The sequence below is a fragment of the Hemiscyllium ocellatum genome, chromosome 22, assembly GCF_020745735.1.
Source record: "Hemiscyllium ocellatum isolate sHemOce1 chromosome 22, sHemOce1.pat.X.cur, whole genome shotgun sequence".
Lineage (NCBI taxonomy): Eukaryota > Metazoa > Chordata > Chondrichthyes > Orectolobiformes > Hemiscylliidae > Hemiscyllium > Hemiscyllium ocellatum.
In genome coordinates this window covers 24,253,005-24,777,794 of record NC_083422.1, presented here as the reverse complement: position 1 = coordinate 24,777,794, position 524,790 = coordinate 24,253,005, and the positions used below count along the sequence as shown (strand labels likewise).

Here is a 524,790-nt window from a genome sequence, read left to right as displayed (position 1 = left end):
AGATCCCCTGAGGTGATGAGGTCATGGATGGTCTGGGAGATGACGAATCATGGTCAGCTTTGTTGCTGCATTTCTAGCAGCCTTTATTTTGGTTTGAAATGTATAAGGTTTTTAATTCATCTGAACTTCCGAGAACACACTTTCACCTGAAAGTTCTATTTGATTGTCATATTTTACTTCAGAATGAAAATGGAAACAGGGCTGCCTATGCTCACACTGTTAAATAGTACCACTGTATATACAAAACACTGATAATGCTAGCACCCAATGAAGGCAAAAAAGACAAAATAAATAAAATTACTTACTCCTTAATTCCAACCTCCAATTGATTTTGTTAAATCACTGGACATATCTAACTGACCCTGAAAAAATGACCTGTTTTACAGAGGAACATAAATTTGGAAAAGAGCAGTTCTAACCTTTGAGCTGTCCCCAAAAGTCAGAATTCTAGCCTCACTTTATTTCCAATACCCTTCAACAGCCTGCATAACCAAAGATATTTTAACCTACCCCTTTGAAATGAGAAGGTCCTCCTATTCACCATCTGTAATATTATGAGTTCAAGCTATACTGATCAATTCTATACTTTAAGTTTGGAGATATGTTCAAATGTGCAGTGTATCAGAGATAGGGCAAATGCATTATAGCTTAATACGTCAATCTGTGCTTCTTAGAGTAAAAAATACAGGTATTGCATGATTAATAAATACTCCTTATGGTTTATGCATGTTGATTTACTGAGGGCTAATCTTGCAGGCCTCTTCGTCTTTTCAATATTGAACATCACAGCGAGATGCAATATGTTTTGCAATTCCTTCTCGTTCCTTCTTTAATTTCTTGTAAATTGTTCCATCATTTCCTAGTACACTCACTATTGGATCTAATTACTGATGTTTTGTCTCTATATATTAAAAGACATTGCCCTCATTTTGTTCCAATTTCCCAACCTGTCAAAATCTATTTGCAACTGGTAAGTTTGTTCACTATAGATTACACCTTTGCTTCAAGCCATTTTCCCCCACCCAGCTGAAACCAATAGCAAACATTGAGAGCTTTGTTTATACTGCATCCTCTGAACCATCCACGTAAAATTACAAAAAAAGTTACAATTACAATTACAATGCCTGTGACTGTCTACTGCTCAACTTCTTCCAACCATCCTTTATATTTCTGACTCAACCAATCAGTTTGATATTTTGTTACTGTTTAAAAATCATAGGGGTCGATTATATCTTCAGCTCTTAGACATAGAATGGATGGGGAAGGTTTTAAAACAGATAAATGATCCAGTCCACCAGTTGGCGAAACTAGTAGTCTACCCCATTAATCATTATTTGTAGATCATTTAACATGGTGACCTGAATTTGTCCTGAAATCACATTTTGGTTTTGCATCAAATTACACTGGATATAAGCACTTGTTCATTGAATGTTGATTAATTTGTTTGAATGGCCACTTAATTTTAAAATTGGACGTGTTATTTGTAGAAAATAAGCTGAACAATCCTGCTCCAAAATCAGCCAGAAAACAGAAACTGACTGCTGAGATGATTATTTTCGGTTAAGTCTCTGCTAAGAATCTAAGTGTTCCTCCCATGCAATGTTTATTTTGGATTAAATTCAATATTCTCAATGTGTGTCGGGAATTTTAACAAGTCCGATGAGAATGTGCAATAAAGATGAACTCACATGGAGAGTGTTTAATCAGAGAATCAACCATGATAAGATAGTTAGATTTTCTTTGGTGTAACATATAGTACTGAATATGATTAATATTCTCCAATTTTCAGAGATTATTGTTTTTAAAGTAATAGTCCACCCCTTTTATTGAATTCTACATTTAGCCTTCTGAAAAAGTGCTGTCAAATGCTGACAGAGCAATGTATCTCATTGTTTATAATTTCACAGTTGAAGCAATAATTTATCTTTATAGTTGTTTTAATCAATATGTTCACCATGCCCTGACTTACATGACAGTGTTACAGCACACCTCTGGAGCTGGTGGAGACATTCTGACCCAGACGTAGCAAAATTGCCCTGTGCTACAAGATCCTTAATTCATCTTTGTAACTTTTGTTTAATGGATAAATGTTTGCACATCAATGACCATTAAACTTTCCCAATTACAGACTATAGGACCATAAGATGCAACAGCAAAAGTGGGTCATCGAGTGTATTCTGCCATTCAATGAGATCATGACTGAATTGGTAATTGTAAGCTCCACTTTCATGCCTTATCCTCATAACTTTCCCTCATTGATTAAAAATCTGTCTCTAAGCTTGTATGTACTTAGAAGCTCAACTTCAATAGCCCTCTGTAGTAAAGCCCTCTGTAGTAGTCACACACTGATTACCCTCCTAATCTCTGTTTTAAATGGGTAACCCCTTACTTGAGATTATACTCTCAGATCCTAGACTGTCCTAGAAAGGGGAAGAAATCTCTCCACATCCACCCTGTCAAGCTCTGTAAGATTCTTAGATGTTTCAACAAGATCTCTTCTCATTCTTTTAAACTCCAATAAGTGCGAACCCAAATAACTCAACCTCTTCTCATAAGAAAATCCTTCCATTCCCAGAATCAATCTCATGAACCTAGATTGTCTCCAATGCCAGTGTATCTTTTCTCAGATAAGGGACCTCTGGGTCAGAAGGTCTTGTTTCAAGTCCTACCAGCTCTGAAGGTGTGTTGTAACATTTCCATATAATTTCAAGATATGGCAAACATATTGATTAAAACAACTATAAAGATAAGTTATTGATTCAACTGTAAACTTGTTTACAATGAGAGATATATTGCTATGTTTACAGTATTACAAGGGTGGTCTGACTAGTGCCTTGTGTAGTCTTAGCAAGATCTCAGCATTTTTTATACTCCTACCCCGTTTAAATAAAGGCCAATCATCCATTTGCTCTCCCAATTACTCAATTAATTTGTATGCTAGTCCTTTGGTGATTTATGCACAAGGACTCCCAAATTGATAGATGCTGTAGCTTTCTGCAGTCTTTCCCTATTTAAATAATATTCAGTTCTTGTATTTTTTGCAAAATACATAACCTTATATGTTTCTACATTCCATTCCAACTGCCAAGCTTTCACTTATTCACTTGACATATCCATTTGCCTTTTTTGACTCTTTGTGTCATCCTGACCACTCACTGTCCCACCTACTTTTGTATCATCAACAAACATGGTGACAGTAAATTCATTTCCATCATCTAAGTCAATAGTATATTATAAGTAACTGTGATCCCAGCACTGATCCCTATGGCATTCTACTACTTACAGCCCCAAAATCAGTTCACTTTCCTCAATAACTTTGGAAAGTATAAAATACCAAACCAAAGTTACAAAAATCCAATCCTGATCCTAAATCTATATAATTATTACAATAATTGACAAATAAAGACTCATAACAATGGAATTTAAAGGATAAAAACTATGTTTTCAAAATGCCTTGCATTCTCTGATTCTTTAATTAAACGTCTGTTCATACTGTATATAGTCATGTAAAAGTCAAAGTTTTTAGACTATTTTTTAAGGTTAAATTTATGAAGTTGGCTATTTCATGGGTACTACTTTTGAGAGGCAGAAATTCATGCTATAGTCCAAAATACCATATCGTTAGCAGAAGCTGAATTGATCTCGAAATGAATAAAGAAAAAAAAACGAGCTATGGTAATTACCGGTTAAAGACAATAGAAACAAAAACTGAACTAATAAGCTTTTACTTATACACACTTTCTTTCTCCAGTCTCTCACAGGTTTCTCTGAAACACAAAATTCACTAGCTGCTACACATTTAGTTGCCTTCTCTTCAACTTCAATAACTTTCACTTTAAATGCGGCTGATGTTTTTCTCTCTGGAGGGTATTTTTACACAAAATTATGAAGAAAGTTCAAAACCTCAACTAGGTATATGGTTGTATTCCATGAGTGCTAAAGGGGAACTAAGCTCAGCTGAGCTGCACACAAAAGGAGGTTGTCATCTGGCTCTGACCGCACCAAATTGGTGTGAACTGTACATCAAAACACGTGAAAAAAAATCATTTCCTCATTGTAACATTCATGTACAGGATAATACCTTGACTCACAAATACTGATCTATTATCTGTGAAGAACTATGGTTGACTTTTACACAAGATATATGGAAAACTCCCGATGTTTTGGTGAAAAATAGGGGGTTTAGGTGGGATCGACCTTTAATCAAGTATATACGGTATGTTTTCTGAGAATTTTGACATGATTGAAACATATCTCCTAAGCTTAATAAATTGCATCAGAAAGGATTACACATAAAAAATGATTAATCGAAAAGAAGGAGATTTAGGGTGTCTCATGATCTTAAAAGATGCTGAATAAACTATTAGAGTATGTCTTCTCATAATATTAGCCATAAATATCGCTGTGGAATATGTTCACTGGAACATGCCACACTAGTCTGCTTCTGGGTTGATATAAAATCATCTTTTTATTTTTAATTCTCTCCAGTCAATATTTTAAATTATTTTCAACAATGGCATTGACCTATCTTGAATCAGGTCTACTTTAATATTTTTGAGTAGGTCCTGACAGGCATTCACCTGCAGTAGGTTCTCTTCCTACTCCATCACCACTACCTTTGGTTCCCTGCACATCTACCCTTAACTCCTTGCAATGCCCTTTCCTTGATTCCCCATTTTCAAATGTGCACTGATGATACCCAGCTGTATCTCACTAGTATGTCTCCTGACTCCTTCACAGTCTCTAAATTATTAAAGTTAAAGATCACACAACACCAGGTTATAACCTGGTGTGATTTTTAACTTTGTCTACCCCAGTCCAACATCGGCACCTCCAAGTCTAAATTATCAAACTGTTTGACCACAGTACAGGATGAGCAGAAATTCTCTCCACTAGACATTGGGAAGGCACAGCTACTCTCTTTGATACCCACTGCAAATTCTATTCCATCATTGTGGACTGGCTTCCTCTTTCTGACAAGTATCTGCTTCTGCTTAGACCCTCATTATCTCATTTGACTTTGAGACGTGTTTCCTACCAATATTTGTCCTAATGCTAATTACCTATTTCCACCTTTATAACATTGCCCAGCTCTGCTCCTGCCCCATGTGCTGCCTGAAACCCTCTTTGGGATCTCTTCTACTCTTAACAATTCAAATGAATCCTAGCTGCCCTCCTGCATTCTATGATAGAAGTTAGAAATCTGAAATAAAGACAGAAAATGCTGGAAACACTCAGCAGGCCAGGCAACATCCCTGGAAAAGCAGTGTTAGTGTTTCATGTTTGTGACCTTTTATAATACTAACATTGCTCTATAAATGCAAGTTGTTGTTATTCTTGTTGGAGTTTTTGGGCTTATTTCCTTTTCACTGAAGTAGCTTCAGGGCTGTGCATAGGAGTCCTCTGTGATAATTCTATACGTTATGAATATACAATGTTTGTGAAGGTAAATGTGCAAATTCCTTACACTGTGGAAATCTAAATTTATATTTAATTTTCCCTTAAATTCCATTATTGAATAATGCTTACTTACCATTCTTGGCGTTATTTAAATTATTTTTGTAATCCATGCATGACTTTACTTGCAACTATTTCACATGAGAATAACTAATGTTTAGTGACAAAATGTTTACACAACTATTTGGGCCCATGACGTCAGGGTAAAGCCACAGTAGTACTCTATATTGATTTTTAAAAGTTTATTCAATGTATTTAATCTTGAAGTTGTTTTTCACAGGTCACATTGAAAGGAAAAAAGCTAGCTACTGTAATAAATGATCAAATTACAGTGTTGCTCCAAGAAAAACCAACATTATTCCAAGACAATATAGAACACCTCACAATTCTCTTTGAGAAGAATAGAAAGTACATGAAGAATATTCAGGGTTCAAAGGCGGTTGTGCCAGTAATTCGAACTCGAAGAAAACCCTGGAGAATCATGTCCTTGATTTGAGAGCCAAGCTCAGTAAAAATGTAACAAAAGCATGAAATGTAATGGAAAATGCAAATGGACCAAATGCAACCATTTACAATGATATGTCAACAAGAAAAAAACAATAGAATTTAGAAAATTGATTTCCTTTTGAGGAAATGAGCACAGGAGAGTGTACAGCAAGACTGAAAGAATAGTTTGGATATTTAATGGATGCAATGATAACCTTAAACTTCCCTGCTGTGCAGGAGACTGAGAAAACTGCTTCTCTGTAGAAGCATGACTTCCATTCAAGAATAATTTCTACTTCATACACTCTGCTACATCAAGAACATTTTGTAGCTGCAGAGGTTGCAAAACCTTGGCAGCAATACTTCTGCCAAATCAATGAAGTCAACATGCTATTGAACATGAAACGTTTTTTACATCAAACCATACAGATGTCACTTCAGAGGCATGGATGGTCTGTGCGCATGTGTAAACCTGTTGCCCTGTAAACTTCAAAATAATATACAAGACAGATAAAATAAATGCAATGACTTGCTACGTAGAAGTGATCCAACTGAAGAAAGAGGATTGATTCAATTGATGGCACAAATATGTTGAAACAACTTTTAAATGCTTGAACTTAGTATAAAACTGTTAGTAATGTTTACAAAAGGTAAAACCACGAAGTTTGGCTAGAATGATTCCAAACAAATATTGGGATCTGAATTCATCCTGCATTTCCAAAGAAAGGGAGCTATGTGATTCCAAGAATCCCAGAAAAAAAAACCAAAATATATCTAGAATGTCAAAATATACTCAGAGTAAATGATAATTTCATGACGTGAAGAAGATACCACAAAACAGATGCAATGAGAGAAAATCCTAGGGAAATTTGGAAAATAGGTGTAAAAGTTAAGTCAAGTAAAAATGTACAGTAGTTTTCAGTTGAACTGCAGAATAAGTATTACTGGGGGTAAGGGTATTTCTGCTGCTGCTACAAGGAGAAAAACTGCAAATGTTCATATTTTCAGTTGGTGGGGAGAGCAATACAAGAGAATGGAATTTGAAGATTTTATTTTTTTAAACAAATTGTATTTGCCCAACATGGAACAAGTTGGATTTTCCCCTAAAAGAAAATCAAAGGAAGATAAATTACATACAAAAGGATGAGTCTTATATATTTGAGTACTGGCAAATGAATGCCAGAAAACATGAAATTTGACTTTTCAAATAATGAACACGGGGAAGAAAATGCTTAATTAAAAATAGTTACAACCAGATACACCCATATCCAGAAGTATAAATAAGGAGATGAATCTGAATCACATATTCATTGAAGGAGTTGCAAGAAATAAGGTGACAGCAAGGTGAAGAACATCCATTGTACTCATACCAAAACGAAAGCGGATCTGGAGAAGGTGCATTCATAAGTGGGGCAGGTAAGGAATACACTTTTACTCACATATGTTAAAGGAGCTGCATACCTTATTTTACAAATGATGGAGTAATGGGCAGTTTACACCTCCTGCTGTGACAATTATAACTTTGTTTCTTACACTAAGCTACATGAAAAGCATTTTGTCAACTGCAAAATGTTTCTTATGGCACAAACAATTCAATACAAAGTCAAGACTCTCTTCCTTTTTCTAATTGTTGCTGGTAAAATCTTTCATGGTTCATCATTCTATCTGACCCACCATTCTGAATAAACGGAGGTGGCTGAGGAAATTAAAGCTATGTATTTTCACCATCTTAACCTGATTTGCCAGGCAGAGTTTGATAAGTTGACAAGCATAACTGAAGTATTTACATCTGTGACTCTCCCCTAAACTGCAAATGGATATAGGGGGGGGGGCGGGGGGGTTACCAGCTGTCCTGTTAACATTGTGTTGGTCTTATGCAAATAATCCATATCAGGAAAAATAGGTCGATCATGGCATGGCAGACAAAACATACTTTAAGTGGACTCCTTATGCCTCATGCCTTTCCACAGAATAAAAGGACATTTGGCAGTATTGCCTATGGATTATACACACAAGGAGGTAAAGCCAGGAATTTAAATACACGCATGACCATTACTTTGCCACTAACAGCCTTCAGGCTGACCTTGATTGACTTCATAGTGGGGGCTTTACCAGCAATGGGGCCAGGAAATGTGGTGCCAATTGCTTTGGTTTGGCTCCCCCTTTGCATTCCCAACACAAGGGAAGTTTCCCAGCAATGGAATGGGAAATTGTTTGGCTAGCCACTCCCTGGAGGTGTGCAGTCAGTAACAATAGTTAAGGCCCCAATAAGGTACTTTTGTACAGCATCACCAGGATTTTTCTAACAGCAAAGTCCCCTCTCCAGCATGTCAAGAGTTTGTAGTTAAATGGAGTCAGTAGCCTTGAAGCAGATTATGGGTTTGCTCATCAGGGTCAAAAATTCCTTCGTGCAAAGCATGCATTGCATCCTGAAAAGACCATAAACGCAGATCTAACTTGTCAAAGAGAGGTGTTTATACTTCGTTCCAATTTACCTAATAGCCAGATCAGACCAGTGATGGTGTCACCAGTTTGAGGGACTATCGCAGACCCTAACTCTCCCTGTCTGGATGCTGAGGCTCCTGAGCTGCAGGCACTTTGATTGCTGCTAACTGAATTGAAATGCTTTTGCTGAATCCTTTTGCTTGATAATAAAAAAAAGTAACTACATAAACTTTAATCCTGTATCACCATATAGTAAGGATATTTAATTCAGCGATGTTTCTGCCCATTGAAGTATGTATACCCATCTCATTTGTTTCATCTTACAGGTACTATTGCTCCCTATAGTAACCCTGTCATCGTTCAACTAATGATTGAAATGCCATATTTTTTTGAAAAAATTCTTACAGGAGTTCAAAGCTCACACTTCCTTCCAAAGCAAATATTAATAATCGGCAATATGAAACAGACTGATTGCTACTCGACAATTAACATTTTCAGCTAAACATTGGATAGAAGTTTGCTAATTCGACCACCTGACTGAAGGATAATTTTTAGCTTGTTTTCAGCTTCATAGCATTTTGTTTATGAGAATATTATTTAAACTGAAAACAGCAAAACACAGTAATTCCTAGCTGAACTGTTTGATAATTGCTTACTGGCCTGTCTGTTTTGTTGACTGATTAACTGAACAGAAGTATTGAACAAAACCTTTCATCAGCGGTCAGTTGTTGATGTTCGTGCCCTAAGCAGTTACATTTATTCTATTTAATTGTTCATGTATAAAAAACATACTTTTCTTTACTGTTTAAACAAAGCCATCTCTATGTGAGCAAACAGTCAGATTACAGGTGCCTATATATATATATATCTCAACACAATATTTCATCAGCAAAAATGCAAAATAGATCATGGGATCCCTTCAATGAAGGAAGAGGCCATTTGGCCCATCAGGTCCACACTGACCCTCTGAACAGCATACCACCCAGACCCAACTCTATATTTACCCTAGCTAATCTACATAGCTCCACATACCCATGAGCAACTTAGTACGTCCAATCCACCTAACCTGCACTTCTTTATGGTGTGGGAGGAACCAGGAACCACGAGTACCTGGCAGAAACCCACACAGACTCAGGGAGAGCATGCACATTCCACACAGAGAGTGACCCAGTGCTGGAATTCTGATGTTGTGAGGCAGCAGTGGTAACCACCATGCCACCCTTAGTAGGTGATAACAAATTGATAGCTTGTTCACAGTTCACTGCATCCAAACTAAATCCAAACAGAATGTTAAACAAGTTCCATATTAGCACTCTTTCACAAAACCAAATCACACTCTCAATGTCATTAAATGTCAAAGTATTTGCTCTCCTTTTTCCAAGGCTTATGCAGACCCAATCAAATTTCTAAGCTAAAAAAAAATTAAATTGCATTTTTCATAGAGATAGATTCCCAGACTTGTTTCAGCTGAATGACATTTGAAATTGAACTGGCTCGATGAATACTTTCAAACACTGCAGGGTTAATTTATGCTCTGAACCATGAACTGAATGAGAGACTTGAGCACAGAAAGTGCTGCTGAGGTGTCTGTTGAACCACTGCAGTCAATTTGGTGTAAGTGGACCCACAATTCATTTGGGGAGGGTGGTTCCAGCATCTTGACTGAACAATACTGAGGGAACAATGATACATTTCCAAGATCAGGTGGTGAGTGGCTTGGGGGCAAACTTGCAAATGCTGGCGTTCTGAAGTACCTGCTTCCTTTGTCCTTCCAGATGGTAGCGTGATGGGCTTCTGGGGAATGTTAGCTCAGCTGGCTGGACAGCTGGCTTGGAAGCAGAGTGATGCTAACAGTGTGGGTTCAATTCCCACACTAGCTGGAGTTACCCTGAAGGACTCACCTTTTCAACTTCTCCCTTCACCTGAGGCATGGTGACCCCCAGTTCAAACCACCATGATTTGTTTCACTGTAATGAGAGAGCAGCCTATGGTCTGGGAAGACTATGAAAACTTTACATTTATTATGGGATTGGAAAATGTTGTCTAACGAGCCCCAGTAAATTTCTGCAGTGCGTCTTGGAGATGGCACACAATGCTGCTACTGAGTGTTGATGTTGGAGGGATTGAATATTTATGGTTGTCGTGCCAATTAAGTTGATCTTTTTCCAGATGGTATTAATCTTCTTGAGTGTTGTTGAAGCTGCAGTCATCCTGACTTGTACCATGTAGGTGGAGGATAGGCATTGGAGAATCAGATGGTGAGGTACTTACTGCAGGACTCCTAACCTCTGATCTGTTCTTGAAGGGATATTAACTATATGACTGGACTAGATCAGCTTCTTGTCAATGGTAATCTCCAGAATGTTGATAGTGGGGGATTCACTGATAGCAATACCAAAAGTATATCAAGGGACAGTGTTAGATTCTCTCTTTTTGAAGATCATCTTTGCCTGGTACTTGTATGGCATTAATGTCATTTGTAACTCATCATCCCAAACCTGAATATCCCCATGTCTGATCTTATCGTGGAGGGAAACTCATTGTTGAAATAGGCAGAGATGTTTGGGCCTAAAACACTACCCTGAGGAACTCCTGCAGAGATGTCCTGGAACTGAAATGACTGACCTCCAACAATCACCACCATCTTCCAGTGTGCCAGGTATGACTCCAACCAGTGGAGAGGTTGCCCCTGATATGTGCTGATTCCAGTTTTGCTAGGGCTCCTTGATGCCACACTTAGTCAAATGCAGCCTTGCTGTCAGTCTCACCTCATCTGTGAAATTCAGCTTTTTTCTCCATGATTCTGCCAAGTCTGAGTGGCCCCAGTGGAACCCATACTGAGAGGCAGTGTACAGGATATTGCTGAGCAAGTGCCACTTAATAGAACTGCTGATGTAGCCTGCCATTACTTTACTGATGATGGGCAATAAACTGTAATTGGCTGGCTTGAATATTCCTTCTATTTGTATACAGGACATACTTGGGCAATTTTCAACTTGGTCAGGTAGTTGCTAGCGTTGTTGCTGTACTGGGACAGCTTGGCTAGGGTCATGGCAATTTCTGGAGCACACGCCTTCAATACTGTTGCTAGAATGTTGTCAGAGCCCATGGCCTTTTTAATATCCAGTGCCTCCAGCTATTTATTGATGCACGTAGAATGAATTAATTTGGCTGAAGACTGGCCTATATAATGCTGGAGATCTCCGGAGGAAACTAAAATGAATCATCCACTTGGTACTTCAGGCTGAAGATTATTACAAGTGCTTCAGCCTTATCTTTTCACCAATGTGCTGGGATCCCCCATCCTTGAAGATGAAAGTATTTGTGAAATCTCCTCTCACAGTGAGCTGTTTAATTGTCCAGTACTATTCACAACTGGGTGTAGCCAGACTCTAGAATTTAGATATAATCTGTTGGTGGTAGGATGTCTTCCTTCAGTCTATCACTTGCTTCTTTATGCTGTTTGACATGCAAGTAGTCTTGTTGGTAGTTTCACCAAATATGGCATCTTACTTCTACCTCTGCATAGTGCTCCTCCTGACATATCCTCAAGCACTCTCCATTGAGCCAGGGCTAATATCCTGGCTTCATGATAATGGTTGAGTGGGGGCCATGAGGTTGCAGTTGTGTTGAAATACAATTCTGCAGCTGTTGGTAGCCTGCAGCACTTCATCTCTGCCCAGTTTTGAGTTGCTAGATTTCAAGATGATAATGCCACACAACACAATAGGGAGTATTCTCAATATGAAGATATTGTTGTGTGTGCAGTGGTCCATCTTATTGATCCTGTCATTGCATCTGCAGCCGGCAGATGGATGAGGATAAGGTCAGGTATGTTATTCCCTTTTGTTGGTCCCATCATCACCTGCCACAGACCCTACACCCACCTTCCCTTCGTGCCATGGAATAGTCTCCCCTAAATCTTTTACCATCATTAGCTCTTTATGAGATGGCTCCTAACATTTAGAGACATTACAGTGGTTACATCTCCTTTGTACAAACAAATGATTTCCTTTCCTTTATCTGTTTACAGGTTCTGGTTCCAGGATAAATGTGGTTTGAATGTCCTTAGTGCTTCCAACCATGTTTCAGCCCTAATATGTGTGCTGCCTAGCAATTTCAGTAACCACCTAATAATTCCTCACTGTCATCATTCTCCTGGAAATCCCACTGTAATTTTCGTGAGCATAGTCTGGAGTTTCAAATGGTGGCACTCAGTCATGCAGTCTTTCTAAAATGGTCCTCTATGGGAGACATCCCTGGACATCCTTGACAAGGTAATTTGCATAAGGTTTGGTAAGATTATAGTCTTGATGCTGCTAAAGAATACCTGCAAAGTTTTCTGAAGTCAAGATTAGAATCACTTAACAATCACTTTACCTTGTCACAAGGCTGTAAGATACAATGTGATCTTGTGACATTGCACCACTTCCTGTGATGATGTATATGGGATTTCATTAGGATAGAGTACAGTCAGATGTAACTCCTTTTACTACAAGATAAAGGCTGGAAATAAAAAAACCTGAACTGATTGTTTGGGGTTTGTTTTGTTATGCCTGGTCAGAACCGCTACACTAAATGACCAACTAGTGGGTGTAAAACCAGATGGTGTAGACTCCCAACTATTAACACAGTTAATGTTTCAATTTATTTCAGTTCAAGATGTGTAGATGTTGGGGATGGACATGACTGCTACCATCCTTCCCCACCACTGGCCCATGACTGTGTTGATTGTTTGGCCACTTTCTTGAGAAGGGCAGCTCAGATACATTCCTAAATAATCTGAACAATGGCAATTCCGCGGAAAGAAATCCCCTTAATTTACCAAATTATAACATTATTTATAGTATTGGGACTATTGAGGGCAGGTGATTAGTACGTATTCTGCTTGTGCTCTTATCTTCTACATTCCATTTCAGCTAGCTTATCTAATTGATTGCATTATGCAAGGAATGAGTCAGTAATTGGTTTCGGAATTTTACTGTTAATCATTCAGGATTTTGCCCACCATGATGGGCCTCTTGAAAAAAAGTTCCTTCATATGCTGTGTGTTGTTGGTAATGCGGACATTTATTGCCCAACCATATTTGCCTTGAGATTAGTCACCTTCTTGAACTGCTGTCAGTCCATATTGTGTGGGTATAGACTGTTGCCACTGTGTATTGCTGGAGGAGGAAGGGAATATTTGAGGTGGTTGAGGTTGTTGAGCAAGTATGCTGTTTTGTCCTAGAACGTGTTGAACATCTTGATTTTTTGGAGCTGTACCTACCTAGGCAAGTGAAGAGTACTCCTCATTTGGGTGCCTTGTAGATGGTGGGCAGGCTATGATGAGTCAGGAAGTAAATTGCTTACCACAGGTTCTCCAGCCTCTGGAAGACCAAAGTACTTATATGGTAAATCGAGTTCAGTTTCTGGCCAATAGTAACCACACTATAAGTGGGGTATTCAGCAATGGTAATTTAAACGAATGTCAAGGTGTGATGGTTGGATTATCTCTTGTAACAGAGAACCATTGTTTGATATTTGTGTGTTACTAATGTTATTTACCACTTACTAGCCCAAGACTGAATGTTGTCCAGTTCTAGGTGCTTTTGTGTCTTAGCAGTTGAGAATGCTAATAAGCATTGCAATTGTGCAATTGTTAGCTAACAAACCCACTTCCAATCTAGCATCGTCTAGGCATTGGAAACAATAAAGACATATCTGCTATGAGGTTTCATGGGGTCCAGAGTCAGTGATAAGGATTCACAAAGCCATTCCTGTACACCATGTGTCTCACTGCCTCTGGTGGGTCTGCCCTGCCAGTAAAACTGGACACTTAGTGAGGAGTCATCGAGGACATTGGTTGTATGGTACGATTCAGTGAATATGAGTAAGTCAGGCTGTCAATTGACTATAGCTCTTCCAATTCTTGTACATGTCCCAGGTGCTATTAAGAAAGATTTTGCAGGATTAACTGTGTAGGATATTCCTTTATTGTTTTCCATCTAGTTTTATTCTAATTCATTATTCTTGGAGTCTTTTCGTGTAATGATGGCCTTCAGCATCATTTCAAAGGCAGGTTAGGAGTCACCGTGTATGTGTGACTTCATATGTAGGCCAGATTGGGTAAGGAGGGCAAACTTACTTCTCTGAAAAGCATTAGTGAACCAAATAGTTTCATAAGTAATCCTGGAGTTTCATGATCATTATTAGTCACATGGTGTTGCAGCAGCCCTGCCGAGATTGCTGATGGTTCTGTTGCTTTCTGGTATTTGCACTGCTAATTGTAGAGAACTCTAATATATTGATATATTGAATGCCAGCCCTCTAACCTGGGACTGCTAACAGCGCAGTAATGCTATTGAGCACCCTCTCAATATGATCACTTGCTGTATCTGATGACAGATTGTTACTCAAAAGCTGTTGGTATCAGAAATAAGATACAGGTACTTTTGTTCATTTTCTTCATGTTCCTTCATGAGACAAAAAGTAAATTAGGGTCTATTTGGAGGTGCCAGTTAAAACTTTAACTGCAAACATTGATGTTTTCCCCACTACATATTTTATTCTTGCTAACCAGTGTGGCAAACTTTTCTTGAAAGCACTAGCTTAGAGACAACAGATATTGATGCATCCATGATGAGGTGATCCTCTGCTACTGGGGAAAATTGTTTCAAGAAATAAAAACCTGTTTTTGATAGGAAACCAAACCGATGAAATAAACAAAACCAGATGTCACTTAATTCAAATTTTTTGAAACTGTTCCGTTTATTGATCCTTTGTTGGAGCTGAAATGGAAGTGGAATGGCACCAAGTGAAAATGGTGGCACGGTGGCTCAGTGGTTAACTCTGCTGCCTCGCAGTGCCAGGGACCCAGGTTTGCTTCCAGCCTTGGGTGACTGCGTGGAGTTTGCACATTCTCCCTGTGTCTGCGTGAGTTTCCTCTGGGTGCTCCAATTTCCTACCACAATCCAAAAATGTGCAGGTTAGATGTACTGGCCATGCTAACTTGCCCATAGTGTTCAGGGATGTGTAGGTTAGTTGCATCAGTCAGGGGTAAACTGTACAGTAACAGGGTAGGGGAATGGGTCTGGGTGGGTTACTCTTTGGAGGGTTGATGTGGACTTGTCTCCACACTGCAGGGATTCTATATAAAAAAGGAAAGCTGAAAGGTTTAAATGAAATATCAGTAGAGCAGAACAAGACAGTGAACACAACAATAAAAGCAAATTAATCCAACGTTTATTGTTTTTTTGATGGTAACGATCCATTCAGGCTGGAAATCTTGATGGCTTCTTGAATCTATTCTTTTGCTGTGCTTTTTTCCAGCATAAATAAATCAAAAGGCAGTGAAGAAGGAGCAAGGAAACTGGTATTCTGTTCAAATCTCTAAGAGCTATTGCAGAAATAATTGGCTGGATAGCCTCGTTCTGCGCTGTAAAACTGAATTACTGTAGGATTCAGATGTTTGGGAACAAAAGAGCTGCTCACAAATCAGGACTTAATTGGGATTTTTTTTATTACCTGTTGCAATGTGCACAATATGGTAACACTGCATGGTTGTACTATCAATCTGTTTAAAGTCATCAGTGACTGACAGATGGTGGAGGCAGATGACAAGGCATGCAGCAAGAACATTATTTGGCCATTGAGCATATTTGCAATGTCATGATCTGTATTTAACTCTGAAACACAATGAATAGAAATGGCTAGGTAAGTGAATGTCTTAATTTTCACAAGCAGCCTGATAGACATGTGTTGTTGCCCCCAGTTACCTGAGCATTCTGCAAAAAGAGTGGGAAGCTATGAAAACCAATGTAATAGAAATTATTAGCCAAAAGGAAAGAATAATTTGAATTACTTTGAAGACCAGAAATATAATAGCAAGAAATGAATGCCATTTTTAACAATTCCATGGTTGCACTTACAATATGCCACCATATGTCATAAAGTCATAGAGATGTACAGCATGGAAACAGACCCTTTAGTCCAACCTGTCCATGCTGACCAGATATCCCAACCCAATCTAGTCCCACCTGCCAGCACCCAGCGCAGATCCCTCCAAACCCTTCCTATTCATATACCCACCCAAATGCCTCTTAAATGTTGCAATTGTACCAGACTCCACCACTTCCTCTGGCAGCTCATTCCATACACATACCACCCTCTGCGTGAAAAAGTTGCCTCGTAGGTCTCTTTTTTACCTTTCCGCTCTCACCCTAAACCTATGCCCTCTAGTTCTGGATTCCCTAACCCAGGGAAAAGACTTTGCCTATTTACCCTATCCATGCCCCTCATACTTTTGTAAACCTCTAAGGTCACCCCTCAACCTACGACACTCCAGGGAAAACAGCCCCAGCCTATTCAGCCTCTCCCTATAGCTCAAATCCCCAACCCTGGCAACATCCTTGTAAACCTTTTCTGAACCCTTTCAAGTTTCACAACATCTTTCCGATAGGAAGGAGACCAGAATTGCACGCAGTATTCCAACAGTGGCTTAACCAATGTCCTGTACAGCCGCAACATGACCTCCCAACTCATGTACTCAATACTCTGACCAATAAAGGAAAGCAAACGCCTTCTTTACTATCCTATCTACCTGCGCCTCCACTTTCAAGGAGCTATGAACCTGCATTCCAAGGTCTCTTTGTTCAGCAGCACTCCCTAGGACCTTACCATTCAATGTATAAGTCCTGCTAAGATTTGCGTTCCCAAAATGCAGCACCTCGCATTTATCTGAATTAAACTCCATCTGCCACTTCTCAGCCCATTGACCTATCTGGTCAAGATCCTGAGGTAGCCCTCTTCGCTGTACAGGTGGATAAATTCCCAGGACCTGATCAGGTATACCCTAGGACTCTGTGGAAAGCTGGAGAAGTGATTACTGGGTCTCTTGCTGAGATATTTGTATCATCAATAGTCACAAGTGAGGTGCCGGAAGACTGGAGGTTGGCTAACGTGGTGCCACTGTTTAATTTTGGTGTCATCTGCAAACTTACTAACTGTACCTATTATGCTTGCATCCAAATCATGAATGACAAAAAGGTAGAGGACCCAGCACCGATCCTTGTGGCACTCCACTGATCACAGGCCTCCAGTCTGAAAAAAAACCTTCACCACCACCCTCTGTCTTCTACCTTTGAGCCAGTTCTGTATCCAAATGGCTAGTTCTCCCTGTGTACCATGAGATCTAACCTTGCTAATCAGTCTCCCATGGGGAACCTTGTCGAACACCTTACTGAAGTCCATATAGATCACATCTACCGCTCTGCCCTCATCAATCTTCTTTGTTACTTCCACAAAAAACTATTAAGTTTGTGAGACATGATTTCCCATGCACAAAGCCCATGTTGACTATCTCTAATCAGTCCTCGCCTTTCCAAATACATGCACATCCTGTTCTCAGGATTCCCTCCAACAACTTGCCCACCACCGAGGTCAGGCTCACTGGTCTATAGTTCCCTGGCTTGTCCTTACCACCCTTCTTAAACAGTAGCATCACATTAGCCAACCTCCAGTCTTCCAGCACCTCACCTGTGACTATCGATGATACAAATATCTCAGCAAGAGGCCCAACAATCACTTTGCTAGCTTCCCAGAGTTCTCGGATACACCTGATCAGGTCCTGGGGATTTATCCACCGTACTGTTTCAAGACATCCAGCACTTCATCCTCTGTAATCTGGACATTTTCCAAGATCTATTTCCCTACAGTCTATATACAGTCTTCCATATCCTTTTCCACAGTAAATACTGATGCAAAATACTCATTTAGTATCTCCCCCATTTTCTGCAGCTCCACACAAAGGCCGCCTTGCTGATCTTTGAGGGGCCCTATTCTCTACTTAGTTACCCTTTTGTCCTTAATGTATTTGTAAAATCTCTTTGGATTTTCCTTAATTCTACTTGACAAAGCTATCTCATGTCCCCTTTTTGCCCTCCTGATTTCCCTCTTAAGTATACTCCTACTTCCTTTATACTCTTCTAAGAATTCACTCGGTCTATCTTGTCTATACCTTATATATGCTTCCTTCTTATTCTTAACCAAACCCTCAATTTCTTTAGTCATCCAGCATTCCCTATACCTACCAATCTTTGCTTTCACCCTGACAGGAATATACTTTCTCTGGATTCTTGTTATCTCATTTCTGAAGGCTTCCCATTTTCCAGCCGTCCCTTTACCCGCGAACATCTGCCCCAGTCAGCTTTTGAAAGTTCTTGCCTAATACCGTCAAAATTGGCCTTTCTCCAATTTAGAACTTCAACTTTTACATCTGGTCTATCCTTTTCCATCACTATTTTAAATCTAATAGAATTATGGTCGCTGACCCCAAAGTGCTCCCCTACTGACACCTCAGTCACCTGCCCTGTCTTATGTCCCAAGAGTAGGTCAAGGTTTGCGCCTTCTCTAGGAGGTACATCCACGTACTGAATCAGAAAATTGTCTTGTACGCACTTGACAAATTCCTCTCCATCTAAACCCTTAACACTATGGCATTATGTGCTGTATCCATTACATTTTCCGAGCCATTTTAGCAGCATGCTCCGGTTTTGCATAGGCAGACAACTATCTTTCATATCGGGATGTTACGCATTAGATATTTGTGGCTGCATCAGAAGAGCCACTGCGCCATTTCTTTTGTGTTGGCTGCAGTGAAGTAAGAGAAGAAAGACTGGGTGACATTGTAAGTTAGAAATAATTTATATTTAGCTTTGAGGGATGTTTAAAATATAGCGCCAGTTTTGGCATACAACTAACCCCTTTCAGCTCACTGTGGTTGACCCAAGGGAAATGATTTTAGACAATCTCAGTCATGGCTAAGGTAAGTGTATCAGTGATTCAGCTTAATTAGTGCCAAATTGTCAGTCATACTCAATGAAACTGCTGCCAGCATTTGAGTGGGTGATGTGCTTGCTGTGCTTTCCTCTTGTGTATGATCCTTGCGCCACAAGCAGCAAAACAATGTCATAATGATGGAATCCTGCTGTTTCCTAGTCTGTCAAATGTTCTGTTGCACCCTCTAGTTGCTCAGGTATAAACAAAAAAGCATTGGCATTAAAAAATACTGCAAATGCTGGAAATCTGGGATAAAAGCAGAAAATGCCACAGACTCTCACCAAGTCTGGTAGTACAGAAGGAGAGGGAAAAGACTCCACAGACTCTTCTTTATAACTTTTTCTTTCAGGTGTTAAGGAAATAGAGAATTTTTTCAAGGGATAACATCAATATGACACAAAGAATGAAATAAAACTTGGGCTAGGACAGCTTTGAGAAGGTGTGAGGTGGTGCAGATGGAGGGGGAGAGAGAGAGAGAGAGGGAGAGAGTGTGCATGTGGTGTGGAACTGTTCAATAGAAAGGTCATTGAGCTCAAAGCATTAACTCAGTATCTGTGGAGAGAGAAACAATCAGACCGGTTATGTTTCTCCAGCATTATCTGCTTTTATTATTGACAAAGAAAATATTTCCACACCTTAAACCTCCCTATGTGCAGCATTATCTCCATTTCTATCCTGCTTGGTTTTTAGAGTGGCTGTTTATCTGATGGATAGCCTGAGCCAGTGTTTCCAAGACACGCCTTAATTTGAACGCTCTGTACCATTCGTATGAATTTTGACACAAACTGCTTTAATTTTTGCTCAGAGGCAAACTATTCATGTCTCATCTTTGTGCTGTAGGAACGAATGCTGCCACCTTCTGTTCCAATTATTTTACTGCTTTTCCAAGTTGAAAATGATTTATACAAAGCGGGTCTCTGTGAGAATAGATGCTTTTAAAATTTCCTCAAAAACTGCAAGGAAACAGGAAAGGCAATATTGTTTCCTGCTGTGCCTATACTTCAGGACTTAATGTTCTCACTGTTTTGAATCACCATCATCATATGCTGGAGATAGATCCTTTATAATAACTAAGATATATTTCAGTGCACAGAATATAGGCATATTTGCAGGCCTAGCACACACACATCCTGGCTTCTTTAGTCCTTTGTAAAGGGCTCTGCTTTATGCTAATTACACATGACTTTGGAATTTCAGAAATTCAACTTCTGATGATTGCTTTGTCTGAGAACTTGGCAGAGTGACATTTTCCTGCCAGTTACAAATTTCTAAGAAGCACCCATCATTTAAGATTGTTTCATCTGTTAAAAAACAACCAAGATTGTAATGTTAACTTTGCACATGCTGATGCTTTGCAGTATGAACCTGGTTGATCTTGGAGGAGGGTTGGAGGATATGGGTTAATGCATTCATCATAAAGCAAGGAGGATGAGACAGGAAAATACTGTGCCCACCTTTGGAAATAACAACTACAGGGATACAGCCTTCATTGTTGGAGGTGGGTGCTAGCCAAAATTGGGTCAGCTGTCTACCAGAGAAATGTTCATAGGCAGCCAAAGGGACTGTTGGGTGCATAAGCAGTTTAACAGCACCACCTGGATGCTATAGGACTTTGTCCCGGTTGTAAAGAAATGCCTTCTAGCCCCTTACCCCTATACATCCTCATGCCCCATCCATGTCACTTCATGCACCCCAAACACCCCCTGTGGTTCAACATGCCACCCCGTGACTCCACCAAGCACCCTTCAACATTCCTTATGACCCATTGCCCCTTCTCCAAACCCCATGGACCATCATGACTCCATGCCAAAGTACACCTCCAAAGAAAAACCTCAAAATCAATGCCCAATAATCCCCAGCCCCTCACCCTACCATCATTAACATCAGAAGTTGTTGTGTAGAAGGTGGGCAAAATTTCTCTTTTGGATGTTTTGTATTTTCCATTTTGACATCTTAAGTCCTCCATTCAACTCTCCTTCTAATTGTATTTTAAATTGGGAATGGGATTCCAAAAAATAACTTTTACAATTTCTAGGCTTTTGTGAATGACTGTGCTGTTTTATACTGAAATTGAAATGATTTGGATTTTGTGAATGATTGTGTTGCTTTATATTGAAAATTGAAATAGTTTGTAGTTGGGAGATATCAGGCCTATAATTAGCTCCCCTCTACATCGTGAAATCACTTACTTCAATAGTGGGCATGTACACACACAGACCTTTGTCTACAAGTCTCCCTTTCTTATTGGATTCTGTGCAAGAAATGGCAGGAGACGGCTCCTGGATGCCAATCACCTAAAATACAAATTAATACTAGGGCAAAATAAAAGTGAAGTTGCTTAGCTGCTCAATGAGAGTAGCCTAGTATCATGGTACTTCAACTCCTCTTGCGGACATTTGGTTCCATAATTTAGAACAGAGCTAGGGTTAAGATCAGAAGGCATAGAATTAAAAATACTTGATTCCATTACTTAGAAATATCACCTTTTGTTTCGGGATGATCTGAATATAAGACTCTCAAAGTCTTTTTTCTAAAACTGCAATGTGCTCCTGGAGCAAATGTTTAATTTTCTGGCGACATGGTCCTATCCAAGGAATGAACGATATGTACTTAAATCTCTAAGTCCTTGTGAGGAAGAGCTCTGCATGTCCAGTGAGGAATTATCCCACTTGAGCACATACTTCGAAGCATGTTTAAAGAGCTGGTCGTACATTGGGGAATAGAAAATGCTATTATCTCAAAACAGGGCACACAACAAGGATTTGAGGATTGTTTGTAGCCAATTCATATTCTAATATTGCCTCTGAAGGGAACCTTGCCCAAGATTGTCACGTAAATAGATACCCAGATGCTAATCCAATCCAACCATGAATATAAATGGATAAAATGAAGTCACAGACAGTTGCAATATTTTGTGAAGTCTCTTCCAAAGGACGTCATTCCAATTGAAATGGAGTTTTAACATGGATTTGTATAGTAATTTAGTCATAGTGGATGGACATCCAGCTATATTCTAAGCAATATTAAAACAGCATTCTATAGGTAAAGAAATTGAGTAACATTGTCAGCCCTGGCCATTCTCTCAAACCTCCAAACCACCCATAGTAGAAATAAATGGCTGAGACCACAGCACTTCAGTCACAGAATGTTGGGTGGTACAATGAAACCAAGGACAAGGGAGAAAATAAGGACATAGGATAATAATTAGACTAAATAAATAAAAGGTACAGCCCAGTGTTTAATTTACTTTACATCTGCCATACCATTAGTTTAGAGGTTCTGAACTATTAAATATTATAGTAGGAATTAAACTGATGCAACATATTTCAGCATTGAAAATTCAATGCAATGCCACTGAATTTACTTAACATTTATGTACTTCCAATATCAAATTTAAACTGCACACTGCTTCTTTGAGAAAGTATGCTATTTGTCACACCATTTTCCAAAAGTGTGATGAAAACATTTAATGTATCTGGGAATATGCTACTCAGAGCATGGAAGTGAATATATAGATTTAAACGGCTCAAACTTGCTTTGGAGGCATTGTTTGAATCAATATACTGGGACTGATTCTGCATCAGTTAGTGTTTAATTTTCACAGCTTGTGTTTTTCCAGAAGCCAAAACAAAGGTCCAGATACATTGTTTCTTGAGAGTGGAGTCACGGGTAGACAGAGTCCTGTGACTTTTGGTACACTTGTCTTTAATTGTCAGTGCATTGAATATAACAGTTGGCAGGTCATATTGCAGTTGTACAGGACATTGTTGAAGCCACTTTGGAATACAGTGTACTATTCTGGTCATCCTTCAATGGGAAGGATGTTGTTGAACCTGAGATGGTGCAGAAAATACTTACAAGAATGTTGCCATGATTGCAGTGTTTGAGCTATAGGGAGAAGCTGAATAGACTGGGGTTATTTTCCCTGGAGCGTTGGAGGCTGAAGAGTGACCTTATAGAGGTTTATAAAATCATGAGGGGCACATCGGGTGAATAATCAAGGTCTTTTCCCCAGAGTAAGGAGGTCCAAAACAGGAGGACATCAGTTTAAGTTGAGAAGAGAAAGATTTAAAAGAGATCTGAGGGGCAACTTTTTCATGCAGAGCGTGATGCATGTATGGAATGAACTGCCAGAGGAAGTGATGAAGACTGGTACAATGACAACATTTAAAAGGCATCTGGATGGGCATATGAATAGGAAGGTTTAGAGGGATATGGGCCAAATACTGGCAAATGGGACTAGATTAATTTTGGACATCTGGTCAACATGGACGAATTGGACCAAACGGTCTATTTTTGTGCTGTACAGCTCTATGACTACATCCCAGCTTTCACCATGTTTCTTTTCAAAATAGCAATATGCATCAGAACAGAAAAAAATAAAGACGGGGTAGGCTGAGCAGTAAGATTTTGGATGATAATTTACATCAACTTGAATTTCCTACTTTATTCCCCAATTCCTTCATTGTCTGCAATGCCAAAAGATCCATTGACAGTCTTGAATAAGCTGAATGACTGGGCATCCACAATACTCCGGGATAGAAATTTCCAAGGGTTTATAATTCAGAGTGAAGAATCTATTCACCTCAGTCCTAAATGAGGTCCTACAGCACACGAACTGTAGCAGTTCATGAAAACAGTTCACCACCATCTCCACAAGGGCAATAAGGACAGGCAATAAATTCTGGCCCAGCCACCAAAGCCCATATTCCATGAGTTAATTTTAAAAATGTTGGTCCATTATCCTGAAACTATGAACCCTATTTCTAGAGTCTCTAACTGGGAGAAGCAGCCTCTCAGCATCTTTCCAGGTAAGCCCTCCATCAATGGGATACCATTCTACAAAATCATCTATCATTCTTCTAAATGCCAGAGAATATAACCCACTCTAATCAATCTCTCCTCATAAAAAAATTGTCATGTTAGAAATCAATTCAATAACTCATTGTTGGACCCCCTTTGAGGCAAATATATTTTTTCTTTGATAAGGAGACCAAAGTTTTATGCTGTACTCCAGGTCTGGTTTCAGCAAAACTTGTTTGTCTAATAACCTTTGTCTATTCCTAAAGTTTCCTACATTCTTTAGAACATTTACATGAACTGTTGCAAAGCCATTTCAACAATATAAAATCCCTTAACATTGATGGTATGCATTATTTTACAGTTAATCAGTTGTGCACTGAAAACATACAATTGCACTTAAACTTTAATATCCATTTTCTGTTATTTATATTACTTCCAGATTCTCATCAGAACCTCTCGTTCTTTCCCTGTCAAGAATGTTAAACATCAGCTATTGCCTCTGTCAACCATGTTCTTGAAGCAGCAAAACTGTTATTAATGAGAAAACTGTTGATTAATTCACAAAGTTTGCTTTTCCTGTCTCTAGGTAGGCCCATCTTTTCCAAATAGTACTTCTTCCTGACTGCCATAAAATTTTGGAACTCGGGATACTTGAATGTGTGAGGTAAACAGTTTGCCTATGACACAAACATCACTGATTTTGTCATAACCTTGTCTCAAAGTATCTTAAACTATTTTTTCAAATATTTACAAATAATAACCTGACTGATAAAATATTATTTGATTTGTTAATCTTATTTACGCTTTCATTATGTTTAAAATTAATACAGTCCAACATTTTAAGTTTTAATAGTAATTGCTGAAGATGTTTCAGTACTGCAGTTTGTTTAATCATTGCTTTCAGTAATGATTCTATCAAGATACATTTCTGGTGGAGCTTACTGTGATGAATAGAATGACTTTGTAATTATGAAGGCTAGCAGTGCTAGAGAGCTGTAATCATTGAGTGAAGGTCTCAGTGAATGCTCTCATTTTCATTCACGTTGAAAAATCCTTTTCCCCATTTTGTTTCCCTTCCCAGCTGCTGCTGGGGACGTCATGAGATTTATTGATATAGAATTGATTGCTCCCATCTGCCAGCAGTTCTCAATATCCTTCATGCTGTGAGTTTTCGAAGAGCATTCCCTCCAGTCTTGTTAAAAGTACACAGCAGCTTAATAAATACTGCATGCAATTTTCAGACAGTGTACACCACATAAATTCTGAAATCCAGCAATGTACTGAAGGACCCAGTAGATTTTCATTTACTTAATTCCACTAAAAACGATTCGAGATGACATATCCTGTATTAATAATTCATGAATCCATCACTCTGTGCCTTTTTTGTCACTTACTCCAAACAGCAAGTGTTCCAGCTGAACCGGTGCGGATAATGTCATCAGTATCTGGAGCGAAGGGCTTCAGCCCACCATCTAGAGAAACTTTAGACTAAAGCTGAGATTTTCTGAAATAGGAACATCTATATAGAATATTTACTTCTGGGTAACAATAGGGAAGTTGTTATCAGTGAGGAACTGATCTTTAGCATTCAATGCTGTATTTTGTTTGTGGTTTGTTTTGATTATAATGAGGTGAGTTTTTATGTCCCCTTAAGAGGGTACAGGGATACTCCTGAAGTGGTAAGCCATGACCCCTCCCGTTGTAGCTATCACATTTCTCTGCCCAGGTCTATGAATGGATAACCATCAGGGCTCCTTGGTTCACGAAAAGAGTTTACCAAATGCTTACCAAAAGAGTTTGACAAACGTCCAACTTTAACTACATTAGGAAGATTGTGTACAACCATTATCAGCTGGCAGCTCTATCAAAAGATGGACCCAAGGATAAGTTGCTCTTTACTATTTCTGGGGCAAGCAAATCAATGAGGGCTGTAGGCACACCATGTTTGTGACTGACTCTTTAACAATATCAGGTCCCATTCCATGGACTGACTGACTTCTAGCCCAGTGGCTGGCCAGATTGCGAATAGAACACATTGGAAGTTCTGACTTCCTGGGAATTGCTTGGGAAATCTAATCATCTGATAGGAAATACTCCTGATCCAGGGAACCCTCTGAAAAAAACTTAGGCTCTGAGTTGGAGTGAGAGATCTTAAACAGTTTGGACTTGCTTAATTGAAGAGCCAGCCAAGAAGTGTTTGACAGAAAACCTACTGTAATTCCTTGGTAACTATACAACCATTGACCCGAAGGTCACTCCCAACCCTTGGATTTCTCCTGATCCCCCCAACTCCCTCCCGAGCCCCAAAGCAAATTCACATTTATCACCTGGGTCTTCCCATCTCCAATCTCCACATCACAATTTCCAAGTTTCTCCAGGCGTACCCAACTTCCCACGCATATCTAGTGCCTTCCTGACCCTCCCAACTCCCATCATAAACCGTGACTTACACAGGTCCTCAACTTCCATTCAATCTAAGTATGCACCTACCCTTCCAGCTTCTTACCCTTACCCACCTGTCAATCTATCACCTTCCACCCTAACCAGCCATTACCTGACCATCCTACCATCCTCTCTAGCTGCCTCCTACCCAGGTACCCCCTCACCTTTTGCACTTATACAGCTACATACTCATTTACTTACCGACTCATTCACTGATACACAGTCATTCATGAATGAAAAACAACTTAAATAGCCCAAAATTTTTCAGTGTGGGTTCATTGGTGCCATTTAAAAGGGATTAGCTTCTCTTCCTATAAGGATCCAGTGTTACAAGAAAGCAGTCTGATGGCAGACCACTATGTTTCCAAACATGCCAGCGTTGGAAGTCCAGGCCAGGTATCTGGAGCTCCAGCAGCATGCAACACAATAGGAGCAATAATTGTCGCTCCGCTGAAGTTTTGTGCAACGGTTTGTTCCAAACATTTCAATCCTGAGATGGCAATCCAGGTCTTGAGTGTAACCTATTTAACGTGACCTGCTGCCTGGAACAATCAGGTTCTCTGACACCACTGTGGGGAGTCCACCTGAAATGGGCAGTAGACTAAATAGGGAAGGCAATGATGGTGGAAGTTGAATTCAATAAAAGTCTGGGATTAAGATGCTAATGACGACAATTGTCAGAAAACCCATCTGGTTCACTAATGTCCTTTTGGGAAGGAAACTGCCATCCTTACCTGATCTACACATGACTCCAGACCCACAGCAATGTGGTTGATACTTAACTGCTCTCTGGGCAGTTAGGGATGGACAATAAATACTGGCCTAGCCAGCAATGCCCACATCCCATGAATAAATCTTTATTTTAAAATTGACCAGTTGGCAAGAGTCTACTGTGTTTGTGTTGAGACCTGGCCTTTAGTTCTAGAGAAGCAGAATACTTTGGGATGGAAGTCATGCTTCAGCAATGAAAAGCTATACTTGCACCACACCTGGTGCACTGTGAGAAGCTCTGGATACCACACCTCAGGAAGGATACATTAACCTTGCAGGGAGTGCGCTGTAGATTTTTAGGCCCATTTCTCAAATTTAGGGATTAAAGTAGCATTGCACTTTCTGGAATTCAAAAGGTTAGAGGGTGATTATGCTCAAAGTTTTCAAATTATGAAGGGGACAGATAAGGCAGATAGAAAGGAACTTTTTCTATTGGTTGTGGAGTTTTTAAGCCTGGAAGGTATAGCTGGAAAATTAAAGTCAGACTTTTCATGAATGAAATTAAGAAATACAAAGAATGGAACAAATTTGGCACTCACTTTCACAAATGGAAATTGATTGTGGATCAATTGTTAATTTTAAACTGACAATAGATTTTTATTAGCCTAAGGTACTAAATGATACAGGGCAAAAGCAGACATGTGGAGCTAAGTCATAGATTAGCTAACGCCTCATAGAATGACAGTTCAGGCTGAAGGGGCCATATGTTCTGTTCTAGTTCCTACATTCTTCCTGTTTTCCACAACCATTCATGTTAAAACGAAAAGCAATATTTCAGAAAGTCTTTTGTTTAGAATATTGAAAAAGCTTGTGCTTTTCCCAAGACATTAGAAGGTCACTGTTTTATAAGTATAGGCCATGTTACACAATTCATCAGACTGCTCCTAATGGAGTAATTTGTGATTCTTTAAGGTTACCAAATGTAATTATTCACAATTATATTTGTTTAAATCATTACAGGTCAAATTATAATTCTTGTTTTAACACAGGTCCACAGTTTCACGCAATTTATCTTGGACAAATGGGTTGAACTAGCTTCAGTTTCAGTTTCAGTTACTTAAGGACAGCTTGACGCTCTGAGCAGCTGTCCCATCTGTCCACTTTTGCTCTTTCCATCCTTCTTCAACAGCATCAATGCTATCCCCTTTTCAGCTCCCTTCAGTTTCAAGAAAACGTCATGCTGGACTTAAAATGTTCTTCCTGACTACCTGACTTGCTGAGTTTCTTCAGCACTCTGTTCTCGTGTCAAGATCCTCTTACAAGGTCCTACTTTCATTTCCCACTTCTCCCTCATCCCATACTCTTCTGATTTACAAACTGCATATGGTCTGAGCTTGCACCACACACCATTTGTCCTTCCCTTCAAACAGCAGACCGCAGCCCCCGCCCCCCCCCCCCCCCCCCCCCCCCCCACACACCCACATCCACACATACCCCACCCCCATGCACTAGCTTCATCTCTGGTTGTTCTCCTTTGCATCTTTCTCCTCTCAGATATACAAAAACTGATTTGATTTATTGTTGCATGTACCAAGATACGGTGAAAACGTACTGCTTTGTGTGATAACAAAACAAGTCATACAATATGTTGTAACAACAAGGATTGGTGAGGTCAGAGGGTGGATGTGATCTATATGGACTTCAGTAAGGCATTCGAAAAGGTTTACCCATGGGAGATTCGTTAACAACATTAGATCTCATGGAATACAGGGAGAACTAGCCATTTAGATACAGAACTGACTCAAAGGTAGAAGACAGAGGGTGGTGGTGGAGGGTTGTTTTTCAGACTGGAGGCCTGTGACCAGTGGAGTGCCACAAGGATCGGTGCTGGGTCTATTACTTTTTGTCATTTATATAAATGATTTGGATGTGACCATAAGGGGTACAGTTAGTAAGTTTGCAGATGACACCAAAGTTGGAGGTGTAATGGATAGCGAAGAAGGTTACCTCAGATTACAACAGGATCTGGACCAGATGGGCCAATGGGCTGAGAAGTGGCAGATGGAGTTTAATTCAGATAAATGTGAGGTGCTGCATTTTGGGAAAGTAAATCTTAGCAGGACTTACCAGTGTATAAGGTCCTAGGGAGTGTTGCTGAACAGAGATCTTGGAGTTCAGGTTCGTGGTTCCTGGAAAGTGCAGTCACAAATAGACAGGATAGTGAAGGTATTTGGCATGCTTGTGGGAAGGAGCTGTTGTTAAATCTGTCAGTACATATTTCCAAACTTTTGTATCTTTTGCCCGATGGAAGAGTATAACTCATGTGGGAGGAGTCTTTGATTATGTTAGCTGCTCTTCCGAGACAATGGGAAGTGTCGGTGGAGTCCCTGGATAGAAGGCTGGTGTTCATGATGGACTGGGCTGTGTTCACATCTCTAATTTCTTGCGGTCTTGGGAAGATCAGTTGCCATATTAAGCTGTGATGCATCTGGATAGGATGCTTTCTATGGTGCATCTATAAAAACTGGTAAATGTGATTGTGGACAATTTGCTTCACCTTCTGAGGAAGTAGAGGCATTGGTGTGCTTTCTTGACTGTAGCATCAATGTAGATGAACCAGGTAGATTATTGTAATATTCACTCCTTGGAACTTGAAGCTCTCAAGCATCTCCACCTCAGCACAGAGGCATGTCCTTCATTCCACTTCCAGAAGTTGATGACCAGCGCCTTTGCTTTGCTAACTTTGAGGGAGAGATTGTTGTCTTTACACCGTGCCACTAAGATCTCTATCTCTTTCCTGTACTCTGTCTCATCATTGTTTGAGATCCTGACCCAATATGATGGTGTCATTAGCAAAACTGAATTTGGCCACACAGTCATGAGTGTACAAGAGTATAATAAGGGGCTAAGTATGCAGTCTTGTGGGGCAGTGGTGTTGCGTTTTTTAATGGTAATGAAAAGCGTCATAGATAAACAGTCAGAGACATAGATGAAGAATAGTTGTTAATAGTAAGACATCAATAACAGAAAATAGGTCTGTTGAGAGCAAACCCATGTAAGCAAGACAGTTCTGAAGAAGAATCGTGGGAATTGAAAGTGGTGGGGGAGGGGAGGGGTGGTGTACAGGATAATAAAAGCAGAGTGGAGGATATACTTCAAAGTCTGAACCTGTGGAACTCAATGTTGAGCTCTGGAGGCTTTAAATACCTGAGAGGTACATGAGGTGCTGTTCCTTCAGCTTGCTCTGGGCTTTACTGAAACACTGTAGCAGAGCTAGGATGTGAATATTCTCATGAGAGCAAGGTCTCTCCAGCATCTCCAGTATTTGCTTTGATTATAAGAGGATCTTGTACTATTTCAGCATTACCATCTACAGGCATGATATATACCCATTTCAAATTTAGTTATTTCAGACATATTGCAAAGTTAATGCATGAGAAGGAAAAAAAGAGGCTGATTAATTTCTGTCCTTGTGTTGCTGAGCTGGGGAAAGATTTGCTCTTCATCTGATTGGTTTACTAGGGTAAGGACGATAAGATCTAAGGAAATTTAAAAATCAACCACATTGCTGTGGATCTGGAGTCACATGTCATCTAGACAAGATAAGGGCAATAGATGTCCTTTTGGGACCCAGGACGAGATGAGTTTTTACAGCAAGCAATAGTTTCATGATCATCATGCTGATATTAGTGTTCGATTCCAAATTTTAATAACCAGCAGGGTAAAAAATGAGGTCTGCAGATGCTGGAGATCACAGCTGCAAATGTGTTGCTGGTCAAAGCACAGCAGGCCAGGCAGCATCTCAGGAATAGAGAATTCCTGCTTATTCCTGATGAAGGGCTTATGCTCGAAACGTCGAATTCTCTATTCCTGAGATGCTGCCTGGCCTGCTGTGCTTTGACCAGCAACACACTTTAATAACCAGCAACCAGGGTGGGTGGAACCACAGTAGCCTGCCCTGCTATTCAGTGGTTGATCAAACATTTCAATACCTATTACTCATCCCATCCCCAAAACCTTGTGTCATTAGTAATCCAAAATCTATCACTCCTCAACCTTAAACATTGGCAAAGACAGAGCCTCTATAGCCCTCTATTGTAGAGAATGCCAAAGGTTCATAATCCACAGAGTAAAAGGAATTCTCCCAATCACAGGCCTACAGCAAGAAGTTTCCTCTAATTGGATGGTGTAGAACCAGGGGGCATAACTATAAAGTAAAGGGGATGCAAATGCCAGCTCCCTAGGGGACAAAGTGGCACCAACCAGTGCATGTCAACATCATTCTACCAATGAAGGTGAGCCAAATAGCCATACTACACCCTCCTCACACTGCATTGGTGCACGCAGCAAGCAACAGTGTTAGGGAAATGCAAATGGATGATCAATTGATATTTATGTGTAGTATGGCAGGATTTCATTTATAAATTTGCATGGCATGTTTATTTGGGATTTTGTTTTATTTTTACATTATGACTGAATGGATGTTATAATGTCAGAAGTCACACAACACCAGATTATAGTCCAACAGATTTATTTAAAATCATGAGTTTTAGAGTGCTGATCCTTTGTTCATCGGATGAAGGAGCAGCGCTGTGAAAGCTAGTGCTTCCAAATAAACCTGTTGGACTGTAACCTGGTGTTGTGTGATTTTTTTTTACTTTGTCCACACCAGTCCAACACTGGCACCTCCAAATTGTCTCTATATCAGGAATGTTATAATGGTCAGGAACAGAGGGAGATAGAGTCATGGGACTGCTAGTGGTGAAGAATTGCAATGTGTTTGCAGCTTTTGCAGTTGGATAGTGACTTTTCACAGACATCCCTCTCAGAAAGGGATTGATTAGATTTCCACCTCTCTTCCTCTTCCTCCTCTTGATGCTTCCACTTGGCAGCAGCTTGCTGGTTGGTTGGGAGCAGGTGTTATTGCAGCCTCATAACAGCAAGATTGTGCAGCTGGAACAAACCATGATAAACATTCTGCCACTTCAAGATTCTTCAAGAGCTACCCAGGTAGTAGAAGGATCAGCATCTCAATGCTCTGCTGTCTCACATTTCCAATGACAGTGCAGTTTTCATTGTCTGCACTTGGCCCACCTGTGTGTGGGATCATAAACCTCATTATCAGCAATACTTTTCCCACTCAATGGCCACCCTGTGGTTCGCTGTGTGGTTCAAATACAGAAGATATAATGAATTGCTGCAGAATGAAGACATTGTGACTCCTGCCGGGACACTGAGTTCTGACCTGCACAATACAGCCACACACCAGCTAGATTATCAGGGAATGGAATCTCATTTAGTTGTGGTATATCTGACAAGTTGCATGTGATACCTGCGATATAATGCTCAGATCCATAGAGAAACCTGCAATCCTTACAAGGCTGAGTTCATTCTGCCTACTGCTGCTTGAACAGGGAGAATGAAATACAGACACCAAATATTTGCAGAGATGGCATCTGTGACTTCCCCTAAATATAGCAAATTGTAATATATTACAAATATCTACTGTTCTAACCTACAAGGAGCAAAGTAGGCAAATCTTTGTGTTCCATTTGCTGATATATATGTATTGACGTGAGTGAAATCTTTCCAGGCTTTGAGTAAGATGGGCTATGGTGAGATGAGCCATCTGGACGTTGAAATCATCTCGCTGCAGCATGGCAAGTTCCAGTTGATACTCATCATTGCTCAATAAGTGGCTTGGTAGCAGCCCAACTTGCTGGAGGTTGTAATCTTACCAAACTTGCCATATGATGTAACCGCCGGCTAAAGTTGACATGGAAACCGAGTTCTTGGCAAAACACTTCTTGCTCCAGGAGATCCATGTTGGCCATGGACAAACTAGACAGCAGGGCACAATCCATCAGCAAAAACCACACGGATCCTTCCACAATGAACATTAGTACTCCATTTTCTGGGAGGCAGTGCCACTATCCTGACATCCTCCAATATATTTCACTGTGTCCTACAAGGGCAGACTGCTCTAGGAAGACACACTAGCAATCAGCGGTGTGCAGCATTAGGTATAGATATTGTACAGCAAAAGGAATCCAGTCCATAGTTTTCCCAGATTCTCTGCCAGGACACCCCCTTGCTCTCTCAGTGCACATTCACCTGCTGCTTTGTGACATACCGTAAATATGTATGCCTCACTCTGTTTTGCCCTACCATGCCTTGCCTTGCATTGGCACTGTCAGACAACCAGGTCGAGTTGTCAGTAGCCCTCAGTCAAATATGCGTACATCTTGTTGTACGTCAGTTTGTCACGTCACTCTAGCACCTGTGTCATCATATGACCTCAGTGTTTACTCCAAACACATCTCATTCTTGTGTCTATTGGAAACCTCGCTATTGTGATAAAAAACAATAGTGCCCACTGCTGTTGCCATGTTGTAAATACTATGTTACCAGCCATCTTCAGATTGTAGATGGGTGGTATGCCATCACAACCTCTTTCCATGTTTGTGTCCAAGGGCCTACTTGGTCTACAGTAGTAGAACAAAACTACTTGTAAGCTTACTGAGAAAAGGCTCTTGTCTTAAAGAAGATACAGTTCATTGCAAGCTAGCTCCAAGTTACATTAAGTTAAACTTTGTGGATAAGAAAATTGGGAGATCTGTGGGTGAAGGCCTTCACCTGCAATCCTAAGATGATCTGTCTTTTCTTACCCAAGTCCTTATGACCTCATCAGGGCAAGGGGAGCTTAATGCAGTTTTCAACATCATCATTTTTAGAACCATTACCTTAGAAAGTACATATGTGCTGAAGTCATTAATGTGGTAGATCAGGCTAAGATTATGTTTGTAAACTGTACAGAATACTATGCTTTATTAACAGAGGCTTAGAGTAAAAGAACAAAAGCTTATGTTGAACTTGTACATATCACGAGTTCACCCTCAAGCAGAGTTGTGTGTTCTGATACCGCACTTTGGGAAGGATGTGAAGCCATTAGATAGCGTGGAGAGATGACCAACATCAGTTATGAAGATACTTTGGGGAATTTATTAATGTTTTCCAAAGAGAAAAGAGCACTGAAAGTTTTCATGTTGGTGTTCAAAATTATGAGTGTGCTGGACTGGAGAGTGGATAAGGAGAAATTGATCCCTCTCGTGTAAGCATTAACAACAAGGCACAAATATAAAGCAAAATTTCTATGAGTAAAAAGATTTTCATGCAGCAGGTGGTTAAGATTTGGAATGCATAGTCTGAGAGTGTGTTGATGACAGGTTCAAATGAGGCTTTCAAAATGGAATTGCAGTGTAATCTGGAAAAAGAATAATGTGCAGTATTACAGGGAGAAGGTGGGGAAATTCCACTTTTTTTTGGGGGGGGGGGGTGAGGTACATATTTGAAGAGCCAGTCAAGACTCAATAGATCAAATGGGCCCTTTAGTATCATAAAAATTTAGCGAATCTGTGGTCAACTTTGACTTTATAAGACAAATAAAGGTTACCTTTTGAGTCCAACAAACAGACTTTTTGAGTTGCATTTGCATCAGATCGGTTAAAATTTCTGAATAGAATATCCGTTTGCACTTAACTTTTAGGTTGGAAATTAAAGTTTTACAGGTATATCCCTGAAACTAAAAATTATATCATTAAAACAGATGAATCAAATAGTTGTAACATCTACTAGTGTTTAATGATCCTTTAAATAGTAATGATGGAAGGTCTTACCAGCTGATGGCTACACGTACAGTTATATGTAATTAGAATGTGTTGTCCGTGAAGTGCAGAGCTCCAAAGTGTCAGTGTTGGCATCATATCAGAATTTCACACTGATCGACATTATGGTCTGCCTACTTCCACAGGGTGCTAATTGCAAGCATGATAATGACATAATGGCATCTTGCATGACTCTCACAAAAAAGTATTTGTGCAGCACAAATGTCATCTGTCAGGATTATTGTAATGCACAAAGTTTGTGCTGTGGATCTGAATATTGAGCACTTTGTTTTTAATATGGACAGATTTTAAAAATCTGTTTGTTGAATGCTCAATGCATTAATACATTCCCAATTTAAATCTTCATGTAGCTTTCACCTTGATGCATTTACTGAACAACAGTTCCGGCATGCATGCTCTATCAGTTTATTTTATGTTTACTTTATGGCCTTAATATCAAAGATTTAGTGCAGCCCTCAAAGCTTATGTAAAATATAAAAGGCTACTTTGCTGGCTTTGAGCATTAGATGCTATTGCTCAATGACTGTGTAGAGACTGTTCTGCTCAGCTCACAATCTGAGTTATATTGAGCAGTATCAGGCAATATTGCAGGCTGTCAAGCGGAGGAAAAGTCAAAGAGGGACATCACACAACGTGGTCCTCAGTATGGCTTACCAGATGACCGTTTATTATGTTTATAGGATTCGATAGACAAAGATAATTTAAAACGGGTGAAATTTTGTCAAAGAAATTCCCTTAAAAAAACTGGGAAAACTGTTTGTCTAATGCTGTATGAAATTGCAATAATACTTCTTGGTTAACAATTTCCTGAAAATTGCTATTACCATCAATGCTAAATGATGTCTGCCTCTTCCATTCTTCTTGCTCACTTTACTAGCATCCTGTTCCACTAATGGAACTGAACCACAATGATACATTTATTGTTTTAGGAATGAGAGAAAGCAATCTCATATTACGGGTGTTCATCTTCCTTAGCAAAGTGTATTTTTTCCACATTCATTACACAAGGGCCTTGTAAATAGATCGGAACTGGATGAAGAAAACTGAGGTGACTGAAAGCCCCCTTAGGAGAGGAGGCTATTGCAATTTTTAAAGTATGTCTATACATACATTCCCTTTAAAAAGTGGCATTTCCTGTTCTATCCATGTATGATGTCTGAATAGTCAATCAAATTTAATTGCAGCATTTCTGCCATTACCTTTCATTTAATTGAGTTCTTTTTTAGATAACCATGATAGAATGAGCAATAACATTGAAATAAATTCCTCACATCAAATGGCCCATAATTTTTCAAGCTAATTTTACTCAATCTAGCCCCACCAACAACTTAAATGTTCCATTAAGCACCATTCATTTAAATCAGAAGGTAAGCTGAACATAACTGTTCACACTTGATTTATCCTGAATAATAGGAGATCTTCCATTCAGCTAATTTTCTTTTCCTGTATTGGTAGGAGAATTATGTCAGTTATTCAGAGATTACAGAAGTGCAATCAAAAACCCAGGGCATGCCATAGTCTGCATGTCTAAAAATTGAGCAGTTTTCAGTTGAAGCTTGAGACTGGATTTAAACCATAAAACGCATCACCACTTATTTATAATTGTGAAAACGTCTGAAGTGTAGAATTGTGGATGTAGTAAAGAACTATTGAACAAATTGTTGAGCAAAGGTAAGTAATTTGTGAAAATCTGTGTTGAGAAAAGATGGTTTCGGACAAATAGAATCAATTTTGTGACATTGGGTCTTACTGTAATTTTGGATAAATTGTTCTGGACTGATTTTGGTCTTGGTTAAAATGGTGACCGTATTTCCTATTAGGTTGTTGAAGCATTTGTGTGCATCATCACTTTAACCACACAGTTTCCACTTTCAGGAAAATAATACACAGGGATCTGGTTAAAGTCTAGACCCCTAGGCAATTTTAACCCTAAATTGCAGAAGTCATATACAGTTCTTCCAGTGATGGCTAGATCTAGTGAAGATCATATTTTAACCATGTGCATGTGGACGGGTTTTGAATGAGATGAAATTTTATCCCTGGTGTGGGAAGGATAGTAGCTGAAAAAAGGTTCAAGTAAATTTCAGTTATTCTTTCTTGAGGTTCTTTAGTATTTGTACACTTTACATCTTAACACATTTAGATTGTCAATTTCCAGGTAACATTCTAATCTCTATTTTTCTTAAGTGTATGGGATATCCTCGCTTAGTGTCATCGCACACAATGTCAGTGCACATTAACATTGATCTCCAGTTAATGACCTGAATATGTATTTCTTTGCTGTGGATTCACAAAGTCATGGTAAATCTGTACATTCCTATGTAACTTCCAAGTGGCTGCTGTGAATATTGGAGTTTGGCTGATATGGAAGCAAGCAATCTTAAGAAGAATCAGTATTGGAAACTGCCCAAATTTTTATTTGTGTTGGGCCAGGTTGTAATGGTCTGCAGTGATCCTTTTTAAGGTCACTGGTTAATCATTCACCAGCTGTACAATGTGAACCACAGAAAATAGCAGTTCCAGCCCATCACCACCTTGTTTATCTTTAATTGTAGAAACATTATGCATTAATTTAACCCACTTAGGGATCCTTTGTGACAACTTGAAGAGGCAAAGACCAATTTGATGAAGAAAACCCTGACAATGTACATTGGTCAAATGAACAGAAACATTTACTATGCAGTGAATTGTCACAGGCAGATCCAGAGAGACTAGAGAAATAAATTGCAATAGTCACTGGAAAAATTCTTTAAAAGCCCTACATCAAAAAACTCTTCAGAAAATATTGCCAAGTGTACTTAATGGCCTTTCAAAAAACCCACAAAATCCCCTTTGTCACCTGCCAACAAATTTTCCAATCTCCTGTAAAACCACCATTGCCCCTCATCCATTCTCTGAAGTGAGTCAAGGCTTTATAATTCAATGCACACTCTAAGTTGATTCTCTCTTAGCCTTTTCTCTTTGGAATAGATAGATTGTTGATTTTTTTCTGGTTTCTTAACTTTAAAATGTTAATATACACATTAATATAGAAATATATATTCCCAAAGCCTTCCACCAAGAATTTAACCCTATTAATAACAACATATCTATGTTTCGCATACTGTCATTTTGCATAAAAGCATATTCTCCAAGAACCAGTTAACACATTAACCACAATGGTATCGTGAGTCCATCTACATCAAATAGACTGCAGCAGTTTAAGAAGGCAGACAGCTTAAGGGCAGATAGGGACAGGCACTAATTGTCAGCCCTGTCGGTGACACTAGTATCCCATGATAGAAGTTTTAAAACTTCATTTGCCAATTATATACTCATCCATAATGTTTTATTATTGTCTTCTTGTAATTTATTTCAGTTCTCTCCAGTGTTAGTTATTACTCCCAATTTAATGTCACTGAGAATTTAGAAATTGTAGTGTTCCAAAATCTAAGGCATTCGTGTACATTATAAACAAAATTGGTTCTACACTGATCCTTGAGCGACTTGATTTCCTTTCTTCTGCCACTCTGAAAAGCAATCCTTCACCCAGTGCTTTGTGTATCTCAGCCAGCTAGCAGTCTATTCTGTTTCTTGCTCCTGACTCAGTAGACTCTGACCTTATTTATTCATGAATTATTAATGATATTTTTATATCTTGATGTATTACATTTACTACATTACCCTTGACAATTCTAATACCGATTCAAACAAATTCAATGAAGTTGATCAAGCAAGGCTTTGAATATTGAGACATGATGGCTATTGCTTATTTTGGTATCTATATATTTCTCCATTTTATTCTACAGTAGAGATTTCATTAAATTTCCAACCACCAGTGATGCTTTTACATTTATTAATATTTTTTAAACTTTTTCTCTCAGCTTTCCACGTGGTAGTCAGTCTGATGCTGCTTGCCTAGTGGGAAAGTCGAAGGATACAACAGATCAACAAACGGAGAGATCAGTCAACGTTCTCATGGGGATGGACGGTAGTGGAAGAGATTGTGGGTGGATAAGGAAGATGGTGCTTCTAAGGGAGAATGTTGGTGGTCATAAGGAACAAGATGGTGTTCAGGCTCTCTGACAGTGATGGATGGTTAGAGGAGGGTAAAACCAATCAGGGTAGTTCATTGGTAAGTTTAATAAGCTAGATAGAAGTACTCTAATTCCTTCAAGTTCACAAACAGAGCTGTAAAGGCACTTACCTTGATCAACTGTTTTTATCTCTTATTTGCTGACTTTTCCTGGGCATGGAATATTGACTGCCAATGTTTGAATGTAGAACATGGTAAAAATAGAGGCACAGAACTTCCTTAAAAGAAGTCAATGCCAGATCAGCTTCTTGCAAATGGATTGGTTACAAGCTTTCCTCCCTCTTTCATTAAAACTAGAATGATCACTTTGCGCAGATTGAATTCCTGTTCAGATTTCTAACATGTTTACCCCCGTAGAGCAAAATATTTATTCAGATTCAAATTTTGACCCCTTTGAGTCAAAAAATTATGTTTGACATTAGATGAAATGAGCAAAAAGGCATATTTTAAAGAATGAAATAGAGGAGACAAAGAAGCTAAGGGAGGGCATTCCAAAGCATAGGGCCTTGGTGGCAGATATAGGCACTACCACCAATGATAGAGCTACCAGGGATGCGAAGAGTCTAAAATCGAAGGAGCATGACAATCTTAGTGGGCTCGGAGTCTGGAGGAGATTAGATAGATAGGGAAGGACAAAGGTAAGGAAATATGAAAACATAGATAAATTTTAAAGTTGCGGCACTACTTAGCTGGGAGCTGAAACAATTTAATGAGCAAAAGAATGGTGGGTAAATGGAATTTGTGGTAGGACACTTGAAGCAGAACTTGGATAATTGCAAGTTTATTGAAGGGAGAGCATTGGAGGTCAGCCAGTTGTGTGTTGGAATAATGAAACCTAGAGGTAAAAGGTATGGTTCAGAGTTTCAATAGCAAAAGAAGAGTAGATGAAAAACTGAGCCTTGTTGCCATGCGGAGTTATGTGGAGTCTGAGCTTTGGACAGTGTCATCAAGGGGAAGTATGTAAGTAATAAGTTGGAGGGAAAACAAGAATCAAAATCAATGATAAGGGAGCAGGAGGTGAAGCTATTTCATTTGCTATCCAATCTGCAATTCGGTAGATAAGAATAGAACCATGTGATTGCCACTGGAGGAAGGTGGTGTGTGCAACTGTGTCAATGTTTTCAGACAGTCATGAACAATAAGAAGGTTACTATGTAAACTGTCATTTGTGACTTTGATAAAAGCCTTTGTGTCATGGTCAGGGGCGGAACCGGTTTGGAAGAATTCTGGGAGAAATGGGCACATATATGTGAGACGTTGAATCGATTCATGTGGAAGAATTCTTGTTCATGAGCAAAGATAAAGATTAATTTGACTGCAAATGATTAGTCAGAAAAGTACATTATTCATGAGATTTCAAAAATGGGTGAGATTTGCATACATTGACAGCATTAAATTATAAGCTCAGTCAAGATGACTGTTTAAAAGAGCTTGTCTTTCCTTCATAAAAATTATAATTGCAAATACCTAAAATATATCAAAGTCATAGCTGTCAAAAACTAAACAGCATTAGGTTATGAATCAGGTTCCACTACTTAGTTTACCAGTCAGTACATCACTTCAGTTGGAGTTAATAACATTGTTTGTAAGCAGGGATATCCTGAGATATCCTTACCTCAATAGCGGTATCCTCTGATTTATGTTGACATTTGTTTGCTTTGTTCAATAAAAAGAATAAAAGAAAAGTGGTCATAGTGGACAAGCCCTAGCTCAGGAACCTTAATCCGCTGCCATCTTGATGATGCATTTCTCATAAGACAATGTGCACGATCCAGGTATTAATCTGGTAAACCTCCACTTAATTGTTCCCAATACATTTACCCTTTTGTTAAATAAGGATACCAATTCAGTACATAATACTCTCAGTGGTTTTGCCAATACTTCATATAATTGAAGCATAACCTTAATATTGTGTGCAATGTCCTTCAAAAAAATAATATTTTATTAGCTTGCCTCACTTCTTGCTGTACTTGCATACTAACCTTCTGCAGTTCATGCACTAAGACACTCAGATTTATCTGAAACTCAGAATTCTGCAATGTCTCACTATTTAGATAATATACTTCTTTCTATTCATCCTGTCAAAATTAACAATTTCACATTTCACCACAATATACTCCAATTGCTAAAACTAGTCCACTCATTTAAGTTATATTTTTGCAACCTTTTTTTGAAGAGAACGTAACTTACCTTCCTACATATTTTTGTGCCATCAGTAAAGTTAGCAACCATGTTTTTAATCCCTTCAGGGAGGAGAAAGTGAGGATTGCAGATGCTGGAGATCAGATTGGAGAGTGGGTGATGGAAAAGCACAGCAGGTCAGGCAGCATCCAAGGAGCAGGAGAATTGATGTTTCTGATTGAACGTTCCTGATAAAAGGCTTATGCCTGAAAATTGATTCTCCTGCTCCTTGGATGCTGCATGGCCTGCTGAGTTTTTCCAGCACCACACTCTTTATTTTAATCCCTTCATCCAAGTTATTAATATGGATGGTAAAATGAATCTGTGAAGGGCTTGAAAGAAGCCAAAGACAAGTAAATAGGTCAATATTGCAGGAAGTGAGGGTTGAAAGCCCACAAATATTATTTGCTTTATGCAGTTGAGCCACGTTAGAACCCTGGAAACAAACTGGGCATAGTGCTGGCTTAGTGAAGCTCACTGTTTGTGAAACCTGCAGTCTTCAGGAATCCAGGGGAGTGTAATCTCAGGAAAGAAAGATGTGTCACCATAATGTGAACGATCATTGTAGCAATCAGTTTGTGTGGGTTTTTCAGTGAATTTTAAGGCTGCATTATTGAAAGTGAAGAATTGTAACCTTCTGTGAAGCTTTAATGAGTTCTGTTGACCTAGATTATCACTAAGGTCTGAGGGAGATTGCTGCAATATCTGTGGGGTTTGTTTGATTGCATTTGCTATTTGAGGTGTTTGACCATAATCTGTCTCTTTTCCCCATGTCTGTGTCCTTATGTTTGAAATATTAGGATCAAAGTCTAACTTTGCCACAATCTACACCTATTTTTGTTAATATTCTTTGTGTTCATGTTTAAATTCTATTTGTGATGAAGCAGTTATTCTTTATTGATGAAAGAAGCCTGGCTTAATTATCCTTAATGCTAACCAGATGCAGCATAAAACTGTTAAAACTGGTGATAATTGGTTATATCATCACTCTAGTAAAGTATAAAATTAGTTATTATGGTGAGGAGGCTGACTAGGAAGGAAGTGATGCACCTTTCCAACCTGTTGTTACATATTTGATACAATAGTGGATTTATGTACTTGTAATTTAATATTTAAATTAAAGTATTTCTACATTCGGTTTTCTCCAAACTCCAGAATCCTTTGATCTGTTTGGCACAACTCTGATCTTAAATATTAGAGGTAGCATTATTTCACCCTCTGTCTTTTTAACATGATTATTTATTCTTCTTACTTTAAAACTTTTTGATTCTGCTATATTTCAACGCTGCAACAATCCTGTTCTCTTAAAGCCTTTAGTTACTTCTATAAATAGCATAAAATAGAAATTTTGATATATTTTCCTTTCTTAGAACTCTATAATAAATAAAACTCCATGACTGTATTGCTAACTGTTTCATGTTTTTGGGTTCAAAATCTGAGGCTTCCCATTTTTCCACAGGCGAAATGGATGATTTCCTGCCTTTCACAGCCTAATAAACAATGTCTGTTTTTTCTACAATTTTCTTAATGAAATCTGTGTCACCGGCCTTAATACATGCTTCTTATTTGAATCCTAGTTTAAATGATGGATCTTCCACTCTTATCATGCAATCAAAAGTATTCTGTTATATTCTGCCTGCTTTAACAATTAGATTGCCCGTTTTGTCATTTTAATTCTGCTTTGTGACATTCCCAATACTGTGACCTGATTATAAAATGCTTTTGTGGTATTTGATTTCCTTACTGTGGCAATGCGTCTTGGTATAGAGGCAGAGTCATACAGCACAGAAACAGCCCCTTCGGTCCAGCACATCTATGCCAGCCTGATTTCCTCAACTCTACTAGTCCCGTTTGCCCCATTGTTTAGAGGGATTTGGGCCATTTCATATTCATGAGCCTGTCTTTTAAGTGTTGTAACTGTACCTGTATCTACTACTGCCTCTGGAATGTCAGTCCACCTACAAACCACCTCTGTGTGAAAAGGTTGCCTCTCGGATCCCTTTTAAATCTTTCTCTCACTTTCAAATTATGCCCTCTAGGTTTGAACTCCTCTGCTCTAGGGAAAAAGACCCTTGCTATTCACCTTAACTATGCCCATCATAATTTTATAAACCTCTATAAGGTCACCCCTCAACCTTCCACACTCCAGATTAAAAAAAAGCCCCAGCCCTGTCCAATCTCATTATACCTCAAATCCTCCAGCTCCGGTAACATCCTTTTTTTGCACTTGTATCTGCTCATTATAACAATGAGACTCATTGTGAACTATAAGTACACATTTTAGTGGATCATTCATTTCAAGTTTATTCCTTTGCCCAGCGGGGATTTTTAATTTAACTCATGGAGCTCTGATACATTTCATTCCTAACCTAACCTCAAGCTGGGGATGCTCCTACACATCCTTACACCCCAGTGGCATCTTTTACTGTCAGATAGGACTAGTGCAGAAACCTTTCTATCCACACTGCTTTTCCTTTCCAGGTCTGTTGTAAAGGTTTTAGTCCCAACTGCTGTTTCTCTGTTATTGGTCTTTCCACAAATTCTTGCTGACTCTTTGATCAAATGTTTGCAATTGTTGACTATGGCAGTAGTTCTTAAAGCAACAAAGTCTATGAGAAGATGAGTGGTCTGCAGTCAAAGAGATTCTAACATGTCCCACCTTATCAATATCCAAGTTAGTGTGGTACCATCTGATTAGACAAAGCATGAATCTGGTCAAATTGCCACTAAATGCTCCAGGTAGTTAGATCTGCCATACAACCTGTCCACTTTGGAGAGGTTCGTGCAGGAAATCACCTTTGACCACAAGACCATCATGCATACTCTTTGACTCTGATCTCCAGCATCTGCAGTCCTCACTTTCTGCTAATGGTCAGCATGTGACATGTTTGAAGCACTATGTGAAAAGGAGATGGCAGATCCTATTTAACTATTTCTTGAGCAGACTGTCAAGGTCTGTCAAAGCAGAATGCCTGATCACTTGAATGTACTAACAAGCACCAAGACATAACTTGACTAATCCTAACCTTCCCATCAGATATTGTCTGCATGACCAAAATCTCACCCTGCCACATGTTGCCATCATGCTGACTGTGGTGGAGAGGAGACTGTTGCCACCTCCTTGGACTGGAGAGAAATACAGCAGTTTTTGATCAAGGCTCATTCCAAGCAGCTGCTTTACACCAGACTCTACTCTGCAGGATGTTCCTAGGGATATACATCGAGACAAACATCAACTCCAACTGGAGGACTACAAACTCAGTGAAAGATACTCTTTAGTCTTACAATGCAAAGCTTCTGATCTTGCACTGCAAAGAGTTGACCTCAACTGAATTTTGAAAATGGGCACATTTCAAAGTCCAAGACTATATGCTGAGTGATGCACTAAAGCTTGGAGCACCACCACACAGGCACAATAGGTCCAAGGTCACTTGCTGAAGCCTGTCAGCCATAGTATACCAAGGAGGTAGAAGTAGCTCTTGTAGTGCAATGGTAATGCCCCTACCTCTGAACCAGAAGGCCTGGTTCAAGTCGGACCTGCTCCAGGGGTGTGTACAGACATCTCAGAATAGATTGATTAAAAAATACCAAGGGAGTGGAAATTGTAGAACCATATCTTGAGCTGTACATTTTACAAATAACTTATATCTATCAAGAGTATTAAAATAGTATTGAGGCACTTCAGTGTGGGACATGGGGCTACAAGGAGAAAAGTTTGTTCCTTCTATTCTTTTCAATTTGAAATGTTTGCCCTCAGACAGTATTCCTGATGTGTGAATTGTAAGCATTTATTCAAATATATTGAGGCATCTAAGTGCAGAACATGTTGTATTGGATTTGAAGCTGAACTTTATTGAAAATTCTTTAATGTTTAAACTAAAATGTTTTGCAATGTATTTTTTGTCACAGATTTTATGATTAAAGTATATATTTTGAAATAAATCAGATTGGGTGAAACTTAATGCAATCTCCAAAATAAACTCTCGAAGTTATAGGCTTAAACAAGCAGGACTTCCCTCACTTAGAGGGAGATTCACCCTTGGGAGGTGCCCACTAATCTGATTGGTTGGCTGCTCCAGTACAGCTGAGAGGTGACCCCTGCTGGTACTGCAGGAACGAGCAGAAAGAAGAGGCAATGGCTTCCTAGAAAGGCACATTCCTCCTTTTTAAGGCAGCGAGGAAACAAGGAGCGTGGGAAGCAGGGAGAGCTTGGTGGGAGTCTGTTTTGGAGGGCAGGTAACAGGAGGATGGGTGGGATGATATCTTGATAGTAGCGGCCCCAATGCATGCAAGGCAACTCCTTCCCACCACATTAGGTCTTCCCCACTCCCTTTTACAGCTAGGCAGTAATAAAACAGCCCATTGTGTTTGGCTCGCACTGCGTATTATCAGATCAATGTGATTACTAATAAGCCAAGCTAACCTTAAATATTTATTTCAATATGGCAAATGGACAGCTAATTTTGGCACCTATCCATCCATTATATTGTGGGGATCAGCTCAAGAGGGGGTTGGCCTTACTTCCTGACCTATTATATACAGACACCTCCCCACAGTAACCATGCCTGTTAGAGGCACATAAAATCCAGCTGAGTTTGCATTTTAACATTTACAGTTTTCTGAGCCAGAGGCACAGTTGATGAATTTGGAGGCATTTTAAAAATGATAAGAACCATCTTATTTATTTTTACTACTTGGGATGACATCAGGTTGCACAAATTTGTCCATCTGAACATCTGAACTAAATTAATTACAATCTTTTTACTAAATTTAATTGTTTTCCTTAACTTTTTAATGTTCCTTGGTAGTTTGGCCTCATTTTTGACTTTAAACATGGCTACAAAGTAATTTCCTTTTTTTATCATTAATCTGCCTTTGCTAGGTCCATAGTCCCCATTATCACACTTTTTCTCTTTGCTTGTAAAAATCATTTGTTGTAGCTCTTATCATTTGATGCTTTGTAAAGCTCTCTCAATCCACATGATTTGCTTCTTACAACTGTGCAAGACTTTTAGATTAGATTCCCTACTGTATGGAAACAGCCCTTTGGCCAAATCACACCAACCCTCCAAAGAGTAACCCACCCAGATACATTCCCCTACTCTATATTTACCCCTGCCTAATGCACCTAACACTATGGGTAATTTAGCATGGCCAATCCACCTAACCTGCACATCTTTGGATTGTGGGAGGAAACCGGAGCACCCAGAGGAAACCCACGCAGACACACAGGGAGAATGTGCAAACTCCACACAGACAGTTGCCTGATCAGGAATCATAGATGTACAGCATGTAAACAGACCTTCCAGTCCAACTTATCCATGCCAACCAGATATTCCAACCCAATCTAGCCCCACCTGCCAGCAAACCCAGGTCCCTGGCGCTGTGAGGAATCAATGCTAATGCCTGAGCCACCGTGCTGCCCCTTTTTTAAAATTACAACTTATTGTCCTTCTCCCCCGTTCTAGATTAGATTCCTGACAGTATGGAAGCAGGCCCTTCGGCCCAACAACTTTTCCTTGAATAAAACAGTTGTTGGTTCATTTATTAGTCTTGATTGCTCATTTAAGTAACTGCAGTTTTAGTAAATAAACTTGGTGCAATGCTCAATGAATGATGTAGTGCATTTGTGCCAATGGAAGTTTGCACTTTACAAATAACAGTCTTTGTTCAAGCTGTACTATGTATGTACAATGAGAAATGTTCTTCATAAATTGGATTGTCATCCATCATCTTAAATCTGGTTCCAGTGGTAATTTCTGCACAGGGGCTGGAAATTTAAACAGCCAATGAAAAGTACAAAAACTGCTGCAATTGTCAGAGAATGAAGTTGAGAAATATGCAACTTACAAGATCACAAACTGCATTTGAACCTAAAGTGATGGAATACAACAGATTGTATCTCAAAGGTACATTATTGCAGAATTTTGCCTTCAGTGAGCAGACTTGTCTTTGTAGGATGTAACATTAAATCATTAAAAACAATAGCTCCAATGAATTTCGAGACCTACAGGGATTTAGAGCCTGAGTACGTTTACATCAGCCTTTCCCTTGGTGGCATTAAAAGGGAACAGTACCAGAAGCTGCAATAAAACTGTGAACAGAGGATTATTTTACTGTTGTGCAGTAATAAATTAAAAGTTTCAAACTCAAAAGTATATTCACTGGCCTCCTTTATCTGCTGGCAGAAAGTGCCAAGTATTAATGTCTAATAACCTTAGTAAGTTTAATTTGCTACTCAAACTTTACAGCCTTATCCATTCCCCAGAGAACCATCTTGAATATCAGTATGAATGAACCTGGGTTTATAAATTCACATTTATCAAAAATTTACAGACATTAGTTGTAAAATTTAAAGTTTTCATGTGTTGAAGTAAGACTTATGAATGATCTCCTTTAAATATTATTGTCAGTTTTAAAGCAAACATTCCTGAATCCAGGTTGGAGATATCACGATGAAGAGTCAGATGTCACTTTGTCATCTGCTTGAACAGTTAAAATATTCTCTCTGTATTAACGTAGAAATTTCCTGGCACCAGATGGTGCTGTGGCATAGTAGATTGCTACTGTAACCTGTTAAACCTAGGGATGATAGAGTAAAACATGGGGCATCTGCCTAGCCTTACAAGCTAACCCAGGTGGTCACCTGTGTTTCCTCTTGCTGGAGTTTCCATGTCAACCAACATTCGGAGAACAGGAGAAACAAAATTGGTTTAAAAGAGATGTGAATTACAGACAATTATCATTTGATCTCATTTCTTCAGCCGCCAGAGTTTCTTAAATCTTAATTTGGATTTATGAAAATCTCAGTCTTTGCCCTTCCTTTAGGGGCAGGGTGGATAGACATTCAGCCTTATCCTTTTCAATTGGAGTCAGTACAAAATACTTAAAGGCAAAGACTTGGACGGAGTTTTCTTCCTGAAGTTAATGTGAGTAATGTGGCCAAGATCCCTTTATATGTGATTCATATCTGAGGAGCATAGCAGTGAGAATACATCCTCAAGCCTGTTCCAGAATTTAATGCGATCATGACTAATCTTTGACCTTGTCTCACATGCCTTTTCCCCAGATCCTTGATATATTTTGCTAGCAATCAGTAGGTGATGGAATAGTCTCCATTTGCATAGATCCATGCAGCTGCAATAACACTGAAGAAACTCCACACCATCCAGGGAAGCATTGACATACAATGGCAGCATACCATCTACAGGATGCACTGCAGTAACTCACCAAGGCTAATTCGAAAGCATCTTTCAAACTCTCAACCTCTACTATCCAGAAGGACAGGGCACTAGATGTGTGTGCGTGTGTGAGAGAACACCAATACCTGCAAATTCCCCTCCAAGCCACAAACCAAGCTGACTATATCATGGCCACTAAATCAGATAAGACCCCCTGGTGTTAGGAGCACAGTACTGCATGGATAGAGGATTGGCTGGCTGGCATAGGCTGAGAGTAAGGATAAAGCGGCTTTCTTCCAAATGGCAACTGCTGGAGTTCAAGAGGGTCAGTGTTGGGACCACAATATTTACGGTATTTATTAACAATCTGGATGAAGGAACTGAGGGCATTGTTTCTATGTTTGTAAATGACACTAAGATAGGTGAAGGGACGGGTGGTGTTGAGGATATGGGGAGGCTGCAGAAGGACTTGGACAGTCGAGGAAAGTGGGCAAATACGTGACAGATGGAGTATAATGTAGGGAAATGTGAGTTTATGCACTTTGGTAGGCGTAGACTATTTTCTAAACAGTTAGGAAAGCAAATCCAATGTTAGCATTTAGTTCAAGAGGGCTAGAATACAAGAGCAGAGATGGTCTGCTGAAGCTGTAAAGGGTTCTGGTCGGACCACGTTTGGAATACTGTGAGGAGTTTTGGACCCCATATCTAAGGAAGGATTTGCTGGCATTGGGAGGAATCCAGACCAAGTTTAAAGGAATGATCCCAGGGATGAAGAGCTTGCCATTTGAATAGTGGTTGAGAATTCTGGGTCTGTACTCAAAGGAGTTTAGAAGGATGAGGTGGATCTCTTTAAACTTACATAATACTGAGATACCTGGATAAAGTGGATGTGGAGAAGATGTTTCCACCAGTAGGACAGAACTTGGACCAGAGCGCACTGCCTCCAAGGGAAGGTACGACCCTTTACAGCTGAAATGATGAGGAATTTCTTTAGCCATAGAATCATAAAATGTCATAGAATCCTAACAGTGTGGGAATAGGCCCTTCAGCCCAACAAGTCCACACCGACCCTCTGAAGAGTATCCCACTAAACCCATTCGCCATTACTCTACATTTACCCATAACTAATACACTTAACCTACATATCCCTGAACACTATGGGCAATTTAGCATGGCCAATTCACCTGACCTGCACATCTTTGGATTCTGGAAGGAAATCGGAGCACCAGGAAACCCACGCAGACGCAGAGAGAAGGTGCAAAACTCCACACAGACAGTCATCCGAAGCTGGAATCGAACCCAGGTCCCTGGATCTGTGAGGCAGCAGTGCTAACCACTGAGCCACTGTGTCGCCCAAGGGTGGTTAATCCATGGAACTCATTGCCACACATGACTGTGGAGGCCAAGTCATTGTGTGTAATTAAGACAGATATCCAGTAAAGGTTCTTGATTGGTAAGGGGAATCGAGGATTAAGAGAGAAGGCAGGAGAATAGGTTTGAGAAACATATCAGTCTTGCTTGAATGATGGAGCAAATTCAATGGGCTGAATAGTCAAATTCTGCTCCTATGTCTTATGGTATTATGGTCTTCCGTTACTGTCACTGAATCAAAACCCTGGAACTCCCATCTTAACGCCACTGTGTTTACACAACACTGAATGGACTACAGTGGTTCACACGTGGCTCAACAAGAGTAGTTAGAAATGAGTAACAAATGCTGTCCTTGCCAATGATGTCCACAATCTATGAAAGAATAAAAATATTGGACAAGTAAGCAAAATATGGTTGCCTTGACCTGTTTTCCTTCCTCGCATATTTTGTTGAGCTGAGCTATTTTCTATTTATAAAGCTGTTAGCATTACCGCATTTGAAGTCACTTGTCAATGCTTATGCTCCTTTCCTGGCATGTAAGACCTCATTCTTTTCAATTATTGGATAAATCAAAATACATAAATGAAGATGATGGGAGATGCTATTTAATTAGTTACATATTCCCTTTGTCTATGGATTTGAAGAGAAATAGCATTATTTTCCTTGACTTAATCTGTCATTTCTCCATGAGAGAATTTTTTCCAACAATTGTTTCACTGTATACTTATGCCATTGAAATATGGACAATTTTGTACCGTAAACTATTATGTAGTTTTCAGATTAACTTACTTTCAGATACCAAAAAGTGATCCATGTTAGATAACAGAAGCTTGACATTGTATAAACAATCTATTATGAGAGATCACACTGCAGTGCGGTGTCCAGTTAAGTTAATGCAGATTGGTCTATGTCAGATATCAAATAAAGTTTGCTTTTCAACATATGTGATAGTGTGACCCATCTAATAATCTTCCAGATTAAAACAGCTTTCAACATCTACCTAATAATGAAACGAGTACAAAACATTAAGGTTATTTTCTAATCAAACTGTTACGACATGGCTGGAGCATATGGGACTTGAACCCAAGGCTTTTTGATCTAGGTGGGGGTTTTCAATACTAGGTAGGATACTTTTAAAGTGAGAGGAGCAAGATTTTTAAAAAAGATATTAGGGGTGACTTTTTTACATAGAGACTGGTTTCGTGTGACATGAACATCCAGAGGAAGTGGTGGATGCGGATACAGTTTACAACATTTAAACCATTTGGATAAGTTCGTGAATGAGAATTTTTTGGAGGGATATGGGCCAAGCACAGGTGGGACTAGTTTAATTTCAGAATATGGCCTGCATGGACTGGTTAGACAGAATGTTTCTATTCTGTATGACTCTATGAGACTTCCACTGTACTACAAGAAGCCTTGACTGACTGTCGAAAGATTAGAATATTTTAAATCCTTCATTGAAGTAGGTGCTCTGTTTATTTGCAACAGTTAGCTATGAAGGGATTTTCACAGATTCTGTGAAGGAAGGAGCTCTCAAAAACAATTAAAGCTCTAATTGAGTACTTATAAAGCAAGAATCAAAGGTAGACAAAAGTGTGAATTGTTTGTCTCCTTTATTCAAGTAAAATGATACTTACATCTATTAGATTAGATTACTTACAGTGTGGAAGCAGGCCCTTCGGCCCAACAAGTCCACACCAACCCTCTAAAGAGAAACCCACCCAGACCCATCCCCTACACCTAACACTACTGGCAATTTAGCATGGCCAATTCGCCTAACCTGCACATCTTTGGATTTGGGAGGAAACCAGAGCACCTGGAGGAAACCCACGCAGAAGGGGAGAATGTGCAAGCTCCATACAGACAGTTGCCTGAGGTGGGAATTGAACTCAGATCTCTGGCGCTGTGAGGTAGCAGTGCTAACCACTGTGCCACCATGATCAGCAGCTTATTTTTATAAGGGCTTTCTGTGGAAATATTGAACCATGTTATCAGGGTTATATTGTATGATCAGACACTTGAGATCTATAGACGAATGTGCCCCACATACAATTAGTGGCAACCGTAATATAATTGTACTGTAGCCACAGTTTAATTTTAATTCATTGGCAAACAAAATAGCATTCCATTAAAAAGAATCTGCCCCATATTCCAATTTTTAGGTGAGTAATTGAATAATAGAACACAAATAACATTTTATTTGTTGGTTTTTGGGTAAAATTAAGTTCTGCTGGATCATCCAGTGCATTAATTTAGTCACCATTCAAATGTGTATAGTTACCTACTTCATACTTGCCTTTCTCATTCTTTCATTTTGAAGAATTTTGATTTTATATAAATTTACTGTTTATGGAGCCATTAACAAAATCTGTAATCTGTATGAAACATTCAAAATGTTCTATCAAAAACTGAGGGTCACCACCAGGACAGCTTTAAAAAATCAACCAGTTGAAAACAGTTAAGCATCCCTTAGTAACTGGTCTGTTCTATTTTTGTGTATTTTGCACAGAGGCATGGAGCTAATTAAAGGAATGGCTTAGAGGAATTACTGGCCCCAATTTAATTAGAGAATTGACTGAACATGCTACATGACCAAAGACTTTGAATTAATGATTTTATTGGCTGATGTTAATTCAGCTGCTTGCTGAGTGAAAAATCAGTACCCCATCAAACACAGAATTCCAATACTGTTAGAGGGATACAAATCAATAATCTTGCAAAATTGGAAAATAACTGTAAATTAACACATAGGAGGAAGCATTTGCTCCATTTTTGTCTCCAGTGAAGCAATTGAGAAATACTCCCACTGCTCTGGTCCTTTCACATAACTTCAACTTAAACTGTTTATTTAGATTTCATTTAAACATGTATCCTCTTGCACTCAATTACTCTCAATGCAGAATATTTCATATTCTAAACATTCTGCATAAAGACATTTTTCATAATTATGCCTCTTCATTCAGTATGAATCGATGAACCATCATCACTGATGCCTTGACCAGAGGGAGAGGTTCCTCTTGTTCATTTCAGTGAAAACCATTTATCATTTTAAACATTCCATTAAACTTATTTTTCTAGGTTTCTCTGCCTTTGTGGAAATGAGCCAAAGTATCTCAAGCAGACATTATATAAATATTTGTCAATTATATTTCTCTCTTTACAGTGATATTTGTAAAAGTAGTGAACTACCTAAGATGTCACCATAAGACAACAGACATTGTAAAAGCTTTTCACTGTACTTGTACAATGAAGTACAAGTGACAATAAAAGGATATAGTATATTGCATATTAAAGCATAGAGAAAGATCATTTGGCCCCCCCAAGCATTGACTTCCCAATATACCTTCAGATGAACAAATAATTCTAATCCACTTATTCCCATATCCTTTCAATATTGCTGTTTTCTTCATAACCTTATCCATCTTCATCTTGAAAATTGATATAGTTCTGGATGTAGGTTTGCTCACTGAGCTGGAAGATTCATTTCCAAAGATTTCATCATCCTTGTGGGCCTCCAGGCAAAGCTCTGCTGCTAATTCCTGCCTTCTATTTATATGTTTGGGTTTCTGTGGATTGGTGATGCCATTTCCTGCAGTGATGTCATTTCCAGTTCCTTTTCTCAGGGGATGGTAGATGGGATCTAACTTGATGCGTTTGTTGCTAGAGTTTCGGTTGGAATGCCACGCTTCTAGGAACTCTTGTGCGTGTCTCTGTTTGGCTTCTCCTAGGATTCCAATTCTCCTCTCAATAAAGCATAATAATTCTATGAACCTTTATGATTACTTCCCTTACATGCACACTGGCCTTCTGTGATTCAAGTACCAGGGCACCCAGATCTCTCTACATCTTGGATCTCTGACGACTCAATGGTTAGATAAAGTTCAAATTAAATTATTTACTTTATGATAACATAATCCAATGCATAAGTCATTCATGTGGATTGATTATGTACAGGTTGTGGAAAGTTAGGCACTTCTTCCACATCGACTCATTGCCATGTTAACCATCTCTGTGTGTCATGGTTGTTGAGTCAGTGTAGCTAACAATGTGTAGATAATAGCATTATGAATGATGCTCAAAATGATGTATATTTGACCTGAACTGCCCTGACCAACACCAAAACAAGCCTGTTTGTTATAAGGATTTTCTGGGCATGAGGAAATAACACTTGTTCCACAATAGTCAATTGGAATAAAGACTTTATCAAAGTCAAAGATCAGCAGCAAATGAAACCCTGTTTATTCAATCAGATGGGCTGCACCAAAGATGTCAGGGTACAATTACAAATTATGACCTTATCTTGCTTGAAACATCAGTTTGTTGCCATAAACAACTTGTTCACAATCAATCAACAAATTTGCTCCACAGGTTCTCCTTCATCTACGGCACAAGTTACTTCTTCAAAGAATTCCAATAAATTAGTATCAAACTCAAAGAAAAGACATGCATTTCTGCAAAGATCAATGTCAGATCAGAAGGTTGGACAGAATATCAAAAGCAGCAAAGACTTACTAAAAGATTAATAAAGAGGGAAAAATTAGAGTATGATAAAAAGATAGATTTTGAGAAGGCATACTTAGATTCTAGAAAGCATTTGATAAGGTGCCACAAATGTAATTGTGGAAAATAAAAACTAATGGTATAGAGGGTAACCTATTGGCATGGTTAGAGGTTTGACTAGTTACTAGAAAACAGGGAGCAGGAATAAATGGACTTCTTTAGGCTGGCAAGAAGTCATGAATGGTGTACCACAGCAGTTAGTGCTGGGGCCTCAGTTCTTGACAATTTATATAAATGATTTGGATGAAGGGATCGAAGATTTGTTAGCTAAATTTGCTGATGACATAAAGATAGGTCAGAAAATGATCTAGTGGGAGGCATGGTGGCACAGTGGTTAGCACTGCTGCCTCATAGCAGCAGATACCCAGGTTCAATTCCCACCTTAGGTGACTGTATGTTTGGAATATGCACATTTTCCTCGTGTCTGCGTGGTTTTCCTTCGGGTGCTCCGGTTTCCTCCCACAGTCCAAAAAAGTGCAGGTTAGGTGAATTGGCCATGCTAAATTGCCCATAGTGTTAGGTGAAGGGTAAATGTAGAGGAATGGGTCTGGGTGGGTCGCTTCGGTAGGTCAGTGCGCACTTGTTGGGCCGAAGGGCCTGTTTCCACACTAAGTAATCTAATCTAAAATAAGCTGTGAAGAGGACATACAGAGCACACAATGGGATATGGATAAGTTAAGTCAGTGGACAAAGATCTGGCAATGGAGTACAATGTAGGAAAGTGTGAAACAGTCCTTATTGGTGGAAAGAATTATTTAAAAAATTATTATTTAACCATTGAGTTGTCAGACACCCAAGATGTAGAGAGATCTGGGTGTCCTGGTACATGAATCACAGAAGACTAGTGTGCATGTAAGGGAAGTAATCATAAAAGTTCATAGAATTATTATGCTTTATTGAGAGGAGAATTGAATGCAAGAGTATGGAAGTTATGTTTCAGTTTCCAAGGCATTGGTGAGAACACATCTGGAGTACTGTGTTAAATCACTGTACTTATGGTAAGTTGTTAGTGCATTCGAAGCAGTTTAGAGAAGATTTAATAGACTAATACCTTGAATGAGCAGATTGCCTGAAGAGAAAAGGTTAGATAGGTTAGGCCTATATCCACTGAAGTTTAGAAAAGTCAGAGGTGACTTAATTTAAAATAAAAGATCCCACAGGGACTTGACTGGATGTATGTTGAAAGGTTGTTTCCACTTGTGAGAGAATCTAGAACTAAGGGTTATAAAAGAAGGGGTCACTTATTTAAAACAGAGATGAGAATTTCTTTTCTTCTTTTTGAGGATTTCTCTGGAATTCCCTTCCTCAAAATTTGGATGAATGCAGAATCATTAATTATTTTTAAGGCAGAGGTAGATAGATTCTCGACAACCAAGGGGATAAAAGATTATTGGGGATATGCAGGAATGTAGAGTTTAAGTAAAATCAGACCAACCCTGATTGAATGATGGAGCAGGCCAGAAGGGATAAGTGGCTAAGACTTGTTCCTTGGTTGTGTGTAGGTAAAGATGGGAAGATAGGTAAGGATAGGGAGGTAGGTAAAACAATGACTGCAGATGCTGGAAACCAGATTCTGGATTAGTGGTGCTGGAAAAGCACAGCAGTTCAGGCAGCACCTGAGGAGGGAGGTAGGTAAGGATGTGAAGGTAGGTAAGGACGGGAAGGTAGGTAAGGATGGGGAGGGAGTTAAGGATGGGGAGGGAGGTAGAGGATGGGGAGGGAGTTAAGGATGGGGAGGGAGGTAAGGATGGGAAGAAATTTAGAAATGGGTCAGTCACAGTACATTTTATTGGTGGTTGGTTGTTAAATCATTGTAAATGGAAAGTTTTAGAAAGGGTTCCACTTTTGTTCTGTATCAATGCATTTCTTCACTTATTTCCTTTTGCATTTTTAGTTTTCTGTGTTTTACAGTGTTTCCTAGTAGATGACATTTCTGGGAAAATAACCTGACACCAATCTTTTGCTAATATTATTCTGGAAACTAATGCAAGGGAAACAAGGGTCCTAGTGCACTTTGCTAAGGTAATCCGACTAAAAATATGAGCCTCACCTACATTACATATTAGACTTATTTAAACTGTGCCATTTTATTTCCTCTTCAGAGCCTATCATTCCACATACTACTTATCAACTATGCAAGGACCTTCTTTCTTTACTTCGTAGTTTCCTTCAATTATTAGCCTTGGTCCAGAGGTGGCTTTTTTTGCATGTGAGTTGGAGGTTGTTAGTTTAGCACTTACATCAGGTCTAGATGATATAATCTAGGCTGAAACAAGGGAAAACCAGCAAAACTAGCAAATGACACATAGTTCAAATGGAAATCCAGTAAAACCAATATTTTTATTTCCAATAACTGCCAATTTTAACTAGGGTTTTTCATCCCCTAACTGAGAGTGATGCACTTTTGGAGGTGCCATGTTTTAGGTGAGTCTTGTTTTTACATTCAGGTGGCATAAAGGAGCAAAGGTATTTTTTAAAGAAGGGCAGGGGTTTTCTTCTAGTATCCCTAAAGATTTAGCCTTCAATCAGCACCACTGAAGAAATATAAGCTGATCATAAAAACATAGAAGATAGTAGCAGGAGAAGGCCATTTAGCCTTTCAAACCTGCTCTGCCATTCATCACCATCATGGCTGATCATCCACTTCAATAGCCTAATCCTGATTTCTCCCCATAACTTTTGATTCCATTCGCCCTAAGTGCTATATCTAGCTGTCTCTTGAATACATTCAATGTTTTGGCATCAACTATTACCTGTGGTAATGAGTTCCACAGGCTCACCACTCTTTGGGTGAAGAAATGTCTCCTCATCTCCATTCTAAATGGTCCACCCCAAATCCTAAGACTGAGACATCTGATTCTGGACACTCCCACCATCTGGAACATCTCCGAGCATCTACCCTGTCTTGTCTGTTAGAATTTTATAAGTATCTATAAGTATAATATTTTATAAGTATCCTTTCATTTATTTGAACTCCAGCGAAAACAATCCCACCTAGTCAAACTCTCATCATAAGTCAGTTTGGAAATTGACAAGAATGTAAACGGTTCAGGAATCTAGGAATATAAGAATAACTTATAAGAATAACAGGTTATTCTTAGGATTAGGATTTGGGGTGGACCATTTAGAATGGAGATGAGGAGACATTTCTTCACCCAAAAGGATCAATATCCATTAATTTATTTTGGGCCATCCAAGTAGTTGCCTGATACAATTATAATGGGATTGTAAACCAATCATAGCAATCAATCTCGATTAATTTCCAGCAGCACTATTTTAATTGGTGTAATTTTACAGTTGGTGAAAATTGCTTATGTTTGAACCACCCTCTCCTGATGAATGCAAGTTTGTTTTTTCTTTCACCCTAATGAGGCCAGCAGATTGCCTATGTTCACTAACTCAGCATCGTGGACATCAAAAACTTGCCCAACGAATACTACAATTGGTGAATTCACTGGCAACACCACAACTAGTAACATTTATTTCTGTTAATAACTCTTTCAGAACTCTTAATGCCTCATCACTGTGAAAAATGACTTGAATCAGTGAAAATGAGTCTGACGTAACTTTATTAATGTTCAGTTAACTGAGTGGTGATCTAGCCTGCAAAGAGTATTACCAGCAGTTGTATTTTAGTAAGTGTTATGTTACAGTCAGAGAAATTACTAGTATTTGTACCATTCTTCTCTGTCTTCTCTTTCTTTTCAAACCATTTATCTCCCTTTTTATCTGATAGAGTTGAAATGTGATTCTGCAGTAGTCTATTAATACCTCATCTGTGCACATTCTTCATGTGTGAGCTTAAGCATCAATGATTGCAAATGATTTGGAGAGCTGATTCTAATCATTGCTTTTAAAAACAAAGCAGACACACTGGCTAGTAATTAGGAGCAGTCTGCCTGATTTTTAACTGTCCTTAAAGGATAATGTCATCTATTCTAGGGTCCTTCCAATATTGAGTGGGTTAGTGTGGATTAGCAGACCAATCTGCTACCTTTCTGATTTATTTGATTTACTTCATATTTATACACCACATTTAATTTCTGGGAGCTCTATCTTTAATTTAAACAATAACGTGAATAAATACCAAACAGACTATTCAAATTCATGTACTGAAGAAGTGTTTTCACTCAAAACTGGAGTTGCTATCCATTAACAATGATACCATTGTGTGTGTGTATCTCTTCGGTGCTGGAGAATTTAGCCAAAGAAGGAAAAGGCAATTTGCTGCTGACTGATTCATATAACTGTCACAGTCAAAAGTACTGTAGAGCAATATACTCCACAGAAAAGCTATTTTACACTTGCTGTGAAATGATTTGAAATGAATTGCACACTTGTAAATATATATGACAGTTTACAGACTGAAATGACTTGTCATACTATAAAAACATCTCACATCACTTCTGATCTTGAGTGGCCTGTAAATCAGGGGACAAGCCATTCTCTGTTGCACATATGTGTTGTCTACTGGCCAGTGATGGAATACCTTTGAGAGAAGCTGCATAATAGATTGTCGGCCAGGCCACCTAGATCTAATGAAGAAATAAATGTATGTACAGTTATAATTAAAAGTCCAGCGTCTCTGGATTGCTACACATATCTCACTTTAAAATATACATTAGTCAACCCACCTCAAAAGTCAATATTGGTTCAGATAACCCCATTATGGTCAGTTAGTAATAGGAATCCACCCAAAATATATTTTCACTATGTGAGCCATGACTTGCATGACTGGATTTCATGCTGGAAATTAGGACAAGATTGCTTTTCACCAATTGACACAGACAAAATGGGCGGGATATCTTCTTTCTCACTGTAAATTTTTTATGATTCTACATTTAGGCTGTCACAACTACAAACCACTAACCTCCAAATCCAACATTATGTTTTCCAGAGCTATTAGTTGAAAAATAAATGAAAATTTCCACTAGAATCATTTTTTTTGTGTGTGTGGCAGTGTTTTAGTGGCCAATTCACCTGTGCTAAAACAACTAAGCTAATGTTTGGAAAAATGTAAGAAAAAGTAAAAATTTAAAAATTATTTGAGAGGTTGCTAAAATTACCTATGGCCTATTGGAAACCTAATGCACATCCAGGCACAGGAGGGTTGAGTATAAATGCTGGAGTGGTCCTATATTCATTGGAAAATTAGCAGCACTCAAAACACAAGCAGAGGGCAAATTCACCCAGCAAATTCAGTCACAAACGTCACTGGCGGTGTAAAGTCCGAATTTCTGAGGAACTACTCCTCCAATCACAAGATGGATCTTTCCCATACTTGATCCTGATAGGTTTACTGCTGAACCTATCAGAAGCAAACAGAGAACAGAACAATCCTGTGGTTAAAGTAGTAGCAAGAAGACAATGCATATATGTAACAGAGAATAGTTTGTCCCCTGATTTACAGGGTGGCACGGTGGCTCAGTGGTTAGCACTGCTGCCTCATAGTGCCAGGGACCCGGGTTCAATTCCAGCCTCTGTGTGGAGTTTGTACATTCTCCCCATGTCAGCGTGGGTTTCCTCTGGGTGCTCCAGTTTCCTCCCACACTCCAAAGATGTGCAGGCCAGGTGAATTGGCCATGCTAAATTGCTCATAGTGATAGGGGAATGGGTCTGGGTGGGTTACTCTTTGGAAGGTCAGTGTGGACTTGTTGGGCCGAAGGGCCTGTTTCCTCACTATAGGGAATCTAATCTAAAAAGATATGTGTGGAGTTAAAGTGGGAGGCTAAGGGGATTGGGGGTGACAGATAAAGAGTTCAGCTGCAGGTTGGGGCAGAAATAAAGAGAGGAAATGGTGGATTTTTGGGGAGAGATAGAGAGATGCAGCCTGTCAGGGTTAGGAAAGAAGGGAGAAAGACAGGGAAGGCTGCAGGGATGAGCAGCAGGGAATGAAAACAGATCCTGGGGAGCAGAAGGAAAGAGAGAGTGGGAGGCTGTATGATTCAGGAAAAAAAGTGGAAGCTGTAGAGGGTCAGTAAAAGGAGAAGCTTTAGGGGTGGGGCAGATGAAAGAAGTTGCAGGAGGAGGAAGAAGAAGGCTGCAAGGGAGAGGCAGAGAGAGTTTGGAAAAAGAAGGTTGCAAGTCTAGGCAGAGAAGGGATGCTGTAAAGTGGGGATCTAAAGAGGAGGAAGGTACAAAAGATAATAATTAGTTTTAAACATTTTAACAATGGAATATTCAACTAACCAGGAGTCAGGAAAACTGGAAATCACCAAGGTAGTTAATTCCTTGCAAACAAGTGTGTAATTTTGAGCTTAAGGCTACCTATGTTCAAAATTACTATATTTAGACGTGGGAGAGTGTAGCATTATAATGAATGCTACTGTAATGAGCACTGTCAATTGATAGGTTTAATTCTGAGATAAAGTGAAAAGTGAAACTGCCCTTTTAAAATATTCCAGTTTTATGTATATTCTGTGGAAAGTGCACTAGCTGTCATCTTGCCAATCTGTGTAAGGGATACTTAGGGTTATTTTTTGTATAAATGTGTCTGTTATCTTTGGGGATGAAATTGCTGCTATGTTATGCCCATTAATTGTGTGAATTTTAAATACTATGTAATGTAAGAAATGAATGTTTTTATTTTGGGTTGTGGCTTTAAGTTAAATGGTGAGTTGTTAATTATAAAGAATATCGAAGGAATTTTCTAATTCTGCTTCTGTATGAGTCCAGCACCTCACGTGTCAACACAAATACAGAAGGTATTATTATTATGTAGCTACATCACTGAATAGTTAGTGCTAATGAAAATATAGTCCCTGAAAATTAGAAAGCTACCCCTAGAAAATCTCAAGAAGAGAACATGAGTGGGGTGGGGGTGGGGGTATTGACTCTTTTTCCCAATTTGAAGTATGTTTAAAGGTGGGAGAATGGAGATGGGATCAGGAAATAAGGGACCTAGAAACAGGAGAAGCAGCAGGTCTCAAGATTTCCTAGCCCTACCAAAGGCTATCAGTTTGTTTTTAATGAGTTTGAGTTAGTTTGTTCCATGAAGTGTAAATTGCTGATGTTTCATTCTCAGTTTCTGTTGGGGCTTTGGGTATGCACAATTGTTTACTCTCGATGGACCCTTTTGTGCAATAATTCATCATAAATGTTGTTTTGTCAGTGTTCATTTCAGCATGCACCCAACCAGGGACCCATTTTTTGGTAACCTTCTAACTTTATTTCAACCTGCAAAACATGACTGTATTTGTCTCGCTGTGCACTCGGTTCTGATCCTGGATCCTGTTCAATAAATAACAATGATCTGAGCACCCTTGGTATGCACAATGCCCTAAAATAAATCAGTCACATTTATGTTTCATTTCCAGTTACCCTGAGGTGTTGATTGACCTTCTCATCAAACTGATATGATTCTTGTGATAATGGTGTTTCTGTGATGGTCATTTCATGGCACTTATTTACAACAAGATGGCTTTCTAGACAATTTCAGAAGGAAATGCGTATCGGTTGCATAATTTGCGACTACAGTCACATGCAGACCAAAACATGGTAAGGGTGGCTGACCCTTATCCTAAGGCATCTGCCTTAGAAACTTTTGGGATTTTGTTACAATGCACAAACTTATTTTATGTTGCTTGCCTCAAGTCACCATGTTTACTGAAAACAGATGGATGAACAAGTGCAAGGAACAACTCCAGGAATTAGAGGTGAATGCATTAAGTATGCTGTTTGTAGACTTATAGCAGATCCCTATTCCACTGAATAATATTAAAACTTTCTTCTCCCCTCACTACTAGCCAACACCAAACACAAAATTTAGCAGCTTCAGTCAGGTGATGGGTTCAGAGTTAGAAAAACTATTCCCCATTCATTGGGTGGGGAGGGCTGACCTAATGCTCTCAGAAGATAGGTTGACTCCCTTAAAAAGATGATGAGTCTATTTGTCATGTTATCCTGTTGTTGGGACTTTTAATGTGGATGGCTGGGGTCCTCAGGTCTGCATCCCCACTTTGAAGATTTCAAACTTCCCCCTCCAACCTCTCCTGCACACCTCAGAACTGGATTGGATCAGCACAACCATAATCCTGCTGGGATCACTCCCCTCTCCATCTGATTGACCTCCTTCCCCCAACTCCTTCACCAAGTTCCATCCCTCCCCTAGGATCAACCTCATCCCCTCACTTATATCAATTGAACCCTCCTCCCAGTCCAGAATTTTGTTCACTTTCATACCTTATCCAGCCAGTTTCATTATTGATTTGGTCCCCATCTCTTTCAACCAGGCTTGAACTCCTTTGTAATATCAGATATCTGCTGTGCTCTCTTCATGTTACAGGGGTATCCTCATCTTTGTATTACCCAGACTTAATGAATAGTAAACCACAACCCACCTTACCTTGCCACTAATGAGTCAGAGGTTCAAATCCAGCCCCAGGAATTCTTCAACAAACTAAACCTTTCTCAGTTCTATTGTAGGCGTGTGTAAGGCCAACCTCTACCAACAGAATAGAAAGTTGCCAACTACTTCTTTCCTGACTGGATCTACAGGTTTCCTTGTTCTAAAATAGTGGAAGAAAACCATGAGGTACTCCAGTGCGAAGAGATTCTCTTCTTAATGCATGATAGTAATCAGGTACAAGTCTGATTGTGAGGTAGACATTATTACACAGACTATGAACTGAACGTTTTTCATTTTTTAATCTCATTTGTGAGGAATTTCTCAGAGCATTTCCTGCCATGGCCTAAGGCAACTTTTCTCCCGCAGTTTTCCAATGCTCACGTCATTTATTATGCTTCAGGGCTTCACACTCCTTTCCTGTTCAATTGAGGGTTCACAGAGCCAGAGATGCTCATCACTGTGAGGACCTTTCACAACTCTCTCAAAATCAATCCCTGGATCCACAGCACTTCGAACACCAAAGCTTGACCATTATGAGTGAGGAAGTAGCCCGGAAAGGGAAACTGGCACTATGATTCACCAGCAGGGCCTGGTAATGGAGAGAAAGGTTGTCCTCTTTTTTCCAGACCACCAAAGAAGGCCATGGCATCAGACACTACCAGCTGGACAGAGGTAGCCAACAGGGTCAGTGCTGAAAAGAAACACCTAACAATGTGGAATGGAGGTCTCCGTGAGCTCCTGCCCTCTGCAAGGCTAATTGCTAACATTTTCTGTCAGACTCACCATAACTCTGCTGCTAGAGACATCTCCAACCAAATCTAATTGTTTAGCACTCTCATGTTTGCTTGCAGTACCTGCACTCGAACTCTCACCCATCTCATTCCTCCGCACCTATTAACCCTTCCTGTCCCCTGCTCTTCTTACGTCCTCACTGGGGACTCTTCACGAAGTTTCTTGCTGCTGCACTGCCACTTACATCATTCCATTGACATTCATTTCACTCATTTATGGCCTCATTTATGTTGATGTTGATATCCTCACTCCCTGTGAGGTGAAAGTGTTTGCACTGGTTGGAGAGAATTGAAACCATTCATGTTGGAATGCCGATCCCTCCATGTCAAGATAACCAAGTAAGCTTCACATTGCTGCTGTGCAATTATCATCACTCTAAACATATTCTTAATATACTCTCTTCTCTTGTGCAGACACAAACAGCACCCACATGCCCTCTGTCCCAGAGGGCAACTCCACACCTCATCAGCTCCTCTTCCAGTTCTGAGGAAGATGATGCAGATTCCCTCAGAATATGCACAGCTATGTCTTTCTCCTGCACCTTCCACCAGCTCAGAGACTGTCACCCCAGTGATCGAGAGCACAATCTGGTGAGCCACATCTGCACAGCCTATTGAGGAAATAAAAGTCACTCGCACTCGGAAGGCTGCCAAGAGCAGGCAATGTGTCATCCCCAATGTGGAAGGCATCACTAACTTTGTCTACATGCAAAGAAAAGACATCAGGAACAGTAGGCAAGTTTATCAGAGACCCACTGTAAACTGGTATTGTGTACTATATTCTTGGTGGGTGCTATGGATGCTAAGCATTGGTGCTAAGCATCAGCGTCAAGGCAGCAGGGCAAGGGGCACCCCAGCCTCATTCCAGGTTCACCTTCCTCTCCGGGAGACAGAGTGATGTCAGAAGATACCTCATACAAAGGGGTAATCCCTAACACAAGCCTCTCTGCAGTCTCCTCTCAGTACACTCCAAATGTGCCCAATCTCCTCCTCCTTCGCCCGACCTGTGATCCCATAGAAGTTGCAGCTGAGGAAGGAAACCCTGGTTCTGGGCAGGATACTCTTGGCATATCTGGCTTTCTCGACACAAATGCCTCCTGGGTTGTCCACACAAAGCTATCAGGTCATCTGCAGAGCAGGCTGCATCCACCTTTACTGCACCAAGAGGAAGTGTGAGAGCAATGAGAAATAAATGCTCTAAGGATACATCCATGGTATGGGTGAGACTGCATTGGAAATGCACTTTCATATTGATCAATATATATGCATTTTAATTCATCACATGCATTTGACTGTACTTTTAGCTGCTGGTTCTGGTTACTTGGCTACCAGGTCAGAATTAAGCAGCTTCTTCATTCGTCCCAAGTAGGATGGGATTATACCTGTGAGGTACTGCTCATCCATGAGAAGCAAGCTGGATTGCAGCAGATTTCAGAAATCCATCAACATTTTTGTTTATTAGCGCAGCCAAAATTTAGCACTTTACTGCGGAGATCACTGAGGCTGAAATGAGTGAGAAAGCTCTGTAATAGATCATCCTTCCACCCCTGCCTCATGTTCATGACAATTTTGTACATTTGAATACATGATTATTCATCAGAAAACACTTGTCCAGAGGCAAAGCTTTATTCCACCAATGTGTCTTATCAGACAGCACACACTTATTTAAGAATACGTAATGTCTAATGCTCCATTAAGGTGAAAAATCTGTCCCCTAACATAAACATGTCCATCTCACCCCCACAGACAAAACGTAACTTATTTCATCTACAATGAATGCATTGACAGCTATTTTTCATCTTTAGTTTGCAGGCGAGGTTCGCTGGAACATGATGTGCTTTCCAGATCGCACTCTCCTGAGAATGAATTCCAGATTCTGCTTTAAACTTGTTTCCCACCGTACACACGCTCAAACACATGTAATATTTTCCATTGCACTCTCTGTCAACCCCTTTTAGAATCCCTGTGTTCCTGTCCAACCCCTTTTATTTGATAATGAATTAGCCCTATTTTCCCACTCAACCCCTGCCTACTGCATTTCAACTCCTACTATCACTATCCACTGTCCCCCATTGAAGCCATAGGAATGCTGACTTGTGAAAACATCCCCGCAGTACCCCATGCACACCTATCCTTTGTATTTGGAATTTCTCACCCTGCACAGTCATTATCTCCTTTGTGTCCCAGTGTAATAGCCCTCATATACTTGCAATTTCCCACTTTTCCCAACACAGTATGGACTGCTGCTTAATACCCTTGCCTTGAAGTTTACTGACCAAAGCCACAGTACTGACCATGCTCCCCTCACCAAAGACTGACTTGTGACTTGGCATGGCCGACCCCATGGACTGATGCCTCTGTAGCTCCCTACTGACTTACCTTGACTCCCTGGACTGATCTGGATCTACGGGATTGACAATAACATAATGCCTGGATTATAAGGGCACGAATCCCAGACTTTGATTGAAGCATCAAACTGACCATGGCCAATCCCCTGAACTGAGACTGGACAATAGCCTTGACTAATTTTGACCGCAAGCCCTATAAACCTGACTGAGGACTACTCCCTTAGGCTTTGAAACATGGTCATTATGTTGAAGCACATGCTGTATGTTTGCTGCATAAGCTGCTTGCACATGTTGAGGGTACGACATTGATACGCCACGTTGGTTATTATGACAATCTGTCTCGCTTTCTGTCAGTCTTGAGAAGCGAGATGAGTCGGAGATGCTGTTAGCTTATATATTCTGAGTGAAGTGCAAGATGCTAAAAGGAAAGGCAGATTGCTGAGTGTCCAAGTAACTGCAAAGTGAATGAGTGATAAAGGAAGCTAAGAGTCCTGCAATGTGTAACTGCATAAGACGGTGCCTGTCTCCATGTGCACTGAGAAGACCTGACAAGATTATTGCATTATAAGGTGCCAGTGAGCTCCAGAATGCAATAGTAAAGTTCAGGTGTCTTCTGAGTAATTTCAAGATGGATCTTGATGAGTGAGGCTGGTGTCTTGCTGTTGCTCACTTCGTGGATGATGGGTAGAGAAGTCACTGCCATAGAGCAGGCCATGAGATCTTGTTAACATAAATTAAACATGGAGGCTGGGGAAAGTAAATGGTGATCTTCATCTACCAGGTAACCATGCAAATTCTCAAGTCAGGGATTGGTCCATCTAACTTCTCACCAGAGTCTGGAAGAATAACCAAATTGTGTACAAATGAGGCAAGATTAACTAACTGAGATGCAAATGCAGAGGCTGGGAAAGTAAATGGTGATCTTCATCTACCAGGTAACCATGCAAATTCTCAAGTCAGGGATTGGTCCATCTAACTTCTCACCAGAGTCTGGAAGAATAACCAAATTGTGTACAAATGAGGCAAGATTAACTAACTGAGATGCAAATGCAGAGGCTGGGAAAGTAAATGGTGATCTTCATCTACCAGGTAACCATGCAAATTCTCAAGTCAGGGATTGGTCCATCTAACTTCTCACCAGAGTCTGGAAGAATAACCAAATTGTGTACAAATGAGGCAAGAGTAACTAACTGAGATGCAAATGCAGAGGAGTAAGTGTCCCCTCCCCCCCCCCATTTACTGCAACATGCTTATAAAATCCCTGAAGTGCAGATAGAGGCTATTTGGCCCATCAAGCCTTCACTGACCCTCCAAAGAGGATCCCACCCAGACACGCACATACCACATTTACCAAGGCTAACCCATCTAGCCTACATATTCCTGAACACGAATGTGTAAGCTCCACACAGACAGTCACCTGAGGCTGGAATCGAACCTGGATCCCTGGCACTGTAAGGCAGTAGTGCTAACCATTATGCTGCCCATTTATCCATTCTGATTTATTAGATCATTAAGGGGCAATTCAAGCTTTATTTGACATCAAGAATATGAACTTTTACTCTAGCCATATTTTTCCAAGTTTCCCATTGTCTGTGCCACTCAAGCTGGGAAATCTCTGACCTCTGAGAAGATGTAGACGGGAGGTCTGTGTCCAGAACTGCCCTTCTCCAATCAAGTCCTTATGACATCATCTAATTGGGTGGAATTTAAAGCAATCTACAGCATTAGCCCTTTCACAACTGTTACATTATACAATATATTCTTCCTTCTAATGTTGCCAAGCTTCACCTCCACAATGCCCTGGTTTCTATCCTAGAGTGCTATCAGATCAAAACATCCTGCTTTATCATAAGAAATATTCAATCTTGTTAAAGGTAAATGTTGGTATTCACTTCCATAATTATTGCATGTGTTAATTTTTGAATTGGCATCAGGCTCCCCCTTGAAGTTTGCTTTGCATTTTGATGTACAGTATAATGTCCAATCTATCACCCTTAACACAATACCTTGCAAGAGGAAGAATTGTTCGTTAGTTATCAGGATAGATCGATGGCTTGATGAGATCCTGGTTGCATTGAAGTTCCTTAGACTACATCAGCCCATGGTTGACTGTTGCTATTTCCTTTCAATCACCTCTTCCCAAGTTGGGAAAATGAATCAGTCCCTTAAACTGTTCTCCTTGGCTCCTTACATTGAGGTTTTTCAATGCTAGTGTGTCAGCATTGCTTTCTACACTGTGTAAAACTAAATTTTATCACATTTTTGATGAGTATCTCTTTGCCATTGATCTTCCCTATGCTATCTGCAAAACAGCAATCATTATAAAGCACTTTAACACAGACATCAACGCTGGAATCAGCCAGATTTCACGGTTGGCAAATAGCAGTTGTTCAAAGCACCAATTTTGCAGAAAACATGTCATGACATTCAGGATAGCTTAAACAAAATCTGTAAGCCAACTTTAAATGTGAGTTGGAGAAAATCAAATCTTTTTAGCATGTAAAATACTGGGATAACAATCAGACCAAAATGAAGAATAAGTAAAGGAACTTCACAATAAATATGAGAGAAAAGGATTGGTTGCAGGAAGAAGCAAAGTTCCTTGCTTCTTAATAAAGTTTAATGGTAGAAGATTAATAGTGTAGATATTGTGGCCAAAATTTTCCCTTTGGAGAAGGGACTCAGGAACTGAGATGAATTTTAATGCTGCAATTTTCATCCTGGAGTTGAGTTCTTCATGTTTTGGAAGTTGGGAGGGCTGTGAGTCAGAAGCAGCCATGTCGAAACACACATCTGTTTCTAGAAAAAAATTCAGTCTATAATGGTATATGTAGAGACATGTAAAGACGCACTCGCCCTCTACCCTTGCCTCACTTACCTCCTCACTCCCCTCCATCCTTTCACCCCTTCCCTCATTCTCTTCCCACAGTCCACACTACAGATAGAAGTTAGACACTTCAAAATATCACTTATGAGATGTCAAAGTAAAATGCATCTCTTGATGTGCACTCCAAACTTTGTCTCTGATGAAACTGATAAATCTGTCAAACCTATTAAATTCACCCTCCCGTATAGCTAATAAACACATTCAATACTGAAGAATCATGAGTGCTTTTGAAGGCAGTCAAAAGCTCATACATATGTCAAAGCTTACAAAAAGCAACCCTAAATGGCTGTGCTGAACTGCTCTGAATAAATCAAAGGAATGGGAAAAATTTAAACAATGAGCTAAACAATGTAGTCACGCAGGCTTAGTTTTCAGAATTATAAAATGCACTTCAGTACTTTATCCAGTGGAGCATCTATTCTAATACATAGTATTGATCTTTGACTCGACAGTTGTTAGAAGTAGCAACCTGGCAACTAATTGTGACTTTATATTTTCCAGTCAGAGTACTGTCAGCACTTGCCTTATGAAACACTGATACACCTCAGGCTACAGAATGCAACACAATGTTAACTCATTTTTTATACTCTTTCCACCTTCAATTCAAGCTGCACATTTCCTTCTCCAAGTGTGATTTCAGAGAACATGTAACTGTACCCATCTCCATGAAAATTAAGGAGAATCTGACATGCCTACTTCTACATTGAAATAATCAATTTCTAAATAGAATCATGTTGGGTTCATGGCCTGTCCCTCTTCCTGTGCTGCTGAAAAGGCCAGAGATGAACTTAGATGTGGGGCTCCCCCGACTGCCATTAAGCAGCCATTATTTTCTCAATACAGGAATTGCTCCAATATAGGACCATAAATTTCCAAATCATATTTTTGAGGCCACAGATTTTTCACTTTGAGTAAAATTTATATTATTTTCCTGAAGCGAATCCTACAAAGCAGGCAAACAGCTTTCAAAAATGCTTCACTGCTACAAATGGTTTTGGATATCTGGAACTTATGAATGGTATTATATAAATATAAGTTTAATCTTTCCTTTTCCCTTGGCAGTCATGCCTTAACATCAGAAATTCTATTCTAAACCACATTAGAGCCTCCATTATCTGAAGGAGATGGACGGGGAGTATTTTGTTCAGATAATTGATCATTTGGAAAATCGATATGATTGTAAACAAGCGGTAATTTATGCGTGCCGGTTATCCGAATATTTCTCAGTTATCTGGCAATGCATGCCATAAGGCTGTTTAACTGATAACTGAATGCTGAGTTACTGATAACTAAATGCTGAGTTGCTTACTGCCATTTTTACAGGACCTTGAGATCTTGTTCGGGTTAATCTGAAGTTTGGATAATTGATGTTTGGATAATCGAGTTTGCACTGTACTTTTGAATAACAGCCCAAGACAATTATTCATTTTTGAAATAAACATAATGAGCCTTAATTTGGACAGGTCAAGAATTTGATTTTTTATACTCTACATGCTGACCCTGCCAGAGAATTCTGTGATAGTGGATCCCATATGCTCCCTTGGGAGCACTCTCCATTCACTCTGCACAAACACACCACAACCCAAATGAGCCTCTGGTGAGACACTCTGCTCCCTGATCTTTTTTAGAAAATCAATGGATACTTTTTCCATCCATTTCAACGTAACAAGGAAGACACTTGGCAAGGCAGACACCTGGTAGAGTTGTTACAGAATGTGAACCAAACTCTGAGCAATATTTGGACCAATATATTTGTCGATTAAGTGCAGACTGCATGAAAATACATATTAAAATGTCGTGCTGTTTTAAGCTGCGGTTAGTCTCCAGTGCAACACACTTGCAAGGTCCACATTGCTTTAAAATTAGCAATTTAACTCAAGTACTAGATTCCAATAATCCCTCTCTGTTACAGCCCTTGTCCCAATCAATGTTGGTGGAACTTCAGCCTGAGTAATCTTCTCTCTCATAGCATAAATGCAGAATTAATGATGGGTGAGATTGATATGTCTGCTGAACAAATGTTTCATGCAATATAGTATCACCCAAATAAAAAATGTGTGCAATTAGACTAATCATCATCAAATCCTCTGTCACAGTTGCTAAGACAGTGGTACCTTAATAGGCTATTATATGTTGTGAGGCAAGTGATATTACAAGGTCAGATTGAGGTCATGCTTGGTTGCTAAGCAAACTTGACCGTAAAAAAAATCATACTGAAATAGGCAGGCCAAGTTCCAGAAGTAAATTTTACTGAGCGTAGAGACAAAGTAGGCAAACCATGGCATTAGACATATGCCGTAACCTAAAGCTTTGAGATTTCCAGTGATTCATTAATATGTGCTTTGCAATAAAGTTGTCACGTTGTGGATTTTTTTTCCTAATCAAGTTCAGAAAATACTTGGTCACTTGGGAGTGAAGCAGACAGTAACCTAATTGATGGTTTGTGTGATGCCATAAACCATGAGCGTAAAGGCTCAAGATTTGATTACAACACGAGAGTCTTGCTAGCTGCTATTATTTATAACCTAGATCAATGTTTTTACATGGCTTTTATTAAATTCTTGCCTTAGCATTTGCTGTAACTGCAGACACCAGCTGTGTCCTCAGTATATGGGTAAAACTCATACAAGAATTCTGACTTCATTATTGTGCAATTATTGAGAAATAATCTGGCATTATTTAAAGAAGTGATAATCTACACAGTTACACATTAGAAAGATATAAAAATAATTCTTCTCACGCAGAATGGGAAATCAGGGACAGAGGTTAGCACATTCAATTTTGGTGCTCCAGATATTCATCAATCACTGAAATTGTCAAGCAAAGCTTTGTGGTTATATTTTGGCCTGGAAATTATACTGTGGAAATAATTGTGTTACGAATGCTTGGCAATTCCTTAGACAAGTCCAGAAATATTTGGACAATCAAATTTTAAAATGTTAATCCTTTCATTTCAATAGCCAAGAAGGAATAACTTGAAAACATATTCAGAATTATTGTGTTAACATCTGAAGGGATTAGTTTAAAAGCCTTTACTATTATACATCGGTACAGCCAAGCATTATTTTTAAGCTGTAGATATTTTCCAAGGCAAATTTCAAAAGAGTTCAGAGTGACCATTCACTGACTACTGGTAGCATGGTCTTAACTTGTATTGCCTGATGCCTTGTAAACTTGACCAACTATTAAAGAATAGCACAGGAGAAAGATATGTGGAACAATGGGACTAGTATTGCTTCCACATTTCCTATGATTTTAGGCAATATATTGCTATTTGGTAAATAAAGTGAAAGAGTTTTGGGTAATAGAGTATCTGTAACAGTTTTGCTTTATTCATTACAGTAATAGCATTCACCTAAAATTAGCACAGAATACTTGTTATTTCTGTGGCTTAGGTCATTCAGTAAATTGCATCATTGAGGATAACTTATCGTACATGTTATCCATGTTTAGTAAAGACACAGATAGATAAGATAAAGATGCAGACAGCTTAATAGGTATAGAAATAAAGAGCATTCCAGGAACCACAAATAAAACATGAACATAAAATATGGCATTTGAAACACAATGGTTTGACTTTTCCAATGAACTTTGAGAGTTTGAAATTTAGCATATGGGTGTTATGAACTTACCCATGTTGCCTGCACATCCACCAGTACAATCTTTGTGATGGCAGCTTCCTAATTGGCTGCTTTCATGCAGGCTGTCCAAATAAAGATGGTGAGCAGTCTTCATGACAGAAGAACCAAGCTGGCAATCCCACCAGATCAAACAAGCATTGCTGAGGTATCCAGGTGAGTGAGAGCCCACCTCAACTTTGCTACCCTTCCAGAGGAGTAGTGATGGACATGTTATAGATGTTCAGCCCCTCTGGTTCTTCATTTGTGTGTGGAGCATGAACTCCAATAGCCTGCCACTATGGAAGCTGCCTCCATTAAGTTGGTGGTCTCCATATTCAACAGGCAAAAGGGTGCATGATGAACCCTGTGATGCCTTAGTAATCCCTTATAGTAGCTTACTGCCCACTTCTGTGGAGTAAGGAACTGACTGAGATCCCAGCCTGTGTCTGGGCAAGTATCCCAGAGGTGGGAATGCATTGTTGAGCTATGTTGATGTCACTTCATCTTGTTTTCCCTTCACCATTCCACCCAAAGATGACACCAGCCTCATTATATTGAGACCTACTATTTATGTCAAAATGACCAAAAAATATTTGTACTTGAGCCCAAACTTTTAATGTAATGTTATAAAAGCTGTGAAGAGGCAGCTAGATGCAAATGATACATTACACTGAGCAACTATTCCAATATTTCTTTGTGCTCTTTAAAGCATTTATTTTTCAAGCAACCCCAATACTAACATCACAAATCATTAAGAGCATACAGCAATGGGAAGAAGGAAATAACTCCAGATACATTATTTTAATAAATTAACTCTTAAAAATCACAAAAGTAATTTTAACTAATTGTTTGGGAGGTGAAAATTAAAGGCTGACTACCCAATATGGGTGTTTGTGGAAAATGGTGTCATGATTATTTTCAGCTATTCTGAGTGAGAACGAAATGCAAAATATTCACATTTTGTCTTTAAGAGTTTCATGATGAATGGAAAAGTGATATCTAACAAGGATAATTAAATCACCTTTTTAGCTCTTTTACACAAAGTAAAGCAATATTTAGCTATTGTGCCATTGTTCTGGTTTGATTTGACAGTTTCCCAGCAGTTTTAATGTCTTCTGCTATTTACTAACCGACACAGTTAGCTCAACCCATTACCAAAGGCGCAAATATATTTTTAAAAATTTAAAAGCTGTAATATGACATAAAGGATAAGACTTCTTTTCAGTGTTGTTAAATATAAAGAAATTTGCATTCTTTAATTTCAAAAGACAGTTACATGGATTTAATTTAAGTGAAAGTAAAGTCTTCAAGGGTCATTGTGGGAGAAATGTAAAATGATCCATTTATGATGGCGGTGTTAAATTCTCACAACCATATGGTGCCCAAACCTTCTGTAACCCACAAGGGGGTTTATTGAGTGGACAGATGGACCCTGATAGACAGCCTCCCTAAAGCCATCTGCTGAAACTAGTTTGGGATTGCTCTGACAATGCCTGATGCATTGATCATTAACCCTATTCTAACATTGTGGCAAAGCAATGATTAATGTGAAATCTAATCCGCAGGACACAAATCAGTTTATCAATCTACTTTTATAGGTCTTCCAGAGGCAGTAGACACACCATGTGTCCAGTGCACCTAGAAGGGATAGGAGGAAATATATAATTGATAGTTACCAATCCATCTTTTTAATCGTGTGAAAAGTACAAATGATGACCTCTAATAAGAAAATAATATGTTAAAATGTCAATTAAAAATCACAAATACTCTTAACTATTTATGAGTGGTATCCATAATACTTAGTTTTTCTTTGTCATGAGGTTGTAAAAAGCATCCTATTGTCTAACTCCGACTGATTGATTCCTGATAGGTGTAATCTTTGGGCAGGCTGGGTCTCTCTGTCTTGAAAAGAGAAGGTTGAGGGATCAATAAATAACATTTCTAAATGTATCAACCACTCAGAGGGAACAGACACAGAGGGCTGGACTTTCCTAGTTTCATGGAGATAGAAAAGAGGTTAGAAAAATAGGGCAAGCTGTGTCAGAAAGTTCCCTGACACATGTCCACTTCTGAGGTTGTGTCCTGGAGGGTAGGGAGGGGAACAGCCAACTGAAGCTGGCTGCCAATTAAGGTAACCTTGGCCCTGCTTAGATCCACTTTGCAATTGTGGTGTCTTCTCAGATGCTGCCTGACCTGGTGCGTTTTCCAGTGACACGCTTCATCAACTCTCTTTTGCAATAGTGTCAGCAATTTTCCAAAGTCAAAGTGGCTCTGCCTGTAGGTACATAGGCCACCAGCTCATTGAAGATGGGCTCCAGCAGCAAGTTGCATGACCTAATGGTAACAACTTAGGGACCAAAGGCTTCTGCCTCATTCATCACTGTTTTTACTAAAGGATTCTCCTTCCATCCCAAATATTCTGCCTGCTTCGAACATCTTTCTTTTTGATTTCTCTTGCCAACATCAACAGCACCTGGTGGGTCTGCCAGTCTAATATCATGGTGGGGTATTTGAATCAGCCTGTGCTCCATCATCCACCCCCGGCCGTGAATTGGAGGAAGATCCCAGAAGCAACTTCCTAATTGACAATGTCCCCAAAGATTTGGACCAGTTTCCTTCCACAACCACTCTGTATTGCCAATCTGAATTGATCAGCATGCAATATTGCACAAACTCCAGATGAAATAAATTCTTATCAAGCACCTTAAACCTCTGGATCTAAACACATCCTGGAGTTGACAATATTTTGCCTGCCATAGTGATGATCATAGGGAAGATTGAGACAAGCGAAGATGGAATGATTATTTTGTTGACCATGACGATGACGAATAGTTGTGTGGAAAGAGCTCAGTTCTTACATCAATTGCATTCAATTAGATTCAGCTGATTCAATCATAGCGTTGTATGGTGCAAAAAGGGCCCCTCAGCCCATTGAGTCTGCAACGTCAATAACTACCATTAAAGGTGCACTAATCCCAATTTCCTGCATTTGCCCGTATCCTTGAATACTATGATATCTAAAGTGCGCATCCAAATATTTTGTAAAGATTGTAAGGTTTCTGGCCTCCACTACCTTTGCAGGCAGTGTATTCCAGATTTCTACCACCCTCAGATTAGATGGTTCCTGTGACACATTCATAATGTCCCTTCCTCTGAGTCAGGAGGCCTGGTTTCAAGGTCCCACCTACTCCAGTGGTGTGTATTAATGTTGCTGACCAAGTTGATTATTTTTCTTTTATATGCAGAAATGATATCACACACAAGCAAATGGTTTTTTTTGCCACCAAATCACAAGCCAATTTTCACCTCGAATCATCACACCAAATCACTCATGTTTATTAAGGACAATGCAATAACACCAAAGGTTAGGGACTGACCAGGTTGATGAGAAAATATCTGATATCAGTGTTAGGTGCTTCTGGGTGCCTAGAGCAGCTGAAATAAGAATTTAAAACAGCCAGCCTCTCAATTTAAGCAGTAAATAAGTGTGACAAATGAAGGATCAACAGATCTGTAACCTATTAGACCTTTAAGGCTGTGTATCAGCAATTGGTTTATAGACATTTGTGTCAAAGCTGCATGTCTCCTGGAGTTAATGCAGAAAACCTTGCTCCATTCGACATTCATATGCAACATCAGGAGCAGGGATGTGCTTGGAATTCTAGTTCTGAACATTAGCACAATTTCTTTCTGAGATGAAGCCGAACCAATAAGAATAAATCAGTGTCCATGTGTGTGTTGGAAATTATTAATAATGGTTGAAAAGCAACTTCTGCAGTTATAATACTTATGAGATGCTGCACACTATCTGAAGCAGTCACACAGATTCAACTTGTCATCAACTATCACATAACTTCAATGCAGTGTCAAACCAGGTTCAAGAACTAAACAGCTTCATTAAACTGAATATTTTGCAACAGTGGTTGTTGCTGCTGGCACATTAAAGGCATGAAACATTTACTGTTCAGACTGGGCAAACACATGATCTTGGAGCTCTTTCATAACAATATGAGTTTGAGTTCCAGGTTACAGTTTAACACAGTGCTGCATGCTGCAACCAACTCTGCTCCTACTTTCTCAGACCTGTAACACTTCGCAAAAGAAAGCATACACTAGAATGTGAGGAAAAGCATGATTTACCAATTCTGTTTACTCTTCAGTGGCTTTTCCTCAAAGATCCATGTGAAAACATTAAATGAGTGCAGGTTAGATACCTTCAATACTTTGTTCCGCAACTGCACTCATTGTGTTATTTGTTTATTCATTGGATGAGGGTATTGCTGGCTCAGTAGCATTTACTGTCCATCTCTAATTGCTCAGAGGGCAGTTAAGAGTGAGCCACTTTGCTATGGACCAGGTGAGGATGGCAGTTTCCTTCCCTAAAGTGCATCAATGAACCAGATGGGCTCCCCCTAACAATCAGCAATGGATTCATAGTCATCATTAGACTCTTACTTCCAAATTTTTTTTCAATTGCATTCAAATTCCACTATGTGCCTGATAGGATTTGAACATGGGTTCCTAAAACATTATCTGAATCTCTGGATTAACGGTACAGCGATATTATAGCTAAGACATTGCCTTCCCCCACGTGATTTTGTGTGAAAAATGGCGTGTTATTTTGATGTAGTATTGAATGGTTATCTAGTTTCCATCTTCAAGAATAGAAGGAAAGTCAAGGGCTTGCAGAGGGAAAGCCGACAGTGGTTCAAGAAACCTGAGTGGTTATGTGTTTTGCATGTTTGCTTAACTGAGGCATGACCTTAACATCCTTCTTTCCAATTTCCTGACCAGTCACAGAACATGGGTGCATAACAACCTGCACTTTCTGTTGGACAAATCCAATTTAAAGGAACCACAGAGCAACTCACTTTCATTGAGAATGCAACAGGCGGAGAATAGATGTACAATGTAAGAAAGCTGCCCCTTGGTTCTTTAACACTTACTTGGAAACCATGAAGTGGACTGAGAGGGCCTGCAGATGGTAAAAGTATGTAGCCTCAGAAACCAAACAGGACTTAGCAGCAACGGCAGGAGCAGAATGCCTCACAGCTGGATTCAGAACCATAAAAGTTTCATTGACCTCATTAAGGCAGGAAAAGAGAAGTGCCAAGTTCACACTTTGAATTTCCCAACAGTCGTCTGCACAACTCTCCTCAGGGTAATATACCTTGAAGCTCTACCCACTCCTCTCTGTCAAGATGCATCATCACATTCCCACTTGAACTGCCACCCTTTCACATACCCACAATTTATTGCCATCTTACACCCCACATGGGTCACCTTCGGCAATTGTCATCATTCCATCTTCTCCACACAATCTGTTTTTCACATCCATAACTGTCTCTTTCAATACAGGAGAGATGAGTACAGAGCTCCAGGGAGAGACAGTGAATCAGTGGGTGACTATTCGAGACTAGCCACCATGATCACAGTGAAGAAAGAGGAAGAGGATGCCAAGGAAAGCAGAAGATTATTCAAACTCAGGGCAATTGCGAGGAAGAAATATTGATCTCCCAGATCCCTGATGGAGAATTACACTACTACATGGTCCATTGAATAGGGAGTTGCTCTCCTCTGGTCCCAGATTCCTATCGAAGCCATTGAAGACTTTAGGCTTAACAATATTTAATGGCATTAATGCTAATGAACAACAGAACTGCCGCATTCAAGGGATCTTCACGTTCAAGCTGTTCTGCTTATTAGCAATTGTGAGAAGGATGCCAAAAGGATAATCCAAGGATGGGAAACAAAAGCAGTTTCTACAAATGCTCTGGGTAAGTAGCACTTACAATTTTATTTTGATACATTCACAAGATGTGAGCATTACCAGATCGTCCTTGCGTCACGTTTTTGAACTGCTGCAGTCCACATGGTGTAGGTATATCCACAGTGCTGTTTTGAAGGGGGTCCCAAAATTTTGACCATGTGACAGTGGCAATTCAAATATTCTTCCAGGTCAGGATGGCATGTGTATAGAAGGAAATCTTGCCAGCAGTGATGTTTCTTTGTATCTGCTGTCTTCTTATGGGCTGTAGAGGTTTGGGATTTGGACAGTACTGCCTCATGAGTCTTGGCAGGTTGCTGTTGTGCATCTTGTAGATGGTTCACTCTGCGCAGTAATCATTCATTTCTTGTGTGGGAAGGTGGTTGTAGATGACGTTGATTGAAGAATGTCTCTGCAGTAACCTTGAAGGCTTGTTGGCATAAATCTTGACAAGGTTGGTGGGTTTCAAACAAATATTTAGTGACCATATAGAATTTTGGATTTCTTTTCAATCATTAATTTTTAAAAATTTATTCACTTGTTGTCATTTATTCACTCACTTGTTAAACGTTTGAAAGGGAGCTTGTGAATATTTGCTGTGTGCTAACTATTGGGTGACTTCTTCAGAACATCTGAGCATCCAGATCCCCTTCTTGATAGCCCTTTGTGTGAAACCTCTAGGCTTTCCACCTGCCCCAGTCCTCACCCAACCCATGTCTATATGAGCCTGTATTGCCCATCTTTCCCCAGCAGCCCCTGCCCTGCGAGGTGATCATACCAGATATGGGCAAACCCTGCTTTCCACTCCTCCCATTGGAGCCAGATTGCTCCTTACTGTGGATGAAGCCCCCATCCCATTAATCCTGTTACCATCCATAATTTACCATATTACCCTTACAAATACAGTTGCCCGCTTCACAACTATCATTTCCCCCTCCCCACCAACCCTGAAACCTCACAAATATGTTCCAAGTCTTCTTACTGAGGACTGCACCTTAAGGCAGCTAAAGTCATCAGGTACACACCCTGACCTCCATGTCAAAGGAATGCACAGCATTTAGTTTGGTCATGGTGGATGGTACAATTGGAAACTGTTTATTAATGAGGCAAGATGAACACTTAATGAGGTAGTTAACAAAATACAGTTACCAAGTAATAATCTCACTCAATGGGCAACCTGGTGTCAAGCAGCAATCTCACATCAATACCTGTAACTTAGTACAAAGGTGCAGCAAGTTAGTTTCAATGGTGTGAAAGGCCTAGCTGGACTTCCCAAATTATTATGCCACATTTATCTCCATAACCCATATCATTCAGACCACTATACAATTCTATGCAATGTCTTACAATTATTTTTATCTTTTGCTATGTAATTTTCTTGATTCTTGTTAGATTATTAATGATCGTAGTTACTAACTAAAAGATGCAAGATTATTTGGTTGAATCAGACTTGTTAGCAAGCTAAACTGATCAAGTTATATTTGGAAATTTACCAGAATAAAGATATTAAAATAAGTCAAACATACATCTCACCAAACTGATCCTAAAGCACAATTGGAACATCCTGCATTGAAGTCATGTTCAAAGCAAAATGCTCCCATGGATCATGGAGTGCAAATAATAAAAAAATATTTCTTGTTGAAAAAGAACATATGAAACATGTTTTCGGATAACTGCGAAGAGTGGCCAGATTTATGTGGTGATATGGTCATATTTTATCTTGTTTCACATGTTTGAAATCACCATTTATTTACAAAAATCTCAGAATAAAATGCATTCACTTATTTCTTTCCCAAATTGTTTAATGTGTTGGCAGCCTTTTGGACATTATAGTTTTGTATCTTTATTTATTTTTGCATGCCTTTCTACTTTTCAACTTTCCATTAAATTATGAGTGAGAGTGAGAGTTGTAAATAACTTTCCAAAACAGTTTGAACTATTATTCAGTTAATTTCAGTGAATGGATGCAACAAAAAAATGGCTGTCTGTTTGCTATGAGGTCATTCCATTATAATTATGTAGATCAATTTTGTTCCACTATCTATGCTTACAAGATTGTGACTGAAGGCCACTTTGGGGTAGGACAGCTTCGGAGACAAGAGGAAGTACCTCATGCCTGGGCAGTCTTTGTTGGCACTTAGCTCTCCTTGCTGAAAAATGTGTTGCTGGAAAAGTGCAGCAGGTCAGGCAGCATCCAAGGAGCAGGAGAATCAACGTTTCGGGCATAAGCCCTTCTTCATGCCCGAAACGTCGATTCTCCTGCTCCTTGGATGCTGCCTGACCGGCTGCGCTTTTCCAGCAACACATTTTTCAACTCTGATCTCCAGCATCTGCAGTCCTCACTTTCTCCTAATTAGCTCTCCTTGTATATTTTCACATTATATCAATTTTTATGTATCTCTGGGAATAGTTTCTCTTTCAAATGTAATCAATTTTAGCTAAAAGACTGGTTAGCTAAAATACTGGTTTCCGAGAATTTTTTTTTTTGTCTTCCAGAGGTATTTGGATTTTCTGCCTGTCCTACTTGGAAAATAAAACTGGCCAGAAATCCAAGGAGAACTCTCCTTTGAATTAGTAAAATGGAATCCTCTTCAAATACCTCAGAAGCAAATGAGCCTCAGTTTAACATCTGAAAGATAGCATTTCTAATAGTGCATGAGTTATCTCCTCAAGTCTTTGGACTAGGAGTTTTATATCCAATCCCTTATCTAGAGTTGAAACTATTACCATTTACTCACGTACTACAATCTTTGACTGTGTGAAACATGCCCCTAATTTTTGTAATACTACATCCTTCTATGCAAATGGATGTGCTCCTCTTACCCTGTCACTAATAATTTTTGACAGCAACAGTACTACTGGTAGCTAATGTATCTGACTGTTGACCTCTAGCTGGTTCATAGGCAATGGTCAGTGTTAACACTGTTTCAGTCATGCTGTTCAATAGGCTTGTGGAAAAATGTGATCAAAGAGAAACAGAAAATAGAAACAGGAGAATGCCATTGAGCCGAGGTCACCCACTCTGCCATTCAAGATGGTCCATTCTCTGTCTCAAGACTGTGTAAGATGTACAGCAGGAAACTGGGCTGCATTCAAACCACTGGGGATGGGATCTTCACAAGCCTGTCATTGATCTGAACAATGCATATGTGTAAGTGAAGCAAACCTCATATTTGTACATGGTTGTCCTCATATTACAAGATGAAATAATCTTAAATGTGGGTCTTAGGTATTAGTTGAGTTCTGGTGTATGTTACAGCTGTTGGTAAAGCAACTCACAGTGTGGCTCAGCTTGTATAAACATGGTTTCCAAGTCAACCAACCACAGATTCAACATGCAGATAATGTAAGTCAAGAATATTTAGCTCAGATATGAATGTTTTAGTGACAAAGAGATCTATTTTTCCCAGCTTATCTTGAATTACAGTGTCCATGATAGTCACAATAATCTATAAAAGGTACTATTCTGTGACCATCAGGTAGTTTCCATAACTGCTTCTGCCTCATGTACAGAATCTCCCAAGCCTTTCTGACCTCAATAAAATTAGAGAATGGAATTTGTAGCTTCAAACTTTCCCTGAAAATTATTAATGTAGGAAGAGTAAATATAAATGGAGCACAGGAGAGATGCTATACCTGGAATTGGGGATATCATTTTTTACAAGACAGTGGCAACTGGACATCTGAAGCTGATGTCAAAGAGCTTGATAATGCCACAAACTGCAAAATTAGAAAGGTGTGTCAGTACTCTCAAGTGTTTCATTTCCAAAATCACAAGGGAAAGCAGATCTGAAAAATCAAGTTTAAAAATAAAACATTGAAATTGTAAAAATTTTGATAATAATTGTATCAGGGATTGTGTTAGAAAAACTAACTAATCATAATGCTTCACAGTACAATGAACGGAGAGATATTTGAAGTTATGAGTACTAGTTATAAATAACTTTATTCATTAATTCATACATATGTCTCATCTGTTGCTGAAACCTTCATCAATGTCTTTTTTCCTCTAAAACTGATTATTATAGTGCAACGGCTGGCTTCTACATTCTGCCTTTGTATATCTGAGATTATTCCAAACTCTATTGACCACATCCTTATGCTAACCAGCTCCCATTCACCAACCATCCCAATGTTCACTGATATATACTAATTCATGGTTTAGCAATGCCTGTTTAAAATTCTCATGCCTGTTTCAAAATGTTTTCCATGGCTTCACCCCTCACTTGTCTTTATGATGTCCATGAACCCTACACTCTTCCAAGATATCTATATTCCACTTATTCTGATTTCTTGTGCATCCATGATTTTAATTGCTGTACCATTGGTGACCATGTCGTCTGTTGTCAAGACTATAACTCTAGAATTCCTCTTCTAAATCTCTCTGTCCCTTCACCTTTCTTTTCTTCTTTGACATGTTGACTAAAACAGCCTCTTTTACCAAGCTTTAGGTCATCTGTCCTAAGAACACTTTTTGTCACTCATTGTCAAATTTTGTTGGGTAATGCTCCCTGAACAAGCACCTTGGGACATTGCATTATGTTAGATGTGCCATACTAATACAAGTTGTTGTTGTGGACTTTACTCATACTTACTGACTGTAGTTATAGAAAGTGCTATCAAAAATATGTAACAAAAAATGTTCTAAAAGTAACTGAAAATGAAAAGTACATGCTGTGTTTAAGTTCTGTTTATAATTTTGTGTATGTCATTTTATAATGATTTCTTTAATTTTTAATCTTTTCAGCAGCTGCTGCACATCTCTCTGCTTTCAGCCTTACTTCTGAAGATAGCCAAAGTTCATCAAACAATGTGAACCAGCTCTATGACTGCCAGAACCCAGAAAGTGCTGAAGTACAGTTAATTATTTCTCATGTTGTAACGATCCATTATGTCCCGTGTAATTTTCCTCTGTATATTTCAAAATTCCCATTTTTGCCTCAGAGGTGCCTCTACTACTCCAGCATCTGATGCATTCTTTAAGAAATTTGTGAACACAAATTGGTGCACTCTTCCAATCAGACATTAGAAAAATTCCAGTTTGTGTTGTTCTTTGTATTAAAGTGAAGGAAACTGAAATAACATATTGCTGCTATTTACGAAGGGAATGATCGCAATTAGAAAAAGGTTAAATAATAAGATTTTACACACAAAAGCTGCAGATAAAATGCATTATATTGTTAAAAGGCCCAAGTACGATCTTTCAGTAAAGAAATTCAGTGACATAATTAATTGAGAACAACAAATTCAAAATAAATGAATAATTTATCATTAATTTAGAAACTTGTCACATTGGTTAAGGTTCTCAAGTATTATTTATATATGGAATAATGCTGTCAAGTTTATAGTGTCAAATTTTGTCAATTCATGAAGGATATAGTGATGTGAGTTCACAAGAAAACAATGTTTTCAAAAAAATCATTTGGTGAAGAAATTTTGAAATTACTAAGTATCTTGTTTAAATGCCTTGGGTTAGAAAAAGCCCATAGACTGCATAAATGCAGGAAAGCACTACTACTATTGGAACCACATAGTTCATTAAGGTTTTCTGTGACACCAATAAATTGGATGATATTTGAATTATGTTAACAAACAATTGAGGGCAGATTGTTTGATCCTGGCTTAATGAGAAGAATTAGTCAGGCCATGTTTGTGCATGTTGTAAATATGTGACTGGCAGTTTGTTAAAATAGTGATTCACGCACAAAGAAATTATAACTGCAAAAGAACAGAAGGTTTTGATAAGAAATGTACAGGAGAAACTAATGAAGCATGAGATAGATCCAGTGATAGTTGGATTAGAATGCTTTTTTATTATTTATATGTACAAAGTTGAATTGTACTGTGTACAGAAAAGCTGCAGTGGGATTATTTTAATCATAATTAGTAAAGCATCGTCTATTTGCAGTATTCAGTTCAATTCTGACCATTTGAATCGTCTAAACTAAACTCCATTTAGACTTTGACCCAATTCGCTGATAATAACTGATACCTACCAAATGTTGTCCATAAAAGGTTTGTTTATTGTGTTGTTTAAGCTGTTAAAGAATAGTGGTTTATTCAAAATACAGTAATATGCCCAGTATTACAAAGCCTTCAAAGATCTCCAGAGTGCCTTACATGGCTTGTTAACAAGAAAATTAACAACGTTTAAAGAGGTGCATTTTTAAGTAAGCCTTCGATGTAGGGCAGCAAAGCCAGGCAAATGTAGCATACATTAGTTTGGGTATTTGAAAGTTAATTAACTCCAAAATATTATGATGTCAACATTAAAATAGTGTTTTGTCTAAACACTAATTTTATTCGCATGGTGAATGGATTTAGTTTAGACTCAGGAAATCATGCTGTGAATATGTGTAATGATTCATAAAACCTTGATTTCTTGTACATTTTTATAAGTATACTGTAAATTTATGCAGAAATATAAATTATTAAGATAGTGCCAGTTGTGGCCAGAAGGCCATGGGTTTCTGATTTACATGCTCTGTAAGGTAATCTCTGTATACCCATATCGTAAATATTTATTTCTTTGTTTCAGTACTAAAACAGTAAATTGCTGTCCTGAAAATAAGGATTGTAAGTGGATCAGCTACAAATTTTACACATATTTTTGTATTGTGATTCATGTATATTAGCAGATATTTCTATCCATTTGTAAAATACATATATTATTGTAACTTTTCTAATAAAAATATCACTGTTCCAGATCTTCACGACTGGAAAGGAAGTTCATTTCATTTTTGAGGTTTGAAATTATTCTCAAACCATGACCATCTGCTTGTTTGTCCCTCCGTGCAAAAAATGGAATGCAAGCACAGAAGCTAACAGCCTGTCAGTTAGCACTGAATAACCTCTGCAAGTAAAAGGCAAAGCAGGCTAGTAGGGTGGCATACTCCAAGGCAATGCAATTTGAGTGAACAATAAGAAACTAGTATAAGAGCCACACGATGCATCCTATGTAGGTGCGCAGGATTGATGTATGTCCCTGTGGCCAGGCCAAACCTCTAAGTATTGTTGAACTGCAAGGTAAAGTCTTGAGGTGCTGAACTGGAGTGTGAGTTAGTCCAAAAGCAGCCATGATTATGTGGTGAGGCTGATAGTTTGCGGAAACTGATTTGAATGGATGAAGGCAGGGTACGGTGGTGTCCAGACAGAGTTGTCTTAAGACCAGGTGAAGCAAGTAGTGAGCTGCTGCTGCCAGGTTACCACTCTACTTTCATGTTGAGAATTGGTGCTATCTAGTTTCTTGGGAAAGGAGAGGAGATTTGGGAGCTGCATAGAAATGAGGTAAGTTTAGCTAATAATGCTTTTCAAATGCATAGAAATAAAGTAGATGCTGTTCATTAGCGAGATTCAGAACTCACCATTTCAACCCTAAAGGAGCAATTCAGATTTTTTTCTTAACAACAAGGATCTCAATTTTCCATTTTCACTGTATTTTCCCAACTTCCTCAATATTGCTCACTCAGGGAGCAGAAAATTCCACTTAGCATCCTCTATAATCTGTCATCTTTTATCAGTTAACTCTGCTCTCCACACATATTAAATGACCTGCTTCAGTATTTCCTATATTTTCTGTTTTTATTTCAGATTTTGAATTTCTGCAGAATATTGACTTCTAATCTGTACACACCTCTAAATCCATTTGTGTTAATTCCTTTTAACATTATCAGTTGAATTATTTTGAATTGTCTTTCCTAACACAGTGCTTCTTTCATTCAGAAAGCATTTATATATTTGCAAGCATTCATTCATTCAAAAAATAATCTGCCTTTCTTTTGGTGGTTACATATGTAGCAACCTTATCAAAAACCTCTGAAAACCTTACATATAGGCCCATAATATTTCTTCATTTCATCACAAATTCCATTAAGATTAATTGATCCATAAATCACTAAACTCTCTTGCCTTTTTATAGCATTTGCTATTCTTTCTACAACTGGTTTCTAAATATTTCTTGTTGATTATGGTTAGTATCTCTACATTCTCCTTTCTTCAGAATTTCAATGCAAACTGTCTAATTTTTTTTTCTCTGTTTTTAGTGCTTTAACCTTGTTACATTTTACATATTTGGCTTCAGCCGTGAATCTTGCCTCATTTTCCTTCAGAATTCAGCATTCTTACCTTCAACACCTTCTGTGAAAATTGATGTAAAATGTTTATTAAGTATCACAAGCAGTGTATTTATCACAACATCAGCAATTCTTTTCATCATGCTTTTCCACCACTCTATTGCTTGTGAGTTTATAAAAATTCCATCTTCATATTGAACATCAGTTTTTTTGTTTGTAATCCTTCAGAGAGTTCCAAATCTCTCCTTTCCACTTCTCTTCTGCATTTTGTACATTCCTCAATTTTCTCTTTATTGTATCCTTGCTTTTGTAATTTATTTTTATCAATTCATGGAATGTGGGACTCACTTATGAGTCAGCATGTCTTATGGTTCTGTGATTAAGGGGTTAGTAGGGTGGTGAGTCACATTCTTGCACATTTGTCATTCATGCAGTAATGTAAAAGCAGGAGGGAGGAGGAGCAAGTGAGGACTGCAGATGCTGGAGATCAGATTCGAAAAGTGCGGCACTAGAAAAGCACAACACATCAGGCAGCATCCAAGGAGCTGGAGAATCAACGTTTCAGACATTAGTCCTTCATCAGAAATACAAGAGCACTCATAATGCTGTTAGGAGGGGAGTTCCAACTTTTCAATCCAGAAGCAATGAAGGAACAACTATCTTTCCAAGTGAGGATGTATTTGTTTTGGAGGAGAACTTACAGATCATAGTACAATATTAGCATACTTTCATTGTTGTTGTCGTTCTGGGTTGTGGAGTCATGAGTTTAGAAAGTTCTGTTCAAGGAGTTTTGGGGAGTAGCTGCTGTGTGTCTTTTTAACTTTATTTTTCTCTGACCTCTTGGTAATGTGGTTCTATTTTCTATGTTTCTATAAAAATTGTATTAGATTAAAAGAATAAGTTTATAATCTGAAAAGAGCATGAACAAGTCTGAGGATTGAGAATGTTTTCAAAAGTAACAAAGAGCCACCAAAAAAATTGATATAATAAGAAAGAAACTGAACAATAACATAAAAAAAATGTTCTAAATTCATCAAATGGAAAAGAATACCTAAAGTAAATATTGGTCACTCAGAAGCAGAGACAGAAGAATTTTTAATGAAGAGGCATTAAACAGATATTTTCTGTTGTCTTCACGATAGAAGAAATAAAGTACAAACCAGAAACAATAGGTACACTATCAGCTAAAAAGAGTGAGGAAATTTAGGTAATTAGCTTCAGCAGAGAAAAAGCTTTGGAGTAACACCAAGGAATTAATGTCCAACAAAGGACATGATGGATTGACCTTAGAGTTCTGGATTAGCTAACTGCAGATATAATGATTGTGCTAGGCATGATGTCCTGAAATTCTGTAGATTCCATTGGATTGGAAGTTAACAAGTGTAAGTGGCTTTTCAAGAAACGAGGAAAAGAAAAAGCACAGAACTACAGTCCAGTTAGCCTGACATTAGTTGTTGCATTGGTTAATTCATAGGAAGAACATATGACCAATGTTTAGAATAAAAGAGGAGATACTGGATGGAGTAAAAGCTGATAAAGAATCAAAATAGGCTGGATATAATGTTGAGAAGCAACTAGGAAAAGATAAATGACATGCGATTCTGAAGGTAAGTGCAAATAGAAATGGCAGAGGGCATAACCTTCCAATCCTCTTTAAGATATGTGAGTACTGATAGAAGATTGGAAAATTGCTAATGTTCAAAAAAAATTGTACAGATAAATCCAGGAACTGTAGATTAATCAGCTTAAGCTTGATGGGAATTAAAACATATAGAAATGATAATGTGGGGCAAACTTCATTGTACTTGAACAAGTGCTGACTAGTTAAGGAAAGCCTGCATAGGTTTGTAAAAGGGAAATTATATTTAATTAAATTGATTGACTTTTTTTATTAAGTTGATTGGGTAAGGTATTTCAGTACTGTACACAGATTTGCAAAAGACACTTGATAAACTTCCTTGTACTAAATTTTCTAGCAAAGGCAAGGCCCATGTTAAAAGAGGCAGTGGCAATTTAATACAAAGTTGGCTGAGTGGCAGTGCTGAGAAGTTTTATTTGTGCCAGAGGGATTCCCTTGGGTTCATTTTATTAATTGATGGAATGTGGGAATCACTTATGAGTCAGCAGTTCTTGTCATTCTGTGATCAATGGGTTAGTAAGGTGCTGAGTCACACTCTGGCACATTTGTAGTCCATGCAGTAATGTAAGAGCAGGGAGGGATATAAATTAATGACCTAGACTTGGGTGTTCAGGGCAGAATTTCAAAATTTGTAGATTGGGTCGTAGAGTCATAGAGATATACAGCATGGAAACAGACACTTGGCCTAAATCATCCATGCCAACCAGATATCCCACATTAATCTAGTCCAATTTGTCAGCACTTGGCCCATGTCCCTCTGAACCCTTCCTACTCATTCAGATTCCATTTAAATGTTGTAATTGTACCAGCCTCCACCACTTCCTCTGGCAGCTCATTCCATACATGCACCACACTCTGCCTGAAGATTTTGCTCCTTAGGACCCTTTTAAATCTTTCCCCTCTAGGTTTGGACTCCCCCAACCCTGGCCAAAGACCTTGTCTTTTCACCCTATCCATGTGCTTCCTGGTTTTATAAACCTCTTTAAGGTCACCTCTCAGTCTCTGACGCTCCAGGCAAAAATGCCCCAGCCTATTCAGCTTCTCCCTATAGTTCAAACCCTCCAACCCCAGCAATATCCTTGTAAATCCTTTTTGAACCCTTTCAAGTTTCACAACATTCATCTGATTCTCAACTTGAAAATGCTGTTGACCATGAGGAGGGTAGTGGTATAATTCAGACTGGTGAAATGGGCAAATATGTGAAAGAAGCAATTCAATCCAGAGAAGTGTAACATTATATATTTTGTGAGGTAAATTGAGGAGAAGCAACATAAATTAAAGAATACAATTCTAAAGATGCTGCAAGAACAGAGAGAGTGGGGCACATATATGTACAAGTTATTGAAGATGGCAAGGTAAGCTGAGACAGCTGTTCAGAAGCTTTATAAGATCCTGAACTTTATAAATAAACCAGAGAGTACAAAAGCAAGAAACTCATGATTAACTTTTATAAAGCACATTCTTGGCTTCAGAGTATTGTGTCCAATTCTGGACACACCACTTTACGAGGGAGGCGAATTCTTTATAGCGGACAGAAAAGAGATTTATGAGAACGATTTCTGAGACTTCAGTTACATAAAGAAGACCGGAGAAGACTGAATAGACTGATTGTTCTCCGCAGAGAAGGTTCAGGGGAGATTTGGTGGAAATGTTCAAAATCATGTCAGATCTATATAGAGAGAAACTGCACCTATTGAGAACCAAGGGAAATAGGGCACAACTGGCGATGGAATCTCCAGTGATAAGGGGAAAAAACCTCAATGAACTGGTGCAAACACAATGGACCAATTGGCTTCTTGTTTTCTGTACCGTTACCTTTCTGCAATTCTAATGTACTACCTGAGAATGTGGTGGAAGTTGAATTCAGGCCAGAGAGAAACAGCAGATAAATTGTATTAATTGGACAGCTGTTTCCAAGAACCTGATTGAACTGGGCTGAGAGGATTTCTTCGTCGGTGCGATATTATTCATTGGATTCTGCAATTTACCATAAACCGAATGTGTGGGTATCAAGAAGTCGCCAAATAATGGGAAAGGGAATGTTGAAGAAGATTGAGAAACATTTAGTAACCAGATAATGTCATATCAAATCATTTTTCATAGTCAGAAATGTCTGACAATAACATCAAGGAATATCAACTATTTAGCAAAATCTAGAGCTAAAATACACATAAAAATAATTCCTTGAACATAAAATCGCGGTCATACAAGTGTCACAGAGTATTGTAAAAATGTCAATGTTAAAAACTGGAAGCAATCTTATAGAATATAAAGCGGCATGAGTAATATTCACTCGTTGTTGGCTAATGCGGCTCCTCGCAACATGAATAGATATAAAGACATTGTACAAAGGGCGACAAAACTGAGAAGGTTAAGTGAATGGACTTATAGGAGCGAACAATTATAAGAGAGGTTAGTTCTATGTGGGTTTGGAGGATTTCTTCCCGCTCACACACGAAACAGAAAGCTGGTGGACAATATTAAAGGATGAAACATTAACGAGCAGAAATGATCTTAAAATGCAACTTGTTCAGTACATTCTTTTCAGCTGCATTTTACTTAGATGCACCATGTTTGGATTTTCCTCACCGGGCAACTTTCCTATTGCTTTTACTTTGTTTTCATTGGATTTCAACTGAACGAATCAGGAATGGCCAACTTTTAAAAGATTAAATGATTTGATTAATCATCTCTTCTGTAAACACGGGCCGGGGGTTTTCAGCCTTGTGATATTGTGACAGGCATCCTCGGAACCTGCTGCATGTTAATTGTCAGTAAATAGCCAAATTGTCCCCAAAAACACATTGCGCACACAACCCATGCATTCCAGCAGCGTTGCCTTTTTCACATTAATACCGAAAAGGGGCACACCGGCGGTTAGACCGTGCCCGTTGCTCGGTGACCGCGCACAACAGCCAAACGTTTGGCCAATGGCTTGGGACCGGATTTTGATTTTTTTTTGGTGTGGATATTCATTGTTAATTAATTCACTCCTCGCCTAAAAGCCGAGAATTCAAAACAACCTTTGGTACTCGTGGTGAAAGGGAATGGTTGTTCCGAAAATGGAGAAAACGTTATATCAGAAAGTAATCAATACTGTCCAAATCCCCCACGTAACCTCCAACATTTCAAGTTGGTGCTCATCAAGGGCACACTATCAGTCACCATGGTGTATTTCCCGAGTGAGAACGCCGCCCTGCACGAGAATTACTTATTGCAAAGAAGTTCTGTCCCTTTGACAATGTGGGTGCTCCACACTGAGCTGTGAGTTTGGAGATTGCGAGCACGTGTTGGAGACTCTGTGGTCACTTCATGACCAGTTCCAAACAGATCCCGTCATTTCCTGGAACGTCTCCCATCAGCACCAGAGTCTCTGAACAGCTCCTCTCGCTCCTGACTCCAGAGGGTCGAGGCGGTTTCTCGTTAAGAGATAGAGTAATGCAGGAAGTGAGGGCGAGGCACAGGCGGCTGAAGCCTGTTCTTTCCGTCACACCAGTGACCTGCTACATGTAACTTTAAAGAGAGGCAGTGAGAGAGAGAGAAGGGCAAAGAGTTTGAAGCAGAGAGATGGAGTGAGAGGCAGGGAGAGAGAGGCAAAGAAATGGGGAAGGCAATGGAGTGAACGGCAGACATAAAGACAGGGAGAGGGAGAGAGAGACAGAAGGGTAGATAGAGAGAGACAGGGCGATAAAAAGAATTATAGAGGGACGCAGAGAGTCAGGTGGAAAGAGGGATAGAGACGGGGGAAGAGAGGCTGAAGGAGGGAGGGGGCAGAGAGAGATAAGGAAGAGGGCGATAAGAGAGAGGCAGACAGTGTTCACAGTCCAGCCTGGTGCAACTGGCCCATAGGCTTCCCACTGCTGACCCTGACCATGGCTGGAAAGCAGCTCCGGGGTCCGGAGGAAGAGCAAGAGGACCTGCCGGTTTATTTCGCCAAACTGGGCACGGGCAGCCCCAAGCCCCGCCAGAAGTACGGGGGCATGTTCTGCAACGTGGAGGGCGCTTACGAAAATAAAACCATCGACTTCGACTCATTGAGCGTGGGCAAGCGGAGCGGCCGGAGTGCGGGCAGGAACGAGACCAGCCAGGTTTCCCTGGAGTCGGACGGGTGGAGTGAGAGCGGCAGTGACCTCAGTGAGCTGTGCAGTCTCTCTGAGACCGGGGATCACTCACCGAGACTGCACGCAGGGAGCTCTCTCCCCCAACAACACACACAGGTAACAATACATGCACCACTCCTCATCTAATGTGTCAAATTTCTGAGATCGCGTGCATGAAATTACCGACCTTATAAAACTGGAAAATAAGTTTATAAATATGAACACGGAAATATATGGTTTCAAATTAGAATTGAGATGGATCCCAGTTGATATTCGCCTGACCGGGTTCCATTATATGTATATTGATGTGAAATTGATCACTGAAACGCTTTATCCCATACATGCAGCTATTTAGCTTTTAATGTTAGCCTGGCAAGACCTTAGCTTTCCTTCGGGCGTTATTATTAAAAGCAAAGTTTCTGTCCCATGTTAAAGAGTGATTGTCTGTGTTTTAATACTCTGATGGTCCTCCTTTTGCTCCCACTGTCTCGGCCGATGAACTTTCTCTGCAACTTCTGCCCTATGGTTCTGAAGTGAGTTCAGGAACATTCAGCGAGGGCCCGAGTTCCTGAGCCGAGTGTATTACAGCACTACACCACTGTGGAGAAAGTGGCAGGATACCGCTATTCTGTGTGTGTGTGTGTGGAGGGGCGGGAGAGAGACTAGGACAAAAGGAATTCAAACACCGCCTCCACGTGTATGTGACTGATCCCCACCCAGCCTTCATTACTGTCGGTCAACTGTCAGATTGTGGACGGAGCCGTTTGTGACAGAACGGGACTCCCAAAGAGATTCCGTATCTTTCCATGTTTATTGATAATCCGGTGCATACTATAAACCAAAGGAACCGCATAAATAAATCTCTCTCTCTATAAAAATCAGTGATGAGTGACATTTTCTGGCGTGGATGATGGATCAGGAGGGTTGGTTAACAATCCCAGAGGATAACGAACAAACACAGAGGATGTTTCCTCATTTTTTATTAAACTGGGAGTCCTTCAGGTCTGATTGTGCAAAGACTATGATTGAGCCAGCAACTGAAAAAAAATCTAACAGTAAACAGAATAAATAATCTAATATCGAACCATCTAAAATTATGTATTCACTTTTAAATCTTAGGGTGATTCGCATGTTAATAAATATTGTACTGAATTAACTGTACGTTCAATTTTGCTTTAAATTAATACTTAATGTGGAATTATTTTGCTAACGCATTATCATCGATCGGTAAAATCCTCTTTAAAAATGGTTGGGTTCTCTGTGCAATAGTGGAAATTATTGCCAACAAAAGGCTGCCTATAGAATGTGATGGATTTATTGGGGGTGGGGGGAGAGATTGCTGCAGCCTCCACCCTGCACCGTCAAGGCTGCTGTTGGACTCTCCGATGCTGCTGAATGCAGGGGGTGGGGTGGGGGAAGCTGGGAAATGCTAATCAGGGAGATGGTCTGGGATCTTGCTGGAGGAAGGGGGCGGGGAGCAGGGTCGAGGCGGTGCCAAGCCTGAGCTGCGGAGCTCTCTGAGCAAGCACCATTTTCAGCACCACCGGGGAAAAAAAAGAGAGAGGGAGAGAGACATCAGAAAGCGACTCCCTGTCTGCTTCTACCCCCCCACCCAACCCCCCCTTGATCTCACCGATCGTTCACTCGAGCGACAGCCGGAGAGAGGACAGCAAACACACACAACACACACACACAAGCAGCGTCCAGTGGTCTGCATCAGAATCGGCCGGAGCTCAGAAACATGTTGTCCTACCAAGGCAAGAAGAACATCCCGCGGATCACGGTAAGGACCCGCCTCAGTGACAGTGCGGCTTGCACAGCCGCCCCCGGGGGCTGATTTCTGTCTCTGTGTGTCTGTCTGTCTGTGGCTTTGAGGGTGAGATGAGCGCCGGAGCCTGTACAGCAATGTTTTCCTCTAATATTATCCTCCTCGGTCTGGAAAAAATGGCGACGTGTGTGCAATGAACAGCGAGGCTGAGAGGGGGGCTGAGGGAGAAGGTGGGATGGAAAACGGGACGTGAACACAACTCACACACACACGCACAAAAAAAGCCTCTGTGGTTTAGGGACGGAGTGACCGCGCCGTCTTGAATGGACACATCCAGGGGCTGCCCAGCAGCCGGAGGGAGGGCGGGGGGCTCCAATACGCACTAAAAGCAGGTCACTCGCTCCCAAGTTCTCCCAACAGTTTGCATTTTCAGTGTATTGCAGTGATTTCATTCTGAAGAGATCCTCAGCACCACCCACTCCTCTCCCCCAAAAAGTGCGTGTCAAGGCTTAGAAACAAAATCTGGCTGCAGTTCTTTCTAACAATAAATTATTGGAGGGGGGGGGGAAGAGAATAAATCTCGACCAGTTGCTGCCCTCTCTAATAACCAAAAGAAAAACAAAATCCCCTTTCAGGTTTGATTGCATCTGAATTATTCACCTCTTTCTTTGAAGACGGGAAAGAGAGGAGGGTGCGGGCATGCGCACTCACAGACCATTCATCCTTTCCATCTCTCCCCCTTTGTGTTTGCTGGGTTTTGTTGCAAAAAAACTGGGCGTAGTTGCTGTTTTCCAGAGAGGAATCTGCGGCCGCTCACTACCGTCTTTTGTCGATTTCAAGAGATGTAACTGAACCTGGATTGCCGGTCGGCGAACCGAATGGAAATGTTAAAGCTGCAAAAAAAAATACCCAACCACAGTCCCTAGTATTCACACCCACCCTTTTCGTCTCGCGCCGTTGCCTGGAAATGTTAGGGAGAAATAATAATGTAAAAGGGAGAGGATCAAAGTAATTACTGAATAACCACCCATCCTCCCCAAAGTCGTTTTCCGCCCATGAAATGATAAAAGGATGAAGGCAAAACTGAGGTTTGATCTGATAGCATTTTGCTCTTCTTTAAGTAACATGGGCCATTTCTTTTCTCTCAAGGAGGGGTGTGGTCCGTCTGTACTTACAAAGGGCTCCTTGTGTCACAAAGCGGTTGTGCTTGCATGTTAGCATTATTATAAGAACCGTTCAAAGATAACGTACAACGACTGGGGTACAGAAGAAATAGATGGAAAAGCTCAGCAGGTCTAGCAGCATCAGAGAAATCAGGTCCAATGACCCTTCCTCAGAACTCAGAATTCCCACAGTGTGGAAGCAGGCCATTCAGCTCATCAAGTCCACACTGGCCCTCCGAAGAGCACCTCACCCAGACTCACCCCCTGTATTCCGCACACTCCTGGACACTATGGTCAATTTAGCATGGTCAAGTCAGCTAATCCGCACACCTTTGGACTGTGGGAGGAAACTGGAGCACCTGAAAGAAACCCATGCGGACAGGAGAATGTGCAACCCCACACAGATAGTCACCTGACGCTGGAATTGAACCTGGGTCCCTGGCAGCGGTGCTGACCACTGAGCCCCAATGCCACCCAACTTGCTGGACCGGAAATGTTAACTCTGATTTCTCTCTGTAATGCAGCCAGACCTGCTGAGATTTTCCAGCAATTTCTCTTTTTGTTTTTGATTTCCAGCAAATGCAGTCCTTTCAGTTTTAGAAATTGATGCTATTAGGATAGGTGATCGAAGGCATGATCCCAAGGATTTAGATTTTCAGAAGACTTTGGAATAAATGTGAATCAAGGCAGTGAAGCTTTGTGGGAAGTTGTGCTGGATGCAATGAAAGATTCTCTATCATTTGTAAAAATGAATGAGAAAGGCCCACACAGTCGATTGGGGCCAAAGAATAAAGGGTGGTCCTTTGGTCTGGAAGTAATTTTAAATGTAGAACCAGATCCAGGTGAAAGGGGAATAAAAAGGTAGTTTTCAACTAACGCCTTCTGGAGTGGAGAGCCAGTGGCAAAGCTACATGACTGGGCCTTATTATAGGACAACTCTTAGTTAAAGGATAAATTGGAATTTGTACAAATTGGAGCCAGGGGCAACAACCTGTGGAATATGGATGAAGTTGTGTTTTCAAATGGATGATGCATTCAGTGACAATGATGAGCCATATTTTTGAAGGGAAAATTAACTCTTGTGATGAATTTGAAGTTTGAGAGTCAACTTAGGTTAAACAGAACAGTGGGTTGAAGCATCAAGCTCAATCAAAAAGAACAAAGTGTTTGACAAGGGATATAGTTTCTGTTAGGAGATAAGCAGGATAATTTTGCAGATGTAAAGTTTGAGATTTTTCTGGCTTCCCATGATTTAATTTCAGCCAAGACATTGCCCAGACCATCGGAACAATCTTGGAGTTAAATATGTAAAAGAAAGGGTGAAGTAGATATGGACACTGTCCTCCATTTATGTGCAAGCATTTAACCAAAAAATAGTAATAAAATAAGGATAGTGTCTGAATCCTGTTGAAGGTAAGTATTAGGGGTCATGGTGCGAAAACATTGCAGAAAAACTCTAGTTACATTAGAACAAGTCGGAGCAAATATGTGTGTGTGAAATACTGCAGAGAAAGGCAAAGGATCAGCCCAAAATGGTCAGTTGTACAAAGAACACATAGAAGTTGAGTCACAATGAGATAAAGTTGCAATTAAGTCAGAAAGATTTTCATTGCGGACATCTGCAACAAATGGGAAATATCACTGAAGGAATTCAAACAGAGGGAGAAAGGTGATATTAACTCATTAGAGATTCTTTAAGAGAATAGCAAAGTTAGAAATAGGGATTCAATTGAAGATAGTGGAGGAGTATTCAAAGTACATAGAGAAATAATGAATAGCAATGGTTTTAAATATGAGGAAAATGGGGGTTATTGGAGAAGGAATATCATATAATGTCAAAAAAATTGTAGTTGATGATTGAGTGGTCAGGACTCTATCAGTATTGGGTCAAGGGAATGGGAGTGGGATTTGGTTACGGTAACAGACTGATGAGAGTAGGAGGAGCAATGAGGGAGAATTGTATGACTGGGGAGCAAAGGAGAATGGGCTGGGGGGAAACGGAGAAACAGATGGGGCCACCAAGTAGGTGAATGACAGGTTTTGAACGAAAGAAATATATGAACTCCTTGCATTTGGTTTTGGAGGTAAGAACCAAAAAATGGGGAAAGGAAAGATGTTTGTCTGGAGAAAAGTCATTTAGGATTGACCTTGTCTCCATGATGATCCTAGAGTATAGAGAGAGGGCTTGCCTGGAGGGGAAGGGGATATTTCATTGCATGGCCAAATCAAGCTGCCAGAATTTTATTGGTCTTAAAAGGTGTAGACCATTTGATATGTTTTTCATCTGCATTACCTGCTCAGGAAATGAGATGCTGAAAAGTCAATTTTGGGGAAGATTCTGTATCTACCAGGACTTATCACAAATCTAAACAAATTTGATAATGTCATAAATTCAACTGCTGACAAATGAACTTGTAAACCCACAATACAAGTGCCAAAGTGGTGTGGCGTTCACTATGTCCAGCATATTAAAACCAGAAGAAAACCCCATAGTGTCTTAAAACATTGTTGCTATGCCTTTAAGAGCCTCTGGGTCCAATGCTGACCCTCCCAAAATCCATTTGTTTAATAAGTTAACATTAAGCCCTTTGAATTTACAGACACTATAGCTATACGGGTGGGAAACATCTACTCTTCCATGGACCTGCTCAAAAGGATTCTGCAGAAATTTGTCCCCCTTTTTCTAATTCATCCCCTGCAAAACTACTTAGCTGAACTTCAGCACTCATTCCTTCAAATCACCATTAGCCATTTTACTCTAAATGCAGTACTTTAATTTCAAGATGCTACTTTGGCAGATATCATTTACAGGAAAAGCTAAGTGATTACAATATTATGCAGACGTACCAATAATGTTAAACCATTACTATCTGTGGAAAATGAGCAGACGATTACATCTTGGAATTTCTAAAAAACTGAATGAACAGAACTGGAATAGATACTTCATGTCAGAATTTCTTGCATGCTACCTAAATATCAGTGAAAGCAAAGTCACCCTGTTCCTGCTCTCTCAGCAGGGAGAGATAACTAGTGGCAGGTTAACCTGAGAGTTACTATGCCTCAGTTGTGGGGCAAAGTAGAAACTTTATAGAGACCCTGACAGGTCCACACACTAAACTCACACTGTTGAGCATCACTCTGCATTTTAAGCCAAATGGGTGACCTTATAGAGGTTGGCATGGATGAGTTGGAGCAAAGGGTCTGTTTCTATGCTGTATAACTCTATGACTGTATAACTGAGCAAACCAACCTCCACTAATTACTTCGGTATTGATTATCTAAATATAACCATTCATGATATAGTACGTATATCAGTGGGAAACAAAACAATACATAATTCCTTGATACATGTTGTAGGTTTTCTCAATTTTCATTTTTTTTCTTGTAATTAGTAAATCTGTTTAATTCACTCACAGCTCTATTTTTCTTAAGCAATACTGAAAAATTCTAATTAATCGGCAATATATTGACACAGATTCCAAAGAATCTGACTTTCATCAAGTTATTGATTATTCAGTCCCTCATTAATTTTCTCTGATGCCTGGATGTAACCAGCAATTTTGGCAAAATATTCTTATAGTTTGTGGTTTTTAGTGTCTATTGTATGTTGCACAAATTGCTTTGCAGAGAGGTATCACAGAGATTATGAAGGCAGAATGCCCTCAGACCCAATGTCTAAAACACTCTGATAAGCTCATAAACAGGAAAAGGAAGCAGAAGAAAACATTGTGCTTGCAACTTCTCTTTGCTGTGCTTTTACAAGAGATCTCAACCCAAAAAAACTCTCCTTACATTAACAGATGTCTCTAGATAAATTCATATCCTCTGTACAAATGCTTTCAGCAATAATGACTTCACTATTCCAAAATAAACCTCTTAAATCTGTTATTTGCATCAATCTGATAAAACCTGCTTCCAAACCATGCCAAGCATGCTGCCTGTGCAAACAACAACTGTCAGAAGCCATATTTTGTAATCTGCAAGCATTGTGCATAAGCATCAATATGAGTCTGTTGAGGTTAAAGTGACTACTTTTTGAGGCTGGTACAATTGCACATTTAAAAGGCATCAGGATGTGTATATGAATAGGGAGGGTTTAGAGGAATTTTGACCAAGTGCTGGCAAATGGTTCTAGATTGGGTTAGGATATTTGGTCAGCATGGAAAAGTTGGATCAAAGGGTCTGTTTCTGTGCTGTACATCTATATGACTCAGTGACCTGATTGGGTTAACACAAGAATATAACAAATGGGGGGCAGTGAGCCGTTCAGATCTAAGCCTGTCCTGCCATTCTATAAAATCATGGTTGATCTGCCCTGACCTCAACTCCTCTTTCGTGCCAATTCCTCACAGCACTAAACTCATCGACATTTCAAACATCTTTCATTGATCTGGCTGCTGCAACTCTGATGTAGGAGAGTCTGATGTATTCTCATCATAATAACAGCATCACCTATGCCCTATTCTGGATGGTATAGCTAGCTGCTTCCGCAACATCAGAGAAAATGTTAGAAACCTTTCTCACATAATAAAATTGACATGTTAATGATGTGTAATTAATTATCTCCACTACCAACAGGAATTCCAACTCCTATTAATAATGGAATATGCACCAGTGTTTGCTTTTGTATACAATGGAAAGTCATACAACAGTGGTGAGCCATGGGACCCAGGAGACCAGTATCTTCCCTTATTTTCCACTGTGAAGAGCAGTAGAAGAGTGTGTTTTGATTCCATGTGTAGGTCATTCAATCATAGAGTCTCAGAATGATTCATTTCTAATTCTTTGGAGTTAAATCACTGCATAAGTTTTCATCAAACTTCAGGTTTTGGTTGGTACTGTGCTACATTCAGAGCAAAAAGATTGTGAGATTTAAACATATAAAGTAGTTTGTAACACCAAACTCAACAATAAGAGCCACAGTGATGCCATTTTTCTGAAGTCACATAAAACCAAAGCCTCTTTTATTAACTCAGAGAACATTCAAGGTCACATGATTTTATTCGAAGAGAAGTGTCAAATTCCTCTGTTGTTCCGGTCAACTTTCCTTCTTCAACGAAAACCATTAAAAACTGATTAATGTTTTATTCCAAAACAGAAACATAAATTGATGGAGAAACTCAGCAGTTCAGACATCATCTGTGGAGAGAAAGTAACGTTAATGATTCAGTTCCAGTTATTCTTCCTCAGTTCTGATTCAGTTTTTGTTTCTGAATTCCACAGTTCATTTTGGTTTTTATTTTCTTTTAATCATTTATGGACTTTGCTGTGTACAAGTTGGCAGCTTCAACTACCCATCATACAGTAGTGCCTGTACTACAAACAGTAGTGCCTGTATACAAAAGTATGAATGTGCCCATGATAAGGTATTATGTAGTTTCATCTTTGTTATTTGTTGTTCTTCTAAAGGTCCAAAAATGCATCTGGACTTACCATTTTTGAGTACTTCATGAGAAGAGCAATAGAAAAATGAAAGGATGAGAAATTTAAAAACATGTGCTTAAAATTGTCTATCAAAAATTGACCCTTTTTTACTGTTCCTTTTTTAAGAGACAAGTCTTTCCCCAGTTATATTTCAGGATTCTGAACAAAAATGAAATTAATGGGAATTGGAGATGGGGGAAGCCTCTCCGCTGTTTGGAGTAATACCTAGCACCAAGGAAGATGGTATTGATTGTAGGAGGTGAATCACCTCAGCTCCAGGATATTCTTCAAAAGTTCCTCAGGATATGTTGTAGATCCAACCAACTTCAGTGCCTTAATTAAGGACCTTCCTTCCAGCAAAAGATCAGAAGTAAGCATGTTTGCTGATGATTGCAGTGTTTGTGACCCTTCTGCGTCCATAAGCAGCAAGACTCGGACAACATGCAGTCTTAGACTGAAATATGGCAAGAAACAGTCACACTGGATAAGTGCCTGCTGTTGACCATCTTCAGCGAGACAGAATCTAACCACTGTTGAATCCCTTATCATCAATATCCCGGGGGTTACTATTCACTCCAAATGTACTTTGATGAGCCATATAAATACTATGAACCGTACTTGTGGTGTAGTGGTAGTGGCGCTACCTCTAGGCCATAAGACATGGGAGCCGCTTAATTTAAAAGTATCTACAAATATTGTGGCTACAAGAACAGGATAGAGATGTGAATTTTGTGATGAGTAACACACCTCCTGTCTCTCCAATGCCTATTCATTGTCTACATGACACAAATCAGGAATGTCATGGAATACTTGCCACTTGCCCGGACGAGTGCAACTTCAACAACACCCAAAAAGCTTGACACCATCCAGGATGCAACAGCTCAGTTGATTGACATTAACCACTTAAACATTCACACTCTGCACTTCTGACACATACTGGCAGCAGTGTGCACCATTTACAAGCCTTTTCAACAACATTTTCCACTCCCTCAACCTTGTGGAAGGACAAAGGGAGCAGACACATGGGAACTCCACCACCTGCATGTTTCCCTCCAAACTACACAGTTTGATTTGCAACTGTATCATTGTTCCTTTCTTATTACTGGTTCAAATCCTGGAACTTGCTTCCTAACACTACTATGCGTCTACTTAAACCACAGCAGTGGTTCGAGAAGGAACTTGATCACCATCCTTTCAAGGACAATTAGGGATGTGCAATAAATGCTGGCTCAGCCACCTGTGCCTACATTCCATGAATAAATTAAAAGAAAATAATCTTTTAATAGTGATGTTCTCATTTATAAATATATGCAAAGGTAAAGTCACCATAGTCTTACCAGACCATAGGGCTGCTCTCTTATTAGAATGAGACACCCGGTGGTGGTTTAATCTGAGGTTCACCACGCCTCAGGTGAGTGGAGAGGGTGAGAAGGACAATCCTGCATGGTCAACTCAGCTGATGTGGGAATTAAGCGCATGTTATTAGCATCACACTGCATCCAAGCCAACCACATCCCTGGAATGAAGTAAATAACAATATTAAAGGAACTCTGGATACTAATACTGTATTCTTACTCAAATAATCTGCTTTAATGAACATTGTAAACTCACAATATTGATGTTTACAATGTTTTCTTCATCATTCAGTAAAAACACATTTTAACTGTTTAATTATTTAAATATTCCTTCCAGAGTGATCGCTTACTGATTAAAGGAGGGAAAATAGTCAACGATGACCAGTCATTTTTTGCTGATATTTACTTGGAAGATGGGATTATAAAGTAAGTTTGAGAATATTTCTTTAAAATTGTTTCTGTACGTGAATTAACAAATAGGTGAATTGTAATATGGTGTCCTAAATTGTTAAACAGAATGACTTGAATAGAGATCTTTGTATGTAACTCACTTAAGTTTCAAGTATTTTCAGTTCCAAGATCAATATGGCTGAATTAATTTTTACTTAGTTTAATCCTAACAGGATCTGTTATGATCTCGAGGCCCTCTTCTACATCTGCAACTTTTATTTCTCAACTCAGTGGTTGCTTTTAATGGAATTTATAAACTTGGGACACCACATGACAACTAATAGTTAGTTTCTGTAATATACCAAGATTTATGCAGAATTTTCTGATCACAGGTTCAGATGTGAAATTCTTATCCTCAGCATTGCATCCTTTTTCACAAAGAACAATTCAGACCTGACAATGAATGACCAGTTTGTCAACAAATTGCATAATTTCACTCCTGAACAAAACATTGCCAATTTTAAGCAAGTGCAAGTGATTATAACATTAATAATGAGATATATCCAGAGGTGCCTGCAATAGATTGCCTGTATGAGTTACATTTTCTGAAACAAAAACAGAAATTCGCTGGAGCAACTCAGCAGGTCTGGCAGCATCTGTGGGAAGAAAGCAGAACTAATGTTTTGAGTCCAGTGCCTTTTCTGAAGACTCTTAAACATTAAATCCTTTTCTCTCCTATCAATTTTTGCTTTTGTTTCAGATTGCCAGTTCTTTGCTAGGTTACATTTCTTCTCCATGGACCTCAATGGATTCATCATGGACATCAACAATTTCTCCTTCAAATCCTCCCACTTCCTCCGGCCGAAAGGGGTAGCCACAGGTCCCCGCATGGGCCCCAGCCCTGCCTGTCTCTTTGTCAGCTATGTGGAACAATCTATCTTCCGGAGTTACACTGGCACCACTCCCCACCTTTTCCTCTGCTATGTTTATGACTGCATCGACGTGCTCCCACGAGGAGGTTGAACAGTTCATTAACTGCACCAACATATTCCACCCCGACCTTAAATTCACCTGGACCATCTCTGACACCTCTCTCCCCTTCCTGGACCTCTCCCTCTCCATCTCCATCAACGGTGACTGACTCAACACTGACATTTTCTTCAAACCCACTGACTCCCACAGCTACCTGGATTGCACTTGCCACCCTGCTTCCTGCAAAAATACTATCCCTTATTCCCAATTCCTCCACCTCTACCGTATCTGCTGTTAGGAGGACCAGCTCTACCACAGACCACACCAGATGGCCTCTTTCTTTAAACATCACCAATTCCCCTCCCACATGGTTGATGATGCCCTCCAGCACATTTCATTCATGTCCTGCATCTCTGCCCTCGAACCCTACTCCTACAATTGCGACAAGGACAGAAGGGTCCCATCAACCTCCACATACATTGCATCATCCTCTGCCATTTCCACACCTACAAACACACTCCACCAGAGATATATTTCCCTCTCCACCCCTTTCTGCTTTCCGTAAAGACCGCTCCCTCTGCAGCTACCTGGTCAGGTCCACACCCCCTAGCAACTCACACTCCCCTTCTGGCACCTTCCCCTGCCACCACAGGAATTGTAAAACCTGTGCCCATACCTCCCCCCTCACCTCTGTCCAAGGTCCCAAAGGAACCTTCCACATCCATCACAGTTTCACCTCCACTTCCACACATGTCATTTACTGTATCCGTTGCTCCCGATGCCATCTCCTCTACATTGGGGAGACTGGGAAGAGTGCTCCTGAGAACATCTCTGAGACACCCGCACTGATCAGCCCCACTGCCCCATGGCTGAACACTTCAACTCCCCTCCCACTCTGCCGAGGACATGCAGGTCTGAGGCCTCCTCCATCGCCACTCGTTTACCACCCGACGCCTGCAGGAAGAACACCTCATCTTCCGCCTCAGGACCCTTTAACCCCATGGCATCAATGTGGACTTCACCAGTTTCCTCATTTCCCCTCCCCCTACCTTACCCCACTTTCAACCTTACAGCTCAATCACTGCCCTCATGACCTGTCCCACCTGTCAATCTTTCTTCCCACCTATCCACTCCAAATCTACCCTCCACCCTCCTCTCCAACCTATCACTTTTACCCCCACCTCCAACCACCTATTGCACTCTCAGCTACCTTCCTCCCAACCCTACTCCCCTTCCATTTATCTTTCCATCCCCGAGGCTCCCAGCCTCATTCCTGTTGAAGAGCTTTTGCCAGAAACATTGATTTACCTGCTTCTCGGATGCTGCCTGACCTGCTGTGCTTTTGCAGCACCACTGTAATCTTCACTCTGATCTCCAGCACCTGCAGTACTCACTTTTGCCTACATTTTTTCCCTGAATGGAAAGTAGTCATTACAATAGCACAAGTAAGGAGAGAATTTCAGCTGCCCATCTATGTAACATGTCCATCAGTAGATTTTGATATTCCTAGATTGTCTTTTAACACATCATTTCTCCCCCCCCCCAAAAAGACCTTTTAATCCTTAGTCATACCATTTGAGGAAGCAGTGTAAATGGAGGATGGCTAAATGTTTGAAATCATAGGTTCTTTCAATAGTCAAATACCTGAATAGATTTAAAAAGCTATGTTGTGTTTGAATTGCTGCTATATAATTCAAAGCAACATTCAAAGCATTATCAAAATAATTGATAGTTTTATATTGTCAGCTTCTCAAATTGGTGGCTTTAGATCTCAGCTACGTTGCAGTAGGGCGGCATTAATGAGAGGTTAGGCATTTACCCAGAATATTCCCTTTCGTCTGCCCATTTTGGACAAATTAGCTGCAGATGACTGAAGCTAAGTGGTAACTGACTGAAGTATTTCAAGACCTATAAAGACAAGTTACCAAAAGTACTTGCAAGTATGTTTCTTTGAAGTGTGAAATATTTCTATCAGTACACAGATATACAATGATTCCTCTTATTGTAGATGTACTTCAATAAGTAGGGACTTTATTTTAACTCCACAAATCACAAACAACATAAAAATGATTTAGTCCGAATCCTAATTCAATTGTGTGCTCAAATGATAAGGGGCTACCTCTTGAAGTTAATCACCGTGTATATGTTTATAATTGATTGAGAGTCACGTCATCTGTTGATGATGTCAGTAACTTTTGTTGAACTGAACTGTAACATTATGTACCTCTCTTTGAATCTAGATCCAACTGGCTGCTTTTATTTTTCAAAATATTTTCACCATTCTTTTTATTACTCTCTACTTCATAAAAATGAGGAGTGACTTTCATGGCATGTTATTTTTCACAACTGACTGTTACGATTAATGGGTTATCATTGTTTTTAAAAGACCTCTTTCTTTATCTTGCTTTGTCTCCATGACTATAATAACATGCTTGTCTCGTCTTACATTCTTTCCCCTGAGATTTTGGCAGTGTGATTTACACATCTTGGCATTAAAAGAATTGCAGCAGAGAGACTTTGTACTTTGTCACTTTAGTTGCTGCATTGCAGAAGAGCCAGATGCTTCCTTTGGAGTGTTTCATTAGTCATGTAGGACTAAGTTAGGACTTTCATAATACACGTTGCTTTTCTTCACCAAAACTTTCCCACCTTAAGTACGTCCTCTGTTTGGTCATTAGATTGTACATAATTGCACATGTTGTTTATGCTAAAGCTCTAATGTTGCAAACTTCTTGAACTCCAGTGTCAAGAATATTAGTCGTTTCAATGCATTTTACCTCCAGTTTGACATGATGAGAAATATATGTTTTAAAACTTATAAGCCCTTCTTTTCAGTCAGTTCTACTGAATACCATTGTTAGCTCATTTATAAATGAAGTAACAATGAAATTAAAGCATCACCAGAATTAAAAGGTCTATAAAATGTCTTTTGCAAACAAGATTAAGGAAAATCCCAAGACATTTTATATGTATATAAGGAGCAAGAAGGTAACAAGCAAAAAAGGCAGGTTCACTCAAGCACAAAGGAGGGAATTTATGCGTTGAGCCTGAGGAAGTAGGTGAGGTCCTTAACGAATACTTTGCGTCAGTATTTACAAAGGGGGATGACATGGTGAATTGTGATTCTTGGAAGGGGTATGTTGATTTTATGGGACTTGTCAGCATAAAAAACGAGGTGATGTTGGGTGTTTTTAAAAGCTTTAAGGCAGACAAGTCCCCAGGACCTGACTGGATCTATCTCAGGATGCTGAGGAGGCGGGTGAGAAACTTGCTGGGGTCTTTTACGAAATCTTTGTATCCCGTGTGGTCACAGAGGAGGTTGCAGAAGAATGGAGAAGAGCCACTTTTGTTCCTTTGTTTAAGAAGGGCAACAGGGATAATCCAGGAAATTACAGGCCAGTGAGCCTTACGTCAATTGTCGGGGAATTATTAGAGAAGATTCTTAGGGATAGGATTTATTCACATATGGAAAAATATGGGCTTATTACTGATAGGCAGCATGGCTTTGTGCAGTGAAGGTTTCACAAACTTGTTTGAGTTTTTTGAGCAAGTGACAAAGCTGTTTGGTGAGGGCATGGTAGTAGATGTTGTCTATATGGATTTTAGCAAAGTCTTTAACAACGTTCCTCATGACATGCTGATACAGAAAATGAAGCCACATGGGATCATAAGTGAGCTGGTACTGTGGATATAGAACAGGCTGCGAATAGCAGTGGGAGGGTGTTTTTCAGATTGGAGATCTGTGACCAGTGGTGTCAGCAAACCCTTTTGTTTGTGATCGATATATATAAATGATTTGATGGAGAATGTAGGTGGCCTGATCAGAAAGTATGCAGACAACACCAAGATTGGGGAGCTGCAGACAGTGAGGAGGATTGCCGTATCATACAGCAGGATGTAGATAAGGTGGAGACGGGCAGAGAAATGGCAGGTGAAGTTTAATCTGTCAAACGTGAAGTGATGCATTTTGGAAGATCTAATGCAGGAAGGAAGTATACAGTAAGTTGCAGAACCCTTACTAGCATCAACATACGAAGAGATCGAGGTGCAAATGTCCACAGTTCCTGGAGATTGGCAACGCAAGTGGATAATGTGGTCAAGAAGTCAAAAAGCATGCTTGCTTTCAGCAGTTGGGGCACAGAGTATAAAAATTGGCAAGTTATGTTGCAGCTTTGTAGAACATAAGTGAGGTCACATTTGGAATAATGTGTACAGTTCTGGTGGCCACACCAGTAGAAGGACGTAAAGGCTTTGGGGAGGGTAAAGAAACAGGATGTTGCTCGTTTGGAGGATATTAGCTGGGAGGAGAGATTGGACATTTTTTTCACTTGAATGTTGAAGGATGAGTTGCGACCTGATATAATTTTGGAAACTTCTGAGGCATGGATAGAATGGAAAGTCAGAATCTTTTCCCAGGGAAGAAATGTCAATTACTAGTGGACATAGATTTAAGCTAAAATGGAGTTGTGACAGGCAACGTTTTTTCACAGAGGCTGATAAGTGTCTGGGATGCACTGCCAGAGGAGATGGTGGAGACAGATATAATGGCAACGTTTAAGAAGCATCTTGATAGATACACGAATAGACAAGGAATAGAGGGATACAGACCACGTGGAGGCAAAAGATGTAGTCTTGTTGGGCCTAAAGGCCTGTTCCTGTGCTGTACTGTTCTTCGTTTTTAAAGTTATGCCAATGGAAAATCAAAGGCAGCAGTGACTTATGACTAGAATTTCTTCTGCTGTACAAACCAAAATTAAAAAGCTCAGCAGTTGGGATTAGGAGGCCTAAATCCACATCCTCACTCTTGTTAGCACTTCCAAGAATCTTGCTGTCTCCTGCCCGCACTCAAATTTGGTCAGCAACCCACCTTGTGTAGATGACAGTTCAGAGACTGAGCCTGGGAATCTGTTCACCTCTCCTGCCCCTTCTCACCTTCCATTGAAGGCTGTCAGGAAGGTGTGGTGATATCCTGAAACAGTGACAGAACAACCACTAAGTAGCTATTTGGAGGGACAGATCATTTGTGTCTCTCTTCTCCATTCCTGCCCACACCTTTAAAAAGACATGGCATTATCTGAGACCTAAAAGAAAACATTAGAGAAGTCTCTTGTGGTGATTATGTATCTGTTTTACTAACAATGCTGGCAGAGCAGTGGCTAACCCGTTGTATTGTGAAGAAACTACAATGCATTGATGCCTTAAATCACTGCAATAATTAAAACCCCAAGTATAAAATGTGTTATTTTCCTGGCAAATAACTCCAGGTTTCTTTAGTTCATCTGAGTGCCTGTCCAGTAAAGCTGATAGGGCCAGTCCAGGAAAATAGGACAGTGTCAGGAAGATGGGTAGAAAGAGCTCCTCTCCAGGGGTGTATCCACCCCAGAAACAATTTTTTTGTCCCCAATATCTACTGCTAAGTAAATTAAACATTGTATTTTCCTGACAATGTACTGTAAAAAGTATGAATTCATGCAAATCAGGTTTGGTCCTGACCTGCCAAGACAATATAATGGTAAAGTTTCTTTGGCCCTGGAGTTCTTGTGGCTGTGTTTTCATTTCAGTTCTGCATTGATTCGATCTTAGCTTACTCAGTGAGTCACAGAACTCATTGGTTGTTAGGACAGAAAGAGGATTATTTACTGTTCCATTCATACATTAGTTTGAACAATTTAATACAGTTTTTGGGAGGGATGAATGTGACAAAGTTTAGGGGAAAAATGAAAGAAAAAGACAAAGAAGAAAAGAATTGAAATTGATACTTTACCTTCTAAGTCATAGGAGCAGATATTTAAACAGTTAATAGAAAGCTAGAAAGGATGAAGACTTGGTGTTGTAAATTGAATTTGGTTTGTAAAAGGCCACACTTAAGACAAATGAATGCTCCTTTTGGTACAGCATGGTCATAAGCCTAACAGTTTGTATAATGACTTCTTAGACAACTTGGAGATAATCTGATTGTCCCTGGAGGTGTAAAGACAATTGAAGCCAATGGACAGATGGTTATACCTGGTGGAATAGACGTCCACACTCATCTGCAAATGCCATGCATGGGCATGACCGCTGCTGATGACTTCTACCAAGGAACAAAAGCTGCACTGGCAGGGGGAACCACAATGATAAGTATGAAACAAATAATCTTCTACTCACTGCAATTGATTCAAAAAATGACTTATAAAACAAAATCTAAAACATAATACGTTGAAGAATCTTATTTTCATCTGTTGGTTTAAATTATTTAGTCTAATAGTCTTATTAATATTTTCATAGATGACAAACAGTTGATGAGTTACAATACAAGAAATGGGAAAGAAAAATGCACCATGTATTTAAAGAGGATGTGATAGCACAGTGATGCTTTGTTGAAATTGCTTGCCTAACAATTGATCCAAGCCTCAAAAGACCAATTTTAACTTGCAAAATCAGCATCAACATCTCACAGTAATTAGATTAGGTTCCCTACAGCGTGGAAACAGGCCTTTCAGCCCAACAAGTCCACACTGACCCTCCGAAGAGTAACCCACCCAGACCCATTTCCCCCTCACTAATGCACCTAACACTATGGACAATTTAGCACGGCCAATTCACCTAACCTGCACATCTTTGGATTGTGGGAGGAAACCCACACAGACGTAGGGAGAATGTGCAAACTCCACACAGAGAGTCACCCAAGGCTGGAATCAAACCCAGGTCCCTGCTGCTGTGAGGCAGCAGTGCCAACCACTGTGCCACCAATGTTGGAATAGATTCAATTGAGTTGCTATCACATTAATAATGGGTGTAACGACTGCAGTTTTTTGAGACTTGGCTCAATTTCTACTTGGCTCAATCCATTTCTACTTGGCTAAAATGTCTGCCTATTTCAGATGCAAGACTGCTTTCAATATACAAATCAGGATCCTTTTAGGACAAAGCTGGTCAGACTGTATGCATCCACTCTACTGCTGAACTTCACAAGGAAGTCTCTCCACTAACACAATATTTGAATTGAACGGAATTAGACTACATAAGCTGGTCAGAAAAATAATAGCCATAGCTGTATAGATGTTCATGTTACAGACAATCCTAATCCAATGACAGAATAGGTCTTGCATTGAGAAACACTGAGTCACAGGAAAAGATAATGAGGCTATTTCATATGAGAAATTACATGATTAAGACACAACATACACACTAATTCAAATTAACTGCATATGTTTATATCTTTGCTGTCTAATGTAGTGGATCATGTTCTTTCTGAACCTGAACCTGGATCAAGCCTGATTTCTGCCTATGAGCAGTGGAGAGAATGGGCTGACAGCAAGTCCTGTTGCGACTACTCTTTGCATATAGATATTACACGTTGGCATGAGGCTCTGCGTGAAGAGATGGAAACCTTGGTCAAGGACAAAGGTAAATTTCAAGTTTTTAAAGAATATGTATATTTATTAAAAAAAATAAATAATTTTTTGAATATTACTACAAATACAGAACAAAACAATACAAAGAAATCCACAAATTATATAAATAAATAAATAACGGCTCAGAACTAACCATAAAAATGACAGTCATAATAATTATAATAATAGTACAGCTCAATGAAACATAGTAATAGAGCATAAATTTGTACGTATTCATGTGTTTGTAGTTCCCTCTCTCTGGATACCAGATTCATTAAACAGAATCATCACAGCTTTAGTAAGGTGTTTGATAAGGTTTCCCATGGTAAACCATTAGAGAAAGTGAAGTCACATGATGTACAGATGTTCTAGCTAGGTGGATAAAGAATTGATTGAGCAACAGAAGACACAGAGTGGTAGTTAAAGGGAGTTTCTCGAAATGGAGAAATGGTGTTCCACAGGGGTCAGTGCTGGGGCCACTGTTGTTTGTAATATACATAATGACCTGGAAGAGGGTACTGTTGGTATGATCAGCAAGTTTGCAGATGACACAAAGATTGGTGGAGTAGCAGAAAGTATTAAGGGACTGTCAAAGAACACAGGAGAATATAGATAGACTGGAGAGTTGGGTGGAGAAGTGGCAGATGGAGTTCAATCCAGGCAAATGTGAGGTGATGCATTTTGGCAAGTCTAATTCTAGAGTGAATTATACAGTGAATGGAAGAGCCTTGAGAAAAGTTGATGAGCAGAGAGATCTGGGAGTGCAGGTCCATTGTACCCTGAAGGTTGCTGTACAAGTGGATAAAGTGGTCAAGAAGGCATATAGTATGCTTCATCGGATGGGGGATTGAGTATAAGAGCTGGCAGGTCATGGTAAAATTGTTGGTTTGGCCGCATTTAGAATACTGTGTACAGTTCTGCCTGCTACATTATCAAAAGGACGTGGACACTTTGGAGAGAGTGCAGAGAAGATTTACAAGGATGTTGCCTGGTATGGAAGGTGTTAGCTATGAAGAGAGGTTGAGTAAGTTAGGTTTGCTTTCATTAGAAAAAAAGAGATTGGGGGGGACCTGATTGAGGTCTACAAAGTCATGAAGGGTATAGACAGGGTAGATAGCGATAGGCCTTTTCCCAGGGTGAAGGATTCAATAATGAGAGGTCATGCTTTCAAAGTGAGAGATGAAAAGTTTAAGGGGGATACATGCGGCAAGTACTTTACAGAGATGGCGGGTGTCTGGAACGTGTTGCCAGCAGAGATAGTAGAGGCAGGCACGGTAGATTTATTTAAGATGTGTCTGGACAGATGCATGAGTTGGTGGGAGCAGAGGGATACAGATGCTTAGGAATTGGTCGACAGGTTTAGACAATGGATTTGAATCGGCTCAGGCTTGGAGGCCAAAGGGCCTGTTCCTGGGGTGTAAATTTTCTATATTCATTGTTCTTTGTATATAAAGGCCCTTATTAGTATGGCACACAAATCTGTACCCAAGTAGTTCAAAAAGGGCCGTCATGTCTTATGAAAATTCTCAGTTATATGGTGCACCATACTTGTAAGAAAGTCCAAAGGGCTGTGTTCTATGACTAGCGTATGCCAGCCCGACAGCCCCGGAGGCTTTTCAGGCACACTTTAATTAATGTTCTTTCTTGCACATAAAGTGAGGATGCTGAAAAGCTTTTTTTGTGTGTGGATCTAATGGAAGTGGGTTAACAAGACCAAGAAGAAGAGGGTACCGGTCTATCTCCACCTCTGTCTCCAAGACCTCTATTTCACCTACTGCAGTGCTCCAGTATGCCCATGGTCTGTGGCAGGACCGTAGACAATAAGTAAGAGTACCTGTATTCATTTTGCATTTAGGACACATTGAAGATACTCCCACTTTAAAATTTTGACAGGTAGGTCTGGAGCCAAGTGGACCCTGTGGAGAATTTTCAGTTGGAAAGCATAGATCCTGTTGCAAATTGAGATCCTCCTTGCATTTTCCTATATACCCTCCCATACTTCAAAAGGAATCTCAGCATCCAGCTCCCTGTCCAATACCTTATAGACCTAGGGACCCTCTCCCAATAGGTGATAGATATTGCTGATCTCAGTACTCAGCACCTTCTTCTCTGTGTCAGATCTATAAGGATCAGTTAGAAGCATGGTCTCTTTTTGTATAACATTTCTAATTTGAAAGGAATGAAAGAAGCCCCTACTGGGCAACTCATACTTCTGAACCAACTGGTCAAAGGACATCAGTATGTCCCCCTCGAAAACGTCACTGAGGCAAGACACGCCCTTAGCTGCCCATAATTTAAACCCCGAGTCCATCGTCCCTGGGTGAAAAGCTGGCATAACAACTATGGGCATAAAAAATGATGTTTTGGCAATATTACCCTCACTCTGACGCATTGCCCTCCACACCTTAACAGTATTAATTAATATTGGGCTATGGCAATATTCCTTAACTGTCCTCATTTTGTCCAAGAACAGCAAGCTAGTAAGGAGACATATTACCTGAGAAGCCTTGATATCCAACCATTATGATAGCAGGACCTCCCGGGCCAAGTCATTCATGTAAGATAGCAACAAGCTTTTTTGCTAGTTTTTAATATTTGGGTGGTCCACTCCTCCCAATCTGTGGGGTAACTGCAGTTTAGTCAGTTTAACGAGGGGTCGCTTGTGATACCAGATAAAGGAACTGAACCATCCGATCAGTCTTCTAAATGCTTGCTTAGGAAAGAGCAGAGGAAGCATTCGCAGAAGATACAACAGACAGGGCAGAATGTTCATTTTAATGAGGGCTAACCTACCTAACCAAGAGATCGGAAGCACCTCCCATCTTCGAAGGTTTTGTTTGATTTTGTCGAATAAATGGACACAATTGGTTTTAAAAGGCAGATCAAAGACAGAAATAATGAATATACCTAAGTAGAGAAAGTCCTCCTGTGACCATCTAAAGGAAAATCGAGATTTGTCCTTGACACCAGGCATTTTTGGGAGACCTCCCATGGGCATGGCCTTCGATTTTGTAAAGTTGATCTTGTAATCCGAAAAGCCGCCAAACAAATTAATGCATTATACCAAAACTGTTAGGTTCAATAAAAAGACAGGAACATTATCTGCATACAATGCAATCTTATGCGACTTTGTCCACACTTCTGGAGCAGATAATGTTGGGATCCCTACATATTGCCTCTGCCAGCGGTTCAATCACCAATGTAAAAAGCAACGGTGCTAAGGGACAGCCCTGTCCATTGCTCCTAAGGTACTAAATTGCACAACATTGGTGAAGCAGTTTCAACATTTTTACCCACTTCCAGAATGGAGACTAATCGGATTGTCCAGAAATAGCATTGAAATGCATTTCATTAGAACTCATAGATGTACTTTCATTCTGGACTGATTAATTTTTCTCTTTTCCAATGCCTGAACTGTGTTATTCTTGCAATACTATCTCTGAATATAATTGGGCAGGAGGTGACCTCAACACCCATGAACGCAATGTGAAAGTACAGTGATCAAAACAACACAACTTGGCCCATTAAGCTTCAGTTCTCCACAAATGAAACGAGATATTCTCATGTCCTGAAGTGAATCCGGCAACTGGGCATGAATGTGCTCCAGACTGTTCAGGTTTGGCAAAGAAACCTTTAAAAATCACAATCCCCATCACGCTGACAAGTTTCCAAAGGAGCTAAACAAGCCCTTAATTGTGATAAGTGTTCTCATCTCTCAAGTAGCATTTGATTATTTCAAATTGTCTCAGAAGAGTCAGGATCTTGAGACAATCTCTGGGACTGCAATTTTGGAATTACTACAAATCCTGCACTAATTTGAAAATCCAACCTGAGTAATGGAAGCACTGATGAAATATTGAAATCAAATGCTTATTGCAACTTATAACTTCCGCACAATATATGGCATTTTCACTACTTTATCTTCACATAGGTATAAATTCATTTCTCGTATTCATGGCCTACAAGGACCAATATCAGTGCAGCGACTCACAGGTAATGCTTCAGAGATAATTAAACCATTAGCACTAACTATTTGGCTAAAGATGCTCCCTACAATACCAATGTCTGTTTTCTGTGACAGATATATGAAATTTTCAGCATCATCCGAGATCTGGGTGCTGTAGCACAAGTGCATGCCGAGAATGGAGATATCATTCAGGAGGTAAATTTAGAATATGACGATCAATACAGTACCTCATAACTGTTCCTTAATTTCCTATGCCTTCCTCCCTAGTCCCCATGCACACATTTGACATGGCTTAGTAGAACCCAGCAATCACACAGTATTTGGTTTCAGAACCTTACAATTTTTAGTGAAGAGGTTGAAGTGGATCACTTACATTTCCATTACATTACAATCATTAGCAGAATGCACAAACATGTTTTTTTGAAATCAATAATGCTAAATTTTCTAATCTATGTACACACCTAATTTTCCTCAATCCTAGAACCACTCTTGCAATTTTTCTGTAGCTTTCCCATGAATAAATGAAAGTCTGCCAAGATCATCAGTTCTTTCACAGCACTAAAGCACTGCTGTTTGTAAATTTAAAACTTCCATCTGTCTTCAGGAGCAGAAACGAATGCTTGAGCTCGGAATTACTGGACCAGAGGGACATGTTCTTAGTCGGCCAGAAGAGGTAACACAATTTTCTGCCACATTTTGAAGTGATTGTATGAGGAGATTGTGTTTTCTAATTCAGGAAGCGTTTAGCTGATGGTCCAGAATTGAATACGGAAATGGTGACCCTGCTCTGGGAGCATTGGGGATGGGATAGGTGAGCCACAACCTGATTGTACAGTTATCATGCAACTTTTCACCTGAGTTCACGACTTTTACCACACCTGGAGGCCAGAGAAGCAGGTAATTGGGATGAATTATCCACAAGGAAAAAGTGAGGACTGCAGTTATTGGAGAGTCAGAGTCGAAAAGTGTGACGCTGGAAGAGCACGGCAGGTCAGGCAGCATCTGAGGAACAGGAGAGTCAATGTTTCAGGTATGTGCCCTAATCTCCTGCTCCTTGGGTGCTGCCTGACCTGCTGTGCTTTTCCAGTGCCACACTTTTTGACTGTGAATTAACTACAGCCTGTCAAGTAGGCTTCAAAGAGTGGTGACTGATCATGGGAGAGGGCCTTTCCCATTATACGCATCCTTGTGCAGTACAGAGTCCCCAATCAGGAAGGACCCTCTTTACCCCAAGACTATAGTCAGTGCACCAGGTTATGTGTGATTTGAGGCCTACTCCATCCACTGGTAAAATACCAGTGCAGCAAGAAAAGTCTCTTAAGTGATTGTTAATTGATCCCACGAGCCCAATGGTGGACAGGCCATCCAATTCCACCCAGCTACTTGTAGGCACTCCTACCATTGCACTTATCTTTTGCATCTCACCACCTCTCCCTGCCACCTGCCAACCTGGGTGTGGCTTATCATTTTAAGTTTACATATCTGGGTTTACAAATTTGTTTTTGGAATCATCCCTGTATTGAAAGCTGACAGTTGGTGTTCCAAAAGGGCAGGAGGGTGATGACCAAACGCTGCTGAAAAGAAATCAAGGATCTCTTTACTTGAGACCAGAGAGTACTGCCACTAGGTTGGGAGCAAGTGACCTATCATTTTGTCAAGGAGTGAACATGGAGAACTTTAAAGAAGCCTAAAATCGAAACAAACACTGAAAATGATAAACAAAATTAGTTTCTCTATTAATATCAGATAGCAATGCAATATCATTAAAAACAAAGCATATTTAGTGTGTTTTCAGATCCATACCTTATCTTTGGAATGTCTATGTATTAGAGCACACATATTTGACTTTGTTTGGAATCTAATCATTGACATTCTCAGTGTTCAAATGATTGCTGTATATTCAAAATTCTTAAACAAAGAAAAATATAACATTTGCATATGTGGACATCTTTAAAATTGTACTGATGAGAGAGCTGTAAATGGGAAGTGTGCTTATTCTTTCTGATGAACTCTGAAATAGTGGAAAATCTAGAAAAAAAGGTTGGCACTACTTATAACTGCTTGTCATGTAGGTGGTAGGAGGGCATGGTGCAGACATTTTTCACTTAAGCTTAAACCTAATCAAAACATTTCTTTAAGGTTGAGGCTGAAGCAGTGTATCGTGCAATAACCATTGCAAGTCAAGCCAACTGCCCTCTGTATATCACCAAAGTGATGAGCAAGAGTGCTGCAGATATCATTGCACAAGCTCGGAAGAAAGGTAAACAACTAATGATGTTTCTGCTTGACAAGATGTAATGAGCAACAGGGATCAGTGCTGAGCCTCACATTTTAACAATTTATATGAATGACTTGGATGAAGGAACTGAAAGTACAGTTGCTGAACGAGTAAGTTGTGAAGAGGATATAAAGAGGCTGTGTCGGGATATCAATATTTTAATGATGGGCAAAAATCCGGCACATGGAGCATAATGTGGGAAAATGTGAAGTTGTCCATTTTGGCAGGAAGAATAAAAAATAAGTATGTTATCTAAATGGTGAGAGATTGCAAAACTCAGGATGCATAGGGATCTGGGTGTCCTATTTGCAAGGTGCACATATTACAAGTAAGTAGAAAGCTAATAAAATGTTCTTGTTTATTGTGAGGAAAGTCAAATACAAAAGTGAGGAGGTTATCTTGCAGTTAAACCGAACACCAGTGAGACCACATCTGGGATATTGCTCTCCTTATTTAACTAAGCAGTTTACAGAAGGTCTACCAGGCTAATACCTGGAATGGGGGGGTTGTTGAATGAGTAAAAGTTGGATAAACTGTGTTTGTGGCTGCTGGAGCTTAGAGTAGGTGATTTGATTGAAACACCATGATTCATTGTTTACATGCCAAACTTCCAGAGAGTAGGCAGAGCTTCTCACTGACCCCGGCACCTGGTGCTTGTTCATGGCCCTGGCTCCGGCCCCACAGCTATTGGGCAGAAAGTCAATATTGCAAGGACCTACTCTATTTTAATACCATTTTTTTGCTGGAATTCCATTCTGAGGACACCACTGGTCTGAAGACAATTTCAGATCGATTAGAATATTTCTCAGGTTTACTGCTTTCTGAATTCCTGTGATTTATCGCTTTAATTAAAGGTTGTAAGAAGTAATTCTGATAGTCATAATTCATGCCAAGTTTTGGGGCCCTCTTTGTGGTGCAGTGGTGGTTTCCCTACCCTTGGACCAGGAGGCCGGCTTCAAGTGCACCTGCTCCAGAGGTGTGTAACATGTTGATTAGAAAAATAAGTTGAAGCCAACCTTTACTCACTAACTTTGATTAGTGTCCCACCATCTAATTCGGGTTTAGCTTTGCTTCCAAGAAAAGCCCAAACTTTTGATTATCTTTAACTGTTCTATGATTTAAAACGTAATGTTTCATTAAAAACAATTACATTTTTCTTAAAACATAGCTCCTTCCAACATTATAATTTGGAGTTTGAAGTAATTCTGTTGGAAGAACATTTTTTTTTAGATTAGATTACTTACAGTGTGGAAACAGGCCCTTTGGCCCAACAAGTCCACACCGACCCACAACCCACCCAGACCCATTCCCCTACCTTTACCCTTTCACCCTAACTCTACGCACAATTTAGCATAGCCAATTCACCTAACCTGCACATTTTTGGATTGTGGGAGGAAACCGGAGCACTCAGAGGAAACCCACGCAGACATGGGGAGAACGTGCAAACTCCACACAGTCAGTCGCCTGAGGCCAGAATTAAACCGGGTCTCTGGTGCTGTGAGGCAACAGTGCTAACCACCGTGCCACCGTGCCGCCCACTGATATGCTCATAAGGAAAGCAATATATCTGGGATGATCTGTGGTATTCACAATGGTACAGGACATTGTTCTTGACCAGTACATTTGAGGCAATTGAGGAGGGAGAATGATGTTTCACCTGATGGTGGGCAAGTTTCCTTATTAGCAGGAGTAACTGAATTGTTCACCTCCACAGTGTCTATAGTAGTCATTTAAATGCGTGTTTTTAGAATATTTAAAGAAATTCACTTTTACCTAAATATTTGCTTATGCTTTGTTTGATTACTATCTCATTAGAAGATTTTTTTGTCAATAAGCTGTTTAAGTACTTGAGAGTTATGACCTAATGGACCCAATTTGGTCATGGTACAAGTCAGTTCTTTGTATGGTTTGACAGGTGCAGTTGTGTATGGAGAGCCTGTCACAGCAAGTCTTGGGACTGACGGATCCCACTACTGGAGTAAAAACTGGGCTAAAGCTGCAGCCTTTGTCACTTCTCCTCCACTCAGCGTTGATACGTCTACCCCTGATTACCTAAATTCTCTCCTCTCCTGGTATGGATATGTAGACTGAACCACCATTCACGAATATTTCTGATAGAATATCTTAGAAATGCTGATCATACAGTAGAAGATAATAATGGACAAATTTTAAAGTTTGTGATGAGTGAAAAACTATAACATGAGACAAAAATCAAATTGTGCAATCTGTGCTTTAATTGTTTATTGGATAAGCATTAATGACAGAAACTCATTGGGAAGAAGTAAGAGAATTTCCTTTGAGCAGTTACTGTAGTGAAATTGTAACCTATTTTATGTTATCGGAGTTGATTACAAGAAGTACAAGGTTCCTTTGGAATCATGGTGCTAAATTGATTCTGTTCATTCTGACACATGATAATATGGGTCTGATTTATTTCCTAAATACAGTGGGGATCTGCAGGTTACTGGCAGTGCTCACTGTGCCTTCACTACTGCACAGAAAGCAGTCGGAAAAGATGACTTCAGACTGATCCCGGAGGGAGTTAATGGTATTGAAGAAAGGATGACAATTATTTGGGATAAGGCTGTGGTATGTTAATCTTATCAAAGTAATTGCTGCAGACTCATGTGCTGTTGAACTTTTTTTAAAAGAAATATTGTTAATGGCAATACATTATTGCTTATCGGTAGGTGAACACCAAAATACTCCAAATATAATTGTATTCTGAAATGACCTACACAGAGATCCAAAATTTCTGGGAAGAGAGAAAGTGAGGCAAGGGTGGTTGATGGTCAGATTTTCCATATGCACGTCCTTTATCAAGGTGGTTTACTGAGGAGTAATCCTTGGCATTTCTGATAAAATTCCTTCTTTACACCGATGGAGGATGACTCAGGTCAGGCATTTGAGACCTGGGGAAATTCCCTTTGGGGCCCATTAATGTCCTTAAAACCTTGCTCGAGTCACCTGATATTTGGAGTGGGGCATTCCATAAAAATCAAAAGAGTTTTTAAAAAGAATCCTTTGTTTCACTTGGTACCTTGGATGCTCTACTCTGCCTTGCAAGGGTAGGTTAATGAAAATTTATAGACCATGGCTAACATGCAAAATTCCCATCCCTGGAATTTCCACTGAGTCTAATGTGTTGACGCAGTACCTCTGAGATTCTCTTGCCTTCACAACTGTTAGAACAATTTAAACATGCAAATACAATAACAATGAATTTTATTCATGTAGCACCATTCAAACAACAAAGCATCCCAAGGTACCACACAGGAGCAAGGATCAGACCTAATTTGTCACTGAGCCAAATAAGCAAATAATAGGACTTGTGACCAAAAGCTTGGTCAAAGAGGTGCAATTTAAGCTGCATTGTTGGAGAAGAAAAGAATAAAGAAATCAGAGAGAATCCCTAAGCTATAAGCTTAGGAAACTGAAGGCAAGACCCATTAACAGTGGTCTACTTAAGAACTGAGAATGCTCATGTTGTAGATCTGGAAGAGCGCAGAGGGATTTTAGAGGGCTATCAGACTGGAGCGATGTTACTGAGATAAGGAGGGATGATTTGATGAAGAAATTTGAAAGCAATGATGTTGAAAGCAATGATATCTCATTGAGGAGATTATCTGACTGGAAGTTAATATAGGTCAGCATTGGGTGATCAGGAATTGGTGCAGTTCAGGCTACAAGCAGCATGGTTTTCAATAAACTCACATTTGTGAAGAATCAAAGATTGAGGCTGGCCGGGGAGCATTGAAATACTCAAGTCTGAAGGTTGCACAGGCATGCTGGAGGCTTTCAGCAGTAGATTAGCTGAGGCACAAATGGAATGTGGCAAGAGTGATCTTGGTGTTGAAATGGATATGTGTTCAGAAGCTGACCTTGGCAGTCAGATATGACACCAAGATTGCAGAATGCTTGGTTTAGTCTCAGACAATCACCAGGGAGAAGGCTGGAGACAATGGTTAGGCAATGGATTTAAAAGTGGGGACCAAAGACAAAGACTTTGGTTTTCCCATTGTTTAACTGGAAAATAATTCCTCCTGTGCAGTACTCCAAGAAAAGGAAATTTTTAAATGACCACAAATTGAAAGTGGTCTCTATTCAGCAGTCACCTGGACATATTTCACCAGGAATGTATAAAGAAAACGCCGCATACCAAATAACTGAAGACTCACATTCAGACAACATAACCTCTGTGATTTGTTTGAACTTTTTTATATTCTAGGCTACAGGAAAGATGAATGAGAACGAATTTGTAGCAGTTACAAGTACCAATGCTGCAAAGATCTTCAATCTGTACCCAAGAAAGGGACGAATCGCTGTTGGTTCTGATGCTGATTTGGTGATCTGGGATCCAGAGGCTGTCAAAATCATTTCAGCAAAGACACACAATCTGGTAATTCTAATTCTTTCCTAATTAATCCTGTATTTACTGGGTATAACTTCCAGATAATTATAAATCATTGGAATTTGTAATTTGTAATTATTGGAATTCAATCTATTGACAAGCCCAATTGCTGACTGCCTTAGCCATTGCTGCAAATTATTCATTAACAAGGAGCTGTGGTCTTAAAATAACATTTTTTTACAACATCTACAAACACATTCAACTTGCCAGTTGATGGTTTCTAATGTCTGGTTTTATTCCTGCTTTTCTTTTGGTATAAAATGGTTTGCTCTTCAGAACGAAAGTGCTATTGCAAATCCAGGATCAATTCAGAAATTTGACTGTGCAGTGTATTTCAGTAGGAGGTTAATATCTGTGACAATTGAGGGTATTGAACCCAAAACCCCGTTTATATATTGCAATGTAAGTGGGAGCTCTTCAGATTCACTTGCTTCAAAGGGCATATGATGAGAGTGTTGCTTCTTGGCACTTTGGCAATCTGACGACTACTATGTGCTTTCAGTTTCCTCATCTAAGAATATGTGTTTCTCCTGAAGTTTGGGATTAGTTTCACTGTTTGGGATGTGAAGACCATAACTTTTCTCTTTCTGCCTCACTTTTCAGTTTTTGCAACATGATGTATATTTTTGGAAGCAGTGTTATTAAACTTCATTTGACTGTTGTGAACTTTAATAATAGGCATGCAACATTTTTTAGGGTGTTCAAGCAAGAAGAAAGGATAGACATTTACTCATACCCAGAATGTAAACGCAACAAAATATTTACATTGTTACTAATGAAACTTTTAATGGAATAACAAGAAAATGCATTGTGACATTAAATTAGTTATTTAAGTTGGACTTAATGCAGGATGAGTGAGGTGTTCTCAAGTGGTTCTTTACGGATAAATAGAATTTGGAAGTCTCTGGATGTCATCCAAAGTTGTTGCTGAGTCTTGGTAGAAAAAGCAAGAAAAACATTTTTTGCAGATGGGGACAAATTAGCTCCGGTCTCACAGTCTTGGTTGACTGATTGTTAAGCAGGGTTCTGTCACCTTGCTTGAGTTAACGTCTTTCATGAGTCCTGCTGGTCTCCAGACTAACATGTCTATGGCTGGTTCTTGGGGTTATAGTATTTGCTTTCTGAGTTGAGTTTGGATCATGTGGCCACACAATTTTAGATTAGATTAGATTAGATTACTTACAATTGCCAGACAGTGAATGATGGATGTTGGCTGTTCACACCTGCTTGTGATACATTGATTTCTCCACACTTCTCTTAGTTAAGTTTCAAGTTTGCAGAAAATGACTCTGGGGCAGGGGAGATGTGGAACCATTGAATTTGAGCTTTGGTTAATAGCCAATTAACGGGAAGTGCAAATTCACAGGTAGTTTCACATTTTTATTGCCTTCAAATCAAGATCTATTGCCCATTGTCCTTCAACATTTTAATGACTTTTCAGACTCATTTTGACATGTCAGGTAATCCTTATCCATCTCCAAATGACAAGAAGGTCACCTTCACTGGCCAATGTTTGTCCACTTCCAACAGAATTTATATCTTAAAACTAATGAATATGACATGCGTTCATTGGATGTCAGAAAATGACACCCAATGTGTTATCAAAAGCATCAGCCAGGAAAATGAAAGTACATTTCCTGACATGACAATTAATGCATATTTGAGGATGTTCTTCTCTCACTGGGCCTTGTGATAACGTAGATGTAGTACTCTTTCGCTGCCTTTAATTGCTGTGCTATCTATGAACTCCGAGATTCAATTTAAGGAGGTGAATTCAGTGCATATGTTGGGACGAAAGGTTCCTCACTTGATGATTGGAGTATATCTGTTAAGACCTTCAGGCATAGCATTTGGATACAAGATTTATTTCCTGTCAGTATATCATTTAAATTGCTTTGAGAGCAGTTTTTTGAAAACTGTTCAGGGTGGTACACCAAGAATAGCAAAATACAACTCACGTTAAGCTCAGGGAAATTTGTATTTTACCTCTGCAGTCAGTAATTACAACAAAGAGAAAAGAATCAAAAGACTGGAAATCTGAAATTAAAACAGAAATGCTGAAAACACACCGAACTGACCGAAGGTCATCGATTTGGTAGAATCTCTTTAAAATCTGGCTCTCCGGGACCACTGGTTTCAGTGCTGTTGGGGAATTGGCTGATGAGAAAATGGCATGGTCTCTGCTTCCTATTTTTTTCACTGTTTCGCCAACTGCAATGTATTGAAGTTTGCTCGCGTGTGTGTTTTCTGGACGCATGTAGACAGCATGGACTGTAACAAGTCCACACACACACACACACACACACACACACACAATCTTTGTGTTTGACTGCATGAGAGAACTCCAGCAGTGCTCTTTAAAGACATCAGCATTCAATTGCCAGGAGGTACAACTTGCTGTGTCTTTTTGCAGTTGCCGAGCTCGTGGACACGCTGTTTTGCTGCAGGAATTGATTGCTGTTCTTTTGTTCAGAAAGGAGTGATTTGGTTTTGAAAGTCAAAGAGTGCACCCTTCAGCGATTGCAATTCACCTCCACCATCTCCAGACCTATTAGAGATGGGAACTTGCCAGAAGCACCCCGAATCTACGAATAAATTTAAAAAAGAATTTGTGCAGCGATAGAGGAGTTTAGTCGCAGTTTCACTTGGGCTACAATGTGATGAGTTTTTCTTCATTTATGAATTGTATCTCTTAGGCAATCGAATACAACATATTCGAAGGAATGGAATGCCGTGGTGCTCCTTCTGTTGTTGTAAGTCAAGGTAAAATTGTACTCGAGTATGGGACAATTCATGCCACCGAGGGCTCAGGGCGCTTCATTCCCAAGAAGACATTCCCAGACTATGTTTACAAAAGAATAAAAGCAAGAAGCAAGGTACGTGTTTAATCATTCTGCACCAGTATTGCCATGTGAGGACAGTTAATTACAAATATACACTTGGAATGGATAGCTCTACAAATGGCTCAAGTAAAACCTCTACACATTGGATTATTTTGGGTATGAGAGCGTATTGCTTATGATACTGTCATAATAGTCCAGAAACCTGGATTAACTATCAAATATTCAATAAGGAGGGATTAAGTCATTCCCTTTTAAGATCTATCCAAAAATACTCAATAGCATAATTATTTTACATTTCATTTAGTACATGTTCTATGAAGGGCACATACTCAGTGGACATGATAATACAGTTCCCCATTACTTAGAACTGTCATATATGTTTTTCTTTGATTTTAATTCTGATTTGGGTATCTTAGTTCAAGTTAAAACTTAATTCAGTGAAAGAATTCTTCTTCCATAAATTTTCAGATCTGCCAATTTTACACTTCATTTGTTTATAGAATATAGTGTACCACTGATCTCATGCTTTACTTTGGAGATTGCTGATCAATCTTCTCAGATAGAGACAAAAAAAAACCTGCAGAAGCTACAATCCAAAGTAGACAGACAGGAGGATGGAAGAACACAGTAAGCCAGGCAGCATCAGAAGCTTCAAAAGCCAACTTCTCCACCTCCTGATTCTGCCTGGCTTGTTTTATTCCAGCCTCCTGCCTGTCTACTGATCAATCTTTTCAGCCTAGGTGCAACCACTTTATAATTCTGAGGGTGCACATTTCTGCAAAGCCAAGGAACATGGCTAACAATTACTGAGATAATGTATCTGGTTTGGTGATCACCAATATTTCCATTTATTAGTTTGCATGGTAACTGCAATAGCTGTTAATCTTGCAAATACCTCTTCTGCACATTAATTTGGATAATCTGATGTCTTTTTCCTTATGACTAAATGAATAAACAATGGAGATTAATTCTAAATCTGCTTGCACACAAATTTCGAATGCATTCCCTTTAAAAGTGAGTAGTTATCAGCAAAATGTCACTCACATGCTGCAGGATGACTCTATTAACTGAGTTTTCTTGAATAGTAAGACACTTTCTAATTAAATGTAGAATGAAAATCTGAATTGTTGGTTACACTGAAAAGCATCCTGGATTTTGCCTTTAAAAATTGTCTGATGTGGTATTGTGTTTGTAAAGTGTTGTATTACTTAGAGATTAGCAGAGCAGTATCAAAGATCACTTCCATTTTTGCAGTTGGCTGAAATCCGAGGTGTTCCCAGGGGGATTTATGATGGTCCTGTCCAGGATGTCACTGTGGTTCCAAGAGCTATGACACCCATTCCATCAGCTAGGATGTCTCCGGCTAAACAACCGATTCAACCACCACGAAACCTTCACCAATCTGGATTCACTCTAGCTGGTAATAAAGTGTTCGCCATTAATTTCTAAACAAATGTTTAAGGTACAACTTTAATTCTCCAATTTGATCTCCTACACTGTTCGCAGATTCAAATGAAATTCAGTGACATGGCCTCTTAAGTAAGCAAGTAAGCAAGTCAAATTGGACAGGGAAATGGATGTACATGGAATAGTGTAGGTGGGATGGGCTTCAGATTAGTATGACAGGGCGGCACAACATTGAGGGCCGAAGGACCTGTACTGCACTGTCATGTTCTATGTTCTATGTTACTGGAACACATTTGAAAATATACATTCTATGGCTTCATCCATCCGTCATTATCATACTGTTGAAAATGCAAAATATGATCAAAATTGTAAAAGAATGTTAAAACAGACTTGTCAAGATGAAAAGGAAAGGTTTGAAGAGATATGGGCCAGGAGCTGGCAGTTGGGACGAGTTTAGTTTGGGATTATGTTTGACATGGACTGGTTCGACCAAAGGGTCTGTTTTCATGCTGTATGACTATGATGGTTTTAAGTAATGAGTACATGTTGATGTCATCAAATACTTCATTCAACATGTTTCACGGACAGCATGTGACAGAACCTTTATTGCCAACTGCTCTGACATTTGGTGATGATGTGGTGATGTCCAGCCCAAAGGAGTAATACACTTGAAGCAATTACCAAAGTGACCTCACAATAAGAACATTCAATGTGGGTCAGTAAATAAAGCCCAACTTCCCATTGAGGTGATTGTAAAACATCACTCAGTTACGCTCAGAGGAGACCGGAGCGGGTGGGCTGGCTAGCATTTATCCATCCACTTCTACCCCTGAAACAGAGTTTCAGGTCATTGAGCACATTGCTTTTTATGTGACCCGACTGTGTGCGAATTGGCTCCTGTCCTTTCCTGTTTTACATTTCAAAAGGATCTCACTGGCTATGAAGCACTGTAAAATGTCTTAAGGACAAGAAAGAAACTATATAAACAAATGAAATTCCTTCTTTCTTTGTGGTTCCCTTTATGCTCAGTTGAAGAATGCTCGTAAGTGTCCTCTCCTGGCAGAGTGGAGGCATTACACCTTCTGGAGAAAATGAATGCAGCAATGGAAAGACTGAGCATATTGGGATTACATGGGAAAATATACCATTTGAAATTTAATCAGTACTAGTTTGAGGCTGATCTCTCTTAATTTATATCTTATGTCCTTTTTAAAATAGATTAACTTTCATATAAATGGTTTAACACAGCAGTATTAAAATCATCACTCCTCTGTGACACTGAATTTGCTTTTTCATCCATTATAGGGACGCAGGCCGATGATCACATTCCTCGTCGTCCCACCCAGCGTATCAGTGCACCCCCTGGTGGCCGTTCGAACATAACAACTCTGGGCTGAATTTCAACCAGAACAACCTGATTAAAATGATAATCTCAGAGCCCTAATATTGCTGCAGGTTTTGTCATCCGAGGCTCAGATATATTCTCACAAGCAGCTGTGTGCAGTACAGTATTTGCTGCAAAGATGGTCATGAAGTCACTGCCTTTAGCTGATAAATGATGCATTTGAAAACTTTTTGATCTGCCGATAATTCAGAGGTACAGTTTTTTGTATTGTAAAAAACCCGTTAATTTATATTAATATTTGACTTAATTGGGAAGTGTGTAACAAGCATTGAGACAACTGTTGTTTCATTGTTGTGACTACGTAAAGTTGTATTTGTGGTTCATTTGAAAGCATGATAGTGATATTGAAAGTAATGTGTAATTTCCTTTGTACTACCACAGGAGTCAGACAGTCTAAAGCAATGTAAGACATACATTGATTGCAAAAGTATTGAGGTTCTAAAGTATTTTAATAACTTTCTACAGTCACATGTCAACTGTAATTCAAGCTGCTGTGGTGCAGTCTAGTGTTTCATATATACGCACTGTTTACAGGGTAACCTTTCAAAGTTTTTACCAATTAACATGATGTACATTTTAGTGAACCAAAAAGTATAATCTTTCCTCACATCAAATGTACATTTTTTTGGGTTCGATCTTAAGTATGGCCGTGAAAGTTTGTCAAGTATTGGTGATGGTGACCTGGTTGACCTGGTGAGGGGTGTTTCTACCTGAACACTTGGGCAAGTAAAGTAGCAGAGTGGCTCCGCTGCCTGTTATAGAACTTCATCCTTTGTTTTTGCCCTTTATAATCAATGGCAATGATAATTGGGCACCTTCTATAACATATGGCAATCTACCAAGTCAGCGAAAGTGAAACCTAACCCCAATAAATCGAATTGCCCTTGTACATCATCCCTTTCTCCTGCTTCTCTGTATAATGGAAACAATTATGCTTAAGATAAGAGTATAGTCTTGCTCATTTATCTAAGTTTACTTAGCTAATAACTTTCCCTTTACCAGGACTTAAATGCCATTTATCACTAGTGCAATTGTTGTAAACATTGTGCTAGTTTACTAAATGGAGGAGTCAGGCTCACCATCTTTTATTAGCCTTAGTGACAGTCAAGAATGCCATGAACTTCAAAACATTGGTCTTTGTACAAAACCCCAAGTGGTAATTCCCCCAAATGGTAATATCTTAAAATGGCAGTGGTGTTGTCTTGTATGTTTAACATGTTTTTTGCTTGAATGTCATTAGAGTACCTTGAACTTTTTGAGAAGGCTTGAATAGTTTCAATATGTTGTGCAGGCTTCATTTTTAACTCTTTCTCAATTGACTTTGGCTCATTTCTGCTATTATGACTTTAGCAGCTTCTACTGTTTTATGATTTTAAGATTTCTAAAAAAAAGGTTGATCTTAACTGAATCAGAGCATAATTCGAAAGTAGCTTGTAACGAAAATGGGAGCTTTTTGTGTTGGGTGGCTAGAGAGTGAGATATTAACCGTTGAACTCTTTACTGGCTGAATGAAATGATCAGATTAGATCTGTTGCATGGAAATAGCAATGTTTTACAAAACTGTCTCATATTTAGTCAAATTTAATCTGATTATGGAAAACTTAATCAATTGCTATCAAACATGTAGTTAACTACTTTCAACTCAAACAGACATTTGTCTTATTTCGCAGTATTACACTTAAATTTGATAATTCAAGTGAAAATAAAATGCTTTGAACTGAATTCTAGCGTTGATGACCATCTATAGTTTGTCTACATTGATTAGAAAGCCAAAGCTTTCAGATTTCATTAAACAAACACTGTTAGAGTTACTAATGAATTTTACAGAACATACAAAAGCCTGAAAATTCTTGTTTCAATCTAATGGGTCATCCTTATCAAATAAAAATGTTATGGAAAATGAATGCCTCAATGTCCCTCATTTTTACACACACCAATGGACACTGAATCAATAGTTTATCATCAGAATGCTTTAAGTGACTGAATCAGTTTCAGTGTCCTGATTTAAATGGAATTGGTTTGGAATTGGTTTCTTCAGTCTTTTTTCTCATATCCCTAATTTCAGCCAGTGTAAATACATTAAACAAGCTTTGTGAAAATCGTTTCTCAAACATTTTATTTGTATATAGACATCTCATTTTATTTACTGATTGATAATTATTCTGAATCACAATTGGAAAGACATTCTCAATAAAAATCTGATCTGTCTCTGAATGCCTTTTGAAAACAACACTAACGTGTTTTAAGCCACAGGTATTATTACAGTACTTAGAAATATAGGCAGGAACTTAATGAGTGCAAAGTGAATCACACCTATCTGTTGGAACAGAAGTGGGAGCTCTGTGTCTCTTCTGTATGAAATAAGTGTACCTTCCTGGAAAATTACTTTGGGCACTCATTTTAATTAGGTCCCTAAGCCATTCCATCCCTGAAAGTTGCCTGGTAGCTAGAGGCTGGCAGCTCTCCAGTACCAGTAATTCCACTGTATGCAGTGCTACAGCCAGTACTAGACATGACCAGCAGGGTTCAGCAATGGATCCCAAAATAGAAGCAAAGGTTGGATGGGGTCACAGAAAGGCAATCAGTGACAAAGAGCATACTGGGAAGTCAGAGGCAGGACAAGGGCACTCCCCCTTCCTGATGTCATGTCCCTTGAATGGGCACGGACTGCCATCTAATTCACGTAGGCCATTGGCACACCTGATAAGGATTTGCCACAAAGCCTCCCCAGATGGAGAGTCCTTTGCCAATTGGCCTCCAGGCAGGGAGTTTCTGTCCCCTCTCCATTCCAGAGTTTGGTTGGAATGGGGGTTTAGGAAAGTTGCCTCATTCGCAAACCAATGCCCTCCAACTCCCAGTTTGCCTTATGGTGAATGCAGGGGACATTAAATTTCACCCATGGAAATGTGGAATATCCACAGAGAGCAGGAAGAGATTGGACCCAGAAAGAAGAAGAGCTGTCCAGCTTCATCCACCTCTCAGTACTGCGTTCAGATATCAAGGTGATGTTATCCAAAGTGCTTATGGAAGTTATATTTTTAAAATGCAATGAGGGTTTTGACATTTCACATGCTTTAAAGCAGCACATTGCTGAAAGGTTTCTCCTCCATTCCCCAGGCCTATTAACCAGGCATCTTACAGATGGTACCTTTCTATCAACTGTATCGAGGCCCTTCGTCATTTTAATGCATTGAATTCAATTTCTGTTCCAAGGAAAAGAACCCCAGCTTCCAGTCTATCCTCATAGCTAATATTCTTCATTCCTCGGGGAAAAATAGTTCAAACTGTCTCTATGATCTATCTAGTGCAGTTCTAGGATAACCTTCCTGCTCTTATATTCAATGTTTGACTAACAAAAGGATACAATCCCAAATGGTCTCTTAAATACCTTATCTACTTTCACCTACTGCCTTTCAGGGATCTATGATCATGCGCTATCTTTCTCAACACTTACTATCTTATCATTTATTGTTTAATTCCTTGCCTTTTGTTGCCCTCCCCAAATACATTACCAGATGTTTTTCCAAATTGAATTTCTGTTTGCTGATATTTTCACAGAATTGTTATGGTGTTAGGAGAAGGCTATTCAGCCCCTCATGCCTGCGTTGGTTGTTCAAACAAGTATCATTAGCGAGAGCCAATCTCTTGCCTTTTCCCCAAATCCTGGCACATCATTTCTACCTAAATAACCATCCAATGCCCTCTTGAATACCCGAATTAAACCTGCCTCCACCACACTTCCAAGCAGTGGATTCCATACTCTAACTATCCACTCAGTGAAAACAGTTTTTCCCACTTCAGCCTTGATTCTTTTTCACATCACTTTTAAATCACAGGGTCAACCCTGTCATTTATATCATAAATATTTTCTCATAAATGAATATCAATTTGACTAGAAAAGTTGGTTTCTTGGAATGAAAGGTGTGATTACAACTTGGGAAATATGTATTTCTGTATTATGTATAGAACTTTCAGTTGGCTGAATAATCATTGTAAAGGATCTTAGGGAATAAGCTAGTTGTACTGTGAACTCCAAAGCTATAAGATTCTCCAGTGATGACTGATAAGGAGTGCGATGGAATAAGACAAAACTGGGGTGGTGGCAGTGACAAAATCAAGACAGATGCAAAATTAAATAACGATAACATTCTTGCCACCTATCAGTTTGATGGATGCCACTACACAATGGACTGATTTTCCATATTCTAAGATCAGTGATGAGAATGTCACTGTTAAGCATATTATCATCCGGTACGTAGTGAATCCATTACAATTGACCCACACTTCATAAGAGAACTCAGCGTGCAATGTTTTACTTTCACTCATCTTAAAGTGACATTGGCAATGTGACAAAAGTCACTGCCAGTAGAAGAAGCCTCCTTTTATCCATCAAACTTCAGAGTTGTTAGAACACACTTCTCTACATAGAAAACACAGAGTAGGCGCAACTTGAATTTGAGCCTCTTTGCTCAGAGGTAAGGATGCTACCACTGCACCACAACAGCCCTCCCTGCTACACCTGGTATTCCCAGGAGGTCTGAGCTGAAAATGTGTTGCTGGAAAAGTGCAGCAGGTCAGGCAGCATCCAAGGAGCAGGAGAATTGACATTTCGGGCATGAGCCCTTCTTTAGGAATGAGGAGAGTGTGCCAAGCAGGCTAAGATAAAAGGTAGGGAGGAGGGACTTGGGGGAGGGGCATTGGAAATGCAATAGGTGGAAGGAGGTTAAGGTGAGGGTGATAGGCCGGAGTGGGGTTGGAGGCGGAGAGGTCCGGAAGAAGATTGCAGGTTAGGAAGGTGGTATTGAGTTCAAGGGTTGGGACTGAGACAAGGTAGGAGGAGGGGAAATAAGGAAACTGGAGAAATCTGAGTTCATCCCTTGTGGTTGGAGGGTTCCTACGCGGAAGATGAGGCACTCTTCCTCCAGTCATTGTGTTGCTATGGTCTGGTGATGGAGGAGTCCAAGGACCTGCATGTCCTTAGTGGAATGGGAGGGGGAGTTGAAGTGTTGAGCCACGGGGTGGTTGGGTTGGTTGGTCCGGGTGACCCAGAGGTGTTCTCTGAAACGTTCCGCAAGTAAGCGGCCTGTCTTCCCAATGTAGAGGAGGCCACATCGGGTGCTGCGGATGCAGTAAATGATGTGTGGAGGTGCAGGTGAATTTATGGCGAAAAATGGAAGGATCCCTTGGAGCCTTGGAGGGAAATGAGGGGGGAGGTGTGGGCGCAAGTTTTGCATTTCTTGCCCAGCCATGTGGTGATGACTCACAGCTATAAGAAACAGAAGCTACAGGAAGGTGAGCTGCAAACATAACTATGTTCATTTTGTGATTGCAAAGATGTTTTAAAACTCCTTTAAATAAACTGGTTGCGTATTTATAAGCAAGTGTCAACTCGAGTGATTCAAGACATAAAATTTACAACATTCACACAACAGCTGACAAGATTTTAATGGTGCACAGGTCAAATGGAATCCAGTCATGGGGTGACTGATTTAGGTAAACTTGAAAGGGTTCAGAAAAGATTTACAAGGATGTTGCCAGGGTTGGAGGATTTGAGCTGTAGGGAGAGGCTGAATAGGCTGGGGCACTTTTTCCTGGAGCGTCGGAGGCTGAGGGGTGACTTTAATAGATTGATTTAGATTAGATTAGATTCTCTAGAGTATGGAAACAGGCCCTTTGGCCCAACAAGTCCACACAGACCCTACAAAGGTAACCCACCCAGCTCCATTCCTCTACCCTATATTTACCCCTGACTAATGCACCTAACACTATGGGCAAATTAGCATGATCAATTCAACTGACTTGCACATCTTTGGACTGTGGGAGGAAACCGGAACACCCGGTGGAAACCCACGCAGACACGGGGAGAATGTGCAAACTCCACACTGTCAACCAAGGTGGGAATTGAACCTGGGTCCCTGGTGCTATGAGGCAGCAGTGCTAATAAAATCATGAGGGACATGGACAGCATAATAGGCAAAGTCTTTCCCCATAGAAGGTCCAAAACTAGAGGGCATTGCTTTTAAGGTGAGGGGAAAGATTTAAAAGGGACCTAAGGGGCAACCTTTTCACGCAGAGGGTGGTGTTTATACGGAATGAGCTGCCAGAGGAAGTGGTAAAGGCTGGTACAATTACAGCATTTAAAAGGCATCTGGATGAGTATATGAATATAGGAAGGGTTTAGAGAGATATGGGCCTGGTGCTGGCAAATGGGACGAGATTAATTTAAGATATCTGGTCAGCATGAACAAGTTGGACCGAAGGGTCTATTTACATGCTGTAAAGCTCTATGTCTATGATTATCGACTGTATGTCCTTGTCCTGGATGCGGTCAAGATTATCATGTTGACATAACTCCATCAGCAATGCAAATCGTGAAAATTCCATTCTGTGTCTAACCTGAGCCTCTGAGAAGACAGAAATGCTGGGAAAGGTCAGAAATTTGTCAGAAGGTCAATTGCTGCACAGTCTGCCCAGCCTCTCTTTATTTCTCAGAAAAATGTTGATGGGATTCCAGAATATTAATGGGACTGTAAATTGAAGGTACCATCAAGGAGCAGAGGTTGATGATTGGGATTTTTATTGTTAGATGTGGTTAATAGTGATGTGACTGTTTCCTGCCATTTGCCAGCTCAAGCTGTGATGTTGTTCAAGTCTAACATAGGTTGTTTGTGTATAAAATAAATTTTCAATTGAGTTGAACACTAGAGGGAGAAATTTGCTCACGTAGTGACACTTTGGGATTCTTCATTGACATGCGAGTTGTTTCGATAGTGGCTGGCAACACTGTCAGATCCTTGGAAAATTTGTGTAAGTTAGTGCAATGTTTAAAATGATGCAATTCAAAAAAAAGTTAATTTCCCATTGAGGGTTTTAAACAAACAGCTACACTCCTAACCTGATGATGAAATGGTGATCATTACTGAAGCTTCCTGAATGCTCTACTGTAATAATGTCTTCGTTGATTAGCTGCAAACAACTTCAAGCTTCTTTCTCTGTGTCAGATATGATCCCAATCACTAGCAATTTATTCCCTCAATACACATTGGCCGAACTTTAAGTGGAGTCTTTGGTGCCATACTCAGTCAAATGCTGCCTTGACCACAGGTTCAATTAGGGTATTCACGAGGGCATTGGATGGTTATTTATGGCATTCAAACTCTGGGGACATGCCTGGTTCAGAGGTGGGAGAAGTTCTGGTGAAGCATAAACTGAACATTAAAGAATTGATTATTGTTGCTGTTTAATGGAGTCCTTCCATTATCTTTCAGATGATTAGAAAAGGCAGTTAGAGTATTAATTGCTATTAGGGAATTTACATCTGTTACACTGCTGCCTCACAGCGCCAGAGACCCCGGTTCAATTTCCGCCTCAGGCGACTGTGTGGAGTTTGCATGTTCTCCCCGTGTCTGAGTGGGTTTCCTCCCACAGCCCAAAACTGTGCAGTTTAGGTGAATTGGCCATGCTAAATTGCCCGTAGTGTTAAGTGAAGGGGTAAATGGGTCTGGGTGGGTTGTGCTTCAGTGGGTCGGTGTGGACTTGTTGGGCCGAGGGTCCTGTTTCCACACTGTAACTAATCTAATCTAAACTGACATCTAGCAGTGCTTGGATAGTTTAGTCCAGCAGTTCTCAATGATGTATGGGGTCTGTACCAGTTGGCAAAGCTGTGTTTTGGCCCTATTTAAAGGTAGGGTGCATGCTCATAAATACAGTACATGACTAAACTGGAGTAGTGGGCAGGAATGGAGGACAGATTGAAACGCTACAAGTGAAGGAGTGCTCTCAGAACTTGGAAAAGATCCTCCAAAACAAGCAGGCTTTGAAATAAGACCATAAGAGACTATAAGACATAGGAGCAGAAATTTGGCCATTCAGCCAATTGAGTCTGCTTCACCACTCAATCATGACTGATAAGTTTCTCAACCCCATTCTCCCATTTGATCCCCTTGACAATCAAGAACCTATCTATCTCAGTCTTTGACTGTACTTAATGACCTGGCCTCCACAGCATCCTGTGGCAATATATCAACATGGAAAAGCAATGAAGAGGAATTAAAATTAATTCTATTGAACTTCATTGCCAACTAACAATACAAAATATTTTAAGCACAGAATAAAGTTACATATCCTAAAAATAGTCATGAATAACTTGGCGACAGATTATATACATTTTACAACTCTCAGAAGTGATTAGTTATTCCGTTAGTGGATGCTACTGTTGGATAACAAATGCTGTTTTGTGTGGCTCAGTCTGTTACATTGAACTAACTTAGCCTCCTTACATCATGTTGTGTGCAATAATATGACATAAAAAAAACCAAAACCAAATCCAAGTCCACAAATCTGAATCAATTAGAATTATTTTACAAAAGGAAATTAACAAAATCACAGCTGCAAAGACTGCATCTGAAATAGTTCATAAACATCAAATGGTTGTTACGGACCACCAGCAGATGGTGATAATTCATTCAGTGCAACAATCTCACTTGAAAATATATCCAACATAGAGACAAAAGCTTTCTTCACTTGCTAATATCTTTCAAAACTTACATTTTCTCATTAACTTATGAAACTTTCTATTTTCTTAATCATTCTGGACTATCACAATTTACAAGTAAAAAATGAGGTCTGCAGATGCTGGAGATCACAGCTGCAAATGTGTTGCTGGTCAAAGCACAGCAGGCCAGGCAGCATCTCAGGAATAGAGAATTCGACGTTTCGAGCATAAGCCCTTCATCAGGAATTTACATGCATGTTTTTGCAAACAAGTTGCTTCCAATGTTGGAAGGTATCTGCCTTAGCAGAAAAATTCTCTTTTCATAAAATACAAGTCTGTATCTCTTTATGTTAATAGTTAACAATAATATACTTTAAAAAAAAATTGACCTTTAGCATGAAAAGCGCTCAGGCACTTCATCAAAAGGGCATGATTAAAATGCACACATGGAGGTTGGTAGGATGAGATTAGGAAAAGTCAATAAAAACTAGTCTGATTTTAAGGGTGTTTAATGGAGGCAGGAGACATTTGATGCTGGGGAAATGTCAAAGAGTAGAAATGCTGGAGACTTTTCCATTGATAGTAATGCTACAGGAGAGGGTACATGGACATCTGAGCAATAGGACATTCAGAAGGTTGGAGGAGATTCTGGCTGTGGGGTAAACAAGGTCATGAAGGGATTTATAACAAATTTAATTTGTTTTGAATTGAATTTAATTTTGAATTGAATATATTGAGGAGATAGTGTGGAAGATTTCATTAGCAAGGATGACAGTCCTTTGTAATTGGGTGGTTCAATGTGGGTTAAGTACAAGAGGAAGTTGAAGTTTATTGAGGGTAATGGGCGGGAGGTTAAAGAAAGGTGTTCAAGGAGTTTCATCTGGAAATAGTAAATGCAGTGCAGAGGGATTTAAATAACAGGTGAAGGTTAAAATACTGGGAAAGTTAGAAGTGAGTGATGCTGGTGATGGACAGAAGATGGAATGTAAATTTCAGATCAGAGTGAAACTGAAAACAAAGATTCTGAACAGTTTGGTTCTGCCTGAGTGAGATCCCGGGATGGGAATGGAAAAGGATCTGTCGTCACAACAGTGGATGGTGGCTTGATATGGTGTTTTATTGATTCAATGATAAGAAATTGTGGAATCCTATGATTTTCATTAGTGTAAATTTGATTTAGTGTGTAAAGGGGCTGAGTGAAAATGTGACAGTAATGAGTGAGTGAGAGAGGTTCAGAGGCAGCTGCAGACTAGTATCGAACATGGAGGAAAAGAGATCCTCTCTATTAGCAATTGAAATAAAAGTTGCTGTGCTTCATATTGGGATAGAATTGGGAGCCCAATCTATCCACACTTTAAAAGCTTTGAATTACTGAGATGTACATTACAAACATGAATATCTTCATTGAACAATACAGTTTGCTCCTGTCTACAGATATTTTATTATCAACCCATTCAGATATGCTGTTACGGGTCGTTCTGCATTAACACACGTTTTGTTAATGCAAATTCGCTGTAATGCAAATTGGGGACACAGTTTCTAAATCACATTTGTTTAACACGTGTGTTGGCTGTAACATGATTACGTTGCGAATATTTTAAGTGCAGTGATTTTCCTGTAATGTAGGATTTCATGAGAATGCAACCATAATGTTAGAGAAGAACGATCTGCGCACAGCTGATTCGGAGGTACGGACAATACTACTGTGGCAAAAGAGCTACAGTGCAACGCAAGCCATAGTCTTATAGGAAGATAGAGCTGCTCTCTCGTTAAATATTAAAAAGATAAATTTAAAGGGTCAGCATCTGAATGCATAGAGCAGTTACAGCAAGATGGACAAATTAACAGTACAAATAGAGGTGGCATGGTGTGTCAGTGGTTAGCACTGCTGCCTCACAGCACAAGGGGCCCAGCTTCAATTCCTGTCTCAGGTGAGTGTCTGTGTGGAGTTTGCACATTCTCCCTGTGTCTGTGGGGTTTTGTCTGGATGCTCCGGTTCCCTCCCGCTAAATTGGCCATGCTAAATTGCCCATAGCATCTAGGGATGTGCAGGCTAGGGATGATTATGGGAAGTGTGCCATGTTCTTTGGAAGGTCTGTGTGGACTCGATGGGCTGAATGATCTGCTCCCACACTATTCTATTCAAGATCCTATTCTAGTTGTAAATTGTAATGGTATAATTGTAATTATGGCAACCTACATCTGCAATATCAGTGAACGATGAATTCCTCAAGTGTATACTAGATTTTATTTTAGGTATTAATGAATTGACGAGGGGACAGAAAATCTTGGATTTGGCATTGTGCAATGCAAAGGAATTAGTTATTAATCTTTTGTGTGAGTGCTTTAGCGAAGAGTGACCATAATTCTTTACTGGGATAAAAAGTGATGTGGTCTAATCCGAGGCTAGGGTCCTAAGTATAAATAAATAAATAATGAATATGAGTCTGAGTTGGTTGTGATTAATTGGGTAACTTAATTGAAAGGCATGACAGTAGATAAATAGAAGTTAATATTTAATGAACAAATGTTTATATTACAACAGTTACATATTCTTTGTGCAAAGATTAGATTAATTTAGGATAACTGGTCAGCATGGATGGTTGTGCAACTCTATGACTCTAAAAATACAAGAAAAATGACCTGATAATAGCTAACAAATTAAGGATTGTATTTGATCCAATATGGAATTATATTAAGTGGCTTGAAAAGTAAATAAAGTATGATAAGCATTAAGTCTGATTTTATGGCCAAGACCAGACCCACCCCTCCCCCTCACACTATATGTTATGGAGATAGGCCAGACCCTAATTTTATGTTTTAAAAGGCAAGTGTAAGGCGCTGTGTTCCTGTTACGACTCAATTGGTCCACCACTAAGCTTTAATCAAGGCACACTTTATTCTTATAACACAGTTAATATACAGCAGAAAGAATAATTTGCATAACTTTACTTTATATTTAATAAAATAATCTATTATTTAACCACTAATCATTAACCATTCCAATATAGGCAGTATCCCATAAACACAACCTTGGAAAAGGCAATTCAGCAACACACATAATTCTCACAAGCTGTCTCTCTCCAGTCCAAAAGCACCAAAAGAAACAAGCTGCTCCTTTTGGGTTTTAAGAAGAAGCCTCTCTGTCTAAGACTTCACTCTAGCAGCAGAGAACTCAAGCTTTCAGCTCCAGCAGCAAACAAAACTCTGGCCAACTAACTGAAAGGAAAACTAAAGTCTTCTCAGTCTGTGAGCTTGACCCCGCCCACTGATGATGCTTTTGTCTCACTTTAAAAAAATACATCCAGGAAACACTCAAAGCTGTTCATCAACCTGTCTGAAAGAGACATTTTACCACCACTGTGACAGTACCTTTCTGCAAGAGAAACAGGACAGATTACAATAGAACCTTGATTATCTAAAGGAGATGGGTGGGGAATATTTTGCTTGGAAATTGATCATTTGGATAGTCGATCTGATCATAAACAGAGGTCATTTGAATGCCGGTGATCAAACGTTTCTCAGTTATCCGGCAATGCACACCATCATGCCGTTTAACTGATAACAGAATGCTGAGTTGCCTAATCGTGTAGGAGTTTTGATATCAAAAAACACGTTGAGTTAGACCCTAATCTACCACCCCCGAGAAAAGGAACAGGTAGTGACTTCATCACAGGAAATAACATCACCACAGGAAATGACATTACCAGCCCAAAGAAACCCAAACATATAAATAGAAAGCAGGAATTTTTAACATTGCTTCGTCTAAGGCCCTAGTAGGGTAATGAAACGTCTGCAAATGAACCTTCCAGCTCAGTGAGCAAGCCTACATCCAATGCTTCTTGCCATTTTTACAGGACCTTGAGATCTTGTTTGGATAATCCAAAACTCGGATAATTGATGTTGCATAATCAAGGTTGTACTGTACTTTTCTTAAATTATGAAGGAGAGGAAGGTAAAAGAGGTGGAGGATTTGCATTACTAAGCAGGGAAAATATCACATCTGCACTCAGAGAGGGCATACTGGAGGGGTCATTTACAAAGGCAATGTGGGTACAGCTGAAAAAGAAGATGAGTGCAATCACTCTGATAAGATGATACTTTAGGCCCCCGAATAGCCACCAAGATTTTGAGGAACAAATATGTCAGCATGGAAAGATACTGGAAAAACAGGGTTGTCATGGTGGGCGACTTTAACTTTCCCAATACTGACTGGAACTTTTAACCAACAACTTGTGATGTGCAGACATTGCAACCCTGGGCAGCCATTGCTCCCCAAACTTGAATTCCTCACCATCAAATACCGCCTCCTTTATCTACTAAGGGAATTTACTGCTGCTATACTAACTGCTGTGTACATACCACCATAAGCAAAGGTCGAGGAAGTTCTGGATGTGCTGTACTCCACCACTAACACCCTGGAGATGGAACACCCCAAGGCCCTGTTTATTGTAACTGTCGACCTCAATCAAGCTAATCTAAGGAAGGTGTTGTCCAAATACCACCAGAACATTATGTACCCCACCAGGAACCCGAACATTTTAGACCACTGCTACACCACTATGAAAGATGACTCCCGCTCCATCCCTGCCCTCATTTCAGGGACTCCGACCACAATGTTTCTTCTCTCGGCTCACAATCGAAAGCTCAAGCAAGAGACCCCCCCGCGGAAAAGGTCCAGTGCTGATCAGAGGAGGCAGAGGATCAATACTGGTGCTGACTGGAATTGGCTGATTGGGACATGTTCAAACAATCCGCAGGTATCGTGCATGAGTACACCACCACTATCACAGACTTTATCAACAAGTGTGTGGAGGACTGCACACTGAGGAAGTCAATCCAGGTGTTCCCCAACAGGAAGCCCTGGATGAATCAGGACATACAGAACCTGATAAAAACCAGGTGTGAGACCTTCAGATCAAGACACCCACTCAAATATAAGGAATCCAAGTATGACCTTTGCAGAGCTATTAAGGCAGCCAAGGACCAATACCGATCCAAACCTGAGACCCAGACACCTGGCGACTATGGCAAGGAGTGAATGACATCGCAGATTCTAAAAAGAGACAGTGCAAGATAGCAGACGATGACACGTCCCTCCTTGATCGCCTTAACACCTTCATTGCTCACTTTGAGCAGAATTTCAACGGAGAGGTAACACCTATTCCGACATGCCCTGACAAACCTATACCAACATTCACTGCATCAGATGTCAGATCAGTTTTCCTTCATGTGAATCCAAGGAAAGCGATGGGACCAGACACAGTACTAGGCCGTGCACGCAGATCATGCGCAGATCAACTGGCAGAGGTCTTCTCGGACATCTTCAACCTCTCCCTGCAGCAGGCCACTATCCCTGCCTGTTTCAAGAGGGCCAACATCATCTCTGTGCCTAAGAAGGCTCATGCATGTCTCAATGACTACTTCCCAGTGGCCCTAACTTCGGTGGTCATGAAGTTCTTTGAAAGGCTGGTCATGACATTAATCGACCCCAGCCTCCCCATTACTCCTGGCCCACTCTAATTTGCCTATCAGATGAACAGATCCACATCAGATGCCATATCATTTGCTTTCACTCCTCCCTAGAAAATCTTGACACCAAGAGCAGCTACATAAGAATCCTACTCATTGACTACAGTTCAACTTTCAACACTATTATCCCTTTGAGACTGATTACTAAATTTGGTGATCTCAGACTAAGCCCCACTCTTTGCAACTGGATCCTCAGTTTCCTGACCCACAGGCCACAATCAGTGAAGATTGGGGACAATATTTCATCCTCACTAACACTCAACACCGGAGCCCCCCACGGGTGTGTACTCAGCCCCCTACTGTACTCACTGCACACCCAGACTGCATCGCCAAATACCAGACTAGTGACATTTACAAGTTCACTAATGACACCACCATAGTCAGTCGAATCTCAGATGGTGATGAAACAGAGTATAGATGGGAGATGGAAGACCTAGAAAAAAGGTGCACTGAGAACAACCTAGCTCTCAATGCCAGCAAAACCAAGGAACTATTATTTACTTTCGGTGGGATGTTACTCATGCCCCCCACACATTAACAACACAGAGGTGGAACGAGTGGAGAGCATCAAGCTTCTTGGGAGTGATCATCCACAGCTTTCTTGGACTCTTAATGTGGATGCACTGGTTTCAAAGGCCCAAAACAGTCTCTTCTTCCTCAGGCAGCTGAAGAAATTTAGCATGACGGTGAATACCCTTGCCAACTTTTAGAGGTGCTCCATTGAGAGTATTCTGTCTGGATGTCTCACTCCCTGGTATGGGCAACTGTACCATTCAACATCGGAGACGGTTACAGAGAGTGGTGAATTACAAAGGCCAACCTCCCATCTGTAGAATCCATCTACCAAGTCAGCTGTCAATGAAAGGCCATCAGCATTCTCAACGATCCATCCCACCCTGGCAACACTTTTCTACAACCTTCACCATTGGGAAGAAGGTACAGAAGCCTGAATACACGCACCAGCAGGTTTCAAAACAGTTTTTACCCTACTGTTGTTAGAATACTGAATGGACTCACAAACTCTTAACATTTACCTGTACCTATGTTTTTGTTTTTGCTGCTGTTTACCTATTATTTACTTATCTATGCTACTTAACTCTGTGATCTGCCTGTATTGCTCACAAGACAAAGCTTTTCACTGAACCTCAGTACACGTGACAATCAATTCAATTCAATTCCTTTAGAGCAAGAGGTTTAAATGGGGCAGAATTTGTTAAGTACATCCAAGAGGGTTCCTTGAAACAGTAAGTAAATGGTCAACTAGAGGAGGGGCCATTCTGGACCTTGTGTTTGCTAATGAGCATGGCCAAGTGACTGACATTTCAGTGGGAGAGCAATGTACAGCTGGATAGCTTTGGGAGTAAGGCTAAAATCAATGAACAGAAAATGTTGCTACAGAGCCCATAATTGATGAATTTGATTGACTTGAAGCACAATCACTTGGGTTTAAACCAAACTGACCAAAGTAGGGCTCTGGTTCAGGAGTACTTATAGATCAAAAGCAAAACAGAAATGAGATTCAAAAGATAAAATTGCAAAAAATGAACAATTTCTAGCTGTGGGCCTACAGTGTGACCTTCCTATGGTGTGACCTTCCAGATGATGTGAAGCTTCTGCCTTTGGAGCAATGAAAGCTGAGGCAGTGGTTGCCAGATGTCTCATCATGGTCAGCCTTAGAGTGAAGTCATGGAGGTGGCCACCATTGCCATAGTGGAAATGAGGGCTATAAATACTCATCTCAGTTCCATCTGCTAATGCAGTTTTACTAAATCTTGGGAGCTGTCATTTTTGCCTGTTTCACCATATTTGTCGGTCTAGGTTGTTTCAAAATTGTTTTCTGTCAGCTGGTAATGAAGTTTCGCTTTAAGTAGCAGAGACTGCCTTTTAGAGCTGGAGGCTAACTTCAACACATGCTGGCCTCACACGCTGCCTGGCCCCCTACTGTGCAGCCAGGCACTCAGCATAACAACAGGCATTGCAGCCCCACCACACAATCATGAGAATGAAATGCCCCGACTGATTAGGTGCTGGTCATCTTCAATATTGCGATCTTGGGCAGCTTTGGAATTACAGCTCCCAATTAAGAAAACCAGGATAAACCAATTTTTAGTCCAATATCTACACCAGCACAAGTACAAATGATTACATCTGTTTAATTATTCAAAACACATTGATTTGCATAATTTATTCAACTGTGGGAATTAGATTCCTCTCCTATTACTGTGCCAACCTCAATGATTAATCATCATAAATCTGGAAAGGCTAACTTTTAAAAATTGTCACGAAGCTATATTAAATTTACTTCGATGACTAACCAGGCAATGTTACACTGAAACAGAGACTTTATCATTTTGAACAAAAAATGAACCTCCACATAATATTAGGATTTAGCAATAGACGTCGGTCAAGAAATTGTGTTGCTGTTTTTATCGGCTGATTACTCTGTTTTAGGTTAGGTACCATAGGTAATAAGCCACTTTTTTGACTTGACAAGCCTTTTTTTTCCCCCATTTTCAACAAAATACAATGTCAACAGTATTTCCTTTAAATTGGAGAACAAATGAGTTTTTTTTAGATTACTTACAGTGTGGAAACAGGCCCTTCGGCCCAACAAGTCCACACCGACCAGCCGAAGCGCAACCCACCCATACCCCTACATTTACCCCTTACCTAACACTACGGGCAATTTAGCATGGCCAATTGACCTGACCCGCACATCTTTGGACTGTGGGAGGAAACCGGAGCACCCGGAGGAAACCCACGCAGACACAGGGAGAACGTGCAAACTCCACACAGTCAGTCGCCTGAGTCGGGAATTGAACCCGGGTCTCAGGTGCTGTGAGGCAGCAGTGCTAACCACTGTGCCACCGTGCCGCCCACCGAGTTGGTGGATAAAAAGTGGTGATTATTTGTGAAAAGAATTGAAACTCACATCATTTTCACCAAAAAAGAGACACCTTGATGATCACAGCCCACTTCCAGGAAATGTATGTGCTTCTGTAAATAAGAGGACCTTTCCTCTCCTGGGAATTGTCAAACATTGGAAGAGATACAACCCAGCTGTCTGCCGTTCTATACTGCACCTTGGCAAACAAAAGCAAAATATTGCACATACTGGAAATCCGAAATAAAAACTGAAAACATTTGAAATAGTCAGCAAGTCACAAGGATAAATGTGATTTAATTAAAGAGAGCGAGTAAGGCATTTTAAAGGCAAATCATGTCTATTTAACATGATTGAGGTTTTTTTAACGTGGATAGTACAATTGATGCAGTGTACACAGACTTCAAAAATGCATTTGAGTTAGTGTCACACAACAGGGTTGTCAAGAAAAATGGAAGCCCATAGAACTAGTGAGCAACAGCATCATGAATTCTCTCATGAGTGACAGGGAAAAGGGTATAGTTGTAAATAGATAGTAGAAAGTGAGGACTACAGATGCTGGAGATCAGAGTCAAGAGTGTGGTGCTGGAAAAGTACTGCCGGTCAGGCAGCATCCAAGGAGCAGGAGAATCGATGTTTTAGGCATAAGCCTTTGTTTGTCTAAACAGAGGATTGTAGTGTGGTTCCCAAGGTGTCAGTACTGTACTGGTTGATTATATTAATACTATATTAATTACTTAGATTTGGGAATATAGGATAGAGTTTCAAAATTTTCAGGTACCACAAAATGTGAAAGTATTGTACTTGTGAGAAAGTACATGAGAGACTTCAAGAGGATATGGAACAGGCTGATAGAATGGGCAGATACATGGAAGATGAGACTTAATATGGAGAAATGTGAGGTGATACCTTGTAGGATGAAAAACAAGAAGGAGCAACATAGAATAAAGGATACAATTCTAAAGTGGGTGAAAGGTAGGACTTAGAGGTTGTCATGCACAAATTGTTAAAGGTGACAAGGAAAATCAAGTCAGTGGGTCAATAAGGCATGAAACATCATAGCTGAAAAATGTGTTGCTGGAAAAGCGCAGCAGGTCAGGAGCAGGAGAATCAACGTTTCGGGCATAAGCCCTTCTTCAGGAATGAGGAGGGTGTGCCAAGCAGGCTAAGATAAAAGGTAGGGAGGAGGGACTTGGGGCAGGGGCGTTGGGAATGCGATAGGTGGAAGGAGGTTAAGGTGAGGGTGATAGGCCGGAGATGGGGGTGGGGACGGAGAGGTCGGGAAGAAGATTGCAGGTCAAGAAGGTGGTGCTGAGTCCGAGGGTTAGGACTGAGATAAGGTGGGGGGAGGGGAAATGAGGAAGCTGGAGAAATCTGTATCAGCCCTTGTGGTTGAGGGTTCCTAGGTGGAAGATGAGGCGCTCTTCCTGCAGGCGTCGTGTTGCCATGGTTTGGCGATGGAGGAGGCCAAGGACCTGCATGTCCTTGGCGGTGTGGGAGGGGGAGTTACAGTGTTCAGCCACGGGGCAGTTGAGTTGGTTGGTCCGGGTGTCCCAGAAGTGTTCTCTGAAATGTTCCACAAGTAGGCAGCCTGTCTCCTCAATGTAGAGGAGGGCACATTGGGTGCAGCGGATGCAGTAAATGATGTGTGTGGAGGTGCAGATGAATTTGTGATGGATATGGAAGGATCCCTTGGGGCCTTGGAGGGAAGTAAGGGGGGAGGTGTGGGCGCAAGTTTTGCATTTCTTGTGGTTGCAGGGGAAAGTGCCGGGAGTGGAGGATGGGTTGGTGGGGGGTGTGGACCTGACAAGGGAGTCGCTGAGGAAGTGGTCTTTCCAGAACGCTGATAGGGGAGGGGAGGGAAATATATCCTTGGTGGTGGGGTCTGTTTGGAGGTGGCAGAAATGACCATGGATGATACGATGTATCTGGAGGTTGGTGGGGTGGTAGGTGAGGACCAGTGGGGTTCTGTCCTGGTGGTGATTGGAGGGGAGGGGTTCAAGGGTGGAGGAGCGGGAAGTGGAGGAGATACGGTGGAGAGCATCGTCAACCACGTCTGAGGGGAAATTGCGGTCTTTAAAGAAGGACGCCACCTGGGTTGTTCGATATTGGAACTGGTCCTCCTGGGAGCAGATGCAGTGGAGGGGAAGGAATTGGGAATATGGGATGGCGTTTTTACAGGGGGCAGGGTGGGAGGAGGTGTAACCTAGGTAGCTGTGGGAGTCGGTTGGTTTATAGTAAATGTCCGTGTTGAGTTGGTCGCATGAGATAGAATTGGAGAGGTCTAGGAAGGGGAAGGAGGAGTCTGAAATGGTCCAGGTAAATTTGAGGTTGGGGTGGAAGTTGTTAGCAAAGTGGATGAACTGTTCAACCTCCTCATGGGAGCACGAGGTAGCGCGGATATAGTCCTCGATGTAGCGGAGGGAAAGGTGGGGGGTGGTGCCAGTGTAGTGGCGGAAGATGGGCTGTTCCACATATCCATGAAACATCATAGGCTTTGAAAGTACAAAAACAAGGTAAAAGTTTCTAAAACATTAGGCCAGCATCAAATGGTATATTGTGTCCAATTCAGAAGAAAGAATATGGCATTGATGAATATGCAAAAAAACTTACGAAGATCGTTCATGGATGCGGGACCAGTTGTGAAAGTTTATTGAAGAAGTTGGGAATATTTGAGAAGAGAAAATTGAGAGGAAGTTTGATTGAGGTCTCTAAAATCATGAGAGGTCTGGATGAACCAGATAGAAAGAAACTATATACACTGGCCCAAATACAAACAACTGTATCTGTTTAATTAGTTAACCTTTCCATTGGTAGAAGGGTTAAGAACTAGAGGACATTGATTTAAGATTATTTGCAAAGGAATCAGAGGCATGATGACAAAAAAAATGTTTTTATACAGTGAATGGCTAGGACTTAGAATGCGCTGCTTGAAAGTGTAAGGGATGTAAATTCACTAATGACATTCAAAAAGGAAATTGGATGACTATCTAAAGAGAAAAAATCATTCAGGCCCATAGTAAAAAAAGTGCCATATCATGACTGAATAGGTCAATAAAAAATACTTTTCCAAAGTGAAGAATCTGTGACTCTATCAGAATGGCAGCATTTGTGGAGAAAGAAATAGAGCAAGGCTTTCAGGTCTATGACCTTTCTTGCAGAACATAACTGTTCTTTAAAAGCATCTCTCTTTGTAAAAGGCTGTCAGGCTGAATGATTCTTGTCTCTTCATAAATGTTCCATCATAGCATTCTAACCTTTTATTCAGAGAAGTTTTCAGTGAATGCCCTGAAATGCTTTAATGTTATTAATACCGGGTCTACATGGCAATGAGGTTAGGAAGTGATGCTTTTGTCTCTTATTGCTTGCTGATTTACTATGGATGCACTCTTTGAAGAATAGAGCTGGCCTGACTGCAGCTCAATCCTGCTTTGTTCAGAAAATTGAGTCCAAACTCCCACTTCGTTCCCTTTTAAAGTGGGTGATAATTCTATAAAAGAAGCATTGGTTATTTGTGCGAAGACCAATGGTAGGTATTGGAGCTACAATCCACTGAGAATATTTTGGCTTTCAGGCCAGTTTGCTTCCAGGATAGCCATTACAACTTGAAAAAAATTAAGATGAGAAAGAGTCATAATCAATACAAACCTTTTAATTTCTCTCTCCAAGCATGCTGACTGACCTTTTGAATAATTGCAGCAGTTTCTGTTTCAGATCACCAACACCCACAGTATTTTAATTTTTGAGGGGGGATATGAAGAACCTTTTGGCGAATTTACCTACAGGGTAATAGCTCAGTGGTTATGGCCAATTCACATCTTTATGTGCCTGCACATCTTTGTGACTGTGGGAGGAAACTGGAGCACCCAATGGAAACCCACGCAGACATGGGGAGAGTGTGCAAACTCCACACAGACAGTTGCCTGAGGCTGGAATTGAACCTAGGAGCCTGATGCTGTTAGGCAGCAGTGCTAACCACTGTGCTACTCCCTTGAACCTGTGGTGCTTTCCAATGGAAAATCCAGTATGGCAACCACCCTTGCGACGGTCTATCAAGTGAGATGCTGTAAACAAGAGGAGGAGGCAGAAGGAAGTTCAACAGTAAGTGAAGCAACACAAAAAAGATGGAAGGATTCAATCTCGACTGTTCCTTGATGCCAGGCTCTAAGTGAGGGACTATTTTGTGAATAATGTCAGTAACTCCAACATCTCCCCATTCACCAACAATCCCAAACTCCTTAACTTTCCACTAACACTAATTTGTATGTCATTCTCTTTCACACAACAGTATAAATCAACAGGAAATGCACAGTGCATTCTAAATTTGTAAAGGAAAACATGAAATATTTCACATTATCGACCATCATGGTACGGTGGCACAGTGGTTAGCACCAGGAGCCCGGGCTCAATTTCAGCCTTGGGTGTCTATATAGAGTTTGCATGTTCTCCCTGTGTTTGGGTTCCTTCTGAATGCTCTGGTTTCCTCCCACAGTCCAAAGATGTGTAGGTAAGGTGGATTGTCCATGGTAAATTCCCCATAGTGTCCACTGATGTGCAAGCTGGGGTGGGTTAACAAGAGCAAATGTAGGGGGGATAGGGTAGGATGTTCTTTAGTGGATCTGTGCAAACTTGATGGGCTGAATGGCCTGTATCTAAAGTATAGCGATTCTATGATTCTCCTCTGTACATACCCTTAAAGCTTGTCCTCATGTCCCTATGTAACCCCCTCAGTGATGGCTTGTCAAAAATGATTACATCGACTTAAGTTGCAGATGGCCTTGAACAATGATCTCAAGCAACTCTGAGACTAAAAGAGCCAGCTTCAGATGGCACCATCTTAGACTGAGCTGTGACAGTCTAGCTGTGATGAAGCTGTTCCTTTAACAAGGTTATCTTGTCCTTGTTTTTTTTCAGAGAGGTCATAAAAGAGACTCTGAAAGGTCTAAGTTGAAGGGTTTTAGGGCCAGTTGGATTAGGTACTACCTCAGGCAACATGCTTTCAAGTTTTTGGAAAAAAAGCACTTGTGGACAGTACGGTGGCTCAGTGGTTAGCACTGCTGCCTCACAGCACCAGAGGACTGGGTTCAATTCCAGCCTTGGGCAACTGTCTGTTTGGAGTTTGCACATTCTCTCAGTGTCTGTGTGGGTTTACTCCAGATGCTCTGGTTTCCTCCCACAGTCCAAAGATGTTCAGGTCAGGTGAATTGGCTATGCTAAATTGCCTGTAGTGTTAGGTGCATGGGTCGGGGTGGGTTATTCTTTGGAGGGTTGGTGTGGACGTGTTGGGCTGAAGGGCCTGTTTCCACACTGTAGGGAATGTAATCTAATCTACAATGAAAAGGGAGTGGTCAGTTCCCCCAGCTCAACTTTTCTCTGATTTGTTTTGGTTAGCCAGCAGTAGTGTTGTTACTCTCTTTCTCTGACTTGTCTCCTATAAGACCTTGTTTGATTTTACCTTTTGTGCCAAGGAGTATTTATGGGGATTGTTGTAAATATTGGGAACAACATCATTAAGTTGGTATAATCTGTTGGGTTTCCGGATAGGTTAAGTTATTCTGTATTCTGTTCTCTTTTATTTGTGTTTTATTCAAAAATCTTGTAAATAAATTCGGTTTTGTTTAAAAGTAATTGTTTGACCAATGACTTCAGATCTGCTTAAAATAACTAGCAAAGGTAAGGTCTGGGCTAACTTCTTGAAATGTTGTGAGATGATCTGGCCTGGTCTATAACACTGGCTGACAGGTTACAGTAAGGCACTGTCAGAGTGGTAGGTTTGGAAACAGGTTTGACTACTGTTCTTCTTAGAAAAGAAGAAGATTCATTGCCGCTGAACCTCTGTAACTTCCAGGAGTAGCGCCTCAGGAATCCTGTTGATCTATTGGAACATTGATTGTACATAATGCCCTGGAAACCTTTTTGAACAGTAGAGGCCAGAGTCATATTAGCAGGGTTGGATGTGGGTGAGTGTTGAGGGCAAAATAAAACAGTATAAGTAAAAGCTTATACCATCTGCAGTTCCTGAGTCAGCAATGATTTCAGAATGAGGGGAAAGCAGGTTGAGCTGAAAATGTGTTGCTGGAAAAGTGCAGCAGGTCAGGCAGCATCCAAGGAACAGGAGATTCGACGTTTCGGGCATAAGCCCTTCTTCAGGAATTCTGAAGAAGGGCTTATGTCCGAAACATCAAATCTCCTGTTCCTTGGATGTTGCCTGACCTGCTGCGCTTTACCAGCAACACATTTTCAGCTCTGATCTCCAGCATCTGCAGACCTCACTTTCTCCTCGAAAGTAGGGTGAAGCAAGGAATCACTTTGCAACCCCGTTTCTTCATTTATTGCTTCCGTTCCACCAGTAATCATGACCTCAATGTTAATATTATAATGACCCACACCATGGGAGTTAAAAACTACAGATGTGGCAGTCCTCCGCAGTTCTGTATTTTTGTCAGATTTAAATACTACATTCTGTTGCAAGAGATAAGGATGTGTGTCAGTGGTTGACCTGGTACGTTATGGGTGATATGGCTGTTAAGGGTAACATGAGTTGTGTAAGTGCCAGGTATACAAATATGCTGTGTGAGGGTGATGAAAAGTGTATGCATTTTGTCAGGTTGAATAGTGGTGTTGTAAGTAGATTGGTGAAGGGCCTGTGGAGAATTAAACAGTGGATGAGATTAGTGGCGCAGTTGGAAGGATAAGCTATTCACCTTGATAATTGGTGGCAGTTTGTTAAACTTCTTCATGTCTTGCACCTGTGTTTTTAGAACAATAGTCTGGCATTGACTCCTACTGCTACTTAACTTTCACTGCTTCCTGAGCATAGTCACCTAACCTCTGCAAATATGGGTTGCTTCTTCCACTTTCTACCTCTTCCATCTCGACTTTCAGTGTCACAGCCCAAATTGCCATTTTTGAAATTAGCCAAGTAATTCTACTTTCTATTAGGACGTGCAGACCATAAGGTCATCAGAAATAGGAACAGGAGTTGGCCATTTGACCCTTACAGCCCACTCCGCTATTCAGCAGGACCATGGCTGATCCAACATTCCCCATGTCCACTTTCCTGCCCTTCACCATAATCCTTGATTCCTCCATTGATTAAGAATCAACCTCAGCCATAAATGTACGCAGCTCTTCCTACCCAGCTCTCCGTGGCAAGGAAATTCCTCCTCATCTGAGTCTTAAGTTAGTGCCATTTTATTCTGAAGCAATGCCCTCTTGTCCTAGACTCTCCAAGTTCATAAGAGCCTAGTTATAGTAAGACATTGTATATGTCTCAATGAGATCACCTCTCATCCTTCTAAATTCCTATGAACAGAGTTCCAAACTTTTCTCATAAGACAACTTCTCCATACCAGCGATCACACTAGTGAACCTTCTCTGAACTGCCCAATGAGATATTAACTTTTCTTAAACAAGGGGACCAAAACAGCTCACAGCGTTCCAGATCTGTTCACAACAGCGCTCCGTACAATAAGACTTCCCTAATCCAAAACTCCAACCCCCTTGAAATAAGGGCCAACATTCCACGAGCCTTCCTGATACCTGCTGCACCTGTGTGCTAGCTTTCTGTACACAAATACACCATCTCTCTTTCTGTTGCAGCTTTCTTCAGTTTATCTTGACTAATACTCTGTTCTTTTGTTCTTCCTTCCAAAGTGAGAAATAGGCTGGAGGCCTGTTTCTATCAACATGTCCTATCAGCCCCCGCTCTCACTTGAATATGTGGATTCACTACCCAGTGTGTTAATAATGTCTCAACACAATCATATTCAAATGTCTTCAACACCAAATTAACCCCTGCTTGCAATATCATGAACTGGTGTGAGTTAAAACACATTTTCAGCTCTTCTACAATGTCTCAATATAAATAAGTTCTTATGAATTGGTTGCAACTGGGACATTTGCATGCAATAATGAAACCCTGCCTTTTCAAAAAGACTAATCATTGTTGGGCATGGCCACGCTGTGCAAATAAGGCTATGGGTATAAGTTTCTCAATCCGAGAATCTGGATATATGCATCAGCTATGCACTTCGTGAACATGTGATGCACTTGATAGGATCTTGCCCTGATATTGAACACGGGGCTTGTTGAACCATAGGAGCCTTTCTTGGATGCATGTTCACAAGAAGATGATTGATAATAATTGCTTCCTATGAATTGTTGGCTAAGTCCATGCATAAATTCGTCGAGTGTTCTTTGGAAACACTCAGGGATCAATATGGACTTGATGGACCAAATGGCCTGCTTCTACACTGTAGTGGGAGCACAATAGCATACACATGAGCTGCATCACATTCATTTGAAGTATAATCAGAAAACTTGAGGAAAATACAGAATACATCTTGGATCTTGTTCCCACCTAAACCGATTAAACTACTTTCTTTGTGTAGTGTAAAAGCTTTAAGCTAATTGGCATATGCATTCTTCTCTGAGTTGCCTTTTAAGCACAGACAATTAGTTTCTACTTCGAAGAGTGAGAAGGCTCAGAGAATTTAAGCTGGATCCTATAAGAAATTTCCATTGTTGCTAATCGGAAAGATTTGGATTTACCAAAGCTTTAAGAACAAATTAGCTATTTCCCTTGGATTTACACGCACCCTGTCTAGCATGTTAGCAGGCCCATGGTTCATACTGTAATACATTTATTGTTGTGATTAACACCCACCATGTAATGTGGCAGCTTATGTTTGCATGGAAGTCACTCATCTAATTAGTGTTTCCGTACCTATCTTTCACTGTATTAGCCGCTATATTTAATGCACTTTGTGACCAGCAGAGCACACTCATGGCATCAGCTGCCAATTAGAATAACAGACATCTGTCCAAATTATAAACACCTTTACAATGGATAATAAATTCTAGTTCCTAATTATTCAGTAAAATATGCCAACCAGTTAACAGCTGTGTGAAAATCTGCATAATTACAGTTTTAAAGAAATGTGTGACTTCAGTTTAAAAAAAGCTTATTTTGTTTTCCCAAATAGCTTCTCTAACCAATTCATAAAGCTAAAGAACTCGGGTGCTATCTCTAATATTTTCTGAGTTAGCTGATTTCAGCAAGAAATGTTTCAGAGATGCTACAATTAACCTCAATGTTCCTTGGTTAATGAAAGGAAAATCAATTAGGGCTTCTGATTCTGAAGGTACATTAGATAATGTTTGTCTTCTATAACTGACAGGTCTGCCAGCATGCAACACTGAAACTGATAAGTAATTGGAAGCAACTACTCAGACAAAACTATTAGAGGATGCTGGAAACTCTTGGAGCGATTTCTCACCGAGGAAGCGACGCCTTCTGGAGAAGAGGAAGAAAGAAAATTTGGCAAGAAAGTGAACAACTATAAAATAAGCAGCCTGTTCAATTGCTTGAGTATGTGTTTAGTTTTAACTCTTCCAGTGTTTAAGAATTCACCACACCGAAAAATCCTTTATCCCAAATTTAAAATATAGCTGAAAGTCTCCACAATGTATTTACAAACGTGGGTCATTCTAAAATAACAGTGACCTTAATATAAGGTACTAGATTTTATCCAAAATGCTAAGGCAACTCCAGAAATTTAGCAAAGCACATTATTAAAATTCAAGCTTTTACTTAGGAAAACCTTTGAAAGTGAGATAAATTGTGTTATGAAGGTGTAGGTGTGGTCTGTACCTTTAAGAGAGTTGAAAAGCTAGCAAGGACTGACTGACAACACAGAGAGTCCTGAACAAAGTAAAAATTTGGCACTTGGTTAAAACAAATAGCTAGATTTGGGTGCTATGGAACAAAAACAAATTGAAATTTGGCCAACCAGTTTAAATTATGACCCCAGATACCAAAATCCAATCAAATTTGAAATATAATGTTTTTTGATGACATCAAAGCCAATTAAATGATCTGATGTTTTGGGATATAAAACCTGACATTTTGAACAGTTAGGGGAAGAACTACAAAGAGCTGTCAAGAAGCGACAGACTGCGAGCAGAATAACTCTCTGAAAGGTAGCTGTCCATAAGAAATTTGTGCAGCAGAAGGCCGAAGAAGACATGACCCAGGAAAATACAGTGAAAAATCTACAAAGGAGAATCGACAAAGCCGACTGCTTTTGAAAAGTAATTTTGTTTTTGTAAATCTTAATCAGGTTTTTTATTGGACCAATATTGTAGAGTGGGAAGGAAAAGATAGGTTTAAGAGAAAGGAGTTGGAAATAGTTATTGTTTTAATGTTTGTTGTTGGACTTAAAGAATAAAATTGTTTATTTTTACTTCAAATAGTGACCTCTGGGATAGTTCTTTGTCTCTTGAATTTTAACAGATTACAGCACAAGGTGAGTTTCTCTGTGCGTCGGATTTAAATTAGCAGAAGGGTTTACCCCGTGCTGTAACAGTTTGGGGGCTTTCGTCTGTGATTTGAACAGGTTTAGACAGATCCAGTCTGAGATTTGGACAGATATAATAGATTTAGGATACTAAAAAAGCCCAGTAAATTTAAACACTTACAATTTAAACACGGTTAGTGTCCTAGATCTTTAAATAAAACATAGGTGAGACAATTTGTTTAATTTTGGTGACTTGTGGTTGGGTAAACTAAAAGTGAGAGAAATGGCTATTAAAATTGCTAAAGAGGTTCTGGGGTTTGAATGATTCTCAAATTTGCCAAGAAAGTTTAGAAGGAAAGAAAAAGGCCATACTTTTAGAATTAGCAAAGAAGTTAGATTTGGATTTTACCGAGGACAAAGGTAAAGCTGAAACTGTAAGGGAATTACTCAAACACTTAGTTGTGTCAGAGAAGTGCAGTCGAGTTAGAAAAACCTAAATTACAATTGAGGAAAATGGAGTTAGAAAATAAACAAAGAGACAGAGAGGAAAAGCAAAGAGAGAGAAGAGTCTTCATTGAGTGAAAAAAGACAGAATTTGAACTTGAGAAGTTGAGACTTAGACAGCAAAGTCAAGTTAACAGGATGGAGATTAAAAGAGAAGGTAGTGGTATATACAAATATGTCAAAACTCTGCCACACTTTGATGAGAAACCCCAAGAAGAACTGAGGAGCTGCAGGAGAGTGTGCAGCCTAGGCAGGGGTTGGGTCTGGAGTTAGTACCTGATCTCTACAAAGAATTCACCCTATGATAAAGTTTACTCAGAAAGAATAAGGGGAGAAGGGCAAGAAGTTAAAATTTTGAGAGATACAGTGAATTTGCACTCTTTCTGATCTGTTACCCGAGAGTGTGGTAATTTGTGGGATAGATGGAGAGAAATTTAGCATTCCTCTATGTAAGATCAGGTTGGAGTGCCAACTCAAGACTGGGAGAGTAACAGTGGGAGTAATTGACAGAGTATCAGTTCCAGGAATCCAGTTTGATTTTGGGAATGATTTAGCAGGGTCCAAGGTGGGAGTGACACCCTTTGTTGTGGAGAAGTCCAAGGAAGATGAAGAAACTGAGGAGTTAAAACAAAAATATGCTGGTATTTTCCCAGACTGTGTAGTAACAAGATCCCACTATCATTAGTCACAGCATGAAGCAAAAATTAAAGAGAAAGATGAAGGAGTTGAGGTTCAGTTAGCAGACACCCTGTTTGACATAATGGTGCAGGAAAAACCTGAGGGTCAGACAGAAGTGTTTAGTCCTGAAAGGCTAAGGGACTTGCAACAGAAAGGCGAGACGATAAAACTTATATACGTGGATGCGTACTCTGAAAAGGAAGCAGAGAATATTCCAGAGGGGTATTATCTGAAAGATAGAATCCTAAGACAGAAATGGAGACCATGGTAGGTTAGTACAAGGGAGAATGGGCACCAGATTGTGTTGCTTGTAGCATACAGTCAGGAAGTGTTAAGGGTAGCATATGCACTACCGAAAGGGGTCACCTAGGAGCATGAAAGACTCAGACTAAGGTACAAAAACATTTTTATTGGCCTGTATTGCAGAAGGATGTGGTTAACTTTTGCCATATGTGTCATACATGCCAAATGGTTGGTAAGCCTCAGGCGGTAATAAAACCAGCACTTTTGTTGCCAATCCCTGCATTTAAAGAACCTTTCACGTGGGTTATAATTGATTGTGCAGGTCTTTCCCGAGAACTAAAAGTACTTGTTAACCATAATGGATCCGCCTACCAGATTTCCGGAGGCAATTCCATTACAGAGTATCAAGGAAAAAAAAGTAGTAGAGGATTTAGTGGCTTTCCTCACATGAAATGGGCTACCCAGAGAGATTCAGCCAGGCCAAGGGTCAAATTTTACTGCTAGGCTGTTTAAGAAGGTTATTGATAGCTTAGATATAAAGCATTGTAAAACCAATATGTATCATCCTGAATCCCAGGGAGCTCTAGAAAGGTGGCATCAGACCTTGAAGACCATGTTGAGAGCAATATTTCAGGACTACCCGAATGATTGGGATAAAGGTATCCCATTCATATTGCTTGCTATTAGAGATGCCCCAAATGAATATACTCAGTTCATTCCCTTTGAGTTAATATTCGGGTATAAAGTGAGAGGCCCTTTGAAAGTAATTAACAAGAAATTGACAGAACCGAAGTCAGAGGTCTGACACTTCAAGTAGGTATCAGAGGTGAGGCAGAGATTAAATTGAGTAGATGAGTTAGCTAAACAGCACCTAAAGAGGGCACAGCATAGAATGAAGCAGGTGGCAGATTAAAGCTCTGAGACATGGACATTTTCCCCAAGGGGATAATGTGTTAGCAATGGTACCAGTAATAAGAGATCCCTTTAAAGCCAGGTTTAGTGGCCCCTATCAAATTGAGAAAAAGTTGAGTCAGGTGAACTATCAGTAAAGATGTCAGATAGAAAAAAAAGTATAGGATATGTCATGAAAATGTTGAAACTGTATTAGACTAGAGAGAAAGAACTGGAGAAACGTGTTACTGCCCTGCAGAATGAGGAATCAAATCCAGATTTTGTGGATTTTGATGTGCTTCAAAATATGTTAAAAAATGAAGAAATCCATGAAGAGTGGGATAGGTTTGTAAACTACCTGTCTCAGGAGCAAAGAACTCAGTTGAAAGGTTTGTTACTGCAGTAAGAGGACATACATAAAAATCAGATGGGGAGGACTAATGACGTAGACCTAAGGAATACTGTTCTGATGAAACAATACCCCGTCAGCCTCATCCTTTCAAATCCAGACAGGTCCAGAAGGAGGTGGAGGCCATGTTCAACAAGGATATCATCAAATCGAGCCAGAGCGAGTGGAGTTTGCCAATCTTCTTAGTTCCCAAACCAGACAAGACTCAATGATTTTGAGTGGATTATCAGAAGGACAATGCTGTTACAAAATCGGACTCATATACAATTCCTAGATTGGAGGGCTGTATCAAGAAAGTCGGACAAGACATTTGCTTCACCAAGTTGGACTTACTGCATGGTTACTGGCAGCATCCTTTATCAGACACGGTGAAAGAAATTTCTGCATTTGTAACCCCAAATGGGCTATATCAATTCAAAGTGATGGCCTTCAGAATGAAGAACACACCTGCCACATTCCAAAGACTCATGAATAGAGTTGTGGCTGGGTTAACAAACTGTGCAGTGATCTTCATTTAGTCCTGGAAAGATCAGATGGTACAGTTGGCAGAGCTCTTTTAAAGCCTACGAGAAGCAAAACTGGTGATAAACTTAAACAAAACTGAATTCATGAAAGCAGAGGTGACGTTCTTGGACATAACATCGGTCATGGCAGGTTGACTACTTGGAATGCAAAGATGAAGGCCATCTAGGAATTTCCACGAAAAAAGAGGTGCTTCGATTTTTGGGACTATGTGGATTGTATCAGGAGTTTGTTCCAAACCTCAGCAGTGTAGTGGCACTGTTAACAGATTTGCTGAAGAAGAACATAAATGTTCGGTGGACAAAACAATGCCAGGAGGCATTTGACCATTTGAATCAATATTAACCACCGCAGCAGTTTTAGCTATACCAAAACTTTTAGAAACTTTTTAAAAGTGCCATCGATGCTAGTGACATAGGAATTGGAGCTGTACTCTGACAGGAAAATGATGATGGGATTGAACTGCCAGTTGATTACTTTTTGAAGAAACTCAACATCCACCAGAGGAAATACTCCACAATTGAAAAAGAACAATTGAGTTTGGTACTGGCCTTACAACTTTTAATAATGTGTCGGAGATGGTTGTGTACACATATCACAATCCTCTTACATTCTTGAAATGCTTTAAAGACAAGAATGTGAGACTATTTCATTGCAGTCTTATGTTACAGACTTTTAATTTGCAATTCATACATGTTGCGTGTCATAAGAATGTAATTGCAGATGCATTATTGTGGATTTAACTGATAAAGTATAGATAAAATTGGTATCTATTCAATGTTATACACTTGTGGGAAGAAGTTACTATGAATATAGGTTAAAGTCATATGTATGTCATGATAATGTGGTTAAGATTAGATTAGATTACTTTACAGTGTGGAAACAGGCCCTTCGGCCCAACAAATCCACACCGACCCGCCGAAGCGCAAACCACCAATACCCCTACATTTACCCCTTACCTAACACTACGGGCAATTTAGCATGGCCAATTCACCTGACCTGCACATCTTTGGACTGTGGGAGGAAACCCACGCAGACACAGGGAGAATGTGCAAACTCCACACAGTCAGTCGCCTGAAGCGGGAATTGAACCCCGGTCTCTGTGTCACCGTGCCGCCCATGGTTCTCTATTAAGAAATAGAGAAAGAAATGAAGCCTTCTTTTTATTATGATGGCTCATTTTTTTCTTAAGGGGGGAGGTGTTATGAAGGTGTAGGTGTATACTGCACTTTTAAGAGAGTTTAAAAGCTAGCAAGGACTGACTGACAACACAGAGAGTCCTGGACAAAGTAAAAATGTAACACTTGGTTGAAACAAATAGCTGGAGTTGTGTTGCTACGGAAGAAAAACAAATTAAAATTCAGCCAATCAGTTTAAATTATGCCTCAAGATACCAAAATCCAATTGAATTTGGAATATAATGTTTTTTATGATATCAAAACCAATGAAATGATCCAATGTTTTGAACAGTTAAGGGGAGAACTACAAAGAGTTGCTAAGAAGCAACAGACTGCTAGCAAAATAATTCTCTGGAAGATGCCTGTCCATAAGAAATTTGTGCAGCAGCAGGCCGAAAATACAGCAAAAAAATCTCCAAAGGAGAGTTGACAAAGTTGACTCGTTTTGAAGCAATATTCTATATGTTTTTGTACACCTTAATCGGGGTGTTTTTAATGAAGCCAGTGTTGCAGATTGGGAGGTAAAAGATAGGTTTAAGAGAACAGAGTTGTAAATAGCTGTTGTTTTAATGTTCTCTGTTGGACTTAATGAATAAAACTGTTAATTTTCACTTTAAGTAGTGGCTTCTGGGATAATTCTTTGCATCTTAAATTTTAACAGATTACAGCGTGAGGTGGGCTTTTCCATGTGTCGAGTTTAAGTTAGCAGAGGGGTTTACCCTGTGTCGTAACAATCATAAGCTATGTTTAATTGATGAACTAAAATTGCTGCTGCAAATGTGTTGCTGGTCAAAGCACAGCAGGTTAGGCAGCATCTCAGGAATAGAGAATTCGACGTTTCGAGCATAAGCCCTTCATCAGGAACTAAAATTGCTGGTTTGTGATTTTTATTATGGAATCGTGACTTTTGTAGCTTTATTTCTACAACGTTTATGTTTCACCATGATCTCAGTTCCAGATACACTGTTCTTAGAAGCATTTCAGTGTAATTGACACCTGTGTCCAAGGTATCATCTATTCCCAGATTTGCTCAGTAAGCAATATATTGCTGTTCTGACAAATGTTCGACATTGTGTTGCAAATTGCAGCTATTCCAATTTTCTTCCCTAACTCAACAGAAGCTCCATTTGATGTAAAGATCTTCTGTAAATCAAGGTTACAGCGAACGTAAAATTACTTGGTTGTTGTCACTAAGGAGGTAAACAGTCAGCTTAAGAATTTCTGTGAGTACAGTCTTGTAAGCAAGTTCAGATTCTGGTTAAAACTTGCACAAAAGGAACATTTTTTGCAATGAAACGCATTTACTATTGTCCACCATCAAGGTAAGAAAATGTAATTTGTGCAATTCATCTCGGAGCTGTCCCTGTATGACAAAGCCATTACACACTCTCAAAATTCAAAGATATTATTCTTGCTGCACCAACTCTCAGTAATTGCTGTGCACTTTGCCATATGATTTTGCAATGTTTTGCATGGAAAGCATGGACTCATTCATCTTTTCTATAAGTATGGCTGTATTGATGAGAACTTCTATCTTAGAGTCATGGAGTCATAGACGTTTTTACAGCTCAGAAAACCGACCAAATGTTCTAAACTGACTTAGTCCCATTTGCAAGCGTTTGGCCTATATCCTTTGAAGGGGTGACAAAGTTGGTTGATGAGGGAAGGGATGTAGATGTGATATACATGAACTTTAGTATGGTGCTTGATAAGGTTCCCGATGGTAGGGAGATGAAGAAGGTGAAGTAGCATGGGGTCCAGGGTGTTCTAGCTAGATAGATAGAGAACTGGTTGGCAAAGAGTAGTAGTGGAAGGGAGCTTCTCAAAATGGAGACCTGTGACCAGTGGTGTCCCACAGGGATCTGTGTTGGGACCACTGTTGTTTGTGATATATGCCCATGATTTGGAGGGAGGCGTAGGTTGCCTCATTAGCAAGTTTGAACATGGCACTAAGATTGGTGGAGTAGCAGACAGTGAAGGGGACTGTCAGAGAATACAGCAGAATATAGATAGATTGAAGAGTTGGGCAGAGAAATGGCAGGTGGAGTTCAATCCAGGCAAATGCGAGGTGATGCATTTTGGAAGATGCAATTCCAGAGCAAACTACACAGTAAATGGAAAAGTCCTGGGGAAAATTGATGTACAGAGAGATCTGGGTATTCAGGTCCATTGTTCCCTGAAGATGGCAACTCAGGTCAGTAGAGTGGTCAAGAAGGCATACAGTATGCCTTCCTTAATTGGATTGGGTATTCAGTACAAGAGTTGGCAGATCATGTTACAGTTGTGTACGATTTTGGTTCAGCCACATTTGGAATACTGCGTACAGTTCTGGTTGCCAAATTGCCAAAAGGATGTGGATGCTTTGGAGAGAGTGCAGAGGAGGTTCACCAGGATGTTGCCTGGTATGGAGGGTACTAGCTATGAGGAGATGTTGAGTAGATTTGGATTATTTTCATTAGAAAGATGGAGGTTGGTTGGGGGGTGGGGGGGGGTAGTGGTGGAGGGTGGAACTTGATTGAGGCCTGCAAAATCATGAGAGGTGTAGAGAGGGTGGATCGCAAGAAACTTTTTCTCAGAATGGGGTTTCAATTACTAGGAATCACGAGTTCAAAGTGAGAGGAGAAAAGTTTAAGATTGAAAGCTCTTTACACAGAGGGTGGTAGGTGCCTGGTCCACACTGTCAGCAGAGGTGGTGGAGTTGGAATGATAGCGTCATTAAGATGTATCTAGACAGACACGTGAATGGACAGGGAGCAAAGGGATACAGATCCTTAGAAAATAGGTGACAGGTTTAAATAGAGGATATAGATCAGTGCAGGCTTGGAGGGCTGAAGAGCCTGTTCCTGTGCTGTAATTTTCTTTGTTCATTGTTCTTTGTATATTCCTCTAAACCCTTCCCACTCATGTACCAACCCAGGTGCCTTTTAAATGTTGCAATTGTATCTTATGAGATTAGACTTTATTGCTGGAACCTAATGTCACAGTCTCCTGGTGTTTTGGTGGGCATTCATAAAATTCCACCTTTGCTTTGCTTTTGTAAACTAATAATCACATTCATGTGCACTTGTTGACTCAAACGTTACTTTTGGTAATCTGACTTCCAATCCTGCCCGTTTCTTCCATTGATGAACTTACTCACAGAGTTTGTTTTAGAGGAACAAATGCATCGAACATCATCCGTTTCACAACAAGTGAAAATCTCAGATTTGTACATTCTGTTTCTGTGTTGAAGGTGGCATTTCAGTTTTGAGTCACTGGAAACTTTTTTGAAACATGTATGGGATGTCTTTTCTAAAGAGCTTGAATACTCATTTGAATACTCATTTGCTCTTCCCTTTGACAGATTTTAAACTTATCAAGAAAACAAAGCATTTAGCTCTTGTTGTGCAGTGGTAATGTCCCTACCTCTGAGCCATGAGGCCTGGGTTCAGGTCCTAGAGGTACATCATAATGCCTGTGAACAGGTTGATTAGAAAATGTAAAATACGAAAGAAAAATCTAACTGGCTACTTGACTCACGTGTTCCTTCATTCTGGAATGATCACTGCTTCCCAGACTAGTGCCTGATCTTCCCGGTCGTTGCTGAGGCGATTGCAAACTACCCACTATTCTCTGACCCTGTTCCTACAGCTTTCAGCTTGAGTCTCCCACTTGGGGGTGATGTAACCTGGCCTTTTCCCCTTCCGAGAGCCTACTTTGATGATCGCATGCTTTTTTGATTTGGAGCCAGATGTGGTTGCATGGCTGTGTACTGAGTTCAGAAATCCTGGGCTTCATTCTGGTGTGTAGAAGATGCTGGGATTCATGAAGATGTTCTCGGTCCGGTCTATGAGCTCAGTACCTTTCCCTCGCACAGAGTTTTCTACAGCAGCATTCTAAAATAATTTGTTGATGGGATGTGGGCAACATGTGCAATGCCAGCACTTATTACCTCGAGGCCATTCAAAAGTCAACCATACTGTTGCAAGTTTGGAGTCAGTGGTGGGCCAGACCAGGCAAGGATGGCAGATTTCTTTCCCTCAAGGGCATTAGTGAAACAAATGGGTTTGACAATAATCAACATTGGTTATATCGTCATCATTAGGCCAGACTTTAATTTTGGAATTTTATTAAATTCAAATTTCACCATCTGCTGTGGTAGGATTTTAACACATATCCCCAGAACATTAGCCTGGGTGTATTGAATTACTAGCCCAGTGACACCACCACCATGCCATTGCTTCCCCAAAAACACTAACTTAGCCACAGTATCACAGTGCATTGACAGCTCTGAATGATGTTCTCAGTGAACTGGCAGCTCTGTGCGAATTCTTGCTGAGAAGCTGTTTAACAACAACTGAAGCTATGCAATTTGCAAAGGCCAAGATTAATAAAGATTCAGTATCTAGGTGAATGAATTCATTGGAGCAATGACATGAAGAAAGTTCTGGCTGCTCCCGACAGTGAAGTGGAAAAAGCCACAACTGGTTCCAGTCAAACATTCAGAGATTTTGTGGACGATGTTCTAAAAGATGGCCAATTGTAAGAAATGTCCATTCTTTTGGACATTGGTGCAACATATCAGCCATCAAGTGAATGTGGATTTAACCTCATGAACTTGATTTAATGAAAATCGAGTAGTAATAGATCACAATGCATTTGAAGTTAAACAAACTATGAAAAAAATTGCAATGTGGCTTCTGCTCCGCGGATGCTTAGACTACTCCAGTTTCCACACAGGCTCTAGAAAGATTAGACACTGATGTGCAGAGTCAGTTCATCATTCAGTAATGATTGTGAGCACCATGAAGCACTTCAAATGGCAACATGTATAAATTGAAGCTGAAACACACTTGTGAGCACATGGTTTGTGAACTTTAACTTTTAGCCTATTCTGTGCAAAGCAAATCCTTGTGCTAAACCCTCCTGACCATATCATGTAAAATAACGAGTAAATCCCATTAATGCCTGTGATGCAGTAGCAAGGATTGTCTGCCTGGAAGGATGGGGTCTAGTTGCCAAAATAGCAGATACCTGTTTATCTTTGCTCTGCCTGCACACAGTGCAGAAGGTACTCACTTCACAGTTTGCAGCGTAGAACACTATGTAGAACAGGTGGACTCTGTACCTTCAACGTCACAGTTGTGGTTGCGCCCTGGATGATGGTGAAAAGAGGACTTATGTCTACAGATATAATAATGTATTTACAGTAACTTGTCACCTGCGCCAGCCATATGCTGTCAGAAAGTCAGAGTCCTACAGTACAGAGACAGGCCCAAACTGATCCATTCCAACCAAAATGTCCATCCACTGTCCATTTCCCTGCACTTGGCCCATATCCTTCTAATCCTTTCCTATCCATGCATTTGTCCAAGTGCCTTTTAAATGCTGTTAATGTACCTGCCTCAACCACTTCCACAGGCAGCTCATTCCACATGCGTACCACCCTCTCTGTAAATATTTTTCCCCTCAGGTTCCCTTTTATTCTCTCCCCACTAATCTTAAACCTCTAGTCCTCGATTCCCCAACCATAGGAAAAAGACTGAGTGCATTCACTCTGTCCATGCCTCTCATGACCCCCCTCAGTCTCCTACTCTCTAAAGAAAAGTGTCCTAGCTTGTTCAACCTTTCCCTATAACTCAGACCATTGAGTCCAGGCAACATCCTTGCAAATTTCTTCTGCACTCTTTCAAGTTTAATAATATCCTTCCTATAACAAGGTGACCAAAACTGAACACAATACTCCAAGTGCAACCTCATCAACATCCTGTATAACTGCAACATAACTTCCTATCTTCTATACTCAGTGCCTGACTGATGAAGGCCAGTGTGTCAAAAGCCTTTTTCACTGCCCTGGCTACCTGTGACTCCACTTTCAAAGAACTGTGAACCTGAACTGCAAGATCTCTCTGTTCTACTACACTTCTTAAGGCCCTACCATTCACCATGAATGTCTTACCTTGATTTGACTTTCCAAAAGGCAAGACCTCACACTTACCTATATTAAACTACATTTGTATTTTCTCAGCCCACATCCCCAGCTGATCAAGGTCCTGCTGCAATTTCTGATAACGTTCCTCACTGTCCATGATACTGCCTATTTTAGTGTCATCAGCAAACTTACTAATCCTGCCTTGTACATTCTCATCCAAATCATTGGTATAGATAACAAACAGCAATGGGCACAACACTCCTGCTTTTCCCTTCCACTATATCTCAGTGCATGCCCAAGTTCTGCAGCTGGGATGGAGAGAGTCTGTCCCGTAGTGGAGCACATCAGCCTTGGTAATTTGGTTGGGATGACTCTGGGGAGTTTAAGTCTTGAGGCTCCACTCACACGGAATGATTCCTCTCCAGAGGGAGGCGCACTCTTCTTGGCTTGAATTCCCACAGGCTGAAGGTGATGGGCAGGTTGAAGCTGAAGGCCTTGCTTACCTTTGAAGTGTCCTGAGAGGAGTCTTCTGGAGGTGGCCGAGTGTGTGTTCCCTCCTCTGGCTGGATACCTACAGGCACCACCCTGTCTCCATGTGAGGAAAGGGCACCCGGAGTGAGTGCAAGATCCTGAGCATCCCTATCGCCTTGCTGTTGCTGCTGAGCACCAATAGCTAAAGTGATAGCATGCATGTCTATGCATGTATATGGCGGAATCCGAGACTGCTGGACTTGGCTTTCCACTGCAGCCAGCACCCTGCCCATGGAGACAGCCAGATGATCACCTGCCTTGAAGCAGCAGGGTCGTTGCTGCTGCAGTCCTGTAGGCTTTGCATCAGGTCAGCCAGTACTCCTGACAAACCAACCTGCTTCACTCATATATTTGTATGAAGTCCCTGATTTCCAAAGAACATGGGGTCCTCTTCTGGCTGGGGCTGAGCACGTGCCTAGGCTGCAGCAGTCCTCTGAGTGCCAATAACTTTGGGCATTTCTTCATTGGCAGAGACACGGCAGTGAAGCTACCACAAGCAGGTGCTACTAACTTTAATGAAAGCTCCCACCGAGGGGTCAGTTTCTGAGCTGGAGGTGGATACAGCAGACAGTCTTGCCGGTATGTCCTTTGAGCATCCAAACTTTCAGTCTCAGAGGTGGAGTAAGGGGATGTTTTGTGGGGCAGTCCTCTTGACCACCGGCACCATGGGCATCCCACCATGCCTGCATTAGACAAAAGAGAGAAAACGTGGCGACCAAGGTCTAGAAGTTGTGGCATGTACCCAATAAACTCACAGTGGAGGCCATGGGAACAATGAACAATGAAATCTTACTTGTGTGCCAGGGCATGGAGGCTTTGGCAGCTATGCAGGGGCAGTCCTGATCTTTGCTTTCAAGAGCCATGATCTTCAACCTTGTAAGGAGTGAAGAGACAAATACCACCAGCTACCACCTCTCCTTACTGTTTGGGCCCTGTGGTGAGCCATTATCCTCAATAATGAGAGAATGAGAGAGACTAAATGGGCTACGGTGGTTAGTGCTTGTGCAGGTGATGGAAAAGTAGTATGATGAGGAGGCTGTACAGAGACCATGCAAGGTGAACAGAGTGGTGTGGGTGAGAGTGAGTGAGGGAAGATGTTGCAGGCAACAGTGAGAGTTGTAGAACAAGAGTCACGGTGTCAGGTAATTACAGTTGTAGAGATATAGGAAGTGAGAGGTCAAAGAGAGTAAATGGTAGCATTTGTTTAACTTGGTGGAGTGAAGATGATCATTGACCATTTTTGCTGCATTACTGGGTATTTTGCTAGACCTGGTAGCAACCTCAGACTACGCTGGCAGGGTCTGCTGTCTTTACCTCTTCAGCTTGTTCTGTTTCACAAGGATATATGGCCTCTGCACCATCTCATCCACCAGAATTTCCAGTTCCCTGTCCACGAAATGGAAAACTAACTTCCTCTCATTTGCCATGTCCAAGGTGAACATCTGCTTCAATTTGCCAATGTTTGGCCACTTATGCAGTAGCCTTTATAGCATGACACCAGTCCTAGTGATGCTGGTGTATCCTGGCAGTGCTAAGGATCTCCAGATATGACAAATGGCAGAATTAGTATGGTATCAAACAAGAGAATTACAACAGAGGTTTGTAGGTAGTTAATGAAGCATGTTTGTGATCATAGTGTGTGGAAATGTTTCTCTTGGAGGGATACTCACCATAATACTCAATAAAATCTGATTGAAGATTTGTAGCTCGGGTATCCGTTGTTGTGGTTCTGCTCGCCGAGCTGGAAGTTTTTGCTGCAAACGTTTCGTTCCCGGCAAGAACAAACCAATATAAATACCGGAAGAAACATCAAAGCAGCGCTTCACACGAGGCTCCCACCGCACTGATGATGTTCCCTAGCCAGGGAACGAAACGTTTGCAGCAAAAACTTCCAGCTCGGCGAGCAGAACCACAATAATACTCAATGAAAATGACATTTAGCCAAAATATGAGAAGATTCAGTTCTTTGATTGTTTTACTGTGAACATATAAAACATTCTTAGGGGAAAATTCAAGGACCATTACTAGCCACTGCTTTTAAGGTAAACTGTATTGTGATATCTGTACCGATAAAAAAAAAGTTAAAAATCACACAACAACAACCCGATGAAGGAGCAGTGCTCTGAAAGCTCGTGCTTCTAAATAAACCTGTTGAATGATAACCGTGTGTTGTGTGATTTTTAACTTTGTCTACCCCAATCCGACACCAGCTCCTGCACATAATAATAAAAAAAATCAACATTCACAGAAATATTGACAGCGAGTTCGGTAGAGCAAGAATTTTCATTCTTGGTCTGGGAACAGAGACAGCTTTTATCAATCATCATTAGTTTGCCCGCTGAGTAACTATTTTAGAACATTCAAGCCATTTAAATTGTAATTATATAGATACACGAAGTCACAAACAATGATTACTGAAAAATAAAACGATTTATATTAATCCTGAATAGTTTATGTTAATCTCAGCAGTTGCTGAGATAACTTGAGATACAGAGATTCACAGAGATACAAAGTCACAGAGATAATGAGAAAATATGGCTTCAATTTTTCTCAAGTAATCTTAGATTGTTTGGTCATGATAAATTTTGGGTACAATCTTGTATAAAATTCATTTCAGCTACTAAGTTAAATTTTGTTGCTTGAAAATGGTTTTGTAAAATAAACAGTAAAAGCCTAATTGTTGTTATGTACAAGAACAAATTTATTTCCAACTTGTTTTTCCCAATACAGCAAGAAACTGGATCATGCTCCATTTCTTTAAATATTAAAAATTCAACATCTCAGTACTACAGAGATACAACCTCTTCTTGAAAAGTTTGCTCATCATTGCACATTTTCAAGGACCAGGGTTCAGTCCAAAACCAATGTATTAATCATGCAACAAAAAATACATAAATAACATTTGAATACATACAATAAGTTCTTAAAATATAATTTACCATTTGTCATTTTTACTGACAGGTATCTTAAGTAAATTGAGCTACGTAACTGCTAACATTCAAAGGTTGAAATTCCCATCAGCAAAGTGTGCAGCAATCCTGTGCTACATTCCTGTGTGTGCTTTGTTTTTTTTAACACCACGTGCTGAGCTGCATATCTTAAATTAGTTAACATAAAACCAGCGCACACAAAAATGCAGTGTAATAAAAGTACTTAATGAACATTACTGATTGAAATTTCTACCTGTTTCATCATGTCTCTCTAAGATTCTATCAATTATAATAGCCTATTGTAAAAGCAGCTGATACCAAACATCTGTAATGCGTATTGTATTAACTGCTATTTTGCTAACATATTTTGCAGTTGATCACACTATATGGTCATTCAAAGCAATAGTATACACAGGATGTGACAAATCGAATATTAATACAATTTCAAGCCATTTAGTTATATGCTAATTAGATATATCTAATTGCATGTTATGAATGAAAATGTCAGTGCTATAAAAGCTTTGGCATCCTTGCCCATAAGTTGTGCCTGCACATTTGAAACATTTTTGGAAATAGTGTAAGCTTCTGTATGAAAATTTGGTTCAATAATACATTTTCCTATCAAAGCCCACCACATAAAACTGTGGATACACAAATGCTGTCACTATTTACACATAAAATCTTCCAGTTCTCTATTTCCCCTCCCACCCATATGAAAGATTATGAAGCGATAGAAACCTTTGTTAACTATATCTATTGTACGATAATGTAGTCCAACAGTACTCTGTAAATGTATTCTCTTCTAGTAAAATTATTGTAAATTATTAATCAGCCTTTATGTCAAATTTGTATGAATATTATGACTCTTATTAGTCAGGACCATTGCATGGAAAGATTTTGACATACCATTAGCAAGACATAAACAAAGCACAAAAACAACTGAATGAGAAATACAGATCCAACTTGCTTTAAACATTCAACATCCTATTAAATTGATGACATAATGTGCCATTATATGGTTGCATAGAGAATATCTACCTTTCAGTTCATAAGAGCATCAACCTGCCTATTTTCCAGTGTTTTTTTTAAAAAATATACGAAATAAATTCACTGAGCAATATTATTCTGTTGTAGTTCACTGGATATCCAGAGATTATTCAATGGATGATTTTCTTTTCCAAACGGCATTGAAAGCTTTAATAAAGCTTGTTAGCCCAGTGAAGCAGCCTGAGAAACATTAAGACAGATGGAAAGAGCAGCCTGACCTTTTAGTCCTAGCTGCTACTTGTTGAAGAACACACTGAACTACACATGTGCAGATTTCCACTTTCACCCTCATCTTCAGCAACTGCTTCTGGTTTTGCTTCTGCTTCAACCATTGATGCAGACGCAGTTGGTTCTTCTGGCCTCTTTTTTAACCTATGTACAGATTTAAAACACAGGAGATAAGAGAATATGCATTAGTTTTGGGAACCTGTACCAATGTGGTAAAACTGTAAATATATGTGATTATAAGTATGATCTTCAGTCAGCCAGCCCTTAAAATTCATTAACATGAAACAATCTAATTAATTCAGGTTACACATAAACGTACATACACCAATCATAAATTAAAATGAGGAAGCTAATTAATGATTTGGCTTTGTTCAGTTGAATTTATACAGCATTCTTGATTCCAACCAAGGTTAAAATCAAAATGAATCTAAACTGTGCTGCTGAAATCATTCTTACCATAAATCACTGCCACTTTGTTTCTGAGGATAACTTTTGATTGTCTATTACTTCTGTGGCTGATCTCTTCTACATTTAATTGCAGATTGATTCAGCTAATCCTGACCCTTTTCTTTCTAAATGATGCTTGAGAGACCATATATTTCAGTTCATTTTGACTATAAATTCAAACAAACTGCAAATTGTGTTTAGATTTTGCATTTAAACAACAGGAGTTACGAGTATAGCAATTCTCAGAGAAACATGTTAAAATTGCCTCAAAAAATTAATTTGGTGTAGCTGACGTAGGAAAATTCTACAATTTGCTTAAAAAGTATGTGAAGTACCCTTGTCATAGTGGCTCACTAAAATTGGCACTCATGGTACTTTTCATGACTTTACTAATATCTTTTTGGAAGGTGGAATATAAATAATCAAGTTTCAAACATCAGATCTTCAAAAAGGGAACATTTCAATGTGAAATGAATTCTGTCACAGTTTAGTGACAGAACTCTCAGTGATAATGTCTGCTGCTCCATAAATAATTATTATTATCATAACATTAATGCTTTCGCATTTAAAAGATGCCATTTTAGCTGTTGGGAATAATGTGATCTTTGTGTAGTTCTATCCCCCATAGCCAAAATTATTAAAATATGTTCAATACATTGACTAAAAAGTAATCCATATTTCCAAATGTGGGAAAATAAAATGCCTTATCATTGCTGTTGAGCATACTATCGTCTTCTGGGGACAAATGTCTGAGTCATAACAACATGGGTAATCCAAGGACCATCAATCATAGTCAGTTTCTGGATTAGTGGTGCTGGAAGAGTACAGCAGTTCAGGCAGCATCCGAGGAGCAGTAAAATCGACGTTTCGGGCAAAAGCCCTTCATCAGGAATACAGGCAGAGAGCCTGAAGTGGGGAGAGATAAGCTAGAGGAGGGTGGGGGTGGGGAGAAAGTAGCATAGAGTAAAATAGGTGAGTGGGGGAGGGGATGAAGGTGATAGGTTGGGGGCGGGGGGAAGGTGGAGTGGATAGGTGGAAAAGAAGATAGGCAGGTACGACAAGTCATGGAGACAGTGCTGAGCTGGAAGTTTGGAACTAGGGTGAGGTGGGGGAAGGGGAAATGAAGTCCACATTGATGCCCTGGAGTTGAAGTGTTCTAAGGCGGAAGATGAGGTGTTCTTCCTCCAGGCGTCTGGTGGTGAAGGAGCGTTGGGGAAGGAGGCCCATGACCTCCATGTCCTTGGCAAAGTGGGAGGGGGAGTTGAAATGTTGGACCACAGGGCGCTGTGGTTGATTGGTGTCCCGGAGATGTTCCCTAAAGCGCTCTGCTAGGAGGCTTCCAGTCTCCCCAATGTAGAGGAGACCACATCGGGAGCAACGGATACAATAAATGATATTAGTGGATATGCAGGTAAAGTTGTCATTCATTTCCCTTTTATTGCCCTGCCCTGGAGCTCCAACTTTCTGCCATGAACATCCAAATCAAGCTTCTTGGGAAACAGATAGATAAGGGAGGCCCAGTCACGTCCCTTCCTTACACCAGTAACTGTCCAAATTGAGGTTTAAAGATTAGATTAGATTAGATTACTTACAGTGTGGAAACAGGCCCTTCGGCCCAACAAGTCCACACCGACCCGCCGAAGCGCAACCCACCCATACCCCTACATTTACCCCTTTACCTAACACTACGGGCAATTTATCCCGGCCAATTCACCTGACCCGCACATCTTTGGACTGTGGGAGGAAACCGGAGCACCCGGAGGAAACCCACGCAGACACGGGGAGAACATGCAAACTCCACACAGTTAGTCGCCTGAGTCGGGAATTGAACCGGGGTCTCCAGGCGCTGTGAGGCAGCAGTGCTAACCACTGTGCCACCGTGCCGCCCAAAGCCTCTTTGAGAAGCTGCATAGAGATGATAAGTGTACAAGCTAAGTGTGTGACAGTAGCATGGTAGGAAGAGAAGGGGACAGAGTGGTGAATGGGTGCATAAGAGAATAGGGACACAGGTGTGTCATAGGAGTGGGGTAGGGCTGCAGATGTGTGAGGGCATGGTTGAGTGGGTCTGGAAGAGCTGTTGAGAAGTTGAGTTCAGGGAAAAGTGTTGGTCAGTTTAGGTCGGGTGTGGAGGTGCCTGGCCAGGGGTTATTAGATAGCGGGATATTGGGTGAGGTTTGTTCAGAGTGTTGGATGAGATGAAGGATGTTTGGACTGTTGGAGTGAGGTTTAATTGGAGTGTTGTGTAAGAGTGAGGTTTGATGGGAGTGTTGGGTCAGGTTTGATTAGAGGTGTGTCAGGTTGAAATGTCAGCTTGAGGGAGTCGATAAGGTCAGAGAAGATATTAATGGATGTGGGGTTGGTTCATTGTATCAGAAAAATGTGTTGCTGAAAAAGTGCAGCAGGTTAGGCAGCATCAAAAGAGCAGGAGAATCGACATTTCGGGCATAAGCCCTTCTTCAGGAATGAGGAGGGTGTGTCAAGCAGGCTAAGATAAAAGGTAGGGAGGAGGGACTTGGGGAGGGGCATTGGGAATGCGATAGGTGGAAGAGATTTAGGTGAGGGTAATAGGCCGGAGAGGGGGTGGGGGTGGAGAGGTCGGGAAGAAGATTGCAGGTCAAGAAGGTGGTGCTGAGTCCCAGGGTTGGGACAGAGAAAAGGTGGGGGGAGGGAAAATGAGGAAGCTGGAGAAATCTGCATTCATCTCTTGTGGTTGGAGGGTTCCTAGGCGGAAGATGAGGCGCTCTTCCTCCAGGCGTCGTGTTGCCATGGTCTGGCGATGGAGGAGGCCAAGGACCTGCATGTCCTTGGCGGAGTGGGAGGGGGAGTTAAAGTGTTCAGCCACGGGGTGGTTGGGTTGGTTGGTGTCCCAGAAGTGTTCTCTGAAATGTTCTGCAAGTAGGCGGCCTGTCTCCACAATGTATAGGAGGCCACATCGAGTGCAGTGGATGCAGTAAATGATGTGTGTGGAGGTGCAGGTGATTTTTTGACGGATATGGAAGGATCCCTTGGGGCCTTGGAGGGAAGTGAGGGGGGAGGTGTGGGCGCAAGTTAGAAGATCTAAGCCCATACATTTTTATGAGACCTTTCATCAGGTCACCTCAAAGCACTCAATACACAATTAAGTACTTCTGAAGCGTTATAAATAATTTTGTGCACAACTTACTGTTAAAAACAATGAAATAATAATCAGATAATACTTTTCAGAGGCGTTGATTGAATTGACGGTGATAAATGTTGAATTGGGCACAAGAGTAATCTAGGATAGAAGTATGATGTAATGCCAATTAGTTATGGTAAACCTAATGCTACAGTGAACCAATAATGTGTATCCAAGGCAATATAATTTACAGAACATACTTTGTTTTAACAATCCACTAAAATGACTGCTTTCCAGGTAAATCTTGCATATTACTGTTTTGTGCAAGTTAAAGGAGCGGTCTGAAAAATTCTGTCTTCTTGAAAGATGATTGGCACAAAAGTTTGAAGAGGAGTGCCATGAGTACCCCTAGAGACCTGGAAGAGGATCTATAGCACTCGAGCTAACTTCTGGTGTGAGTCATACCAGGCGCCATATTGGGGAGGATATTAATGGATGTGCAGTGTGATTCTGTCAGAGCTATGCAGAGAAGGCAGCTTGTAAGGATAATCAGTGTGCAGTGCTGATTTGACACCACTTTTGCCATGCCGGAGGTCAGTCCTTCCTCTTGTAACATTAAGCAGATGAAGATGTGTTCAGTAGCAGAGTTCCTGCCCACCCATACCATTTAAAGGGATCATCATCAAGAAGTCGTTGCTGCTTAATTCCTACTAACTCTTGGTTCGATGGTGTAACAGTTTGATGCTTTCTAGTGTATTCTGAAATTGCTGAAGTTTTCCAGGAATACTGTAGAACAACATCAAGATTTCTGCACAAAAATGGGTACATTCCTCTTGTAATGCAGCATGACTTAGAGATTGAACAAAATCTACTTAGAGCTGGAAGGATGGTAGAGGAGGGCGGAGGAGGAGAAGCATTCTCAGCAGGAGTGTATAGCCATTAGGGTACAAGAGCAATCCTTTTGTCTGAAGTTCAGTAAGGAACAATGTGTAAAACAGCCATGCCTCACTGGAATCTGCCCCTGCTACAGCTACAATACAACCAAACAGCAGGAAGTGTACCGCATTGCAACAGCTGACATCAAACTACTTTGACAGGATCTCCTTTCAGGTTGAATATTTACAACATCTCACATCCTGCCATCCACTGCTGCAGAAGAGTGGATGCTGACACGTTCTATTCAGTGAGAACTAACAACATGTCATTCTTGCCAGAGAGAGCAGGCTGAGCAATAAGTGAAGGCATCCCCATGTGGCAGGATGCATTAGACAGCACACATATTGCTTTGCGGGTGCTTCATTTTAATTCTGAGATGTACCACAATTGAAAGAGACTAAAACAATATCAGCATCCAGGTGGGAGTAGCAACATGCAGGATATCATACTGGTCAGTGTCTAATATCCTGGCAGCAGTCCTGATGTCTTTGTTCTGTGGCAGTCCTATGTGTGACCTACATTTGAGACAACATATAACAAACCAATGGATGGCTTATGGGCAGCAAGGCTTATGTGTTCACTGTCTTACTCATGACTCTGGTACATGATCCGGGCACATACATTATGCATTCAATGAAAACCGTGCCATCTCATGACATGTTTTGGAACACATGCATGCTGAAGTCAGGTTTCTGCAACCTGGACCCCTCATGGGGAACCCTGCAGCACTCAGTAGGATGGTTGTCAAGGTTAATGTTTCAAGTCTGATACAACTCTTCCTTAGAATTGTTCTGACAAAGAGTCATGTCAGTCTAAAAACGTTAACTTTGTTCCTCTCCCCTTGGATGCTGCTGGGCCTGCTGAGTTTCTCCAGCATTTTGTGCATTTGTTTCAGATTTCTAGCATTTCACTTTGATTTGCATGTAAAGGTCCATGGTCATCTGCTGCATTCTGCATAGCCTGCTCATTATGAAGGCACAGCCGTTCCCATCAGTCTGTTGCATTTAGCTCTGGAGCAGCAGGAACAGTTCACTTCTTTCTCATCAGGTTTTGCAGGAACAATTCAACTGATGTCAATAAAACAGACCCCAATTCCACATTCGAAAACTGTCTTGCAACATGCTGTCCTGAGTCTGGGCCTCACATCCATTGCTTGGCCGTGATGGCAAATATAAAAGAATAAAAATGAACATTCCAAGCCATGCTGATAAATCAAATGGCATTTTTCTGCCCAGCACTAGTGATCAACTAATCACTACAGTGTCTGTTTCCTATTTATCTTTGCCTATCCTAATACTACTCTGCAATGCTACCCCAGTGACTGCAGTATCGCTGGTGGACCATTGCTGACTGTCAATCCAAGAGAAACTGAGGACAGCCTTGAGATTACCCATTGAGCAGCTTTGGGTGCAGAAGGTCACTGTTTTGATTGTACCATCTGGATATGGGCAGCAGTAGTTTGCACTGACTGCGCTGACAGGTGGAGATACTCAGAGTGCAAGGACTGTAATCGTGAGAGTAAGCAGACACTTCAGCAATCCAACTAATCTGTTAGAGGATTTCTCTGAGAGCCTTAAGCCCATTTGAAGTCTACAGAGAACAGGTTGACCTTGTACAGCAGGAGATTGAGATTTTCCACTCCACCACCCAGATGTTTCAGGTAGTTTCAGCTTGTGCTGTAATGGAAGCTGAGGTGTCGGGCATTAGACGTGGTCATCGCAGTTGGGTCCACAAATATGCTCATAAAGTTGGTCACCACTTTCATGTTATAAAGGATAGGCTCTTGGCTCAGTAGAAATGTTGTGTCAAGAGGATGCTGGACTCTTCAAATCCACTTGACATTGACTGAATTCTTTCAGGCAGATCTACTAATTCAACAATCATCTCATTTCACATATCTATCAGTGTCTTTCTGTAACCTCTCTGATCAAAGTGCTCATTGGAGCCCTCTGCAGAGGTGCCTCTGTTACACTTGAGCCCTATGCTGCCCCCACTGTCTTAACACATGCAGATCTCATCACTATGTTGCTCCTACATTACATACAGTGTTGCTTCTGAATGAATGGCTGTGAGTATGAGACTGAGTGACTGGAGTTCTCCTTCAAGATTATCTTAGTCCTCTTCTACCTGTTGGTTTTCCACTAATACTGAATTAGTTTCACCTCTTGGATATCTGAAAGGAGAAAGCCAGAAAGGTACGGCTTGTGAGGAAGAGGGGGAACTTAATGATGCATGCTTATATTGTTGGCTGCTTGCAAGCCAGACAGTGCATAGGATGAGGGGGAAATGTGTATGAGAAGGAAGATTGGATATGAGGATACCATTATCTTCAAAGGTTCCAGCCTCATCACTGGCCAGGGCATCTACATTGTCCCTCCACTAACATTGAGCATTGGCTCTTCCATTAGGATTTAGACCATGTACCCGTAAACCCACTACCTCCCCCTTCCCCCGCCCACCACCCGTTAGCTCCTGCAGCCCTCAGTTGTATATCATTTTAACCTGAAAGACAGATGAATATATCAGTGAACTTGTTGCAATCTGTTAGAATAATGTGGCTATTGAGACTGAGTAATTACAACTGTCTGCAAGTTGTTATACATTATACAATTGTTGTTGTATAATGAAAGGGTCAATATCGGAGAGTGCATGTAGCTCCACCCAACCTGATGATGTTAGAGTGTCTTGCAAAGGGAAATTGAGAGAATAGCTTTAAATCTCAGATGTGTCAACAATGTCTTCTGATAATCTTTGTAGCAATGTTTAACTAGACAAGCAGGAAGCTGGAAGAACTCAACAAGGCAGGCAGTATCAGAAACATCAAATTCTCCACCTCCTGATTCTGCCTGGCTTGCTGTGTTCTTCCAGCCTCCTGCTTGTCTACTTTGGATTCCGGCATCTGCAGTTTTTTTTTACCTCTAACAATGTTTAACTAGTTAATGTCGCTTGTACCTATTACTACTGTGCAATAAACTACACATTGTTAAGACTTGATAGCGGTTGATCCTCTACAACCATAAAGAATAAGACCCTTAAGGCCCAGACAATGAAAGAGCATCCTTCCACCCACAAATACCACAGCTGCAAGATAGGGCTTACAGCTGTAAAAAGTGTTGAGGGTGAGGTGAAGATATGGATGTTAGTGAAGAGTTCTGATTGATAGAGATTGTTGGGTATAGCAGGTGAGTGTTGGTAGTGTAGGACACTGAGCAGCATGTAAGGCTGGTCATTCAGTTGATCAGATATGACATTGAAAGTTGAACCCTCTGATCTTGACCACTTACAAGACGGCAGTGGACTTTATGCAGCACTGCTTCTAGGTTTTTGCGACTTGACTCTTTGTACCCTATCTGGTCCCACTGCCCTCTTCAGGGTTCCTGACTCCATATAGTTATAGGTGGATCTCTTCCAGCAAGGCCATAAGTGCCCTGTCTAAGAACCTTTGAGACCATTCTGTCTCATGGTGTACTATTATTCACATTTTTCTATATCAAAGGGACCTGTATCCACTCTTCCACTTCTTGCAGCAGAGACAATGTGCGTCCCATTTAAGAGGTTGGTGCAGGTTAGCTTTAACTACTGCCAACCTCGCACAATTTTAGGATCTGCAGAGGATCATGCAGTGACTCAACAGTGTGGTAAGAGCTAGCTGAACACTGCAATCATGATACATTGCACTAAATGGTGTTGCATAATTGAGCATCATGAGCCACTAATCTGTTTTTATGAACAATCCATTTAACCCCCTGTGATTTTTACATAAATTGCACCTACTGAAGAATTCATGTGAACATTAAAGTTAATATCATGCATGTTGGCGGTGTTAGAGAAATTCAAATTCGTAGTTTCCTGTTCCATTATATTTATCTTGCAGTAAAGGGAACAACTTTGGCAAAACACAAATCTGCTTGACTACAGAGACATATAAACTGGTTACAATTAACATGTTTTGAATACTTCTGCGTTTCAATATTAATTTGACCAGAATGTTTTCAGTCCAATTCTTTTCTTGGAATCTCCACTCATATTTGCTACAATTCAGAAAATGTTTGGTGGAATAGGGCAAGAAAGGGACAAAGGCAACAGGAAGTCTGTTGTTTTGACCATAATGATGCAAAAAAAAAGCAAATGGTCCTTTTGGTTTATGTCATCTCAACACATTTGCTCCAGTAATTCGCTCCTAAAACGAAGAATATCTGGAACTCTAGGAAAACTTTTCTGCATTGGAATATTTGAAAAACTAAGTATTTAAACAATACAATACACACAATTATGGTTAAAAAAGAACAACAATTATAAAGTAGAGCTGTATACCTCTGAAGATGTCTCTATAGTACCATGTTATTCTTTGACGTAGGCTCATTCCGTGAGAGGAGAGGGACAATAAACTATGTATTGTTCAGTGACATTCTTGTGGCACAACCACAGTCAAGAAAAAAAGGACCATTAAAAATTTAAGATGCTGAAATGCATAAACTGTAAAATTATACCTTCAGATTTACTGCTACAGGAAAAAAATGTTCAACTTACAGAATTCAAGCTACATCACTTGTAGCGTCAGCTGAAATCTTTCGACATATATTTAATGAATTGTGGGTCATTGGATTAAACATGGAAATTTGAATGGACATAATTTATAAATGCTCCCCAATCAATTTCTTTCAAATATAAATCTGCAATAGAATGAATGTAGCTCTCATGTGCAATAGAATGTGCTTACTTCAGGTCATTCAGAGAGCAAATGATATTGCTACCCAAAGAGAGGCAACATATGGTGAGTCTTCACCGTCTCTTCCTTAGATCTGGGAAAACTGATGCAACTGGTACATTCATAATAGTCAGTCATCCCACCTATACTGAAGCATTTTTCCAAGTCCAAGGTACATACAGGGCCAACGAACTGAAGGTCAGCCAGCTGTCTGGCTTCAGACTGATGGTGTTCAGAGGTTTATCACCTACTGGAGCAATCCTGGCTTCCTCACCTCTCCTCTAACAGGTAGGAGATAGAACATTGACATAGAACACAGAACTGTACAGCACAGGATGTTATGTCAAACATGAGGCCAAACTTAACTAATCCCTTCTGCATTGGTCCATATCCCCTACATTTCTTGTTTATTTGCATGCTTATCTAAAAATCTCCTAAATGCCCCTATCATATCTGCCTCCACCACCAGCACATTCCAGACTCCTGCCACTTTGTGTAAAAACTTGTCCTCACATCTCCTTTAAAATTTCCCCCTGTCACCTTAAATGCATGTCCCCTAGTTTTAGACATTTCAATGCTGGGAAAAAGATTCTGACTGTCAACCCTATCTATGCAGCTCAATTTTAAAGATTTTGTTCAAATATCCCCTCAATCTCCACTGCTCCAAAGAAAACAATCCAAGTTTTTCTAGCCTCTCCTGCGAGCTCATATCCTTTAATCCAGGCAGTATCCTGGTAGAGCACTTCTGCACCCTGTCTACAGCCTCCACATCTTTCCTATGACCAGAATTAACCAAAGTCTCATAAAGCTCCAACATGACATCCTGACTCTTATACTTAATTCTCTGACCAATAAAGGCAAGCATGCCATATGCCTTCTTTACCACCCTATCTACTTGTGTGGCCATTTGCAGGGAGGTGGTCACCAACTTCATCTACAAGACCCCAAATGCAGCAGTATATACCTGAAACAACCCAAGAAGGAAGGAGCACCCAAACCGCTGCAATAGCCACCAACGCAAGAAATCGTTACTGAGTTTGTATTAAAATATTATAAAAATAAAATTAGTTTTGATCTTGAAAAATTTGTCGATTTTCTAGTTTTACCAAAATCTGTGTCTTTTGATCGCAACTAAACCATGATTTCTCAAAATTTGTGCTGTGACAAAATTACAGCCCTCCTCACAATACTCATTGCTCCCCCGAGTTATGTGCACTTTTTTACACTTTCATGGGTAATATCTTCCTTCTGGATTGTATAAGGACATTTCATTAAGTTTGCAGGACTAAATCAGCAATAGCAATCAGTGACAAACATAAAGACCCTTTGTGTCTTTCCGAAGATTAAACCCATGTCATTACCATTTTCTAAAAGGAAGACAGGTGCCAGTCCAAACTGTTGGTTTTGATCTTGGTAAAACTTTGCACTGATTTTTCTCCCTAGGCATTTAAAAATATTTACAGTGAAATAAATCTGAAAAGGCACAATAAATATTACTGCTATAATTAAGCCAGTTTAACTTTACAAAAGAAGTTGTGTTTAACCTTATCAGTAGCAATGATTCATTCAATCTTCTTATTAGTCAAATTCAAATGTATTTCATATGCTGGGACTGCACTGCTGATAGCCTAACCTAGTGATGGTAAACAGGACAAAACCACTGGTGACCTGATTCTTATCTCTCAGTATCTCTTCAATACAGAGTTACTCAATTGTATTCCTTTTGTGAGCTTGAGCAACAGAATAGGGTGGGTCAACAATCATACAGACCTCCCATTTGATTAGCCCCTCAGTATATTATCAAGGATTATTGGGAGCTGGTTTGACTCATATTAAAAAAACCTAGTTTAACCTAAGCACGTCGCACCATGAACGTAACCTAGAATCCCGTTCTCCTCAGAACCAGGCTGTGATGCAAAGTAACAAAAGAAGTAGAAACCATGCAAAACAAAATACATACCCTTCGCAAGTGCCAATTTTAATCTGGCTGCAGCCATGTGAAATGGCTGTTCCAATGTAGAAGGTCCACTAACTTGACGTTTATATTAAATCCTGGCAGACAGCAGAACAACTTACATTTATACAACACCTAAGATGTGATAAATGACCCAATGCACTTCAGCGAAGCATTATCACACAAAGTGAAATACCAACTTGTACGTGATACCAGGCTCATTAGTTGCATTTCCGCTGATGAAGTCCATTAATTCCACTTTGCTGTCCGTGCAAATGTCTTGAATTAAAGACATTCAATTAAATTGTTAAAATATTACAGAATAAAAGTTGTGCGGATGGTATGAAATAAAATTGCTTGAAAGATTAGTACCCTTGAAGTGTGGGTGCGGAGATGAAGGGGTTAGTAGACCATGGGAAAGGTTAGCGTCGATATTCAGAGAATTGTTTTTTTCTGCACATCAGCTGCATTTGCTCTGTGGCTTTAAGGTTAAAGATAAAATGCTCTTACCATACTTACTTTTCTCTGTTGAAGACCATAAACTCTTGTCTCACTACTTCTAAACACTCCTGGAGATACTCATTATCCTTTCAGAGAAATAAAAAGAAAAATTACCAGAATTTTTGAATTCCAAAATTCTAAATGATTCTACTTGAACATATTTAGTGGTTGTGCCGTAGATACATTGTTAAATTCTGAATATTTTACACACTTTCTTCAATCTCAAATATGTGTCTACATGTAATAGCAAATAGCCTTTGAGGGCAGAGGGCCATAGTTAAAGTATTCAACTGCAGCAGTCACTATGGTGAGTAAGAATGTGCTTTCTCTTCCACATTTTGTGAAGGTAAAGCTGGTAGGATTAGAGACCATTAGATGAATAAAGATATTGAGGTTCTAGTCAAGAATGAAAAAGAATCATCTATTAGATATAGACAACTGGGTTCAAATGAAACTCTTGAACAGTATAAAGAATGTAGGGGCATTCTTAAGAGGGAGGTCAGGAAGGCAAAGTGGATATGAGATAGCCTTGGTAAATAATGTTAAGGATAATCCAAAGAGATTTTACAAGTACATTAACAGCAAGGAAGCAACTAGAGAGAAAGTAGGGCCACTTAAAGATCAAAGAGGTTGTCTTTGTGTTGAACCTCAGGAGATGGGAAAGATACTAAATTAATATTTTGTGTCAGTTTTTACTGTGGAGAAGGAATGGAGGCAGGAGAACTCATGGAAATAAATACTGAAGTTTTCAAAACAGTTCACATTACAGAAGTGGAAGTGCTGGAGGTCTTAGAAAATATGAAGATGGATAAATCTCCAGGACCTAATCTAGTGTATCCTTGGTCTTTGTGGGAAGTTAGGGAGGAAATGGTAGGACCCCTTGCAGAAATATTTGTACCATCTATGACTAGGGGTGGGGTGCTGAATGACTGGAGTGTGGCTAATGTTGTGCCTTTGTTTAAGAAGGTATGTAAGGAGATGCCTGGGAACTATAGATTTGTAAGTCTGACTTCAGTGGTGAGTAAGTTGTTGAGAGTGATTCTGAAAAATAGGACTTACGTGCAGTTGGATATGCAAAGAATGCTTAGGGATAGTCAGCATGGTTTAGTGCAAGGGAAATTGCGTATCATAAACTTGATTGATGTTTATGAGGAAATAACCAAGAAGATTGATGAGGGCAGGGTGGTTGACATTGTTTACATAGACTTTAGTACAGCCTTTGACAAGGTTTTGCTGGTAGACTAATTAGCAAAGTTAGATCAAATGGGATTCAGGGTGAGCTTGCCAACTTGATATAAATTGGTTTAACAGCAGGAATCAAACTGATGTGGGAGGGGTTTTTTTTGTACTGGAGTCCTGTGACCAATGGTGTTCCACAGGCATCAGTGCTGCATCCACTTTTGTTTGTCATTTACATAATTGATTTCACTGAGAATTTAGGAGGCATGGTTAGTAAGTTTGCAGATGACACCAAGATTGGTGGTTTTAGTGGGCAGTGAAGAAAGTTATCTAAGATTACAAAGAGATCTTAATCAGTTGGGTCAATGGGCAGACGAGTGGCAATGGAGTTTAATTACATAAATGCAAGGCCTTGCATTTTAGTAAATCAAACAAGGGCAAGACTTATACAATTAAAAGGAAGGCTTTGGTTAGTATTGTATGCCTAGGGGTTCAGGTTCATAATTCTTTGAAGTTTGCATCACATTGAGATAGGTAGGTAAGAAGGCATGAACACGCTTGCTTCAACGCTCAGACTTTTGAGTGTCAGGGTTGGGACATTATGTTGAGGTTGTATTGGATTTTGGTAAAGTCTCTTCTGGTGTTCTGTGTCCAGTTCTGGTTGCTCTGTTAAAGGAAGGATATTAAAAGCTGGAGAGGATTCATAAGTGTTTTACCAAGATGTTGCTGGGAATGGAGGATTTGAGTTATATTGGGAGGCTGGATAGGCTGGAACCTTTTTCACTCAAGTGGTATAGTAAGGTGAATGGCTGGTGTCTTTTCCCTCAGTTGGGGACATATTTTTAAGGTGTGAGGAAAAATATTTAAAAATGATGTGAGGGGCAATTTGTTTTACACAGAGATTGGTTCATGGATGTGGAATGAACTTCAGAGGAAGTGACAGATGCGGGTACAATGTTCCAAAAACATCTGGGTAAGTACATGAATAAGAAATGTTTGAAGGGATATGGGATAAGCACAGGCTGGTGAGATTAGTTTAGCTTAGGATTATGGTCAGCATGGACTGGTCAGACTGTTTCCGTGCTTAGGGATAGCCTGTGCTGTATGACTCAATGAGTGTAATAAAAAACAGCATAGGACTGTAAAAAAATCCTCTCAGAGTCACATTCTATTATACAGAATATGTTTTCTTGAGCTAGCTACCATACTTCGGGTAACAGATACAGATGCCCATACTTCTTCATTTGAGTTAGTTTATACTATGTAGTGAACACAGCATAGATGGACTATTAAAGCACATTGCTATAGCTTTGAGTTTAAAATTCAAGACATACCATTAAGAGTTAATTAGATGTGACACTGAGTAATCAAAGTTAAGTGAAAAAGTGCAAGAAAAATGGGCCTGATGCAAAAACAGCCTGTTTTGACTGTGAGGAAACTGCCTGACTTTGAGGGTTGGTGGGAACCGCTGGCTTGTACTGTGTACGTGGGGCCTCCTGGACTTGTTTTCCACTTAACTTTCAGGGCTGGAGAAGTACTGTCGTTATTATGAAATGGGGATTCAGCATGTAACCCTGGAATCAGAATATCAGGGACTTTGCCCCACTCATTGAACTTTTCACCATCAGGCTGGGGTTCATGTGACCAGTGTCGTGGAACCTGAGATAGAGCTCTGATTGCCACAGTCACCAAGGTCCCCAGTGGATAGAAAGATAAAGTGAGACTCATTTGTTTATCTCTGTTATTTAACCTAATTACATAACTTTATAGTATATCTATCAGTAGAATAGACAAACAATTATTAATTAGTATATGTATTAAGTATTTTAACCCAATAAATTAGCAATATATTGAAGCGCACATTCTTCCTGTAATTATTTTGAACAGACCTCATAGAACCTGTTATGCACTTTCAGCTTAACAATACAATGACCAACTAAATGAATGAAGACTTACTGACTGGGAGCTATCCTTGCTGTTGTCCCTGGATTTGTTCTTTGCCAGCCTTTTCTTCTTTTTGTGCAGTGGCCTTGACTCTAGAATCATTTCTTCTAGTTCAAATGTGGGGTCACAGTGCAGCCGACCTTTCTGTTTAAATAATTGATAGTTACTGCTTGAAACTGTCATTTCCAAAGCTAACTGAGGGAATGCAGACTTTTTATTTGTCTTCTAAATACTTCTAAATACTGTTTACTTCTAAACAGTAATCTCTCATGTGAGAGGATGGACAGGTTACAGAATGTATTCCAACTATTTGATTTTATCCACATTTACGATGTGCTTGCACTGAGGTAGGTGTTTTTCTTTGCTTACATTTGGAACAAAACCAGGTTCCATCTTCTTCTCATAGACAGCATCCCAACTGACGTCAGATAAGTAAGAGCAGCTTTGAATATCTGAAAGTCTGGACAGCCGGTGTTCAGGTTTGACGGTAAGTAACTGGAAACAAAAACAATACTGTTCACTTATAATTTTAGTTTTAAATGTGCAGCTTTATTTGCCAATTGCATATTTTCATCCTACATTCATCTCTCAGACAGTATATTCCTGATCCAATCAGTCATTACATACTTATCTTTCTTCATATTGTCTATTTTTCTGATAAACACCTAAAAACATCAGTTCTGAGGAAGGGTCACTTTACCCAAAACTTAACACTGATTTCTCTTCATAGATGCTGCTAGACCTGCTGAGCTTTTCCAGTAATTTTTGTTTTTGTTTCTGATTTACAGCATCCATCATTCTTTCGGATTTTAAAACACCAGATCTCTGATAATGAATCCCTCTGCTAATAGGAACAATTTCTCTGTCCAAACCCTTTTGATTTTGGACACCTTGATCAAATCTCCTCTCAATCCTATTTTATCCAAAAAAAAACACACTCAATTTTCCAATCAATCCAGAGAACTAAACTCTCTCACCTCTGGATTGTGTTTGCATGTCTGTTTGTGTGTGTTTCTGTATATATGTGTCTGCGTATGTGTGTCCATCTCTGTGAATGTGTGTTTCCATGTACATGTCTCTGGATGAGCATGTCTGTGTCTCTGTGTGCATGCATGTCTGTGTGAGTCTGCGTGTGATCTTAGTGTGAGTCTCTATGTGCATGTCTCTGTATGATGTGTGTGTGTGTGCATGTCTATGTGTGCACGTACCTCGGTGTGTGTGTTTGCATCTGCGTGTGTGCACGTCTCTCTCTGTGTGTGTATCTGTCTGTATGTATGTGTGTGTGTGTCTGTCTGTATATGTGTGTATCTGTCTGTATGTGTGCGTGTCTGTGTGTATGTTGTTAGCAAATTCTATTACAGGGGGTTAAGTGGATGGATATTGCTTAGCAACCATAACAAGGTATTTTATTTTTAAAATCCCCAGCAACCCCGTCTCTGAATTCAGTCTGATTGGCCCAATAAAATCCTAGCCAATGCTCTGCAAAGAGATTCTCACCAACAAGTTTAAATTGATTGGCATGTAGCTGCTGGGTCTAACATTACATCCTTTTTTTTGAATAGGATGTAATACTCGCAATTCTCCAGCACTCTGGCATCTGCCCATATCCAAGGAGTAATGGAACAATGTGGCCAGTTCCTCCCATTCATTTCCTTCAGTATCTTCAGATGCAGTGGTGAAGTAATAGTGTCCCTACTTCTGAGCCAGGAGGGCTGGGTCCAAGGTCGAGCTGATCCAGGGGTGTGTAATAACATCCCTGAACAAGTTGATTTGTAAAATTGCTGCTTCCCTCTACAATGATATACTTGCAAATTGTTCTGATAAATAACTTTGGCATATTGTGTCTTTTATCAGAGACACTTTGTGGTGTGTAGGAATCCTTAAATATTAATCAAATTAACATTTTTGAATTCGTGGTCTCCAGTGACTGAAATATCTGAAATTTGCATGTGTCTCTCAGTGACAGTATATGCTTTTCTTAAATTTGATCATTTTAATAGAAAAATATAAAATGTAATGATTTTTCATGTGAAGATTTTGAAAATAAAATCAAATGACATTCCACAGGCATCGAAGAGGCATTCCATTTAAATTGAGAATTTGATGCACTGTCTATATTATTGATTAATTTTTCACACATTTTTAACAATTATTTTGAGACAATTTTATTGGTTAATTTTTCACACATTTTTAACAATTATTTTGAGACAATTTTAACTCCCTGTATCAATGCTTCAAATTCATAGAGGTTGTGAGTGAATTAGTTCCAAAAATAGCATTGGAAAAATTCAACTGGATGTCCAATCTGTGTAAGTGGACTGTATGAAGAATGGCTCCTCCATTCAGAGATCTTGTCTCTCCCATTCTCCCTGCTCCAGATCTCACTACAGCCTCTTTCCTCACCTTGCTGCTCCACCAGAGACAGAATCTATGATTGGAAGTGCAACAAGGCCAGGGGACAGGGATTCTGTGATTTCACAGCTGAATGATTTATTTGGACCTGTACCCCACACCAAATAGTAGAGTTATAGGAGGACAGGGCAGTGGTTATTCAGTGAACTGAGCCCACCCATCCAGGCCTTAGTGTTGGCAGCAGCTGTAGTTAGGGCAAAGGGAGTCAGACCCAAGTGTGGGGTGGGTAGTAGGGCACAGAGTTTCAGAGGCTGGGAGAAGAGGGACTCTTTCCAATGTGAGTATAATCACATTTTGAAAACAGTATGGGAAATTTACTTAACATCAATTAACAAAAACATCTTACTGATGGATTCAAAATTGGAAGAATTAATATTATCTACGCAAGCATTCTGTGTTATTCTCTCTGTCTAAAAAAGATAATCCTAAACAAAATCAACACAAATGCAGAAGTTAATGTTACCGCATGACTGAATCCTCAAGAATGTCTCACAAAAGCCCCCTGAAAAATTATTCTGACCCTCTTCTCTCCATGTTACATGCATATGTTGCATCCCAAGATCGGGATTGAAATTTAAAATAAGATGTGAGCAATGACCCCACCAAATTATGCAGCCACACAGCACCCTGGAAGGTTTCCTGAAGGCATGGTGACATGATATGTACTACACTTACATGGTGATAGAATAAGATTTAAAGGGACCAAGCAATGAGAAAAATTGGCCCTGTACAATAACTAACTTTTACAGGGAAAACAAGTACAACCCCCAAGACATTCATATGTGTATGTGCAACACTATAAATGTCAAACATTCTTTTTAAAAAATCTAGCACATTCAGTCACAGTGGACGCACTGTTCACTCTAAATAAGTCAATGATTTGTTTAAATTACTAACTCTGTGAACCATTGAATCAGTGGTGATTATCAAATAAATATTAAGACTGCAAACACCGGGCCAAGACTGTGATCATTACTTTAAGTTCCCAATTCATCATATCAGATACCAAATGCTGCAGAGTACCAGCTAATGAAAGATAAATATGAATGCATTTTAGCTAAGTAACAAGCACATTGAGTTTAGTTGCAGATTTATTACCTCACTATAGGAAAGTTCTCACAAAGATATGATCCACAGTTGCACACAGCAGTGTTACAAACAAATGATTCTCATTAAGCAAACCTTACGACACTTCTGCAATTACAGATGAAGTGTCAGCAACTGAAGATGATTCACAGAGAATATAACACTTACAGTGAACAAGTGTATTGTTTGGCTTTATACTGTTAACAACTAATTTGTAAATAAATTGCATAATAAAAGAACTAAAGTTGATATATGGCATCTTCAGTTCTGTGTAGGTGAATTTTCACTAATAACTAATTAGATGGCATTGATAAAGCCACCACTATTAAACAGGAAAACTAAATTCCTGCAGTACTGGATAGTTCAAGTAAAACAGAAAATGCTAGAAGCACTTAGTTGTCTTTATAACTTTTGTTATTCAACGTTCTGTGCTTTCTCACTTGGTAAAGTCTGACAGATCATCCGTTTTTGCTTCTTGGTATTTTTAATTCCCGTCCGCTTGTTCTTATCTTAATTACTGTTTAATTTGTAACATTTTCTGGTTCTGTCAAAGCTGAAATTTCTATCTGGTTGCTTGCTCAATACACATTAATTGAAGTTTCCATGCCTATTCTTGTTTTACATGCTGTAGAAGAGATCAATTGTTCACAATATAATGGCTAAAGGTTAACTTTCCAATTCAGCTATGAAAAGTTTCAATATATTTTAGTAAAGGTTCACATAGGTGGTGGCCCATATCAATGAAGTTTTACTTGATTGAACTATTTGTGACAAATGGTGTTACACTAGGTGAAAAACAAGAAATGAAGTAGAGTTAGATGGCAAATAATAGAGCCAGAGAGTCCAACAGGCCCTTTGACCCAAACTGGTCCATGACAACCAAATTGTCCACCTACGCTAACACCATTTCCCTGCACTTTGCGCATATCCTTCTAATCCATTCCTAACCCTGTATTTGTCCAAATGCTTTGGTGAGCTTTCTTTTATTGGTCAGAGTATTGACTACAGGAGTTGGGAGGTCATGTTGCGGCTGTACAGGACATTGGTTAGGCCACTGTTGGAATATTGCATGCAATTCTGGTCTCCTTCCTATCGGAAAGATGTTGTGAAACTTGAAAGGGTTCAGAAAAGATTTACAAGGATGTTGCCAGGGTCGGAGGATTTGAGCTACAGGGAGAGGCTGAACAGGCTAGGGCTGTTTTCCCTGGAGCGTCGGAGGCTGAGGGGTGACCTTATAGAGGTTTACAAAATTATGAGGGGCATGGATAGGGTAAATAAGCAACATCTTTTCCCTGAGGTGGGGGAGTTCAGAACTAGAGGGCATAGGTTTAGGGTGAGAGGGGAAAGATATAAAAGAGACCTAAGGGGCAACTTTTTCACACAGAGGGTGGTACGGGTATGGAATGAGCTGCCAGAGGAAGTGGTGGAGGCTGTTATACTTATAACATTTAAGAGGCATTTGGATGGGTATATGAAAAGGGAGGGATATGGGCCAGGATCTGGCAGGTGGAACTAAATCGGGATATCTGGTCGGCATAGATGGTTGGACCGAAGGGTCTGTTTCCATGCTGTACATTTCTATGACTGTTTGACTCTAAATGTTAATAATGTATCCACCTGAACCACTTCTACTGGCAACTCATTCCATATGCGTTCCACCTCTGTGCTAAGGTGTTGCCCCTCAGGTTCCCTTTTATTCTTTCCCCTTTAACCTTAAACTGATGCCCTCTAGTCTGCGATTTCCCAACCCTAGGGAAAAAAACAGTGCATTAACCCTATCCATGCCTCTCATGATCTTATACACTTCAATAATATCCCCTTTCAGTCTCCTGTGCTCTGAAGAAAAATGTCCCAGCATGTCCAAAGTCTCCCTATAACTCAAGGCTGTTGAGTCCTGGCAACATCCTTGTATATTTCTTTTGTACTCTATCCAGATTATTAACATCCTTCCTATAACAATGTGACCAAGAATGAATATAACACTCCAAGTGCGGCCTCACCAATGTCCCATATAACTGCACCATACCTTCTCAACGTCTATATTCAAAGCCTTGACTGATGAAGACCAAAGGCCTTATTCACTGCTCTCTCTACCTGTGACTCCATTTTCAGAGAACTGTGCACCTGAACTCCAAGGTCCCTCTGTTCCACTTCACTCCTTAAGGCCCTACCATTCAACAATAAACACCTACTTTGATTGATATTTCAAAATACAAGACCTCACCCTTATCTATATTAAACTCCATTTGTCATTTCTCAGCCTGCTTCCCCAGCTGATCAAGACTCTGCTGACATTTCTGATAACCTTCCTCACTATTCATGATACCACCCATTTTGGTGTCATCTGTAAACTTACTAATCATGCCTTGTACATTCTCATCCAAGTCATTGATGTAGATAGCAAACAGCAATGGGCCCAGCAATGACCTCTAAGTCAATCCACTAGTCATAGGCCTCTATTCCGACAAGCATCCTTCCACTGTTACTCTCTGTTAATAATTAGACTAAGAGTTAAAGTAGGTTATAAAAGAGCTTAGACAACCACTAGAAGATAAAAGAGGGCAGATAGGGAAGGTAGCAATGTATTGCGGATTGAGGGAAAGGATAGAGAGTGATTAGAAGTTTGTAGAGAAAAGAAGAAATGTTTATGACATGAGATGGCAATCCAAGTCTAATAATACTTGAGCTTGCTCCATGTTAAAAATGTTCAGGTGTTGGTCCACTTGCAGGTCCTGCTCCCATTCATTCCAGAGGTGTGACCTGTGGCAAATTCATATGGGAAACAGCTTACTGACAGGGCCATACTCACCAACCAAAAGCAGATGGCAAGAGTCAGATCAATCAGAGGAGCCCCAAAGGAAGGCTGGCCAGGAGCACCACTAAGAAAGGTGCGCACTGCTCAGATAGAAGGAGAGGGAGAGACTACAACATGGAGGTGTTCATTAAATGGTCCAATGACTTGTAAACACCAAAGGCTAGAATTGTCAGGGAGCACAAATAATTGATGATCTGTCAGTCAATGTGCTATGTTCAACCTTTCTGCATTTCTTTCATCAGTTTGATGAATGATTGGAACTTTGACTTCCCAATGTGAACTGCCTCTGGTGCATTGTTATGGGCTCCTGATATTGCGGACCCATGCATCTTCAGGAAAATGTCATTGTTGTACATGAGTAAGAGCTACAATTCCAATTGCCTTGCTGTATAATTGCTTCCCGAAATCCACATTTTCTGCCATTTCCCCTCATCCTACTAATTTTCATCTCTTCCACTCTTCCACTCTTCCTTCTCTGTGTTTGTCCTCCCTCTGAGCTCCATGTGTCCTCTTGACCCATTTCTTCTCGCTAACATCAACCTGTTAGCTCATTTTCCCTGTGACTCCACCTACTTAATGCCTTCTGTACCCCAACAAACTTTTCTACTATCTTCGTCTACATAAGATCAATCTCTGAATGAATAACTCTTGACCATCGTGCAGCTTAATACACCACTCCTGTGGATCCCATATCATGCTCGAGGCCTCAAACCTCTCGTTATCTATCTTCCTCTCAATCTGCTACAATCTCATTTCCACCATTTGCTGACACTTCCAACCCCCGTTGCTTCTTTTCATCCATGCTCCCTAATATTTTCTGGCCCCTGATGTTTTATCTAAATTTGTCAAACCTCCCTCTAGTCTGCTTGCCTTTTTCACCTGATGTTCATCCCTTGGTCTGGATGCAGACAGTATCTAAGCATTGTCGCAGGAAATAACAGCAGCTCTCCAAAACAATTAAATGACCAGAGGCAATTAGCAATGATTGCATCCTCATTGAAAGCCGAACCAGGCTTGCAGGTTGAATTGTGAATTGCTCGGAGTGTGGGGCTGACAAATGATGCAGGAATGCCTTCATTAATAAGCAGGAAATTCAAGTGAGACCAAAATTGAGGGGAAAATGGGATTGAATTTCTTCACTGCAGATTTTTATAGTTGCTGTGCAAGAACTGTCACAACAGAAAAAAAAATCCTCACCTTCCATTTCCTACGGCTACAATAATCTTCTGCCAAATGTTCTGGATTTAGTTCGGGACACAATATTATTTTGGATTGAGAAAATATCACCTAATTCTGACAGATCTACATGTAGTTTTGCAGATTACAATTCAGGTCACATACGTGGAGTTAAAATACTACCTGTTCAGTTTGCTGGCCACAGTTGGGATACTTTTGTTAGGAAGGGTGGATAAGGGTATAGGTTGGGGCTGCCACATAATGTTAAGTGATGACTCACTGTATGCAATTTCATTCAAACATTTCATTGCCTTATTTTAAATTGAAGTTATAGCTATAGGGCAAAGTCAGATAGAAAGAACTTCAATTATCAGCTGCATAGCAAATAATTTAGTGGACATCCATGGCTCAATTTCTGTCTTCTGTGCACAATCAAAACAACCCCAATGAGTTATCTTCCACCCTTTCTAATGGACTGAAAATCAGGGAAGTGTAGCATATTTATGTAGCACAGTAGGATCATTACTTTGGAAAACAGTAATCTTTGTCAAAGATTAATGTCAATTTCATGTCGCTTAGCATGTTTAAAAGGGAACTGTGCAAATATGGAAAAGACTGAGAGCTGCTGTGGTAAACAGAAATATGAATGAACAAATAGCCTTTGGCAGGTTGGCTGCACTGCTCCTTCTGCTTGTGGTTACTTCACTTCCTCACCAGTCTGCCTTAATGAAGCCGTAATCCCTGGAAGTACAAATACATCCAGTACACAATGCATCAGGGCCATTAAACTAGAGGTTCTGCTGTCTTACATCAGACTCTGTGGCTTTAATTAGACTGGGAAAGCAGGAAATGGAGCAGAGCTTGTTCGTACTGGATCTTCACCAAAGACTGAGTCTGCCCTATTTATGCTATCATTTCCACTGGAAGATGCCACTCTCGATTACATAAGAACAGAAACATACACAACATGTACAAAATATGAACCTTTGACACTGGTGCAAGTTTCATTTAACCACCAATCATTAGAACTCTCATGGCCAAATGTATTGCTTCAGAAATTCAAGGGAACTTTGCCACTAGTGCTTTAGCAGTATGCAACACCAATGGGTTAAATTTGTGCGGCTTTGCACACGCGAATAGCTCAAGTGGTAGAATCATGTAGCACAAAAGGTCATTCCATAACACATTGTGTCTTTGAAAGAACTATTGGATTCATTCCACTCTCCTGCACTTTCCTTAAAGCACTGCAAATTTCATCTTTTCTCCCCCATTGTAAAATTAACAGTGAATTTCAGTACGTGTTTTTTTTCTTTTAGTGCTTTGAGTTCTGACCAAATCTCCGCAGGACTTTTCACCAGCAACCTCGAGTGATCCTGTTGAATAAAAGAGTTATAGAAATAAAAAAAGCACTACTGCTGAATAGCAGTGTGTGGAGGCAATAAAAAATATAACAGGCAATAAAATAAAGAGAAAGTATATAAGAGTTATAGAAATTCCTTCTGTGTTCATTTTCAGCTTGTAGCGATGATTTGCTTCTCAATGTAAAAAAATGCACATTGTTACCTTCTTTCACATCTGATTAAATTGAATTGAATTGAATTAGTTGTCGATACCTTTGCTCAATGGTCAAGACTGCTTTGAGCACTCGTACACCAAAACTGTTTACACTCTAAGCATTGGCACTCCAGCACTGTTCCCCAACATAATGACCAGAACACCCTGACTATAATTGTTTTAATCACTGATTGATAACTTGCCCTCATAGGAAACACTTTTTTCTTAGACAAGTACAAGAATGGTACTGTTCAACCTTGTATCATGCTATTAACTGTCAAACACACTTACTTAAACATAAATTTATAATCTAATGAGTAACAGAAAATTAACATACTCTTACTGTAGTTGCTAATTTATTTTAGAGTGAGAAACATGAATAATTCATAACTCTATGCCAAAGTAATTATAATATATCATCAAACAATGATTTTTATCCCTAATTTTCAATAGTTTTGGGGTTTACAAAATCGTTATTTCATAGGACAGAATTTGAGATCTGGTGAAAAAAAGAGGCATATTTTCTCAGTGCTTTTCATCTTGCACTCATCAGGAAAATTTGCAAGATAACAACTTAAAAGGAAAATATATAGAGACAAAAATAGAAATTTCTGGAAAAACTCAGCAGGTCTGGAAGCATCTAGGGTAAAAAAAATCAGAGCTAACATTTTGCGTCGAGTGACCCTTCGTCATTTTGTGTCTTGTATGAAGGAATAGTGCTAACTAGTTAACAAGTGAATTCTGATTAGTAGATGTGCTACCATGGAGAATGTATTAGGTTAATGAAGACTGACAGTTAATTGTCAAGCTAGGTTTAAATTTTAAACCAGTCAGGTTGACTCTGATTGGTGCAGGTATTGCCTTGAGAAATAAGAGAATGGCTTCACTTATTCTGTTGAGATGAAACGGGCGCAGAACAGGGCTCTATGCATTAGTATAAGCAATTTTCAGTGCACACAAATGCAGCATACTGTGAGCCAGAGTGATCATTTTAAATTGGTTGCTAGCATTATTCTTCACAGACTCAAATTATATAGCAAATGCTGCCCAATTGTGAAATAACATCTAATGTTGGACACTATGTTGTGAGTTTGTCAAACAGGGGCTGGTTGGGAACGGTCATACAGTCATAGAGATGTACAGCATGGAAACAGACCCTTCAGTCCAACCTGTCCATGCCAACCAGATATTCCAACCCAATCTAGTCCCACCAGCCAGCACCCAGCCCATATCCCTCCAAACCCCTCCTATTCATATACCCATCCAAATGCCTCTTAAATGTTGCAATTGTACCAGCCTCCACCACATCCTCTGGCAGCTCATTCCATACATGTACCACCCTCTGCGTGAAAGAGTTGCCCCTTAGGTCTCTTATTTACATCTTTCCCCTCTCACCCTAAACCTATGCCCTCTAGTTTTGGACTCCTCGACCCCAGAGAAAAGACTTTGCCTATTTACCCTATCCATGCCCCTCATAATTTTGTAAACCTCTATAAGGTCACCCCTCAGCCTCTGCACTCCAGGGAAAACAGCCCCAGCCTGTTCAGCCTCTCCCTATAGCTCAAATCCTCCAACCCTGGCAACATCCTTGTGAATCTTTTCTGAACCCTTTCAAGTTTCACAACATCTTTCCGATAGGAAGGAGGTCAATGTACCACCATAAGGAATAGGAACAAGGGTAGGCATTCGGCTCTTCGAGCCTGCTCTGCCATTCAATAGGATCATGGCTGATCTGGCGTTCCTCACATCCACATTCCTTTGTTTTCAATGAAACTCTCGATTCCCCTACTGATCAAGAATCTATCCATTTCAGCCTTAAATATACACAAGGAATCTGTCTCCATAGCTCTCTGTGGCAAGGAGTTCTAAAGACATCCCTCTGAGGGAAGAAATGCCTTCTCACTGCTGCCTTAAATTGGTGCTGCTTTATTCTGAGACAATGCCCTCTCATCTTGACTCCCCATAAGTAGAAACATCCTCTTTGCATTTGCCCAGTCAAGATCCTTGCTCGCTATCTTGCATGTTTTGAAAAGCCAAAAGGATAGGCTGTTTAATACAATCTGAAGTTTGTATACCACATTGCTCATTTCTGAAAGTTACGACTACCCTTAACCACAGCCCTGGCACAAACAGTTCCCCTAATTACCCAACTGCTCGCTTGACGCAACTTGACAATTCAACTCCTTTCTGATCCATCTCGAGTGACCTCTGACTAAAGCCTATACCAACCCACTGCCTGATTAGCCCCTGACCTGAGCAACTCTCCCAATCTGAGCAGACAACTCTTGACCAGATCTAACTACCAATTACCACCCAAACACGCCTTTGACCCAGTAGAGCAGCCACAAGCTGACTACGCTCTAGCCCACCTCAACCTGCTTCACCCATCTATCACCTGACACATCTGCCAAATCACCAATTAAGTTAACCAGCTTATGCGATCACTTTGCCTGTTTATGTACTCCTACTCATCCATTCACAAATACACTAACATTGACACTGGACAGCTAGTGCCATATAATGGGTCATGCCTTCAGTGAGAATCCTTTTCACAGGTCTCTGCACTGCAGGATTTCTGAGTTGAAGGAGATTTTTCAGGAAGTTGCATGGATGGGTTGATTTTAAATGTAAACACATGGGTGCAGGGTTTTCAGATTGTTCAGCATAGAATACAGTAATACGATGTTCACTGAGAGTTTTGTACAATTATTTCTGTGAAAGTTTTACATTTTTATGAGAATTAAAGGAACCAGCACCTAAATAAAACCGAGACACCTTATTCTGTACAGAAAATATTTTTGACTTTAAAACACGCAAGATAATTCAGAGGAGAAAGTGAGGTCTGCAGATGCTGGAGATCAGAGCCGAAAATGTGTTGCTGGAAAAGCGCAGCAGGTCAGGCAGCATCCAAGGAGCAGGAGATTTGATGTTTCGGGCATAAGCCCTTCTTCAGGAATCAGTTGAATCTCCTGCTCCTTCGATGCTGCCTGACCTGCTGCGCTTTTCCAGCAACACATTTTCGGCCAGTCCTGAAGATAATTCAGAGCCAAGTGCTATATTCACAACAATTGTAACTGGAGTATATTTATTAACATATTTTAAGGTTCTTGAATATCAATTATAACAATGCATATATTCATCTAAAATCTCAGATTGGTAAAAAGCAATTTATCAGCATAAAATGTGCATTGTGCTTCATGTCTTTATATAGGACATTTATTGGGTGGGAGACTTTAAGATTAGATGATAAAGGGACCACCAGCCTGCAATAGCAACAGTTTATATAAAGCTCCAATCTATGAAGCTACAAGACTGTGCATGTTTAATGCTGAGTCATCTACCAAGTAAATAACAAGGATACCTACTGTTTTTGCTAATTGTGATGAAGGTATGTCTGTTTCACGAATGAAATTCATTAAAGCAATTTTCCAAACTTTCTGGTCACTACCTAACCAGTTTTATTATACGTTGCGTTACTGTTCAGAAGTATTTTAAGGTAGCTGGTTATTATACTAGAGTCAGTTTTTATAACACGTTAGTTTAGTTCTGGTGCAATCTTGTGTTAAAAGAAAATCACACAATAGCTGCACCGTAAGAAAAGTTCACATGCTACAAATAACGGTCTAAATTCTTCAATCATGTTAAAGCTAATTTGCATTGAGGAAATTAGCATTATAGCTGAACCAACTGTAATATATAACTCACATGGGAATCCCATGTCAGTGCTCTTTGATAGAGAAGGAGTATTCAAAATGGAAATAAGCCAGCCAGTTTAGGCTTCACCACAAACACTCCACACATTATCACCAATGCTTACACACAACCTCTGGACAGAAGTGTACATACTTCTATTTATCAGAGTAACAAAACCAATGGAGGTTCAGTACACAGGAAACACTGCAACATAGTTGCACCACCTGCACCATACTGATCTTCTGCCAAAATCCTCCTTCAGCAGAGCACAGCCAGTAGCTGTAAATATCACAGCAGATTTAACTCTAGGCTTGTTCCTGGGGACATCAACAACACAAGCCAAACAGTTATCTCCAGATTATAAGCAAGTAACTGATGTTGTGGTGGTGTGACAGTGTCACTACCTACATGAATGATTGTAATCTCTGAAATGTGCACTCATTTCAAATCACCACCATGGCATGATACAAGTCAGACAGTTGGCAGAATGCCTTTAATTTACAACCATTTGTTAGTCCAGAGAAAATTCTGAATGATGAGGCCTCGGTTTCAGCCTGCAGGTGTGTTCCATATGAGAAAGCCACTGCAAAGCTCGAGACAACCTTGTCAACAGGATTCCTGAATCTCCAGCAGTGAACTAAAGGGCTCCTTTGCTTACGTCCCTGTTCACAGAGCCTGCGCTGACAGCCTTTCAGGAAGATCTCATGGCGGTGGGCCAGTTGGAAGGTTAGGATCAATGGTGGCCTGGGCATTGGGTCGGCAGGTAGTGGTGAGGGAGGATGGTGAGACTGAGGTTTCTATGGTGGTAGAAGGGAAGAGGTAGTGGTCGGGATTGGGGCCAGGCAGGTGTTGGATGAGAGTCTTAGAGCAGTCAGAGTTTGTAGACCGTGGTTGAGGGCTGTCTGATAGTGTCTGGGAGAGAGTATCAGTCTGGGAGAGTGTGGTTAGTGCTGGGTGGGACAGTTAGTGGGAGAAAATGGTGGTTTCAAGAAAGAGAAGTATCTAATAGCAGTCAGGGAGAGCTGATAGTAGTTAACAGTGGTTGGGAAGTCTTGGAGGGACAGATCATGCCTAAAAGAATGGTAGAGGCAGGAACCCTCATGGTATTTAAGAACTATTTGGCCGAGCACTTAAATGCTGCAGCATTAATTCACTTTTTGATTCTCGTAGATCAAGGCATATAAGTTGACATTTAAAGTTTCGAGAAAGTCCCTCCAAAAATGGATTCAATGTAATCACTGTGTGTAAAATATGCACAACATTCTTCTTACCAAAGGACCCTTATAAGTTCATCTTTTACCGTGCATGGGCTACACTCTGTGGGCATGTCTTGGCAATATGGCCCATATTTCTGATATTTGATCCCACATGCTGACTTACAAGGTAGGTAAAACATCCTCTAATAAGTGTATAGCATTCATTACGGGAAAAGGACATTTGATTTATATGTCCAGCATAGGACTAAACATCAATTTTGGGGCTGAAAAAGATTGGGTAATGCTGTGCGCCAACTCAACTTACCAACCATGATCGATGGAACCATTTTTTTTCACCTGACCACTAATTTTTTGTGAACAGTGTACATGGCTCCTACATCTCCATTGTTCTGAGCATCATTGATGTGTCACAGTGTCTGTGGCTCAGACATCAGCTCATAAACTTAGAGACAAAGTTCCTTGAGTAACCAACACTCACTGCAGATGTGGTCACTGTGAATCACATTCCTTGCCCAGCCATCTGTACTCGGTCTAATTCAATTGGATGAAACATTTTAAATGTTTTCTTAACTGTATGCTTCAGTTTCAAGATCATTTTCTGATTTCAACAATGAGGCCAATCAAAAGAGAGATGGAAGAAATACTGACCAATCATTGACCTGTTTCCTGAGATATGTCACTCTTGCTCTGACAGGTAGAAACAGGTTGATGGGGCTCTTTGCTGCAGGTTTTTGTCTCTCATCATCACTGCCTTTCTAATGCAGTTTCATTCTTCTCTGAAAAGGTCTCTCTGACTCTGAGTCAGAGCCAGAAACTTCAAAGTGTACCATGGTAGCTGAAAATGTGTTGCTGGAAAAGCGCAGCAGGACAGGCAGCATCCAAGGAACAGGAGATTCGACATTTTGGGCATAAACCCTTCTTCAGGAATGAGGAAAGTGTGTCCAGCAGGCCAAGATAAAAGGTAGGGAGGAGGGATTTGGGGGAGGGCCTTTGGAGCTGTGATAGGTGGAAGGAGGTCAAGGTGAGGGTGATAGGCCAGAGTGGGGTGGGGGCAGAGAGATCAGGAATAAGATTGCAGGTTAAGAAGGCGGTGCTGAGTTCGAGGGATTTGACTGAGACAATGTGGGGGAGGGGAAATGAGGAAATTGGAGAAGTCTGAGGTCATCCCTTGTGGTTGGAGGGTACCTAGGTGGAAGATGAGGCGCTCTTCTTCCAACTGTCATGTTACTATGGTCTGGCGATGGAGGAGTCCAAGGATCTGCATGTCTTTGGAGGAGTGGGAGGGGGAGTTGAAGTGTTGAGCCACGGGGTGGTTGGGTTTGTTGGTCCGGGTGTCCCAGAGGTGTTCTCTGAAACGTTCCGCAAGTATGCAGCCTGTCTCCCCAATATAGAGGAGGCCACATCGGGTGCAGCGGATGCAATAGATGATGTGTGTGGAGGTGCAGGTGAATTTGTGGCAGATATGGAAGGATCCCTTGGGGCCTTGGAGAGAAGTAAGGGAGGAGGTGTGGGCGCAAGTTTTGCATTTCTTGCGGTTGCAGGGGAAGGTGCCAGAAGTGGAGGTTGGGTTGGTGGGGGATGTGGACCTGACGAGGGAGTCACGGAGGGAGTGATCTTTTCGGAACGCTGATAGGGGAGGGGAGGGAAATATATCCCTGATGGTGGGGTCCGTTTGGAGGTGGCGGAAATGACGGCAGATGATATGCTGTATATGGAGGTTGGTGGGGTGGTAGGTGAGGACCAGTGGGGTTCTGTCCTGGTGGCGGTTGGAGGGATGGGGCTCAAGGGTGGAGGAGCGGGAAGTGGAGGAGATGTGGTGGAGGGCATCGTCGATCACGTCTGGGGGGAAATTGCGGTCTTTGAAGAAGGAGGCCATCTGGGTTGTACGGTATTGGAACTGGTCCTCCTGAGAGCAGATGCGGCGGAGACGAAAGAATTGGGAATATGGGATGGCATTTTTTCAGGGGCCAGGGTGGGAGGAGGTGTAGTCTAGGTAGTTGTGGGAGTCAGTCGGTTTATAGCAGATGTCCGTGTTGATTCGGTCGCCCGAGATAGAAATGGAAAGGTCTAGGAAGGGGAGGGAGGAGTCTGAGATGGTCCAGGTGAATTTGAGTTTGGGGTGGATGGTGTTGGTAAAGTGGATGAACTGTTCAACCTCCTCGTGGGAGCACGAGGCAGCGCCGATACAGTCATCGATGTAGCGGAGGAAAAGGTGGGGGATGGTGCCAGTGTAGTTGCGGAAGATGGACTGTTCCACATATCCAAGGAAGAGGCAGGCATAGCTGGGGCCCATGCGGGTGCCCATGGCTACTCCTTTGGTTTGGAGGAAGTGGGAAGATTGGAAAGAGAAGTTGTTCAGGGTGAGGACCAGTTCAGTCAATCGAAGGAGGGTGTCAATGGAAGGGTACTGGTTGGTGCGGCAGGAAAGGAAGAAGCGGAGGGCTTTGAGTCCTTCGTGATGGGGGATGGAGGTGTACAGGGACTGGATGTCCATGGTGAAGATAAGGCGTTGGGGACCGGGGAAGCAAAAATCCTGGAGGAGGTGGAGGGCGTGGGTGGTGTCCCGAACGTAGGTGGGGAGTTCTTGGACTAAGGGGGACAGGACCATGTTGAGGTATGCAGAGATGAGTTTGGTGGGGCAGGAGCAGGCTGCGACAATGGGTCGGCCGTGGCAGTCAGGTTTGTGGATTTTGGGCAGGAGGTAGAAACGGGAGGTGCGGGGTTGTGGGACTATGAGGTTGGAGGCAGTGGATGGGAGATCCCTTGAGGTGATGAGGTTATGGATGGTCTGGGAGATGATGGTTTGGTGGTGGGAGGTGGGGTCATGGTCAAGGGGGCAGTAGGAGGAGGTGCCCGCGAGCTGGCGTTTAGCCTCAGCGGTGTAAAAGTCGGTGCGCCAATCTACTACCGCGCCTCCCTTGTCTGCCGGTTTGATGGTGAGGTTGGGATTGGAGCAGAGGGAGTAGAGGGCTGCACGTTCTGAGGGTGAGAGGTTGGAGTGGGTGAGAGGGGTGGAGAGGTTGAGGCAGTTAATGTCGCGGCGGCAGTTGGCTATGAAGAGACCGAGGGCGGGTAAAAGGCCAGCATGGGGTGTCCAGGTGGATGGGGTGTGTTGGAAGCGGGAGAAGGGGGTCATCAGAGGGTGGGCGAGAATCTTGGTTGAAGAAGTAGGCACGGAGGCGAAGGCGGCGGAAGAATTGTTCAATGTCTCGCCGCGTGTTGAACTCGTTAATCTGAGAGCGTAGGGGAATGAAGGTGAGGCCTCTGGTGAGGACTGATCTTTCATCCTCAGAGAGGGGGAGGTGTGGAGGGATGGTGAAAACACGGCAGGGCTGGGAGCTAGGACCTGCTGTGGAGCTGGAGCTGGAGCTGGGTGTGGGGGTGGGGTTGGGCATGGGGGCCGGGACGGAGATTGGTGGAGAGTGGAGTTGGGCGTGTAACGGAGATCGGCGTGGGGGTGGGGTTGGGCGTGGGGACGGGTTAGGCGTGGTGACAGAGATCGGCGTGGGGGCGGGGTTAGGCATGGTGACGGAGATCGGCATGGTGGCGGGGTTAGGCGTGGTGACGGAGATCGGCGTGAGGGCGGAGTTGGGCGTGGTGATGGAGATCGGCGTGGGTGCGGGGTTATGCGTGGTGACAGAGATCGGCGTGGGGGTGGAGACACATGAGGCGTTGTGGTCATGCAGGTTAGTGATGTCACTGGGGGCGGAAGTGGCTGCGGCGACGGCAACCCAAGGGGCGGAAGTGGCTGTGGTGATGAAAGAAACAGTGTTATTCCCGATAGCCGCGGAGGTCGCGAATCCGTTGGCGATGGTCTTCCTGGCGATTGTGGAGGCGGTTGTCTGGGCGGCGATCGCGGAGGCTGTGAGGTCGGTGGGGGCGGAAGTGACGTCATGGTCGTCGGCGGTGGTTGTTGCGGCGGGCGCTGTAGCGGTCGCGTGGTTAATGGTACCATGGTACCCAGGAAATGTTAGGAAGATTAAAATCTAGTTTAACATCTGGGAACTGTACATGCCAGTTTTGCAACCATTACCCCGGATACCCCAATTTCCTCTTGACCCAATATGACCAGCATACCCCATCCCACCAGTCAACATGATGGGTCTTCTGAACCATTCTAACTTCTGACAACACCTTATGGCCAACTCTAACATGTCCTTGACCTGACTATCCCCAGATTCACTTATCCATCTAGTGGACCCCTCATCGGTCTGCTGCCCTAACCACCTTATCATATTCGACTGCCACCCAGTCCACTTACTTTGGTCTGACTACCTCCTCTATCCATTCTTCAATGGCCATCCATTCACTAATACTTATATGGACATTTAAAAGCACGCTATGGCAGCTAGTGCCATAAAAACGTTTTGTGTATTGCCTTCCCATTGAGGGTCCTGTACAATCATGAAACTCTTTGATGTATGCTGCAATTTTTGAGACATCAGCTTTAGAAGACTTGCAAGAAATGTGGAGTAGCACTGGAGCAGTATCGGGGCAGATGAAAATTTGAGCTCTGGCAAACTAACAATGGTCATCACTTGGCAGAGGATCTGAGCCAATGTTCTGGATTGAAATGCTCTTTCATTATGCTTGGCCAGATAAGTGCTTCTCCACTAGTTCTCAAGAAACTTGACACTATCCAAAGCAGTCTGCTTGATTGGGTTCCCATCAATTCCTTCAGCAATCACTCCTATTCACCACTGACACACCGTGAAGTATTGTGTACCATCTGTAAAATGCACTAGAGTAACTCACCAAATTTTCTTTGACAGTCCCTTTCAAACACACAATCTCTGTTCTGTAGAAGGACGATGGAAACATATACATGGGAACACCGCCAGCTTAAAATTCCCCTCCAAGCCACACACCATCCTGACTTGGATTGGTATCTCTGTTCCTTGGGTATCAGTCTGTCAAAATCCTAGAACTCGCTTCTGAACAGCACTGTGGTTCAAGGAAGCAGCTCACTACCACCTTTTTGAAGACATTCAAGGAGGTAATAAATACTGATTGAGTGAACAACTCCCAGATTCTTAGAACAAATAATGAAAACCCGTGACAATAATTCTTTTTGGCTTGTAGATGTTGTATGACCTGCTAAGTATTGCTAGCACTTTTATTGAAGAAATTTGATAATGAACATTTTAATGTGTTCACTACTAAAATAGCACAGCACAATTTTAAAAATTGCAACTTCCAACTGTGCCAGTGTTTCACTCGTTCAGAAAAATGGCTTCTAAATGTCATTGATTTCAGACATCCAGATCTAATTACATTGATGAATTGAACCTTGCTAAGAATTGCTGGATGAAAGATTCAAGAGTTGAATAATTTGTGAAAAAGTGGATGACATTATCAGCATCACTGGCTTCAAAGGAAACTGCTTGTGTTTGGTAATGAGATGGGAACTCAGAAACAAGCAACTGTAATCTCCTGATGTCCTTGTTTTGTTGTTACTGTCCTTCAAATAAGACCTGAAGATGTTCAGTCATGGATTAGGTTAGGTCCTTCATTATAATCAAACAATCAAACTTCTTTACATGCACCACCATGATTCCCTCATGACCTTGTATGATGCTAAAAGGGAAAATGCATGATTCATTGACCTCATTTGATTTTATTAAAAGATTATGTGGTGACATAGCAAGGATGAGGTTTATATCCTGATAGCTCTGCTGATCTGACAGTTCACCTGTGACAAAGTTGTTGCTGAGTTATGAATAATCAGTGTCACAAATTAGATTTAAAGAATGCATGGCCCCTTTTAGTCACATGTTCCATTTATATAATCAAAACATATTTATTTTAAATACAAGTTTATTAATATATATATATATAAAGTGAACTGAGTTATGCTGAAACCTGTAAATGTGCTATTCCAATGGAGTGGCATTTTCACATGTGGCACAATGCCTTGCATGTAACCTACTTTAACATTCTTTCTCAGTTCTTTCTCTGACTTTGAAATTAAACATAATTGAGCATTGAAAGGGTGAAGCTGCACTTGCCCACGGCTGAAGATACCAATATGGGCATTATGGTATTTCTTTAACTGACAAAAACAATCAAAGGAAATGTTAGCTATCATTGCTATTGATATAGCTCAAATAATGGCCTTCACAGCTAGACAATAAAATGCCTCTGAGTCTTACTATGATAGGACTAGAATGCAAACAGTAAGCCTCTGATAATGCAGCTCAGATGAAAACCATCTGATTTGAGATTTCCAATTTCAGTCTGAATTAGAAAGCATGACCTACCTGAGATGAGACTTTTTAAATAATTATAATTATATATAAGAGTAGGCACTATTTGTACAAGGATAGCCGTTCAAATTCATTAGACTTTGGGGAATTAAATTTCTGAAGGCAATCAGCCTTGGATGCAGCGACTAGCTTTGACAAGCACCCCTGAAGAAATTTTTTCTCTATCAGCAAGAAGATTAGAACAACAAAAAGGTATAAACAAGATAATCTCCGAGGGGTACCAAGAGACAAATAACATAGCAAAGGGGCAGAAACAATTTTGAAACAGAGTCACTGTGACCTCAAGAAAATAAACAACTGTTGCTTCACAAATTGGATAAGGAGGAAGTTGTTCCTGAAATTGTTAGCTTTGTCATAGAATCGGAAAATTAGGTTTAACTATGTATAAATTTATATAACACTACAAATATTTAACAATTGGTAGAAATTAATAACCTTTTCGATCTTCTGTGCTAAGGTCAGCAACAGATATGAATTGCTTGACCAAATTTGAACAGTCATTAGTAATAAGCTAGTACATGAAGTGACTGGAAAATGTCTTGGAGAGGACTTAGCAATCGGTATTGGAATGTGGTCAATAATCATAAGAGTCCAATGACAGGTGATAGGGGTCTGACAAACATCATGAGATGATGGAGCATGAAGTTGTGCAACATTGATCGTGTATTCACAGGATTGGATGTGTAGGTCAGAGAGGATGTGGCAAGCATCTATGTCAATGTTGCATGTAATCATTCTAATGTGATAGATATAAATATCCTGCCCTTGGTTGGGAAATGGAGATTGTCACTGGCCTCTGATCCCAACTATAGTTAAGAGGGTAACTGGGCCCCATGTGAAAGCCAGATTCAGAGCACTCTCTGGCCTCTCCCTCACGTGTGCTAAAGGAGCTCTGAATAAAGATCAATTTGTGCTACTAGATATGGGACTCAGACATCTCTTTAAAATCCCTTTCCCTTTATCTGTATTAAATCATGTAAACCAAGGTTAGAGTTATGTTCCTCTCCTTGGCAAGTCCAAGCATTACAAAATGGCCTCCTCAGTGGTTCTTATATTATTTAGATTTGGTTCAATCCAAAGGTAATTGACTCTGGAACTGTATTGTCTTCTGGTAATATATCCAGAGTCAAATTTCAATGACAGTTCAGCAACGTGGTTGGCAGTTTACATTTGAGCATTTTTAACTTGAAGATTAGGCTGGTTATCTGGATTATGGGTAGACTCTGTTTCAAATATTAACAGAATTTGTGAGAATGCTCCATGACAATGGCCCTGATTTGGAGTGTTTCTTCCAGCTAATCTATATTATATATTTTGGTGGCACCCTCCAAAATTGTACAGAAGAACGTAAGAACTAGGAGCAGGAGTAGGTCATCCAGCATGTCGAGACTGTACTGCCATTTGGTCGTATCATGGTTGATCTTTTTGTGGATTCAGCTCCACTTACCTGGCCACTCACCATAAACTTTACTGTTCAAAAATCGATCTATCTTTTTCTTAAACAATCAACAAGATAGCCTCAACTGCTTCTCTGGGCAGGGAATTTCACAGATTCACAATCATTTGGATGAAGAAATTCCTCCTCAACTCAGTTCTAAATCCGCTCCCCCTTATTTTGAGGCTATGCCCCCTAGTTCTGCTTTCACCCACCAGTGGAAACAGCCTCCCTGTATCTACCTTATCAACTCCCTTCATAGTTTTTTGCTTCTACTAGATCCCACTCATTCTTCTAAATTCCAATGAGTATAGTCCCAGACTATACTCAATCGCTCCTCATAAACCAAGCCTCCCAACTCTGGAATCAACCTCGTGAACCGCCTCTGCACCCTTTCCAGCACCAGTAAATCCTTTCTCAACTAAGGAGACCAAAACTGTACACAGTACTCCAGGTGCAACCTCATCAGGAGCCTATAAAGCTGCAGCATAATCTCCCTTTGTCAAAGTTCTGGCAATGAAGGACAACAGTCCATTTGCCTTCTTAATTACTGCTGCACTTGCAAACTATACTTTTTGTGATTATGTACAAGGACACCCAGATCCCTCTGCACAGCATCATGCTGTAATTTTTCACCGTTTAAATAATTGTCCATTTTGCTGATATTCCTAAGAAAATGGTCATCCAATAAAATGGACAAGGATGAAAAATTGAGAGTAAGACATATCCCAAAATCAAATCTGTGCTTGTGGAAGGAAGACTTCACAGTGGATTCAAAAATTTGTTCAAGGGTGAATGTGATTTGTACTTTTTTACTTTATTCTTATTCATTACAGAGTCCGATCCTATCCACAGGAGGCTCAGAATGATGACATTATTCTTTCTCTGTTGATTAAACTAAATCTACATGATTTATAATTATAAGCCACAACTTTAAAAATAGATAAGGAATAATTAGAATGTTGAAATGCAGTTTTCACAGTTGGGAAAGAATGACCCATTTTTCAACTTCTAACATTCAGAAGATACAGCTGGGATCAGATGAATTCTCTAGATAATTAAAACATTGATTAACTTCCTACAAATAAATTAACATTCTCAACTTCAAAGAGAAATCTAAGTCAACTCAAAGTCCATTTTCTAATAATGCACAGATTTGCAATGTCCTTAAAGTAATATGCAAAGAATAAAGCATTTTAAAGACAGTTTTAAAAAACACAACCACAATCACACCAAAACAGAACCTACCTTTCCACTATCCCTTCCATTTACAGTTGCATTAAATGTTGCAAAGGAGACTAATGTGTTGAGTAGCAATGACTCACAAATACTCATTTGGGTAGTTGGAGTTGCTGCTTGGACTGTGTAGCTCAGGACGATTAGCAGTTCAACATACATCAATATCAGCAGCTCAGCAGCACACTCTCAAAGGTAATTAAATGGAGGTGTCAAATTAGACTAGCTACTGATGGCCACATCCCAAGAAAGAATACATTTCTTAAAAAGCTGTTTATGTATTTGCATGTAAGGAATAGAGTTGGATTTACTCTAATCTACTTGCTGGCTCACCTTATAGATTACATCTCACAGTAACCATATTTGACCTCTCGTATACTGTTCTCTGTCACAAACGTTCTACTTCGAATGTAAATGTTATACTTGCTGCGATATTGCTTCAGAATGTTGTAATCACTGCTTACTTCAAAGGAAATAAACCTGCAATATTATTCATCAGTTCATTTTTCAAGCTTCCAATTATTTATGTTCTTGATTACTCTAGAACTTTGGTGCTATTCCACACCCTGCCATAAGATTAATTGATCAATGTCCTCCCTCATTTGGGATACCAGAATTGACCAATATATTCACCAATATATCCATGGCACCAGCTTCATAGGGGATGGACAAAAATCAACACTGAAACCACTCATCCACTGCTTTATGTTGGACAGTCTAGGGTCCCTCCAAACAGCCAAAGAAACCATTTGCTAACCAATCTGCAACAACTGGAGGATAACAAGTTTCTGGTTTATGTTTGTACCGACAACCACTTCAAAGCTAAACAGCAGCATTAGGAAAAATATTGATAGTGCACAATTTTGAAAAAAAATCTCCCTTTATCTGTTTCTGTTCTTGGGAATCTTCATTGGCCCTTATACTTTTCTTGAATATTATAAATGAAGTAAGAGAGCTATTCACAATACAACATCTAACATATGGTCCAGTGACAGACCAGTGAGCCCAATTGGTCTATTCTAGTGTTCATGTTCGACACTTGCCTCCTCCCTGCCCCCTTCATTGAGCACTATCAGCATAGTTTCCCATATTTTGTCCCTCCTGAATTTATGTAGCATTCCCTCAAATATTTTGTAAACATCTCAATTAATGTCTTGTACAGATCGCTTCACTATTTAATGACTTCCTGTATAAAACCGAGAACACTATTTTATTAGTGACCTTTTCCATCTGTGATCAAACAGTTTACAATTTCTCCAGAGGTGTCGGTGTGTAACAACATTGTTTTTTGGCAGTGAGTTTATGGAACTTGGATTAAGCAATCAGATCTTACCTTTCTTAGCAATGTAACAACTTCTTTTGTCCAAGTAGAGGAGTATTGTACACTCACTGTACTGAATAACTGAATCAGGGATTCAACTGTGACACTAGAATGGATGTCATATGGCCTCTGGCAAAAAGAAACAAAACCATTATCATCAAACTGGAGCACAGGTATAAGCAGTGTAAAGTAACTAAAAGTGGATAAATTTCCAAAGACTGTACCCATCCTCGAAGAAGTTCATATGCGGTGACTCCTAGTGACCACCAATCTACTTCAAATGAGTATCCAGTGCCACCATTGACAAAGGAATGAAAAATCTCAGGAGCTGCCAACAACAAAGAACTGAATTAAGCAACAGAATCACTTTACCACGTAACCCAGTCTTCCAATCAACTAATAAGCATTGCTGCATGCAAGGAATAAAACACATGCATAGAGAAATGCAGCAAAGACTTTTAAGTGACTGTAATTTTGCAGAATACACCGGCCGTAATTGTAATCTTCACAATGCCACTTGTTTTAAAAAAAAAGTTTCTCTACTTAATTCTAACTGGAAGAAACATTTTCTTTTGCTTTTAACAATTCCATTCATTAGTACACTATTTATAGCTTGTAACAATTTTGTGCACTGTAGGATACGTGCAAGTCTACAGTAGATCCCTATGCAAACAATGACCCTAAAATTTTAATAGCCAGGGGTTTGTTGGTACAGCATAGACTGGAGTAGCATTTCAGAAGCATGCAGAATCCACAACACTGCATGGGAATTGCCTGGGAAATTAAACTTTTCAATGGGCAATTCACGAAGAGGAACCCTTCAAAGTGCATTAAAATGAGAGATTTTGATGTATTCTATCTCATTTAAGCCTAATAGTTACCCAGGAAAAATTAGCGGAATAAATTCTAATAATCTCTAATTTCTTGATCATGATTAAACGGAAGTTCCATCTCACCACTGACATCCTCATGAACCCACACCCTGAATCCCATTGTATCACACCCAACGCCCCCCATATACCCACCCTGGCTGACCTGACCCTGCCAGACCCAATAATCTCCCAAACCATGACTAGTATCCACCCAGCCTGACTCTGCAACACCCAATCCACACCCCTGCACCACCCAGCCCAACCTTACTCAGCTTGAAGTCACGCTGTACAATATTAGTAAAAAAATCATTCATTAGCACATTCTGCAGTCCTTTACCTGAACAAAAACACCAACTCATTTAAAATGGAAAGGAGATTTAGAAGGTGTGTCTTGCTCTTACATTGATAAAAACCTTGAGCACAGAACTCATTTAACCAAACAAATATGATGAATTGAAATCAGTGAAACAAGTCAAATTTGGCTTTGATCTATACATCAGAATTCAAACCTTCCATGTAGAATTTGGTATGGTATTGGCTCAAAGCTTACAACACAGTTATTTACAACTATTATTAAAACCATGTATTTGCTTATTGACCATTTGCAGTGGCACAAAGAACACCCACCCGAGGGTTTGCACATCCAAAAAAAAACATAAACTACAATTTGTGGACAGATTTTATGATACTGTCTTTGCTTAAAAGTAAAATTCATCGATTCTTTATTAAAAGTTCAACAATGCATGATAATACGTTTAGCAATTGTGAGGCACAAGTAGCCTGCATCCATTGTGAGTAATCATGTAAACTTTGTGCCAATCAACAGCTCTTCAGTTTGAAACATTCATTCTATTCTTTGTCCACAGATGCTGCCTCATCTGTTGAGTAAAATCCGCATTTTATATTTTTATGTCACTTTTCAAAATTTGAAGTGCTTTGCTTTTGTATCTGTGCAAAAAGTCAAGTGTTGTACAACATTAAGTTAAAAATCACACAACACCAGGTTATAGTCCAACAGGCACCTCCAAAACATTGTACAACATATTAGGCAATTGGATTAACACAGTATGGAATGACTGTTTCAGTGACTTTTATTCCAGTGCTTTGACCAAAAGATGTTTGAACCGGGGAGATGATAACTTGGGAAAGTTTTGAACGGTAGAGATCCATGGTTTCTGTCATGGAAACCAACGTCAATACACGCATGGACAGCCCTCATAAGGAATCCAAATGTATTGGCTTCCTCAGCCCTCTCTCATCCTTTCCTCCATTTCCTCCTCTAAGGTCATCAGCAAATTCCCAAAGACAAGGATTGCACCTTCACATTAGTACAGTGTGAAGGATTGCACCTTCATGTTAGTACAGTGTGAAGGATGTACCTTCACATTAGTACAGTGTGAAGGATGCACCTTCACGTTAGTACAGTGTGAAGAATGTACCTTCACATTAGTATAGTGTGAAGGATGAACCTTCACGTTAGTACAGTGTGAAGGATGTATGTTCACGTTAGTACAGTGTGAAGGATGCACCTTCACGTTAGTACAGTGTGAAGGATGTACCTTCATGTTAGTACAGTGTGAAGGATGCACCTTCACGTTAGTACAGTGTGAAGAATGTACCTTCACATTAGTATAGTGTGAAGGATGAACCTTCACGTTAGTACAGTGTGAAGGATGTATGTTCACGTTAGTACAGTGTGAAGGATGCAGCTTCACGTTAGTACAGTGTGAAGGATGGACCTTCATGTTAATACAGTGTGAAGGATGCAGCTTCACGTTAGTACAGTGTGAAGGATGGACCTTCATGTTAGTGCAGTGTGAAGGATGCACCTTCACGTTAGTATAGTGTGAAGGATGCAGCAGTCCACTACAATTCAGGAGGCACAAGCTGGACAGTGCTAGAGGGTAAAGTGAGGACTGCAGATGCTGGAGATCAGAGCTGAAAATGTGTTTCTGGAAAAGTGCAGCAGGTCAGGCAGCATCCAAAGAGCAGGAGAATCGACGTTTCGGGCATGAGCCCTTCTTCAGGGCATTCCTGAAGAAGGGCTCATGCCCGAAACGTCGATTCTCCTGCTCTTTGGATGCTGCCTGACCTGCTGCGCTTTTCCAGCAACACATTTTCAGTGCTAGAGGGTACACTCCTTCACATTCAAAACTGTTCCCTTCTCACACAAAGGACTTTGCAAAACTTCTACTACAGTGTTTCCAATTCTGCAACAGTAAGTAAAGAGTCACAATCACATTGCAAGCTGAAAATGACACTTTCTCTCGTACTGTCGGGAGCTTTCTTATGGTGTTGAACGCAGAAACATGTGTACACGTGTAAGAGAGAACATGCACAGGAGGGGAGAAGTTGCTAATGCCAGGCCAGATATTAGATCAACATTAGACATTGACCAATGCTACAAACTGAAAAAGTGTTGCTGGAAAAGCGCAGCAGGTCAGGCAGCATCCTGTTCCTTGGATGCTGCCTGACCTGCTGCGCTTTCCAGCGACACATTTTCAGCTCTGATCTCCAGCATCTGCAGTCCTCACTTTCTCCTCGAATGCTACAAACTGCTCACTTTGTATCTTCCTGGTGGACACACAGGACAGCAGCATTATCACCCTGGACAACATGAAGTTGGATGCAAGCCTTGCTGGATGTGGGCAGGAGCAGACCACTGCCAATTGTCTTTTTAACTTAACTGTCTCTACAGGACCAAAGCTACTGGTAGTACAGATCCAAGGTTTGTAGCCGCTCCAGAGTTTTAAATTCTAATTTGCCGGGAATGGACACTAGCTGGATCTCAGTCGGGAGTGAATGTAGAGTGAAGCTTGGCAGAGAGCTAACAGCAGTTAGAGCCAGATGGAGAGAGGGTACAGGCTGAGGTCCAATGGAGACCGGGGTGGGGGGGGGGGGGGGAAGCAGGTACAAGGTGGGGCCTGGTGCAGATTGAGTGTCAGGTAGAGTTTGAAAGAACAGGGTGATCTTGGTAAAGTGTGAAAACAGTCTAGAATTCACTGCCTGTAAGGATGATGTGAGCTAGTCCCATAGTAACTTTCAAAAGATTATGGAATAAATAATTTGTGAAGTAAACATTGACAGAGCTATTGGCAACCAAAAGGAGGCTAAAACTTGTTGGTAACTCTTTTAAGAAGAGTTGGCACAGACATGATAGTCCCAATGCTCTCTTCCTTTGCTTTATTATTCTATGATGTTGCCACCTCGAGAATGAAGTGCAAAGAGGAGATTTCACTGAAGGAAGCAGCTTCATTCCAGATCACTTTATTGTCTATCAATGGAATCTGTTCATTTCTTTAACATCTCTCTAAAGGATTGATGTGTAGTACAGATTTTAAATGGAAAAGGGAAAATACATTCAAAATCATAGATTTACATAATGTTCTTTACCCATGTACGGCTTTGTTCCAGCGAGAGCGGTTGCTCTTTCTCCATCTTTAATAATCGTTGCTATGTTGAAGTCTGTCAGATGTGCATGTCCTGAAAGAATGAGCTTGTTTAATTACAGAGGTACCAGACAATGGAACCACCAGAAAACAAATCAACACTCATACTTTGCATAATATTCACCGAAAACTAAGAAACACAAATAAATTCATCCATTATGTATGCCATTAGTAAGGAAACTGAATATGTCACCGGCTGCAAGTGCAAATCCTAACCTTGCTCATCAAGAAGAATGTTGTCAGGCTTGACGTCCCTGGAAAAGAAGTAGATAATTCCACAATTGAAGAATATATGTTAGCATGGGTACCATTGTATACATTTCCTTATTATTAAACATCTTTAGATCAGTTTGCCATTTCCTCAGAAACAAATCTATAAGTCCCAAATCATTTATCCATTTGTTGTTTAATGATGGCTTTTAAGTTATGCATTACCATTAATCAATGTGGCATTTTTATGGAAGCATACGCTGCCACTGGGTCACCCTTCTCAGGTCAGAAATGCACTTAATGCAATGTTTGTTATTGTTGTGTTGACCTATAATATTTCCACACATACTTGGTTTGGTATATCATGTGTCAAGAGCTTCTTTCTAATAGGGAGTCCTACCATCCTAGGGAGTTGGCAGGGCAGATCAATGTTCTTTACAAGATCCATGGGTTTGCCAGGACGACTGAAGAAGAAATTTTACCAGTATTACAGTCACAGTCAATATCTGAGGCAATAAGTATATAGTTACCTCACAGAAAAATCATATCTTGTAATCATGTCCTGCCTTTCTCACGAATAATGTCACATTCGCTTGCAAGAATGCAAGGAACAACAAAAACATTCATCTTGAAAAAAAATTGTCAACCCCAGATAATGTCAAGACTATCCATCTACAGGCTACTGTCAATATTTGATATTTCAAACGTGTGATATAAGCTGTAAAAAAAATTCAATTGATTGACTTGTAGTCATTGGAGTTTGGAAGAATGTGAGGCAACATGATTGAAACATGCAAAATGTTTCGAGGGTATGACTGGGTAGATGCAGCGAGGTTGTTTTGCTTTGTGGGAGAGTCTAACGCCAAAGAGCATAATCTCAAAGTGAGAGGTAGCCCATTTAAGAAAGAAATGCAGAGGATATTTTACTCACAGGATAGTGAATCTGAGTAATTCTTTCCTATAGATGGCTGAAGAGATTGAGTTGTTAAGTACATTCAAGACTGAGATAACCAGGTGTTTCATCAGTAAGGGAATCCAGGGTAAAGGCGAAAAGGCAAGGAATGAAGTTGAGGGTGATCAATGGGACAAGTAGTCTACTAGTGTTCCATGATCTTATTTGCAATTTGCATTTGTAATTTGTCCTTAGTGAGCTCTCATTACTTTACTAAATGTATTTAATTATCTATGATTTCCTGACATGTAGTGAAATGAAAGTCTATAAATACTAAAAGTACTGTACAATTGAAGTCATTACATATTCTATAAATATATCAGGAAGAGGTACCTGTTTTACAGAAATGTATCCACTAAAGGTCATATAGATACATAATTCTAAAAAGAAATCTGCTAAAAGCAAGCAAGTGGGAAGCTGTATGAACAGAGATTTATACTGCAGAGGCAGATCTAGGTCAAAGCTATGTACAGAAGCCCTTTTTTAAAAATATTCAGCAAGCAGAGAAGTCTAATAAATATAATTACAATTTCACTGTCAATTGTTATTTCAATACCTGAAACAGCTGATACTGTAATACAAAAGGACTCAAGTTTGTTTTAGGCACTGAGTAGAATGGCACATAAACCGAAATAATGCAGTTTTATCAGCATTTACCTGTGAATAATATGTTGACTCTGTAAATAGTCTAAGGCCAAGGCCATTTCACAGATATAAAGTTTCATTGCATCCTCCGTAAACTGAACATTTTGCTGAAGGTGATAGCGAAGATCTCCACCTAAGAGAAGGTCAACCACCATGAACATATCTTCTTCATCCTGGAAGGAGTACCTAGACAGACAGGTTAAAAAAAAGGAGTATAACTTTCAACAAAGAAACTATTCCTCTATATCCTTCTTTTGGACTGTGTGTAATTTCTGTAAAACACCAATGTATTTCTGCTTGGGATCAGTTTTATATATTTTTACAGCAATTATACATCCCTTTGAAATGAAAGTGTATTTTTGTATTTAATAGAGATTTAAATGAAGACATTAATATCAATTCAACAACGTGCAAAATTGCCCAGATATACTGTGTTTATAAAGACTTGGATAAATTTGATCCAGCCAATTAAAAACACGTCAGCTTACTCTTGATCAAAAGAAAATTCATGGAATATATCATCGATGGTGGCATCAAGTGGAACTTTCTACCCGGGCCAATGTTTTTGAGAGCTCATCACAGCTTTGATCCAAACATGGACCAAACAGATGAATTTCAGAAGAGTTACTAACTGCCATTGACATGAAAGCTTTATACGACTGAATGTAATGGCATCAAGGGGCCATAGCAAAACTGAAGTCAATGAAACTCTGGGGGAATCTTCCCCGATTGGATTCACACTTGATGTAAGAAATTTAGTTGCTCGCTAATAATTTCAGCCCCCAAAGATTACTGCAGGGATTCCTCAGAGCTGTGCTCTAGGCCCAATCATCTTTAATTGTTATATTAATGATTTTCTGTGCAATGTCATATCAGTTCTGGGGATATTCACTGATGATTGTGCTGTGCTGAGTAACATCCACAAATTTTCAGATACTGAAACAGAAACATTCAAACTTGGACTGATTAGTGGTGAATCCTGGCTTGAAAGTGTTTCACTGTTGTTTCATTTTTGTTGTGTCAAAATTCTGGAAATCCCTCCTTAAAAGAATGTGGGTCTGTCTGGAAAATATGGATTTATTGGGTTCAAACAGGCAACTCATTGCTACCTACTCAAGCACAGTTAGAAATGGTACCAAATACTGGTCTTTGTCAGTTATCCCACATTCATTGAACAAATTCAATTGAACAAATTAAAAGTAATAACTGAATAGTTTTAGATCTCAGTTCCAATGTTTAACAATACCAGATGGTTGAAGAGACAAGTTTGTTTTTATTCATTTGAGTTATGAAATGGAATATTTCTGGGTTAGGGGTAATAATCTTCCATTTGTATATTCTCTACATTCCAGGGGTAGTTATAGGCACCCAATACAGGGTGCCTAAAATCCTCAAAGATGTAATAAATTAATGATAACTGATCTCAGAAGGACTGATTATTTTCTGACTACAGTTCATACGTTCACAGGGTCATATAGCATAGAAAATGGCCCTTCAGCCCACCATGTCTATGCTAACCAAAAAAAAACAAACTGTACTAATGCCATGTACCTGCACTTGGTCATAGCCTACCATACCCTGAGATTTTAAGTGCTCATCCAGGAGCTTCTTAAATATTGAAAGAGAACCTGTCTCCACCACTGTCTCAGGCAGCACATTCCATATTTCTACCAGTCTTTGCTCTCTGGTTTGGAAAACAATCCTTGCATAAACAAATAATAAACCTTTTCAGCCCATTTGAGGTTTTGAAATCCCTCTCAGGGGAAGTGATTACCACCCTGATTTTTTTGGCACCTAGAAAGGACAGGAGTCTCTGTAGCAACAAAACAGTTATGAGCTTTCCCTCCATGGCAATGAGCAGCTAAAATTCTTGCTCCGCAACATTTTTGGCAGGTGATTGGGATCATTGAAATTTTAGACCATTACTCTCATTTTCATAAGTATCATTAACATTCACTAAGCAGTGTTTTAGTAGGTACACACTGCTTAACTGCAGGCTAAATTGGATTTAAACAGTTTAAACCTTTACACAGAATTAGAAATCATTTAGCTACTTAGTTTTCTTACCTTCTTGCTATTCTATGCATTAAAATTGATCATTTGAAGGTAATTTCAACTCTTTTTAGTTAGTGTAAATACAATTCACAATTAGCTAAGAAAAATTCCAAAACAATAACATTATTTCATAACTTATATACACGCCAATAACTTGTTAAAATGCAACCAATATGAATTAAGAAGAGGAGATTTGTGCTGAAAAATGTCAATTTCTTTGACTAGAAGGTTTGACTTATAAGGAGAGATTGGAAATGCTAGGACTTTTTTTCCTGGAGTGTAGGAGATGAGAGGTGACCTTCTCGAGATATGTAAGATCATGAGAGGTAGAGAAAAGGTAGATAGCTGACAGCCTTTCCACATGGTAAGGGAGTCTAAAGCTAGAGGACACAGGTTTTAGATGAGAGGGGATAGCCACAGAAGGATCCAGAGGGACATTTTTTTCACACAGAGGGTGGTGTGTGTCTTGAACAGGCTGCCAGAGGTTGTGTGGAAGCAATTACAATTTTGTCATTTAAGAAACATTTAGACAGGTCCATGGATGGGATAAGTATGGAGAGATATGGACCAAGCGCAGGCAAATGACACTTGTTTAAATTGTGAAAACTGGTTGACATGAGCAAGTTGGGGTAAAATAGGCAGAGCAGAAGAGATCAAGAAAGGGCACAAGGTTTTATATTAGTTAGTCAATTAAGTTGACAGATGGCAATTGAAAATCAATATGGACATTTGGCATAAGTTAGACATAGGTGAAAAATTGTATGGCTTATTCATACAATGAATGGAATTGAATTAATACACAAAAATAATGACAAAACCTCTGAGACCAATTGTAGATGAGTTAATATCTGTGCCTAGGTAATGTTGTAAACAGTTAAGAAACCAAAGATTGTCCAAAAATGTGAATGTTGGGTTGATTGGTCATGCTAAATTGCCCAGTGTCCAGGGATGTGCAGGCCAGGCAGATAAGCCATGGAAAATGCAGGATTACAGGGTTGGGGTAGGGGGTTGATCTGGGTGGGATGCTCTTTGGAGGGTTGATGGCCTGAAGGACCTGCTTCCACACTTTAGGGAATTCTATAATTCTATCTGAGGAAAACAATATAATATGAAACAAAATCAACTATTCCAACATGGCATTTCACTAATTGGAGCACTGTTTCCACTCTGGGGCAATTGTGCAGCAGTCTGATCTCTGCACCATACTTCAGTGAAGTAGGTTCCAAATTAGAAGTGTAGCCTTGTTCAATTTGTCCTTATAAGACTAACAAGCTATACTAAGTACCTATAACACTTTGGCTAAATAACATTTAGAATACAGTATTGCAGTTTAGTTAACAAGTTTACAGTAAAAGTTGTACTTGCAATAAAAATGCATGACTTATCCAAAGAACACAATGAGAACACAAAAGTCATCTGGAGATACTGAAGTCAATGTTACATGTCTTGTAGAATCTCTGAACAGCCGACTGTAGACAAAGGACAACAGAAACATTTGTGATGGTAAACAGAAAATCTCTCTACAAACTGAAAACTGATGTTCACAGGTTTTGCTTACGTCACGTCTAGCTATGGAATTATGAGCTGATACATTACACAGTGTGGATTTGTGGGTACATTTTGCAAGGCACCAAACTATCAGTCAGACCTCAAACAAGCCACTGAAAATTGGAAAATGAGTCACATTGTTCACGACCCACTGATCACTGATTTTATTGAAGTGGGGCTAGGCAAAATACATGTCTTTGTTAATCAAATGAAAAGAGAAGGTGTTTATAACTGTATGATCCATAAAGTTCAATATAATAGAATAAATGTTTTCCACAATAGAAATTTACATATAAGTAAATGATTATCAAATTTTAGCTCTGTATTGCTCTTTGTATTAAATATTTCATGATTATTACATGGTTTCCTTTATCACTCTACCGATGTTTGTTGTGAGTTTCCTATTTGGCATTTACAATGGAAGACATCATCGCAATGCAGAGCTTTCCACACTGTATCTTCTTTTTTAGAAATCTGGACATAAACATCTGCACTCACCATGGGATTTTCTGTTCATGGTTGTAAATTAATTGAACATCTTTTGAGTTGTGCATGATGACTGCATTAGAATGTTTGATATTGTCTCCCACAGGCAAAGTTCTGCTTTTGGATATGTAGCTTCAAAGATCTAGCTTTACATATACTACAAGTGCTGTGCTGTACATACAATATTAGCCAGTTTTACAAAGATTGCTTAGACAATACAAATATAAGATTAAAACAATGTCATAAGGCATATGCAGAAACAAATAATTTGTAACAATATCAGGAAAATCATCTTTGCTCAGACTGATGACTGAACAACAAGGTGTTCACCAACATACAATTGAATGTTACAGACACAGAATTGGTGGTGTGAAAATATATGTTTCCTGATATTGAATTTGGCTGTCTTAAATATCATTTTTAAAGTGGAGAAATAATTTAGGCGTTTCACATGCCAGTGGAAATACTCCAATAGTCTCATACCTACTTGTTCTGTCTCATTTTCATAATTTAAATTACTTTATTTATCACCAAAGTTGAATTCTTTCTACCATTCTATTTCAAACACACAATATCATCAATCTGCTTTTTTTTAGGTTTGCTTATTGAAAACAGCAAAAATGAAATGTTAGAGACCTTGCTAACATTTCATTTTCTTTATTTTATTCTTTTATCAGTTTTGGTTTAGAGCTGTTAACTAGGAATTATGAACTAAAGATGCCTTTTGGACTGTGGCAAAAGTTTGTGGTGAAAGGGAAACAGACTAAACGAGCCTCTGTTTATTTGCAAGACTAGACCGGGAAATTAATTGCAGGTTAGATTTAGATTTAGATTTATTGTCACATGTAAATGAATACAGTGAAATGAAAAGGTTGCCTTCTGAGCAATAGGTTCTCCATCACTGTGGAACAACATTATTTTAAGAAGATAGTAGAAGTTGGCTATTAATGAGGCCAGGACCTTGTAATTGGCTCCAGCAAGTCTGGAAAATACCTAATGCCGAAGAAAAGGCAGATGCTGATTGGTATAAGCAACCTCATGGAGGAGACACTTAGTCTGTCAGGGAGAAGTCAGAGTTTGAATTGGATTTTGGACTGTGTTTTTTGTGAGAAGCAATCTGCTGTCAATGTTATGGAAAGAAAATTTGAAAGCTGCCTGCCTAACTTCCCATGAGTGCTCTTTGAAGCTCAGAGAATGAAAAACTAAATTATAAGTATTACTGCCTTTATCTGAGTGAACTGAAAAAGTGACCCTGATCAACATCTTCCAAAAATCAACCAAGAAAACTGTTATCTATGCCTGTGAAACAATGCATTATGAAAACCATTTAAGTAATCTGGCCAGTTTTGTTATTTCCTTTTGTATGTCCCTTAACTGAATTTGCTTTTCTGTCTTTTGTCTGAATGAATTGAAAATAAAGACTGTTTGGTTTAAAGCACAGACCAATGAGATTACTTCATTGATTATTTTTTGTTTCGTGAAAGTTACTATATTTTAATAAATTGCCATGTCTTTTGTTTAAGATACAAACCTGCACCAAGGATTAATTATTCAAATGCCTGTTTAGGAACCATTGGGTCTCAATTTTGAGGGTCTTTGGAGGTTTTAGTTTTTACTGTGTTATGAATACAGAGGAACAACGGCTGATTTGGTTCAGCTGGCTGTGTCCTTATAATAATAGTGGCAAATGTTTATATTCTTTTCAACATTATTAATTCAAATATCATTCATGTTTCACTATAGTGCTTCTGCAATCTTACTGAACCACATAAAACCATATTAGATTTCACTTACAAAGTATACAATGAAACCAATGAATTCCTAAGTGTCCAAAAATAATCTGAGTCATTTGCAAACTCTTAATGGTAAGTTACACTATTGATACTCAATTCAATATTAATAGATATTATGAAAGCCTACCAAAAATGTTCTTGTGATAGTTGATGATCACAATTGTTGCATAGCATTATTGTAGTTGCAAATATTCATATATTTAGTTGAGTATTTTCCCAAAGCTTTCTACACAATGATGGTAAATATGGAAGTTCCCCATCCATTTGCTAAAACAAAACTTCATTTTGAACACAGCACACTGGGAGTACAGTACAACCAAATGGAATTGAATTACCTTTTGTGGGATATAGGTAAAGTAATGTTACTTCTGCAATTATAATTGCTTATACAAAGTAAATGAACTCATACCAGTGTGTAAACTGACAAGGTACTTATCTACAGACCCTCTCTCTCATATCCCAAAATTTCTGATGTCAACGATTCTCCAGAAACCCCTTTCTATGATGCCTGTAAATGATCTGGTGGATGTTGGCATCACAGAAGCAGTAATAATAAGTTTTATCCAATCCACAATCTCTTATCCTGCTGTCTTCAGCTCTCTGTCATTTCCAACTGCACAACAGACATAATAACACTCTCTGGTCTGTTTTCAGAGACTTGTTTCCAGGATCAGTTTGAAAATTGCCAACAGCGAACTTATTCATTGAGAGAGAATAATATTTGTTTCTATCATCTGAATTTTCAGTTTTCAGGATGCTCTAGTATAATGCACATTTCATCAACGCAAGTTGGCTATAATGCGATCGACGAATTATGGACTCTGGATAACACAAACTTTCTACTGAATGAATGCAGTGATTTTCTATAGCAGCCTTCTACAGTGCAATTTTCTATGGCATGAGGTTGCAGAGGAATGCAACTGTCGCATTATAGTAGAACAACCTGCCAGTTAGAAATAGAGCCTGGAACTCATCACCACAGCAGTTATCTATCCATTTACCTTTCTTTCATTGACTGGTAGTGATTTAACCTGAGGGTCATCACACTGCAGGTGAGGGGAGAGATTAAGGAGAGTCCTTCATGGTAACTTCAGCCAGTGTGAGGTTTGAATCCGCATTGTTGGTATCAGGTTGCTTCACACACCAACTATCCAACCAAGAGAACTAAACCGACCCCCAACATCACACACAGGAATCCAATTAACATATTTTCAGACCACTCTCCAGTATACCTTTGTCTTCATGGGAGCATAATGCAGAAAAAAAACAGACCTTCCCCACCATATATGCCAAACTATGTCCATGTCTTGCAGAAATAAAGCTTATTGAAATATTAACATTTTAATATTATCAACATTTTAACTATAAGATTAGTAGGCTCCATACATATAATTTTCTTTTGTACATATTTTAACAATTAAATATGGTCAAGTTTATTACCAACAGTAATACTCCAGGCACAGCAAATAGCATGCTTGGAAAGAGCCTGAAGTCACAGAGTCACAGAGGTGTACAGCACGGAAACAGACCCTTCAGTCCAACTCGTCCATGCTGACCGGATGTCCTAAATAAATCTAGCTCCATTTGCCAGCGTTTCACCCATATCCCTCTAAACCTTCCTATTCATATACCCATCCAGATGCCTTCTAAATGCTGTAATTGTACCAGCCTCCACCATCTCCTCTGGCAGCTCATTCCATAAACACACAACACTCTGTGTGAAAAAATTGCTCCTTAGGTCCCTTTTATAATTTACCCCTCTCACCTATGCCACAATTTCCCACGTACAAAGCGCTCTTGAGAATACCTAATCAGTCCTTATTCATTAGATTACTTACAGTGTGGAAACAGGCCCTTCGGCCCAACAAGTCCACACCAACCCTCTGAAGAGCAACCCACCCAGACCCATTCCCTTTCCCCTTGCCCTAATACTACAGACAATTTAGCATGGCCAATTCACCTCACCTGCACATTTGTTTTGGACTGTGGGAGGAAACCAGAGCATCCGGAGGAAACCCACACGGACATGGGGAGAATGTGCAAACTCCACACAACCAGTTGCCTGAGGCAGGAATTGAACACAGGTCTCTGGCGCTGTGAGGCAGCAGTGCTAGCCACTGGGCCACCGTGTCGCCCATATCTTTCCAAATACATATAAATCCTGTCCCTCAGGATCCCCTTCAACAATGTACCCACCACCATGTCAGGCTCATCAGTCTATAGTTCCTTGACTTTTCCTTACCACCTTTCATAAATAGCGACACCACATTAGCCAACTTCCAGTCTTCTGGCACCTCACCTGTGGCCATCGATGATACAAATATCCAACAATCACTTCCCTAGCTTCCCACAGAGTTCTAGAGTACACTTGATTAGGTTCTGGGGATTTATTCATTTAATGTGTTTTAGGACATCCAGAACCTCCCCCTCTGAAATATGGACATTTTTCAGGATGTTGCTATTTATTTCCCCATGTTATCTATCTCTCACATCCTTCTTTATAGTAAACACTGACACAAAATATTCGTTTAGTATCTTGCTCATATCCTGCAGCCTTGCTGATCTTTGAGGGGCCTTTTCTCTCCCTAGTTACCCTTTCGTCCTTTGTGTATTTGTAGAATCCCTCTTTGTCAAACCTACCTCATGTCCCCCTTTTGCCCTCTTGATCTCCCTCTTAAGCATACTCGTACTGCCTTGATACTGAAGTGATGAACTGTGCAACCATGGACTGGGAAAAGTGGGAGTGAGGACCGTATGTGGCCAAGATTAGGACGCAGTGGCATTGAGGGGCAGACAGCAGTCTACAGGAGAGCCGAGGAGGAAGCCAGAAGACTATCAGGTCAGTGTGGTTGCACAGTTGTCATCTGCACATGCACAAGCATCTTTTTGTTGGCAGCATACACTTCAATGAAACATACTGCGTGGGAAACAGAATAAGACTTAACCTATAAAAATACCAACAGAATTGACAATTAGGTTATCAAGTGCAATTTGTATGTGTTCTTAGAGTTCCAATGTTCTTCTAAACAAGAGTTTATTTTGATTCTGTGTGATTCACTTTCTTTCAATCTTCTCAAGTGCTGTCCAGCATTTTAATGCCACAGGGTCATAGCAATGTACAGCATGGAAACAAACCCTTTTGTTCAACTCATCCATGCTGCCCAGATATTCTAATCTAATCGAGTCATATTTGCCAGCACTTGGCCCATATCCCTTTAAACCTTTACTATTCATATACCCATCCAGATACCTTTTAAATGCTGTAATTGTACCAGCCTCCACCACTTCCTCTGGCAGCTCATTCCATTCATGCACCACCCTCTGCGTGAAAAAGATGCCCATTAGGTTACTTTTAAATCTTTCTCCTCTCACCCTAAACCTATGCTGTCTAGTTCTGGACTTTCCCTTGTCTATTTACCTTATCCATGCCTCTCATGATTTTATTAACCTCTATAAGATCATCCCTCAGTCTCCGACGCTCCAGGGAAAACAGCCCCAGACTATTTGGTCTCTCTCTGTAGCTCAAATCCTCCAACCTTGGCAACATCCTTGTAAAACTTTTCTGAACCTTTTCATGTTTCACAATATCCTTCCAATAGGAGGATACTTTGACTTTAAGGTTTTGGTTGCCTCACCATAAGAAGGATAAGACTGCACTGGAGGGATTGCGGAAGAGATTCACCAGAATGTTGCTTCAAATGGAGCATTCAATCTATGAAAAGAGACTGATAGGCTTGGGCTGTTCTCTTGAGAGCTGAGCTGGGAGATGTATAAGATTATGAAGGGCATGGACAGGGTGAATTGGAAGCGGCTGTTCCTCTTGGTTGAATGGTCAATATTAAGGGGCATAATTTTCAGGTAAAGGGCAGGAGGTTTAGATTGGATTTGAGGAAAATCTTTTTCACCCAAGTGTGGTGGGAGTGTGGAATGCCTAGGAGGGTAATATGGGTGGGAAACAGATAAGCACTTGAAAGGTCATAATATTCAATTATATGGGTAAAGTGCTGGAAAGTGGGATTAATTAGTGTAGATAAATCAATACAGATGCAATGAGCTGAAGGATTCCTTCTGTAGTATGACTCTGTGACTAAAGTTGTACATTAGCACAAGAAACATCAACAACAGCAAAAACAGATCCGGCAGCATTGGAGAGAAACCAGAGTTAATGTTTCGGGTTAACTGGCCCTTCCTCAGAACTCAGGATTAGAGTGGTGCTGGAAAAGCACAGCAGTCAGGCAGCATCCAAGCTTTTGCCCGAAACATTGATTTTTCCTGCTCCTTGGATGCTGCCTGACCTACTGCGCTTTTCCAGCACCACTCTAATCTTGACTGAAATTGTCAGCATCTGCAGTACCCACTTCTGTCTTCCTCAAAACTCCTCAACCCGAAATGTTAACTCTGATTTCTCTCCACAGATGCTGCCAGACCTGCTGAGCTTTTCCAACAATTTGTGTTTTGCATTCACAGTTCTTTTGCTTTTTATTTTGTCATTAACATTGTGTTCTGCATATCATCTTTAAAACAAATATATAGGATTATGTCATAACCAGTGTTGTTGATTAATGTTGGTGATTAGTCTGGCTTTTGGACACTAGATTTAGATGGAAGAAATTTCCTGTTATACTGTGGCTTCCTCTCTGAAATAAGCAATTCCCACTGTTTTTCTTTAAAGCTGGGCACCAGGCTACCTGCTGGACTTTCCTCAGTGTTGGTTTCAGAGCTTTTGCTTTTTCAAACAGACTCTCAACCATTCCACCAGAGTTTCAGTTCTGACCTCTGTTTTCTTCTCTCACATAAATGCATATGCTGGTGAAAAAAATGTTAGCCAGCGAAGTATCTGAATTGTTGTGAAGGACAACCAAATTCTCCCTAACCTGTTGAAATGCAGGATTATTTCCGTGCCAAGTCAACTCCTTTTGAGCTGCTTTAAGAACTTCACTGAGGCCATTTGATGTTCAGCTAAAACGTTTATCCACCTTTTTCACTCAGTTCCTAACTTCTAATCTGCTCATGGTTCTCCCTATGCCACTCAATGCAATCTTTTCCTAAAGGAACAGTTACTATTTCCTTCATCTCGGTTTTTCCAGTTTTCATCAAAGCATGTTTTTCCTCTGCTTCATGTGAGTTGTTAATCCTGTTGTTAATTGCATGATGACATTTTGTACATGCATTGTCTATATGTTTAATTCATGCTTCTTCAACTGTTAATTACTTTTTTTCCCTATAACCTGATGCTCCAATGTCTTTTTTAAACTTTCAGGTCAAGTTTCTGACTCTTTCAACACATTGGGGTGGCATGGTGGTTCAGTGCTTAGCACTGCTGCCTCACAGCACCAGGGACCCAAGTTTAATTCCTGCCTCAGGCAACTGTCTGTGTGGAGTTTGCACATTCTCCCCGCATCTGTGTGGGTACCCTCCCAAAGTCCAAAGATATGCAGGTTAGGTGAATTGGCCATGCTAAATTGCCCATAGTGTTAGGTGCATTAGTCAGGGGGAATGGGTCTGGGTGGGTTGCTCTTCAGAGGTTTGGTGTGGACTTGTTGGGCTGAAGGGCTTGTTTCCACGCTGTAGGGAATCTAACATCTTTACTCAATTTTAACATTAAGTTTATGTGAAATAAATATTCCATGTCATTCAAATTCCCAGGCAAAATTTCAGTTTCAAAAGCCTTTCACAATCTTTCACAGAAGCATTGGAGACAGCAACCCTTTATCTCAACTTATTATTCATAAGAAATCTAGCCATTTCATAGGCAATTTTTTAGGAACAACATTCATGTTAACAAGACTATTAACCTATTTTACTTTACGCTTATAAAGAGTAAACAATTTCCAACAAAACCCAGTATCAATAGTTCTTTCTTCAGTGAACTTTGTGGAAACAGTTTCATACCAAAGGTCACCATGAGCAACTGTGTTGCGTCTCTATCTCTAAGGTTAACAATCAAATTGCGTGCCTGACCAATTAAAGTTGGAGACACTTTATTTTAAGAGATTACTGCACATGATAATAATCCAAATTAGCATGAATGTAGTGTGGTACAATCATGCACGACTATGACTTGTCATCCTTGTTCATACTGGGATCTGGTCTTCCATTATATATTTACACAAATTATGCATGCATTTTGGCATCCTCACAAGGATCTTGTAATGATCATGTCTGGAATAGGAATTGAAGCCACGAGGTGGCAGAGGTAACTCTCCAGTTTTAACTCACCCAAATGTACCTTGTGAGGACATTCACACACTCTCCTCAATAAGATTTCATGATAGTCTTTCGTACTAGAGGCTTTTTTCAAAAATATTCACTCATGGAATGTGAACTCATGCTGGTTGGTCAGCATTTATTGCTCATTCTTCATTGCCTTTGAGAAGGCGGTGGTGAGCTGCCTTCTTGAACTGCTGCAGTCCATATGCTGAAGATTGACTCACCATGCCATTAGAGAGGGAATTTCAGGATGTTGAGTCAACGAGAGTGAAGAAATGGTGTTATATTTTCAAGTCAGGTGGCTTGGAGGGAATTTGCAGGAGGTGATATTCCCACGTATCTGCTGCTCTTCTCCTTTTAGATGGTAGTGGTCATTGGTTTGGAAGATGTTGGGAGAATTTCTGTAGTTCATCTTGGGAATGGTACACCCTACTGTTACTGAACACTGGTGGTGGAGAGACTGGATGTTTCGTGGATGTGGTGTCAATCAATTGGGGCTGCTTTGCCCTGAAATGTCAAGCTTCTTGAGTGTTGTTAGAGGTGCACCCATCTACAAAAGTAAGACGTACTCTATCACACTCCTGACTTGTACCTTGCCGATGGTAGATAGGTTTTGGGATTCAAGAGATGAGTTATTCCCTACAGGATTCTTATCCTCTGATCTGCTCTTGTAGCTATTGTATTTGTGTGGTTATTCCGGTTCCATTTCATCTCCCAGGATGTCTATAGTGGGGAAATTTTGTAAAGGAAATGCTACTAAATGTCAAGAATCTGTGGTTAGATTGCTTCATATTGGAGCTGGTCATTGCCTGGCATTTGCCTGGTGAGAGTGTTGCTTGCCACCTTTCAGCCCAAGCCTGGATGTTGTTCAGGTCTTGCTGCATTTGGACATGGACTGCTTCAGGATCTGAGGAGTCATGTATGGTGCTGAACATTGTGCACTCATTGGTGACCATCCCCAGTTCTGACCTTATGATGGAGGGAAAGTGCTGAAGAAGGTTGGAACTCTGAGGAACTCCTGCAAAGATGTATTGGAGCTGAAATGACTGACCTCCAACAATGACAACCACCTCAGTATGTTTCTGGCATAACTCCAACTGACAGAGAGTTTCCCACCACACCCCCACCGATTCAAGTCTATAACTCCTTTGTGTCAAACTTGGTCAACAGCCATCTTAATGTCAAGGGGAGCCACTCTCATTTCACTACCTGCTGTAAAGCACCCTTGACTGTGTATCAACTTGCACAATCCAAAGTTGGCATATGTGTTACCTGATTGACATTTTGTCAGGAGAAAGTGAGAACTGCAGATGCTGGAGATCAGAGCTGAAAATGTGTTGCTGGAAAAGCACAGCAGGTCAGGCAGCATCCAAGGAACAGGAGAATCGACGTTTCAGGCATGCCCAAAATGTCAATTCTCCTGCTCCTTGGATGCTGCCTGACCTGCTGCGCTTTCCAGCGCTGACATGTTGTCAGGCATTAAATTCATACTTTTTTCAGTGCAATCCTTCTCTTGCATGCTAATGGGCTGTGGATGCCATTGATTGGACCAGCATTTAACCCATTTTTCTAACCAGCCTACTCAGCAAGGTTGCTACACACCTCTAGAGCAGGTGGGACTTGAACCCAGGTCTTTTGGTCCGGAGTAGGGACACTATCACTTCAGCACAAGAAATGCCTATGCAGAATAATTCTAGAGAAGGCGGTAATGAGTTGCTTTCTTGCATCACTGCAGTTCTTTGGGTGGAGAGACACCCCCAGTGGTATGTGGAAGTGAATCTCAGGATTATGATCCAGTAGCATTAAAGGAATAGAGACTTAGTTCCCAGTCAGAATAATGCATGGCTCAGAGGGGAACATGCAGGCAGTGGTGTTCCATTGATAGTCTTGACTTTTGAAGTGGTAAATAATGTGGGTTTTGTCCAATCTCCAGTCCTTCAGTCTGTGCCTCCTATTTTGTAATCCACCTTGCACTATTATCATTTAACTGATTGCTTTGGAAACATAAATTGTGTTCTGCATCTGCAAGGCCGATATTTCCTGCTGATAAACAACAGTAATGACTCTTTAGTCCTTAAATACTAGTTTAGTATCTGATAATCAGTTGGGGACACAGGGAATGAATGGTTCATTGAAAACAGAAAACAGGAAATAGGTGACCTCAAGTGGAATTGATTGCACTAGATGCTAAATAGAGTCAGCTATACCTTCATAAATAAAAGCAGCAATTTTCATTAGGAGCAGGCATAACCCAATTTTCTCAAGCTAATAATGAGCTTTAGGTCTACTTCTTCAATAGGAATTGATAGCTTATATCCACAATCCACTTTCTGAAGTTGCCTACATGTGGGTGATGTGCACAACCAAAGACAAATATTCTAATCTGCCATTTTCCCTGCATGTAGCACATTGTGATGTGCATACATAATCACTTTGATGAAGGCATTTTGTGTCTTGGTCTTGTGTGCCAGAGAAATGGCTCTTGGAATAGTCTGGATAATTAGGCTTTCCCTCCCACTTTTTTGAAATCGGAAAAATAACTGACTTATTAAACACAGATCGGCATTTGGTCTCTTGCAACGAATGGAATTACTTGATAAATTTTAGAGCAAATGTCCAGAATCACTGTAAAAAAGCAATTTGTAGATTTAAGGCATGGCTAAAGAAGGTAACAACAATATTTTTTCATGCAATTGGAATTCATAAAACAACGTGATACAAGTTGCTATTTCAAATAGTCAAAGGGGAAATTTAGTTCATGTTGATGAGGATTATAAATCATAATTTTAAAAAGAAGCTAGTAGATAAAAGGGTCTGGATGGTTTCTTTGCATCACAAAAACAAGAGAACTCTATTTTCAGAAGAAAACCTAACCAAACTGTTCAATTATTTTAAAATAAGAAAGAAGTCAAGCATTATCTACCAAGTTACTTTTAAAAAATGATTTCTTTTAACAAGAGAGAACAAACAAGCCAAAATTTGGTAATGACTGGAACCATTAAGGGATGTATTTCTTTCTGCTTTTAAGATCTGACAAGAACATTTGATTTAACAGTAAGGTTTCTCCAGGACTCCTGAATGAGATACAATGAGATACCCCAGTTTGAATAAAAATACCATGGGATAAAAATACACAACATCAAATGGATATGGGAATAACTCATTTTAATTGTATTTCAGCAGAATATATCAAATGGAAAGAAAACGTAGATACAATTAATTAAATTACGGCTTTCTCTTGAAGATATTTGTGTCCTTAGCCAAGAACCTTTTAAGAAAGCTCAAGACCAAGCAGGCAGTCATGCACAATGATTGAGATGGAGACCCCACTTTCTGTCTTTTGATTCGATCACTTGATGGTTAAGAATTTGTGTAATGATATTGGAATACTGGTGTAAGCATTTCGGCGTAATTTGATATATGCGAAGCAATGAACACACGGGAGTGAATGGTGAAGCTGCACTGTATACCGGGCCTCATATACATACTCCTACATGTCAAAATGGTTAATGCAGACAGAGGAGTACACAAAATCCACAGAGCTACTGACTTTAAGACAATCAATGTGATGCTGCTGAGAGGGAGTAAAAATTGCAGTGAAAGGAACTTTGCGTCAGGCAGTTGAAATTGTTGTGAGAAAATTGCTTAATACATTTTCAAAGAGGGGACTGTAAGAAATACCTCACTTGCAGGCTCACTACCAAAGCAAATTGGTGAGCCAGGCTGTGAGGGGAGCAGTGAGGGAGTGGCCAGTAGTGAGTAGGGCAACTGGTAGGAGAATGAGGGGGATGGTGAGCGGGCAGTGGGATGCTCAACAGAACAGGCAGAAGGGTAGTGAGGGGAGTGATTGGGGGGGGTGCTCAACACATTAGGACAGGGATTGGTGCCTTTGGCATCATCATTGCACATTATCTCTTCCCTAGAACTGGAACCTTGCTGCTAACTCCCTCTCCAATGCACTGCCACCCTCTCACTAAGGTCTTTTTCCCATGTTACTGTCCAATCCTCCCACTGAGGAGTGCTTCACTGACAAATGCCCTGAGCCCCTAGCCACTCCTGGCTGTCCTGCTGGCCACCTGGCCGGTCATTCTCCTCAATGTCTACTGGCCAGAACCCTTGCTGCGCCCTGTTTCACTCAGGGAGTGAGGCACAGAAGACTCTTTCTCAGCACTCCACTAGGTACACAGTTTCTAATTCATTTCAGGGGTACCAAGTTGCCACATGAAATAAATGTTACATTCAAGCCCTCACCCAAGTCTTGTGTCATTGCTGGCAGGGACACCACAGGGACTGTCATTGTGTGAGCTGTGAGGGCACCTCCTACTGTTGCGGTTGCAACAAGCACAGCATAAGAAGTTGGGCTCCTGATTAAATAGGTAATTTTCACACAGGAAAGATCTTATGAAATTTTCTAATACAGCATTGATATTAAAAGAATCATAGAACACCTAAAACATGGAAGCAAGCCATTCAAACCATTGATTCCACACTGACCCTTGGCAGAGCATTCCAGCCAGACCCACCCTCTCCCTGTAACCCTGCATTCCCCATGGTTAATCCACCCAGCCTGCACATCGTCAGACTGAGAGAGGAAACCACAGCGCCCAGAGAAAACCCACACAGACACAGGGAGAACACACAAACTCCACACTGACAGTTGCCCAAGGGTGGAATTAAAGCCAGGTTCCTGGTGCTGTGAGACAGCAGCACTAACTACTGAGCCACCACATCACTCAAACTACCTTCTCAGTTTGCGATCAAATAAACAATGTGGGACCCAGTCTTGAGAAGTTTTTGGTGACTTTTTTCAGATTCCAATGCTAACATTCACAGTTAGCAGCTTGAAACCTGCTGTCCGTCATGTCTGTGCAAAAGTTTTGAGACAGAAGATATTCCTGGCAAACTGGAAGGTGGGCAAAGTGTGGAGTGACTATCTTGTTGCTTGGGCATCTGCCCTGTGTTCACTGGATAGGCTGATTCAAATGAGTGATTTACAATGGTGCAAACTACCAGCCTGTAGAAACTGAGTTGTATGAACAAGAGCTCAATGCCAGGGGCAGTCTTTGCTGGGTAGAAATGCTTGCCAGGCAGCTGTCTTCTTCAGATGGAAGAACGTCCCAGTGAAGAGTTCCCTAACACTTAGGCTAAAGAGCAGCATACTGCCTTTAAAACTTTAATGAAATCAACACACTTTGTAACAAACGTCTGTTCATTTTCTGGTATCACTGAACCATGCTCAATTGTTCGGGTTTGTATATTTTTTCTATCTAATAAAATAATGCATCACATCTAACTTCTGTATCTTAAAAAAAAATTTAATGATCCTAATATTCATCACTAATGACTGACGATTTATATTCAGTACCTGTATCCCAAATCCCAAACTTCTATGCACTTCATATTGTTGTGCATGCTCACAAAGTGCCCCTCTACTCATTTCCATTGCAGTCAGTCCTTCTCTTTATTTCACTGAAGGGGAAGCTGGTGAACAAGCATACCCAGAGGCCTGAACCTCAAGGCCAGACACAAACACTCTTTGAGGAAAGGACTGTTGAGCTGGTGAAGTCTAAGCTTACAGTATTCCTCATTTAGTACCTGTGCATCGAGTTAATAATTTTCACAATTTGTGATATGCTTTATGTGCAATGCTCTGAAAATTTCAAATCTACAGATTTCCCAAAACAATTGCTTTGTTGTGCTCTATATCAAATTTTATTGGGTTTTTTTCTATTGAAGATTTACATAACTGTAAAGTTATCTGACTAAGATACAACATCAATAATTATGAAATGCCAGCTTTCACAGAAATATTATTCTTCAGTGAAAGGTGTGTTTTATTACTGAATCTAAAATAAGTGAAACTGTCTTTTCCTTGATATAAAAACAGAGAGTATTGGAGATACTCAGCAGGTCTGGCAGCATCTGTTTGGAGAGAAACATAATTAATATATTGAGTCCAATAACTCATCTTTGGAGCTGAAGGGGACTGGAAACAATTTTTTTTATGCTGTTCATGCTCAGAAGAGGAGAAGGAGCAAGTGGTACACATGGTGAAGGTGCCCAGAGCGAAAGGCAAATGGAATCCTAATGATAGCCGAGGAGAGATACATTGGAAGGAGAATAGGTGCTGATGGTGGCGGTACAAATTCTTTGACCTTGCTTCAGTCTTCCTTAAAGAGTCTATATAACATTCTAACCAATACACTTCACACACCATGTATGACTACCTACTAACCATCAGTGCCATTCTCCTACCAGTCTTCCACACCCTGAATATTGTTTCTCTGTAAACATCATTTAAGGCATGGTGGCACAATGGTTAGCACTGCTGCCTCACCGTGCCAGGCACCTGGATTCAATTCCAGCTCAGGCAACTGTCTATGTGGACACTGTCTCCCATGTCTACATGGGGTTTCCTCTGGGTGCTCCAGTTTCCTTCCACAGTCCAAACATGTGCAGGCTAGGTGAGTTGGCCATGCTAAATTGCCTGTGGTGTTAGGGGCAGGGGTAAATGTAGGGGAATAAGTCTGGGTGGGCTGCTCTTCAGAGTGTGGACTTGTTGGGCTGAAGGGCCTGTTTCCACACTGTAAGTAAGTAATCTAATCAGTGAATGCCTCAATTGAATCTGCCACCACCACACTTCCAAGCATTTTTTTCAAAACACATGTTAAAAAAAGTTTTTTTTCTCTCATATCATGAGTGTATTTTGCAAGTCACTTTATATCTGTGGCCTCGTTGATCCTTTTGCATCAAGGGACAGTTTCTCCCTGTCTACTCTGTCCAACTTTCTCATGATTTTGAAGTCTTGTATCAAGTCTCCTTTTAGGCAAAGGAGACTATTCCAACTTCTCTAATTCATGCATAATGTATCTCATTCCTGGAAGCTTTCTCAGAAGCCTCTTCTGCATTCCCGCCAACATTCACAACCTTCCTAAAGTGTGGCGCCCAGAACAATACACAATGCTCCAGCTGAGGTCTAACTAGTATTTCATACAAGTTCAGCAATCTCCATTCTCCTGTAATCCATGCCCTTGTTAATACAGTCTAGGATACTGTAAGCTTAATTTGTTAAGCTCACTGTGCTTGCTCTGCCAACTTTAGTGACTTATGCATATATACTCATATTCTGCCTGCTCCTGTGCACCTTTTAGAATTGCACTCTTTACTTTAGACTGTATTTCTTCTCTATCAGCTCACACTTCTCCGCACTGAACTTCACCTGCCATCTATCAACTCCAACTAACCATTTGTAATTTTATACTGTCCTCACAGTTCACAACGTTTCCAAGTTTTGAATCATCTGTAGAGTTGAAAATTGTTGGTTGTATGCCAAGAACAAGATCATTAAGATATTTTAGGAAAACTGAACACCTGAGGAATTCTATTAAAAACCTTTGAAATGCATTCATTATCCATTACTCTTTGTTTCTGTCACTCCGTACGCAAATACTTAAAGTCTGGTTGAAGATTTGTAGCTCGGGTGTCCGTTGTTGTGGTTCTGTTCGCTGAGCTGGAAGTTTTTGCTGCAAACGTTTCGTTCCCTGGCTAGGGAACATCATCAGTGAACAACACTGATGATGTTCCCTAGCCAGGGAACGAAACGTTTGCAGCAAAAACTTCCAGCTCGGCGAACAGAACCACAACAACGCAAATACTAAATGTCATTACATATTGAGGTTCTATCGTGTCACCGGTGTGATGAAGAATGGGTCTGGCCTCATTGCTGTGCAGTGCTCCATGTAGCTGAACCATTCCTTATCATCTATTCCTCATGGAAAAACATTTGCAAAAGAAAAACACCTTTTACCACATGTCCATTAGGCAGTGGTCAGCAAGCAGCATCTTTGAGTCCCGATGGGTAAAGGAAAGGTTTAATCCTGACTGCTTCCCTGAGCAGACTGTTAAAGGGAATGACTCATCACCAGAACTTTCCAACAAGCACCAAGATGTGGCTTGGCTAGTGGTGAGAAGGCACTGTCTGTCAGATCCTTCATGTACACCCATTCACCTTTTGCCATGACACGCTGCCTCTGAGCGGTTGTGAGGAGATGAGACTGTCACACGTCTCCTTCTATATTGTGCCTTTGCAAAGGAAATCTGGAGAGTGATGCAGTGGTTTTGTCAAAGTTCGTTCCAAGCAGTTCTGTAATGCAAGACTCTGAGCTTTGCGGGCTGTTTGCTGGGATGCACACCGAGACAACATCAACAGTGCTTGGAGGACCATCAGCTCGGTGAAAGACACTTGTTGGTCTGCCTGAAATTTGATGGTCTTCCTGTGTAAGGGGTTGACCCCAAGTGTTGCAGAGTGGCACAATCCAAGGTTCAGGATTACATTCTGAGGGATGCACTAAAGCTTGGAACAGCTGCCATCAAGACACGACAACCATCTAAGTTACTTCTTCCAAAATATAACGAGGGTCCATTCATTATCAGACACTCTCAGTCTCTCGAAATGTATGTTAATAGTATCTTGCTTGAGTAAAAAATACCTTTGGTTGCAACTACTGGAAATGTCAAACTCCAATGTTTATGTTCTGTATAGTATATAACTTCTTTAGAAGGTGTGCATGTGCAAAAAGACAATTTTCTATGAATTAGGCATATTTTTGCAATTAAAAACCCTGAACATACACCTTGTAATTTACTTCTCTTTCAGATTTTTATTCCTTTCCATCCACTGTCATCTCCCCCGCTTGAGATTTATAGAAGCATGTAAAAACTAACCCCATGGAAGTCTTTAAATCTTTTCATAGTGCAGAATGTAAAACTGTGAATAAAATTGCATTCACTAACTTCAAGAACAACTCACCCACGAGTTCATGCAAAAGAAAAGTTTCTTTCTATTCAAAATAAATTTTTGAATGAACCTGTTCAGGGATGCTATTAAATCCATCTGGAGCAGGTGGGACTTGAACCAGTTCCTCTGCTCAGTTCAGAGGAGGGGTGGGTAGAGACACTACCACTATACCATAAGAGGGTCTCCCACAAAAGGAAAAGAATCCAAAAGCTCCAAGGAGTTTCATTTGGGAGTAGTCAAGGTTCCACTTAAATGACCTGTTTGAGTCACCTTTTATCATCTGTTACTTCTAAGTGAGAGCAAAATATCAGGTGCCAAAGTTAGGAAGTTAGGATCAATTTGACCCAAGGCAGTAAGGAAACAAAAATCATTCCTTGATTTCAACATGAATAAAGAAAAGATCATGAATAATGCAGTTATACAAACTACTATCAGAACCTTTAATACAACCACTGAGGAATTAAGAGACAAAAGAACTGTGGTTAACACAAAACATTCTTTGTGTCTTATGTCTGTTCATGGGGTTTGGACTTGCTGTTAAAATTAGCTTTTAAAGGTTTGGTAAATTTATTATGAACAGAGAAGTAAAAATAACTCTCACGTGTAAATTTGCTTCACTGCTTGAAAAAAACAATTAAAATTTGGAACACGCTTAGTTTAGAAAGGTTTTGCAAGATCAATCTTTGCGATACTCATGATGGCAAGTACCAAATAACGTGAAAACAAAAAGAATAAGTGTAAACTTAATACAGTGTTAGCACTGAAGTGATCCAACTTACTTGGAAGGCACAACAATGAGACACCACTAGTGTCCCTGCTGACTTCACCTGCAGGAAGTATACCCATTTCCAGCTCCGCGAAAACCGCCTTAGGGAACTGGAGCTGGATGAACTTCAGATCATTCGGTAGGCGGAAGGGATTATTGAGAGGAGTTACAGGGAGGTCGTCACACCTCAGGTACAATAAAAAGGCAGGTGGGTTACAGTCAGGGGATGGAAAGGGAAGTGGCAAACAGTGCAGGGAACCTCTGTGGTAGTCCCCCTCAATAACAAGTATACCATTTTGGATACTGCTGGGGGGACCGACTTACTAGGGGTAAGCCATGGAGTACAGAGGAGCAGAACATTAGTGATTGGGGGACTGCATAGTTTGGGGGACAGATAGGAGATTCTGTGGGAATGAGAGAGACTCACAGTTGGTGTGTGCCTCCCTGGTGCCAGGATTTGCGATGCCTCCGACCATGGTTCCAGGATCCTTGAGGGGGAGGGGGAGGGGGAGCAGCACCAAGTTGTGGTCCACGTAGGCACCGACGACATAGTTAGGAAAAGTGATGGGGATTTAAGGCAGAAATTCAGGGAGCTAAGGTGGAAGCTTGGAGCTTGAACAAACAGAGTTGTCATCTCTGGTTAGTTGCCCGTGCTAGTGAGGTGAGGATTAGGGAGAGAGAGCAGTTGAACACATGGCTACAGGGATAGAGCAGGAGGGAGGATTTTGGATTCCTTGGTGATTGGGCTCATTCTGGGTAAGGTGGGAGCCCTACAAAAAGGATGGTTTTAACCTGAACCAGAGGGGTACCAATATCCCAGGGTACATTTGCTAATGTTCTTCAAGAGCGTTTAAACTAATTCAGCAGGGAGATGGTAACCTAAATGGTAGTTCCAATGTTCAGGAGGTGGAGAGTAGTGAGGTTAGAAATATGGTTTTAACGTCACAAAAGTGCAGTGAGAAACAGGAAGGAGGTTTGAAATGTATCTACTTCAACACCAGGAAAAAGGTGGGTGAACTTGCAGTATGGGTTGATACCTGGGACTTCGATGTTGTGGCCAATTTGCAGACATGGATAGAGTAGGGACAGGAATGGTTGTTGCAGGTTCCAAGATTTAGATGTTTCAGTAAGAACACTGAAGATGGTAAAAGAGGGGGAGGTGTGGCATTGTTAGTCAAGGACAGTATTACAGTGGCAGAAAGCACTTTTGAAGACTCATCGACTGAGGTTGTATGGGCTGAGGTTAGGAACAGGAGAGGAGAGGTCACTCAGTTGAGCATTTTATATAGGCCTACAAATAGTTCCAGAGATGTAGAGGAAAGGATAGCAAAGATGATTCTCAATAGGAGCGAGAGTGACAGGGTAGTTGTTATGTGGGACTTTAACTTTCCAAATATTGACTGGAAATACTATAGTTGGAGTACTTTAGATGGGTCAGTTTTTGCCCAATGCATGTAGGAAGGCTTCCTGATACAGTATGTAGACAGGCCAACAAGGGGCGAGGTCACATTAGATTTGGTACTGGGTAATGAACCTGGCCAGGTGTTAGATTTGGAGATAGGTGAGCAATTTGGTGATAGTGACCAAAATTCGGTTACGTTTACTGTAGCAGCAGAAAGGGATAGGTATCTATTACAGGGCAAGAATTATCGCTGGGTGAAAGGCAATTATGATATGATTAGGCAACATTTAGGATACACAGGATGGGTAAGAAAACTGCAGGTAATGGGCACAATTGAAATGTGGAGCCTATTTAAGGAACAGCTGCTGCATGTCCTTGATAAGTACGTACCTGTCAGGCAGGGGGTAAGTGGTTGAGTGAGGGAGCTGTGGTTTACTAAGGGGGTTGAATCTCTTGTCAAAAGGAAGAAGGCGGCTTATGTTAGGATGAGACTTGAAGGCCCAGTTAGGGCACTTGAGTGTTACAAGCTAGCCAGGAAAGACCTAAAGAGAGAACTAAGAAGACCCAGAAGGGGCCATGAGAAGTCATTGGCAGTTAGGTTCAAGAAAAGCCCTAGAGCATTCTGTAGGTATATCAGGAATAAAGGAATGACTAGACTAAGATTAGAGCCAATTAATGGCAGTAGCGGGAAGTTGTGAATGGAATCCGAGGAGATAGGGGAAGCTCTAAGTTAATATTTTTCTTCGGTAAAAGACAATGTTGTTGAGGAGAATACTGAGATACAGGCTACTGGACTAGATGGGATTGAGGTTCACAAGGAGGAGCTGCTGGCAATTCTGGAAAGCATGAAAATAGATAAATCCCCTGAGTGAGATGGGATTTATCTTAGGATTCTGTGGGAAGTCAGGGGAGAGATTGCAGAGCCTATGGCTTTGATCTTCATATCGTAATTATCTACAGAGCTACTGACAGAAGACTAGAGTCATAGAGTCATAGAGATGTACAGCATAGAAACAGGCCCTTCGTTCCAACGCATCCATGCTGACCAGATATCTCAACCCAATCTCAACCTGCCAGCACCTGGCCCATAAACCCTCCAAACCATTCCTATTCATATACCTATCCATGTGCCTTTTAAATGTTGCAATTGTACTAGCCTCCACCACTTCCTCCATGCAACTTATTCCATGCACGTACCAGCCTCTGAATGAAAACGTTGACACTCAGGTCTCTTTTATATCTTTCCCTTCTCACCCTAAACCTATGCCCTCTAGTTCTGGGCTCCACCACCCAGGGAAAAAGACTTTGTCCATTTATCCTATCTATGCCCCTCATAATTTTGTAAACCTCTATAAGGTCACCCCTCAGCCTCCAACGCACCAGGGAAAACAGCCCCAGCCTGTTCAGCCTCTCCCTGTAGCTCAAATCCTCCAACCCTGGCAACATCCTTGTAAATCTTTTCTGAACCCTTTCAAGTTTCACAACATTTTTCCGACAGGAAGGAGACCAGAATTGCATGCAATATTCCAAAGGTGGTCTAACCAATGTCCTGTGCAGACGCAACATGACCTCCCAATTCTTGTACTCAATACTCTGACCAATAAAGGAAAGCATACCAAATGCCTTCTTCACTATCCTATCTACCTGTGACTCCACTTTCAAGGAGCTATGAACCTGCACTCCAATTCCTGTACTCAATACTCTGACCAATAAAGGAAAGCATACCAAACGCCTTCTTCACTATCCTATCTACCTGTGACTCCACTTTCAAGGAGCTATGAATCTGCACTTCAAGGTCTCTTTGTTCAGCAACACTCCCTAGGACCTCATCATTAAGTGTATAAGTCCTGCTAAGATATGCTTTCCCAAAATGTAGCACCTCACATTTATCTGAATTAAACTTCATCTGTCACTTCTCAGCCCATTGGCCCATCTGATCAAGATCCTGTTGTAATCTGAGGTAGACCTCTTCACTGTCCACTACACCTCCAATCTTGGTGACATCGTTAAACTTACCAACTATACCTCTTATGCTCACATCAAAATCATTTATATAAATAACGAAAAGTAGTGGACCCAGCACCAATTCTTGTGACACTCCACTGGTCACAGGCCTTCAGTTTGAAAAACAACCCTGCACTACCTCCCTCTGTCTTCTACCTTTGAGCTAGTTCTTTATCCAAATGGCTAGTTCTCCCTGTATTCTGTGAGATCTAGCCTTGTTAACCAGTCTCTTATGGGGAACTTGTCGAATGCCTTCCTAAAGTCCATATACATCACATCTACCACTCTGCCCTCATCAATCCTCTTTGCTACTACATCAAAAAACTCAATCAAATTTGTGAGACATGACTTCCTACGCACAAAGCCATGTTGACTATTGCTAATCAGTCCTTGCCTTTCTAAGTACAGGATTCCCCTCAGGATTCCCTCCAACAACTTGCCCACCACCGACATCAGGGTCACTGGTCTATAGTTCCCTGACTTGTCCTTACCACCTTCTTAAACAGTGGCACCATGTTAGCCAACCTCCAATCTTCCAGCACCTCACCTGTGATTATTGATGATACAAATATCACAGCAAGAGGCCCAGTAATCTCTTCCCTAGCTTCCCACAGAGTTCTAGGGTACACTGATCAGGTCCTGGGGATTCATCCACCTTAATGCATTTCAAGACATTCAGCACTTCCTCCTCTGTAATATGGACATTTTGGAAGATGTCACCATCTATTTCCAGACATTCTATATCTTCCATCTCCTTTTCCACAGTAAACGCTGATGCAAAATACTCATTTAATATTTCCCCCATTTTCTGCGGCTCCACACAAAGGCTGCCTTGTTGATCTTTGAGGGGCCCTATTCTCTCCCTAATTACTCTTTTGTCCTTAATGTATTTGTAAAATCCCTTTGGATTCTCCTTAATCCTATTTGGCAAAGCTAGCTCATGTCCCCTTTTTGCCCTCCTGAGTTCCCTCGTCTAAGGATTCACTCGATCTATCCTGTCTACACCTGACAAATGCTTCCTTCTTTTTTTTTAATCAAACCCTCAATTTCTTTAACCAACCAGCATTCCCTATTCTACCAGTCTTTCCTTTCACCCTGACAGGAATATATTTTCTGTGAACTCTCGTTATCTCATTTCTGAAGGCTTCCCATTTTCCAAATGTCCCTTTACCTGCGAACATCTGCCCCCCAATCAGCTTTTCAAAGTCCTTGCCTGATACTGTCAAAATTGGCCTATCTCCAATTTCGAACTTCAACTTTTAGATCTGGTCTATCCTTTTACATCACTACTTTAAATCTAATAGAATTATGGTCACTGGCCCCAAAGTGCTCCCCCACTGACACCTGAGTCACCTGCTCTGCCTTATTTCCCAACAGTAGGTCAAGTTTTGCACCTTCTCTAGTTGGGGCATCCACATACTGAATCAGAAAATTGTCTTGTCCACACTTAACTAATTCCTCTCCATCTAAACCCTTAACACCATGGTAGTCCCAGTCTATGTTTGGAAAGTTAAAATCCCCTGCCATAACCACCCTATTATTCTTACAGATAGCTGAGATCTCCTTTCAAATTTGTTTCTCAATTCCCCCCCCCCGACTATTAGGGGGTCTATAATACAATCCCAATACATCCTTTTCTTATTTCTCAGTTTCACCCAACTAACATCCCTGGGTGTGTGTCCAGGAATATCCTCCCTCAGTACAGCTGTAATGCTATCCCTTATCAAAAAGGATAGTAAATGTTGTTTCTTTGATCAAGAAGGGGAGCAGAGACAACCCTGGTAATTATAGACCAGTGAGCCTTCCTTCAGTTGTTGGTAAAGTGATGGAAAAGGTTATAAGAGATAGGGTTTATAATCATCTCGATAGGAATATTTTAATTAGGGATAGTCACACAGTTTTGTGAAGGGTAGGTCATGCCTCACAAACCTTATTGAGTTCTTTGAGAAGGTGACCAAACAGGTAAATGAGGGTAAGTGATTTATGTGGTGTATATGGATTTCAGTAAGGCATTTGATAAGGTTTCCCACCATAGGCTATTGCACGAAATACGGAGGCATGGGATTGAGGGTGATTTAGTGATTTGGATCAGAAATTGGCAATCTGAAAGAAGACAGAGGGTGGTTGTTGATGGGAAATGTCCATGCTGGCGTTCAGTTACTAGTGGGGTACCACAAAGATCTGTTTTGGGTCCACTGTTGTTTGTCATTTTTATAAATGACCTGGAAGGGGGCGTAGAAGGATGGGTTAGTAACTTTGTGGATGACAATAAGGTCAATGGAGTTGTAAACAGTGCCAAAGGATGTTACAGAGGGACATAGGTAAGCTGCAGATCTGGGCTGAGAGGTGGCAAATGAAGTTTAATGTGGTGAAGTGTGAGGTGATTCACTTTGGAAGGAGCAACAGGAATAAAGAGTACTGGGCTAATGGTAAGATTCTTGGCAGTGTAGATGAGCAGAGAGATCTTAGTGTCCATGTACATACATCCTTGATAGTTGCAACCCAGGTTGATAGTGTTGTTCAGAAGGCGTATGATGTGTTAGCTTTTATTGGTGAAGGGATTAAGTTTCGGAGCCATGAGGTCATATTGCAGCTGTACAAAACTCTGGTGTGGTTGCACTTGGAATATTGCATACAGTTCTGGTCACTGCATTATTGAAATGATGTGGACGCATTGGAAAGGGTTCAGAGGAGATTTACTGGGATGTTGCCTGGTATGGAAGGAAGGTCTTATGAGGAAAAACTGAGGGAATTGAGGCTATTTTCATCAGAGAGAAGAAGGTTGGGAGGTGACGTAATTGAGAGTCTTTCTCCTCAGACCATGATGGCTAGTATGAGGGGACATAGCTTTAAATTGAGGCATGATAGGTATAGGACAGATATCGGGGTAGTTTCTTTACTCAGAGAGTAGTTGGGGTGTGGAACACTCTGCTTGCAAAAGTAGTAGACTCGCCTAATTTCAGGGCAGTTAAATGGTTATTGGATAAACATATGGATGAAAATGGAATAGTGTAGGATAGATAGGCTTTAGTTTAGTTCCACAGGGGCAACATTGAGGGTCAAAGGGCCTGTACTGTACTGTAATGCTCTATGTTCTAAACACATTAATATCTATCCTTGGTGAGATTGCCAATCCTCCTACACCCTGAACCTTTACACCAGTTAAATTATGTGTATTGACTATTACTACATCATGTACTGTCAGCTCTGTTACATTATACACCATTACAATTGTCAAGCCACATCACCAAAGCTTATTAACTCACATAGAGAAGACTTAACATCAGTATCTCATCATGTGGAATTATTCTGCAATCATTTCAAGCATGTTCCTGCTTATTAAATATTTTGTTAATGCCTGCATTAGAACAGGAAGCCATTCAACTCTGAGAGTTGTTCCACGATTTCATAATATCTTGATTGATGTAAATCATAACTCTCTCCACATGCCTTGGCTTATATCACTTCTTATAATTGGCAAATAAATTTATCAACCTCATATCTAATGTTATTAATTGTGCTTGCATTTACTGCATGTGTCAGCTTCACATTTTCATCAACATATGCATACAAAATTGTTTTCTACTTTGTGTCCTGAATGGCCATAGACTGATTTTGATATTATTTCCCCTTGTGCTAGAGTCATTCATGAGTGGTAATGTTTTTTTTATAATCCCCATTAATTGCTTTCTTCATGATCTAATCCTCAGGGCTATGGTACCATTTTGTTGAAACTGCAACAATATCGAGGAATTGAAATAATTGGACTTCAGCAATCACAATCAACTTCCCTTGTGCCAGCTTTGACTCCAAATTGTAGAGATGTCCTATTGATTTTTATTTACTTCAGCTCCTTGATGCTGTACTCAGTCAAATGCTGTCTTGATGTCAAGGACAGTTACTCTCACCACACCTCTGAAATTCAGCTTGTTGTCCATGTTTTGACTAAGGCTGTAATGAGATCAGGTGTTCAGTCACTCTGGCAGGACCCTAACTGAGTGTCAGTGCGTAGGTTATTAATGAGCAAGCTGACGATTACTTCTGTCATCGACTTGTTGATCGAGAGGGGACTGATGGTGCAATAATTTACTGGGTTGGAATTGTCCTGCTTTTTATGTATTAGACATACATGGGCAATATTTCTCACTGTGGGTGAGATGTCAGTGTTGTAACCATACTTCAACTATTTGGAGCATAAATCTGTTCCTGGAATATTGTCAGGGCCTTCACAAAATTCCATGACTTCAGCCATTTCTTGATATCACCATGGAGTGAATTAACGTAGCTTATGTCTAACAGCAGTGATGTTGGGGATGTTGGAAGGATGACGGGTTAAGTCCAAAATGTCAACTCTCTTGCTCCTCAGATGCTGCTTGACCTATTGTACTTTTTCCAGGGCCACACTTTATTGACTCTGACTTTTCCAGCATCTACAGTCCTCACTATCTCCTAGATGTCAGAAGGAGGCCAAGCTGGATCATTCAGTCAGAAAGTTTGGCTGAAAATAGTTGTTAATGCTTTTGCCCGAAATGTCGATTTTGCTGCACTTTGGATGCTGCCTGAACTGCTGTGCTCTTCCAGCACCATTAATCCAGAATGCTTCAACTGTGTCTTCCTCACTGATATACTGGATGGGAATATTTGTAGTGTCAGTGTGTTGTTTAGTTTTCTCCCAACATACCCAATTGGATGTGTAAGATTGTAAAACTTTAATCTGAAGATTTCACTGGGATCACTGAGCTCAATGACATATTGTTTCTGCTATAGTCATGCATGTCTTGTAGCTCCATCAGACTGGCACCTCATCTTTCAATATGATTGGTGCTTCTCTTGGTATGCTCTCCTACACTCTTCATTAAACCTGAGTTGATCCTTTAGCTTGATGGTAATGTTGGAGTGAGAGAAATGGTAGGTCTGAAGTTACAGTGTGTGGTTGATTATAATTCTGTTGTAGCATCTCATGGATGCCCAGATCCATTCTGAAACTTCCCTCATATAGCACAGTGGTAGTGTTACCTAGCATGATGGACAATATCTTCAGTGTGATGGAGATGGGATTTTGTCTCCATGAGAACGTGCCATGATTACAACATTGCCATGGACAGAAAAGTTAGAATGGTGAGGATTGGATTAAGTAGACTTCTCTCTCTAGTTGGCTCCCTTACCATCAATCAGAGGACAGTCTGAAAGATATGCCTTTCAGGACCCAGACACTTTGGTCAGTAGAGTTTCATTGTCACTATTATTCATAACACCACTGTTGTTATCTCGTCACAATACTCCATACATCACAAAATTACAAAATAAATTTAATTGTTTTACCTCGTTCATGATATAGCTAATTGTAAGATCTCCCTGTTTTAAGATTAGAATTACAAAAATAATCCATCAACCAAGTTTCTTTAATGACCATAAAATTACTGATTTATTGTAAATCAAACCGTATACTGATAAGATGCAAAGCTAGTTAATGCACAGTTTATAATATGGAAGTTCTTTCCATGTGCGCACATGCGCGCGCACACACACACACACAAACTCTCCTTTGGCCAATAAATTTTCATGCTTGAAGGTAAAATAGATAAAGAGTAAGTTGCTCAGACAGTTGTTATCTGATGTTCAGGTACATGGATGCTGCTGAATGAATGCAATTGCGTCCGGGGACATTTACAGATGCAGTTTTCTGCGGAATATCGTTGTATGCTGTCAGGGCTTTCTTATGTGAAAGTAATTGGACCAGAGACCCAACAGTAGACAGGGCCCATAACAAAGATTTCTTTTCAGGAGGATGGAGCTGTGAAGCTTATTTCTTTGAGAGGATTCTTCCTAAGTATTCCAAGCAATATCTAAGACAGAAACTAGAAGCTAACAGCCATAAATACAGGCAGGTGATCTTCAGTAAACAAACGCGTGTTATCACACGCATGTGACCACCAAGAAGTGCCTTAATAAAATGTTTCAATATCTTCTTATTGATGTATTTTTAGAAAAGCCACTTAACATCAATCCTTCTAAAGCAAGTTCAAATCATTAAATATAAAGCTTTCATAATACTATATTTTATCCAGATTATTAATTAATTGAATTTAAATTTCACAGGTTGCTGTGGTAGAATGTGAACTCTTGCCCCAAGAACTTTACCATGGAGCTCTGGATTGCTCATTCCCAACGAATTACCATTGTGAGATTTTATGAATTGAGAAAGCTGATGGCTAACTAAGTGCTACATGTGATATGATATTACCAGCTGTATTTACAATTTTCAGAATCTTTAAAGTCATGACACAGAAACAGTTGCAATGCATTATTGGAAGTAATTAAAATCGGCATGTATGACCTGCTGTAATCATCTTTCCATTAGCTACTTAATCATTCTCTTGACAGAAACAGAACAGAACATTTTTATCACTTTTTTAAAATCCATTTGATTTTTTTTGCGTGTTATTGTAAATTGAATAGTTATTAAAATAGCAAATGTTGAAAATATCTGCTCAAGCAGCAAATGAACATGTATTGGGAATTTAATTCTGATGAATAGGCTCATCCAAAGCCAATCTTTGTCCAATACTTCTTGCACTTTTTAAAATTTCAAAGTTCCACTACCTTGGGAGTGGGGGAGTTAGCCCCTGTAAAGTTGTCATACTTCCATCAGAATTAGGGGATTGGCAAAGTTTGTGAAGGTTTGTAGCTCAGGTTGAGGTTTAGGGTGTAGGTTTGCTCGCTGAGCTGCAGGCTTGATATCCAGACGTTTCATTACCTGGCTAGGTAACATCATCAGTGGCGACCTCCACGTGAAACGAAGCTGTTGTCTCCTGCTTTCTATTTATATGTTTGTCCTGGGTGGGGTTCCTGGGGTTTGTGGTGATGTCATTTCCTGTTCGTTTTCTGAGGGGTTGATAGATGATATCGAGATCTATGTGTTTGTTTATGGCATTGTGGTTGGAGTGCCAGGCCTCTAGGAATTCTCTGGCATGTATTTGCTTAGCCTGTCCCAGGATAGATGTGTTGTCCCAGTCGAAATCGTATTTTTTTTCTCCCGTGTGTTGGGCTACGAGGGAGAGAGGGTCGTGTCTTTTTGTGCCTAGCTGGTGTTCATGTATCCTGGTGGCTAACTTTCTTCCTGTTTGTCCTATGTAGTGTTTGTGGCAGTCCTTGTATGGAATTTTGTGGACGACATTGGTTTTGTCCATGGGTTGTACTGGGTCTTTTAAGTTTGTTAATTTTTGTTTGAGAGTGTTGGTGGGTTTGTGTGCTATTAGGATTCTGAGGGGTCTTAGTAGTCTAGCTGTTGTTTCTGACTGTCATTCAATTAGGGAGGCAATAGCTTAGTGGTATTATCATGAGACTATTAATTTAGCAACTCAGCTAATAAGAAGGTTTGAATCAGATGGTGGAATTTGAATTCAACATAAATTAGCTGGAATTAAGAATTGATTGATGACCCATGAAATCACTGCCAGCATCGTGAAAATGCACCTGTTTCACTAATGTTCTTCAGGGATGGAAATCTGCCATTCTCACTTAATCTGGCCCAAATCTGATTCCAGACTCTCAACTGCCCTCTGAAATGATTTTACGAGTCACTCAGTTGTATCAATCACTATAACATTTCAACAAAGAAATGAAACTGGATGGACCATCTGGCATCAATCTCGAAACCAGAAAAACATGACAACCCTGCAAAGGTCCCTTACCAACATTTAGGCTCTGCTGCCAAAATTGAGAGAGCTATCTCACAGACTAGTCAAGCAACAGCCAGACACAGTAATGTTCACAGAATCATACCTTATAGATTAAGTTCCAGAATGAATTCTGGCAGAGAATTAAGCGACTTAGTGGAGGAGGAGGCTCTATAAATATCCCCGCCTCAATGATGGAAGAGCCAGGCACATCTTTGCAAAAGATCAGGCTGAAGCATTTGCAGCAATTTTCAGCAAGAAGTCTCAAATGGATGAACCATCTCAGCCTCTTCCAGTGGTCCCCAACATTACAGATACCATTCTTCAGCCAATTCAATTCACTCCACGTAATTTTAAGACACAGGTGGAGGCAATGGATGCTGAAAAGGGCTCTGGGCCCTGACAACTTTCCGGTGATAGCACTGAGACTTGTGCTCCAGAACCAACCTGTTTCAGTACAGTTCCAACACTGCCAGCTACTTGACAAAATTAGTAACATAGAAAATAGGTCCAGGAATAGGCCGTTTGGCTTTTGAGCCTGCATCACCATTCAATGTGATCATGGCTGATCATTGAATCTCAGTATTCCATTCCCGTCCTCTCCCCATACTCCTTGATCTCTTTAACTGCAAGGGGCATGTCCAGTAGTCTCTTGAATATATCTAATGAACTGGCCCCAACAGTTTGCTTTGGGAGAAAATTCCACAGGTTCATAGCTCTCTGTGTGAAGAAATTCTTTCTCATCTCAGTCCTGAATGGCTTACCCCTTATTCTTAGACTGTGACCCCTAGCTCTGGACTTCCCCAACATCGGGAACACTCTCCCCTCATTGAGCCTGTCCAGTGCCATCAGTATTTTATGTTTCTATGCGATTCCCCCCTCATTCTTCTAAATTCCAGTGAATATAAGCCAAGTCAAGCCAGTCTTTCATCGTTAGCTAGTCCTGCCATCCCAGCAATCAGTCTGGTGAACTTCAATAGCAAGAATGTGGAATATGGAAATGTGACAATGTGGAAAATTGCCCAGGTATGTCCTGTACTTAAAAAGCCACACAAAGCAAATCCAGAAGGTTCCTTCCCCATCAGTCTACCCCAATCATCTGTTATGAAAGTGTCATCGGTAGTGATATCAGCAGCACCTGCTCAGCAATAACCTGCTCAGTGATGCCCAGTTTGGGTTCCGCCAGGGCCACTCAGCTCCTGACCTCAACACAGCCTTCATTCAAATATGGACAAAAGAGCTGAATTCTAGGGATATGGTTGGAATGACAGCCTTTGACGTCAAGGCTGCATTCGACCAAGTGTCGCATCAAGGAACCCAAGTAAAACTGGAATCAGAAGAAATCTCCCTGGTTGGAGTCATACCTTACATATAAAAAGATGGCTGTGGTCATTGGAGGTCAGTTATCTCACTCCAGGACATCTTTGCAGAAGTTCCTCAGTCCTTAGACCAACCATCTTCAGCTGCTACATCAATGACTTTTCCTCCATCGTAAGGTCAGAAGAGGGGATCTCTGCTGATGATTGCACAATATTCAGCACTATTTGTGACTCCTTAGATGCTGAAGTAATCCATGTCCAAATTCAACATGGCTAGGACATTATCCAGAGACACTAATGAAGCCTGGACACTATCCAGGCTTGGGCTGACAAGTGGAAAATCACATTTTCCCACAGAAATGCCAGGCAAATGCAATCTTCAATAAGAGACAATCTCACCACCACCACATGACAATTAATGGTGTGACTATCACTGAATCCCCCACTATCAGCATCCTTGGGGTTACCATTGACCAGAAACTCAACTGGACTCATCAAATGAATACAGTGGCTACAAGAGCAGGTCAGAGGTGAGGAATACAGCAGCAGATAACTCACCTCCTCACTCCCCAAAGCCTATCCATCACTTCCTTGCCTGGGTGCAACTCCAACAACACTCAAGAAGCTTGACACCATCCTGGACAAAGTAGGCTGATTGATTGGCACCACATCCACAAGCATCCACGCCCTCCACCACAAATGTAAGATGCACTGCAGAAATTCATCAAAGATCCTTCTCAGCATCTTCCAAAACCATGACGACTTTCATCCTGAAGGACAAGGGCAGCAGATACATAGGAACACCATCACCAGCAAGTTTCACTCTAAGCCACTTGCCATCCTGACTTGGATTTATCACTGTTCCTTTACTGGCACTGGGTCAAAATCCTGAAATTCCTTCCCTAAGTGCATGCCACGTCAACTCACAGAATGCAGCAGTTCAAGAAGTCAGCTCACCACCACTCTCTCAAAGGCAACTAGGGACAGGCAATAAATGCTGGCCCAGCCAGTGCCTCCCACATACAATGAGTGAACAAACAAAAGTTTCAGATTATTGTCTGTGTTTTATTATTCTCCTTAAAACAAACTACTTTTTGGATTTCAAACTGAACCTCAATCATCTGTATTCCCTGATTCAGGGTCCCCAGTGAAAATTGTAGGAATGTGCACTAATCGCAAAAATATCAAAGTATCTTGGCAACCTGAATGCTACTACACTCATTGTAACTGCATTATCCTGGAAGAAGGCAAAAGATATAGAAGAATTTATTCTGAAAAATACATGTTTTGTCTCACTGGGGTTGCATGCTAAAACTCAAGCTCCACTGTTTCTGGAGCCATCAGAAAAGTTAAAGGTTTTATAAAACCTTTCAAAATCCTCCAATTTATCAATATTTTCGACTCAGGTTTACAGAAAGACAGGACCATGTTTCTGCACTTCTCAAGAATAACTGTCTATTACAAATAAGTAGATTGCAGCTATCGAGAAAATAATTGTGACATATTGGCATTTACATATAACCCCCTTATAAATTCCTCTGTTAAACATACAAATGTGCAGACAGATACAAAATGACAAGAGTGTTTTATATGGCGATAAAACTAGAAAGGCAGTTCAACGATTCTTATCCATTGGGTTTGCTGAGATGATCCATTTGACTTGTCAGGACTTGTAGTTTCTTGACCTTTCTTCTCCTTGTACTTTAATATAGAGAATGTTCTGCTATTACATGACAGTCATGTTCCTTTGTAAACTCATGCTATGGGAAACCACTGTGGAAAATTGTGCTGTAGAAGATCGCTATAGAAAATCACTATACCCATTCAGTAGAAAGTTTGTGTTATCCAAACAGTGTCCATAATCTGTTAAGTGCATTATAGCCAATTTGAGTTGATGAAACATGCGTTATATCAGAACAACTGACTCACAACTGATAAAGTCTCTGACCTATTGGCTAAAGTCAGAGCTTACAGTCCCGATGAGGAAAAATAAACTAGCATTTTTCATGCTTGAGGTGCCTTTTTTTCACTGCAGAAAGAAGAACAGCGCATTCCTTTCCAGAGGTCTGATGGCTTCTGACCCCAACATTCATATCCACAGGCTGCTCAGCTAACTGGGAGCCAAGCACATAGTCATAGGCAGGTAGAAGGCCTTTGTCTGGTCACTGCTTTCTAGAACATCCAGTTACTGCTGCTGGCAAAATCCTCACTTGTTCACACAACCTGGCTACAGGTCATCCACTGAAACCTCCCCCACTGCTTGAACAATCAGCAGTGTAAACAGCACTTACAAAGAGTCTCAGGTTTAAAATGTGCTGTACTTCTTTCCATCATCTTTGTTATTTTGTAAAAAAAAATTATTCATTTTAGACCACAAACTATAGAAAAATAAAATGATAGGGTCTTTACATACAACCCATGCAGAATTTTTGCTGATGGTCCTTTAAACACTGATTTTATTGCTATCAAGTTCTTCAATGTCTCTTTGCTCCCTGTAAATAACATTTGCCTGTCTGGATCATGTATCAGCTATGATATGTAGTATTCCCTTTACACCACATTTATATATATGTTCCTTACTGAGTTCCAACTTATACAGTCCTCTTTGAATGCCCTCTCAAAACGCCCCACGACTAACACTGTATCTCTGAATTCTCTATCGAGTAATACAATCAATGTTTCACATGAAACTTCTTTGGGCACAAAATCTCTCTGAAAGAAGCATTCAAATTTTTAAAAAATTACCTGTGTGTGCCTATCTAACTCAAGAACATTACATGTTATTTGGGTCTCGAGACTTCATGACTGACTCAAATCCTTTTCTCACCTAACATCCATGCATACATTTCTAGGACCATTCGTTGCATGTTGATCACTGCTTGAACTAGCCATTCTGAGCTTATATAAATCCAATACAACGCTGTCAGGAATTAACATACTCACTCTTGAATGGAGATCAGAATCAGGCACAGTTTCCCTCTGATCACATTTCGCAGAGACTGAGTGATTGTGACATTTGGTTGCAAACAAAAGTATTCTGTCTACTTACACAAAAAGATACAGTAAATCCTCTGTATCTGTGGAAATCACGAATTGTGAATTCACCAAATAAAGTAACAACAAAATTCAATATCCATGGGCAAAACTTCATTATCTTTGATTTTTAGTTTATTTTTAAACACGTTCTGCACTCAAATTTCTTCATTCGCAGGGTTCTCAGGAATGGAACCTTTGTGGATATAGAGGAATGACTGTATTGGGATTTTCTAACTATTTGTTTTTTGCACCAGTCAATTTGAGTTACTTCAAGGGGATTAGATTGTCCCAGCAAAAGTTGACCGATTGGCCAATGATCAAATGGCCTCCTTGTGTGCAATAAACCCCCATGGAAGCCCATATTTATAATTAAAATGAGTTAGTGAAGATTCAGTGACATCCAAACAAAACTGTGTTCAAGAACAGAATCTGCACACAGTGAGTCACTAGAAGGTCTCGACTGAGCATGTGTAGTTAAGCAGCAAAATACTTCGAGCCATAGAGATGTACAGCATGGAAACAGACTCTTCGGTTCAACCCGTCCATATAGAGCACATCTACTGCTCTGACCTCATCAATCTTCTTTGTTACTTCCTCAAAAAACTCAATCAAGTTTGTGAGACATGATTTCCCACACACAAAGCCATGTTGACTATCCCGAATCAGTCCTTGCCTTTCCAGATACATGTCCATCCTGTCCCTCAGGATTCCCTCCAACAATTTGCCACCACCGAGGTCAGGCTCACTGGTCTATAGTTCCCTGGCTTATCCTTACCACCCTTCTTAAACAGTGGCACCAAGTTTGCCAAATTCCAGTCTTCCGGCAGCTCACCTGTGACTATCGATGACACAAATATCTCAGCAAGAGGCCCAGCAATCACTTCTCTAGCTTCCCACAGAGTTGTTGGGTACACCTGATCAGGTCCTGGGGATTTATCCACCTTTAACCATTTCAAGACATCCAGCACTTCCTCCTCTGTAATCTGGACATTTTGCAAGATGTCACCATCTATTTCCCTATGGTCTATATCTTCCATATCTTTTTCCACAGTAAATACTGATGCAAAATATTAATTTAGTATCTTCCCCATTTTCTGTGGCTCCACACAAAGGCTGCCTTGCTGATCTTTGAGGGGCCCTATTCTCTCCCTGGTTACCCTTTTGTCCTTAATTTATTTGTAAAAAACCCTTTGGATTCTCCTTAATTCTATTTGCCAAAGCTATCTCATGTCCCCGTTTTGCTCTCCTGATTTCCCTCTTTGGTATACTCCTACTTTCTTTATACTCTTCTAAGGATTCATTCGATCTATCCTGTCTGTACCTGACATATACTTCCTTCTTTTTCTTAACCAAACCCTCAATTTCTTTAGTCATCCAGCATTCCCTATACCGACCAGCCTTCCCTTTCACCCTGACAGGAATTTAATTTCTCTGGATTCTTGTTACCTCATTTCTGAAGGCTTCCCATTTTCCAGCCGTCCCTTTACCTGCGAACATCTGCCTCCAATCAGCTTTCTAAAGTTATTGCCTAATATCGTCAAAATTGGCCTTTCTCCAATTTAGAACTTCAACTTTTAGAACTGGTCTATCCTCTTCCATCACTATTTTAAAACAAATAGAATTATGGTCGCTGGCCCCAAAGTGCTCCCCCACTGACACCTCAGTCACCTGCCCTGCCTTATTTCCCAAGAGTAGGTCAAGTTTTGCACCTTCTCTAGTAGGTACATCCACATACTGAATCAGAAAATTGTCTTCTAGACACTTAAGAAATTCCTCTCCATCTAAATCTTTAACACTATGGCAGTCCCAGTCGATGTTTGGAAAGCTAAAATCCCCTACCATAACTACCCTATTATTCTTACAGATAGCTGAGATCTCCTTACAAATTTGTTTCTCAATTTCCCTCTGACTATAATACAATCTATAATACAATCCCAATAATGTGATCAATCCTTTCTTATTTCTCAGTTCCACCTAACTAACATTCCTGGGTGTATTTCCGGGAATATCCTCCCTCAGCACAGCTGTAATGCTATCCCTTATCAAAAATGCTACTCCCTCTCCTCTCTTGCCTCCCTTTCTATTCTTCCTGTAGCATTTGTATCCTGGACATTAAGCTGCCAGTCCTGCCCATCCTTGAACCATGTTTCCGTAATTGCTGTGATATCCCAGTCCCATGTTCCTAATCATGCTCTGAGTTCATCTGCCTTCCCTGTTGGGCCCCTTGCATTGAAATAAATGCAGTTTAATTTACTAGTCCTACCTTGTCCCTGCCTGCCCTGACTGTTTGACTCACTTCTGTTCTCAGCTGTACCCGTCTCAGACTGATCTCTTTCCTCACTATCTCCCTGGGTCTCCCTCCCCCACCTTACTAGTTTAAATCCTCTCAAGCAGTTCTAGCAAATTTCCCTGCCAGTATATTAGTCCCCTTCCATTTTAGGTGCAATCCGTCCTTCTTGTACAGGTTACTTCTACCCCAAAAGAGATTTCAATGATCCAAAAATACGAATCCTTCTCCCATACACCAGCTCGTCAGCCATGCATTCATCTGCTCTATCCTCCTATTCCTGCCCTCACTAGCTTGTAGCACTGGGAGTAATGCAGATATTATTACCCTTGAGGACCTCCTTTTCAAATTTCTGCCTAACTCTCTGTAATCTCCCTTCAGCATCTCAATCTTTTCCCTTCCTAAATCATTGGTTCCAATGTGGACAATGACCTCCTTCTGGCCCTCTGCCCCGTGAGAACATTCTGCACCCTCTTTGAGACATCCTTGATCCTGGCACCAGGGATACAACACACCATTTTGCTTTTTCTCTGCTGGCCATAGAAACATCTGTCTGTACCTCTGACTACAGAATCCCCTAACACAATTGATCTCTTGGAAGCCGATGTACTCCTCGTTGCATTAGAGCCAGTGTCAATACCAGAAACTTGGCTGTTTGTGCTATGTTCCCCTGAGAATCCATCACCCCCTACATTTTCCAAAACAGCATACCTGTTTGAAATGGGTATATCCACAAATGGCTCCTGCACTAGCTGCCTACCTCTCTTACCCTTCCTGGAGTTAACCCATCTATATGACTGTATCTGAAACTTTCCCCCCTTCCTATTACTGCCACCCATCACATACTGTTGCTGTTGCAAATTCCTCATTGCTTCTATCTGTTTCTCCAACTGATCCACTCGATCTGATAAAGATTCGCATCCAACAGCATTTATGGTAGATAAAATCTGCAGTAACCCTTAATCTCTCTTTAAACTCTTTACATCTGACAAGAAGTACATATCACTGTAAAGGCCATTTTTGCTCCTTCACAATCTACAGACCCAGAAAATAACACCGTCTCGTTCCTCAAAAACACTGTCCCAGGCTAAATTAATAGCTATGGTTTATATTTTAAGTTTAATCAAGAGACATATCTCCAAAAACATATAATCAAGAAAGAATCCACTATACTCACTACTGTAGCCTTTCTCTTGGACAGACTTAAACAACAATTAACTTATCTGATTCTGTGCTGTGAACTTCGCTCAACAGTTCCTCCAAGATTAGCTGTGAATTTCACTGGGAGTTAATTTTCCCAGATGCACTCCGATGTCCAGCGATACACGAATTCAAACAGCAAAGGCAGTAACTGTGCAGGTTGGTTCGTTCATTTGTTCTCTCTCTCTCTCTCTCTCTCTCTCTCTCCTGTACTGTCCTCACCACGTGCTTCCTTTTAAAACTGCTGTTGTTTTGACTTTTTTTTTCCAAAGTTCCAAAACAATGCAACAGCATATAACGCAGTAATTGCTGCTCCTGGAATTCGAGGAAATCACTGCCAACACCTAAAATACCTCAAAAAAAGGAGCAGCTGTTACAGCCAGAAATTTTTCCTGTCCTCCATCTTGGATTACCCAGAGTTTGGACAGAGGCAGGGGTACTCATCTAGTCACTGTCATGCACAGTATCCAGCAATCTCTCCATTGATTTTTAATTTTCTTACCAACTTCCTCCCTAGTCATGAGTGTTCTCACAGTTTTCTCATACTTTTTCTTAGTGGTTAACATTCAAATGTGAGTCTTGACACTGTTCGGCTATTTGACTGTATCAGGTATCAAAATTGAGCATGTTCCTAGCCTCCTGGACATCTTTACATGCTTTTTGAAGAAACTTTGACACCAATCAAGCTGAAAAACTTCTGGACAACTTTCCTGTGCACACAGATCTGGCAAAGGTCTGATCAGTCATCAGTTGGGTCTGTCATTTCAAGTCAATACATATGTGAGCTCTGTTTCCTTCCATTAAAACTTGAATAATACAAGTGCCAACTTTAAATGAAAATTGGCTGCAATCACACCCAGAGCGGGCACAGGAAGTGGTTTGTACTGGAAGGCTGGGGTCTCTATTGTGACTAATGTGAGGCCTTCCAAAGGCAGTTGCATTAATCAGGCACATACACAGTCCAGGTTTAAGATATCTATCATCAAGCATTCTGCATGTGACCAATGATATTTATTACAAATCCTGGTCACTAGCAATCTTGACCATATCATTGGTCATTAGGAAGTCAGTCACGGTCATCTCTATGAAATCGATGCATTCACGGGTGAAGGAGAAAGTGAGGACTGCAGATACAGAAGATCAGAGTCGAAGAGTGTGTATCTTCCTTCTCACCTGTCTGCTCCACCTTTCTCACCGACCTATCACCTTCATCGACCTATCACATTCCCAGCTACATTCCCCCCCTGCCCCACCCCTCTCCCTTTAAACACTCAGATCCCTTGGACCATAAGCCTCATTCCCGATAAAGAGCTTATGCTCGAAACATTGCTTCTCCTGCTCTTCGGATGCTGCCTGACTGGCTATGCTTTTCTATCACCACACTCTTTGACTAATCATAGGTGCCCCTAAAAGTGTGACATGTGGGCTGCTGGTGAGCCTGACAGCAGCACCACATGGACATGATGCATTCATAATGAGATGCAGGGTGAAGAATGAAACTCCTCTGAATTGACACTTAGCTGGTCTATTTGGAAGATACCATCCTAAAACTTTACTACCTCACAGTCATTACTCAGCCCATCTTAAAACGCTTCTGTTCATTGAAAATAAGCCATGTGCTAATACAATTTAGCAAAATGGGACAGTATGAAGTATGATCCACCTGGACATCATGAGAAGCTATCACATGGATTTCTTTTCTCGGTATGGTGCTTTAAATATAGTTAAATAATGAGAAATACTACAAGGGATTTCTAAGAAATTGTTTGCCAGAATAATGATAGAATGAAGGAATTAGTAAATGGTGAACGGCAATTAATCAAGTGAATGTAGGTTTATATTTTATTGTTGGAACCCTCATTTAGAATAGTTTTTAAATATTTTCTGGTGTTTCTTAGATGCTTCAATACATTCTTTTTTCACTCATTAGATGTGGTCATCACTGACCTGGCCAGTATTTATTGCCATTTGTATTTGTCAAGAGGGCAATTATGAGTCAACCACATTGCTGTGGGTGTGAGATCATATATAAGGACATTAGAGAACAAAATGGGTTTTTGCAACAATCAACAATGGCTGCCATTAAACTAGCTTTTATTCCAGATTTTGATTAAATTCAAGCTTCAACATCTGACACAGTGGATTTGAACCCATGCCCCAGACATTTACCTGAGACTTTGAATTAGGTAGCCAGTGATGCTTATCACTAAGCCACCACCTTCTGTTATAAAGCAGAATAGATTTCCAGCAAGGTATATACTTCCTGAATCAGAACTTGAATAACCATATTGATTCATTCCTCAGTGAGTCTGCTTCCCATTTCGATTTCCATTTCAATGTCACAAATTATTACAGTCATCACCCAAAAGCAGGAGTATATAGTGTAACCTCTCTCCTATTGTGGGTTTGTAATTTAAAAGCTGGGTAATTTCTTGCATTCTGTCTTTTACTGAGACTACAAGGACTTTGAATTAAGAGTGTAATGACTTTGTTTGATTATTCATCTTGACCTCGACAACTGTGTATAAAAATGCAAAATTAATTCTGTCACCTATCTGAGACATTAAACATATCTGTCACATTAAAATGCTTAAAAGTATATCTGTGTAAAATTATTTCTGGATGATATGAAACAAATATTTGCTTACCTTCATTCTGGTTGTTTTGTCATCTTAAATTCTGATCTCTATTCAAACTGACTAATACATAAAAGCATAATTTCTGGTTTCAGTTTTATAGTGATGAATGGAGCAACTGTTGTCGAACAAACAACTTCTTCACTGGTCTGCTGAATAAAGTCACCACATTACACAGAACTATGCCCTAGGTGTTCAGATATAAATATAACTGGACTTGATTGCGATGTTTCCTTGCCTCTTGCCATTGTTTAGAAATAGAAGCTCACACTATCAACATTCTGGCATTACCATTTATCAAATAAAATCTGAAAGAAGCTGGAAATCAGAAACAAAAACAGAACTTGCTGGAAAGTCTCAGCAAGTCTGGCAGCATCTGTGGAGAGAAATCAGAGTTATGTTTCAGGTTCAGTGGTTCTTCCTTAGAATTCAGTTCTGAGGAAGGGTCACTGAACCCAAAACATTACCATTTGTAAGAACGGATAATGTACAAAGAACGCAGTAGTCTGCCAACCCTAAAGAAGGCTTGAACCAGATGGGTTTTACAGCAATCCAATAGTTTCAGCATTACTGTTTCTGAGATAATCCTTTTTAGGTCAGATTCTTTGAAATAACTCAATTGAAATTCTCCAGCAACCATGGTAGGAATTGGTCTCTAGTCTCCAGATTCCTCTCAAAGTGAGGAACAGTCTAGTAACACAACTACTGCACTACTTGTCCAATTAAAAAAACACTTCTAACTTTACCTGTTACCTAACTTTACCTATAGCCTCATGTTATTTGTTGCTGAAATCCTTATTCAAGCCTTTGTTACGTCAGGACTCAATTATGTTATGAGAAGCCAGCTTTCCAACTTACACTGTCCAAAAACTTGAGCTCATTCAAAACACTGCCATGTTTGTCCTAGCCAACACAAAGAGCCACTCATCCATCAATCCAATTAGCACAGACTTACATTGGGTCTTGGTCCACTCAATTTTAAAGTTCATATTTAAGGCAAATTTAAGGCCTTTCTCCAAAGATAACTTTGAAACTGAGGGAAGTAGGGTGTGTGTATTTAATTGGGTGATGTGTTGGGACACTGTATCTGTGCCAGCTAAATCCAGAGCAGGAAGACTTGTGGACAACTACAACAACTTAAGGATCTCATCCTGTTATCTCAGGCAGGAGAGGGAGCCTGAAAAGCAAGTCCAGGTGTACTTACTTGCAGGCTCCTGGGCCAATGGTGGATACATTGTCAATAGGTGCAACTGTCCCCACAATGGCTCTTACTGCAATGGGTTGTTGCCAGTCTGTGTAGCAACCTTGAAGAAGGCTCACTGTGAAGTGTCTAACCAACATTCCACATGGGAGGTCTTCCCAAAGGAGTTGAGGTCTCCAAGCAGTGGCTGAGAAGCCCTGTTCCTGTATAAAATTATGCTTCTCTGTGTTCAAATCCTTCCACTGCCTATCTTGGTAATCTGTTCAAGAACTGAGTTCTTCCACTGTTTATTTGTCCTACTATTGGCCACCTAGTAGCCATAAGCTTTAAAAAGTCTTCCTTAAACCTCTCAAACTCCCTCTGCTCCATTAAAGGTAAACATCACACAACATCAGGTGGATGAAGGAGCGTCGCTCCGAAAGCTAGTGTGCTTCCAATTAAACCTGTTGAACTATAATCTGGTGTTGTGTGATTTTTAACTTTGTACACCCCAGTTCAACACCAAATCACGCTCCATTAAAGTGCTCCTTAAAATATATTATTTGACCAAGCATTTAAGTGAGACGTGTGCAAGTCAGGATACCTGGATTCAATTCCCACCTGCTCCAGAACTGTCATTAAATGGCTGAGCAGAGACTGTCCAATTATCATCTTCTTTGCCTTGATGTATTTCTGGATGAAAATGCCCCAGGATACTTTGCTATGACAAGGATGCTATTTAAAAGCTGGTTACTGCTATTGTTACTTGTCTTAATTAATGTTATCATTTTGTCTGCATACTAAGAATAGCCAAAAATGAAATCTTCTCATTTGTATGAAGCTGCCATTAAACTCCCACTTTCTGTTGATTCATGTCTGCTTAAAGCAGCTAGCAGTTAAATCTTCATTTTCTGGAAATTTTTAGAAATGTAGAATAAATGATTGAGAAGTGAAAGTTTGTCAAAGATACAACCACCAAGTAATAGAAACACTCATAACCACAGTCTTAAAGAATTTAGCTGTTAAAAACTTTTTTTTTAATGTATAAATTGTACTTCACTTTTCCTCAGCTCTCTAGATAATGCTTCCCCTCATTTCTGCTAGAATTCAATAGATAGAGACAGGCCAGGAGATAGAATGTCAGAAATGGTAACTGAGCATTGGATACGTACCACGATGTTGTTGGAAACACTTAAAGGGAGATAGTGTGGCGGACGTGTGTGGGAAGTGATGAAGTTAGATTTACAGTGTTTACAGAGGGAGGCTGATGGCAATTCATTAAAACTAGTGCTGGTAGAAATATAAACCAACCCAAATAAATCAGTTTTTCTTAACGGCTGGTAGGTTTTTAGATCTGTACATCCCACAAAAGTTAAAAGAGGTATTCATCGCAGACTGAAGTTAGTTCAATTATCACATCACAAGCTTCATGTTCCAGATTTGGAAGCCAAACTTCCTTTGGATTACAGATTGAGCAAAATGGCCCAATTCTAGCTTGGTTGACTGATCCAAAAGTCTAAACTACTTTGCAGATTCCTTTGATTCACAGCACTCGACGTGGCATAAAATTAGCATCTCACAAGTTAGGGCTGTGTTCTTACATGGAAATAAGCATGTTAACATTGAATGTAAATAGCAATACCACAACGTATATTTAATAAAACATGAGATAGTCACCAGAGGTTTACTAAGAAAACATGTTCAATTTCCTGCAGGATCTCCAGCTCCCTGAATACATTTCGAACCTCATCTCTCTCGATGCACTGTTGCTTATTCATGTACTTCATAGCATACATTTTCTCTGTGTCTCTCTTTTGCACGATGCACACCTAGAAAGGACAAAAACAGGAAAATGGGTCACCTTTCTAAAGGAATTTACACTTAAAAGACTTCACTGGGAAAAAAAAATTGCAATCTGACAACTTGCTGAAACATTTTCCAGCTACACCTGGTTGTGGGACTTGCGTGGCAATGTTAAAACTAACTTAGAATGTTGCTACAGATTTCTATCTCTGCTGAATACACAATTAACAATTCTGGAAATGAAGACGATGTTACATCCCCTGTTATAATACAGGTACAAATTCGTGACTGAGTCTGAGTGTTGTTGGCTCAGTGTGTTTCAGGTCTACATCCAGCCTGAAGTACTAGCTGCCAATATGCTCCCAGCAGAGAGGAAATGTTTTAAATCTATACAGGAGAGGTATAGAAAACATAATTACTCTATACACTGTATTGAAAGTAAACCCCTATGGATGATTCCTATCATTAAAAACCCACTATGAGTTACTTGGTTTGGCTAAGAACTGTTTAATACCACATACTTTAAATCTTCATTGAAATATTATTAAACACACAGGAGCCCCAAAATTAGAGCCAATGGATTTTATATCTTAAAGGTGGCCTTTGGCTGACACGCAGCAGGACAGGATAGAAGCTGTGCACGTTTTTATGAATTACAATATTATCTAGTCAGAACATCAACATCTAGGCAGAGAAGAAAAGAAAGCCTAATTAACAAAATAGAGGAAAAGAAAAGCGAAGTGTGAGGAAAATAAGCCTCTGTATTTTCTGCCAGGTTAAGCAGCTGTAGAATGCTTGATAGATGATCAGGATCACTTTGCAGTAGTTATCTTTTAATAACCAGCATCCCATGAAGCCTAAACATTGCAGCAACATGATTTAGAATATGAGAAGAATGATTAGCAATTGATGATTTTTAAATTCATAACAAATTGATTTGGAGCCCATTCAGTTCTGACTGATTGAAATGCTGTTAAAACTATTATCTTCCACTTTCAGATTAATTTTGATTATTAATATCATAGTAAGTTGCTATCCTGTCATATTTATAATTTGCAGCAATCAGTGCATCAGTGGACTAAGAAGACTGTATTAATATTGTACTCAATTACATGCTAGCCAAATCCCTCAATCACAGCAGTCCTGACATTTAATTGTGGAATGATATTACTGCTTCAAAGAAACAGTTGCACCTTGATGACTGTCAGCGCTTAATTAAAACTTTTAATTAATGAGATATGATTGCAAATTCCGATTGCACAATATGTAGTTTGAAATTAGACTGTAAATTTTGAATGCAAAATGCACAGCTTCTTTTTATTACCACTTTCTCTAAAGAAGATATGAATAATTGCCCTTACACCTACTAAGCCAATTCACTCAGCATGCATCATGGACAGACTTCAGGACCCATGCAGAGATGTGATAAAGTTCTAGAAAATTAACTTCTAAGTATCTATTGCAGATGTCATTACATTGGACAAAACACCCTTATTAACAAAACAAAATTGGTATACTTATGTTCCTTTTACTACATAATTCCTTGCAACTAACATTCAATTCAAATCATGAACCCTTATACCAAAAAGCATTGAAATTCATAGTCCCCTTTCAAAACACCCATAATCATTTGTCAATTAAACTGAAATCACAGGTACCCTGTTGAGATAATGGATGGTTGTAAAATCATTCAAGCAACATTTGTCCAGTAACATGATTATGCCAATAAACAAAGTGACATTGCAGAGATGTTTTTTACACTCCTGACACAATACAATCTAATTAATATTTTTTACAATCACTGATTACCAAGTTGTTTTAGTTTTGCTGGGAATTGCATATATTCAGTTCAATTTACTTCTGAAGGACCATGACTTTATATCCTACATTTCAAAATATTGACTAGTTACAATATAGACAATTAAAACATCCAATGACTTGTATTTCCATGCACTTGGCATATGTGACAAACACGTACGTTTTTGATTTTCCATTGTGGCTCATTAAAACTTCTTTTGTAAACCTTGAGAAGAGTCCCTCTTCTAGTGGTCACTTAACTGGAAAGTAACAATTGTAGTTGTTTGATTGTAGTTAGTTCTTCAGGCTTCATGTACAACTGAGTACAATGTACTTGCAACAGCGTCAGAAATTTCCTTTACTGATGTTACTCTTGGCTCAATGTGATTAACCTGTATTAATTCAATAGTCATTATAGTGTCTACTTATTGTGTTTTGCTGAATTTAATTATTGTTATTGCAGAGGTAAGGCCTTCAAGATGTCTCTTCTCGGACTTACTTTTGCCAGAGCATTGAGGACTTTGACAGTTTTCTTTTCTTTGTCAACTATTTATTGGTGAGTGAAGTGGAGTGTCAATTTTGCTTGAACACCTGGAGTTCTGCTGTGAGGTCAGTTGCTTGCCAGTCCATTTTGAGATTGTTGTTCTCCATTTGCAATGGTGTTATTGTAATCTTTCTGCATCTTAAGAACATTTGTAGCAATTTATGTGGTTGAAAAGCACTATACTGGTCTTGTGGCTACTGTTTCTTTGCTTTTCATTGTAATGAGTTATAGGCTAGTGTACATTGATATACTGTGACAAATTATTGATTGTTGCTGACAGTGGATTGCAATCTGAGAGTTAATAGAGTCACTATTCACACAGAAAATATGAAAGAAAATTGGGTACTATATGTCTTCCTCACACTTTGCACCTCAAAATGTTTGAATTCAGTATGTATAAGAGGACAGCGTTAGGCAGTAGGTACACTCCTAAAATTGCAGAATCCCTACAGTGCGGAAATAGGCCATTCAGCTCAACAAGGCCACACCAACTCTCCAAAGAGCATCCCATCCAGACCCACCCTATCCCTGGAAAGCTGTATTTCCCATGGCCAATCCACCTATCCTGCATATCCCTGGACACTATGAGACAATTTCCCATGGTCAATCCACCTAACTTGGATAACTTTGCACTGCGGAAGAAAACACAATGCTGACAAAAGAAGAATGTGCAAACCCCACACAGACAGCCTGAGGGTGGAATCAAACCCCGGTTCCTAGTGCTATGAGATAGCAGCACTAACCACTGAGCCACCATGCCACTCCTGTGTGTTCTGTCCATGTTCTGGTTTAGGATCACTTATAGAAGATTTAGATTGCACCATTAATAAAAAGCCACTGGTTTCTTGCTATTGGGTCCGGACTGATTCAGTTACTGCTCTGCTTGTATTTTCAAATGGTGGATCTGTTCTCCTGAAGCACATTAACTGAGAAGCTAATCCATTTCACTATTTAATCGAATATACTCCCAAACCTGCCTTCCCCTGTGGAGGGTGCAGTAGAGTGAACAGAAGTACTTTTACTAGATTATTGCTTGCTTGTCCTGCATTTAGCCATAGTGCTGACAGAAAGGTAGTAGTGACTTGGAGCTAACAAGGCAAGATGTTGAAACAGTAGTCACTGAGCAATCTTTTGAAATATTCTTCCATCAGTGCACATTAGCTACAATCAAGGTTCTACCATCTTGTGTGCTTTGCATTTTACTATGATGTTAACTCTCGCAGCATGAACATGAAATTGGGTTCTTACTGAGCACAAATTTTAGAAGATTATTTACAAAGCAACTAAATATTTTACAATTTTATCGCAGACATTGGAAAAGTCTGGGTTCAAGCAGAATAATTAATTGCCCTTCCTCATGGATTACAAAGCACAGCAGTAGTAATTCAAGGTGGAACTCATAGATTTAAACAAGAATATCATGTAGCATGATGTCACACAGATCTGAACACTTAATTCTCTTAAAGGGACATGTCTGCCTGATCATACATACATACATAGAGCATCACAACAACATCAATGATCTGAAATGTTAATACTGTTTTTCTATCTCAACAGATGCCTGCCAAACCAGCTGTGTGTTTTCAGTGTTTTCTGTTCTTGTGCTAGACTTCCATCACCTGCAGTATTTTTAAGTAATATTAATCTTCCAATAATCAAGCCATCCAATGCCATTTTTCAGGCTCTGTTAAGCATTAGAGGAGATTCCTGCCTTAAAGCAGGAATAAATCAGCCTCTGGCGACTGTGACACTTTAGTTCCAGCTCACTAGGTCAAGAAAGGCCATTGGGTTTTGCCTCCACTTTCGCTGCTCTTCTGATGCCTAAATGGAGCTGCAGAAATTGGAATAAATCTATATTAAAACATTAATGAAAATGTGAAACCCTTCTGTCTCCAAGCTTTTCACCTGAAATAAAAACAGTGGGACTACCAACTGACCATATAAGGACATCTGGACATAGTCACAGAGTCATAGAGATGTACAGCATGGAAACAGACCCTTCGGTCCAACCCGACCATGCCAACCAGATATCCCAACCCAATCTAGAATCACCTGCCAGCACCTGGCCCATATCTGTCCAAACCCTTCCTATTCATACACACATCCAGGTGCCTTTTAAATGTTGCAATTGTGTTAGCCTCCACCACTTCTTCTGGCAACTCATTCCATACACATACCAGCCTTTGCGTGAAAAAGTTTCCCCTCAGGTCCCTTTTATATCTTTCCCCTCTCACCCTAAACCTATGTCCTCTAGTTCCTAACCTCCCCCTCCCCCCCCCAACCTCAGGGAAAAAAACTTTATCTATTTATTCTATCCAAGCCCCTCATGATTTTATAAACCTCTATAAGGTCACCCCGAGCCTTCGACACTCCAGGGAACACAGCCTCAACCTATTCAGCCTCTCCCTATGGTTCAAATCTTCCAACCCTAGCAACATCCTTGTAAATATTTCTCTGAACCCTTTCAAGTTTCACAACATCTTTCCAATAGGAAGGAGACCAGAATTGCACACAATATTCCAACAGTGGTTGAACCAAAGTCCTGTACAGCCACAACATGACCTCCCAACCCCTGTACTCAATACTCTGACCAATGAAGAAAAGCATACTAAATGCCTTCTTCACTATCCTACCTACCTGTGACTCCACTTTCAAGGAGCTATGAACCTGCACTCCAAGGTCTCTTTGTTCAGCAAAACTCCCTCGGACCTTTCCATTAAGTGTATAAATCCTGCAGAGATTTGCTTTCCCAAAATGCATCACCTCACTTTTATCTAAATTGAACTCCATCTGCCACTCCTCAGCCCATTGGCCCATCTGATCAAGATCCCGTTGTAATCTGAGATAACCTTCCTCGCTGTCCATTACACCTCCAATTTTGGTGACATCTGCAAACTTACTAACTATACCTCTTATGCTCACATCTAAAATTTGTATAAATGATGAAAAATAGTGGACCCAGCACCGATCCTTGCGGCACTCTACTGGTCACAGGCCTTCAGTCTGAAAAACAACCCTCTACCACCACTCTCTGTCTTCTATATTTGAGCCAGTTCTGTATCCAAATGGCTAGTTCTCCCTATATTCCATGAGATCTAACCTTGCTAACCAGTCTCTCATGGGAACCTTGTTGAACGCCTTACTGAAGTCCATATACATCACATCTACCGCTCTGCCCTCCTCAATCCTCTTTGTTACTTCTTCAAAAAACTCACAAAGCCTTGTTGACTATCTGTAATCAGTCCTTGCCTTTCCAAATACATGTACATTCTGTCCTTCAGGATCCCTTCCAACGACTTGCCCATCACTGATGTCAGGCTCACTTGTCTACAGTTCCCTGGTTTGTCCTTACCTCGTTTCATGAACAGTGGTACCACATTAGCCAACCTCCAGTCTTCTGGCACCTCACCTGTGACTATCGATGATACAAATATCTCAGTAAGAGGCCCAGCAATCACCTCTCTAGCTTCCCACAGAGTTCTCGGGTACATCTGATCGGGTTCTGGGGAATTATCCACTTTTATGTGTTTCAAGACATCCAGCACTCCCTCCTATGTCATATGGACATTTTTCAAGATGTCACCATTTATTTCCCTACATTCGATATCTGCCATCACCTTTTCTCCTCAGCACTTGGGAATTCTTTCAAAAGGGCTTTGTCGAATGGATCCTGCGAGGTCCCAGGGGCCACAGAAGGCTAATAACATGATGCCTGATGCATTGTCGGTCCATAACCTTTGAAAATAAAATTTACAATATGCCCCATTGTGAGTGCAAAGGAAGCTGAAAGTTCAATGCCTGCAGAGCACTGGCCTCATTGGTACACCTACATTCATTCCAAATAAACTGGCACCCTACTGTGCAATGCTGTGTCTCAGCAATGTTCCAATGACATTGTGCCTTTTTGAAGTGCCTAGGGAGACCACATTATATGTGTCACTAACAGTAGGACCATTGGTCAGCATCGCTCCAGCATGCTTGTCATTTAACAATCTTTCATCCAAAGTTCGTCTCCAAAGTTGACTCACTATCTAATTTCAACAGCCAAGAATGCCATAAATTGACTGATCTCCAGTGCCCCTCCTCTGCAGTTGTAAGCAGCATTCTCAATGGAGTCTCCCTCTAGTTCAATCCCTCGATGTGGACATTATTGGGATTTTGGATTTATCAAAGATTTGCTACAGACAAATGTGCTCAATATTTGAAAGTGTGATGACATTTAAGCAATACATTTACATGGCTGTAACAATACAACTGATGTTAACATTAAATAATGATTATGGTGAAGATTTGTCATAATAATACCAAAACTGAGGCATTATGTCCATCAGAAAAGATTGGGCTTCATTCTCCAGAAAAAAATAAGATTGTAGAGTAATCTGATATAGGCATTGAAGATTACAAAAAAGGCTTGATTAGGCAAAAGTAGATAATTCCTACTTGTTGAGAACACCAGAACTAAAGAAGCTATAAATTAAAGATAGGCACAAACCTTGATTAATCTATGATTAACCCACAGATTGTTTAGAATGTAGCACTTGCTACCATAAACAGTAGATGAGGAGTGTTTAAGGAGGAGCTAGATAATTATGAAAGGGAAAGGAATATGTGAATATATTAATTTAAATAAAGAGGCATAATGGGATCATGCAAAATATAAATGCTAACACAGCTGGAAGAATCATTTCTCTTGTGTGAAAATAATGTAATGTCTGCTTGCAACAGGAAGGAGGATTATTAAGGTGACCCAATTATGTTCTGTTGATCAATATTACTCAGTTATACTTGATAAATGGGTCTTACTGAACAAAGGAAATGAAGTAAAATTCTGTGGAATATGCTAATCTAAAATAAAAACTGAAATACTCAGCAGGTCTGGCAGCATCTGTGGAATGAGAGAGAGATAAAGAGAGAAAGAAACAAAAGGTAACACTTCAGATAATCAGATTTTCAATGCCCTTTTGTTTCATAAAAGGTTAGGAATAATGGATTTAGTTATAGTGCCATTGTAGGATTGCCACAGAATGTAAAAATGGAAGTGCAAATCTGGAATGAAAAGGATGCCAGCTCACATGATTTGGGCTTGTTTAAAATCTCATGGATAATGTCAAACTGGGTGTAAAAAATCCCTGCCATCTGTTAAGTGTTCTCTGCTCTTTAAAGCTACAAGTCTCAGTGGTGATACTAGTTTAATCATTTCCCAAGAAATGGAGTTCAGGTTTTGAGAGTGCTGTTCCTCATGTGTACAACTGATCACATGGTATATTATGAACAGAGCACTTGACCTAAAACTGTCATCCTGAGTGGAATATTAGTCAATTATTAAGTGAGCTGGTGAATGCAAAGTAAAGTTCTTCAAACAAATTGGCCTATATTTTTCAATCTGTGGAAACTCTGTTAGGATTGGGCTTACATTCTCTTGTCTCAATTAGTATTGAACCTGATGAATCTTAGAATCATGGATTTTTACTGTACAGAATAAGGCCATTTGACCCATCATGTCTGTTCTGGCTCCCAAAAGAGTTACCCAGCTAGTCCCAGTCTCTTAGTTAGAGGCAAAAAAAAATTGCAGATGCTGGAATCCAAAGTAGACAAGCCGGAAGCTGGGAGAACATAGCAAGCCAGGCAGCTTCAGGAGGTGGAGAAGTCAACATTTCATGTGTAACCCTTCATCAGTCTCATTCACTAGTCCTAATTCTGTAGCTTTCTAAATTCATCACTTTAAAATATATATCAGCTCCCTTTCCAAATCTTGTATGAAATCTGTCCCCATCACTCTTCCCAGGAGCACATTCCAAATGCTAACAACTCTGAGTAGTTTCTCCTCACCTCACTCCAGCTCTCTTGCTGACAATGTTTTTGAAATTGTGACCCCTAGTTATTAACAATATCACCTGGTGGTGATATTTACCTTGACAAAATTGTTCATAATTTTGAACATCTCCTTAATGTCACCTCTTAATCCTCTCTGCTCCAAGGAGAACAAACCCAGTTTCTTGAATCATTCTTTGTATTTAAATTCCGTCACTCCTGATATTATGCTAGTAAACCTCCTTTGAACTTTCCCTAGGGCTTTAAACATCCTTTGTTAAATAAGGTGCCCAAAACTGAACACAACTGACCAAAGATTTGCAGAGATATAGCATCACTTCCTTGCTTTTATAATCAATGCCTCTATTTATAAAGCAAAGGATCCTATAAGTATTCTTAACAAAAGTTTCAATTTGCCTGGTCACTTTCAGCGAATTATATACATGAACCCTGAGGTCCATCAGCTCCTGAACCTCCTGAAAGATGTACCATTGAGCCTGTACTGTCTCTCCATATTTATCCTACCAAAACACATTACCTCACATTTGTCTACACTGAAACTCATTGGCTAGATGTCTGCCCATTTGTCCAACTTGTCACGTCCCTGTGAAGTCACTCAACATCATCCTCACAATTCACTATTCTCCCTAGCTTAGCATCATCCACAAATTCAGAGATTTTGCCCTCAACACCTGTCTCCAAATCATTCATATGTATCAGAAAAAGCAAGGGTCCCAACAACGATCGCTGGGAACACTACCTTCTACTCATCTCCAATATAAGAAATGCTATCTATACCTACTCTTTGCTTGCTACTTTTTAACCAGTTTCTAATTCATGCTGCCAAGGACCCGTCAATTCAAAACATCTAATTTGCTAACCCATCTGCCAGGTGACATCATATCAATGCTTCTGAATGTCCAAATATACAACATCCACAGCGTTACTCTCATGCACTTGTTTGTGTCACCTCCTCAAAGAACTCAATTAAATTTATCAGACATGACCTGTCCTTAACAAAGTCTTGTTGACTGTCTAGTATTAATTTAATTTTCTCTAAGTATATATTTATTTTATCCCGTATTATGGCCTCCATTAGTTTTTCCACTGTTGATGTCAAGCTAACGGATCTGCAGCTTCCTGAGTTTCCTTGAATTAATAACACTCACTTTATTTAGTGTTTTCCATGTTTAATACCCATAGAAACTCATACTATCATTTTTATATTCCCAGTTTACTTTCTCTCATGTTCTTAATTTTGTTTCCAATTAAGTTGTGAGTCATTTACCATTATTCTTTATATTCTGTCCAATTATTTGACCTGCCACTAGACTTTGAGCAACCAAAAGCTTCTTTTGATGTTTGATATTTTATCTTCTTTAGTTATCCATTGATGGTGGGTCATTCCCTTAAAAATCTTTCTTTATAATGACAATATAGTTATACTGAGCATCCTAAACTATTTCCTTTAATGTCTGACACTAGTTCTCCATTGATCTACATTTTAGCCAAACATACCAGACAGCTTTGGATTCCTCAGCTTTCATACGCACATAGTTATCCTTAATAAAACTGCTCTTCCCCTTTTCATTCAATAATGTTATGGTCATTGCTACCTCGGGACATTTTTATTCTGAGGTCAGAAATTATCATGTCACATTATCAGATACCAAGTGTAGTACAGAACGGTCTCTGGTGGGTTCCAGAATGTGCTTCTGTAGGAAAGTATCTCAGAAGAATTCTTTGAGCTCATCATCTAGGTGACCATGACCAATTTAGTTTTCCAGTCTACAGATAGATTATTGATATTATTTTATCACAGGAAACCAGCATTTCTTACTGTTCCTCATTACCACCCAAACCAATTTCATCTGGTGAATCTAATGGTTTCTTTGACTCGGTGTAAGTTGCATCAAGCTTTTTGAATGGTTTTTCTATTGAAAGGCTGGCATGATGACATGCCGCATCTTACCAAACTCACCTGATCACTACTCTGTCTCCAATTGCCCATCGGAGCAACCAACAGATTGTACAGAACATAGAACCGTACAGCACAGGAACATGCTCTTCGGCCTACAATGTTGTGCCAACCATGATAGCAAATTAAACTAATCCCTTCTGCCTGCCCTTGATCCATATCCCTCCATTCCTTGCATCTTCATTTGCTTAAGAATAAGTCCCCATAAGTCTACTATCCCCAGCAGTGTGTTCTAAACTCGTACCACTTTTATGTAAAATAAATTGCCTGTCATATCTCCTTTGAATGTTCCCCCTCTCATGTTAAGTGCATGCCCTAATATTAGACATCTGGCAATACGATTCTGACTGTCAATCTTAACTATGCAGCTCGTAATTTTATAGACTTCTATCAAGTCTTCCCTCAGCTTCTGCCGTTCCAGAGAAAACAATTGAGTTTTCCTAGCTTCTCCTTATATCTCATACCCTGCAATCGAGGCAGCACCTTGGTAAACCTTTTCTGTACCCAGGTGATTTTCCCCTTCTGGACAATCGCAGGCAAGCAATCTGACAATTCCAAATGTAAACATTTATTTACAGCGACCAAAAGCACACATAAATAAGACCAACAGAGGTTGCAGTTTGCCCCACAATGCAAATCCAATGATGGCATCACGACCAATGGCAGTTTTACATTCCACTAGTGCTTGTTGCACTCAGCTTTCATTTACTGGAAGCAGCTGTCAATGAGGTCCTGTCTGGCTTCTAGAGCCTGCACAGCTTAGCTTCATCCTCTTCAATGTCCTCCTCCTCCTCAGAAAATTGCTTCCCTCTGCCCCATTCCTCAGTGCCCAGCATATTGCCACATGGCCTTCTCTAATTGAGCAGAGTGCAGCATGCTGGGATGCTGCTGCTCTCTCTGTCCATCATAAATTGCAGGTCTCCCCTTATCTGACCCAAGTAGTGGGACTGCATCACCGGAACACATCAAATAGTTAGTAAAGACGTAGAAAGCATCCCAAAGAAAACAATTGCTTTGCCAAAAATACTTCTATTAAGCAAGTACTAATCAGTTTACATTGTAAAATTCAGCAACAATTAATTTTGGATCCTTTTGATAAAATTAATAAAAAAATTGTAGCAGAAAAGAGCAAAACTTCTTTTTTAATAGATATTTTTATTGAAAATTTAACATGTTTTTACAAGTTTATAAATAAAAAAACAGTATAAACATTGATATACAATTAAATCTTAAATAAATAATAACCAAAATCCATCAAACAGAAAAAAGAGATACCGAGAGAAAAAAAATCAAAACTCAACTAACTTCTAATCTAACCTACAACTAACCAGGGTGTATGATTAAATCTCTTACATTATTCAAGAAAAGAAAAAAAAACGGATAACACAGAAATTGAGGAATAAGGTAGATGCTCAGAATGTGTTCACATCAGATCATAACAAAACCCGTATTCATATGGGATTCCTCTCCCAAGCGGCCCCGGACCAGCCAGGTTCGCCATCTCAAATAGATAAAAGCCGAAATATCTATATTTGTGTAATTCAAGAAGGGCTGCCATATTTTATGGAATAACTCGGTTTTTTGTTGCACCATATTTATAAGGAAGTCAAGGGGAATATATTCCATGATTACTCTGTGCCAATTCGAGAGTCCAGGAGGGCCCTCAGCCACCCAGTTTACCAAAATATTTTTCCTTGTACATAAAGACAGAATGGAAAATAATCTCTTCCTGTGCACATCCAGGCAGGGTAAGTTCAAAAAGCCCAAAAGGAGAAATACTGGATCCACTCTAATTTCTGTTCTCAAGATTTCTGTCAGAGCATTTGCTACTTTAGTCCAATATCTACGGATCCATAAGCAGTGTATAAGTGTGCCCAACTCTATTTTACATTTGGGACACATTGGAGATGCTCCTGCCTTAAATTTTGCCAATCGGTCTGGTGCTATATGGGCCCTAAAGAAGTATCTTCAACTGAATGGCCTGAGTTCTGTTGCAGATGGAGATTTTTCTGGCATTTTCCCAAATGTTGTGGTTCTGTTCGCCGAGCTGGGAGTTTTTGTTGCAAACATTTCGTCCCCTTTCTAGGTGACATCTTCAGTGCTTGGGAGCCTCCTGTGAAGCGCTTCTGTGCTGATTCCTCCGGCATTTATACTGGTTTGAATCTGCTGCTTCCGGTCGTCAGTTGCTGTCCGCTGCAGTGGCCGGTATATAGGGTCTAGGTCGATGTGTCTGTTGATAGAATTTGTGGATGAGTGCCATGCCTCTAGGAATTCCCTGGCTGTTCTCTGTATGGCTTGCCCTATAATAGTGGTGTTGTCCCAATCGAATTCGTGTTGTTTGACATCTGAGTGTATGGCTACTAGGGATAGTTGGTTGTGTCGTTTCATGGCTAGTTGGTGTTCATGGATGCGGGTTGTTAGCTGTCTTCCTGTTTGTCTTATGTAGTGTTTTGTGCAGTCCTTGCATGGGATTTTGTACACTACGTTGGTTTTGCTCATGCTGGGTATCGGGTCCTTTGTCCTGGTGAGTAGTTGTCTGAGAGTGGCTGTTGGTTTGTGTGCTGTAATGAGTCCAAGTGGTCGCAGCAGTCTGGCTGTCAGTTCAGAAATGCTCCTGATGTATGGGAGTGTGGCCAGTCCTTTGGGTTGTGGCATGTCCTCATTTCGTTGTCTTTCCCTAAGGCATCTGGTGATGAAATTGCACGGGTATCTGTTTTTGGTGAATACCTTGTATAGGTGTTCTTCTTCCTCTTTTTGTAGTTCAGGTGTGCTGCAGTGTGTTGTGGCCCTTTTGAATAATGTCCTGATGCAACTTCGTTTGTGTGTGTTGGGGTGTTTGCTTTCATAGTTCAGGACTTGGTTTGTGTGTGTGGCTTTTCTGTATACCTTCGTGGTGAATTCTCCATTCGGTGTTCTTTGTACCATCATGTCTAAGAATGGGAGCTGGTTGTCCTTTTCTTCCTCTCTCGTGAATCGGATTCCTGTGAGTGTGGCATTGATGATCCGGTGTGTGTTCTCTATTTCTGTGTTTTTAATGATTACAAAGGTGTCGTCGACGTATCTGACCCAGCGTTTGGGTTGTAATTGCTTTAAAACTGTTTTTTCTAACCTTTGCATTACTGCTTCTGCTATGAGTCCGGAGATCGGTGAGCCCATGGGTGTTCCGTTGATTTGTTCATATATCTGGTTGTTGAATGTGAAGTGTGTTGTGAGGCACAGGTCCAGTAGTTTAAGTATGCCGTCTTTGTTAATAGGTTCAGCATCCTGTTGTCTGTTGTGTATGTCCAGCAGGGTGGATATTGTTTCTCTGGCTAGGGTTTCGTCAATAGACATGAACAGTGCCGTTACATTGAACAGAGAACAGCTAGGGAATTCCTAGAGGCATGGCACTCATCCACAAATTCTATCAACAGACACATCGACCTAGACCCTATATACCGGCCACTGCAGCGGACAGCAACTGACAACCGGAAGCGGCAGATTCAAACCAGTCTAAATGCCGGACGAATCAGCACAGAAGCGCTTCACAGGAGGCTCCCAAGCACTGAAGATGTCACCTAGAAAGGGGACGAAATGTTTGCAACAAAAACTCCCAGCTCGGCGAACAGAACTACAACAATGAGCACCCGAGTTACAAATCTTCTCACAAACTTTGAATTTTCCCAAATGTCATTCCACATTTCTATAGAGACTTCCAGCCCCAAATCTTGATCCCAACTTTTAAGCAGATTGTCCACATCTTCCGATACTTCATCATGTAATAAATGATAAAGAGTGCTGACTGAAGGTACCCCCATTGGCCATTACACTCTACGTTCTCTGTCTGATTTATAAAGACTATCTAATAGCGTAGTCTCCTTCTGTATGTAATCTCGAATTTGGAAGTATCGAAAGAGATCACCATTAGGTAATCCAAATTTTTTATGCAGCTGTTCAAAAGACATCAGGACCCGTTCCTTAAACAGATCCCTTAAACAGGAGATACTCCTGGATCTCCAGAGTTTAAAAGTGGCATTGGTAAACCCCGGTTGAAATCCCCATGCCCCCACTATCAGAGCATAGGGGGATGTTTTATATGAATTGCCCTCATTTTGCCGCATTATATTCCAAGCTTTAATTGTATTTAGTATTATAGGGTTTTTACAGCGATCCGTGATGATTTTCCTCTTGTCTGAAAATAAGAGGTTAATAAGTGGGCATTTTACTTGAGAAGCCTCGATGTCAACCAGATTGATTGCGGGTCAGACAAGACCCAATCGGCTATGTAGCTTAATAGGCAACTTAACTGATATTTCCTAAAATCTGGGAAATCCAGTCTTCCCCTTGCCTATGGAAGCTGTAGCTTCTTCAGCTTAATAAGGGGCCGTCTATGATTCCAGATGAAGGAACCCAGCCAGCCATATAATTTGCATAGTGCCAACCTCGGCAGCATCACCGGAAGCATTTTCATAGGGTATAGGAGAGGGGGCAGGACATTCATTTTAATTAGTGCAATTCTGCCTAACCAGGAAATTGAAAGGTCTCCCCATTGCTGGAGGTCTTGCCTTATCCTCTCCAGTAAATGCACAAAGTTAGCCTTGTATAGCTGGCCAAATACTGGGGTGATAGAAATCCCTAAATATAAGAAACCCTCCAGGGACCACCGAAAGGGAAAGTGGGATCTGTCCACTAAGTTGGATATACTAGCGAGGCCGCCCATTGGCATAGCCTCCGATTTTGAAAAATTAATTTTATAGCCTGAAAATGCACTAAATATATTAATAACTTGGATTAAGTGAGGCACGGACATCAGGGGATTACTGAGAACTAGGAGAACATCATCTGCATAAAGGGTAATTTTATGTTTACCTGTACCAATCCTCGGGGCCGTTATATTAGGGTCAGCCCGTATAGCTTCTGCTGGTGCTTGATTATTAGCGTAAATAGCAATGGTGAGAGAGGACATCCCTGACGGCAGCCCCTACCCACACTGAAGCTATCTGAGCCTAATCCATTGGTAATCACAATTGCTTTGGGATCATTATACAATGTTGAGACCCATTTGGCAAACACCTTTCCAACACCAAACCTTTCCAATGTGTAAAACAGATATGACCACTCAACCTTGTCAAATGCCTTTTCCGTGTCTAATGAGACTATTACTCCCAGTATCTTTCCCTGATGGCAGGCTTGAATCACATTCAAAACCCTTCTAACGTTATTGGATGATCCACGGCCCTTAATAAACCCCGTCTGATTCTCCTTTATGATATATGGCAATACCCTTTCTAGCCTCAATGCTAATATTTTAGAAAGAATTTTAAAATCTACATTTAGCAAGGATATTGGTCTGTATGACGCGCAATCTTCTGGGTCCTTTCCTTTTTTGAGAATAAGAGAGATATTCGCCTCTTTCAGTGAAGGCGGGAGACAGCCCTGACTGTATGAGTAGTTATACTTGTCCATAAGTGGACCAGCCAATATTCCTGTAAATTATTTATAGAATTCAGTTTGAAAGCCATCTAGGCCCGGTGCCTTACCGCTCTGAAGTTGCCTAATTGATTCAAGTATTTCTTGGATTGTTAGGAGAACATTCAGGACCGATACCTGTGCTGGAGTTAGGTCCAGAAAGGTCAAGTTTTTTAAAAATGACTGCATCCTCCTAGCTCTATCTTCGAAATCCTGTGATTTATATAAATCAGAATAAAATTTTCTAAAGATTGCTTTAATCCTTTTATGATCATGAGTCAGAGTACCGCACTTTCCTTGATAGACGTGATAGTTTGAGGGGCCTTTTTTTTCTTTGCGAGAAATACTAAGTATCTAAATGCCTGGATTAAATAAACAGGAAAATCAGAAATGTTATATTGTATCACACTGGTCACTTGGCATCACTGTTGGTGTGTTGACATATCTAGGTGCTGCAGTTGGAACTGCTCCATTAGCAAGTATCGTTTGCAGTTAGAGTTCTCAGGTCAGCAGTGAGGAAGCTAACCAAATTAACAGGTTTTTACTAAATCTGCCTTCAAAACCAGAACTTAAAAATTGGTTCCAATTTAATTGGTGTCCTATTTATTAGTGTCTGAAATGACAGCAGAAAAATTTAACATCACAATGTGAAACACTTCTGCAGCATAAAGAATGATGACAGCTATAAGCATGAACTTGTATTAAACAAAGCAATTATGAAAGCAAAATTTGAAGAATTTATTTGAGACTAATTTCTGTTTTACAGTTTGTGCATGATTGTTTACAAAATACCTGAATACATGGCCTCATTTCCTTCATTTGAAAGGAGAGTATGCAAGTGGATATCCGAGATGCCATTATTTTAATTACCTTCAAGAAACAATGTAAGACTGATTGAAAATGATTACAGAGGGGATTCCCTGCTGTGTGCCACATGGAAGATCATCAAAGATTCTCCTCAATCACCTTCTCTGAATGCTGAAGAGCACCTAACAGAGTCACAATGTGGATTCTGTCCATCAAGAGGTATAATGGAGCTGAACCTCATGCTAAGTCCAATTCCAAGAAAAATGTCAAATTAAACTTTTATTTATGACCTCACAAAGACCCTCAATTGTCAAAATAGGAAGAGTCATGCAATATAATTTTCAAATTTGACTATCTGAAGAAATTCATCTCTGTTCTTCACCTGCATGATAACATACAAGTTATGAGTCTCACCAAATGATCCACAATGGAACTGAGACATGTACAAAGTGCAGTAAAGCAAGGTAATAGTTCATCTTCCGAGGAGCAATAACCTGCTTGTCATTGGAGTGGTGGTTCTCTACAGGCCAAATGGGTAACTGTTCAAACCATATCACCTCCAGACCATAACTAAGACCACCCCAACCTCTGTCATTGAACTACAATATGCAGATGATGCTTGTGTGTGCACATACTTAGAGGCCGAGCTTAAAACCATCATCAGTGCTTTCACAGGGGTTTAAAAGAATCAGCTTTAGGCTAAACATCTGGAAGATGAATGTTCTCTATCAGCCTGTTCTTGCAGTACATCACTATCTCCTGACTATCAAGATCCACGGTGAGCCACTGGAAATGTGGATCAAACTCATACTTTGGAGTCTCCTTTCAGCAAGTATAGGCACCAACAAAGAAATTCAAAATTACCTGGCTTGCCAGTGCAACTTTTGGCCATCAGAGGATCAGAGAGTTTGATGGTAAGGACTGAGCCCCTCAAAACATTTCAAGAAGGTAGACCAGACTCTAACTTTTCTAATTGTTTCAAGTGGGTGTAATGTGGGTAATCCAGGACTGATGCAGTTGGTCACACAACTCAATTTTAAACAAAACAGAATGTATTTACAGACTACCGAATGAAACATGAACAATAGAGAACAAAATATAGATTAACTTATCTATCTTAAAACCGAACTGACTCTATCGCAACTTAATGATGCTGTTCCAATTTCCTGCAGCATCCCATAAACACACCTCTTGGAAAAAAGGTAAAATCAAACACAGGCTCTAACAAGAGAGGTGTCAGAGAGAGAGAAAATCAGCATGGAACCACTTTTCACTGTAGTTGTTCCTTTGTCCCCATCGGGTTTTCTCAGTCCAAGGCTAAAAGTACACCAAACTAAAAAATTCCTTTATCTGAGAGAACTAGCTACTCCCCTTTCATTGTACAACTGTTTTAATAAAAAATAAAAGGCTTTACCCTGATTGTTGCCTTAGGCAGTATCTGTTAGCCATAATCAGTGACCTAATCCCAGACAAATCAGAACCTCTACCTTTTACAACCCCTTTTGGAAAAAAAACAAGGACAACATAATCTTGTTAAAGGAGCAGCATCATACATACCTCAAACAGCACCAAGTTCATGGTTTAGCAACAGCGCTAAATGACAGTTCTGTATGCATCAGAAATACGGGACACTGCACAACAGACATCTCAATTCTCTTGGTATGTATCACTCTGATGCCTCTGCAAAATTGAATGGCAGGAGAAGAGTCTGCTTTCAGGCCAATTTCCCTAGCATTCAGGTACTGGCATTTATCAACCATTTTCACTGAGCAGACTACATCATCCACACGTTTGACACAAGACTTCTGAAACAAGCTCTCCACCCTGAGCTTTGTTGCCAAGAGGAATTAATAGGAATGTAGTTAAAACACTTCAGGAATATCTTCAAAACCTCACTGATAAAATATGTCCAACAACTTGTTGGATTTCCACACTAAGACTGGCCAAATCAGAGAAGAAGCATTTGCAAAGGTGTCAACCATCTCAAGGACTTCCAACAGGCCTTCCTGAAGGCCAAGAACACACAGATGAAGGAGCATGTAAAATCTAGCATCTCATCTACCTACATTTTTAAACACAACCTGTGCAATCTATGTAAAGTTATCCAGAACCAGCTATTGGACTATTATTTCATCTCAGCCTCCACAATGTTGGAGTGGAAGAAAGACATCTTTGGGCTTGAGGAACTTCCCAAGAAGGAAAAGGCAGTGTTCTGAATCTTTTCCAATGCACTCACTACTTCCCGTCGGCTCGGATTTGAAAATAAATCATGAACAGTAGAACCTTATTGTTGCAGCTATTTTACTGAGAAAAACCCATAATGTGAGAACATGAGCTCAACTTTTTTTTTGGCCAGATTAAAATAAAATGTCAATACTAAAAGTCTAGAAAGCTCCATAATCCTCTAATATTCTTCATTTTACATAAGAACAATAACATACTTAAAATGAACATTTAATATATGAAGTAGCCTATCTATCTCTTAAAAAAGAGAGGCAAGGTCATGAACAAGGTTGGTTCAGTGAATTAATTCCCAATTAAAACAGTCTTACTTCTGTATTCATTAAATAAAAGACCAATGACCCAGGCTAATATTTGGAGAATGCATCAGATATTTAAAAAAAATTAAGCCTTGTGAGCCTGGAAAACCTTTAGCCTCAGGAAAATAATAAAAGCAACAAACTATTCCTAACCCATTACCTTGCACTGACAAAGGCTTAAGAGATATTAAAAAATCTAATAATAAAAATAACTGGCCTTCAACCATTATATTTTTAATATGACGTAAACTTTTCACTTCCTACCTCTCATATGCACTTGTGTACAATAGAACATGCATCAATATGTATGCTGTCGTCAGCAATGTCTAACTGAATAGAAGTACAGCTATGCATTATGCAAAGGAAATTTTACTAGGTATGGGAACACTGAATATGTTTGCGCTCTTAGCTATGGTGTAATTTCTATAGATGAGTAGGCACAATACAGTAGATGTAACTGCTTACTTAGGAACAATACTACAAATTTTCTTGGAATATTCTTAAACTATATTTGGAGTCGATTTATTTGCAGTGGAGTATTTGCAGCACATTGAACATGATATGACTTGAAAAGTAAGCTTCCTTTAAGAATCTATTCTTGCAAAATTGCCTGCAAGCTTGTCTATAAAAGTTAATATTTCCAACAAGGAAACAGTGCAACAAATAAAATGGTACAGATAAATCAAACTGTCTTACAAACCATCCATTTAAAAAGAAAGTAACATTACAAGTGTCAGCCATGTGCAACCGCTATAATCAGTCATTAAATCTGTACAGTGCCAACTTTACCTGTTAATATTTACCAATAATAATAATGCTATGAGGTGTGAGAATTGGATTTTCTTTATCATTTGATGGGATCTGTGTGTCTCTGGCAAGGGCAGCATTTGTTGCTAACCTTTTGGTGCAGTGGTAAATAATTCTACTGCTCCAACAAAGCTGCAGTTTTTCATCTTGCTCACAGTTAGAAACAACTTTTTCTACCAACCTAACAAATCTCAATGGATTCTGCCTACTGTCTGGGTTCTGCTCAAAGTCTACAGAGCCCCAACAAATTCTCTACTGGTTCTCCCTTGACAAGTTGTTTCATGATTGACTTTCCTTAGCCCACAGTTCCATGGATAACTGCCTCTAATCCAGTTGTGTCTTGTCTTTAATTAGTTTTAATCCAAGAAGGTTGAGGGCAAAATGAGCATTCATACTCAAGCAAGAGAATTTGTGATGACAAAGTTCATAAAGATATTCTAACATTTGGTGTCCCCTTTTATTGGAAAGTTATTTACAGTATTGCTAAATATTTAACTCTTTCTGTCCTGACCATGTGATTGTACTGTTGTCAGCTTAAATACTGTTTTATTAACCATGACACACTAACTGGTAATACAGTGACACTCACCTAGTGTTCAACTTGAAATTCATGAGATGACCATTGATATAAGAGTTGTCTTGCCAAAAGGCTAGGCCTGGATCACCAATATCACCTAGGAGCAATTTAAGGTTCTGTTGTAAGCTGCTCTACCTCATTAAACTCTTTGCTTAGGCAATTATTTAACTTCTGGCTTTTCCGGGACCATATATTCTATTCTAGCACATTGTTTGAAACTGATGTGTTACAGATAAAGCATTCCAAAGTACTGACAAAGACTTTAAGCATTTGGTGTCTGTCCTACTTAGTGTACAGGTTTCTCATGTGTTACTTTGTTTAGCTTAAAAATTGAATGAACTCTGTTGATCTGCTATTCCAAGTTTGATCTTCTCTTTGGATTGGTCTGTATTTCCTGGCTTCTGTTTTACTCAACCTCTGAAATACTTTCTCTAAAATCAAATACTCTTTGGAAAGTAATATAGTAAAGACTCAACAGCAATTCTCACAACAACTCTATCACATAGGAATTCTGATACTGAATCACTGTAGTCATTTTGTAAGGATCTACAGGGATCATTAATTAAATCATCTATGGGATTTCTTGGATACCAAATTCATTAATTAAATCTTGTTTTTCCAAGAATTATATTTGTTCTGAGATTAAATAAAATGTCAAAGACTTTCAGTCCCATGTCCAACTGTATCTGTTGCTTCTTTTAAACTTTACTGAGCTGCAATATCATTGGCTATACTCCCTATTATTTAGAATAATATATTTACTTGCTCAGCTTCTGATTTAGTACCTAATTGAGAAGTAATTTTGTATTGAAGAATCGTTCCCTCCAAGATGTTCAATTCTATTCACTTTGGTTTATCTTTGAAATTTTATATTTCTGGCAATTTTATTCCTGATGCCATGTCTATATTGCCTTCTCCAGAATTCTTCCCAATGCTTCAGCTGATGGCCATCCCTTACTAGGTCTGAAATGCTTTTAACATTGACAGTATATTCTTCTTTGTCAAATGCTGCCATAAGGGTTTCTTCTGTTAATATTTAGCTCTTCCCTACTGTTGACTGCCTGCAAAGAGCAGGCAACGTAAGCTGAATCTGAAGACACTGAAAACCTCTCTAGCCTACACTACTTCCAGCACATTGTCTGAGCAGTTAAATCAAACTTGCAACATTGTTGACAATGCTATATGAGCACTCAAACTGAGACAGCACATCACCATTGTGTAAGTTTGCTGCTACAATCCTCTTTAAATGTAGTAAGCAACAGCATCTTCTTCCTAGTGAGGAAGAAGAAAACCACTTATTGGTCCAAGAGGAAGAAACTTTTGAATTGAACAAGAGATTTATTGCATGTTGGCAAATAACTACAAGTTATATCAATATTATATTGTAATAGAAGCTGTGAAGAGGATCTGGTGTTTGGTCTTACTCCTTTGAGATCCTCAGTTGTTCTCTCACCAATCCATATGGCATCATAACAGGGGGTGGTGCTTAAGGCACCTCTCTATAATAATACTTTCAGATTCTTATACAATAACACTATCTCTCTGTGAACTAACATTAGATGGACTGCAGGTGCAAAAAGCCTGCAAAAGAAAACAGTTGAAACTCTGTTGATTGCTTAATGGGGCTATACCACATAAATATCCTGCTTAAATGTTTTTATAGTGACACAAAATCGGCTGCTTGAGCTTTCAGCGTATTCTTCAAAATGGACCGAAGAGAGTAAAAGGGGAATCTGCAAAGAGCCAAATAGTGAATAGTTGACACGAATGATATATATCCAATTCAAATGAAATGTGACTAATATTCAGTGAAAGTGCTTTGTTGTCAGGTCAGTTTTTTGTACTGGGCTTTGCTGAGATGAACAATCTCCTTTCAGCCAAGCCTGCAAATCAAGACAGATGGTTCTTTCTTGGAAACAGGCATAGTTTAGCTCATCCAAGTGTTAAATACGTGCATGTTATCGTGGTTTCTGCAGCTAACCGAACAATACTATGTGTGAAGAACTAAGCTCTTCTTCAAAGTGATTCAATCCTATAATCGAACATTAAGTGCTTTAGTGGAGAATATGTTGCAACTTTATGCTTGGCATTAAACAGAGGACAACTATCTGTAATGCAGTGTCAATATTATTCAGTAACAAATTTTCAAAAGGTTCAGGTGCATCGATAGAACAAACTGGTGTAAAAAGAGGCAGATATAATACAAGAGACTACAGAAACTGAAACTCTGATATAGAAATAGAAAATATCAGCATGTGCAAAGAGAGAAAATGAATTAACAATGTAATTCAATGACCTTTCCATAGAACCTTTGTAGGCATGAGTCAGCTGTCATCTCGAAAAAAAAACACATTAATAAGTCTGTTTTTGACTGCTTGCGTGGTTTTCATTAGTCAGGTTAAGGGGTGCGTCTGTTGGTGACTTTATTTGGTGAATTGAGGTGAGCATACTGTGCGGAGGACTGGGCTGCATGATGCATAGCCAACAGTTGGTGGCAGCAGCAGGTGGGGTTTGGGGGGGGGGGGGCGCGGGGTGGTGGTTTGGTGGAAACAAAATCAAGGAAAGGTAAGAGAAGCTCAGCAACAACATGAAACTAGCTTGACCCAGCTTCTGGGAGGAATGGGGATGGCATGGGAAGGATGAAAGTTATGGATTGGCAAGAGGAGGGCATGACTTGACAGTTGTGATATAGGAGGGGTAGAAGAGATGATCAAATTGCTTGATTGTGGCAAAATAGCAGGAACGAGTATTTGACACAACCTATTATTTTAAAATTATTATTTGTGCAAAAATCAACATTCATTGGATTTCAATGAAAATAATTTTGCAAAATGGGAAGGTGAATGCCTTTTGTTTTTATTCAGGGAATGTTGGCATTACTGGGTTAGGTTTGCCCAGATGGCATTAGGTGCAAACCACTTTGTTGTATGTCTGGAGTCACACACATACCAGACCAGGCAAGGATGGCAAAATTCCTCCCCTCAAGAACATTAATAAATCAGGTGTGTTTTTACGATAATTGACAGTGCTTTATTATTTTAGATTTTTAAAAACTGATTTGAAATTTCACCATCTGCTACAGGGCTCCAAAATCCAAAATCATTACCACTGTGCCACCATCCTCCCATAGTTAAAGAAGGCAACAGTGACGATTCTAAAGACAAAGAAAACAATATGTTTTTATTCATTCATAGGATGAGGGCATCTCTGGCTAGGCCAACTTTTATTGCCCATCCCTAATTACCCAGAGGGCAGTAAAGAGTGAACCACATTGTTGTGGGTCTGGAGTCACATATTGACAGAATGGGTAAGGATGACAATTTTGTTCCCTAAAAGATATAAGTGAACCAGATGAATTTTCCCTGACATGTGACAATGGATTCACAGCCATCATTAGACTCTTAATTTCAGATTTTTTAAAACTGGAAAATAATTCAAATACCACCATCTGTCATAGCAGGATTTGAACTCAAGTCCCTAGGATTAATAGTCAACTGATAATGCCACTAAGCCATCATCTCTCCTCTTATACGCCATATCCACGGAGTTTCTACACAATCCTACTCCAATGGGCATGCCATCATGCAAATGTGGCTCCAGGCAAACACAGTTATAATGTTGCTAAAAACTTGAATCTGAAAGAAGGATTTTATCAGTCAAGATGATTGATAGGAAGTTGTGAAATCTTGGATGCTGAAATTAGAGCATGCAGGTTTCAACAAAATATTATACTTATTTCTCGAATGATTTGGAACCCATCAAATTTTAACTCAGGAGAAAGCGGTTTCAAATTAGATCTTCATTTGCATAAATAAGTTACAAGGCAACATTCTTGACAAAAAGTGATATTTATATTTATAGGCCTGATTTTACAAGAGATTAGCTTTACGTAGTCCTTTTCAGAGTGAGAGGTTTTGATTCTGCTAAAGATTTTGATGAAAAAATGAATACAATCTCACGTTTTTAAAGAATTCTTTTTACAAGTTTTTACTAGTTCTTAATAAAAAATAATCCATAAAATGTTTTAGGCTAGCGACAATCGAAAACATAGCATAAAATACAGTTTCTAAATTTAAAATCGTATTTATTATGTACGGCCTATTTAAGGTAAAAAGGAGTAGCAAAATGGATCATGTGACATGCTTTGAATTGACAGTCTTGAGGACATGTCTACTATGGGGATAAGAGACGGTCAGCCAAACGGCTTGTTGGGAGATACAAGGTATTCACTGATGTGGACAAAGGCAAGAATATTTCCATTGATTGTGGGCAGACTATTAGGTCCTGATTTCCATCCACAGTTCAGTTGCACCAAGGGGAGTGGGCTGGATTGCGAATTATGCTTGGCAGCCAGTAAGAGTCTAAAAGGCTTTCCGTTTACTAAGGAGGCAGGCTGCATGGTAAGGCTGCACTGGGTCCCAATAATGTCCCAAAATTTAAAAATTAAGATTAGAAAATAAAACATCCCTCTTGGACACCCCCCCCCCCTCAGCCAGACATATGTATCCTGTGTTTTTCCTCCACCCCATGGCTTCTCTACCTGTCTCAAGACTTTTTCCATCCCCTCTACTACCCATGCCAATTTGTTCTTCATAGCCCCTGCCCCACCTACCCTGTTATTCATCCTCCATTCCTCTTACGGCACTTATGCCATGTCTTTGCCTATTTACCCATCTCCTATAGCCTTCTTATATCAATTGAGCCACTCTAAACCCATTTATCAATGGCATTATTGCTTGTTATAGCCGTTTTACCATTCTATTGCATTTACCAATGGTCCTAGGCCTTTTCGCCTCTGTGTCACCTCATTCCCCCAACATTCCAATGCTCTTTATAATCCTAATGCCAACTGATACTTTACCCTGGAGGAATTTCAATCTATTGACATTCCTCCAACTCATCCAACATGGAAACAAACATTTCCATTCAATAAGCAGTTGGAACTGTCTATCAAAGTGCTCACTTGATAAGCACCCAGTGAAAATGATTCTTTGGGATATCTGTTATGTGGCACAAATTATTTTGTGGTTTTATGTGGACAGATGCTGTGAAATAGCTTTTTATTAACTCCATGCATTATTGTTGCTCCCAAAGCAAAAATGGCTACCGTGATCCATTTGCACATACGTAGTCACATTTATAATGTCACACAACCACAATATTAAATTTTAAACTGGTTCAAGATTTAGGAATACACAGCAAAGTTTATCACCAGCCTGTAAATTTCTTTGGGAGGAAAATATCTAGTTTCAATTAAAAGAAGGCTGATAGTTATATCTGTAGGCACTAGACAATTGAACAGTCATTGGAAGCATCGATTTGAAAAGAAAACGTACAGACTTATGTTCACTGTTGCTGTGTTTTCCTGGTTCTTACATTTAACTTCAGAAATTGTTGCAGTCTGGTGACTTGCTTCCTGCTTGGAATGAATTTTTGTGCAACAGACAGAGTTGTTTTTGGCATGATCAGTCTAGTGCAACTCTCACCTTTACGTTTGTGGGTGGCAACATTCTATCTAGTGACAGCTAAATACAACATTTTGTTTTGGATACATTCTTGATGACTTTGTCAGTCCCTGTGGCTTTATGCACTTTTTAACACACAAACATACCTTTTTCACAATCCGAAAGGATACCTCTTCTGCAACAAAAGTGTCCTAGAGCAGGTCCAAAATGATACCTTAACCCTCAAAAGGGGAGAAATAAAAAGTATGTCATCTAACCATCCCCAGTGGCCACTCTTATTCCTGTGCCTACTTCTACTGACCAACTTTCCCCGCTTTTTCCTATATCACCAACAGATTGAGTATTCACAAGTACCCATGCACATAGGAGGAAAAGTATTGTCTTATTCCTGAAAGTTCTACATAACGCTCATGATTTGGGGATGCCGGTGTTGGACTGGGGTGTACAAAGTTAAAAATCACACAACACCAGGTTATCGTCCAACAGGTTTAATTGGAAGCTTTCGGAGCGTTGCTCCTTCATCAGGTGATTGTGGAGGGCTCGATCGTAACACAGAATTTATAGCAAAAATTTGCAGTGTGATGTAACTGAAATTATACATTGAAAAATTGATTGTCTGTTAAGCCTTTCATCTGTTAGAATACAGTGATAGTTTCACTTCTTTCATGTGTAAATCACAAAACCCTTTTTTTTTAAAAGTTGCATTCTCGGGTTAGCTGTTAACAGTGGTGATAGCTAGACAATATGTTGAAGGTGTTAGCCCCCTGTGTTCTCTGTCTATGCCATGATATTTAGATTGATTCTAATCTAAAAAGTGAGATAACAGAGGTTTACATAAATTCGTGCAGTTTTTGAGCTCATAGTTCTACACGAATGTATGCAGTTTTTGAGCAAAGTGCAATGTAACTCTGCTAGTACAAATTCACCCCCCAAAATATATGTTTGCATGTGGGTCTTTCTCTGTGTGTGTGTGTCTGTCTGGGGTGGGGGTTATGAGTGTGAGAAAGTGTGTGTGTGTGTGTAGTGAGTGCAGAGTGAGTGTGGAACTATGTGTGTTATAAGGGTGTGTGTGGGTGTCTGTGTGTACCTGTGTCCGTGTGTATGTGAGAGTGTGTGTGTGTGTGTGTCGGAATATCTGTGTGTGTGTGTGTGTGTGTGTGTGTGTGTGTGTGTGAGATGCAATGGTGATCACCTGTAATGTGACATGAACCCAAGGTCCCGGTTGAGGCCCTCCCTATGGGTACTGAACTTAGTTATCAGCCTCTGCTCGGCCACTTTCCTCTGCTGCCTGTCCCGAAGTCCACCTTGGAGGATGGTCACCCGAAGGTCTGAGGCTAAATGTCCTGGACCACTGAAGTGTTCCCCAACTGGGAGGGAACTCTCCTGTCTGTTGATTGTTGTGCGGTGCCCATTCATCCGTTGTCGTAGCCTTTGCTCGGTTTTCCCAATGTACCATGCCTCTGGGCATCCTTGCCTGCAACGTATAAGATAGACAACATTGGCTGAGTCACATGAGTACCTGCCATGTACAAGGTCGGAGGTGTTCCCACGCGTAATAGTGGTATCTATGTCCACAATTTGACACGTCTTGCAGTGTCCACCATGACAGGGTTGTATGGAGTTGTTCTGAGAGCCGGGCAGTTTGCTACGAACAATGATCTGTTTAAGGTTTGGTGGTTGTTTAAAGGCAAGTAGTGGAGGTGTGGGGATGGTCTTGGTGAGATGCTCATCCTCATTGATAATGTGTTGCAGGTCACGAAGAACATGGCGTAATTTTTTAGCCCCTGGGAAGTACTGAACAACAAAGGGTACCCTGTCATTTGCAGCATGTGTCTGTCTCCTGAGGAGGTCATTACGGTTCCTTGCTGTGGCACGTCGGAACTGGCAGTCGATGAGTTGAGCAACATACCCCGGTCTTGTGAGGGCATCCTTGAGGGCATTCTTGGATACGTGCGTCTCCATCAAGGACGGACACCTCAGCACCACACTCTACCGCAAACCCACAGACAACCTCACAATGCTACACTTCTCCAGCTTCCACCCAAAACATATCAAAACAGCCATTCCCTATGAGCAAGATCAACATTGGCAAGGTCAGCATTATTTGAAGTTAGAGTATCCATGCATCAATCTAATGATGGCTGGGAAGAAGCTGTGTTGGCAGGCCAACACCTGTTGATACTTCTTAGTGGGAAGCATAGATTGACATTTCTTGAGAGGTTAACATTTTTTAACACTTTGAGGCACTCTCGTTTCCAGGTACCAGAAACTTCATAATCCAATTTCACTGGAGAGAGCTGATCATTTAAATGGTCATCTGCATCTAGAATCAACATATTCAGAAACTATGAACTGACCCCAATCCCACCCCACTGAAAATGAGAATAGCTGTGTTGGGGGTAGACTTTGGATTCCTGACTCTTTTGACATTTTTGTGCAATGGAGATGGTCTCCATCATGCCAAAAAATCAGGCCCTTAGTCTCCAAGTTTCACATGGAAGTATTAAGGGTGTCAATGCTTTAAATGATTTATTTATTTCAAAGCTTGAACAGAATTAAAGGATCTAGATGAACATTCATTAACATTTCTCATTGAAAGTCAGTTTTGGGATGAAAGATATTCTTCCGTGAAAGGAAAAAGGAAACAAACCCTTATGAATGTGGATCAGTTTTGGATTGGTTCCAGCACAATAAATTATCCACTTAAGGGATAGCATGAAGTAGAACGATAATGTGAGATTTTCATTTCTGTTAAAGGTCACATAGCAATCTCTTCTGTAATTCAAAACATAAATTGCCTCATGAATAGTCTTTAGTCAGTGTTTCTTCTGGCTTGCTCGTGCAGTAAACATTTTAAAATTGGAAATGTTTGAGCTTGTATGATTTTTCCAGTCAATCACTAGCAATGCAAGTACCGTTTTGAAAGGTATTCCTCTTCAGGGGCATTGCAATAATGTCCTTTGTTAAATTGGAAAACTTTCCATATTATCACAGTGCAAAGGGATAATTCCTTCACATCAGTTCTGGCACTGGTTCAACTCAGTTTTCCATCTCCTTAGCCTGCACTCCACAGGAATTCTTACACTTCAAATAACTCACTTCTCTAATTCTCAATCTGTTATGGTTTTTGCTATTAAACTATTAATAATAATATAACATCAAAAATTTTCAATATAAAAAAGTACAGAATGGGAGCAAGCTAAGAGGTGAATTATATTTGGATCTCCTGACTTGAACATCTGTCTTCTAACTAATAGTTCCCCTTTATTCTTGACTCTCTTTGTGTAACACAAGATTTATAAATGCTAACAAAATAAAGTAAATTAAGCTATTATTGAAATTGCCTAAAATACCTGGACTATATTTAGATGCAAGAACATGGTATCACACTGTTCTCTCTTACTTAAGAAACAGAAGCAGGAGAATGTCGACCAGTCCTTTGAGCCACACTGCCATTTAATTACCTCTTTGCTGAATCTTTGCTTCAACATCATTTTCCTGCATTATCCCTGAATCCCTCAATTTTCTTTTACGATGTAGAAATCTGTTAGATCAGTCTTGAACAGCCCCAATGACGGAGCCTTCATTGTACAGAGGCAGGGAATATGAAAGTTTCACCAAGCTCTGAGTCTTCCTCCAAATCTCAGGCATAAATAGCACATCGTTTATTCTGAGCTTTTGTTCCCTGATTCTGTTCTCCCACAACACCAACAAATCTCCACACTCCTGCATTCAGCAAGTCATACTTCCTACATCCACTCCATTGATTCCTATTTTAAAAAATTGTATGTTTGAATGAGATCACCTCTCATTGTTCTAAATTTCGGAATAATACAAGCCGAAGTCAATCAAATTTTTCCTCATACGACAATTTCTTCATGTTAGGAATTAGTTTGTTGGTCTTCATTTATTCTCTCTCTGGCAAGTATATCTTCCCTTATGTAAGGAGATCAGAATTGCACAGAATAATCAAAAGTGTAGCATTACGTCGTTGAAAGCATATATGGCCACTTTAAGATAGCAAGTGCTTTTCTGAATTTAAAATACAGCCACAGTTGCCAGCTAAAGGTCAGGTTGTTCCAAATGTAACAACTGGCTGTCAAATGGATACTTGAGTTTTGGTTGTTGTTTTGACAATTCAAATTTAACCAATTAATTTAAATTATGCCCAGCATACCTGAAGCCATTAGAATTTGAATTTTATTGTTTTGACACCTGGAAATCAATCAAATTATAAGAATTTAATGTGTCATGAGGGGCATATAAACCTGTTATCTTAAAAACTAGAGTGAGAACAACTGCCATCAATCAACGAGCAACTGATTAAGATTCGAAGAGCTAACTGCCCATCTAACATCTTGATCTCAAAGAAAGTAGGAAACACTCTCTATCAAAGGTACCTTTTCATGTAAAACACACTCACAATAAAAAGAAAAAGAGATGACCCAGGGATATCAGCAGCTGGAAGAGTGAAGACAGTGGGGAAGACAGAGATAGTGTGTTCTCGAGATTAAGTTAATGTAATGTTTAATAAGTGTGTTATTGGAACAGCATATTCTTTATAGAGTTGGAGTCAGGTAGTAAGTAGTTAAGAAAAGGGGGTCTTGGATTTGTGAGTAGTTGTTGTTTTGTGTTATTTTCTTTAAATAGTAGAATTTACGAGTTCTCTGTCACTCGTACTTTAACAGATTAAGAGGTGAGGCGAGCTTTTCTGGGTGTTTGGTTTAATTAACAGAAGGGTTCGCCTCCGTGTTGTAGCAATTGTCTCACCAAGGCTCTGTACAACTGCAGTAAGACATCTTTGCTCTTATGCTCCAATCCTCTTGTAATATAGTCCATTAGTCTATTTACCCTGTTCACTGCTTGGTGCACCTGTATGCTTTGTATTAATGGCTCATGAGCAAGGATAGCTAAATCCTTTTGAATTTCAGCACTTCACAGTTTCTTAAGAAATACAGTATTTCTGTTTTTCTTCCCAAAGTGGATAACCTCAAAGTTCTCCACATTGTATTCCATCTGCTAGTTTTTTTTTTAAATCCACCCACTTAGTTTCTCCAAATTCTCTTGAAATGTCTTTGCAACCTCCTCACAACTTGCACTCCCACCTCATTTTGTGTCATCTGCAAACCTGGAAATATTATATGAAATCTCCAAATCAGTTGGAAACACTGATCCTTGCAGTATCATTCTAGTCACAGCTTGCTAATCTGAAAAATGACTGAGTTATTCTTGTTGTTTTCCATCAATTAAGAATTCTCAAACCAAGCCAGTTTTTCATTTCCTTATCTTCAATTTTGTTCACCAAACATTTGTGTGGGACCTTAGTGAAAGCCGTCTGAAAATCTAAATAGGCCAGAACCATTAAACGTTCTTGTGGCACAGTGATACTGCCCCTGCCTCTGGGTCAGAAGGGTCTGGTTCAATCCATCTGCTTCAGAAATGCTGATTACAATTATCTACCATACTCAATAATTCCCTCTTACCTATTCTGATAGCTATATTGTCAAAAAACTCAAAGCATGATTTCCCTTTTATAGATCCATGTTGACTCTGCCTAATCCTGCCTGTAGCTCTAACTGTGCATTACATCTTTTATTATAGATTTTAGCATTTTCCCTATAACAGATGCAAGGCTAACAGGTCTGTAGTTCTACATTTTTTTCTTTCCCTCCTTTTTAAAATAATCGGGTTACATTGGCCATTTTCCAACTGGTCAGGACTATACCAAAGTTTACTGCAGTTTTGAAGATGACTACCAACATATCTATTTTCTATTCACTTTTTAAGTTGTTATGTGGGTCATCAGGTTGAGTGGACATCGCTGCTTTAAATCCTATTAATTACTGACATCACCTTTTTGCAACCATTAACATTTTGCAGTTCCTCATTGAAATTAGTCACTAGATTCCCCATTATTTCTGAGACATTTTAAATACATTCCACCGTGAACATAAAGCTATTTGCTTAGTTTCTTTGCCATATCCTTATTCCCCATTATAAATTCCCCTGTCTCTGCTTGTAATGGACTCACTTTTATATTTTGCTAATTATTTCCTTTTTACATACTGACAGAAAGTCTTACAGTACATTCTTACGTTTCTTGATAGTTTATTCTCAGATTCTATTTCTCTATTTTTCTTGGTAATCTTTTGCAGAACTCTAAAATGCTCCCAATCGTTAGGCTTACCATGTTGTTTAACAACTTTATAGACCTTTTCCTAATATTTGTTAATTTTTGACCACCATTGACTTATTTTCACATCTTGCAACCTCAGTGTCACATTTAACCAGGATTCGTTCTTTCAACCCCGTGTTCTCTCCACTACCCAGGCAGACAATCTCCACTTCAATCATTATCTTCTTCCTCAAGGATGGCTTACCCTGTCTGTTTCTCAAATCTTCATGGACATCCTGAAGTCTTATGTTGGACATCTTAGAATTTGAAGGGTTATTAGGAAGGTGTCATTGTAGTTCATAACAACTGGCTTTCAAACAGAAGTAAGGTAGTCTGAGAATGCCACAAGAAGAAGCCTCAGCTTATCTTTTGCTTTCGATGTCTGAATATTATCTGTAAGATGTGGTTGCAGAATGAAATAACTGACTGGGAAGACCTTAAGCATGAGTGACAGAAAGTAAAAGCTGATTTCTGTATACAGTATTGATAGATTACCTCAGCTGGACAGCGAGAAAATCTGATTTCTATATTTCACACTCAGGTATCATGTGCCTACTCAAAGCTCATCATTACAATTCCAGAAAGAAGGAAGTGGATTGATAATTGATTGATAATTGTCCAAAGTGAACTTGGCTCCAGGACATCTAAAGCATCAAATTTAGAATTCTCAGATTGGTGTTTAAATTTCTTCTTTCTTTTCTGTCACTCTGGATCTTAATACCCCTCAGCCCTGTAATACTGCCTCTTTACTAGCACCTTCTCAATCCTTTAACTCAGACTCAAGCCTCTTGCCCATTCTCTCTTCCTCCTTCTCATTACCGGGAGCTATGCCTTTTATGAGCTGTGCTTCAGACCATGGGAATTCTACCACTTCTCACCCCCTTCCAGACTCTTATGGAAAGCATACCTCTCACCAATATTTCAATGTTACCTCCTGATATCTTCTTCTCTGATTTTGAACATGCTTTTCCTTTTAGTTTACTTCTGTGAAGATCCTTAAGATGTTTATATCCGCAGAAGACCAATGCGTGGCTGCAGGTTTATGTTGTATATGAAATATCCAAGTTTCCCATCCCATGCTGGGAAAAGAACTTCAGTTTGAAAATACACAAAAAGAAAATTTTGCCATTTCATTAATGTACATGCAAGAATGTTTGAAATAATCATGAATAAAGAAAAAGGCCATCAATTTGTTTTTAGAGTTAACCTATTTTTCGCAAGCAGCCTGTTCAGAGATGTTATCACACACCTCTGGAGTAGGTGGGAATTGTACCCAGGGCTCGGGACACTACCACTGCACCACAAGAGGGCCCCAGGTTATCATTTCTTGGGAGCTCGCAAAACTCCCAAGTTAGTATTCTCCATATTAAATAGTGATTGGTGTTAATCGAGCGTGTTATGCGGAACTACTCAAAACTTTGCATGAGTGAGTGAGAATACAATATCTAATCTGTGTGATATCGAGATCAAAGCAGACCGAGCAAGCATTCAGCAGAACAATTACGACCAGGAAGTTTTTACATCCAAACATCATTTACAGGATGCCAGCAATGATGACTCTGTTTAGGGGTTTTATTCTTGCTTTCATAGACCTGGCAGATGTCGCTCATTAGGAATGTCAATCACTCAGTTTGGTTTAAAAACATTCTCTTTCTTGAACTCTCTCATTAATAATAAATACCATATGTTAAAATACTCTTGCAAACTGCAGCGCATTTCTGTCAACGTATTTCTTCAATGCCACTTGCAAATATTTTCTCATTAAAATAATCTCTGGAACAAAGTAGATGTTAAAGGTTACACTTGCTGGATGTGTAATGTTACAGCTCATTAGCATGCAAAATGCAGACGCATTTTAATTAATTGGTTGGTCCACACATATATGGTAATCTACTTGTCTGCTAAATGAATAGATTGAAATACAGAGGTTGGACTGATTTAAGTGGCCCTATCCACTGAAAAGTGTTCTTTGCACCTTTGTAGCATGACAGGAACTGAAGACGTCAATGATGATGATGTACATAATGTTACAACTTTCATGTCAATGGTCACTTACTTTTGAGACTCACAGGAAAGAAGAATGGAAACACCATAAAGGAGAGCTGTAATCAGTAACCTGCATGTTAGAATGTAAGTAAAGAGCTCACAAGGGAGTGTTACTCCTGGATATGGTAAAGCCAAAGATGCAGCAGACTCAGAGTAGGAGTAGGCAAGCTACATAAAACAGCCTGAAGTGCACAATGCAGACCCCCAGAAAGGGGCAGGCTTAATTCCATGGAAGTAGCACTGTCGATGGATGTCATCAGAAAGCATACTGCCAGCAGCGCTCACACATGGCATGGCAGCAACTCAGGAGACTTTAGTATCAATCTGAACTCATGCCTCAGATTAAGAGCCATGAAGCACAGGGAAAGAAAGAGAAAAAACGCTGGCAGATCATGAAAAAAAAAGGCCTGAAGCTTTCAAAGAAACAGTAGAAAGAAAAATTACAGCACTTATGCTGTTCACTGGGGTGCAGGAACCTGAAGGGATGGCAGCACCAGATGAAACACAGCAGTTTGAGAATGCTGAGGTCCCACTAAAAGATCAAAAATGAGAACTGTGAAAGCAACAGTTCCAGAGATACAGGACAGCATCAGGGTTACATGTGAAAGGGCAAATATATCAGGTGAGTACATTCAGGCTTGAAGTGGTGATGTCCTCATGCAGCAGCATTTTAAAAAATGCACGAACAATTTCAAATCCACAGTCAAGGTGTTTGATCCATATTTTAGACTGAAGCAGAATCTGATGATACAACTAGGAGAAAGTGAGGACTGCAGATGCTGGAGATCAGAGCTGAAAATGTGTTGCTAGAAAAGCGCAGCAGGTCAGGCAGCATCCAAGGAGCAGGGCCTGAAGAAGGGCTCATGCCCGAAATATCGACTCTCCTGCTCCTTGGATGCTGCCTGACCTGCTGCGCTTTTCCAGCAACACATTTTCAGCTCTGATGATACAACTGGCAAGATTAGATTAGATTAGATTCCCTACAGTTTGGAAACAGGCCCTTCAGATGAACAAGTCCACACTGACCCTCCGAAGAACAACCCACCCCCCTCTGACTAATGCACCTAACACTATGGGCAATTTAGCATGGCCAATTCATCTGACTTGCACATCTTTGTGACTGGGAGGAAACTGGAGCAACTGGAGGAAACCCATGCAGGCACAGGGTATATGGTAATCCACTTGTCTGCTAAATGAATAGATTGAAATACAGAGGTTGGACTGACTTAAGTGGCCCTGTCCATTAGTCTATAGGTTCCAGAAACAAGGAGAATCAAGAGAGTTATTTCACACAAACCTGCACCAGTTAGAGGGGTGGTGTGGATATGGAACATTAAAAGGTGAGCACCGAAGGGATTGGATCAATTTAGGAATCTGTGATGAAAAATTCAGATTTGATCAACTTAGAAGAGGAGCTCACTTTTGCAAACAGGATTTAGTCCATCACACAGGCTGAGGTTCAGGCCCAGAACCAGGCCATCATTCAAGGTAGCATTTAGGCTGCCTGTAATTTAGCATGATGGCTTGGTCCCATGATTACTTACCCCAAAGTCTACCCAAAGAGCATGAGAAAAACCTCATCATCCATATTAGGATAAACAAGTCATGGTGCAAGGCAATAATAAAACACCACAGGCATTGGGTAGGGGGAAGCTGAGTGCTGCCAAATATGGAAGAGGCAGACATTTCAAACATAACTGCATACTAAGAAATATCACATCACCATATTCTGTCAGATCAAAGGAGTCTCCCCATTACAGAGGCAATACCTGTAAAAAAGGAAAATCACTTGCTAAAGAGAAGATGCAAGTGATCAAAAATGAAAAGGAGCAAGACAAACAAATGGTTTTAGGTGAATTCAAAAAAGTTCAGCAGATGTTCTGGACTGTTATCCTACAAGTAACAGGGTTTAGCACAGAATTTAAATGAGATAAAGGGTTTCTGTTTAAATATTAGTTAACAGCTTGAACTGTTTGAATTCAATTGATGCTAAACCAACCAAGTATTAAACTGTAAGGTACAGAGACACAGATCTTTAAGTACAAGGTCCATTCACTACCACACTCAAAGGCTAAGAGATCAGTGAGATGCTCTATATCTTGAGGAATTGTAGCACACAATTTTTAAACAGGATGCCTGCATTAAATTAAATCTTCTAGTGGGAGTGGTTGCAGTGCTAAAGAAGAAAATTATAAGGAATTTTATGAAGAATTCCCAGGACTCTTCAGAGGCTCAAGACAGCTCAAGCAAAATGACAGCATTGTAATGTAGAAGCATGTTAAGTCAATGGGTTTTTACATTCCCTGAGGAGGCCCATAAGTGGACATTAATCATCCACCAACAGGTATCATTTGCCACTGCTAAAATCCCAGCAGAGCTGGCCAGATTAAAAGACATGGTTTCCACACCATCCTACCTGATTGCTCACTCCCCCAACACCCCCAACCTCCTAATCCCTTTAAATAATGTTGTAGCTTTCTCATTACTTCCTTCTTCACCTTTAAGCACGATCTTAGCGGGAAGACCAATCCATGCTGGGTGCTTGCCCTGTTTCTGCCTCAAGACATTCCTGGAAAATTAGGTGTTCCTGTTTCTGCTGGATGTGGATCTCACAGTACATCAGACTCACAGCTGAAACATAGTCTGGGAAATAGAGCCCACTGTCTGCATACAAATCCACCAGGTTCAAATTTTAGATGTTGTGGTTGTGTTGTACTCTTTCACTCGAGACTGTCATTGTGATGCAGAACTGTGCTCTTGCTTGGTTGTCATAGCTATACTTACGCCATTTATCTAAAAAAAGTCTTCAGTTGGTTGCTTGAGGCAAAGTAATTCTTACCTTTTTATAATACAAGTCTACATCCACCTCAGTACAATACAGCTTGTGAAACTGTGCTTAGGTTCTTCTGTACGTTGATCTATACCCTCCCGAAATCAAAGATGAATACGGATCCTTCTGTTCAACAGCTTTGCAGCTGATATATTGCTTTCACAGTTAGTTTGCGCCCTTGTACAATTGTTGAAAGTAATTTTTATTCTGTACCCTTTTCATAGCTATTAGTTCACCAGTTACCTCAGCCTTGCTTTTCAGAGATGACAAAAGTCTTTTCTGATTTGTGTGAAGAATGTTGCTGGCTAGTCTAGGGTCACACTCATTTTGTAATCATAGCCTTCAACCACTGTCCCAATCGTCATAAATCTTTATTAGCTGATGTTGAAACTCTCTGGTGAGCATGTTTTGTTAAAAGCATTCCTCCCACATCAGTGTAAACTGCTTGTATGCAGTTTTCCCCAGAATCAGGAACTTCTTTATCAACTTGTATTTATACTGTGATCCCTGGTGTGGTGAATGGAATCATTGTGAATGCAAGTCACCCAAGACTCCATTTGTTTTAATAAGGAAGAGTAAAGGCAAATAAACACTGCAATGAGTTTCTTTAATCATCATGTGTATTATCAGATCTCCAGTAGTGTTATTGTTGGATAAACAATTGAAAAGATTGTGAAGAAAACTGTAAAGTACTACACATTAAGTGTTTTTTTATTGTTTCCTTTGAAATAAATAACATTTTCCTTACAAGTGGCTCTGAGATGGTTGAGATCCTATAGAGGCAATTGTCCTCAGTCACGCTGGGCAAGCATTTCAAGAGTTAGAAACAATTGTTGTGGGTCAATCATTCAAATGCGGTCCCCCTTGATCTCACTGGGAAGCCTACTTTCATCCTGTACCATGTCAAATGTATAATACAGCACTTCAGATCTGGGCAAATTACTGCCTGTTATGCACCTCCTGCCCACAGGATCTTCCAGTCTGACTCGTGGCTGGACACAAGGTGTACGAGCAAACATACGCTGTGTGTGCTTGCACAACTCCTGCTGGTCAATCGGCACGATGAGCTGTGAAAATAGTTCAAGGAATTACGTCAAGGTCAATGAAAGTACTTTCAGGCAAGTCAGAGTTGGTCAATGGTCAGAAGGCAGAGGCGGACTTTTCTTAGGGAGTGTGGCTGCCATGTTGGAAGGGCTGAGTGTATGCAGAGGAGCAACACATGTTAAATGTGCCTACAAGATTCCAAATTAATTACAGTAAATATGAATGCTTTTTCATTTTGCAAGTATATACACTGCAAGTATATACACTGTTGAGGTGGCATGGTGGCTCAGCGGTTAGCACTACTGTCTTACAGCACCAGGGACCCTGATTCAATTCCAGCCTCAGGTGACTGTGTGGAGTTTGCACATTCTCCCTGTGTCTGCATGAGTCCCCTCTGGGTGCTCTGGTTTCCTCCCACAGTCCAAAAATGTGCAGGTTAGGTAAATTGGCCATGCTAAATTACTTGTAGTGTTCGGGGATGTGTAGGTGAGGAGAATGGGTCTGTGTGGGTTACTCTTCAGAGGGTCAGTGTGGACTTGTTAGCCAAACGGCCTGTTTCCACACAGTAGGGATTCTAAAAAATATTTCAAAACATGGAATGCTACATTTAGATTTTAATTTATTTTTTATCAAAAGTCAAATGTCAGTTTTGTCCCTGCATTTTTCTCATATTCTCATTGAAGGTGTTGATTCTTACTGAGGTCTGGTGCTGATTGTTGGCATTCCAGGAATTGAAGCAGAGACTTTGTTTTCTCAACGCATGTAATACAGGCAGCACTGACTGGGCCAGTATTTATTGCCCATCCCTTGATAAAGTAGTGAATAGTTGCCTGCTTGAATCATTACGACTCACTTGATGTCGGATCAGCTATAATGATATTAGGGAAGGATTCCAAGACTTTGATCCAATGACACTTAAGAAACAGCAATATATTTCCAGGTCAGCATAGAGACTGCCTTAGAGGGGAACTTGCAGGCGCTGGTGTCCCCAAGAATCTACTGCTGTCCTCCTATGAGATGGCAGGTGAGTTTGGAAGGGTCTGTCTTCAAAGACTTGATGAATTTCTATAGTGCATCTTGTAGATAGTACACCCTGCTGCTACTGAGTATCTGTGGTGGAGGGAGTGGATGCTTGAGAATGAGGTGCCAGTCAAGTGGACTACTGTGTCCTGGGTGATTTCAAGCTTTTTGAGTCTTATTGAAGCTGCACTCATCCAGGCAAGTAGGGAGTATTCCATCACACTCCTGACTTGTGCCTGTTAGATAGTGACAAGGGTCTGGGGAGTTGGGGGATGAGTTACTTCCTACAGGAATTCTTACCTCTGATTTGCTCTTGTAGATGCTGTATTTATGTGGCTAATCCAGCTCAGTGTCTGTTCAATGGTAATCCCCAAGATGTTGTTAGTGGGAGCTTCAGTGGTGAGAATGCCATTGAATGTTTTGGGACAATGGTTATGTTGTCTTTTATTAGAGATGGTCATTACCTGGCACTTGTGTGGCATAATGTTACTTGCCATTTGTCAGCGCAAGCCTCTGTATTGTCCAGGTCTTGCTGCATTTGGACATGCATCTGAAGTGATACTAATGCATTAAAATCATCGGCGAACATCCCACCTTTGATCATACAAGGTGACAAACTGTTGAAGCAGCTGAAAATGACTGGGCCTTGGACATTACCTTGAAGAACTCATGCAGTGATGTCCTGGAGCTAAGATAACTGAACTCCAACCTCCCATAACCAGCTTCCCTTTTGCCAGGTATGACTCCAACCAGCAGAGAGTCTTTCCACCATTTCAAGTTTCAGGCTCCTTGAAGCCATACTTGGTCAAATGCAGCATTTGATGTCACACTGAAGAAACAAAAGCTTCCATTCCTTATAACTGTCCAGGTAACTGCAGAAGTTTAGGAGAAGGTTGTTGGATATTATTGAATGTGAAGGTAGGTTAAGATTAGGGTCTTGTGTTTTGAGAAAATTGAAAATTAGGAACATATTCCCCAATGGTTATGGAACAGGGGGTCTTGGAATATTACCTGTTTTAAAATGTGCTATGAGATTATTAAATCCCAGCTCGAGGATTGAGAGGTAGAGAGCATACAGATCAGTGTGCATATCACAGTGTTCAGGAACTGTCCTTTGGTATCTCTGCATTTTCTTGACTTCCTTCTTGGTGTTCTTTCCCTTAGTTTCTTGTAACACCACGTTGCAGTTTTCAGCAAAAACAACATTTATTTATATTGGCAAGACAAAAACTAATTACTGTTTATGCTGGAAATCTGAAAGGAAAAGAGAAAATTCTAGAGGTACTCTGCAGGTCAGGCAGCATCTACAGAAACAGAAGAGCGACACTTCACTTTGATGCCAATGTAAAGAGTAGTAGACAAATCATTGTTTACATCATGTCAAAAGGCTTGGAAAAGAGGATACATATTTGAGTTCATTATTTTCTGCAGTGTATTGTAATGTTGGTATAATCATAGTAAATGTTTTATGTGTATTGGACACAAATGTATTTTTTATTATAATAGTACATTTCATGAATATTTATAGCAGTTGCCCACAACACAATTTCCAGACCAAGATATGGACTTCTGGTCAAAATGTTTGTCTATCCATGGCATGTTGTAAAAATGATACAAAGTTCCAACCATTTGTGCATAGAGTAGAGGTGATACCAAAATATTTCTGATGTTAATCTAGGGGCTATCCGTTGGTCTGCAGTGAAGTATAAACCACAAATAAGTCTTTGCAGAAATGACCTTAGGCAACAGATGCAGTTTATTTTATTCAGTAACTATATACAGATTACATGAAGTCTTAGACATCTGTACTCTTCCAAAGTATGTAAAGACATGTGAATATTCATGTGGAGGATAGGCCAGATGCCAACTACTGTCTGCCTGAACTGCTTCCAACTGCCCAGACTATCTGGTGCTCCATCCAGTGGCTGTTTTCTATATGCTGTCCTGTCAGTACCAGTTCCAGTAAAAGTTCACTAAGGATCAAAAGCAGTATTTAGTTGTGGTTCTTCAGTGGCATCAGAGATAGAAATCATTTCTTGTCACCCAATGAAATCGATGGCTTCTTCTATTTAAATCTAGCCATTAATCTTGAAATGCTTGTAAAGTTTTCTACTGGTTATAGTTCATTTACTTGGTCAACAGCAGTTTCTTATGACTCTTGAGAGCAAAAATGCTTCCTTACTCAAGAGCGAATGTTTTGGTTCTAAACACAAACATATTCTCAAAATTCCAGGATTCTTTGCTGTGAGACTCCTAATATTCTTTTAATGTTAGGGGCATTTCTATTTGCACTACATACCTCCAGTGTGCAGATTGTATCCTTGTGTGTTTTAACCAAGACTTACGATTTGCTAAGACAGAGATGTTGACCACTGTAACAAGCTTAAACTTGAGTAAGTTGTCCGTCAACATAAGTGAAGTCATATCCAGTTGTGCTCGGGGATCTACTAGATCACTAGTGTTTCTGCTGTTCTTGAACTACTGAAAACTTTTACATGTGACTTTGGAAGTGAATTTTTTTTAAACAAATGTAACACACTTCTGTCATAGCTAGACACTCCTTTTGTCTGAGAATGTTTTGTTCTACAGTGCTAGCATTGATATTAGTTGCTTGCTATCTCATATTTTGCTTACTTTTTGTTCTTTGACATATGTCTGTTTAGTGCAGTTTGTGCTTTATGAAGTCGAGAGTTGCTTTACTTTGGTAGAATCCCTACATTGTGGAAGCAGGCTATTCAGCCCATTGAGTCCACACCACCCAAACCGAACCCACCCCACCCCAGCACTCTGCATTTCCAATGGACAATCCACCCAGCCTGCTTATCCCTGGACACTATGGGCAATTTAGCACAGCCAATCCACCTAACCTGCATAGCTTTGGACTGTGAAAGGAAACCGGAGTACCCAAAGGAAACCCATGCGGACTCAGGGCAAATGTGCAAACTCCACACAGACAATCGTCTGGAGCCGAACATGGGCCTCTGGTGCTGTGGGAGTAGCAGTGCTAACCATTGAAGCTATCGTGCCTTGGTAAGGTTGATCTTCCCCTTTCAGGAGTTAATTTTAAATGTCTCTGCTTCGAAGGTGATTTGGATTGATTTTTCCAAATTTAAATCTTATTTTGACTGTAAAAGATCTGATACAGATCTGAACAAAAATTCACAAAGAATGTTGTATGATACATATCCTGATGCTAAGCTCCAAGTTCACAGGTTTCAACTAATCTATTGAAATAATTCATAAAACTGTCTGCAGATTCCCCTAGAAGTTGATCTAGGGGAATGTTGCCCATTTGAGAAATCCATTCATTGTTAAATTGAAAGTAATTGTTGAACGCTGTTTATAATGACAGCAAAGGTATCTATATCTTGTTTAATTTGTTTTGGCGATTCATAACATCACCAACTATACGACCTAATGAATATTGTAAAATATTAACTGACTTCAGAAGATGAGTCACTGGACCTGAAACATTAACTCTGCTTTCTCTCCATAGATGCTGCCAGACCTGCTGAGTTTCACCAGCAATTTCTATTTTTGCTTCTGATTTCCAGCATTTGTCGTTCTTTCAAAATGGAGGACTTCCACCATTTTCACTTCTTAGGAAGTGTTTTTGAAGAAAATTGCCTTTGCCCTTCCTGTTGGGATAATTTTTGCCTTTTCCTTCCAAGAGTGGCACACTCCAATTTTTTTAATAAATTTCTCTTGCTTCTGAAATGTGTTATTAATCTTAAACATCTTCTGCAGTGAACTTACAACAGATAAATTTGTTTCTGATGTTCCTGACTTCAATATGAAGTTATGGCCCCATTATAAATTTTTGCAGCTGTATCTTCTAGTTCCTTTTCATGAATGCAACAGCGCTTGTTTTGCTAGTATGATTATATAATAGGGAACAGCAGTAGGTCATTCAGCCCTTGGAGTCTACTTCACTATTAAATAATCTCATGGCTGATCTATTTGTGTTCCAAATTCCAAATTCCTATCTTCCCTTGATAATCTTCGATTCCTTTATCCCCCAAGTAATTGACATAAAAAGGTTGAGGGGCCAGCAGACAAATTTAGGATCCCACAAATCACATCCGATCAATCTGAAAAAGATCCATTCATGCGTAAAAGTGATAGAACTGCCGGCGCTGGATATCAGAAACAAAAAAAAGAAATTGCTGGAAAAACACAGCAGGTCTGGCAGCATCTGTGGAGAGACACTTCTGAAGAAGGGTCACTGGACCCGAAATGTTAACTATTTTTCTCCACAGATGCTGCCAGGACTGCTGAATTTTCCAGCAGTATCTGTTTTTGTTCCATTTATGCATGCTCTATTTTTTTGCCAGCCAGCCAATCTTCTAGCAAGGCCAGTCAGTGAGCCCTGAAACCATGATCTCCTAGCAACACTGACGAATGCCTTCTGCAAGTTCAAAAGCAGACCATCAACTTCTTCCCTTAATCCACAGTGCACATTATTCCTCAAAAATTCCAAATAGTTAAACACTATTTCCTTTTCATAGAACCATTCAGATTCTTCCTGATTCCGGAGATTTTTCTAAGTGTCCAGATATAATCTTCTTTGTGACCAATTTTAACACTTATCCCAAGATGTCAAATTAACTGGTCTATAGTTTCCTGTTTTGTCCCTCCATTCCTTCTTGAATAGAGCAGCTATATTTGCTACTTTCCAGTCGAATAGAGCCATTTGAGAATCCAACAAATTTTGTAAAACTAACATCAATGCATGTTCTATCTCATTAACCAATTCGTTTGAAATCCTAAGATTAAATCAATTAGGATCTGGAGAATAGTAGCATAGTTCCATTGGGCTTTTTTGTTACTGCAAACCTAATAATTATAATTTACCAAGTTCCCCTATTCCTTCAACCCCCTCAGGATAGATATTACTGAGATTTGTTTTGTATTCTCTTCAATGAAAACAGAAACATGACATTTATCATTAATCCACCATTTCTTTATTATCTACTTATAACTCTCCATGTTCATCCTCTATCAAACTAACTTTCAATTTCCTTACTCTGGTTTCCACCAGCCCATGCTGACTGATATGTATTTAAAGCCTTCTGATTAACTTGTTGCTTCTGCCTTAAAGCTTGATTTGTTTAAAGTAACTTGATTTTGTGCAGAATTTTCTATTCCATTCTCTTCAGATTCTTCTGTATTTTTTTTCACTGCTGGCCTCTTCTTGGAGGCTGGTACAATTGCGATATTTAAAAGGCATCGAGATGGGTATATGAATAGGGAGGGTTTTGAGGGATTTCGGCCAAGTGCTGGCAAATGGGATTAGATTAGTTTGGGTTTCTGGTCAGCATGGACAAGTTGGACCGAAGGGTCTGTTTCCCTGCTATAGATCTCTATGACTCCATGATTTTAGGGGTCCACCATTGCCAGCATGTTATTGATAATATGAGATGACCGCCTTAGTATCAACCTTCTGAGGATGGGGTAAGGTAGCTGCCACCTATGCTAGTCAAGGGACTTTCTAGTAGTCTGTGGTAAAGGATGATCAATGAATGAGTCTCAATAAAAAAGGTTCTTGTCTTAGACAACAGGGCGCAGTGTATTACATCTCAGTAATTATACACTAGATGCATTAACTCTCCTGCATATTAAGTGTTACTAACAAGACGTAGGCAAGTGATGTGTATCACCATGAGGAGACTCGGCTAGGTTTCAATCGTTGCGTTCCTGAACTATCTCCAACTGCTCCAATTTACCCAATGCTCCATCCACAGACTGTGTTCAATATCAGAGTAGGCGGAGCTACAGTTTAGCTCAGATTAACCCTTTCAAATACATTAGCTGAAGCTCCATCACCTATAATTAATATCAGTTTAACCTGCTAATTGGCACTGGATTCTGAAACAGAAACAGAAAATGCTGAGAATGCTGCAGCACTCATGGAGAGAGAAACATCAGAAACCAGGACTGTGTGGCTTGCAGGACCAATTCCTCACTTGTGGGTGTTGGAATTTTTAAATTTCTAAAGGAAAATGTAATGGTCCAGAATTCATACTAGTAAAAGGAAAACAGAAACAGAGGGTGTAGGTACAAGGAATAATCAGCTGCAGGTTTTGAGGGAAAAGCCAAGCAGAATTCCTGAGGTTAAGGAAGAATGGTAGGATTGAGGAGATATGGGAATTTGGGGCAGAGAGCTCAAAAGGACTCCAAGAAGGAAAAAGGAAAACAGGAGGGTTCACATAAAATTGACACTGTGCAATTGTGTAAATGTATGTGTAATAAGAAGTTAGATAAATAAAGTACTTGCCAGTATAGAAGGCCACTTCCCTAGGGAAGGAAACAAACAGTGGGAGGCCATAGGTAGGAGCAGCTGAAAAGCTGCAAGCAGTCAACCATCGATTCACACAACCCAAATGACAGGTGTCGCTCATGAAATAATGAGCGTAGCTTCACATGAGGGTGATTACTGACACTCCGGTATTGCCTTTCCAACACTTGTGAATGAATGAGGATGCCATCTGTACGATTTGAAACAGTAGGACATAACTGGCTCACATTGTGCAATGAATATAAAGTACTCTCCCTGACTCATCGATGAAAATAAAACAGCTGCCATTATACTCTGATCAGAACTATTTTGTACAGTTGTATTTTTGGATCTGTTTGGTCAAAATATTGCATAAACAAAAATAGCACTGACTGAGATTTCCAGGAGACTTTGTGTCCTGTAGGTCCCATTTACTACAGCTGTGCTCCCAGGAAAAGATTCTGCTGAAGTGAATGGCTGCCAAACCAGAGAAGGGTCATTTTCTGAAAAAATTCCATCTGTGATGAATATCACAGCATTCAGGCAGAATAAATCTTCACTTTTGCACTTTGTAGTGATTGGGACCAAGTGGACCGCATTGACTGTGTGGTTCTTGATTGAGGGTGTTAACCTGTGCCAATCAGGAGAGCCTTGGCTGACCAATATAACCAGGAGACTGGGTGGTGGGGGTCCTCAGTGGAGGGTTCTCTATGCAGGACTCCTCCCCCTTTCTTTTGGGGATCTGGGGTGGAGGGTGCTGCACGCAGCAGTCCCCTGCAACTGCAGATTTCGGTGGTTCACAGATTCCCAGCCTAACTGCTTGTTCTGTAGTGCAGTGGAATGTGTGGACCATGTATATATTGGATATGGGTGCATGAACCCGCTTTTTGATTTCCTTTAAGACCTTCTCCTCTGTTTTTGGTTACATTGGCCATTTGGGTGGAAGATTGTGGTGGTTCACGGACTCCCAACCCAACTGCTTATTCTGTGGTGCTTTGGAGACCATGGACCACGTAGATACTGGGTATGGGCACTTGCACTCCCTTTTTAGTTTTCAATAAAACCTTCTCCTCTGCATTTGGTTGCATTTCAGTCCCACACTCTTGATCTTTGGGCACCCGGTGCAGAGGAGGAAAGGTAGGTCAGAGGACATCCTCACAGGTCTGCTACTGGGACTGCCCGAGTTGGCCATAAACAGGTCCAGGCAGCAGGTTGTGGTGGGGATCGTTATGGTCGATTGCCTGCCCCCCTTCTGCAGCTACATCTGAGCCCATGTGTCCCTAGAGTAGGAGCACGCGGTGTCTACCAAAACCTTCGAGCTATTCAGGGAGAGGTGGACACCGCAGGGAGTGGAGTGCTTTATTTCTCCCTCCAACCCTATTTTGATTTAATCCCTGCCCTCCCCTTCACCTTTTTGATCACGCAGCATTGCCCTTTGATGAGAAGGGCATTGCTTGTCACTGGCCATTCGTGTGTTTCCTTACTTCCTGGTGGTGGAAGATGAATAAAGATTTACACACCTGTTGTTTTTCACTGTGTCCTATAGCTGCACACACATGACATGGGTGCTGGGAAAAATAAATACTACCACAGTTAGGTGCTAGTGTGGGGTTAAAAAAAAACAGGACATTAGAATCTCCTCAATGGAGGAACTCTGAGCCGGCTGACTACAGCCAGTGTACTATGCACTAGTAAATAAAGGGTGACTTGGTGACAGGACCCAGTCTCTGTGCAGTTATTCCACACTTTATAGAATTATTCACTCGAATCCTCATTTTGACTCAAGTGCTCTCTTTGTTGATTATGCATCTCGAAACAAAGTCATTGCAGGCAGCCTCAAAAGAACCATAACACATACATTAGTGACTAACTTCTTCGTTCTAACATTTTAGCAACAAAACACTGAGTTCACAAGGTGACAAAGTAGAGATCACAGAGAATTTCTCATCTATATGCTGTCCCTTGGCAACATCATCTGAAAGCACAGCTTCAGCTTTCACACATACGTTGACACCAGGCTCTACCTCACCAGCACCTCTCTCAACTCCCCCACTGTTGCTAAATTATCATGCTGCTTATCCAACATGTAGTACTAGATGAGCAGTGATTTCTGGCAGTTAAATATCAGGATCACCAATACTTTGTGTTCAGTTCCTACTACAATGTCCAGACCCTAGTTACTGAGTCCTTTCCTCTTCCTGGCAACTGTCTAAGGTTGAATGACATCATTTAACATCCCAGCATTGTACTTGACTCTGAACTGAATTCACAATCATATATCTGCATTATTACTAAGATTGCATTTTTAATGTCTGTAGTCTTCTCCAACTCAATCATTGCCTGTTGAACTGCTAGTAGAAACGTGGATTTCTGATTTTGTTATCAGTAGACCCAGGCAGTGGTTGGTACTGCTGCCTCACAGTGCTAGAGACCATGGATTGATTCCAGCCTTGGGTAACTATCTGGAGTTTGCACATTCTCCCTGTGTCTGCATGGGTTTCCACTGGGTGCTCTGTTTTCTTCACACTGTCCAAAGATGTCCAGGTTTGGTGGATTGACCATAACAAATTACCTCGTAGTGTCTAGGCATTAGATTCTTAGATTAGATTCCCTGTGATTAGATTCCCTACGGTGTGGAAACAGGCCCTTCGGCCCAACCAGTCCACACCGACCCTCTGAAGAGTAACCCAGCCAGACCCATTTCCCCTCTGACTAATGCACCTAACAGTATGGGCAATTTAGCATGGTCAATTCACCTGACCTGCACATCTTTGAACTGTGGGAGGAAACCGGAGCACCCGGAGGAAACCCACGCAGACACGGGGGGAATGTGCAAACTCCACACAGACAGTTGCCCGAGGCTAGAATCGAACCTGGGACCCTGGTACTGATGTGCAAGCTAGGTGGGTTAGCCGTGGGAAATGTAGGGTTACAGGGATATGGTAGGGAGCTGGGCTTGGATGCGATGTTCTTCAGAGGGTCAGTGTAGACTTGATGGGTTAAAGGCCTCTTTCCACTTGGTAGGAGTTCTATAATTCCATCAGACTCATACTCTGCCTTCCATATATCATAGGTCATCCAAAACTCTCCTATCCATCTCCTTACATGCATGAAATCCCATTCAATCACTGTGCTCAGAGTTATATTGGCATCTCATTAAGCAATGCCTCAAGTTTAGAATCCTCACCCTCATTTTCAAATTCCTCCTTGGCTTTGCTTCTTCCTCTGTCGATAGTATCTTCCAGCCTCACAAGGGTCTGAAATTTCTGTCTCCTTCAAATTATGGCATTGTGAATATCTCTGATTTTAATTGCTCCAGAAGTGGTAAACATGTCTACAGTTGCCCAACCCTCAAGCTCTGGAATTCCCATCTGAAGGAGAGTGAGGGCTGCAGATGCTGGAGATCAGAGTCAAACAGTGTGGCGCTGGGAAAGCACAGCTGGTCAGGCAGCATCTGAGGAGCAGGAGAGTCAGCGGTTCGAGCATGATCTCCACTTCTTGTGCGTCCTCTAAGGAACTCCTTTAAATCTATGTCCTTAACAAAGCTTTTTGACCATGTTATTGACATGTGTGGTTTGGTTTCAAATTCTTATTCATGCAGCTCCTGTGAAGCACTTTGGAACATTGACTACATTAAGAGTGCTATATAAATGCTCATTGTTTCACTGATATCAATAAGGCAGTATTTAATGGGGATTCTTCTAAGAAGCTCAAAGATCTTGAAGTGAGGCACCGGTTTTAAAGTTAAGAGCTTTGCAATGGCCAACATAGGGATTGGAATCCAAAGGCACTACTGATAAATGAAATCAGTTTATGGGTTTGCACATCCAGATAGTCATTCTTCACAAGATACAATTGGTAGCTCTGTTGAGATAAGGGATGCGTCTTTGATTCAGTTGTCTAGGGAAAGAGAGATAAGATGGGTTGTTATTACCTAGGTGACCGAGACAATATACGATGAGACGTTTAAAGTCATGCAACTGAGTTGCTGTCCAGAAAGGTTAGGCTCCAGCTACTGCCTATTGAAAATAGCACATGGAGCCATGGTTACATCAAGGCCTGTGACAAAGGTAGCTGTGTTATTGAAGAAGCATGAAGGTTTGTGTATTCTATTAAGCCTGCACACAGCAGAAGTCTAACACAGGGACCAAGTTTCAACAGGGGGATGTTTCATCCAAAGGCTGTCTACATGCAAGTTTTTGTTGGCTAGTCACTTTTTTTAAAATACAATGTGTTTTACTTGGAGCTGGTGGACTTGATCACTGCCTTTGTCCTCTCCAACATGTCATGCTTGGTGAGCTCCCCTTACTGTTATCAATGGATCAATTCAAGATACTGCAGAAATTTAATCTTGCAGTTCTTAACAACACGTTAACATTACAGTGGCCAGTCTAGTATCTGGTTCAAAGCTACTAGCTGGACTTTTTATGTCTGATCACAGGATGTATGTGTGTCATTGGTTGAGCTAGCATTTAACAAGCTGACCGCTGTATCCATGGAATCATTTTCCACGATTTCAGTTACCCGTGGTTTACTGCAGTTCAAACATATTATAGGGAATGTTCTAGCACCAGGGAACAGGAGCTGCTGGAAAGATAAATTTCCCATTGTAATGAATGGGTTCACTCCTATCCACAGTTTCGAGCTTCTGCAGTCGGTCTTGAAACATACTCCCTGTGGGTATAGGGGGACGACTACCCATCCCATCCCATTCAAAAAGGTACATGTTCAAATACCACTCCAGAGACCCAAACACTCCAGTGCAGTACAAAAGGGAAATGAAACTGTTAGTTGTAATGGTTTTTTGATGAGGTATTAAACCACAGCCCCAGCTACTAGTTTCAGGTGAATATAAAGGATCTCTCATAGATCCCAATATTTTGAAGAAATGCAGGGCAGTTCTCTCTGAAGTCTTAGCCAATAATTATCCTGCACTCAATATTTCCAAAAGAAGTTATCTGACCATTATCTCATTGCTGTTTGTGGTATTTTGCTGTGTGCAAATTAGTTGATGTGTTGCCTATATCATAACAATGACTAGACATTGTAAGTGTACTTCATTGGCTGTAAATCACCTAGGGACATCTTATAAATAAATCTCAACCTTTGGCTGTCTTAATTAACGTCTTTCCTTTCTGTTTCACTTCAAGACATGTTGCAGTTTATTGCATGTTCCTGGGCTTCAGTAGCTGAGGTGACAGTTACTTCCTGGGAAGGAAGTAAGGACTGCTGCATGGAATCATGCTTTTCCAGTGCCAGTGTGGACCAGGAGGAAGACAAGAGGGAGGAGTGCTTCTTTTCAAAACTCTTGAGCTTTCCTGTCATCGGATCCCACTACACTCAACAATCTGTTCTCTTCCTCTCAGTCCAACACAGGGTCTTCCCTTTACCTCCCATGGTCTCCCCCCTTCCACAATTTTGTGTATCCTGGACCATCTCATGGGTCTCCCCAGCCACCCATCTCCATCCACCCACTCTCCTCCCCAAGTGCAAGCTGGTACCAGAAGCTCAGTGAGTATGATAACCAGCCAGCCCATCTCGCAACCTTCAGCCAGCCAACAAGATTGAAAATCACAGGGAGGCGATGGCCTGGTGGTATTATGGCTGGACTGTTAATCCAAGTAATATTTTGGCAACCTGGCTTCAAATCCTGCCACAGCAGATGGTGAAATATGTATTCAACAACATATCTACAATTAAGAGTCTAACCATGACCATGAATCCATTATGAATTTCTGGGGGAAAACCCATCTGGTGGACGAAAGTGCTTTAGGGAAGGAAACTGTCAGCCTTACCTGGTCTGGACTATATGTGACTCCAGATTCACAACAATGTGGTTGACTCTCAACTGTCCTCTGGCATGGTCAATAAATGCTGGCCAAGCCAGTGATGCCCTCATCTCATGAATGCCATTTTTAAAATTCAATAAGGCCCATACTTCATTTTGAGAGGGAACCTATTTTCTGCCAGTTTCTCTCCACTCTGAGAACCCTTATCATCCTGCAAATGTTCAGGCTATAGTTTTCAGAAAATGCTGTTGGACCACAAAACAGTATCACAGCACAATAAGGCCAACTCACAAATCATTTGATGGCATTCAGTTCCTTAGCACATTCACAGAGACGTCTGCACACAAATATATGCTTGCACCCAACACCAGATGTACTTTGAGAGACTGAGTGCAGACACAGACACTTTTCAACAAGCAAGGATTTGCACAGGAGGAGACATATTCGGAGAAAATAAATGTTATCATTAATTGCAACATAGTATTTATCTGCAAATATGAAAAGGTAATCTCAGAGTATTATCATAAGCTCATGCTGTTGATGTGTAGTAAGACTAAACTAAATCATCTTAGTTTAGCTGAACTTCAACTTAGCTGAAGAGAATGTATCCTCAAATACTCTAGCACCATGAGAGTAACTTTTTCACTTCACTGAAGTCACCATTGGTAGTAAATCAGCATCAATTAATAATGGGTAATAAAACAATGTCATAATGCTAATGTTGCATTTACACATTGACATATTGAGAAAGTGCTGTAAACAGCAGCAGATGTTGTTATTCTTCATTCCCAGTTTTCTGCCACTTTTAACACCAACCTTCATGGTGTTGGCATTAGAAAACATAATTTATTAAGATCTATTTTATAAAGTTGGATTGTGCAAGTAGAATATTTGTCATCTACCAATATCATCAAAATGTATGCTGATCCATGCCAAGACCTCTGGCACTTTTGATAAGTAATAGAGGAAAAGAATAAAGCATTAGGAGAAAAAGGAAGGAAAATTGCTTAATCAACATGTAATATGATCAGCAAATTCCTCCTACCATCAAGAAAATATCCCACCTATTCAGTAACTTAAACACGTAATCATCAAATTCAAACAATCTGCCCACAGGTTCAAATGACAGTTATTACAATTCTGAAAATATCAGCTAAAAACAAAACAGGAATATTAATACGATGTCTGGAAATAGTTAGAGCACCTAATGCTAGAATAAAACTTTTCGGTTGACTGCAATGTCACTAACGAAAAATTACCTGCTACTTTGTCATTGCTGATTGTGGGATCTTCCTGTATGCAAATTAATATTTCCCATATTTACAATAGGGACTGCATTTCAAAATGACTTTATTGGCTGTAAAATGCTTTGGGACATCCTGGCCCATGAGAGGTGCAGGATAATTGCCAGTCTTTCTTTTCAACTGTGACATACCTGCTTGGAGTGGATTTCAGTCAATGTCACTCCATTTCAGCTGACAAGGAGATTTCCATATGAAGGAAATTTTCCATTAATTGCTGAGGCCAGAACATTATTCCACAGAGAACAGGCCAGACAGATATACTATTCAGACAATGATCAATGGTATGTAACAAACTCTTTACACCTCAATACCTGACAAGGTCCCATGGCATAGTCCATATCAAGTCATGCTCAAGCATGTGGAACAGCATTAGAAAATGGGGTAATGATTAGATGAGGAAGCATGGGTTTAATAAGGTAGAGATGAATCAAGGCCAATTCAGTGAAAAAGATGTATCAAGAGATATAATGTCTTGAACAGGAAGTAAAAATTCTCATTTCACCCTTTCCCTCCCGATAGCAGTGACTGTAGAGAGTAGCTAAGAAATTATTCAGCTATGTATCAGTTGATTCCACTGTTTTAAAGCTGGCACATTCATTTAGTATGAACTGACACAGCATTGAATACTTGAAGAGGAGATCTTCATTCCATTCTAGGGTAGAGGAGAATGAAATATTTCTAGAGTCTAGTTTCTTTTGCAGTTTAGGAAATGTGGCAGTTAAATTGCATACAGGATCTCTCAAGATAGCAATGCGATGGTGACCATCTGATGTATAAAATAATAGTTCTGAAATGGTTAAGGAAGAAGACTGCATTAATTTATTTCGAGTGATGATGGTTGATTGATAAATATTGGCTGGGATGCAAGGGAGAATTTCCCTTCGCTTTTCTCAAACAGTGACATGGGTTCTTTTACTTCTACCTGAGCAGGCAGTTTTGATCTCAGTTTGACACTTCCAGCAAAATGAGAGCACTCTCAGTACTGTACCGAATGGTCAGCAACAATCCGTGTTCAAGTCTTTAGAATGGGACTTGAACGCACTGACTTATGACCCCATGGTGACAGCACTGGGCCAAGAATAACACCAAGGTTAATAATCCAACTGGGAGTATGAAAAGTCTCAAGATGCACCTGGAATCTGTACATAACTTTCTACTAGGGCAGGAGTATTTACCTAATTTATCTGGTAGACCCAACACTACATCCTTGAGCACTTGTTACTTAACCTCATTCAACAAAATCTATGTGAACATATTGTGGATAGAAACTGGTCTGCTATTGCCCATAACTTGGGTGGTAAACAAAAGGTTATTGATCTAGGTATGAAGTTTTGAAGCTAAAGTGTACGTTTAGCATTGCCCCAGCCATATCTGTCCCCCTTGTTCTTGGCATCCATGGACACTGCCTGAACTAAGTATTAGATCAATTTAAACAGGTAAAGAAGATTCCTGGGTCTGCTGTGTCTTTTCAAAATTGTATGAAAAAATAGCAGCATGTGCTGTATGACCGTGGACTAGTGAAAGGTTTTGTTTGCTTTCTCTCATGTGAAAAATGTCAAGACTGCCATGGAACATACACTTTCACTTGTTCCAGATCAGACTGAGTCACAGAGATATACATAGAGATACATATAGAGATATATAGAGGGAAACAGACCCTTTGATCCAACCCGTTCATGCCGACTAGATATCCTAAATAAATCTAGTCCCATTTGCTAGCACTTGGCATGTATCCCTCTAAACCCTTCCAATTCATGTACCCACCCAGATGGCTTTTAAATGTTGTAATTGTACCAGCTCTGTCATTTCATCTGGCAGTTTATTTCATACATGCAACACCGGCTGCATGAAAAAGTTGGGCCTTAGGTCCTTTTTAAATCTTCTGCCTCACACTTTAAACCTATAGCCTCTAGTTTACAACTCCCCCAACTCTGGGAAAATACCTTGTCTGTTTATCCTATCTATGCTCCGCATGATTTGAGAAACCTCTATAAGGTCAACCCTCAGCCTCTGACACTCCAGGTAAAATATCCCCAGGCTATTCAGCCTCTCCCTATAGCTCAAATCCTCCAACCCTGGCAACATCCTTGTAAATCTTTTCTGAGCCTTTTCAAGTTTCACAACATCTTCCCAATAGGAAGGAGACCAGAAATGCACACAATATTCCAACAGTGGCCTAACCAATGTCCTTTACATGACCTTCCAACACCTGTACTCAATACTCTGACCTTCTTCACTATCCTATCAACCTGCAACTCCACTTTCAGGGAGCTATGTATTGCAATCAGATCTGTGAATCCTATCACACAACTTGTTGAAATTGATGAATAAAGTCAAAATAATTGAAACTCATGACTTCAATGTCAGCATTTTGAACATGGTGTCTTTACTGATCTTGGGATTTTTGCTACTAAGTGTCTCCCTGGAAGTGATATATGCTACATTGCTGTCTTCTCTACAAGCATTCATGCATGGCAGCAGTGAATTCTGCTGTGAAGGGATTTTTCATCAATTCTCTTGTGGTCATCAGCTCAGATCACAATCTCCTGACCTAAGCAAGCCATGTGCATTCATCCCTAGATACTGCAATACACGAATAAAATGTGCTAGCCTTCCGGATGATGAGGACCTGCTACTATAATATGTCCTACACAGGATAACCTTCTGTTAATGTTTAAAATGGTTCAGCACAGAACACTTTGCTGCTTATGAGAATGCATGGAAATATCAACAAGTGCTTAGCAACAAAAGCTGTTAATCCATTTCCAGATCTATACCTAGGGGATACTGGGTAACCTAAAGAACACTTTCAGTGTGGGATTCAGTTTCCAAGCTGAATTAACTGGCCATTTTCTTTTTGATGACAATGGCTCACAGTTTCATACAGGGCACACCACTTTTCCTGCCCTTCACAAATGGACCTCCAGCACTTTAGTTATCAGCATGTCCTCCCTCTTGGAACTTCTTGGAAAAGTACAGAAAAAGTCTTGACCTGTCCTTCCTCCGTGTACACACTTCTGCTTAAGCCATTTATGGGGCACTCTACTTGATCAGCATTTCTGCTACACCATTGGCCAGTGCAGTGTGCAGAGTTAGCTAGCGCAAATGTGATAAAAGGAGAGATCAGAGCTTTCCCAAAAACTCTTAGTAAATGAGTTAGATTAACTGTAATTGTTTTATATAGAGTGCATGATTAAACCAAAAATCCAACCTTTTTGCATGATCTACTTAATTTCTTATTCAACTCTTTTTGGAGAATTGGCGATTACAAGGACATAGCCCAAACATTATAATCTACTTGTTCACAAGCATACACACTTGAGAGATGGATCTTCAAATTGCATTGTTAAGTGATGCTCTGAGTTTGTGAAACAAATCCTACTTCATGATATTCATTCTTGGTTCATTGCAGCATGCTACATTTAAAAAAAATCCTTATCTGTTGGTGCAATCTTCTGTTTATCCACAACGTATTCTCGACTGGACCTTTACTAAGCAATGAAATAAAAGTAAGTTTTTGTAACATCCGGTGTTGAGAACCCAGATAAGAGTATCTCGTCAAGAACTCTCTGAACTATGGTGGAGCGCAGGAACAGAGTACAATATTTAAGGTTGAAGTATCTCAGGTGGATGTTGCTACTTGGCCCTCTCCTAATGTCCGCTAATTCACTGGTATGTCTTGCCACTTTGACACACTCCATATGACATGACAAAGTAGCTATAAATGGAGAGACTGAGTCTTGTACAGCAGCACTGCAGCTATGCTGGAGCACTCTGCACTACCAGAACCAGCCACTGAGATCATAAGAACTTTTGTGCTATTAATCTGTGTTCTGTGGGAACTTTACTTACACTGGCTAAACTGAGGATATTTATTTGGTAAACAACACTGGCAAGTTCAGTTGCCATATGTACTCTCCTTTCTGTGTTTCACCTCGGATTAAGTACTTCCTATCCCAAATACAAGTTATTACATTTAAACACTGCAGACTGAAAGGAAAATGCTTGGTAGCTTTAAGATTTTTTTTCTTTCCAATGTGTAAAATCATATAAAATCTTGAAATACAGCTTAAAATAAAACATATTTTCAGTCCACTTGGCTTAAAGTTAGGACAGTTCCCCAAAATTGATCAACATTTAAGCATGCAAGCTTCATGAGGAAGTAATAAATCATTTAAAGCTGCTTGATAGTTTTTTTGAAAACAGTTTAGATACTGTTAGGCAGATGGATGGAACTTAACAGATGGTTAAATTCCAGTGAGAGATAAACTATCCGATTGTATTTGAATAGACAAGAAAATTAGATTTTTAAAAAAACCAATATATCTCTATTTATCTTGAACCAATTAGATCTACATTAGACATTTTTTTCAAACATGACTGGCAGATGATTAGAAAATCTCAAATTAAATGATTAAACTAAAGCACTTGGAATGTGGACCCTGGTTACTGGATTAGTAATGTGGTTATCCAGATTCATTCCGGGAAATATATTGAGAAATGAAGATTTTTAAATAGTACTGTTGGCTGCAATAAAAACATTCATGTTAGCAGTTATTAATATCATTCTAGCTTTCTCTCAACATTCTGAAGTCATTAGAAATTCATTACTAATTGTTATTTGTTATGAATTTGGCAAACATATTTCATTGCTTGGTTGTCAGGATAATGGATAGTAGCTTTGTCAAGGTCATATATGCTTCTACTGTATTAAGTATACCGATCCCAAGTTTATGCTATAGTTAGAACCCATATCAATTTCTGTCAAAGTACTGTCCCTTGGGAGACTATAGTGAAGGAAAGGATACACTGCCTATAAATTCGCTGGAACCAAAAAAAAACTACTTTCTAGGTTATGTACAATCGAGCGCTAAATACAGAACTGGCAGTGGCTCACTTATATAAGAATAATTTTTGAACTATTAGATGTCACCTATCTTGCCTTAGTTGGCAAATGACCTGCTATTAAAGACAATTATTCCACCTACCCTTTCTATTTGTTAAAGTACAGTGGTTTTCTGTCCAGAATGTTCTTTAAGTATACACTGATCACTAGATTTTCAATGACCAATTTGTAGCTCATGGATGAGAATGTGAGAAAGACGAACACTGCCTGTCAAGCCTGCTTCACCATTCAATACTATCATGGTTTATCTAGTGCCTCAAAGTCATTTTACTGCCTGCTCCTTAAAACTGGTCAATTCCCCGAGATACCAAAATTTGTCCACTCAGCCTCAGGTAACCTCTAAATAGAGCATGCTTAAACCTCTGGGTTAGAGCCTTTGAGTGGAGACCTTTCTTCAGGCCTTCATCCTAAATGATCAAATCCTCATCCCGAGACTGTGCCCCTGATCTAACTGTCTAAGATTCTTTCTCAAACACATTCTACAATAGTTTGTGAATACGTTTGTACAACCGCTTAGTAAAGCCATCAGCTTTGTTTAACAGATCTTAATTGCCTGTAGTGTTAGGTGAAGGGTAAATGTAGGGGTTGCTCTTCGGAGGTTCAGTGTGGACTTGTTGGGCTGAAGGGCCTGTTTCCGCACTATAATTAACCTAATTCTATGATGAAAAGTGACTGAATCTCAACAAGTTACTTTCCAAGCAACAATACTTCCAAACTTCACATGTATCACCAACTTTCCATTGGATTTAGATTAATTTATTTCTTTGAATACCAAGATAAATGAAATATCTAAACTCAAAACATAGTGCAAGGAAAACATATTTATTTTAAATGTAATTTAATCATAACTACAACCTGGAAATTAATGTTTACGATGTTAGTGTTTGAAAATTTAATGAATTCATTTGAAATTCCTCTTTCCAATTTTTGCTTCCACAAATTCAATCATTTCAAACACTTTTTAAACATAATTTATTTCATTGTTATTTCATTTTTATTATTTTTAATCTAGTATGTCATATCTAGGGTAAAGTGTCGATCCACAGTATGGTATGCATGCAGGCTGTTTGGGACTTTGCATACAGAGAAGATACATTCTTAGTTTTGTATTGGATTTCCAGAGAACCAGCAAACAGAGAAAGATTACAACTCAAGAGGTTGTCATTCAAATTATCCAATCCTCAATGAACAAGATCAATGAAGCTGAGGTGGAGATGTTGAGAGAGTCAAGCTTTTAGGAGTGATGATCACCAACAATATCTCCTGGAACACCCACAATGACGCAATGGTCAAAAAGGCACAACAATACCTCTTCTTCCTCAGGAGACTAAGAAAATTCAGCATGTCCATAAGGACTCTCACCAACTTTTATAAATAGACCATAGAACATAGAACATTACAGCGCAGCACAGGAACTTCAGTGCTCTACGTTGCGTTGACCTGTGAAATCAATCTGAAGCTCATCTAATCTACACTATTCCATTTTCATCCACATGTTCATCCAATGACCATTTAAATGCCCTGAAAGTTGGCAAGTCTACAACTGTTGCAGGCAGGGCGTTCCACATCCCTACTACTATCTGAGTAAAGAAACTACTCTGACACCTGTCCTATACCTATCATCCCTCAATTTAAAGCTATATCTTCTTGCGCTGGCCATCACCATCCGAGGAAAAAGGTTCTCCCTGTCCACCCTATCTTACCCTCTGATTACCCTATATGTCTCAATTAAGTCACCTCTCAACCTTCTTCTCTCTAACAAAACAGCCTCAAGTCCCTCAGCCTTTCCTCGTAAGACCTTCCCTCTGTACTACCCATATCTCTATAATTCTGCTCCAACATTTAGCTGCACATGCTACAGCTTCTTCCTAGATATAAAGACAAACAGTGCTCATGAGCCTTATGATTGTTTGTCAAATAAGAGAAGCTGGAATATAGCCCAAAATCTCAAATTAGAATTGAAATCTATTATAAAGAATATTTATTAAAGATTCCATTCTTCTTCTAGTAAATGAATTGTTGTGTGGATATTGAGATAATCTATCTCATAACAGATATTATGGCATAATGCAATTGCAAAAATAATTGGAAACATTTATAGCAAGCCAAATGTTGGACTATGAATCAATGATTGCTTTGGCATTTTCATTTATCACAACATGGAGCCAGACTCTTCCAGACTTATTCATCAATGAGTAATTATAATTATATAGTCAGAAACAAAAACAGAAATTGGTTAAAAGGCTCAGCAGATTTGGAAGCATCTTTGGAGAGAAATCAACTTAACACTTGGGGTGCCGTGACCCTTCGTGATTTCTTGAAACTGCAGTGCTTTTGGTTTTTAAATTATATAATGTCCATTTTCTATAACAAGCAATTGTGCACCAGCATTGACCAGTATTGAATTATATTTACGACTCCAATGTGCTTTGGATATGTAATTTAATCTTCTGAAGACCGATCATTGTATTTGATACATTTCTGAATTAGTTTAGTAACCTTATCCATTGCAGAAAGATTACATCCTCTGTGGATGTGGCAAATGCTAAAATAAAAATGTTCTCCATTGTCATATCATACCAGCTTTATTCTAGATACAATATTTTGTGAAATAAAGGCTGTCACAAGATATCCATTTTCATGGATGCACAGCAACATTATATTGATGCCCTCTTTTAAAACAGTAAAAGCAATTCCCTTTTGGTTTAACAACATCCAACATACTTTTTTTTGTATTTATATATTGACTCATACAGATGCAATTTCATTCTGACACTGTATTTAACTTATCACAGATAAACTCCGGTATCTGTGAGCAAGAGCAGTCGCCTGGTTTAAAGATCCATGCTTAAACAAAGCAAAAAGGATAGTAGTTGAAGCATCTGAGCAGGAGCAAGAGGCCACTCAGTGAAATGATTAATGTTCTGCATTTCTAATAGGCTGTATTATGAAAGTAAGGATGAAACCATTCAAGAGGCAGACCATAACGTAGCCATGGAAACAAAATTATCCCTGTCCTACATAGCACAGGCTTCAGTTAATTTAAGGGCATGCAAAGTCTGAAGGTGTTTATCAGTACTATTTTAAAAGGATAATTTTGCAAGATGATTCTTACAGTGGGAATCTCGCTACTTAGGAGAGCAGGTCCCACTTCTTGTAGTCTACAAGAATAAGCAAAAGAAACATTTGGATAACCAACCTCTGCAATCCCCTGATCTACTTCCTGTCAGATAGGTCAGATATGGGAAAGCTGTTGTAGCTGCCCTATCAGTCTGATTTTAAAATTGCAATGAGGCCCCATGCAGCATTAGAGCCGAAGCTGCATATTTCTCACAAAGCCTTATTTCAGGTGGACGAAAAGAATGGCTGGTTAAAATGACATTCTCGAAAGAAGGTCAGATGTCAGATGACACTAGCTGATAGTCCAACAGGTTTAAATTAGATTAGATTATATTACTTATGGTGTGGAAACAGGCCCTTCGGCCCAACAAGTCCACACCGACCCGCCGAAGCGCAATCCACACATACCCCTACATTTACCTTTTACCTAACACTACGGGCAATTTAGCATGGCCAATTCACCTGACCCGCACATCTTTGGACTGTGGGAGGAAACCGGAGCACCCGAGGAAACCCACGCAGACACGGGGAAAACGTGCAAACTCCACACAGTCAGTCGCCTGAGGCGGGAATTGAACCCAGGTCTCTGGCGCTGTGAGGCAGCAGTGCTAACCACTGTGCCATTTGAAATCACAAGCATTCCAAGCATTGCCCCTTCGTCAAGTGAAGTTGCCAACTTCTGAGTTCTGACCTTGTCCATCCCAGTCCAACACCAGCACCTCCACCAACTAATCTGCATCAAACAAAAATGTCTGAAAACAGCGAGATACAAAAATGGGAGAAGCAACAAATAAATTGAATTCTAGTTACACTATTCAATGGATGTGGATGCACTCTGAAAGAAACTCACTACTTAATCAGAAGAGATAAGTTAGACAACTTGACAGCAATTCATTTCAAACCAAGTTGAAGGCAATTCTTATGCACACACTTTTTCTTCTGGAGATCCTGTAAAAGCCAACTATCTTCACTCCTCCCACTCCTTTTTCAATACTATTCCTTCTCTCAGCACACCCGCAGTTAGACAATCCTGAGCTTTAGCACCTCCTCATCTGCAAGGAATTCTTTCATCTTAGTAGTCCCCTTTTGATAACAGTTTGCTTCACACCATTTTTTAGTCGACTTAATTTGCTTCATTTCTTACAGGAGAAAGCAGGTCGGAACAGAATGGCAGCCTGTTTATAGTAAGAGGGGAAAGGCCCATGAAAGAAAGTCCTGATGACTGTTGGAGATGAAGAATATGGTTCCATCATGAGGTTACAATTCCACAGTCCATTCCAGAGCACTGAGCAAGGTCCATGGACTGTCATAATATCTTTCCAGGGACACAGTGTGAAATGGATTTCTGCGCTACTTTTGTATGATTAATCACTGTCAAACAGTTGGCATAACAGGATTTCCTCATGCATGCTGGATCAGCCTCTCCATGCTTGGTATCAACCTTTAGAGGGGTCATTGGACCTGTCAATGCATTTATTCTTACCCTGCTGCCAACTCAAAACATCTACCCAGAGCCAGAAGAACTGTCAATTCAGATTCATTTGTAAGGTAACTCCCCTCCTGATCCTCTCTCCACTCAGAAAGAATCAGATATCTAACACATCAAACTGTTGCAACCTTGACTTCAGGCTGAACTACTAACAGATCATTTGACATGCAAATTGTGAAATATCTGAATGAAGATCAAGATAGGAACTGGTTTCTATGATAATAACTGAGTTTAACTTTGCAAAAGGTTCCAAATTGATTTGGGACAGATGTGAGCATGGGAAATGCAGCATTCTCTCAAAATAGCAGCACCTCTGTTCCACTCCACTGTCTGTTCCTGCCTGTCCACTAACCAAATGGTGAAGGAGTGACTGGATCTGCTGAGAGTCCAAGGCCTATAATGAGGCTCGGAAGGATTGAGAGTCACAACACTATGTCTACTGCTTTGTTCCAGAAATACTGTTTTAGTCCTGTCAGCATAAGCTCACGTCGAAGGAGCAGTTGGGTAGGTAGCTGTACACAATGACCAATGTGGGAGAAGTTAATAACAGGGAAGCACTTAGTTGATAAAAAATAGCCATTTTTTATTAATGCACAACTGTTGGGGCTTAATCACTGTTCTATTTGCGTCTGCTACCTGCAGTGAGAGGGTTGGACAGAAGGTGAGTGAAGGTTTACCTGAGTGGATCCTTCTTGTACAATTTGTGCACATTGACTGAGTGATTGAATCAACAAGTAGATGGGTAATTCCTACAGAAACCCAAATAACTTTCTTCAACTAGCCCAAAATAAAATCAATTTTGATAAAAACTGTCTGTCCCTTTGTAACATATTTCACCTCGATTGAAGCATTGGAGGCGAACAATGGTGAGTGCAGGAACAAGAAATCAGAGTTCACACGGTAGGTTGGGGCCACAGAAAGGTTTGGAATAGCTTGGTTGTAGATGCCCTTTAATCGCAATAATGTTGCACTTAATATCACATAGTTCACAGGTCCCTTTCATTTTCACTGACGGATCAATCTTGCAATATATTTGTATGGTACAATTTTTCAACACTTTTTTAGTTTGTAATTCAACTCGCAGCAGTGATAAGAAATAATACATAGCCTCAGAGCAGACACTGGCTGGCCAGGGCATCAGAGTCATATACTAAACTTGCAGCTCAGTTTAAAGGGAACTTATTTTTCAGTACACACTGCTGTTCCTGTCAAATTACTTGTACCAATTAAGACATTAGTTTTAAAGAAAATCTATATTTTCATTCTAATAGAATGAGTGGAATATGATTTGTTTGTAAATATTTGTTCCAGACACATGTGAGAAGACATACCTACCAGTTTAGCAGATTATGTTTGGTGTGGCCCATTCTACTGGGTCTTTACTCCTTTTTGATCTTTATAGGTATTTGTCTTTCATTGTCACTTTCTGCAGCTGCCAAAAGCACTGAGCCACAAAGGTTACAATGTGGCCAGCTAAGGTGGTAATGATGGAGTGAAGTTAGTTGCAGATTTTCCACCATTACTATCTCAGCAGCGCTAGTGTAAAGGAATGCCTAGACACAATCAGTGCTCTACTTTTGTGAGATCAGTAAAGGACATCCCAAAAAGACTGTAACATCCCCACCACAGAATCCAAGGGCAATCCAACACCAGCACTTCATACTGGAAATGGAATTCAGACCCTCCCAAGCTTGGAGGAGAACAGCCAATATAAGGTGCTGAGGGTGCAAGAGATCTCGTGTAGTAGCAGAAATCTGGTTTAAACCAAATAAGCCAGAAGCTTAACTTGCACGGGACATTCAATCAGTGTGAAATGGAATAGAATTTACTCCAGGCAACAGGGGTCAGGCAGTTCAGTGGTCGGTGGCCTGCCTCCCCAAGAATTATGTATCAAGGAATGGAAAGCCTGGTCTCCTATTACTGCCACCAATATAAGACTGGCAGCACCTCATTGCAATAAAAGCCATAGAAGGAATGGTTGAAGGTGCTGGTAATGCACCCAACAGAGGCCCAGGATAATCAGAGACCCCATACTCCGGTGACTAACTGCAGGAATGGGAGTTGCAAGGATGGGTCACCATCTGGGGAATGGGAAAGCCAGGGCGGAGGCTTTCAGAGTATCCTCACCTCTTTATGATGTTGGGACTCTCTTGAAGACACTGGCTGCTTGAGAATAATGGACAGACGGGAGCCTGCAAACGCCAGTATTCCTCATGGTGACCACCTCCATTCCCCCACCTCCCGTCACACACACACACACACACACCATCCCCACCACCCCTCCTGCTGCTGGCTGTACGCCAATGGCAGTCGGTTCAGGACCTTAAGTGTGCATTAGTTGTCAATTGATAAGATGTAGCAGTAATCAGAGTGAGAGATGCCATAAAGGCAGGTAGGCAATTAATGTGAGAGTTTGCTAAAATAAAGTGCTAAAACCTACAGGACCTCATGCCAATGAACTCTCCAAAAAAAATCTGATGTATCCCTGACTTACTGAAAAAAGCACAAAATTCAGCACAGTGAGACTGATATGATAGTCAGATATTTAGACAAAACTAGAGAAAAGAACAGATATCTCTCTTCATAATGAGGATACTGTGCACTGCAACTTCAAAGAAAACTTTTTGTTTGTTTAACTTTTATTTAGCACACACCTGACCTACCTAATAATCAAGTCTTTTTGGAACAACAGAAGAAGCAGACGAGATAGTCATTCCATCACTGCAACCCCTGAGGCAGCTTGTGAAATTGGGTCACGTTGCAAACTTTCAACATTTTTAATTTTCACTTTCTTCCAGGACTTTTGTCCTCAACTGACTGCATGTTTTATCACAGCAGTACAACATAGCTTAGCAGAATATTGAGAAAAATCTCATTGTGAAATGCTTCCAATAATAATGTAACATAATTTTAAGGTTGCTACACCTCTTGCCAAAGTGATATTACACAGTACAATGGCTTCAATAAGGATCCAAGGAAGTAATTTAATTATTGAAAAGAGATGAAACAAAAAACTGTATCAGGCAGAGACAAATGTAAGAAATGAGATCTCCTCAGTATGTTCAACTGAAAAGAACAATAGAGATGGTACATTAACTCATGCATAATAAGACACTCATCCAATAATCCCTTAAATAGATTTTGTTATACATCTGGTTCAGAACAATCTGTTTTGGCTTTGAGGGGAGATAAACAGTGCACAGAAAATCCACTGCCGATGTGCTAGAAAATGTCATTGTAATAACAAACGGGGAATTTTTCAGAGAGTTAAGCATTGTGGCAGAATGTCGTGATTTCCTTTGGAATAGCTATTAACATTTTACTGAAGTAAATACAAAAATACCAATTTGATCCCACAAATTCTCAACAAAAAATATTCAGGCAGGAACTTGCATTCAGAGCAATCATGGCACCTTAAACAACGTGTCAAAGTTCTGTTCAATTATTGTGATATTATGAGAGAATGACAGAATGGGGAGGAGAGAAAGGGAAATAGTGCAAGAAGTTTCAGCTGAAATAAAGGAAAGACACTTACTATTTATCACCTCTTGAATATCTTCTTGCTTAATCTGCATTCATATTATTCAAAAGGAAATTATTGATAGTTTTGTTTGTTCTATTCAATTGCTACCAATTTAGTTCTGTAAAATATTCAATAGTTAAGTACTGACTCGGTTGCAATTCTTTCACCCAACATTATTTTTAGATACAAAAAGACCATTAGAACTTTGCAGCTAACAAGCCTTGAACAGTGCAGTCAAATTTTCGTTTCTAGATTTGAAATTTGTCAAGATGTTGTAGTACTGTGAAGACTATGAAGCTTTAGCAGAATGTAATTTGGTTTTGCTTTTGAGGAGATGGCGTCCAGGCATATTGACAATATTATAACTGTACTGTACTTTAAGCATCCTTAGTTAGCAACCTACATGGATGCAAGTAAAAGACCATTCAATCTACTTTGTTCATTCTGTCCAACTAGACAGCATAACATTTAAACTAGCAAGGACTCTAATCAAGGGAAAATATTTCTGGTCATGCACAATTCAAGCTGGAATGGCAAAATGCAAACTAATGCTACGGATCAAAACTCTCTGGTCATTTGGGTCAAATAGATTCATAGTGCCATGGAGTCATACAACATGGAAACTAGCCATTTGATTCAAATCGTTCGTGTCATCCTAAATTGATCTAGTCCCATTTGCCAGCATTTGGCCTATACATCTATAAACCTTTCCTATTCATGTACCCATCCAGATGCCTTCCAAATGCTTTAAGTGCCTCCACCACCTCCTTTGCCAGCTCGTTCCATACATGTTACCGACCTCCGCATGAAACATTTGCCCCTCAGGTCTGTTTTAAATCTTTCCCCTCTCACCTTAAACGTACGCCCTCTAGTTTTGGACTTTGCTAATCTGAGAAAAAGACCTTGATTGCTCACCCTGTCCATGCCCTTCATGATTTTATAAACCTCTATAAGGTCAGCCCCTCAGTCTCTGATGCTCCAGGGAAAAAAGCCCCAGTCTATTCATCCCCTCCTTATAGCTCAACTCCACCAATTCCAGCAACATCCTTGTCTATCTTTTCTGTGCCCTTTCAAGTTTAACAACATCTTTCCTATTGCAGGAACGCCTGAACTGAACAAAGTATTCTATAAGTAGCCTGACCAATGTATTTCACAGCCGCAATATGACATCTCTGTTCTAAATTTAGAGAGGCCATCAATTTACATGGATACCTACAATCACATTGGGTCCCATGAGGAAGTACTGACATAGTTTAGACAAATTCAATGGGTTGCAGGAGGTATTTAAAAAGCAATAATTGTCCATTTAAGGCAAATGTAGAAGCTTAGAGTTGCCATATTCACAGATGCCCACATTCACTGATACTATACTTGATCAGTTAAATAAAATGAGACCAAAGAACACTCTTCAACCTAACAGTGAATGGTAATTACACCAATAAGCATAATAGAATGTTCAACACCCATAGGCAATGGGAGGAGACCATCAGCAGATTTTTAAGATCCTCCCTGAAATAGTTAGTTTTATTAACTTTATTGTCTCAAATGAATACAGTGAAAAATGTGGAAGTTGCTGCTTACGGTGCCATGTTAGGTACAAAAGTCTCTAGGTATAGCTTTTTCAATTACAGCTCATGGTAAAAAAGAGAAGTTTAAAAAATTGTCCAGCATTGCAAATTTAGGATTAAATTTTAAAATGGAGAAAACAAATTCAGAGAAGCAGTATTCTGACCTTGTCCATGTTGAAATCCAGTCTCATCATGACTGTCGGTCCATGCCAAGACCATGCCAGGCCGAGCGATTGCCACTACTGCCTGATGATCACCATGTTTGGCCACTGGGAGATCGCCACAGTGGGGCAAGAGGGTACCATGCCAGGCTCAGAGACTGCCACGTACTGCCTGAAGATCACCACATTGGACCATTAGGAAATCACCACGCCAGGCCTTGTCAGGTCTGTGTTGAGGCCTGGAGATCCAAGTCCAAGAGTTCTGAGGCAGCTAGGTTAGAGGCCGTGAGGTCCAAGGCCATGAGTTCCAAGGCTGGGACGTCCAAAGCCATTTGTTGAGTATAGAGGGCAGGTGAACCTTCTGCTCTAGACTCCCTAAGCTCCTCAGAGGCTTCTTCTCTCCATGGCCTCTCTATGCTGGCCTGCTCCCAGTGATTGCTGACCAGGTCCTGTCAAAATCAGTCCCCTACCACTTACCTCTTCAACCAGTTCAAACAATGATCACAGTTGAAATTGGCTGCAGTTCCAGCAGTGCTCACCTTTCCTTTTAGAATCAGAAAGCTATATCATTGGCCAGCAGTTCTCGGAGGTAGCAGCTGCTCCCCAGTGGGGGCTGAAGTCTCATCCGCAGTAAAATAAGACTCTTCTGAATGTAAGTCTGCTATGGATTAATGTGTCAGAACGCAAGTGGACTCGTCACCAACGTTTACACCAAGGTTCAGGGATTCTGGTACAAAGTAAAATTCTACCTTCCTGGATAGGTTTAACAATTCCAAGACTATGTTAAAATAAGGCTGGGTAATCTTTCCCAAAGAAATTAAAGGAGCAAAGTCAGCAGGTCACAAAATTTCTTCTCAATTTGTTACAGCATTATTCAGCTAGAAGCTAGTTCTTTCAAAGTTTCACCGAGGTGCATATATTGTGGCAGAACCCTTGTTTTCACCAGTACATCCAACAGAAATTTCTGTCAAAATTAACGTTGTGGAAAGTGAGCACATGAAGCTCAAAATTACTGTCACAAGCTGGGCCAGATGGTAAATTGGCATGTTTCCTGAAGAAGGGCTTATGCCCAAAACGTCGATTCTCCTGCTCCTTTGATGCTGCCTGACCTGCTCTGCTTTTCCAGCAACACATTTTTCAGCTCATGTTGTTGTCAATGCGCAGTTTGATTGAACTCATAAGATCCAAGATTCCAAAATGTGCAAGACAGACATGAACCCTTACAATTCCAATTGTCAGAAATCTATTGTTCAAAATATCCTGTGAGAAAATGGATATGGGAAGATTCAAACTTTAAATGTCTCTTCATATCTGCATGGAAATCCCAGTCCTTAATGTCTTTTTCATTTCTTTTCAGATGACTTTGGGGGCACAATGTGCTCAACTCAAAAAACAACAATCATACTTATAGCCCTATTGGTTCATTATCCAGCATTTCCATACTAAACAAGGCACATACATATTGCCTGCAAATAGGCATCAGCACATCAATAAGAATCTAACCAATTCTCTGTTCACTACTTGCATGTTCCAGGCCATTGCCACAAGCAATACGTATTATGGACCAGGCCTGCTCAAAAGATTTAAACTAACTTCACTAGTTGCTCAAAGCAGGTATAGAGTGGAAATTCCAGGAGAAGTGCTGCAGATCAAACCACTTAGGTTTAAACAAAACAAATTTTATTCACAAGATTACTGACTGAAATACAAACAACAGAGAACAGAATAACAAATAATTTGACCTATCCGAAAAACCAACAGGTTATCCCAACACTTGCAACAATCCCTATAAACACCCTTTGGCACAAAAGGTAAAATCAAACACAGGATCTTATAGGAGAGAAGTCAGAGAGACAGAGTACGAACATGGGCCTGCTTCTTTGGGTCAAGCAGCTTCAAAACTGTTTGCTTTCAGTGAATAGCCAGACTGCCAAAACCCAAATGAGAAAAAAGCTGAGTCGATACTACTGGCCACTCCCTTTTCATTGTACAAGTTTTTTTTAAAGAACTTGACAGCATTTTGCCTGAGGCAGTATCTGTTAGCTATAATCAAACAGGCTCTAAAACCTTTCAAACCCAGAATTTTCAGAGTTTGTGTCTTTTACAACCTCTCTGAAAAAAAAAAGCCAAGGACACCATAGCCTTGTTAAAGGAGCAGCATCATCACATATGTGGTGAACGTTATTGTTTTCTCACACAGAGTCATAGTCATGAGTCATAGAGATGTACAGCACAGAAACAGACCCTTCAGTCCAGCTCGTCCATGCCGACCAGATATCCCAACCCAATCTCGTCCCACCTGCCAGCACCTGACCCATATCCCTCCAAACCCTTCCTATTAATATACCCATCCAGATACCTTTTAAATGTTGCAATTTTACTAGCCTCCACCACATCCTCCCGCAGTTCATTCCATAAACATTCCACTCTCTGCGTGAAAAAGTTGCCCCTTAGGTCTCTTTTATATCTTTCCCCTCTCACCCTAAACCTATGACCTCTAGTCCTGGACTCCCCCACCCTAAGGAAAAGACTTTGTCTATTTATACTATCCATGCCCGTCATGATTTCATAAACCTCTATAAGGTCACCCCTCAGCCTCCAACGCTCCAGGGAAAACAGTCCTAGCCTGTTCAGCCTCTCCCTATAGCTCAAATCCTCCAACCCTGGCAACATCCTTGTAAACCTTTTCTGAACCCTTTCAAGTTTCACAACATCTTTCTGATAGGAAGGAGACCAGAATTGCATGCAATATTCCAACAGTGGCCTAACCAATGTCCTGTACAGCTGCAACATGACTTCCCAACACCTGTATTCAATACTCTGACCAATAAAGGAAAGCACACCAAATGCCTTCTTCACTATCCTATCTATCTGCAACTCCACTTTCAAGGAGCTATAACCTGTACTCCAAGATCTCTTTTTTTAGCAGCACTTCCTAAGACCTTACCATTAAGTGTATAAGTCCTGCTAAGATTTGCTTTCCTAAAATGCGCCACCTCACATTTATCTAAATTAAACTCCATCTGCCACTTCTCAGCCCATTGGCCCATCAGGTCCAGATCCTGTTGTAATCTGAGGTAACCTTCTTCGCTATCCACTACACCTCCAATTTTGGTGACATCTGCAAACTTACTAACTATATCTCTTATGCTCACATCCAAATCATTTATATAAATGATGAAAAGTAGTGGACCCAGCACCGATCCTTGTGGCACTTCACTGGTCACAGGTCTCCAGTCTGAAAAACAGCCCTCAACTACCACCCTCTGTCTTTTACCTTTGAGCCAGTTCTGTATCCAAATGGTTAGTTCTCTCTGTAGTCCATGAGATCTAACCTTGCTAACAGTCTACCATGTCGATTGCTTTGTCGGGGAGCCTTGTCAACAAGGTTCCCACCATCGACATCAAGCTCACTGGTCTATAGTTCTCTGGCTTGTCCTTACCACCTTTCTTAAACAGTGATACTACATTAGCCAACCTCCAGTCTTCCACCACCTCACCGGAATCAATGATACAAATATCTCAGTAAGAAGCCCAGAAATCATTTCCCTGGCTTCCCAGAGAGTTCTAGGGTACACCTGATCAGGTTCTGGGGATTTATCCACATTTATGTGTTTCAAGATATCTCTTGAAAAGTTGATTTTTCTTCCATGTATTCTTGCTTCCTGCCAACACTTCTCTCTTTATCATAGTGTGAAACTAATATTTGGCACAAAATGGTGGAAAATCAAAATAATAATTAGACTCAAAAAGTGAGGCATTAAAAGGGCGATGAAGAAGCTAATGAAGAATGCTGTTCCACTTCTGTTCAGATACAGTTCACGTTTGTTAATGTATTGTCATGAACAAAATTTAAAAAGCATTTTAATATGGATCCTTTAATGACTCTTAAACACACACTAAACAACCTAACAAAGATGGCTGCTATAATCATGTGGCTGGACTTTGTAATAACCTTCAGGAAATTTCACTGAAGTCAACCTCAGACTGACAATTAACCCCCATGTACCTCCTTATTACGCTAATGTTCAGAATGTTACTAAACTGGAAAGAGTGCAGAAAAGATTTACAAGGATGTTACTGACATGGGAAGGTTTGAGCTATAAAGAGAGGCTGGATAGGTTGAGACTTCTTTCCCTGAAATGTCGGAGGTTGAGGTGTGACCTTATAGAGCTTAATAAAATCATGAGAGGCATTGATAAGGTGAATAGCCGAGGTATTTTCTTCAGGGTAAGGGAGTCCAAAACTAGAAGGCACAGATTTAAGGTAAGAGGGGAAAATTTAAAAAAGGACCCTAGCTTTAGCACACAGAGAGTGGTGCATATAACAAACTGTCAGAGGAAGTGGTAGAGGTGAATATAATTACAAAATTTAAAAGACTTTTGGATAGGAACATGAATAGGAAAGGTTTAGAGGTCCAAACACAGGCAAATGGGACTAGTTCAACTTGGGAAACCTTGTTGGCACGGACAAGTTGCACTGAAGGGTCTGCTTTTGTGCTGTACGATGCTATTGAAAAAACCCACACTCCTAACACTGAGCAATGAAGGAGAAACTTCTGGTCTGTAAAAAGTTGTAGCCCACACTTGTGCATAAGTCACATTTTAGCAAAACATCCTCAGAAAATTTTCAAAGAAAGATATAAAGAGAAGAAACTGCCTCTAATTTCTCAACTGTTTACTAATCAATCAACCCATCTCACAAAGGAATTGAATGTAGTTAACTCCAACTTTGGACTTTTGGATTCCATCTTAAAATTAAAGATATTGATAAATTGCTATATTTTGGCTTTGTATCTAAGTCATTCCTAATTCAATAATGACTTCATCTGTTCTAATCTCTTGTTACATTTGTAAGTGTAATTGTTTTGCAAGATTTTTCCTTTGTGTAAGAGTGTGTTTAATAAGCCCTACTTCCAATTTAACCCTATCACAGTGTGATTACAGTTCTTGCCAAGTCAGAGTCCACGACCAGAGGGAGTAGGGGTAATACCCCCACTACATAAAAAGGGAAATATTAATTAATTATCTTTTTATGGGTAGTGATTGAGAATAGGGCGAGAGATTTGTTTAAGATCGTTCAACGTATCCATAATGATATTCACAGATTTGTATACTGTGTTTACTCGAAATTGCATCATTATTGTATGCTTTAGCATTATGGTTTGTTGATGACGAGGAAACAAATTTACACATTGAAGTGCGCAGTAATAAAATGTCCATATTTTGTTTTATACTTAAAATATTTTGGACAACAATGAACAGGTAGGTCCTATGGTGTCAAATTAATTCAGAATTCAGAGCAGTCTTCGATTGGAGAGCTTCCTCGTTGCACTGGATCATCATGTCAGTGTGGGGCAGGTAGCAATGCAGTGGTTGGGTAGGGTGGAAGTCAAGCCACGCCCTCATTTTATGGTACTTGCTGTCCGTATCTTACTAAGTACATATTCACACTGAGAAGATTTTAGACATTAAAAAAGATTTTTACAATACCAGTGAATGAGTCTGGATGAGTGAATGAATAAGTGTGTAGTTATATCAGTGGGTAGGGTAGTGGGATAACTGAGGAGAGTGGCAGCAAAAGGGGGGGGGAAACATATGAGCATTGTGGGTAGTCGGGTGAGATCTGGTGATGGTCAGAAGAGGAGTTCAAGGGTCGAGAGGACTAAAGGTGTTGTTGGGAAATTTGGTGGCATTAGGTGGAGGAGTCTGTGGTAGGAGTCACACAGTTGGGAAGAAGTTGAGGGTAGGAGGTGAGTTGGGTCAGGGTGGCCAGTTGTTTAGATACCTAGGAGTTAAACTAAGATTTTTCTTTCCAATATTTCTTGGGGATCTATTCAGGTTAGAAAATTGGGATGGTTTGAAGTCTCCGTTTCTAGCACAGAATTGGAGACCTTTTCAGGAGGTCTCTGACAGTCAGCAAATTCCCCTGGGAAGTCCAAACCTCCTGATCAATTCCCATAGAATCTAATGTTCCAAAATCCAGAAGATCTCAGCTATTATTAGCACAACATCACCTGCAACTCGCACTCCCATGAAAACTATGTGAGGCAGAATTTTCTAACAAACCTACTTTTTGATCTTCAAACGACTTTTGTGAGATATAACATCCATAGTCCGTGACTGAAAATAATACTGGGTCCATTTTAATGTTGACTATTTGTTTGGCTGAGAGTTTTTTTTATTGCTAATAATAGGTAAATGTTCTAATACCTCTTTGTTGTACAAAGTAATTATTAGTCTGTTTTCCTTCATAAAACAATGTGCACTGATGCCACCATAACAGAAAGTAGTCAATATTTTTGTAATCCACATGGGCATCAACAATTAATTATCAAGGACAAAAAGCATATATTTTGCAATCAATGAGGTACTAACTGCTGCACAGACTTTACTATCATTTTTAACATCGTGGAAGCATGTCCACATCACTCTCAAAACTACTTGGTTACTTGGAATAATTCATGTTTCTTCCATTGTGTTATAAAAGGATTTTGTATGTGCATTTGCCCTGGATATACATCAGTTAACAATTACATCTGAAGCAGTAATTGAGTTCCTTTGCATTAATGCCCATAAACCCTAATCTATCTCCACCTTAAGTAAAACAAAAATATTTTGTCAATGAAAATTAAAATGCATTTTGCAATTTAAAATCTTTTGACCTTAGTAAGATAATAACAGACAATACAACCTGATGAAAGTATGATATGAAATTAATTGAATTACTTAAACCTGAAATTGAACATGTGTTTAAATAATTCCTCTGAAGACAATTATTAAACTGACTTTATTGATGTATTTCCATTAATCCATTGTTCTGTGAATATTGTATATTAGGAAAAAGATAAGCACATTTATTATCAGTATATATCGACATTAGTATGAATTTTGAAATTATACCAGCAAAACTCCATTTAGTGTTGATCCCAACTTTCCCCGAAAAGATATTGCTGCATCTTTTTGTTAATGCCAATGCGGATCTTGCTGTTGATATTGTTACAATGAGGTCAAGGGAGAATTCTAGGATGCTGGTGAAAGGAATCCAAATCTATGTTCAATTTAGCAAAGTTTGAGCATTGGATGGCAACTTACAAGTCATGGTCCTGCCTTGAAATTAGTGCTGTTCATCATCAGAATGGGAAGATGCTAAAGCAATCCAGCTGCAATGCACTCTGTAGATAGGGTATTTTGCAGTCACAGCACCTTAGTGGCAACAGACTGAATGCTGTCTGCTGGTTGCTGTTGAGCTTTGAGTTTTGTAGCTGCGCCCATCCAGAGAAGTGACAATTATTCCACCATGCTCCTGAATTGAGCCTTGTAAAGGTGGACATGAATGCAGTGTCCAGTTTCTGCCCTGCCTTTGTAACCCTTTATAAGATTGCTGCAGTTTTCTTTCTGTTCAGTGGTGATCTCCAGGATATTAACAGTAGTGGATTTGGTGATGTTGAATATGGTCATAGCTACATACTTCCACAATGCAATGGTACTATCCAATAGGTTAAGCCTGGATGATATCCAGGTCCTGCTATTGGCACTCATGCTAGTTGTGAATGGAGCAGAATAGTACAACATTAGTGAGCATTCTTACTTTATATTAATTACAGTGGGAGGTTCACTGACAAAGTCAATCAATTTTCCAATGAAGACTAGACTTAAATTGTAACTGATTTCATTTTCCAATGTGTGAGAAAATACACCTCCTTGCTCTGGAAATTATTCAATGGTAAACTACCATAAGTAGATATTAAGCAATGTTCTTGGTGATCTAAAGGTAACACTGTGTAGCATTGAGCACAATTATACAGGAGTTGCATTTCCAGATTAGCAATCCATTGACCCTGGATTAACAATCCAGAGACAAGAGTACAAGTCTCACCAAGGCATTTTAATTTCAGTAAATACATTCGGAAATTCAAATTTGGGGTGGCAAGATGGCTCAGTGGTTAGCACTGCTGCCTCACAGCACCAGGGATCCGGGTTCAATTCCTATCTCGGGCAACTGTCTGTGTGGAGTTTGCACATTCTCCCCATGGCTGCGTGGGTTTCCTTCGGGTGCTCCGGTTTCCTCCCACAGTCCAAAGATGTGCAGGTTAGGTGAATTGGCCATACTAAATTGCCCGTAGTGTTAGGTGGATTAGTCAGGGGTAAGTGTAGGGGAATGGGTCTGGGTGGGTTGCTCTTCGGTGGGTCGGTGTCGACCTGTTGGGCCGAAGGGCCTGTTTCCACACTGTAGGGAATTTTATCTAATCTAATAAATTGGAACCATGAAAATACCAAATCGTTGTTAAAACCCAACTCATTAATTTTGTGTTCTTTAAGGCTGGCAAGCTTCTATCTTTATCCAATACTGGCTATATTTAACTCCTGAAAATGTGTTGCTGGTCAAAGCACAGCAGGCCAGGCAGCATCTCAGGAATAGGGAATTCGACGTTTCGAGCATAAGCCCTAACTCCAGATTCTGAGTTGCCCACTAAAATGATCTAGAACGCTACTCAATTCATCAAAACCACTATGAAGGTCTAAAACTGTTCAAAAAGGTGGCTCAGCACAATCTTCTATGGGGCAGATAGAGGTAAGTGATGCTGTTGCCTTGTCAACTATAGAAACATGCTTAAACTGTGAGAAACATCTTCCATCCAACCCATATTACTATCGACGGAAAACCATTGCTCAGAATTAGTAGCGTTAACTCATTTTTCTGAAATATCATTTGCTCAGACCTGCTTCTTCCTTTGAAGTTCTCTTGTACCAAAGCATTGAAAATACAGACTTTAATTTTGTGCTAAATCCAAGAAGTATTTGGTCAGTTATTAATCTACTGTTAGGGATAAGCAAAACGAAACAGTTTCTTGCCAAGACAGAGCTCAATTGCCCCATGTGCAATTTTCAGAGTGACTGGCTCTCATATCAACAGTTTTAAGCAGATGGCGACCAGTGTAATGCTGTTTTATTGAAAGAGCAACTTGCATATAGCATTGACTTGTGGCTATGATATGGAATGCCGCCAATAGACGGCACTATAAAGGAGAATGGGAATGTCATGGAGTGAAAAATGCAATCATTGTTATATTATGGTCATACTTTAGTTGTTTCAAAGTCCCAAGAACCCAATACTCAGCCAAGAACCTCACAATTGGTTTTACTAGAGGAATATAATCTTCTTTCTAATACAAACCATCAAGATAAAAATCAGCACTTACCATAAGAGATGTAAACATCAACAGTGCACCAAGTAGGCTTCACACCACTCAACAAACTATCAAATCTCATATTCCTTTGCTTCAGGGAATAAGCAATTTTCAGTGTGTAAACTACTGCTACAATCAGTCAGCAGTGTGCAATTGATTATTGTGAGATGGCAAGGTCTTAAAACATCCATTCAAACAATACTTACCACTATACATTATCTAAACAGAATAACTTCTGATGAAACAGTGGGATTCACAATTTTATTCCCCACCATTATTTTATCTTCATATGACATTGCATGATTTAATTCACCTAATCTTCTGAAAATCATGTTTTATGAAAAAATGTTTGCATATCTAATGCAATGTAAATCATTAATGACAGGGCTTAGTTAAGAGAAGTAAAATGACAGTCAAAATGGTTACAGTATTTACATAAATTTAAATATCTCACATTTCAACGTGAAACCTTACTGGACAAAAACTAATTATCTGAACTTGAAAGAAATGTAATGGATTTTTTGATGCAAAATAAATACCTTTCTTATTCTCTGTGAACTTAAATCACTGCTTTCCTGTATTATAAAAGTAAGTACATTTCGTAAGTACGTTATTGGCATAGAGCATTTTAGTACCTCCTATGGTTGCGAAAGGTCTTATTAGATTAGATTACTTACAGTGTGGAAACAGGCCCTTCGGCCCAACAAGTCCACACCGACCCGCCGAAGCGCAACCCACCCATACCCCTACATTTACCCCCTACCTAACACTACGGGCAATTTAGCATGGCCAATTCACCTGACCCGCACATCTTTGGACTGTGGGAGGAAACCGGAGCACCCGGAGGAAACCCACGCAGACACGGGGAGAACGTGCAAACTCCACACAGTCAGTCGCCTGAGTCGGGAATTGAACCCGGGTCTCAGGCGCTGTGAGGCAGCAGTGCTAACCACTGTGCCACCGTGCCGCCCAATATGAATATTAAGGTCAGTCTTTATTTCTGTGGTATGGTAAGGTATCTCAGAGTGTCACATGCCATATTGAAAAAATCTTCTCCTATTTCATTCTAAATTTGAACAGTTATTAAAAAAAGTTGTATTTACCTGCAACTGCCATGTGGAATAGGCCATGAATAGAATCTCTATTGTCCACATCATACAATCATTTTCTTTCATACCCATCATTCAATGTGTTTGTATCTATTTTTACTAGCAGGAATACTGACTCAAAGACGCAAAAACATTGAAGTTATAACTGTCGTGATTGTAATGAGTTCAGGCAAGTGGACCTCATAGAATATGAATTCCCTGATTGGGGCTGTTGATCTGGCCCAACCAGGGAGCCCTGACTGACAGATATAAGCAGACGTGTCAAGCATCCTGTTCACTCAGAAAGCTGGCTCCAAGGGAGATGAATCGGTGTCAAGGACTCTCCACGTTTTAATAAAGGGTGACTTGGTGACAGGATACTGGCCTCTGTGAAGTTATTTCAATAACCTATCTCCAATGGAAAACTTGTAAAACTTGCAAACTGTTCAATTCTTTGGGATTGAGTATAATGTATATCAGTAGAGGGAGGCTACATAAAACATCTTTTATTATTGTAAAACTTTATTTGATCTATTTCTCAAAAACTAATAATCATGTTAACACAAGTTAAATACAGAGGTAACTATACATAAATGAGAATATCATTGTGAAACTAGATAAGAGCATTATACTTATTAACATGACACTGGAAATGCACAAACCATACCTTTTCTACAGAAATCATGGTTTAAACTGAATTAAATTGAATCTTTCAATAACTGGAGTGTACTTGAGTTTGAACTTTCATGTCACTATAATGTACAATATGTTAAACATTGAAGCATTGTTAAATATAGATTTTTCTGACCTCATACCTAGAGAATTAATATTTCATGTTTGATATATAAAGCAACACTCACTTCGTACAATAAATTAATTATAAGCACTAGCAACATGGTATAACATAACCCGTTTCTCCTTCTATAGTTGTTTATGAGCTTAAACATCAAGCTACATTGTCCATAATTCCTTGCACAAATTATTCCAAACTATATGCTCAGTAAATTGATGAACAGAACCAATCTATCTTAGAAATTAGAAAATTTGTTTATACTTTTGGCATATATGTAATTATACATAATGTGTAACTTGCAGCATAAATACCTTGCCAAAGCTCCCTTTTCCAATTGCACGTAGTATTTGAAAATGGTCAAACGTCACTGCAAAAGAGAACATATTTATGTGTTAATAAAGTCACATTTATAAAGTGTTTATTTTCGTATGTGAAAATTAGATTTCTCTCAATGCAGGCTCTCTTGCGTTATTGGGGCTTTACACATGTCAGTCAAAATTAGGAATTGTGATCAGTGGTCCTGGAAGAGTTAATAAATATACAATGTATAATACATAATGCATGTATATGCCATAGCATCTTGGCACACATAATAATTGTAGAATGAATATTTCAAGTCCTTCATGTATTTAAATTGAGCTGATGCCAGTGAGCCACTCAGTTTGCAGTAGAGCAGGTATTTACTGTAACTGATTGACAGTATTAGTTTCTTCCACCACCTCATTTCACATTTCCTGAACATCTGCATTGTGTTTGCTGGTATCATGTATTCAAAAATGCAATTAGGTGATAACCACAAGAACTATCAGACAGCCATGAGGTTGCATTCATTAGATGAAGCAGCCCAAGGGATTTTAGAGATGTGGTAATACATTGATAGTGCAAATAGCAAATAAAGTGCAATTTACATGGCAATTTAAGACAACAAAGTTTAGTATAATGTTGGGTACAATTGTGTAGTTACTACAATAGGATGAAAGAATAATTTTAGCATTTTAAACACAGCAGGAGAGGAGTAATACACAAAGCATCTTCTAATAATTGTAGTAGCTCCATCTTATCTTATTTCTTATTACTTCTCCAAAAACCTAATCCTAGGCACAGTAGTTCAGTGGATATGTTTATGTTTTGTTTCAATGGAGCACATTGCACACAGAGTAGATTTTGTCCTGTGTCGGTAAGGTCGCAGGCCTCAAAGTTGTTTATGTTGGGATTATAGTGATCGATGTAGACGTCCGAACAAAATGCTGTAATGGCAGGTTCAAGTATATGGGTGATCCAAGTTTACCTGTTAGGAGAAACTCTGACATTGGGCAAGCTGCCTTATCTGATCTCCATGCCCTGGAATGAACTGCATTTCAAAGGGCATATAGCTGGGTTTACAAGCTAAAATTCCACATGTAGCCTTTCTGAGGAAGGACTGCGTGTGCACATCACAACAGAAAGCTTTTCAGACTCCAAGGAGAAGCAATCTCCAACTTTGTAAGAGTTCATAAAGTGTCATCAAAGAACTTAACTTTCTTAGATAGTGGTTTACACAATTCATTGCGTCCATGCTTCAGTAATGGCTCACTTTATGAGCTTCCTCAGGCCTTTGGGAATGGGAGAGATTTCAATTCCAGCTGATCACAGCAAATGGTCATCATGAGTGACTATTGGAGGTTGCTGCTGATGTGAGTGATCCCTCCATTGAAGGGAGTTCATATCATTTATAAAATCCCTACAGTGTGAAAGCAGGCCATTTGGCCCAACAAGTTCATGTTGACCCTTTGATGAGCAACCCACCCAGACCCATTCCCCTTACCCAGTTACTTTACATTTCCCCTGATTAATGCATGTAATCTACACATCACTGAACACCATGGGCAATTTAGCATGGCTAATACACCTAACCTGCACAACTTTGTGACTGTGGGAAGAAGCCAGAGCATGCAGAGGAAACCCATATAGATACAGCGAGAATGTGCAAAGTCCATACAATCACCTGAAGCTGAAATCAAACCTGGGCCCCTGACACTATGAGGCAGCAGTGCTAACCACTGAGCCACAATACCACCCTATGGTATCTAGTGTCTAGAAAGGGTGAGTGAGCTCTTCCAGCTGCGGGGCTGGGGTTTAAATTTCACACTATCAAAGTGAAAGATGACTGAGAAAATTAACATTGAATGTTAAAGGGCTAGGATGGATATTGAAGAGTAAAGTGTTCCCACTCACTAGCCTCCTTAGTTGCATTGGCTACATGTGAGTGTGACCCAAATCTACACCTTTTCAGAACCTTATGCAGATTTAGAGAGCATGAGGACTTGTCAGACAGTCTCGCAGTCTGACACTTCACTAGATCAAGGGGCAATCTCTTTTGCAATGTCTTACAATAGCCAGGAGTTCTCAGCATCAACGGAAACCTTATTTTCCCTTAATTAATGAATGCAGATAAAAAGGGCCCATGATGCCAGGGAGCGAGCCAAGACAGGAGGCCAATGATACTACCAGAGATTTGTCTGCTGGCAGAGCCAGAACTGAAAGGCCGCAGAGATGACAGGGGAGCATAGTATTTGGTCTGTCAGACAGCCAGTTCAGATTGGCTGGCATGAACAGCGAGGAGGATTTATACTTATTCATCAATGTGGGCTACCGTGCCAACTTACTACCACCTAATGAAGGATCGACACTCCGAAAGCTAGTGTGCTTCCAATTAAACCTGTTGGACTATAACCTGGTGTTGTGTGATTTTTTAACTTTGTATACCCCAGTCCAACACCGGCACCTCCAAATTATGCTACACATTTGGACTTTATCACTCCAGTAATTATTTCTTTCCTTCATTTGCATTGACTGTATTTTATGTTCAAGGTTGAAATGTAGGAATTTTGTTTGTTAAATTATTGAACCATGGATTGTCAGAGCATTAGTTTAAGAGTTTTCATGTATAGTTATTCATTTTTTCCATCTCACTCGGTACTTGCTTGAAGTTCAGGTTACCATAAACTATTTGAAAGCAATAATGATTAACCAAATAGTGTTAACAATGAATATTTTCTTGTGCTGCCTCAGAGAAATCCAATTATTTATCTGCATTAGTGATCAAGCCAGAGCATTATGTAATGATTAATTGTATAGTGTTTATCATGATTCTAGCAGCATCTGCATAACATTATACCTGATCTATGCCCTCCCACCTGTATGTTGATCTATGAAAATGGTCATCTTTCACACTAAGTGACAATGAAAAGTGGTGTGTTTTTGACACGATTAATGATAATCATTAAGTTAAATACCACCAGCTGATAGGTACAGGCAACAACGATGGTGCAACAAAAAGCATTTGAAGCACTTTGGAAAAGTTATCCTGTTTCAATTCTGATGTGGATCGAGTAAATGTTTGCAAAAATAGATTACCACCCAGTTCATTCATCAAAATTGATAAATTCAGTTAGTGTGCCTTCCATTTGCTACCATTTTAAAAAACAGCTTTTTCCATGTCTCACAACAGCCAGAAAGTCAACAGGCATCCCATCTGTAAAGAATATTTACCTCATTCCCTTAAATAACTCTTAATTTTAAACTTTTTGTTGATTTTTTTTAGTTATATCGTCAATAAAATGTATTGAATATAATATAAATTTCAATATATTAATATGAAATATTTAGACTTATTAGAACTTTAGATATATAATATGATATTGTTGCTATTTTGCAGCTGTGATATTTATAAAATCAGAAATATTTGGGCTTCAAATGTCCATGGTTTGGCACAATCATCGAAGTGGCTAGTCTCTGAGTACCCAGATATGACCCACTGTGAATGCCTTAAAAAGAGTAATTAAACATCAAAGGACTCTGCAGCATCCTGAAGATGTCAAATGCAAGTTTTTTTTTAGGTCTTATAGTAAATGTTTTAAACAATAACTGAAAAAGACTGGACAAAGTTGTGGTCAGTTGAAACAAATACTGCAGTTTCATCATTTGTCATGTGGAAAAGGATATGGAAGATATAGACCGTAGGGAAATCGATGGTGACATCTTGAAAAATGTCCATATTACAGTGGAGGAAGTGCTGGATGCCTTGAAATGCATAAAAGTGGATGACTCCCCAGGACCTGATCAGGTGTACCCTAGAACTCTGTGCGAAGCTAGAGAAGTGATTGCTGGGCCTCTTGCTGAGATATTTTTATCATCGATAGTCACAGGTGAGGTGCCAGAAGACTGGAGGTTGGCTAACGTGGTGCCACTGTTTAAGAAGGGCGTTAAGGGCAAGCCAAGGAACTATAGACCAGTGAGCCTGACATCAGTGGTAGACAAGTTGTTGGAGGCAGTCTTGAGGGACAGGATGTACTTGTATTTGGAAAGGCAAGGACTGATTAGGGATAGTCAACATGGCTTTGTGCATGGGAAATCATGTCTCATAAACTTGATTGAGTTGGTTGAAGAAGTAACAAAGAGGATTGATGAGGGCACTGTGGTAGATGTGATTTATATGGACTTCAATAAGGTGTTTGACAAGGTTCCCCATGGGAGACTGGCCAGCAAGGTTAGATCTCATGGAATAAGGAGAGAACTAGCCATTTGGATAGAGAACTGGCTCAAAGGTAGAAGACAGAGGGTGGTGGTAGAGGGTTGTTTTTCAGATTGAAGGCCTGTGACCAGTGGAGTGCCACAAGGATCGGTGTTGCATCCTCTACTTTTTGTCATTTATATAAATGATTTGGATGAGAGCATAAGAGGTACAGTTAGTAAGTTTGCAGATGACACCAAAATTGGAGGTGAAGTGGACAGTGAAGAAGGTTATCTCAGATTACAACAGGATCTTGATCAGATGGGCCAATGGGCTGAGATGAGACAAATGGAGTTTGATTAAAATAAATGCGAGGTGCTGCATTTTGGGAAAGCAAATCTTATCAGGACTTGTACATTTAATGGTAAGGTCCTAGGGAGTGTTGCTGAACAAAGAGACCTTGGAGAGCAGGTTCATAGCTCCTTGAAAGTGGAGTTGCAGGTAGATAGGATAGTGAAGAAGGCGTTTGGTATGCTTTCCTTTATTAGTTAGAGTATTAAGTACATGAGTTGGGAGGTCATGTTGCAGCTGTATAGGACATTGGCTCGGCCACTGTTGGAATATTGCGTGCAATTCTGGTCTCCTTCCTATCAGAACGATGTTGTGAATCTTGAAAGGGCTCAGAGAAAAATTGTAAGGATGTTGCCAGGGTTGGAGATTTGAGTTATAGGGAGAGGCTGAACAGGCTGAGGCTGTTTTCCCTGGAGCATCGGAGGCTGAGGGCTGACCTTATAAAGGTTCCAAAATTATGAGGGGCATGGATAGGATAAATAGACAAAGTCTTTTCCCTGGGGTCGGGGAGTCCAGAAGTAGAGGGCATAGGTTTAGGGTGAGAGGGAAAAGATATAAAAGAGACCTAAGGGGCAACTTTTCACAAAGAGGGTGGCATATGTATGGAATGAGCTGCCAGAGGAAGTGGTGGAGGCTGGTACAATTGCAGGTGGGACTAGATTGGGTTGGGATATCTGGTCGGCATGGATGTGTTGGACCAAAGGGTCTGTTTCCATGCTGTAAATCCCTATGACTCTATGACTTGCAAAATGAGTTTTTAATCAAATGATAATGCTGCACCAATCTCACTTAGAGCTGATACATCGTGCATTCACGTACTGGAGAGGTATCTGATGAGTAACCTTTTTCTTATATGAGCTCGGGAGTTATTGGCTGAAGAAACCATACATGCCAGTCAGGTATTTGTTCAATGTATCAAAAACAAATGTAATTGGACTCTCAGTTTCAAGTGGAGATGTGAGCCAGTAATAGTTTTCATTTACTAAAGTTTATCAATTTACTTCCCCACTACAAAGAAAAGAAACCTCTGTTGGAAAAGCTTAAACAATTGAGCTAAACAGCCCAGACTGTAACATTCAATCATATACCTCTCATCCCATTTCATGCGGCAACTTTATGACTGCTCATGTTCATCCATTGCTATTGACTATCTATGGTCACCTCTTTTTCTCACCTCTGTGCTACATAACTGACCATCAATCAAGGATATTTCAAAGCAAAATACTTTGGATTCTGATAATCTGAAACAAACATGAACTGCTGGAGAAACTGAGCAGGTCTGGCAGCAAGTGTGGAGAGAGAAAAATAGAGTTAACATTTCGAGCCAGCTACGAGATTTCTCCAGAACTGAAAACCCAGTCTCAAAAAGTTAACTCTGTTTCTCTCCCCACAAGTGTTGCCAGACCTCCTGAGTTTCTCCAGGATTTTCTGTTCTAATCAATGAGGGTTCCGACCATTTGAAAAACTTTATTGAAGGTACTTATTATTTAACAGGCCTCTTCAACTGGACAGAATGGAAACATGCACAATTGTAACTGAAATTGATATTTCTCTTTGATATATCTTTGATCTGCACAATTCACATTGTAGCTTTATCCTGCTATGCACTTGGAATGTCATGCGCACAATGGCTGACGAGCATGTAGCACATAGTTGACCTCTGGGGCAGCTTGATTTTGCATTAGCTACTGTCAATCTCAGAAACCAGAAGGTTTACAGTGCAGCAAAAAAAGGTCTTTAAGTGTAGTAACCGAAAATAATTCACAGGTCTGCACTCAGATCGACTAAATCTTCCACAGGCTAAGCACAATACCTTTTTAGTTAGACATTTGTCCATGCCACTGAGCTTTGAGGCTGCTGGCCCTTTGATATTCTATGTAGTAGTGGCAGGCTCCACCCCAGCTGTACCCACCCTTCAAGATAATGCTCAGCAAGCCGTTCCACAGACACAAAGCTCATTATCAGCCCAATTATGCCCTCACATATGAAGAAACCATCCCACGAGCAAAAATGATGTGAAGTGGGGTAGGGACCTGGAAATTTTTCCCAGTCAACTTACCAACCCTGATTGGAAAAATCAGGCCCCATGAAAATAACTCCTTCCAAATGAAGGTTAATTATAAATCTGTAAATTGCATGCAAGTTGCAAAATAGGGATGCATCACTGAAGTAGCAGTAGTTAGTATTGTTGAAGATAGGAATTTGGATACACTGCAACTTATGAATACATTTAGCACCATTTAGCACCAAGCATCTTTGTTGCTTTCTCAATAAGTAAAACTCAAGCATGTCACATTATACCGCACTTTAAAAGGATTGATAATGAAGGAGCTTGAAGTTAAAGTGATTTGCAAAAGATGCAAATTTGATATACAAAAAGAACATTTCATACAGTGAGATGTTTGAGTCTGGAATGCACTGCCTGAAAGTATAATGAAAGCAGGTTCGATCTGAGTATTTAAGAGGGCATTAGATGATTATTTGAATAGGAACAATGTGCAGGGGGACAGAGAAAAGGCAGGAGATTGGTACTAATCACAGTGCTCATTCGGAGGATCAATGTAGATATGATGGGCCAAATGGCCTCTTTTTATGCCATAGCAATTCTATAATTACCAGTAACTATATGTTAGCAGGCATACCAAATTGCATCAATCATTTTGAGTAGATTGTGCACAGAATCATTCACAATACTATCTTCAAGGACTTATGTAATGCATACTTAATAGGGATATTCTATGGCTCTCAAAATATAGTTTATTGATAAATGATTAAAATTATGCTTGAAGGCACTTTGACTTGAATATTACAGAGTTGCAATTAAACTAAACTTTCCTCCAAACAGGTGTTTAATTGTATTGTTACAACCTTAACATTTACAAAATCCATTTCATATCAGGCATAGAGCCAAGGCAAAACATGTCAAATTGAAAATTACAGAGCAAGCAATGAAACTATTCTTTTTTTCCCTGCAACACACTCCACTCTGGGGTTCCTCAATACAATTTCAATACTTCTCCTGTTCATAAAGTGCATTCCTTTGTATGAGCTACAGCTTGATGGGTTCAACAAGTCCAAACTCTCAGTGTATTATGATTGAACGACCTTCGACAGCAAACCTGCCCCATTGTGCTTCTGTGCCTCTGCCTCAAATTGCCTCTGAGCATGTAGACCTGCACTTTGGAATGTGCTAATCTGCAACATCCAGCTGAGGACAACTCTTTGCAACGGAAGACCAGCAAGATATGGACAGATCAAAGAATGTCTCTCAATAAGCTATTGATCTCCCAGGTGTAGTTTATATTTGAATCAGTTTGCATTCCTGAGAACAACCCATTGAGTATGAAGTCCTATGTGCCAGCGCTGCTTGGGGTGAACCTCAACTAAAAGCACTTCATTTCTCTCCAGAACTTTCTTGCAAAAGTACATTCCACAAGGGGAAGGGTTGGTTAACTCAGTTGGCTGAGTGGCTAGTTAACAACACTGAGTGATGCTAACAGTGTGTGTTCAATTTTTGCATCAGCAGAAGTGACCATGGTTCTCTTTCTCAACCTCTCCCGTTGCTTGAGGTGAGGTGACTTCCAGGTTATACGCCATCTGTCATCTGTCTCCCTAATGACAGAGCAGTGCTATGCTTCAGCAGGAGTACACAACTTTACCCTTTATCTTGACATTCCACACATAGATGGACAACAGTTTCTTCCACAATCCTGTCACCTCGAGGGTATGTGTAGAGAGAATGAGACTCGGGGTACTTAGCAAAGATCTGACAGCAAAAACCCATCCCATTGCCAGCAAAGCAACGCCCTGGGGTTTGGTTGAAAGTCCTGGTGATGAGACATTCTGCCAATTAACTTTAACTGTCTGCTTGGGGTAACATCCAACTGATTCTACCACCTCCTTTTCCCATAGGATGTTCTGTGCTGATAACTGTTTGACAGGCTTGTGGTCAAGGGTATTTTTCTGCATTAATGACAACACTACAGGTGGTGTGCCATGTTCCAGCTACTTGGCAAAGTAGCCAAATCCATCCTTCACAACTCGAGGGACAGGTACAACCTCAGCATGTAGTGGTGATACATGATGTTTATATACTGAAGGTTACTTACAGCTGGATGTAATTGCACATAAACATGGTCATCAGGATGAGCGCAATTTTAGGTATTTTCTTCATCTCCGTTTACCTACAGATCCCTCTGAGCATAGTTAATTTTCTTACCTTAAAATAGTGAGAAAGATCACTCAAGTGATTACAATGGTACAGCAGAGAGTAATGGGCCAGACCTGCCACATACAGGACCACTGACAGCACGTCACACATGATGACCAGGTTCTTACACTCAATGAACAGGGAGCGCGATTCACATGCCCCGCAATTTTTTTACTATTGTTGCTCATTCCTTCCTGTTTTTGGTGGACAACCTAGCCCCTCTGAACTATGTCCCCAGTACCTTCATGTAATCTGTCCTGTATTGGAGAGAACAAGGTATTCATTAACCCAGTTTCCAAAGAACATTGCCTCACTATTGCCCCAACTTCCCTTAGCGCTAAGGCAAATTCAACAGGTTGCAGATCGTCATAGTTTATGACAGTGGATTTGAGCAGAAAATGGGTAGCATGGGGAGGGTTTTAGCGGCTAGTACTGCAGACTCACAGCACCAGGAGCCCATGAACAATTCCAACCTCAGGTGATTGTCTGAGTAGAGTTTGCAAATTCTCCCTGTGCCTGAGAAAGTTTCCCCCAGGTGCTCTACTTTCCTCTCACGGTCCAAAGATGTGCAGGTTAGATGGACTGGCCATGATAAATTGCTCATAATGCCCAGGGATGTGCAGGCTAGGTGGATTAGTCATGGGAAATGCAGGGTTACAGGGATAGGTTGAGGAGAGGGTCTGGGTCTGGGTGCAATCCTCTTTTGAGTGTGGGTGTGAACTTGATGGGATGAATGGCCTGCTTCCACACTGAAGGAATTCAATGGTGAGGTTGTCCATGTACTGGGAGTACCAAGTAACTCAGTAACCTGGGAGAGCCATCCCTCTTATGCCTGAATCCCTCCTGGTGGATTCAGCAAACTGTTCCATATACAACAAACACACAAGATAGCAGAGAGAGGACAGCTCTGCCAGACTCCAGACTTGATCGGAAAGCTTTCTGATTCTCATGCATTGATTGCAAATGCAATAATTATGTTTACAAACCACAACTGGATTCAACTGCAGATAGCCACCACAAACTGCATTTGGAGACTATACCCATCATGTGAATGTGTGATACCTTGTCAAAGGCCTCCTCCTGATCCAGGCTGATCAGGCAAGCAGTTCAGGCTTCCTGACCCATACAAAGCTGATCATATGCTATGTAGCATGAGATTTTCAGAGATGTTCTCATCGGCTACAACCCTGATCAGGGTGAATCACCATACCTGTCTGATCATTTCCCATCATGTGAACAGACAGGAGATGTAACATGTATTTTGCAGAAAATAATTTATTGGAATCAACGACCTGGCTCTACTATCACAAAGTCACAGAAAATATAGATGTAGGTTTTGTTCTTGGGAACTATAGTTGACTTGGGGGAACCATCCTCAGTGAACTTATGGTAGGAAGACATAAAAACATTAATGATGGTGACCTTACCCATGTAATACTTGCTGTAGGCACCCCAACAAGTGTACTTGCAGCTTTCTCAAAAAGGAATAATGCTGTTTCTGTGCACCCTTTGCTGTACAAGATAAGGACAGAGCTTCCACTTATCACACCTAGTGACCTTTATTCCTGCCAGATTTTAGCATAGATTATTAGATATTACTTACAGTGTGGAAACAGGCTCTTCGGCCCAACAAGTCCATACCGACCTTCCAAAGAGCAACCCACCCAGAACCATTCCCCTACATTTACCCCTTCACCTAACACTACGGGCAATTTAGCATGGCCAATTCACCTAACCTGCACATTTTTGGACTGTGGGAGGACACCAGAGGATACCCACGCAGACAATATGCAAACTCCACATAGACAGTTGCCTGAGGTGGGAATGGAACCCAGGTCTCTGGCACTGTGAGGCAGCAGTGCTAACCACTGTGCCACCAATTTTCAGCAAAGTTTGAAGTTCTCCATCAATTCTGGGACCAGGGTCTCCGGCACCGATCTCACATGTAGGATCGATATTGAGGCTCATTATTCTAATCAGAAGCTGAAAATATCGGTAGATTTAGAGCATGTCACTTCAGATTCAGTTAAATGGAATCTTATGAGCTTTATATCACGAAGCATCTACCTCCTCCTGCTGTTGATTGCATAAATCCAAGTTAAGTATTTACAGGTAGGAGGGCACATTTGGATACTTGTGCACTCAAGCAAAACTGTTGCTTTGTAATAATTTACAGAACTACTTTTAAAAAGAAATAGCTGCTCCTAGATTTGATGTAGTTTACTACTTCACTTTCTGGATAGTTTAACAACTTCTGTAAATTTCGGTCATAAAAATGCTAAGTTTTTACAATAACAGTTAAAGCTAGAGACTATCGAATTCACTAATATGTGCACAGTTGCAATGCTGATGCGGGCAAGATATCTTGCTGTGGATCTAAGAACACTGTATCAGATGCAGCATAAACCCAAGGATAAACACATTTGAATTGCAAAAACTGAAAAATCACTTGGGCACGGGCTGCAATGCAGGTGCCTGGGAGTGTTATTTTAATTTAATTTTGTAAGTATCCATTAAAACCTTTTTATTACAGTTCCCCTTTAAAGGGGTGGTTATCAGTAAATTACTGTGTTTTATATCTGATTGTAGTTAAAGAGTATAAAGAGACACTTATTAATACTGTGGTTGGTTGGAAAGTTAGAATCTGCTTATCTGCGACACCTCACTTTGTAAATAAATCTAAAAGCAAGTGAAGGTTGATTTCTAACGGCCAGTTAGTGAAGAAAGAGGTCAGAGTTTTGACACCTTCCACTGTTATAACCTCCCTCATGAGCACTCAAACATATTTTTAATAATCTCACACATTTAAAATTTCAACCTTTGATGAAATGTTTTGCTCGTGCAAGTTTATTTCTCCCAACAAAGAACATTTATCTCTGAATCAGAGAAACATGTAATTTGAAAACCTGACATATTTAATTATCCAAGGGATATTTCAGCATTAATGAATATGTGTAACAGTTAACCATTAACCAGCAGAACTGGCATATTGCATACTAACCTAATCATAATTCACTGCAAGGCCTGATTTGAACCTGGTGATAGACAAAGTCATGACCAGATATGGTTTTGATAATTTTTTTTAAGCTATTCTCATGAACCTAGGGAGCAGTGGTGCTCCTCTGAGCTTGCAAAAGAATCTTGGTCCTTTCCAGCTCCAAATGACCTCTCTTATATCAATTCTAACTGCTCCCTCCAAACTCTTGCATTATACCAGGTATCCTTCCTTAGAGTTGAAAGGAGTGGTAATGTGCTATCTGAAATCTCAATCTCACCAGCTCTGTGATTGCTGCCAGGACTCTAATCCAATTATTTAAATAACTCCAAGGAGTTGAGGTGGCCTTGCTCTGGCGTAGTGATCAACAAGATCCAACTGTCCACAACCCCATCTCACATGCTATGTTCCTGTCATGCTAGAGTACCACAATGGTAGCAGAAAACTGAACAAACCTCTTGTCTAGCACTTCTAATTTTCTGATGTGTTACTGCATTTGCTTATGTGGAATGTAGTGTTGAAAATCAGCAACACATATGTTAAAACCAGAGTTGAATTCTATAAGTCAATTCAGGAACTAACTACTAAATTGAAAATGTGTAAAATTTAAGAAATAATATTCTATAAATGCCATTAAATAGCTCGAGAAAAACTGGAGCATTTAATAATGTGATTGAAACCCAAATAAGACTTCGTTTTAATAGCTCCAAGCTGTTTGTATTTACAATCTGCACAATACTCTGGGGTTCATACAGTTGCATGATTCTGTGGTTGTTCACAACTGGAATGATAAAATTTAGGAATAAATATATCCCGTGAATCACCGGCAAGTGGTGACAATCACAGTGAAGCATTAATAATGTGACACAATTAGTAGAAGCTTGCAAAACTATAATCAATAATTATTAGGCTAGATGGTTCATTTACAGTATTGATTCTTCAATTCATTTTAATCTTACTGAGAAAAGCTTAAATTAGTTGTTATTTATTTTCTAAAAAATAGCTAACAACAGAAATAATTTGCAATTCTTGCTTATGGAAAATAAAACTATGTTCAAAAGCAGACTTTTACCCGAATCACACCTCTCTTTCAGTTGTTGATAACTAACTGGGGAGTAGTATTTACTATGGAGTACTCTGTATGAACTGCTTCTTAACAGTACTGAAAACAAAAAATATGCTGGAGATCACAGCAGGTCAGGCAGCATCCATAGAAAGAAAGCAAGCTAATGTTTTGAGTCTTTATTACACTGCATCAGAGATTAAATGAAGTGTGGTGGGACAGCATTTATGCTATAGTTGGGGAGGTGGGGTTGGAGTGCTGGGGGAGGAAGGATGTTGATAGCTCAGTTTAAGAGATTGGAATGTGAGAATGGCAGAACAAAGTAGGAGCAAATTACTGCAGATGATGAAATCTGTACTGAAAACAACAAATGCCGAAGATCACAACAGGTCAGAGAGCATCCATGGAGAGAGAGCAAACTAATGTTTCAAGACTAGATGATTCTTCAGTATAAATTAATATTCTAGCCCTTGCTCTATCATGTTCAGTAGTATATGTCGTCAAATGGGAAAACCATACAAAGTAGCAAATTGGGTTGTCTATGTTACCTATGATCGGCAGAAGAGAAGAAATAAGATTTTGTGTCACAAAAATGTATAAAAATTACATTACTAAATCATTCTACTTATCTATTGACCTACTTAAAATGACAAAAATATAGCAACATCATGTAGCAACATAAAAATACAAGGAACAAAACAGGTTTAAATTCTGCCTTTTCTGTCAAAACTGCATCTCTGTACTGCTTATTGTGGAGTTTGCTGCCTTTTCTGCCAATCAAAATGGTGGCATCCCACCTTCTAAGCTTTTGCTTTCCTCCTGCAGTTAAGATGAAGGTTTGTATTCTTACATGCAAAATGGATGTTTTCCCACCTTTCACATTCTAAAGTAGAACGTTTGTGCCCTTGCATAATATTTAAAATTAATTGCTGCAGCAAGTTTAATAAATCATCTTGCTGAAATCACAGTTTAACTTGTGAATGTCCCAGTCTTGTAATAATCTTTAAATTCTTCTCATTATTTTCTTCTGCTAAACTCATTGCCCTTTAGTCAACTTAACTGCAATCTGTAGTGATTCAGATATTGTGACATCAGTATAAATTAATGTTCTAGTTCTTGCTCTATCTATTATAGATATTATACATGTCCCACCATTTGGCACCATATAATGTTGAGGAGAAAACCAAGACCAAATGGGGTAAATCTGGAAAAAAATCTCTTTATCAATATGAAACTGATTTAAGTAGTGATCCAATTCAACTATACTTAACTGGGCAACTGTTTCAGAGATTCCTTTCCTATTTAAATATCATCACTCTAAGAGAATATAATGCCTTTTCAGAATCACGGCTATATTGGAAATTGACCTCATTATGATGACTGATGGCTCTTTCAGGAATAATGTATTCTTTATAAAATAATGGCAAATAGAATTAGTATTTACTATAAATCACAATTAATTACTATAAATGAAAACCTAACTGCCTCATTGTTCATAATTCAAAGCTCTGGCTCTTGAAATAGCAATAATTGCATAATGGCCCTCTACTTATAGTAGCAAGTCAATGATATGATCACAATTGTACAATTGAATATTGCTATCAAGTTAGTGGTTCTATTTAGTTTTGACTCAATAATTATAAAATTCCTATTTCTAATAAATCCTCTAAAACTAAAAACCAGTGTTCCAGTTTGTAGTGTACATTGGCCAATTGAAAGACAAATAATCATGATACAGTTTAGAATGACCTTCACCATCAGCAAGAGGTCTTCAATAGCTTATAATTTCATATAGAAATTTTTCTTTTATTATAAGGCTGAGGAGGCAACTTGATAGAAGCATATCAAATTATGAACGGTGCTATAGGGTGGATAGTCAGAGTTTGCCCCAGCGTGAAAATATCAAATACTAAGAGGCATAGGTTTAAAATGAGAGGGTGAATGTTTACAGGAGATGTGCAAGGAAAGTATTTACACAGAGGGTGGAACAGTGCCTGGAATATACTGCCAGGGCAGGTGGAACAAGCAGAAATGATCACAACTTTCAAGAGACATTTAGACAGACACATGAACACGCAGGGAATAGAAGGATATAGATCCTTGTGCAGGATTTGTTTAGAATAGTTTCAAGGTCTGCACAGTCATGGTGAGCTGAAGGACTGTTCCTGTGCTGTACTGCTCTATTTGTCCTGGGTCAGAAGTACAGGCATAATCGTTATGCCACAAGAGCCCCATTAGTATCGGGGGGGGTCCCTCCATGAAAAAGATGAGGGCATGTGTAATGCGGAATAAATTGCTTAAGGGTTAGAAAATTGATGAGCATAGAATGTAGGAAAGTACAGCACGGAACAGGCCCTTTGGTCCATGATATTGTGTCGAGGATTAATCCTAATCTAAAATAACCTCTCAATTCACTGTTGTCCATGTGCATGTCCAGCAGTTCCTAATGACTCTACTTTCCACCACAATCACTGGCAACGCATTCTATACATTCACAACTCTCTGCATAGAGAACTTACCTCTGATGCCTCCTATATACCTGCCTCCTAACACCTTAAAACTATGACCCCTCATGGCAGTCAATCCTGCCCTGGGGAAAGATCTCTGGCTATCGACTCTATCCATGCCTCTCATTACCTTATATACCTCGGTCAGGTCACCTCTCTTCCTCCTTCTCTTCAGAGAGAAACGTCTGAGCTTAGTCAACCTCTCTTTATAAGCCCTCCAGTCCAGGCAGCATCCTGGTAAACCTTCTTCGCATCCTCTCCAAAGCCTCAGCATCTTTCCTATCATAGGGTGACCAGAACTGGACACAATATTCCAAGTATGGGTCTCGCAGGGTTTTGTAGAGCTGCAGCAAATCCTCGTGGCTCTTAAACTTGATCCCTCTATTAATGAAAGCCAAAACAGCATATACTTCCTTAACAACCCTATCCACTTGGGTGGCAACTTTGAGAGATTTATGCACTTGAACACCAAGATCCCTCTGTTCCTCCACACTGTCAAGAATCCTGTCTTTAATCCTATATTCAGCATTCGAGTTCAACCTTCCAAAATGCATCACTTCGCATTTATCCAGGTTGAACTCCATCTGCCATTTCTCAGCCCAGCTCTGCATCCTGTCTATGTCACGCTGCAGCCTGCAACAGCAACAGCAACAGCATCTCCAACCTTTGTGTGTCATCGGCAAATTTACTAACCCACCCCTCAACCTCCTTGTCCAAGTCACTTATAAAAACTACAAAGAGCAGAGGCTCAGGAACAGAGCCCTGAAGGATACCACTCACCACTGACCTCCAGGCAGAATACTTACCACCAACAACCATTCTCTGCCTTCTGTCAACCAACCAATTCTGAATCCAAAGAGACAAATCTCCCCCTATCCCATACCTCCTGACTTTATTAAGTAGTCTACCATGGGGAACCTTATCAAATGCCTTGCTGAAGTCCATATACACCACATCTACTGTCAGACCTTTGTCAACCTGTCTCATTACGTCCTCAAATAACTCAATAAGATTTGTGAGCACATCCTGCCCTTCAAAAAGCCATGCTGACTGTTTTTAATCACACTGTGCATTTCCAAACATTCATAAATCCTATTCCTCAGAATTCCTTCCAAAACCTTGCTGACCACAGATGTAAGATTGACTGGTTTGTAATTGCCAGGAATTTCCCTATTCCCTTCTTGAACGAGGAACAACATTCACCTCCCTCCAATACTCTGGTACAACTCCTGTGGAGAGTGAGGAAGCAAATACGTTCGTCAGTGGCTTAGCAACCTCCTTTCTCACTTCCTGGAGCAGCTTACGATAAATCTGGTCTGGCTCTGGGGACTTAGCAATATTTGCCTAAGTTTCCAGCACATTAACTTCCTCAATCTCAATCTGTTCAAGCCTGGTTCCCGACTCCTCAAAGTTCTCTTTCACAACAAGGTCCATTTTCTTTGTGAAAACCAAAGCAAAAAACTCATTTAGGGCTTCCCCTATCTGCTCAGACTCCATACACAAGTTCCCTACACTACCTCTGAGCAGCCCTACCTTCTCCCTGATCATTGACTTATTCCTCACGTATAAGTAAAATGCTTTTGGGTTTTCCCTAATTCTTCCTGACAAGTCTTTATTGTGTCCCCTCCTGGCTCTCCTCAGTCTGTTTTTGAGCTCCTTTCTAGTAAGCGAATGAACAATTAGAAAACAGAGACTAAGTGGCAAAGGGCAATTATTCAGACAGAGAAAAGTCAAGAGTAAGAGAGTCATGCACCACAATAGAAATGGTGTACACATCATTTATATAATTTACATTAACAATTTGAATTTAGGAACAAGAAAATCAATATCAAACTTTGAAGATGAAACCAAACCAGAGTATAACTAACAATGGGGAAGAGTACAACGGAACATAATGGAAAACTTGTAGACTGGGCTGTTAAATGACAAATGAACTGTAACATGGAAAGTCATGTAGTTTGGTAAAGAAAGACAAAATCATCACTTGCAAACTAGTAATAATAATTTGGTAGAAGTGCAAAGGTACTGAGGGAAATAAATAAATCATTAAAGTTAGCCTCAAAGTAAGTAAGACAATTAAAATGGTTAAGCTAAACTTGTGGTTGGTGCTAATGAAGGCTTTAAATAAAGCTTTGTGTACAGTCTGGTTCCCATGGTATAAAAGAATACTAAAGCAGCAGAGAAAGGTCCAGAAGGTTTCACAGGATGGCACCAGAACTGAGAGATTCTAACTATTGGGAAGATCTAAACATTCCCCCTCTCACCTTAATCCTATGCTCCCTAATATCTGATGTTTCCACCCTGGGGAAAACCTCTGATTATGCACCCTATCAGCGCCTCTCATAATTTTATATTCAGGGCATTGTCTTTTGAAAAGAGAAGGCCTAGTGTTGACCAAATAGAGTTCTTTAAAATTATTAACAGCTTGGATAAACTCAGTGAAGTGAAGATGTCTACTTTTGAGGAAATTCCAAAACAAGGGATCATAAACACAAGAAGAATACAAAGAAAACCAACTGCAAAATAAATTGGAATTTCTTTACTTAGATAGTGGAACCTGCTATGACAGGAAGCTGTTTCAGCAAAAAGATTCAATGTTTTTGAAAGGAAACTTGACAATTACATGTGACAATAGGCAAGATTTTTCCAGCAGATTTCTCAATGTCACTATCAGACCCAGACTGGTGTCAGAAGCAGGACTGGTTAGGAAACAGATCTCATTGTGATCTTCCTTAGAGAAGTAATTTAATGGGCTTTTCAATAAAGGATAGTGGGTGAGGTGTGGAAGCTGAAATGTCAACCAGAAGCCTAGCAGCTAGAAAGCAGCATCAATAACAGGATGCCTAGGCAGGTAAGTGCTGTGGCTGTTTCAAAATGGAGATGCCGTCTCTCCCATAACCCTCTAAAACGTCAAAGTAAAAGTGCCTTTGCATCCAGACATGAGGGTGTTGAGGGGGAACCATTCATATTGGATTGGAAACATTAACTCTGTTTCTGTCTGTACAGGTGTGATTTGGAGATGCCACTGTTGGCAGTTTGCTATGAACAATGATCTGTTTGAGGTTTGGTGGTTGTTTAAAGGCAAGCAGTGGAGGTGTGGGGAAGGTCTTGGCGAGGTGCTCATCCTCATTGATAATGTGTTGCAGGTCACGAAGAACATGGCATAGTTTTTCGCCTTCTGGGAAGTACTGTACAATGAAGGGTACCCTGTCAGTTGCAGCATGTGTCTGTCTCCTGAGGTCATTACAGTTCCTTGCTGTGGCACATCGGAACTGGCAATCGATGAGTTGAGCATCGTACCCTGTTCTTATGAGGGCGTCCCTGAGTATTTCCAGGTGCCCGTCACATTCCTCCTCATCTGAGCAGATCTGGTGTACGTGTAGGGCTTGTCCATAGAGGATGGCTGTTTTAATATGTTTTGGATGGAAACTGGAGAAGTGTAGCATTGTGAGGTTGTCTGCGGGTTTGTGGTAGAGTGTGGTGCTGAGGTGTCCATCCTTGATGGAGATGCATATGTCCAAGAATGAGACAGATAATAGAGAGTAGTCAATGGTGAGTTTGATGGTGGGATAGTAGCAAACTGCCCGGCTTTCAGGACAACTCCATACAACCTTGTCACGGTAGGTGCTGCAAGACATAGATACCGCCATTATGCATGGGGACACCACCCACCATGTATGTGGCAGGTACTCATGCGACTCAGCTAATGTTGTCTAACTCATAAGCTGCAGGCAAGGATGTCCTGAGGCATGGTACATTGATGAAACTGAGCAACGGCTACAGCAAAGGATGAATGGTCACTCGCAACAATCAATAGACAGGAGTGTTCCTTCCCAGTTGGAGAACACTTCAGTGGTCCAGGACATTCGACGTCGGATCTTCGGGTGACCATCCTCCAAGGCGGACTTCGGGACAGGCAGCAGCAAAAAATGGCCAAGTAGAGGCTGATAGCTAAGTTCAGTACCCATCGGGAGGGCCTTAACCGGAACCTTGCGTTCAAGTCACACTACAGGTAACCGCCATTGCACTATACACACACACACACACACACATACACATATCCGTTTGTGCGGTGAATTTGTACTTGCAGAGTTACATTGTACTTTGCTCAAAAACTGCATGAATTCATGTGAGACTCTGTGAACTCATTTTTTAAATTAGAATCAGTCTAAACATTATGGAACAGACAACAGAACACAGGGGACTAACAACTTCAACATCTTATCTGGCTGACACCATTAGTAAGAGTTAACCTGAGAATGTAACTTTTAAAAATGTTTTGTGATTTACATATGAAAGAAGTGGCACGGGTGGGAGAACTATTCATATTGGATTGGAAACATTAACTCTGTTTCTGTCTGTACAGGTGTGATTTGGAGATGCCACTGTTGGCAGTTTGCTACGAACAATGATCTGTTTGAGGTTTGGTGGTTGTTTAAAGGTGAGCAGTGGAGGTGTGGGGAAGGCCTTGGCGAGGTGCTCATCCTCGTTGATAATGTGTTGGAGGTCACGAAGAACATGGCATAGTTTTTCGGCTTCTGGGAAGTACTGGACAACGAAGAGTACCCTGTCAGTTGCAGCACGTGTCTGTCTCCTGAGGAGGTCATTAGAGTTCCTTGCTGTGGCACGTCGGAACTGCCTCACAGTGCCAGAGACCCGGGTTCAATTCCCACCTCAGGCAACTCTGTGTGTGGAGTTTGCACATTCTCCCCGTATCTGCATGGGTTTGGTCCGGTTTCCTCCCACAGTCCAAAAATGTGCAGGTCAGGTGAATTGGACATGCTAAATTGCCCATAGTATTAGGTGGAGGGGTAAATGTAGGGGAATTGGTTTCGGAGGGTCGGTGTGGACTTGTTGGGCCGAAGGGCCTGTTTCCACACTGTAAAGTGAAACTATCATGGTCATTCTAACCGATGAGAAACTTAACAAACAATCAAAGTATTTTTCAATGTATAATTTCAGTTACATCACACTGTAAATATTTGCTATAAATTCTATGTCTTACAATAGTGTCCTCCACAACCATCTGATGAAGGAGCAGTGCTCAGAAAGCTAGTGCTTTCAATTAAACCTGTTGGACTATAACCTGGTGTTATGTGATTTTTAACTTTATGCAGGTGTGGGTAGCCAGGACCTGCTGATTTTCTCCAGAATGTTCTGTTTTCATTTGAAGATATCTCAGCCTGCCTAGGGTACTGCTCCTTCTGGCTTGCTACCAGGAAGCTTTCTCAAGGTCATCAAACTCTCTGCTGCTACTACTGGGAACCCTGGATCTGATTGGCAAATCCTGCTTGGCCTCCATAAACAGGCCTTTCATTGAATCATATGGATGTTTGCAGGCTTGCTTGAAATGTCACAGGGCTACAAGCCAGGCCCAATAGGCTGAAAGAGTCAGGATGGAATGGGATGCTTATGAAGTGTGTTCAGGAGCAGACATGTTGGGCAGAATGGTCTATTCCTGTGCAGTATATGCTATGGGATTACTGGACACCACCATTAAAAGACTAGACAAAGGAATATTGTAAGTTGTGCACTTAGCTGATAACATCTCCAGCAAATAGCAGCAATTTCTAGAGCAGCAATCTCAAAATAAGTAGTGCAGTGTGAAAATAACTTGGTCACACTGCAACAACACCCTACATTCATCAGAAAATGACTGACTAAACATGATTGAACTTGTCAGGTTGACCAAGTCATTTTTTTTCCCCCAGTATAGGTGGGATATTCAAAGGGAGACCCTTCAAATCCCCATTGTAGCAGACTCCAAAGGAATTGCTCAGGGAGCTGAAGATTTACATATCAATTGCTCTTTTCCTTAGTTGGCCAAAAGCTGACTGCACCAATTTCCTCACAGCAGTCTTATACCCAAACTCCAGCATATTTCATTAAGGTGTGGAGATAATCTTGAGAACAGATGGAGAACTGTTCAACCTAGGCTGCCTTCAATCCAAAACCAAAACCACTCCAGCTTCGGTCACAGAGCTGCAGTCTGCAGATGTATCTGTGGGTGCGCGTTCACTCAGAAACTGAACTCTAAGTCATTGTTGACTCCTTTAATGGTGCTTCTGAAAAAAATGGGCCTATTACAAACTCACAAGAAACTAAGGTCAACCAATTCCCAAAGTAAAACACCTCCCAGCATTGCTTAAAAGAAAAGATAAGGTTCTGGAAAAGGTGGACCATTTTCAGTATCTAGGGAGCCGTTTCTCAATAACAGTAAACATAGTTGCTGAAATTCATCATTATCTCCAAAACGCCAGCTCAACCTTCAGCCAATTAAGAAAGAAAAAGGAAACAGGATCCCCGTCATACACGATGGATAGTCTACTCATTTGATACATAGCATATGGACAAATGAAACAGTTAATGGAAAAGAAATAAGGGGTCTTTGCTCACAAAAGATAAAGGAGGACGCTTTAACAAGTAATTAAAAAAAACACTATTTCAGAGCAGTCAATATTTGATGCTTCAATAACCCTGTAAAGTATGTAGGTCAAACAAAAACAAGCCATACTGACTCCAACTGTTGTCATACCTCATTAATCTTATTAGTTTTGACAGATATTATATGATGATAGGATAGCTGATTAAGTACTTTGATTCAGAAAGACAACAGTATTGAGAAAAATGTCCTTCTTAGTCATGACAGCTTCATGACATTGAGCTAACTATATAAAACAATTATTAATGGAAATGCCTACTAGCAAATTATGTTATGATTCCATCCTATAAGACAATGATTCTGTCCTATAAAGCTGTGAATCTAGAATTTGCCTCTGAATATTGGAATCAAAGGAAGGGATGAAAGTGAATCGACCACCTGGTCTCAAGCTAGGCACCGAAGTTGACAATGGCAAACTCAGATTACTGCTTCTTCAGTGTCACTGGATCAAGGCAGTTCACTACCACCGTCTCCAGCGCAACTTGGGATGGGCAATAAATTTTGGCCCAGCCAATGAAGCCTGCATCCCATTCATTAATAAAAAAGTTCAATAAGCCTTGTAATAAACCTGTGGGCAAGAACTATAACAATTTATGCAAGCATAACACTTTTAGCATCCCAATGCATTTCAGAGGAGCATTACAAAACAAAGTAGGACATGAACTGGTGGGAAGATACAAAGTTAGATGACCACAATAGGGAAGATTTCAGCAGTGACTTAAAGGAAGCAAGTAAAATCGAGGGGGTGAAGGGAGAAAAGTTTCACAGCTTGGGGCATCCAAGACATCTGAAGACAGTGGTGGAGTGAAAGTTTAAGATATTAGAATTACAATGCAGATACATGGTTGTGGGTTTGGGAAAATTTACAAACATCGGGAGGGCCAAATTTATAGAAGGATTGGAAAAGAAGAGCAGAAATTTTTAAATTAAGATATTGTTCGATTGGCAGTCAATGTATGTCAGTGAGAGAGAGTAACAGGGGAAATGGGACTTATTGCAACCTAAAACAATGTGTGCAAAGTTCTAGATAATGTCACAACTCATTGGGATATTGTGCTGGAAATGAAGCCCCATAATTTTTTGAGTCACTACAAAAGTTAAAGATTTCACGATACATTTACAATGATTTCCCAAGTTATCTGATTTTCAGACCCAGGTTGATAGAAAGCTCCAGTTCATTTGTAACCCAAACTTCAATTCTTACTTGTGTCAGCTTACATGCTTTTCAAAACATGCAGTATCCCTTGGTTTTAAAAAAAAATTCTCCCTCATTTCAATCCACAGTTTTAAGAAAAAATATAAATACAAAACACACAGTCTCTGCAATGACATCAAGTTCACAGGGGAACATCAACCAAGAATGAATTGGAATAGTTAGGTCAAGGTCTAACACATGCGTGGGTCAGGGTTGCAGCAGTAGACGAACTCAGACAGAACCATGTTGAGCCAAGTGATAAAGGTGGAACTAGATGGGTTTAGAGATGGCATAAATAGGGGATCAAACGTTTATCCAGGATATCATGTGACACCAATGTTACAAACTGACTTGCTTAATCGCAGACTAGTGTCAGGGAGAGGATTGTAATCTGTGGCTAGAGAATGGAGTTTCAAACAGAGACCAAAAACATTTAATTGGAGAACATTTCTGCTCATCCAGTAGTGATATCACTTAAGTAGCCCACTAATTTAGCAACAGTGGTGAAACCAAAAAACGTAGTGCTGGTGTGAAGCAGCATACTGTCAGTCTAAATGTGAAAACTAATGCTGTGTCTTTGATGATTTTGTCAGGGGGAACAAATGGTCAAGAAGTCAGAGATTGATTCTTGTTGTCAGAGGTAGCAGTGCAGGAGCAAGAAGAGAAGTCATTGAAAGAGATTCTGGAACAATTAGTCAAATAAAAATGGAATAACGAGAGACACATTATCACCCAACTGACAAAGGAAAAGACATTAGAGGTAGATGAGGTGAACTGTGTCAAAGATTGAATACAGATCAAAAAGGATCAGGTGGCAACATTGTTTACCATTGTCATAGTCATGTAGGGTATAACTTCTGACTTTGACAAAGACCATTTCGGGAAGAGATTGAACAAAGGGAATCAAACAAGGGCATCTGAGAAAGATGAGAATGAATGTGATGTGACAACACCTTCAAGGAAATTGGAGATAGAAATGATTGTTTGCAAGGATGGAGAGGTCAAGGCTTGGTTTCTTGAGAAGATGAGTAATGACAGTAATTTGAAAGGAAAGGCAAACATCGGTCAACATATTGGCCAAGAGGGCAAGTTGCATGATCAGCAGTTTAGTACAGATAAAATGGAGGACGTTAAGTCTCAAGATTAAAATGAGTTCACAAGAACATTTTGGGAAAAAAGGAATTCTGCAGAAGGACAAATATTTTAATAAAGGGCAAGTCTGACTACCAAGAGGGAGGGTCATGGTAGAGGCAGCTGTTCATTTCAATCCTAGTGGCAAAGAAGACATAAATTATCCGTATTAGGAAAGATTTAACATGGCATTTTGCTGATTACCAGGGACAATTTAAAATGTAATTATTTCATTTTTTTAGGTGATTGATTAACATCAGTGATCAGCAGTTGATTTGAATGTAAACTGAATACATAGGCAGGTGGATTGTTAGGTGAAAAACCCACCAGGTTAATAAATGCATCCAGCTTTCTAAAATAACATAAAGTCATTTTCATCAATGTATTAGGTTAGAAAAGACCCTTGGGTAGTGGAACACTTCATGTCATTCTGTGATATCTTTTGGACATTATTTTTACTAGAATATTATCACTTCTATTAATGCCTCTATAGACAGATCATCATGAAAATACGATCATTCAATAAAATTTAGGCTTCTGACTGCAAAATTATCAATTGATATCATATATTGTCCACTCCAAACTAGCGTCTACTTAATTAAAGCACTGTTCCAATTCAAGTAGAAAACAGCAATCTACCATCTTTGCACTGGTCGCTGTTTGATACAAAAACACAGAAGTGAAATGGAAAACAAATTACATAATTGTAACTACTACAGGCAAAATGTTGGAAAAGCATCTGACTGTTCCAATGTGGTGTTCCACAAAGGTATAGACTCATTTAAGTTTGACATCTTTCACGTTCAAAGTTTTTACTTTAATCATGAACTGTGGAAGGCAGCAACCAGCAGACAGGTGATTCTCAACCACATAAAGCACATTGAAGGGTGAGTGAGACAGGGAATCAAACAAAACACCCAAGGATTAGGGTCTGTTGCCGTCAATGGGAGAGAAAACATTCTTTACTTATGCTCACTCGGTTTTGAACACATTTCACATTTTCTGATGAACTGCAATATGAAATCTTTCATCTGGATCTGGGCCATCTCAAATTGTTTCACTTATTGATATTATTCACGTAGCATTAATGAGAAATAAGGTCATTCCAGGAATCAGAAAAGCTAAGTTTATCTTATTTGAAAGCAAGGAGGTTAGTAGGGATTGAATTTAAATTTTCAAGGTCACCCAAGGAACTGAAGAAGTAGTTCCACATAAATTATTTATTATGGCAAAGGGTTTAAGTACCAGAATCACAAAGTTGCAAATAAGAAAGAAAATTAAATAGAACTTTGGGGAACACGAGGCGTAACTTTTACCATTTTATTTTCAGGGAACTTCCTGGAAGGTTCCTTGGCTGACAGCAACTTTTCTTAGAATTGTAAAATACCGACAGCGCAGAAAGAGGACATTTGACTCATTGAGTCTTGCACCAACCCAACTGGACCTCGCCCCTTACCCGGTCGCCATAATCCTGCATTTACCTTGGCTAATCCATTTAACCCAGGGACACTCTAAACAAGTTAGCATAGCCAATCCACCTAATCTATACATCTTTGGACTATGGGAAGAAACCAGAATACCCAGTGGAAGTCCATGCAGACATGGGAAGAACATGCAACCTGCACACCGACAAACACTCAAGGCTGGAATTGAACACAGTTCATGTGAAGCAGCCGTGCTAACCACTGAGCCACCATGCACACAATCTTTTGCTCTTCGTTTAATAAGTTATGAAATCAACATAGAGAATGCTGGAGAAACTCAGCAGGCCTACCAGCATCTCTGGAAAGAGAAACACCGTTAACATTTAGAGTCCAGTATGACTCTTCTACAGAACCCTTCAGCTGAACAAGAGTAAGAAGTCTCTTCGCAGGCTGATACAGAGACACCAAATCCTTCCACTTTCATTCTGTCTGCCATCCCTAATACTGCCATGTTCAAACTAAGGAGGTTGAGCCTGCATCTAATCTGGGCAATCTAGTGAGTCTGCCCCCTCTTGCCACAAATATTCTCTGGCCATCTGTCCAATTCTTCCAGGACAGCAGGGTGTTCAACAGAGCAGGCTCCCTCACCTCATCTGCAGAACCCAGGACTGTACCTAGAAGGAGGGCACAAAAGGATAGCACAGATGAGGCAGTGTAAATTGGTGGGACTGTTTTGTGTCTGGCTGGTGCTTGTGTTGCCAATGAGAACGCGTCAAGAAGCTGTTAACTGCGAAGCTTTTATTTTAATGGTTAGCACCTGCAGCCTCTGAGTTCAATTCCAAATTTCTGTGTTGAGTTTGCATGTACTCTTCACATCTACGTGGGTTTCCGCCAGGTGCGCCGCTTTTAAAATTAGATTTATTAGAATTAGATTTATTGTCACATGTACTCACGTGACTACAGTGAAAATTATACAAGTCGCTACTTATGGCGCCATCTCAGCACAAAACTACCTTTGTACGGAATCTCTTTACACAGTCGAAACATATGGATGTTATGTGGATTGGCCATGCTAAATTGCCCAGGGATGTGCAGACTAGGTGAATTAGCATTGGTTAATGTGGGAACAGGGAGATAGGCTGGGATGCTCTTCAGAGGGTTGGTGCAGTTCATACATTCATAAGATATAGGAGCAGAATTACCCCATTCAGCCCATCAAATCTGCTCTACCATCTGATCATGGCTGACTTGCTACTCACCCCCATTTTCTTGCCTTCATTCCATATCCCTTCAACCCATTTTCAGTTAAAAATCTGTCTAACTCCACCTTGCCTCTATCTGCACTTCAGCGTTTCGATGATTCTATGATATTTAAATTCAAACGAGGCAAGCTGACTCTGATTGATAAAGGAATTGCCATGGAGATTGATGAGGAAATGGCTAACGCATAAGCTTTTATTTAGTTGAAAAGGTGCAATGTATAAGCATGTACACAAAGGACAGGATACTGTTTGACTGGCATATTGAGAAAAGGGAGTTTGTTTGACTGACTCATTTCAAAGTTAAATTGGAACAAAAAAACAAAGAGCAAAGAAAATTACAGCACAGGAACAGGCCCTTCAGCCCTCTGAGCCTGTGTCAATCCAGATCCTCTATCTAAACCTGTCACCCATTTTCTAAGAATCTGTATCCCCCAGCTTCCTGCCCATTCATGTATCTGTTAAATACATCTTAAATGATGCTGTCATGCCTGCCTTCACCACTTCCACTGGGCAACGCATTCCAGGCACCCATCATCCTCTGTGTAAAGAGCTTTCCATGCATATTTCCCCTAAACTTTTCCCCTCTCACTTTGAACTCGTGACCACTCACTGCACCAGAGGCCCATGTTCAATTCCAGCTTCAGACAACTGTCTGTATGGGGGTCCAGGTTTGAATCCCACCACAGCAAATGGTGCAATTTGAACTAAGAGTTTAACAAGGACTATGAAACATTGTCATCTGCTTTAATAATGTCCTTTAGGAAAGGAAACTGCTGTCCTTACCTGGCCTGGCCTACGTGTGATGCCAGATCCATGGCATTGAGGTTGACACTTAACCACCCTCTGGGCAATTAGGGATTGCCTTTCCTTTCCTAAGGGACATTAGCATAGCAGATGGATCTTTTCCAACTCACTTGCTTGGTTATGACAGTCAGGAAGAAGAAGGGTCTCAGTATTAATCCTTGGGACAATCTAACCTTGGCTTTGAAACTCTCAGTCTCTCCACATTGCTCATTAGTCGATTCTGACACTCCTTGTACATGCAGCCACAAGGCAGAGGACTGCATGAATAGGTGTTCGCATTGCAGATGGGAAGTATATAAATAGAAGAAGAATGAGTGACTACCAGGCAGACTAAGGTGACAGGGAGTGTATTACAGGACTTGTGCTTGCTTATCAGTAACCCATTCTGGAAACTGGTCAGGGGCAAAAGTTCCTCAGCTGAGCATGGGTGTCTCAGCTATGCTGAAAAGGGGAAAGAAGAATGGTAGAGAATTAATTATGGGGATTCCACATTCAGGGAATCATATAGGCATTTCCGTGGCAGTGAATATGCCTCAAGGATGGTGTCCTGATGCCAGGGTGAAGAATGTCATTGAGCAGTGCTGGACATTCTTGTTGGGGAGGAGAATCAGCCAGAAGCTGTGGTCCACATTGGTATCAGTGACATAAGAAGGAAGAGGGATGAAGTCCAGGAATCAGATTTCAGGGTGAGGATGGAAATTAAAAAGCAGGACCTCCAAAGCAATATTGTCAGATTACTCTGAGTGTTAAGTATAAGAATAGAAGGATGATCAGTTGAATATATGGCTTAAGAACTGGCATAGGAGGGAAGGCATCAGATGCCTGAGGAATTGAGGCCAGTTGTGGGGCAGTTGAGATCTGGACAAACTGGATAGGTTGTACCATAATGGGACAGGGACTACATCCTCAAAGGGAGATTTACCAGTGTTTTTGGGGAGGTTGACACCAATTTGAGAAGAGGATATGAACTGGAGTAAGAAGTGAAATTGGAAATGGAAGAAATGCTGTATTAGGTCTAGTATATGTAATGAAAAAAAACAGTGATTAATAATTTTATTGCAAAGAACCTTTCAGGATGATTAATCACAATGGGATAGAATTTTAGAGCATATTTGATAGTGAGGTAATATATTTTAAAACAAGGGTGCTAAACTTAAATAAAGGAAATTACAAAGGCCCGAGTCACAAGTGGACTGAGGTGGATTAGGAAAAGATATATTAAAATACATGACTGAATATTGGCAAAGGATAGTCTTTAAAGAACTGTATTACATGATTTACACTTCTTCAAGGTGCAATATCTCAAAAATGGTCAGTCAACTGTAGTTAACAAAAGAAGGTCAGGATCATATAAGATTGAAAGAAAAAGCTTATAAGTTGTCAAAATAGTAATCCTAAGGATTGATGGGTTTATGTAAGGAAAGCAGATAAGGAAAAGGAAAATACCATATAAATACAATCAAACTAAAATCAGAAAAATAGGATTTAAAAGCTTCAAAATGTATGCAAAAGGAAATGTTGGTGAAAACAAATGTGGGTCAATATTGCAGAATCATGAGAGTTTATAATGGGGAGTAGGGAAACAGCAGAGAGGCTAAACAACTATGTTGTGTCTGTTTTTACAAAAGAAGTGACATTAGACTTAGAGATCTAATGGCAGAGAAGAGTGAGGAGTTGAAAGAAACTAGCATTAGTTAAAAAAAATTATACTGGAGAAATTAACGGGACTGATATAAGGACCAGATTATCTACATTCCAGTGGGCTGAAGGAGATAGCTATAGAGGTAATCAATGCTGTGATGATTACCTTCCAAAATTCTATGGATTCTGAAATGATTCCGATGGATTGAAAGGGAGAAGGGAGTGCGAGAGAAAAAGGAAGTTACAGACCTGTCAGTCTTATGCTAGTAAGATTGGACACTACCCAAGAGGAACTCCTGCAGCTGAGATGACTGACATCCAACAAGCAACAATCTTCCTTTGAGCCAAGTATGTCTCCATTCACTGGAAAGCTTTCCTCCTGAGTACCATTGACTCTAATTTTAATACGGCTCCTTGATGTCAGACTTGTGGCCTTGATCTCAAGAGCAGTAATTCTCACTTCACCCCTGCAATTCAATTTTTTTCAGCATTGTTTGAACCAAACCTGTAAAGGGGTCAGGAGTTGGGTGGCCTTGGTGGAATCTCAACTAAGTGTCACTGAGCAGGTTATTGCTGAGCAGGTGTATTTTGATATCACCGTTGAGGATACCTCCCACCACTTTAATGATGATTGAGAGTAGACTGATTGGACATAATTGGCCAGGTTGAATTTGTTCTGCCTTTTATGTACAGATCATGGGCAACTTTCCACATTGTCAAGTTGGTGGCAGTGTTATAAATGTACTGAAGAAGCATGGCTAGGGGAGCAGCATGTTCTGGAGCACAAGTCTTCAGTACTATTGCTGTGATGTTTTCGGGGGCCATGGCCTTTCCAGTATCCAATACCTCCAAGTGTCCTTTGACATCACAAGAAGTGGCAGGTGGGATGCTGGGGAGGTCTGGAGAAGAGCTGGGTGGATAGAGTCCTTGTGTCTATTTAAGATGGAGACAGACAGAATGCTAATTAGTAGGGGAATTAAGGGTTACTGGGAAAATGCAGGAAAGTGGACGTAAAGAATATCAAATTGGCGCCAATCCTCTTGAATAGTGCAGCAGGCTCAAGGGGCTGAAAGGCCTAATCCTATTCCTGTTTCATCTAGTCTTTTCCTAAAGTCCAGTCTGTGAGGTAGCTCTCCCAATGTTGACACTGCTCCCCAGGTGTTAGCAAGGATAGCCTTATGGGGTAAACTAGTGTGTGATGTTTTAAGTGGCAAGGTACCAGGTGGTCTGTCCAGATTCATTTCGATTTTGAGACTTTTTAGCGATTGGTACAGCAGAGTGGCTTGCTTGGTCAGTTAAGAGAGCATCTAAAGGTCAACCACATTGCTGTGGGTCTGGAAACACATGTTGGCAGTGCAAGCTAAGGACTACACTATCCTTCCCTAAAGTTGTTTTTCCTGACAATTGGCAATGGTATTACAGTCATCACTAAACTCTTAATTTCAGATTTTTATTGAGGTTCCACCACTGTCATGGCAGGATTCAAACCCATGCCCTCAGAATATTACCTGCAATACCAATGGATTATGAGTTGAGTGATAATATTACCAGGCCATCACCTACCTAAATTAGCTTGTGATAATAGATGGCTTATCTGATAGGAATCAGCACAATTTTAGAAGATTTGACCATTACATCATGCGCAGTGAAATCCATTTTTTATTAATGGCTTATCTTTCAATTATGCAGAGCATAAGGCTAACCTTCTGAAAAGACTTTTTAAATAAAGTGTACGCTATAAATGTTTAAACTTATGCTACTAAGAGAATTTCCTCTAATAACTCATTTACTGTAGTTGAAAGTGACCAGGGGCAAAAAAGGATATGAACTTAGAAATGACCACTTGTGAAATAAGAAAATGAATGATTAACACAGTTTGCAGACATTCTTCTACTTCCCATTCTAACTGAGACATTAACCCATTCCTTAAACAAACTTGTATCTGTGCTAAAATGCAGGAAAGTGATAACCCTAAACCCAAGTATTAAGATTTCAATCTTTTTCAACCTAATGTTGGAACTGAATTCCAAAGAGATTTTGAAAGTAATAAATCTCTGGAGTTCAGAGATTGAATTAATTTCCTCACAGGTTCTACATCAAGAGCATCAGATAAAATAGCAAACAGCATTATATATGAGCTTTTCTTGGAATATTATCATACACTTATCATTCAAATCCATTGAACTAGATGAAAGCTATATTAATTAGTTTTAAGATACACATATACATCTAAGTACGGGACAAGTGGAGCATTAGTTAGAATAAGTATATTGTTGTTCTTGAAAATGGCCATCAAGCTAAAACGCAGGCCAAAAGTTATCCATACCAATATTAGCATAGACTAGGGTGGCACAGTGGCCCAGTGGATAGCACTGCTGCCTCACAGCAGCAGGGTCCCAGGTTTTATTCCGGCCTTGTGTGGGTTTCCTCCCACAGTCCAAAGATGTGCAGGATAAGTGAAATGGCCATGCTAAGTTGCCCATAGTGTTAGGTGCATTAGTCGGAGAGAGATAGGTTACTCTTCAGAGGGTTGTTTCCACACTGTAGGGAATCTAATCATTATATTTTACGGAAATATCTGTCTGATGATTATTGCGAGGAAAACATTTGAAGTCACAGAAAAAGTACTAAGTTATTAAACATTTTCAGTAAATTCATAGAAACTCATCAGTTCCAGTAAGTTTTTTATTAGTAAAGTCAGTCCCACTTCACTGTGCAGTCTCAGTAAAGGTAGCATAACTACCGCACATAAAATCTGCAGTCAGCTGAGAAAAAAAAATAAAGTTCTTGCCAGTGTTACGGTACCCCTTTTTAATATCAGAGATGAGTCATAAAAGACTCTTTTGTATTTTGTATACCAGACGGAATTTCTGGGAATAAGTGCACAGGCATCCAGACACAAAGACTTACGCCCCCTTGCCAGCACCAACCTGCTCCGGGACAATTGTCTGGAAGCAAGATGACGTGCAGAAGAGCCACACCCTCGCACTTAGTCGAAAGCCATTAATGGTTCCTGAAAACTGATAATCAGAAGCCAGCTGGAATTGGCCAACATACTCTGCGCCAAATAGACTCCAAGGCCTTCTCACTTGCCTGGCCTTAGATGTGGCCCCAAGCCACACCATGGGGGGGCTTCCTCCAAAATGGAGTCCCAGCTGTGAAGGTCTATTTTAAGTTAAAACTTCTCAAAGCTGCAGAGAAGGAACTTACGATGGAAGTACGGTCTCTCTCCTTCTGTTTTACCTGAATGGCAGGCTGCTGGAACTTCTTGAGCTGAAGGGCATCTACCATGAATTGGTCAATTCAGGGAAAAACAAACAAACACACACACACACAAACAACATGAAAACTCTGCCAGCATTTTCTATTTTTATTTCAGATTTCCAAATTCCACAATATTTTGCTTTGGCTGTCAGATACCAGTTTTACTATGTCTGTTTGATCTGGTTTCAGATGGCCAGATCAGTAAAGCTGTGCCGTACAAATTACAAAGCAAAGGTACATTTCTCATATCCATTTTACAAAAGGATTTGGAGTCAGAGTACTGCTGTCTATACTGCTGGGTACTTCGTCAATATACTGAATGGCAGTTAGGCAAATCACGACTCTTAGTTGATAGGTGGTTCTGGACTTGTTAATGCACTAACATGTTGTACCACAGGTTTTCATTGTTGCAAGTGCTATGCTAGAGTGCTCTACAAAATGAACACACCTACAGATTGCACTTAAAAATACATGCTCTGGAACTACATGTAAAAACCTACATTAAAAAAATTGTGCTTCTGGAATTAGCATTTCAATGCAAGCTTTTCAAAGAATACTACTGAACTGAGATTCCAAAATGGAATGTGTCGCTCTGGCATGAGATTATCAATGGAAGAAAGCAGAACACAAGTTCTCCTTCTGATCTGTACCACTGAACAGCCTTTGGCAAGAAAAAAGACTTCTATTACTTTTGTAAATGTTTGTGAGACTGAGATCCACATTGTGGATCCTTCTGTTATTCCAATGGATGAGTGTCCAGCAAGGGGCCTAACTGTTCACCGTCTAAACTTGGCTTCCTCAACACACAGCATAGCTCATTAAGTCTTTTAGTCAGACCTGCAAAGTGGTATTCCAAATAAAGGGAACTGGAGGGGTCTGCAAGGAGCTAATCCTCCAATTACAAGCTGCTTCTGCTGAGACATTGTTTGGAATTGGAGCAGCAGCAAAGGTCAGAGGTTTCAGGCCATTTGAAGCCTGGAGACTGACAGTAGGGAATCAGGGGTATGGGAGAGGGAAGATGACGCTCTTCTTTCTATGCACGTGCCAACTTCTAAAGGTGTTGGAATGGCAGAATGCATTGGCAAGGCCACAAGGAGTAATAGTTATAGACCTGGCACAAATGGTGTGCCAGACATGGTGGGAGGTAAATGTGTTTTGGCACTCTTGTAGCATCCAAACTTCTCTTTGATGACATTAATCTCCAAATCCTGTTTTTATTACAGAGGACAGCATTCGCTATGTATGTTACAGAGAACAGCAGTCCCTGTTTATATAGTACTGAACGGCAGCCTGTGTTTCGGCTGACTAGTCACGAATGATCAAGAGTGATAAAGAGAACGAGAATGATTGTGATAGAGAGATTGAGAGTGCGCGTGTGTGCGTGAGAGCAAGAATGTGTGCATGTGTGAGATTGAAAGTGCATATATTTATGCAGATGTGTAAAAGAGTGAATATGTGTTGTTGTGTTATGTCTCACTGCTAATATGCAATATTCCTTTGAGACAAACACAATATCATTGCTGTATCATAGCACCGAAACTAATTGTATTTCGTTCTCAAACCTTACCTTGCTGAAGCCACTTGCAGCATGTTATACTGAGGGAACCATGCTACAGGCTTACCTTAATTGCTCAGTACTAACCCAGGCATGACAGTGTGTGTATCTGTAATATGTATCTTGATACCAGGAGTTATAATACTGAATCTTTCAGTATGTCGTGACTCACATCTAGTTCTTATGTTACGAGAATTACTACCTATTACTTAATCAGGTACAAATATCCTGTTAAGGTAAAAAGCCCATGATTGCATCTCTGGCAATGTATGCATTAGAATGAGAGCATATGCGAGAGCAAGAGTAGGAGCGTGTGTGTGTGTACGTGTGTCTGTGTGAAAAAGAGAAAAAAGTGTGAATATCTCCTTCCACCTTGATGTAGCGGCATAAATCAGTCTTCTCATCTGAAGCTTATGCATAAAAATGTCTATATGTTTGTGGTTTTGATAATAGCAAGCTAGGTTTCTAAGTTGTTTCTTAAATTTTGTCACTGGCACTGAGAGTGAGAAAACCGGTGAGGATGTGGCCCTTCACTTGTTCAAGTCAGACAGCTTGGTCTATATTTGCATTATCCTGCTTGTGATGTTAAGCCAAATCTTAATTTGTAAATCTGGTTGCAGATTTGTAAATCTGGTTACATATGAAATCACTATTCGAGGGGTGAGTGGAAGAACTAGCTTTGTGCAAAGCTTGCTCATTCCACTGAGACCTGCGTCTGTTCTCCTCAAATGTTAGGATTGTGTGATGGTTCCATTTGGATCATCTTACGGTGTCTTTCATTGCCAATGTAGTAGGATCCAACTTACAGGCTTCCCATTCCACTGGCTGTAAATTCATCAGACAAACCATAGACCCAACTAAGCAAAGCTCAGCTCTGGTGAACATGCCTTCTCAGTACCAGATAAGTGGCAGCATGCAAGAAATTTGCAGACCTCCCAACAATATCTAAAGGATAGATAGATAAACATGCAAGTTTGTGAAGTGATACGATATAACAGGAAATTTGAGAGTTGTCTGGTTGGTGAGTAACTGCTTTTTAACACTGTCTGTGAAATGCTGAAACCGCAAAAAATATATTTTTAAACAACCTGTAATTATCTAGTTTACAATTACTTAAAAGAGTCTAGCATGAGGGAATTACAAAACCGGTGATTTCATTCCTTATCTGATTCCTAAATGGTAAGATTTATTGAATTCTAAGTTTTAAGTTAGGACAGCTGGGCGCACGGTGGCACAGCGGTTAGCACTGCTGCCTCATAGCGCCAGAGACCCGAGTTTAATTCCAGCTTTGGGCAACTGTCTGTGTGGAGTTTGCACATTCTACCCGTGTCTGCGTGGGTTTCCTCTGGGTGCTCCAGTTTCCTCCCACACTCCAAAAATGTGCAGGTTAGGTGAACTGGCCATGCTAAATTGCCTGTAGTGTTAGGTGAAGGGGTAAATGTAGAGGAATGGGTCTGGGTGGGTTGCTCTTTGGAAGGTCGGTGTGGACTTGTTGGGCGGAAGGGCCTGTTTCCACACTGTAAGTAACCTAATCTAATTGATTAGGAAAGGAAATATGCATTTAACAAATAATCATATAAATTAATTAGGAACATAGAAATTGTTGTAGTCCATATTGCCCCTCAAGCCTGTTTCACTATTCATGGTTGATAATGTGGCATAACTCCATATCTCTGCCTTTGGCCCATATCTCTCAAGATCTTTGCTTAGCAAAATTGCTCTATTTCAGATTTAAAATTAACAACTGATCCAGCATTCACTGGATGACATTTTCAGAAGAGCATTACAAACATCTACCACTCTTTGTGTGTAGAAGTTCTTCCTAGCATCACTCCTGAATGGTCTGGCCCTACTTCTCAGGCTATGCCCCGTAGTTCCAGAATCCTCAATCAATGTAAAGAGCTTTTTTATTTACCCCATCTTTTCCTGTTAATAACTTGAAGACTTCAATCAGATCAGCCACTAACCTTCTACATTCCAGAGAAAATAAGCCTAATATGTATAAATTGTCCTCATAGGTATCATTCTTGTAAACCTACTTTGTACTCCTTGCAGGCGAACATACCCCTGCTAAGGTGTGGTGTCCAAATCTCCGCACAGTACTCCAAGTGGGGCCTATCAAGGGTCTTGTATATCTGCAGCATAACTTCTGCATCCTTGTACTCCAGCTTTCTTGATTATTTTCTGCACTTGTTCATAATGTTTTAAAAATGTTTTCACCTAGATCCCCAAGTGTCTTTGGACATCCACTATATTTAACTTCATACCATCTAGAAATACCCTGTTCTATCCTTTGTTTGTCCAAAATAGATAACCTCACACCGGCTTACATTGAACTTCATTTGCCACAGTTTTGCCCATTTACCTAGTCTATCAAATCCCCTTGTAATTTTTTGCTATCATCTATATTGTTTACAATGCTGCCTAACATTGTGTCATGGGCGAATTTAAATATTTCACTTTCTATGCCATTATCCAAGTTATTACGTAATAAATAATGTGACAGATCCTTGCTAGACACCTTTGGTCACATCATGTTAACTTGAATACCCACTCATTATTCTGACTTTTATCATAATTATTACTTTGTTTAATCACAATAGAGATAGCAGAATGGTGATGTGTATTCTAAGAATATAAAAGCTCCTAGATGCCAGATTGATCCAGTGCATGGCCGCAAGAAATGTTTCCAGGTCAAATAGCTTCAAATTAGCGTCTATAAAATGCAGGGAAAATTATAGACAGTGAGGCATATCAAGGAGGAAGAATGTTCCCTTAACACTAGACTATAAGAGGCACTCACTCCACTGATGTAAGAGTCCTCTCATTAGGTCATTGGTCAAGGAAAGAAAGGTATGACAGTAGGTCAGGCAGATAAGAGGACCCAAATGGATGAAGTACAGGAGCATCAGCAACTGTCCAACAGGTTTGAGGTTCTTTCAGATATTTTTGGATGAAAGTGAAGGCTGCAGAGTGGTTGAGGTAACTGGCCATGGCGTCTTGCTACAGGAAGCCATTCACATAGGGGAGAAGCAAAAAGGAATGTAGTGATAGTAAGGAGCAGTATATTCCAGATGCCTGCCTTGTGCCAAAATTCAGGTCAACTGCTTAAAGCTGGAGATCTCCTTATAGTGGGAAGGGTGCCAAAATTTTGTAGTCATGATCCATCTAAGTACCAATGACACAGAGTGGATAAAGAAAGAATTCCATGTAGAAAGATAGTGATTATGAGGAGCTAGGAGCAAGTTGTAGAACCTCAAAGGCAATAATCTCTGGATGATTATTCACACCCTTCATCTAACTATTTGATGTAAATTGCAAAACGTTAATGCCTGAGCACAGAACGCTGCAGGATACAACTTGTCTTTTCCTATCAATCAGACAAGTACGCATTTATATGTATTATTTTCTGCCAGTCAGCCAATGTTTTATCATGAGCTTTTATATTCTGAAATGACCTTTGATGTGGTATTTTATCAACTGCCTCTGGAAATGCAACTATCAATGTCTCCAGGCTCCCTTTTATCCACAGTCATGCTATTCCTTCAAAGAAGAATAACAAATTGGCTAAACATGATTTCCTTTTCATGAAACCATGCTGCATATTCCCGATTGCCTTGCGGGTTTTCCAATTGTCCAGCTACGCCTCTTTAATGGTCAATCCATTTGCATGATAGATGTGAAATGAAATGGCCTATAATTTGCTATATGTGCCTCCCTCTCTTATTGAATACTGGGATTACATTTGCTCATTTCCAATTTGATGGAACCTTTCCTGAAACTAGTGAATTTTGTTAAATTAAAATCAATATATCTAGTACTACCAAAATAGACACTCACTGCCTTTAGGATCCTAGGAGGAAGTTCATTGGAACCAAAGACTTAACAGACGGCAGTTTCATCAGTTTGTTCAGTACTGCTCTTTTAGTGACTGCAATTTGACAAAGTTTGACCTTCACTTCCACCTCTCGATCCATAGCCACCACTGCAATGTTGCTCATATACACTGTGTGTGAAAACAGAAGGAAGCAAAATATGTGCTCCCTTCGTTCACCTTTTGTTTCTTATCTATTACTAACTCCTCATTCTGACTCTATTGTGGATAAACACTCACTTAATTTACTTTTTTTTTAAATTACCTGTCAAAATAGATAACAAGGGTTTCTAAATTCATTTTTCCTCCTGATTAATCTTTTAGTTATTCCTTGCCATCCTTTGTATCTTGACTAATCATCTCACCTTCTGAACAACTTTCCGTTGTTATATGCTTTTTCCTCAATCTTGATGGGTTTCCTAACATTTCATTTCAACATGAAAGAAAAGTTCCAAAAGTAGGGGACCCACCATCAGTGGTAAATTTGAAAAGTTAAAGATAGTGCTGATCTTAAAGAAAAACCATATAATTACACAAGGATGGATGGCAGGTCAGTACACTGGACAGAATATAAAAAACAGCAAAGATTGACTATACTGAGCAAGTGGCCCTAGAAATAATGGAGGTATTGGTGGTCATCTTCCAAGATTCTTTAGACTCTGGAATAATAACTACTAACTGGAGGGTAGCTAATGTAACTGCACTATTTAAACATGGAAGCAGAGAGAAAACTAAACTATGGATTAGTGAGTTTGACATTGTTAGTAGGCAAGATGCTAGAATCCATTATCAAGGATTTTGTAGCACAGCATTTTGAAAACAATGGTAGAATCATAGACAGCATAGATTGACAAAATCTACTCAAGTTCTTTGATGGTGTAACTACTACAGTTGATCAGGGAAAGCCAGTAAATGTGGTTCATTTAGACATCTGGAAGGCTTTTGACAATGTCCCATGTAAGAGATTCGTGTGAAACATTAAAACACGGGGTGGGGGGGGGGGGGGGAGCGGTGTGTGTAGGTTGAATATAAAATTGGTTAAGAAACAGAAAACAAAAAGTTGGAATAAATGTCTTTTTTTTCTGAATGCCAGGCAATGACAGGGATCAGTATTAGGATCCCAGCTTGCATAATGTACCTTCATGATTTAGATGTGGGAACTAAATGTAATATTTCAAAATTTGCAGATTAGACAAAACTGGGTGGAAGGGTGAGCTGTAAGGAGGATGCAGCGATGTTCTAGTATGATTTGGACAAGCTGACTGAGTTGACAACTGCATGGCAGAAACTGTATAATGTGGATAAATGGGAGGCTATCCACTTTAGTAGCAAAAATAGGAAGACAGATAATTACTTAAATGGCTGTAATTTGAAAGAGGGGAATGTTCAATGAGACCTGGATGCTCTCATGCACCAGTTGCTGAAAGTAAACAGACAGATGCAGTACGCAGTGAAAAAGGCCAATGGTATTTCAGCCTCCACAGCAACAAGATTCCAATACAGAATAAAGGATGTTTTATTCTAATTATACAGAGCATTGGAGAGGCCATACCTGGAAATATTGTGTGCATTTTTGGTCTTACCTGAGGAAAGATGTTCTTGCTATACAGAGTGTGCAGTGGAGGTTATCAAGTTGATTCTTCAGATGGCAGGATGGACTTATCAAGAGAGATTGAATTGGTTAGGATTGTATTCGCTGGAGTTGATAAGAATGAGGGGGGGATTGCATAGAAACCTGTAAAATCTTAACAGAACTAGACAGGCTAGATGTAAGAAGGATGTTCCTGATGGTGAGAGAGTCCAGAAGTAGTGGTCATAGTTTAAGGATAAGGGGTAATCCTTATAGGACAGAGATGACGAGGAATGTCTTTACCTAGAGAGTGGCGAGTCTATGCAATTCACTGCCATGGAAAATGGTTGAGGCCAAAACATTATATGCTTTTAAGAAGGAGATAGCTCTTGTGGCTAAAAGGATCAAGGGATATGGGGGGAATGGCAGGATTAGCATATTAAACTTGATGATCAGCCATGATCATTATGAATAGCGGAGCAGGCTCAAGGATTTGAATGGCCAATTCTTCCTCCTATCCTCTATGTTTCAGTGTAAACATGAACGAGGAGGGAATAACTAGAGCATGAGAGAAAGTCAACTAGAAATATAAAATGAAAATAGAATAAGTGTTTCTATTGATTCTTAGACAAAAAAGATTTACAAAGTGAATTTTAGGAAAGGGAATCTGAGGAATTAATGATGGGAAATAAGAAGATGGTGTTAGATGAATTGCACAGTTACAGGTAGTTCTCCTATAATGCCATAGTTGCATTCCAGTGAAACTTCACTTAATATTAATAACGGGACCAATGGGAGAAGTGAGGTTAGGGGCAGAGCAGCAAAAATTATCACTCATAATTGCTCAACAATCACTCAGAAGTCTAATGCAAAGTTTAGTACAGCCTGAACAAAGCGAAAATGAAGTAACTTTAACACAGTACATTTTAAAAATGTAAGAATGCTGCTTCCTGTACAGTAGCTCTGACAGAAAGCTGCTCTGTCGGCAGCTGACATCAGCACGTACAGAAAACGGCATGAAGACTGGCACAGAGATAGTGCATGCATAGACATTGATGTATGCATTGGCACCGGTGCATGCACAGAACAGCAAGAACATTGGCGCATGCGTAGAACAGCAATGAGATTTCAGCACACACATGTGCATGTACAGAATGTAACACAGGAACCAATCCCCACTGGAATCGCACTATTGCCAACAGAGGGAAGTGCTCTCAAAAATACAATTCCCTAATTCTTCAGTGGCGTTATAGCTAAATCATGCAACCAAAACATGCGTTTTCCCAGAATTACCTATATTTAATTTCACTCATCATACTAAAGATACATATAACCTTCCAGAAATAGATGGAAATCAGGAAATGGAAGAAGTTTAAAATATTGACAACATAAGGAGAAGTGGTGTTGAGCTGTAGAGTGACAAGTTTCCAACTGCTAACAGACTGCATCTTAGGAGCTTAAAATGAATTGCTAGTCAGATAGTTGGTTTATAGGTTTTAATTTTTAAAAATGTCCTCAATTTTTGAACACTTAATTTAGTTGGAAAGGACCAAATGCAACTCCTTTATTCAAAAGGGGTGACAAGGCAGGCCAACTATAGTTAGCTTAATGTCATGAAAATATGTTAGACAGTATTTTAATAACTTTACAGCAGGGCACTTAGAAATGTTCAAAGTAGTCAGACAGAGTCGACATGTTTCGTAACAGATCATTTTCAAGCAATTTATTGAAATTCGTTGAGGAGGTAACGTACTGTGGATAAAGGGTGACTAGTACAGTACTTGGGTTCTGGAAAGTATTTAATAAGGTGTCACTTCAAAGGTTAGGGCATAAAATAAATGCTCATGATGTAGTGAGCAACAGATTAGCATTAATAGAAATAGTTAGCTAACAGGAAACAGTAAGCCTATAATGAATCACTTGCTAATTGGCTAAGTATAATGAGTTGGTGTGCAAAGGCTCAGTGCTGGACTTCAACATTTTACAGTTGTGTATAACTTGGATGAAATGTCCACTTATATGATTACTAAATGTGATGATACAAAACTAAACAGGAACATAAGCTGTGAGGATGACAGGAGGACACTACAAATGGATATAGATCAATTAAGGTAGTGGGCAAAGATTTGGCAAATGCAATATAATGTGGGAAAATGTTAAACTGTCCATTTTGGCAAGAAGAATAAAAGTAAGATACATATTATCTATATGGTGAAAGATTTCAAAGCTCGGAGATGCAGAGGAATCTGGGTGTCCTACTACATGAATCACAAAGATTAGCAGCAGGTAACAGCAAATAATTAAGAAAGCTAATAGCAATTTTTTGTGGAAGGATTAAATTAAAGAGAGGTTATGTTTTATTTATAAAGCTTTTTTAGAGCATTGTGTACAGTATTGGTCTCCTTATTTAAGGATGATATAAATGTATTCAGAATGGTCTTATTAGACAACATCTGGAATGGATGAGTTTGTCTAATGAAAATAGTTGGACAACCTAGGCTTGTGTCTGTAGGAGTTAAAAAGAATAAGAGGCAAACTGATTGAAACATAAAATCATGAGGTGTCTTGATCTGGTGCATCTGGAATGATGGTTCCGCTTATGAGAAAATGTAGAACTACGGGTCTTTATTTAAAAATAAGTGCTTACTTCTGTAAGACAGAGATTAGGAGAACGTTTCCCCCTCACAAATGGTTATGGGTCTTTGAGCTCCCTTCCTCAAACTTTTATGGAAACAGAATTCTTCTTAAGGCAGAGGTAGATAGATTATTGATAAGTTAGGGGATGAAAGGTTACCGGGGAAGATAGGAATATGGAGTAATCATATCAGGAGAAAGTGAGGACTGCGGATGCTGGAGATCAGAGCTTAAAAATGTGTTGCTGGAAAAGCGCAGCAGGTCAGGCAGCATCAAAGGAACAGGAGAATCGCCGTTTCGGGCATAAGCCCTTCTTCAGGAATGAGGAGGGTGTGCCAAGCAGGCTAAGATAAAAGGTAGGGAGGAGGTACTTGGGGGAGGGGCGTTGGGAATACGATAGGTGAAAGGAGGTTAAGGTGAGGACTATAGGCCGGAGAGAGGGTGGGGGCAGAGAGGTCGGGAAGAAGATTGCAGGTCAAGAAGGCGGTGCTGAGTCCGAGGGTTGGGACTGAGAAAAGGTGGGGGGAGGGGAAATGAGAAAGCTGGAGAAATCTGCATTCATCCCTTGTGGTTGGAGGGTTCCCAAGTGGAAGATGAGGTGCTCTTCCTCCAGGCGTTGTGTTGCCATGGTCTGGCGATGGAGGAGGCCAAGGACCTGCATGTCCTTGGCGAGTTAAAGTGTTCAGCCATGGGGCAGTTGGGTTGGTTGGTGCGGCTGTCCCAGAGGTGTTCTCAGAAATATTCCGCAAGTAGGCAGCCTGTCTCCCCAATGTATAGGAGGCCACATCGGGTGCAGCGGATGCAGTAAGTGATGTGTGTGGAGGTGCAGGTGAATTTCTGACGGATATGGAGGGATCCCTTGGGGCCTTGGAGTGAAGTGAGGGGGGAGGTGTGGGCACAAGTTTTGCATTTCTTGCGGTTGCAGGGGAAGGTGCCGGGAGTGGAGGTTGGGTTGGTGGGGGGTGTGGATCTGACGAGGGAGTCGTGGAGGGAGTGGGCTTTCCAGAATGCTGATAGGGGTGGGGAGGGAAATATATCCTTGGTTGTGGGGTCTGTTTGTAGGTGGCGGAAATGACGAAGGATGATATGATGTATCCAGAGGTTGGTTGGTGGGGTGGTAGGTGAGGACCAGTGGGGTTCTGCCCTGGTGGCGATTGGAGGGGCAGGCTTCTAGGACAGAGGAGCGGGAAGTGGAGGAGATGCGGTGGAGAGCATCGTCAATCACGTCTGAGGGGAAATTGCGGTCTTTGAAGAAGGAGGCCATCTGGGTTGTTCGGTATTGAAATTGGTCCTCCTGGGAGCAGACGCAGCGAAGGCGAAGGAATTAGGAATATGGGATGGAGTGTTTACAGTGGGCAGGGTGGTAGGAGGTGTAATCTAGATAGCTGTGCGAGTCGGTCGGTTTATAGTAAACATCCGTGTTGAGTCGGTCGTCCGAGATAGAAATGGAGAGGTCTAGGAAGGGGAGGGAGGAGTCTGAGATGGTCCAGGTAAATATGAGGTCGGGGTGGAAGGTGTTGGTAAAGTGGATGAACTGTTCAACCTCCTCGTGGGAGCACGAGGTAGTGCTGATACAGTCATCGATGTAGTGGAGGAAAAGGTGGGTGTGGTGCCAGTGTAGCTGCAGAAGATGGACTGTTCCACATATCCAACGAAGAGGCAGGCATAGCTGGGGCCCATGTGGATGTCCATGGCTACTCCTTTGGTTTGGAGGAAGTGGGAGGATTGGAAAGAGAAGTTGTTCAGAGTGAGGACTAGTTCAGTCAGTCAAAGGAGGGTGTCAGTGGAAAGGTACTGTTTGGTACGGTGGGAAAGGAAGAAGCGGAGGGTTTTGAGGCCTTCGTGATGGGGGATGGAGGTGTACAGGGACTGGATGTCCATGGTGAAGATAAGGCGTTGGAGGCTGGGGAATTGAAAATCATGGAGGAGATGGAGGGCATGGGTGGTGTCTGAAACATAGGTGGTGACTTCTTGGACTAAGGGGGACAGGACCATGTCAAAGAATGCAGAAATGAGTTCGGTGGGGCAGGAGCAGGCTGAAACAATGGGTCGGCTGGGACAGTCAGGTTTGTGGATTTTGGGCAGGAGGTAGAAATGGGTGGTGCGGGGTTGTGGGTCTATGAGGTTGGAGGTGGTCGATGGGAGATCCCCTGAGGTAATGAGGTTATAGATGGTCTGAGAGATGATGGTTTGGTGGTGGGAGGTGGGGTCATGGTCAAGGGGGCAGTAGGAGGAGGTGTCCGCGAGCTAGTGTTTAGCCTCAGCAATATAAAGATTGGTGCGCCAAACTACCACCGTGCCTTCCTTGTCTGCCGGTTTGATGGTGAAGTTGGGGTTGGAATGAAGGAGTGGAGGGCTGCATGCTCTGAGGGTGAGAGGTTGGAGTGGGTGAGAGGGGTGGACAGGTTGAGGCAGTCAATGTCGCGGCGGCAGTTGGTAATGAAGAGATCAAGGGCGGGTAAGAGGCCAGCCTTGATCTTAATGAAAGGTGGAGTATGCTCAAAGGGTGTACTGCCCAACTCTTGCTCCTAATTCAAGTTCTTAAATGCACAAGTTTCATTGCTGCATGGGTCCAGCTTGTTTGTAAGTATTGCCACTGTTTCCTGTGACAGTACAGAATCACCACCTGGTCAAAAACGAAGTAAAAAGGCAAATTATGCATGAAAATAGTTGTGAAAAACAATTAATATTAACACTGAGTCTTATCCTTTTAGAATCTCTTCATGAGATCCAACAATCGGGTATTGGAACAAATCAGTGCAAAGACAAAACAGTAGCAAACAAATGCTTGGTGTCATCACTTTGTGTTTGCTCTGCTACTGATGCTTATTGCGATTCAACCAAAGATCTGCTGTCATGGGATGGTCACATTTGTCTCTCCTGCAGCTCCTCACACATTCACGGCTACTTGAGTTAAAAATCACACAACACCAAGTTATAGTCCAACAGATTTAATTGGAAGCACACTAGCTTTTGGAGCGACGCTCCTTCATCAGGTGATTGTGTCGCTCTGAAAGCTAGTGTGCTTCCAATTAAACCTGTTGGACTTATAACCTAGTGTTGTGTGATTTTTAACTTTGTACACCCCAGTCCAACACCGGCATCTCCAAATCATTACTGCTACTTGTCTGTGATACCTTCATCAAAATGTATATCTCAACCAGTAATGCCTCCAATCTCCATCCTGTTTCCCACTGCCAATTAGCTCAATAAAATCAAATAGTCACTTCAGTTATGAACAAAATAGTGCTAGTTATACAGCACCACGTCCTCAAGCCAGTGAAAAAATGCATAATTTAAATTGGAGGTGTAGATATCATAACTATCTTTTTTTCTAAAAAAGCAACGTGTAGGTGATGCAACAACAATGTCAGTGTGGCCATGAGATTAGTGGCTGGTGCATTGGATGTAGTAATATGCTGGGAATGTTTAGTCTAACCGAAGTAAACAATGCAAAAAATGTTATTTATAGAGTTAGTCAATACTGGTAGGTTTGTGACAGCTTTCCCTTTCTAGTGTGTATGAGAAAGCTTCCAATGTGTACCAATCAAATCAATACTCATCTCCCACCTCCAGTGTTGCTTGAATTTAATTATCTCAAGCATAACCATCTTAGAATAGATAGATATGTTATGAAATATTCACTTAATTTTTACACACATTTGTAATAACTTGTTAATTATTAATTATAATTGATGTGGTAAAGGATTAAACACTATTTAATCTGTTTATTTTTGTAATTTTTGAATAAGGCAGCTACTTCCTGCATGGAGTGTTCTTACTAGAAGGACGACTCAGAACTTGAAGCAATAGGGCACAACTGTAATGTTTCTTAACACAAATAATTACTAGAGCTGTAACTGAAAACCAATGCTTGAAAACAAGAATGTGTGCCCAAACAAAATGTCACCTTCTGTACTTTATTCTTCCAGCAACAGAACACTTGCACCGAAGGCAAAATTCGTCAGTTAATAGCTAACTGATTTTCTGTCATTCAGTACATTTCCCTTAAGTGTCAACAAACTACAGTTCCTCATAGTTTCACCTTTCCAATGAACATTATCTTGGAGAGGTCAAAAACTTAATCTATTCACCATATGATTCATAATTTATACTTCCTTGGCCTTTAAAGTTATAAATAAATACAAGTTCCATAAATCCCAGAAGTTTTAAGGGCTTTATTTACAACTGGGTCATGTTCATGCCTTACTGAACTACTGATAAATGACTGTTTATTTTAAACAGACTTAAAATTTGATTTTGTCTCAAGATATCTACAGCTAATTGTTTGAAATGGAAATCATGGACCAACGTAGAGTGAATTTACACTGGAAAGAATAAATGATATAATCAAAGAGTAATTGAATAGAGGTTTATGTTCAAAATCTTTGCGGGGATTCTTTATTGGCTGTTACATTAAACTAGGATGCTATGGTATACAATCTATCTTGGAGAAAGTCTTAAACAGCAGAATGTATATTGATTCTTTCCAAAGGCTCCAACTACAGCTTTCAGACAGTTACAGCCTTTAGCAGATCAAAAAAAAATGAACAAAAGGAATACAGAGCTTATACCACAGTGTTCCATCTAGACAGTGTTGTGACAGAAATGAGCTGAGTGCATAAACTAGTCCCATTACTCTGTGGTTCACAAGACAAATTTGACTTACCCAGTTCATGACATGGCAAATCATATTAGATCTAGGATAAAACAATTAAACAGATTTAAATAAATACAAAATTATTCATTTATTATAAAACAAAGCCCCCCATCTTTGTGGAATAATTTGAGTGTGAAGTTTTTGTGTCTAACTCAGAGTTACAATTGACTTTATTGGAGGGTTTAATCACCAGGAGATCTAGGGAGTTCATAGAACATAGAACCTAGAACAATACAGCACAGTACAGGCCCTTTGGCCCTTGATATTGTGCCGACCTTTTATCCTACTCTAAGATCAAACTAACCTACAAACCCTTCATTTTACTATCATTCACATGCCTTTCCAAGAGTCACTTAAATGTCCCTAATATATCTGACTCTACTACCATTGCTGGCAGTGCATTCCACACACCCACCACTCTCTGTGTAAAGAACCTACATCTGACATCTCCCCCCAAACCTTCCTCCAATCATCTTAAAATTATCTCCCCTCGTGATAGCCATTTCTGTCCTGGGAAAAAGTCACAGGCTTTCCACACTATCTATGCCTCTCATCATCTTGTACACCTCTGTCAAGTCACCTCTTATCCTTCTTCGTTCCAATGAGAAAAGCCCTTCTCTCGCAGCAGCTTACCAAACTCAACCCATTAATTACCTATCATGCCTCATGGCATCTCTCACATCTGATTTCTGCCCATTTGCTGCTCCCAAACAACTCATCAATCAGTGGATATCCCATAATTCATGGCATCCTTTGTGCTTGCGCCATCTTTAAAAGCTGTTTGTATACTCGGGCCAGCACTGTCAATCTGGAACTGCTGTGCACATTTGCCCTGAGCATGGTAGATAGGAAGAATGTTGCCACAATGCTTTGTAGCTGGGGTCCTGAGCACCCTGCTGGACTAGGTCATGGCTACATGAAAAGATGATGACCTAGTGGTATTATCACTGGACTGTTAATTGAGAGACCTAGGTAATATTCTGGGGACCCAGGCTCAAACCCCACCATGGCAGATGGTTGAATTTAATAAATATCTGGAATTAAGAGTCTAATGATGAACATGAATCCAGTGCTGATTGTTGGAAAAAGCCATCTGATTCACTAATGTCTTTAGGGAAGGAAACTGACATAATTACCTGATCTGGCCTACATGTGACTCCAGACACACAGCAATGTGGTTGACAATTGCCTTCTGGGATGGGCAGTAAATGGTGGTCTGGCCAGTGATGCCTTCATCCCTTGAATGAATAAAACAAACTTCACAGCTGATCCTGGGGCCAGAGGAAGGCCATGACTACCAACCCATGTTAGTCTGATCTGCGGTTGCCACTGAGGCTAAAGGAGGCTGAGCTATCTGAATGTAGGTTTCTCCATTCTGCCACAGTCACTCTATGTCAGCTATTGTAACCAGCTCACACCAAGGTTCAAGCTCTAACACTCTCATTATCTCCTGCAGCATCTTCCTCTGGTAGTCCTTCACACCTTAACCCTTAACACCTCCAACTCAATGCATGCCCTCTGCATTGCTCTGAACCATCCTGCCAAGGGAGTTAACTGACCTCATGGCTTATTTGTGATTTGGAGTGACGCCAATAGCATGGGTTCAATTCCCGCACCAGCGGAGGTTACCATGAAGATCCCACCTCCTCACCCTTGTCCCGTACCTGAGGCATGGTGACTCTCAAATTAAACTCACCACCAGTTATCTCTCTCTAATCACTCCTAAGGTCTTCTGGAACTATAGTGACTTCAACCTTTTACCCTTGTTTGATTTTGCACAACAAGAAGTAGCCAAACAGTTGGGTGAATTGCTACAACTAGTTTTGAGCAAGTTTTCCACTTACACAGCAGAGAATTTATTTACATTTGGAAACATGACAACAATAGATGAGCTCACATTGCTCATCTATTCATCAATGTATCCCTCAAAGAAGCCACAGAGATCTGCACTACAGGACTACATTGTTATGATCGCAGTCCACCATCACTCTGTGAATCAGTATGCGTTAAAATTATGAACTTGCACAGTTGAGTTCATTTGTAATGAGATCATTTTACCTAAGTAAGTGGTGCTACAGTGAGATCACCACTCAGCCCAGCTCTCATAAACATCTCAGTTGGATTCCAAGAGAAGCGCAGGAAGATGGACGGACACCTAATCTCTTACATGTTGCATATTTCCAAAACGTATACGTTGCATTGTTATATTTGAATCCGTAGATGCATATAGGAAATTCTTTACATGCCTTAATCACATTTGAAATGGAACATTCAAATGAGTTCCCTTCGCTGAAGAGAATTCTGTGAATTCCAAGATAGAGATTGGGAAAAGGTTGTGGCTATAAGAGCTGCTCCTTTTCTGAGGTATTTTAGGTGTTGGAGGTGATTTCCTCGAATTCCAGGAGCAGCAATTACTGTCTTATATACTGTTGCATTGTTTTGAAACATTGGGGACAAAAATGCAAAACAATGGCACTTTATAAAGGAGGAAGTCAGACAAAGGCAGTGACCACATGATCACAGAAAGATACCTACACTGCTGTCTGACACAGCATGAATCTGCACAGTTGCTGCCTTTGCTGTTTGAGTTCAAGTATATCTGGACAGCGGAGTATGTCTTGGAAAAATGAACAAACAGTAAAATTCACAGCTGAATTTGGAGGAACCTATGTGGGAGAGCTCACATCACAGGAACAGGTAAGTACGTAGATTTTAAGTATAGTTTTGCCATAAATCTACAATAGTTCTTTCTTGGTTATGTGTTTTATTGAGATCTGTTTCTTGATTAAATTTGAAAAATATAAGCCTTAAGTATTAAGTTAGCCTGGAGCAGTTTTTTTTAGAGCAATAAGATAGTGCTATTTTCTGAGACTGCAGATTATGAAGGAGAAACGATGACTTTTAATACAGTGATATGCTCTTCCTGTTGGATGTTGGCGTTTAGGGAGAGTTTCCACATGAATGAGGATTATGTCTGCAGGAAGTGTCTTTGTTTGTGAATCCTATCATACTCAGTTGGAGTGGCAATTAGAGGCAATAAGGAATTCACAGGAGCTAGGGTGTGTGTTGGGTGGCAGTTATAGGAAGGGAGAAAAGCTGCAGATACAGTCAGGTTGATGGGTTAACTTCAGGAAAGTTAAGAGGGGGAGGCAGGTAGTGCAGGAGTGTCCTGTGGCTATCCTCATCTCAAACAAGTAAGTCGTTTTGGAAAATGTAGGGGGTGATGGACTCTCAGGGGAATGTAGCACAAACAGCCAAGTTTCTGATACTGCGAATGGCTCTAACGTTATGAGGGGTACGTCAGGTTCCAAGCGATTGTTTGTGATAGGGGACACTCCAGTCAGAAACACACAGACAGAAGTAAGACGCAAGAATGGTGTGTTACCTTCCTAGTGCCAGAGTCAAGGATATCTCAGCAAGGATGCAAAATATTCTCAGATGGGTGAGGGACCAGCAGGAAGTCGTCATACACATTGGCACAAATGACATAGGAAGGGAAAAGGATGAGATTCTAAAGGGAGATTATTCAAAGTTAGGCAGGAATTTAAAAGCAGGTCCTCGAGGTTGGTAATTCTGGATCAATCCCAGTGCTGCGAGCTGCGAGCTAGTGAATGCATGGCTAAGGAGTTGGTGCAGGGAAGAAGGGTTCACATATTTGGATCACTGGAATCTCTTCTGGGGTAGAAGTGACCGATACAAGAAGGACAGAATGCACCTGAATTGGAAGGAGACTAATATACTGTAAGGGAGATTTACGAGAGCTGCTTGGGAGGATTTAAACTAGTAAGGTTGGGGGAGGGGGGGGAGAGATAGTGAGGAAAGAGGCCAATCTTATACTGGTACAGTTGGGAAAAGGAGCGAGTCAAACAGTCGGGGCAGGCATGAACAAAGCAGAGAACAAGGTAGGACTGATAAATTAAACTGTACTTACTTCAATGCATGAGCTCTAATGGGAAAGCAGATGAACTTAGGGCATGGTTAGAAACATGGGACTAGGATATCATAGCAATTACAGAGATGTGGCTCAGCAATGGGCAAGACTGACATCTTAATGTTCCAAGATACATATGCTGTAGGAAGGGGTTCAAGAGAGGAGGGGGAATAGTGTTTTTGATATTGAATAGCATTACTCCTGTACTTAAGGAGGATATTCCAAGGAATACATCCAGGGAAGTTATTTGTGTGGAACTGAGAAATATGAAAGGAATGATCAACTTATTGGGATTGTATCATTATATAATACCAACCCCCCCCCCCCCCCCCCCCCCCCCACCATCCCATAGTCAGATGAAATTGCAAAACAAATTTGTAAGGATATCTCAGTTACCTGTAAGAAAAATGGGGTGGTCAGGGTTGGGCATTATAACTTTTCAAACATAGACTGGGACTGCCATAGTATTAAAGGTTTAGATGGCGAGGAATTTGTTAACTGTGTACAAGAAAATTTTCTGGTTCAGTATGTGGATGTACCTACCAGAGAAGGCGCAAAACTTGACCTACTCTTGGGAAGTAAGGCAGAGCAGGTGACTGAGGTGTCAATGGGGGAGCACTTTGGGGCCAGTGACCATAATTCTATTAGTTTCAAAATAGTGATGGAAAAGAATACAGCGGATCTAAAAGCTAAAATTCTAAATTGGAGGAAGACCAATTTTGACAGTATTAGGCAAGAACTTTCAAAAGTTGATTGGAGTAGATGTTCAGAGATAAAGGAACAGCTAGAAAATGGGAAGTCTTGAAAAAATGAGATAACGAGACTCCAGAGACAGTATATTCCTGTTAGGCTGAAAGGGAATGCAGAATGCCTCGAGAAATTAAAGCTTTGGTTAAGAAAAAGAAGGAATATATTTCAGGTATAGACAGCAGAGATCGAGAGATTCCTTGGAAGAGTAGAAAGGCAGTATACTTAAGAGGGAAATCAGCAGGGCAAAAAGAGGACATGAGATAGCTTTGGCAAATAGTGTTAAGGAGAATCCAAAAGGATTTTATAAATATTGTTAAGGACAAAAGGATAACTGGGGAGAGAATAGGACCCCTCAAAGATCAACAAGGCAGCCTATGTATAGAGCTGCAGGAGATGGAGAAGATACTAAATGGGCATTTTGCATCAGTGTTTTTACTGTGGAGGACATGATAGGTACAGAATGTGGGGAAATAGATGGTGATGTCTTGAAAAATGTCCATATTGGAGAGGAAGAGTGCTGGATGTCTTGAAACGCACAAAAGTGGATAAATCCCCAGGACCTGATCAGGTATATTCTAGAACTCTGTAGGAAGCTAGGGAAGTGATTTTTGGGCCTTTTGTTGCGATACTTGTATCATCGATAGTCACAGGTGAGGAGCTGAAAGACTGGAGGTTGGCTAATGTGGTGCCACTATTTAAGAAAGATGGCAAGGAAAAGCCAGGGAACTATAGACTGGTGAGCCTGACATTGATGATGGACAAGTTGTTGGATGGTATCCTGAGGGAAAGGATGTACATTTATTTGGAAAGGCAGGGACTGATTAGGGATAGTCAGCATGGCTTTGTGCATAGCAAATCATGTCTCACAAACTTGATTGAGTCTGTTGAAGAAGTAACGAAGAGATTTGATGAGGGCATAGCAGGTAGATGTGATCTATATGGACTTCAGTAAGACAGTTGACAAGATTCCTCGTGGTAGTCTGGTTAGTAAAGTTAGATCTCATGGAATACAGGGAGAACTAGCCATTTGATACAGAACAGGCTTGAAGGTCAAAGACAGAGGGAGGTGGAGGGTTGTTTTTCAGACTGGAGACCCGTGACCAGTGGTGTACCACAAGAATCAGAGCTTGGTCCACTGCTTTTTGTCATTTATGTAAATGGTTTGGATGTGAACATCGTAGGTATAGTCAGTAAGTCTGCAGATGACACCAAAGTTGAAGGTGTGGTGGACAGCGAAGAAGGTTACCTCAGAGTACAATGGGATGTTGATCAGATGAACCAATGGACTGAGGAATGGCAAATGGGCTTTAATTTAGATAAATTTGAGATGCTGCATTTTGGAGTGACAAATCAAGGTAGACATTATACGTTTAATTGTAAGGTCTTGTGGAGTTTTGCTGAACAAATAGACTTTGGAGTGCAGGTTCGTAGCTCCTTGAAAGTGGACTCACAGTTAGATAGGCTAGTGAAGAAGGTGTTTGATGTGTTTTCCTTTACTGGACAAAGCACTGAATATCGGAGTTGGGAGTCATGTTGCGCTTTACAGGACATTGGTTAGGCCACTATTGGAATACTGTGTACAATTCTGACCTTGCTGCTATCGGAAGGATGTCGTGAAACCTGAAAAGGTTCGGAAAAGAAGTGGTGGAGGCTGGTACAATTACAACATTTAAAAAGCATCTGGATGGGTATATGAATAGTAAGGGTTTCGAAGGATATGGGCCATGCGCTGGCAAATGGGACTAGACTAGGTTAGGATATCTGGTTGGCATGGATTAGTTAGATGGAATCATCTGTTTCTGTCCTATACATCCCTATGACTCTGTGATTCTTTGAAGTCTTAGTTGAGATATTTTTCAATATATGATGTAAACTCAAATAGCTTTTAGACTCTTGGTCCAGAAAGGATGCTGCCATCAAACTAAAAATACATTCTGTCTACCAAAAATTAATAATGTGGTATATGAATTTCAGTGCCAGTGTCATGTCAAGAATGTAGGCTATATGTTACAAAAACTGGTGGACTATATCAAAGGAGTATAACACTGCAGCTCATCAGAACAAACAAGCCCATACTTTCAAAACTTGCATCAGTGCCTAACATTTGATGTGATTTCCCAGTTAGACAATATGATACACTCACATGTCCTGGAAACTACATGGGATCCTGTTCTATCCTGTATGAGCATATACAGAGGAGCCTTGATTATCTGGCATTCAATTTTCCGAATATTGGATTATCTGGCAAGATCGCAAGGTCCCAATGTTTGGCTAAACTATGTTATCCGGCATTCGACTATCCGGAATGCGATTAACTGAATGAAACATTCCCGCCCGTGTCCTTCGGATAATCGAGGTTCCTCTGTACATGCACTGCACTTGTTTCAACTCAACAAAATAGGTGACAGCCATTTGCTGGTTCATTTCTCAGGACAAGGCCTAATGACCTGCCTGGTTAAAAATGTAAACAATGTTTGTTAATTAACTGTCAATCACCATTAACCACTGCATTTCCCATGGCTGTAGCTCTATTACTTGCAAACGATCATCCCTCTTGTCTCACCATGTGTAAATGCCAACTATTTTTCCTGAAATTGGCGTTCTTGCAAATTGTTCTGATAATTGCAAGAAAAAAATTAATCAACAAAATGTGTCTTTTTCAGCAAATCACAAACCATCAAATAAAAAAATTAACATCTTCATAACAAGGGTCCGACTTCCCTGCAGACTGTTTGTCAGTTGAAACAACGTGCCCCTACTTGGAGAAATTTTGCAAAATGTTGATCATTTTACCACATAATGTACTTTATGGGGATTGAATATTCTGTGGAAAAGGGACAAAATAACGTGGCTTTTGTACGTCAAAACTTTTATTCCCTGCTCCTGAGGGACTGACTAAAACAGATGTCAAATGCGAGCAAGTCAGTCACCTCTCCGATTTAAGGGCACTGCAGAAAATATGAAAATCTTCAAAATAAACTGCCAAATGTCTCTAAAATGTCCTCTCAAGCCTCCAACCTTTGTATGGGGTTTGGTTAGCTTGGATGGTTGGCTCACGTGCCAACAGTGTGGGTTCAATGTCTGCATTGGCTAAGGTTACCATGAAAGGCTCTCCTTCTCAACCTCCCCCCTTGCCCGAGGTGTGCCTTCCCTCAGGTTAATACACCAACAGTCATCCCCAATGAGAGTGCAGTCCTCTGGTCAGCTAGGGCGATGGAGACCTTTATATTTACATGTATAGTTGCTGGGATGACAAATTCTAAACAAGGAAGTAAGAGCAGTAAGCTATGCATGGTCAAGGAAAAGAGATCACATCCAGAGTACGTCACAGTCCATGTGAGTACACAGAACTTGAAATCAGCATGGGGAATCCATGCACAGGAGAAGAGGTGCCCTTTGCTTGCTTGCTGTGGGATGAGCAATAAATGTTGGCCTCATTTTGTGAATGATTACAGAAGGACCTCCAGCAGCAGGTGGTGATGGTGAGGTTCATAGTTTGTAAGTATTTTACAAGATAAATTTTCATAGGAAGAAATGAAGCCGAGAATTGGGAACCCAGAACAAAAGAAAGAGTGACTTCACAGGAAATCCTTATGTTCGCCAGTTGGTAGCAACTAATAATTTGACTGCCTAGGATAAGTTACTTTTAGATGGAAGGTAAATAGGGGAAATATTTTCAGATTACAAACTAAATGACCAGTGGGAAATCTTTTCAATCAAATTGAGAACAAAGTTAAAGTTGCAGGGCTAGAGGATATGTTGTACCTGCAAGATGTGAGAGCTGATGATTCCCATTGTGGTTTGTAGTGAACACATCTTTAGCAAGTGCTACTTGCATGAAGAACTCTTGGTCAGAGTTGATGAGCTGGAATCTGAGCTTCAAACACTGACAGATCAGGGAGAGGGGAGAGATAACTGAACGCTGTGTTTCAGGTGGTGGTCACACCCCTACCACAAATTCAGTCTGTGGTGAGGGTCAGAAGGGTGTAACAATGAGCCATATAGGTAGAGGGATCCAGGAGGTAATGCTGAAGGAGCCTCAGCCCTTGAGCTTTCTAACAGGTTTGAGATTCCTGTTCCCTGTGTGGATGAGAGTAGGGATTGCAAAGGGAATAAGAAACTGACCATAGCACTGTGGTACAGTGAGCCATTCAAGAAGAGTTAGAAAGAGAAATGTAGTTGTAATTGGGGATAGTATAGTCAGGGGAATAGACAATGCTCTCTGTGGCCAGGACTGAGAGTCCCAAAGGCAGTGTTGTCTGCTTGGTGCCCAGGTTCAATCTGGGCTGCAGAGGAACTTGGAGTGGGAGGATCACAGTGCTGCCCAAAAGGTAGCACTGAGAGTTGAACTCAGGATCTTCCAGGGACTAACCAGACGCTTTAACCCACTTAGCCACAGGGTTCAGGTTTGAACCCTGCCATGGCACATGATAGAATTTGAATTCAATTAAAAATCTAGAGGTAAGAGTCCAATAAAGTCCAATGAGAGCCATTGTCAATTGTTGGAAAAACCCAACTGGTTCACTAATGTCTTTTAGGGAAGGAAATTGCCATCTTTATCTAGTCTGGCTTATATGTGACTCCAGACCCACAGCAATATGGTTGACTCTTACCTGCCCTGTGAGATGGGCAAGAAGTGCTGGCCTCAGCTTGTGATTGAATAAAAAGAACCTCCAGCAGCAGGTGGTGCTGGTGAGTGAGAGCAGCTGGAGCAGTTGAACAGACCATCTCTGGTAAAGATGGTATCATTGGGAGAAAGAGCCTCATGGATAAAAAGAGTGGTTAGACAAAGGATTGTTTAAACTCAATGTAAACAACAGGCTTCATTCCATATCTGTACTGTAACTACATCTTCCTTCACCTTAATTTGCTGCATGTTTTTAATGACTTGATGACTAATGATCTTTGGGCCTTCTGTGCATTCAAATTCCACAACACATTGACAGAAGTGATTTCCCTGGAAAAGGGAACCTAAAATGAATTTACAGCAAATTGCCATAACATTCACTGATTCTTAGCTACTGTGGTCCCTGAGCCCTAGATGGTTGACCACATCTAGAAACGTGGTATCATATAATAAGATATTAGGACAGACGGAAACCCAGAACTGAAGAAACTTAAATCACTTACAGGAGTGACTAACAATGCTATTCTTTAAAAATATGAGGTCTGAACTGAAACATACAACTGCCAAAAGTGTTCCAGGTACAACAAGTTCTATCAACTCTTTTATGAGAATTATGAATCTGTAGCCAAAAATATGGATCAAATTAACAGTGTAGGCATTTGAAGCTGATTCATACATTTTGTGGTTAAGGTGATCAAACCAAGCTTTCACAGAATAATTACTTACATTGGCTGATCCTTGCAATAACACAATCACACTTAACTAATTCTGTCAATGATCTATCTACAATGATTTAGTTGTTGGAATTTATTGGCTGTTTAGAGTTAAACTTTCCACACAGTGTGCTGACTCTGGCTATGGAGTCATTTCTTTTTATGACATTTATTGTGTAGTTGCTAAATAAGGAGTAAATTAGGCCAGTTCCTCAGAGAGCCTTTGGCTAAGGGTAGGAGAATAAATGTTCGTGTATTACACCATACATTTTGCATCTGCTTCACAAGTCCTACTTAATCATAACTTTTCTTCAAAAATGCCAAGAAGTTCAACTTTCAGCTTCAGATATTCATAGATGGAATACAATCAACAGTTTTGTTTCCCTTATCGAACGAAAGTGATATTGGCATTGGATTCATTCCACAGAAAATTTACCAGATATGGAAGGATTGTTGTCAGTGTGTTTTGGGCTTGTATCATTAGAGTTTAGAAGAATGTGAGGTGACATTATTGAAACAAAGGTTTTCTGGAACTTGTTGGACAGGTTTTTTGTTCCCCCTTGTGGGATAGTTATGGAGCAGAGAGCATAATCTCAGAGTGAGGGGACAGAGATTTAAGACAGAAATGAGGAAGATTTTTTTTCTCTCAGACGGGGATGGATCTGTCGAATTCTTTATCACCGAGGGCTGTCAAAGTCGGATTGTTAAGTATATTCAAGGCTGTGATAGACAGATGTTAAATCAGTAAGGGAATCAAGCCTTAATGGTAAAGTCAGAAAGGTGGAGTTGTGGATTACCAAAGAACATAGGACAGTGCAGCATAAGAACAGGCTCTTCAGCCCACAATGTTTGCACCGACCATTACACCATTGTAAACTAATCCTATCCACACATGATCTGTATTCCCTGCTTGTTCATGTGTCTGTCTAAATGCTCCTTAAACTTTGCTAACGTATCCACTACTAGAACCTCCCCGGCAGCACATTCCATGGCACCTATCACCCTCTGTGTAAGAAACTTGCCTCACACATCTCCTTTAAATATTCCCCCTCTCATTTTAAATCTATGTGCCCTAGTATTAGACATTTCCACCTTGTGAAAAAAACTCCGATTGTCCACTCTATTCATGCCTCTCATAATTTTATATGCTTCTATCACATTGCCCCTGAGCATCCAACATTCTCATGAAAACTTACAAATTTGACCTTACAGCTATCAATTCAGTCCAGCTACATTCTGGTAAACCCCTTTTGCAACCTCTCCCAACCTGCACATCCTTCCTATAGTGTGGTGACCAGAACTGCACACAGTCCCCCAAATGTGGCCTAACTAAAGTTTTATGCAGCTGCAACATGACTTGCAAACTTTTATACTCAATGTCCTGATCAATGAAGGCAAGCATACCTTTTTTAGCCACCTTATCCACTTTCCGGGAGCTATGGGCTTGTACCCAAGATCCCTCTGTTTATTCATAGTTCTAAGGGCCCTGCCATTTACTGTATACTTTCTTCTTGCATTTGAGCTCCCAAAATGTATCACCACACACTTATCCAGATTAAACTCCATCTGCCATTTCTCCTCCAACATTCCAATTGATCTATAATCTATTTTACACTGTGCCAACTTTCCTTACTATCTAGGATGCCACCAATTTTAATATCATCAGCAAACTTACTGATCAAATCACCTACATTTTCATTCAAACCATTAAGATATATTATAAACAGCAGAGGTCCCAGCAGTGATCCTTGTGACATACCAATCGTCATAGATTTCTAGTCCACCCCCCCACAACTACCCTCTGTCTTCTATGATGAAGCCAATTTTGTATCCAGTTTACCAACTCACTATGGATCCCAGGTAACCTAATCTTCTGTACCAGCCTGCCATGAGGAACCTTGTTAAATGCTGCAGTAAAGTCTATATAGGCAACATACACTGTCTTATCCTCATCAATCATCTTTGTCACTTTCTAAAAAAACTCAGTTATATTTGTGAGACAAGACCTCCCCCACACAAAGCCATGCTGACTATTCCTAATACGTCTGTTCTTTTCTAAAAGTGAATAAATCCTGTCTTTAACCTCTTCTCCAATAATTTCTCTACCACTGACGTAAGGCTCACTGGCCTATAATTTCTTGTATTATCCCATTGCCTTTCTGGCCATGTTCCAGTTTTGGGACTTTGCCAGTGGCTATAAAAAATAGAAAGATTTCCGTCAAGGCCCCAGCAATGTCCTTCCTTGCCTCCTTCAGTATTATGGGATAGATCCCACCTGGGCTGAAAAAGCGTAGCAGGTCAGCTACTTCCTCTGACTCCAACCATAAATTCCTTTCTTCACCTTGAATGGAACAAACCTTTCCCAGGCTATCCTCTTGCTCCTAATAAATGGATAAAATTAATTCATCTATGATTCCATTGAATGTGGAGTGGACTCAATGGACAAAATAACATATTTCTGCTCCTACATGGTGTTGTGATTTTTCTAAAGTTATTCATACAACCATGCTTGCACACTTTATGCTGACCATCAATAGAGATATTTCATCTCAATTAGCTTAGCAAATTGATGGATACGCTTTGATTAAATAGCCAGCCAGAGGGATCAATTGATTAAAATACTCTGTAATGCCTTAAAGTTGTGAAAGAGGCTATACAGAAGTAAGTGTTTGCTTTCACAGTGGAGATAAAATTGTTTCAGGCTGCATTGATTCTCCAATAATAACTTTCCACAAAGAGATTTCCACCTTACAGTGTCAATGAACTTGCATTTTAATTCAAGGATTACAGTCTAACTCATCCATGAAGGAGCTTTGCATCTCATTGAGTGTACCTCAGTGTGGAATTAAATTTGCATTATCTAGTGAGCCTCCAAGTTTCATTCTAACTTATCCACATTTCCTTGAAGTCTTTAGAGAATGCAGTTGCTGCTCATGAAATCGAAACTCTTAAATTTGTCAATAGGTGAGGAGTTCAGTATACGTGCAAAACTTTACTCGAAAAATAAATTCTTTTCAACCTAGAAGATGGTAGTGACAACTCCCACAATTGTATCATGGCCTCGCTTCTACACCCAGACAGACCTGTACATTTACAACAGCTAGATGACATCACAGCATTTGATGTTCAGTATAAAGGCACCTGGCTCAGCTTCAGGCACTCTCTCTGCATAATGGAGTCAGTGAGACAGTTGATTGTCTGTGTAATTTACAACAACATCAATAAGCACAGAACCCAGATGGTGTGTGTAGTTTATGATATTGTCTATGATATTGTCCAGTACTTCCCAAGAGCTGAAAAACTACACCATGTTCTTTCGTGACCAGCAACACATTATCAATGAGGATGAGCACCTTGCCATGACCTTCCCCACACCTCCACTACTCGCCTTTAAACAACCGCCAAACCTCAAACAGATCATTGTTCGTAGCAAGTTACCCAGCTTTCAGGACAACTCCATACAACCCTGTTATGGTAGGCGCTGCAAGACGTGTCAGAGTGTGGACATGGATACCAGCATTACACGTGGGGACACCTCCCACCATATATGTGGCAGATACTCACGTGACTTAGCCAGCGTTGTCTATCTTATACATTGCAGGCAAGGATGCCCTGAGGCATGGTACATTGGGGAAACCAAGCTATGGCAACAGATGAATGGGCACTGCACAACAATCAACAGACAGGAGTGTTCCCTCCCAGTTGGGGAACACTTCAGTGGTCCAGGACATTCGACCTTGGACCTTCGGGTGACCATCTTCCAAGGCGGACTTCGGGACAGGTAGCAGTGAAAAGTGGCTGAGCAGAGGCTGATAGCTAAGTTCGGTACACATAGGGAGGGCCTTAACTGGGATCTTGGGTTCACGTCACACTACAAGTGACCACAGTTGCACTATACACACACACACACACACACACACACACACACACACACACACACACACACACACACTCCTATACACATGCATACACACAAACACACATATACACAGATACGCGCACAGACACACACACTCCCACACTCATTCACACATCCTCTCACAGACTTAGGCCACTTTACACACACACATATATACTCTCTCTCACAGACACTCACAACCTCCCATCCCAAACACACACACACACACACACACACACACACATATTCCCACCCTCACACATCCACCCTCTCACAGGCTTAGACACTGTACACTCACATACACACAGATATACATGCTCTCTCACACTCACAACCCCCCACCCCAGACAGACAGACAGACATACGCGCACACACACACACACACACACACACACAAAAACCCACATGCACACATATACATATACGTTTGTGGGTGAATTTGAACTTGTAGAGTTACATTGTATTTTGCTCAAAAACTGCATGAATCCATGTAAGACTCTGTTAACTCAATTTTTAGATTAGAATCAGTTTAAACATTATGGCACAGACAGAGAACACAGGGAGCTCACACCTTCAACATATTATCTGGCTAACACCTGAGAATGTTACTTTTAAAGAAAAGTTTGTGATTTACATATGAAAGAAGTGAAACTATCATGGTATTCGAACAGCTGAGAGACTCAACAAACAATCAAGGTATTTTTCAATGAATAATTTCAGTTACATCACACTATAAACTTTTGCTGTAAATTCTGTGTCCTACAATCTTATACTGCACAACCGCCTAATGAAGGAGCAGCGCTCCAAAAGCTAGTGTGCTTCCAATTAAACCTGTTGGATTATAACCTTGAGTTGTGTGATTTTTAACTATGATATTGAAGCCCTGTAACTAGTGTTGTAAAAAAATTCAAGACACAGAACCACACTTTTTGTTAAAAATCACACAACGCCAGGTTATAATCCAACAGGTTTATTTGGAAGCACTAGCTTTTGGAACGCTGCTCCTTCATTAGGCGGTTGTGCAGTATAAGATTGTAGGACACAGAATTTACAGCAAAAGTTTACAATGTGATGTAACTGAAATTATACATTGAAAAATACCTTGATTGTTTGTTTTAGAATGGGCATGTTGGTTTCAGTTCTTTCATATGTAAATTCCAGAACGATTTTACAGTTACATTCTCATACTTGAATATAATTGAATGAATAAAGGAAAGCATACCAAATGCCTTTTTCATTATCCTATCTACCTGCAATTCTACTTTCAAGAAATTATGAAACCGCACTCCATGGTCTCTTTGTTCAGCAACACTCCCAAGGACCTTACTGTTAGGTGTATAAGTCCTGCTCTGAATTGACTTTCCAAAATGCAGCACCTCGTATTTATCTAAATTTAAGTCCATCTGCCACTCCTCAGCCCATTGGTCCATCTGATCAAGATCCCATTGTACTCTGAGGTAACCTTCTTTGCTGTCCACTACACCTCCAATTTTGGTGATATCTGAAAACTTACTAACCACATCTGGATCTGATGAAAAGTAGTGGACTCAGCACCGATCCTTGTGGCACTCCATTGGTCACAGGCCTCCAGTCTATAAAACAACCATCCACCACCATCCTCTGTCTTCTACCTTAGAGCCAGTTCTGTATCCAAATGGCTAGTTCTCCCTGTATTCAATGAGATCTAACCTTGCTAAGCAGTCTCCCATAGGGAACCTTGTTGAACGCCCTACTGAAATCCATATAGACCACACCTACCGCTGTGCCCTCATCAATCCTCTTTGTTACTTCTTCAAAAAAGTCAATCAAGGTCGTGAGACATGATTTCTCATGCACAAAGCCATGCTGACTATCCCTAATCAGTCCTTGCCTTTCCAAATAGGTGCAAATCCTGTCCGTCAGGATTCCCTCCAATAACTTGCCCATTACTGACCTCAGGCTCATGGGTCAAAAGTTCCCTGGCTTTTCCTTATGACCTTTCTTAAATAGTGGGACCACGTTAGTCTTCTGGCACCTCACCTGTGACTATCGATGATACAAATATCTCAGCAAGGGATGCAGCAATCACTTCTCTAGCTTCCCACAGAGTTCTAGGGTACACCTGATCAGGTTGTGAGGATTTATCCACTTTTATGCATTCCAGCACTTCCTCCTCTCTAATATGGGCATTTTTCAAGATGTCACCATCTATTTCCCCACATTCCATATCATCCATGTCCTTCTCCACAGTAAACACTTATGCAAAGTACTCGTTTAGTATTTTCCCTATCTGCTGTAGTTCTACACGTAGGTTGTCTTGCTGAACTTTGAGGAGCCCTATTCTCTCCCTCGTTACTCTTTTGTCCTTAATGTATAATAAAATCTATTTGGATTCTCCTTAACTCTATTTGCCAAAGCTATCTCATGTCCCATTTTTGCCCTCTTGATTTCCCTCTTAAGTGTACTCCTACTGCTTTATACTCTTCTGAGAATTCACTCGCTCTATCCTGTCTATACCTGATATATACTTTCTTCATTTTCTTAACCAATACCTCAATTTCTCTAGTCATCCAGCTTTCGCTACACCTCCCAGCCTTTCCTTTCACCCTAACAGGAATATACTGTCTCTGGACTCTTGATATCTCATTTTTGAAGGTTTCCCATTTTCCTTTTATCCCTTTACCTGCCTAATACCATCAAAATTGGCCTTCCTGCAAGTTAGAATTTCAACTTTTAGATCCGGTCTATCCTTTTCCATCACTATTTTAAAACTAATAGAATGATGGTCGCTGGCCCCAAAGAGCTCCTCCGTTCACACCTCATCTGCCCTGCCTTATTTCCCAAGAGTAGGTCAAGTTTTGCACCTTCTCTAGTAGGTACATCAACATACTGAATCAGAATTTTTTCTTGTACACACTTAACAAATTTCTCTTCATCTAAAGCCTTAACACTATGGCAGTCCCAGTCTATGTTTAGAAATTTAAAATCCCCTACCATAACCGCCCTATTATTCTTACAGATAACCAAGATCTTCTTACAAATTTGTTTCTCAATTTCCTGCTGACTATTAGGGGGTCTGTAATACAATCCCAGTAAGGTGACCATCCCTTTCTTATTTCTCAGTTCCACCCAAATAACTTCCCTGGATGTATTCCCAGGAATATCCTCCCTCAGTACAGCAGTTATGCTATCCCGTATAAAAGACGCTAATCGCCCTCCTCTCTTGAACACCTGTCTATCCTTCCTGCAGCATTTGTATCTTGAAACATTAAGATGCCAGTTCAACCTTAAGCCACATCTCTGTAATTGCTGTGATATCCTAGTCCCATGTCCCTGAGTTCATCTGCTTTCCGTGTTCGGCTGTTGCATTGAAATAAATGCAGTTTAATTTATCACTCCTATCTCATTATCTGCTTTGTCCCTGCCTGCCCTGACTGTTTGACGCGCGCCTTTTCCCAACTGTACCAGTCTCAGATTGATCTCTTTCATCACTATTTCTCTGGGTCCCACCCCCTCACCTTACTAGTTTAAATCCTCCCGATCAGCTCTAGCAAATCTCCCTTCCAGTATATTAGTCCCCTTCAAATTCATACGCAATCCATCTTCTTATACAGTTACTTCAACCCCAGAAGAGATTCCAATGATCCAAAATTATAAATCTTTCTCCCGGTACCAGCTCCTCAGCCATGCATTCATCTGCTCTATCCTCCTATTCCTGCCCTTACTCGCTCACAGCACGAGGAGTAATCCAGATATTCAGTAATCCAAATGCCTTCAAGGACCTCCTTTTTAAATTCCTGCCTAACTTTCTATATTCTCCCTTCAGAATCTCTTTTTCTTTTCCAATATTGTTAGATTACACATTAAAAACCATGCACTCATCTGTTCCAGTGTTGTGAGCTCTCCCACACAAGGTTCCTCCAAGGTCACTCTGATGTCCAGAGATACATGAGTTCAAATAGCAAAGTCAATAACTGTGCAGATTCACTGCTGTGTCAGATAGCAGTTTAGGTTTCTTTCTCTCTCTCCTTCACTGACCATGTGGTCACTGCCTTTCGTCTGAGTTCCTCCTTTTAAAACTGTCATTGTTTTGATCTTTATTCCCCAAAGTTCCAAAACAATGCATTGACATAATGAAACAACATTCCCTCATGTCTGAGGTAGAATATTTGGATGCGATTAATGTTCACTGAATGTTTGCATTCCACATAAAGTCCATTGTAATACTGTAATGCAAACTCCACAGTACATAGAGTTAATACTGAGATACAGACTCCACAATATGTATAGAGTTAATACTTTAATACTGACACTACAGTTAATATATGCTATAGACTGCACATATGCTGTTAATCCATGTATGTGCTCCTTGTATGCACAAATAAAGCAGCAAATGGAAAATGATGGCCTATTGGTGTTATCACTGAACTGTTAATCCAGATATCCAGGTAATGCTCTGGGGACCCATGTTCAAATCTCACCATGGCAGATGTTGAAATTTGGTTTCAATAAAAAGGCTAGGATTAAGATTCTACTAATGACCATAAATCCATTGTCAATTGTCACGGAGAAAAACCCATATGGTTCACTAATGTCCTTTAGGGAGGGAAACTACCATCCTTACCTGGTCTAGCCTACCTGTGACTTCACACCCACAGCAATGTGGTTGACTCTTAATTGCCCTCTGGCCTATTAGGGATAAGGAATAAATGCTGGCCTAGTCAGAGATGCTCTCGTCTCTGAATAAAACAAAATCAGATTCACCAGTATTTACAATTACTGCTGCAATGTAGGCTCCTCAGTATACACAGTTAATAGTGACACTGACTCCACAATATACACAGTTAATACTTATTACAAATTCTTTAGTATGCTGTTAATGCTGTGGTACATGTTCCACAGCACTCTCAGTAAACATTGCCAATCAACTCCCATAGGAAAATGGCCTGGCTAATTAATGGTTAAGTGCACAAATTTAAGTATCAAAGTTATTATTTTGATCTCAAAAAAAACCAAGGATCATGAAGGGGTGCAGTAATAATAGTTCAGTGTTATCAACATTGTTATGAAAGCAATGAAAATGGGTCACCGTTTATGATAAGAATGGGAAAAATTTGGCCAAGGACAAAAATGTCGGCCTGTGTTTTGGACTCAGGTCAGACTTTGCAAAGTTCAAAATAGCTATTCAAAAACAGATTCATTTCAAAATCCGGAGGTTTGGCAAAGTTAAACTAGGTTGTCTCAAATTAAACAAGAATGATAATTACAATACTCAGTGTTGCTGATTATTTTTATTGGACACAGTACCCTTGCTGAAGTTGAATGAGATTTTAAACGTATTTTCAGTACAACCTGCTTGCAATTGTACTTTACGCCTTTCCTTCCATAAAGTTAAGATTCCACGTGCTTTATTAAATGCTTTGCAGATCAGCCACCTTTTCTGATAAGTACACAAATACCCTGACAGATCTCTCTTCTCATACCTACTTTAACATTATCCATTTAGTATGCGTTCCTGAAGCTCATTTTTCTGAGCAACTATATCACTTTCTTTATTTATCTGTTCCACCAGCCTCTGTCCTCTTAATCACTACACTGTTTATGATATTTCCAAATTCTGCATTACCTGTCATTTTCAGCATTGCAACCTGCAAACTTAAATCCAAGTTATTAATTCTATGTCAAAAGCAGCAGTGGTCCCCATACTGAACCCTGACTGATGTGACTGACTACCTTCATTCATTCAAAAAGTCATTATCTATCCATCCTGTTGCTGCTCCTGTTATGCCAGAGGTTTCAAATTTCCTTGCAAGACTAGTGTTTCATATTTAGGAGAAAGTGAGGACTACAGATGCTTGAGATCAGAGTCGACAGTGTAGTGTTGGAAAAGCACAGCTCGCCAGGCAGCATCCGAGGAGCAAGAAGATCAGCGTTTCGGGCATAAGCCTTTCATCTGGAATGAGACACGTGGGCTGGGGGTGCTGAGAGATAAATGGGAGGGGGGTGGGGCTGGGGGGAAGGTAGCTGAGAATGCAATAAGTAGATGAAGGTGGGGGAGAAGGTGGTAGGTCGGAGAGGAGGGTGGAGCGGATAGATGGGAAAAACAATGGACAAGTCAAGAGGGCAGTGTCGAGTTGGAAGCTTGGGATTAGAATAAGGTGGGGTTGTTTGGTGCGAGTGTCCCAGAGACGTTCTCTGAAACAATCTGTAAGTTGGCAATTTGTAGAGGAGAGCACATCAGGTGCAGCGGATACAGTAGATGACATTTGTGAAAATATAGGTACATTTCTGTCAGATGTGGAAGGATTCTTTGGGGCCTTGGACAGAGGTGAGGGAGTTTTGTGAGTGCAGGTTTTGCATTTCTTGGGGTGGCAGGGGAAGGTGCCGAGAGTGGGGTGTGGACTGGTGATGAGCCAATACAGTGTACAATAGACAAACAGATACAGTAGATGACATTTGTGGAAGAGCTTGCTGTGTCCTTCCAGCCTCCTGCTCATCTACCCAGCATTGTTAAGCATCTAATTTTACTCTGTAGCAGGTTTTACTTATTGCCATCACAGTAGGTTTCCAAATAGTTATTTGCATCTGCAGCTAACCAAAATTATTAACCTACATCCTGCATATACACACATGGCCACAAAATCAACTTCCTTTAAAAACAAACTGTTCATTCTGAGGCACCAATAGTGCAATGCTGGCTTCATTCACTTTGGCAGCAGGATGGGATTTGCATGTCTATAAATATTCACCTTGTTTTAGACAAAGCAGAATAGGTATCTGAACAGGCCTGCACTGACCAACAAATGTCACAACAGGGGCTGTGAATCCAACAGTAAGTTGAGTCCTACTGCTACAGCATACTTTAGAACATAATTATCTAAACCTGTAATAAGAATGACTCCAAAAAACTGATACTTGAAGCTTCAGTTGACAATTCCAATAAAATAACCATATAATGTAAATCAAAACACAACTGATTCACAGGACTCAAAATTTCCTCATTAAACATAAAGCAAGACAGCCCAGGAAGGTGCTTATAGTAGCAATGAGAGCGACGTGCCAAACTAACCTGATGCAGATAGACAATGATCTGTTTCATCTCTTTATTAATAGACTTTGATAAAATCAAATTTTTGATTATCTCCAATTGTTGATTTCCTGCATTTATCCTACTTAATGAACTGCTTAAAGGATAATTGTAGGAAATCAACAATTGGAGATAATCAAAAATTTGATTTTACCAAAGTCTATTAATAAAGAGATGAAACAGATCTTGTCTATCTGCATCAGGTTAGGTTGGCACATCACTCTCATTGCTACTATAAGCACCTTCCTGGGCTGTCATGGTGCAGTTGTAGTGGTGCACCCCCTTCTGAAGTGTGTCACATGTCTGAACAAGTTGATTAAAAATATCTACATTCTCCTGCCTTTAACAATAATCTCACACCCCTCCCTCATTCACACCATTACTCTCACCACCTTCTTCAAATGTCACTGTCACCGCCTAGCCCAGCTTGCACTATTTATGCTCCCACACTCAATAACACCCGCAGTTCGTCAATTGCCCCAGCCACAGTTCACACAGGCTCTCTGACTCTTCCAACTCTGTCCAATCATTTTCTCACCCGTCTTTTGAAAGTTCAGAAGCATTGACTTCACACCAATGCCACTGACCTCTTGGACCAAGGTAGCTATGCTTTAAAATACATAAAGAGCATAGCGGCGATACTCAGTGTAAAAAAAAGCTTTAAAATAGAGAACTGATGACGGTGATGTAGTTTGAGTTAAATCTGTGATAAACTGATGACTAGGTGTAGAAACAGTAAACACTAGTGCTGAAATAGAACATCCACAATCTCCTTTTTGCTCATGACCAAATCTATCCCAGAATCTTCTCTTTCTATCTGTAGGAGCAACGGAAACTGGAACAGCGATTTCTCATTTCATTCTATTGGCAGTGGCAGCTTAGGAATCAGTAAATAATTAATTTTCAGTCTTTTAATTAACTAACCTTTAAAATTAATAGGAAAATATCAAACTTATCTCACTTAAACACCTTTTGATTCTAAACTTGATGATTGATGCTTCTGTACTACAACTTAGATTTATTGGCGGTGATTCTCAGGAGGGCTGTCTTGTCTTCTTGATGAGGTTTATACATGAGAGATTGCTGTTCTTACATGGCCACAGGACATATTCGAATTATGGAAGAACTTGGCTGAAACTAATGCCCTTTGAATGATTTCTGGTCTCACTCACCTGTTTCTGCATCTAATCATCAGTTTATCACAGATTTAACTCAAACTACGTCACATTATCAATTCTCTATTTTAAAACTAGCCTTTCTTTTGACACTGAGTATCTCCACTCTGCTCCTTATGTATTTTAAAGCATAGCTACCTTGATCGAGGAAGTCAGTGGCATTGTTGTAAAGTCAATGCTTCTGAACTTTCGGGTTCAAATCCCACATTGAATGTTAAGGAGGGCTCATTCATAATACAACCAAACAGTGAAATCTTTCCAACAAGATGTTAATGTCAGGTAGTTAGAGTGGGAGAGATTTCTGGATAACCATGTGAGGGAATAAAAACTGGTGCCTCTATCATCACTATCCATGGTTCCAGGCTACAACATGCATGTAAAACTATAACTTAGAGAGTTGTTGGTTTAGATGGTTGGTACTGATCAGACTGGTGCCAATGTGAGTGGATTAAATTCCTGTTCTGGCTCAGGTAGATTCAAAACTTGATCCCCTTGCCCTACACCGCCTGGAATTTGAAGGGCTATGCATTGGACCTGCCATCAAGCTCAGAGAAACCTATTCTTTAAGGAAGGAAAACTGCTGTCCTTATCTGGTCCAGTCCAGATCCATAAAAAGAACCTTGTTGACTCTCACTTCCCTCTAAAATAGCCTTCTAAGCCATTCAACTTATTCAATTACTGAAAAACCTTAAAAATGAAATAAAACTGGCAGACCCAGGAAGGACACTAGCAAGCTCAGCCCTGTTAACCTTGAAACGTCTTCCTTACTAACATATGGGGGCTTTTTCAAAAATCGGGAGAGCCATCTCACAGACCAGTAACAGAAACATACCCAGGAAAACAATCAATGTCACAGACCATCTCTATCCCTCAGTACATCCTGTCCCAACAAAGGTGTCATAAAGTCAGGAGGCAGTTGGCCTGGGAGTCCTGAACATTGATACCTAACCTCATGAAATCCTTAATAAAGGGGGGGAACTATATATAAGTGTAAAAAATGAGGCTGAGCATTTGCAACAATATTCAGCTGCAAGTGTCAAGTGGATAGTCCATCTCATCTGCCTCCATAAGATCCCCAGCATCATAGATGTCAGTTTTCAGCCAATTCATTTCATTCCACATGGTATCATGAAATGGTTAGGGATACTGGACACAATAAAGGCTAAGGGCCCCAACAGCATTCTACCAATAGTACTGAAGTCTTGTACTCCAGAACTTGTTGCATTCGGAACACAGATATTCCAGTAAAACTACAACACTGGGATCTATCCAACAACATGGAAAGTTGCCTAGGTGTGTCCTGGACAGAAAAAGTAGGACAAATCCAACTTTGCTGGAGACACTGTCCTGAAAGCAACAATCGCTGGAGACACTCAATAAGTCTGCCAGTATCTGTGGACAGAAAATAGAGTTAATGTTTCAAGTCCAGTGACCTTTCTTCAGAATCGATAGCAGCTAGGAGAAAGTGCTATATATGTTATTGGAGGGTGCGGAGGGGGGGATGTGAGTTTGGAGGAGATAGGAGTAGGCAGATAGGTGGAGATGGAGCCCAGAGAGAGAGGGAATAACATTTAGGCAAAGAGATGGATGATAGTGTGTCAGGGAGAAAGAAAAGCTGATAATGAGGACCATAGTTAGGTGAAAATGGGTTGGCTGTTTTGAAAGACAGAGCCTGGGGTGTGCAGGTGGTTAAAGGACATAGAGGAAGGTGTTCAGGTTCTAAAATTATTGAACTTTATATTGAATCATGAAGGTTGCAGAGTTCCCAAACAGAAGATGAAATGCTGTTCTTCCAGCTTGTGCTGAGCTTCACTGGAGCACTGCAGCAGGTCTGAAATAGAGATGTTTGCCAGGGAGCACAGTTTGTACCGACCATCTAAACCAACAACTCTCTAAGTTGTAGTTTTACATGCATGTTGTAGCCAGGGTCATTTTTGCAGACTAATTGTGGTGTTCTGCAAAGTGGTCATTCAGTCTGTATTTTGTCTCCCCAGTATAGAGGAGATCACATCATGAGCAGTAAATAAAGTGGACTGGATTATGTGAAATGCAAGTAAATTGCTGCTTTACCTGAAAGGTATATCTGGGGCTTTGGATAGTGAGGAGGGTGGGAGGTGGTAAATGGGCAGATGCTGTGCCTTCTGCAATTGCATAGCAAGGTGATATGTGGATGTGAGGGAGTGGAAGAGGAGAGGACCAGGTATCCCAGAGGGTATGGTCCCTGCACAATGCTGAAAAGGGAGGGGATGGAGGGGAATGTGTGTCTGGTGGTGCCATCCCACTGGAGATTGCAGAAATGGCAGCTTATGGTCAATTGGATGTGAATGCTGGTTGCATGGCAAATGAGCACCAGGGGAACCCTATTGCTGTTGTGGGAGGAAAAATAAGAATTAAGGGCAGAAGTATGGGAAATGGGTTGGACACAGCTATAGGCCATGTTGATTATGCTGTTCCATTAGTCGATCCTCAGTCATCAGTCATGTGATGGAATAGGTCATCAACTGTACTAACAGGCAGCACTTGTTTAGTAATAACCTGCTCATGGATACTCAGTTTGGATTCTGCCAAGTCCACTCAGCTTCTGACCTCATTACCGTCTTGTTTTAAACATGGACAAAAGAGATTAATTTCAACGGTGTGGTGAAAATGTTAGCCCTTGACATCAAATTTAAATTAGAGTCAATGCACATCGATGGGAAAATGCTTATGTTTGTTATTGTTGGAGGTCAGTCAGATCTGATCCAGGAGTTCCTCAGGATAATGTTCTCGGTCCAATGGCTTTGCCAATGGCCTCCCATCCATCATATGTTGAGAAATGGGATATTCGCTGATGAGTGCACAATGTTCAGTACCAATCACAGCTCCTCAGATGCTGAAGTAGTCCATGTCTAAATGTACCAAGACATGGACAACTTCAAATTGTGGGCCAGCAAGTGTCAAATAATAATCATACCACACAAATGCCAGGCAATGGCCATTTCCAACAAGAGGGAATCTAATCAGCATTTTTTGTGAAGAATTACCGTGACTGAATTACCCACTATCAACATTCTGGAGGATACCATTGACCAGAAGCTGGACTAGCCATAGAAATCAGGATCGTAGAATGTTCACAGTGCAGAAGGAAGTTATTCAGCTCGGTATGCCTGCACCAAGTAAAAGAGCATCATTACCTAATACCAGTCTTCTGCTTTTTCCTAATACCCTTGCACACTATTTCTATCCAAATATTCATTAAACACCCTCTTGAATGCCTTGAAATAGAATGGCTATATGAGCTGGTGAGAAGCTAGGAATCCTGCTACATATATATCACCTCTTGACTCCCTAAAGTCTGACCACCACTAACAAGGCCTGATTCAAATTTGTGAGAGAATACTCTCCGCTTGCCTGGATGGGTGCAGTTCCAATAACAAGATGCACAGGAGAAATTCACTAAGAGTCCTTAAACAACACCTTCCAAACCTATGACAACTACCACCTAGAAGGACAAGGAAAGCAGAAACTTAGGAAGACCATCACCTGCATGACCCCCGAGACATTCACCATCCAGACTTGGAAATATATCACCATACCTTTAGTTGAAAATTCCAGAAATCCCCTCCCTAACAGCATTGTGGGTGTATTTACAACGTCTGTACTGCAGCAGTTCAAGGAGGCAACTTCTCAAAGGCAACTAGTCATGACCAATAAATGTTTGCCAAGCCAGCAATGCCCACATCCCATGAATGAATAAACAATAAATGGACAAGAAGAGTGAAAAGGATAGGCTCTATAGGGGGAGACCTGGAACCAAGAGTCAGAACAAAGTCAAGCACAGGAACTTTGTGAACATTCTTGATATCTTTTCATCAATGGACGATGGCATCTGAACTTAATTCCCCTTTTCTTTACAGTAGTCCAGGAATAAATCATAGAACAGTGCTGAGATAGAATGGGGTGGCACTGCAAGAACTCCTTCTGAAGAGGTTACTGAATAAAAAGAGATGAAACAGTTTAATTCCAATAGCTGCAAACAGTAACACATTTTCTGCAGTGTCATATTGACTCTAATTGATATTTAATTGTGAATCTTGCTCTTCCTGTGTGCGTTCAGTAGAGACTGCTGATTATTATATTTAAATATACACCTTCTGTTTGGCAGGTGCTAAATAGAGACTTTGGTATATAACAATATCCAGAACACAAACAGGAAGCTAATGCAGAAAATAAAAATTGTTAAAACAGATTAATGTTTGAAGATAGCTTGGATCTGTTTGGATTTTCTCTTTAAATATTCATAACACATGTTATAAACCTCTTCTGTTAGTTATTGTGTAATAGCAAATTAGTGCCAAGATATTTGAACACAATAGAAATAATAGCATAGTAGTGTCAAAATGCTGAGAATGTGTTAACATATGCATTCTAGCATATCCACTTTTTGAAATCTTATAGAACAAAATACAAAATTTGACAACACGCCACCAAAGGAGAGATTTGATCTGATGACAGTTGAAGAAGTTGTTTTTAAACGATGTCTTCAAAGAGGAAAGATAGAGAAGCAGAGGGATTTACAAAGGAAATTCCAGAGCTTGAGACATTTTGGCAACTAGATGACCATTGAGAGAGTGACTAAAATTGGGGATGTTCAAGTGGCCAGAACTGAATTGGAGGAATGTCAATATCTTGGAGGATTGTTGTATTGGAGGAGGTTACAGGAATAGCAAGGAGTGAGCATCTGGTTAAATTTGAAAGCAGTATTAAAATTTAGACACTGCTGGAATGCAGACCAAACATAGATAAACGAGCAGAGAGATTACAGATGACCAAGATGTGGTGCTAGTTAGGACATGGACAACAGAGTTTGGATGAATTCAATTTTTTTCGAGGCCATTATAAAGCATAAATGCTTTACAGATCTAAATAGGGGGACAAGTGTAAGATTCTGCCATTCCTGAAAAGTAATAAATAGACTTTTGAGACTGTCACAAATGTATCCTCACTGTTCCTTTGCTGTGATGGATACAATGTGTGTCATTCTTTATAGTTGCAAAGTTAGGTCATCTAAAAATTTGAGCTACATTATGCTCCCCTGAAGAGCTGTAGAAATCTAAAAAAAGGAGACATTAAAAAATACAGTAATTTTTTTTAAAAAACAATCATATGTGAGAGCAAGGATGCTTCTGACTTCCAAGGGAAAGAAAACTGAATGTCAATGCAAGGACGTTAGAAAGAGGAGCAGGAGAAAACGGTAAGCATTGCTGAGTTTGCTCCACCAGTCAAATATCATCACGGCTGATCTTAGGCTTCAGCTTCACTTTCCTGCTCACTCTCTGCAGCCGTTGATTTACTGAGACAAAAGTAATCTCACCATCTCAGCTATAAATACGAGGGCCATTCGCAACTCTCTATGATTGAAAATCCCAAGATTTATGACACTTTGAAGAAATAATTCCTCATCTCAGTCATAGATTACTGGCCCTCTAACCTGAAACTATACCCCTTTGTTCTTGACACCCCGACTTGGGAAACAACATGCAGTATCTATTCTGTCAAGCTTCTTTGGACTCTTGATTGTTTTAAAATATGTAGCTGAAGGCGAGTGCTGCCCCTTTAAGAGAATAGGTCAGGTGGCCCAGCACAGGAGCTTTCGGTCAGCCTAGGTCTGACTGAATAGCTGTAGAGACATGTAATAAATTGTTCCCAGTTCAAATTCCACAGGCCTACCTTATGGTCTTTTTATAATTTATAAAATGACTTAAATATTATAGTGATCACCACTCATTCTTCTAAACTCCAGAAAACATAACTCCAATTTCCTTATATCTTAGTCTCATATCTTAGACCAACTCTTTGATCACAGGTACCAATAGTGAAGTATTACCATGCTGCCTCTGATGTAAATGAATCCTTTCTTGGAAGCCAATACCACACACAGTAGTTTCAGTGCAGTACCACCAAAACTCCACACAAATATACTAAGACTTGGTTAGTGTTATAATCTAACCTCCTTGCAATGCAGACTTGTATGCCATTTGCTGTCTTACTTATTGGCTGTGCCTGCACGCTCGCTTTCTGTGTCCAATGTGTAACAGTCCCTCTGAACATCAACAAGTTCCATTTTTAAGAAATGTTCTACTTTTCTATTCTTATGATCTACACATTCCCATTCTGTACACCACCTGCCAACTTGCTGTCTATATTTCTTTGCAGACCTCCCTTAGAGGTTGCATTCTCACTAAGATTAGTATAATACACAAACTTATAAACTTACACTCTGCCTCTTCACTCAAGTGATTAATATAGATTACAAAGTGCAGAGGTCTCTGTACTGATTCTTGCACACTCCACATCATAAACTGACAGCTTGGAAATGCCCTATTTTTCTTGACCTCTTTAGTTCTTGTCTATTAAACAATGTTCTATCCATTTTAATTTATCTCGGCCACTTGCCCTTACCTCGTGTACTAAATTTTCTGAATGATTACTTTAGGCTCACTAAGCTGTTGTTCCCTGTTTCTCTCTCCCTTCTTTCTTGCTAAGTGATATTTCCAAACTTCCAATCTGCTGGGACCATTTCAGAAAATAGGGAATTCTGGAAAAATGTTGCTAGGATATCCAATATTTCTACAGAATTCTCTTCTTAGAACCTGAGGATATAGGACATCATATCCTTTCAGTTTAGTTCCTTCTTGAGTACTGTTTCCAGTAATATTATGACCTTAATTACCTCACTCTTATTAACTCCTTGATTACGCATATAGAGTTTCTGTCTTTGATTGTAATAACAGACATAAATTTTTTGTTCAATGCCTCTAGCATTTCCTTAAATCAGAAGACAGACCCTATGGGCAAAGTGCATGCAAAATTAGCTCCCTTTTGATAGTGAGGAACTGATGTCAGGTGAGAGAAGAATTTGCTCTCTCCAACACAACCTGGCATCCTTTCCACAAGAGACAGCCATGCCTGCCAACAGATGTAGGAGAATTCAAGAGAAATTGGAAGTACAATTCTCTCAATGCCGTGGTCATCTGAAGGAATATACCACAAAACACAGCCCATCGAATTGGTGGCTTCTGCAAAGCTCTCACACAACATGACAGTTCTTTCATTGCATCTTATGCAGATCCCATATTTCAACGGAGCAGACTTCCAAATTTGTATTTTATAGTTAAAAGCTTTGACACAATCAAGGGCTTTACATATCAAACAGTAAAAGAAACACAGTCACTAACAAGTACATATGATGAATGTCACATTTGATCATATACCAGCTATCACTGATTTCCTTCTGCTCGCTAAAACGCAGTGCAGAAGGAAATGATGTAATGCTACTGAACAGGATAAAAGAAGCATACTGACACACTGGAATGAAATTGAACAGCACAAACACTAATATTACACTACTTTCTAAGTCATAGATGTAGGTCTGAATTTTAACACCCAACTTGGCCCATATCCCTCTAAACCCTTCTTATTCATATACTCATCCAGATGCCTTTTAAATGCTATAATTGTACCAGCCTCCACCATTTCCTCTGGCAGCTCATTCCATATACGCACCACCCTCTGCGTGAAAATGTTGCTCTTTAAATTATTCCCCTCGTAGCCTAAACCTAGGCCCTGTTGTTCTGGACTCTCCCACCCCAGGGAAAACTTATCTATCTATCCTATCCATGCCCCTCATGATTTGTAAACCTCTATAAGGTCACCCCTCAGCCTCCAACGTTCCAAGGAAAAACAGATCCAGCCTATTCGGCCTTTCCTTATTGTTCAAACCCTCTAACTCTGGAAACATCCTTGTAAATCTTTTCTGAACCCTTTCAAGTTTCACAACATCCTTCCGATAGGAAGGATACCAGAATTGTATGCAACATTCCAAAAGTAGCCTAACCAATGTCCTGTACAGCAGCAACAAGACCTTCCAACTCCTATACTCAATACTCTGACCAATAAAAGATAGCCTTCTTCACTATCCTATCTACCTGCGACTCCACTTTCAAGGGGCTATGAACCTGCACTCCAAGGTCTCTTTGTTTAGCAAAACTCCTCAGGACCTAACTATTAAGCGTATAAGTTCTTTAGTTTTCCAAAATGCAGCACCTTGCATTTATCTAAATAAACTCCATCTGCCATTTCTCAGCCCATTGGTTCCATCTGATTAAGATCCTGTTGTACTCTGAGGTAACCTTCTTTGCTGTCCAAATTTGGTGTCATCTATAAACTTACTAACAAACCTCCTATATTCATATACAAATCATTTATATAAATGACGAAAAGCAGTAGACCCAGCACTGATCCTTGTGACACTCCACTGGTCACAGGCTTTTAGTCTGAAAAGCAACCCTCCATCACCACCCTCTGTCTTCTACCTTCAAGCCAGTCCTGTGTCCATATGGCTAATTCTCCCTTTATTCCATGAGATCTAACCTTGCTAACCAGTCTATCATGAGATACCTTGTCAACCACCTTACTGAAGTCCGTATAGATCACGATCACCTCTCTGCCCTCACCAATCCTCTTTGTTACTCCTTTAAAAAAGTCAATCAAGTTTGTGAGACACAATTTCCCACGAACAAAGCCAGGCTGACTATCCTTAATCAGACCTTGCCTTTCCAAATACATATAAATCCTGTCCCTCAGTACTCCCTCCAATAACTTGCCCACCACTGATGTCAGTCTCACCAGTTTAAAGTTTCCTGGTTTTTCCTTACCACCTTTCTTAAACAGTGGCACAACACTAGCCAACCTCCAGTCTCCCTGTGACTATCGATGACACAAGTATCCCAGCAAGAGGCCCAGCAATCACTTCTTTAGCTTCCCACAGAGTTCTAGGGTACACCTAATCATGTCCTAGGGATTTCTCCACTTTTATGCATTTCAAGACATCCAGCACCTCCTCCTCTGTAATTTAGACATTTTTCAAGATGCCACCATCTATTTCCCCACATCATATCTTTCATGTCCTTCTCCACAGTAAACACTGATGTAAAATGCTCATTTAGTATCTTCTTCATATCTTACAGCTCCACACCTTGCTGATCTTTGAAGGGCCCTATTCTCTCCCTAGTTACCCATTTGTCCTTAATGTATTTATAAAATCCCTTTGGATTCTCCTTCACTCACTTTGTCAACTATCTCATGTCCCCTTTTTGCCCTCCAGATTTCCCTCTTACTGCCTACTGTCTTTATACTCTTATAAGGATTCACAAAATCTATCCTGTCTATACCTGACATATGCTTCCTTTTTTTTGAATCAATACCTCAGTTTCTTTAGTCATCCAGCATTCCCTACACATACCAGCCTTTCCTTTCACCCTAACAGGAATATACTGTCTCTGGACTCTTGATATCACATTTCTGAAGGCTTCCCATTTTCCAGCCAGTCCTTCACTTGCGAACATCTGCCCCCAGTCAGCTTTTGAAAGTTCTTGCCTTATACTGTCAAAAATGGCCTTCCTCCAATTTAGAACATCAACTTTTAGATCTAGTCTATCCTTTTCCATTACTATTTTAAATCTAATAGAATTATCATCACTGGCTCCAAAGTGCTTTCCGACTGACACCTCAGTCACCTGCCCTGCCTTACTTCCCAACAGTAGGTCAGGTTTTGCACCTTCTCTCATAGGAACTACCACATACTGAATCAGAAATCTTTACTATACACACTTAACGAATTCCTCTCCATCTATATAATATATTTTTATTAAGAAAAAAATAGATTTTTAAATATTACAACAAATAGAAAACAATGCAATTCAAAACAGTACAGAAATAGTACAAAACTAAACCCAAATAATAAAAAGAATTCCCCAACCCACCCTCCTACACGAATGTATAAACATATATAGAGAAGTATAAAATTTAAAAAAAACCTAAACTAGCTATTTAACTAACTAAATAAATACCTAACAACAAACAAATAAATAATAACTCAGCCCAGCCAAACAAAACACTCATACGTTCACAGTTCCTCCTCCCTGGATATTGGACTCATGAAACACAATAGTTACAGCTATATAAAAGCCCTTGTTGGTGTGGCAGATAAATCTGTGTCCAGGTATTTCAAAAAGGGTTGCCATGTCTTGTAAAAATTCTCAGTTTTGTGGTGTACCATATTTGTGAGAAAGTCCAGGGGAATATGCTCCATAACAATCTTCCGCCAACCCAACAGGCCTGGGGGGGTTTCTGATATCCAACCTAGCAAGATATTCTTCCTCGCACAGAATGTAAGAACATTGAAAAGTTTTGCCTTAAGCGAATCTGCAGGAAATACAATGGGTAGGCCCAAAAGGAGCAAAATAGGGTCCTTCTTCACCCCCACACCTAAAATCCTCTCCATTGCACCCACCACAGCGCTCCAATATGTTTGAAGCCTGTCACAAGACCAAAAACAGTGGGTAAGAGTACCCATACAGACTTTGCACTTGGGGCATGCTGAAGATACCCTGGTTTAAATTTTGACAAAAGGTCTGGGCTAAGTGGAACCTGTGGAGAATCTTCAACTGTAAAGCAGGGGTCCTATTGCAAATTGATATCTTCCTTGCATTCTCCTAAATATCCTCTCACGCCTCTGAAGAAACACTCAGCTCTCTTTCCCACATCTTGCAGAGTCGATCAGACTCATCTGAGGTGGCACCCCCCCCCAATTGGTGATAGAGTACTGACAGAGAGTGTACTCTGAGCCCTTAGTACCCCTCTTTCTATGTCAGATTTGTAAGGACCAGTCAAAAGTGTGGTCCTTTTTTGAATAAAATCCCTAATTTGCAAAAAACAAAAGAGGTCTCTATTAGGTAACTCGTACTTCCGTACTAACTGATCGAAGGACATCATTACATCTCCCTCAAATAAATCATGCAAGATATACCCCTAGCTGCCCAACGTTTAAATCCTGAATCTATCATACCTGGTTGAAAACTCGGCATACCCACTAAAGGTGTAAACAAAGATGTTTTGCCAATATTACCTTCCCTCTGCCAAATTGCCCTCCATGCTTTAACAGTATTGATGACTATTGGGTTATGGCAATATTCCCTAACTGTCCTCAATTTGTCCAAAAACAGCAGACTGGTAAGGGGACACCTTGCATGGGAGACTTCGATATCTAGCCATATTGAAAGAGGGTCCCCACAAACCCAATCACTTACATAAGTCAAAAGCGAGCTTAATTGGTAATTTTTAATGTCCGGAAGGTCTACTCCCCCCTTTCTGTGAGGCAACTGCAGTTTGGCTGAGTTAATGAGGGGCCGTTTACAGTGCCAGATAAAGGAGCTGAACCAATTGTTCAGTCTCCTCAGTGTTTGTTTATTGAAAATCAGGGGGACCATCCGTATAGGGTATAACAAATGAGGGAGAATATTCATCTTAATAAGCGCTATCCGACCCAACCATGAGACTGGAAGTGCCTCCCATCTTTGGAGATCTTGTTTAATTTTTTCAAATAATTGAGTAAAATTGGCTTTGAACAGCCAATCCAGAACTGGAGTAATGAATATGCCCAAATACACAAAACCCCCTCTGTGACCATTTAAATGGGAATATATAGTCACTCTCAAGAGCCAACTCTTTCATAAGACCACCCATAGCCATAGCCTCTGATTTAGCAAAATTAATCTTATACCCTGAGAAAGTGCCAAACGCGTGAATGTATTGTATCAGGCAAGGCACTGAGACTGCTGGATTTGTCAAGAAAATTAAAACATCATCTGCATACAGTGAGATCTTATGTAATTTTGACCCCACTCCTGGAGCTGATATATTGAGATCCCCACGAATGGCCTTTGCCAATGGTTCAATCACCAACATAAAAAGTAATGGTGAAAGGGGACAGCACTGACGGCTGCCCCTAGAAATATTAAAATTGCTTGATCATACCCCATTGATAATGACCGCAGCGAGAGGTACTGTAGAGAACCTTTACCCATCTTATGAAAACTTTGCCCAGACCAAACTGGTCTAGAGTATTGAAAAGGTACGGCCACTCAACTCAGTCAAATGCCTTCTCTGCATCTAAAGAAATCACCAATCCCTGTATTGACTGCTGTTGACATGCTTGAATTATGTTAAGCAGCCTCCTAACGTTACTGGAGGATCTGCGACCCTTTATGAAGCCCGTTTTATCCTCTTTAATAATAGAGGATAACACAGTCTCCAGCCTTAATGCAAGAGCCTTAGAGAAGATCTTAAAGTTCACATTTAAGAGTGAGATGGGTCTGTATGAAGCACAGTCTTCCGGATCATTCCCTTTTTTAAGGATAAGTGAAATATTGGCCTCTCTCAGAGATGGTGGGAGACAAACATGACTGTATGAATCATTAAACGTATTCACAATCGGACCTGACAGTAAACTTATAAATTCCTTATAGAATTCACTGGGAAGTCCATCAGGACCGGGTGCCTTTCCACTCTGAAGCTGCCTCACAGCTTCCTGCACTTCTTGCTCTGATAATGGGGCATTGAGAAAGGACTGTTGTTCGGGAGTCACACCCAGGAGCTCTAAAAAATGATTCCATTTTGGCCTGCCCCTTCTGACAGTTCTCAGACTGATATAACTTAGAGTAGAATCTCTGGAATGCCACACTAATCTTTTTAGAATCACATGTTAGGTTCCCAGACCCTTCCCTAATTGCTGTAAAGGTTTATGGGGCACTTCTCTTTCTGGCAAGGTACGCTAAGTATTTGCCTGGCTTGTCACCATGTTCATATAACCTTGGCTTTGCAAAAACCAGCTCCTTCTTTGCCGTCTGCGTGAGCATGGAATTTAGTGCAGACCGCAGTGCCGTAAACCTCTGTAGTTTGACCAACAAGGGTCTGTCAAAATAGGCCTTCTCGGCTGCCTTCAACCGTGCTTCAAGGAGACGTTGCTGCTCACCCTTCTGCTGCTTCCTACTTGTGGAATATGAAAGAACTAACCCTCTAGCATAAGCTTTGGCAGTTTCCCAGAGAACAGATGAGCTATCAACCGAGCCTATGTTGTTGTCTAGGAATGCCTGAAATTCCCTAGAGAAATACTCCACAAACTTGCTGTCCATGAGAATAAAGGGGTCCATTCGCCAGTACCTTGAATCCACTGTAACATCCCTAATTTTAACCATGAGGTACACTGGAGCATGATCAGAGATGGCAATATTACTAATTGTACAGGATGCCACCAGATCCAAGAGTTACCGCAGGGGTCAGAAAAAAATCAATCCTCGTGTGACATCTGTGCGGATTGGAGAAAAATGTGAAATCCCTACCTGTAGGGTGGAGACACCTCCAGACATCCACGAATCCTAATTCCCCACACAAACCCAATAACTGTTTAGTTTGTGCAGAGGGTATCGAGGGACCTTTAGGCAACCTGTCTACTGTGGGGTCCACGAGGCAGTTAAAATCTCCCCTATAGTGATGTGCGGAGACTTGAGACTTATCAGTTTAGAAAAAGCATCTACCAAGAATTTAAGAGGATGAGCTGGGGGACAATAAACATTTAAAATGCCATATTCTGCCTCATTTATCAAGGCTTTAAGAATTATAAACCTTCCATATGTGTCTTTAACACATTCTAACAAATTAAATGAGAGATTTTTCCTTACCAATATAGCCACTCCCCTACTTCTGGTATTAAATGATGAAAAATAAACTTGGTCAAAGCCATTCTGCTGTAATTTCAGATGCTCCTTGTCATCCAAATGTGTCTCCTGTAACAAAGCAATATCCACCTTCTCCTTTCTAAAATTCAAGAGTACCTTCTTCCTCTTAATTGGTGAGTGACTTCCCTTGATATTCCAGGTACACCATTTAATTAAATCATTAGCCATAATCATCTGCAATTACATTTAAATTCCAGACAGGAGGAACCTGAACCACAAATTGCTGAGTCAAAAGTGAGGTCTGCAAATGCTGGAGATCAGAGCTGAAAATGTGTTGCTGGTTAAAGCACAGCAGGTCAGGCAGCATCCAAGGAACAGGAAATTCGACGTTTCGGGCCAGAGCCCTTCATCAGGAAGGGCTCTGGCCCGAAACGTCGAATTTCCTGTTCCTTGGATGCTGCCTGACCTGCTGTGCTTTAACCAGCAACACATTTTCACCACAAATTGCTGAGCCTTAGTGTCGCATGGTCCACCAAATATAAAAACTACATAAACTAAAACCACTACATTTAACAAACATACAAAATTATTAAAAATAAAAAACAACAAAAACCAGGCAACAAACCAACATATAAAGTGCCAATAGCGCTGAGTAGGGGAACTCACCCCCTGCCCGGAGGGGGCTACTACCTGTCCCGAACTGCCCATAAATAGGCATCTAACCATCTCAACCACCTTCACTTCTCCCAGCTCAAGCCGCATCGCAAGCACAAGCTAAAAAGAATAAACACCCCACAGAATATCAATATGAATAAAAAAACATTCTTTTGTAAAAAATAAAGGGGAATAAATACCCCACCCATCCTTTAGTATGTCCTAACTTAAAAATTTAAAATGTACATCTTAACCACCACCAGACATAGTTTGAACCAAATTATTATCAATAGAGGGAAAAAAAAGGGGAAAAACAAAGTTCCAACCGGATTTCCTCCATATCTTTTACAGAATGATAAACGCATACCCAAGCAACAATATTTATACATATTACAATTGTTTAAATTAGGTTAGTTTGTCCACAAAGTCTCTTGCCTTCTCCGATGTGTCAAAGAGATGCATAGATCCATCTAAGGTGATCCGAAGCACTGCCAGATAATGGTTCTGTTCGCCGAGCTGGAAGTTTTAGTTGCAAACGTTTCGTCCCCTGGCTAGGAGACATCATCAGTGCTGTGGAGCCTCCTGTGAAGCGCTTCTTTGATGTTTCTTCCAGTATTTATAGTGGCCTGTCCTTGCCGCTTCCGGGTGTCAGTTTCAGCTGTCCGCTGTGGTGGTTGGCATATTGGGTCCAGGTCGATGTGTTTGTTGATGGAGTTTGTGGATGAATGCCATGCCTCTAGGAATTCCCTGGCTGTTCTCTGTCTGGCTTGCCCTATGATAGTAGTGTTTTCCCAGTCGAATTCATGTTGCTTGTTGTCTGAGTGTGTGGCTACTAGGGATAGCTGGTCATGTCGTTTCGTGGCTAGTTGGTGTTCATGTATGCGGATTGTTAGCTGTCTTCCTGTTTGTCCTATATAGTGTTTTGTGCAGTCCTTGCATGGTATTTTATAAACTACATTAGTTTTGCTCATGTTGGGTATTGGCTCCTTTGTTCTAGTAAGTTGTACAAATCTTCGCACAAACTTTGAACTGCCAGATAACTCAGAGAGTACTGAATCCCAAGCTCCTTCAATCTTCTCTTGACACCATCATACGATTTTCGTTTCTGGATCACCGCCACTGAAAAGTCCTGAAAAAAACATGAGTTTAGACCCCTCATAAATTATGGCCTTTGGATCCTCCCCCTGGAGTCTGGAAGCCTCTATGACTCTCTCCTTATCCTGGTAATGATGGAACCGCACCAGGAAAGGACGAGGACATTGACCCAGACCCGACCTCCGTGCTGCAACCCGGTGAGCCCTCTCTATCTCCAATTCTCTCATGCCAGTATCCAAGTCAAGGAATTTCGGAAGCCAATCCTCAACAAATTCCGCAGGCTGCTCACCTTCCTCACCCTCAGGCAGACCGATGATCCGAATGTTTTTTCTCCTGCCCCTGTTTTCAAGATCATCCACTTGGTCACGCAAATTACAAACTTGCGTCTTCAGGGCTTGGATCTCTTCCTTGAATGAACTGGCATCAGCTTCCACCACTGTGACCCTGTGCTCCACCTCATCCGTCCTCTTCTCCAGGTCTCCCAGCTGCTGCTCATGCTTCTGCAGCACGAGAGAGACTAGAGCCAGCTTCTCTTCAATCTGTTTCCCCAACATCTCGCGAGATTTCGAGAGCTGGTTCATCAGGTCCTGGAGAGTAATCGGCTCCGAGGCTGCTGCAGGCTGAACTGCAGGCCCAGCCTCAAATGCTCCTCTTCCCTTTTTAGGCATTTCTGGACAGCTGAAAATACAGGTAAGTCAATTTTTAAATGTTTCTTGGGGCTCCACAATCTTTCCAACACCCCAAGAAATCCTGATGACCCTGAGTTGGGTGGGTTAAAGGACCATTCTACTCCTGCTGCGATGTGAAGCTGTGCAGTGTGATCTTCTCAGATAGCCGCCATCTTAGATCCCCTCTCCTCTCCATCTAAACCTTTAACACTATGGCAGTCTCAGTCTATGTTTGGAAAATTAAAAATCCCCTACCATAACCACTCTATTATTCTTACAGATAACGAGATCTCCCTTACAAGTTTGTTTCTGAATTTCCTGCTGACTATTAGGGGGTCTACAATACAACACCAATAATGTGACCATCTCTTTCTTATTTTTCAGTTGCACCCAGATAATTTCCCTGGATGTATCTTCCCTAAATACAGCAGTAAAGCTATCCATATCAAAAAAGCTACTCCCACTCCTCTCTTGCCACCTCCTGCACCCCCCCCCCCCCACACACACACACACAAACACCTTTCTATCCTTCCTGTAGCATTTGGAACATTAAGTTGCCAGACCTGCCCATCCCTGAGCCGCATTTCTGTAATTGCTATGATATCCCAGCTCCATGTTCCTAACCATGCCCTGAGTTAATCTGCCTTCCCTGTTAGGCCTCTTGCACTGAAGTAAATGCAGTTAATTTATCAGTCCTTTCTTATTCTCTGCTTTGTTCCTGCCTACCCTGACTGTTTGACTTATTCCTTTTCCCAGTCTCAGAGTGATCTCTTTCCTCACTATTTCCCTAGGTCCCACTCTCCTCACTTTACTAGTTTAAATGCTCCCGAGCAGCTCTAGCAAATCTCCCTCAAATATATTAGTCCCCTTCCAATTTAGGTGCAATCTGTCTTTCTTGTACAGGTCACTTATACCCCAGAAGAGATTCCAATAATCCAAAAATGTGAACCTTTCTCCCCTCCACCAGCTCCTTAGCCACGTATTCATCTGCTCTATCCTCCTATTCCTACCCTCACTATCTTGTAGCACCGGGAGTAATCCAGATATTATTTTCATAAAATTAGCAACCTCTGATTTATCGTGGGTTACAGCTTTTAAAGAGGGAGATTAATTTTTACAGGTCACAGGAAATTCAACAGCTGGGATAAGGTGTGAATTGCCTTTACCAGTGCTGTTTGTGGGCCAGGGTGAGCAGTGTGCTTTATCCTTGGCCCCCATGATTCCCTGTCCATCAAAGTGTCCTCCCAAGTACAAAGTTTGTGGTATTAAAGGTTAGAGCCACCTCCCCACTCTTCGGGTTTAGGATCACATCCATCCTGATCCTAAGGCACTTCTGAAGTGTTCGTTGCCTAAGGTTCATGTCAAATTTGTCAAATCAGATTTTTCATATAGTCACAGAGTTAAACAGCACAGAAATAGACCAACTCACCCATGCTAGCCAGATATCCTAAATGAATCTAGTCCCATTTGCCAACATTTATCCTATATCCTTCTAAACCCTTTCCATTCGTGTACTCATCTAGAAGCCTCTTAGATGCTTTTATCGTACCAGCCTCCATCTCCTCCTCTGGCTGCTCATTCCACACAGGCACCACCCTCTGCAAGAAAAGGCTACCCCTCGGATCCCTTTTAAATCTTTCCCCCTCACCTTTAACCTGTGCTTCTATTTCTGGACTCTCCTATCCTGGGAAAAAGACTTTGGCCATTCATCTTATCCATGCCCTCATGATTTTATAAACCTCAATAAGGTCACCTTTCAGCCTCCTTCCCCTCAGGAAAACAGCCCTAGCTTATTCAGTCTCACCCAATAGCTCAAACCCTCTAATCCCAGCAACATCCTTGTAAATCTTTTCTGAATCTTTTCAAGTTTAAGTTTGTACATTCTCCCCACATCTGTGCGGGTTTCCTCCAGGTGCTCTGGTTTTCTCCTACAGTCCAAAGATGTGCAGGTTAGGAAAACTGGTCATGCTAAATTGCCCATAGTGTTCAGGGGTGTGTAGGTTAGCTGCATAAATTAGGGGAAATGTAGAGGAATGGGTCTGGGTGGGACATTCTTCAGAGGGTCAGTGTGGACTTGTTGAGCCGAATAGCCTGTTTCCACACTGTAGGGATTCCAGGATTATCTACGATGGTTATCTTTTCTGTAGCAGGGAGTCCAGAATTAAATGCAATATTCTAAAAGTGGCCTCACCAATGTCCTGCCCAGCTGCAACACGACATCCTAAATGCTATACTCAATATATTGACCAAGTGTAAAAAAAAACCCTCACCCTATTTACTGTTGTAGATTTACAATAAAAGACAGATTAAGATTTCAAGTCAAATTAGATTGGTTTTCAGGTGGAAAACTTGTGAATTGCAATAGATACATGGAGTTAAAATTCTACAGCATTTTGGAAAACCTGGATTTCCAACTTTTCTGTTCAAAACACTTCCCCCCAAACCTTTTTTTGGCTAACCCTTCCTTGTTAACATTTAGTCTGTTAACTAATTACAAATTGGGTACTGAATGAAAAATAGCAGCCCAGAAATGTGTCAACTGACATTTGAAAATTTAATCACAAATCCCTTATCTAAATAAAGCTAAGGGCTATAATACAAGAGGGAAATGACTTGTAGCATTGGAATCCACTGGGCATTGGACACAAGGCCTACTTCCAATCACTAATAACAAACACTGCACTAATTATTTTTGTTCCTTTTTTTGTGGAATAAAGAGTTATCCATTACAACATCTACTTTATGAATAAATACTGAACATGAGCATAATGTGGTCATAATTGTTGTGTAAGGGCTTCAGGATCCTTGAGCAACCTTAAAGTGATGCCACAGAAATGTACCTCATTGCGAATAAATAGTACAGGGTGGGTCAAGTTAGAAATTGCACATTCTGGAAGAATGCCACAAGACTCCAGCAAGCTAGACTGGAACATTCACAGGAGCACATGGATATGGTCATAATATGAAGAAGACAGATTAGACCTTACCTAATATAGCTATCAGTCAAATCCTGGTTTGTCTGTGACTACCATGTGTAGCAATATTTAGAAGTAATCTTTCATAAATGGTGTTATTTGGAGGCAGTCCAGAGAAGCCTCATGATCCTGGGTATGGAGGGGTTTTCTTGTGAGGAGAGGCTGAGTAGATTAGGCTTATTCTTTGGAAGAAAGAAGAATTTGAGGAGACTTTATTGCAATGTATAAGATTGTTAGGGGCTTAACAGGGTGAAAATGGAGAGGTTGTTTCTCCTTGTGGTAAAGTCTATGATCAGAGGGAATAATCTCTAGTAAGTAGTCACCTAGTTAAAATAAAGATGAGGAGGAAATATTTCCTCTTAGAGGTTAGTCAATCTATTGAATTACCACAAAGAATTGTCAAGGCTAGGTTATTAAATATATTTAAATCTGACAAAGACAGATTTTTAATCATCAAGGGTTATGGGGATACAGCAGTAAAGTGGAGTTGAGGGTTATCAGATCAGCCATAATTTCATTGAATGCCAGAGCAACTCAATGGGCCAAAAAGCCTACTTCCACTCCGAGATCTTCTGAAGTCCAAGCTTGAAGATAGTTCTTGACTTTCCTTTCTCTTCCACTAGCCTGTCTCAAACCCAAATGTGCAATATGGCATCAAATCACGTGATTAAATAACAATATCCTGGAACCTGAGTTTGGGAAGTTCCAAAGATGCATACTCTCTTACCATCCCTTGTATGTAGGTATATTTAACAAATCTTGTTAATATTAATATTCACTTCTTTGAATTCAGACCAGATCTTACTACATCCATCTGCTGCTACTTGACAATCCATGCCTAATCAGAAATGTATTCCATTTTCAATCAATTGTCTCATTCATACATAGCGATAAATTTACTTTTTTCATTAAATTTCAGGCTTTTCTCAGGAGTAAAGTGCTTTCTCCATCTCCCAAGTTATTTCTTCTCTTACATCAATATATTTTAATTCCATGTACTTTAAACTGGAATTATTCCCAACTGCTGTCTCTTCTTCATTCTGCACATCTTCAACTTTAACGTAATGTTCCTTACATCAATGATGAGTCACTTTAACTTATCAATTATTAATGGTTGATTACCAATGTGACAGAAATTACAGGAGAAGGCATTGGCAACAGTTGGCAAACCCCAAGACTTCATTTTATACCTCAGCACTGGGTTTGCCTTCTTAACTATCTCTCAGCTGATAAATGTTTGGAAACTATTTTGAGCTTTACGTGGTCACGTACTCTTAAAAGTTTCTGACCTACTTGAAAATTCTTCCGGGCAGCTTTTTAAATGCTCGAGTTCCAGGTTATCCATGCATCAAGACTGTTGCGTATGTCTGGGCTAATGGGTTATAACAGCAAATTCTGAACATGGACAAGATTGTTCTGGCAAAATATCTCAAGGTCAACTCTTTGCCACTGGACTGTAAGGCAAACAATGCTCTTCACTCCTGCTAACATTGAAGGGACCAGATAATGAGCTCCCACACTTTCAAATCACTTTATCTGATCAAATAGCTGCCACTCATCAAAAGAAAAGCATCTTCAATTATTGCTTTGATATTAAAATAAATGCAACTAAAAACAGCGCATAAACGTGATACTAACACCTGAACCTATTCATTATTTCAGTGTGGCTTGTATAGGGTTGAATCTTCAATCAAGTTATTCAGTTGAATATCTACTGAACATAGGAAAGCTGATGAAAGTGAATCAGGCATCTAAAGGAACTGACAGTTCACGTTAAATAGCAGAATGTAAGTAATCTAATTTCTCTGATAGATATCACATCACTGTCATGATTCACTGCTTTAAAAGGATGTTTCAAATCTTGCTCCAGAACTCAAACTTAATTACAAATGCAAAAGTAACAAAATTCCTGCAAATTTGAAATGGAACTTATATTCCATGTTGGCAATGCTTCGAACTACTTGCCCAACCTTAACCTTTTGGAATGAAAATCTGCATGTAGACAGCCTGTCTCCATTACACTACATTTGTAGCCTGGCAACTCCATCTACTGATTAGGTTGCACAAACTGGTCTCACATTATAATGCAAAATCAGTCTGACATCGACCAAGAGCAAGTTTCCATTGAGAAATTAAGCTTCCTTTGTTGCTAGGCTTCACAGAATAAGGCAATACTGTTTCCATGGTGATCAAAAAAGGTAATAGGAGGTGAAAAAAGGTTGAAAAGGAGTTGTAGGGATCACATTACAAACAGAATAGCTTTCTGACAATTTTAACCTTGGTGAACATCTGGTAAGGTTTAATTCTCTTTCCTTATAAATATCTGTAGGTTATTAGAATGCTTATTTTGGTTATACAATGACTTAATGTGTTGTGTTTAAGCATATCCCAGCACAAACAAGGCAGAAAAAAAACAGAACTTTGGGAAATACAAAGTTTCTTCAACACTACTAAATACATCAGTATCGAATAGAGTTTGACGTCACTGTAACTACAATTTAAATCTCGAAGTGCCAATGCCCCATAATTCAAAGCACAACACTTCATTTCACATACATTTACTGGCATGTGGAGTTATACTTTCTTAAATTGAAAAACTATGGTGAAAGGCCAAGGTTTTGTATGATAACAACATACAAAGAATTTAAAAGGATAAAAGTAATTCAGTCAAAAACTCTTGATCAGGTAACATAAAATTGAAGGCCTGAAGATCACTTGAGAAAGAAAGGAATTGTTTATATTCTAGAAAGGCCACACTTAAAAGAGTATTTATTCACAGAGATTTCCCAACCAATGGACCAAGCTTTCAGCCCCTTCAGCACCTTGAACGTCTCAATGTGATCATCTTTCATTCTTATAAACACCAGAAGAATATAGATCTGATTTACTTTGCCTCTCAAAACAATGCATTCACCTACTGAGTCTTTGTTGTACTATCTTCAATCAAGCACAGACATTTTTAATCAACAGACATGTTATGATGTATCTCTAAAACACTGCACCACAAGAGTAATCACTGCAAGTATATCCTTTCCTAAATAGGAAGTCAAAAAAAATCACACAGTATTCCTGGTATAGTCTTACTAATTTCTACATAACTGGAGGAACACTCCTTTATTCTTAGACTTCAACCCTTTGCAATAAAGACCAAAATTGCAACTGGCTTCTTAACTTTTTTTTGTATGCATGGACTCAAGTCCCTTTAAACATTAATATTTGCAGTTTAATGCCTTTACAAAAGTATTTTTATATTATTACCAAAGTGAATAAAATCACACTTTCCCCATTATGCTCGATTTGCCATTTCATCACCAACTCACTTAACCTAAGCTTCTTGCAGACTCTGTATCCTCCCCACAGCTTTTATTCCTACCTCCCTTTATATTACCAGCAAACCTACATTGAGAGAACAAGGTATCTTTGATCAAAGATTCATTATAAAGAGCTGATTCCTTGAGGCTCAATTGTCACCACTGTCTGCCAACTTGAAAATGCTGTAATTGACTACAATTACTAAACAATCAACAGGAGCAAAAATAAGGAAATTCACTGAATTGAGAACATGATGAAGGATGAATTGGTGCACAAGATGTTTGATGTGTTTTGATTTCAAGACGGGGAAAAGGAATACGTATAATGGTATAAATACAATTGAGGAGGAATGTTAAAAAAAACTGAGAAAAATAAAATCATTAATATTACACTCTAGGAGTTCTGTGAGCCCGCACCAACTAACCCCATCACTCCTTGGCCGAACACTCCACTCCACTCCACTCCCACTCCGCAGAGGACATGCAAGTCCTGGGCCTCCTCTATTGCCATTCCCTTACCACCCGATGCCTGGAGGAAGAATGCCTCATCTTCCGCCTCAGGACCCTTCAACCCCATGGCATCAATGTGGATTTCACCAATTTCCTCATTTCCCCTCCCCCTCACCTTATTGCAGTTCCAACCTTCCAGCTCAGCACTGCCCTCATGACCTGTCACATCTGTCCATCTTTCTTCCGACCTATTCACTCCATCCTTCCCTCCAACCTATCACCCTAAAACCCACCTCCATCCACTTATTGCACTCTCAGGTACCTTCCCCTTAGCCCCACTCCCCTCCCATTTATTTCTCCACCCACGAGGCTCCCAGCCTCACTCCTGGTGATTGGCTTTTGCTTGAAACATCGATTTTCCTGCTCCTCGATGCTGCCTGACTTGCTGTGCTTTTCCAGCACCACACTCTTGACTCTCTTCTTGAGTTTCACTCTAAGATCGGGGGCACCACTGTACTTAAGCAGTTAAAAATCACACAACACCAGGTTATAGTCCAACAAGTTTAATTGGAAGCACATTAGCTTTCGGAGCTCTGCTCCTTCATCAGGTGGTTGTGGAGGACACAATCCTAACAGAATTTATAACAAAAATTTACAATGTGATGTAACTGAAATTATACATTGAAAAATTGATTGTCTGTTAAGCCTTTCATCTGTTAGAATACAGTGATAGTTTCACTTCTTTCATGTGTAAATCACAAAACCCTTTTTTAAAAAAGTTGTATTCTTGGGTTAGCTGTTAACAATGGTGATAGCTAGACAATATGTTGAAGGTGTTGGTCCCCTGTGTTCTCTGTCTATGACCTGATGTTTAGATTGATTCTAATCTAAAATGTGAGATAACGGAGTTTTACATAAATTCATGCAGTTTTTGAGCTCAGAGTTCTACATGAATGCATGCAGTTTTTGAGCAAAGTACAATGTAACCCTGCAAGTATAAATTCACCCCTCAAAATATATGTGTGCATGTGGGTCTGTGTCTGTCTGTGTGTGTGCCTGTCTGTCTGGGTTGGGGGTTGTCGGTGTGAGAAAGTGTATGTGTGTGTGTGTAGTGAGTGCAAAGTGTCTTAAGTCTGTGAGGGGGTGCATGTGTGAGGGTGGGAGTGTGTGTGTCTGTAAGGGTGTGTGTGCGTGGCTGTGTGCGCGTCTGTGTGTATGTGTGTCTGTGTGTATAGGAGTGCCTGTGTGTGTGTGAGAGTGTGTGTGTGTAGGAGTATCTGTGTGTGTGTGTGTATAGTGCAATGGTGGTCACCTGTAATGTGACATGAACCCAGGGTCCCGGTTCAGGCCCTCCCTATGGGTATCGAACTGAGCTATCAATCACTCCTCGGTCACTTGTCTCTGCTGCCTGTCCCAAAGTCCACTTTGGAGGATGGTCACCTGAAGGTCTGAGGCTGAATGTCCTGCACCACTGAAGTGTTCCCCAACTGGGAGTGAACACTCCTGTTGATTGTTGTGTGGTGCACATTCATCTGTTGTCTTAGCCTTTGCTCAGTTTCCCCAATGAATAATGCCTCCGGGCAGGTACTCATGTGACTCAGCCAATGTTGTCTATCTTATACGTTGCAGGCAAGGATGCCCAGAGACATGGTACATTGGGGAAACCGAGCAAAGGCTATGACAACGGATGAATGGGCACTGCACAATAATCAACAGAGAGGAGGGTTCCCTCCCAGTTGGGGAACACTTCAGTGGTCCAGGACATTCAGCCTCGGACCTTCAGGTGACCATCCTCCAAGGTGGACTTCGGGACAGGCAGCAAAGAAAAGTGGCCGAGCTGAGACCGATAGCTAAGTTCGGTATCCATAGGGAGGGCCTCAACCAGAGCCTTGGGTTTATGTCACATTACAGGTGACCACCATTACACTATATACACACACACACACACACACACACACACACACACACACACACACACACACACACACACACACACACACACATACATACATACTCCTACACAGACACACACTCTCACACACACATGCACTCCTATACGCACATACACATGGACACACAGACGCGCATACAGACACCCAAACACACCCTTACTGACACACACACTCCCACACTCACACATGCACCCCCTCAAGACTTAAGACACTCTGCACTCACTACACACACACACACACACACATACACTTTCTCACACCGACAACCCCCAACCCAGACAGACGCTCTCACACAGACAGACAAAGACCCACATGCACACATATATTTTGTGGGGTGAATTTGTATTTGCAGGGTTACATTGTACTTTGCTCAAAAACTGCATGCATTCATGTAGAATTCTGAGCTCAAAAACTGTATGAACTTATGTAAAACTCAGTTAATTCACTTTTTAGATTAGAATCAATCTAAACATCATGGCATAGACAGAGAACACAGGGGAACAACACCTTCAACATATTGTCTAGCTATCACCATTGTAAACAGCTAACCCGAGAATGCAACTTTTAAAAAAAAAGGTTTTGTGATTTATACATGAAAGAAGTGAAACTATCACTGTATTCTAACAGATGAAAGGCTTAACAGACAATCAATTTTTCAATGTATAATTTCAGTTACATCAACTGTAAATTTTTGCTATAAATTCTGTGTTGCGATCGAGCCCTCCACGACCACCTAATGAAGGAGCAGCGCTCTGAAAGCTAGTGTGCTTCCAATTGAACTTGTTGGACTATAACCTGGTGTTGTGTGATTTTTAACTTTGTACACCCCAGTCCAACACTGGCATCTCCAAATTGTACTTAAGCAGAGATGTCAAAGTTGAACTGACCAATAGAACCTAATCAGTACAAGTGAGTCAATTATTTTTAAATGAGACTCAAGTTTTGGTTGTAATGTCGGCGCAAGGGATAAAAAAGTTTTATAAATATCATCTCAATCTCAAACATATCATCTTAAACATCATTCTGAAACAAATTGAACATCATTATTCATATATTCTAGTGTAAAAATGTTTAAAATGCAATCATGTATTTTATTTTACAGAGCACTGTCACTATTTCACCCTTATAATTTTGAAATAACCCACCAGCAATAAAGTATTCATAAACTCAAAGTGGTGTAAATTTGCATAAACAGTCAGCTTAGTTTGAAAAGCATCAAAACAAGAAAGAAAGTCATGTATTTATATAGCTCCTTAAACAACCTCAAAGCAGTTCACAGCCAAGCAATCAACTTGCAATATAGCAACTGTTGTCATGTCGGGAAACATGGCAACCAAATTAGGCACAGCAAGGTACCACAAACTGAGAGAGAAATTACCACGTACTTTGCACTGGATTGTGTGCAGCCAGCTGGAGTGGGCACAGAGAACTCCATGAAAGGCTGTGCATCACACTCCTTGTGGTGGGGAAAACTGTAAGCAATTAGTCCGTGGCAGGAAGATAGCAAAGCAGGAAATTCGCCTCCTCTCAATGCTGGACAACTCATTACGCACTTTGGCCTGATTTAAATTTGTCTCCATATTTGAGTGAAATTCACACAGGTCTCTCTCACACAGTAAAAGCTGGCAATTTATATAGGGCTTCCTTGGCTCACTGACTTCAAGGGGATTGAATCAAAAGGCAACTGGATGAATCTTGGAAATGTTTCCTCCATGTAAAAACTTGCTGAGCTGATACTCCGAGGGGCAGCACCTTAGGCAGGAGATTCAGTCTTGGGTCCAGAATATAAAGAAATACTGCACAACTCTGATACAGAAGGGCCATCCCCTTGAGAAAACAACAGAAAATTGAGTCCTGAAGGGGAGCACTGTTTGTGAGGAAACTGAGAGGTAGTGGCAGCATCAGAATCGTCCCCCTAGTCTTCCTTCGTTCTCGAGAAATGGGAAGCTGGGAAAAGTGCTGACTGGCTTGTGACATCTCAGAACTCAGTTGAACCTGTTGATGCCTCTAAATGACCTTATCTGATGGTGTGGGGAATCTTCTTTTTGTATTGTAGGAGCAGAAAATCATATGCTGGAGATTTAATCTGCAGATTAACCTGCAGAGCATCTTTTTTTAAAAAATCTGCAAAAACAATCTCTGGCACAGAGCTAGCTGGAGTTAAAATACAGCGGCAGCTTCTGTGTGGGCATCAGGTGATTCAGGCTTCCCAGATTTAGAATTGCTCCTTGCCATGATATCTGGTGGCAAGTCCTCATTATCCACATTCATGAACTTGCTGCCAAATAATTTGGTTCATCTGACCACTAGGGAACTGCTCTGAATCCTCAGTGACTTTCAGAACTGCTGAAAGATGTCACTTGATCTAAATCCAGCCTTCTTTCTTCAGTTCTGATTATTGGTGAATAAATGATGGAAGCACAGAACATAGCACATGACAGCGCAGTGCAGGCCCTTCAGCCCTCAATGACATGCTGACCTGTGAAACTAATCTAAAACCATCTAACCTGCACTATTCCACTCCCCTCCTCTGGATATTTCACATCCAGACTGGCTTACAATCCAAAAGAGGTTAAACAGCAGTGAAGTGCTTCCTCTGTAAAACACGGAATTGTCAGCCTAGATTGGGTGTCTAATTCTCTGATGTGGGGCTTGATTGTTTTTTGTTCTGGTAGTAGAATTACTCTCACAACCACAGCTAACACCCAAGAATGGACTGTCCAATTCTACTGTGTTGCTCGCTGGCAGTCTGTGATGTGTAAAAAAGGGTTTAAGATGTTTGCTGCAGTCTCACAACAGGTTTTCCCATTTCACTTATGTGTAGCAAGTTTATTGATATAGTAAAATAACAATCAATTTGAGGTAAAATACATAATAGCTTACTGCACCTGAAAGTACAGACATCATAAATATAAGTTTGTAACACTATGTATCGATGACTTTTAAATCACTTAGGTCTTCATTTTGATTGGTTTTTGCAATTATCTATATGGTACACAGTATGACATTACTTAGTGGCTGCCACAGGGAGTAAACTTGTTGTTTTCATTTAAGATGGTACAACTGCTATCCTCATCCTTACACAAAGTATGTCTTCTTATTTTGCAGTCACTTGGTTGAAAGTGGGTAATATTCTTATTTTTGTTCCCACGCTCTATGTGTAGACAAGTTGTGTTAAGCTCTTGCCCAGAGAAGATTTTTACACTATGGACTCTCCAATAGATCCTCAAGCATCTTGCTGGTCACCAATGCCCAGCCAGCAACAAAGCACCTCGAATATTCTCTTGAAAATAAATCTTCAAAAAAGTTTGCTCATGTTTTTATTGATGTCATAACTTCAACTTATGCACATATTTCTCATAACTTAACACAAACCTACCTCAGTCTTGAAAGCCAGAATCTAGGATCAACATTTTGAGGGTAGAGTTTCTATGTTTCTACAATGCATGTGGAAAAGGGTTTCCTCTTCTGGATTACATTACTGAATGGTTTAGCCTTAATTGTAGCTATAGTGACTGGAATGATGTCAGCAAGGTGGAACTCATAGAATATGAGTTCCTTGATTGGGGCTGTTAATCTGGTCCAATCAGAAAGTCCTGGCTGACAGATATAAACAGGAGATTCAGAGTCTCTTCAGTTTAGGGGACTGACTCTATGCTGGCTGGTATTACAGTCAGTATGTTACTGTTAGTTTTGGCTTCTCCTCTTTTTGGAGGGGGAAACCTGATTTCTGAACTGGCTGAATTATTTAGCCTGTTTGTTAACTGACATTCCTCTTAGTGAGTACTGATTGTTAAACTCCTGATGCACATAATGTGTTTCAGGTATAACTCAGTTCTCATTAGGGGATTATTGTTTCACTGGCTTGTTATAGCCTGTGTGTTACTCTTTTTTCTTTTTACTCTTTTTGAGAAAAGGACAATGTTAATTTTATGGTAGGGCTTTGTCCTTGGACTCTAGTTTTCTTTGCTTTTTGTATGTGTCTTCACTTTATTGGTGGTTGGACTGAGCCTTTGTGGAAGACATACATTTTACCAGAGGAGCTGTTCCTGTGGCGAGGCCTAGCCCTGGGACTGGGCCTCTGAAGATTGAACACCTGTGTGCTGGGAGGTGAGCAGTTGCTGTATCCTGGAGTTTGGGAGAAGACCTTTCCTTCAGGAGTGGACCAAACCCCTGTGAGTTAACTGCACCTGCACCTGTACTATGTACTGTGTTCCTGCCAGTGGGCCTGGCTCTCCAAGGCTGGGCCAGGACTCTATGGAGATTGAACAACTGTGGGGTATGCATTTGCTGCCTTCAGGCGTGGATTCTGCCCTTGGTTGAGGACTCTGTTTTTAGCAACAGACTCTGCAGTTTGGAGCGGACTCGAATTCTGACATTGCACATTGTATACTGGAGTGGACTCCTCCTGGAAATGGATTCCATATCTTGAGGACTGTACAGATTTGGACTGTGTACCAGAAAGAACTTTTTTTTTGGTAACTAACTGTATTGTGGTGTTTCCTAGGTCTATCACCAGCACTGTCTTGTGTGTCCCTGGGTCTGGCAGGCCTTACTGTGAGCTGGGAGGCTAATGGGTCATCCTGAAAGCTGTCACCCCGGGCGGGTATGGGAGCGGGCTATCCTAGAGGTCGAAAGGTGTGTCAGGGCGGACCAAGAACTGGAAGGGACATGGGGTGGACCGAGAGCTGGAAGGTAGGTAGGGGTGGGCTGCCTTAGTGGTCGGAAGGTGGGAGGGACAGGGGCTTGCTGGGTCTGTATTGTATGCACTCTTTTATGTAACTGGATTGTCCTTTATGTTCAAATGTCATTGTTGCTGTCTTTTCTATGTGGAACTGGGATTTGAGGTTTGTCCTCATCTCCCTGTAAACTGGTTGAATGGTAAGGTTTGGGGCCTGGCTCTGCTGCTCCTCTCCCTTGTAAAATTGCTGATATATACAGCTGTAAATGTTCACTGTTTTTCTGTAAACTGTGTTTTGTAATTTGTTTAATAAAATATTTTTTAAAAATAGACTGTCAAACATCCTGTTCCCTCTGAGAGCTGGCTCTGAAGGAGCTGGATCAGTGTCAAGTACTATGCACCTGTAAATAAAAGGTGGCTTAGGGACGGGGCACTTCTGTGGAGTTATTTCAGTACCAGCGTGTTACCCATGTTTCCTATTCTTCAACAGAAACAATTTCTCCAGAACGGCACATCAAATCCCGGTAAGACTTTAAACACTTGGACCAGATCAGGCCTTTCTTCAAAGGAGGGAAATAAGCATAGTAACTGAGCATTTGCCCTGAACTAATTCTAAATGTTATCGTTAATACTTCTAAAAGAAAACCGCATGGGCTAAAGTAAACAAATTCAAAACACTGCAGCAGGTCATGAGCTATTAAAGACATCTTGTATGGTTGAAAAATTCTGCATTGTCTACATGGCACCCAATAACATTAGCACCACACATTCTGCTGCTAACATTCTCAGCAGCACCATAACATCCTGTATCTTTCGCGGTTCCACTTTATTTCACACAAGCACAAGCGTTTACATAAACCTCCACAATATTTATTCTTTACCCTGGAGGGCCCCCTGAAGTTATAGTGACAGGAATTTAAAAATAAATACAAAAATTGTGTTGTTGTGTTCTCAAATGAGTGCTACATTTTGATTGTAGTATCGCTTTCAATTTTCAATATCTCTGTGATCAGCACACCATACATAATTAGCACAATCTGAACAGTGGATTTCTGCCCAGTTTTGTCACAAAGATAGCATTTCCTATTCTAACATCACCCAAAATCCAATAATTGCATGAAGTTGCTCAGTGGCACTGCTTATAACTGCTTAAAATTTCTGTTTCATTTGAAATGTTCAAGAATTCATTTACTGGAGAACTAGGCAAGTTTTCTGCATTGTTCCGATGGGCCAAAGTCAACTTACTAACAATGAAGAACTCTGAATCAATGTGATTATAGAAGAAATTCAATCCATACAATTCTGATCATTTATGAATCAAAGACGTGTAAACAGTTTGCATTGACATCTTTCTTTCCACAGTATCATGACGTCTGCCAGTATATTTATAAAGCTCCCTAGGTTAAAAGCGACATACTGCAGATACTGGAAATCTAAATTAGAATTGGAAAATGCTGGGGAATCTTAGTTGTTCTGGCAGCATCAGTACAGAGGGAAAAACAGATTTAGTGCTTCAATTCCAAAAACACTTTCTTGGAATTTTTGCAAAGAAGAGTCTTTGGACTCAAAGCATTAACTCTGTTTCTTTGTCCTCTGATGTGGCCAGACCTGCTGAGTTTCTCTAGCATTTCCTGTTTCTATTTCAAATTCCTTTGGTAATCTACATGGGGATTCACAAGTGATCTTTGAAAAAAGGTCAAGGCAGAACAGAGCTGGGGTCAACAGATGTGATTTATTACCATTTGTAAAGCATTCCATTCTGCTCATAGTTTTGTAATTAACCATTATAAATTTCTGTGTCCAAATGAGACCTATCAGTTAAAAAGGTGGTACCATTCCTCCTTCAAAGCTATGATTTGGGCGACAATTCTCACACTATTTTAAGTACCAAGACAAGACAGAAGATATTTGTCAGTAACAGGCTGCCAAAGAATCCTCAGGCATAGTAGTTTGCGACAATGCAAAACCAACTTCAGAAACTAAAGAAAGACAAACTATAATTCAGGAGAATGAGGAAGCTAAGAATGCAGGCCAAAGAGCCTGGCTGCTGTACAAATTCCACTGATTTTGATTGGAAACAAAACTTCACCTCTTTATTCATTCACAGAATAGAATTGTCACTGTCCAGGTCAGCACTTGTTGCCTTTGAAAAGATGGTGGCAACCATGTAACCTGCTTGGCAGGGAGCAGTTAAGTGGCAACTACATTCAGCCTGGAAATAGGGAGAGGCTAGACCATATAAAAAATAGCAGATATCCTTCCCTGAACAAGCGTTTTGTGAATAAGCATTTTTTTTAACAAATGCAAGATAACTTCATGGACACTATTGCTGGTATGAGCATCTTATTTCAGATTGAGATGATCGACTGAATGTAAAATTTGTAACTACTGTGAGATTGGAACTCATACCTCTGGATCATGGGTTTCAGCCTCTGGGTTACTAATCCTGTAACATAACCACGATACTACATGTATCCACAATTAAACAACATGACTCCTCTCATGACTTAACACAAAAATTATGTCCATTGACTGCAGTAAGAATGAAGAACCCTCTACCTCCCTCCCCACGAGTATATTTATCTCTTCTCTGTATCACTATTGCTTCAAAATCATTGTTGCACAGCAATTAAATGTGTTCCTATTCCCAGTTCCCACTACATGGTGTTTCCACTTGCTCAGTTGCTGAATAGTATGCTCAATTACCTATTCTTCTTAGTGCCAGTACTGTAGCAGAAGCCTTTGTGGTGGATGGCCAGTATAGCTCAAGGCAAGGCTAACTAGATGCTAGCTAAGGAGGTGGGAAACTGAAGCAAGGTTTGAATTTGTGTGAGAAACCTACCTCTGGCGGGAAACTTAGTGAAAATTTTAATTTTATGGGGTGGGCCCTTAATCGAAATGGAGTCAAGTTTCTGTCTAATAAAAGCTGGTGCGGACTGGGATGAAAGACTGTCTGATGAAGTGTAGGACATATTCAGGCACACACACAAGCCATCGCTGAAGCTACTGGTTGTCCAGAGGAAGAAGTTTTCTGTTCCAGTTTTTCACTTGTTACGAGTCACTAGGGTAGTTTGCTGGAAATCAAGCCCCACTATTCCCAGGCTGGAGTCCTCACAAAAGTTAAATATTTTACTAAACTACGCAAAGTTCTCCAATTTATTTGATTTTTGGACATAGATTGACATAAACTATAACCACATTTCTGCACTGAACAAGAATTACTACTTATTAGAAAAACAATTAGATTCTAGCTACAGGTAAACAGTTATAAAGTGTTGGCATAAAACACTATCAATTAAAATTCCAACACCATTACTGATTCCCTCTTATATGCACAGATAGGCATGGAAAGTAGCTCATTTGGCAAAAGGAGAAACAGTTCAGTCGTCTTTGTCCCAGGTTACATTGCTTGGATGATCCTTATGTCTCAGCTACTGGCCAGCACATTATTTCAGTCATCTTTCTCTAGATGTTTCCACTGTTTGGGAAGATGACAGTTTCAGTTCAGAAAGGTCTCTGGCTCATTTTGAAAGTCACAGTTTACAAGAAAGAAAAACTGATTTTCTTCAGATCTAATGTTAGTTTTGACTGCAGAGAACAGGGAAATTGTTCCCAAGCTGAGGAAAAACTGAACAATTCTCTCTCTTTCTCTACTTGTTCACAGCTCCAAACTGTCCAGTTACCAAGGGGAATCAATCAAACATTTGTTTACAGGCAAAATGTCTTGAAACTGTTAAAGATGGATAAATCCCCAGGACCTGATCAGGTGTACCCAAGAACTCAGTGGGAAGCTAGACAAGTGATTGCTGGGCCTCTTGCTGAGATATTTGTATCATCGATAGTCACAGGTGAGGTGCTGGAAGACTGGAGGTTGGCAAACGTGGTGCCACTGTTTAAGAAGGGTGGTAAGGTCAAGCCAGGGAACTATAGACCAATGAGCCTGACCTCGGTGGTGGGCAAGCTGTTGGAGGGAAACCTGAGGGACAGGATGTACATGTATTTGGAAAGGCAAGGACTGATTCAGGATAGTCAACATGGCTTTGTGCATGGGAAATCATGTCTCACAAACTTGATTGAGTTTTTTGATGAAGTAACAAAGAGGATTGATGAGGGCAAAGCAGTAGATGTGATCTATATGGACTTCAGTAAGGCGTTCGGCAAGGTTCCCCATGGGAGACTGATTAGCAAGGTTAGATCTCATGCAATACAGGAGAACTAGCCATTTGGATACAGAACTGGCTCAAAAGTAGAAGATAGAGGGTGGTGGTGGAGGGTTGTTTTTCAGACTGGAGGTCTGTGACCAGTGGAGTGCCATAAGGGTCAGTGCTGGGTCTTCTACTTTTTGTCATTTACATGAATGATTTGGATACGAGCATAAGAGGTAAAGTTAGTAAGTTTGCAGGTGACACCAAAATTGGAGGTGTAGTGTCAGTGAAGAGGGTTACCTCAGATTACAACAGGATCTTGAGCAGATGGGCCAATGGGCTGAGAAGTGGCAGATAGAGTTTAACTTAGATAAATGCAAGGTGCTGCATTTTGGGAAAGCAAATCTTAGCAGGACTTATACACTTAATGGTAAGGTCCTAGGTAGTGTTGCTGAATAAAGAGACCTTGGAGTGCAGGTTCATAGCTCCTTGAAAGTGGAGTCACAGGTAGATAGGATAGTGAATAAGGCGTTTGGTATACTTTCCTTTATTGGTCAGAGTATTATGTACAGGCGTTGGAAGGTCATGTTGCGGCTGTACAGGTTGTACTGTTGGAATATTGTGTGCAATTCTGGTCTCCTTCCTATCGAAAAGATGTTGTGAAACTTGAAAGATTTCAGAAAAGATTTACAAGGATGTTGCCAGGGTTGAAGGATTTGAGCTAAAGGGAGAGGCTGAACAGGCTGGGGCTGTTTTCCCTGGAGCGTCAGAGGCTGAGGGATGACCTTATAGAGGTTCACAAAATTATGAGGGGCATGGATAGGATAAATAGGCAAAGTCTTTTCCCAGAACAAGAGTGCATAGGTTTAGGGTGAGAGGGGAAAGATCTCAATGAGACCTAAGGGCAACCTTTTCATGCAGAGGGTGGTACGTGTATGGAATGAGCTGCCAGAGGATGTGATGGAGGCTGGTACAATCGCAACATTTAAGAGGCATTTGGATGGGTATATGAATAGGAAGGGTTTGGAGAGATATGGGCCGGGTGCTGGCAGGTGGGACTAGATTGGTTTGGGATATCTGGTCGGCATGGACGGGTTGGACCGAAGGGTCTGTTTTCATGCTGTACATCTCTATGACTTTATGACTTTATGACTCTAAAAGTGCTACTGTCATTGATAACTGGTCACCAGTTCATAAGCCAGTCAACACGTTGTTACCAAGAAATGTTACATCTGCGCACTCCCTTAGCTGCAAATTATCTGCAATTTGAACTTCCATTATTGCTTGTTAAAGCAGTTTTTGCAGCATGCCTGCCATGGGTATAAGGTTATTTACATACAAACATGAGCCACCCTTTCAAACATTGTTTTTTTTATTTCAGTGGGTTTTGGGAGACAGCTGCTGAAAGTCAGTGGCCTCCAGGAAAATATAAACGATAAACAAGGAAAGACTTTAAATAAGCTTTTGTGTATCTTAATTAGCATTTTTAAGACAGCCAGTGAGCTCCAGGCCAAAGGTACCTTCCCAACCCCCAGTTTCCGAACTTCTGGGAAACCTTATGTCATCAGAAAAACAGGGGGAGATAATGCAGCTGCACAATGTTGTTATTATTCAGCTGTCTGCCAATTCAGGCTCCAAAAATCCAAAACCTTCCATTTCATTTAGCTACTTGGGAACAAATTGTTTCAAACCAGGATCCTAGTTCAGCTAGTTTTCAAGCACATCGGGACGGGGTGCTGTGGAAATGTTGATGTGCAAAGGTCTTTGATAACATGCCATATAAAACATGTTAGCAAGATTGGGATTAATGGGACAGTGACAGCAATGGATACAGAATTGGCTTCGAGACAGAAAGCAAGAGTCATAGTAAAGTTGTTTTTCAGACTGAATGATTTTTACAATTATAAAAATAAAATTGTGTGAGAACACTTCTTCCTATTCCCTATGTCCAGTGTGCTCCATGAACTCTCTACCCTGTTGTTTGAGGATTCTGTTCATAATCAGAACAAATTCACATTCATTAGCTAGATTCCTTTCAGCTGTCAATATACTCCCCTCTCTGTTTGATGCACACTTTTCCTACAAAGGCACTCGGATATAGAAGGTGATAATGATTGCCTGGATTTCTCAACTCTCATGTGTGAAGGCAGACAGCATAAGGATCGTGATGTCAGGCATGGGTCATCACAGAGTTTAGCCACTCAATCTGGGTTTGCTTGTGTTGTATGAAAGTATGTTTATATGCTCTTGAACAGCGTATGAATTAGGGCCAGGAGTAAGTCATTCAGACCCTCGAGCCTGCTCTGCCATTCAATAAGATTGCGGCTGATACAATTACTCCACATCTCCAATAACCTTTCAAACCCTCCCTTATCCACAATCGATTTACTGCTGTCTCAAAATATAATCAAAGCTTGCTTCCAGCCCCTTTTGAAACAAGGAATTCCAAAGAATCATGCCTGTCAGAGCGCAAAAAAAGTCTTCTCTCTTGAATGAATGACCCCTGATTTTTAAAGTGACCCCTCGTTCCATATTCTCCCACAGCAGGACACATGCTTTCCATAACCATCCTGTCAAGAACTGTCAGGACTTTATATGTTTCAATGAAAAGAACGTCTTACCTTTCCAATCTACGGCAGATACATGCTCGGCCTATCTAACCTTTCCTCAAAGACATTCAGCTCTTTTCAGGTATTAGTCCAGCAAACTTAAGTGACTACATCCTCATAATGAACAGCATGATGAATCAATGCATTTGGAGCAGACTTACATTGCAATGAGTACCTAATAGTGAGATTTTAAGGTGTCAAGATATGCTTCCTTGCTAATACTTTACTTGTCCAGATGTTCTAACTCCTCAGCAGGCTTCCCCAATGTGTTAAGACTTCTCGAAGGACATGGGTATTTTTAGGGCTTCCAAACCAAACATTGCCCCTTGAAAACAGATGGAAACAAAACTTTCCTCTTGTCTTCATAATGTGATTCCCAAATGTCAAAGAGGCACATGTGTGCTTTGCATACCACGCCATTCTGACTCGCTAAATACAGTCACAGCAAAACAGCATGTTACCTGGAAGGCAGCGAAAAATGACTTTGCTTCCAAAAAAAAACGAAGGCATAGCATTTTACACCCCAATTCCAAGTTGATATTGAGAGATGAAAATCTAACTACATATATTTCCAAATCTTAATTTGTCTCTCTGTAAAGGGATTGAAAAGTTACAATCTATGCTATTTACTTCCTCATTTGATATGAGAGTTCTTCAATAAAATTGGCTATTTATAATACAAATTGTTGTAACAGGGCCAGAGATGACCAATACCCGGCACCAGAATGAAATTAACATCAGGAAAAGGGAAATCCATGTCATGGAGATTGACCTTAAATTGCCTGGAGCTTTCTTCAAGGTTAGCAGTGAGTGCTGTCACTTTGCTGCTAAATCTGGGCCAAAGGCGCCATGAACATCAAGAAAGCCTGTTTCTAACAAGTGAAAGAGAGTCCTAGATTCAAAACAGGAACCAAAGTTTGAAATTCTTCAATGTTGAAAAAAACAGTCAGTCTTGAAGCAATGTCTTGACATAAGGAAGGCACATGGCATGAGCTAAGAACAATGCCAGGGTCTGTGATTAATGTCCCTGGCTGGCAGTAGCATATGATGAAATCATCCATCATGGAGACAGTTTGCAAGAGTAAGGTTTACTCTTTGTTCACAAACCTCCTTTTCCACCTTCCAGCCATAGGCTTGGCAGCTATCTAGCTAATGTGCAGAAGTCAGCCAGAATCTGGGCACATCCTTCCATTGTGTGGAACACTCATACCCTAAAGATATGCTGAGTTGCCAGAAAAATTGGGAATCTATACCTATAGGTTAACTACAGATGTGTAAAAGACCTCAAGACACAATTCAGGCAGGATATACACTTTCAAGAAGCAAATTACCATGTTAAGTTAATGCACATTATCACTGGACAATCTTGTACAGATGCACAATGTGTAGTGTGTCATCACATTTGAAAAGTCTTAAAACTTTTAAAATTAAATATATTTTGACAAACTGACAGTGAGAGATTGGAAAGACAGCTGCATCACAGAAGCTGCGATGTTTTGTGCTGCTTTGTGAATTGACAACATTCATGTACACTATGTTGAACCACATTACATGGCTCTCATTTACAAACCACCGGCATCAATAATGAAAGAAAACACACTGTAGGACTAGTGTTCTCAAATTTCCTGACCAAACCACCCACATTCTACATCTTGCCATTTTACTCCTAGTCATGGCAACCAGACAGCCTTGAGGCCAAAGGATTCGAGTGTTTCCCCCAATTTAGTTTCAACTTTACAGTTACTGAACATTCCCAGGTTTGATTAAATAGAAAATCTGCTCTTTGCTTGTCAGCCAATTTAGTGCTCTATACTCGAAAATGACATACGGTTTGGGCGAAGTTCACAACACAGAATCAGATAACTTAACTGTTGTTTTAAGTCTGTCCAAGAGAAAGGCTGTATTAGTGAGTACAGTGGGCTCTTTCTTGATTACATGTTTTTGGGGATAAGTCTCTTGATTAAACTTAAAATATAAGCCATAGCTCTTAATTTAATCTGGTTCAGTGTTTTGTAGAGGAATAAGACGGTGTTATTTTCTGGGTCTGTCGATTGTGAAGGAGCAAAAATGCCCTTTGCAGTGATATGTACTTCTTGTCAGATGTCGAAGTTAAAAAAGAGTTTAAGGGTTACTGTGGATTGTATCTGCCATAAATGCTAATGGATGCGAATTTGTCAGATTGAGTGGATCGGTTGGAGAGACAGATAGAAGCGATGAGGAATTTGCAACAGCAACAGTATGTGATGGATGGCAGTTATAGGAAGTGGGGAAAGTCTCAGATACAGTCACATAGATGGGCAAACTCCAGGAAGGGACTTCTAGGGTAGGAGTCTTCTGTGGCTATACCCATTTCAAACAAGTATGCTGTTTTAGAAAATGTTGGGGGTGGTGGATTCTCAGGGGAACGTATCACGAACAGCCAAGCTTTTGGTATTGATTCTGGCTCTAATGAAACGAGTAGGACGTCGGCTTCCAAGAGATCAATTGTGTTAGGGGATTCTGTCGTCCGAGGTACAGACAAACGTTTCTGTGGCCAGCAGAGAAAAAACAGAAAGGTGTGTTGTTTCCCTGGTGCCAGGATCAAGGATGTCTCTGAGAGGGTGCAGAATGTTCTCACGGGGGAGAGGGGCCAGCAGGAGGTCGTTGTCTACATTGGAACCAACGATATAGGAAGGGAAAAGGTTGAGATTCTGAAGGGACATTATAGAGAGTTAGGCAGAAATTTAAAAAGGAGGTCCTCAAGGGTAGTAATACATGGATTACTCCCAGTGCAACGAGCTAGTGAGGGCAGGAATAGGAGGATAGAGCAGATGAATGCATGGCTGACGAGCTGGTGTATGGGAGAAGGATTCACATTTTTGGATCATTGGAATCTCTTTTGGGGTAGAAGTGACCTGTACAAGAAGGACGGATTGCACCTAAGTTGGAAGGGGACTAATATATTGGCAGGGAAATTTGCTAGAACTGCTTGGGAGGATTTAAACTAGTCAGGTGGGAGTGGGGGGGACCCAGGTAGATAGTGAGGAAAGAGATCAATCTGAGACTGGTACAGTTGAGAACAGAAGTGAATCAAACAGTCAGGGCAGGAAGGGACATGGGAGGACTAATAAATTAAACTGCATTTATTTCAATGCAAGGGGCGTAACAGGGAAGGCAGATGAACTCAGGGCATGGTTAGGAACATGGGACTGGGATATCATAGCAATTACAGAAACATGGCTCAGGGATGAGCAGGACTGGCAGCTTAATGTTCCAGGATACAAATGCTGCAGGAAGGATAGAAAGGGAGGCAAGAGAGGAAAGGGAGTAGCATTTTTGATAAGGGATAGCATTACAGCTGTGCTGAGGGAGGATATTCCCGGAAATACATCCAGGGAAATTATTTGGGTGGAATTGAGAAATAAGAAAGGGATGATCACCTTATTGGGATTGCATTATAGACCCCCTAATAGACAGAGGGAAATTGAGAAACAAACTTGTAAGGAGATCTCAGCTACCTGTAAGAGTAATAGGGTAGTTATGGTAGGAGATTTTAATTTTCCAAACATCAACTGGGACTGCCATAGTGTTAAAGGTATAGATGGAGATGAATTTCTTAAGTGTGTAGAAGGCAATTTTCTGATTCAGTATGTGGATGTACCTACTAGAGAAGGTGCAAAACTTGTCCAACTCTTGGGCAATAAGGCAGGGCAGGTGAATGGGGTTTCAGTGGGGGAGCACTTTGGGGTCAGCAACCATAATTATGTTTGTTTTAAAATAATGATGGAAAAGGATAGACCAGATCTAAAAGTTGAAGTACTTAATTGGAGAGAGGCCAATTTTGACGGTCTTAGGCAAGAACTTTCGAAAGTTGATTGGAGGCAGATGTTCGCAGGTAAAGGGACGGCTGGAAAATGGGAAGCCTTCAGAAATGAGATAACAAGAATCCAGAGAAAGTATAATCCAGTCAGGATGAAATGGAAGGTTGGTAGGTATATGGAATGCTGGATGACTAAAAAAATTGAGGGTTTGGTTAAGAAAAACAAGGAAGCATATGTAAGGTATAGACAAGATAGATCGAGTGAATACTTAGAAGAGTATAACAGAAGTACGAGTATACTTAAGAGGGAAATCAGGAGGGCAAAAAGGGGACGTGAGATAGCGTTGGCAAATAGAATTAAGGAGAATCCAAAGGGTTTTTACAAATATAGTAAGGACAAAAGAGTAACTAGGGAGAGAATAGTGCCCCTCAAAGATCAGGAAGGTGGCCTTTGTGTGGAGCCATAGAAAATGGGAGAGATACTAAATGAATATTTTGCATCAGTATTTACTGTGGAAAAGGATATGGAGGATATAGACTATAGGGAAATAGATGGTGACATCTTACAAAATGTCCATATTACAGAGGAGGAAGTACTGGATGTCTTGACACAATTGTGGGCGGCACGGTGGCACAGTGGTTAGCACTGCTGCCTCACAGCGCCTGTAGACCCGGGTTCAATTCCCGACTCAGGCGACTGACTGTGTGGAGTTTGCACGTTCTCCCCGTGTCTGCGTGGGTTTCCTCCGGGTGCTCCGGTTTCCTCCCACAGTCACAAAGATGTGCGGGTCAGGTGAATTGGCCAAGCTAAATTGCCCGTAGTGTTAGGTAAGGGGTAAATGTAGGGGTATGGGTGGGTTGCGGGTCGGTGTGGACTTGTTGGGCCGAAGGGCCTGTTTCCACACTGTAAGTCTAATCTAAAATTAAAGATGGATAAATCCTCAGGACCTGATCAGGTGTACACAAGAACTCTGTGGGAAGCTAGAGAAGAGATTGCTGGGCCTCTTGCTGAGATATTTGTATCATCGATAGTCACAGGTAAGGTGCCAGAAGACTGGAGATTGGCAAACGTGGTGCCACTGTTTAAGAAGGCCAGTAAAGAAAAGCCAGGGAACTATAGATTGGTGACCCTGACCTCAGTGGTGGCCAAGTTGTTGGAGGGAATCCTGAGGGACAGGATGTACATGTATTTGGAAAGGCAAGGACTGATTAGGGATAGTCAACATGGCTTTTTGCATGGGAAATCATGTCTCGCAAACTTGATTGAGTTTTTTGAAAAAGTAACAAAGAAGATTGATGAGGGCAGAGCAGTAGATGTGATCTATATGGACTTCAATAATGACATTCGACAAGGTTCCCCATGGGAGACTGATTAGCAAGGTTAGATCTCATGGAATAAAGGGAGAACTAGCCATTTGGATACAGAATTGGCTCAAAGGTAGAAGACAGAGGGTGGTGGTGGAGGGTTGTTTTTAAGACTGGAGGCCTGTGACCAGTGGAGTGCCACAAGGATCAGTGCTGAGTCCTCTACTTTTTGTCATTTACATAAATGATTTGAATGCGAGCATAAGAGGTACAGTTAGTAAGTTTGCAGATGACATCAAAATTGGAGGTATAGTGGACAGCGAAGAGGGTTACCTCAGATTACAACAGGATCTGGACCAGATGGGCCAATGGGCTGAGAAGTGGCAGATGGAGTTTAATTCAGATAAATGCGAGGTGCTGCATTTTGGGAAAGCAAATCTTAGCAGGACTTATACACTTAATGGTAAGATCCTAGGGAGTGTTGCTGAACAAAGAGACCTTGGAGTGCATGTTCATAGCTCCTTGAAAGTGGAGTCGCAGGTAGATAGAATCGTGAAGAAGGCATTTGGTATGCTTTCCTTTATTGGTCAGAGTATTGAGTACAGGAGTTGGGAGGTCATGTTGCGGCTGTACAGGACATTGGTTTGGCCACTGTTGGAATATTGCGTGCAATTCTGGTCTCCTTCCTATCAGAAATATGTTGTGAAACTTGAAAGGGTTCAGAAAAGATTTACAAGGATGTTGCCTGGATTGGAGGATTTGAGCTACAGGGAGAGGCTGAACAGGCTGGGGCTGTTTTCCTTGGAGAGTCGGAGGCTGAGGGGTGACCTTATAGAGGTTTACAAAATTATGAGGGGTATGGATAGAATAAATAGACAAAGTCTCTTCCCTGGGATCAGGGAGTCCAGAACTAGAGAGCACAGGTTTAGGGTGAGTGGGGAAAGATATAAAAGAGACCTAATGGGCAACCTTTTCATGCAGAGTGTGGTTTGTGTATGGAATGAGCTGCCAGAGGAAGCGGTGGAGGTTGGTACAATTGCAACATTTAAGAGGCATTTGGATGGGTATTTGAATAGGAAGGGTTTGGAGGGATGTGGGCTGGGTGCTGGCAGGTGGGACTAGATTGAGTTGGGATATCTGGTCGGCATGGACAACTTGGACCGAAGGGTCTGTTTCCATGCTGTACATCTGTATGATTCTATGACTCTATTACTATTTAAGGGAAAATTGATCAATGTCTGTGCTAATGATTATTGCAAGATCCCACTTAATCCACCAGAAAATCACTTGAGAATTTTGACCACTGAATTTTGAACACTGTGCTATCCCTCAAACGCTCATTTTGAATGTCAGTTCTGCATTTCTTACTTTTGCAGGATGCTGCTACTCGCATTTTGGGTTTGTTTTTCAGAAGATTTGCAAGTTGTACTTGTGTTACTGATAAAGGCATGCTTCACTACCTGCAACTAGTGTGATAAACTGAAAGGTTTCCCAGCTGATATTACATCTCTTCAGGCTATGCTTTTGTGCATTGTTCCATGACATCATGTTTTAACTTGGTCTGTTCCAAATTAATCTAGAGGATCTAGATTGCAATTTAATGTATCTTCAGTGTCAATTACACTGCCATAGTCAAGAAGCTCATAGTTGGTAACACACTGACACCTCAAATGTCACATCTATTGCAATCTGTGGTTATTAAATCAGTGATGGATTAATCGATAATACATTGAGGTTATAGGAACACTATATTAAAAATAAGAGTTACATAGAAATTCGCAGCCAGAGTAGACCATTCATCCCTTCGATACTGCTCCACCATTCAATAGTATCATGGCTGATCATCCAACTCAGTATGCTGTTCCTACTCTCTCCTCTTTGATCCATTTAGCCGTAAGAGCTCTATCTAATTTCTTCTTGAAAATATTCAGTGTTTTGGTCTTGACCACTTTCTGGGCAGAGAAACCCACAGATTCACAACTCGCTGGGTAAGGGTGAGATATTGTCCCTGAAGTATCTGACTGACCGTGAGCCGATGACATACTATTATTTTGTACGAATATCTAGTGTTGATTGCCAGATATCTGAGCTCAAGGCAATTATCATGCTCAATAATGTCAGAAGCTGACTCAATATTAGAGATACAATTATTCCTCCAGCAATGTTTCAAGGGAACTGTTGAAAATGATTCAAGTCCCAACACTCTTGTTCCATTTCATCAACGCACTGTCATTATTTGGGAATGGGATCTATAAAAGAAACACACCACAACAGAGAAAAAAATAGGCAAAATCATTTTGTACTCTGATATACAAGAAGGACCAGGTTAAGTAACAGCAACTTAATGAGCATGTTTGGAAGCATGGCTTAAACAGGATAAGAAAATGATTCAAAACTTCCCTGTTTTTATATCACTGATCAATTGTATTTAGGTACTGATCTTGCTTCCAAGCAAACACCAATTATCAGAAAGAAAAAGATAGCAAGAACAAAAAATAATGAGAACTATGCTGTGACACAGAAAAAACAAACACATTAGATCAGAGAACAGCAGAAAATAAAGAAACAAACAATCACACAGTGCAGAGGGTAGATCGAATGATAAACTTAAAGTGGAAAAGTATAAAGAAGTCTTTCAGAAGGATTAACCAAGTGGTTACAAAAGGCACACATAAAACAAAAAAAATGATAAGAAAGCAAGAAAACAGGATGAACAGGTTAGAAAAAAAATCACTCATTTTAGGCATGCTATGAAAGTAATTCAGTTGGTTATCATACAAATCTACTTTTGCCCCTGTGATGTTTTTTGAAAAATCTGCATGTTCTAACTGCCATCATGACACACATAGATTTGGAGTTTAGCAAGAGCATACCTTCTTAATTTCCTTCTATATTGTTGTAGGTGAATTATATGGACAGTAAAACCTTAAAATGCTGAGACAGGCCAGAACTAAATAGACAATAACGCTGGAAATCACAGCAAGTCACCTCACAAACCTTTTGTGAGTTGTGAAACTGTATTGAAAATTGAACACTTCTTTGTCTGATCCATGCGAGTTTCTCGCCTAATGTTTCCCAAAAACGTTCCTGATGTTTCTGGATTGTAATTGGCAGATACAATGTTGTGGGTATCAGAGATATGGCTGCAAGGGGATCAGGGCAGGGAACTAAATATCTAAGGGTAGCCGTTCTATTGAAAGGACGAGCAGATGGTCAGAGGGAGTGAGATTGTTTTGTTCATATGAAATGAAATTACAACAATAACAAGAAGTGATATAGGGTTGGAAAGCATATAATCTGTGTGTAAAGTTGAGGAACCGCAAAGGGAAAAAGACCCTGATGGGAGTTATGTACGGGTATCCTAGCAGTAGTCAGGATGTGCGACAGAAAATAAATCAGGAGCTTAAAAAAAAGCACTAATACAATAATCATGAGGGACTTCAATTTGCAGGTGTACTGGGAAAATCAGTTTGGTCGCGGATCTCTAGAAAAGGACTTCATGGAATGTCTCTGAGATTTCTTTTGGAGGAACTTGTGGTGGTGCCCACTATGGAATGGGTAATTCTGGATTTGGTGTGATGAGGCAGACTTGATTAGGGAGCTGAAGATGAAGGAACCCCTAGGGGGCAGTGACCATAATAGAATTTACCCTACAGTTTGAGAAGGAGACACTGGAATCAGATGTAATGGTATGATAATTGAGAAAAGGTAACTACAAACATGAGGGGAGAGCTGGCTAGTGTTGTTTCAAAGGATAGTCTAGCAGGGAAGATGGTGGAGCAGTAATAGTATGCGTTTCTGGGGTAATTTGGAAGGCATAGCAGAAATTCATCCCGAGAAAGAAGAAACATACTAACAGGAGGATGAGACAATGGGTGCCAGGGATAGCAAAAAATCAGTATAGAGAGCATACAAGATGCTGAAGATTAGTGGGAAAGCAGAGGATTGGGAAGACTTTAAAACCAGCAGAGAATAAGCGAAAAAAGCAATGGGGGGGAGGGAGGGAAGAAATATGAGGGTAAATTAGCCAGTAATATGGAAGAAGATTGCAAGAGCTATTTTTTCAGATATATTCAAAAGGTAAGAGAGAGGCAATAGTGGACACTGGATCACTAGAAAATGAAGGTGGAGAAGTAGAAAGTAGTATGCCGGATAAATCTGTTAGAAATTCTTGACGTGGTAACAAGCAAGTTAGGCAAAGGAGATCCAGTGGATATGATCTATTTGGAGTTCCAGTAGCTCTTTGACAAGGTCCCACAGGAGGCTGTTAAATAAGACAAGAGCCCATATTCACAGGGGTAAGTTACTGGCATAGATAGAGGATTGGCTGACTGGAGGGGGCAGAGAGTAGGAATAAAGGGGTCTTTTTCAGGATATTATCAGGTGGAGTTGTGCGGAGGTCAGGGTTGGGGATACAATTCTTTGGGTTATACATTAACGATCTGAATGAAAGAACTGAGGCATTATTGCTAAGTTTGCAGATGACGAAAAGAGAGATGGAGGGATGGGTAGAGGTCAGGAAGCAGGCAGACTTCAGAAGGACTTAGACAGGCTAAGAGAGGGGGCAAAGAAGTGATAGGTGGAATATAATGCAGGATAGTGTATGTTGGTAGGAAGTATAGAGATGTATATTAAATTCTAAATGGGTAATGGCTTCAGAAATCAGAAGCACAAGGCATCTTAGGAGTCTAGTTCAGGATTCTCTTGAAGTTAACATGCAGCTCCAGTTGGCAGTTAGGAAGGCAAATGCAATGTTAGCATTCATTTCAAGAAGGTAAGAATACAAGAGCAGAGATATACTGCTGAGGCTGTACAAGGCTCTGGTCAGACCAGATTTGGAATATTGTGAGAAGGTTTAGCTCCGTATCTAAGAAAGGATGTGCTGGACTTGGAGGGGTCCAGAGGAGGTTTATAACAGTGATCTTGGGGATGAAATGCTTGCCATATGTGGAGCAGTTGAGAACTCTGGTTCTGAAGTTTCAAAGGAAATGGGGGGATCTGACTGAAACTTACAGAATACTGAGAGGCCTGGATAGGTTTAACATGGAGAAAGTATTTCCACAAATGGGACAGTCTAGGATCCAAGGGAACAGCCTCAGCATGAAGGGACGATCCTTTTGAACTGAGATCATGAGGAATTTCTTCAGCCAGTGGTGAATCTGTGGAACCTATTGCTGCAGACGGCTGTGGAAGCCAAGTCTTTAAGTGTATTTAAGATAGAGATAGATGGGTTCTTGATCAGTAAGGGGATCAAGGGCTACGTGGAGAAGGCAGGAGAATAAGGTTGGGAAACATATCAGCCACACTCGAATAGCGGATCAGACTCGATGGGCAATCACAAAATTGTGTCACACAGCCCTCTATCTCCATCATTGACACAAAGGAGAATTAAGATTTCAGTCAATGAAAGCAATGAAAACTTCTTTAATTTCTGAACATGCCTAAAAATGCGAGAATTAATTTCTTTTCCAAACACGCTCCTGTAAAATTATATATTGAAATCCTAACTCTACCAAAAACCTTCAGCAGGTTTGACAGTTATAACTCAAGCGTATTTCCCTGAAATTTGAGTTCTTTGCTGGAAGTATAATTTAAAATTATTGTCTTAGTTTTGCATAGTTTTGTAGTGCAAGAAATATAACATTGGCTGTGAACTTAAAGTATAAAATATTGTTATTTCAAATATTTCCAATACTCAACAAAACCTCACAACTAAATCACAATTTAAGTTTTGATGGAATTGTTTAGTGCAAATGCCAGAACTAAGGAAGACTTTTATTTACATTGTATGTATAATTAGATTAAAATACTATTTTTACAAGTACACATAAATTCCCACAGCACATTTATAATGCATATCTGTTTTAGTACATAATAGCTCAAATGGATAAATAATACAGTGAATGCATTAACCTCTTTGATGTGAATGGACAGTCCGCTGGCTGCTAGACAGAAAGCAAAGAGTCTGGGGTTAAAAGGCAACTAGTCAGAGCAACAAAAGATGGGAACTGGCATTGCACAAGTATTAGTGCTGGAACCACTAGTGTTCACAAGTTATATTAATGATTTAGTTTTCAGAATCAAAAACAATCTCTATATTGTCAATGAAATTGAATTGAATTCGGCCATACCAAGATGGCCAGCTAAAATTGTGCAAGGCTACTAATAAATTCACCGAATAGGCACACAATAGACAATGAATTTCAGCATAGATTAACGTGGGGGATTACACTTTGCTAAGAAAAGAATATATACTACCTGGAAAATAAGATTCAAAAACGAATAGAGGAATGAAAGGAATCTGGGAATACAAATACATGTGGGAATTCATCATTAATAGCTATTACACATGGCTATAACACCATAACAAAAGCAACCCAAGTACTCGGGTTTATTTCGAAAAATAACTAAATTAAAGTAGAAAAGTTATGTGCAATTTCCATTGTATCTGGGTTCCATCATACTTCAAGCAATATGTAAAATTCTGGTCTGCATTTTGTAAATAGGATAAAGTGATGAATGGCTCACGCCCGAAACATCGACTCTCTTGCTCCTCGGATGCTGCCTGACCTGCTGTGCATTTACCAGCACCATACATTATCAAGTCTGAGTCTCTAGCACCTGCAGTCCTCACTATCTCCTAAAGTCAGAAATCGCACAAGACCAGGTTGTAATCCAAGATGTTTATTTGAAATCACAAGCTTTCAGAGCACTGCTCCTTCATCAGGTATAGTAACTTCACCTGACGAAGGAATAACACTCCAAAAGATTGTGATTTAAAATACACCTGTTGAACTATAACCTGGTGCCTTGTGACTTCTGACTTTGTCCACCCCAGTCCAACAGTGGTACCTCTGCATCATGGCTACCACTGACATTATAAATAGGATGTAGAGGCAGTAAAGAGAATGCAAAAAAGATTTACAAGGATGACGCAGAATAGCACATGTGTATCTATCTGGAAAGGATGAACTGACTAAGTGCCCAATTTACCTGAGGAGATGACAAAGGAACAAACTAATCAGAGGTCTATAAACATGATGATGTGGATTGACACATTTCACAAAGGGGCAAAATCTTACCACCTCAGAATATTTCAGTTGCCACGATCAATGATCATCTGGGATGCAGCCACTTAAGAGGCTATCTTTGCAAACCCCATCTAACTCAGGGCATTGATGTCCTCCCCAGTTAAAAGGGCCAAACAGAGTTCGCAAAGTTGATGCTGCTGATTCATGCAAGAGCGAATGAGGGCACTGCATAATGAAGGTGCTCACTGCAGATTTCCACAGATTTAAAAATAAAGAATGTCCCGAGATATCCTGTCATTATTTTGTGGAATGGGTGCCTATCCATTGTTTAGAGCTACAGCTATGACCTTCTGAATTGCATGGCTTTGTGATGGGGGCAATTGGAGGAGGCATCAATGATCCCTACACTGACCATGCTGGGGCTGGCCTTCCAACACAGTGTGTAGCCCAGCCTGATGTTGGTAGGTTCCAATGACAGAATCATCTTGCCCCAGTTAATCCAAGTGGTTACATGCTGTTGGCAGGCAACTAGCCACTTCTACAGTGATTAAAAGCAAATTACTGTGGATGCTGGAATTTGGAACCAAAAGAGTAAATGCTGGAAAATCTCAGCTGGTCTAGCAGCATCTGTAAGGAGAGAAAAGAGCTAACGTTTCGAGTCAAAGTTTTGACAAAGGGTCAGTTAGACTTGAAACATCAGCTCTTTTCTCTCCTTACAGATGCTGTCAGACCTGCTGAGATTTTCCGGCATTTTCTCTCTTTGGGTTTACAGTGACTCTGCAGCAGCAAAATCACTCGGAGGCAAATAAAGCATCAGGGAGCAGATCCAATGTGTCACTTTCAAATGTTACTCCCCATCATATCTCCAATGGGCTGGGAAAATTTCATCAATGAGTGCATTTCCAATTTTGATGAAATGCAAACTAGGAATCATCAATGTAAATTATCACTAAAAAATCAAAAGGAGAATTTGGAATAAACTGCTTTGCTTAGAGAGTGTTGAAAATATGGGACACCTTATCACTGGGAGCAGTTAAGATAGACAGTATTTTTTTATTATTCATCTGTGGGACCTGGGTGTTGTTGGCTGGCCAGCATTTGCTGCTCATCCCTAGTTGCCCTTGAGAAGGTGGTGGTGAGCTGCCTTCTTGAACATTATGGATATTTTTAAGGGGAAGCTGGATAAGTGTTTGAAGAAGACCAAAATAAGAGGTTGTGCAGCTAGATTTAGATGAAGACAGAGAAATGGCACCTGACTGGAAGATAAACTGTTTGGGCAAAAGAGGTTTCTGTTGCTAAATATTCTGTGTAATTCTACCTCAGGAAGGATGTCCACTTCAGTAAGTACTGACAAGACTGTTTGCATCCTGCTACTCAACAGTTCAAATTTATTCAGAAAGAATTTAATATCTTTGTCAAAACATCCAGATTGATATGTTTGTTGAGAAAATGTCAGAATTAAAAATCATGAAACTGTTTTTGGATGAAAATAATCTAGATACTTTTCAATTAAAAAAATCATTTTGTTCTTGCCAAGGCAAATCACGTTTAGTATGAATATTTTTCTTCCAACCTCAGTTGCAGACTGCCTTATTCTGTTGAAAAGAGTCCCCATTAGACTTTAAATCTGCTAAGAATCCTTGCCCTAAATTATTTTGGTTCATGTTTCCTAGATTACACTTAAAGCGGATTCCAAACTCACTTCATCTTCCAGAGTGTTTACCCTTGCTTTGAGATCTAGGTAGGTATTCATTAATGTGTCTTCAAATATAAACAGAAAACTTTGCCTGCAATTACATAGTATTATCCTATCACTTTAGTCTTTCATGATGCTTACCATCTAGTTCAAATTATGTAATAACTAGGTAAAATATCAGTGACATAGTTGTTATATCTTTATAGGAGAAAGTCTCATCAAACTCAAGAATAGAAAATAACGTGGACTGTGATCTAAAATGAAATAATTGTTATGCATAACAGTGCATGTTTTTCTTTGTTACACTCTTCCTAACTCTATAAGTTTGCTAGCTTAAATTTTCCTGTGAAGTTTTAAATTTATTTAACCATCCTCTAATCAATAGCTTGATTCATGGAAAATGCTGCCTTTAGTTACAGCCGCTTTTTCAGAACTGACAATCTCATTGAAAATGATCAGTTATGGTGCACTTAACCAAAAGAATCTGTTGCTCAAAATGCTCATGGTTCATGGCATCAAATTTGCAGTTTGTAAACCAGCTTCAATTGACGCTACAACATCCTTACCATCAGTAAGTAGGCATAGGAATTTGCAGTCAAGGATGTAGTGCTGGGAAAGCACAGCAGGTCAGGCAGCATTCAAACAGCAGGATAATCCATGTTTTGGTATAAGCCCTTCATCAGGAATGAGGCTTCTGGGCTGGGGGGCTGAGAGATAAATAGGAGGTAGGCGAGGTTGGGATAAGGAGAAGGTAACTAGGAATGCAATAGGTAGATGAAGGTGGAGGAGAAGATGATAGTCGGAGAGGAGGGTGGAGCGGATAGAAGGGAAAGACAATGGACAGGTCAAGAGGACACTGCTGGGTTGGAGGCTTGGGATTGGGATAAAGTGGGTGGAGGGGAAATGAGGAAACTGGTGAAATCCACTTTTTAAGAGGTTGGTGCGCCAAACTGCCACAGCATCCCCCTTGTCAGCTGGTTTGATGGTGATGATGGGTTTCCATGTGATTCTGTACTCTTCTTTTTAAACTGCTTATCCCCAGTGAGCTACCTCCTAACTTAAACTCTGTATAATTACATGAACTTTGTCATGAGGTGATCACAAACAAAATTTCTACACACGTCATTCAATGCTGATGCTCCTCGAAGCAGCCATACTAATTTTAGACTGTTCTTTGATTCTGACACATCCTGACAGACAGTTGAAGTCCACAGGAAAACAATTAAGCTCAAGACCTGGAGCACCTGGTATGTACTGCCACTAAATTTCCCACTGATCATAGCCCAATACTGAGGCCCAATTAGCAGCTCATGTCAGTCTGAAGATATACAAATTAATTTTAGATTATCCAATTAGAATTTGTAACTATTGAGCTAATCTTCACTCAGTGAGTGTCCTGCACATTCTGTGTTGTGATCAAGAGCCCTAAACATTTCCAACTTGAGCTACCCATCTCAGGAGCCTAAATCTGGCTCAATATTTCCACTTGAAAAATCCAAATAGGGATTTTGCATACAAGATAGTTTCCAATAAATCTGATAGGGAACTAAGGGGGAATGTCTTAGAATGGTAGATTTTGAAGCCCATTCCCATAGAAAATATTTGAGATAAATAGTCCAACCAAAGTAAAATAGTTTGGATCAGTGAGGGTAAGATTCAGTAGAAAGAGAAGCAGCATTGTAGTTGGATTAGGAGGAGACTTCGATCTGGCATTAATATCAGTACAGACCAGTTTGACAAAATGGAAAATATTTTGTCTAAATGTCTGTAAGTAACTGATTAAATTTCATTTAGTCTGGAACTTGTATAAAGATTACTAGTTTAGCTCTGAGACTTGAAAGAGGAGTCGCAGGTAGATAGGATAGTGAAGAAGGTGTTTGGTATGCTTGCCTTTATTGGTCAGTACATTGAGAATAGGAGTTGGGAGATCATGTTGCAGAAGTAAAGAACAGTGGTTAGACCACCTTTGGAATACTACATCCAATTCTGGTCTGCTGGCTATAGGAAGGATGCTATGAAACTTGAAAGGGTTCAGACAAGATTTACAATGATGTTGCCAGAGTTAGAGGGTTTGAGCTATAGGGAGACCCTGAATGGGCTGGGGCTATTTTCCCTGGAGCATCAGAGGCTGAGGGTTGACCTTATAGAAGTTTATAAAATCATGTGGGGCACAGATAGGGTAAATAGACATGGTCTCTTCCTTGGGGTGGGAGAGTCCAAAACTAGGCAGCATAGGCTGAAGGTGAGAGGGGAAATATTTAAAAGGTTTTAAGGGGCAACTTTTTCACACAGAGGGTGGTGCGTGTATTGAATGAGCTGCCAGAGGAAGTGGTGGAGGCTGGTACAATTACAACATTTAGAAGGCATCTGGGTGGGTATATGAACAGGAAGGGTTTACAGGGATATGGGCCAAATGCTAGCAAATGGGATTAGAATAATTTAAGATATCTGTCAGCATGGACAGGTTGGATTGAAGGGTCTGTTTCCATGCTATATATCTGTATGACTCTATGACTATAATGCTGTGAATCATATTTGAGAGAAATTATACATTTTTTAAACGATCAGCTATTTTCAATGCAAAAAGATTGTTGTGATTCAAGCAAAAATAGGGTTATCCTAACTTCAGGTGTGGCCTCATCTCTGTCATTTCAGTAGCCAGGCCAACTCACAAATGATGGAAAGAAAAGGCAGTGTATTTAGCAGTGCTCACTTTAATGCAGATGAGTTAAAGCATGGTTGCAGGGACAGCAGCAAGGAAGAGTGGTCCCTATTTAGGGATGAAGCTTGGCCAACAATCAATGCAATTATCCAACTCTGTCATGCCCAGCTGTGAATGAGGATACATATCCTGCTCACAGGCTCAAAGTGAAGTTGAACAGGTTCTGACATTGTCACTTTTTAGGAGGTCCCTAGTATGGCACAAATACATCTGGATACTCACCTTCAAAGGATTTCACACACCCATTTTCCTTTTGTTCATGTCACTTAAACTCAGTGACAAATTTGTTAAGATGATGAGCAATGCATTGCAAACAGAAGCTGAGGTGTTCAGACGTGGGCTCTCATTTCCTGCTGTATTTGGAGTGAGGGATTCTCCATTGAGCCCACAGCCTTGGAACCAGATGGTAGACTGGTTCTCCAAAAGGTTAGCTAGCCAGCATTTTTTATTATATTGGCCAGCAGGCACCATGACCTGTGGCACATTGAAAATCTCATGTTAGCTTCCTAAACATCAGCCACAGATAAACAAATTGTATTTCTGTAGTTTTACATCCTTTGTGCACTGACTACAAGCAATTCCTTTCTCTGCATGAACTTCAAGAGTTGTTATGAAGAGTGCTGATGCACATGAGTGTTCTGAAGAACGGTCTTTGGACCCAAAACATTCTTTCTCCACAGATGCTGCCAAACCCGCTGAGAATTTTCCAACAATTTCAGTTTTTGCTTCAGATTTCCAGCATCCACAGCTCTTTGTCTTTTTTATATAGTCTCCCAGATTCAGTTAATTGCTTAATTCTGATTGGAAGCTGATGCCTTCTGGACATTGATCAAGTTAAAGCCAAAAGTCACTTCACTTCAAATCTTTCCCAGGTCATCTTTATATTGATACATAGCACACTGAATTAATTTACATCTATATACACAATTAATTCACCTGCTATTTATCTCTCTAAGGTGACAAAGCCAAAAACGTTTTGAAATTCTATGAATGCAGTTTCAATTCTATTTATTTCTTTTCATTCCCAGAATGTGTGTATTGCTGGGAAGGCCAGCATCTATTACCCATTCTTAATCTCCCTTGAGAAGATGATGGTGATTTATCTTCTCGAAACATATGTGCAGGTCCATCCCATAGTGCTGGAATGAAGGATTACGATCCAGCAACAATGAGCATTATGACATCCAGCAATAGAAATATACAAGTTTCCAAATTGGCAGAGCTATTTTGAAAGAACTGAAAATTCGACAACAGTTTCAGTCTCCAACTCCCAATACCCTTCCTGAGTCCAAGTATTTCTCAGATGCTGCCTGCCCCCAGGCCTGAGTCTGTTCTGATAATAGAGCATCAAATACAGTCCAGAAACAAGCCCTGAGCCTCTCAAGACCAGACTTAACTATCAGCACAATTTCATACCTGCAAGATCGAAGGGTGCAGCATTGACATTCAATCTCAGGACTTCTATTTAATTTTAGAGGTCTAAAGAAATCAAAACGGTGGTATTTCAATTTCGAGGTCACCCTTAGCTTGTGGCACTGGTCCTTTAAGATCCTCCGGTCTGGATGAGCCCAAAATAACATCAACTTTTACAGGTACTTAGCAACATAGTTATCACTCAATCGAATGTAGAGGAAATGAAGTGGCAGAGTGCATGAAAACCCTGCCCTGCTCTCATTTCCACTTACTGCTCTTAATTCATGATTGATCTCTGTTTAGTGATGGGCAGATACTTGATAAAACTGCTATGTGTAGAAATGAAGAGGGCCTCCAACATCAAGATGCATGGAAAAAATTACAGTGGGGAAAATATAGCCTGACAAGAGTTAGCTGAGGCTGAATTATGTGGGTGGACAGGGAGCAGGAAATTGCTGCAGGACTGCACTATTGGAGTCCGGTTCCTAAGATAAAAATAGTCAGTGAACATTCATTCAAAAGGAAAATAACTGCTTTGAGACAGTGCATTGCAGACACAATTTTGGCCCCAAAATTAACTTGGAGACGCAGTGGGAACAAGGATCTGGGAGTGAGTGGGTGGGTTGACACTATGGGAAGCCCAAGAGTAAAAGCAGTGCACCTCTATGTTTTTTTTCTAAAACAGCAACTTAGATATATTATCACTTCCCAGTTGAAGTCAATTGTGCAACAAAGGATATGATGAAAGCCTCCATAATGCAACCTCAACAGCAACAAGGCTACTTGTAGAAAGTTACAGTTAGAATAAGCAGCAGCAGAAGATTTCTCTGTTTCAAATTCAGATGTTTAAAGGCCAAGCCCTCCTTTAGTGACACCTCACAATGCACTGCTAGAGGTGCAGAGAATCTGAAAAGAAATATCCCTCTTCAGTAATGTGAGGAAAAAATGGACAGCTCTTCTAACGAGGCCATGGCTGGATGTAGGGTAGGAGATCAGCAGCAGAACATTCATGCCAGAGGCCCATTCAGTACAAGAAGTGTGCTAAATAATCCAGCCAGGTCAGGAAACCAAAGTGTAGTTGCATTAACCTATAATCTGTTGCTTGCATCACACCATCCCTTCATTTGGTCTTTGCAAGCCTACTTTATGACACACACACACACACATTTACTTTCCATACAAAGCTATCCTTCTCTTTGCAAGAGTTTATTTATATTCCCACCTGTCCATCCACTAGCAGCAGTCATCTCTTCCTTACACAAATTCATACTTCTCCCTGATAAATCAACATCAGAAAAAGGTCTGCATCCATCAAATTAATGCATACTCTTTCTGTTACCTGTAGGTCTGTTCTTCCTTCTGCTGTAGAAGAGAGCACAGACACTTGGCCAAAGGGAAGCTTTGAAGGGAATCCTCCATAGGTTGCATGATTCACAACAACGGAGGAGGTAGCAGAGTGATCAGAGTCATTTCATCACCCCTGGTGTCACAGATCTGGAAATGGAGGCCTCCCAGCTAGTGAAACAATTAAATATCAGTGACCCACATGTCATGTGGAACTCTGTCATGCTGATTTGACTTCAACAGCAAGCAAAACATGACCATCTTCATAGTGATAGGCTACAGCATACTTAATTGTCTAGGACTAGCTTTAATTATAGTTAACCTTGTTTCATTATTCATCATCTTTTCATGTTTATACTCCAGACGTACTTATTCTTGGGATGTTTATATCGTTCCTTAGTTTAGTTTACTTTAAATTAAGTGAATTACAATTTGTGAAAGAATGTTACTGTGCATAGATTAACATTTAATACAGGTGAAGATAGTCAAAGGTTGAAGGTAAAAAGTAAGAGGAAAAAGCCAAAATATGCATTAATTTGATGGATGCAGACCTTTTTCTGATGTTGGTTTATGAGGGAGATGTATGAAATTGTATAAGGAAGAGATGACTGCTGATAGTGGATGGACAAGTGGAAATATGAATAAACTCTTGCAAAGAGAAGGATCGCTTTGTATGGAAAGTAAGTGTGTGTATGTATGCCATAAAGCAGGCTTGCAAAGACTAAATGAGGGGATGGTGTGATGCAAGCAGCAGATTATAGGTTAATGCAACTATACTTTTGTTTCCTGACCTGGCTGGGTTATTTAAAACATTTCTTGTACTGAATGGGCCTCTGGCATGAATGTTCTGCTGCTGACCTCCTACCCCTCATCCAACCATGCCCGTGTTGGAACAGCTGTCTATTTTTTCCTCATATTACTGAAGAGGGATATTTCTTTTTAGATTCTCTGCTCCTCTAGCAGCACATCGTGAGGTGTCACTAAAGGAGAGCTTGCCCTTCAAACATCCGAATTTGAAACAGAGAAATCTTCTGCTGCTGCTTATGACTCTATGACTAATTCAGGTCTTTTATATCTGCCGGGCCTTCACTCACATAACAACAGTCAGAGGACCTTGCAGGTAACAAATCCTAAAGGTGTACTGTCACAAGATTTAGGTTTACCATGCATTGGCGCAGATAGGCACATTTCAGGGGGAGCAATAAAGCAGATAAGTCTCTAAAAATATCAGACCTTTCATTACTCAGAGCATGCAAAATAGCTTTGATTTGGTGCACACTGCACAAGTTTGCCCTGTTAAACTTGACAGTCGGTTGATATATCATTTAAAATTGAGCAATTGACTTTTTGCACTCATCCACGCAAATGGAAAGCATCCCATCACAATCAGAGTTATGCTTTCCAGATTCTGAATGTACTGGGAACTCTGGAGTAAGTTACTCAGCACAAATTTCCACCCTCTGACCTGCTTTGGTAACCACAGTACTTATTTGGCTGGTCCAGTTCAGGTTTTGCTCAGAGTGTTGATGGTGGGTGATTTAGCGACAGTATTGCTGTTGAATGTCAAGGGGAGACCATTAGATTCTCTCATGTTGGAGATGATCATTGCCTGACAATTGTCTGATGTGAATGTTGTTATTGCCGAGGGAGTGCCATTTGATCTGAGTCAACGACACTTTCCATCACTATGTTAGTGATTGAGAGTAGTGTGATGGAACAGAAATGGCCAAATTAGATTCGTACTCCTATTGAAAAGACATACCTTAGTAATTTTTCACATTTTTGGATAGATGCCAGTGTTGCAGCTGTACTGGAATATATGTCAATAGGAAATCCGCCACTTCCGAAAGGATTGCATGCAGTCAGCCTATTAAATGGAGAAGTCAATGATTGAGTCAATCTTCCCAATGAGGTTGCATTATTCTTGGGTTTACCTCCCACTTGCTCCTCAGGGTTATAATTCATCCAGTGAACACAAGAAACTAATTAAAACAGTAAATTAGTTGAGCTGGGAAAATCAGATAGACAGGAAATTACAGCATCATTACTTATAAGATTCACTGAGAGGCTGTGTTTTTCTCTGTCCAGAAGCTTGAAGCAGAGTATTAAATCAAGGAGAAGAATCAGCAGTAGGGAATGTAAGAATAGGTCAGTGTATAAGAAAAAAACAACAAATAGCCAATTCCGACATCTTCTGTTCAATGCTTTCGGATCTCCCGTGGCGTTGCTCACAAAGGCTACACTTTTTAACAACAGGGGTGTTATCATCAACATGTGATATTTATAAAATGTATGTCTACATGGAGGATGTTTACTTTTGTCATACTAGCTGAGGAAATTAGCATTCTTAACTAGTTCAGGAACAGTGTAGCACACTGCAAGGTTGACATGGAGGGAATAAGTAAGAGCTCAAAAAGCTTATAACTGTAATTAAATAATCTCTAATATATAGTATATAATATATAGTATATTAGCTACCATTCCTACATTTGTCACCATAATGTTTTTTACACTTCAAGATTAATTTTATGTTGACAATATTTTTAATTATCCTTTAGTATGATTCGGTTTTATTTAAATGTAGGAATTTCTCTTTTTGGAATTCTAACCTTCCCTGGAATTACACTTCTGCTGTACACCACTCCATTTGTCTAATTTGTTCAGTCAACTTCTTACACTTGCAGAGTTTGCCTCTTATATCCCCCGTATGCTTTCTGTAGCTTAGACTTTCTTATTTGCATTCCAATTGCCCTAATCGTCAATTCCTGAACTTTTGGTTTTAGTTAATTATTATTCTCAGACATATACTTACTGCCAGGGTTAGACCTACAGGCACAGGCTGGGAGATGAGGGAAGATGTATAATCACATGGAAAGCCCATCACCTTCCTGACTGTGCAGGCACAGGAAAGGCTGCGATCAAGTCAACTGAGGTTGCTAAGTGATTAATTAAGAGCCATACAGGGGCCTCTCCATACTATGCTAATGTTTTACAAGTACTGGGTATAGGCATAAGTTACGAAAGGAGGCCACCAGGATAAAAAGTCATGGCATCCCTGTATGCTCTTTTGTTAGGTACATTCTGATTGCACACCATGTAGTTATTGGAGGATAGAGGACTGAACCACTGTTGGGATAAATGGGTGAGTTTCAGGATGGCAAGTTTTAAGTAGTGGAACGGCACAGAGATCAGTATCACTTACAACCCACAATCTTGACTTGGATGAAGTGACCAAGGATATTGTTGTCAAATATCCTGACTATGCAAAGAAATTTAGGAAAGTGAGTTGGGAGAAGGGCACAAAGGATCTGCAAAGGGAAATAGATATGTTGCAGAAATGGGGAGAAAGGTCTGCAGATACTGGAGATCAGAGTTGAAAATGTGTTGCTGGAAAAGCGCAGCAGGTCAGGCAGCATCCAAGGAACAGGAATTTCGGCGTTTCAGCCATAAGCCTGATGAAGGGCTAATGCCCGAAACGTCGAATTTCCTGTTCCTTGGATGCTGCCTGACCTGCTGCACTTTTCCAGCAGTACATTTTCAGCCATGTTGCAGAAATGGAAAAGGTTTGACAGGTGGAGAATAATCAGGGAAAATATAAGGTGTCCTCTTTGGTGGGAAGGCTAAAAAAAAGATGCTGCAGGCCAGAGAGATGAGTGTCTTGATACATTCATCATCCACCCATCAGCATGTTGGTAACCAAGCAACTAGGAAGGTCAATGGTATGCTGGACTTTATTGCAAGGAAGATGACAGGATAAAAATATGGAATTCATGATACAACTGTTCAAAGTATTGGTTAGGCCACACCTACAGTGCTGCAGACAGTTTTGGTTTCCCTATTTAAAGAAGAATTTAACTTCATTGGAACCAGTTCAAAGAAGATTCATTAGGTTGATTCTTGGGATGAAATGGTTGTTTGGAGTTTGCAAAAATGAGACATGTGCTTATTGAAACATGCAAGACTCTCAGGGGACTTGACAAGATAGGTGCTGAGAGGAGGTATCCTCTCTCAGAAAGTCGCCACTCTTTGATATGGTTAATCAGTAGTGTGCAGAAAAGTCCGGGCCATTCAATACCCACAAGGCTGAACTGGGTTTTTGAACTGCAAAAGTGAGAAGGGTTTTGGAAGGGGACAGCAAGAATGTGGAGTTAAGCCCACGATTCAATCAACCATTAACACACTGAATGGTAGTGAATGACCTTCTCCTGCCTGATTTCATCAGCTGTGTTCTTCATATTCATTCAAAGAATTCAATCATTGCTGCATTTGAAAGAAGCAATTTAATTTTGTGATCTGTCTTTCTTTTCCTTGCTCATACATCACAATTTGTTTTTTTTAATCTCATTATTTGTGAGTTAAATGGCTTTCCAAAAACATGTCTTCCTTTGAGTTGACTCCCTTAGGAGGGCTCCTGCTTACTACCTTCCACAAATAATTGTTTATTCTGAACGTCTTTAACATCAGAATTGGCTGAAAAATTGAGTCAAGATGCATATCAACTGCTTGGGAAGTATTATCTTAATTAAATCCATCTTCATATTACATTGCCTTTTTCAGGGAGAATTATGATTTCAATCATATCATTTTGGCTATATTCTTCATAGTACATGCAGTGCCTTTCCTCAAACCTTTCTTTTCAATTTGTGAAACAGTTTGCTCTTGTCTACTCTCTCCCAAACTTTCATAATTTTAAATGCTTTTTCTCATATCACCCTTGCCATGTGCTCTCAGCAAACAAAAAGCTCTTCAAAGCTTTTTGTATTTATATTTTCTCCTATCAGTAGTCTCTTGAGCCTGAATATTATTCCTCTAGTGTGGACTCTGATACGGTGCACATTGCTCTGAGGTTTTATTAAGGCTTTATACATTCCTTTTTTTTACCCCTGGTGCTTATATTCTACTTCTTATGATACAATCTAGAATTCAATTAGTTTTTCTATTTAAGATATTTCAACCACAGAATTCTTTGAATCCCCAAGTCCCTCTGCACTTTCACAGCACTTAGCTGATTTCCATTCAGAATATATTAGTGTTTCTTAAAAGACAAGTGCAGCACTTCTTTCTCAAGATCCATTCTGGCAATCTTTAGCTCAGGATTCTATTTTCTAACTCAGAAGTCACACAACACCAGGTTATAGTCCAACAGGTTTACCTGGAATCACAAGCTTTCAGAACACTGCCCCAATCCAACTCCAGAACCTCCAACTCACTGTTTCCATTTTCTAATCTCCCATTCACAAAAGATGGTGTGTAGGTAACCAAGGGACACCACATGATGTTATTCCAAACACTAAAAGAACATTCTTCTTTCTACTTTTAAGGCAGAAAGTCACACACAAACGAGGATGATTGTAGTGAAAACAATCAATGTTGGAGATCATAGCGGGTCAGACACCATTAGTAAGCTAATGTTTCAAGAGGTCTTACCGACCTCATTCCTAATCTGCATAATCTTGCCCTTCCAATTGTGGAATTGGAGCTAATTGCAGAGCGAGCCAACGACCAAAAAGACAAGTACTTTTCCTACCTTTTAAACTCATGAGCAGTTGTGCCTGCAACAAAGCCTTGCATTTATTTAGCACCTTTAACACTGTAACATATCTTGCAGCATATCATAGAATCTGCATTCTGACAGTAGTGTCTCTTATTTACCACAAAGTAGCTATGACATTATTGGTCAAAATTTAACATTGTTCCACATAAATTGATATTTGGAACATATGATCAAAAGCTTGCTTAAAGAGGATGGTTTTAGAAGTATCTTAAAATAGAACGAGGGACGGAAAAGTTGGAAAGGTTGGAAAGAGCTGGAAAAGTTGAGGGATGGCATTCAAGACCATGATGTCTAGGCAGCTTAAGTAATGACTGCCAATGGTAGAATGATGAGAAGTAAATGCTCAAAATGTGGAAACTCAAGCAGTGCAGAAATATCAATGGGCTGTAAGCTAAGGGACTTTACATGAATAGTGATGTTCTCGGCTAAGAAGGGGTTTAAAAACAACAGCTTAAAACTCATTAGGGTCGAGATACTTTTCTCTTTGTGCAGAAATCTCCGATTATGACAATCCTGTCATGAACCAAAAGAAAAAAACAGTAAAATTGGTGAACAGGACATACTGATCTGAGTCATCTTGTATGCTTCAAGATGGAGTTCTAGTATGACCAATACATTCATTTCCAGGTATGACAGGTTTGTTACAAGTATTGTTTGCCCATTGAGATAGTAAGCTGAGTTATCTGACAAGCAATAAGCAGAGGACGTTTGAAATGTTCAATGTTCCCTGCATAATATGTTAGAGATTCGTCAAAATGCTGATCTGTTACCTATGCATTAAAGCAACAGTTAGTAGGAATTCTGTAATTTGTAATAAATCCAATAACACCACAGTGATCTGAAAGGCATTCTTCAATGATGGTTTTGGACATTGAGTTGTTATTGAGACCCAAGACTCCACGTCATAGCAAATTTTCACTTTTAACTTCAATATGTAGGAGACTGGTTGAGACAATCACAATGGTGGACTTTGCATTCCTAAATGATGGGTCACAGATCTCTTCCTTTGATTAAGTTCAGATCCTGGTCATTGCAAGGCAGACTCAATACTTGGAGAATGAGAGACAGATGAGACAGTTCCTTCTCAGAAACACAACTGTCCAAACACCTGAGGGAATTGGAAAACTGGCAACTGGGCAAAGGGCTCAGCTTAACAGCTGATTCAGGTACAGGTATCCCCCACTTTTCCAACATCCACTTTATGTAACTTCGCTTTTACGAAAGACATACATTAGTACCTGTTTTCCCAAATCCGAAGAGGATTTTTTGCTTTCACAGAAAACAGCGATACTTTTTTCCCATATAAATAGCAGAGAAATTCAACACCAAAGACATGTGATTGGACTCTCACCTCAGAACAGAATGTTGCCTGTACCCATGTAGAAGGTGCACAAAATTATATAAGAGGTTCCACAAATAATACACTCTCCCAAAGTTTAGAATGGGGAAAACAAAGTGAGAGATCATGTATAAAATTGTAACAAAATAAATTGGCTGCATTTTCATCTGAATGTAATGTGGAGAGTTATGCTAAAATTTGGCATAATAATGTAGCTGATGGAGGATTGACAGGCTTGTGTGATTGTGGAGGGAATGTTGATTAGGCTGAGCATGTTATTCATTGAGTCAGTATAGTGCAATTGACACACATGCACTGTTCTTGCAAAGCACAATTACAGTCTTAAATAAAAGTCCAATCAATGATTCATGAGTCAGAGTCTGCATTTTTCCTTCCTCACTTTACTCCACTTCTTTCTCTACTAAGGTTTCAGGTCATCTCTCCCCATACACATGAAAAACACACAGATGATGCATTCAAACTAATCTGCTAAAACATCAAAATTGCCATTCACCTGGTCTACCAGAAGTTTGGCAGAGATGTGAATGCTGCATCTGCATTCTGTTTACAGTTAGAGAGGAGTTTACGTCTTTAGTCAAGATTGTAATGGATATCTTAAGTAATAGTCAGTTGTCCAGTCTGTCTGAACCTTCCAATAACAATGACAAAGTGGACTGTTACAAAATGAAGCTATCATAGTTACTGCCAAGGAGCATGCGTACTTGCATCAGCCTCTTTCGTAGACAGAGAATAACCTGTGCTTTAATAGAATAGCATTCCAACACATGTCTGCTTTTATTATTAGGTCCCATGGGAGTCACCTTTGAGCCTTCAATGAGATTCTACACTTTATGCAAATTTGCCACACAGTAATATTACTACATCAGCTCAAAACATTGCCCATTGTTCATGAGGAAAATTATGGAAGTGTTTTCATGGGGAAATAAGGACTTAGATGTCACTGAATCCATAAGTGCAGGTTTAATCATACCATTATCATTTACCTTCTGTTTTTTCCTGAATGATTAGCTTCAACAGATGACTTTTTAGACAGAGAAACACAGTTCCAGTATTTAAATAGGCACACCAAACATGCAAGCTGGAGCAGTAGGAGTTAGCATCGAAAGTTAAATGCGGTTTTCAGTGGAGTTGAAACAGGAAAAACCACGCCCTGTTTCTTCAGTACCTCCTTGAATGTGGTGCTAGGGAGTATTACAGACTAGGAGGAGATGCTGTACTATTCTCCACTAATGGGAGGAAGACTCTTGCTACAGACACAAAGAATAATATGGCTAAATGTTGCTGAGGTGACCTGCAGCAGGGGTGTGGTGCCAATGAGCTGGATCCAATGCAGGAAGTATTTCTGCACGGAAGGAAAGGTAAGAACAAGGGCATTTTACCTACATTCTGATTTACCCCATCCTTTTCACTCTGTCTTCTTAAGCTTTCTCCAAGACCTTGCTTCTCACAAGAATGTAACTTGCAGAAACACTATTTTTCTCTGTCTATATATTTCCTCAAATTTTCATTTATTAATCTACCACTAATACTCACCCTTATCATAACACTTTTTCATTAACTTTGGGGTGTTGTCTCTTTAAGATCTCAACACGCAAATGAGAAAAGCTCCCCGGTTATATCATGACCATATGCTCTGTGCACCGTAGCATTCAGCATAAACTGAATATAATATTTTAAATGTAAATAAGCATAAAGATCTTCAAATGAGGATCTCTTTTGTGTTAATTTAGATAACACCAGACTATTCTCACAATAGTCTAGATTAGAGTGGTGCTGGAAGATCACAACAGGTTAGACAGCATCCGAGGAGCAGGAACATCGACGTTTCAGGCAAAAGCAATTCATCAGGAGTAGAGGCAGGGTGCCTGCAGAGTGGAGAGATAAATGAGAGGGATGTGAGGGTAGGGAGAAAGTAGCATTGAGTACAATGGTGAATGGGGGTAGGGATGAAGGTGATAGGTCAGAGAGGAGGGTGGAATGGATAGGTGGAAAGGAAGATAGGCAGGTAGAACATGTCATCAGGGCGGTGCTGGAAGGTTGGAGTTGGGGTGAGGTGGGTGAAGGGGAAATGAGGAAACTGGTGAAATCCACATTGATGCCATAGGGTTGAAGTGTTCCGAGGTGGAAGATAAGGCGTTCTTCCTCCTGGCATCGGGTGGTGAGGGAGCGGCAGTGGAGGAGGCCCAGACCTGCATGTCCTCGGCAGAGTGGGAGGGGGAGTTGAAATGCTAGGCCACAGGGCGGTGGGGCTGATTGGTGCGGATGTCCCGGAGATGTTCCTTCAAGCACTCTGCGAGGAAGCATCCAGTCTCCCCAGTGTGGAGGAGACCGCATTGGGAGCAACGGATACAGTAAATGACGTTGGTGGATGTGCAGGTAAAACTTTGATGGATGTGGAAGGCTCCTTTAAGGCCTTGGATGGAGGTGAGGAAAGAGATGTGGGTGCAGGTTTTGCAATTCCTGCGGTGGCAGGGGAAGGTGGCAGGACGGGAGGATGGGTTTTTGGGGCACGTGGACTTGACCAGGTAGCCACTGATGGAACGGTCTTTGTGGAAGGTGGAAAGGGAGGGGAGCGAAATATATCTCTGGTGGTGGGGTCGTTTGGAGGTGGCGGAAATGTCGGCGGATGATGTAGTTTATGCAAAGGTTTGTAGGGTGGAATATGGCACCAGGGGGGTTCTGTCCAAGGACAGAACCCCCCTGGTGCTCATCTTCCATCCTACCAACCTTCGCATAAACCACATCATCCAATGACATTTCCGCCACCTCCAAATGGGCCCCACCACCAGGGATATATTTCCCTCCTCACCCAATTCCGCTTTGCACAAGGACCGTTCCCTCCATGACTACCTGGTCAGGTCCACACCTCTAAACAACCCACCCTCCCTTCCTGGCACCCTCCCCTGCCACCACAGAAATTGCAAAACCTTGGCCCACACCTCCTCCCTCACCTCCACCCAGGGCCCTAAAGGAGCCTTCCACATCCATCAAAGTTTTACCTGCACATCCACTAATATCATCCACTGTAGCCGTTGCTCCCGATGTGGTCTCCTTTACACTGGGGAGACTGGACGCCTCCTAGCAGAGCGCTTTAGGGAACATCTCCGGGACACCCGCACCAATCAACCCCACTGCCCTGTGGCCCAACATTTCAACTCCCCCTCCCACTGTGCTGAGGACATGCAGGTGTGGGCCTCCTCCACCGCCACTCCCTCACCACCCGACGCCTGGAGAAAGAACGCCTCATCTTCCACTTCGGAACACTTCAACCCCAGGGCATCAATGTGGATTTCACCAGTTTCTTTATTTTCCCTTCCCCCACTTCATCCCAGCTCCAACCTTCCAGCTCAGCCCCGCCCTCATGACCTGTGGAGAGATAGATGAGAGGAAGGTGGGGGTGCCTGCCTATCTTCCTTTCCACCTATCCATTCCACCCTCCTCTCTGACCTATCACCTTCATCCCCACCCCCATTCACCCATTGTACTCTATACTACTTTCTCCTCACCCTCACCCTCCTCTCATTTATCTCTCCACTCTGCAGGCACCCTGCCTCTATTCCTGATGAAGGGTTTTTGCCCAACACGTCGATTTTCCTGCTCCTCCGATGCTGCCTGACCTGCTGTGCTTTTCCAGCACCACTCTAATCTATACTCTGGTTTCCAGCATCTGCAGTCCTTGTTTTTACCTATTCTCACAATACCTTTCCCTTGCTACCACTCTCAAGAAATGCTCTCCATCACTGGATGAGCATATGCGTTACTCTCACTCATACGTCTCTGCTTCCTTGGCCTTCTCAGAGAAGAGATCAGAGACTGGCAAGAAGAAGTAGAGGAGGCCCTCCATAAATGTCTCTATTCACAGCTGTATCAGGGATGGCAATGGAAATCATTGGAAACTCAACGTGTCAGATCACTGGAGATAAGGAGATGAAGGCCTATCAGCCAATTGATTCCAGAATCAAATGCCACTCAGTCAAATGACATGCAACACTCAGTCACGTTGACTTGATGTCAACAGCAAATGAAATCTGATCATGTACATAATGATAACGTCAAGCATTTTTACCTTGACAGTAATCATTCACTGCTTTTATCATCCATCAGTTGGTCTCCCATGGTAATAATAACTGCTCTGAGGAGCTGACTTTGAGGACTGCATTATCACAGGAATTACACAGACTGTACCTCAGATACTCACAGCTCAGTAAGACTCGCTCAAGAGAGATAGTGAATCAAACTTCACACGTCAGTAATGAACAGATGGTGGGGACAGGGACAACGGTAATGAGTCTACAATAGAACCCCAGGACTCTCCATGTTCTGCATTCCATCTGAGCATATGCTGTATCCTGGGGCTATCAATGTGGAGGATTCCTCTGGAACAGTGTCAGAGATTGTGTGGTGTGCTGACAGGCACATTGAACTGAACATGAGTGCAGAGTGACAGGAGAACTCTTGTTCAAGTATGAGCGGCAGACTGCTGGAGGTCCATTTCAAAACTATCAGTTTTTTTGGTAGACTGACCAAACGCATTTAGTAGGAATCACAAATATTGCAGGCCTTCAATGATGGCTCGCCCACCCGGAGTGCAATCTTAATTTGGTTGCATGATACCCTAGCCTAGTCATGTGCTACCTACTGATCTGCAGCAAAATTGCCAGCTGATAGGTAAAGCTGGACCATGTAAGCAATGATGATCAAAGGGGACTTGTTTTCATTTCTCACCCGTTGCAACCCACTACATGACAGCACCTCACTTGTTAAATTGTATTGCAAAGACAGATGTCATTCCAGCATTATTGCATGTGGAGCAGTCTGTGGCAAGGTCATCATGGGTTTGGAGGTTAGCAGTCCAGAGCATTTCCCCAGCCAGAGCACCAACTTGGAACATCTCTCTTAACTTTGACTGAAGCCATGGGTTTTGCACATATTAATCAGAAAATATAATCAGAAGTAGCTGCACAAGAAGAGTCAATGATGGGTGATGATACAATGTTACACTGTTGCAGTCTGCTCTGTATTGTATAGGGCTGGATTTTGCACAGAGGTGGTGATAGGAAGCTCAGAGAGTGTCACCATTATCCCTCTGAGACTGGCTGTGACTTCAGGAGTGGGTCATCCAGATTTAGAGTAGGAATTGTCAAATTGTGCCCTGTCACTCAGGTGTCCCACATAGGTTGGACTGGTGAGACCTCTCAGATGTCAGTGATCAATGAAATCAGTGAGAATCATAACTTGCTCACCCCCAAATCACTAACAGTAACTTCATTAAAAAGTTACAGCTCATGTGTTCATATATAACTTGTTTTTAATAATGCTACGATGAATAACAATTGATGGACAACAGGTCTGGCCATGAAAAAATAATTTTACATGCATGGAGTGCTATTAACCAATTAATTGGTAGATTTGAAAATTATTTTCAACAGCACTTTTTTCTTTCAAAAAGTTCTTTTCACAATATTTTAAGCAAATCTGCTCACCCCTTCCATTTTAGAGACCTTTACCAAGACCTTCACTGATGTGTACTGAAGACATCCTCCAGATCTCTCCAGGCACTTGAAGCACACTTTCATACTGCACATGGCTTTGCTATGCAATATCTGGTTACGATGTATTACTTGCAGAACTTCAGAGTCTCTCTTTCCAGCTTTTCAGAAGTGTTACCAGCCATTTTTATGTCAATACCCATTGTCCTCAAGCTACAAACTCAGTTTTAAAGTACAAAGACTCCAGGAGGTTAGTACCTGCCCACGAATCTTATGCACAACTGCTCACAATTGCTGGATATCAACTGCATACTGATGGAGTGGAAAACCTCATGGATGATCTACAGATACCTTAATTACAAAATATAAACACATAATATGAACACTAACAACAGTACCCACTCATTTTGTATAGTACAATTATAGGTGATGGTTACATTTTGTTGGCCCTGCAAACAAACCACTGTGTATTATTCACTTGTATGCCACCAACTGCAAGGTACTACAAAAATCTCCAGTATAACCCCTGAAGGATGCAGAGGCAAAACTGTTGAGACCAGTGGGGAACTTGACAGACACTAGGTAAGCATGTACTCCAGGTACAGATGCCAGCGCGCCTTGTTGGAAAAGTCTGGAACTGTCAGCAACCCTCTGTCACAGCAGTCTGAGCCTCCTGAAACAGGAGGCTTATACATCAAGGAAGCTTACCCTGAACCTGTAGATCCTGTGTACCAGCTATGGTATCCAGTAAGCTTCATGTTTCTTCTCATCTCTCCTTTTTCCCATCAAGTGACAGGTCCGTCACCACTGCTGCTAAACATCTTGGTGCTCATCTGCAGACCACACTAACATCATTAAAACAGCAGCCATGTTGATCTGATTAAGCAGAGCTCCAAATTGCAAATCAAACCTCAAGCATTTGAAGACTTTACTTGTGTACTTTACTTGAATAAATTAATCATGAATAAATTAGAATCTGTGTAAGTGCTGTGAAACATTGCTTTTCCACAAGGAGATAAGACAGTAATTGTCAGTACTGTGTACATATTAGCATCCTTTCCTGATAATAGATTCAACCCCCTCAATTGCTGCTGTGTTCTTATGTTGTTTTCAATTCAGAGTTCCAGGAAAGCCAGAAAACCCACACACTCCACGTTAAACATGAAGACTCCTGCTCACAGAGGCCCAACTGAGCAACTAATATACATTAAATGGAAATGCACCCCTATCAGCGAGGTTGTCTGAATATAACCTAAGGCTAAATAAGCACTGCCGCTGTTAGGCCGTGCTTCAGCTAACAGCCCTTCAGCCCAATAAGTCCACACCGACCCTCTGAAGAGTAACCCACCTGGACCCATTCCCCTACCGAATGCACCGATCACTATGGGCAATTTAGCATTGCCAATTCACCTAACCTGCACATCTTTGGATTGTGGGAGGAAACCAGAGGAAACCCACTCAGACACAGGGAGAATGGGCAAACTCCACACAGACCGTCACCCGAGGAGGGAGTCAAACTCGAGTCCCTAGCACTGTGAGGCAGCAGTGCTAACCACTAAGCCACCGTGCCGCCAGTCTCTTCACTTCAGTGGACTGACTCAGAGCTGACTGGACACACAGCCAGTGTACTGTTGTGAGGAGGAAGGGGAAAAACACCTAATGCTCTTCAGCAGAAGATGGAAGACAGCAAATTCAATCAAACTTCTGTACGTTCCGTCAATTTCACTGGCTTTAATCTTTCAACCATTTTCGAATTTTTCAGTTCCAGACTGCTAACATCCAGCCTTCGGCTTCTTATTTCATACATCGGTGGAATGAAGATAAACTGAAGAACATAAAACTTCCCTCCCATCTTACTCCATATAATCTTATCTGCATACCTTGCTAAACAAGAAGAAACAGATAAACGTAGATGCTGATTTTGATGTGGAATCCATTTAATAGGATTATCAAACAAAATGGGGTTGCATGAAACTCCCCTAACATTAATGCAAGGTATTCAAAGACTTTGAAGTATTTTTGGCTTGCCAGATTGGATCTGTTCCTACATCAATCCTTCCCAAGTGTTACCCAGCAGCTGAGGCACAGCAGATGAGACCATTCCCTCTCAGAATGCCATCATATATATATGCACCATAGCCAGCCAGCGCAGAAGCCTGGAAAAGTTGCACATAGTGAACACAATCACTGAGGCTGAAGAGTTAACAGGAAAGTAATTGCAAAAACATATACTGGCCCGCACAAAGGCACACCATGATCACAAGTGTGTCATTTGATGTTTGGTGATGAGACAAGATTAAGCAGGAAATGCACTTGGACAGCAAATATTTGGGTTTACTTCCTGGAGTTAGCAAAACACATTTCAACGTGTAAAAATGTCTTTAATACTGCACCACTCCTGAATCTGATGATAGCGCAATTCACGGATATCCAAGAACTTTTCTTGCCTTCCACAAATAATTCCCATAAAATAAATTAAGAAATCTAAATTCATTCCAATAAATTCCTTGGTTTAGAGGGAATGTTAGAAAGTCGACGTTTATTTGCTGTAGAAAGAATCAAAGCAATTTTCAATGTGTAGTGAGAGCGAAACTTTACTACTTAAATACCTGTTTAAGCTGTTAATTATTTGGATGCAATGGTGTAATTAGAATCACAGTAACAAAAATGCAAATTGTGAGAGAAATGTTTTCTCATTTTGATATGATTCTTCTAACACACTTCACATTTTCCTTACCACAGGAAATGACAGCCTTGAAGTTGAGCTTCCTTTTGACGTGTAGCCAAGACTAGAAATTCTAATGGCAAATCAGATACCTAAAATAATGTCATAACAGGTTGCAGAATCAACGTGCTTTATCACAACACTTTCGCCCCTCAAGCCATCATTTGGTTATGGTCACAATCTGCCTTAAGTTCCCAATCGAAACTTTAATGACCAGTTGTACCAGAGGGTGTCCTGGAATTGCAAGTAAATACTTCTCATATTTAAGGGTAATGACATCACATTCGCTTTACTGTAACTGTTTGCTATCAAAATTAAACAAGTATGTTTAAATCATAATAGTCAAGTCCCACACAACACCAAAATAGTCTGTCTCGTATTCAGGCTGCTTTCACTTAGATGAAAGCTAAATTATAAAGGAATAACAATATGGTTGAGGTTACAATTGATTACTGTCTTTTGGGATTAATCTAGAAAATAATTAGCGAATAAATGGAATGCATGATGAAGACTATTGTGAAATGATTTATGCACAGTTTTGGTCAGTAGTAAGTTAACAGGTCAATCAATGTTTGAATATAGATCATATCCCATGGGTCTTCCTAGAGTAGCCTCTTTAATGTTGATTTTTTTTAATGTGTTCATCAAAGTGAGAATATCAGCCCTGGAAATGGATCATTTCCAGTTCTGGTACCTAAAATTGTCTGACTAGTATAGTTCCTTCATTAGCTACTTGCAGCTTTTGATACTGCTGATCATACCATCTGCTGTCAAAGTATTTTCTCTCTTGTCTAGTCTATTGGAAGCCACAATGTCAGAAGATATATGGTTGATATGTTTCTTAAACCCATTCTCTTGCCTTCTCCCCATAACTTTGATGCCCTTACTAATCCAGAACCTACCTATTTCTGTCATAAATACACTCAATGACTTGTCCTCCACGGTCTTTTATGGCAATGTGTTCCACAGATTCACTACCCTCTGGCTGAAGAAATTCCTCCTTATCTCAGTTCTAAGGGTCGCCCCTGTATTCTGAGGCACTGTCCTTAGGTCTAGTCTCTCTTACTAGTAGAAACACCTTCTCCACATCCACTCTATTCAGGCCTCTCAGTGTTCTGTCAGTTTCAATGAGATCTCCCCTCATCCCTCTAAACATCCTCAAGTACAGACCCAGAGTTTTCAGCTGCTCCTCATAGGACAAGTCATTCATCTGAAGATCATTCTCACTATCCTCCGCTGATCCCTTCCAATGCCAGCACATCCTTCCTTCGACATGGGTCTCAAAACTGCTCACAATATTTCAAATGCAGTCTGACCAGAGCCTTATACAGCCTCAGCAGTACATCCCTGCTCTTGTATTCTAGCCCTCTCAAAATTAATACTGACATAGCATTTGCCTCCTAACTGCTAACTGAACCTGCATGTTAACCTTAAGCGAATCCTAGATAAGATCTCCCAGATCTCTATGTGCTTCAGAATTCCAAAGCCTTTCTCTATTTAGAAAATAGTCTCCATCTTTACTCTTCCTACCAAAGTGCATAACCTCGTACTGTCGAACATTTTTATTCCACCTGCTATTTCTTTGCCCACTCTTTTAATCTGTTTGAATCATTGTGTAACCCTCTCACCTCCTCAACACTATCCAACCTATTTGTGTATCATCTGCCATTGCTGTGTCATTACTTACCCATCAGCTTACACATCAACAACAGCTGGAATTTTTTGCACTGCACAGTTTCTTATCGGGTCCTGCAAAAGTCTATCTTCACTTTCCTCATCTTCTATACACTGCCCTTTGGCAACATTATCTGAAGATACAGAATGTGTGCTCATGACACCTAAATCGATCTCTCAGATCATTCCACTGCTTCCAGGTATCAGACTGCTTGCTAAACACTCTGTCTTGAATAAAATAATTCTCAAGAGCTTCATGAGTCTTTAGAACTCTCACTCTTAAGAGGTAATGTAAGCAGAGTCCTTGAATATTTTTAAGACAGATGTAGTTTTTTTTAATAAGAAGGGAGGGGTATAGCCTATTGTGGGTAGGCAGGAATGCCAAGTAATCAGATCAGCCGTAATCTTATTTTAAGGCAGAGAAGGCTCGAGAGGTTGAGTGACCTACTCCTGCTCCTAGTCCGTATGTTCATAACCATAATTTCTCTCTTTTACACAGTCGGAAGGCCAAAGCCATTGTCTATGAACTCACAACATGAACTCCATTCTGCTTGCCAGCTGCTGTGTCAAATTAAAGACTGCTTACAACTGTGTCCTCCATTATCCCAAGCAACACTGAAAATACACAAGGGTGACAGGCAACATTGTCCTGAACACCGCAAAACACCTGGAAATTCAATCATGGAGATGATCAATGCAACAAAATTTACCGCTATATGTGGAACTGCTGGAATATCTGAGGTGCTGCTGATAGGCTTCAACAGAAACACAGATGAGAAGCAGCCATTATTGGAGCAATACTGTGACACAGATGGAGAAAAACATGGAAGGTCAATGCAACATGAATATTGTAATCATTGATCTATTGAAGACTTATGATCAAATAGAGATCATAAGGAAGAAAATCAGAGAAGGTGCTAGAATTCATGCAGTTCTTGAGAAGTACATGTGATTTTTACAGGACATATGTAAGTAGCGCCTGACAAGAAGCTGCTTGGCAAGACTGAGAGTTTCAAAGCCTTTGCTCTTTGTGATTTTCATAAATGTTCCAGCTGATTAAGAGAGGCAGGAAGTTCCATGGTCAATTATGTTTCCGGTTGACTTTGAGCTAAGGGTGGCAATGATGGGAATATGTCTGAGTATAGTGAGAATGGGGAAAAAACACTGGAAAATAGGACTAGACCCAAGATGCAATATATACACTGTCAATGTCAGATCAGGGGATAGGGGTTGGAGAGAAAGTGTGAAGGGTTTGGTGAAGATGTGGAGAAAGTGAGTAGTTTCAATTTCAAAGTGACATTTGGGGAGAAGATGGATGTATGAAAACGCAACATCTGACTGATGTAATTTGTAAGAATATATTATTTCATGGAATATAGATGTAGCTTTTGTTTCCCACCCGAAATACCCTTGAGCTGAATGACTTGTTTTTCATTTCAGAGGGTAGTTAAGAATCAACAATGTTATTCTGGATCTGGAGTTACATGTAGGTAAGAATGGTAGATTTCCTTTCCTCAAGAGCATTAGTAAACCAGATGGATTTTCTTAACATCCAATAACTTCTAATATCCCTCTGGTATGGTGGGTAATTTCCATGGTGAATTTAAGATTTAATTTCTTCCTGCAATCAAGGACACTGTACAGAGACTCAGGAATTTCAGCCCAGTTTTACACTGAGTACTACATTTTTCACCTAATCTCATTTTATGGTGGGTCTCCATAATGCTGATGGATCATCTTTCTCCATTTCCTCCAAGTGTTTTGCCACTGCATTCTTCCTTCAGACCTTTGGCCTTCTCCTTCTTGGCAGTCAAATCTCAATTTATCTCCCTCTCTCTGCAACAGATTATCATATCATTTCAAACCCGTCTACTTTCTTTAACTGTTGGATCGTGAACTTGACGTTCCTCATCATTCCACAGATCTATTTCAGCATCTGCAAGCTATTAATACCCCTATTTAATGTTCCTATCTTCCTAATTTTGCCAGAAGTTTCTGCACAACAACAAGCCTTGACTCAAAACTGCCTTGTAGATGCTTCTTTTTTCATTTTCACTGATATGTTTCTATTTGTCTACATTCCTTTACACTGTAGAGGAGTTAGTAATGTAGTGGTAATGCCATTGAGCTAGTAATCCAGATGCTCAGGCTAATGCTTTGAATACACAAGTTCAAGTCCCGCCATGGAAATTGTGAAATTAAAATACAATTAATAAGATCTGGAAGTGGAAACTAGAGTCATAGAGATGTACAGCACGGAAACAGATTCTTCAGTCCAACCTGTCCATGCTGACCAGATATCCCAACCCAATCTAGTCCCACCTGCCAGCACCCGGCCCATATCCCTCCAAACCCTTCCTATTCATATACCCATCCAGATGCCTTTTAAATGTTGCAATTGCACCAGCCTCCAATACTTCTTCTGGCAGTTCATTCCATTCACGTACCACCCTCTGCGTGAAAAAGTTGCACCTTTTATATCTTTCCCCTCTCACCCTAAACCTATGCCCTCTAGTTCTGGACTCCCCAACCCCAGGGAAAAGACTTTGTCTATTTATCCTTCCATGCCCCTCCTGATTAGTCTAATAATAGTAAGGCAATAAAGAAAGATCGTCCACCAGCATTCTGGAGAGATATTAGAAATGCAACCATGCATTGCAGCCATCAGTTACAAAGAATAGGTGCAGAAGATAGGACCAAAACCACACGGGATGATTTTCATAATCAGATTACTGCTCATGTTGTTTTTACTGAACAATCAGAATTATAATATTGCAATAAAAATTAATAAATCTTCAAGTAGAAGATATTGCAGTATCAGGTTCTGGTATAACTATATCACATCATCACAGAAGTATTATACTTTGCCAATATGCCCTCAAACTACACTCTGTTCCAAAATTATATCTCAGCAATCATCTGTTCACCCTGGACTCAGACCAAGAATAAAAATGAGCAAATGTGGGATCCAGCCATAAAGCAACTCTAGCCATTGAGTGGTAACAGCACACAAGGATATGCTTACAAAAAAGGAACATTAATATAACTCAAATATTTAGCAGATGAATTCAGCCCATTGATAATTGGAGCAATCTGTGATGGTATTTATCCAGCAAATCTATGATAAAACAAATTATTTATTTATAAAGTTTATAATACCAATTTAATTGAAATTAGAACTCACCATTACGACAGTGTTCATAGGGACTTCTGAACTGATAAACTCAATTCAGTATCTGACTCAGTGCGATTCTAAACATTACACACTATCATTTGCCAAGTTGATTCGGTTAGAAATGTGGCAACTGATATAAAATTTCTTTTAAATGGTTTAAATCATTTTGTTAGTCCCCACAGTCGCAATGTTGATAAGCGATGTCAGTGAAGTGGAAAGAATAATTTCTGCTTGTGGAACCCAATCAAGCACTCCCAGAACGAATCTAAATTATATGAATCCAAATGTGGTACCTTAACATAAGCCTCAGAACAAGCCCTAAAAAAGGTAGAGTAATGCTTGTCTTTCGTCATTGGGTTTAACTTCAAAGAGTGAGTAAAACTGTTAGCTTAGTGCTGGTAAATTTGGGCTGGTTTGTGCTTTGTTGACTCACATGAATGAGCAACCAAATTGAAAGTGCTCAAAATGATTTGTCTTGACCTAAAAGTAATCAAAAAGAAAGCATTCATTCAATCCATCATCTGGGCTGGTTGCCAGTGTACTGAGATAAAAGAACAGTCCCGAAACCCACCCACTTCTTTTGTGAATTGCTATATAATCTACTTCAATATAAGTTGGTAATAAAACGGAAAACGATTCCAACATCCATGCATTTCTAATGGGTAATGCTGTTAATTTTATCTCATTCAGAAAGTGGCTACTGAATAATGCAATGGTGTCTTGAACTTACTTTGAAAGATACTTTTAATGCATCTTTGTTATTTACATTTGATAAAGTGTGGAGTTTTCCCTCACAGTCATGTCAAACCATTCAGTCCTCTGGGACTTGATGCCCTCAAGCTGAGCAAAAGTGCTGTAATATAATCCTGTGGTAGTAAATTCGCTTGTCACAACAACATGACTTACATTATTTCAGGTTCACAAAACCAACAGTTTCTATCTAGTCACCATCATTGGCTAACAGGAAGCAGAGAGTACGAATAATAGGTCTTTTTCAGGCTGACAGGATATCATGTGGTGTGACACAGGGGTTCGTGCTGAGGCCTCAACTCTTTACAATTTACCAGAAGTCCCTAATTTACAAATGTCAAACTTACAAACACTTGTGCTCATGAATGTGATCCCTATAAATGGTCCATTAACAATAACTTTAAAGATCTGACATATGAACACCTCCTTGCAATTACGAATGGCTATTTTATATTGTCCTGTGTTGTGTTTTGACTTGCGTACAAATTGACTGCCTGTATATAAATAATTTGGATGAAGGTCTGGGAGGTGACTTTATTGAAGACAAAAAGATAGGTAGGAAAGTGAGTTGTGAAGGGGACATAGGGTGCCTAAGTAGATCAGTTAAGCAAGTGGGCAAAGATCTGGCAAGTGGATTACAATTTGAGAAAGTGTAAAATTGTCCATTTTGCAGGAAGAATAAAAAAGAAGCATGTTGTCTAAATGGTGAGAAGTTGCAGAGCTCTGAGATGCTGAGAGATCTGGATGTACTTATGCATGAATTGCAGAAAGTTATTGTACAGGTATAGCAAGTAATTAGGAAAGCTATTGAATTTTATTTTTTATTGTGAGGAGAATTGAATTTGAGAGTAGAGAGTTATGCAGCACATTGGTGAGACCACAGCTGGTGTACAACACTGATCACCATACTTCTGGAAGGATACAGTTCAGAGAATGTTTACTAGACAAATGCCTGAAAGGAATGCATTGCTTTATGAAGAAAGACTAGACAGGCTAGGCTAGTATCCTCTAGAATTTAGAACAGTCAGAGATGACTTAATTTTTTTATTCACTCATATGACATCGATATCACTGACTGGGCAGCATTTATGGCTCGTCCCTGGCTGCCATTGAACTGAGTGGCTTGCCAGGCCTTTTCATAGAGCAGTTGAGAGTCAACTAAAATGCTGTGGATCTGGAGTCACATGTAAGCCATATCAGGTGAAGATGGCAGATTTCCTTCCCTGTAGGACATTAGTGAACCAAATGGTTTTTCCCGACAACGAACAATGGTTTCATGGTCATCAGTACAGTCGTAATTCTAGATTTTATTTTGTTAACTTGAATTCAAATTCCACCACCTGCTGTGACGGGATTCAAACACAGGTCCCCAGAACATTAACTGAGTTTCTGGATTAATACTCTAGTGGTAATGTCACTAGGAGAAAGTGAGGGCTGCACACCAGAATTGAGAGTGTAGTGCTGGAAAAGCACAGCAGGTCAGGCAGTACCTGAGGAGCAGGAGAATCGATATTTCAGGCAAAAGCCTGATCTGCTGAGTTTTTCCAGCACCACACTCTCAACAATAATGTCAGTAGCCAACACATTCCCCCATCAATTGTAGAGATTGAATTGAAACATACAAGATCCTGGCGTGACTTTATTGAGTGAAGAAGCTAGAACTCAGGTCATAGTTTAAAAATAAGCACATGTCCAAGATGAGAAAGCATTTTTTCTCTTAGAGGGTTGAGAGTCTTTGAAATTCCCTTCTTCAAAAGGTAGGGGATGCAAATTATTTAAATATTTTTAAGGCAAACGTAGCTAGATTCTTGATTATCAAAGGAATGCAAGAATATGCAGGACTGTAGAGCTGAGGTTAGAAATCAGATCAGCCATGATCTTACTCAATGGCAGAGCAAGCTGAAAGAGTCAACTGGCCTGTTTGTGCTCCTTACTTGTCTGTTTGTATCCTCATCAACAAATGGATTTCTTTTGTAGAATTTTCATGAGCATGGATTCTAAATAACAACACAAACATTCAAGCATAGTAAATGCACACACAGTGTAGTTAAAGTAAATGGATGTTTCTGATATCAGCAAGTAGCGTTCCTTATGGGCATATGTTAGGTCAATGCAGAATTTATGATAAACACAATCAATATGGGCACTAAAAGAATAAGGTAAACATTTCCCGATAATTTCCTGATCATAGGTTAGTACAGGAGAATATACACAGGGTTTATAGCAAATACAGTTCAATGTGGACTACCTTCCAGATGACAACACAAATAAAATTTCATTCTCCTATTTTTCTTGCACATCCATTACATACAGTTATTTCCCTAATTGTTGGTGTAAATACAGTCATCTGCAGCCAGTCATCTGCAGATGACTCCTCTCGACTTCCTCCTCAGATATCCAGCAACACACTGTCTGTATTGAGTAAATTTGATTCACTGTATATGATGCTTTATGGTATATATAAACAATTTAGACTTGAATGTAGGAGGGTTGATAAGTAAATTCACAATGCTATGAACATTGATGGGGTGATAAATAGTGAGGAGGATAACCTTAGATTATACCTAAGGATGATATCGACTAGCTAGGTTGATCAATGGCAAATGGATTTTAATCCAGATAAGTGTGAGATGATCCACTTGGGCAGGACACAGATGGCAAGGGAATACATGATGAATGCTTGGACCATGAGAAGTACCAAGGATCAGACAGGCCTTGGTGTACAGGCCCAAGGGTTGCTTAAGGCAGCAGGACAGGTTCATAAAGAGGCTAGGAAGGCATGTGGGACACAAATTTATTAGCTGAGACATAGAGTGGAAGAGCAGGGAGGTGATGCTAAGCTGTATAAAACATCAATGAGGCCACAGCTAATCTGAGCAGTTCCAGAATCTACATTATATGAGGCATGTGGTTGTAATGGAGAGGGTGCAAAGGAGGTTTACCAGGATGTTACCTGGGCTGAAGAGTTTTAGTTATGAAGAGAAATTATCAGACTGGGGCAATTTTCTTTTGAGCAGAGGAAACTGAGAGGGGAATGACTGAGGTGGACAAGATTATGAGGGGTTAAAAAATGTGTTTTTTCCAGCACCACATTTTTCAACTCTGGTCTCCAGCATCTGCAATCTTCCCTTTCTCCAAAATTATGAGGGGTGCAGACAAGTCGACAGGAAGAAACCTTTCCTTTGATGGAGGAAGCAATGACTGGGGCATAGATTTAATGTCAGGGGCAAGAGGTTTAGAGGAGATGTAAGGAAAAGCATTTTCACCAAGAGGGTGGTGGGAATCACTGCCTGAAAGGGTGGAAGAGGTAGAAAACTCATAACATTTAACAATTTTATGGATGTGCACTTGCATTCCCAAGACATACAAGGCTGTGGGCCAAGTGCTGGAAAATGGATTAGAATGTTCAGATGGCTATTTTCAATCAGCACAGACCCAATGTGCCAAGGGCCTTTTTCTGTACTGTAAAACTCTATGACTCTATGATATAAAAAGCAGGCTGAGCAAACCAGGTACAGTAAAGGCTATGGGCCCTAACAACATACCATCTGTCATCCTGAAGACTTGTGCTCCAGAACTAGTTACACCTCAAGCCAAGCTGTTCCAATAGAGCTACGATACTGGCATCCACTCAACAATGTGGAAAAATACTCAAGCTGGCCCTGTTCACAATCTGGCCAATTGCTAACACGTTGATCTACTGTCAATCACCAGCAAAATGATAGAAGGTATTGCTTATAGCATTGTCAAATGACACTTAGAAATAAATAGTCTGCTCACCGGTGCAATTTGTGTTCTGCCAAGACCACCCGGCTCCTGTCTTCATTGCTGCCTTGATCAGAATGTGGACAACAGAGCCAAATTCCAGAGATGAAGTAAGAGTGATTACCCTTGATATAAAAGGACATGCAGACTGTGGCATCATCCCCAATAAATTGGAATCAGGAGGGAAAACCCGACTAGTTGACACAATATCTAACACAAAAGAAGCTATTTGCAGTCATTGGAGGCCAATCAGCCTCAGAACAACACATAGGAGTTCCTCAGGGTAGATATTTTCCATATCAATCTGTTCAAAGATGTTAATTCTGAAGCAGGTTGGACTTTAACCTAGCACATAGTAGAAAGGCTACCACTGCAACACAACAGCCCCTTTAGTTCCTCAGGGTCATGTTTTGGGTCCAACCACCTTCAGTTGCTTCATCAATCTCTTCAACATGCGATCACAAGTGGAGATGTTTGCCAATAATTGCACAATGCTCCATTTCATTTGTGACCTCTCAGATAATGAAGCTGCCTCTGCAGGTATACAGCAAGACTAGGACAATATTCAGATTTGGACAAATAAGTGACAAGAAACATTCCTGCTATGCAAGTGCTAAGCAATGACCATTTCCAACAAGAGAGAATTTAATGATCTCCTTTTGACACGCGATGGTATTCCCATCATTGAACACCTCCAATCAACAACATTAGGAGTTACCACTGATCAGAGATTTAACTGGACCAGCCACTTAGATGATGTAGCTACAAAAGCATGTTAGAGGCTGGGCAGAAGAACACATCACAACCTTAAGCATGCATACTTTGAGCAGAGCACCCACCATAAGGAAAAGGCACTGCCATTCACCATATCTATATCCCTCGTGATTTTAAAATGTTTCTATTTATCTCAGGTTTCGCTGGCATAATTTGTCGCAATGTGGATGTGATGCGGTTTGCAGCTGACTGAGAAAAGGTAACAAAAGAAAATACTAATTATAACAAACCTGACCATAAACAGAATAAACACTAACTTCATCACTGACCCACATTGAAGACTGGTGAAACTTAGTCTCTATTTGAACCTTATGTGGGAAGCTGGAAAAATGCCTGGTTTGAAGCAAGTGGGAGAATCTACAATGGGCCTGTCTTATTGCAAAATAAAGTAATAAATAGAATTAGCTGATTACTTACAAATTGTCCAAAGTTAAATAACTTTAAACCTTTATTGCCCTTTGAGAGAATTTTTGTGTGTTGAAGTAAACCTAAATGCGTAAGATGTAATTACAAACCACAACAAGTTTTGTGTATCCTGTTTAAGTCTCTTATGTACAATAAAGTTTGTTTTGTTTGACAAGTGGGAAACTTGGCATAGTTCTATTTATTAAAATGAGGTATTGGAATTCTTTTTCAAAGTTAACAATTTGAATTTGGATTGTAACACAATTTTCCCAACTGTAGCTCTGCCACCAATTTCAGGTTGGAGGGTAGCGGAGGGAACATCCAGGTAAAGTTTGAATCAGATGTGGAAACACAGAGAGGTTGATCAGTGTAAGATCTCAACATATAACTGGACTGTAACATAGAAGAGAGAGACAAAACTTTTTTGTGTTAAATGCTAGAAGTTTTAAATTTCATTCAGTGCACCTCCAACCTCCATTTCACCTTTGCCCTGATTCATCGGCCGTATCCATTCATTCCCTCATATGCTCAAAGATTCACATTTCCTAACGGCACTGATCATCAAGATATATTGAGCCACTCAGACAAGTTCTGCAGAATGAGAATTTACAAACTATCTTGTATTAGTCTTGCACTCTGGCTGCTGAGTAAGCAGGTTATACGTTCAAATATCATTACAATAGTGCCTGCATGCAAAATTACTTCATTGGATTTAAAGCACTGTGGATAATCCCAGGACATCAAAGATTAACTTTACCTTATATTTATACTGAGTTATACTGAAAGATTAGCAAGCTCAACAGACTGTGCTCAGCTGGATATTTCAATGGAAACATGGGATATTTTCAAAATGGTAGTCTCCTCTGGCTGGTGGCTGTAAGTCTCACATAAAATTCAGACTTTCAATCTTACATGCATGAGAAATAGGGCAAGTTTTAACTCTGGTGCATCTTTCATGTTTAAGCTAAGGGTATATCGATAGGGCAAAATAAAGAATTCTTCTCTGCATCTAGCCTGTGTCATATCTTGCCAGAAGTGTTTCAAATTTGCAATTATTCCCAGTGCTGGTATCAGTCATGATAAAATTGTATTCTTTATCATTGGCCCAGATCTTCTGACCTCTGAATGGTTTGCCACAGGATATAAAACCCAAGATGTGCATCAGTTTCCTGTGAAAGCCCCAACATGCTGATCCCAGTGGAACTGACTGGGAAATTTGAACCTCTGCAAGGCAAATCCCCCCACTCCCCAGAATCTTCTACAAAATAGGCAGTGTATTGAACCGTGAAGAGTAGCACAGGGCCTTGTTCAGATGGGCAAATGGGCCAAGGAGTGGCAGATGGAGTTTAATTTAGACAAATTTAAGATTAGATTAGTTTACTTACAGTGTGGAAACAGACCCTTCGGCCCAACAAGTCCACATCGACCCGCCGAAGCACAACCCACCCATACCCCTACATTTATTCCTTACCTAACACTACGGGCAATTTAGCAGGCCAATTCACCAGACCTGCACATCTTTGGACTGTGGGAGGAAACTGGAGCACCCGGAGGAAACCCACGCAGACACGGATAAAACGTGCAAACTCCACACAGTCGGGAATTGAACCCTAATCTCAGGCGCTGTGAGGCAGCAGTGCTAACCACTGGGCCACCGTGCCGCCCAGGTGTTGTAGTTTGGTCAGGCAAACCAAGGCGGGACTTGTACACTTAATGATAGGGTGCTGCGGAGTGTTGTCAAGCACAGATCTAAGGGTGCAGATGCATAGGTCCTTGAAAGTAGAGTTGCAGCGAGACAAGGTGGTGAAGAAGGTGTTTGACATGCTTGCCTTCATTGGTCAGAGCACTGTGTATAGGAGTTGGAATGTAATGTTGCGGCTGTACAGGACAATGGTGAGGCCACTTTTGGAATAGTGCGTACATTTCCAATTGCCTTTCGATAGGAAGGATGTTATTAACTTGAGAGGGTACATAAAAGATTACAAAGATGTTGCCAGGACAGGAGGGTTTGAGCCTCAGGGAGACACTGAATAGGTTGGGGCTATGTCTCCTGGAGCCTCGGAGGCTAAGGGGTGATCTTCGAGAAGTTTATAAAATCATGAGGGGTGTGAATCGGGGATATGGTCAAGGTCATTTTTCCCAGAGTAGGGGAGTCCAAATCTCGACGGCAAAAGTTTAAGTTAAGAGGAGAAAGATTTAAAAGGGATCTGAGGGGCAACTTTTTCATACAGAGATAGCACATGTATGAAACAAGCTGCCAGAGGTGGAGGCTGGTACAATTACAACTTTAAAAGTCATCTGGATAGGTATATGAATAGAAAGGGCTTGGGGGGACATGGGAAAAATGCTGGCAATTGGGACTAAATGAGATTGGGATGTCTGTTCGGTATGGATGAGTTGGACTGAAGCATCTGTTTCCACGATGTATATCTCTATGGCTTCATGACAGCTGTGCAGTACTTATCTATGTCGTTACCCAAAAAATGGAAAACAGAATAAACCTGGTCTAATTCTTGGTAATATCAAAAATTACTCCTCAATCATTCATATAGATGTCATCAAAAATCCTCTTACCTGCCCAACTTACCCACAATTCAGCCATCTAAGCTCCCTGAACACCCCCCCCCCCCAAACTATCTTTTCTGACCATGCTAAGATCCAACCATCCTGCAATCCAATCTGACTAGCCTTGATCTAACTAACCTTCCCAGCCCATGCCACCTCAGCCACCGAGCCAGTTAAACTTACCACACAGCATGCAGTAAAAAGGGGGTGTGGATTGTCTTGTCTTCGCTTTATTGCAACCTGATGGTCCCCTCCCCATCTGCACTCTGCATTTCTAGAGAAACCAGGTTCAGAAAGCCTATCAAGAGATGCAGAGTGGTGTCTAAGGAAGGAAGTTAAAGTGAAGCAGCAGTCCAATGATGATGATTCCAGTCCTCATATGGCACAATCCAATATACGTCAAATTCAGTTTAAACAATAGGTGCATTGAATGCAATAAGAGGAAATAAAAAATAAATGGTATCCTATTATACTTTCAAGTTATAAATGTAAATATCATCCTATTTAATTATCTACTAATTTATCTTTACTAAAGGGGTTAATAATCAGGGAACATAATCTAAGATATGAGGTAGAAGGCCTAATGGAGAGTTATGGGGAACTTTTGCAGTCAGGAATCTGGTGAGAATCTGGGGCTCACTGCCTGAAAGGCAGAGTTAGAAACTCTTTTAACATATAAGCAATGTTTAGATGTTTACTTGCAATGCCATAGTCTCCAGGGCAATGGACCAAAGCTGGAAAATGGGACTGTGTTGTCAGATTTTTGTTTGTATGGACATGATGGACAGAATGAGCGCCTTCTGTACTGTAAATGTCTATGAGTTTATGAAAGTGTTAAGCAGTGAAAATGGTTTAACTGCTCTCTGAGCACAAAATGTTTGCAGTATCATTTAATATTGTTATTTAAGAGACTCAGCAAGGGATCATAGTGCATCAAAATTTGTGAAGCATATAATACAGTGCACAAATCTATTTGAAGATTTTGAAGCAGTCACGTACATACTGCATGTTCATTTATAGACTTCCATGAACATTTATTTGGGTTCCATACATAGACCATGAGAGAAAATAAAAGCATATGAAATTAGAGGTAATCTTAGAATGAATGATAATTAGTTCTAGATTAGTGCTCAACAGGGGGGATAAATGGAATTTATTATGTTGATCATGATATAATAAATGATACTCTTCTGGAAACAGCACAGGCGCCTCTATATCTTAATTAGACATATCAACAACTTAGATGGAGGGATAAACAGTCGTTTAAACAAGTCTGCAGATGATGCAGTCAATGAGGAGACATAATAGATTATGTTTATGGGAAGAGGAAGCTCTAAGGGACATAGACAGGTTGAGTGAATTGAACACAATGTGACAGATGAGGTAACTCTGGGAAGCATGAGACATTAATTTCGGATACATGGTAGAAGAATCAGTAGACCTTCTTAATGGTGGAATGACTAGGAGCTGTGGAGGAGCATTGGGAGTTGGTTATGAACTCATAACTAGTAATAAAAACATTAATACAATTTTGACTTTTATCTCAAAGGAGCGTAAATTATAAAAAGAGCAAGTTATGCTTCAGTTGTGTCAAGTTTGGTCAGACTCTATCTCACATATGGAGTTCAGTTTTAGCTACCATGGGAAGAATAGAGCAGCTTTGCAGGAGCAGCACAAATTCACAAGTGACACAGGAGTGAAAACAATTAAATTATGGGGAGATGTTACGTAATCATGACATTAGTCTCTTCAGTTTAGACAGTTATGAGGTTGTGTTAATTGATATGTAAGAAAATTATGCAGGGAATAGACACTGAGGGTCAGAGTGCTGACAGTCAGATCATTTCTGGGTCCAAGCTCCATGCAATATAAGTGCCAGTGAGGTAATGTGATTTTTAAAAAATGAAGTTGCTAATTAATTCAGGGGAGAGTTGAGTACCCAACTAACTAGCACGAAGAGCAGCTTGGGGGTGGTTACCCCATAAAAAAGTGTGATTCTAGGAAGAAAACTGGGCTATTACTGGGCTTTCTGGCAGCTGATAGAATGCAGCAGGCAGGAGAGCTGAGGGATAGCAGTCTCACGATTCACCAAACTGTTCCAAACACACACTCAGGTACTTAACCCACTCTGCTTAAGCAGAGTGCCATTGCATGGACACTTCAATTTGACTCTTTTATAGATATACATGATCTTTGATGAATAGCCACCATACATAATGGCACAAAAACAGAAATTGCAGGAGAGTCTCAGCAGTCTGGCATTGAACATCACTGTTCTATAGAAAGGTCATTGAACCCAAAACATTAGCTCTGCTTTCTCTCCACGGATGCTGCCAGACCTCCTGAGATTCTCCTGCAATTTCTGTTTTTGTTTCTGATTCCTTGTATCCACAGTTCTTTAGATTTTTTAAACAATGGCTCCCTTACAGTTATGCAATAAACTGCCTTGACCGTTCACTCATCTCCGTTATTAGCATTGAAAATTCAATTCTGTGCCTCTTTAATCTGTTCTAGAGGAACAAAAAGACTGATGCACCATCTGAGTGTAGAAATTTATAATGCATGCCCACACCTGACCTTGTCTGCACTGGCAATTGAAAGTCTGGCTCAGAGAATCCATTTCCCCTGAAGGAGGATTTGTGAACAAGGAAGTATAGACTTAAACTGGACCTCAGCCATTTTGGTGTGAAATCAGGAAAATACTTTCACAGATAGGGTAATGAAAAATTGGAATTCTCCAACTTCTTAATGGTTGTGAATGATGAATTTCAATTCGAATTTCAGGACTGTGGTTGACAGAATTTAGGTGTGTAAGGTTTCCAAGGGATACAGTCAAAAAACTGGTTAACTCATTTGAGATTCAATTCAGGCAACAGAATTACATAGCATAATAAGTTGAACACCTGCGTATGTTATACATTCCTGAAATAAATTTAGTTCTGCCCTTGTAGATCAAAAAACAGACATATGTGGGTTTATGCTCAGTTTCCAGAAATGCATATGATCTGATCCCAAAACAAGAAAGGTATAAGCATACACTCAATGTAAAGGGCTTCTTCGTTAAAACTTCCAAATTTAAACATAAATAAATGATATTTTATGTGGATCTAATTTATGATTTGAGAAAAGCATTGTTTGCTTTTTGTGCAATGCCTCCTTGAAGCCAAAACTAAAACTGTAGATAACTTTGAAAGGAAGTAATTGGTTTCTTGGTTCATCATTAGATTTCAAGAAATGCTATGTAACCTGAGATTGTTTTGGGGATAAAAGTTGAAGCAAAAAGTGAATAGAAAGTAAATTTCCAACAATAAAATGTTCAGCAACTATCCACAGGTTCTCAGTAAGTACATAAATTTTGATTACAAGCAAACTTATTCTTCAAATAAATGGCAAATTAGTTATCAACTAAGCTATAGTGCAAATTGAACTATATCCTCTTTAATTGCAAACACATATTCATGCACAGACAGAACATCTCTCACACAAACACACACTGCAATTATGAGTGCAAATGTTACGGAAAACATAATGGATCAAGATGTCTATCATAAAGGATACAATGAGGTCTCTTTCTCTCACAGTCCCTTCAGTTTCTTGTCAACAAGTTCACATTGCTGTTGGTGCAGAATGGTGGGAAATCTTCAAACCCAGACTTAAGATTCTGCTGAGGCAATGTTAGAAATCCTGATATTTTGAAACTTTATCAAGTTTTTCCAAACTACTTCACTGAAAGACATGAGTGCTCCTTTTATTCCAAATTTTCACTCTTACCAACAGAGATTGACAGTGCTGAATCTCACAAAGTTCTTCAGCAATTGCCCACAGGTTTGAGGTGAAAGTGAGGACAGCAGATGCTGGAGATCAGAGTCAAGATTAGAGTGGTGCTGGAAAAGCACAGCAGGTCAGGCTGCATCTGAGGAGCAGGAAAATCAATGTTTTGGACAGGAGCCCTTAATCAGGAATCTAATTCTAGGTAAGTACTGAAAAACACCCATTGCCCCAGTCTAGACCCTGTTGCTAGATGAGTGTAGATCTATGAGTGGTCTTGAGGTCTTTTTATTCAACAAATAAAGCAATAAAACTTCACCCTTACCTCTCTCTAACTTTGCTGGACACTTTTTTTTCTAATTTGTTTTATTGTAAATAGCAAGTGGACAATATTATTCTTTATACTATAGAAGACATGCATCCCAGTTCCAAGCAATTACATGGCAAATCATTTGCAAACCCAGCAAAGTCGAAATATCCACCTCCCAGTGATCACAATCCATAAATATATGTTTCTATACCTGCCCAAACATGCTTCCATCCTTGGCAGATGAAAATCATTTTCAAAATGTGGTTCATTACCATGTAACATGATGCACATGCAATAAAACATTAAAAGTTACATTCTTTAATCCTCATTCACTCATTACACAAGATTTATACAATTTCTTACCACTTCTTATCTTCAAACAATATCAGCATCACCCATAATAATTTCTCAGAAATTACTTTATCTTTTCCAGTGAAATGAACAATTTTTATATTATAAAGTTAAATTATGCTATGTTGTCTTTGTAGTTATTACAATATATTAATACATCAAAGTAAATCACGCAACTAGTTACAAAATACACAACTTAGGTTTATAAGTGTTTAACATTTGGCAGTAGAATTTTTCAATATAAATATTACGACTTGACATTGCAACAATCCATTTTGATTTACTAAAAGCTGACAACACTTTATACCTATTGATATCCACAGTACTGTACTTGTAAGTGCACCTTCAATAAATTAATCAAAGTAAGGAATGAAGCTCTGCCATCCTACAATGAATTAGATATGAATCTGTTTTTGTTACTGTCTTTCTTTTAATGTGATTCATGCAGAATCTAATTGACCTGGTTTAAGTTATATTGAAAGGCTAGACAGGCTTGGACTCATTTTTACTGGAGTGAAGGAAATTGAGAGGTGACATAATATAGGTTCATAAAATCATGAGAGGTACAGATAAGGTTAAAGGTAGATGTATTTTCCCTAGGATAGGGCTTTTCAAGAATGGGGCATATTTATAAGGTGAGAGGAGAGAGACTTTAAAAAAAGACACAAAGGGCAAATGTTTTCAAAGAGGGTGGTTCATGTGTGTGAAATGAACTTCCTGGGGAAGTGATGGATGAGAGCACAGTTACAACATTTAAAAGACACTTAGATATGTACATGAATGGGAAAGGTTTGGATGGATTTAGGCCAGGTTCATGCAGGTGGGACTAGTTTAGTTGGGATTATGTTTGTTTGCGTGCTGTATGACCCCATGGCAATGAATCTATGACATATCCAATTTAGGAAGTAACAGTATGGGTGAACTCCAACTGCTTTGGCTAGGTTCAATCAAGTTATTTTCTGATGAACTGAATCACTATCCTCACTTCAACTTGTATATCTGGGCTTATAGGATAAGCGTGTTGTTTTATTTCTGCTGATTCCCCAAATCTATATCATGTTTGACAAAGTTTGACAAATCCCAAAGTAGTTCTACAGATTTCTTTGAATTTCATAAGCAATCGTAGTAGACCTTTCTATTGTCCTCCTCAAAATGTGAAATATGATGTCTAAGTGTTCCACTATTTCAGTCCTGGCAAACCCGATAGTGGGAGTTCAATCTCCTCTGACCTCACTCTTACTGTCTTTGTCATTCCTGACAATTCTCACCATCCGACATACTTGCTCCTTTTTATCTTCTTCTCAAAATTGGCAATGTTTTAACATATTTATGTGTTTTAACCAATTCTTTTACCTGCGATCTGGATTATTTATCAAATAATTCACATTAATTATCCTCTTATATTACGTTGTAAGAATGATCGAACATTGTTTTTTGAGATTTGTCCTGTGAAGGTAAAATATACTTGCACTTTAACCCCCGTTTGAAATCATCTGCTTTCAGAATGTTTGAATGCCCAATCCTTGCCTGTGAAGATTTCAATGTCCCTGCGTTGTTTTGCATGCTTCTGTGAGTCTTTCTTGTAACATGGACATATTGTCTAACATTGAGGATTGATGTTTCGGTCTTAAAAATGTTTCCATGACCAATTTTAATGTATGTCTCATCTCATGGCCAAAGATTGATTCAAATAGACTAAACCTATTTTGGGGAATCATTTTTGCGTTTTATTTGGGGAATCTCTGGTAAAAAATAAGAGGAAATCCAAACCATTATTGCATCTTGAGAATGTTCATAACCATATGCTCAAGAATCTTTTGGCATCCCTCTAATGTTCCATGTGTTGTGGATGATATGCAGTGGACTTCAATTACTTTATCCCAAATTTCTTATTATGTCTTGAGAAATTCAAGACAATGTTGAAACCTTGGTCTATCTGTACTTTAACTGGTAACTCATTACAAGTAAAAAATTGAGTTACTTGAGTTTTCACATTACTGGAGAAAGTGAGGTCTGCAGATGCTGGAGATCAGAGCTGAAAATGTGTTGCTGGAAAAGCGCAGCAGGTCAGGCAGCATCCAAGGAGCAGGAGATTCGATGTTTCGGGCATAAGCCCTTCTTCAAGAAAAAAGGGCTTATGCCCGAAAACTCGAATCTCCTGCTCCTTGGATGCTGCCTGACCTGCTGCGCTTTTCCAGCAACACATTTTCAGCTTTTCACATTACTGCTTCATCAGTAATTGTCCTAAGGAAAATAAAATTCTAAAAGTCGACTTGTCATATTCATAATCGTACGGATATAGTGGTATCCCATTTTGATTTCACCAATGGTCATAAACAGTCTATGAACACTACTGAATCAAGCATAGAATGCTGAAGAAACTCAGCAAATTTGTAGAGTGTAAAACAGAGGTAACTTTGACTCCAGTACGACTCTTTTTCAGAATTGTTCTGAAGAAAAGTAATACCAGATTCAAAATGTGAGCTCTCTCTCTAATACCAGACCTGCTGAGTCTCTCTACATTTTTGTGTTTGTTTCAAAGCCCCAGCATCCACAACACTGCTGAATAAGTTTTCAAAACTGATAAGGGTACTAATGGCGGCAGTTTGATCTTATGTTGAGATTTTCCCACATGATACATAGAGTATATTTTAGAGAAGTGCACTCCACACCTATGAAGACCTAGCCATTATTAATGCCTGCTTATCAATGCTTGAGTTTTGTATATTCCCATGGCTTGCCATTGGAATTTCATGTGCTACCCATAATATCTCTTTATGATATCTGGGCGGTACCACAATGTGATGAACAGTTGTTCGTTTTTCATCTACACATCTGTGTGGATATCTTCTCTTCATCACCAGAATTCCCATTATGACATAACAATCTAGAACAACTTCAGCTTCCACTCCAGCCTCAGTGATCACTGACTGTACTGACTTGCTTAAACTTAGATCATCTTGTTGTGTTTCAACTCAAGAAGACTTGCTAAACACTTCTTTTGAATTTCCTCATCTTTAAAAAAATGGCTCAACTCCTCCAACATCTACTTATGGTATCACTTTGAACTCTGCTGATGGGCTTTGCTTAGCCGTTGCTCTAGTCACTATGTATTATGGAAAAACATATGGGACTTGTTCTTGTCACTATTTTGTCTTTTTGAATTCACTCAGACTGTCTGTGTTTACGCCGAAGCTTTGTTCCAGCTTATTTATTCCCAGGAGTAAGTTAAACCTCTCTACAAGTAATGTCTGAACAATTCCAATTGTGTCTGTTCCAGACATTAAGTCACATTCTTATTGCACTTTATGCAAAGTAACTGGTATACATCCTCCACTTACTTTATTTATTAAAACTTTGGCTTGCAATGGAGTCTCTGGGGGACATTTGTCTTTCTCCAGCAAAAAAGTTTGCATAGTTCCTGTGTAACTTAATACAGTTGTGTGCTTAATCATACTATTTAATGAAAAGGAGGTGACATTTCCTTTTGATGGAAATTCTTTATATTCTCGTGTACTTTATCCACCTTTCCTACACTCACCGCAATATTTATGATCGGTCTCCTAGTTGTGTCTTTAAAGCCACAGTTTGCTCAGTGGTATTTTCTTTCTGAGCTCCTCTTCCGGATTCATTGTTACAGCTCCAGTAAGCCTCATGAGTTCCCCGTACAACTTCCACCAATCTGAATAAAGGTGTCTCACCTTGTTACAATGGAAACACTTTGCACTCAATTCTTACTTGAGAGAGAATACCTAGGGCATTTCCAGCTGTCCATTTTTAAAATTCTAGTTATTTTCCTTACCTTTGGTCTCCCACTTTCTCGGATTCAAATTGAAGACAGGAAAAGTGCTTGATTTATTGGATCAGTTCAAAATCATCAGCCATCTCTGCTGCCCCTCTAGCTGGTGCATCCTTCCGGGTTCTAATTACTAGAGATGCTCATATTTTAGTTTTTCACATTTTTGAATTCTTCGAGAGAATAACTTTTCAGAGTTTCACACATAGTATATACTCCCAATGATGTCCAAAATTATGCTTCTTCACTTTTTCAAATTCAGTCTAGTTCTGGCCAGGCTGTTTCCTTATGTTTTGAAAAGATTGTCTATATGCTTCAGAAACTAACTGATATACACCCAGAATAGTCTTTTTACTGCCCCAGAATCCATCAAAAACTCTTCTGACAATGATGCATATATCTCATGGGCTCCACTCGCCAACCTGCTCTGTACCAGCACTGGCCAGCTTTTCTTTGGCTACTTCATTTGTTTACCTACTGTTTTGAACAAAAGAAGGATTTCTCAAATTTCATTAGGACCTGTACAAGTTCAAACTTTTCCTTACTGGGCCTCAGGTTACAGCTAGACTATTCCTCATCAGGACTTCCCCTGGACTGACGTCATTTAATTAAAAATTCCAATGATTTCAGCTAAAGTTCTTTGTTTTGAATCTCCTTCGTTATCCTTTTCTCACTCCTCGACCTCTAAATTCAGGCTCTTAGGTGTTTTCACTATTTTCTTTTTCCTCTTTCTGAAGTTCAAGTTTAAACTGCTAACTCCTAATTTGCTTTCCATCCTTTCAATTCAAACTCCATTTCCGACTCTTTGCAATTCAAATTCTAACTGCTTCATTTCTTTTTAATGTTCAAACTGCTTTAACCAGAACAGAATCATTACTAACTCTGGTAACTCACTACTTGGAATACCTGGTGTCTCTTGTATTTCCATGAATCCCAAATGATGTGCGAGCATGCTAATTATCACTTCCTTCGTAGCTTTTGCAGGAAATTCCACCTTTAACTCCTTTGCCAAAGCTTACCTTCAGCTAAAATCTGTAAACCACTCAGGGATGCCGAATCCATTTTTAGATGGCTTTAGCTGTGTTTTTATATTCTGAGAACCCAGGTAACTGTCTTTTGCCTCTTTGCCATGTTGCTGTTATTCCGCATACTGTGTTACATTGTCTACATTCAATACCCATACCAAGTCCTTCAAGCATTGGCTACAACTCTCTTGGGAAGAACATTGGAAATCAAGGCCCACTACTCCATGAGGTATTTATCGTTTTGCACTTTATCAGTATGAAGCATGTGTGGCGACTTCAGATGGAACACTGCTGCTGAAGAATCTAACTCAGAGACTGAAACGATTCAGTGTGAAGTGAGAAATCCGACATTACCCAGGCTGAGTTGGAAAGACTGTGAGATTGCACACAGTGCCACATTTCTTCAGGAAGTAACACAAGCACTTGAAAATACAGGACTATAAAACATAGGAGCAGAAGTAGCCTTGACAGCCCACTGAGTCTACTCTGCCATTCAAGAGCTCATTTTGAAGACCTGATAATCCCCAACTCCATTTTCCTACCTTTGCACCATAACCCTTGATTCCTTTACCGATTAAAAGTCTATCTTTGCCTTAAATAAAAACTTAATGATGAAGATTAAACAGCCATTTGCAGTAGAGAACTCCACAGATTAACAACCCTTAGAGAGGAAATACTTCTTCACATCTTTCTTAAATGGGTGACCCCTTACACTGAGAATATGCTCTCTTGTCCCTATTCTTTCCCACAAGGTGAAACAACCTCTTTGTATCTTTTCTCTCAAGCCATCTAAGAGTCTTAAAGCTTTCAATACGGGTTCATCTAATTTTTCTAAACAAGTATCACCCAACCCATTTAAGGAAAGTTAGCATTTCATTGGAGGCAGTTCGGATTAGGATGATCGCCAGTGCAAGGATTGTCTTACAAGCAAAGGCTAGAACTCTACTTACTGGAGTTTAGAAGAATGAGAGGTGATCTGATTGAAATACAGAAATTTCTTCTCTTAAGGTTGAGAGTCTTTGGAACTCCTTGCCATACAGAGCTGTGGGGGAAACTTCCTTGTGTGTATTTAAGGCTAAGATAAATAGATTTTTGACCAATGGGGAAATAAAGGGCGACAGGGAAAATGCAGAAAAGTGGACATAAGGGATGTCATCAAGGAGCCAGATGGCCTAGTCTGTTGCCATTTCTTCTGGTCCTCTGGTCTTATTAACTGACTCAACCTCTCCTTCTCAGACAATGCCTCCACTCCCAGAATAAACCTTGTGAATCTTCTCTGAATTGCTCCAGCACCAGGCTGTCTTTCTTAGGTAGTGGGACCAAAACTATTCAAAGTATAACAGTTATAGTTTAACAGTTGTGGCATTCTACAGTTTTAGCAAGATTTCACTGTTTTTACATTCCATTCCTTTTGAAATAAAGTTTAACAGTCCAGTTGCCTTCCCTGGTTACCACTAAACTTGGATGCAACCTTCTGATTCTTGCACAAGAACTCCCAAGTGCCGTTTTGCAGTGGCTCCCCATAAAAATATTATTCAGCTCTTCCATTCTTCTTGCCAAAATACATATATTCACATTTCCCCCACATTATATTCCATCCATCAAGCTTCTGCCCACTAACTTATCCTGTCTATGTACCTCTCTAGACTCTATGTCATCCTCACTACTTGCCTTCCCATTTATTTTTGTGTCATCCATAAACTTACAACAAATCCAAAAACACCAGGGATCATCTTCATGAACTTTTTCTGAACCCCCTCCAATGAAGTGTCATCTTTCCTTGAGTAGGTTTTCTGATCCTTGTTGGTGCGCTTTCCGGTACTAGACTGTCCCACAACGGGTAACAGTCTCCCAGAATTCATCCTGTCAAGCCCCTTAAGAAGCCTATATGTTCAATCAGTTCACCTTAATTCTTCAACTTCAATGAGTAGAGTCCCAACCTGTTTAGCCTTTGCTCTTAAGACAATCCCTCTACCCCGGGGATCATCCTAGCAAAGCATCTCTGAAGTACTTCCAATGCAAAGATATCTTTCCTTAAATAAGCGTACCAAAACTGTTCACAGTGCTCCTGATAAAGTCTCACCAGAACTTTGTACAGTTTCAGTAAGACATCAATACTCTGATACTCCTTGAAATAAGGGCCAATATTCCATTAGCCTTCCTGATTACCTGCTGCATCTGGGTGTCAGCTTTCTGTGTTTTGTGCATAAGGACCCCAAGTACCTTTATTTTGCAGCTTTCTACAGTTTTTCTTCACTTACATAATATTTTGTTGTTTTGTTCTCCCTTCCAAAATGAACAACTGTAACTTAACCAGTTAGTATCTCTCCGTAAATAGTTTGTATCCATCTCGCACCTGTCTTTCCACCAACGTTTGAGTCGTGTGCAAATTTAGCTGGAGTATATACATTTCCTTCCTCCAAGTGATTAACATATTTTGTAAACAGATGCAGTCCCAGCATTAATCCCTGTGGAACTCCACTGATTATGGTTCACCAATCTGAAAAAGAACCCTTTATCCCCACTCACTGTTTCCAGGCCATTAGCCAATTCTCTACCCATGCCAATATGCTACCTCCAAGACTGTGAGTTCTTATGACTTAATCTTTCGTGAGGTACCTTGTCAAAATGCCTTCTGGAAGTTAAAATATAATATATCAACTGGTTCTGCTATCCCACTCTGATTGATAGCTTCCTCAAAAAACTCAAGTTAGTCAGACACAATTTCCCTTTCATGAAACCATGCTGACTGTGCTTGATTAAATTATGATTTTCCAAATGTTTTGCTATTACTTCCTGAGTAATTGATTCCAATACTTATCAACATTATACGTTAGGCTAATCGACCTGTACTTAATTGCTTTTTGCCTTCCTCTCTTTTTGAGAAACGTTGTCACATTAATAGTTTTTCAATCTGCAGGTACTTCTCCAGAATTCAAGGATTTTTTGGAAAATTACGACCAATGCAACCAAATCTCTGTAGAATCCTAGGATGCAAGCCATCAGGGCCAAGGAACTTACCTTCTTTATCCCCATTGGTTTGCCTAATTCTACTTCTCTTGTGATGATGATGATGGCATTCAATTCCTCCCCGGTACTCTTTAGCATCAATGCAATTTTAACAATTCCCCACTTCCCACTTATTATTTCTCCAGTCTCATTCTCGAAAGTGCTATGTTACATTTGGCCTCTCTCCACCTTTTTCTATATTTAAAGGAGCACCTACTATCTATTTTCATACTACTTGCTAATTTGACCTTCTTGTTTATTTTCACCTTTTACTATTTCCTAATTCATCTTTAGTTGGCTTTCAAAACCTTCCAGTCTCTCTGCATAGTTTTGTTTTGTTGTATTAAGTGCTTAAAGTGAAACCTTTCCATTTTAAATATCCTTCACCTTTTAACTAGTGTTTGATCAATATTGTGACCATTAAAATTTGTGACAGTGAAATGTAAATGTTTGTCCAGTAGTTTTCTTTCCATCAGCACGTGGGGATTTCTTTTATTTAAAGGTTACTGGTCCCTACAGGGATTGAAATTACTGGTTTTGCTCATTTTGCATTGTTCCCCTAATGGATAATTCACATCTCCACAAGGTGCTACTGGCTCTAGGTGACTGCTTTTTAAATGATTATTTTGTTAGCCATTTTCAATCTTGTAAAAAACATAATTGTGGACCATTCTTTCAATAAAGCAAACTTCCATAAAATGCAAAAACCTAACCCAATCATTGATAAGCAACTTATCCTGTTAGTGCTGATTATGTTAGTCACATTTGCAGAGTTTTAGCTGATCTCAACTTTACAGAAGGCAGGATAAGGGACACTGATCGGGGTGCCTAGTGACATCTAAATATAATAAAGGCTATTAAAGTTTTCAGCAGTAAAGCAGCTAAGGCAGGGACAGCATTGAAGGATGTTACAAAGATGGAATGAAAAGCCTTAGCATGGGCATTGATGTATGTTCATGAACTCAGTTAGGGATCAAATATGATATGAAGCTTTTGAAGAATCTGGTTCAGCTGCAGACATTCACCAAGAGGAGGAATAGAATTAGTAGCTAGAAAATGGATTATCACTCATCGTTACAATTGTAAAGAAATGCTGCACTGTTGGAGATTAGATTCTCTACAGTATGGAAACAGGCTCTTCAGCCCAACAAGTCCACACCACCCCTCCGAAGAAATACCCACCCAGACCCATTCCCCTACCCTATATTTACCCCTGACTAACGTACCTAACACTGTGGGCAATTTAGCACGGCCAATGCACCTGACCTGCACATCTTTGGATTGTGAGAGGAAACCGGAGCACCCGGAGGAAATCCATGCAGACATGGGGAGAATGTGCAAACTCCACACAGACAGGTGAGAATTGAACCCAGGTCCCTGGTGCTGTGAGGCAGCAATGCTAACCACTGAGCCACCGTGCCACCCTTAAATGTCTTCTTTCAGATGAGATCAGTTTTACGGATGTGAAGGCATCACAGAGGGTACAGAAAAGATTAATGAGATTAATTTAATGCATGAGGGACTTAGATAGAGACAGAACAGAAGATGAGGGGAGTTTATAGAGATGTTTTGAACAGGTTGGTGACTGTTGCCATTGACAGAAGGTGTGAGAACAAGGGGGCATGTATATAAGGTGATTGACAAAAGAAGCAATGGCAACATGAGGTTGTTTTTTAATACAGAAAGTGGTACTGCAACATATTGCCAAGAGTATGGAAGAGGCAGATTCAAGCATGGCTTTTGAGAGAGTATTATACAATCATCTGAACAGAACAGAATTGCAAGACTACGGAGAAAGTGTGAGGGATTAGGTCCAGCTGAATTGTTCTTGCTGAGAGATGGTACAGACAGAAAGGACCAAATAGCCCCCTTCTGTGCTATAACCTTGCTATGACTTTTAGGGAGAATACAGGAATTCATCCCTTGTTCTGTCTAATATTTGTTCCTCCATCAGCTTCTCTCACTGCTGTGAACAGAGTTGCTGCATGCAGTCCCATGTGGCTGGATGATAAAGGAAGCCCCTCCAGGACTCAGATAGGACAAAAGGGAATAGTTTCCTTGTGACACTATAATATAGGATATTATTTGTGATTTTGATAAAAGCCCACTTTGGGACTGATTGGAAGGATTCAAACATGGACTTCTGAAAAAAAAATCCACACGGTTTTCGGAGGCAGTAGGTTCAAGAATATAAAAAGGAAAGATAGGTTTCAAGGATATGCATCAGTTACTTTTCTTCCAGCCAGAAGTGATGGCAGATTTGTAGGAAAGTGAGACTACTTGAGGAAATTGACAATATAGTGCAACTTTTACGACCACAAAGCAAAGATATGTCTTCAGAAAATAGACTACATAGGATAAACCAGACAGTGTGATTACGTTGGAATCCAGCTTGATCGCTGTTACCCAATCGAACGTTTTATCAGGCAAACTTTAATGAGTTCTGACGAGGCATTTGTCTCCAGTGGACGTGCAAGTCACCTTTCCAGAAAATGTTACTGCTTCACAAACATTGTTTTCAAACATGTCTCACAGGCGCTATGCTGAAACATGCTGAAAGTTCATTATTTTTTCATAGACGAAAGCCAAGCAGGGATTAAAAAGTTTTTAGTCTCTCTAAAATGCATACATCGTGAAATTGCACAATGCAGTGATAGTATTGTGGTTTTTCTTTTCCTTCGCTAACAGCTTTGTGTGCAGATTAGCATCCACTACATCAGGAAGGATCTGGCATAAAATATGCTGCAACATTAAAGAAGCACCCATTATGGTATTATCCATATTACTGACAAATCCAATTAGGCATCAATGTAATCATGTCGTTCAGAGCGCAGTAAGTGTGCTTAAGGTAATACAGGATCAGAGCTCCGGATCTGTATCTGGCTCAAAATTGAATAACATATATAAGAGAGAGAGAGATCAAACCCGTGACTAATGTATTTCTTGTGGTGCTGTATTTGGATTCTTCTTGGGGTTTCAGTGATGAATACGCAAAATTTGACACAACATTGTCCATAACAGTTCATTTGTTGTTTCCATTTATTCTGTTTGTTGTTCTAAATAAGTGGAAATGGAACTGACCATTGAGAAGCGAAAAAAAACTTTCTAAATAGATATGAAAAACTCCCCCTTAATCATGAGTAACCCCCCTCTCCCCCCATAAAAAGTTATTTACATTGGTTTTATTGCATTGACTAGAATTACAGGTAGACATAAATGGAGATTAACCTGCCCCCGGTACGACAGAAAAAAAAGGCAGAAACGGTTCGGTGCTTACCGCCCTCCTTCTCATCAAAAACTGGCCGCTTTGAAGAACTGTTCGCTCCCATCCTCTCTCACCTCTGAGACCTTTAAGGAGGCGAGCCGCTGGCATTCCTTAGTGGGTTCGACACGGGGAGGGCTGTGGACGCGAGCATCTCCCTGCTGTCACTTCAATCTCACGGCCATAGCGTGCGGCTCCCCAGTCTGCAGCCTGTGTAAAGGTTGTGGAGTCTCTGAAAGGTGTTGGGAAGGGGGTTGCTGTTGGGAGAGGTGGTGGTGGTGGGGTGGTCGCTGAGTGGAATACTACTAGCTGGAGAACAGGGCACACGGACGGTGGCTTTGGAAGCAGCCCGCTAGCTTATTCCCACACCACCGGCACTGGTACATCGCGGGCAAGCGAGGAGTTCAGCTGCTGTTTGTGTTTCCACCTCATCCACACTCCCACCACCACCCCCAAAAACAAAAGTCCTCTCCTTCCTGACAATATCAAGCTGGGAAATGGCTCAATTTCGTTTTTCTTTTAAATTACGGCGAAGATCCAAGAGCAAAAGACAATGGCAGGGGGCTGCTGTGATTGCCTTGCTCCTCTCTCTCTCTCACACACACACACACACACTGCCAGCCTACTCTCACCCGGCTTACCCCATTGTACCAGCTTACAAAGTGCGACGTGATGGGAATCCACCAGATCCCGCCCCTCCGCCGCCACCATTGGCTACCCTGCCGGCCACTCTGGGGATCCCTGAGCTCCATTGGCCGCCGGATCCAGTCAATCATTGAAACTGACCACCGCTGTCACGGCTTGCAAGGGAAAGCGGGAGGAAGCAATCGAGTATTTTGCTTTTGCACAAGCGAACCCAATTGGAGGGATGTGTGATTATCCCATTTAATATCGTGGAGACGATAGGGACTTTTATTTATCCAGCAGCGTTGCATATATAGAGGTGGGGGGGGAACAATCTCAAACCGGGATGAAGATTTGGGATCTCGGAGGTCTCAGTGGCAACTGGAACGTGGTCTGGTCAAAGCCTGCACACATTGAACACGACCAGCCCAAAGCCGTTCAAGTGCAAATCAACAAAGGAATCGTACAAACAGCAACAACAGTCTGCAACACGAGACTGATCCTACCCCGCTAATATACCAAACACACTGAACAATCTATGTGTGGCCCATATCCATTTCCTTTTAGATATCCCATCATCAGGAACCTGCAAGGACTGTGCACAGCCTTCGTGATCCGCTCGTCATCCTTGCAGTTTCCTCCCGACTTCCTACCCAGCGTTTGTCTCTTACTCCCACACCTTTGTGTCCAGCAACATCCAGGGCTCTTCTTAACTAAAGAGCTGTGTAAATCAAGATCTTCAGCAAAAAAAAATAGCTCATAGCAAAGCCCTAATGTCCTTGCATGGAATGAAGGCAGCCTCCCTCTCCTCCCGCACACCGTGTCAACTACCTGCTGAGCAATCTCAGTCCAGTCTCGAACTGTTCACTCTAAATTCTGAATTGTACAGGTTACAAGATCCACTGAGTTTGCTCGCCGGTAGGTAATTCCTATTTACACTTGGTTGCAACGCATTTGCTTCAGAGTTTGAATACTCGTTTGAAACAGAGAGAAAGAAAGTTGTTACACCTCAATAGGGATTTTTATTTTGCCCATGCTCTGTTATTATGCACATTGGGAACATTACCTAGAGCCCCTCACCGAAGTATGATTCTGCAGCTAATTAATGCTTAGCTTTCATTTTAATCTTTCGTGTACATTTCAATCAAGTATTTCAAGGTAAACGACTAATTTTACATTCTGGCTAGCGTTGATTTAAGCAAAACCAGAAATAGCTCGATAAACTCAGCAAGTCTTGCAGCAGGTTTTACTGGATAAACTCTGCAGGTGTGGGAATAAAGCAAAGTTAACTTTAGAGTCCAGCGATCCTTCTTCAAAACAGATGCTGCTAGAACAGTTGAGTTCTTAGGGTTTTTTTCAGATCTTTACCATCTGATGTTCTTGGTTTTCTGGTTAATTTATGTTGCCTGTAGTTTCTGTGCTCTAAACATTCTCTAATCATAGAATCCCTACAGTGTGGCCCATGGAGTCCACACCAACCCTCTGAAGAACATTCCATCCAGATCCCCCCACAACCTATCCGCATTACCCTGCATTTCCCATGGCTATTCCAGCCTGCATGTCCCTGAACACTATGGGACAATTTAGCATGGCCAATCCATCTAACAAGCACATAGAGTCATAGAGATGTACAGCACAGAAACAGACTTTTCGGTCCAACCTGTCCACACTGACCAGATATCTCAACCAAATCTAGTCCCACCTGCCAGCACCCGGCCCATATCCCTCCAAACTCTTCCTATTCATATGGCAGCTCATGCCATAAACATACCACCCTCTGCGTGAAAAAGTTGCCCCTTAGGCCTCTTTTATATCTTTCCCCTCTCACCCTAGAGTCCCCCTGGAGTCCCCCAGGACTGTGGGAGTAAATGGGAGCACCCGGCGGAAACCCATGCAGACACAGGGAAAGCATAGAAACTCCACACAGACAGTTGCACAAGGTTGGGTCCCTGGTGCTGTGTGGCAGCAGTGCTAACCACTGAGTCACCATGCCACTTTGCCACTGCCTAATGGGTCAATGGACAATGATGGTACATGCATGGAATGAGCTGCCAGAGGAAGTGGTGGAGGCTGGTACAATTACAACATTTAAAAGGCATTTGGATGAGTATATGAATAAGAAGGGTTTGGAGGGATATGAGCCGGGTGCTGGCAGGTGGGACTAGGTTTGGTTGGGATATCTGGTCAGCATGGACGGGTTGGACCAAAGGGTCTGTTTCCATGCTGTACATCTCTATGACTCTATAAAGCTGGCAAAAACATGTCCATTCTATCCTTTACTTCATTCTAATTCATGAAGAGGATATTGTTTTACTCAAATATTGTTGACATTCTGGGACTGGAGTGAGAAATGATCAATACTGAGAAGGATTGCGATGACTTACAAGAAAACATCAACAATTGCAAATGGGTATGATGTCAGCAAATGAATTTCAACAGAGATAGATGAACCAAGAAAGTTGGGGATGAAGCATACAGAAAATAAGAATGCAAATGCAAAAGAAGATTAAAGGGATCTGGGAATAGAAAGAAGCCATCAGCAAATAATGACACAGGATTTATTTCTGGAGGGAATAAATTGAAAGTGAAGAAATTATGTTAAACATAAACGGAACCTTTGTTAGAACACGCAAGCAGGAGGATAGTTCTGACATCATATTATCAGAAAGATATAAGGGAGACTGTGCAAAAGTAATTTATAAGAATGGTACCAGAAGTGTTGGGAAATATCTATCAGGAAAGGATGAACAGGTTGGCTCTTTTGAAGAGAGGCTTAGGAATAATCTAATAGAAGTCTTTAAATTATGAAAGATTTAGGCACAGTTAATTTGTGTGTATATGTGTGTGTGTGTGTGTGTATATATAAATTATCCATATATGATCGTGAGTATAAAAATCAAGTAAGGAATTCAAATAAACTTCTTGACAATGGTCCGAAAGAGGAGCATGCCTCACAGGGAGTGGTTGAAGTCAATAAGGAAGCCAGATAGACATATAATAGAGGCAATAAGGATTATGCTGATAAGATTAAATGAGAAAAGGTTGGGGGCTCAAGTGGAGCATAAATGTCAGCATGGACTGGCTGGATCAACTGCCTATATCTGATACAATTGAATTTAATGCTAAATCAGTGCGTGCTCTTTTTAGGAAATAGTAATCAAGGAGGAAATGAACACCTTATTTTACTGATGTCAACAACTTTCCTTGTACAATTATATTTAGTGGTACATCTTGAAGACTGGTTAAAAAAAAAGACATGCCATTTTAGACAAAGTAAAAAAGCATTGGGTGCTAAGTTAGGAAGGTGGAATTCAATTAAGTGGAACTGTTGAAGATCGAGACCCCCACCACCTTCTCCACACTACCTAATTTAGTCCAGAGCAGGAAGCATTAGTCACAGACTGTCCTCCTGCCCAGACACTAATTAGGGCCTCAATTGGGCAATTCATGCCCATTTAAGGTTATCATCCCATCACCACTACTGGTATTCAACTAGCAGTGGGTGGCAGAGTTAGCACACAAGAAGCCCAAAAGTGCTCTTTTGGGCTTCAGGGAAGTGGCAAGAGGAGGGAGATCCCTGACACAGCTGCATGCTTGTTTAAGGGACACAGCTTCAGGATGTTGGATTCTGCTCAGAGATAACTTCCTGACCTTTTTCCTTTCCTTGCTCTCCTGCTCCTACACCCTGCAACCCAGATCCAGCCCTCACTCATCTTTCTCTTGTGATCCCACAGCGATCCTAGGCCGCTAGTGGTTGCAATGCCAGAAGCTGCTCTCCCTTCTGGTAGTGCGAATGGCAATAGAGAGCCACTGATTGGTGAGATTTCTTCCTGCAGGGTCCTTAATCCAGAGGTAGGTGTGACACCGGCCATTTAAATGCTGAGGCTTTTAATACCACTGGGCTTTCACCAACAGAGGAAACAAATAGATTCCCTCCAAAACACCATAAAATGCAGGAGTAGAAGTAGGCCATTCAGTCCATCAGGTCTGCTCCATCATTCATTGAGATCATGACCAATCTGATAATCCTGAACTCCACTTTGCTGCCTTTTTCCCATAACCTTTTACTCCTTCACTGATTAAAAATCTATCTCCATCTTAAATATGCTTAACAAGCCAACTTCAACAGCCCGCAACACAAAGAATTCTATAGATTTACTATCCTCTGAAAGAAAAACATCCTCCTCACCTCTGTCATAAATGGATAACCCCTCTGAAAGTATGCTGTCTGGTTCTAATTGTCCCACAAAGGGAGGAGAGGAAATACATGCAATTATTATCAATGTAGAAAAAGTACTAAGGGAACTAACAGGGCTAAAGAATGATATGTCCCATGGACCTGATGGGATGCATCCTAGCATATTAAAAGAAGTAGCTAAAGAGATAGTGGACACTTCCAGAATCCTTAGATTCTGGCAAAGTCTCAGAGGATTGATAACCTGCTAATGTAACACCTTGATTTAGAAAGGGAAAAAGAAAAAAAATGGGTAGATTTGATCAGTTAGTTTAATCCAAATATTTCAGAATTACAAACCTCCTCTATCACACCTTCAAGCAAGAACTTTTTTTTTATGTTTATTTCCTCATAGGAAATGCGTGTCACTAGCTGGGTCATCCTGGATTGCCCACCTCCTAGTTGCCCATAAGAAGCTTGTGCTGAGCTGCTTTTTGATGACTGTAATCCATGTGGTATAGGTAGGTCCACAATGATTTCTCTGTTCAAGGAAATACATGTTATCTATATGTTTCATAATGTTTCTGAACAGTGTAGATTGTCTTGGAAAATGAAAATAAGAGGAGTATTCATTCTCTTTATACTAGTCCACTGCACTTTCAGCTGTGGGCTGAAAATTTGGTGAAGGTTTAGCTATAACTTTTTTTTACAAGACTTTAAAATTACTATCAAGATATGAATTAAATATATTTAAGACTACTCAAAACTTTAAAAACTGTTTTTTTATATCAAAGGTGAATGAAATATCAAATAGCCTTTGAATAATTAGCTCATTAATGTTCCCTTTACAAAACTATCTTCTGTAGTAGAATATGAGGGACATTCAAATATGTGATGAGATTAATACCATTAATTTTTTTCTAACAATATTTCACAAAACCTTTTTGATATATATTTGCATGTATTTCATGTTTGTCTGATATATTGACAATGATATGTTTTATACAACTATCCTGCAACTCATTCACAAAGACCTCATCATAATTGAATTAAAAAACATAACAGCATCATCCAAAATGATTCCAATAAGAAAGCTTCCAATCTCATAATTTGAATCATTCTTTCAATCCATGCAGACCAAAAGCATCCAAATAATATCTAATGACAAATTAGAAGGTATAATAGGATGCAATTTAAAGTGATGTTAAAAGTAATGTGTTGAACGCTTGCACATTAGGGAGGAGAATAGAAACTTTTGAAAACAATTTCTGGATTGAATGTAAAAAAAATTAAAGAAATATTATCTGGAACAGGACTGACATACCCTCAGCAGTCCCACCCTTTCCCACCTATCTCCATGCCCTGCAGAACCACATACTCTGTCCCAGTTATACTCTACTTCTAACATTTTGTACTCAGCCTTGTTTTCAATATTTCCCCTCTGAAAGTTGTATCAAAACCTCCACTCACCTGTTCAAAATTTCCATCTCACTCAAACAATCACAGCAATCAATGTAGATGGTCTTCCTGGCTTAGTATGAGAAAAGATTTGTTGCGGCAAGTAGCTTGTGTTCATATCTGTATAAATATCTTCAAATCAATTTTTTTCTCCTTGCTTGAGAAATATAAGCTCTTAAGCTTAGATTTCCTACAGTGTGGAAACAGGCCCTTCAGCCCAACACTCCAAAGAGTAACCTATCCAGACCCATTTCCCTCTGACTAATGCACCTAATACTATGGTGCAATTCACCTGACCTGCATATTTTTATGACTGTGGGAGGAAACACAGACAGAGACAGGTAGAATATGCAAACACTACACAGACAGTCACCCGATGCTAGATTTGAACCTATGACCTTAGTACTGTGAGGCTGCAGTGCTAACCACCTGGTCTAATGAGCAACAACTTCTGTTAAAGATGGAGAAATTGTAAAAAATAAACTCCACATTGCAATAGGTTTTATTTCTAAAAATTAGTAACAAAGTAAAAAAAATCAACTTCACACTCATGGTCATTTGAACCATTGCTAACACTTAAGAGAGGGAACCAAGTGAAAATTTGGTAAAACAGCTAACTTTACCAAGACACAAGTGCAAATATTTGAAGACAGAAACTTCTAAATTCATCTCTCCGCTTTCTGAGCAATTAGGTACGAGTAGCAAATGTTGGTCTCACCAGTGATATTCACATCTTAAGAAAGATTATTTTCAAAAAGTCACAGGAAATGTTAAAGCACCTGAATTTAAATCACTGCTTCCCAAATACTTGTGAAAAAGAAATTTACTGGGAAATGTTTGAAGTGCAGAGGATGGGATATAAGTATAGGTCTTTCAAAGAACTAACACAAACATGGTGAGTCAAATGGTCTCTCTCTTTGCTGTATGAATCTATGAAATTCATATTATGAATTATGATTGTGAAAGTCAGGAAGTTACAGAACCAAATCTTCATTTGCTTGTGTATAGAAATTTATAATCTTTCGACTATAATTAATTGAATTTTAAGCTGAAAGTATGAATAACCTATGTATTAATGAGACTGGTATTCACACTTTTCAACTATGCAAATTTGAGATAAATTATGGTTGAAATATTGCACTTTTTGTGATGTGGTTTTGTTGTGTTTTACATAGTGTCCTTTTTAGAAATCTAAATGGAAGGCTTTTTGTTTTTGTTTTACAAGCTGGGTCTTAACATTTTAAAATTTTGATTATATAACAAGGAATCCAAATGATCAAGATATTTCTCTATTTCTTGCGAGCTATTAACTCACCAGCATATTGTATACAGTATTAAAATCTTTCTACAATTATAGCACTGTTGGCTGCTGGGTTGGCGATGTTGTATCTCCTGGGAATGTCGATATTAGCAATTGCAGGGGGTCTTCAGCTGAATATTAGCATTTGCAAGTAATGCTTGATAACTGCTGACCAAATCAATGAAAAGATTTCAAAACATCTAATTTTTAGTGTCTTGCCAAAAAAAAACTGAAGGCATTACTCTTTTAACACATTTTAATTATTAACACTTGCATGCTGAAAGTAGGAAAGAGATTAATGCATGAAGGGTTACTTCAGAAACTGGAATTTCATTTAACAGTGTTTTACTGGCTGAGAGCTTACTTAGATTAAATTATTTTAAATGTTTGTTTAATGATAAAAATGATTTAGTTACTTAACATTTTACCATGAAACACAAGAAGAAGGAAAAGCAAAATTTTCCTGAACAGTGAAAATTTGTTCTGCACTTTCAGATACTTTGTAAGTATGAATGAAACCGCATTTTTAATAGAGGATAACACAAAGCATTTTACAACCAATGGATTATTTTTGAAACAGAGTTATTGTTATTATACATGTAAACTCAGAAAATCAGAGTCCAACAAAAAGACCTGATACAAAATTGGCTTGAGTAGTATTGGTTGAAAGAAGAATACTGGTCAAAATATTTGTTCCTCTTCAGATCATGCTGTTGAATCTTTTACATTATTTTGAAACGGGAGTGAGGGAGAATGGACAGAGAATGAACAATAGGAAAGCAAGGATGGGAGTTGCATTCAGCCAATGACAATGAACATTTATTGGAACAATCCCTACAATTTATAGCAAGGTTAATGCTGGAAACAATCAGCGCTTGAAAGATCCAGCTTGGCAGTATAATATTGATAAAATATTGTTTTACATTCAGTATTTTGGAAAATGGGACACATATTTTATGACTCCACTGAAGAGATATTTTTGGATCAGATTTTGGAACCCATAATGCAGCCCGAACTAGCAACCTTCTAATTTATAGGCAGAATATCTGACTGAGTCACTGCTAACTGAGTCAAACTGACAGGAATACCAACAGAGCCATCTTTTGGTAGTACCATACACATTCGTTGAAATCTAGGTCTGCATGGTGTGCTGGAAAATAGTTCAGTAAAACAGATTGTCATGTTCAAAATAAAAATAGACATGACATTATAATAGAAACAGTAGTCTGTGCATATTCATTGTCAGAAGATGGTAGCACTTTTTGAGTAATTCCATGAACAGAGCAGTTTTATTTTAAAATTACTTTCTTTCCCCTCTATTTTCTATGGAATAATTAGTGTTCCCAGATGGCAATTGCATCTTTTTTGTTAATTACTTCTTCAGCATTTTTTTCATAATGACATATTTTGTTCAATTATGCAAATGAGTAGAAATATGCAATTATCATATTTTGCTAAATACTTTTGGAATGTCATGTCTTATAAGTCACAAGGGCCATTTCCATTCAAGCTTAATGCATTTTCTAAAATCCTGAAGAGATGATGCCACTACTGTAAAACATGCACAGATCCTGTCTGTCATGTTCTACCTGCAGTGCCCCAGTTTCAAAGTCACTGCATTCTGCTAACCAGGCAAAAAAATGCACTTCCTTTTTTCTTTACCCCCATAGACATATGTCTCTGGGTTGTCAGATGTCCTATTTCTGTTTCTAATTGATCCTTAGAGGTTATCTTTGCTGAAAATAAAAACATTTTTGTCGCTAAGGGAGCCTTACATAGCAAGGGTGCAAACTGATATCCTGACAAAAACATTAGCATAAGTAGAAAACAAGCAAAAGATTTTAGAACAGTTTTTGCAGAAATTCAAATGGTTTCAAATGCTTCCTATGAGTTTCTGCATACATTTTCTCATGATTCCACCTATCTCCCCTGCCTGATTAGCAGTTTTGCCTAACATCAAATCCAGGTGTCATGTTTGACCTCAAGTAGAACTTTCTATCCAGACGTGTTCTATGAACGACCACTTTCTTCCATTTTTGAAAAAAAAACATCTTTACTAAAACTAACCTCTACTCCCATGGTCTTAAGAATCAAGTGTATTAATGCTCACATAACATAAACTGTGACTCATTGAATGTAGTATTGCAAACATCCTTACTCAGTAAAGCCACAAAGTTCAATTGCCCTAGTTCACACTACACTAGTTCTGAGCCCACTTTAATCGCGACCTACTAATGCATCCCCATTCATCCAATCCTTAGATCATCAATTACACATTCACTTGCACACTTTGTTCCTCCACATTGATCTAACATTTGTTACCCATCAACCTTGCTCCACTATTGGTAACCACTCTTTCATCCATTCCCCATCTTTTTGTAGGTGCTTACTCAAAATCTTTCTCATTAAAATCTCTTTATATATTTATCATTTCTTTATTTGAATTCCATTTCTACACATTTTTCCCTCTTAGTGAGTGCCTCTATTACTTTTCATTGCACAAAGCAATTCAAATTCTCTAGGAGAAAGTGAGGACTGCAGATGCTGGAGATCAGAATCAAGAGTGTGGTGCTAGAAAAGCACAGCAGGTCAGGCAACATCTGAGAAGCACGAGAATCGACATTTTCAGGCATTCCTGATGAAGGGCCTTTGCTCCTTGGATGCTGCCTGACCTGCTGTGCTTTTCCAGCACTACACTCTCAAATCCATATTCTCTCTCTAGTGTGAAAAATATTGAATGTATGAATAATGTGGGGTTCAGGGGTCAGAGATACCAACAAAAGACAGTTGAGTATTTGTACTTAGCAAACTTAATATACTAACTTAAAGTTAAGAAAAATGTTAGATGCGATGGCCCAGCTAAATAGACAGAAAAAATAACTAGCTGGGACACTGAGAACAATTCACTGATTCAAGATAATGCATGGAAAGCAACTGATCTCTTGCCAAAATGTATGGAATTCTTTCCCCAGTCTTCCTCCATCTTCCCTGGTCCACCTTGCATCATCGTAGGCCTAGTAGTATTATCGCAGGACTGTTAATCCAGCTCGCCAAATAATGTTGTGGGGACCTGGGTTTGAATCCTGCCATAGGGGAATTTGAATTCAATAAAAATCTGGAATTAATGATGACAATGAATTGAATGTCCTTTACAATAGAAGAATATCCTTTATTGTCAGGAGTGCAGTGAAAAGTTTGACAATGTCACCTATTACGGAGCCATCTTAAGTACAAATATTTAGGTACAGGTCTTAAATACAAAAAGGAATAAAACGAAAAATAGTTGCATCACTTTACAGTGTCTAAAGAATAAGTTAGAAATAAGACATATTTAAAGGATTGACATTGCAGTCAGATGAAAAAATTCAAAAAAAAATTACATTACAATATCTGGATTAATGGTGCTGGAAGAGCACAGCAGTTCAGGTAGCATCCAAGGATCAGTAAAATCGACGTTTCGGGCAAAAACCCTTCACCAGGAATAAAGGCAGAGAGCCTGAAGCGTGGATGGATAAGCTAGAGGAAGGTGGGGGTGGGGAGAAAGTAGCATAGAGTACAATAAGTGAGTGGGGGGGGGGGGGGGAATGAAAGTGATAGGTCAGGGAGGAAAGGGTGGAGTGGATAGGTGGAAAAGGAGATAGGCAGGTAGGACAAGTCCGGACAAGTCGTGGGGTCAGTGCTGAGCTGGAAGTTTGGAATTAGGGTGAGATGGGGGAAGGGGAAATGAGGAAACTGTTGAAGTCCACATTGATGCCCTGGGGTTGCAAGGGCTTCCACACGAGGTGTGCCTGCCCGTGCCAGACCTCAGACCAACAGCCATCCCCACTCTGCGCCAAACATCCAGTCCATTCCACACTTACTCGCTGCTGCTCCAAGGCAAACTCTAGGACTGCTTCCTCCCATGCCGGCATGCACCCAGAACTCGCTCCATGCACTGGCCTCAGCTCTGGGACTGTCTCCCCACAGCCAGCCTCCGCTCTGGGATTGTTTTCCCACAGCCTGCCTCCGCTCTGGGACTGTCTCCCCACAGCCAGCCTCTGCTCTGGGATTGTTTCCCCACAGCCTGCCTCCACTCTGGGATTGTTTCCCCACAGCTGGTCTCCACTCTGGGACTGTTTCCCCACACTGGTCTCCTCTCTGGGACTGTTTCCCCACACTGGCCTCCGCTCCGGGATTGTTTCTCACACTGGCCTCCGCTCTGGGATTGTTTCCCACAGCCGGCCTCCGCTCTGGGATTGTTTCCCCACACTGGCCCCCGCTCTGGGATTGTTTCCCCACACTGGCCTCCGCGCCGGGATTGTTTCCCCACACTGGCCTCCGCTCTGGGATTGTTTCCCCACACTGGCCTCTGCTCTGGAATTGTTTCCCCACAGCCGGTCTCCACTCTGGAACTGTTTCGCCACAGCCAGCCTCCTCTCTGGGACTGTTTCCCCAAACTGGTCTCCTCTCTGGGACTGTTTCGCCACAGCCAGCCTCCTCTCTGGGACTGTTTCCCCACAGCCGGTCTCCTCTCTGGGACTGTTTCCCCACACTGGCCTCCGCTCTGGGACTGTTTCCCCACACTGGTCTCCTCTTTGGGATTGTTTCCTCACACTGGCCTCCGCTCTGGGACTGTTTCCCCACACTGGCCTCCGCTCTGGGACTGTTTCCCCACACTGGCCTCTGCTCTGGGATTGTTTCCCCACACTGGCCTCCACTCTGGGACTGATTCCCCACACTGGCCTCCACTCTGGGACTGATTCCCCACAGCCGGCCTCCGCTCCAGGATTGTTTCCCCACTGCCGGCCTCCGCTCTGGGATTGTTTCCCCACACTGGCCTCCGTTCTGGGACTGATTCCCCACACTGGCCTCCACTCTGGGACTGTTTCCCCACCGCCGGCCTCCGCTCCAGGATTGTTTCCCCACAATGGCCTCTGCTCTGGGACTGCTTCTCTGCTCGTTCTGCAGACATCTTGTCAATCTCTCGAAAACTGTCAGAGAGCGACTTGCACTTTTCTGTGGAGAGACGACCTGCACATTTCCTCATGCAGAAAGCTCTCAAGGCTATTTCATATCACCTCTCTAAAGCTGAGGAAAGACAAACAGAACATTCCAGAAATGCTCAGCAGCACTTTCAGCTCTGATGAAATGTCACAGATCTGAAACCTGAACTCCATTTCTTTCACTGCAGATGCTGCTGGGTCTGCCGTATTTTCTGTGATTATTTTTATTTCACATTTCCAGCATCTTCAGCCTCTCGTCTTTTTGTGATACTGAGGCAGGTTTGAGGACATTTTGAGGCCCATCCCGAATCAGCTTGTGCAGGGATGGAGCGAGGCGAAGACACTTTCGGGAAGGAAACTGCCAGCCTTAACAGGCCTGATCTACATGTGACTCCAGATCCATATCAATGTGGATGATCCTTAACTGTTCTCTGGGCAATTAAGGAAAGACAATAAATGCTGGCCTCACTAGTGAGACCTCCATCCTGTGAATGAATAATAAAAAAGGTGATTGCCTGATGAGGACTACCAACTAATGATGTCTACTCTCCCTGAACACCCTTTAATACAGTATACTTTATCTCTAGGGCAGGTAGACATCAATGATTCATTTGAACATTTCTAATGTAAGGATCCAGGACAAATACCTGAAATGTCACAATGGTCACCTCCTTTCCCTTCCATTACTTTAACCTGAGACCAATTTCACTTTGTCTCATGTCGAAGCCATTTGCTAGTCCTCACCAGAACATTACAGATAAAGAATACAAAAAAATACAGCCACTTTCAGGAATATCAATGTGGAAGCCTGAATCAAAAGAGCTCAACATTTCAAGGGGCTGTTTATGTTGTTTTTCCAGAGAGACTGAAAGTAGGTTTCTCTGCTGAGGTGGCCTTCTGCTATCATTGCCAATTCCATAAGAATTCTAACCTTATGCTAAAAGTTGCCATTTATAATATTTCCATTTCTTACAAGCTGTTAGTGTTCAAACAACAAGACACCAGTAAATAACTCCAATTAACTCTGTATCAGACTGCAGATCACTCAACAATCAAGAGCTGGGAGACAATCTAAGAAGGAAAGCTTTCTTACATGATGTGTAAAGCTTCCTTAGTTTTTCCCAACCGCAATTTCCTCTCCATATCAGTGTAATATTTTTTCATTCTTCTTACCAGCCATCTGTGTCCTATTTAAGCAACACTGCACAATAGCTTTGGAACTGTGACTCAACTTGACTACATACCTATGTCTTAAAAGCAATTTCTCTTAAAAGCAAGAGCAGCAAGAATAATTCATGCTGAACTCTGAAACAGCAGAGTGAGAAAGCATTTATCTTGTTAGTAGGGAGTAACATTTGAGGACTCTGGGTTTATACTTGATGGAGTTTAGAAGGATAGAGGGGATCTAACTGAAACATACAGAATATTGAATGGCCTGGACAGAGTGGATGTTGGGAAGATGTTTCCATTGGTAAGAGAAACTAGGACCCAAGGGCATAGCCTCAAGGAAAGGGAAGGCCTTTTAGAATGGAGATAAGGAGAAACCTTCTTAGCCAGAGATTGGTGAATCTATAGAATTCATTGCCACAGAAGGCTATGGACAAGGAGGAGGCTGGAAGAACACAGCAAGTCAGGTAAATCAGGAGGTAGAGAAGTCAACATTTCAGATATAACTGTTGTTCAGGTCCTGAAGAAGGATTACACTCAAAACATCAACTTCTCCACCTCCTGATTGTGTCTGGCTTGCTGTGTTCTTCCAGCCTCCTGCTTGTCTGCTTGGGATTCCAGCATCTGCAGCTTTTTTGTCTCTAACAGAAGGCTGTGGAGGCCAGGTCATAAGGTATATTTAAGACTGAGATAGACAGGTTGTTGCGTATCAAGGGGATCAAGAGTTATGGGGAGAAAGCAAGAGAATGGGGTTGAGAAACTTATCAGCCGTGATTCAATGGTGGAGCAGACTTGATGAGCTGAATGACCTAATGTCTGCTCCCATGTCTTATGGTCTTACGGAGAATTAATAAGGTGAAATTAAATACAAGGAATGGATGTAAAAGAATAGTGCTTACGTATCTGGAGTATTGTGTCTAGTTTTGGTGTCCTTAATTGAGGATCTTGTGGCACTGGAAGCAGTTCAGGATGGCTCACCAGCTGGATTCCAGGGATAGGAGGCTATCATACAAACAGCAGTTGAATAGATTGGGCTTATACTCACTGGAGTTCAGAAGAATGAGGGGAAATCTGATTGAGGTGTATAAAATGATAAGGGAGATTGGTAAGTTAGACTTCAAACAGATTTCCTCCTTGTGGGACAGTCTTGAACAAAAGGGTGTAGATATAGAGTGAGAGGAAGTAGGTTCAAAACTGAGATAAGGAGAAACCACATGTATAGAGGGTTTTGAATCTGTGGAACTCACTGCCACAGAAAGTAGTGGAGGCAGAATCAATCAAGGGATTTAAGAAAGAAATAGATATGTTTCTGATGAAAAGTAGTGTAAAGGGCTACGGGGAGTAGGCAGGAAAATGGAGTTGAGACCAGGATAAGATCAGTTATGACCATGTTAAATGGCAGAGTGGATCAAAGGGCTCAATTGCCCACTCCTGCTCCTAATTCGTATACTTCTATGTTATTGTATCTGCAATTTGAGTCTCATTAAGCTGCCTGGGGTATTTACAAGACTCACTTTGCATCATTTTAATGTCATAAAAAGATAGATTCTTGTCAATTCAATGCTAATTTTAAAAAAATATAGCGACAGTTCAGAAACTATTTTGCAGTGCTTGGAAGTATGTTTTTAAGCTTGGATCATTCTTATAGATTAAATGAAGATTGAAATTGGTCATTTGATCAGCTACAGTAGATCCAGTGATACTCTATAGGTGCCCTGATTATGACTCAACTACATTTTATATTAGTCCTGTAAACAACTTCAAAAATCTTACCATTCAACAGAAAACTTTGTTTTCTTTCCTAAGAAATAATTCCGGTTTATTCCATTGGACTTTAAGTTTAGACCTTCTGAAACTAAATAATGACTGCAAAAGATAAATTCTAAGTTTAGATTTCATTAGAATTAGGTGTGAGTATATCAGTGTCAGAGCACAATTGAATATTAAATACAGAAAACCATTGTCGGGGTTGGTTAGCTGAGTTAGCGAAATTAGCTGGAAAACTGGTTTGCAAAGTAGAGTAAATATCAACAGTGCTGTTAGTGGCCAAGGTCCCACCTGTTCAACCTCACCTTTACCTAATGTGGGTTGACGCTCAAAATTTGTCTCTCCCTATCAGAGTAATTATATGACATTATGGTGGCTTCACTTTTTTTGAGGAATACCAATGAGATCGCCGTGTTACTTCCATCATTTGTCACATGGAGCATTTCTTCAACTCTTCCCACAGACAGTGCTGACAATACCTGCACCACATTGTTAAATCAGTGTTAAGTATCAGAGAGGAAAATGTGCAGTAGCGAGCAGTCAATAATGCACACTATTGTTATGGCATGAAGATCAACAGCCAAACCAAATCAGCCTTTCTACCTCTGTTCGCAACATGGTAAATTTAAACCATTGAAGACCCCCAGATCAGCGCTCCAATCGTTCCTAACCACATTTTTGAATAACCAATCTCAGACACCAGTTTTGTACCTTAAACAACATACTTAGCAATTTATTATATACACAATGACTTTAGCAGAGAGAAAATTAAACATGGTCAGCTGATTAATATCCTTGCTTGAAACCCAAAACATTTGTTTTCAGACCCCATTCAGTCAAAAGAAAGACAGACAAACAAACACAGTTAAGGGATAAATGAAAATAAGAAAACTGGCCAGTTTACTCAAAAGGCTTTTACAAAGCATTGTTCACAGATATAAACGTGCATTCCTTGGCCCCTTTTCCTGAAACCTTAATCAGGGTCACCTTCTCAGTTCAGTCAGGCAAAGGCAGCAATACATCTAACTCAACCTTCTATGTTTTGGGCTGCTGGCACGGCACATTAGGCAGTGAGCTAACAAATTTCGATTTATTTAATATTGTCACTTGTACCAACGTACAATGAAAACAAAATAATGTTGCTGCCTCCGGTGTCATCTTCAATTACAGAATAAATTAATTAATTAACTAATTGTACAATTGTAAAATACTGAATAACTGATATTAGATTGATGTTCCAGAAAGAGAAACTGCTTCAAAACTTCATCCTTCCCTCTCTGTAGACATCACCCTCTCTTCTCATCCAGTTGCCATGATTTGACATCACCCCTGGGGTCCTGGCAATGTGCTCTTTTTCTGCCGATACTAAGCTGCAGACAGCTGCACTGAGTGGATCCTACACCTCCTCTGATGAAGGAAATCTATCGTCAGGTCCTGGCTCTGAGTTAACTGATGCTGCCACCAGCGACGGAGTGGGGATGGAGATACACTGGGCCTGGATTTCTCACCCGAGGACATCAGGAGGAGGCCCCAAGGCAACCCAGCATCAAGGTGTCTCCGCAGCAGTCCAGACCATCTCTCAGAAAACATAGTTAAAAAAGAGTTTTAATTCTGGTTCTGCCCTGATAGACTGATTGACTTTTCTCAAGGCCTAAATTACCAATCAACAACTACCACTTGTTGACAAGTACAATGACAAGTACAATGAGACCCACCTTGACACTGAGGTTATTTCACTCCATCTTTTATACTTTTCATAAGCAGCGAGCTGAGATTCTCAATAGATAGTGGTGAGAAGCCACTTGCCAGGCATTAACATTGTTTAGCCTTCTTACTAATGGGACAACTCACCTCATTAATATTCATCCTCCCACCTTCGCAAACACACCAAACAGGGCATGTTCCACTTGCACTGGCCGTGCACACCCCACAATACAGAGACATTAATATCCAATATGTACCAGCCTCTAAGAACCCTCATGGCACATTTCCAATGCATTCATAGGATGTTTCTGCACTTGAATACCGAACCGTGGTCTACACCATTGTAGTACTGCAGCAAGGATATTGTGCACTCACACTCTCAGCTCATGGACTGGACCAGATTGCATCGCTGGGCTCTTTGCTTTACCACAGTGATCTGAGCTCACCTGGATGCTCACAGGCTGTGTGCCTTTTTGCTCTTTGCTCCCTCAGCCAGAGATACCAGGCTCACACTATTGCTGGAGAAAGTGAGGACTGCAGATGCTGGAGATCAGAGCTGAAAATGTGTTGCTGGAAAAGCGCAGCAGGTCAGGCAGCATCCAAGGAACAGGAAATTCGACATTTCGGGCATAAGCCCTTCCTGATGAAGGGCTTATGCCCGAAACGTCGAATTTCCTGTTCCTTGGATGCTGCCTGACCTGCTGTGCTTTTCCAGCAACACATTTTCAGCTCACACTATTGCTGTGCCATTGAGCATAGCCACAGGGACTGGAACTTGTCATAGTTGTCAGTTGTTCAGTTAAGTCATGAGTTAGAGCCTTTGCCTAGCAACTCCTGGCACAGTATATCAAGGACAGCCTTCAGTATCAGTTCTGGCGCTGCTTGGTGCGGTTGGAGTCAGGATGCTTTCCACACAAGGGATGAGCAGCAGAATGACAGGCAGCCAACCACCAGGCATGCATTTTTCCATCCTACTGTATGTT

General features: G+C 40.3%; 2 protein-coding genes across 2 annotated transcripts; one reads left to right on the top strand and one right to left on the bottom strand.

Moving 5' to 3' along the window:
* The first annotated feature begins 93,270 nt into the window (after positions 1–93,270).
* On the top strand, positions 93,271–128,405 carry LOC132826244 (dihydropyrimidinase-related protein 2-like). The gene is made up of 14 exons (XM_060841946.1): positions 93,271–93,572; positions 101,837–101,925; positions 108,797–108,981; positions 110,080–110,250; positions 114,169–114,230; positions 114,319–114,399; positions 114,809–114,877; positions 116,344–116,464; positions 118,398–118,554; positions 118,930–119,071; positions 120,711–120,881; positions 123,590–123,769; positions 124,991–125,156; positions 126,449–128,405. The coding sequence occupies exons 1-14, from the start codon at positions 93,531–93,533 to the stop codon at positions 126,538–126,540; spliced, it is 1,728 nt and encodes a 575-aa protein (XP_060697929.1). The 5' UTR covers positions 93,271–93,530; the 3' UTR covers positions 126,541–128,405.
* A 40,368-nt stretch (positions 128,406–168,773) lies between these two features.
* Positions 168,774–506,739, bottom strand: LOC132826462 (serine/threonine-protein kinase 32C). Its single transcript, XM_060842398.1, has 12 exons — positions 506,647–506,739; positions 338,546–338,601; positions 260,012–260,163; positions 213,949–214,122; positions 212,346–212,383; positions 212,074–212,163; positions 208,033–208,136; positions 207,821–207,937; positions 183,967–184,092; positions 183,610–183,741; positions 180,493–180,560; positions 168,774–168,975 (listed from the first exon to the last, which is right to left on the bottom strand). The coding sequence occupies exons 1-12, from the start codon at positions 506,696–506,698 to the stop codon at positions 168,831–168,833; spliced, it is 1,254 nt and encodes a 417-aa protein (XP_060698381.1). The 5' UTR covers positions 506,699–506,739; the 3' UTR covers positions 168,774–168,830.
* Between the last annotated feature and the right edge of the window lie 18,051 nt (positions 506,740–524,790).

Excerpts from the sequence above, each read along its gene's own strand:
- LOC132826244 (XM_060841946.1), top strand. The coding sequence starts at position 93,531 with ATGTTGTCCTACCAAGGCAAGAAGAACATCCCGCGGATCACG. Across the intron at positions 93,573-101,836 it reads AGAACATCCCGCGGATCACG|AGTGATCGCTTACTGATTAA; the intron begins GTAAGGACCCGC and ends TATTCCTTCCAG. Across the intron at positions 114,400-114,808 it reads ATGGAGATATCATTCAGGAG|GAGCAGAAACGAATGCTTGA; the intron begins GTAAATTTAGAA and ends ATCTGTCTTCAG.
- LOC132826462 (XM_060842398.1), bottom strand. The coding sequence starts at position 506,698 with ATGGGAGCGAACAGTTCTTCAAAGCGGCCAGTTTTTGATGAGAAGGAG. Across the intron at positions 338,602-506,646 it reads TTTTGATGAGAAGGAGGGCG|TGACGTTTGACCATTTTCAA; the intron begins GTAAGCACCGAA and ends TCTCTTTTGCAG. Across the intron at positions 260,164-338,545 it reads GAAAAGGGAGCTTTGGCAAG|GTGTGCATCGTGCAAAAGAG; the intron begins GTATTTATGCTG and ends TGTCCTTTCTAG.